This window comes from Choloepus didactylus, chromosome 6 (genome assembly GCF_015220235.1).
Source record: "Choloepus didactylus isolate mChoDid1 chromosome 6, mChoDid1.pri, whole genome shotgun sequence".
Taxonomy (NCBI): Eukaryota; Metazoa; Chordata; class Mammalia; order Pilosa; family Megalonychidae; genus Choloepus; species Choloepus didactylus.
In genome coordinates this window covers 89,998,754-90,536,851 of record NC_051312.1, presented here as the reverse complement: position 1 = coordinate 90,536,851, position 538,098 = coordinate 89,998,754, and the positions used below count along the sequence as shown (strand labels likewise).

Sequence of the window (538,098 nt, the reverse complement as noted above, 5' to 3'; positions counted from 1 at the left end):
TGGCTGCCCATTCTATCAAGGATGCCCTCAGCTTCCTGTAAATTGAAATTGCTGCAAACGCCTTGCCATTTCTGCTTCAGCATCACTCCTTCAAGGCAGCCTTCCCTGGTACCCCAAGATGGGTGAGCTCCTGTGTCCCTATCACCCTGGTTGCCTGACCCCTGCACACATCTGTGTCCCCACCAGTAACGGGTTCGGGAGGATCCCTGAAGGAGTACAAGGCCAGAACAGGCACTATGTGGAGATGTATTTGTTTAATAAATGGTATTTTGCTGAAACCAAAGACAAATTCAAAGCTTGGTATGAGTCAGAGGAGCTTCCCAAGTAGCACAAAATGTCTGTCAACCAAGAAAACTCTGAGGGAGGTGGCTGAATTCTCTGCCCCACCCTCACCCCTGCCAGAGCTTAGGACCCCTGAGGATGACCTCAATAGACAGAGGGGTGGCAGGGTAGAAAGGACCCCAGTTAGTGAGACTATGACCCTCCAGCTAGAAGAGCTTCTGGCTCAGACGCCTCAGCATGGAGCAGGTAGGCCCAGGAATGTCTTGGGAAGGCCAGTGCAGAGGCCAGAGGCTAGGGGACTGTCAGAGGCGGGGGACTTGTGTGTGTGTGCATCTCTCAAGAGCTTGCAGAAAGGAAAGGGGCAAGGGAGTGGGTGTGGCTGTAGTGGGGGTTGCTGTCTGTGTACCTGCTGAGGGTGGGGGGTGAGAATCAGAACCATCAGACCTGACGGCCACTCCTTCAGGCAAATGTGGGCTCTGATGGCTGAATAGATAGTGTGATATAAATCTTTAGGCCCCACTAGCTGTTCTCACTGCACTGGGAGGACTCGAGCTTTCACAGATGCAGACTGTGATTGATACCATGCTCTTGACAGCGGCTGGAGAAACAGCATGGACCCAGCCATGAGGGAAATCTTGGAGAATCTTGCCCACAGAGCAGAAGGGAAGGGGCAGAGAGAGAGGGAGGAGGGGAGACAGCAGGCTTCCCCCACACATGCCCTCATTTATCCTGTTCATTCAGCAAATAGCCCCATGCCGGGAACTGGAAGGAGAAATAAGGGCCAGCCTGGGCAGGGCTGACGGCCAGATTCCTGAGGTGCTTTGGGCCCAGCAAGGTGCTGGTAATCCAGAGCAGAGAAGATGAGCAGGGAGAGAATGGCCAGGAGGGGGGACCGCAGTGAGAGCGAAGAGCAGTCGGGGAGAATGAAAACCCAGCCTGTTGGTGATTTTTTCCTTTTTTTTTTTATGGGCCACAAGCTGAGATCAAAGGTGATATTTTTACAGCAACTGAAATAGAAAACCACTGGGCACACAGTGGGAGGGGAGCAGCTGGGACACAGGCCCCTTTATACAGCCAGTGGCCGCAGCAAGCACACGGTGTCATTGGCCGAGGGGGACAGTGTGGCTTGGTCTTCCCAACGTAGGTTGAAGACAGAAGTGAAGGGGATGAGCGACCACTGCAGGTGCTGGGAGAGGAGGGGGACAGCAGGGAGTGCTCCAGCAGTGCCAGGTTCCTAGCGAACCTCCAGAGCTTGTGGCCTCCCACCAAGACCACCCGTCTCATTCTCGCCATGGGTGTCAGAGTAGTGCCGGGCCTTTTAGGTACAGGACCCTTTTCATCCTCCCGGGGCCCTGAGAGGATTAGCATTACCCCTGTTTTAAGGAGGAGGAAACCAAGGCTGCAGGGGAAAAGTGACTTGCTCAGGGTCCCTCAGGTAGTTGGAAGCAATGTCCAGTGTCCTTTCCGCTCTCTGAAATCAGCCACTCGCTTATCCATACCTCTACTCTGACAGGTCTGAGCTGGCTCTGGCATAACAGGAGCTATATTCAGGTCGTGAGGACAGAAGTTCTCAAAGTGTGGCCCCTGGTCCAGCAGCATCAGCGTCATCTAGGAGCTAGAAATGCAAATTCTCAGCCCCCAACCCAGACCTACCACTGAACCAGCAACTCCCGGAGAGGAACGGCCCTCTAGTTTAACAAACCCTCCAGGTGATTCCGATGCACACTAAGTTTGAGAATTATTGCACTGCATTTCCTCAGTTTCCACATCTGTATACTTTAGGGAAAATAACAACACCCGTCTCACAAGAATGAGCCACCACATGAGCTAACACAGGTGCCGGGTGCATTCCCTGTACCACGCATCCTTCTAAGCCCTTTCCATATATTAACTCAACTCACTTCACAACAACCCAGTGAGATAGGAGCTAATATTATCCTCATTTCACAGTTGAGGAAATGAAGGCTCAGAGAGGTGAAGTAATGTGCCCAGAGTCACACAGCTAGTAAGCAGCAGAGCTCCAGAGTCTAAGCTTTTAATAGCTAACAAATGGAAAGCCCCCAGCAGAGCGTCTGTCTCCCAGAATGTGTTCCAGGCATGGCTGAGGATGTAATGATTGGCGGTTAGTATTACCTCACCTGAACGTGAGATGATGAGCTCCATTTTGTGAATGTGATGTCTGCTGCCTTCTCAAAACCAAAGAGTGAGTCAGAACAAAGGCAGCCTCAGTGTCTGAAAGCCCAGTGCAGCCTATAGCCCTTCCCCTCGAATTCATGCAGAATCAAGACCACAATATACCATCCTGGCCTTCTGGAAACATCCCAGCTTGTTGCAGGGCAATGTGTGGGCTCTGACAGGGGGTGGCGGAACCCCAGTTTGGCTATTTAGTGGCTGTGTGCCCTTGGGCAAGTCCCCTTACCTCTCTGAGCCTCAGCTTCCCTATCTGAAAAGCAGTGGTGACAATCCTAGCCTTGCAGGGTTCCTCTGAGGGTTGGAGAAGATGGCATTTGAAACCAGCCCAGAGCATGCACAGAGGTGGCTATCAGCAAGAGGTCTGGCCCTCTCTTTCCCCCTCCCTGATACAGCCTCAATTGGAACACCAGTGCTGGATCCAGAAAAGGTTTGAAAGAAGAAATAAGTTCCAGAATGATCAAAATGCCTTTGTCCTCCAGCTTCCCTGCCCTTTTCCAGATCTCCTCCAAATAGCCACCCTGACCGGGTTTCTGGGGTTAAACACTGGCACCTGCAGAGGTTAAGTAACCTGTGAAGGGGAGAGGAGGCGTCCTGTTGGTGCCACTGGCCAGGCCTCAGCAATGAGCACACGCTTCTGAGCCTCGGCCTGTCATGTGACCGACGTTGGCCCCAGCATCTGAAGCTCATTAGCCACCTGCTCTCAGGGGGCTGACAGCACTTAGCGAGAATTACCCAAGACAGAGCCACGAAGGACAGAGCAAACGAGGAACAGGTCAAGTGTGGCCATGGTGCAAGGCAGGAGTGGGGGGGAGTGCCATCTCCGGAGCGGCCTCTGGGGACCCCCAGAGAGCAGAGGGGGGCTGGGAGAAAGCATCAGGTGCGAATCCGGACCTGGACTCAGCCCCGGCCCAGCCATGACTCACTGTATGCAAACTGATGGGGTCCCTTTCGTTCTTGGGGCCTCAGTTTCCTCATCTGTGCAATAGGGGAGGAGCAAGCAAGGCACACACTGAAGGCCTTCCAGCTATGACATTTTGAGATCCCAGCCTGACCTGGGGTTCCCGGCCTCTGAGATCCAGCCAGGGCTGGTGGGAGGTGAGTGATGGGTGGTGGGGGGTAGATTATTCAGGGATGGAAACCACGATGACCTCTCAGGCCTTGAGACCAGAGTGGGCTGGGAGGGAGGGACCAGAAAGTGTCACCATAGCAGAAGAGTGAGCTAGGTGCTCTCTCAGCACCTGTAAGTGGCAGAGATGGTCATGCTTGGCATTGTCTGAGGCAAGAGAGTGGGTGTTGCTGAGCCTTCCAGAGACGGGCTTCAGCGGGGCAGTTAGGCCAGAATCGAGTCACCCTCCCTCTCCAGACTCCCCTCCCACTGCTCCATCCTGCTCTGCAGACAGGCCACGGCTAACTTCCATTGAGCAATTTTTATTGACCACTTACTTCATGTCAGGTGCTGTGCTAAACACTGTACACATGTGCAAATAATTTAATCCTTTTCCTGGGAGGTAGGCTCTGGTGATTGACTAGCCTGGAGTCTGGCTCTCAGCTGGCAGGTCCTGACATTGACCTTTCTAAAAACACCTAATGGTGTCACTCGAGGTTGATGACTCCTGCCAACATTACAACTGGCCTGAGGCCACCTCCCCTTCTGCTGACGGGAATGCTCTTACCCTCTTCCCAGTGTCCTACCCTCCGGGGCTCCAGGTCCCTGGGAAGCTGGACTCTGAGCAAAGGGGCCAGGAGAGCTAGTCCAGAGGGTTGTTCACACAGACCTTGGTGATGCCTGATGAACCATCTCCACCCTCTGCAAGGAGGGCCTCTGTGGGGACCAGGTGGGCACGTCCCTCAGACAACATCCCTTACCTTCCGGACAGTGCTGGACACACAGGCCACAGTGGGCTTCCCTGAACCTTGGCTTTTCTCTGGACGCCTCACTTCTTCTTTAGATGGGTTAACATCCCTGACGGCCAGGCTGGAGAGAGCTGGTCCCTGCACCAGGGAGCCTTTTGATTCATTTACCTCCCACAAGGCAACCTGATTACTGACATTTCTAAGAAAGGCCCACGGAGGGGAGGGGACGTGCGCAAGCTTACACAGACAGTCAGCAGCTGTCAGAACTGAGATAACCCTGGATTAAACAGTTTATTGCTTTCAATTATGAAAAATTAATTATATAACTGCAGAAAAATTGGAAAATACAGATAAGCAGCAAGCAAAAATAAATAAATACACCTTTTAGTTTGCTTTTCAGAGAAACTTCCACTGCCTTTCCCCAGCCCTTCTCTTCCCCTAGGCCTAACTACCATCCCCCAGCCCCAGCCATAATCAATACCTCACCTCCTTTTGCCAATAGCTGTTCCCTGAGGAATAAATCTTGACAGCAGATCTTGGAAGACAGCCGTAGACCGGATTCAGGAAAGGCCTGGCGTCTCTTCCAGAACAGCAGAGCTTCCGCCTGAATGGAACTGTTTAAGTGCAGGATATAGTGGAAAACACTCCTGGCCAGGAATCCAGAGACTACATCCAGTCCCAACTGGTCTGCTGATTGGCTGTGTGACCTTGGGTCTGTCCCTGTCCCTCTCTGGGCCTTGGTTTCTTCAACCGTAAAATGATGAAGTGGTTTCCCCACAGCCTACCTCAGACTGTCAGCTTCTTTTGGGTAAAGACCATGCCTTCTCTCTTAAGTGAAGCATAGGATTTAGAATAGAGGACAGGGTTCAAGCCTGAACAGCATCGCTCACTAGCTGTGTGACGGGGGACAGGGCACCACCCCACCCCAGCTATGCTCCCCCATGGAAAGACACAGATAAGAGTGCTTGCCTTCCGTGTCTCTTAGGTCTACCATGGATCTCAGGAGAGGTGGATGTGAAAGCCCTTTGGATGACAAAGAATGAGGCGCCTACTGGGCTGTTAGCCTAAGTGTGTCCTCTGGCTGCCCAGTGCCTGGCTCCATTCCGGCTCAGGGGGTCTGGGTCTGGGCTTGTGGACAGAGGTACTTCCTGCCCGTGGCACTCACATAGCTCTGGAAAGAGGAGCCTGTGCATCGTGGGCCCAGCCCACCCTATGAAGCGTCAGTGATGTGCCCAGAGGACCTTGGGGCCCATGACATCATGGACAGCAGTTTCCACGTTGGAGTTCACAGAGCTCAGGCCATTTTAAAAATTAGCACTGCCTTTCCCTGTCCTCCACCTGCTTTCTTTTTCCATTTTGACTAAGGCATGGAATGTGAAAGCTGCTAAATTATTGCAGGGAGGAGTAAAGGCTGGATTTGTAAGTTAACTCTGGTCTCCGCTCCCTCATGTCCACATTGACCCCACTCCAGCGTCCCCTGGCAGGACCAAGGTTAGGGGTGACAGTGCCCTGCCTCTAGTTCTCAGATGACCCCTCTCAGCTCTGCCATCTACAACCAGGCATCGTAATCCCTTCCCTGACTATTGGAGAATCAAATGGAATAACAGCTACTCATGTGTTTATTCATTCATTCATTCCACCAACATTTACCAAACATCTTCTATATAACAGGCATGGTTCTAGGAGTTGGGGTACAGCAGTGAGCAAAACAGACCAAAATTTCTGCCCTCAATGAACTGACATTCTAGAGGTAGAAGACAGACAATAACCAGTAACAACCAGTCATGAAGTAAATGATACAGTATATTAGATGGTGGTAAGTGCTATAGAGGAAAAATCCACCCTGGGGAGATGTTCTAGTTTGCTAATGCTGCCGGAATGCAAAACACCAGAAATGGATTGGCTTTTATAAAAGGGGGTTTATTTGGTTACACAGTTACAGCCATAAAGTGTCCAAGGTAACACATCAACAATCGGGTACCTTCACTGGAGGATGGCCAATGGTGTCCGGAAAACCTCTGTTAGCTGGGAAGGCACGTGGCTGTCGTCTGCTCCAAGTTCTGCTTTCAAAATGGCTTTCTCCCAGGACATTCCTCTCTAGGCTTCAGCTCCTCAAAAATGTCACTCTTAGTTGCTCTCGAGGCGTTTGTCCTCTCTTAGCTTCTCCGGAGCAATACTCTGCTTTCAATGGCCATCTTCAAAATGTCTCTCATCTACTTCCTGTGCTTTCTTCAAAGTGTCCCTCTTGGCTGTGTCAAGCTCGCTCCTTCTGTCTGATCTTATATAGTGCTCCAGGAATTTAATTCAGACCCACCCAAAGGGAGGGCCAACACCTCCATGGAAACTATCCAATCAGACTCATCACCCACAGTTGGGTGGGTTGCATCTCCATGGAAACACTCAAAGAATTACAATCTAATTAACACTGATAGGTCTGCCCACACAGGATTACATCAAAGATAATGGCTTTTGGGGGGACACAATACATTCAAACTGGCACAGGGGAGGAGAGTTAGGACCAGTGGGGAGGTGTGGGGGGATGTTTGCCAGTTTGAATAAGGCGGTCAGGGCAGGTCTCACTGAGAAAAGGGCCTTTGAGAGCGCCCAGGAGGAGGTGAGGGGCAGGCCTTGTGGTCATCTGGGGAAGGGGCCTGTGGCCTTTTCTAAATGCCTCTTTCCTGTCAGGCTCCACAGCGGGAACTCAGACCGTGACCGACCAGGCGTCGGGAGGCCTGGGTTCTCGTCCTGCTCTGTCCCTGGCTGGAGATGTGACCTTAGATACGACGCTGCCACATTCTGGGCCTCAAGTTCCCTCGTCTTTAAAATAAGACAGTTGGTGGTCGGCAGGGGCTGGGCTGGAGAAAAGGGGGAGCGACCGCTATAGGGGTCAGAGTTTCTTTCTGGGTGACAAAAAGTTTCTGGAATTAGATAGTGGTGATGGTTGTACAGCTTAGAGAATATACTAAAAACCCATAAATTGTACACTTAAAAAAAAAAAGCTAAAAGTATAATAAGGTGGTTGGAGAAGATGACCTTTAAAGGAAGGAACACTGATATTTATTGTGCCTACGACATCCTGGGGCCTGGACTCGGCATTTTCATGCTAGCTCGTGATTTCTCGGGTTCCTTCCCAGACTGACTCTCTGTGATCCACCACAGAGATATTCAACATCGTGACCCCGAATCACTAAGTCCAACCTGAGCCCCCAATTCAGGCCCGAATTCAGGCTAGAGGAGGGGATGCAGTCCCTCCCTGTCAGAGCTAGCGTCTGGAAGAAACCTGAAGTACACACTGTGCCCAGGAGATTATTTCCTTGTATAGAAAAGAACCAAAAGGAGCAAGGGTGGACACACAGCTCTGTCGCAGTTCAGGGAACCTGGGGAGTTGATTTATCCATTTAGGTTTTAGGACACTGGGCCATTGGACTGGGTGTTCAGGATACAGTCAGACCAGTCAGACCCAGCCCTGCCCTTCAGGAGGGAGGCAGACTCTAAAACACTCAAATACACAATTAAGAATTTATTTCACTATTGTGATTGTGATCAGTGTCACTATGGAAAAGCACACAATGTTTTGAATAGCTTAAGCCTATTGGCCTTGCTTGAGCTGCATACAAGGGCAAGTAGGAACAATGAAGGCCTATGAGAGGTGGTGGGGATGGTGTGGGGTATTCCAGACAATGCAGAGGCCCTCAGTTTCCAAAGAGGAAGGCCTGTGTGGATGAGGCACAGAGATCTAGGGGGAAGATCTAGCAGAAACAGGCCAGGCCCCTGGTTGTAGGGCCTTAGAGGCTGGGGGCCCCTACATATTAGTTTATGCCTGTGTCCCCTTTCAATTTCAACAGTGCCTCAGTTTGGACAATAAGCTATGCAGACACCCTGTTTACAGGCCACGTTAAGAACAAGCAGCATTCCAAGAAGGTCCGGTCATCCCTTCCTCCCTCCCGACTTCCTGCCCTGCTGCTCTGCACGTCTAGTAGCAAGGATTTGCCAACCTGTGTGGCCAGAGCGATTACTTGAGCCCAAGGATGTGAGAAGAGCCATGCTTGGCAGCCTCTGGCCACCCGGCATCACTGCCCTCCTGCCAGGCAGACCCTGCTCCCCACCATGCCAGCTCCCCTCTCTTCAATATCTTGAGGTGAGAGCTTTTCCACCAGGTCTCTGGCCAAACATGATTCTTGGCTCTAGGATTGGTGAGCCAGTTTCCAGCCATCTCCGCCCTTGGATACTCCCCGAGGACCCACTCCAGGCCTCGGCCGGGGCCTGAGCCTCACACTCTTTCCACTCTTGTTTTTCTAACTTTTGTCTGTCTTTGTTTTCCTTTGGTGTGACTCTCTCCCTCTGCTGGGCCTCTCTCTATCTTGCACCCCCTTCTCTTTTTCTCTTTTTCTCTAGGGTAGCTTGGCATTCTAAGAAAAGCCTGTGCTTCGGGACAGATGGAACGGGGTTCAAACCCAAACTCTGTTACCTGGTAGCTGTGTGATCCTGCTCGCTGAGCCGGTTTCCTGTTCTATAAACTGAGGATGCCCCCCTTAACTTGTTTCTCTGGGTGGTTGTTAAAAAACCCTCTGGCAAAAAATAAGTGCTCAACAAATGTTGGTTTCCTCTTACTTCCTTTTATGCTTTCTTCTCTAGGACATTCTGCATGTCTTGCTCTCTTACGCACAAACAAAGCAAGGAATAATAGCCCACCTTGCTCTCTCGCCACAACCTCCCCACCGCCAGGCCTGAGTGGAGCCAGTGGAGTCCGCGCAGCCTGCTCACCACTAGCCCCGTGGCTGGGCCTTGCTGCCATGGGCCTCCCGAGGGGCATGTGGGAGGTGTCTTTTGAGCTGTGCTGTGACTCAGGCACCAGTCTTTTGTTTTTTCACCAACTGAAGAACAAGAGAGGCAGCATTTCAACACCACCTCCTGGCCCTCAGGCTGCACACTGTCCCCCCACATCACCCTCCAGCCTCCCAGCCATTGCTCGTCCCCTCGGCCCCACCCCGGAATAACTTTTTTACCTTTCTGCTCCCCCTTCTCTCACTTGGGGCCTCACCCCAGCTCTGGGGCTTGGGCATGACAAAGCAGGAAATTAAGGTGCAGAGGCATTCACTTCTTGGAATGTTTTACAACAAGAATATATATTCAGTATGACCTACTGTGTCATTTCTTAAGAGACAAAATGAAATGACTTACGTGGGATTGCAGTTGTGATGGATGGGAAATGTAGGTCTGCAGGACTGCAGATTTCTCCCTCCGCCTCCTCCCACCACACCACCTCTCACATAGTTGATTATGTGGACCCTTCTGTAACTCACTTCCTGAATGACATGGAAACGGTGTTTGTGTAAATAAACCCATGCATTTATGGTCAATGATTTCAACAAGGATGCCAAGACAATTCAATGGGGGAAAAACAGTCTTTTCAACAAATGGTGCTGGGATAACTGGAAAGTCACATGCAAATAAATGAAGTTGGACCCCTACCTCACACAATATACAAAATTTAACTCAAAATGAATCAAAGACCTAAACATAAGGGCTAAAACTATAAGACTCTTAGAAGAAAACATAAGCATAAATCTTTATGACCGTGGATTAGGCAATGGTTTCTTAGATATGACACCAAAAGCACAAGCAGCCAAAGGAAAAAATAGATAAATTGGACTTCATCAAAATTCTAAACTTTTGTGCCTCAAAGGACACTATCAAGAAAGTGAAAAGACAATCTATAGAATGGGAGAGAGTAGTTGCAAATAACTTAACTGCTAAGGCTCTAATATCCAGCATATATAAAGAACTCTAACAACTCAACAATAAAAGGACCAATAACCCAACTTAAAAATAGGCAAAGGACCTGATTAGACATTTCTCCAAGGAAGATATTCAATTGGCCAATAATTGAAAAAGATGTACAAGATCATTAGCCATGAGGGAAGTACAAATCAAAACTACAATGAGATACCACTTCACACTCACCGGGATAGATATAATCAATAAATGGACAATAACAAGTGTTGGCAAGGATCTGCAGAATTAGAACCTTTTTCCATTGCTTGTGGGAATGGAAAATGGAAGACGGTTTGACAGTTCCTAAAGGTCAAATATAGAGTTACGATATGACCCCACAGTTCCACACCTGATACATACCCAAGAGAACTGAAAATATATGTTCATACAAAAACTTCATAGCAGCATTATTTATAATAGCCAAAAAGTGGAAACAAACCAAATGTCCATCAACTGATGAATGGATAAATAAAAGGTTGTAGGTACATCCATACAACAGGATATTATTTATCCATAAAAAGGAATGATACATGCTACAACACAGGTGAATCTTGGAAACATTATGCTAAGTGAAAGAACCCAGACGTAAAATGCTACATATTATATGATTCCACTTATATGAAATGTCCAGAATGGGCAAATCCATGGAGGACAGAGATTAGTGATTGCCAGGAGTTGGAGACAGGGACGAATGGGGAGTGACTGCTAATGGATGTGGGGTTTCTTTTTGGGCTGGGAAAATGTTCTGAAATTAGTGGTAATGGATGCACAACTTTGTGAACATACTAAAAACCAATGAATTGTACACTTTAAAGGGTGAGTGTATGGTATGTGACTAACATCTCAATTTTTTTTTTTAAAGATAATTGTGTAGATCTGGAGGGGATCGAGCAGAGCATTGAACCTGACTTCCTCCCTGCCTCCATGTTAAAGACAGTGAGAGTATAGCCCCAAGAGGGGAAGGGTCACAAAGCAAGTGTGACAGAGTAGGGACCAGAAGCAAGAACCCAGAACTACTGCCATCTCCCCCTACTGCTGCCCCATCCCCCCACCCCACCCCAGATTGTCAGTCCTGAAAGGCAGAAGCCTTTATTCATTTTGTAGTTTCTGTAACAACAGCACAGAACTGAGCACATTGCAGAGGTAACAGGACTGCTCCAATCACAAAGAAAAGATAGAGACTCAATTCCTATGAGCTTAAGGAAACACGGAATTCACTGGCCCTTGAAACTGGGAAGGACAAAGGAGTGTCCGGGGACTCAAATGACCTTCCCCTGCCCCCACCCATGTCTGATCTTACTTCCTCATACTCTTTGTCTTCCCCACACGGCAGGAAACACAGCTGCTGGAAGCTCTGGGGATCACACCCTTAGAGTTTACACTCCAAGGAGGAGTTAGCTGCTTTCTCCCAGAACCCATTTATGCAATCCCAGGACAGGGCTCTGATTGGTCCAGTTTAGGTCACATGTTCTTCCGTGGGCCAATGATATGTCTAGGAAAATGGAGTTCTCTAAAAGGCCAGGCCTTCTGGCAAGCACTGGGTCTGTGATTGACAGCCCCTTCAGAACCCAGGGAGTTGGGGGATGGTTCCCTGAGGAAGGGGGTGGGTGCTTTTACTGTCAGAAGCAGGAGGGAGGCTGAGCAGGCAACAAGTCCCGTAGGGGCTCAGGCCACCGTGGAGACGATCTATAACTGGTGAAGAAGGCAGGCATAGTGCTTGCGTGCAGAAGGATCTGGAGTTCAAGTCAGCTTCTCGCTCACGAACTGTGTGCAGGTACACAAGCGACCCCCCAAAGCCCCAGCTCTGTAAGTGAGAACAATAACTCCCAGTGTTAGAGTTGTAAATATTTAAGACAAAGAATGTAACGGTGATAGCCCAGAGCTTGGCACATAGTAGGGGCTGTGCTAAGGGTGTTTTTTTTTAATTGTATTGATGCTTTGGGTGGGTTGATGTTCAGCCTCTAAGGTCAGGAGCTGGGGATTCTGAAAAAATGCTCAGACAATGGGGGCATCCCAAGGCCCAGGTCCCTGGACCAGAGTTGAGGGGAATGGCAGTGAGAGAGGCCACTGGGTAAGGATTGTGTAAGGTGTCCTGACTAGGGGACATGAGAGCAGGCTCGACCCTTGAAGGAGGGGCTGACTCCCATGCCCGGGATAAAGCCCTGGACTCAGGATCAGCCCAGCTCTGTCCAATCCTGCTAGGTGACCTTGACCTGGAGACCTGCCCTTTCTGAGCTCAGTGTTCCCTGAACCATGGAGAGCTGCTCTGGGTGATTGCTCAGGGCTCCCCCTCCTCAAAGGCCACTGAATTCACCGTGGCACCCCACAAAGCAGCCTACACTCCCCATTTTGTAAAGGAATCAAGCCCCTTGCTTTCGAGTTGAGCATCTGTCTCCTCCTTGCATGACTGGCTCCTCCCTGATGACTCTGAAGGGGCCCTGTCCTTGTGGCACCTGCAGTCTGGCTAGATGAATAGATATGGTCACCTGAGCAAGGTAGCTCAGCCACCGGCTCACCGTGCAACCTTGGCCAGGTCACCACGTCTTCCCTATCTGTACAGGGAAGGGGTTAAATGTGAGGACGTCAGCCTGTGGCCAGGCCCCAAAGAGGTGGCTGGATAGCCCATCCCCACACTTCAGCCTCGGAGTCTAGTGACATCATCCCCAACCCTCTCCTGTTTCCCCGGCAACTGGGGTGCTGGCCGAGGCTCCCCAGGGGTCCAGACCGTCTGGATTTCCTTACACGTAACTGTACTTCATCCACATTTTCACAATTAAATTGTCAGTTTGGGTTAAGTGTTGTCTGCTGACGGCTGTCAACCTCTCTCTGACTCCCCTCCTTCTTCACCCCCAGCAGGTAAGAGAGAATGTCTTGTCTCGTTCCCTCAGTGCCAGGGAGAGAGGCTAGCATGGGAGTGGAAGGCAGGAGGGTGGGTTCCAGGCCTGCTCTGCCATACATGTGCTGTGTGGTCTTGGGTAAGTCACTTCCCTTCTCTGGGCCTAGGTCTCCCCATTTTAAAAGTAGGGCTTATCATCTCTGCCCAGCCTCCCTCCCTCCCAGGTCACCTGCAAGGCTCAAAGGGGACCATAGCTATGGCAGGGCTAAGGCAACTGTAAAGCTCAGCCTGAAGGTCCAGGATGGTTAATAAAATAATCAAGCAGAGCTTGAGAGGGACTTCTCTGAATCCCTACCAGATAGATGGGCATCTGCACAAAGGTCAGTCCCCTCTCTGGTCTACCCTGCATCCTTCCGGCTGCAGTTGAGGCCCAGGTCTTCTCCTCTGGCCTCCCTCACAGCCTGTTTCTAGATTGAAAAGGCCAGAAAAGATGTTCTTCCCATCAAGATCTGGTCCCGAAGATGCAGAGCAGGGGTCACTAGACCAGAGGGTGGCAGGCCCCAGCTGTCTGCAATGGGTGTGCCCATGCCGCCATCTCAGCTGCGGCCTCAGCCAGGGCGAGAGTGACGAGGCTCTCCCACCCCTCTGTGGGATGGCCCCTGAGGCCCAAGCCACTCCCGCTCCTCCCCCAACTTTCCCCTCTTAGGCCTCCCAGGAATTTCCTCTCTTCTCCCCTCCCCATCCACTCCCAGACCTGCCACAGTCTTGAAACCCACACCTGATCTCTCCCCTCCCGTTTAGACTTCCTCCACCTCTCCCTTGGCAAAGCCCAAGCCCCTTAGCCCAGCATTCAAGGCCCTCTCCAGCCTCTTTTCCTCCTGTCACCCTTGTTGCCAGCAGTTCTGAGCCACCAACTAATCCTTCCCTGAAACCAAACTTTTCAATTCTTGTCTTTGCTTGAGCTGTTCCCCCTGCTGGGAACAATCGCCCCCTCACCTGACAATTCCTCCCCCACCTGCACATTATTTATGTAGACATGAACGCTGAGTACAAATGAGCTCTCCATCTGGAACTGTTTAGGTACCTGGCAGAAAAGGAACTAACCTTTATCAAGGACCGATTACAAACCGAGCATTTTACATACATCATCTCCTCTTTAATCCCCACAGCAAATCTAGGCGGGAAATTTCACTACCCCTATTTTCCAGGTGAGACAACTGAGGCTCAGAGGCAGGAACTGACTTTCCAAGACCAACTATAGGTGGGTTCCAGAGCCCAAGCTTATTTTAGGCCCTGGTGGAAACACTCCCCTTGACGTCACTGGCATGGCCAGGGGGCATCACGCACATGAAAACATTTGCTATTCAGCAAGGTTGTGCTGCTTTGTAAATGCCAGGGGCCATCGTGACATACCCAAGGCCAGCATATAGAAGACAGAGCCCCCAAAATAGAGCCAGGGCCACTGGGGGAGTCATGGGTTTCTGTTCTAGATGAAGGAGGACCTTGTCCCAGGCAGATCCATCCCCTAATGGGAGAGGTGGCCTTGGAAGGAGTGGGTGCTCATCCTTGGTGTTCAGCAGAGGCTGAGTGGGGACATTCAGTCATTCGTCTGACAACTTTTGAGCAACTGCTGTTAGCCTGTCCCAGGAGGACTAGGGAGGCAGCAGTGGATGAGACAGACCGGGTTGCTGACCACAAGCTCTTCCTAGAGCAGTAGAGACATTTGTAGATGCTCTGGTGGCCAGAATTTCAGGGATGTGAGACGTGGTCCAACTTGGAGATTCTATGATTCTGAAATGACATTAGACAACGATTGCATATTTTTAGCTTTCTCACTCCTTAAACTTTACTGTTTCAGGAATATATTACTACATAACAAACCCAAGTCAAACTGTAATGGCTTAAAATGATGATGGATTATGTCTCGTGATTCTGGGCAGTTCTGAGCAGTTCTTCTGTTGATCTTGCTGGACTCACTCACACAGCTGCATTTAACTGGCAGGTCAGCTAGGGCTGGGTTTGTCAGGGATGCCTGGGACAGCTGGGCCACTCTCCATGGGGTCTCAGAGTCTCTGTCTCCACTGGCTTCTGATCATTTAGTAGTCCAGCCTGGGCCTCTTATATCCTGGCAGGACTGCGCTTCAGGAGGCCAAGAGCAGAAGCCACAAAGCTTCTTAAGACCTGGGCTCCAGAACTCTTCATTTCTGCCACATTCTATATTGGTCAGAGCAAGCCTGGATTCAAGGGGTGGGGACGCTGACTTCGCCTCTGGATGGAGTCACATTATAAAAGGGTTTGTAAGTCCTGGGACAGGAGAAATTGGTACCATTAAAAATCTACTTTACTGGTGTTCCCCAGAAAGGGTTCAGAATCAGTGACAAATGACTGCATGATTTATGGACTGGGTGTCAGGAAAACTGATTTCCTTTGTCTCCTCTACCACCTCCCAGAGTGATGTTAGAAAAATTGCTCCTCTCTCTCGGCCTCAGTTTCTCAATGTGTACAACAGGGCACTGGGTGTGGTGGGTCTCTGGCCCTAGGTGTGTACAGGGTAAGACACAGAATGTTATGGCTTGAATTGTGTCCCCCCAAAAGATATGCTGAAGTCCTAACCGCCAGGACCTCAGAATGTAGCCTTATTTGGAAATAGGGTCATTGCAGAGGTAATTAGTTAAGATGAAGTCACACTGGAGTAGGGTGGGCCCTTAATCCGCTATGACTGGTATCCTTATAAGAAGAGGAAAAGAGAGACACAGACACCCAGGACAGAAGGCAGCCTTCTGTCTTCAGAGGCAGAGACTGGAGTGCTGCATCTGCAAGCTAAGGAACGCCAAGAAGTGCCGGCAAACAGGAGAATCTAGAAGAGGCAAGGAAGGATTCTCCCCTGGAGGGTTCAGAGGGAACATGACCCTGCCAACACCTTGATTTTGAATGTCTAGCCTCCAGAAATGTGAGAGAATACATTTCTGCTATTTTAAACTACCCAGTTTGTGGTGATTTATTATGACAGCCCTAGGTAACGAAGTCACAGACCTTGTCTCCCCACTTTCCCACGTGCAGATTCGCTGCCTTGAATTCGTACCAGGGAAGTGGAAGTCCAACTGTCGAAGTAACTGCCAACCCCAGAGGCCCACTGCTTCCCGTTCCTCCTCTTCCGGTGACAGGTGCTGACCCCTGGCCATTCCCAGGAGCTCACCCCATGGCAGTAACAGCTGTTTGACAAAGGGTGGGCAAGTGCCTTGAGCAGGGCCTATCAGCTGCCTTCCCTGGGATTGCCATGGAGGCCTGGAGACCCAGACGCTCTCAATGGCCTGGAATTCCTAACTGGGGCTATTGGTGGCCACATCCCAGGGGAAAGGAATGAGGCCCACATGGACTCAAAGAGCAGCAAGAAGCAGAAACAAGTTTCAGACAGCATGCCCTGGGGACACGGGGCCCCAGCCCCAAGCCCTGGTGAGTACAGCCTCTCCTGTGGGTCACTAGCACCCTGAGTTCTCCAGCTGCATGAATCCACTGGTTACCTTTGTGTTTAAGCTAGTTGGAGCTGAGAGAGTTGGAGCTGAGAGAGGCCTGAGAAACACAAACATTGTCTCCTGAGCAGCCACCACCACAATTAAACAATCAAGAGTTGAAGGCGGCGTTTCGGAAGTGGCCTCAGTAGATGACAGATTGCATTTTGTCATATGTACCCATGAAAGCAATCTCCCAGCTGACCCTGGCCCACCCAGGCCCACTCCCTGAACTGTGTAAAATCGCAATACCTCCCTGGAGGTAACTGGGGAGGAGGAGAACACTCCCCCATGGGGTGGTGGGCAGAGGCTTAAGTGTCCCAACAATTGGGTTTGCAGCCAGGCTCTGCCACTTACTGACTACATGATTTTTCATAAATTACTGGATTGGCCTGAGGCATAGTTTGCCTATCTGTAGAGCAATGCCTGTCTCACCCGCAGGCACAGAACCTGCTGGCACACAGTAGGTGCTTGGTCAATGAACATTCCTCCTTTCCTTGCTTTCTCTGTAATGTAATCTCCCAATAATCTTGAGAGGGAGTGGTTTAATGGTTTTCCCATTTTAGAGATGGTAAAACTCAGGATCTTGCTCAGAGCCACACAGTGGGTACACAGAAAAGCTGGATCCAAGAGCCAGGCCCAGGGACTATGTACTCTGATGACATGCCTGCTGATGTGGGAGCCCCCTTTTCCCTAGCCCAGAAGGGGCCTCCCAAGGGCATGCCTACCCCCAGAGGAGGGAGCATATGGGCTGGGCTACTCTTCCCAGACCCCTGTTCATCTGCTTTCCCAGGAAGGTCTTTCTAAAATGTACCCTGATGCTGAGAACAGTACCCTTTGTTGGGAGGAGTGTGTGTATCATCGACTCATTGTCGCCACCTGGAAAATGATGGTGGGGTCTCTGCCCTGCCTTCCCCCAGGCTTGCTCAGGAAGCCAGAACCCAGGGCCTGGGGGGGTGGGGAGGAAAGTATCTATGGGCTTCCCTCCTTCACATTCATGGCTCATGCCATGACACAGTTAGGAGTCAAGAGACCCAAGACCTCCATTCTCTAGCTGAAAGAGCCCTTGGAGATTATCTAGTCCAACCGCCTCAGTTACAAATGGGGTGACTGGAGCTCAGAGAGAGCTATTACACAGCAAACTAGCAATGGAGTTAAGGACTATAACCAGGTCTCCACCTGGCCTCCCACCTGGGAAACGTGGAAACAGCTTGTTCCCATCCATCTCCACCGAGATTTTGACCCCAAGGGAGGGAAGCCAAGGTGGGTGGGATAGAGGTCAGCATGCAGAACGGAACTGTGGCTTCCCCCAGCCCCCATGTCCTTTCAGCTTGGGTGCCTTCCTGGACTGGGTGTGTGCAGGGGTGCGGGTTGGAAAGGTGTGTGCGACTGTCCAACTGGCAGGTGGGAGCTGAGAAGCCGGCTGACAGGAAGCCCCCAGCAGTCTGGGCGATCAGATAACCAGAATAACCTGGGGGGTGGGGAGGTGATGGAAAGGAAGAAAAATATATTAACATGCCTGCCCTGCCCAGCTCAGATCCTCCTTCCCTCTAAGAGGAGCTTGCTCAGGTGGCCAGCACGGATCTGAGGCACAATGGCATTTGAAGGCAGGGAGGAAGGAAAAGGGAGGTGGGAAGGTCAGTTGGTTCTGGGAGGCAGAAGCCAATGAGAACACAGCACCTGACCCAGCAGGCAGTTGGAAATCACCAGGGTGGGAGGGGACGCAGGGAAAAGGCACCCACCAACCCAGCCAGTCCCGAGGAAGTGGCCCCCAAAGCCACAGCCCAAGCCCCAGGCCAGGTCTATAATGTGTCTTTCCCAGGCATCCCATGGGTTCTGAGGGGGAGGCGGCAAGATCCCCAGAAGACTCCCCACCCATCCTGCCCAAGTCACTCCAGGTGCTGAGACACCCGCCCCGTTTGGCACCTATGGTGTACAAAAGCTTCGCAGCACAGGGCTCTCGGGCTTTCTTTCTCTACTGAAAGAGTTGGATCGCCCATACCTTTTAGAGGACTAGAACCGGAGGTCTGGACAGATGGCCGCCGGGTGAAGGGCAAGGGCCGAAACACGAATGCAGCTGCCAGGAGCGCTCTCTTTGGGTAAATGAGAAGACTGACACCCATAGTTACTGCTGCGAGGCGAACGCCCAGGGATGTCCCAGCGCTTGGCAGAGACCGAGGTCGGACTCCCTCTGAACACTCACTTCCTTCTCTGTAAAATGGGACAAAGTGCCGGGTTGTCGTGGAACCGAAAAGCGCCCTAATCTCGGTCCCAGGCGCCGCAGGCACGCAGTAAGCACTTAGCACGCATAGCTAGGAAACACAGCTATAGTTACCAAGAATCGCCCCCTACCCCCACCCTTTCTAACTTATCAGGGTGCGAAGTTCTCTCCTGCTGCGGCCGCGGGCGCCTCGGGGTCCGTCGCCTCTGCAGGGACCCCGCCTCCACACGCAGCGCGCGGCCCAAGCCACCCGGTGCGGTTTCGGCGCGCTGACGTGGGCGGATCAAAGCGGCCGCCAGCGCCTTATAAAGCAGTTTGGGCAGCCGGCGCCAGAGATCGCGCCCGCCGAGGCAGAGAGCTCCGGCGAGCCACAGAGCGCAGGCCGGGAGAGCCGAGCACAGCGGAGGAGAACCGCTCCAGAGTCCGCGCAGGACTGGAGCCGGCCGCCTCTTGCCAGGATCACCGGCTTCCTTCTCCTGCCGCTTCGCGAAGAGGGCGTCGGATCCTCACCATCTGCCCAGCCAAGAGTGCACTCAGGCCCTCTGGGGGCCGCGCTCGCCGCTCCCGGGGTCGGCCCGGCAGCGGGGCACGCAGAGCAAGCCCGGCGAGGGCCCCAGGAGGTGAGCAGCCGACTGCGCTTAGCGGGAACCCGTTAGGGCTGGGAGCGGTCGAGTCCGAGGGGGATAGTGTTTCTCGCACCCGCCGCGACCCCTTTGGACACCCACTCCGGGGTAAGCAGTCCAAACCCCCCAATCTACACTTCTCCTCTGCAGCTCTTCAGGAAGACTCCTATCGCCGGGCGCAGCCGCGGGGGTCTGGCGCTCGGGTTTGGTGGAATGCGCGTTGGGGGTGCGTGCTGTACGGTTCTTGCCTCCAACTCCGAGCTTTCCCGGCCCTGGCCCCGACTCGACCCCCTTCCTCCTAGTCGGCGGGCGGATGAGGTCATGCCCGAGCCATCCCGGGGGTGGCGGTCTTGGATCCCGCAGCGAAGGGTGTGTGTGGTGAAGCGGGAGAGTGTGGCAAAAGGCAGAGAAATTCGACCACTCTAAACCGCCATATGGGCGGGGAAGGGGGTGGCGGACGCCTCGCTTTGAAAGAACGGCTCCCGAGGTGGCAGTGACAAGAGAGAACCGAGAACTTGTTTACAGACCTGAGATCTAGGGTGGGGGGTGGGGAGCAGGAGAATCCTATCCCTGGCCCCTCGCGGCACATCTGGAGCCGCCACGAACATCTGGCTCAGCTCACGCACAAGCCCCACAGCCGGGTCCCCGGCGCTGAGGTGCCTGCCTGTCCACAGAAATCCTTGGGGGCGCCGGGGCCGGCTCCAGCGGTTCCTCCACATCACCCTTCCCACTTCCAAAATAACCCGTCCCCGGGGTGACCCAGCCCTCAGGTTCTGCAGTGGAGACATCTATCTCTCCAGACTAGAGGCTGGGGTCAAAGCCGGGTTGCGGGCCCGGCCCAGCCTAGCTTCGCTTCGCAGGTACCCTTGAAGGGGACGCTCGGCGTCACCTGCACGCCGGGGACGTTCCGCGAGCAGCACGTCCCGAGGCTTCAGGCCCCGCAGGCGCCGACCTTCCGCCCGGCGAGAACACTCTGCCCGAGCGATCAGTGCCGGCTCCCAGCCCAACACGGGCGCGTCGGTTTCCAAGGACTTCCAGAGCCCAAAACTTCTGACGAACTGTAGGGAGCGCGAGGCTGCGGGTACTACGTTTGCGGTGCCCAGTGTGTGCAAACGGCCCGGTTTACCGCCCGCTGCAAGCGGGTATAGCTTGGATCTTTCCTCTAACTGGGGCAGGAGAGGACAGCTTAAGTCTTCGAAGAGGCAGCTCTTTGACTCGGGCGCTCTACGCGCCTCACCACAAGGGAGGCGCCGCACCGGGCCTTAAGGAAGGGGTCTGGAAGTTCAGGGCTGACCACGCAAGTGGGTGTCTTATAGAACGACCAGGACCGAGAGGGCTTACTCTACATTCCTGGACACTGACCCCAGGAAGAGGAGGGGACTTGCCCCAAGTCCTACGGCGCGGGACGCTGCTGCCGTCCCACTCGAACCCGGGCTTAGTGCCCCCCGGCGATCACCGGGCTCTGAGAGGCCGAAGAGCACAAATCCCTGCGGCGCAGGCAGAGGGTGACCCAGCGGCCCGCGCGGCTGCCCAGGACAGCACAGAAATAACCGCCAGGGCCCAGAGGCCCAGGCCGGGCGTTGCTTCCCCCAGAGATGAGCTGGGGTGGCGGAGGGAGAAGTCCCGGACCTCTGGGGCCGCTAGGGAAGAGCCGGGAATAGCTGGAGGCCTGGGTCCCCGTCCGCTGTGTGATCCGGGAGGCCCCTCCTCTCTCTGGGCGAGTGGGACTGGACACGGATCCCCCGCTCTCCTCTCTCCGCTTACAGCCCCACTCCCTCCCCACCCAGGAATGCTTTGGAGAAGGGATGAGGAGAGACGGTGACTGGAGTTTCGATCCGCCCCGCCCTCCCCGCCCCCCAGTCAGCCCATTTTTTTTTGTTCTGAGGAGTGTAGTGAACTTCCAAGGTCAGTAAGACAAAAGGTTTGGATACAGGAGAACTCTGCTGAGACACTCGTCCCCCACCCCCTGCATGTTTGTACCAAAGCATGTCTGTGCTGTGCGCCTAGTTGGAGGGGCTCTGAGGAGGAGGAAAAAATGTTCTCAGGGTTTTCTCCTTGCCTTTCCCTGGGTTATACCAAGAGTCTCTAGAAAACGTGTTCAAATCTCTGTGTGTTTAAGGTGCACACACTACATAGGTATACCTAACAGTAGAAATTTCGATGGAGGGGAGCTCCAAGATCCCCAGACTATTGGGAGACTGGAAAGACCTTAGGAGATGTTGGAAAAGTGAAGTCCCCCGGTTTTTAACGTAGTGGGAAACGGAGGCCGGGGTGGTGGCCGAGGGCTTGCTCCAGCTTACACAGGCAGCTGAGAACAGTCCCTTTCGGCTCAAGCGGCCCATTAGGGCTGGAGCCTCCTTCTTCCACTCCCTCAAATCCTTTAGAAAGGAATCCCTTTGTCTCTCCTCCTCCCCAGGGAGAGAGGCTGCGGCTCTTTGTGACTCCGGGCTAGCGCCAGGTGTTGGTGAATTTGGGAGAAGCTGGGAAGGGAGTTAATGAGGTGAGAATGAAGAGGAAAAAAAGAAAAAAGCCGGAGAAAGCAGCTCTGTGGACTGCCGGCGGGCGGGACTGGACGCGGCTCCTCCGTGGCCCGAGCGCACCGCCTGGCGACCAGAGATGGTATCGTTCCCGCCCGCGAGCTTCTCTGTCCGGCCAAAGCTGATAGACCCGCTGCCCCGCCTGAGCTCCGGGCTGGGCACGAGAGACCTGGGACCCCGAACAACCCTCACAGGCAGAAGAGTGTTGCCATCCCATGTCTCATCCTTCCCCTTCACAGATTAAGGAACTGATGCCCAGAGCAAGTTCCCATTTCCTTGTCTTCTGAAGGTCGGTGATCCCACTGACAACCGAGTAGACGTTGGAGTAGAACACTGGGCATGGACCTACCGCTCACCGGCTGAATAATCCTGTTTCACCTCTCTGGTCCTCAGTTTCCTCATCTGTGAGACAAGGGCAGTGACAATACTGATCTCACAGGGCTGCTGGGAGTAACAAATGGGATCGAGTTAGGTGAACAGCGCTATAAAAGGTGAATGAATTGTTCCCGAATCACCTCCAGTTTATAAAGAGGGAAAACAGAAGCCCAGGGGCCAAGAAGAATTGCCAAGTCCATAATAACAAATAATCAGTTCTGCGGGGATATGAATCCAGGTCTTGGGCCCGGAATCTCTCCTGCTTCTCCTCTGGCCCGCCCGTGGCCTCCGCCTTCGGCTCCCTTTGTCCTCTCCTTTCGGTCCCTCGATCTGTGTGTCTATTCTGGTTTCTCTCTCTGCCTTAGTCTCTTTCAGCCTCGTTCTCTCCCTCTCGCTGTCTCTTCCTGTCTCAGCCCGGCCTCTCCCGGTGTTTCTCGTCCTCGCCTTCCCGCGGCAGCCAAGGTCCCAGCCCAAGGGGCGCAAACGCGCTGCCGGAGCCCGCGGGCGGCGCGCACGGGGCCGCGCTAGGTGGACCCGCCCTCCGCCGCCCTCCGGCGGCACCTAATTCGAGCCAGACGCGGGCCGCGTCCCCCAGCCGAGCAGGGCGAGAGGGGACGGCCGCCGTGCGCTCGACCTCCCCAGACCCGGGCCCCTCCTTTGTAATTTGACTAAAACGCCCCCCCCCCACCCCGTCCCCGCCGCGCCTCCCGCCGGGCCCGCCGCCTTAACCCGTGGCCTCGCTCTCCCCGACTGCAGGCGGCGCGAGCGCAAGACGAGCTGCATTGGCCGTGTGGGCGGCTGGACTTCGGCGCGGCTCCTCGAGGGTCGGATCCCCGAGCGCGCCGAGGGTGCGACGATGAGGGCGCGGCCGCAGGTCTGCGAGGCGCTGCTCCTCGCCCTGGCCCTGCAGACCGGCGTGTGCTATGGCATCAAGTGGCTGTAAGTAGGGACTCCGCGTCCACGCGGACAGACCCCGGGACGGGCGGCTGGGGGTGGCGGAGGGCGTTAAGGAGCCTACTGGATGGGGCGAGCGTGCCGAAGATCCGGGTGCCGAACTTGGCTTGGGGGTCGTGGGCAAATCAGTCTTCTTCGTTTCCTCTTCTGCAAAGTGGGGTAACTGTCGTCCTTACCTCCCGGGAGTGGGGAGTGGCGAAGCAGGAGCGAGACCGGGCGTGGGAGGCGATGAGATTGCCACGTCCTGTGCAGCTGACTGTTGGGCAAAGGCCGCTGAGGAGCTGGGAGACCTCCGCAGGGGCAGATAGCAAAAGACACCCTCGTCAAGGGGCACAATCAAGAGGGTTTGCCCCGGCACACAGGGGCCCGCTCAATGTTATGTTTCCTTGTTGGTCTCCTTGACCCTAGCTGGAGGTCAGAAACAGTGCTGACCCCTCGGGTGACCTTGTGAAGTCACTCAACCTCTGAGAAGGTCAGCGTCCTCCTCTGACAAGGAGGATGAGAATCTTCACCTCCCTGAGATCGGAGAAAGAGGTTTATGAAAGAACCTCGTAAACTGTCAGGTGCTGTGCACATGTGAAAGGTATGCCTTCACATATAAATTATTAATGGAGAGGTAGGTGGGAGAGAGAGTCTCACTTCCAGTCCAGCAGAAGGGAGTGCCTACTCTGCCGGGCTGAGGGCTGTGCAGGGGCGAATGAGGAGTAAAACCCAGCCCCTTCCTGGAGTTGCTGCCCCCTGGGCTGGGAGAGATAAGCCCAGGCTGTAAATAACTCAGAGCAGGGCAGAAGCTTCCAAGTACCCTCGGAGAGACCAGAGTGGTGTAGTGGGGGGAGGGGAGGCAGAGGAGGGGAAGACAGCCTGGTGGGGGGCACAGACTTGGGACAATGCAGAGACTTTCAGGGGAGGTGCTTCTAGGCTGGGCCTGAGGAGTTACTTGGAGTTTTGCTGGTGGGGACAACAGTGGGAGGAGGGCACTTTGGGTGGAGGGGACTCCCTGAGCAAAGGCCCGAGAGTCAGAGTCGGAAAGGAGGAGACCGGGACTGGAGTTTGGGATGGGGGCGGGGAGCCATGCAGATAAGACCGGAGAGGGCCAAGGGGAGGGTTCCTGGATGGGGATTAGTTAGAAGACAAGGGCGATTAGTGGCTGGGCTGCCAGCAAACAGTGGCTAGGTCAATGGCCCTGCCCTTTCTGGGGCTGAGTTATCAATTAATTAGTGATTCAAGAGGGGAACCCCATTTTCTTGCAGTTTATAGTTTGCAAGGAGAAGCCTGGGCTTAGTGGTCTCCAGCCCTGGGGCACCAGATCTTCCTAGCTGTCCCTGATGAATTTTGTGAGATATTAGTTATCTTCCTTGTGCTACCAGGGTACCTGACACTGTCAGAGTTGGCAGGAACCTCTCATCCGTAAATCAGCTCCCACCCCATTTTACAGATAAGGAAACTGAGGCCCAGAGAGCGAAAGGATTTGCTGGGGGGCATAAGGGGCATCAGAGGCAGAAAACTGGGGTGAGGGACACTGCTATCATCTCTTCTCTCAGTGGGAATGCAGAGGTAATGAGGCTCTGAGAAGTGCGTGACTTACCCAAGGTGGTAGAATACAGCCTGGATGGCCGGCTAAGCCCAAAGTCCATGCTGTCCCCACTGCATGACTCAGGCTGCCACAGCAATGGGTACAATTCAGACCCTGTCTTAAAGAAACACCACTTCTTGGGGGAGGTAGATATGTAAAATACAAAATGGACTGTGGCCAGTGTCCTAGGAGAGGGACCACGGCAGCCCTGAGGAGAAGTGGTCAGTTCCACCCAAAGACATCAGGAAAGACCTCTGGAAGCAGTGACTTTTGGGCTGGGCTTTGAAGGATGGGTAGGATTTTGAAAGGCAGAGGTGGAATGTGAAGCAGGCATCCTAGCAAAAGCATAGAGGCAGGACGGTGCAGTGGGAGAAACTTGGAGAAACCAGGAATGAGAAAAGCCTAATAAGAAATGCCGCCAGAACATTACTATCATGTGCCAGACACTGTGCTGAGAACTTTAGTTATTTAATCTTGATAATACTCCCTTGAGGTAGGTGATATTTTTATCACCCCCATTTTACAAATGAGGAAACTAAGGTACAGAGAGGTTAAGTAACTCACCCAAGATCACACAGCCGGTTAATGAGGACTGTGGGATCAGAACCCAGGCAGATTGGCTACAAGAGGCCAAACCTCTTAATAGTGGTTAAAGTCTTGCTGGAGCTTAATATAGGCAGGGAAACAGAAAGGGTGGGTTTAAGAATAACACACACATACATAGATATATATATGGCCTTGCTACATGCCAGGCACAGTTCCAAGTTACTTTATGTAGATTATTTCATTTAAATCTCTCAACCACTCTATGAGGTAAGTTCTGTTATTACTCCCATTAAACAGAAGCAGAAACGGAGGCATGGGGAGTTTTTAACTAACAGCAGGCACAGGTAGTAGGTGTCTGACTCTGTGGCTTAACCAACCTGCTGTTGGTCGCAGGGAGCCATAGGATGGTTGGGAACAGGGAAGCATGCAGTGTGGGTAGGAGGCTGGAGACTCATCCAGAAGGCTCAGCTGTCCTGGGGTTGTCCAGGGGGCCCTGCTGCCCTGGACTTTGGAAAGTGAGCTGGAGATGAAAGGGACATTTGACACGTGAACTGAAACCAGATGTGGCTGAGTGACCCAGGATGCCCACCTGTTGGGAACCTGGGACTCAGCCTGAGCTTCCTGGGGGGTTGGGGGCGAGAGAGTCCGAGTCTGGTTGCCCATGGAAGCACTTGACCAGAAATAACCTGAGGACCCCTCCCCCACCCCACCTCCCACCCCAGCCAGGGGCTGGGAAACTCTCAGACCAGCAAGTGTAGAAGACCAGGTCTGTGCCATCCACCCCCTTCTCTTCCTGCCCTGGGTGGGTGGAGGGAGTGGCTGAGGGTGGTTCCTGACTCCTGTGGAACCACTGGGGTTCCCCAGTGAAGGGAAAGGCCCAGAAGGCTGCGAGGGCCCAGAAAGGCTGCCCCACCCTCCCTGGGCAGCCCCCACTCTCCTGCTCTCTCAGGGATGGGGCCTCTTGAGAGAGAAAATCCCAAGAGGTTCCATAAGGGACATAGCTGCAGCAAAGTGGGGTGAAAGGAGCCCCAGACTGGGAGTCAGGAGACCGGGATCCCAGCCCCAGCTCTGCCAGTTCACTAGTCACAGGCCTCAGGCAAATCACTTTAGCCTTAGTCCCAGCTCCCTCGTCTCTAAAATAGGGGTGTAAGGTGCCCTAGCTGGGACCTGGCAGGCCTGGTTCTAGCTTAGTTCTGCCTCTGATCGGCTTATACAGGTCTGGGAAGTCCTGCGCCTCTCTGGGCCTGTTTCCCCATCTGCACTTTGGAAGTTGGCAATGATATGGAAGCTGCTTTTCACATTCTCAGTTGACAAGTCACAGACTAAAGCCAGTTGGGGTGCGGGTGGGGTTCGCAGGTAGATCAGCATGTGAGGCAGGTGGGTGGGCTCCAGTCCCAGGTGACATCTGCGCAGTCATGGGTGTGAAAGGGAGCCCTGTCACCTCTAGGCAGGACTGGATCTGCAGGCTCCAGGTCCCTTCATCTGCCTCAGTTTCCCCATTTATACAGTAGGGAGAGGGAGCTGAACTGGTCCCCTCTTGGCCCTGGAGTCCTAAGAAAAAGCCTGGAAGGGGACAGGAGGACGCTCAAGCCCCAGAGCCCAGGGGCTCCTCCTGCCTGGGCTGGCAGCCACAGCTCCAGGGGTGCTGGGTGAGGGAGCGGCAGCTCTTGGGAGCCCTGGTCCCCTGGGACCTAACTGAGGAGTCACGACTTATCAGCAAGGGAGAGGCCCCCAAGGTCATCCTGGGAGCTGGGGGTACAGAGAGAGACTCTGTTTGCCCCAGTGGCCTAGAACCCAGGTTCCCGCTCCATCCTCCCTGCCACATGGGCAGCATGACGGGATATATGGGATATATGGGATATGGCCCGGGAGAGCCCAAGGGGAGGGAGGTGGATGGGGGCCAAGCAAAGGAAAGGTCTGGCTTGGAGCCTGGGCTCTCCCGCCCCAGGGTCAGCTGGGTCCACAGAGGCAGAACCACACTGCTTCCCAGGAGAAAGGTCATGGGCCCCTAGTCCCCAGCACTGACCAGGGACCCCTCACTTCATCCTGGAAGCCCTCCTCCCCCAGCAGAAGCATGGCTGTTGATGTTAGGATCGACACCATCACCAGACTTTGGACTCCTCCAAGACCTATCCTCATCCCGTCTTCCTCCTGAGGGGGTAGCGTGGACTGAAGGCTATATTCCGGGTGGGGGGGTGGGGGGTGGTGGACCTCCGAGACCTCTGAGCCTGGCTGTCCTGCAGACTCACCTAGTTCTGACTGGGTGGCGACAGCACTCACTTCAGAGCTCCCTAACTGTGGAGTTACAGAGAGAGGCCCTCAGCTCAAAGGAGCATCCCGCCCCCAGCTGGCCAGAGCCCTGCTCAGGTTCAGCAGGAAGGCCCTCCATGGGAGGCTGCCTTACCTGGGCCAGGTACCCAAGGGCTGTCTGAGGGTAGAACTACTGGCAACACCAGGAAACCAACTCAGCAACCGATGGGACAGGGAGGACAGTGGGAGACTAGTAACCAGGCCGGAGACGACAGTGGCCCTGACCTGGATTTGAGTGGCGTTAGGGAGGGAGGCCCACCCAGGTGTGGAGATGGTGCAGCAGACAGGGAGAAGGGGAACTGTGGCTCAGGCCATGGGGTGGAAGGTGAAGCCAATGGCCAGGCTCGGGTGACCCTAAAACACCCTCACCGTGGGAGCCTGCATTACTCATGGACAGGGAACATTATGGATGGGGAAACTGAGGCCTGGGGAGGGACAGTGACTTTCCCAAGGTCACAGGGTCGGTGAGTGGCTGAACCAAAGCTTGTACTCAGTCTCCTGCCTCCCAGCCATTCCCAGAAGAGCCTCTGAACCCCCAGTGAGAGAAGCCCTGGGCCACCCCAGTGGAGGCCCCGGCACAGGCCTTGCCTGTGAACTCTCTTTCTCCTCTGCCCACCTCCTGTCCTCTCTTCCACCTTCTCCCCCATGTTCCCACCCCCACATAGACCAAAATGTTTTCAATTAGGAATCTGCTGGAGTGGAGGCAAGCGGGCAAGATGTCCAGACGGGTAACTCCCCCACTTCCCGCCCTAATCCTTGATTACCTCCCTAAGGGGGACTTAGTTAGAAACGGTCATTACCACTAATTACCAGACGACCCGCTTCGCCCTCCCTGGGAGTGGAAACCGCTGCCTCCCGCCTCCTGGTCTCTGGGCTGCACGCTCCGCTCCGGGGCCGGGCATCCCCAGCATGCAGCTGCGGCGGCGGTGCAGGCCATGGCTGGTGCAGGCAGCTCCCCGTCCCAGCCACTCCCCGCAGCACCTCTTTCTTCCTCCAAGGCCGCACCCCAAGCCTGCCCAGCTCCCCGACCCGACCCCCTGACCTACCACCCACCAGGAGTCTGCCTAACAGCTTCCTATATACCCTCCGCCCAGCCTGGGGAGTTGGAGCCCTCACCAGGGAAAGCCACCACTAAGGTTTCCCTTGCAGCCTCTTCTCTCACAGCCTGCCTGGGGCTGTTGCTTGAGGAGTCTCCATTTCAGAGATGAAGAAACCGAGACCTGGAGTGGCTCAGGGGTTCGCCCAGGGGACCCCAGCCAATGGGACACCCCGGGCACCGTGAGCACGGAGCACCCCTCCCCAGGGGCCGCAGGGCCCAGCACTCAGGAATCGCCTGTTAGCCTGAGCTGAACTGCCTATTATCCCACTTCTTGGTTGGAGCAGAAGCCCAGGGAAATGAGATGGAGGCAGTGCCACTGGGGGAGCCTGGTGTTTTATTTGCTCGTATCTTTTTTTATCCTTCCCATTCTACAGCTGAGAAAAAAGGCTGGGGGTGGGAGGGAAAGAAAGTCGGGTGAGGGTGAAGGGCAGAGTGGGATCAGGACAGGCTGGGTGTGGACAGCCCCCCAGCCGATGCCCAGCAAAAGGGGACCCGGGAAGGAGAGGATGGACAGCCTGAAGGGGGAGGACTGACCGCAGCAGGAGGCGGGGCCTCTGGGGCCTGGGGACGCCCACACGCACAGCCCTGGCTCTGCCTCAGTGTTCTGCTCTGTACAAAGGGGCAGTAGCACTCTCATCCAGGCCGACACCTTCCTTCCGGGTGTTGTGAGAAGGGTGTTGTGAGAACGGGAGGAGGCCTGAAAGAGGGGCTCTGTAAACTCTGAAGTGTACGTCACAACAGCAGCAGCTGCAGGTGTGAACAGTGTAAGCCTCTGAGTGCTGCTGGGGGAGGGGGAGGGGCTGTTAACAACCAAGAAACACCCCGAGGCGATGACATATGCCTTTGTGTGGTCAAGCCCCAGCCGGTGAAGGCTGCAGGAATTCAGACCACAGGTTCACAGAGGTTTCCCAGTGTAGGCGGGCTCCAGTGGCTCAGAAGGCCGGGGATCACCAGAACGGTCCAGTTTAGGTCAAAACTCTCGGCCTGAGGTCTGCACTGCATTCCGTCCCGTGCTGGGTGTCGGCATCCAGAGACACGAAACATTTCCCTGCTTAGGGTGGGGTGGGGTGAGGGGAGACTGCCCAGGACACCCACAATCAATCTCAGACAGGCTGGGTTGTGTCATCGCAACGGCAGACACCAGGCTGTGCCTGCTTGCCCTGCACCAGCCTCCTGGGTCTCTAGATGATTAGAAGTTGCATCGTTTGGGATCATAGGGTAAGCGGTGCATGGTGGAGAGTGAGAGGCAGCAGGAAGTAAACTAACCTATTGAGTACTTAATGTAACACGTATTATCTCGTTCAGGCTTTGTAATACCCCTACAATGTAGTAGTCTCCATTTTGTAGTTGATGCCCCGAGAGGGGCATCAGTTTGCCCAAGGTTGCACAGCACAGAGGGCAGAACTTGAGTTAGAACCCAGCTCATCTGGCTCCCTCTGGTCCAGGTTTCACCTGACAGAGGGATCCCATCTATGAATGTTCCAAATACTTCATACATTATCTTATTTAAGCCTCATCAGATAGCCTTTTGAGTTAGAAATGATCATTTCCTTATAGCAGATGAGGACCATGGGGTTCAGAGAGATTGGAAAACTTATCCACGTCACACAACTGGTGTCTGAAGCCCGTGCCCTTCTCCAGGCCAGCCCTGGAGTTGGAACACAAGCTGGATCATTGCCTTGTAACTGTTGGTAGGTTTATCCAGCCATTAGACCAGGGGCTCCTTGAGAAAAGGATCTGTCTTATGTTCATTACCAAATAAGACATTTGAGGACAGGTGCTTAATAAATACTTCTTCCCCAAGTAGATCAAGTTCATCCATTCATTCCGTTTCTGGAGCAGGGGGAAAGGCCCTCCTGGCATCAGGAAACGCTTGGGGGAAGGAGACTCTGTGGTGTGTCAGGGAAGCCAGGAGTCTGGCAGGCCGGGGCTTAGTGCACATGGGGGTTGAGGATGAGGGGCTGGAGAGGGTCGGGGGCCAGGTGTCGAGAGGCCCTGAGTGTCAGGTGGCAGCTGTTGGCCTTGACCAGGTGGGTGTGAGGAGACCGCCCGTAGGTGGGAAAAGATCACCAAGGCGATCTTCATAGTAAGTGCCATTTGTTGCTGACCACAGCGTGTCGGCTCCGGGCAGAGCATGTGATGCACATCGTTTGATTTAATCCCTCAAATAATGCTGGGAGAAGAGGTTAAGTAACTCACTCAAGGTCACAGGGGGTGGGTTGAGGTGGAGCCAAGAGTCTACCCAGGTCTGTGCTATTCCCCTGCCACCGGGCTGTCTCCTTTGGGATCTTGGGCCAGGGGTTCTGGGATCTGGGTCTCACCAGGTCTCAGCCCCGACCCTGCTGTTGCCGTGGCAGCTGGGACCCTCAAGCACTTGTGGCTGCAGATCAGCCTCGTTCTGCCCCCCTGACTTTATTGGGTTGCTGAGAGCCAGCTGGCTCTGGGAGTCCACATGCCTCCCTACTAGGCTGGGGTGGGGGGCTGAGAGCAAGTCAGTGTGGAGCCCTTTAGGGGCTGCTTCTCTGATGCAGTCTGCTTCTCAGAGCCTGGCGGAAAGATCCAGGATGGGGCCCTGATCCTGGATCTTGGCATCTTAGTGCCCAGAGTCAGGATCTGGGAATATCTTAGGTCCTATAACATCACCAGGTATCATAGAGATCCTTAGGCCAGCATCTCCCAAAGCATGGATGATACAGCACTCTTCAAGCAAAGGCTTTGTGCTCAGTATGCTCAGCCTGTTGCTGCAGGCTGCAGGACTTCTCAGTGCCTTTAAATGCTAATATGCATCATGACTTTCCAAGGGGGACACAGCACTCCATGTCCCCCAGGTGTACTTGGCCATCAGTTCCTTTTTCAGAGTGTTTCATTAGAACCTATTCTGGGAAATATGGTTTACAGGTACAGACAGAAGTCCAGAGAAGGGCAGTGATTTACCTAAGGTCACACAGCAAGTTAGTGGCAGAGTCTGGATTAGAAACTAAGTTTTTTCAAACACTCACCAAATGGAGTGGCTTTTTAATCCTTTAATAACAGTGCTCTGCATATGTGTTGGACTTTAATACAGGGATTTAAAAATTAAATGAAATGGGAAGCTCTTAACTCAAGTTGCACATATGGTAAATGCTTAATAAACAGTATATATTTATAATGATGATTATAATCATCTAGCAGTTAGCATGGTGTCTGGCACATAGTGGGTTCTCAATGTTGAATGAATGAACAAAGAATAGTAACTCCAGCTCACACACTGTGTGAATAAGGTAATGGATGTGAGTGCTTTGTGAGCTGGTAGAACTGTTTATTGCTAGCATAATTGTGGAAAATCTTAGGCAGGATAGGGGTTGTGTTCCCATGTTATAAATGAGGGCCTGAGGTCCAGAGAGGGACAGTGATGTGCCCAAGGTCACACAGGGCTTGGAGTGGAGCCATTGCTCCGACTGCTTGGGTGCTTTGCCTCCTGGCTGGCTCCTTCCCACGAAGGCCCCAGAGTCCCCTGAGGAGAAGGCCAGAGTCGGGAGGGCAGGTGGGAGCAACGCTGCCCCTCACTGCCCTGTCTCTCCTTCCACTGGTCGCTGCCCTTTGGCGGTGTGCAGGGCGCTGTCCAAGACTCCGGCGGCCTTGGCGCTGAACCAGACCCAGCACTGCAAGCAGCTGGAGGGCCTGGTGTCTGCACAGGTGCAGCTGTGCCGCAGCAACCTGGAGCTCATGCACACCATCGTGCACGCTGCCCGTGAGGTCACGAAGGCCTGCCGCAGGGCCTTTGCCGACATGCGCTGGAACTGCTCATCCATCGAGCTCGCCCCCAACTACCTGCTCGACCTGGAGAGAGGTAGGGATCTGGCTGAGCTGCTGGGGCCTGCTGAATGCAGCAGGTATGGATGAACAAATGCAGGCCTAAATACATGTGTGTTTAGTTAGGCGGATGAATTCACGGATGGATGGCTACGTGATAGTGGATGGATGGATGGACAGACAAATACTGGCATGGATGGCTGAACATATGTGTGGATGAATCAATCATAGATGGGGTATTCAGGCATGAATTAATGAATGAATGAATGTTTGGATGGGTGCATATACCAGGCAGGGGAGTCTGCATGATAATACAAACGCACACATGCCCTATTGCATGAATGAAGGAATGAATGATGCCTGCTTCATGATCCAAAGTCCTTGCTTCCTGCACTTAAGGCCACATGTCAGAGGCCACATAAGAGAGAATGCTATAAAGCCCACCCTCATGGGCAGAGGCAGGGGTGCCGACTGAGATTGCTGTGAGATGCACAAAGTGAGGTAAGGACTGAAGAAGGACCACCTCTGCTGTGGGGGACCCATGAGGATAGAGAGGTAGTTAATGGGTAGAAACACTTCTATCGACCCAATCCATCCCCTGCACGGTCACGCCTCTCTCGTGGATCCTTAATGGAAATGCTCACGTGCATGTACGTGACAAGCTTGCTTCCTTCCCATGTTACCTGAACTCTAGAACAAGCCTGTGAGGTAGGTATTATCACCCCCATTCTACAGTTAAGGAAACCGAGGCTCGGGAAGAGGAAGCAGCTTCCTAGTTCAGAGGTGGAGCCAGGGCTGAGACCCCAAGGCCTTTCCATGGCACCCACAGCTGGGCCCTGTACACACTGGTCTCCCCTATCAGTCATGAGTTCTTGGGGGAGCTCAGGACTGTGCCTCCATTTCTATGAAGCAGCTCCTGATGCTGAGTGCAGGAACAAGCAGGGGTGAAAGTCTGGAATGGTGAGTGTGAGTGAGTGTACAGGCCGGCACGTGGCTGAACGTGCACGGGGAGAGAGAGGGGTGGCACTGATGGCCCCCGAGCCGTCCTCCACCTGCACACCCTGGTTACAACCCCAGCCCCCAGTCAGCCCCACCCAGCTGGGCCAGGGAGCCGGGAGGGGACAGGGTCCTATCCCTGGATTGGCCCTGCCGGGGCTGACCCTGCATCCCCCTACCCCACAGGGACCCGGGAGTCGGCCTTCGTGTATGCGCTGTCGGCGGCCACCATCAGCCACGCCATCGCCCGGGCCTGCACCTCCGGTGACCTGCCCGGCTGCTCCTGCGGCCCCGTCCCAGGTGAGCCACCCGGGCCCGGGAACCGCTGGGGAGGATGCGCGGACAACCTCAGCTACGGGCTCCTCATGGGAGCCAAGTTTTCCGATGCTCCTATGAAGGTGAAAAAAACAGGATCCCAAGCCAATAAACTGATGCGTCTACACAACAGTGAAGTGGGGAGACAGGTAACCACCCACCCCACCCGCCCCAGATGGTTGTGCTTGTGCCGTCGGCTGGGAAAGGGCCAGCCAGTGTGCCGATGGAGGGGGGACGGGGCGGAGGGTGGGCCCTGACTGACCCACACCCAGCGCGCTCTCTGACCCCCTCAGCTCTCCCCTCTCCGGCCGTTTGGGGCTTGCCTGACCCCTCCTCCGGGGAGTCCCTCGGGATTTGGGCTGGAGAACATTGGGGGAGCAGAGGAGCATTGAGCAGGAGCCGGGAGCTCTGAGTTCTGGCCTTGGCTCTGGCACTGACTCGCTGTGTGATGTTGGGCAAGTTGCTTCCTCTCTGGCCTCGGTTGTTCCCGTCTATAAAACGGCGGGGTGACTGGATGCTCCCCATCTGCCGGGATCCTCAGGCTGTTCCTCTGGGGTCCTGAGCTGAGGGTCACGTGGGAGGAGACGTGGGCAGGCTGTGGCCAGCAGTCTTATGCTGAGGAGTCATCTTCTTGGATTTAACAGGGACACCCTTCCCAGCCTCCAACCCATGCGACCTCCAACACAGTTTCCTCCAACATCGATTTCACTTTCATTTCAATATCATTTTTTCATTTCACACCAATTTTTCCCTTTTTCCTCAACCCATTTCCCAAAATGTTGGGTGAGCAAATGCGTAAATGAATGAATGGAACTTTTTATTTTTTGAAAATTAAAAAAACACCACTTGATACCAATCTGTGTGGCAGACACCGTGCTCAGTGCTTAACTGATTTTTGCTTCTGTGATTCACAAAACAGCCCTGTGGGAGGTACTATTGTCCCTTTTTTACTGATGGGGAAACAGGCCCAGTGAGAGGCAGACCTGCTCCTGGCCATTGGCCAGTGTCGAGTCTGGACTTCACCTCGTTAGCCCTCCCCGCAGCCTCGGATGCCCGTGTTACAGAAGCCCCGAGTGAGGCCTAAAGAACAAAGGCACACAGGCGGGGCCCAGCTCCAGTCTCCACCTTCCTCTCTCTCCAGTCTCCCTCATGGGAGGGGTCTAGGATGTCCAGGTCATCCTTGGACAGTTGGGGAAACTGAGGCCCAGGCATGCACCTGCCTCCCAGCCCCGTCACCTGCCTCTGGAGCCAGGGATCAAGCGGGAGCCCTTTGCCAGCCTGGCCTGAGAGCCCACCCCATTCCCACCACCACGGCCAGCCCTGAGCCTCACGCTGCCAGGGCACAGCCCCCACTCCCCACCCCCAGGGCAATCCCAAGGGGGCTCAGCCTCAGGGGCACATGAGGCCTGTCCCCAGGGCCCTGATGCCAAGGAACTGGCCCCCCTCAGGGCCATCTTCCAGTGGGTGCAGCACCCCTCCACCAGGCTGCAGGATTGAATGGGATCACGCATACGGCATGACTAGCACAGGGCCTGGCACATGGCGGCCTCAGGCCCATTGCCTCCCATCTCATGCTGAGGAACCGAATATAGTTTACCTTTTATGATGACTCAAAAGTATCTCCATGTCCTTGAGAGGTTGAACATGCCCCTGGAATTGTGTGCTTCATTCCTTTGCATTGCCACAGGTTTTGCTCAGCAAATCCCAGATTTTATATCCAAAAGGCCTCCCTTGTTCCCCACTTCCTGGTGCTGGGAGAGGGAAAGGAGCCTGGGAACCTTGACCAGCTCCCTCACTAACTCACTGAGTGACTTTAGGCCAGTCTCTGCCGTCCTGTGCCTCAGTTTCCCCATCTCTTCGATGCAGGTGGTGGGTCTGGATGACCTGTGATCCTCACAGCTTCTTACACAGGGCAAGCAGGAGGGAAGGACCCCAGGGCCTCTCCTCTGAGTCCTGTGTAGAAAGAAGGGGGCTTAGAGGGCAGAACTGAAAGGCCCTTAGAAAGTCACTAACCCATGTCCCTCAGGTGTAGACGGGGAAACCGGGGCCCAGGGAAGATGGTGTGGCAGAGTCGTTACTTAAACTGATTTTTTAAAACCAGTATTAATTTAACTTTTATAGTTCACAATACCCTTTCATATATGTCATCTCATTTAATCCCTTCAACTCTGCAAGGTAGAAATTATGTGTCCATTTAGCACATCAGAGGCACTGCATGTAAGAGGCAGGAGAACTGGCGGTGGAGGGAAGGGGCAAGGCAGGCCAGGGGGATCTTGTCCCCATGCACTCACCTCCTCCCTCCCTCCCTCCCTCCCTCCTTCTCCCTCTCCTGCCTTCCTCACTTCCTTTCTTCTCTTGGTTTTCCTTTTTCCCAGCAAGCATTTAGTGAGCTCTATTTTTGCGTGAGTGAGAAAGCATGGAGCAATGAAAAGCCACAGCTTTTGGACTCACCCTCAGACCTGGGATCAATTCTCAGCTCCGCGATTTTCTAGCTTTGCAACCTTAGTCATGAGACTTGGCCTCTCCGAGCCTTTGTTTCCTCTTTGTAAAATGGGGAAAATAATAATACCTCCCCTGAAGGGCTGTTGAAATGATTGAGCACTACATGTGTTAGAGCACTTGGTATACAGTGGGTGCTTGATAAATGGAATACATTATCCTTGCAAAGGTCACTCTGGCTCTGCCAGCCTCTCTCAGCTGTACCCCAGCTTGGAGGAAGAAAAGAGGACCCCCAACTCCTCCCAGCTTTAAACCAAAAAGTTCTGTCACTTGAGGCCCAGAGCGGGTTGTGACCCCCTGGGAGCACCTGGCCATGTGGGTAGGATCTGGAGCGGGCCAGGGTCCTGGCGCAGGCCAGGGAGGGGGCTGTGGCCGCCCAGCCCGACGCCCTCCCCTGTCCGCAGGCTCTGCGCGCCTCTCTGGAAATGAAGTGTAAGTGCCACGGGGTCTCTGGCTCCTGCTCCATCCGCACCTGCTGGAAGGGGCTGCAGGAGCTGCGGGACGTGGCCGCTGACCTCAAGACCCGCTACCTGTCGGCCACCAAGGTGGTACACAGACCCATGGGCACCCGCAAGCACCTGGTGCCCAAGGACCTGGACATCCGACCTGTGAAGGACTCGGAGCTCATCTATCTGCAGAGCTCACCTGACTTCTGCATGAAGAATGAGAAGGTGGGCTCCCACGGGACGCAGGACAGGTAAGGGTCTGCTCCCCACCCACCCTGGCAGGAAAGGGTCAGCTATGTTGCACGTCCCATACCCCAGCTCAGGGCTAGGCACATGGCAGGGCCTCAGCTGGTGTTTGGGGAGTGGTTTCACTGCACAGCTGAGGGAGGTGGCCCAGGAATGTCTGAGTGGAGATGCCAGGGTATAGTGGCAGGAGGGTCCAAGCTTCCGGGAGTGCCTGATGTGCACCTCGGCCACACAGGGGCCCTCAGGGAATGGAGACTAGTAAGGAGGCCCCCAGCCTACCTTCCCCCTTGTGGAAGAGACAGAAATGGGAAGAGACCATGACTATATCAGGAGACAAAGGCTGGGAAAGTAGCTGCCTGGTCTTTGGTGGTTAAAGAATGGTGCTCAGTGGACCAGGCAAGGGAGACAACAGCAGGCCATTGGCTTCACAGGGCAGACTTCACAGAGAAGGGGTCTTTTGAAGTGGGTCCTGGCATATGAAGAGGAGTTTGCCAGGCTCACACAGAGGGTAAGGGCCTGCCAGACTGATGGTGTAGTATGTGCAGTAACCCCCAAGGCTGGCTTCATACCAGGGCTTGCTCCCGAGTCCTGGGCCCTGGAATCCCTTGAGGGCAGGCCAGGTCTGACTGGTCTCTGTGCCCAGCATTGCCCAATCCAGGCAGGCCTTAAGAAAGGATGAGGTCGTGATCTTCACTCAGCTGCCCCACTGACTTCTGCCTCGACTCCCTGGTGCACTGGAAACCCAATTCCATTTTCAGAAATGTGACTGAGGGAGCTCAGTTACACCCAGGGTGTTTTGGAGCTGGTCAGGGCCTGGGAGGTCTTCAAAGTGATTTACTTGAAATGTAGGTCACCCCTCCTCCTCCCCTGCGGAACTCCTCAGCACTGCCTTCTGCCTGCAGACCCCAGTCTGCCCCTTAGAACAGCTTCCAGGCTCTGCAGAGGCTGCGCCTACCAGCCTTTCAGTGGCGACCTCACACCCTTGCACTTTTGCCGTGCCCTGAACCTGCCTGCAGGCCTTGGTTCTGCTGGTACCGCCCTCTCTTTCGCTTCGTCATCGAGTTCCTGCTAAACCTCCCAGCCCCTGCTCAAGAGCCACACCCTCCTTGAAGGGACCCCAATCTGCTCAGAAGGAATGCACATCTCCCTACTTGATGGGCTTGTGGTGGGACAGTCTTTCTTGGCAGGTTCTTCTCTGGTTCCATCCCTTGCCCAGGGAAGCCACCTCCCCTCTTAGGGCTTGGTTCCCTGACCCCTGCAGTGGGTGGTGTAAGGGATGGGCCTGGCTGGTGCCTGGCCCCACATGTGCACTTAGCGTGTGGGGAAGGGCTCTGGAACTTCCACTGAGCTGGGGACCTGGCTGGGTTAGACCTCCACCCGGGTGCAGGGCGGGCCTTGCCATCCCGGAATCCCCAAGGGTAGTAATTCTGGGCCTAACGTGGAATAAGTCCTCAGAAATTGTTTGTTGAATGAATACATGAAGGAAGGATAAATGTCATACAACCTCCTCTCTGGGTAGATGAGGAACTGAGGCACAAGGGGACATGGGGAGGCAGCCAGCCCGTGGCCACTCAGACTTCCTGGTCTGCACAGAGAGCAGGTGAAACCAGGGCACCAAACTCCTATCCAGACGTGCAGCCTTTGGGATAGCAAGGTCAGCCTGCATCCCGTAGCAGGATGGTACCTCCTTGCCCGGACACATGTGCACCCTCTCCCCAGGCCCCGGCTCTCTTCCATCTCCTCCTGGGGGCCCCCTGGCTCCTAGTTGCACAGCTGGGGCTGGGGTGGCTACAGCTGGCCCTATTCTGGCTGCGGCAACCAGGACAAGAGGGAGGGACAGTGGGAGCCAGCAGGGACTGCAGACATGCCATGTGCCAGGTGAAGCTGGGGAGGCTTCAGGAGAGTTGGCATTTCCCAAAGATGGTTCCGGACAAATCTAGTCCTGAGATGCTACAACAGAAAGAGTTCTGCAATCAAATACATTTGGGAAATTCTCTTTGGCGCTTCACAAGGCACGATAACATAGTACAGGGTGTGAGGTATCCTGCAGTAAAGGCTCTGCCTAAGCCAGTGTTTCCCACGGGTATTGGCTATGGAACTCTTTTATTAAGGAGCCCCTAATAGCATTCCCCAGAACTAGTGCTCTGCAGGGTTAAAAGAATATTGAACCAGAGAGAGGTGTCTGAGAACGTGTCTGGCACATAGTTGGTGCCCGGCCAGCATTTGCTTCCTCCGCAGCCCATGTTCCTGGCTCCAGGAGAGGGAGGGCTGGTTTAGGGGTCTCCATCCTCACAGGCCAGGGCTGCACACTCTGCAAGGGGTCCCAGGCTCCCATCTGCAGGCCAGATTGAGGGGGTCAGGCGGAGGCAAGTGAAGATGGAACCAGGTCACGCCAGGGGGACAGGAAGGCGCGGAGAGCCTGGGCTGAGGCAGCCAGGGTGGGGTGCAAAGAGGATAGGGCTGGGGGAGGGGGTTCTGGAACACAGAGGGACTGGGGTAGCCCTCCAAGGACCCCAGAGCAAACCGGGTCTTCCTGGGTGCAGGAGGGACCGTGAGTGCGTGTTGGGGAAGGGCAGTTTTGAGCCTGACACTGCAGCTCCCTTGCTGTGTGAGCTTGAGAAGGTCCCTTCTCTTATCTGAGGTTCAGTGTCGTCATCTGTGCAATGGGGATGAAAACACACCTCCTAGGGTTGGCGAATGATCCTCCTTACTAGGCAGTGTCACTCATCTGGAAAGTACTGGGGAGGAGTCTCCCCTCCCTCCGGTACCCCCAGGCTGCCCGGCCTTCCCAGCCCAGCCATCCCCACCTGGCCCCTGGGACTTGCCCTCCATTTCCACCCCCCAACCCCTTGCTTTGGGGAACACCAGCCTCTAGGCTTCCTGCCTTGCTCAGCTTGTAGTGGTTCCTCTGCAAATGGGCTTCTGCAGACATCGGCATCTGCCAGCTTTCTCTGCAGTAACAAGCTACCCCCCACTCCCCACTCAGTAGCTTCTACCCACACACTCCTATTTCTTGCACCCATCACAGGAGGCTGCATTTCAGCTGCACTTTTCCTGAGCTCTGGCGTGTGCAGGGAGAGATGCCAAGTGCTCGGGTTGAGAGAGGGAAGCCCAGGGGCTGGGGAAGGTTTCCTGGAGGAGAAATGTGAACGGCGGTAGAGGAGGGGATTTGGTGTGCAGGGGCTGGATGTCAATGAGCTTTGTTAACTGGAAAAGGCATGTGTTCAGGGATATCTCTATAGAGGCTGGTCCCTGAGCTGGGGAAGGTAAGACAACTTGCATCCACCCTGGGAAACTGAGGCCTCATCAGCAGTCGGGATTCCAAACCCTAGCCCTCTTGTCAAGTTTCTTCCAGAGGCCCACACCCCAGGGCCTGGGCCTGCCCTGGCTGGGAAGGTCCGGTCCGAACCATCCTGGTGGCCCCTCCCTGGGCCCATGGTCCTTTCTCTAGGTCTCCCCTTCCCCACCTTCTTCTTCCAGACACCATCTCAGGCCTCCTGTGGCTCTGAGGTTGGAGGTCAGGTTTTCAGATGTTGTATGTCAGGGATCCAGAAATAATAAAAGTGGAATCCTGCCCCTTCTTGCCTCTGAGGGTAGATGTGTTGGCCAGAGGCCTTCAGGAGAAAGCTGAGAGGGACTAGTGGGTTTTGAGTGGCTAATCTGAAGCCCAGAGAGGTTAACTAACTTGCCTCAAGTCACACAGCTAGTGAGCAGCAGAGCTGGGATTTGAACCCTGGTCTGTCTAGCTCTGGGGCATGTGCTCTTCCTGCTGCCCCCTCCTGCCTCCTGCTCAGAAACTGCTTGCAGCCCCACATGCAGGTCCCTTGCTGTCTGTGTCTCTAGGTACTCCCCTCCTTCCCACCCTATCACCCCTGCCCGCCTCAGGCCTCAGCCCCTCTCACCCAGCTGCTGCCAGCCTCCTCCCTGGCCTTCCTGCCTCCAGCCCTACCCTTCCACCTGTTCTCTCACTGTTCTTATAGCAGGTCAGGTCCTTTGCCTTTGGCCAGGCTGTGCCCTCCTCTGTGTGTTGGATTTCTGCTCATCTTTCAGGAAATAGCCTAGCTGCCCCTCCTCCTCTAGGAGGGCTGGCCCACAGACCCTGTGCTCACCCTGTGTGGCCTTGGGCAAGTCCCTTCCCCATTCTGTGCCTCGGCTTCTCCATCAATAAACATGAGGTTGGATGTGGTCATCCCTAGGTCTTGGCCATCTCAGGCATTCTGGGACTCCTCTGTCCACATGGCTGTGGGGATCCTTCTGCCCCTGCCCAGTGCCCCAGGCCCCTGCTGCTCTATCCACAACTGTGTCCCACGGAAACATCCCTGTCTGAGCTGCGCCTCCGCTTAGCTAGAGGAATGGCCAATCTGAACAGATGGTTTTCATGAGGCTGAAGAACCAATAGCAGCAGAAGGATATTTGCATTTTATGGGGGGGTGTCCAGTGTCTTCTTATCCCAAAATGTGATTCAGGAAGAAATGCAGCCCCTGGCAGGTCCATGGCTTGGGTTCCCTTTGGGGTGGAGAGAGACGGCACTGGACTTGAGTTTAAAGCCTGTGTGTTCACCCTGTGTGCTCAGCCCCTCCTTGAGCCCATTTCCCCATCTGTATAATGGGTCTACTAATCCCACCAACCCAAAGACACGGTGTGCCTCCAGTTAAGAGAAAATCCTGGAGGGAGGTGCCTGACCCACAGGAGGCACACCAGTGACACCCCCCCTCCCCCCCGCAACAAACACTGTGCCAGATGCTTACTGGTCTCACATCCAGTGCCACGTGTGTTTCAGAATCTGCTCTGGGAGTCTAAAAGTAAAAATGGTCTTTACAATCACTGCAACATGATGAAAGATCAAATAAGACAGTCTGGTCTGAGTATCCATCCTTCAAGTGTTCTTTAGAAGTAGAAGAAATAGAAAAGGGACAACCCCAAGAAAACGAAACCACCCCATCATTGTGACGAATGCTTATCAGAAAAATAAGGAAATGTTAGAAGTGCCCTTAGATAAGCTATTTTCAATTCCCAAAAGCTCAAGGCCTGGAAGTGGGCACCTCCCAAGGTGGGGGGACCTAAGTTTGTGGGGAGGCTGTGGCTGCCTGTATCTGGGGAGCTGTGGGGCGTCAGGGGGAGCTGACCGGGCCCTCACTGACCTCCCCTCGTCCGCCCTGCCCCCCACAGGCAGTGCAACAAGACCTCCAGTGGCAGCGACAGCTGTGACCTCATGTGCTGCGGCCGTGGCTACAACCCCTACACGGACCGCGTGGTCGAGCGGTGCCACTGCAAGTACCACTGGTGCTGCTACGTCACCTGCCGCAGGTGCGAGCGTACCGTGGAGCGCTACGTCTGCAAGTGAGGCCTGGGTCCCCCGCCCAGCCCGGGAACACGGACTCCTCCGAGGCCGGCGGATTCTTTTGCTTCTAAATCCCAGATGCCAGGCCTGGGAGGTGGGTCGTGCCTTGCCTCCACTTGGAAGCCACCAGGAACGGAAGGCCTGGCCACTGGAGCTGGAGGGCCGGGACATCAAAGGAAACCAACGAGATTAAAAATAACCTAGCAGCCCAAGGCCCGGCGTGCAGAGTGCACACACGCTGCCTTCCAGGCGGGGTTAACAGGCCAGGGGCATTGGTTTGCCAGACTGGGACAGACTTGACCCTTCACAGCCTGAGAAGGGGGATCTGGCTGCCCACGCAGCCGCTGGAGACCCCCGACCCACTCCAGGGTCCGAGCCTGCTGGGCCCCACCACATGGAACCACTAGCTTGGGTTGTAAATGTTTTTCTGTTTTTTGTTTCTTCCTCTGGGATGTGGGAGCTACAGACATATTTATAAAGCATAGCTTTTTCTTTGGGGTGGCTTGCCTCAATTCCTCTTTATATATTATATATATAAATATATATATATAAAATGATCTATATTTTAAACAAGCTTTTTAAGCAGCAATATGAAATAAATGCTGAGAAAACCCCAGCCCGCCCCCATGGTTTGTGGCCTTCCAGAGTGGCCTCAGAGGCTCCCAGGGCTGACGGGGACAGCTCTCCAGTTTCCAGACAAGGCGGCCTCCGATTGATGTCCCTCCCCACTCCCCACCCCGGGCCTGGTCTGCCCGGAAGATCTCTTGGTCAAGGGTGAGGACAAATGTCTTGAAACATAAACCCAGCTGGCAGAGTCTTCACCCCTCGGGGACACACTCCGGCGGTCACAGAGCCTGGCTGCGTCCATGACCTGCTCTGCCAGCTTCAACTGTGAGCCACCCCAGGGAGCTGGGCACGCAGACGTGGGTGAAGAGGGGCAGAGCCGGGCCCCAGCTAGCAGCAGTGGGCTTTCTTTGTGACCCTGTGGGAGTTTTTTTGTAAAACAGGGGGTGTTGGCGATGAAGGTCGGTGGTTGGGAGAGGCCCAGCCTCCTGCCTGCAGCAGGGGGAGTGGTGAAAAGCAGTCGGATTCCTGTTCTGTTTTGAAGATGGAGCCAACAGGATTTGTGCTCTTTGGGGAAGTGGGGTGTGAGGGAAGGAGGATCAAGAATGACCATGAGGATTTTGGCCGGAGCATTTGGAAGGATGAAGGGGCTGTTTGCCCAGATGGGAGTGGAGTGCTCTCTGGGGAGGACTGGAGTTCAGATTTGGACACGTGAAGATCGTGATGCTGATCAGGCACGAAGTGGAAATACTGAGTGGATGGCAGATATTTGAGTCTGGGGTTCTGGGGAGAGGCCAGAGCTGGAGATGCACATTTGAGTGTTGTCACCGTGGGTGGGATAGGAAAGCACAGAGGACCAGGGCCTGGGCCGGGGGCACTTCTGCTTTGGAGTCCAGCAGGTGTAGAGAAAATGACAAAGGAGGCTGAGAAGTAATGGTCAGGGAGGCGGGAGGAAATCCAGGTGGGGGTGGGGTGGGGGTCCTGACAGCCAGGTGAGGGCAGGGGCTCAGGAGGGATGGGGGCAGAGTCTCTGAATTTCAGCTTCACTTTCTGGCTTATGGGATGGCGCTAATTAAACAAGGGATGGACAGATGAAGTCTCCTCCGGGCCGGGCACACAGCAGATCCCCAGAAAGTGGCAGCAGGTATCCATCACCCATATGGGGTGATCACACAAGAAAAGTTTATAAAATGGATTTCTGTGTCCATGGGAGGAAGCCCTACTGCTGAGGGGAGGGTTTTCCACCCTCCAAGTGCCAGCTAAGGACAGAGGCACCACTTGGAGGTGCTGGGAGGACAGAGAGGGGCCCTGGAGCTCGGGCAGGCATGCCTGGGGTGGGGAGGGCACGGACAAACTCCCCAGGCTGGAACGGAGGTGGGCTGGGAATAGGGAGGGCTTTGCAGCCATCCTCCAGGCCCCTGCCTGCAGCCTTGTAGTGGGAGGTGGCTCGAGTCAGAATCAGAGGCTGGAGGCAACCTCCAGATAAGACTTCTCGTCTCTCCTGAATCCATTTTCAGGTGAAAACGGACACTCAGGGAAGGGAAGGGCCTTTCCTGCGGCCACAGAACTGATAAGAGCTGGAGGGCTGGAGGTGGGGTGTGGGGCTCCCAGGGCAGGGCTTCTGCGGCACTCTCAGGTGACCGTTTTCCAAGCCTCCACCAAACCAGCCCCTAGAGGCCCAGGGCTTTCCCTGCTCCACAACCCTCATTGGCTCCCCATGGCCACCAAAAGCAATCGCCAGTTCCTTGGCCTGGCAGGCATGCCCCCTCCCCCAGGCCCCAGACACATTTCCTGTGACCCCCTAGGTGTCCCTTGCTCCAGCCACAGCAGATGGCTCACTGACACCACAGCAGGACTGCTTGGGCCACCTCTGGGCAACTCCTCGTCTCGGCCTGGCATACAGTTTTCTGTTGGTATCCCACTCAGTCCTCACAACCTGTCTCCACAAAGCCTTCCCCAGTTCCCTGGGGAGATCTCTCCCTCCTTGGGCTCCCCACAACCCTTTGAACCTTTAAAGCAGCCGTCGCGCCCATCCTCATAGCAGCCAGCCAATGCTCACTGCTCCTTCAATGCCCAGGTGAAGGGTCCTTCCTCCAGGAAGCCTTCCCTGACTACTTCCATGGACTCTGTGTTCCCTCTAACATTGCACTGAGCAGGGGTGTTATAAAGTCTGTGTTGTGTCCGCATCTGCCTCCCTGACCTGTCTGGGCTGGGTCCTCCCCTGTGAATCCCCGGGGCCTGGGATCTTGGGAAAGCAACTCAGAGCTAGGTACAGAACTTGCCTCAGAAATGTTGAATTTGAGGGTAGTCTTTGTACTTTAACCAGGACAAGCAAATGGGGAAACCAGACCAGGAACCCAGAGTGGTTCTCAGAAGGGGTGGTCAGAATAACAAATGCTCCCACTTACTGTGCACATACTCTCTGCCATTCCAAACACAGTGTCCCCAGTCGTCTTCATGGTGGCCCCCAAAACAAAAGTGGGTTTTGTTAACACCATTTGACAGATGAGGAAACAGGTTTGGGGAGGGGAGATGATCTGCCCCAGATTACACAGTTAGTCCATGGCAGAGCAGGGAGCTGAGCCCAGGTTTGTCTGATACTGAACCCTATTCCCTTCTCACACATTTTCACTCCGGCATGGGGAGGAGCAGCCTGGAAGGCAGAAGATTGTTTCCTGGGGTGACCAGGGATCTGGGCCAGGAGGGGAGCCCTGGAGGCTCAGGACAGAAGACCCAGCTAGGTGCTTGAGCTCAGTGGAGCTTGTGTAGCTGCCACCGGCCAGGCCCGGGGTCTGTGACGAGGTTCTGTACCACCCCAGCTGGCCGGGGGCTGGGCAGCCAAGGGGGGCTGGAGGGCTAGTCCCCACACTGCTCCTCACCCCCTCCAGGCCACGGTGCTAAGAAGGTAACTAGGCTGAGCCCCCTATGCAGGTACAGCAGGGGGTGTGAAATCACAGGGCCCCAGAGGCTCCCAGAATCTGTGAGCTGTAGTGTCTCAGATTTAGAATCTTCGTTCAATTGTGACCCCTTAAAATACATTTTCAAATCCTAACCTCCAGTCTGGTGAACATGACCTTATTTGGAAAATAGGATCTTTTGAAGAGACACAGGGGACAAGGCCATGTGACACTGAGGCAGAGGCTGAAACCCAAGATTTGTCATCAAACCACCGGAAGCTAGGAAGAGGCAAGGAAGGATTCTCCCCTACACGATTTTGGACTTTCAGCCTCCAGAACTGTGGGACCATAATTTTCTGTTGTTTTAAGCCACCCATTTGTGGTACTTTTGTTTTGGCAGCTCTGGGAGTAACTAAGACAGTACCTTAGAATTTTAGAGTGAAACTCCTCAAACCTTTGCATCAGAAGCTCCTATAGATGCCCCAGGGGCCAGCAGCCAACCCAAAGGATTTGAAAGGCCAGGTGTTGATTGCAGGTGTCAGAATTCCTGTCATTAGCAGGATTCCTGACCCAGGCCACACGCTCCCTCCTTCCCAGTGGGCAGCACCCCAGACAGGGCTCCGCGGGGCTCAGGAGGCCCTGGGGAGATGGAAACTTTGAGGAGGCTTCTGTACCAAGTGTGGGAGCCGCCGGACACGCGGGAGAGATGATGGGGCCTGGGGGATGCAAGACAAGAAGGCGGCAGAGAGGAAACAGATCTCTTGAAAAGAAGGAGAGATTAGTTTGTGGGAAAGGAGAGAATGGATAGATAAGAACCCCTGGGGAGGCCCAGGAACAATTTAGGGGGGCAGGGCCCAGCCCAGAGCAAACCTTACTCCCGAGGTCTCAGAGACCAGCTGCCAGATGACACAGAGCAGGCCTCCAGCGGGATGCAGACACCCAGCCCTGGGTCCTCAGACCCCAGAAGGGCTGGATCAGGGTAGGGGGTTTGGGGCTGGGAGGCAGGAACCCCAGCATCTTTTCCCCCCTCTTGCTGTGTGACTTCAGGCAGCCACTGGCCCTCTCTGGGCATCTGCAATGGTTGTCTCGCTTAATTCTCACAGCCAATCTGAGGGGGTAGGGCCCAATCTCTTTGTTTTAGTGATGAGGACACCGAGGGCCTGAGAGAGAAGCAAGTGGCCCAGGGCCCAGAGTGGCAAGCGGCAGAGCTGGGATTCGAACCCCAGATCGGCCTGACTCCAACTTCCAAGCTTGTTCTTGGCCTCCATGACGGGCGTCCCAACAATGACAGTGGCCTGCCGGCTGAGTGGGCAGTTGACTCTGGGACCAATTGGAGTGGCCGAGCAGGGCATTGCACAGGAAGGAGAGGGAACAATTCAAGACTGAGCTGTCCTTGACACCTATCTCCAGGGCACCGGGATCCACCACCCCCCATCTCTGTCAGGCCAGGGCTCAGCCAACACTTTCCTGCCCTGTCCGCCTGGCTGAGGTGCTCACCACGGTTCCAGGCCTGGCCACCCAGGCCCACCCGTGTGTGTAGGAGGGTGGGGGTGGAGCACGTGTGTCCCCCTCAGTGAGCCCATGACTTTCAGCTACAGCAGAGAGGATGGTGGTGGTTTGAAGCTGTGTGCACCCCAGAAAAACATGTTCTGAAACTTAATCCATTCCTGTGGGTGTGAACCCATTTTAAGTAGGACCTTTTGAAGGGGTTACTTCAGTTAAGGTGTGGCCCACCTTACTCAGGGTGGGTCTTATCCTATTACTGGAGTCGTTTATAAATGGAATGAATTCAGACAAAGAGAGAGAAAGCCATAGAAGCAATAAACAGAAATTAACGAAACCCAGAAGAGAAGGGAGAGACCAGAAGATGCCACTGAGTGTCTTGCCTTGTGGCAGAGGATCCAGATTGCCGGCAGCCAGTGTCAGGGAAGAAAGCATTGACTTGATTTTGCCTTGACTTGGACATTATTCTGGCCTCAAAACCGGTGAGTGAATAAATTTCCATCGTTTAAGCTGAACCATTTCATTGTATTTGCCTAAGCAGCCCTAGAAACTAAAGCAGATGGGATGCAGAAGACAGGCACAGCCCTGGGGCTTTTGGGATTTGGGGAGGGAAAGACCATTTATCTTGGGCTGCTGAGGGTGGGGAGTGAAAAATCAGGAAGACTTCATGGAAGAGGTGCCATTTGCACCATGTCTAGAAAGCTGAGTAGGATTTCAAGAGATGGAGAAGGATTTGAAGGGGTGGGGTCTGCAGAAGCAAAGGCATAGCATTGGGTGTGCTCGGGGGATGCCAGGAAGCGGAGTGTGGCTTAGAGCTCGGTGCCCGTGGGTGCTAGGGCAGCAAAGGCCCTGGGCTGGTAAGTTAGACCCAGGTGTCTGGGACCACACCCCTCCATGGCGCTAGCCACCAGCTGGCCTGGCCACCCGCAGAGATGGCTGGCTTCAGGCAGAGTGCTGTAACAGCCGCCTGTTTAATGGGTCCCTTGGCTCCTGTAGACCAAATCAATATCCGCTTGGCTTTCTGGGCCCATGGCTGCCAAAGACATTCTCCATGGTCCCTTGGTCTCCGTTGCCTCAGCTGCTGGGCTCCAGCAGGGGGTGAGTGGGAGTGGGGGCTGCAGGGCCAGAGCCGGGAGCAGCTGAGGCGGAGGAGCAGGAGGAGGAGGTGGTGAATCAGGACGGTGACGAACCCAGACCACCACCCCCCATTCAGGCTGGCAGGAGGACAAGCCCTTTCCAGGGCCTGGAGGCTGGCAGGTGAGGTCAGGGGCTTGCTGGAAGCCCAAACTCCAGCTTCTGCACTGGGGCACGGCCATAGTTAAAATCCACCTGTTTGCATCTTCCCCATCTTTGCACCCATAAAAGTGTGCCGTCAACGTCCAGGGGGAGATGGGATGGCATGCCGTTGGGAGGTGCTGGGACAGCAGTCAGTGATACCATGGCCTTGAAGACTCCTTCCAACTCAGGATTCTAAGGGTCAATTAGTCTTAAATTCTGGACCTCCGCTCTGCTAACATTCTGTGGTCCTGGGATCCCAGGTATCTGGAACTCAAGGATATCAAGAGTCTAGCATGTCTAGAACTTGCTTTTCTCCACCTGGAGTACAAGTGTCGTTGTGATTTTTTTTTCCTCCCCTGCTTACAGCCACAGCTGACCCACCTGACGGAAGGGTGGGGGTGGAGCTGCTGGGCAGGGGGCCCGCTCGATGCAGACTCTGGTTCTGTTTAGCCCTAGCATTTCCTAAGACATTTCTGGGCCTAAGGATGGGCAGTCTGGGCACTGTCTGATCCAAGGCCAGCCCTGGGCACACCCGTCCTGGATGGTTTCCCTGCCGAGGCCGACAGGGGACTCCAGGGCTTTCGAGTGGCGACGTGGCCCAGCAAGGAAGCTGGACTGGGACGCTGGGGAGCTGGGTGGTGTGAGGCTGGGGCAGGACGCTGTTCTCTCTGGGCCTTGGGGTTGTCACCTGTCAGTGGAGTTACTCTCTCATTGTGACCGGCCCATCTCTGTCAGACAAACGCAGGAGTGAAGGGGAGCACCTGCCACCCCACCGGGAGGACTCAGATGGTGCTGCAGGCCAGCAGGGGCAGGCGGGTCTGTGACAAGGCGGGTCTGTGGCCCTCCAAGCAACACCCCGGAAGCCCACCTGCCTGCAAGTGCTGTGCACTGTGCTTCCCTCCAGCCCCTACAGGGGAACCAGCAGGCCCCTGAGGGCTCCCCTCCCTGCAGGGTCCTGGATTCCCAGGAATGGGGCAAGGATGGCGGCCCTAGACACTCCTGTCCAGGCCAAAGCCCAGGCTTGGTTTGAAATCCATTTCTGGAGCAAAGGAAGACACCGACACCCACCATCTCCTGCACTCTTACGGCATACCTCTCCCCCCCAATACACACTCACTGGACGCCCACCAGGAACCGTCCCCCCTCCACCAACTCTCTCTCTCGGGAGCACACTTGGAATGTACGAAACTTCTGTAGGGGCCGCACTGTTCAGCACTGGCCACACGGCCTGTCAGAGTCACATGGCCACTGCTCCTTCCAAGCTGGGTGACCCTGCACAAGTCATGGCATCCAAGACGATTTCCTCAGCTGTAAAATGGGGGTGACAATAGGCACTCCCTCTGGGGGTGTCATGATACTACTCGAGAGAGTACCCAGCAAGCACCCAGCCAGAGTGAGACCAGTTGTTACTGTTATGGACATTGTCATGCCTTCCCCAAAGCTTCCTCCAAGCTTGGGCTCCATCCCTGGCCCTGTGCTGGCTGCTGGGGACACAGATAAGCAGGCCAGCTCCTGGGTGACACACCTGCCGTGAGGTGAGGAAGCACCAAGGACAGAGGACTCTGCCCTGGGAGGGGCTGGGGAACACTGGTATGGTTGAGAGCATGGGCTTTATCAGCCAGGCCCAACTCTGAATCCTGGCTCTGCTCTTGCCAGCTGTGTAACTTAGGATAAGTTACTTAACTTCTCTGGGCCTCTGTTTCCTCATCTGTAAAATAGAATTAATGACAGCATTTGGATTACTGTGAGGCTCAAATAAAATAACGCACATTAAGTATTTGGCAGAAAGCAAGAATTATTTATTGGTGGTCGTTATTAAATAAAAATTCAATCACTCAGTCAGTCAGCAAACCTCCACTGAACACTCTATTGTGTGCTGGGGGCTGCCCCTCAGTGTGTCTGTGCAGGATGTGTGTATGTAGGGGGGATGTATCTCCCAGGGCTCTTTAAGGACCCATGGGGGTTTGAGGCAGAAGTAACCGAAGTCAGAGCCCCACTCTCTCAGCCCTGGGGCACTACCTCTGGGGTGGGCCTGTTTAAGCTTATTCCCAGGAAGACGCTCCCAAAGAGGTCGCCACCAGAAGGCCCAGCACTCTGAAATCAGGTTCACAGAATCTTAGCACCCAGACTCAAAATGTCTTAGAGTATGTATGAGCCATCCCTTCGTTTGCTGACTGAGCACCTACTGTGGTAATAGACACATAACTAACATTTACTCACTACCTACCACATGCCAAGCACTGTAACAGTCACACAAAGTCATCGTTTAAACTGTCACACAATCCTATGGGAGGGTGTATCATTATTAGAGACACAGCAGATAGAGCCAGGCCAACACTCAATCCCACCATTTGTGTTGTCAATGTGTGGACCTCAGTTTTCTCAACTGTAAAATGGAGCCAACCACAGACAACCCCTCTCCAGGATTTTGAGAGCAGTAGATAAGGTTAAGGGCCCGAGACAGTGCCTAGCATAGTTAAGGCCTAGTCAATGGTCCCCTGAAGGTGCAGGGATTTGGTGCCTGGCTCTACTTCAGACAGTACCCACCCTCACGGCTGGCCCCATCAGGCTGAGTCCCTGGGACCCCCACTGCCTCCTGCTGTGACCCCTGCCACAATGCCAGCACCAGGCTGGGAGCCCACAATCAGCTATGGTTTTTATTATTATGGGAGGAGGGAGAATGTGAATGGCTTTTGGGGGTGCTTTCAGGTAACTGGGCCTGCCCTAAAAATGCCACCTCCTAATGAGAGTTCCCTGGACCTCCCATCCTTGGTGAAGGACATCACCCATTGCGCTACCACTAGGTCGTGCCACCTCCCTGCTCAGCAGTGTCATCCCGCTTTGCAGGTTCCTTCCCCTTGGCTCACCGAGGGGCAGCTCTGTGGCAGGTGCCCCGTGGGGCAGACTCAGGGGGCCGTGCTCACCAGAGAGCCAGCAGGGACTTTGGAGAGATTGTCCAACCCTCCTTCTCCCACCCGCATGCCACAGATGGGGAAACTGAGGCCTAACATGGCAAGGCCGCCCCAGGTCCCACTGTGCATCCGAGGCAGACTCCTGGGCTGTGCTCAGGCCTCCAAGGAGCTGCTGGGCGGTAGGGCCTGGGCCCAGCAAGGCCTGCTGTAATCAATCCCCATCACCCTGTCTGCCTCGCCCCCGAGGCAGGGTCCTCCCCTTCCCCCTCAAGACCAGGAGCCAGATCCAGAGAAGGAGGGGTCCTGGGTCCCACCGGGCAAGGGAAGGAGAAGCCACAAATATTTAGTCTGCGCGGAAGGGAGCAGGACTCTGATCCCAGCCTGGTGGCCCTGCCCTAGGCCCTGTGCCAGGAGCCAAATCCCAGAGGGGCAGGAGCCCCCCACCCCTGCCTCCACGTCCTTCAGCCCAGAGACCCCTGACACATCACACTAAGTGAACCAGTTATTGAGAGGTCTTGATGCAATGGCTGGGGCCCAGGCAGCCTAGTGAGGGCTTGGATTTAGGGGACCCAGGGGTTCCACTGCATATATTTTTTTTGCACAAACCTGTTTGGTGCCTGAAATGCCACCATTAAAGCATCATGCCTTCCCCTTCCCTGAAATAATAATAACAATAATAATAATAATAACAATAATAGTAAACAATAGCAGCAGCAACAACTCATATGTGTACAGGGGAGTACAATTTGCACAGGGCTTCCATACTCCCCAGGACCTCACAATGGGTCTGTCAGATGGATACTATTATTGCCATTTTAGATGGCAGGAAACCAGGGAAACCAGGGGTGGGAGGGGTGGTGTGAGTTGCCAAGGGTCACAGGGAGCTGCAGGGAGACTGGTCTCAGGCTGGGGTCTGACTGCGGAGCCCTGGCCCCAGGCACGGCCAGTACTCCTCCGCGCAGTGACAGCTGGAGGAGGGAGCCATCACTGCAGAGCTGGGGCTTGATCAGCCCTGGGCCTGAAGCCACGGTGGTCTGTACAGCCAGTCCCCTCCTCCTGGCCGCACTTTGTCAATGCCCGGATCTGGGTCCCCCACGGATTCCCTGTGAGTATCAGACTTACCCTCCCCTGCACCCCCTGCAGGCCTGAGCCCCGCCTGGGTTCCTATCTCCATGACTGGGATGCCCCATTGTTCCCCACCCACGTAAGCACCCCCCCCCCCCCCCCCCCCCCCCCGGCATGTCAGAAAGCCAGTTCCCCAGGCTCCACCCAGACCTGGGACAGGGAACAATCTGTCCTAACAAGCCTCCAGGTAATTCTGGTGCTAAAGCTGGAGACCACTGCTCTAGCACACACAGCTCATCTCATCGCTCTCCTGTTTCATACCCTCCCTGACTCCCCGTTGTCTCAGGATAAATCCTAGCTCCTCAGCCTGGCACAGGAGCCCCTCTGATCCCGCCGTTGACCCACTCTCCAGTGCTCTCCCAGCATACATGCACCCTATGCTCCTTCCCACCACTTTCTTGAACATCACTGTTCTCACCCACACTTTCCCCCTTCACTTCTCCAGGCCTCTGTGCATCCAGTCCCCCTGCCTGGGCTGCTCTTTTTCCCTGGGCAACCTGGAAACGTCTATGATCCTTCAACACTCTCTGCCTCCGGGAAGTCCTCCCTGACTTCTCCAGCCAGAGATGGCCCCGATTTGGTGCCCCACAGCCCTTGGGCTCCCTCTGGGCAGCACAAGTCACCCTGTGTGGTCCTGCTGGTGTTGACATCTGCCTCCCCCAACTGGTCTGCTTTGTCTTTGTACAAGGCCTGACCCAGGGGAGGCCTCGGTGAACACTCGGATGAAAAGAAGGAGCAGGTTTGGATGCAGGCGTCAGGAACTGCGTCTTCTAAGCAGAGCCGGGCTGGCTTAGATCATCTCTGTGGAGCATGCTCTGGGCTGCCCCTACCACCGCCTCACCCCAGGCCCTGAACAAGTCCCTGTCCTCTGGGGCTGCCCATGTGTGGGGTAGTGGGGCAGAGGCAGCCCCTCGCTGGAGTTCAGTGGCCCATCAAGATCCCAGTGCCCCTCATGCCAGGGCTCCGGTTCTGCCACATGCTGCCTCCTGTACCCCCTACCACCCCCAGGAATGGTGACCAGAGTACCTGCCCAGACGTCTGCACAGCCAGGTGTCACACCCCCACCCCACTCCACACACACACCCTGATGGCCCATTTCACAGGCCTCTCTGAGCTCACTGCTCTTTGCGGTGGCTAGCCTGGGGTGGGCAAGCCTGGTGGGGGTCCCCGACGTCAGAAAGCCCCTTATCCTCTCTGCTCCTTGGCTTCGTCTCCTTCTACATGGCCATGACCATGCACACTGCACAGGGGGTGGTGCGGATTGAACAAGACCCAGCCGTGAGAGGCTCAGCACAGGGTCTGGCGCACTGGGGGTGCCCAGCAAATGTCTGTCTTCTCCCTCAACACACCTTTCCTGCCACCTGCTCTGTGCCAATGTGCTGGGACAGAGGATGCTTCCCTGGCCATGGAGCCCCTTTAACATTCTTGGAGTTCAGTTGCTCCTTCCTGTTCTGCCTGTGAAGAGGTGCTGCCTCCCTGGTGTGATCTGAGGGGTCGGGAAGCCCCTCACCCAGGCTCTAGGCTCCCGTGCCTGGGATCCACCCTCATGGCCACTGCCCTTTGGAGTCAGGCCCTTCCCCAGAATTACAGGTCCCTCAGGGAGGTGACCCCTCAGACGCCCTCCTTAGTGTAACCAGCTCACCCTACCCCTCTGAGCGACCCTGCTCTCATGTCACAGCTGGGCTGATCCACTGATTACTCCCCGTGTGGTCTGACTCCCCTCCTTCTTCTCACCTGTTTTGTGGGCATCTAGGTGGACCTCAGATGGGAGAGGCCAAGCTAGGGAGGGTGCAAGGGAGGTTCTGGGAGGAGCTCCTCTGGGATCTCAGTGGTCACTGCATGACCTCTGTCGTCCTCTCTGGCCCCAGGAGCCTGGTGTCTCTGGGGCTGAAGACAAACTTCTGGGTTGGATGTTCGTGCCTAGTCTCTCCAAATCACTTGAGGTGTGTGTGGCTGAACTATTGGATGAATGATGTATGGATGAACAGATGGGTGGGTGGATGAACAAACTGATAGAGAAATTAATGCTTCCATGGATGGATGCATGGATGGGTGGATGGACGGATAGATGGATAGATGATGGATGGATGGGTGTTTGGGTAGGTAGATGGAGAAATGAGTGGTTGCTTGGAAGATGGAATTACTGACAGACTGGTGACTGGAGGGACAAGTTGGAGGGTAGAAAATGGGTGTCTGGATGGGTGAGCAAATCTGGGGCTCACGTAGATGGAGGACAGACAGTGCTCTGGGAGACAGACTCTGGATCCAGTGGAATCTCAACAGTTGAAATGGTGGTTCATGTCTAAGACAATGACATGAAATATGGACACAGGTAGGACTGCGTTAGGTTTCATAAAGCCAAGTGCATGAGCATGAAGCCAGGGTGGCGTCTCAGTCTGCAGCCAGGGGAAGGACACCTCACACTAAGAGCCCCTGCCCCTCTGGACCTCAGCTGTCTCCTGCCTAAAATCGGTGGCACACGGCATGTCACTGCCTCTCCCAGCATCTCTATGAGGTGCGTGGTGGGCACCTCCACTGGGCAGGTAGCCAGACCGAGGCCCTGAAGAGGGATTGGCTGGGCAGATACCCAACAAGTCAAGGCAGAATTGGGTCACTTCCAGCCCCACAGTGGATTCCTGGACAAAGGACACCCTACCTCTCTCTCCTAAGCCCACACTGCTATCTCACACCCAACCCTTCTCTGTCTCGATCAGGGTCTCCTCAGTTTCCCCATCTGCCTAGGCTCTAGGTAGCCCTCCATCCCCTCAGCGTCCTGCCCAGTCACAGCCACACTCCTCCACAGGATGGAGTTTTGGGCACCCACCTTCTGTAGCCGCCTTCCCAGGCCTCTAATCCCAACGTCCCTGGCCGTGTGTGCCCTGTGCTGGGCAGCTGGGCAGCAGGGCTTGGCCTCTCCGAGCCGCCCTCCTCTGGATCACCTCAGGGATGGTGACGCAGTGGGACTGCTGTTCCACAAACACCAGGACTGCCTTCTGTGTTTGAGAAAGCCCTGGCAGGAAGTTGGGAGACCTGGGGAACCCCGACCAGCACTCCCTGTAACCTGCTGGGAAACCATGGGTCGGTGGCTGCCCTCCCTGGGCCACGGTTTCCCTTCTGTACCACACCAAGCTGGGTGACACGGTCTCTGTAGGCCCTTCTAGTTCTGACATCCGAGGAGGTGAGGGACTGAGGGCACTTACTGCCTCTTCGGCTCCATCCTCACCGCCATCCTGCAGAACTCTCCCTCAGCACGCGGGAGAGGGTTGAGGGTATGCTTTTTGGGGACCCTCAGATGGTGAAGTGGGCCGTGCCACACCGTGTCTGCCTAGTCTGTGCCAGGTCTGTCCCTCCACCAGTGAGGAAGTAGGCAGGTGGGTCTGACCCCCTGGATCCCCAGGGCCAGGCCAGAGACGATGTGTAGGATCCAGTGGTCAGCCGGCTCTCGGCCATCCACCCTCCTGCCCTGCATTTAAGAGGACTCCCACAGCTCCTGGGCAGGCAGGCAGGAAGATCATTCCTGTTTCCCGAGACTGTGTGTGCTCTCAGCACAGGCTCAGGGTTTTATACCATCTCACAGATCCTCCCAGCACCCCTGTGAGGCAGGTGCTATTGTCATGCTCATTTTACAGGCAGGGATGCAGATTCGCAGAGGTGAAGTAACTTACCCCAGGCCACACAGGCAGAAGAGAGTGGAGCACTTCCCATAGCTCCAGGCAGCCACCCGCTGCCCCCAAACTCCCACTGCCTGGGTGGGCCTGCCGCCTCCCTCCTGCGAGCCTCTGCTCTCCCTGGGCTGACTGCCCAAGTGGGGAGGATGAGAGGGCCTCCAAGGTCACCAGCCATGGTCAGAGGCCTCCCCGCAGTGCTGCCCTCACCCAGGTGTGGCCTCTCTCTCCAGCCCAGATCTCTCTCCCGTGCTCCAGAGTGGCCCTCAGGGCTTCTCATTCCACACATCCAAGATGGAGCGCTGCCTTCCCCTATGAGCACGTCTCCTGGGTTCACTCTCCATGGCTCACCATCAGTTTATGCACCAGAAATATGGATATCATCTTTGATACCCTTCTCTCCCTCACCCCCCACAGTCACCCAGTCTCCCCTGTTTGTCTCCAAATATCCTGGAATCTGTGCCCTCCTCACTACTACCACTGCCACACCCCTGGCCAGGCCACTGTGACCTCTCCCCACTGCCCTAGCGTCCCCCCAACTGCACACCTCCTATCTTCTCCCCAGCTTGGAGCCAGAGGGAGACTTTCCAAAACATGACTCTGACCATCCCTCTCCCCTGCTCTAAACCCTTCCATGGTTCCCCATACCCTTCAAAATAAAGTTCAAGCCCTCCAGCTGATGATTCACCTCCCTGCCTCCAGTACCACCAGGCAGAATTAATCCCATCTTCTCCTGGGCTCCCAACCCCTTAGACCATGATATGACTATTAGCACTATTCATTCTTTCATTCATTCTAAAAGCCTATATGCAACAAACTGCTTTGATCTGGGACTGTGTGGTACACAGTATTGGCATGGAGGCTGCCAGAGCATGAGTTCCATTAAGAGGAGGGCTATGTCTTTTTTATATGAATCTTATTTATCTTTAGAGCTTAGCACAGAGTGAGCATGCAGTTATATGTATTCAGCAATAAATGAATGACCGTTAGAATGGAGTCCGTGATGGTAACAGGGAGGTGTGGTAGTGATGATGGTGGAGGTGGTGGTGGTGGAGAGGGAGGTGGTGGTTCAGTAAAAGGTTAATTCAGCCGTCTCGGGCTGCTTTTTCCCTGTACATTCCAAAGAAAGGACTGACCCTTGACCAACTCCTGGGAAATAACTTTGAGCCCTTGGAATATCTTGCCTGATAAAAATGTTTTTGGATGCTTGAGACCTTGGGCCATGCTGTATCAGCTTGACCAGAAAGTTCATACTAACAGTGTGATTTACGGTGAATGCCTATTCTTTAACCCTGAGGCCTTGGCCACGCCATGTCAGTTTGGCTGGAGACTGAGTAGCTAAGTTCGATTGTGTAGGTGTTATGTGCCCACTGACAGAGCTCCACTGAAAACCCTGGACCCCAAGGCTTCACTGAGCTTTTCTGGTTAGCAATACCTCACAGGTGTTGTTGCATGTCATTGCTGGGAGAATTAAGCCTGTCCCCATGCGACTGCACTGGGAGGGGACACCTGGGAGCTTGCATCTGGTTTCTCCAGGTACCTTTTCCCTTTGCTGACTGTAATTGTATTGTTTCACTGTAATAAACTGTGACTGTGAGTACAACTGCTTTTCTGAGTCCTGTGGGTGCTTCTAACAGGTCATTGAGCCTGAGGAAGTCCTGGGGGCCCTGACACAGTGGTCATGATGGGGGATTGTGGTTATGATGATAGTGGGAGCAGTGATGGTGGCGATGGGGTAACAATGGCGATGAGGAGTCACTTGGGACTTGTCTCCAATTACTTTGGTACTTAATTCATATTAGAATATTGTCCCATAGTTTATATTTGCAAGTTTCTTCATCTGAAAAATGAGGCCTTGGACTAAATGAGCTACAACAACTTTTGCAGCCCACACATCCCGGGATCCATCTCAGTTTATCCTACAGCACCTAAGGAAGGGGTCCGCATTTTGCTAACGAGGAAGCTGAGACTCAGTGGAAACACCTACCTCAGATCACTTCAGGGCCTTGGCGGCTCAGCCGGAACAGGGCCCAGGGCTCCTGACACCCAGGCTAGGATCCTTTCTGCCGCATGTCATCGCAGTGGCAGGGGAAGGAGGTGTGAGCAGCCCCCAGCACCTTCTAGAGTCAGGCTGTTTACCCCACAGATCTCATCTGATGAGCACAGGAGAGGCCGATCGCCCACATCTTACCAATAACAGGTAACTCCTGATTCCCAGGCTGGGGCTGAGGGAAGAGCCAGGAATTGAACCTAGATCTGAGCTGGAGTCCCATTCTGGATGAGTGATCCACTTGCTTTTCATTGGTTAGGTTTATGAAGACCTTGCTGCAAGGATAAGTACACAGGAAGGGAAGGGAAGGGATGGCCAGAGAGGGCTCTTGGAGGGAGTGGGAGTACTGAGGGGCCATCTCCTTTACCATCAGTGACATATTTCAAAACTGGGCGCCAGGCAATGCTTGCTCACTCCACACCCCCATCTTCTCTTCCCCTGTGTACAACTTGCTCACAATCAAGACAACTGGAAGGGGACACAAAGGAAAATATGGCTGTGGGGGGTAAAATTTCTAAAACATGGCTTACCCATGCAAGGGCCTAGGCCTCGAATGCCACCCACACTCATTTCCCCCCATTATCCCCTGCCTGCGCTGCTCTCCTCCCTGCTCCCCCTCCACCCACTCTACTCAGCTTGGGCTGCTCCTCCAGGGCCCTGGGATTGAAAGCATGACCCTGCTGGATTGTCACCATCTCTGGTGGCCCTGTCCGTCTCCCCTCCAGACTGGCATTGCCCTGGGACAGTCGGTGGGCATAGGAGGCTCTGGAAGAGTTTGCTGGAAGTCTCTCCCGGAGGCCTGGTGTGGTTCTTTGCTCAGATAGCACAAAGTACTGGATTCATTATTTCCCCTCTTGCTTTGTTTACCAGGAAGCCGAGAGTGAACTTAGTCTTCATCACAGCCATTTGATGGGTTACTACACAGTTGACAAGTTTACTTGCTACTTCTTCTAAGGGGTTTTGTTAAGACCTCCATTAAGGTCTTTATTTTAAACTGCACTCTCTTCAAAATTAGGGGGAGAATATATTGCGACTTTCCAGCCCTGCCTGCCACACCCCGCTCTCCACAGCCCTCTCCCTCCCCAGCCTGCCGTGCCTCCTTGCTCCCCCAAGAACACTTCTGTTCATGCCCATCTCTGGGTGATTGGCTATACCCCCAAAACTAGAAGGCCTTTCCCCCAATCTGGCGAATGTCAAGCCCCTCTTTCCAGGCCACCTGCCCCAGGATGTCGCCCCCCTTTTGCCCTCCCTCCCTTCTCTCAGCCCTTCCTCAATATTTACTGAGCAGCGACTTTGTTCCAGGTATGGTCCTAGGGAGGCAGCAATAAACAAGACAGAGAAAAAAACCCCGCCCTCAAGGAACTGACATTCCAGTGGGAGGAGAATGACAATAAACAGACAAAATTTTATCAGGTGGTAGCAAAAATTAAAGAGAAACAATAAAGCAGCATAAGGGGGATGGGAGCACGGGGCCTGGTGGGGAGTGGGAGGAGCCTACTCTATTTAGGTTGTCCAGGAAGACAGGACGTAGGTGGCATTTCCTCAGGGCCCTGGTGGGGGTGAGAGAGCAAGCCCTGTGCTCCTCTCGAGGAAAGTGTTCCCGGCAGAGGAGCTGGAGCGGAGTGAGCAAGGGGGAGAGGAGCAGACATGAAGTGGGACACAGAGTCGGCCAGACTGAGGGTGCATGGGAGCCAGCGCAGTTGGGGAGCAAGAGTATACCATGAACTGCCCTGCGCCAGGCCCTGAAACTGAGTGCTCGACAGCCAACTTCTCACTTGATCCCCCTGGCAATTCTGTGAGTTGGGGCTGGGTTTCAGAGAGGGACAGGACCTGCCCGAGGTCACACAGCAGTGAGGCCCTTTCCCTCCTACCTGAGTCTGGTGGCTGGGGAGGAGGGAGGGGAGGGATTGAGCTCCCAAGACTGCTTATTTTTTCCCAGTCTCTTCTCTCAGCATTTGCCCATAAATCACTCTGACAACCCAACGAGGGGGGCACGGGCAGATTCAACATCCCCTCCGTGAGTGAGCGACTCCCAGGCCCCTGCGCTCCAGCTGGGCTTGTGATTCTTGGCTCTGGACACTGCCCACGAGTCCCGGGCTCCGAATGCCGGACCCAGGACACCAGGAAGATGTGTTTTCCCTGGGCTGGGAAGCGGGTTCAGGAGAAAGGGGAGGGCACACAGGCCCGAAGGTCTGGTCACCAGATTAGGGGTTGGAAAAACTCAAGTCCTTCTGCCCACAGATCTGGGCCTGCCCCTGGCCCACCGCTGGGCTGTCGGGGGCGTGGGGGGCATGGAGGACGGGGTGCAGCCAGAGGCCCTGGGGGGCGGGAGGAGGGTCTGGCCTCCTGGCTGGGGCCTGGCCACACTGAAAGCTCCTGATTGAGTCTGGGATTGTTTGGGAGCTGGCAGAGGAGCAGAGGCGGACACAAGATGGTGCTTGGCAGGAGAAGAAGACTCCCCCCCACAACCCTGGATGCCCCCCTCCACTGGTGAGTCTCGAGGCCTCAGCCACAGAACCATCAAACTCTTTCTACCCAGAAGGGCTGGGGGGCTTTTTTCGAGAAGTCCTTGCAGGGCCCCACAGGGAGAAGTAGTCCTCGTCGGGGCAAACCACAGAGGTTTGGGGAGCCCCTGCCCTGCGCAGGGCTCTGAATGTGCAGGGGTAGGGTCTCCCCAGCTGAACCCACTTCTCAGCCTGGCATTGCCGGCACTTTCCTCCCCACCCTGCCATGCTCCACCCTGTCCTCTCCCCATGTGCCTGGGCATTGCCTTTCTTCCCACAACCATCTGCCAGAGCCCACAGGGCCTCCCTCACCCGTGCTGCTCCTGGGGCACCTGCTGACAGCACACCTCCCTTCCAGGTGGGCGGCCGCTGTATGGGCATCTGAGCCACTCCATTGTGCAACCACCCCAAACCCGTTAGGAGCAATGTCTTCTCCTTTTGAGCTTGTTTTGCAGGCCGATGTAACCCGAGCATGTGCAGAAATCCGAACTAGCATCCTTAGATGACCTCTAAGACCCCAGGAACAAAAATCTCCCTTGGAACCAAAGTTGAGAGAGGCATCAGAAGGAAATCCAATATGAGAAGCCCTTCAATAAGGAAAACCCACTGACAGGCCGCCTTACCATATATGGCAAATCTACGCCTAGCCCATTAAACCCCGCCAATGCTCACCTCCCATCCCTGCAAAACCTCCCTTAGCCCTCAAGATGAGAGACAAATTTGAGCTTTTCCTCCTGTCTCCTTGCTGGCCGGCCACGCAATAAAGCTCTTTCTTTTCTCAAAATCCCGATGTCACAGGATTGGCTCCTGTGCATCGGGCAGCGAGCCCTTGCTCAGTAACTGTCAACCCTGGGTGGTGGGACGCAGAGGGTGGCGAGGGGTGAGGAAGTCACACATCCTGGGGTCAGACGGCCCTACTGACCTTCTGGCTCTGCCACTTACTAGCCAACTTGAGCCTCGGTTTACAGATGGGGATGGTAAGCATGGTTTCCCCATAGGCTGTTATGTGACAAGAGGCTCAGGAAGCACTAGCCCAGGACTTAGCACACAGCTGACACTCATTAAATAATTTCAGGAGGTCCAGGTCCAGCGTGTAGGGGTCATTAGCACCCCTGTGCTGAAGCTGAGGGGCACCTCCCGGGCCTGCTGGGAGGGGACAATCAGGGTAGACCGACCAGGCTTCTTGTTTCTGCTCCTAAGGAGGGCAGATGGCAGCTGAGGGGCCTGGGCTGCTCCGGAGAAGGGGGGAAGTGGCGTCAGGCTGCCACAAGGCCACGGTAGTCCCTGCCCCAATGGGCCTTCCTGGATTCGAGGTTTCTGGGAGGGAAAGAATGACGTCTGCCCTTGTCTGATTCCTCTTCCCTTCCAGAGTTGAGGACAACAAGAGGCCAACCCCCAAAACTTGCCTATTCCCGGATTTAGAGACGTCAGTATCCTGCCCTTTCCTGCCCTGACCCGAGGTCCCCGGTCTTGTTCTGTCGCCCAGGTTTCTTCAGCCCCCTCTGGCTTCTCTCAGCAGGGGGCAGAGCAGGCTGGGCCCCCAGTGCCCCTCACCTGCAGACCTGCCCTGTGACCTCTGGAGCCCAGCTCCCGGGACAAGGAGGCTCAGCTCTGTGGCGCAGTGACTGCCGCGTGACCGGCCAGGGCTCCGTGGAGAAGGGGCGGTGGCTGTGCCACCTCTGGGAGCCCTGCCCACTCTGGAGTTTGTGTGGCCCCAACCTCATTTGGGGTGGTGCTGGTGAGGGAGTGGGCCTTGCTGTGTGGCCTTGGACAAAGTGCTGCGCCTCTCTGGACTTCATTTTCTCTCTGGTCTGGTCACTGGGCTGGGCAGGCTCTGTTCAGTGGGAGGAGCCACATCCAAGGCAATTGAGGCTGAAGGGGTGTGACGGTCCCCTTGTTCAATCAGAGCTGTTAGTGTACTAGGGGTGCGGGAGCCTGCAGGGGGACCAGAAGAAGGGACTGGAAGGAGGTGGGGGGGAGGGGGGCCAGCAGGGGTTGGCAGGTGGCCAGCCTCACCGCAGGCCCACAGGCCTCCCCAGGGCCCCCCTAATGGACCCCACAGAGGCTGCTTGTCAAGGCCTCTTGCCTAATTATCAAATTGTTCCCAGATCCCCTCTTGCAGCCCCAGTCTGTAAGGAAACATTGAGCCCAGGCCCGAGGAGGTGGGGGTGCTTCCTGGCTCCCACACTCCTGAGGAGGCTGAGGAGTGCTCCCCACAGCCAGAGCCTGGGCTGACTACCCCTCCTGCCCCTCCTGACCCATGGGGCAAGTGCTAGTCTAGGAGCCAGCATGCTAGGGGGGCCTTGGTTCCCTGGCTCCTGGGCAGGGATATTGAGATGGTTTGTGCTGACTTCCAGGGAGCTGGCAACCCCTCTTCCCGCATCAGGGGCAAAGGTCAGGGCAAGTGGAACCTCAAATGAGACTCTGAACAGGTGGAGTGTGGGCTCACTGCCTCCAGCCAACCTTGACACCAGGTTCCCTGTGCTCCCAGAAAATACCCTTCACTCCCACCGCTCCCATCTGCCTCCCCCACCAGTCAGCCCCTCTGTCTCAGACTGGCTCTCCTGGCTCACTCCTGTGCCAAGGGAGCGGAGCCTTCAGACACCCCCATGGCCCCAGTGCACGAGCCCTGCAGTGCTGAGGCCTGAAGTGCCCTGCTCAGGGCCATGGGAGGCCTGGGGGCAGAGGGGCAGTGGCTTCCCAGGGTCCCACAGTGAGCCAAGCCTGGCACTGCCAGCCCCTTCCTCCAAACCCCATTTGGTGTTTCTCCTACTTCCCAGTGCACTCTTATGCCCGTGTGCACACATACATGCACACAGAAGCACACTTGTGTGTGTGCACACGCAGAATCCAGCTGGAGTGACAGGTGGGGGTGGGGTGACATCTGCCCACCAGGTGCACCCCAGCTGTTAATCAGCGTTTGGAAGGGGCCGCTGGTGCAGCCACCCCAGGGGAGACGAGGGCAGCCAAAGGTCACCTGAGATTCCCACAGCCCCTCACGGTGGCTGCACAGAGCGAGCCAGAAGCCTGTCAGCTGCTCGGTGGCCCTCTCCGATTTTCAAACGGGGAACTGGGGCTCAGAGAGGGGCAGGAACTGAGTGGGGGACACATATTGGTGGCATATGGGGCTGGACTTCCTGCCTGGCTCTCCTGCCTCAACTACACCCAGCAGGAAGAGGACCTAGGGGCTTTGGCGTCTGTCCCCACTCTCTGGCAGGCCCAGGAGAGGTGCCTCAGTTCCATAAGCGGAAAGACCTTCTTGTGCAAGGACAGGGGCAGGGCTGCCCGGTGGGAGGCAGTGAGCGCCCCACCCCGGGGGGTGCACGAGCAGGGCTGGAGGCTGCTGGTGAGTTGGGGGTTGGGGGAACAGTGGGCTCAGTGACCACCGAGAACCCTCCAGCTGCGGAGTTTCCCTTTTCTGAGACTCAGAGCATTAGTGATCCCCGAATCGAGAATTCCTCTGGAGTTTGGATTAAATGCAACCTCCTCCCCAGGCTCCTTCAGCTCCCTGACTCCTGGACTTTCTAAGAATCCTCATGGCCCAGCCCCAGCATGCGAGCAGACAAGGTTTCCAATCCCTTGCTCACCAGCAAACAGCCAATGACTTCACCTCTCCAAGCCTCAGTGGGTCCATCTATAAAACTGGGACCATTCCAACGGCACCTGGCTCACATGTTGTGGTGGGGATAAATGAGGGGCCATATATGAAAACTATTTGTGAATCAGAAACAGGAACTCATGAACTTGACTGGCTTGGAGGGCTCTTTGGGAGGAGGACACAGTGTGAGCAAAGACTGGGGAGGGAGTTGGAAGACGCAAGGGTTGGGTTGACAGAGGGCTGGGTGTGGCAGGGGAGCCATGGGGGCCGAGGCTGGGGGGCTTCGAATGCCAGGCCGAGGCCCCAGGACCTGATGAGTGGACATGTATTTCCCAGCAGGACACCAGGCGGGCACATCCATCACTGCCTGGGCCCTGCCAGCCAGGCTCTGGCCACCCTAGCTGGTGGTGTATCAAAGAGCTTTGAGGGTGAGGCTGACAGCTGGGCCAGGCCCTCTGGCCACAGTGACCCCAGTTGGTGGCCCAGGCCTTGGGAAAGGAGGACTGGGAGGGGCCTGAGGATAAGGCTGGAGGGAGGCAGATTCTGGTTCAGGAAACAGCTCCTACTGGGTGCCAGACAAGGGCCTGGCTTTGCCCTTATCATTAAAATGGGTGCCCCTACCATGATAATTCCATTTCATAGATGAGGACACCTAGAGGTGTCTCCTGTCCCCAGGCTGGGTCTCCTGCCTCGGCCCCACACAAAGGGGAGGGTGTATTCAGGGGAACCTAGTGGAAGCATCCAGATCGAATTGGGGAGAAATGCTGCAAAACTGGGCCTGGGACCTAGAAAGCCAGGATAACATCTCTGGACCCAATCTGTTCAGCTCAAAGAGCCCCAGAACTGCGGCTTCCCCTGCCTCCAGCTCAGCCTCCCAGAGCCACAGCAACCACAGTGACCTTGGAGAGGGCTCCCCGGGCCTCCACCACCCCATCTGTAAAACGGGTGGCTTGGACTCACTGCTCTCCAAGGGGCCTTCCAGCCCTCATGTGGACTGGGGAGGGCTGGAGAAGGTTCCAGAAGAGGAGGCCTCTTCAGCTCAGATTTAACAAGCCGTCTGTTATGCTGGAATTGATCAAAACCAGACCTGAGCTGAGCCGTGTCTCTGATTCGCATGGATTGAAGCCGCCAAGAATTCGTCCCTCACTGTTTCCAGTAAATAACTGGGTTCCCGTGGGATTCCCAGGGCGGGCTGCACGTCTCACCTCCTCTCCTCACAGAGAACTCGGCCGGGCGGGGCCCTGCAGGGGCAGCTGGGCTGGGCCCGGCCAGGTGGGAAGAGATGCGGGGTCGGGCATGCAGCGAGTGCTCCGACAGACACACCATGGTGGGGGAGCCGGGTCGGGGCTGTCCCCACCCGTGGCGGGCTCGGGCGCTCAGGGCTGCCAGCTGGACCACCACGTGCCCGCCCACCAGTGAGTCTGCGCCACTGTTTCCTTCATCCGCCCAGTCAACAAACTTCATGGAGCTCCTGAGAACCAGGAGCGGAGGGAGCCACCTCCCAACTACCCAGGGCCCTCGTGGTCAGGGTCTCTCTGCTGTTGCTCCAGGTTTAATAAGAGATGAAGAAAGGCCACACCTGGGTGTCAAATGGCGACGTCCGCTGTGAACCGGGCAGCAAGGACCTTCTTTCCCTTCTGTGGGTCATTCCCATTTGAGGCGCAAGGAGAGCTCCAGGGGGGCTGCTCAGGTGGCCCCTGGGTGGAAGCCCCCTGCATCGCATGACGCTCAGGGGTCTGTGTCAGGACCTGATTAAAACACAGGTGCTCTGGTTCACAGGGCTGGGGTGGGGTCCGGGGATCTACATTTGAATAAGCCTTCCAGGTGATTCTCTGCTGTATTTGGGAACTCAGACTGTAGACCTGACCTTGAGGGTTCTCTGGGTCTACAGGTCATCCTTCTTGCTCCAAAACAAACAAATAAACAAACCCCAAAACATACACAAAATATCAACAGGAGGGTAATGATGGGCATTGATCTGCTGCTAATTCACACTAAAATGTGAATGACAACCGGGTTTTACCCCAGAGGAGAGTTTGAAGAGGCACTGCCAGGCCCAAGGAGTCTAACCAGCTGAACTTGTCTGGGGAAAGTGACGGCTGGGGGGCTGACCCATGCAGGACCCCCTTCCTCCCGTCCCCATGAGGCTAAGGGGACAAACAACCCGCAGCCCTGCTCTGTGGAGCCTGTGAGGCTCCCCTCCCTGCAGTGAGTCACAAACGGGTGGGGAGAGGCAGGAAGCCCCTCAAAATGGAGGCAGCGCTTTGTCCTATTGCTTTCATGTACATTCAGTCACAATGATGAATTCCTTTTCAACTTCAAACACCATAAAAGATGGCATAATGTTATATCTTTACCAAAGGGGAGCACAAATTTTAAAAAGCTTCAGACTGTTGTGAGGGTTGGTGGCTGGAGGCCCAAACCCACTCTCCCAAGCCTCCACCCAGGTTCCAGTTTTGAGTTTTGAGTTCAGGTTCTGCCTTAATCACTTCTGACTCTTCAATCTAGTCGGTTCAAACCAAGTTCTAACTGGTCCTAGACGGCTCTCCGAGACCCTAATCATATTCCATGAATCAAATGATCAGCTTTGATCACTTAGTTGCTGCAACCTCAGTCAACTGCTGTGATCAACTAAGCAGTGAGTGAGGAGAGGAAGAGAAAGGAGAGGAGGGAAGGGGAGGAGGGAGAGCTCTAACAGCCTCCTGCTCCCGGGCCTCGGCTCTGACAGCAGCTCCACCTCCCCAGGGCCTCCAGAACCCAAATTGTGGGAGGGGCGTCCCCCGGGCTGTGCCACTCATTCTCTGGGTACCTGGGAGAGGCCCTCCTCACCCCTGGGCCACAGCCCCCGTCTCCTCTCTACGCCCTTCTCCCACAGCCCCTCCTGGGAGCAGGCAGCCTGGCTTCCGGAAACAGCGTGCAGACCCTTCCCTGCTGCACACCCCTCCATGGCTCCCCATCCTGCAATTCTGCTTTTCTCTTCCACTCCCCCAGCAAACACAGAAACCCCAAAGCTGGGTGGGGGAAGAGACGGGGGCTCCCATCTCTGCCTCCCACCGCAGGTGGGATGAAGATCCAAGAGATGAGTTTGAATTGGAAGAGCCTTGAAAATGTGGGTGTCACTTGAGCCTTTCCTCAGTTGGCCACTTGCCCCTTTAACAAGCCCTTGGTCGGGCTCTCGAGGCCTGAGAGGAATCAAACCCACCAGGTACAGGCCCAAGTCACACTGACCCTCACTGGGGGCACCTCCCGGGCAGGCAGGTGCTGGGTCAGATCCTTCTGTAGCTTCCAGCACCCAGACCAGAATTGGCACACACAGGAGGGTCCAAAAGGTTCTGGAAAATGTGAACAAGATGCCAGCCTCCCCCAAACCCACCCCATCCATCTCAGGACTGACCTGGAGAGAAAGGGCTGTATTCCCACCCAGGTCGGGGCTGGGGCTGGGGCCCTAGCTAGGATGGCACCATGTCAAGCACTGAGGACAGAGGCTCAGTGAACGGGGGTGCTGGGCACCATGCAGGAGCTCACCTGGGGACCCCAGTGCCCTGCCCTCTGGGTGAGCCCTCCACGTCTCCGGGAAGGCTGCTGCCCTGGCTCCCAAGGTCTCTCCCTGTCTGGCTCCCCCAGCCGCCTTGGAAGGCCCTTGGCCTGAGGGCTGGTGGCTGAGGTTGTGGGGGGACAGCCTGGCTTCCAAGGGGCTGGAAAACTCAGCCTGCCTCCCCCACTCCCCCTCACACCTGAAATAACAGGCGCGTGCCTGGGTTTCCAGTCTATGACTTTTACTTCTTTGTTATCCCCCTTGTCTGACAGATTAACATTCGGGGAGGGCCCCAAGGGCCTGTTGGAGGGAGAGGCACAGTCCTGGCTCCCCTCCACCTCTCAGGCCTCGGGGCCTCGGCTGCTGAGGAGGCAGGCCCGGTTCTGCCTCATCTACGCCCCAGACCTGCAGACGGATGGCGGACAGATGCCTGGTGTCCCCGCCACCTCCGTGCCCTCTCCAAGCCAGCCAGAGGAAGTCGTCATCTTGCAAGTGATTGGCCCCTGGGCGCCCGTCGCACACAATTCTGGGACACCCACCAGGAAAGGAGCTGGGTGTCAGCCTGGGTACACCCGGTGGGGGTTCCCGGATGAGGGGTGCTGCTTGACTTCACCCACAGGCTCAGGCCCAGCCCGGCTGCGGCCACCTGGGCCATACCAGGCCTTTGTGATGCCTGATAGTGATGCCCCCGACCCCAGCCACACCCAACCCAGGGAGGGCTAAGGAAGGCAGAGCAGGGAGGATCCTGCCAGGCCTGGGGTCTAGGCCGGTGTTTGGCCAGCAGACCTGGCTGCCTTGCAGGACAGGTCCTCGGCTGCTCCCCTTCTCCATCCCCCAGGGTTGAGTCCTTCTCACCCGGTTGACAGTGGCTTCCCCCCAACATGCAAACCCTCCTGGGCACCCCGCTGCCTGCCGGAGCAGACCAGATTTCAAGGGCTCTGGGATCTCACCTTGTGGCCAGTCAACCATCATCCAAGAAACACCGAGACCCTTCCCTCCACCCAGCCCCTGAGGACCTCAGCAGAGCTGGAGTCAGAAGAACTGACTTCCCAACCCTGAACCACCCTAACTTCTGTGCCACCCTTTGTTTAAAAAACAAAACTATGATGTGAAAACAATTTATTTGAAAGCTGCCCCACTGAGGAGGAAACAACTAGATAATTGGTACCAAGGTCCATCTCTCATCCTGTGCTGCGTGCCGGTGTTTCCCGGCTTGTGCTTAGGAAGTCTCTAGACTCCAGAACTCGGACCACAATGTGCAGGCGGAGATGTCATAGTGACCCCCTCATTGAGAACTAAATGCATCGGGACCCTCCTCTCTGGGCCTTAACTGAAAGGTGGTCCTGGTTCCTGGGCCTGGTGAGAGCTTATTTTTCACTCCTGTTGCTTTCACACCCCACCTTGTGGCCCTTAAGTGGTCAGTGGGCTCTCACACTCCCTGTTCCACAGATGTCAGAAACCGAGGGGTAGGAAGGACTGACACCTATGGGCCATGTTCCCTGTGTCCTGTCTGTATAGAGGCGAGTCACTGCACCTGGTGAGGTCTGGGGGGCGAGGAATCCACAGCCCAAGGGGTTAAACGCTAATCAGAGCAATCACAGCCAACACCGACTGCCTGCGATCTGCAATCTGTGTCTGGGCTAAGTGCTCCACACGTGGTAACATTCAATCCTCAGAGCACCCCATCACCTTAACCTCGTTATTATCCCTGTTTTGTAGAAGAGGAAACCAATGTTTGGAGAGGAAGCCAATGTCCACAGCTACACAGCTCGTAAATTGCGGTGCTGGGATTTAAGTCAGGCTGTGTGATACCCAGAGCCTTATCTCTTATGGCCTGTCCCTGGCAAGACTCAAGCCCAGACGTGCCTGACCCCAAAGCCCTGCTCTCTCTGCTCTGGCTGCCTCCATGGGTGCTCAGGCCCAGGTGGGGGAGACACTCCCAGGCTGCAGGAGGGTCAGCGCAGGGCAGGGACCAGTACCAGGGGCTCCCTCTCCCAGTCCAGGGCTTCCTGGCAGACAGCAGTAACCTGGGCTGAGGGTACAGCTTGCTCGGTGCCCAGGGCTGCATCGACATTCCCCAGAGGCCAGGGCTGAGCAGAGAGTGGTCTGTGGTCAGGTGTTCTGGCCCAGCCCAGGGATGGAGGGCCCTGGGGCCTCCTTATCTCTTGGCAAATGGAAGCAGCCATCTTGGGAGGGGCTCTGCTAGCTCAGAACCAGGAAGGATTTTCAGGAGGAAGTGGGGAGAAGCTCACAGCCCCAGTCAGAGAACCCCCCAGCCCAGCCAGCACTGGGTAGCTGCAAAGTTCCCACTACCATACCCTAACCCCCCAGTTAAACACTGCCATCTGGTCCCCCAGCCCAGTTTCTGCACCCGGAGGACAGAGCCAGCTGCTCATTGCTCTGATCCACATGTTCTCTCCACCCCAGGCAGGCAGTCTCATGGAGCCTGTGGTCAGGGAGGGTGACATTGGGGTCCCCACACAGCTGCATGGCCTTAGATAAGTCACTTAACTGCTCTGAGCCCCCATCTACCACATGAGGGTGCTCACACCGACCTCACATGTGGCCCTGAGGCTTGATCCAGTACTGGGTACACAGCCCTGGTGGGGGTCTGATGCAGGCTGGGTTCTGTTACCAGGCACCAGCCCCATGCTGGGCACAGGTGGGGTCTGGCTGCTTGGGAAGAGAGGGGCCCTGGAGGGTATATGATCCAATGCTCCCCTTCCTCTCAGAGTAAGATGGACAAACTGGCCCAGAGAGCGAAAGCAACTTGTCCATAGTCACACAGCAAGCCTGTGGCAGTCTGCAACTTCCTGGGCCTCAGTTTCCCCATCCTGTATAATGTTCGTCTGCTCTGCCTACCTTGAGCAGATCAGCTGGGAGAGAGATAAGGAGCAAAGACTTTCTTAGAAGACCCAGAAACTCAGAAACTTCTTGCCTGCTCTCCCTTTGGGGTTACAGGCCTGAGGATCCAGAGCTGATTTGTCACCTTAAAGCTAGGACAGTGTTGCTCAGGTGGTGAGTGACTCTCTCAGGCCACAGGGCCCTCACCCCAGGGTGCTCTCTTGCTGCAGGCTTGTGCAGGAGAACTGGCCAGCTCCCACCCCATGCATGCCAGGCCTGGTGGAGGGACCAAGGGGCCAAGGGGCACGGGCACCCCCCACAGTGCTCTCCTAGGTGGCATTCCCAGGAAGCTGGGGAACAGGTGTGTGTACTACCCCACACTCCCCACACCCCCCGCAAAGGGCAGTGTGTGCACACATGGACTGCTCCCCCAGTGCCAGCCTGCCTTCCTCAAGTGAAAATGGGGACATCAATCCTATCTTGGTGGGAGAGGTTGGGTGTGGGTTAGATGAGATGATGCATGGTGGTGGAGGTCGGTGGGGGGGTCCTCCATAATCCTAAAGGCCTTTCAGCCAGTGGAGGGGCTGGGAACTCCCCTTTGCCTCCTGGACTTGCCCTCTCTTGGCCTCTAGCTGCCCATCTGTTAAACGGGAAGGTTGGGTTGGGATCCAGAAGACTGATTCCTGGTCTAGAAGGTCAGCCGTCTCCTCCCTAGATGGGAAAGGGGGAGCCCGCCGTGTTGAGGGGGAGGGTCCGGAGTACGAGGGGGTTGGCTGGACCCTCAGGAGTGAGATTCCGCGGTCCCTGGAAGCCTGCAGAGTCCAGCAGAGCCCCTGCCATCTGGAGCAGCCTGGAGCAGGGCCAGGTCTGCTGTGCTGGAGATGAAAATGGCCCCGGGGCCTGGGGTGGGGGTGGGGGTGAGGGTCTGTCACCCGCCAGGCGGGCGGGATGAGCCGAGTCTAAATAAATCACTAACACACGAGTGGAGAATTCCTTGAACGGGGGCCCAGGATTATGGACAACAGAGGAAGGGGTTGGGGGAGAGGTTGTGGGTAACCGGCTGCATAATTGTGACCCCGTCCCCCTCCCACTTTTCCACTTTAGGGCCTGTGAATGCCTCATGTTGTCACCTCTGGGGTGGGGGCAGCGTTTGGGGTCTCCCTTGCTCAGGCCCAGCCCTCCATCCCTGCAGATCCAAGCCATGAGAAACTCCAAAAGCCCCCACGCTGCTCCGAGGGGAGGGAGGTGTTGAAAGCTGCATCCTGCTCCGAGGGCTGAGCCAAGGCCAGAGATAATATCAGTGCTGGAGCGCAGTGGGGCTGGGCCCCGCGGCCTCTTCTCTCACCACCACCTTGCGTGCTGCACCCCTGCCCGGGCCGGAGCTGCAGGGCAGGGCTGGGGCTCCCAGCCTGGAAGGAGGCCTGGCCCCCATCCCACTGCACTCCCTTCAAGCTTAAGCAACCCCGGCGGGTGGCCGAGGGCAGGGTCAGAGGCCATCGGGGCAGGGAGTGTTTCCGAGGCTGAGGTCAGGCCCAGGGCTGGAGCTGGCTTAGATCATCCTAGGGCTCCCTCCTGCCTCTCTCTGGGCCTTACTTTCCACATTTGGAAAATGGAGTTGGGGGGTGGGGATCCCAGTTCCTCTCTAAGGGGCTCTAAGTGCTTCCTGGGCCTGTACTGGGTGGTAGGCACAGGGCCAGCTCCAAACGTGCTGTCCAGGCTTCAGCCACGACTCCAGGGGCAAGGATTTGTGGCTGTCGGATGGACAGATGGATGGATGAGTGAGAACAAGAAACATCTGCAGGCCGATAAACCCTACAAATCCAAGCACGACTGCAGACCTGGCTTCAGAGAAAACTGTTTCTACTTCCCTGCTCAGCACAATGATACCTCATGAGTCCTGCACTTCACAATTTGCAGAGGGCTTCTGCACCCCCTGTTATCTCCCTTGACCATGGACGGGAGGACAGGGAGGCAGGACAGGGAGAGCTTGCTGCCCGCGTTGGCAAATGAGGCATTTAAGAAAGGCCCAGCTGAACTCCCTCCAGCAGCGGCTCCTAATTCTCTGCTGTCCTCTGTCTCCAAGCCCCCGGAAGCCTGCAAACCAGGCAGGAAATGTCAACCCTGCTCAGTAGATGAGAAGTCCAGGCCCAGGGAAGGTCGTCCACACAGGGAGTTAAAGGCCCAGCCAGGACCAGAGCTCTGGCATCCAGTTCCCAGCCTGGCACCGTCCCGGCCCGGCTCGAGCCTGCTGTGCCCAGGGCCTGACCCAGTCAAGGCCTTCAGGAAGGGCTGCCACGGAAGCCAGGCCCCAGGTCTCGCTTCTGCTTATACCCCTTTCCTGCTTGGGCTCCTTCCCCCACGTTCAAGGCTCTGCTTGCTCTGGCCCCTACGGACCTCTCTGGCTCCCCTGTCGGCTGCCCCTGGGGTGCTGGAGCCCCCACCACAGACCAGGCAGTAGTAGTAGGAGGCCTCGCCCACAAATCAGGAGCAAACCCCCCAGTACCTGTGGCCGGAGCTACTCCAGTCTGCAGCCACCAGCTCCCCATCAATGCACGTCTGTCTTCAGACCTGAAAATGCCCCACTGAAGAGTGGAGCGTTAATTCATTTCCTCTTTCATCAACAGCCCAAGTCATCATCACTTCTGATGTGTGTTGCCTGCCAGGCTCCACGAGGTATGAAGGCAGCCGAGGTTTTGGATGGACAATGCCCCTCACCTCTCGGATAACCTGCTCCCAGCCTTGGTTTCTTCCTCTGTAAAGTGGGTTTGCACCTCATTTGCAAACTGTTCAAAATGCAAATGAGATGCAAGGGAGGAATCTCGGTGGGGCCTCCCAGGACTTCCTGGAGGTGGACAACATCCGGGTGGACCCTGGGGCCAGTCATCCCACACAGGGAAGGCCCAGTCATGGGGGCTCCTTACCCTCAGGCTGGGGTGGGAGCCTCTGGAGGGGCCCTCTGAGGGGCACCTTCTCTGGAAGGGCGCACCCTGGGGCACTGGTCAAAGGGCTCCTTCTCTGGGAGCAGGGATAGGTCCCCTCCCGTGACTGTCACAACACCCTCATTTCCCTGTTAGCTAACAGAGGCTCAGCGAGAGAAGAGACCTTCCCGGGGTCCCGCGGCCCCGGTGGGGGACCCGGTCAAACCAGCTGGGTCAGCTGCCCAACCCTCTGGGGACCTTATGAGCATCTGCATCATCCCTCAGGCCGAGACCCCCAAGCCCCTCGCCCCCAGGCCCCCGCCTCAGACCCAGCCTCGAGCAGCCTGACAAGGTCCCGCCTGTGGCGTGCAGGGAGGTAGGCCCGGCAGAGAGGGTGTCTGCAGAGAAGAACCAGAAGTGGTGCTGAAAGGGATTTGAGGATGGTTGGTCTGGAAGGATGTGGAAAAGGACGCTAATGGGAAGCAGAGGCCAAAGGAAGGGGGTGCTTACCGCTCATCCCAACCTGCTCGCCCCTCCCGGTTCAGCCAGGGAGACGGCCTGGCCTAGTGCAGAGCTCTTCCTGGCTCCTGGGCCACTGCCCGGCCCTCTCCCCACCGCGGATGGAACCCATGACAGACCAGCATGGGCAGCCGGGGCTGGAAATCGGGGATTTTGTGGTGCTGTGAGCTGGGGGCAGAGCCAGGGGACGTTTAGTCTTCAGAGGAGTTTATAAAGCCAGTCAGTAGAGTCAACATGATTGCTTAACCTGCTGCAGAGGTCCAGGAGCTGCCCAGAACTGAGACCAGCAGACACGTTCACTGCCCCCACCGGCCTGGGAGCGGCAAGGGCCTACTGCGTGCTGGCATCTTCACACTTGTTCCATTACTCTTCACAAGAGCCCTGAGATGACACGTTCTCCAAATTTATAGATGAGGACTCCAAAATTCAGAGAGGTTAAGTCACCTGTCCGAGGTCACACAGCCAACAAAGGACAGAGCAGGAACTTGAACTCAGGTTCTGGGGTCCTTTCCTTGGCTCTCCCCCCACCTCAGCTTCAGTCTCCCTCACCCCTGCCCTGTGATCCAGAAAGGAACGTCACAGGAGAAGGGGGCTCAGCCCTGGGGCCCCCTGCCTCAACAGTGGAGATGCTGGCATCAGGAGCGTGGTGGAATCTCCAGGGTGGGTGCCAGGGGCTTCCTGGAGATCCACGAGGCCCTCTCCCCACAGGCACCCTTGGAGGTTTCTGTCTCCCAAGGTCAGTCATCCCTGCTGTCCTCGGAGCCCACCCACCGGCTTCCCATCTTTGTTCTCCCGCCAATGCCCACGTCCCACAGCATCTCATGTAACAAGGGGAGCTAATGGAGTCCCCAGTGAGCACTCAGGACCTGAATGCCCAGCTTTACTCTGTGGGTAATGGGGAGCAGCAGAGGGGTGTTGAGCAGAGAAAGAGAGTAGAACTAAGCTGGAAATGAAACTAGAAGTGGATTTCCCAAGAAGCTGGTGAACTTTGAGCTTCAGGCCCCACCGTCACCTGGGTTCCTTTCAAGGTCAAGGATGGGGCTGGGAGGGTGACAACTAGCAATGTGTTCACACAGTTATATGTTTTTGTAAAATTTTAAAAAATAAAGTGTTTTAACTGCAATTGGTTGAGATCTCTGTCTCTCTCCACTCTGAGGTCCACTGCACTTCCTTCTCTGGAATGGTTATAGATATTTTTGGAATCCGGCTAAGGGGAAGTAGAGCCGAGGATACTTTTCTTTGGGTTTAGTGGGATATGTTTATGTCCTTGCCGGTCATCCAGTGTTCAGTCCACCCTGGGCAGGCTCACCCAGTATCCAACACTGCAGAGCAGGGCCAGACATCACACTGCAACACCAACATGTCCCACGGATCCTGGCGCTGCAGCGTGTGGTGGAGAAACAGAGTTTCAGAGGCCCAAGGACACAAGCTAGTCTGTGGCAAATTCTTCCAATCATCAGATTTGTGTAAAATTATAAACAGAAGATCTGGATCTCATCAAAGCATATGCAAAATGGAAGTTTTCTCCTGCCAGGGATATACTCGATAAAGCAGCAGGTTTAACTATAAATGTGCCACTCATTTGTCTTCTTTTTTGATGACAATGGTACAAAATAAAGTTGATCAGAATCTTTGTGTTTTTAGAAAGCTGGTAGCAGCACTACAAACAACGAGTGTATCTGTGTGTGAAGTTGCATGTTTTGTGCATCTCAATTCATGGAATCACACATTAGCATACTGACACATCTCATCCTGATGAAGTCTGGCTGTTTTGATGAAATGGCATGCAATTTATTTTTTCTTAAAGTTGGGCCCTCCTCTTTGTATAAGCTTCAGGCCCTCAAAATTAGGTCTGCTCCTGTTCTAACCCCAGACGTCTCTCTCGTAACCTCTAAAATGTGCCGTCTCTGGCTGTAAGCTGTGACCATAACCAGAGACTCCTCCAGACCCAGGCACCCCCAGCCTCATCTCTCCTCTGAATCTCTCACTGCATGTTCCCCCCAAGCGTGTACACTTCACAGTCTGAAAACCAACCCTTCCCAGACCTTCCCACATCGGGGATGCCTCTCAGCAGGTGGTGCCTTGGTGCCTGGCCTAGGGCCAGGAGCAGTGGTTCTGAAGGAGCAGACACCAGGCCCCGGCCCCAGCCAGGCCTTGGCGACTGGGCTGCTCGTGTCTGATAAAATCACCAGGAGTGCAGCCTGTACGGGAAATGAACCCAGCAGGCCTGCACTTCCAGTGACCTGCCTCTCAGGGCTGGGAGACTTGTGTTGTCAGGCCCTCTGCATCCTTCCTCCTCAGCCTCTGCTGGCACACGTTTGCACACCTCCACAGACGAGGCGCTCATCACCTCTCAGGCAGCTCCTGGCACCCTGGACAGCCACAGCTGTGGGAAACCTTGTGTGGAGCGAAAATCTGCCTCCTTGAGACCTCCACACACCCACAGGTCTTGGTTCCACACCCTGGATCAAACAGAACAAACCTGACATCTCATTCACCATCTGGAATACACCTGCTTGTCCTTCATGACCCTCTTTGAGGTTTTCCCTACTTCCTATCTCACCTCCAAAATTCAGGAGCTCCCACAGTAATTAATACACACAGAGCATCATAATTATCCCCTCCGTGTCCCATACTGGGAGCTCCTGAGGGGCAGGGACTGGATCGGGTCCTCTCTGTGCTCCAAGGATTGACAGCAAAGGATGGTCACTAGGCTGGGCTCTGGAGAGGCTTGCCACCTGCCTGCCTGCCTGGCGAGCATGCCCGGCCAAGGGCAGTGCCAGGCCCTTGGCCCCAGCCTGCACTCTTAGACTTTCTCTCCCAGGATCCCCCACCAGCTCCTGGTGCAGACCCCTGGCTCCCGCCCTCTGCCTCTCCACAGCGCCAAGCTCAGACCTGACTTCTCAGCAGCACCGTCTGTGGCTGGCCTTGCCCTTTTCCTTAGAATACACTTTCCACTTGACTTCCTGGTTGTCTCCCATCTCTCTGGCCATTTCTTTTCAGTCCCCTGTGAGGCCTCCTCTTCTTTGTCATCCATCTCTAAAGGAACCCCCAGGCTCAGTTCTGAACCCACTTCTCCCATCCTATCCTTTCTCCCTGGCCAACGCCCATCACGTCTCATCTGCACGTCCAACAGCCACCAACATACTCCTGAGTGTCTCCCGGGGCTTTCAAATATAACACCTCGAATTCTGAACTCAGTGCCCACCCTCCCCCAACCTTCTGGTTCTTTTCTTTATGTTACAGCCTTCATCCTACATCTATTCCAGTCTAGCTAACCAATAATTTTCACCTGGGCCAGCCTTGGTCCCCTTCTCCCTCTCTACCCCTCGGCATCTACCGCACTCTTTTTTTAAAAATCAACTTTAATGAGCTGTAACTTATATATAATACCCATTTAATCCTTATATATTCTTGATGTATAAACTTTTTTGTTATGATGAAATATTCCTCTTTATGCCTTTAGCTTTTGCTAAAGCTGACAAAATGCAATATAACAGAAATGGGTTGGCTTTTGCAGTGGAAATTTATTAACTTACAAGTTCACAGTTCTGAGGCTGTGAAAATGTCCAAATCAAGGCATCAACAGGCGATGCTTTCTTCCTGAAGACTGCTCCCGGCAATCCTCAGCTCCTCCGTCACACGGACAGGCACACGGAGACTGGTCGCTCCCTTCTCTCCAGGTTTCGTTGCTTCCAGCTTCTGGCATCTGTGGCTTCCTCTCTGTTTTTATGGTTTCTCTCTGTTTTCTGTGTCCTCTCTCAGCTTTTCTGGCTTTTCTCTCTGAGTCTCTGTATTTCATCTCTTATAAAGGACTCGAGGAAAGACTAAGACCCACCTGGGGCACACCTCAACTGAAATAACCTAATCAAAAGGTTCCACCTAATCAAAAGGTTTACATCCACAGGAATAGATTAGCTTTAAGAACATGATCTTTCCTGGGGTACATACAGCTTCAAACCATCACACCTGGTAATATCCTCATTCTCACGTCTGCTTTATCTGATATTAATATAGCCCCTCCAGCTATCTTCTGCTTACCATTTGCACGCTACATCACTTTCCATCCTTTTACTTTCAGCCTGTTTACATCGCAGCTGAGTTTTGCTCCTCAGTTTCTTCTTCCCACCTTCTTTTGTGTTAATATTTTTAGTGCTCTATTTTATTCCAGTTCTGTTTGATTTCTAGCTGTATCTGCGTATATATTGCAGTGTTACAATTGCATATTTCCATTTATCCCCTGCCCCGCTGTCATTATGCAACTATTGTCATAAACTATTACATATATGTACTTTATAACCCCCAAATATATATGTAATCTTGTAATTGACCCATATATTTATCAATTCCATCAATTCTTTCCTACTGTGGATATGAGTTCCCTTTAGCTTGAAGACTTCCCATTAGCATTTCTTGGTATATAGGTTTCCTGGTAATCTCAATTTTTGTGAGATCTTAAAATGTCTTAATTTTACCTTCATTTTCTTGTAGGATAGTTTTGCTACGTGTAGAATTATTGGTGATAGTTTTTTTTCTGTCAATACTTTGAGCTGTTAAAATAGCTTCTAGCCTTCCTTGTCTCTGATGCAAAATCAACTGCTAATTGTGTATCACTCTTCTCCTGTTTGCAAAATATCCTTTTTTTTTGGCTGCTTTCAAGATTTCCTTTTTATCTTTGGCTTTCATCAGTTTGAATACTGGATGGCTGGAAGTGGTTTTCTTTGTGTTTATTCTGCTTGGGATTTGTTGAGACTCTTGGTTCTTGAAGTTTCATCAATTTGGGGAAGTTTTTGGTCAGTATTTATTCAAATACATTTTTTCTGCCCTGTATTAGTTTCCTAGGGCTGCCATAAATTACTACAAACTGGGTGGCCTAAAGCCACATAAGCTTATTTTCTCATTTTTTTCTGGAGGCTCAAATTCCAAAGCCAAGGTGTTGGCAAGTCTGCTTACTGCAGGAGGTTCTGAGAGAGAACCTGTTCCACGCCTCTCTCACAGCTTCTAGTGTTTGCTGGCAATTTGGGGCATTCCTTGGCCTACAGATGCCTCACTTCAATCTCTGCTTCCATCTCCACATGTCTATATTCCCCCTGTGTGCACCTGTGTGTCTTATAATGACACTCACATCCAGCGCGGCCTCATCTTAACTTACGTGTTAATTACATCTGCCAAGACCCTATTTCCAAATAAGGTCACAATTACCAGCAGTGGAGTCAGGGCTCAACATGTCTTCTGGGGAGGGGCTCAATTTGACTCCAAACGTGCCCCTTTCTCTCTCTTCTCTCCTTTGGGTGCACCAATTTTACATTTTTTGGACCTCTCAATATTATCCCTCAGGTCTCCAAGGATCTACTTATTTTTTCCTTCTTTTGACCACTTTTTCCTCTAAATCTTTAAACATATTTTCCTTTTATCATATGTATAAGCTTTTCAGTCTTTGTAAAATCCAACATCTGTGCCCGCTCAGAGTCATTTGCTGTTGTCAGCCTTTCCTGAGTGTGGGTCACATTTTCCTGTTTCTTTGCAGTTTGAAAATTAGACATGGTAGTAATTCTGGGGTCTGTTGTGCTCTTCTGATGATTCTTGCTATTAATTCTGGTGGGCAGTTAATCTGCCTGGGCTCAAACTGCAAACTGTCTCCTTAACAATGTGCAGCAGCTGATATCTCTGTTCAATTATTATTGTTTCCAGCTGCTGTACTTTTTTAGCCTAGCCCAGAGGGTCTTCTGCACACCTCTAATTTGGCAGTCAGGCAAGGATTTGAGGCAGTTTAAATTCATATTTTGGGGCTCACTTTTCTGTGATACCCTCATTTCTGGGGATTCTTCCCTAAATTTCCAGCTGCTCTGCCAGCCTTGGGCTCTGTCCTTTGACACCTCATGCCAGTATGGCTTTAGCTTTCTGCTACATGAGCTGCACACAGGTTCAGAAATTCAGTCCATTCTTCAAAAGCAGCACACTTACATGACTTAGCCAGTGCAGCTCTGTCTTTCAAAAGTGGCTTCTCCTCTGGTCCTTTCACCAGGTTCTCTAGCCTTCAGCCAGGGATGTGGACTGAATTTATTTTTGGAATTTGAGTCTTAGACCTTCCAAAGTTCTCATTTCCAGAATTTTCCTAAAATTTCCAGCTGCTCTTACAGCTCTGAACTCTACTCTTTGCCACCTAAGGTAGAAAGGTTGTGGTTTTCCACCCACCATGGCCATGGGGTGTTGGGAACACTGTCATGAGTCTTACCTCTTCCAGTTGCAGCTTTTTCAAAAGTAAACTCTCCCCCAGCTTCTATCTGTTTGGGGACACTTCCCAGGGCCTTTAAAATAATTACATTTTAGTATTTCATCCAGATTTCTTAACTGTTTTCTGCAGGAAGATTGGTGCAATCACTTCATACCACTGCCATTATAGGAAGTTTCTCCTAAAATGTAAACACTCTTTCTAAAACATATACTACAGCATGCCACTTTCCATGCTTAAAATCCTTCAAATACTTCCCACTGCACATAAGGTAAAGTACAAAATCCTTGGCAAGTAAACGCAAATCAAAACCACAATGAGAAACCACGTCATACCGTCTTGGATTGCTATTATTCAAAACAATGGAAAACAACATGTATTGGAGGGAATACAGAGAAAATGGAACTCGCATGCATTTCTGGTGGGAATGTAAAATGATGCAGCTCATTGTGGAAAACAGTTTGGTAGTTCCTCAGAAAGTTAAACATAGGTTTACCATATGACTTGGCAATTCCACTCCTAGGTATGTACCGAAAGAATTGAAAACAGGGACTCAAGCCGACACCTGTACACCAGTGTTCATAACTGCATTACTGACAATAGCCAAACGGTGGAAACAACCCCAGTGTCCCTCAGCAGAGGGATGGATAAACAAAATCTGTTATATAAACAGAATAGAATATTATTCAGCCATAAAGAAGAAGTGCTGATATGTTAGAATATGGATTAACCTTGAAAACATTATGCTAACTGAAATAAGCTAGACACAGAAGGACAATGACTGTATGATTCCACTTATTTGCAATATTCAGAATGGGCAAATTCCTGGTGACAGAAAGATTTGTGGTTACTTGGGGTGGGGGGAGAGGGGAAATTGGGAGTTAGTTCTTAATGGGTACAGAGTTTCTGTCTGGGGTGATGAAAAAGTTTTGGTAATGGATGGTGGTGATGATAGCACACATTGTGATGTAATTAATGCCACTGAATCGTACACTTAAAAATTGTTAAAATGGCCAATTTTATGTTATATGTGTTACCACAATAAAAACAAATCCTTAGTAAGACTTACGGCATTATACAAAAAATAAAGTATGGACTCCTTTAAGGCTAAAAATCCCTCTAGACTCCCTAGGGTTGAAAACTTATTTATAATATTGTCTAAATACATCTGTGCTGGGATAGGATTTTTTCGTTCTCCATTCCCTTCCTGGGACCTGGCACACACTGAAGGCAGAAAACAGCGGGGGCCTTTGGGAAGGTGGCCCAGGTGAGGTGAGGGATGGACGCTTGTGGCACAATGATGCCCAGGAGCAGAGCTAGGCGTGTCCTGCCTGGCACACGGGTGTTCAAGCTGCCTGGTGGATGCTCTGCCAGCATGATCCAGGCCCTCCAGAGGCTGAAGGGAAGAGAAGTTGGGACCCCAAAGGGGAGAGAAACCCAGGGGTTAAAGGCATCAAGGGAGACAGCGGGTGGGAGGGGTGCCTAGAAGAGAAGGGCTGCCAGAGGGCACCCACCAAGGTGGGGACAGGTGGATGCAGCCCCTCCCATGGCCCTCCACCCCCCATCACAGGGATGGGCAGCTAGGACTCACACCTGAAGGAGAGAACTGTTCACATTGGCTCCTGGATCCTGTGTGTGTGTGTGTGTGTGTGTGTGTGTGTGTGTGTGTGTGTGTGTTTGGGGGGTGGGAGTCAGGGAGATGTGTGAACAACTGCAAGGAAAATTGTTCAATATACCCCGGTTTCACCCCTTCTTTTTACTGTCAAGAGCATTTTACAAACAAGCATCCAAAGATGAACAAATATTTAAAGCTTATAGTTCCCCTACAACCATAAAACCATACAAGTTTACAAATTAAAACCAAACAAAACCACAGAGCAAACTGAATTCATATTAGCAATATTAATGTAATGCGATGGACGATGTTTTGCTGAAACTAAAATCGCCCTCCGTCTTGTGATTCCCGCACTACCCACCGCATTGCAATGCCTCCCCTTTGACGCGCTCAGACGCGAGGCGCCAAGGATGACTCACTTCTCCCACTGGGCCCCCTCTGACCCCCTGGGGTTTCTTTGGTTGGGCCCCTGTGTGGACACCGTTCGGGCTTCGCCCAGCACGAGTGCCTCTTTTACGGGTACCCGGCCCACGGCAGTGCCAGCTGTGGAGCGGATCGCGCGCTCCCTCCTCTCACCCCTTCGACTGCCCCACCGTTTACCGCCGTCATGACAGAGGAGCACAGCCCCAAACATAAAGGGAATTGAGGTGGTCAACGTCTGGAAGCAAAGCTTTCATTGCGGGAGCCAGGCTTTGTTGAGCAAGAAAAGGATTTGTGAGTTCTGACCAGACAGAGCCTGGAGGATTTTGAGTGTATATTAAAAAAAAAAAAAAAAAGCCATAGAGAACAGAATGCAGGCAGGTGACACGTGATGTGGGGGTCTCCCACCTCTAAAAAAGGAAGTGAAAGTTTGAGCAGCTGCAGAGGGGTCTATTTGGAGGGGGCAAAACCAGACCCCAAAGTCAAAGGCTGGTGGAGCTTGAGAGGAGGGAGCTCTTCCTCCCCGTCCTATTCCCCTTTGGGGTATCAACAGGAGACAGGTTTGGGGCACTTACAGGCCAGGGTCCCCCAGAAGGCCTAGATGAGCCTCCACGGAAGCCCCATGCCCCTTGGGGGGCCCAGAACGGCCACCAGCAGGGGGCGCTGTGCAGGCAGGTGGGCTGACGCCGCGGTGAGGGATGGCGCCAGGTAGCCTGGCCCCCGAGGCTGCTGAGCAGGGCTGAGGGGGACGGCACAGGGCGGTGACCAGGACGTGGAAGGGCCTCAGCTGGAGAGGCCATGGCCAGACCCAAATGAGCCATGCTGTGGGTGGGCCTGTCCCCTGCCAGGAGCCCTGCACCTGGGGCCAGAATGACAAAGGGGCCTCCTGGGAAAAGGTTTCACCGTTTTCTCCTGTATTTCTCAGGGTCTTTGCTCCAGTGTCCCTGCCAAGGGTGTCTTCCCCTGACCCACAGCAAAACTCTGTTCATCACATAAGCCAGGGTTCAGCGATCCTGACACATTTGTGTTAACTCACAAATGTCCCGTGACATCCCGAACAGAGGGGGTGAGGGGTGGGGTCGGGGAGGATTTGGGGCTTTGGAGACTAAGTTTTATTCAGAAATGGCTGCATTGCCTTGAAGTGGCAAGATCAAGAGTTTTCTGCCCTCAGCTGAAAAGGGCACTCATGAGCTTGGTTGAGGACAGTTAGAGAGATATAGTCATATTTCTGCACCTCTGGATTGTGAGTGGAAATTAAAATCCGCTACAGCACTATTTCTTGGTGCCGTGGAATGTGCATGGGCCACACAAAGGTAGGGCCAGAACTGGAGCTGAGCTTTGGTCCTAAGGTGGTCACCCAGAGGGGGCAGGATGCACGTTCACCGCTAAGAAAAAATTATCATCCCCACCAAAATGCAGAATGCAATTGAAAAACAATCCTGGACAGGGGAGGGGCAATGTCTGAGAAACCCTGTTTGGGAAACCCTGGCACTGCCCACCTTCCCAGTCCCACTGGTCGCCTTTAAGTCCTTCCAACGTGAGATGTATTCCAAGGCCTTTGGGAGCCTGCCCCTTTGGCCTGGGACGCACTCTCTATGGTTCAAGTCTCAGTTTAGACATCACTTCCTCAAGGAGGCCTGCGAGATCCCAGGGCACAGCAGATCCCCCGTGCCACACTCTCATGGTCCCCACTGGTTTTCCTTCATAGTGCTGCCTGAGATTTGTTCAGCCAACGTCAGACTGATAGGGGCACCTGATCAACACTAAACGGATGAACGAATGAAGGTAACTGGCCTGCAGCTCTGATGTAAATGCAGAGAAATGACTCAAAGGGTCTGTTTTCAAGTCCTGGTGCTGTCACATTTTATCTCTGTGAACTTGGCCAAGGCATTAACTTCCCTGGGTCCTAACAACTTCATCTGTAGAAGGGGCACTCAGCACACCAACACCGATCCATCGAACTTCCTGAGTACTAGCCGTGTCTTAAAACAGGGTGCCTGCCCTCTGGGAACTGTAAGAAGGGCTGTGGTGGAAGCAACACAGGAGGTGGGGGGAATCCAAAGACGGGAGGCCCACGCCTTGTAGGATGGAGCTGGGGAGGGTGACCGGGGAAAAGGGCAGGAAGGACTTCAAAGAGGAGAGGAGGATGGCTGAATCCCAGCTTGTATGACCAACAGAGGTTGGCTGCAGGTCAGGGGAAGACATCCCAGGCAGGGACACTGGGGCAAAGGCGCTGAGAGACACAGGAGCAGGGGCTTCCGGGTAACGAGGAGCATGTCCACCTGGTTGGAGGAGAGGCATGGTGGCGGGACCCATCGCCATCACCCATGGCCAACACTGTTTCATCTGCACCCACCATTCCCCTACCCCCAGGTTCAGACACCATATATTTCATGAGTAAATATGTGAGTATATAATATTAAGAGATAAGTAGTTTTTTAAAAAGATAAGCACAAGTCTATTATAACATCTAGGAAGTTAACAGTAAACCCTTATATAATCAAGCATCCAGAGTGTTTAAATTTTTAAATTGTTTCCTAATTTTTTTTTGTTTAGTTTATAGGATCCAAACAAGATTTATAAATGGAATTGATACTTCTCTTGCATCTCTTTTAATGGGTTTCCCATTCTTTTTATTTGTCCTTGCAATATACTTACTGAAGAAACCAGGTCCTTGGTCCTGTAGTTTCCCACTGTCTGGATTTTGCCGATTGCATACCTTGGTGTTTACCGTGTTCATCTCCCTCTGCATTTCCTATAAACTGGTAGGTAGAGCCAGAGCTGCATTGTCCAATAGAAATATGTGAATCAAGTCACATCCATAATTTTAAATTTTCTGGTAACCACATTTTAAAAAGCAAAAAGAAACTGATGAAATTCATTATAATAATACATTTTACTTAATTCAATATATCCAAAATATTAGCTCCCAGAGGGCAGGCTCCCTGTCTTAAGGCACAACTAGTGCTCAAGAAAATTTGATCTATCAGTGTTGGCATGCTGAGTGTCCATTCCAATATGTAATCAATATAAAAATTGTTAATAGAGAAATTATTATCACTATTAACATTCTTTTTTTTTTCCTAAGTCCCTGAAATTCAGTGTGAATTAGAGCACATCTTAATTTGGACCAGCCAATTTCCAGTTTACTTAATAGCCCACTGGCTGTTGTCTACCATATTGGACAGCACAGAGGCTCGATCAGATTCAGGGACAGACTTTTGGTGAGAATTCTTCCTGGGTGCTGGTGCTCAGCCATCAGGAGCCATAAACTGTCTGCCTGTCTCTCTTTTTGCGATGTTCATAGCCACTGATGATCATTGTTTTAGATGCACTTTTTTTTTTATAAGTTACATCTTCTTCATTTATTGTTCTTTATGCAATTTTATTCAGATATACTCACACATCATATAATCCATCCAAAGTATAAAATCAATGGCTCAGAGAATCATCACATAGTTTTATTTTTTTACCATTACAAAATAAAATTTATCATCTTGAGTTAAAGAGGAAATCTGTTTTACAAAATATCCTTTTTTTGTGTGTAAGGCTGTTGGCCTTGAATTCCTCTGTATTTGAAATTAATATCGCCATCTCTGCTTTCTTTACGTTTGTATTTACCCAACATTCTTGCTATTCTTTTTTAATTTTTCTACTTTGTTATTTTTAACATACCCAAATAGTCAAAGCATACAAAAGATAATATCTTAGATGCGCTCTTCATTAGGAGTTGCAAAGTGGTGACAGTCTAATTCTATCATCCCTTTTACATTTTTTTTACTTGGAATATTTCTAGAAAAAGAAACAGCCTCTCATCAACTATTTGGTTAACTAATATACACTATATATATAAAACAAAGATAAGTAAGTGTTTGATTCTTTCCTCTTATTTGACAGTTCTTGGAGGGTCAGAGCTGTGCTTCAGGTGGGTTGCTGCGTTTGCAGTGTGGAGAATGGGTCAGGGGCAAGAGGGTGGCGGAAGGGAGCCTGGGGAGAAGGTGACTGTGATCCAGGTGGCTCCCCCAGCCGAGGTGAAGGCAGCGGCAGCCAGCCGACCCCCTCCCCTACACCTCGGAAATCTCCTTCAAAAGCTCCAAGAAATGCCCATCCACCTGGGGCTTCCTTCTGCCCTGGCCTCCATCCTGGGCCAGTCACACCAGTCAGGCCCCATCCCAAGTTTTCTCCGGAAAGCCCGGAGCCTCCCGCCTCCTGCAGGTGGAAAGCTCTAGGACACTCCTGCCTTCCCAGCCCTCCTTCTGTTCAGGCTAATGCCTCCACTCACACCGGGGAGCCCCCTCCCGCCCCCCTCCACCCCACATTTTCTCTGGGACCTTGCTTCTTTCATTGTCCTGTCTTTTTCCTGAACCTTCGCCTTCTCCTTACTACACGCTCCTTTCCATTAGCATTATTGTAAAATCTTCTCTGGAACATTCCTCTCCAAATTCCACCCTGTTTTTCTCCTCCTCTTTACAGCTAAATTTATCACAAGAACTGTCTATACTCATTGTCTTCACTTCCTTTCTGTTCACCTCCACTGCCGCTGTCCCCTTCCTTCCTCACTGCTCCCTTCATCCTGAAATGGCTCTCCCAGATGTCACCAAGGACCTCTCGAGGCTGAGCCTTGTCCTCATCTGCAGCCATGACCCTCTGCAGCCTTCCACCCTGTCAACCCTTCCCATTCACTGTGGTTTCCCTGGCACTGTGCTTGCTCCCACTTCCCTTTCCACTTCCCCCACCTTCTTCAGGCCCACGCTGAAGCTCCTTGGGCCTCTGTTCTGGCCCCGTCTCTGCTAACCCTGTACCTTCCCCTCCCCAGGAGTGCCTGTCCCTTCCTCCAGCTTTGCCTCACCAGGCTCAGCATCACCCTCCCCAACAACCAGCTCCAGCCCCAGCCTCTTGCCCTCTGTATTTCCTGACTTAGCCACTGCCCGGTAGCTGCATGAGGGCAGGGCCTGCGTCTGCCCTGTGCATTTCTCACCGCAGAGCATGGCCCCTTGCTTGGCATGTGTATGAGTCAATAACTACTTGTTGAATGAATGAGTGAACGCAGGTCCCTGACAGCGCCTTTATTCTTGCTTTTCAAACCAGCTGGGTGGCCCTGACCCCGTGCCAGCCCCTTGACCTACCCGGGTTAGACACAATTTTGGGGTAATCCTCAAAGAAGCCTTTCTCACTCCCCTGGTCCTCTCTATCCTGCGTCTGTGAGTCATAAGTTACATGGCTGACCTCATGGACTTTGACAGTTATATCACATTTTTGACAATACGTCTTCCCCTCTGGAAAGTTGCACCACTTCCCACAATGCCATGCTTATGAATTGCTGAGTTTTCTACTCCTTGAGCAGAAACATCCCCCACACACCCCAGATTGGCTCTTCCTTTTTAGTGAGGGCCTGCTGAATGGAGAAGAGCAGCCTGTAGCCATCAGGATGGTCAGATGGGTGAGGCAGAGGGAGCAGCCTGTGGGGCTTCTCTAGGGCTTGGGGTGCAGAAGAAAGAGCCCCTGAGTAGAGGTCAGGGCTTGGTCTGGCCCCAGTGTGGACTTGGGATCTGTGTGATCTTGGGCAGGCCACTCCTCACCCGCTGAGGGGCGTCCTGTGGGTTCCCGTTAAGTGCCAGTAGTAACACCTTGTCCACATCCTCCATGGGCTGTGGTTAGGATCAGATGTGATCGTGTAAGGGATCAGGTTGGAACAAAGAAAAGACTGCTTGTTGGAGGAGTCACTGCATCAGGGAGGGAAAGCACCCCGGGCAGGTCTGCAGGGCAGGGCTGCAGAGGCTCAGCCCCTGCCATGGGTGAGTAGTTGAGGTTTCCCAGCTGTTGGTGGCTCATTATCCCTCAGGATGTTTACTAAGAATCTATATGATGATCCTTCAGACTGGCACCTCTCTATACTGTTTACAAACACAACCAGCTCCACAGCCTCATTTGATCCTTGGGCAGGTCTGCCTTGAAAGGTCACCAGTGATTTTTGACGCCTACCCTGGGCACCCTGGGCCTTGGCAGAGCTCCCAGGGGAACCGCAAGACAGACACAGGTGCAAGTCACGCAATCTTGGGATCAAAACTCTGACTCATTCTCCCAACACACAGACAGGAGCACTTCCTGTGTGCCACGGAAGGGCTTAGGCAGGGGTGTGGGCAGAGGAGAAGCCAAGGCGACTGGCAGTTTCTGGGAGCAGAAGGTCTGGCCTTGAGGTCAGCAAGCGCTGGTCTGGAAACATCTGTTGCATGAGCAAAGAGACACATTACTTGCATAGGTGGTAACCTGGGAGTCTTGTCAGTCACAATAATAAAGTGTGACTAAGCCCTGGACCCATGTGGAGACACACAGTGAATCTGGTTTCTTTGAGAAATAAGGACCTCCCTAAAAGTAAATTAAAAAAAAGGTTTTGCATGTATTTTTGAGAGAACAGTTTATTTCTTAAGGCATCAAAACTTATTTAAATCACTTTGAATGAAATACTTGAAATATTTTATGCCTTTTCATATCAAACTAAAATTAATTTATCATTTTTCTAATGACCAGTGGTTATCCTTAGGAACAATAAAAGTGATATTCAATGTGAACTTTTAAAGTTAGCTGTTTTATTAATCTTTGTTACACATTCATAAGCCCTGTGTCAAGGATTTTGAGTAGACGGCAGGATGGTAGCTGTTCTGCTCCATACAAAACCCTGACCAGAAGTTGGCTGTCACTAAATGGTTTACCTTCCAAATTCTTCCCAAACAAGCATAGGGGACAGGTTAAGTCCTCTCCCTTCCTGCCATTCTCTGGACCCCAAGGGAATCTGAGCTGGGATTTGAAGAATGAATTCAAATTTGCTCAAAGGGCAAGAGGAGACTCTGTCCAGGCCCAAGGAAAAAAACGGAGCAAACTCATGGGCTCAGAGAAGTTAAGTGCCTTGCCTGGGTCACACAGCCAGTGGTTCTCGTGCCTGCTTTTTAGAGTTAGGTTATACATTAGTTCTGCCCACACCCGCCCTCCACCCCTTTTTAATTTGCTGCTTCTGATTTAATGGAGACTGAGAGAAGCTGGTTAGAATTGTGTTTCATATAGAACTACCAAAAGGATCCGAGCCTGCTGCTCTCCCCCTTGTAGTTCTCTGCCTGGGTTTGGCTACAGTGACATCACCAACTGGCTGTCTTTTTCATTTACATCTAGATTCATGACCGCTCTTTCTCTGGATTGCTGACATTGCAGGCCACTAAAACGTGTGGAATTATTTTATAGATGTATTCATTTAAAATCCACAAGGCTGAGCTGTCTACCTACAAAAGTGTAATTAGATGTGCTAAGAGAGAAAAAAAAAAAGAAGAAAGTATCTATTTACTTTAAGCAAAATCAGGAGCTCTGGGCACCAATTCAGCATCCAGTGAGGCAGCCAGAAGCTGGGTTAAAGAATATGTGTGGATGAGGTGGGCCTAAATAAGCTGATCAGTCAGGTGCTAAAAAACATGAAGATTAAGCTAATTAGGCTTATAGGCCATGCCTCAACACCTAGAAATACTTCACATTTGTTCAGAGCTTTTTTTTTTTCAAAAGACCAGTTTCAGCTCTGGTTACACACAATGTGTACAGAATGAATATTTGTATTTCAATTATCCCACCAAAGCCTGAAACATGCTACTTAAGAAATCCTTGTTGAATGAGTAACTCCTCCCAAAGGGCACAGTGTTTGTCAAGTTCATTAAGTGTTTTCATAGAAATGTTGATCTCTTCTAACCCTTTCTTCAACTCAGGGGTGGGTGGTGGATATTATTTCTGCTTCACAGATTAGGACTCAGAGAAGTTAAGTGGTTTTGCCCAACTGATAGCACAGGAAACCTGATAAAAGTCACAGGCACCCTTTCCACTGCTCTGGAGCAGCCTCCGACAGGAGCAAAGGGGAACGAACATTAGCGCCCACGATGCTGCAGACCCCATACAAGCATAACCTGGGAAGGACAGTATTTTCTGCAATTTTTTTTTTAACAGATTAAAAAACTGGGGTCCTTAAAAGTTCAATGGCTTGACCAGGGTCAAAGCTTCGAAGTGGCAGAGTTGTGGAGAGGTGAATGGTTGCCGCAGGGCATGCAGAATCAAGCTTCTAAAGAGTGGACACTAGCCACACTCCTGGGAAAGGCAATGTACCCCAAGTAAAACTCCGGTTCGTGATTCAGTATTTGCTTTGAAAACTAAGGGACGCTAAGATGCACCTCTTTCTCAGACAGATGTTTTTTTTTCCCTAACAAAAAAGGAAAGTGATTAAATAGACTCAAGTAAGGATCGCTAGAGTCCAACCTCCACTTGACTGCTAGTCATAATTCAGATCTAAACAAGCTACTTTTCTGCTTTAAAACCTGGAAAGGTAACTGTCAGCTGCCCACTGCATGAATCCAAATCCCTCTACTTGGCACCTAAAGTCCTTCTCCATCAGTTTGCAACTCAGTTTCTCCTCTGGCCTTTCATCACATCCACTCAGGCCCCAAGCACAGCAAAATCCTTGCTATTTTCCAAACATACACTAGGCCCTGCCTTGCCTCTGGGCCTTTGCTCATGTTGTTCATCTATAATGTGAAACCTTACATAGTTTTCATTTGCATTACCTCCACGAACCCTTCCTGATCCTTGAGTAAGAATTAACAGCTACTTTCTCTATGGCTACATGTCTCTCCATCATAGAATTTATAACAATGAGTTTCAAATGATTGTTAATATAGCTGTACCTTCCACTAGAGAATGTGGCAGAGGTCACGGCTTATTGATCTTTGTATTAACCTTATTTAGCCCAGTTCCTGATAGAGAGAGCTCAATAAATGCTGAATGGCTGGCTGACTGTTTAAGTACAAGATTTTCATAGTTTACTTGGTTTCAATATGAGATTCAAAACAATGAGGACAGGACTCAACACAGCAGGGAAATAACATACACTTGTACCTCTCAAAATAAATACTAATCAATTTTATTTTACAAATACAGATGCTGAGTTTTCTTGCAATTACCAACAGATCAGTTTCACATACCATTTATTACTGGTGGTAGATTAAAAAATTATTTAAATAACCAGTTAGGTCAGGATAAATGGGCACCATTATTGCTGCTATAAAAATGTAGCTGGATACAATCTTCCAGAACTAATATTCTGAGGGGAAGAAATACTCTCTGGAATTTCTGAAGTGGGTAAATGGAAGTGGAAAGAGAAAATCAAATATTCATTTGATAACATTTGCCGGCTGTTAAAATTGTCTCGGCTACATGAAAACTGAAAGGGTTCTTAGCAGTTCAGAAATGGATGGCAGTGTATTTCCATTTTAACTTATATCCTTAAAGCAAATTTTATTTTTTTGGTGATCTACAAGACTAGTTAGTAGGAGATAACTCATCCCGTTTTTTTTGCCTTGGCTACCTTAAGCAGAGGCAATACTAATTCTGTAGCTCTGGAAGATGAACAGTTATTCCCAGAGACATGTAATACTGTAGGTTCTAGAAAGGTCATGGCAGAAACTGCAGAAATCAAACCAACTCAAACTAAACCCCCAAACCTAACCTAAACAAACCCAGACCTAAGTGGTGTTTTGAGGCATGTATCATCAGACAGTGTGGGTCAAGCAAATGTTGCAAGTAACTACTGATCAGTTCTGAGCAATCTGATCACACTCAATGGCAGGGCTCCATATTGTGGGGGTGAAAAGCTGTGAATCCCAGAATCAGGGAGTCCACAAAGTGGAGATTGATGGATGGAACCCAAGAGCTCCAAGCTCCATCTGGTTGTGTGGAACCTGGGATTAACAGCATAACCACCAGTGCTCTGTATGGGGCCCTACAGCTTGGTGGTGCCAGGAGCCAGGCTGAAGGGCCTGCAATTGAATGTTGTGGTCTTTGAGTTTGGCCTGAAGCTTGCAAGTGCACTCCCATACCTGGGGAAATCATAAACCTCATGTGATTCATCTTCTACTCTTTAATACTAACACAGTCCAATCCTTCAAAACCTTTTTTTTTTTTTTTTTTTTTTGGTAGATGTTACTTCATTGGAGGACCCCTGTAGCCTGGTCTGGTTGTACCTTCTACCTTCTTGAACTCTAAAATGATCAATGGTATACTACAAAGAGGTCATGACCCTACAAATGGTCTGCTCCAGATGAAAGGAACTTCTTCAAATGGAGTTAAAGCTTTCAATCGCCCAAGGTCAGGCATGTCTGCTATGCAGTAATTCAGTGAGTTCTCTTTACTCTACACGGATAATAACAACATGATCTATTCCATCCGATAATGTAGTTTTAAATTAAAATTGAGCCTGGGAGTGCCTGGACAAAATATGAAAATGATTATGAGATATATGAGTTAAATTGTTATGTAGGAAGAATGCAGCTACCAGAGACGCACACCTGTGAAGGTGTCTGTGTTGTAAACCAAACAAAGTCAACACCATTAGCTTAGATACAGCCATGGTTTGTTGTTCGGGCTAGTCCTGTCATGGCATAACATACAGTAAGGAGATGTAGGTTCAAAAAGAATTTCAAAGCTGGAAAAAAAAAAAAAGAGAACAGGTGAAGTAAACTCAATTTTTATTCTTTTATATAATACATGGATATATGGATAAATTTTCCTTAAACAGCTTGCAACCCTGAGGTGATGTCCTTGGGTACATAAAGTATAAAGCAACAACAAATAAAATCTGAGCTCCAGGAATGACAAACGGACTTCGAAAACATAATTTCATATTTGTGCAATTGCACATATACCAACAGTACTCTATGCCTCATCTAGTCTCTTAATTCAACTATTTCAACTGCCTTGCAGTTTGCTCACTAGACAGCCTGACTCTATATCTATTTCATCATTTACAATGCCTTCCTTCTGACTGAAATTCAATAAATTAACTTGGATTTACATACAGGGATTTTTGTCTGGGGAGTGCATTGCCAGAAAGCATTCATAGTTTTTGAATACAGCTTCTGCCCACATAAAATCCTGACTCCAAAAGGGAATGGACGTTGACTGCAGTAACTTTGGGGTCCTTGAGGGACTCCTGGGATCCACCAGGTAAAGTTTTCCATCTAGTTTTTGAGGGCTACATCAAGAGTACAGCTGATTAGAGAGGTGGAAGGTCATGGCTACTGGTTAAAGAACCAGCGGATCCAATGTCCTCAGTTTTCAGGATACATAACCCACTCACTGTGGAGATGGGCAACAGCGGGGTTTACAGGTTGACTGTGGGGCAGGGTGGGGGGCGGAAATGGGAGGGAAGGGGAAGACAGGACTAAGTAAAAGGAGGCTACTGTGCTTCTTATTCATCAACCTTAATGGCTGGCCAAAGACCCTTCTGTAAAAGGTGGAACTCTAATTCTGAATATTCAATTTTCCCAGAGTTTTATAAACTATGGTGAAGGCAAATGCTTATGAGAAACTAAAGGTGAGTTCATTATATTATTTATATATTATCATCTTCCTTCTGAGGATAACATAGATGTGTAAATAAAAAGCAGTCAAATACCTGTAAGGTGACTCGAGCTATAAGCTCTTTCAAATTAGAGAGTGACTTTAGCCTTTACACAACTGTAAGGCCTGAAAAGCAAACCTTGAAAGCAAAATCTAACTTTGTCTGGCCCACTGATACACAATGATCCTGAGTCCTTCCTCAATTCACACAATCTGTTTTTCTGAGGAATATCCTCCATTAATCTTCATTTTGTTTCATAATTATTACAAAGGGTAAATACAGCTTTGTCCTCATTTTAGGCAGCGACTCTGCCCTGGTCCTACTGAGCAAGTATGTCTGCTCACTTCACTTATCAGAACTCCTGCGTGGCCGGCGGAAGCTGGATACATTTTCATTCAGTGCATAGATCCTTCGGGAGAACTCTTCAAATTCTCCCAGAACTTGTTCGTCACACTCCACTGCCACGGCACTGTCCACTGGGATGCAGTTAAAGGCTTCTAGCTGATCGCCTGAGGTGAAACCTGTGGCTTCTAGCCCGATGATTTCTTCTGCTTGCTCCACGGTACAGCAGAGTTCAGCTTCTGAGCCTGGGTGGAATTCACCTGGAAGCTGGATGTTTGCGGCACCGGCCTGCTCGCTGGGTAGGAGAGTGCCATTTACTGTGGCAGAATGCCCAGAGAGAGCGTCTCCTTGCTCTTGGCTAGTGTTCACACTCATATGGCTTCCATTTAAGCTGTCGTCCAAATCTACTCCTTTTTTCTTGTTTTCTTTGGATAAGTCCAAGGAGGTCTCCAAGGAGGAGGACAGAGATGCTGTCTTTCTCTCGGACTCTCCCACGGAAGGGATAGTGGTCACGGGGTGGGTTAATGCTGAGTTGTAACTGGGAGGAGGGGTTTTGTACTGGAGTCTCTCATTCTCTGAGCTGGCCCGCTTTCGGTGTCCTTTGTCTGGTGAAGGCATCCCCCCAGAGAAGCCCGCATCTGCACCCCTAAACATGGAGCTTTGTCTCTTTGGAACAGGGATTGCACTGGAGGTGTGATGTCTGTCACTAGGAGACAAACAAAAATGAGAAGTTACTTCCTACTTCAAAACTTGGCTTAAGTCTTCTGGATCCAGAGACATGAAACGGCATATTTAGGTTTGAGACAATAAAAATAGATAATCAGTCTTAGACAGTATTAACTGTAGTGTTCAAATGCAAGAAATAACATGAGGCATGCTGGGTTCAACTTCAGGGGCTTCCTTTAAGAAGGATACGGACATCCTAACATGCATTCAGAGAGGGACGGTAGGGATGGGGGATAGAAACCATGTCATATGGGGGAGAGCTGAAGTGATTGGAGGAACTGGATTTGAAAAGAAAAACACCTGAGGGGAATAATCAACTTCCTATGTCTGAAGGGCCATAAATATTCTTATTCCTGTTATTATTATTCAGTTCTTACTTTATCTCCACAAAGCAGTCATCTCCATTTGGCAGGGAAGTTAATGATTTGCCCTTGGTGACTGAGTGTGGTAGTGGCGAGGCAAGGGCAGGCTTGCTGACCAATAACCTTTTCGATACCCAAATGCTAATCACCCAGCATTAAAGAACTGGCAGAAAGAGGCCCAAGTGTACACCTTTTAAAATGAAAAATTAATTTTGGAAATGACTCCTCCTTCATAAGGCTAGTCACACACATGTTTTACAATATGTAGTTTTTTTTGAGCCTGAGTTACTTCTCAAGAAGATTATCTTTGGGCCAGCAATAATAATCACTGTTCAACTATACAGAGCTTTGTAGTTTCTGAAGTAATTTCATATACATCATTTCACTTGGTCCTCACAAAACCGCACTCAGGAAAGCAAGGTATGCATTATTACTCTTAAGTCTGAAAAAATAAATAATAATCAGCTAATGGAAATAGAGTATCTAGATCCCGGAAACGATGGTCACGTTATATACGGTGCTAGTCATATCACCCTCGATTACATTTCTAGATTATACTTGGATGAAGCTTGTCAGCTACAGCACAACTATATGAATAGACTGGGTGCAGAGTCAGAGAGAGGCACAAACACAAGATCCATCTCACTTGTGTTCCTCAGATGAGGAAACATGCACAGAGATGTAAAGTGGCTTGTAAGGGGGCCACTAATAGGCAGCAGTAGAGGCCAGACTTGAACGTATACATTCACTCAACAAATAGCTATTACACGTGCCGGGTATTTCCCCTTCCCTGGGGAAGACAGACCAGGCCCTGCCTCTGAGGAGCTTCTAATCTTGCAGGAGAAAGAAGTACATAATTATTTAAATAATACATTTTCAAACTACAAGAGCCCTGAAAAATAAAAAAAGATATAGGGCTCCTTTCACCTGTATCCAGAGCTCCCCCTCTCTCCTTCCATTCTTGGGATTTCTCTTGGAATTTTTCTGATGCTGGATTCTACCTGTAGTCTTATACAACTAAATAAGGGTTATTCTTTTTGAGACCAGGCAACCACAAATCCACGGGCCTTTCAGACTGCCTTACCTGGTTGGCTGTGTTGATGGCAGGAAAGATTTCATAATTAAGGATGGTCACTGAGGTGCATATAGAACCAGGCAAGTAGACCAGTAAACTACTGTTTTCAGTTCTCAAGAAAAACAAAACAGGGCAAAACCTGCTGGCCTCAATCTGGGTTTTCAGGTAATGTCAAAACTCACAGTAATTGGGTAAACTATTCATTTTTGCCAATCTTATTGTTTTACTTTACTACTTGCTGACACTGTCCCTCTTGAAATGATTTTGCAGGGCTGCTAGGTAATCAAACCAAAGCAGAGCATCAATAGCACCCACAGATAATCTACTCTGAGCAGACAAGCCAAGCTTTCAGTTGCCATCTCAGCCCAGGAGGAGCGGGAAGGACCAGCTGAAGCAGCCTGGAACACTGAAGGTGATATTGCTGGCATGACTCGAGGCCAGGTGCTTAACCACTCATAGATATCAAGGGTGAATGCCTGACACCCCCCACCCCTCCTTCCCACATACACATCCACACCCGGGAATCCTATGCTGCTTCTCTCCTGGACTTCCAGGTGGGCTGATAAAAGGTTGGGCATGAGGAAAAGGCCTGGGCATCCCAAGCAGTGCTTATTACACAAAAGGAAAGGGTTTTTGTAGCTCTCCTTGATTTTGAGACTCCATAAAAACTTGCCTTAACTTTTATAATAGAAAAGTAATGAAGTAAGATGCCTCTTCCTAACTACAATGGGAAGGCGAGTACCATTTTCCTGAGCATCAATCATGTACTGGGTGCTGAGCAAGGTGCTCTGCATACACAGAATCCTCACATTTACCCTGTGAGAAAAGCAGGCAGGCGGGTGGGTTATTTGGTTTGTTTAGGCTGCAGAGCCCATATCTGAGCTAGATTCAACTTGACTCCAGAGCCTGTGCTGTCTGTTCCATTTCACCTGGGGAGAACACATTAAGATTCAACTAACATTTACTAAGTGCCAATGATACGCCAGACATCAGCTTAAATGCCATTATGCAGCTTTCTCATTTAACCCTCCCAAATTCTGTCTAAATTTTGGGAGGTTACTCCTATTTTAATGGATGGATATTAAAGCTTTGAAAGATGGAGTCTCCGGTATTTCTGACATCCTGATTTTGTGATGCTCTTCAGTTTTCTTGGATCTTCCTGAGAACTCAAGTAACAGTATCAGATACAGTTTGGAAAATCCAAGTGATAGCAAAATGTTCCCTCTTAGGAACAGTAAGAGAATGAATTATTTTGAATAGATAAGAAAGAGCCATTTATCCTTTTATCACCACCTTTTGTCCTTTCTTTCATTTTTAGTCATGTGAGATGAGAAGTTTTAAAAAAACATTTATTAAAGCCTTTTTTACAATCCTAAACAGAATAAATTGAACAAAAAAGTATATTTTGATGACTTTGGGCCATCCATATGAACATATTTCATAAGCTATGACACTGTAAAGAGAATACAGGATTTCAGTGAAATATATTCCTCAGTCCATTAACTCTGAAAGTTCTTAAGTCTGCACTGATAGTTTTTCTGGTCCTCTCTCCCACCTGCAGTAGCTTCTCCTCTCTTTATGTTTTGCTTCTAATTAGTGCTCTTGTAAAGCAGATGCCCTAAGAACTGCATGCAAAGTTAAGAGTAGACCGTATCTGATGGGCCAGGGGGTGTCCAGAGCATAATATGCTTTAATATGTGAGTTTTGTAACAGTGGCTGCTCAGAATTAATTTTTTTAAATTACTTCCAGAATCTTAGTTATGTTTCATATTTTTAAGAGAGGTGAGCCCCAAACAGTTGAAATGTTATATGATTACATTAAAATACATACAAACACATATTTTTAATTATTATAATAATTTATGCTTGCTGGAAAACTAAAAAACTATAAAATATATTTAAAAAATTAAAAATCACTCACAACCCTATTACCTATCAAATAATCACTATTAATTTAAAATATTTTCTTTCCAGACTTTGATTTTATTTGTGTTTACATAAAAGAAAACAAACAAACCCAAAGTTGTGTTTGTGATGTATATATATATATCTGCTTTTGGATGTTATTAAAACATCTTGGTAAATCTAATTTTAAATGGCTAATGCATTGAATGGAATATCATAATTAATCATTCCCCTATTTTTATAAATTTAGGATCTTTCTAAAATTTTACTATTAGAAAGTTAATGAAAATGTTCTAGAATTGATCATGGGGATGTATGAACAACTATGTGATGATCTGTGAGACAGTGATTGCATACTTCAGATAGTTTGTATGGTGTGTGAATAGATCTCAATAAAATTGCATTAAAAAAAAGTAAACTGCTATGAGCATCTCTGTATAAAAACAAATGCACAGATTTTTAATAAAATAATTTTGATTTCCATATTTAGTAGAAGGCTTTGCAGAAAGAACTTTCATTATGCATTTTTGCTAATACAAGCCAAATTCTAACAAGGAAAAAAGGGCATTTTACCTCTACTATTGTCTAAAAACAGAAGGTAGCAAATAAAGTGGTAAAAAATAGATTAAAAAAGAGGAGTTCCCAAAAGGTTTCAAGATTCTTTTTGTCTGATTACAGTGTAGCTTCATGATTTTTTTCACCTAGATGAAGGAAGATTTCCTAAACTCATAGATTTACTAATTATATGACTGATTTTTAAAGGCTATTGACAACTTACTTATTAAATGAAATTAGTGCATTATTTCAGCTGTGAGGAGTAACTTATAGGAGTTTCTACACCTAACAAACAACCCAAAGAGAAATGTGGTGTTGTGGGGGAGTGGATACAGCAGGAAACATGGTAGCTTTTTTTTATCCTCCAGCCTCACCAAGGATCTCTAGGAGCTCTAAGGCACTGGGTTTGGGGGCACAGAGCCTGAGGTTCAAGCAACTGGCCCGAGTCCACCAGTCACTGCAAACATTCTCATCAGCTGTCTGCCTTGAGTGGATAGCTCTTCCAGCTTGGCTCAGGTCCAAACTGGAAACCTGGAAATGTGACATCTGGGGCTGAGGTTTAATGGCGCAATTAAACGGAATTTATTAAAAAACAACAACCCAAAGATATCATAATTGCAAATTTACTAGGCCATGGTTTAGTGAAACATGGCATAGATCATTCAACAACTGAACTGTATTGGGAACTGTGAAATTACTTAATAATAAACGTTTTGCTAAAAGCCAGAAAAGATTTTAAACAATAGCATGATGAAAGGAAGCCAAGTGGCTTGGAGTTTAGAGGTCAGGAAAGACAGTCTGGTTTAAATTTGGCTTGTCTGGATTAAGACTTCTCTGATTTCTGTAAATTGAGATGATCAATTTCTTTCTCATTCTGTGGGTCCTTATTTACTGTAGTCTGTTACCTTTTCTTATCTCTTCAGTTATATCTGGAGATAGCAGTGATGAGAAAGCATGTTCAGAGACCTATATTCTTACCCTAACACTGCCACTATGATCCTGTCTATCTGGAGATAAAACTTAAGGTCAAATTCACCACTTATTAGTTTATATGACTGTAGGCAGTCACTTATCCTCTCTGTGCTCTAGTTTTCTCCTCTGTAAAATAGATTACTGGATTATGGTGAGGATTAAATTGAAATAATGATTTAAAATCCTTGGCAGAATGCCTGCCTGGCATATATGCTGATGGCAATAGTAGCTGTAATTGTGGTTGCTATCACTATTATTCACTTTCATGGGCTTCAAATTCCAAAAGTATTATCCCCATTTTACAATGGGGCAACTGAGGCTCAAAGACATTAATGTCTTACACAGGAAAGCAGGGTAATAGGTAGCAGACGAAGGGCCAGAATCTAGCTCTCCTTCCTTCTCCTTCTCCTTTACAGAGCACTGTTTAAAGAAGAAACAAACAGAATGCTTCCCACCTATCCCCATCTTCGTATTTTCTGCACATCAGGGAGCTAGCTGCAAGCAGATAAAGAATTAAGGCAATTGTAAGAGTTTGGGAGAAAAAGTCTGTACTAAATCAATCCAAAGATTTATTCTGCTCAGTATAATACACCAATGCAATTTTTTTAAAATTTCTTTTTTCTTGGAGGCCTGGGATGGGGAAGGGTTTGAATAAAATAGAAATGCTTAAACTGCCTCTATTTACATCATCTACCAACTGCTTAGGGACTACAAGAACTTCCCAGAATCCTCTGAGTTACATTCCAATTGTCCCCAAACCCCTGATGTATCATTTTCCTGTATAAATTTAGTTTCAAGTAGAGAGAATTTTTCTATTTTCCAACCTAAACGAGGAAGACCATGTTCAGAACCTTTATAACCAACATACAAATACCTTGCCATGAAGCCAACCTGGGAAATGGTAGAATCCAGTTCACTACACTCCACCATCCTTGCCCCCACCATTACCCCCTCTTCCTCTTTATGTTGTTACTACAGCCTGAAGTTATAGCCTCCTTCTACAGAAAAGGAATTAGGAGAGAGAAAATAAGAAAGTACTGGTTCAAAATGTGATTCCCATTTTCACATCTCCCACATATAATATTCTAGACCTCCACATCTAACACTACAATTATGAAACGTGGGACAGTGGTGAAGCACCTGCTGTGAATCTATTTTTCCTCTTCTGTAAAATGGGTAGATCCACCTAAAAGTTATTGCAGTAAGGATTAAATAAGATACAGAAGTACAGTTCTTAATACAATGAATAGGTACTTGATAAATTTTTATCAATAAAGCAACAGTAACTAACGTTTATGAAGTGCAATGGGGTAAGCACTCGGTAAAAAGCTTTATAGATGGTCTCGTTAAATCCTCATATCTCTGTGAAGTATTATGAACATTATCCTCATTTTACAGTGAAGAAACTGAGGCACAGGGGTTAGGTAACTTGCCTAAGATTAAAAAGCCACTAAACAGAAAGTTGCAATTTAACTCAGGCAGTCTGACTAAATAAATGTTAGTTCCCTTCTCTCTTCCTGTCTCTAGGACCTTTAAGTTTTTTGTTGCCACCAAAATACCTACATTTGATCCCTACTTCTATTTGAGGGAGGGTGAGAATCAGAAAAATAATTTTTAGATTAAGTAGATCCTTTTCTTTTCTTCCTGCCTTTCTAAAATTTGTGTGGCTTTTTTGACTTCCTAGAACTTGCTATTTTGTTAGGCATTCTAAGCATCAATTATGAACAGAAATGAATTCTGCCAAAGAATGAAGTAAATGTAGAAACTCAGGGAAAAAGAAAGAGAGGAAAAATGTAAAGATTTACCACATCAAGAGAGTCCTTGAAGTTGGGGAGAGTTTTCAGCTATTTGAAAATATGTACATATATTTTTTTCTATTCTCTTTCAGATTCACTTGTGCTTGTTTTATCTGTCTACCACCAGGTCTCACACCATAAAGTATTAGGAAAGAGTACAGTTCAGTCTCAAATATGTGTCTTTCCCTCCCTACAAAATGTTTCCTCTGAGGAACATTACTAGATCACAGCCGGTCAAAATGTAAATCTTGATTGCCTGGGGCCTGGCCAAAATCTACAGCTACAACTCAGTGGAATAAGAATATTTAAAAAGGAAAAAAAAAAAAAAAGGACAACAACTTTTAAACAACATTTGATCTTCTTCTTTCTCTCCCGCCCCTTGTAGCAAGCTATGACCTCACGGCAGTAAGACCTCTACATGGATGTGTTTAGGTTGGTTTACGGCCATTAGAAATGTTTGAAGCTCTAGGTACTGCTCTGCGCCAATATCATGTCAACTGTGCTAAAAAGCAATAATAGTTTCTCACCTTCTTAAAGATTACTGCTTAAATAATGCACAGCAACGACAGGGCTGCACAGAGCGCCAAAAGCAGGTTGCCAAGGCGCAGCTGAGGTAGAATTACGTCTTTTGGCAGCTAAGAAATTATGACATAAAGCTAGTTTTTCAAAAAAACAACCTCCATAAATTAGACAACTATCCTTTTTCAAAATTCAGCAAAGGGCAAGGTGTTAATAATAGGGTGGTATATGGGAACTCTGTATTTTATGCATGATTTTCCTGTAAACCTACAACTTCTTTAATAAAGTAAAATTTAAAAAATTCAGCAAAGGTTGGGATTTATCTTTCTCTTTTCCCTCTCTCAGATCAAGTAGAAGCACATAGCCTCCTTCTGGGAAAGCCAAATTCAACAGCTAGATCTTATCTCCCAGGAGGTAGCTGGGGTCAATAGTTTCGAGCATGCAGTCTCCTGGCCACAGGCAAGCAACCTAAAGGCATTTCACCATTACCAGATAATGCCCCGGATGTTAACAAAAACATGAAACAAAACAAAAATAGAAACGAAATTAGGCCAAAAGCTTAGGCTGAAATCTGTGCCAATGATCACTTTTCCCCTGGGCTAAACTTGGAAGTTTCCTGCCAAAGTCTGACTAAATAAAACCAGAGTATAAAAACGTATAACTGAACAAGGGCGCTTTTAGATTTTATTTAAACTGCACAGAGATAGAAAGATGAATTTGTGAAAGAGAAGGTTCTATAGGCAAAGGACAAAATACTCAAGCTGAGGAAATTCAGTTCTCCAGCCTATGATGTGAGGGCCTGGCCATCAGTCCTCCACAGCCCTGGGTGACAGGGCCTGGCCTAGAAAAGAGGGGGCCCTAGTGCGGGCCAGTGGAAAGAGGGTGAGAGGGAGCTGACCACCCGGAGCCCATCTGGAGGCCAGCTTGGTGCCAAGGCTGAGCTTTTTGGTACTGGGGGATAGAGAGTGATCCTCTAGAGAGACAGAGAAGTCCCAGGAGGGACCAAGTCAACCACTTCACCAATCACCTTTCACCTCAAGAAATCATCATACAAATTAAGTATTGAAATCACAGTCAGGCAACAAACATGAAGACTGTAAAATGTTCTGTTGAAACAGACATAGCCCATCTTGATGTCATTTATACACAGCGTAAGTAACATCCTACAAGGGAACATGTAAAGAATAGGAAAGAGATGCCAGGGGTGATATCTGGGGACCCCTCAGAGTGTCTGGACAGCACTTGAAACTTGGAAATAATAAACTGTTTATGCTGAAAACTAGGGAAAAGTAATGATGTATCAACTCTACCTGTGCCAGGGAAACCAGAGGAAAAGCAATCTCACAGACCCTAACGTCACAAAGAACTCAACCGGGAAATTAACAGCCTGGTCAGAGACTGCTTTCAGAATTTTTAAACCAGACTTGCAAGGGAGCCAAAGGAAGTTTTAGACCCCTGAGGCCAACGACAGAATCTGTGAAACTGAGGCTTTGAAAGATACTACTAAAGCTGAACCACCACCAAATTTCTAATAAACTCTGACATGAACCGAACCATGGGACTTTTGTTGTTATTTTAAAAGAAAAACAGCTCTTCAGAGATGCTGGAGGCCTTCAGCAGAAATATATAAGTTACTGTTAGCTGCCATTTAATCATTGCTTTGTAAGAGAGACTGTGGAACTCCAAGGAATAACTTCTTGGGTATCTTACGTTTGTAGTCCTCTGTACTACTAACAGAGGCATAGTATGAAACTGGATGCCTATTAGCAGAACATATTAATAAATTAATTATTTACTCACTTATTTGAATAAAGATTGAATGTCTACTACCTACTGGGCACTGTGCTAGACTCTGGTGATACAATGATAGAAAAAAAGTCATGATTCCTGCTTCTGTAGAGCTTAAAGCCTAGTGTGTGTATGTGGGGGTAGGGGGTGGGCGGGCAGACATTTATCAAAGAATGACAGACATAAATGTAAAATGATAACCTTTGACAAGTGCTATGCAGGAGGGGACATGGGCTAAGAGAACTTGTAACAGAAAACGGACTCAGAAGAGGCCAAGATTCTAAGGGCTAGAGGAATTAACCAGGTTTTAAAGAAAGTGGGTGAGAGGACCTTCCAGGCAAAAGATGTTTGAGGGTCCAAAAGGTGAGTAAGTGAAAGAAGCAGGGTAGAAGATAAAGCTAAGAGGAAAACAAGGTCAAGACCACATAGAAGTCCATAGACCATATTCAGAATTTTTGTTTTTATCAAAATCATTGAAGTGTTTTAAGCAAGAGCATGTGTGTGTATGAGACACAGTGAGATCTGTATTTTGGAAAGTGCACCCTTGCCTCAGGTGGAGAACAGACTAGAGCAGGGCAAGAGTTGATGCTGGGAGACCACAGGCTGTGCAGTAGTACGAGTAACAAATGATGGAAGTTTAGACCAAAACGCAAATGAATAGACATATACACATTAGGGAAAATCGGAGTTGCTAGGGTTAGATATAGGGGTGAGAAGGAAAAGGAGGAACAAGGATTAGTCCTGACTTCCTGGCTTGGGTTCCATTTGCTAAAAATAGAGCATCAGAAGACCATGAAACTTGGGGGGGGGGGGGTGGAGTGGGAGAAAGGGGAGAAACAAACAAACAAAAACAACACAAAAAACATGGCACACAGAATGCACTGTGACGATGTCCAAAAGGCAATTTGAATGCAGATCTTATGTCAGAAAAGAGATCTGGGATGAAGATTGTCATTTGTGCTTCATTTCAATATGTTATAATTACAATTACAGCTGTAGATAAGATAACCTAGGCAGGAAAAAATAAAATGAGAGAAAAGAGGGCCTAGATGTGAGCCTTGAGTAGGTCTAGCATTTTATGATGAGGTAGAGGAAGAGAAGTCTGCAAATGATATAAAAAAGAGCAGACAGAGGAATGAAGAAATCCAGGAGAGCTGTAATAATAGGATTCCTTTCCTAAAACCACCAGATGCTAAATGATCCCTTATGTAAAACACTGTACTCTCAACATGGTTATAAGAGAGGCTGTACTATGTAGTGGTTAAAGCAGGGGCTCTAAAACTATTTGCCTAGGTTCAAATCCTAGCTCCTCCACTTGATGGCTGTGTCACCTTTAAGTTATTTTAACCTCTCTGTGCCTTAGTTTCCTATTTGTAAGATGCAAGAGGACAATGGGTCCTAATTCACAGGGATGTTGTGAGGATTAAATGAGTTAACTAAATAATAACACTCAAAGTGTTTGGAAGAGTACCTGATTCATACTAACATTCATTTGGTATTAGCTAAAATGATATTGCTTATTATTATACATTGTTATCCAATAGCAGAACAATCATTGAATAATTACCATATAAACTGATCTTTAATAACTCCAAAATTGAAACATAAGGAATTATATCTAAATTGAGCTCAAAGCCAAAGCTCATATGGAAGCAGCCAGTGATCACTTCTAATGTTGAAAAATACTTGTAAGCTTTCGATGGGCCAGGACCATATCACTACAGCAGTTCTTGAAACTATGTACAGTGCTTTAGATCTAGAAAGGATATAGATCTTTTGATACTTATTAGCACATAGTAAAGAATCTCTCCTGAAAAACATGGACTTAGTATAGACTATGTAAGTGGCTTTTCTGCTAATTCCCTCCCTCATCCATTTAAGTATGCCCATCTTTCAAAGCCCAATTCAAATCCTAACTCCTTCATTAAGCCCTCTTCAACCATACTAATCTAAAGTGATCTCTTTCAACTCTTAATAGCTACAGTACTTATTATTGCACCATGCAAGTGATGCTTAATGTGATCACTTGTATTTCAACACATTTCAGTAGAAATTTTTGAAATCCACACTCATTGCCTGATAGCCTGCTAGGGTCTGGGAATAAAGAGATGTATAAATTAAGTTTTCCACCATTAAGGAGTTCCCATTCTATGGGAGGAGACAGAAAGTAAACCAACAATCAGGACACCATGGGTGCTTTGTGTAAAACATATACTTTGTATATTGCAATGCCAGGGAAAGCCCAGTAATCAGCTGGAGGACTCATCAGAGAAGGCTATATCTGATTGGCACCTTGAAGGATAAATGGGAGTTAATTAGGCAGCGTGTGGGTTTATGTGTAGGGGTGGAGAAAAGAGAGGGTGAGTAGAGAAAGAAATGAAGAGGAGGGCACTTAAGGCAGAATAAAATACAGTATTTTGCATTTGATGTGCAGTGCCACTGCAGAGCCAAGCCATGTGTACACTGTACGGGAGGAGAGTGGCCTCTATTTCTGGAAATCTAATCCTCCATTTCTCCAATCCAAACTTAGTACAGAGCACAAAGCAGACAATCAATGATTAATCTGTTTTATGAATGAATGGATTTAATTAGTTGTACTCAAAGGAACAATTTATGCTTTTGTACTGGCAATGTGTTGAGAAACATTCAGTGAATATTAAAAAAAGTTAAAAGAACACTATAAATACACTTGTAACATGAAAAAAATAGAACTATTTAAATAATTATACTATGAAATACTATGCAACCATTAAAAATGATGTTTAAAAAGTTTTTAATGGCATTAGTAAAAATTTCAAGATGTAATATTATACAAAAGAGCAGGATCTACAATTGTAAGGACTGTGCTATCCAACATTGTAGCCACAAGTCATTGGGCACTTGAAATGTGGCAAATCTAATTTGAAATGTGCTGTAAGTGTAAAATATACACTGGATTTAAAGAAGGTTTAGTATGAAAAAAGGAATGTAAAATATTTTATTAATAGTTTTTAAAATATTGATTACATGTTGATAATGTTTTAGAAATATATTTGAGATTTGATTTGAGTTAAATAAAATATATTAAAATTAATTTGTGGTGATGAATGTGCAACTATATGATGATACTGTGAACAAGTGATTGTACATTTCAGATGATAGTACGGTGTGTGAAGACATCTCAAAAAAATTGCACTTAAAAATTAATTAATTTCTTTTTACCTTTTTTAATGTAGCCTCCATAAAATTTAAATTTACATATATCACTCATACTATACTTCTATTGGATAGCATTGGTGTAGATATGATCTCCACTATCTAAGAGATACATAGAAAACCAGTAGTTTTTGCCCCTGGATTGTGGGCCTACCGTTTTCCCTGCTTATTTATTTATTTATTTACATTTTCCAAATTTTATTCACCTAGCACATGTTATTTTATAATCAAAAGGAATAAATAAAAATAAACAAGACACAAACAAAACAAAGAGAAAAAGAACCCAATTTGATTCAAAGAACTGGTTGCCAGAGTGGAGACAAGAAGCCAGGGTATACCCAAATGACTTTCTGTCACTGGTGGAGGGTGAACACACAAAGGATGTTGACCAGCTGTGCTCCATCCTGAATGCAGACAGAAAAAAGCGGAAATGGGTGTTAACCGCAGGAGGGGGCCTGTAAGTTAAATACAGGGAAGAATTTCCTGAAGCGAGGGTGTTTAAACACTGGAATGAGTTATGGAAGAAGCCTGGTCCCCCAAGGTCTTTTAAAATACTACAGATACCCATATGCCTTGTGTGTTCCTGTCTAGAGGCAAGAAGATGGCTTGTCAAGGTTCCCTCTAAAATAGCTATCTCAGAGTAAATAGCCCCATCAAAACTTTCTTTTTCGTTTACTTTTGACTAGGCTTCACTTTTCATATTAGAGATGCCAGCCTGCAAGAAATACTCCGAAAGACAAGTCTATATTACGCAGCTAACTTAAGTAGTTCTCTTGAGACTTCAAAGACACTGTCATTTGATCTAAAATTAAAAGCTGACATCAGCTAAACATGTTTTTAAGTCCCTCAGGGGTCACCTGACAGAATTCAGCTCTGAATTCAGCATAAGCACAATAGAGGAAAGGGAAGAACGTAGATTTGGCTTCTGAAAAATGAGGCCCTTTCAAGATTTTAATACTGCCTCATTTACAAAGGTAAATGGTAAACGTTATCACCATCTGATTTTAAAGAAAGTAGAGTGGTTCACTTGTTCTGGATTTTCATTATTCTTAGTCTATTGAGAAAACTTTTTCCTAAAATGTGCCAAAGTTTTTAGGTCCTCCCCTCCCTTCCTCTCTCCTCTCCTCTCCTCTTCTTTCTTTCCTTCCCTTCTCTCTCTCTCCCAACCTCCCTCCCTCTCTGTCTTCCTTCATTTCTTAAAAAACTTGATTCTATTTACAAAAAGAAATGGAAAACTACATCAGAAATAGTTTAACAGAAGCACCATTTGGAGATTTTACCATTAAAGTGGGATGACACAGAAAACCACCAGTTCCACCTCCCAAGGTCACATCATTAAACACTAGAAGGAATCTGGAGAAATATTCCAGCAAACTGCAAAATAGCCAGTCACTGAGGATGATGCAGTCTCTTTGAAAATGGTACACCTGGGTTCTAAAACATCAAATAAGTCAGTCCCGGGTTGACCTCCATCATTGTAGTAGACTGCCCACTAAAGTTGGGTCTCATGTTCTATGTCCCATATGATAGTGAGAGTGAAAAACACATAGGAATATTTTTGCAAGTCATCTCCTCCAAATATTTAATTTGTTTCATCTATCCATTTAGATTAGAAACTAAACAACTGTCAACTAAGCAAAGTCAGGGACACTTTGGAATCTTCCTTGGTCTCTCGAATAATGCTATATGCAAAGGAGATAATGAATTGTCAAATGCATGAATAATACATAATAATACTTTGTATAATGCTTTTTAGTTTATAAAATACTTTGAGAGACATTATCTCATTTGTTCCATACAACTATGTTTGGGAAATAGGACTGGTGCTACTAGCTCCACTGAAAACACTGATACTCAAAACGATTTATGAAAATTAAGCCATACAGCTGAAATTGGAACCCACATTTTCTAATTCCCAAATCCAGTGCTCCTTCAACTGCATTATACTGCCTTGCATGAAGCTGTCAGAGAGTTTAAGTTTGATAATTGGGAAAAATTAAACTTAGAATAAAAAATTCTATGACTAGAACAGGACAGATGGTTCTGAAATCTTGCTTTTATCATGCCTTATTCTGAAAAAGAACATGTAATTCAAGAACGACACAAATTAGGGACAAACATATATTCCCTTTGTAATTTTAGGACCATGTCCTTCCTTCAGTTTTCTTGTTTCTTAAGCAATGGAGTTGAAACATATATCTTTTGTTTCTTTTGGTCCTGAAGTTCCTAAATTCTTTACAAAGTTTTATGACTCCTAGTTTCTATCTCTCTGAGGTAAATGGGATAGGACAAGAATGCTTTCACCAAAACTGCTCTGGATTTGACTGTGGTAGATTTCCCTGTGGAAGGTAATATGTGATAGAATATAGGTGGCCCAGAAATAGGGAGACCTAGGGAAGGGCAGAGAAGGAATAGAATGACCACTAATAATGGTTAGCATGATATGGTAAAAAGAACATGGCTTCAACGAACTGTACTGGGACAACTGGATATCTACACCTGAAAGAATGAAAGTGGATGCCTACTTCACAACATATACTAAAATTAGCTCAAAATGGATCAAAGATCTGAAATGAAGAATTAAAAGCATAAAAGTCCTAGAAGAAAACGTAAGGGAATATCTTTAACACCTTGTATTAGACAATGGAGTCTTAGACTTTACACCAAAAGCATGAATAACAAAAGAAATAACAGATAAACTGGACTTTATCAAAATTAAAATTTTTGTGCATCAAAGGACATAAGCAAGAAAGTGAAAATACAGAATGGGAAAAAATATTTGAAAACTATCCACTTGATAAGGGTTTCATATCCAGAATATATAAAGAACTTCTACAACTCAACAAACAACCCAATTAAAAAATGGGTAAAGGACTTGAATAGACATTTATCCAAAGATAAACAACGACCAATAAGCACATGAAAAGATGCTCAGGGAAATTAGGGAAATGTAAATGAAAACCGCAATATGAGATACTACCTGCATCCACTAGGAAGGCTATTAGTTTAAAAAAAAAAAGTGTTGGTGAGGATGTGGAGAAATAGGAACATTCATACATTGTTAGTGGGAATGTAAAATGATGCATCCACTGTGGAAAACAGTTTGGCAGTTCCTCAGAAAGTCAAGTATGGAATTACCATATGACCCAGGAATCCCATTTCTAGTAATATACCCAAAAGTATTAAACACAGGGATTCAAACAGATATTTATATATTGATGTTCATAGTGGCATTAGTCACTATGAAAGGTGGAAGCAACCCAAATGTCCATCAACAGATGAATGGATAAACAAAATGTGGTATATCCATACTGTGAAATATTATTCAACAGTAAAAAGGAATGAAGGTTTGATACATGTGACAGCACGGAATAAACCCTGAAGACATCATGTTGGATGAAATAAGCCAGACACAAAAGGACATCTTAGGGGTGAGATGGGGAATCCAGAGTTAATGCTTAAACCAGCACAGAGTTTCTGTCTGTGGTGATGGAAACATTTTGGTAATGGAAGGTGGTGATGGTAGCACAACACTCTGAATGTAATTAACATCATTGAATTGTATACTTGAAAGAGGTTACAATGTGAAATTTTATGTTGTATAACTGTTATCTCAATAACTGTTAAAAAATGCCACAGAACTGTAACAACACAAAGAGTGAACCCTAATGTAAATCTTGGACTATAGTTATATAATTATAATAATGTTTGCTCATCAGTTGTAACAAAGGTACCATACTAATGCAAAATGTTAATATAGGGAAAACTGTGACAATAAGGGCAAGTTATATGCGAACTTGGTACTTCCTGCATGATTTTTCTATAAATTTATAACTGATCTAATAGAAAACTAAAAACAACAATTAAAAAAAAAGAACATGGGACTGTAAGTCAAATAATCTGGATTTCTGGTACCAGTTCCATTACTTATTATGTGATCTTGGCAAGTCACTTCATGTTTCTACATCTCAGTTTTCTGACCTGTAAATCAGGGATCACTATTCCTACCTTGCTTCCCTAATGAGGTTATTACAAACTTAAATAAAAACATGGAAAATTTTGCAAATAAGAGATTTTTGTTATCCATAACTTCTAACTATGGATGAGAGCTACCTAAGTGAGTACACATACAAAAAGTAGGAAGACAAACAGATTTGGAGGGCACTTGTCTCCAAGGCATTGTCTTAAAAAGGACTTGGGAGAAGTAAGAAGGAGATGGTGAATATTGGTACCATTAACGCACAAAAGAGTATGAACCATTATTTTTAAATGTGAACTAGAAACATACTCTCTATATTTGTAAGGAGATGACTGTAGATTTTTTAGGAAAAACTAAATAAGCATAACAAAGAATGGATTTAATTTTTAAAACATAGTAATTATGATTCATTTACTTATTACATATTCATAATGATAGTTATCATTTACTGAATACTTCTATGTCCCAGGCAGTATGCCAGGTAACTTTACATATCTAATCCTCAAGGCAACTCTTTCAGTCAGGCCCTATTATCCTCATTTTATAGATAAGAGGATTGTGTTTAAAAGGTTAAACTTGCCTGAGGTCACAGAGACAGTAAGTGGTAGAGCTGGTATTCAAATCCATAGCCTCTGCTCTTTCCACTTAACTATGCTGTCTCTCAACTTTTGGTCAACTGTTTCCTTATCCTATTCTGTCCTATCTCCCAATCTTCATATACCCAAATCCTTTTTGTGCTCTAGGCCCACTCAAATGTTATCTCCTTAGTGAAGGCTTATCCAAATATCCCCCAAACCCCTCACTCCAAATCACTTATCTACCTTTCTTAGGCACACTGTATTTAAAACTATTTTATATCATATATTGTTTGTTCTTAGTTCATTGCCTTGATTAGACTATAAGATCCCTGAATACAACTTCAAAAAGCATATTCAATGACTAGAACAGGACAGATGGCTTATTCATTCACTCATATGCTCATCACTTACTAAGTACCTATCTTCCTAGTAAGCAGGCTGGCATCACAGGGATGAGTAAGATGTGGTTCCAGCCCCAAGCTGTTTACCTAGTAAGTAAGACTTGGTGGGAAAAGTGTACCTAAGGTACTGATGGAGTACACAGTTATCTCTGTATCCACCACTGTGCTTGCTGAGTGAGTGATTGAGGTATGAGCTGGACCTTGAAATGAAAGCAAAATCTGGATAGGCCAGAGACAGGGGCAGGCTATTCTAGGTAGTGGGACTTGTCTGAAAAAAAAAAAAAAAAAAAAATGAGCATGGTATGCCTGGGGGTCAGTTGAGAAGGGGTGGGAGAGTGGAGGAAGCAATGTCCCAGGACCTGAATGCTAGGACCCCATCACACAGTGCATTCACAGCAAACATAGCACATAATCTCTTCAACTCAGTTCCAAACTTAACATCTTACTGGCAGCCATCAAGCAGCAGCTTGCATGCACATTTTTCCCTGACCATAATTCAGTACTACTATCAGCTGTGCATGAGTCAGTGGTCCTAGGATGAGAAAACAAGGACTTCTTTTGGAAAGAGCTGGAATAAAACACTGAAGATTTTGCCCCATGCAACTGTGTTCATGAGGAAAAGCGGTAAGTTTTAGGATTCATCAAGTGTTAGATGCTTCTGATATTAATTAAGAATCCTCTAATGTGGAAGGACAAAATCACTTCATTCAAAGAATTTTTATCACACTGTCTTTTCTTAAAACAAAACAAAACAAAACAGTCACATAACTTTGAAGCTTACCATAAGGAGGAATTCAGTGAATGCACTGATCCTCAGCCAGTCTGAAATTCTTGACACCAAAAGAACACAAGCACTCTGCTTCCATAGGGACCAATCTATGAATGGTAACAACCACACAGGCAATGGAAGTGTTTTCTTTTGCAAAAGATGTAAGAGCCTCCTCTAGGAGTCTAAGTTTTTTTACCCTTTGCCCTAAGGAGCATGGACTTTGGGGTAACTCCTCAATCCATGGTTGCTCTTGAAATTCTCAGATTTCCTCTGAGGCTAAAAGTGCTTGGTCAGGCTTTGTTTAAATTTGTAACTTCCAGCCTGTCTTCCTGCAGTGGTCTTTACTTGGAACTATTATATAGCATTTATTTTGCAGTACTTTGCATCTATTTTAGTAATCTATTTTTCATTAGAGTACCATAAAGTGGTATCCTACTATTCATTTAATGTTATTGTGCTTGGCACAGACTGGCACAGGGTGCACTGCATAATGTATAAGTTTGGGGCTTAATGGGCTTATTACAACATTGCCAGGAGACCTAGATTCTAGTTTTATTTTTACAGGTTCATTGGTCAACCATGCCTGGAAAGTCATTTAACTTCTCTGTATCTCAGAACTGAGAGTTGCTGGAAATTGTAATGTTCTAAGAGGGGGAGGGCAGTCAGGTTGTGTTGAGGAAATATTTCTATGTAAGCCTTTTTGGCAAAGTGTCTAAAGAGATTTCAGAAGAAAGTGACCTAAACTCTAAGGTTCCAATAATTCGTTGATTTTATTTCTCCTAAATATTTACGGTGATATCTAAATTTTGTATTTGTAACTTTGTATTCTTTTAAAAAGGGTTCCCAAATTGTATAGACTCTAGGCACCAAAAAACCCAGATTATCCCAGTCCCTAAAATGAATTTGCACTCTAGTCAATGTGCTCTATTCCTTGTTGTTGAAGCTGCTGTGCCTTTTCTTCAACTGTCCCCTTGATCTAGGGGGATGGTGTGAGGATGGTGTTGGGGGAGAAGGAATAGGGAGAACACATCCTAGACAGAGGAATGACTCGGAGACAGGAAAGAGCTTGTTCACTTAACTAAAAGGAGGCCAGTACAGCAACTGCACACGAGATTGGGGGAAAAGGCAAGAGACAGGTAGAACAACGTAAAGAGCTTGGATTTTATTTCAGCTTTGATTTTATTTAAAAAGATCACTGGGCACTGTGAAGACTGAACTGGTCAAGAGTGAAATCAGGAAGAGAAATTAGACTGGGGTGGTAGTAATACAGATGGTGGGGATGATCAGATTTGATATATATTTTGCAGGTAAAGATGACAGGATTTGTCAATAAATTAGATTGGAACTGGTGGGAATGAAGAAAAGAAGGGAGTCAAGGATGATTCAGTTTCTGACCTGAGCAACTGCATAGATAGGGTGCCATTTGCTGACAGGAAGAAGACTGGTGAAAGGACAGTTTTAGGTATGTTGAAGCTGAGATGCCTCCAAGCAGAGGTATTACATAGGTCCTTGATTATCCAGAGTTTGCAGAGGAGCTCTGAACTGAAAATAAACTTTGGGAGTCATAACCATATAGATGTTTTTCAAAACAATGGATGAGATCACGTAAGAAGAAAGTAAAGAAAGAAAAGGAGAAGACAACCTGAGATGGGTCTATGGAGACCTGAAATATTTAAAGATCAAGTACAGGAGGAGGAATATGCAAAACAAACAGAGAAAGAGCAGCCAGAAGGAATAAAACCAGGAGAGGTTAATGCTGCAGAATGCAACAAAGGAAAATGTTTTAAGAAGGTAGGAATGGCTGGAAAGGCCAAATGCCACTGAGATGTTGACCAGGGTAAGTACAGAGAAGTGACCTTTGGGATTGGTAACATAGAGTTCAGAAGGCCCCTTGCTAGATAAAAGGAATTTCAGCGTACTGATGGAATTGGGAATCAGACTAGAGTCTGATGAGGGACTGGAAAAAGAGAACATAAACAGACCTATAACCATTATAGAAATCAAATCAGCAGTTAAAAATCTACACTCCCCCCTATTCCCCAAACAAAAAACTCTTGGGCTTTTGATAAGGTCTATCAGGCCTTCAAGATGTAAATTCCTCTCTTATACAAACTGTTCTAGAGAATAGAAAAGAAGGGAAAGAGCTTCAATTTATTTTATAAGATTATTATAACCTTGCTACCAAGGAGAGTATAAGAAAGGATAGTGTGAGACAGAAAAATTATAAACCAGTCTCATCTCAGTTCATAAAAATTAGCAAATCTAATTTAATAATGTAGGAAAAAAAAACCATCTATGAATAAGCAGTTTATTCCAGGAGCCAACAGTGGTTTAACATTAGAAAACGTATTAATATTAACATATTAAAAGAGGAAAATGTAGTATTACCTCAATAGATTCAGAATAAGCATTTGATAAAATTCAAAATACACAAATTCATGATTTAAAAACAACTCTTAGTAAGCTTGGGATAGGAAGAAACTTCCTTTTGTTCATAAAGAAAGGATATCTACAAAAATCAGCAAAAATATAATACCTAATGGTGTAAAGTTAAAAGCATTCTCTTTAAAGTCAGGTGAAAGACAAAGATACCCATTATCATTTCTGCTATATTATAAACTATAATAAGACAAGAAAAAGTAACAAAAGTTGTAAAAATAGAAAGTAAGAAACAATCAGTGGAAAAAAAAAAAGAAACAATCAGTGGAGAAAGGACAGACTCTTCAATAAATGGGACAATTTGCCATCCTTATGGAACAAGATTGATTTAGTGATTAATTATCTAGTGCTGTCGGTTGCCTCTTTTTTCATTATTTTAGATTATTTACTATTTATGTTATAAAATTTTTCATGAATAGTACACTTTGTTTCTAACTAGATCATGAATTCCTTGAGGGCAGGGCTTGAGTCTTATACTCTTGTTACACTCCAGAATGCCTATCATAGAGCTTTACAGAGATGATGATTAATAAATGTCTGCTAGTTCACTTTTTAAATTATTATTGTTATTTACATTAAAACTCAATTTCCATCTTTCACTCTTCAACCATCCTGGTCCATATCAACAATAAACTCAGAAAATTATGTTGATATTCTGAGTAGAATTCTTTAGACAATTGTGCATTTACTTAACAAGAGTGTTACCTACAATCAGACATCTGAAAATTACCATTTTGAGAATTATATGAGGGACACACACACACACACACACACACACACACACACACATGACACCTCAAAGTAAAGATCGACCATAGATGTTGTTTACTTATTATCCTCAAGGTCTATCCTTATAGCACAGAAGAAAACGAAGCCAATCTTGTTCTCCCCCCTCCCCCAAAATAGTTTTTTTGTCTAACATTTCATTTCATCCTCACAACAAACTGGTGAGATGGGCAGGGCGGGGATTACAGATGAAGAAATTAAGTTTCAGAAAAGTAAAACTTAAGTTCACACAGCAGTTTAGTAAAAGACCTATGATCAGAAGCCAATGCTCTTTGTAAGACACTATGCTGTTCCCAGTTGTCTAACTCCAAAGCCCTGATTTCCATTCAACATTATGTTGTAAATTACTGCCCATCACCAAAGGATTCAAAATTCAAAAATCAGCAAGTGGCTAGAGCCAATAGCTTTCTATTTATTTAAGTCAATTGACTATAACTAATGTCTTCTTAAATCAGACTTTCCTGCTTCTCTCTTTTTAAAAGGGTCATGTCTATAATGACCTTTTAAGCAACAGCTTACCGTCACCGTAAAACAGGCCTGGTCTCAGACTAGGTCCTCACTGGCTGCCTTAACTTTTTGTTTCCTTTCTTTCCTTAACTCTCATGAGCCTCATCTGTTCATTCTACAGTTATGCTCTTAGCTTGCTAAGTCTTAGGAGCTCCACGTTATCTCTTCTATGTTTTAGTCTCTGCCTGAGCAACACAATCAAGGATTCCTTGCCCAGCCAATCTCATAATGTTCAAATAACAACCCTGCCTCCCCCTCCAAGGGTGCTTCACTCTCTTTAGCCAGACGGGGGCTTAGAACTACACAAGAATGATGGCTGGCTGCCATTTTTTTTTCCTTCTTCAGAAGATCCAGAAGGCAAGTATGGAGGAATGTGGAAGTCAAAACAAGTTTCTCAGGATCATTACCCACATTACAGTTTCAGGTTATCAGAGATAAAGATACTCACCACCTGACCATTAGTCCGTGCTCCATGAAGTTTTTCAGGTTGGGAAGGGTTTGCCTCAAGTCTGGAGTCCCTAGTCCATGCTGATATCTTAGCTGCAAATGTGGAAAACACAGAATTAAAAGAAATTCTGGCAGCTACTACGCAGTGCTTCAAAAAATGATCCAAACAGTCATTTTTTTAAATCTCAAAGAGGAAAAGTGAATGTATGCTCTCAATCAATATTATCAACCACATCATTGGGATGGTATTTAAAAGTAGCCTCTTCATCTACTGTTCCCTTGTCCCCTAAACTTGGAGAAGACTAAGAATGACTAACTGTAGAATCAGGATATTGAAATGATCGCTGTATCTAGCTTTGTTTTTTGCTCCCAGACTCTAGTCGGATCTAGTATTGCACTGATACTTGGTCAATGTTTAGTGAATAAATAAACAGCAAGTCACTTTGACTGAGGCTATGCTTTATACTTCTCTTGACTCTCTAATTTTCCTCTTTGTCCAGAAACAGAGCACAAAGCTGTGGAGGTACTATGAGGAAATCACTGGCTTGTGGGCTATATCTGCCCTTAGTTTAACTTATTTCTGCCAATGGCTGGTTTTCTAAAATTAAGTGTCTTACTATGTACCTTGGAAAAATGTTAAATATTCTTCATCTGTATATTTCTTACTTCTTTTCACTCTGTTTCTGAATACCATTTGCTTTCCTTAACTGACAATAATATAGAACCAAGGTAAGTATATATATACACGCTCACACATATAACATCAAAAAAACATTAAGTGTACAACATAACCTGTATAAATGTTATTTTTCAAATGAGATAATGTACATAAAGAAACTGCTTTGTAAACTGTATACAGGTTTGCAAAAGTAAAGAATCATCAGTCTTAAGGTTTTACTTTTCTAGCACTTAAATTTAAAAGTGGCCAAGTCAAAATTTTAAAGTTTCTTCTGTAGAAAAATAAAACTACCAACAAGAAAAAAAATCGAAGTTAGTTTTCTTTTATTTGTGTGCAGTACTCAAATGATTTTTTTCTGTGGGTGACACTTAATGGAGAGAAGAGTACACTCTCACTGACACCGAGCATTCTAAGAAAAACCCCAAAGCCTAACTGGGTCTCTTGGATGGTCTGAACACAAAGTAAGCAGGTATAAACATAGACTGTTAAAGGAAAAATGAATCTTGAATATTATTTAAGCCAATTCTTTCCTTTTGCAGATGGGAAACTGAAGCCTAGAAAGGGGCAGTAAATTCTCCAGGGTTACATGTTTCAATGGTAAAGATATTATTAGCAAGGGCCTCCTTTTCACAAACCACGCTATACCACCATTCACCCCAGTGTGAAAGGAAAATTGGTAAAAATACTCAAGAAGACAGAGGGAAAATATTCTTTACCTTTTTCAAAGTTAGTTTGGTGACCTAAATCACCTCCTGAGATTTGGTGACCTTGAATTATAAGATCCACTCCATATTTAATGACATCATTTCTTGTATTAAAATAAAAGCATTTTTTCCATACATTGATAAAAGCAAAATGGCTGATATCCCAGTATGACATTCCTGAATTCATTGTTTCAATAAAAAAGTGAAATTGTTTACACATGGGCATGGAAATTTCACCTGTGATTCATACTGAAAAATATTAAATGTCAAATAACCATTCTGAAATAACACCAAACTATGTGTCTCTGAGCCAGTACATAGTCGATTGCCTGCCCCAGGCTTCACAATGGAAGGTGGGTGTGAATTCTTTTCAGAGACCACAATGAAAATTTCTCTCCAAGTCTGATTTCAACCAAAAAAGGAAAATGTGGGAATTTCAAGCCTCCACCCAGGTCTTAACTCTTCATTTGCTGATAGAACTATTACTTTTATCATAAAGACTTAGGATAGTATAGCTTAAAGAGACTCTGGAGATCATCTTTTCCAACATCCATCCTTTTACAAATGAAGAAACTAAAGCCTCAGTAAGGCAAGTTCACAGAGCTGATAAGGGACAGAGCCAAGGCTAGACCCTCTTGATAACAGCTACAAATTCTTCCTACCATATCAACATTTCGACACATAGAATCAAAAACAAACCAACCAACCAAACCTTATAACTTAATTTATTACAAAGTACATGTACTGTTTAAAAAAATCAAAATTACTATAAGGCTTATAATGAAAAACAGCTGCTCTTTGCTCTTCAGCACAGCAACTTTTTTTAAAATTCAATTTTATTGAGATATATTCACATACCATACAATCATCCAAAGTGTACAATTGTTCACAGTACCATCATATAGTTGTACATTCATCACCCCAATCTATTTTTTGAACATTTTCCTTGTACCAGAAAAAGTGAAAATTAGAATTAAAAAAAGTAAAAAAGAACACCCAAATCACCCCCCCCCACTATTTTTCATTTAGTTTTTGTCCCCATTTTTCTACTCATCCATCCATACACTGGATAAAGGGAGTGCAATCCACAAGGTTTCAACAGTCAGACTGTCACCCCTTGTAAGCTACATTGCCATACAATCGTCTTCAAGAATCAAGGCTACTGGGCTGCAGTTTGATAGTTTCAGGTATTACTTCTAGCTATTCCAGTGCATTAAACCTAAAAAGGGTTATCTATATAGTGCCTAAGAATGCCCACCAGAGTGACCTCTCAACTCCATTTGGAATCTCTCAGCTACTGAAACTTTATTTCATTTCATTTCACATCCCCTTTTTGGTCAAGAACATGTTCTCAATCCCACGATGTTGGGTGCAGATTTATCCCCGGGAGTCATATCCGGTGTTGCCAGGGAGATTTACACCCCTGGGAGTCAGGTCCCACGTAGCGGGGTAGGGCAGTGAGATCACTTGCTGAGCTGGCTTAGCTAGAGAGGGCCACATCTGAGCAACACAGAGGTACTCAGGGGGAGTCTTAGGCACAATTATAAGCAGGTTTAGCCTCTCCTTTGCAGTAAGGAGCTTCACAAGGGCAAGTCCCGTGATAAAGGGCTCGGCACATCAAACTGTCACTCCTCAATGTCTGTGAGAACATCAGCAACAATCCAGGTAAGGAAGCCCAACACCTCTGCATTTTCCCCCAGCTCCTCAGGGGGCCCTGCATACATATTTTTATTCTCTATCCAGATTACTTTGGAATGTGTCTCTATTTTACACTAACCCATGCAAACCTAAGAGGTATCACTTCCTTTTAAAAGTTCCATGTAATTATGGTATTTGAACAAACTGTATGAGTTAAATTGTTTAGGAAATATACATCTTGCACCAGCTAAACATCTCTTCCCTTGTTCTCACATGGAATTTGAAGTTTTAAAAATGCAGTCAGTATTGTACTTTACCCTTTGGCCCGAATCTGCCCTAGTCCTAACCACATCTACTTCATTCATATCTTTAGTTGAAGTCTGGACTCTTTTTCAGCTTTTTTAACAGTTGCTATATGTGCTAATACTGACATTCATATCTGTCGAGTTCTAGTTCCGAGTTTCAAGTGTCACACAGATACCCAAAGTTCCAGGGATAGATCAGGTTATACACAAAGGGATTAGCATCTCAGAATCTGGAGACAGCCATTACAATAAGTGTTCCCCTGATAAACTAGCATAGCAACTTTTACAATCTCTTCTTTACCTTTATATTTCTAAACAATGTGTTTATATTAATATTTTATTAATATTTATTGTCACACACCCCAATTTTAGACATCATCTACTATGTTCCTACTAGGAAAGAAGAGAATTTAGCTCTCATACAACTCCCCACTCACACAAATATTTTTTCCTCACTTCCACACACTATCTATTGACTTTTTATTAAAGAATGAGTATTTAACTCTCTCTTTTCCCACACATACCTCCCCTCCACATCCCTCAATATATTCAATATCACATTTTTATTAAATCAATATTTAGGTTTTACCTTATTACACTTCTGTTCACTGCTAGCCATGTAATATACTATTCCTTTCTTGTACTTTTTTGTTTTTCCTGAAGTGACAATTGTCAGTTTTTCTATGTACCTATCACTAGATCCTCCCCCCAAACTCTGAAAATCCTTCTCAATATGATTAAATACACAATGTAATCCATTAAGTCCATTTCCCTCCCTTGGAGAAAAATTTCCTGAAGCTCTCCTCTCTCTATTCCAATCTGATCTGGCTGCTTTCTAGGCTTGTTGCATTGTTATCTTCCTAGAAATGCCCTCAACATCATCCTAGGAATTTTGTTTTCTTCTCTTCTATATTGGAGCTGTTGTTTCCTGGATCTCATGTCTTCCTTCTTGATTTACTGCCTCATCTTGGTAGAGCATATCCTACAATATCTTTCTGGGAAAGGGTAGCATGGGAGGTATCTTTTTTGACATCTTGAATACTTGAAAATATCTTTATTCATTTCACACTTAAATGATAGTTTGCCTGGATATAGATTGGAATTCTAAAGCACTGCTTCACTGTCTTTCAACTTTGCATATAGCAATTCAGAAACCTGCTAACATTTTGATTCCTGATCTTTTGTATGTGAGTTAATTCTTCGGAAGCTTTTAGGATTTTCTTCTTTAATCCACTGTTATGAAGTTTCGCAGTGACAAGTCTTTCTTTGGTCTTTTTTTCATTTACTGTTCTGGGCCCCTAGTGAGCCCTTTCAATATGAAAACTCTTATCCCCTAATTCTGATCATTTTCTTTTATTATTATTTCTCCTTCTTCTTCCTCCTCCTCCACCATCAGCACCACCACTTTTTTACTACTTACGTCTAATTCTTCTCCCATCTCTCTCTCCTTTTCACCTTCAATTTCTGTCACCTCTAAGTTTCTTTCTTTCTTTTTTTCCCAGTTTGTTTGGAACTCATTCCACCTCCCCCATATCAGAGGCTTTCCTTTAAGGTCTAGTAATTTTTGGTTGTCAGTTCATCCTTAAGAATGAGATTTTAAAAACCTGATCAGAAAGTCTATGCACTGGCAGTACTTTTTGACTGGTAGGTTTCATTACAAAATGAGTGGATGGAGATCCAGGACCTTTCCATGGGGAACCCATCATGCTCAGTAGCTCTCATTGCTGGAACTATTTATTTTTTCCAGATGGAATCCTCTAATCTCCTATCTGCTGGTATAATCTGGAACTGAATTTTGAGAGTTAAGTAGGAAAAGGGGGTTGGGAACTCATTTTTGGTATGTCAGACTTTCACTTAATCCTCTTGTTTTCAGTTAATGCACCTCCTTGCTCCAGTGTACCAGGTACAGTATCCTTGAGTTCAGAGCTTCTTGGGATCAATTTTTTCTCCCATGGGTGTTGGGGGGGTAGTTGCTTGGTTATGGAGGGTGGGGAAAAGACAACTGGGAGTCTTACTTCTCTTTGTATAGACTTTCAACTAGTCCTCCTATTTTTAGCCCTACTCCTTACTCCTACACTCTGTGAGGTACTTGGTGGCTCCAAATCCTAAGCCCTTCTGGAGTTTTATGGTTTGAATTACATTGCTTCTTGAAGAGTTTAAGTTTCAGCTTTCTCCAGTCTGCCATACCAGTTTATCGCTCATTTATTTACTTGCAATTAAAAAAAAACTGTCAACTCTATCACCTGGTGTTGTCTCTTCTCCTACTCATTTTATCATGAGTTTACAATTTTTAAATTATTTTATCTTTATTAGTAGCATTTCAATTTGGAACTGACATAAACGAGTATATTCAATTTGTTTGTCATGAAGTTTCCTATACATATATATGAATAACAGCTTTTCAATATTGGCTAACAACCCTCACTACAGCCTTTTACATACTAACCACCACTCTCGCACAGAGCTCTCTTTCCTGTTTCCAAGTCTCTCTTTAGGCATACTACATCTGGTCACACTCTATATATTCTTTTTTTTTTTTCTTTTAAATTTAATTTTATTGAGATTGTTCACATACCATACAATTATCCAAAGATCAAAAGTGTACAATCAATTGCCCACTGTACCATCATACAGCTGTGCATCCATCACCACAATTATTTTTTTTCAATTTTTAGAACATTTTCATTACTCCAGAAAAGAAATAAAGACAAAAAAAGAAAACTCAACTCCTCCCATACCCCTAACCACCCCCCTCCATTATTGACTCATAGTATTGGTATAGTACGTTTGTTACTGTTGATTAAAGAATGTTAAAATACTACTAACTGTAGTACATAGTTTGCAATAGGTATATTTTCCCTATATACCCCTTTATTATTAACTTATAGTTACACTGTCATACATTTGTTCTAGTTCATAAAAGAGATTTCTAATATTTACACAGTTAATCATGGATGTTCTTCACCACAAGAGTCACTATTTTATACATTCCCATCTTTTAACCTCCAACTTTCCTTCTGGTAACATACATGATTCTAAACTTCCCCTTTCCACCACATTCACACACCATTCAGCACTGTTAGTTATTCTCACAATAACGTGCTACCATCACCTCTGTCCATTTCCAAACACTTAAGTTCAACCTAGTTGAACATTCTGCTCATAATAAACAACCGCTCCCCATTCTTTAACCTCTTTAACCTGGTAACTTGTATTTCATGTCTGTGAATTTACATATTATAATTAGGTCATATCAGTGAGACCATGCAATATTTGTCCTTACGTGTCTGACTTATTTCACTCAATATAGAGCTCTCAAGGTTTCTTAATCAACCTGTTTTTTTTTTTTATTAATGCAATTTTATTGAAATATATTCACATAACATACAGTCATTCAAAGTGTACAATCAGTTGTTCACAGTATCATTATATAGCTGTGCTTCATCACCACAATCAATCTTTGAATATTTTCATTACTCCAAAAAATAAAGATTAAAATAAAAAAAATCTCAGTTCCCTCCTTACCCCATTGTTCATTTACTTTTTTAAAATACAGTTTGAGATATATTCATAAACCCTGCAGTCATCCACAGTGTACAATCATTCACAACACCATCATACATCTGTGTGTTCATCACCAGAATCAATTTTTTTTTTTAATCTTCATTTTATTGAGATATATTCACATACCACGCAGTCATACAAAACAAATCGTACTTTCGATTGTTTACAGTACCATTACATAGTGGTACATTCATCACCCAAATCAATCCCTGGCACCTTCATTAGCACACACACAAAAATAACAAGAATAATAATTAGAGTGAAAAAGAGCAACTGAAATAAAAAAGAACACTGGGTACCTTTGTCTGTTTGTTTCCTTCCCCTATTTTTCTACTCATCCATCCATAAACTAGACAAAGTGGAGTGTGGTCCTTATGGCTTTCCCAATCCCATTGTCACCCCTCATACGCTACATTTTTATACAACTGTCTTCGAGATTCATGGGTTCTGGGTTGTAGTTTGATAGTTTCAGGTATCCACCACCAGCTACCCCAATTCTTTAGAACCTAAAAAGGGTTGTCTAAAGTGTGCATAAGAGTACCCACCAGAGTGACCTCTCGGCTCCTTTTGGAATCTCTCTGCCACTGAAGCTTATTTCATTTCCTTTCACATCCCCCTTTTGGTCAAGAAGATGTTCTCCGTCCCACGATGCCAGGTCTACATTCCTCCCCGGGAGTCGTATTCCACGTTGCCAGGGAGATTCACTCCCCTGGGTGTCTGATCCCATGTAGGGGGGAGGGCAGTGATTTCACCTTTCAAGTTGGCTTAGCTAGAGAGACAGGGCCACATCTGAGCAACAAAGAGGCATTCGGGAGGAGGCTCTTAGGCACAACCATAGGGAGGCCTAGCCTCTCCTTTGCAGCAACCGTCTTCCCAAGGGTAAAACCTGTGGTAGAGGGCTCAACCCATCAAACCACCAGTCCCCTATGTCTGTGGTCATGTTAGCAACCATGGAGGTGGGGTAGGCGAATACCCCTGCATTCTCCACAGGCTACTCAAGGGGGCACTACATCTTTTTTTTTTCCTTGTTTTTCTTTTTTTCTTTTTTAACTTTCCCTTCTTTTTTAAATCAATTGTACGAAAAAAAAAGTTAAAAAGAAAACAAACATACAATAAAAGAACATTTCAAAGAGACCATAACAAGGGAGTAAGAAAAAGACAACTAACCTAAGATAACTGCTTAACTTCCAACATGTTCCTACTTTACCCCAAGAAAGTTACTTAATATAGCAACATTTCTGTGAACTTGCTCCTACTATATCCATCAGAAATTAACAGACCATAGTCCTTCCTGGGCATCCCCAGAACGTTAAATAGCTTATCTGTTCTTCTTGGATTATTGTTCCCCCTTCCTTAATTGCTCTCTATTGCTAGTTCCCCTACATTTTACATTATAAACCATTTGTTTTACATTTTTCAAAGTTCACATTAGTGGTAGCATATAATATTTCTCTTTTTGTGCCTGGCTTATTTCGCTCAGCATTATGTCTTCAAGGTTCATCCATGTTGTCATATGTTTCACGAGATCGTTCCTTCTTACTGCTGCGTAGTATTCCATCGTGTGTATATACCACATTTTATTTATCCACTCATCTGTTGAAGGACATTTGGGTTGTTTCCATCTCTTGGCAATTGTGAATAATGCTGCTATGAACATTGGCTTGCAGATATCTGTTCGTGTCACTGCTTTCCGATCTTCCGGGTATATACCAAGAAGTGCAATCGCTGGATCGAATGGTAACTCTATATCTAGTTTTCTAAGGAACTGCCAGACTGACTTCTAGAGTGGCTGAACCATTATACAGTCCCACCAACAATGAATGAGAGTTCCAATTTCTCCACTTCCCCTCCAGCATTTGTAGTTTCCTGTTTGTTTAATGGCAGCTATTCTAATCGGTGTTAGATGGTATCTCATTGTGGTTTTAATTTGCATCTCTCTAATAGCTAGCGAAGCTGAACATTTTTTCATGTGTTTCTTGGCCATTTGTATTTCCTCTTCAGAGAACTGTCTTTTCATATCTTTTGCCCATTTTATAATTGGGCCGACTGTACTACTGTCATTGAGTTGTAGGATTTCTTTATATATGCAAGATATCAGTCTTTTGTCAGATACATGGTTTCCAAAAATTTTTTCCCATTGAGTTGGCTGCCTCTTTACCTTTTTGAGAAATTCCTTTGAGGTGCAGAAACTTCTAAGTTTGAGGAGTTCCCATTTATCTATTTTCTCTTTTGTTGCTTGTGCTTTGGGTGTAAAGTCTAGGAAGTGGCCGCCTAATACAAGGTCTTAAAGATGTTTTCCTACATTATCTTCTAGGAGTTTTATGGTACTTTCTTTTATATTGAGATCTTTGGTCCATTTTGAGCTAATTTTTGTGTAGGGAGTGAGGTAGGGGTCCTCTTTCATTCTTTTGGATATGGATATCCAACTCTCCCAGCCCCATTTGTTGAAAAGACCATTATGACTCAGTTCAGTGACTTTGGGGGCCTTATCAAAGATCAGTCGGCCATAGATCTGAGGGTCTATCTCCGAATTCTCAATTCTATTCCATTGATCTATATGTCCATCTTTGTGCCAGTACCATGCTGTTTTGGCAACTGTGGCTTTATAATAAGCTTCAAAGTCAGGGAGTGTAAGTCCTCCCACTTCGTTTTTCTTTTTTAGAGTGTCTTTAGCAATTCGAGGCATCTTCCCTTTCCAAATAAATTTGATAACTAGCTTTTCCAAGTCTGCAAAGTAGGTTGTTGGAATTTTGATTGGGATTGCATTGAATCTGTAGATGAGTTTGGGTAGAATTGACATCTTAATGACATTTAGCCTTCCTATCCATGAACATGGAATATTTTTCCATCTTTTAAGGTCCCCTTCTATTTCTTTTAGGAGAGTTATGTAGTTTTCTTTGAATAGGTCTTTTACATCTTTGGTTAAGTTTATTCCTAGGTACTTGATTTTTTTAGTTGCTATTGAAAATGGTATCTTTTTCTTGAGTGTCCCTTCAGTTTGTTCATTTCTAGCATATAGAAACATTACTGACTTATGTGCATTAACCTTGTATCCCACTACTTTGCTAAATTTGTTTATTAGCTCTAGTAGCTGTATCGTCGATTTCTCAGGGTTTTCTAGATATAAGATCATATCATCTGCAAACAATGACAGTTTTACTTCTTCTTTTCCAATTTGGATGCCTTTTATTTCTTTGTCTTGCCGGATTGCCCTGGCTAGCACTTCCAGCACAATGTTGAATAACAGTGGTGACAGCGGGCATCCTTGTCTTGTTCCTGATCTTAGAGGGAAGGCTTTCAGTCTCTCACCATTGAGTACTATGCTGGCTGTGGGTTTTTCATATATGCTCTTTATCATGTTGAGGAAGTTTCCTTCAATTCCTACCTTTTGAAGTGTTTTTATCAAAAACGGATGTTGGATTTTGTCAAATGCTTTTTCAGCATCTATTGAGATGATCAATTGATTTTTCCCTTTTGACTTGTTAATGTGTTGTAATACATTGATTGATTTTCTTATGTTGAACCATCCTTGCATGCCTGGAATAAACCCCACTTGGTCATGGTGTATGATTTTTTTAATGTGTCTTTGGATTCGATTTGTCAGTATTATGTTGAGGATTTTTGCATCTATATTCATTAGGGAGATTGGCTGGTAGTTTTCCTTTTTTGTAGCATCTTTGCCTGGTTTTGGTATTAGATTGATGTTAGCTTCATAGAATGAGTTATGTAGTGTTCCATTTTCTTCAATGTTTTGAAAGAGTTTGAGTAAGATTGGTGTCAGTTCTTTCTGGAAAGTTTGGTAGAATTCCCCTGTGAAGCCATCTGGCCCTGGGCATTTATTTGTGGGAAGATTTTTGATGACTGATTGGATCTCTTTGCTTGTGATGGGTTGGTTGAGGTCTTCTATTTCTTCTCTGGTCAGTCTAGGTTGTTCATATGTTTCCAGGAAATTGTCCATTTCCTCTACATTATCCAGTTTGTTGCCATACAGTTGTTCATAGTATCCTCTTATAATTTTTTTAATTTCTTCAGGATCTGCAGTTATGTCACCTTTTTCATTCATTATTTTGTTTCTATGGGTCTTCTCTCTTTTTGATTTTGTCAGTCTAGCTAGGGGCTTGTCAATCTTGTTGATCTTCTCAAAGAACCAACTTTTGGTGATATTTATCCTCTCTATTGTTTTTTTGTTCTCTATGTCATTTATTTCTGCTTTAATCCTTGTTATTTCTTTTCTTCTACTTGGTTTAGGATTGGTTTGCTGTTCATTTTCTAGCTTCTTCAGTTGATCCGTTAGTTCTTTGATTTTGGCTCTTTCTTCCTTTTTAATATATGCGTTTAGTGCTATAAATTTCCCCCTTAGCACTGCTTTTGCTGCATCCCATAGGTTTTGGTATGTTGTGTTCTCATTTTCATTCGTCTCTATATATTTAGCAATCTCTCTTGCTATTTCTTCTTCAACCCACTGATTGTTTAGGAGTGTGTTGTTTAACCTCCAGGTATTTGTGAATTTTCTAAGTCTCTGATGGTTATTGACTTCTAATTGTATTCCATTGTGGTCAGAGAATGTGCTTTGAATAATTTCAATCTTTTTAAATTTATTGAGGCTTGTTTTATGTCCCAGCATATGATCTATTCTGGAGAAAGTTCCATGAGCACTAGAAAAGTATGTGTATCCTGGTGATTTGGGATGTAATGTCCTGTATATGTCTGTTAAATCTAATTCATTTATCAGATTGTTTAGGTTTTCAATTTCCTTCTTGGTCTTCTGTCTGGTTGATCTATCTATAGGAGAGAGTGATGTGTTGAAGTCTCCCACAATTATTGTGGAAACATCAATTGCTTCCTTTAGTTTTGCCAGTGTTTCTCTCATGTATTTTGTGGCACCTTGATTGGGTGCATAGACATTTACGATTGTTATTTCTTCTTGCTGAATTGCCCCTTTTATTAGTATGTAGTGGCCTTCTTTGTCTCTCAAAACATCCCTGCATTTGAAGTCTATTTTATCTGAGATCAATATTGCTACACCTGGTTTCTTTTGGCTGTAGCTTGCATGAAATATTTTTTTCCATCCTTTCACTTTCAGTTTCTTTGTGTCCCTGTGTCTAAGATGAGTCTCTTGTATGCAACATATTGATGGTTCATTTTTTTTGATCCATTCTGCGAATCTGTATCTTTTAATTGGGGAGTTTAATCCATTTACATTCAACGTTATAACCGTGAAGGCATTTCTTGAATCAGACATCTTATCCTTTGGTTTATGTTTGTCATATTTTTCCCCTCTGTCTATTAATATCCTTTATTGTACCCATACCGAATCTCTTTAGTACTGAACCTTTCCCCAAGTCTCTATGTCCTTTCTTTGTTTCTCTGTCTGTAGGGCTTCCTTTAGTATCTCCAGTAGGGCAGGTCTCTTGTTAGCAAATTCTCTCAGCATTTGTTTGTCTGTGAAAAATTTAAGCTCTCCCTCAAATTTGAAGGAGAGCTTTGCTGGATAAAGTATTCTTGGCTGGAAATTTTTCTCACTCAGAATTTTAAATATATCGTGCCACTGCCTTCTCGCCTCCATGGTGGCTGCTGAGTAGTCACTACTTAGTCTTATGCTGTTTCCTTTGTATGTGGTGAATTGCTTTTCTCTTGCTGCTTTCAGAACTTGCTCATTTTCTTCTGTGTTTGACAGTGTGATCAGTATATGTCTCGCAGTGGTTTTATTTGGATTTATTCTATTTGGGGTTCGCTGAGCATTTATGATTTGTGTATTTATGTTGTTTAGAAGATTTGGGAAGTTTTCCCCAACAATTTCTTTGAATACTCTTCCTAGGCCTTTACCCTTTTCTTCCCCTTCTGGGACACCAATGAGTCTTATATTTGGACGTTTCATATTATCTATCATATCCCTGAGATCCATTTCAATTTTTTCAATTTTTTTCTCCATTCTTTCTTTTATGCTTTCATTTTCCATTCTGTCATCTTCCAGGTCACTGATTCATTGTTCAACTTCCTCTAGTCTTGTACTATGAGTGTCCAGAATCTTTTTTTTTTTTTTTTTTTTTTTTTAAATCATCATTTTATTGAGATATATTCACATACCACGCAGTCATACAAAACAAATTGTACTTTCGATTGTTTACAGTACCATTACATAGTTGTACATTCATCACCTAAATCAATCCCTGACACCTTCATTAGCACACACACAAAAATAACAAGAATAATAATTAGAGTGAAAAAGAGCAATTGAAGTAAAAAAGAACACTGGGTACCTTTGTCTGTCTGTTTCCCTCCCCTACTTTTCTACACATCCATCCATAAACTAGACAAAGTGGTGTTTGGTCCTTATGGCTTTCCCAATCCCATTGTCACCCCTCATAAGCTACATTTTTATACAACTGTCTTCGAGATTCATGGGTTCTGGGTTGTAGTTTGATAGTTTCAGGTATCCACCACCAGCTACCCCAATTCTTTAGAACCTAAAAAGGGTTGTCTAAAGTGTGCATAAGAGTGCCCACCAGAGTGACCTCTCGGCTCCTTTTGGAATCTCTCTGCCACTGAAGCTTATTTCATTTCCTTTCACATCCCCCTTTTGGTCAAGAAGATGTTCTCCGTCCCACGGTGCCAGGTCTACATTCCTCCCTGGGAGTCATAGTCCACGTTGCCAGGGAGATTCACTTCCCTGGGTGTCTGATCCCACGTAGGGGGGAGGGCAGTGATTTCACCTTTCAAGTTGGCTTAGCCAGAGAGAGAGGGCCACATCTGAGCAACAAAGAGGCACTCAGGAGGAGACTCTTAGGCACAAATACAGGGAGGCCTAGCCTCTCCTTTGCAGCAACCGTCTTCCCAAGGGTAAAACTTATGGTAGAGGGCTCAACCCATCAAACCACCAGTCCCCTATGTCTGTGGTCATGTTAGCAACCATGGAGGTGGGGTAGGCGAATACCCCTGCATTCTCCACAGGCTCCTCAAGGGGGCACTACATCTTTTTTTTTTTTTTTTTTTCCCCTTGTTTGTCTTTTTTCTTTTTTTTTCTTTTTTTTTTTTTTTTTTTTTTAACTTTCCCTTCTTTTTTCAAATCACCTGTATGAAAAAAAAAGTTAAAAAGAAAACAAACATACAATAAAAGAGCATTTCAAAGAGACCATAGCAAGGGAGTAAGAAAAAGACAACTAACCTAAGATAACTGCTTAACTTCCAACATGTTCCTACTTTACCCCAAGAAAGTTACATAATATAGCAACATTTCAGTGAACTTGTTCCTACTACAACCATCAGAAATTAACAGACCATAGTCATTTCTGGGCATCCCCAGAACGTTAAATAGCTTATCTGTTCTTCCTGGATTATTGTTCCCCCTTCCTTAATTGCTCTCTACTGCTAGTTCCCCTACATTCTACATTATAAACCATTTGTTTTACATTTTTCAAAGTTCACATTAGTGGTAGCATATAATATTTCTCTTTTTGTGCCTGGCTTATTTCGCTCAGCATTATGTCTTCAAGGTTCATCCATGTTGTCATATGTTTCACGAGATCGTTCCTTCTTACTGCCGCGTAGTATTCCATCGTGTGTATATACCACATTTTATTTATCCACTCATCTGTTGAAGGACATTTGGGTTGTTTCCATCTCTTGGCAATTGTGAATAATGCTGCTATGAACATTGGCGTGCAGATATCTGTTCGTGTCACTGCTTTCCGATCTTCCGGGTATATACCGAGGAGTGCAATCGCTGGATCGAATGGTAGCTCTATATCTAGTTTTCTAAGGAACTGCCAGACTGACTTCCAGAGTGGCTGAACCATTATACAGTCCCACCAACAATGAATAAGAGTTCCAATTTCTCCACATCCCCTCCAGCATTTGTAGTTTCCTGTTTGTTTAATGGCAGCCATTCTAACCGGTGTTAGATGGTATCTCATTGTGGTCTTAATTTGCATCTCTCTAATAGCTAGTGAAGCTGAACATTTTTTCATGTGTTTCTTGGTCATTTGTATTTCCTCTTCAGAGAACTGTCTTTTCATATCTTTTGCCCATTTTATAATTGGGCTGTCTGTACTATTGTCATTGAGTTGTAGGATTTCTTTGTATATGCAAGATATCAGTCTTTTGTCAGATACATGGTTTCCAAAAATTTTTTCCCATTGAGTTGGCTGCCTCTTTACCTTTTTGAGAAATTCCTTTGAGGTGCAGAAACTTCTAAGCTTGAGGAGTTCCCATTTATCTATTTTCTCTTTTGTTGCTTGTGCTTTGGGTGTAAAGTCTAGGAAGTGGCCTCCTAATACAAGGTCTTGAAGATGTTTTCCTACATTATCTTCTAGGAGTTTTATGGTACTTTCTTTTATATTGAGATCTTTGGTCCATTTTGAGTTAATTTTTGTGTAGGGGGTGAGGTAGGGGTCCTCTTTCATTCTTTTGGATATGGATATCCAACTCTCCCAGCCCCATTTGTTGAAAAGACCATTATGGCTCAGTTCGGTGACTTTGGGGGCCTTATCAAAGATCAGTCGGCCATAGATCTGAGGGTCTATCTCTGAATTCTCAAATCGATTCCATTGATCTATATGTCTATCTTTGTGCCAGTACCATGCTGTCTTGGCAACTGTGGCTTTATAATAAGCTTCAAAGTCAGGGAGTGTAAGTCCTCCCACTTCGTTTTTCTTTTTTAGAGTGTCTTTAGCAATTCGAGGCATCTTCCCTTTCCAAATAAATTTGATAACTAGCTTTTCCAAGTCTGCAAAGTAGGTTGTTGGAATTTTGATTGGGATTGCATTGAATCTGTAGATGAGTTTGGGTAGAATTGACATCTTAATGACATTTAGCCTTCCTATCCATGAACATGGAATATTTTTCCATCTTTTAAGGTCCCCTTCTATTTCTTTTAGTAGAGTTATGTAGTTTTCTTTGTATAGGTCTTTTACATCTTTGGTTAAGTTTATTCCTAGGTACTTGATTTTTTTAGTTGCTATTGAAAATGGTATCTTTTTCTTGAGTGTCTCTTCAGTTTGTTCATTTCTAGCATATAGAAACATTACTGACTTATGTGCATTAATCTTGTATCCCGCTACTTTGCTAAATTTGTTTATTAGCTCTAGTAGGTGTATCGTTGATTTCTCAGGGTTTTCTAGATATAAGATCATATCATCTGCAAACAATGACAGTTTTACTTCTTCTTTTCCAATTTGGATGCCTTTTATTTCTTTGTCTTGCCGGATTGCCCTGGCTAGCACTTCCAGCACAATGTTGAATAACAGTGGTGACAGCGGGCATCCTTGTCTTGTTCCTGATCTTAGAGGGAAGGCTTTCAGTCTCTCACCATTGAGTACTATGCTGGCTGTGGGTTTTTCATATATGCTCTTTATCATGTTGAGGAAGTTTCCTTCAATTCCTACCTTTTGAAGTGTTTTTATCAAAAAGGGATGTTGGATTTTGTCAAATGCTTTTTCAGCATCTATTGAGATGATCAATTGATTTTTCCCTTTCGAGTTTTTAATGTGTTGTAATACATTGATTGTTTTTCTGATGTTGAACCATCCTTGCATGCCTGGAATGAACCCCACTTGGTCATGGTGTATGATTTTTTTAATGTGTCTTTGGATTCGATTTGCAAGTATTTTGTTGAGGATTTTTGCATCTATATTCATTAGGGAGATTGGCCGGTAGTTTTCCTTTTTTGTAGCATCTTTGCCTGGTTTTGGTATTAGATTGATGTTAGCTTCATAAAATGAGTTAGGTAGTGTTCCATTTTTTTCAATGTTTTGAAAGAGTTTGAGTAAGATTGGTGTCAGTTCTTTCTGGAAAGTTTGGTAGAATTCCCCTGTGAAGCCATCTGGCCCTGGGCATTTATTTGTGGGAAGCTTTTTGATGACTGATTGGATCTCTTTGCTTGTGATGGGTTGGTTGAGGTCTTCTATTTCTTCTCTGGTCAGTCTAGGTTGTTCATATGTTTCCAGGAAATTGTCCATTTCTTCTACATTATCCAGTTTGTTGCCATACAGTTGTTCATAATATCCTCTTATAATTTTTTTAATTTCTTCAGGATCTGCAGTTATGTCACCTTTTTCATTCATTATTTTGTTTATATGGGTCTTCTCTCTTTTTGATTTTGTCAGTCTAGCTAGGGGCTTGTCAATCTTGTTGATCTTCTCAAAGAACCAACTTTTGGTGATATTTATCCTTTCTATTGTTTTTTTGTTCTCTATGTCATTTATTTCTGCTTTAATCCTTGTTATTTCTTTTCTTCTACTTGGTTTAGGATTGGTTTGCTGTTCATTTTCTAGCTTCTTCAGTTGATCCATTAGTTCTTTGATTTTGGCTCTTTCTTCCTTTTTAATATATGCGTTTAGTGCTATAAATTTCCCCCTTAGCACTGCTTTTGCTGCATCCCATAGGTTTTGGTATGTTGTGTTCTCATTTTCATTCGTCTCTATATATTTAGCAATTTCTCTTGCTATTTCTTCTTTAACCCACTGGTTGTTTAGGAGTGTGTTGTTTAACCTCCAGGTATTTGTGAATTTTCTAAGTCTCTGATGGTTATTGACTTCTAATTGTATTCCATTGTGGTCAGAGAATGTGCTTTGAATGATTTCAATCTTTTTAAATTTATTGAGGCTTGTTTTATGTCCCAGCATATGATCTATTCTGGAGAAAGTTCCGTGAGCACTAGAAAAGTATGTGTATCCTGGTGATTTGGGATGTAATGTCCTGTAGATGTCTGTTAAATCTAATTCATTTATCAGATTGTTTAGGTTTTCAATTTCCTTATTGGTCTTCTGTCTGGTTGATCTATCTATAGGAGAGAGTGATGTGTTGAAGTCTCCCACAATTATTGTGGAAACATCAATTGCTTCCTTTAGTTTTGCCAATGTTTCATGTATTTTGTGGCACCTTGATTGGGTGCATAGACATTTACGATTGTTATTTCTTCTTGCTGAATTGCCCCTTTTATTAGTATGTAGTGGCCTTCTTTGTCTCTCAAAACATCCCTGCATTTGAAGTCTATTTTATCTGAGATTAATATTGCTACACCTGCTTTCTTTTGGCTGTAGCTTGCATGAAATATTTTTTTCCATCCTTTCACTTTCAATTTCTTTGTGTCCCTGTGTCTAAGATGAGTCTCTTGTATGCAACATATTGATGGTTCATTTTTTTTGATCCATTCTGCGAATCTATGTCTTTTAATTGGGGAGTTTAATCCATTTACATTCAACGTTAAAACCGTGAAGGTATTTCTTGAATCGGCCATCTTATCCTTTGGATTATGTTTGCCATATTTTTCCCTCTCTCTATTAATATCCTTTATTGTACCCATACCGAATCTCTTTAGTACTGAACCTTTCTCCAAGTCTCTCTGTCCTGTCTTTGTTTCTCTGTCTGTAGGGCTCCCTTTAGTATCTCCAGTAGGGCAGGTCTCTTGTTAGCAAATTCTCTCAGCATTTCTTTGTCTGTGAAAAATTTAAGCTCTCCCTCAAATTTGAAGGAGAGCTTTGCTGGATAAAGTATTCTTGGCTGGAAATTCCTCTCTCTCAGAATTTTAAATATATCGTGCCATTGCCTTCTCGCCTCCATGGTGGCTGCTGAGTAGTCACTACTTAGTCTTATGCTGTTTCCTTTGTATGTGGTGAATTGCTTTTCTCTTGCTGCTTTCAGAACTTGCTCCTTCTCTTCTATGTTTGACAGTGTGATCAGTATATGTCTCGGAGTGGGTTTTTTTGGATTTATTCTATTTGGAGTTCGCTGAGCATTTATGATTTGTGTATTTATGTTGTTTAGAAGATTTGGGAAGTTTTCCCCAACAATTTCTTTGAATACTCTTCCTAGACCTTTACCCTTTTCTTCCCCTTCTGGGACACCAATGAGTCTTATATTCGGACGCTTCATATTATCTATCATATCCCTGAGGTCCATTTCGAGTTTTTGAATTTTTTTCCCCATTCTTTCTTTTATGCTTTCATTTTCCATTCTGTCATCTTCCAGGTCACTGATTCGTTGTTCAACTTCCTCTAGTCTTGTACTATGAGTGTCCAGAATCTTTTTAATTTGGTCAACAGTTTCTTTAATTTCCATAAGATCATCCATTTTTTTATTTAGTCTTGCAATGTCTTCTTTATGCTTTTCTAGGGTCTTCTTGATTTCCTTCATATCCCTTACTAGGGTCTCATTGTTCATCTTTAGTTCTTTGAGTAGCTGCTCTAGGTGTGTCTCTTCTGGTCTTTTGATTTGGGTGCTTGGGCTTGGGTTATCCATATCGTCTGGTTTTTTCATATGCTTTATAATTTTCTGTTGTTTTTGGCCTCGTGGCATTTGCTGTCCTTGATAGGGTTCTTTTAGGGTTTGTAGACCAGTTGAAGTCCTTATCTCTAATTTATCAGATCTACAGCTTCGTGGAGTACACTTTCTCTAACTAACCAGCAGGTGGCGTCCACGAGCCACCTGTTCTCCACAAGCCAGATCTCCCCTGCTTAGCCTTTTTGGTGAGTGGGGGAGTGAGTCTTGTGGGGCCCAATTGGTGTCCCAAGCTTGCGTGTGTAGTTGGTGTTGCCTGCCCTGTATGTGGGGCGTGTTTCTGGGCAGTCGGGGAGGGGGGGTGGCCCTAACAATCAAATCTCCCTGATGATCCTAGAGTTTTAAAGCTACTGCAATAGTCTAATCCTTCAGTTCAGTCCTGCCACAGTTTGTCTCTGCCACTGACCCACAAGTCTTTGGTATTGGCGTATGGCTCCTGAGACTTGCAAGTGGGCCCCTCTTCCAGGCTGTGCACCCCGGGTCCTCTGTTGAGGGATGACTGTGCTATGTCACAGGTGAGTGCCGTCCCCCCAGGGCAGTTCTGGGCTGCTGGGCTGTGTTGGGAGGCTCCCAGTCTGCTCAAATGATGGCTGAATGGGGCTCTGTTAATTCACACTGCTCCCCCTTCCCAGCTCTGGGACATTCAGCTGAGGTTGCAGGGAAGGCTAATGTCCACGCCCAGTTTTGTGGTGTGTGCCTGTTATTTGAAGCACTTCCGTCACACTGGGTTGTCTGGGGCAGCTCTGGGCTATGGGGCTGGCGATGGGCAGGAGTGTTTCCTGTCTACCAGGATGGTGGCTGTGAGCGGACACCCCCCTTTTCTTGGGAAGTTGTGTTGTTTAGTGAATTTTCTCAGCCACTGGATTATTGCCTTTTGTCTCAGAGCTCTCTTATTTCTGCTCTTGACTTGACGTGCCCAAATTTCAATTCTTTGAAGCTTTCTGTATTGAGCTTCTTAGAGTAATTGTTTTAGAAAAAGCAAAAAGGATTTAAAAAAAAAAAAAAAAAAAAAAAAACGGCCCTCCTCAGAGATCTAATGGGTTATTGAAATGCTAATAGACAAAGCAACCAGGGCCATTAAGGAAAGGTGCCCTGGGCGGAGAGATCAGCCTTGCTTCGGGATTTGCATATGCGCCTCAAGGCCTGATCTCCGCCCTTCCCCTTTCTGTGTTCACCAGAACTCCAAAAATCCTCTGCTTTTACTTTGGAGCTTCTCGTGTTGTTTTCCTTCTATGCCCGTCTCCTCTCTGCTGGGCTGGCTGCTCTCAGAGTCTCTGGTGTCTGGCCTCAGTCTATCTATGGTTGGAGTTTGAATCAGTAGAATGAGTTTCCGATGAGAGCAGCCACTGCAATTCTCCCTTCTCCTTCCTGGAGCTGACAGCCCCTCCTCCCCCGGGACTGAGCCTGGCAGGGAGGGGCGCGGGTCCCCTGGCCGCAAAAACTTACAGATTTCGGTGATCTCAGCAGTTCCACGTTTTCATGAGTGTTGTATGAAGTATGCCCAAAGACAGATTGCTCTGTGGTGTCCAGTCCACGCAGTTCCTGGCTTTTTACCTACTTTCCTGGAGGAGTAACTAAAACATACAGCTCACCAGTCTGCCATCTTGCCCCCCAGAATCTTTTTAATTTGGTCAACAGTTTCTTTAATTTCCATAAGATCATCCATTTTTTTATTTAGTCTTGCAATGTCTTCTTTATGCTCTTCTAGGGTCTTCTTGATTTGCTTTGTCTCCTGTACTATGGTCTCATTGTTCATCTTTAGTTCTTTGAGTAGCTGCTCTAGGTGCTGTGTCTCTTCTGGTCTTTTGATTTGGGTGCTTGGGCTTGGGTTATCCATATTGTCTGGTTTTTTCATATGCTTTATAATTTTCTGTTGTTTTTGGCCTCGTGGCATTTGCTGAACTTGATAGGGTTCTTTTAGGATTTGTAGACCAATTGAAGTCCTTATCTCTAATTTATCAGATCTACAGCTTCGTGGAGTACACTTTCTCTAACTAACCAGCAGGTGGCGTCCACGAGCCACCTGTTCTCCACAAGCCAGTTCTCCCCTGCTTAGCCTTTTTGGTGAGTGGCGGAGTGAGTCTTGTGGGGTCCAATTGGTGTACCAAGCTTGTGTGTGTAGTTGGTGTTGCCTGCCCTGTATATGGGGCGTGTTTCTGGGCAGTCAGGGAGGGGGGGTGGCTCTAACAATCAAATCTCCCTGGTGATCCTATAGTTTTAAGGCTGCTGCAATAGTCTAATCCTTCAGTTCAGTCCTGCCACAGTTTGTCTCTGCCACTGACCCACAAGTCCTTGGTATTGGCGTATGGCTCCTGAGACTTGCAAGTGGGCCCGTCTTCCAGGCCGTGCACCCCCTGGTCCTCTGTTGAGGGGTGACTGTGCTATGTCACAGGTGAGTGCCGTCCCCGCAGAGCAGTTCTGGGCTGCTGGGCTGTGTAGGGAGGCTCCCAGTCTGCTGAAATGATGGCTGAATGGGGCTTTGTTAATTCACACTGCTCTACCTTCCCAACTCTGGGACAATCAGCTGAGGTTGCAGGGAAGGCTAATGTCCACGCCCAGTTTTGTTGTGTGTGTCTGTTATTTGAAGCACTTCCGTCACACTGGGTTGTCTGGCGCAGTTCTGGGCTATGGGGCTGGCGATGGGCAGGAGTGTTTCCTGTCCACCAGGATGATGGCTGTGAGCGGACACCCCCTTTTCTTGGGAAGTTGTGGTGTTTAGTGAATTTTCTCAGCCACTGGATTATTGCGTTTTGTCTCAGAGCTCTCCTAGTTGTGCTCTTGACTTGACCTGCCCAAATTGCAGGTCTTTGAAGCTTTCTGTATTGGGCTTGTTAGAGTAATTGTTTTAGAAAAAGAAAAAAGGATTAAAAAAAAAAAAAAAGGGCCCTCCTCAGAGATCTAATGGGTTATTGAAATGCTAAGAGACAAAGCAACCAGGGCCATTAAGGAAAGGTCCACAGGGCAGAGAGATCAGCTTTTCTTTGGGATTTGCATATGCGCCTCAGGGCCTAAGCTCCAGCCTGAGCTCTGCCCTTCCCCCTTCTATGTTCACCAGAACTCCAAAAATCCTCCGCTTTTATTTTTGAGTTTTTCGTGTTGTTTTTTTTCTATGCCTGTCTCCTCTCTGCTGGGCTGGCTGCTCTCAGATTCTCTGGTGTCTGGTCTCAGTCTATCTATGGTTGGAGTTGGGATCAGTAGAATGAGTTTCCGATAAGGGCTGCCACTGCAGTTCTCCCTTCTCCTTCCCGGAGCTGACAGCCCCTCCTCCCACAGGACTGAGCCTGGCAGGGAGGGGCGCGGGTCCCCTGGCCGCAAAAACTTACAGATTTCGCTGATCTCAGCAGTTCCATGTTTTCATGAGTGTTGTATGAAGTATGCCCAAAGTCAGATTGCTCTGTGGTGTCCAGTCCACGCAGTTCCTGGCTTTCTACCTACTTTCCTGGAGGAGTAACTAAAACATACAGCTCACCAGTCTGCCATCTTGCCCCGCCTCCCCTATATATTCTTTAAGAGCCAACTCAAGTTCCATTTCCCGTAGAAGTTCTGTTTAATTATTCCAGGATAAAGGGACATTTTACCCCTCTCTCCAAATCCCTTCCATTTGCTCCCTTTGGAAAGCTTTAACAATAAGTATTTGATACAATCAGTTCAATTAATAAGTTAAATAAATACAGTTTGGGAGGGAGTGAGAATCATTATGACATAGTCAAATGAACATAGGTTTAAAGTCAGAAAAAAAGAACATGGGAGCCATCAGGCAAGAAACTTTTCAAGTTTTGATCTTATTCCACTCCCCCATTCTCTTTCTATACACACACCCCTCCTAAAATACATCTGAATCTTTACTCATCTAAGGTTGATCCCACTATCTAAATTCTGGATCTCATCCCTTCCAGTCTCATTAGGGAGTGTGCCATCAATTATTACTTCCTTTTTTCCCCCGTGTCTTCAGTTTTGCCCTCTCTACTAGCTCTCCTTCCTCAATTCTCCTTTGTGTTTAAGGAAAAAAAAAAAACAAACCTCAAAACTTTCTTCCTCATCATAATGGAATACCATTGATGTTATGGCCTTTATGAGGTGCTAATTAAGATAATATTTATTCATTTAAAAAAAAACCCAAAACATAACTTTCTTCCTCAATTTTACATAGTGCTTCTAGCTTCTGTTCCTAACTTTTTCTCTTCATAGTCAAGCTTCTTAAAAGAGAGTTCTTCACTCACTGACTATTCTCTCTCACCTCATATTTCTATCCTTAACCCACTCTTATCTGATTTCCACTCTAATTACTATAATGAAATTGAACTCATCAAAATCAAATGGCAACCCCTGCTAGGCTCAGCATAAATCAGTAAATAGGTACTTGATAAATTTTTTTAAATTAATTAGTAAAATAAATGTAGTATGGAAAGGAATGAGAGGCATCGTGACACAGTAGAATGAACTTAGATGCAGAAAGATCTGGTTTGAATACCAATGCTGTCACTTACTAGTTTTTTGACTTTGGGTAAGTCACTTCACTTCTCTGAGTTTCAGTTTCCTTACCTGTTAAATGGGGATGTTACCTGCTTTGTAGAACTGTTAAGTTTAAACAAAATAATGTATACAGAGTGGCCCAAACAAAATCTGGGTATTTAGTAAGTGGTCAATAACCTATACCTAATATTATTAACACATATATAAGAGTTTTACATATATAATTATATATATATATATTATATATATAAGAGGTTATATATAACCTATACCTAATATTATTAATACATATATAAGAGTTTTCATCTCTTACGGTACCATACATATACCACTAGGCTGGGCATAAAACTGAGGCTCAATAATGGCTTACCACTTAACTAATCAGAATGGGAATTAGAAAGAGAACAAGAAAAGAGCTACTTCAAATCAAAAGGAAAATCTTAAGTACATCATTCACTTTTTCAAATGGTAATTTTACTGCAAGCACTCCAGAAAGGCAGCAATAAACACATACCTGTCAATTTATCTTTTAAAATAATTACATTGTGAAATAGAAAGATTGATACATGAAGTAGCAGGGGGTGGTCAGGAGACTTGGGTGATAGACCCAGTTCTGCTGTATGGCCATGAGCAAATCCCTTCCTTGCTTGGCCTAAATAAATAATGTTCAGACTTTCATTTTTATAACACTGGAATCCTTTGTTCAGACGAAATATTAGTAGGAGCCCAATGTGTAAAATAAATAGGGAATTGCTTTAATTGTAGGAAGATGTTGTAGAGAAGGGGTAGGGGAGAGTAGGGTTACAGCCCAAGCAAACACTCCAATTCTACAGTTTTAAACTCTGCTGGACTTGATAATCTCTAAGAGCTTTTTGAAGTATTAAGAGTCCACTTTAAATGCTCGAAAAAATTAAAGAACCATGCAGCTAAGAATTTTTGATTTAAAGATATGGTTAGGGTAATGTATATTCACAATGTGCATGAGGAAGGAACGGCAGCCCATCCAGCTCCATATTTGGTTTTGCACACTTCCAATGGTGTCAGAAGTAAAACTTGGCTAAGAGAGTATCAAATCTTCACTTAGTCACTTGAGGGTAAGTCTGATGGAAGAGTCTACAAAAGATGTCTCCCTAGACACATCTGGAGAGTGAACAGGAATGGAGGGGGTGGGATGGATTCAGTCTTATGCTATATACCTGGTTTGAATTGGTTATGCACCGCATAAAAAGCCATGTGCTTTAATGCAATCTTGGGGGGACAGACCTATTGTGGTTGGGATCTTTTAATTAGGTTGTTTCCATTGGAGATGTGACCCACCCAATTGTGGGTGGGACCTTTTGTTAAATTATTTCTATGGAGGTGGGGCCCTGCCCATATGAGGTGGGTCTTAATTAGTTTACTGGAGTCTTGAAGAGAACTCACAGAGAAAGAGAGCTCAGAGCCAATACAGACCCAGATGTTTGGAGATGCTAAGCTAAGAGATGAAGCCCAGAGTTTGCCCCAGAGAAGCTAAGTGAGAACCCAGAGATGCTTATAGAGAAAGCCACTGGAATTAGCAGCTGAAAGCAATGCAAGCTGGGAGCAAGGGACCAGCAGACACCAGCCATATGACTTCCCAGCTGACAGAGGTGTTCCAGACACCGTTGGCCTTTTTCTCAGAGAAGGTATCTACCTTTTGATGCTCTAATTTGGACATTTTCAAGGCCTTGGAACTGTAAACTTGCAACCTAATAAATCCCCTTTATAAAAGCTAATCCATTTCTGGTATTTTGCATTTCGGCAGCCTTAGCAAACCAGAACAATACCGTTAGGCAGAGATGACTCACTATTAAAATGTAAATACTTCAGGAAAAGAATAAACCTAAATTTTTATTAAGTAATTCTTTAAGAAGCTAACTCCCTGGTAAGGTATTAGTAAAAACAGAAAAGAAAAGAAGAACCAAGCCAAGAAAGAAAGCACAAGGATAGGGGAAAGAGGAGAAAGAATTACATTTACTAGTTCCTACTTATCTTATCCATTTATTCAACAAATATTTATTGAATGCCCAAAAGGTTGGGCACGGTGAATCAGCTCTCTGTCTTAGGAATGACAGGCCTGAACTCACAACCTGTTCTCACCATACACTGTAGTGTAACCTTGAGCAATTTATATGACTAATCTTTGTCTTCTCTATAAAACAGGACCAATAATATTTGCCTCATAAGATTTTTCAAGAGCTTAATTAGAATTTTTATAGAGAATGGAAGCACCTGAGGCCTGACTTTTAGAGGGTATTCATTAAAACTGTTGAGGGCCTTGAGTGCTAAGCTAAAGAATTCCAACTTTCTCTTATCAGCAGTGAGAACTATTACAGAGTTTAAGCAGGTGAGTGAATGAGGAAAACAACTCCAGAGGCAGTTGTGAAGGACAGGCTGAAAGACACAAGTACTCTATTTCCCTCACATTTCACCAAAACCTGCTGTCATCAACTACCACTGATGCCACACTTTTCTAAACCTACCACAGCTCCTTCTGCTCTCACCTCTGATTAGGGAAGACAGATGCCAAGAAATCCAGGCAAATAAAGTATTGCCTTGGGTCTGTCTAACTGCCTCACATTAGTATCTGAAATAAACACCTTTTGTAACAAGTTCCTACTGCACCACCACCCAAAGAGTCTAAGCAGTTTTTAAGTGGAACTTTGGTTTCAATTAGCTTGAATTTCAGCTTTACTCTGATTGGTTTAGGAGTCCATGGAAGCAATTAAATTTTTGTTCAACTCTAGGGTTAATAGGCAACTAAGGCAAAAACTACACATTGATGATAAACTAGATGGGAGATGGGGAAAGCAAAGTTCAGTGGTTTACTTGGAAAAATTAACAAATACCATTGTCTACAAGCAAAAGAAAATCCCTATACTAAAATAACCAGGAAGACAGGGCTTCATAGTTACTGGAACAAGCAAAAAGATCGAAAACCAGAGCAAAGATACACATTTAGACCACAACAGACAACTATGGCCATCCATTTCCATTAACTATCTCTTCTCTCTGTTCTCTTCTCCCACACCCCCTTTTGGTAGAAAAATCATTATTTTTCCCATGCCACATGCTGGTTTCATCCAAATTACTATACAATCACTGCAAGTTTTGCCAAATAAGATAGATCAACTATGATGTTAGAGCTCTTGCAACTGGAATAAACCAGTTCATACTGCTTGATAAATGTTGTTCTACCGACTAGGTAAGATCACTTGCAGCTCTGGAGAGCGCATTTAAAAATAAAGTTTGACTATACTTCTAAGAAATAAATGCTGAGTTCTTGTACTCAGGGAGCATCCTCCTACTGAGCTGAGAGGTCTAATTTAATATCAACGTGCTATATTTTATTTTTAGTTTTTAAACACAATTTTTCCAGGCCAGGAAAGACTCTGGGGTACAAGAAACATTTTGTCATTTAGTATTTGGCAGAGGAGAAATTCAGTTTAGATGACACACCCCCATCCAAACAACATTCATCTACACAAGGCCACTTATTGTGTGGCTTATTAGTTCCATATGGGGCTTGAGCTAAGCTGCATGATATGTTTGATACAAACCTTACGTTACTGTGAGAAAATGTGGATAAATACAATGCTTCAATAAAGGTTACTAAAAGATCAACAGTTTTGTGATGAGATTACAATGAATTTGACTACAAAGAGAACTGGCCTGGAGGAACTGAAAAATAAATAAAAAATGCACAAATGCATCAAAGATTTAACTTTTGAGTTTTGGTTTATGTAGTAAAAAAAATCTCTGTACGAAAAGTTACCAATATTTCAATTTACTTTTAAATGCTAAGGTTTCAATGACAAAAAAAGAACTAGATTAAGAGCTAAAAAAAAAAAGAGGGCACCACCATGTCAAAAATAAAATCTCCCTTCCTAGAAGAAAATACAACTCTTTCAAATGTTGTGAAAAAGCTACTTAAAGAATATTTAATATGAACAATAATATTGTTTCTTACAGTGAGTCCCTGCAATATAAACCTCTAAGGAAAAGTATAAAAACTCGATTATGAGACTCTGGTTGCAAGAACAACCTAAGTATTTTTCCATCTCCATCTATAAAAACCATGCCAGTCTTTTCCAAAATAGATATGTTATACTGTAAACACTGAACACAGCTGAGATCTGCTAGTCCGAGGTCTAAAGTCTGAAAGTCAAGTCTAAAAGCTCTAAAGTCCAAGAAATAGAAAAACTTCCTCCATTCCTCCTCTCAATCATACAATCAACTTCTCTTACAGTCACAGAACTAATATTAAGAGCTGAATGGTACCTTTGAGAGCATCTAGCCCACCTGCCTCATTTAATCTATAAGGAAAGTGAGAGGTTAAGTGACCCATCTAAGGTTGAACAGACTAAGTCCAGGGACCAGAATTAAGTTTGCTGAGTTCTAACCACAAGCTCCTCTCTTTTACATCACATGTTGCTTTGTTGTATTTATAAGGGACAGATTAGATTTGAGCCAAACTTCTTCTTCTTGTAAAGTCTGTTGTATTAAAAACACTTCAAATAAGATGGTTCTTTTCGTCAGAATCTTATGTTGACCAGAAAACAACAAGAAGTACTATTAAATGAATGTAACTGTGGAGCCAACCCAATCTATAAGAATGGTCTCTATCACAGTCAATCCTTGTGAGTTGCTGAACAGGGTCAGTAAAACATATTGCAAATGGACACGCTAAGCAGAGCCAGAATTTTGCAAAGGCAGGTAAATCATAGTTTTGTGAGGAACTTCAATAACTTTTATTAATGATCATTTAAAAACGGTTAGATTCTCTGAAGGCTAAAGGCTACGTGACTGGACAAACTTGTTTGGGATCCATTAAAGCAGATATTCATGCTGTCAGGTCCTTGGTTCCCTGCCTTCACTTTGATAGTTCTGTAGGCTCTGATTTGCCCCAAACTACCTTGTATTGACCTGATCCATATTTCTGATTCCCTTTGGAGCTAAACTTTACTCCCTAACCTCATCAAACTCAGCATTTTTGCTTCCAGTTCACTGACTTGGAAGCAATTTCAGCGCCATGCATTGTATGTTCCGATCATAGTGATCGCAGTCTAATAAGACAGAGACAGTTTTCCAGAATGTTGCATAAAAAGAATCAGAGATACAGCCTTTGTGTCTGGCTTCTTTCACTTACGTTTTTGAGATTCATCCATATTGTTGCATATATAAGGAGTATTCCATTGTATGGATGGACCAGAAATTGTTTATATACCAGTTGATGGACATTTGGGTTGTTTTCAGTTAGGGCCATTATGAATTAAGGTCCTATAAACATTTGGGCACAGGTTTTGGTTTGGACTTGTGTTTTTATTTCTCTTGGACAAATACCTAGGAGTGGAATTGATGAGTTGAATGATAAATGTATTAGCTCTATAAAAAATGACAAAATGTTTCCAAAAGTGGCTGTATATAATTTTGCATTCTCACTAGCAATGCATGAGTGTTTCAGCTGCCCCACACATCGCAGTCTGTACCTGAGAAAACAAGTTTTTAAAATTTTAGCCATTCTAGTAGTTGTGTAGTAGTATCTCACTGTGGTTTTAATTTATATTCCCCTATCAACTAATAATTTCGAGCATCTTTTCACTCAACAGATGAAAGCATTCAAAAGATGCTTATTTGCCACCTATATCTCTTTTTCTGGCTCTCCTGGCATTTTATGAGCTACCTAATGCCCTCTGATGAATACCAAATCTCTCTAATTAATCTTAACACTCTCTAATTGACACCATTTCTACTAATTTACTCAGAGTAGATTTGGTTTACTGCAAGAATATAATCCTATATACAATGAAGATCCACAGAGAGTTCCTAAGTGTAGAAAAGACAAAATGAAAATGCTATTATAAATGTAGGGATTCTTTCAAAGAAACATCAGTAAATCTAAGTGTCACAGTTTTAGAATGACAATTGCATTTAAATTTGTTACCATACATTTGATTACACAGGGAACAGAGAAGCCCATTCTGCCATCTCCCCAGTAATGTATGGTGATCACAAATACCAGATATATCATTAGAAACTACTTAATTCAACAATTAAATAATACTGAAGTTTTTTTTGTTTTATTTTTGTTTTGTGTGTAGTGGTTGTGATGGTGAAAATGGAGATATGTACATGGCATTGTTTATAATAGGAGAAATATGGAAATAATTTGAATATATTCAAGTCTGATACTTTACATTACAACACAGTCTCAATGTTGCTTATAAGGTGGTTAAAAAGGACCGTTTTCTCATTCTTCATTTAATTCCAATACTCAGAAAGAGAACCTCAACTCTTTTATCAGATACACACATTCCTTCTCTTGATATTAGACATCTCTCCTCAGCTGTTGTTCAGCTAAACTGTATGTATCTAGTGTTTCAAAATATTTGTTTGTAAGTTAATCCCTACAGTCTCTTAATCATTTTTATGTCTCTGAATTCCCTCCAACTTCCCTTAAAGAATCTGGTAATGAGGTGCACTAAACCAAACACAGTCTTGCAGAATGCTTTTTTTCATTAATGATTACTTTTTCCTTAAAATATTAATTGTACTATAGTATCTACTTCATGCCTTAAATTTTGTGTGTGTGTGTGTGTGTGTGTGTGTGTGTGTAATTCATCTGACCTCACTTGAATTGTAACAGAGTCCAAGTCCATGTGTGCACTGTTTAGGCTCTCTGGTTGATCATAAATAAATGTAGCTTCAAAAATATAAAAATTAAAAAAAACCCAAGAACAAACGGATGAGTGCCTACTGCTCCTCCAATGAACAGATCTTCTTACAATTTGGTTTGAGATAATTTTAATAATCGTTTGATCTCACAATTTAATAAAAAGTAATGAATATTAGATATGTAGGTACCAAATGCAAGGTGTGATGGGATGTCACAAAATGACAGCCAAAGGTGCTGCTCTGAAGTAGGTTATCTTTTGTGCTGGTTTGAAGCTGTTATGCACCCCAGAAAATGCCATGTTCTTTTAATCCATTCCTGTGAGTGCAGACCTATTGTAGGTGGGACCTTTTGATTAGGTTGTTTCAATGAGATGTGACCCACCCAATTCAAGGTGGTTTTTTTTTTTTTAAGAGTAAGAAGTTTTTATTTAAAAAAGCTTACAATTCTTCAGTATAAGTTTCCACAGCTTTGTACAGTTTTAAGATGACAGTGTGTGAATATCACTGAAATGCTCAGTCTCACATCTAACACCAAATTCTCATTCACACAGCTTGAAGTGTTAAGTTGGCATAAGCAAGGGAACTTTCTTAACTGTTGTAAAGAATTTTAATTGTTCACCCTCCTAGTAGATTCTTGCTCTGCTAGATAGAGAAGACCTTAGTCTTTGATGAAAACCAGTATTTTTAAAAACAATTTTTCTATCCAAAAAGCAAACATCTGAAGAGAAGGAATACTCCATTTAAATTCTTACATTTGTGCTTATACATACACCACCATTCTCACATTAAGTTCTGTATATGAGATCTTCTGACTAGGAATCAAATAGTAATGTATTTTAACCAACATGTGAATATTTTACATCATCAAGACTTGATTATTGTTAAGTTTGTTAGAGGAAAACAGAGAAAGTGGAGATGGGTAACATCTCTAATTGATATCTTAATAATCTTCCTACAGCCCCAGTGGGCCACATAATCTCAATTTACAAATTAAATGAAAGTTCAAACTGAAAATTCTAAATGTCATTGCTAATTACTATGCAAGACTCAAAAGTCCATAGTGAGTGTACACCAAGAAGCCAGACTCCAGTGGGTGATTAAATCCTCATTATGCTTTCTAAAACTTGCAATATTTAGAAAAAATAATAATGTGACAGTCTTTGACTCAAAATAAGCTTCTACTCTAAATACATAGCACACTGACACTTTATTTATTGGAATGTATTTGAACTATCAAATAAGTGGCTGGATGATAATCTGAAGAGAAAAGATGAACTCAAGGTGGGTTTTAATCCTTTACTGGAGTCCTTTATGAGATGATAAAAGGCAGAAATAACCAAGAGAGGTGAGAGAGAAAAGCCCCAGAGATGCTAAGAGAGAGCCCACAGAAGATAAAAGAGGAAGCGACTGGAACCAGGAGCTGAAGGCAATGAAACCCAGGAGAGAAGGACCAGCAGACACCAGCCATGCATCGTGCTATCTGACAAAGGTACCCCAGATGCCAGCAGACTTTCTTCAGAGAAGGTATCTTCCTCTTGATGCCTTAATTTGGACATTTTCACAACCTTAGAACTGTAAATTGTAAGTTAATAAATCCCTTTTGTAAAAACCAACCCATTTCTGGTATATTGCATTCTGGCAGCTTTAGCAAACTGAAACACCTCTTAATAGGGTGATAACTATAAGAACCTAAAAGAAAAGTATATAAGCTTCTATGAGAGTTTGAAGGTGGGGGGTAGTAGGTAGAATTTTAAGATAGTTCCATGACCTTTGCTCCCTGGTGTTACTCCCCTGATTATGTAATATTATATGGTAAAGGGAGATTATATGGACGGACCTAATCTAATCACATGAGCCTTTAAAAGCAGAGCTTTTTCTCTTGCTGGTAGCTGAAGAGAAACTCAGAGATTTGAAGCATAAGAAGAGCTCGATGGGGCACTGCTGGCCTGAAGACGGAGGGGCTGTATCAGAAGGAATGTGGGTGGCTTCTAAGAGCCGAGAGCAACAACTGGCTGAAGCCAGCAGGTAAACAGAGACCTCAGACTTACAGCTGCAAGGAACTGGATTTATCTTTTATCTAAAGATATTAGGGATGACTTAATGGGGAGAATGTGGCCTGAGCTGTTTCTTAACAGAAAGTGGGAAAATGTGGGAAGACCGGGGGAGAGTGTTTCTGGGAACTTAAACACTTCCAACAAACATTTTTGTGTATCTTCTATATTTCCATACAATGGGATAGCTCTGAACCAGGGCACAGAGGTTTTTGGTTAGCAAATAATATTTTGAAAATTAAACACATGATGGGACATATTTCTCCAATGGCTAATTTAAATGCCTGGGGGAAAGGCTTAAGAGACACTGAAGAATCATTCCTAAGTGATGAGACTGATTTTTCGTTAAACCAGATATTCTGGTCCTCTGAAATGTTCTGAAAGACTGTTAGGGTAAGAGCCAAATTTGGAAGTGAAACTTTATGGAAAATAGCTAAAATAGACATAAATAACTGCTTCATTACAGAACAAAATCTAAGGTAGTTAAAGCAAAGCATAGCATTAAGGGACCTTGTTTATTAAACTGGGAAAGCAAAAAATAATGTATATAATAATCTTTTTCAAGTATAATGGTCACAAGTTAAAAATCACAACATAAACAAGACAAGTATGCTCACTATTACCATAATTATTTAACATTAATTAGATAAGATGTTTTAGATAAGAGATAAAATTAAGAGCAATAAAAATGGGAAAAGAAGAGATAACATTTTAAGTTTTTAAAAGATGATACGATTATACGTCTAGAAAACCCAACTGAACCAGCTGAAAGTGCATCACAAACTGTAAAATAACCCAGTACAAAATTTAACATAAAATCAGTTGTCTTCCTTCATATAAAGTACCATTTTAAATAGCAATAAAAATTCCTGAACCAGAGAAATAATCTAATAAAAGTCCAATTTCAAATGTATGAAATGGTATAGAAGAAGGAGCAAAAGTAAAAGGGTCTTGGGTTGGATTTCCAGATTTGCTAGCAACTAGGTGTGTGAGCTTGGCCAAGTCACTTAACCCCTCTAAACCTCTGGTTCTTCATCTGCATAACATGGACAATAACATCTGCTTCATAGGATTATTATGCGTAGTAAGTAAAATAACATATGGTGAAATTCCCAACACATTCTGTGAGTATTAAGTATCTTACAAATGTTAGTTTTCTTCCCTTTCCCTCAATAGCTATTGCTAAGAACATTATTGCTTTTACATTAAACCATTGATGCTTTACCTTCATTTTTTTTACTTCATATTATTTTTTCTAATTTCCTTTAGTTAAAACTTTATGTTCTTATTTTTGGCTTCAAAAGAATCATGCATGTCTTAAATGCAACACGCTACAGCCTCAAAGGATAAGACTCACCAAAAAGAGAACATCCAGGGTAAAGAATACATCCATAGCATTTTGAAGATAAGAAATGTCTAAATTCTGTGATTCGGGGTAGAATGAATTAAGGAAATTGAAAAATTGACAGAAAAACAAAAGTAGGAGGATAGTGGTTGGGATTATAAGGTAGAGAGCAGAAATCTATAGGAGGTAAAGGGCAGACTTACATTCTGAACCCTAGTTCATCAGTATGGTACTTTAAACTGGTATGGAAATATGTTTCCAACAAAGTTTGAACTAGCTGTATAAGATAGCTATGATAACAACACCAAGTCTACCCCTTTTGTTCAAACTTCAGTCTTGTATAAGGGCAAAGAAGACAAGAAGCTAGATTCACTAAATGATTAAATCGATAGAAACTGACAACCTAATTTAAAAATAGGCAAAAGACTTGAATGGACATTTCTCCAAAGAAGATATACAAATGGCCAAAAAGCACGTGAAAAGATGCTCAACATCAATGGCCATTAAGGAAATGCAAATCAAAACCACAATGAGATACTATTTCACATCCATTAGAATGGCTATACTATTAAAAAATGGAATATTACAAGTATTAAAGAGGATGTGGAGAAATACGAACACTTGGTCATTGCTGGTAGGAATGTAAAATGGTGTAGCTGCTGGGGAAGACAGTTTGGCAGTTCCTTAGAAAATTAAATACAGAATTACCATATGAGTTTGCAATGCCACTTCTAGGTATGTTTCGAAATCAGGGACTTGAACAGATATTTGCACACCAATGTTCATAGTGGCATTGTTCACAATTGCCAAAAGATGGAAGCAACCCAAGTTGCCATCAACCGATGAATAGATAAACTATGGATAAACAAAATGTGGTATACACACACAATGGAATATTATTCAGCTGTAAAAAGGAATGAAATTCTGATACATGTGACAACATGGATGAACCCTGAAGATATGCTGAATGAAATAAGCCAGACACAAAATACTGTCCAGACCACTAAAAATTTCTCTACATCAGCAATAAGGCTGTTTCGCTTTTTTAACATTCGTGTGTTCACTGGAGTAGTGTTTTAAATTTCCTTCAAGAACTTTTCCTTTGCATTCACAACTTGGTTAACTTTTTGGCCTAACAGGCCTAGCTCTCAGCCTATCTTGGTTTTCAACATGCCTTCCTCACTAAGCTTAATCAATTCCAGCTTTTGATTTAAAATGGGAGATGTGCAACTCTTCCTTTCACTTGAAGATTTAGAAGACATTGTAGGGTTAATTGGCCTAATTTCAAAATTGTTGTGTCTCAGCGAACAGAGAGGCCCAAGGAGCTGGAAATGGGGAACAGCTAGTCAGTGGAGCAGTCAGAACAAAGACGACATTTATCAGTTAAGTACACTGTCTTATATGAGTGTGGTTTGTGGCACCCCCAAACAATTAGAATAGTAACATCAAAGATCACTGATCTCAAATCACCACAACAGATATAATAATAATGAAAGAATCTGAAATACTGTGAGAATTTGATGCAGAGACACAAAGTGAAATATATTCTTGTTGGAAAAATGGCGCTAATGGACTTGCTCAATGCAGGGTTGCCACAAACCTTCAATTTGCAAAAAAACACAGTATCTGTAAAGTGCAATAAAGTGAAGTGCAGTAAAACTACTGACTGCTTCAGGGTATTTGTAACAATCATCAAGGTACTAGTTTGTGGAACAGTCTATTCCAGGCAAAGCCTAAGGCAAGGTTTATACCTAGAAGACAGCAAGCGCTCTGGTTAAGCAGAGAATCACACAGAGTAGAGCATAACCTTAGAAGTCATTTGGTTTTACCTTTCCACAGAACAGACCCTTTTTTCTAAAGCATCCTTGACAATCATATAGCGTTAGCATATATGCCTCTAATAACTAGACACTTAAGTCATCCCCAGGCTTTCCATTCCATTGTTGGGCAGGTCTGTCTGTTAAAAAAATATTATTTCACATGTAATCTAAAAATCCCCCCATTCTGGCTGGTGCCTATTTGTATGAATTTAGTCCAATAGCTCAAAAGGTTTAATTTTACTCCTTCTTCTTCCGTACAGCTTTTAAAATATGAAGATTTCCCTTGGATATATTCTTTACTTATGTTTTGACTTGTCCATAATAATAATACATCTAAAAAACTTTTTCTCAGGTTTATCAATAATTTCCATTACAATTTTGATCTCTATCAGATCAAGTTGTTAAAAAGTCATATTAAGTAAGCTTCAACAGATAAGAGAGTCTTGATTCCCCAAAGAAACTTTGTTTTGTCTACATCTCCCTGAGTGCTATAATATCTGAGAACACCTTTTTTTTTGGCTACGGTACCTATGTCACCTTATGCTATATCCCTTCATGAGTCTACAGTCCAAACACATAGAAACATTTACCATTCTTTAAACAAACTTCAGACTTTAATTCTTTGACACAGATATGCCTTTTTCATGCTATTCCTTCAGTCTGGAAGGTCTTTCCTAGTCCTTTTTAGCACTTGCTTTACCTATTAAAATCTTATTCTTTCTTCAGATTTCAATTCAAATTTTATACACTGAGAATCTTTCCCTGATTGTTCAAGTAACAAAGGATATCATTTAATTATCAGTTTCTACATGCCAAGCTCTTTGTCAGGTTCTTTATTACTATATTTTATTTAAAGTTCATAAAACCCTTGATATGAAGATACTGAGATTCAAGGTTACACAATAAATAAATAGCCAAGATGATGTTCCAATTCTGATCTGATTAAAGTGCATAAATCTTAAACACTGTTGCTCCTGCATACTGTTTACCTTCTTTATAGCATGCATATTATCTATAAATATTACAGAGGAACTAATTTGGTTCAATTTGAAGAACATTTTCTTTCTGATTCCTCACCAATTAGAGTTTTATGAAGAAGCATGATGGATATCTCTTAGGAATACTGCAGAAGAATGGTTACATAGGGTTGGAACTTAGAGGAGATGTCTCTGATTTCTAAATTCTATGACTTTGTGGATGTTTAATTCTTGACTAGGAAAAGTCAAATATTCAGAAAACCCTCGTTGTGACTTTGGGATAATCACTAATTCTTCTATTGCTTTAATGCAATAGAAATGCAATAAAATAAGGCTATGTTTGGTTAAAATAAAAAGAATGTTTTCTAGTATCTTTAAAAAAAACATCTTCATCTTCCTCCATTTAAGAACATCTTGTGGGGACGTGCAGGTTAAGATGGCAGACTGAATATGTACATATACATTTGCAATCTCCTTACACCCCTTTCCCTCAAAAAACATAAAAAATGGGATATATTTTAAGCATTTTAACGGTGTTTTTCACTATCTTAGCATTTCTATTGTATCTTCAAAACTTTTTTTCCTGCTCCATTCTTTCTCTCCTCTTCCAAATGCATGTACATCAGACATTTTGATATTATCCCACAGTTCCCAGTGGCCCTATTTTTTCATTGTTTTTTCTCACTCTTCTTCAGATTACATAATTTCTATTGATTGATCTTCAAGTTCACCAACTCTATTCTGCCATTGCTATTCTGCTGTTTAACTCTACCAGAGATTGTGTTTTTATTTTAGATTTGTACTTTTCAGTTCTAGCATTTCTATTTGGTTCTTCTTTTTAAAACAGTTTCTGCTTTTCTGATGAGATTTCCTATCTTTACAATCATTAAACGCATATTTCCTTTAAATCCTTGATCATAATCATAATAGCTGTTTTAAAAGTTTTGTCAGCTAATTCCAACAATTGGGCCATCTCAGGGTTGGTTTCATTGATTTCTCTTAAGAATAGTTTGCCTTTTTTTTTTTTTCCTTTTTTTTAATGTTGAGTAATTTTGGGTTATATCCTAGACACTGTAAGATTACTGTTTTTTGTTTTGTTTAACAGGCAATTAACTTGGCTGAACTCAAACTGCAAACTCCATCTCTCCAATGGTGACAGGAAGCTCAGAGCCTACACCAGGTATGCATGGTTCATAGGTCAGTCAGAAATTTTGGAAGAGACTGTATATAGAATTTGGGGCCCTTCCTCTCTGGCTCTTACCTTTACATGATTACCTACCTTACTTTCCAGCATTTATGATTGCCCAGAATTCTGTTCTCTGGTTCCTTAAGCAAGAAAGACCATGAGTTTCTATCAGAATTTTAGTTACTGGTACACATTGGGGCTAAAGGGTATAAAATTGAGACTCTCACCAGGTGCAGTTCCCCTCTTCCAACTGTTGACTCTCCTCTTGTAACTGCCCACTTTGAGTCACTCTACAGTGCCCTCAGGTATTCATTTTTATTACATTTTGTCCATAGTTTATAGTTTTAATTTATGGGAGGACTGATCTGATAGCAGCTACTCAGTCATACCAGAAGCAGAACTTCCAAGGGTTTAAATATATATATGGAAAGACAAAGAGAATGGGTGAGGATATAACAGCAACAAGTTTGGAAATTGAAAACCAGATGAACAGAAGTGGCAACTAACTTAGCAGACCTGAAAGGGTTGAATTCCAAGCCGGAAAGAAGTAAGGAAAGGTAATAGTCAGTCTGAGTCATACCTCAAGAATCCTTAAAAGGCTCTGGTACTTCTTGAAGTAGCAGAAAGTTGGGGTTAAAAACAGGAAGACTATTTGAAAATCTATAATATAATTATATCCCAGATCCCCTTCCAACTCCACAGAGCCAGGCAATAACCCCTCTCCTACCCTGGCAAATAAACTAGAATTTTATTCTTGAAGAGGAAAATATCAGGCACAATTCGGGTCACAAAGGTATTGTACTGAAAACAAGGTGATTAAGTGAACATTTAATATTGAATGCTGAGACGTCCAATCTTCTCCCCTTACTCTGCTTCCAGAGTATAGGCAATAAGCTTGTAATTCTGGAAGATCCTTGACAAGCCTGAGAAAAACACCTAAATAGAATGACATTAGATGTTCCTCAGTGACAGAATAGCCAAATCAAACTGTGAACCCCACGGACGACAACTCCTATTCACATGCTCAAAATGTGCAATTAGTTTTCTAGTCCTCTACTCTTAAAAATAAACATATAACCAAGTACCAAAGCTCTAACACAAATCTTATATCAACACAAAAACCAAAATAAAAACAAGAACAAACATTTGTAAAATCATTAATTTGCTCAGATAGATAACAGAAGATATATTTACACACATGAAACAACATTAGGATGCTATTCAGAGAACAAAAGCAAACTCTTGGAAATTAAAACTACTGAAGCAGAAATTAAAAAAACAAGGGGGTAGGAATATAAAGTTGAAAGAATCTCTCAGAAGATGGAACAAAAAAACAAAGAGACAGAAAACAGGAGATAAGAGATAGGAATGCCAGAGCTAGGAAATCTAATATCTAAATAACAGGAGTCCAGAAAGAGGCATAAGAGAAAATGAAAGGGATTAAGTCATCAATGAAATAATTCAAGGAAATTTCCCAGAACTTAATATCTTGAATTTTTAGATTGACAGGATCCTCTGAGGGCCCAGCAAAATGGAGAGAAATAAACCCAAAGGCCCATCAGTCTGAAATTTCAGAATACTGGGGACAAGATTTGTTCCTACAAATTTCCAGAAAGAAAAACAAAGCAAAGTAAAACAAATAAGAAAATAAATAGGTTACATAGGATAAAAAAAGGGCAGAGGAATAAAATAATATTTGGATTTCTCAAAAGTAATACTTGCAGCTAAACTATAATGCAACAATGACTTCAAAATTCTTTAGGAAAATTATTTCCAGCCTAAAATACCATAGTCAAAGGAGAATAAAGGTATTTTCAGATTTACAAGGTTTTCAAAAGTTACTTTCACAAATCCTTTTTTAGGAAGCTGTAGAAGGATGTGCTCCAACAAAGCAAGGAAGTAAACTGAGAAAGAAGAAGATAGCACACAACCAGGAAACAGGAATATCAACATGAGAGGTGATGGTAAATACAAGGAGAGCAATTAGGCAGATTGGAACAGGGTAGAAGGCTACAGGAGAGACTTCTTCCAAAGATGAAATTGATCCCAATAGGTAGGGGAAAAGTAATCACACAGAAGTACATGGCTTATCTGTGAGTGGGATCTACATAGGTATAGTAACTTAAATACTAACCTACATTGGTAGGATGGAGGAAGAGAAACTAGAAAGAGGATGTGAATGTGGTGAAGAGATGGTGAAACAGGTAAATTCTCATCATCCAGTGATAATCCTAAAACAAAACCTAAGAGGCAGTGATATTTCTCCTGTTATTCACTGATTGGGACACAAATACTAAAAGAATCTGCTAAAATTGTTGAAAGTGATTGCCTTTGGGGAGCAAGAAGAAATGATTGTATAATTTTTATATAACAAAAAAACAAAGGGTTAATGGGTCAGAAGTCTAGGGATGAGTTATCTAATGCACATGCTCTTCCCCTCCATTTTCAGTTCTTCAAATGGCATCATGTCATACATCTTGTGAGATAGTGACCATCTGTTCTATATTGCCATTATAAACATACTAGGAGAATAGCACTTAAGGGCAGCAGTAATTCAGTTAGCTCCAAAAGCATTATTGCATCTGAAATCAAGTTGTCAGTGAAACGATAACTAATAGAAAATGCTGATAACACTTTGAAAACATCTGTCAGCTCTTTATGTGACTAAAAGAAAAGAAAAAGGCACTCAGTAATAAAGGATAACATTACCAAAGGCGTATGTTTTGGGAAACTTACTGTATGATTTCTCCTTGATCTCACCTCACCTCTCAAAGCTGTGTATTATCTTCGTAGACACATGCAAAGTCAAGCACATTTATAAGTGAAGATGGTAATTTTATCTGGTCTAAACTTGCACGCCCTCTCTACTTTCAAATGGTAGTCTACACCTTTCAGTGTTGCATACTTAGTCATTAGTCCTAGTAGAAAGGCCAATGATTCAGTCTACTTTCATGCACAAACCTTTCTTGAGTCCATTTGATGTGCAGACACTGTTATGTACTGCGGATAAAGGGATGAATAAGCTTTGGTCCTTGGCCCTTAAGGAGTTTATTAGTCTAGTAGGAGAGACATATACAAAGAAATAATAACAGAAATGTGAGAATATTGATATATTTGATTGATTTTTTTAGTTTTTTTTAAACAAGTTCAGTGGGAAGCACAGAAAAGGAATGAAAGCTCTGTTCAGGAGGGTAAAGAAAGGCTTCACAGAAGAGAAGATGGCTGAGATGGGAGTACACTACCTGAATGAAAACAGAAGATTTCAGCAAAGGGAATACAAAAGCTAAAGCAGGAGGTGGGCCTTTCAGTGTAAATAGTTCAGCTTTCCTGGCACACAGGGCTAGCGGCAGGCGGCGGGAGAATGTGGGAAGGAGGAGGAGAGGCTAGAAAGAGAGGAAGAGAATAGATAGAATGAAACCTTTTGTCATGCTATGGAGAAGGTTTTGGATTCTTTTTTTAGGGGTTGGGGAGAAGTAGGAGGGAGACAGCTTACGGGAAACTACAAAGCAGGGGGTTGAAATAGACAGACTTGTAAGGCTTTTTTCTTTTCTTTCTCCCCTTTTGCTTTTTCTCATAAAAATGCTTACACGAATCCTGAGTGTTTGAGCAGGGAATCTACCTTGGGGAAAAGGAACAATCTCTAAAGTAACAAAATTCAGCCAATGGAAAACCACCACAGGGGCACTACAATGCTGTGACCAATGTCATTATTAGCCTACACACTGTTACAAATGCCAAGTAACATCAGGGTTCAGGGGACAGTCCTGGACTGAACTTGGCCCATGGTAGTGACCATGGATAAGATACTAAATCTCTTTACTTAGATCTAAAATGGGAATAGAAAAGGATTTTTTCTGGCTGCCTCACAGGAATGTTATAAGGATCAAAGAAAATAATGTAAATAAAATCTTTTGGTAAAATTTCCTGGTCTCTCATTTGCAAACTGTATGACTTTGGGCACAATGTCTAATTTCTGTGAGCTTCAAAGTCCTCATTTGCAAAGTGGGAATAATTCCATCTATCTTACAGGGTATTATGAGGACTGAATGAAACAGCATATGTAAAGTGCCTTGTCTGACACAAAATTATGGCTATCATTTGTAGTATCTTAGTCATTTATATTAGCTTGTAGAGTATCAATTGGTCAGTTATGCAGTCAATATATATTCAGTGAGGACATGAAGTGTGCAGAGTCCTGATTAAGAATCCCTAAGAAAAATAATCAAAAAAGGGACAAACTTAGAAAACACTATTATACTGTTCATCATCAGGTCAACTTTAGAACAGAACAACTAGTATCTGTAAGATTAAAGATGTCTCCAGAATCCCATGCAGGAATTAAGGAAGAATGTTTTGATTTTCTCATTGGCATTCCTATGTACCCATACATATTCACAAGCATGTATGTGTGTGTGCATGTCAGAAACATTAGGACTCACTAAGGAAAAATAAATCTCTCACACTTCGAAATTCAGGAACTGCATAGGCAGCAAATCTCTGAGTGAAGTTGATGCAGTGGGTTATACAAGCCAATAATTTATGTTAGGGTTTCACAAAATGTTAGACACTAGGAAAGCAACCAAAATAAGTCAAATGACATCAATAAAAAGGTATGACTAGATGTACTGCCTGGGCTGGGATGCTATTTCTTGCTATAAACAAAAACGGCTAGAATTCAGATGACTTAACTAGGCACTGCAATAATGAAAACAAAGCATGCTATAATAGCTGCTGCTAGATCCACAACCTTGGGGATCAATGAAATAATGCCTGTTACCATATACTCACAATCTCACGGGTTTTTGTTTCGTTGGGAACAATAAGTTCAGATCATTTCTAAACTAGCAATTTGCCTAGGTTTGGTTAAATCTGTTATGGCTACAATAAAATATGATCTTTCATATTAACTCAGTTATGACCTTGGTAAAATATTACTTTATATTAACTGACTCTTGGGATGCTTTAATTTTAGGAAACACACACTGTAGTTTTTAAAAGTATGAAGGCAAAACTAGATATTCATAGCCTACCACATCATGTTAACAAGCCATCAAAGATCTGGGAATACATAGGAAAAAAATACATTAAGTCTCTAATTAGTTTCAAATCTGAAAGGACATCTGCGATTAAAAAGAAAATACACCCAATACTTTAAATCCTTAAATATACAGGGAATAGGTATGACTGGTTTCCTGGGTTCATGCCTCTCTGCCTTAGGTTATTCCATGGAAGAATGTTACCAAAGTAAAAAGTTGTGGGAAAATGCAACACCCTCTTTAGGACAGAGGTTACCATTTTCACAGACGTGTGATGACAAGTATTTCTGGTGAAAAGAACTAGAGAAAGATTCTAGCTCATAGATTAAGCTCAGGCATCCACAGTTCACAAATTATTTGTCTTATACAGTTCCATCAACAGGCCCAACTTTTAAATTACAAATACACAACTAGGAGGTAAGTCACTTGTATTATTCCTCTTAATTAGTCACCTGTCTAATGATTTTTGAGAGAATCGGACCTTGGAGAGTCTAGAATGAGAGGGAAAGTAGACTTCAGTGGGGCATCACAACCTGGGGTTTCAAGGTTGTACAAGAGCAACAGGCACATGGTATCTGGCACATAGCAAGGAGTTCAATAAGTATATGAAACATGAGTTGGCAAAAAAGGACATAGAGAAATATGACAGTTTCAAACCTGCCTACTTTGATATTTGATCATACTCTGATGTTGACAAATACTCAAGGTACCATCAGCTACCACTGACACAGGTACCAAATTACCAATTACCAATGTCTCCCACAGCAGACAAGTAAAAGTACATATGCTAAAGCCCCATAGTGAATAAGAAAATCTGATTTAAAAAAATATTATATTCCACTTTTTATATTTGCATAAATCCCAATGCTACTCAAAGTGCCAATATGCAACAAATGAGTTTCTGCCAGAATATAAATAAATGCACATTGCCCTCATCAAGAATGTCTTGATATATACATATATACATATATATCTATATATATAAAGACATCGGAGCTAAAGAGTGTTTAGTGATATATTTGATTCACATTTGGTACAAGTTCCTTATCTTGCTGCAGGCTGGAAACAAGCAGTGCTACGAACTGCAGATTGCCTGCTGGTCTGTGGACCACAATTTGAGCAGCACTGGTATAGGCAATGTCAGCACAATTTATACTCTGATGATGATTTTCTAAGGAAAATAAGATAGACAATTAGACTGTCTAAAAACTATCACAGGCTAGTGGAAGGGGAACAGAAAGAGAAAGAAAATTTATTAGGTATTACTATGAGCCAATGTTTTTACATATATTATTTTATTTAACCTTCACAATAATCCTGTGTTGGCAGCATTACCATTCTGAACTGAGGTTCAGAGGGGTGTATACTTAAGTTGTACAACTAGTAGGGAAGCCATGAAATATGCCCCTCAGATCCTCTGCTGCAGGGAGTATGACTGACTAATGGCCCCAGATGCTGCCCCACTGGATTCCTACTGCATTCATGCCACCTTTCCTGCAGGCTGCTTCCAGCCACTGCCTGAGCACGGCAGTGGTGCTAAGAAAGGCCCATTTGAGCAAGACATGGGACTCCCTCAATGTGAAACTTTGGCTCAAGGACTTCTTACCAAACTGGATGAACCTTTTCTTGGAGTTCATGCAATCCCAGTCTCTTCCAACAGAATCCTTCCTTCCCTCTCTCCTGCAGGTGTCTTATCTGCACTGTAGTCTGAAGGTTTCCCTACCTTCTCTTGCTCCCTCCCCTCGATAAATCTCTTGCACATCCCTCCCCTCGATAAATCTCTTGCACATCTACTCCCATCTTGGAATCTGCTTCTCGGTACATCCAAACTAATGCAGCTAGTAAATGAAGGTGCTGGTAATGAACTGTGTGATTATTTTGGGCAAGAGAATACTAATCTAGAATTAACTACAGCGAGTCTGAGACATTGTGTTTTACTCACAATAGGGAAGTCTGATACAGGGAGCAAAGCAAAAAGACTCCCTAACTCTCTTTCTGTGTCTAGGATAACACACTGGGAGTAGAGGCCAAAGGTGGAAGGTAATGATGGTGGTAATGAGACTAATAGAAGTGTGTGAGCTAGAAGATTTGCAAAATCGCTACTTCCTGATTTCTTGGTATCTGGTATTCCTGGTATTCACTTGCCAGTTCTGAAAAAGCAATAAAAATAGCAAAAACCCAAAGCAAAACAAAAAGGCACTACACTGCCATGTTGCTGCAATAGTTTCCATAGCAGTAATGTATGGATTTCTCAAACGGTAAAACACATTAGCTATCTTGACAATTGTCTCAAATGGATATGATAATGAATGAAATGGAAATGCTATTAACTGAGCATTTGTTGTGGTTAAGGTGATGTGGTGGGGAATTCATCAAAATAATTAGCTTTTAAACACCTGTTTTAAGTTCACATGGGGCAACTTCCTTTGTATGCCTTCAGAGTTTAGTATAATACATTAAATGAATACTTTTTGGCTGGTATCTATAAAAGGTACACAAAATTCCATATATATTCTGAGTTTCAGATTAAAATTATAAAGCCAAGAAAACTTATAAAGTACAGGGAAACTAGGCTACTACATTTTGCTTAGAATAGGAGATTATATAAAATATTAATTTTTTAAATAAATGAGATTAAGTATATTTCAATGACTATGTTTTAGGGAAGGATAGAGAATAAAAATGACAACATAATCATGTTTAGCATATTACATCTTCTGCATCTAACCAGAACAAAAGATCTTAGAGCATTACTAAAAGCTCTGCATTTTCTTAAATTCTAACATTAATAATGCCTTTATAGAAATAAATAAAAAAGCATTGATGGAAGATGTAAAGTGCATTAGTGTTCATGTTATCTCTTCTGGTATGAATTCAATGGCTATCTTAATAAGGAGATATAAACCAATGTCACTGATTAGGAAATATATCCACTTACATCAATTAGTGGTCTCCATTGGGGTTTGATGATGATATTTGAGTGGAATTACTATAAAGCAAATGATGAATTGGCATCAGGGGCAAAGGGACACATAAATGTGCCTCAGAGATGAAGCAATTATATTCTACATCACAAGTTAAAGGTCAACTCAAAAGACAGTGCATCAGTTCTAAAGCAGCACTAAGTTGGCTAAGCCAACTGCTTAGAGCTTGCTGAAGCTAAGCTGTTTTGACAGCTGGGCTACAGGCTTCCTTGGTTATAATAACCTTAAAGTAACATTTATATGTTTTAAGTCTCTTTTAATCTCCTAACTACCATGGAATGATGTTTATCAGATTTTAAGACACAGGCACATTCTGCTCAGATGATTTCATTTTTAAGGGACCTTGTCATTATGATGCCCATTAAAAGAGGGTGAAGTTTCACAAGCCTTTAAGAAGACTCCTAAGTGACCATTACAAACTAAACTTAGAAAAATTTTTTTTTGGCTTAGCTATTTGAAGCAATTTCCTTTTTGTGGTTGGTTTAGTGATCACACTTCAGCCAACTTCGAATAGACTGACCACCAAAATTAGTGTATCAAAAATGTAGACATAGTTTCTCTCACTTTCTCTTCTAATTGGTTTGATTTCAACGCTTAGAGCAGGGGCTTGACCTACAAATGGTAAATGCTCAAATACCACCAACTTATTTACTACTAGGCATTTGGGAAATCTTACACATTTTTAAAGCACAATTTAAAGAAAAGACATTTATCCAAAATCCAGTCCTCTCATTTGTTAAGAGCTTATTTTTACATTACATATTCTTAAAAATGGTCACAAACATTGTTTCCAATTTATCATCCCAAAACATGAAGGAGGAAAAAATACCAAAAATACTTTACGCAGATTTATTTCAGTGATTTCATTAAAATTCTCCCTGTGCCAAGGAGTTAACTAATTGCTCTAAGCCTCAGTTTCCTAATTTGTAAAATGGGGATAATAATAAAAATCTGGAAGTATTATTGTGACAATTAGGGATAAAACAATGAAAAGTGCTTTGCAAAAAGGTAATCAATAAAAGAGTCTTAGTTGTGAAACTAAGACAAATGAACTTCTAAATACTCTAGTTCAAAATTCTTTTTCTTCTTTACAATGAAACACCATGTTCCTTGTAACAATGGATATTTCTCAGAGATTCTAAGAATTCAATGAAAAGTGTCACCCTTTTTAAAAATTAACTTTACACTTTTTTAAATTGAAAGATATAGCATACATACAGCAAAGTTTGTAAAACACATGCATGCACTATTTAAAGGATCATTTTAAAGCAAACACCTGTGTAATTACCACTTGGTTAAGGACTAGTATGCTGACAGTGACCCAGAAAGCTCCCCATGAATCTCTTTCTCATTATAATCCCTTTCCTTTTCCAGAGGTAATCACGATCCTTGCTATTTTGAAGAGTTTTCATCCCTAAACAATATCCTTTAATCTTGCCTGTTTTTGAACCATACACGAATAGAATAACATTGTGGAAATTTCTTTTGTTTTGCTTCTTTTAGTCAACATTATGTTTGTGAAATTCGCCCATATCACAGCATACAGAAATGGTTTCATTGCTGCATTGTATTCCATTACATAAATATACCATGATTAATACAGAACATATAGTTGATAGATTTTAAATTGCTTGCAGTCTTTGGCTCTTATGAAGAGTGCTTCCATAAACATTCTTATATGCATATCTTCAATTTCACTGGATAATGCCAAATTATTTTCTAAAATGATTGTATCAATTTATACTCCCTCTACTTTAAGAATATCCAATTTATTGGACTTTTATTATGTATGTGCTTAAAACAAGAGCTGTGTGTGGTTAGTTGTGAGAAATCATAGAACATTATTGCTAGAAGGAAATGAAGAGATTAATTACTTCAACTTTCTTATTTTAGACAAAGAACCTAAGCTTAGAGAGACTAAGATATTTACCCGATGTCACAGCCAATAAGAGGCACAATGAATTAGAGAACCAAGTAGTTAGAGGAAACTTTGAAGCGAGACCACAACTAGGGTCTTCCCAAGATATTGGGCTGCCTTGCAAGGCTGTCTGGAAACAATGGTTTACAACTAATATCCGTAAATATGAACATAATGGGATGACAGAAATGTCTTACAGCAGTTTAGAAAAAGTCAACATTATTTTCTAATATTATACAATACCATATTAATAACCACTGCTAGGTACCACCTTAGGACTGTTGGGGGGATTAAATGAGATAATGCATGTAGGGCATGTAATTGATGTGTTTCAATAGGAAATCAGGCTGGCCACATTGTTTAGGACAGCAGTTCTCAAACTTTTTGGTCTAAGTTCCTTTTATACTCTTAAAAGTTACTAAGAACTCCAAAGAGTTTTAGTTTATGTGGGTCTTATTTTTACCACATTAGAAATTAAAATGGAAAAATTTTAAATATTAATTCATTTAAAATAACAATAAAATCTATTACTTGTAATATAAATAATATTGTTAATGAAAAACAAGTATTTTTTTTTTTAAAAGAAATTTATTGAGATGAATGGTATTATTTTACATTTTTGCAAGTCTCTCTAATGTCTGGCAAATAGAAGACAACTGGATTCTCCAATAATATTTGCTTTTGCATTCAATTTGTTACCACATGTTGTTTTGTAAGAAAATCCAACCTCACACAGTTAAAAAGTTGGAAAAGAAATGAATACTTTCATAGCCTTTCCAAATAACTGGATATTCTTCTTTGATACTATTCTCAAACTCAACAAATAGAAGTTTCTTAAAGGCTAGCAATAATGTAGAATCTGAAGCCATATCAATAAATTTTTCATACTCTGTTACATTAAAATTCATTGGTCTTTTTTGCATTTTGAAGAGATCTTTACCCATACATGACTGTGTAGCATCATGCATTGGTCACTTGGAAAATATTGGTTCACTAGGTTATACAGATTTTCTAATATTGACACATTTCATTACAGAATATTTTTAAAAATCTCATTTGTTAACATCACTACAGATCTTATAAAAAAAAGTCTTTAAGGATTGGGAGGCTGTCAGTCTCATGATGGTGAACACAAATTTTCAAACATTCTAATTTTCATTCAAAATCCTGAATTTTAAGTGACAGGCTTGCTTCATTCATTTTTGAGAAAATAATTGCCAAGTACCTAAGTCTGAATAACCATAGTTTGTCTGTCAGTCATTCCCTTAAAGAAAGGGAAGATGAAAAATGGGCTAATTCAGCCAGCAACTCAATTGCACAAGTATTTTCCTTGAAACAACCAATATATTCACTTCAGTACGCAATAGAAGTACTTTATGTATAATTCCCTTTCCATTACAACAGAATATTAAAAAGGATATACTCAAGGTGTTTTAGTTTCCTCATTGCCAATGCAAATACCATACAATGGGTTGGCTTAAACAACAGGAATTTATTGGCTCATGGTTTTGTGGCTAGGAGAAGTTCAATATCATGGCATCATCAAGGTGATGCTTTCTCCTAGAAGACTGTGACATTCTCAGGCTTGCTGCTGTTGATCCTTGGTCCTTGGCTTTTCAGTCACATGGCAATGCACACGGCAGCCTCTCCTAGTTTTTCAACTCTGTGCCAGTTTGGATATATTATGTCCCCCAGAAAAAGCCACGTTCTTTAATGCAGTCTTGTGGGGACAGATGTATTAGGGTTGATTACGTTGGAACTTTTTGATTGAGTGTTTTCATGGAGATGTGACTCACTCAACTGTAGGTGGTAACTCTGACTGAATAATTTCCATGGAGGTGTGGTCCCGCCCATTCAGTGTGGGTCTTGATTAGCTTATTGGAGTCCTTTAAAAAGAGTCACACAGGCCTAGATGCTTGCTGACATTTTTCACCTGGAGAGGCTTGGAGATGCAGACAGAAGGACATCTGGCTAAGAGATGAAGCCCAGAGTTTGCCCTGGGATATGCTAAGACAGGACCCCCAGGCACTTAGAGAGAAACGTCCTGGGAGAAAGAATCAAGAATGCAGAGGTGCTGAGAGAGGAGACGGAACACAACCTGGGATCAGCAGACACCAGCCACATGCCTTCCCAGCTAACAGAGGTTTTCCAGACACCATCGGCCATCCTTCAGTGAAGCCATCATCTTGTTGATGCCTTAATCTGGACATTTTCATGGCTTTTGAACTGCAAATTTGTACCCGAATAAGCCCCCTTTATAAATGCCAATCCATTTCTGTGTTTTGCACACAGGCAGCATTAGCAAACTGGAACAGGTTCTGTTGACTTCCAGCTTCTGGCTGCACCCTGTGGCCTTCTCTCTCTGTAACCTTCTCTATAACACCTTCAGTGATAGGATTAAGACCCATACTGATTCAGCTGGGCTGGACCTTAATTGAAGTAACCTCATCAAAAGGTCCTATTTACAAGAGTTCACACCCTCAGGAATGGAGTAAGTTTAAGAACATGTTTTCCTGGGGTACATATATCCAAACTACCAAACAAGTGTAAAAATTTAATATAATTATTAAATTAATGGTTTTCACTGTTTCACAGAGGACATTCTTAAGTGCAATCATTTTTTTTTTTTTTTTAAACCACCAGCTGCATGGTGATACAGAATATAAATATCACTAGTGGAGTTTGGTGCCACTGCCTCAATGCATTGTAAAGGGAAAGCAGCTTTACCCACCATTGTTTTTGTACCATCATAAAAACTTCAAACAGCGAAACAGGCAAAAATCTCTAAGTATTCTTATGAAAAGTACTTCTGCCCTCCCAAACCCACTCAGGGCCTTGGGGACCCTCAGGGAACTAGGTGCTGACCACACTTTGAGAACTGCTGCTCTAGGAGAAAAAGGAGTCTCTGTTACTCAGATTGTGTGTTGATATGTACATAAGGAACTATTCAGATGGAATATCTATTGAAGACTTGGCACAAACAACCCAGAAAGAAAATTATTTAGTTTCACTACAATCTGCTTGCTTTGTTTTATTTAAAAGTTAAACAGTAAAAATTAATATCCAGACAGGCTAAATGATAGCATGTGGCTACATTATTTTACTCTTTTAATTGCATGTATATGGACCATTGCATCCTCAAACTGAAGCCTTCGTTCTGTAAGATAAATAATAAGTTGGATTTTCCCCTGCTCTTTTCCTTATTCAGAACCACCATTCTTAATGCATCTGAAAAAGGCAGTACGGATTAAGTTTTAAGAGCAGAGGCTTTTGAAATGGATGGAACTGAGTTTGAATCTTGATGCTTCCTCCTAATACCTATGTGAACTTGGGCAAATTGTTTCAACTCTCTGAGTTTCAATTTCTTACCTTTAGAATGAGAATAGTGATACCCTCCTTGCAAAGCCGTGGAGAGTCAGAGGTGATGCATGTAAAGCTGCTAGCACAGTGCCTGTCTGGCACAGAGTACACATTGTTTAAAGGGCACTTTTCTTTTTTTTATTTTAAAGAAGCTGAGTTTATTTAATAATAAACATGTATATTTTCTTGGAAGTACACACTAAAAAGGGAAAACTTTTTATTTTTATTTTTTTAGTTAGTCTTGCCATGCTTCATAAAACAGAAGAAGATAAATGTTCTTTCTTTTGGCAACTGAGTTCCAACTAAAGTCTTATTTAAATAGCCAATGATTCCCTTTCCAGCTTTCCTTCCCAACAATTGTAAATGAATGAAAATAAGGAAATTTCTCCTTCTGACAACAAAATACAACAAGTGACACTGAAGTAGTCAAAAAAGTGTCTCTACCCTGCTGCATTACCACCCAAGAGTAGCTTTTAAATAATAAAGTACAGGTCAAATACTAATTTTCCCAGAAGCTTGTCTCCAAAAAGTTCAACCTGAAGTTTTCTTTGTCTATCTACTAAGACCCATTTTACCATTTATAGTGCACATTTTAATATTTAATTACTGATAGTACTGATTTCCTTTTTAAATTTCCTTTTTAATTTTTTTCCTTATATAGATTTCTGCTTCACATATCTTTTGAATTTCCATCATGTGGAACCACTAAGGGGCATATCAGATTTTACTATCACATCTTGAAGTCTTACCTGTTTAATCTCTACCCTAGTTGCCTATATCCTGGCTCTCAGGAGCCTCAGAGAAGAAGAATGCTTAGTATCCCTTTGTGTCCTTCATTCTTAACCTTCCACAAATGGTTATTTGATGCAGAGAAAAGGAAATGTAGCCACTCGTGGAAAAGGATAAAAATTGTGCTTCGTAGCACAAATAGAGAGTAAGTTGGTAGTAGGGTTTTTTAAAAAGATACTAATCCATCAAAAAAAGAGAGAAGCATCACTAACATCCATGAATTCAGAAAAGCCTGACCACATTATAACATTCCAAACAGTATTTACCTTTATGGTATGACTTTTAGGCATCATTTTGAGATACTTTTTGATCAAAATCTGAGTTTGTCTTCTACCAACCATGAATTTAAAGCAAATTACAAGTATCTTCCTCTTTTCCAAGAGTAACCTATTAAAAGAGTGCACTTCCCTAAAAAGCATGACAACTAAGTTTATCGCAAAGCAGAAAAGTTGGTGCAGCTACAATAATTACTAGACAAAAGAAACTTTAAGGAAAAAAGCTTTACTATTGATAAAGAGGGTCATTACATAATGATAAAAGGTTCATTACACCAGGAAGCTATAATAATTCTAAACTTGTATTCACCTAATAATATAGCCTCAAAATACAGAAAGCAAAAAATGGGCAGAAATATAAGGAGAAATAAATCCTCTAACAGAGTGGAAGATTTTTAGCACACTTCTCTCAGTAACTGATAAAACAAGATAAAAAATTCAGTCAAGATATAGAAGATCAGAATAACAAACTGACTTAATGAACATATATAGAACATTGTACCAGCATGTGCAGAAAGCCCATTATACAAGAATATATGGAACGTTAAAAAAAATAAAAAAGGGTAGGAGAAGACCTTAAACCCACCATGATGTAATAAAGGTTGTACAATACAGAGAACTTAGATTCAGAATATTCATTTATATTAGAGCTCTGCTACCTACTAGCTAATAACTAATCTTCCCATTCCTCAAAATGTTTCCTCTCTTGTGTGGCAAAAGTTTGGCAACTCTACTCTTCTAGTTGCTTACACCAAAAATCTTGTAGTCATCCTTGATGCTCTTTTTCCCTCATACCCCAAATTCATGCCATCAGCAATCCTCTCAGCTCTATCTTCAAATATACCAACAATTAACCACTTCTGATTACCTCTACCACTATGACTCTGGTTCAAGCCACCAAAAATTCACCTGGATTATTTCAATAGTCCTTTAACTTGTCTCTCAGCTAGCTTTCTCCCTCGTACCAGGCATCTCTAAAAGCTCTTTTCTCCAAAGCAGCCAGAATGACCCTTAGTAAATCAGATTAAGTAAGTCCTCTGCTCAAAACCAATCTCAGTAAAATCCAAAGTTTTTGCAATGGACTACAATACCCTACATGATTCAACCTCCAACTACACTACTAAGTTCATTTCTTCCTATTATCACTTTTATTCTATTCCAGCCACAGTGATCTCCTTGCTGTTCCTCAAACACGCTTTCACCTCAGGTCCTTGTTAGTTACTTTTTTTCTGCTTGGTTGCTTTTCCTCATGTATAAAAAGACTCCCTCCTCACTTCTTTAAAAATCTGCTTAAAAACAATGAATTATTGAGGCCTTCCCTGGTCAACTTACATAAAATAACCTCCACCTCTGGTACTCTCTGACAACCATCCTGCTTTATTTTTCCCCATAGTACTTATTACCATCTGAAATATTATGTATCAATTGTTTGTTTACTGACTATTTACTACTGAGAGAAAGCAAATTCCACAAGGGTAAAGACTTGTCTATTTTGTTCAATGCTTTTTCCCCAGCACTTAGAATCGTACTTGGCACATAGTAGAGTGTTCTATAAATATTTGTTAAATATTGTTGAGAGTGTCTGTTTCCTATCTTAGTTCAACACATTCAATTATTTCCTCAACCCTTCTCAAAGACTTTACTCCTTCAACTATCCTTTTTTCTCTTGCATCAGCAATTTCACTCTCTTTATTGATTACTGTCATCAGCATATAAACATGCCCTAGCATTTCCCACCTTAAAAAACAAACAACCCTGCATCCCCACAAAACAAACAAAATTTCCCTTAATCCCAGTTATGAACCCCAGTCTTCTCCAATTATGAACCAGTTATATATCTCGCATCATACAAAGTATCTCAGAAGTGTTGTCTACACCCACTGTCACTGCTTCCTTACTTCCTTTTCACTCTTCCACATGTCTACTGCTCCACTGAAAACTGCATGTCAATAGCTTGCATGTTGTCAAGTCCATTGGATACTTCTGTCTTTAACTTAACATGGTTGATTACTCCTCCTTTCCAGAAATTTACTACTCCTAGTTTCCAAAATATTACCATCTCCTGGTTTTCTCCCTACCCAACTGACCATTCCTCTCAGTCTTTGCTGGTTCCTCCCTGTCCCAGTTTGTATACATTATGTCCCCCAGAAAAAGCCATATTCTTTGATGCAATCTTGTTGGGCAAATATATTAGTGGGGATTAAGTTGGAACCTTTGAATTAGGTTGATTCCATGGAAATGCGCCCCACCCAACTGTGGGTAATAACTCTGATTGGATAATTTCTATGGAGGCGTGGCCTTGCCCATTCAGGGTGGGCCTTGATTAGTTTACTGGAGCACATACAAGCTCAGGCAGAAGAAGCGAGCTTGCTACAGCCAAGAGGGACACTTTGAAGAACGCATAGGAGCTGAGAGAGGCACTGCAGATGAGAGACAGTTTGAAGATGGCTGTCGAAAGCAGACTATTGCTCCAGAGAAGCTAAGAGAGGACAAATGCTCCAAGAGCAACTGAGAGTGACATTTTGAAGAGAAGCTGTGGCCTAGAGAGGAACGTCATTTTGAAACCAGTACTTGGAGCAGACGCCAGCCATGTGCCTTCCCAGCTAACAGAGGTTTTCCAGATGCCACTGGCCATCCTCCAGTGAAGGTACCTGATTGCTGATGTGTTACCTTGGACACTTTATGACCTTAAGACTGTAACTATGTAACTAAATAAACCCTCTTTTATAAAAGCCAATCCATCCCTGGTGTTTTGCATTCTGGCAGCACTAACAAACTAGAACACTCCTCCTCCAACCAACTTCCAAATGTGATTTCCCAGGGCTAAATCCCAGTGTGTGTGTGTCTATCTGTCTCTCTTCAGCTCTGCATTCTTATCTGATTGATCTCATCAGATTTCCCTGATTGATCTTATCTGGTTCCATGGCTTTAAGTATCATCTTCATATTGATGACAACCAAATTTATATCCCCAGTACTGACCTTCTAACCTTGAGCTCCAGATCCATATATCCTGTTGCCTACTCAATGGCTATGTCTGGATTTCTAAAAAGGAAACTCAAACTCAACAATTCCAAAACAGAACTTTTGTTTCCCCCATTACTATCGCCCAGCCCTTTCCCCATCGCAATAAATGGCACTATGATCCATCTAGTTGCTCAAGCACAAAACCTAGGAGTTGTCCTTGGTTATTCTTATTCCCTCACTCTCCTTCAATCTATTAGCAAGTTCTGACAGTGAATATCTTCCATAATATATTTCAAAGCTGTTCACTTCTCTCCATCTCTATTCTCTATTATCCTGGTCTAAGCCACCATCAGCTCTCTTCTGATCTTCTGAAACAGCCTTCTAACTGATAACCTTGCTGCTATTTTCATTTCCTACAATGCATTCTCTATGGAGCAGCTAGAGAGATCTTTGATAAAACAAATCAAAACGTGCCACTTCCCTGCTTAAAACATTCAAACTTTCCTTCTGAATTTAGAATAAAATTCAAACTCTTTACTATGGCCTCTAAGGTCATATATTGTAGCTACCCTATCCTAAATTACTATATTTTGACCACATTAGCCTCCAATCTGTACTTGAACACAGCAAGCCCTTTCTTAACCCAGGGCTTTGCATTTGCTATTCTCCTTGACTTAGGCAACGTATTGCTTCCTAACTCTTTGAATGGCTGGTTCCCTGTCATCATTAATGTCTTAGCTAAACAGTCAATTCCTCAAAAAGGCTTCATTTGACTACTTGATCTAACTAGGACCCTCTCCAGTTATTTTCTATCACATCACTTTATTAATTTATACCATATCACTTAAAACACTCTAAAATTATTTTATTATTTGTTTATTGTCTGTGTCTTCCCATTAGATTATACGGTTAATAAAGCAGGGATCTTGTGTGCCTTGTTCACTGCTCTATCCCTTCCTTGCACCTAACTCTGCGTTTAGTACACTGTAGATACTCAAAAATACTTATTAAACAAACTAATCAATTTAAAGCAAGTCACTTACCTTTTCTGGATCTCAGCTTCTTGACTTCTGTGATGGGGCTATATCACTACTCGTTCAGTTATTAAACATCTCTTGAGAACTTTCAATGTTTCGGGCATTGTGCTTGATATGGAAATATCATGATGTGCAAAATAGTTATTGTCTTTGCTTTCAAGGAACTTTGTCTAAAGATCCTTTTCTATGTGGGAATGCTGACTTCTTTGATTCTGTGCACTTTTAGGATAGAAATATATAGAGCAATCAAGTATATAGAAATAAGGAAATCTCTGCCAAACTTGTCAGATTATGTGATGCCACACTGGGATGACAGATATCAAAAATCATACTGACTTCAAATTTGCTTAACATTATCTTACCTTTCTACTTTATAGGGTGATGGCATGGATCAAATGGATATATATGTGGGTATTTTACAAAATGTAAAGTTCTCCACAAATTTAAGGTAAAAGTATTAAAAAAAAATTTTTTTTTACTACTTTTTACACTCTAGCAACTAGAAGCAAACTACTGTGCTCTACACAAATTCTTACATAGTCCTTAAAAACTTACTGACAATTATGGCAGGAACTGGTCTTTTAAATCAATGTTAATTACACTGCACCTGAATTTTGACAGGTCCATTCCTGTAGTGCTACATGCTGACCAACAAGGAAGGCAATTTCCAGCTAAGGGGTTTGGTACTTGACAAACATTAGTACATGGTGCTAAAAATGAGGTATTTTGCTGTATTCACTTTCGATACCCAATCCAGCACACACACACACCTTTAGACAGCAGTGACAGGAAGAGGGCAAGGAGGCCTTACCAATCCTCTCAGCTCTTCAAACAACACTTGAGGATTTCTCTTGAAGGCCTGTCTTTCTAAGCTTGTGCTTTTAAACTTGGGCTGGACTGATTCCAAGTACTGAAGTAACAAATATTACTAAATTCTGTCATTTCCTCCACCAAAAAAGTGATTTTACTACTACTTCTGGTTGTGATGAAAGGTCCTATTGACTATTCAAATCCTCCACCAAGTTATGGATGCAGTATTAAATGACTTCACTCCTTTTTCTTTGGCACTTTAACACATGCCAATGCTTTCATCCACCTCCACTAACATGGCTTATAAATTACTGAGGTGGGGTCATTTTAATAGTACGATTTGTTCACATCTCCAGAGATGTGGTGTAAATGAGACTGGCTGGGAAAGACAAACTCCCCTTTGACAACATGTATTAATATACATGTATATAAAAGTACATCTTCAAAAGTTAGAATTATCTTATTCAATATAATACCTGATTAGGATCCACAACATTAATGATTCTTTGAGGTGTTACAAATCAAATGTGAAAAAGTGATGGTAGTAAGGTCAGAGACAAAAATGAAACATTCCAAGAAATAGCAAGTGATGGAATAGACAGAGCTGAAGTGAAGGAAAGTTAAAGGTCACAAATCTTTTAAGTTTCTTTCTAAATGCTCAAAAGAAGCTCCCTGAATGAACAATGAAACCTAAGAACATTTGTTTATAAGAAGTTTATTGTCCCCTCCTTTTAAAATTGCTACAACAGTGATGAAAGAACACCAAACAGCAAGACGCTTGCTCCCTATGGATTTAGAGTAGTTATATCACCCAACCGCCACCCTCCTCCATACAAACACATACACGTAATCTCTCAATTTTCAAAAGTAGTGTAAAATTATTAAAAGTAATCCATTTCTTAAACAGATGAATAAATCAAGTCCAGCATACTTGTGGTCTTGATTCAGTTAAGAATAAAGTCAGTGCCTCCTTTCCTCCTAGGTCACTACAGAAGTGTTCCAAAGTGGGGACCTAACATGTGCTGGTGCTGAGAGTCTGTTGTGAGGGCTGAACTTTCCTAAATTTTCCACTGTACATAGCCTCCATCTTGGTCTTGCTCTCAAAGCAGCTTGCACTACTCTTAGCACCTCCTCTGGCATTCCTATTGGGCCGTGGAGAAGTAAGGTGTGTGTGTGTGTGTGTGTGTGTGTGTGTGTGTGTGTGTGTGTGTGTGTGTGTGTGTGTGTGTGTGCGCGCGCGCGCGCGTGTGTTTCTGAAGCGGGATTTATGAGAAAATCCAGGCATTTCAGCCTCAGCCTTAAACAAGAGCAGGTTTTACCAGGAAGCTTCCAACAGCCTTCTGATCTTAGGGGCTACATTCCCAGAGCAAGACATAGAGAAGGCCAGGGAGAAGAACTTCTGAACTCAGATCAAAACTTAGTTCTACCAAATGACGCAATTTTATTGATATTCTGACTCCTAGACTCTGTATCCCTAGTATCCTATGTTCTTTCCCACACTGGCTGTCATCACTGTGTCTCTAATTTGTTAAACTTCTTCCTTATTAGTCTCTTAGTCTGGGCACTTCTTGATCAGTTCTGTCAAAGCACTGCCTTTTCCATAATGTGACACAACTCAGATCAATAGAATGTGTGCTAGGCAGCCTTGAAATTAAGAGTTCTATTTCTTAAGTTGAAATACTTATCTGCCAAAATGGAGGAATAGAAAGTATCAGTTGTGGGCATAATGGCACATGGAAAGCTGAGTCATGGGCCAGAGACTGTGAGCGGGGCTACTTGCCTGTTGGGAGGAACATGAGCTGGAGTGGAAATAACATAAAAGCAGTATAACTGAGAGAACAATGAGTGTGAAGTTACGAAGCAACCAACTGAGGACTGCAAACTAGAAATCTGATCGGGTCTTAGAACTGGGTAAGAATCTTAATAAAACCAAAATTAAACAACAACAACAACAACAACAACATTAAACTGAGGTTGCCAGAGAGGAAGAAATGCAAAGATGAAACCATATGGAGGAATAATTCTAAATCTATTAGGCATGAGCAAGGGAATTGTTCAGTGAGTTTTTAGATTCATATGGATAAAAGGTAACATGGGCTAATAAAAACTTAAGTGTCACAAACCTTTCTTCTCTAAAACTGAAAGGTCTTGGGATACAGCTGATAATATATTTAAATAACAGCAAAACCTTGAATACTCATTCATGTGATATTCGTACTGGAAAGATATCCAAATAAAAACAAAGCGCTGAAGTTGGTCTTCCTTTACAACTAGAAAATTTATGAAATGTCTACTTTCTTGAAGTAAATCCAATTATGCTAAAAAAATGCTACATATTTCTTTCATAAAGATGCAAGCCCAAGCATCTGATATTCTTTCTGTGATATTACTTAAGTGAGATCCTCACTGGTGTGCTGGTAAGAGAACCACTATATCCAAGACGAGTTGGAAGGACCAGACCATATTTGGTCTTTTCTTTTGGGCCCTGGATAATAAAAGGTGAGGAGGTCATTAAGGACTTGCCAAAGGCACTGAACTTTCACTCCATAAACAACTCCCAAAGCAAAATGAATTCATAGGAGTGGCCTCAGAGTTTAGGTGTGTGGGAAGAAACCTGTTACCAGTCAACCTTCGGAGGCAAGATGTTATAAGGCCCACAGATTCAAATATAATATACAGAAAATAACAACACAGAAAAGGACTTCTGAGTTTAGCAAGATGATTCCAAACTTGGACCCACTGTTTTTCTGTAGTCATCATAATGACACAGAAGAAGATCATGGCCAAAAAAGATTTTTGTACTGTCAGTCTAATTGGTTAAATAAAAGGGTTGACTGCATTGACTGCAGCATTTGTTTACAAAGAAAAGGGGTTATTCTTAGCAATCCAAGAAAATAGGTTGTATGTAGGAAGTAGGAGAGGAGTGATGAGGTGTTACTTACCTGTGCTATATTTTTGTTCAAAAGATAGACACCGTAATCAAATTGCAACTTCTCCCCTCCTTTTGGATACAGTGGAAACCTAAGAAAGGTAAAGAAAGATCAGAAGCTTTCCAAAACTGAGGAAAAACAATCTCCAAGTTGTTGACAAAAACTGAAGTTTCTTAGAAACAGTATAAACACCTGAAGAATTAGACTAAATCACTTAGTTTTAGTCATTGTAACCTATTATTTTAATACCTTCACCTTCATTATATTAGTCAAATCAGAACAATCACTGCTTTCTTTCAAAGGAAACACTGAATAGGTTATGCAATTAGGGACTAATGTGTAAGAAAGTGGTCTACCAGCCATAAGGAGTTGGGGCCACATTTTCATAAGCTTGTCATTTTAAGATTAAGATCCTAGAATATTTTTTTTCCAGTAGTATCTTAGACTTGAATCCCAACTTCTATTAAACGGAAGAGGAGGGTAAAGATGAAAAGAAAATCAGATTTGAAGCAATATATAAGATTTGTTTATTTTAAGGTGCATAGTTGAATCAACAGCACCAATATAAGCCAAAACAACAACGAAAACAAAAACAAAAAAGCCCAAAAAAAACACAACTGTTCAAAAATTCATTTATTGGCTGAGGTTGCTATTTGGATGCTAATTCTGCAAGGCAATGTGCCCATGCCATAGAACTCTTATAAGACTTTCCCTGTTAATCTCACTGAAGCAAGAAAGGCATAAAATCTGTGGATATTCATAAAGGTGATGAGTTATTTTAGGGAATATGTTTCCCTCACTATTTCCTTTACCTCACCCCTGCAAATAAAGAAGAAAAAGTTATAGTATTTCTTACATTCTAGTCATTCTTTTTTTCTGGTTCTCAAGACTAAACTTAAGTTTTATCCTCTGAAACAGACTTCTCTACAAAGAGATCAATCATAACTTAAGAGTCAAGAAGAAAACTTCAACTTCCTTAGTTTTATAATATAAAAATTACTCTCAAAAATGAAATAACAATACTGAAATAAATAGGTGATCATTATGGGAAATTTTTAATTTTAATAGTCTTTTAATTGCCTTTTAATTTAGAGAATATTGTTTTCTAGGAAAAATTAAAGAAAAGAAATAGAATTTAACAGCTTGATATTAAATTCTCAAGTGAAGCTGGTTACATAGTGTCCAAAATGTAAATTCGTTGTGCTGTAAAATTATAGACACTAGGGAGTAAGCAAGGTCACAAACTGTATTTATTTTCTACTAAACAAACACCAAATGCTTCATACCCCCATAAAAAAGATACAGCTTTGTATTTAATTAAAGCAGTAAAAAACAAACAAGGACATGTAATTTTATTTCAATATAGAGAATGACATTAGCAAACTGTGAGTTTAGGTAAGAATGTGGTCATTCAAGTATAAATAGAAAAATGTCCTTAACACCACAAAATAGGATGCATAAGAGGAGAGTAATAAATAACTGGAAGAAGAACTATATATTTGCTATTATTACATTCTTACATAAAAGGCAATTAAAATGGCCAATACTAAATTAGTTTTCAAATACTTATCTGTTTAAAAAATTCACTGATTCTACAATCAGTGAATTGGTGACAACCAATTAGAAAACAATAAAGAGATTATGTATATAAAAAGTTGGAGCTCTTTAGAACACAGCAATCTCAATATGAGTAAAGAATTATGATATGACTACCAAAAACAGCTAACGTTATTCCAGACTGTATTAATAGAAGCAGAGTAGCTAATTCAGGAACATGCTGGATCCAACTACTTGGAACTGGGTCAGATTATACCAAGTTCTGGGCATTGATGTTTTTTACAAGCATACAGATAAATAATTGGAATCTTATGTACAGGTTATGTTTACAGAGAAGTTTCGTAATAATTTCCTTTGACTGTAAAAAGAACACAGTGAAGTAAAGTGGGCCAACGTTATTGTTATTTAAAAGAAACTGACTCGCCTCAGTCACTTGCTTAGTAAGTAGAGGAGACATGACCTCAGTATTAGGTCTTTGGTTATAAATTCAGTATTCGTTGCACGGCTTCTGAGTTCTTCAAGAAGCACAACGAGGATGATATAGGGGAATGGGAAGCACATTTTTGAGAGGAATGCTCAAAGGAACCGGAGGTATTTAGCCTGGAGGGTAGAAGTCTCAGGGACAACAAATGAAGGACTTTCGGCAGGAAAAGAACTGGGTTTGCTCTGCATGGGTTCAAACAGGGAGAACCAAAGTTAACAGGTAGAAGTTACATGAAGACTGATTCCACTGCAGAATTATTCAAAACCCAAAAGATCTCCCACCACTAGATCAGCCAAACAGAAACTGGGCAACAAACATACATAGTGGAAATGTATTCTTAATTACTTCAACAGCTTCCTAACTAGCATTAGCAATGCCAGTTAATTTTCCATATCACTGCCAGACTGATTTAAGGCAGCCTAATAGATTTTAAAAAATTGAATTATCTAGAGATAGATATTAAAGTATTCATGAACAAAATGTTATGATATCATGATATCTGGGATTTACTTAAAAATAATCCACTGGGATGAAGAGCAGGGAAGGGGTACAGATAAGATAAACAACTGTTCATAATTATTAAAGCTGGGTACATAGGGTTTGTTATAGTATTTTCCCTAGTTTTGCATATGCTTAAAATTTCCTATAGTAAAAATGTAATCGAAAAGAAATGAAAGACAAAATAATAGCCACTCAGTCTCTTATCACATCATCAGTGCTCCTTATGTCTGTCTGTGTCCAAGTTTCCTCTTCTTATAAGAATAAAAGTCATGCTGGATTAAAGGCCCACCCTACTACTCCAGTATGGTCTGATTCTAACTTGTCTAATTCCATTTGTAATGACCTTAGGTACTGGGATTAGGACTGCAACATATCTTTTTGGGGGACACAATTCAATCCATAACAGCATGAAAACAGAAGCTACAATATTATTTATGACTGTGATAGACCAATATGTAGGTATTTTTTTAAATACATTAAAGTAGTCAAATATTAATCTATTATTTTTTTCTTTTTCATGCTCTAATATCCTGTTTGTTTTTTTAACTGGCATATAGAAAGTTCAATAAAAGAAAATTTTCTGCTTTTGTTTTCTGGCTATTATTACTATTCATTTAATTTCATGATTGTCACTGAAAACAATTTCATCATGTATTAAAAAATGATCCACTCCAGGTGTCAAAAACTTTAGGCAGAGGTCACTGAGATATGCTTTGGAACTGGCATTAGGAAGAAAAGACACTGTCGCCTCCTCTGTACCCAGAGATATGGGAGGTAGGAGACCCAGAACGGCCTTCTCTTGAGAAGGCTCCAGGGTAAATGATATTCTTAGGGGAGCCAGTTATTCTACTTATGTCTAGCAGTTGTATTTACAAGTTTTATACCACAGTTATATAGTGAACAAGTTGAAGACATAGCATGTATTATAAAAATTGAAGAGGGGTTTCAAAAAGCACATAGGAAAGATCTAGGAGGGAAGTGAAGAGAGAGATACTAGATCAGAGGACAGCGAACAAAAAATGACAATGTGCAGATGATTAATAGACAGAGGGCAACAAAAGTCCTTATATGAGAATAAGAAAAGGAATGATTTTTTCTTCTTCTTTGGGGGAAGAAAGGAGAGAGAATATATAAAGGAAGATCATTTATGCCAGTCAAAAGAGATTTAATTTGATATGACAGGTAATAAGACGCCACCCTAAGTTTTTAAAGGAGAAATCATGTAAAAAGATTTATATGAGATTATTCTCTTTGCTAATATCAAATATGATTCTTTGGACAGAGCTGTACTAAAAGGAGAATTTCAGAAGAAAGTTAAAAAAAAATAATCCCTATCCTTTTTACTTGTTAAGTTGTTGGGTTATGGAAATTGTTAAAGAACTCAATATCAATTTCCTCGTAGGAACCTTCCAGTTTTTCCACACCTCTTTTGTAACTGTTGAAAATAATCTATAGGCAAATTTCAGTGAGCAGAACAAAATGAAAGTATATAAACCATGTTTTTTTAAATAGACAATTTTGTAAATAATAATAATAATAATAATAATTCTGCCAAGTAAACCAAAACCACATTCCATAACATTAACAGCCAACTTGCACTCACCTGGCTTTAAGAGCACCTATTTCCCACAAAACCTATAAATGTTACACACACACACATACACACACACACACACACCTCTCACCAAAAAAAAAAACCTCTCCAAAAATACCCTACAACAAGTATGCAAAGTGCATAAATCTACTGTACCTAATAATGACAAACAATATTTCCATTTGGAACATGAATTTGAAAGAAGAAATATTCATCATTTAAATTTCTAAAGACTGCCCTTCACAACGTAAGCATATAATATAGGTTTGTTTAAATACATCATAATGGTATATTGTCTATAGTCACCTTTTTATATAGTTATGGGAATATAATAGGTGCTCAATCCTATATGTCAAAATTATTTATTACTTATTTGGGGGGTGGGAGTAGGAGGAAAAGACCAAAAGGAGGATTTAAATGTAATAAATTAAGGTGTTGGAATCAGATAGCCAGAGGTTCAGATCCCAAATTTGCTATTTACTTGTAATATGAATTTGGGTACAGTACTCAGAACTTCTGATTCCAAATCTCTGAAATGGCTTTAATATTACCAATCTTTCAGATTGCTGTGAGAATTAAATAAGAAAATCTAAGACACAGCACAGTTATGGTCATGACCTATTTCCCCAAATACACATATTCTTATCTGTAACTACCTCAAAGGAAGATACCATATTTTATTCATTTTGTTGCCTTCTAAAATCACAATGCCTTCTCATGTAACATTCATTTTCTACCCCATGTTTTAGTTGTTTATACGAATGTCTTACTTCCCCTATTAGAATTTGAACTTTTTAAGGACAGGGGCCTTAAGCTGAATCTTATCCACAGTGGGTATTCATCAAATGCCTGTAAATAAATTATTAAATAAATGTGTGAACAACAAATACTTAAGTGACATAAAGCCCTGCAAATTAGAAACCACCCCCCCAATACATTTAGCAATCAAAAAGAAAGATTTTAAGTTTCAGAAACATCTTCATCATTCATTCTTTCTTAGCATCAATACACCTAGAAAATCAGCTCTTTTAGAAACTGGTTTGAATTTTTCTTCAAAAGAAAAAATACTTTGGTGGGGGAGGGAATCCCAAGTTATGGAATGGTACTTGTGTGGATTAATAGGAGGTAGAGACCTCTACCACTAGAGTGAAAGAACCAGTGAGCACTGTCAAAACAGCATAACAACAATTATTTTACTGCTGGATTGCATGTACATCTATTATCTATTATGCATCAAGTACCACACTTATTCATTATCTATACAATCCTAGCAATTGTCCGATAGGCAATATTATTTATAACTGTCAGAAAAGGTGCAAATAACATTAAAGTGCCCATGGTCACCAAATCTTTCCTAACAGCTACCAATCCCAATCTATCTCATGTCCCCAGTCCCCATTTGGATTAGGTATTGCTGTTCTGTGTGTTCTTGCAGAATTCTGTACATTCCCTAACACAAGTACTTCTCACACTGTATTGTAATTGCTTGTTTATTGCTTTGATCTTGCATAAGAATGTGATATGTGAGACTATGTCTAATTTATTACTATTTTAATCACCAGTTCCTAGAGCTAGCATCTGGAACATATTTATTTCTGGAACGAAGAAAGGGGTCAATGTATGGATAGGTGGTGGAGCTAGAATTCCAACCTAAGGTTGTCTGACTCTAAAGCTTATGATTTTTATTCTATACCATGTTCCCTGTCTAGTAATAACCTCCTATATTTGTATTATTTTGTAAATATCATTTTACTCAAGATTTCTCTAAAAATGTGTGGGATTTCTTTACCCCACAAGTCAGATGTTCATGAATGAAACTATTATCAAATTCATGAACCGATTTGAAAACCAGAAAATCCAGCTTTTATGACAATATTTTGGATTTAGTGCTAAGTCTAAAAAGGCAAAGTGTCATTACCAATAACTACAGTTCTCATTAAAATCCAAAGTATAACTTATAAGTCTTAATACATACATTATTACTTTAGGAATTTAATAACTCAACTTATGTGCTTAAATAAATGAAGGCAGATAAAATATTTAGAAATAAATCCACAAGTTTTTCAAAAATCCACTTAATTTCACTTAATTTTTCATAGCTGTGTCCATATATCTGTTGGCTACTTAAGTTTTTACAAGTTAATTTTAGGTCATCTATCATGAAGTCTTTAGACTTTTAGCTGCTTTCTGGATGTCAAAGCTAAAAATTACATACATAAGTTAGCTAAAGTTAGTTTTCTAGAACAAATATGCCATGTTGGAATTCCGTATATTCAGAATGTACATGAGAAAGACATTTCAATTATGAAATTGCAAAGGGAATCATGTCAGCTGATCATCTTACCCAATTTCAGAGCACAGAAAGACAGTTCAGAGGTCCCTATGTCATTCTGTTTAAGTATAGACTTCACAGATGGAGGAAACTCCAAGTATCATTGATCTGATAGCAATCAATGCAAACATCTAGGTTGTCATAATCAATCTGCTTTAATTATCAACAAGTTTTTCCCATTTCTGACCAGTCATTTGGAGCTGACCTCTGACAAGTACTTACAAGTCATCGAAATCTCATTTTATTTTACAGCCTCATATTTGTTATTGGGCTAATCTTTACCTGTTCTACATCACACAACAGCTTAAATATTTGAATGGCCCAGCAATAAATTTCCATGGTCCCTCTGGGTCAGTCAGATGTTAGCTGTTAAGTAAAGCTAAAAGGATCTATGCTTCATAAATTTCCTTCAGGCTCCACATTTGCTCTTACAGGCTAGGCTTTCAAGCCTAAACATCTTTATAGCTATGTGCAATGATTTATTAACTCCTTGTTTTTATCCAAGGAGATTAATCATGTATGTATCAATAAGCCGGTGTGCTGGTGACTGCGTTTTATTGTACATATAACCACCTGCCTTTAAAACAAACTTGAGTCTAAAGCTTTTGTAAGCGCTTGCTAGATTTTAACAACATTCACCTGTTCCTAATTTGGAATAAAACATATGGTTTAGCTCTGCTATTTAGTTCTAAGCCAGTCTTTCCTCTTATGGACCCAACAATATAAAACAAAACAAATCCAAAGCACAAAAACTTACATTTGGAGGATGTTACACACACACACACAAACACACACACTCACATCCCATTTACTTGCCCAATTACTTCTGAAAAGCATTTTTGAAAAATAACAGAGGTGTAAATATGTTACTTATGAAATTATTACATTTCTTAGAAAAAATTATGTGTTCTATATTACTCTCAAGGGGTCTAAGAATTTATGTTCAAACTGTGAAAATCTTCAATTTCAAGAACTCAAAAATGATAACAGTCCTATCCAACTGCCTGTGAGGTAAAGGAAGGGTGTTTCTACCTTTATACTCAGGAATTCACATTTGGCCAGGTGAAACCAAAATTTTCTTTTCCCTTTCCTTATCGTTCTCTAAATTAGACCAAAAGTTTAAAAGGCAGGATGCCAGCATAGAGAGAACAAGGATCTAATCCAGCATGCTCAAGTCAATACTAAAATTAAGTATGTCTGGGTGATATGGCAGGGAGGAGTAAATCCTCAGGAAAAAATGACTAATAGAAATGTCTAGGAAAGACAGAAGTCAACACAGCCTCCCACAGCTGTACAAGACTTCTTTCCTAAACACATCTACTTTTCCAGTCATAGTGGGCCCTGACAACACTGGCTACAGTTGGCATTTAATCTACTATTCAAATTTCTTTCCTCCTTTGAGGCCCAATGCAAATCCTTTATCTTCTCTGAAGGCTTCCTCAAGCCAGAACTGTTAGTACCTTCATGAAATTTAGCAATATTTATTCATCATTAGAAGGCATGGAATCACATTATGTTGTTTTACAATCATATACTTACATGTCTGTCTCTAGTTCAATAAATATTCTCTGAATTGTTTTAAATTAAATTAATTAAATTTAACTAAACAGTTTTAGTTGTATTAAACTATTTTAATTTATTTATATAAAGGTTTTGGATAAAGTGAACCATGAAAAGCACACTTAAAAATTAATATTTTTAATTAAAGTAATACATGTGCATGGTTTAAACTGTTCTACAAAGCTGACAGTAAAAGCATTAGTTTACATGTTATTAGCTAAAAAACTTTAGCTCTACTTCAATTCCTAGACACCAGAACCAATCATTTTCAACACTTTAAGCTGCTTTTTTCCCCCTGGTACTCTCAATATTTCTAATTAATATCCTTATACTACTCTTTCTCGATTCTTTGGATTTAAACCTGATCTACTGACATTCTACTGGGGAAGATGACAATTTAGCTTTCTAAATTGCTTCCCCACCTCTTCCCCAAATTCCTGCACTTCTTTCTCCCATTCTCTCAATGGTCAACACCAGAATTTTTGGTTAATTCAACATGCAGGGTTAAACTACTATAATTCTGTAATTATTATTTTGATCTGAACCATATAATGTATAATGTTGATATATTTTTTCTTTTAAACTTCTGTTTCTCACTCATTAAAAACCACCTAGTTTCTTCATTTGCTAAATTTATTTATGTACTTCCCACTAATTCATTTCCCAGCTCCCTGAGTCAATGTCTCACAGTGTCATCACCTAGTTGTGCAATCATCACATTCAATTTTAAGCCATTTGCATTGCTCCAAAAAGAAAAATAACAGACATAAAAAAAGAAAACCCAAAACATCCCAAACCCTTTATTACCCCCCTATTATTGACCCATAGTAATGGTGTGGAATATTGATGAAAGGATGCTAAGATATTACTGTTAACTATAGTCCGTAGCTTACAATAGGTAGGTTTTTTTTGTTGTTGTTGTTTTTTTTAAAATTCTCTCTCAATACAAACACATCAGGTAATTTATTAGCTTCATTGTGCTTTCCTGGAGCCCTATGTCCTACTATTCTCTGGGTCAGTTTAAGAACTGATCTAGGCTTTTCCTTCTCATCCAAAATCCCTTTGCTTCTCTGCTATGTTGGACCCCTTGTTTTCCTTGAATGATGTGTTCTTTTAATTGGTGTATTCCCTTGTATTAATAGAGCACCTGGTACAGGAGCTTCCTAGGAAAGGTGCATGGGTGGATTTTTTAAGGACCTTTATGTTTGAAAAGTCTTTTTACCTATCCAGACATTTTATTGATGGTTTGGTTTAATACATAGACCTAGAATACAGAAATAATTTCTTCCCAGTATTTTGAAGGCATTATTCCATTTCTTTCTAGCTTTAGTGTTGCCTTTAAGTAGTCAGATGTTATGATTTTCTCATTTGTAAGTTTTTTTAATTCATCTGTAAGCTTTTAGAATCTCTTTATTCCCAATGATGTGCCTCAGTGTAGGCTTTTAAAATTCATTGAGCTGGGCACACAATGGGCTCTTTCAATATGAAAATCTTCCAAATACTAGGATTTTTTTTTTAATTCATTTTTATTGAGATATATTCACATACCATGCAGTTATACAAAACAAAGTGTACATTCAATTGTTTACAGTACCATTATACAGTTGTGCATTCATCACCAAAATTAATTTTTGACATTTTCATTACCACATATACAAAAATAATAAGAATAAAAATTAAAGTGAAAAAGAACAATTAAAGCAAAAAAAAAAGAACACTGGGTGCTTTTTTTTCTTTCCCCCCATTTTTCTACTCATCCATCCATACACTGGACAAAGGGGAGTGTGGTCCATATGGCTTTCCCAATCACATTTTTATACAGTCGTCTACAAGATTCATGGGTTCTGGGTTGTAGTTTGATAGTTTCAGGTATTTACTGCTAGCTATTCCAATTCATTAGAGCCTAGAAAGGGTTGTTTACATTGTGAGTAAGAGTGTCCACCAGAGTGACCTCTTGGCTCCTTTTGGAATCTCTCTGCCACTGAAGCTTATTTCATTTTGTTTCACATTCCCTTTTTGGTCAAGAAGATGTTCTCCACCCCACGATGCCAGGTCTAGATTCCTCCCCAGGAATCATATTCCACATTGCCAGGGAGATTTACTCCCCTGGGTGTCAGATCCCACGTAGAGGGGAGGGCAGTGATTTCACCTGACAAATTGGCTTAGCTAGAGAGACAGGGCCACATCTGAGCAACAAAGAGGCATTCAGGAGGAGGCTCTAAGGCACAATTACAGGCAGGCCTAGCCTCTCCTTTGCAGCAACAGTCTTCCCAAGGGTAAGTCCTGTGGTAGAGGGCTCAACCCATCAAACCACCAGTCCCCTACAAGTGTGAGCACATCAGCAGCCATCCAGGTGGGGAAGCCCAACACCCCTGCATTCTTCACCAGCTGTTCAAGAGAGCTCTGCATATTTTTTCATTGTTTTTTTTTTTTTTTAATTAACTATATAAAAAAAATTTTTTTTAAAGATACACAATAAAAAAACATTTCAAACAAACCATAACAAGGGAGTAAGAAAAAGACAACTAATGGATATTTTTTTGATCCATTCTGCCAATCTATATCTTTTAATTGGGGAATTTAATCCATTTACATTCAGTGTTATTACTGAGAAGGCATTTCCTGAATCAGCCATCCTATCCTTTGGTTTATGTTTGTCAGATATATTTTTTCCCCTTTCTTTCTTATTGTCTTTTAATGAAGCAATATTGAATCTCTTTACTACTGAACCTTTTTCCATATCTCTCTCTTCTTTCTTTGTTTCTCTGTTGGTAGGGATCCCTTGAGTATCTGAAGTAGGGCAGGTCTTTTATCAGCAAAATCTCTCAGCATTTGTTTGTCTATGAAAAATTTAAACTCTCCCTAAAATTTGAAGGAGAGCTTTGCTGGATAAAGTATTCTTGGTTGGAAATTTTTCTCTCTCAGAATTTTAAATATGTCATGCCACTGCCTTCTTGCATCCATGGTAGCCGCTGAGTAGTCAACTAGTTAGTCTTATGTTGTTTCTTTTGTATGTGGTGAATTGCTTTTCTCTTGCTGCTTTCAGAACTTGCTCCTTCTCTTCAGTATTTGAGAGTCTGATCAGAATATGTCTCAGAGTGGGTTTATTTGGATTTATTCTATTTGGAGTTGGCTGGGCATTTATGCTTTGTGTATTTATATTGTGTAGAAGGTTGGGGAAGTTTTCCCCAACAATTTCTTTGAATACTCTTTCTAGACCTTTCCCCTTCTCTTTCCCTTCTGGGACACCAATGAGTCTTAAATTTGGACGTTTTATTTTATCTATCGTATCCCCGAGATCCATTTCAATTTTTTCGATTTTTTTTCTCCGTTCTTTCTTTTGTTCTTTCATTTTCTGTTCTGTGGACTTCTAGGACACTGAGACGTTGTTCAGCTTCATCTAGTCTTGTATTGTGAATATCCAGAGTCTTTTTAATTTGGCCAACAGTTTCTTTTATTTCCATAAGATCATCTATTTTTTTTAATTTACTCTTGCAATTTCTTCTTTATGCTCTTCTAGAGTCTTCTTCATGTCCTTTATATCCTGTGCCATGCTCTCATTGTTTGTCTTTAGTTCTTTGATTAATTGCTCCAAGTACTGTGTCTCCTCTGATCTTTTGATTTGGGTGTTTGGGTTTGGGTTATCCATATCATCTAGTTTTTTCATATGCTTTAAAATTTTCTGTTGTTTTTGGCCTCTTGGCATTTGCTTTACTTGATAGGGTTCTTTTAGGATATGTAGGATTATTCAAAGACGAATCTCTAATCTGTCAGATCTACAGCTTGGTGGTGTACACTTTCTCTAACTAACCAGCAGGTGGTGTCTGTGAGTCATCTATTCCCCTCAAGTCAGTTCTCCCCAACTTTGTCTTTGTGGTGTGTGGGGGTCTGATTCTTGTGGGGTCCAATCGGTACACCAAGTCTGGGTGTGTTGTTGGTGCTGTCCACCCTGAATGTGGGGCATGTCTGAGCAGTTAGGGAGGGAGGGCAGCTTTAATAATCAAACCTCCCAGGTGTTTCTGGAGATTTAAGGCTGTTTCAAGATCTAAACCTTCATTTCAGTCTCGCCACAGATTGTCTCTGGCACTGACCCACAAGTCCTTGGTATTGGCGTATGGTCCCTGGGATTTCTGAGTGGGTCCCTCTTCCAAGTTGTGCCTTTCTAGGGCCTCTGCTGAGGGAAAGCTGTGCTACATCACAAGTGTGCACCGTCCCTCAAGGGAAGTTCTGGGCCGCTGGGCCATGTAGGTGCGTTCCCAGCCTGCTGTAAGAATGGCTGTATGGGGTGTGTTAATTTCCCCCTTTTCGCACAGCTCTGCCTTCCCAGCTCCAGGACAATTAGCTGTAGGTGTGTGAAAGGCTATTGTCCACACCTGATTTTGTGGCATGTGCGCTTGTTGCTGGAAACACTTCCTGTCACAATGGGTTTTTGCCATGGCTCTGGGCTGTGGTGCCAGTGCCAGGTAGGAGTGTTCCCAACCTGCCGGGAAGATGGCTGCAAGGAACGTGGTTATTTTTCCCCTTTGGCTCACCTCTGCCTTCCTCACTCTGAGACAATTAGCAGCAGGTAAACGAAAGGCTCTCTTCCATGCCAGATATTGAGGTGTTCGCATAGCACATTCCTGCTGCGCTTCACTGTGCGGTTCTTGCTGTTGTATCTGTAGCTGCTTTTGGTTTTTTTAAAAAAGAACTAGTGCATCTCCAAATGCCAACCCATGGTTTCCCCATACCGCAGGGTGGCTGCCGGATATTCAGCAGGCTTACTCACTCATTTCAGAACACAGACTCCTGGTTTCACCAAGTGCACTGTCTTTGTGGATTTAGCAGAACTTATCTAGATGGTGCATTGCTGGAACTGGTGTTTTGGGTCACTTTCTGCTTTTATCTACTATTTTTCACGGAGGTGTTTTTTTGCCCTGTCTCTCCTAGCCTCCATCTTAGGTTCTCCAGCTAGGATTCTTCTTATATTAAAACTTGGATAATTTCCTACTCTCTGTTTTCTATTCTCTTTCTGTACTTATTGTTATTTGGATGTTGGATCATCAGACATTTGAGGAATGCCTCCAATTTTCTTATCTTTTCTCTCCTATTTTCAATCTCTGCCTTATTATTATTATTATTATTTTTTTTCATATATGCCAAAAATATGTTCCCTAGATGTGTTTTTTTTTTTTTTAATTCAGTTTTATTGAAATATATTCACAAACCATACAGTCATCCGTGGTATACAATCAACTGTTCACAGTATGATCATATAGTTATGCGTTCATCACCACAATCTATTTCTGAACATTTTCCTTACATCAGAAAGAATCAGAATAAGAATAAAAAATAAAAGTGAAAAGAGAATACCCAAACCATCCCCCCATCCCACCCTATTTGTCATTTAGTTTTTACTCCCATTTTTCTACTGATTTTTTTTTCGATTTTTTAACTTTGTTTATCAAAAAATTAAAAACAAACAGGCAAACAACAACCAAAAAAAACCCCACAACATTTCAAACAAAGCAATGGATTAAGGAAAACAAATAACCTAAAATAACTACTTTGCTTCCAATATGTTCCTACCATACCCCACGAAAATTAATAAACCATGTCCAAACAGAGGAGTAAGAAAAACAAATAATCTAAAATAACTACATTGCTTCCAACATGTTCCTACCATACCCCAAGAAAATTAACAACCCCTAAGAAAACAAAGGAATAAGAGAAAAAAAAAACCTAAAATAACTCTATTGCTTCCAACATGATCTTACTATATCCAAGAAAGTTTACAAACCATAATCATTCCTGAGCATTCCCATAACCTTGAGATTACCCTCCACAGTTTATCTGTTCTTATTAGATTATCATTCCCCCTCCACTAATTGGTATCTCTAGGTCCCCTACATTCTACAGTATAAAACATTGTACATTTTTCACAGAATTCACATTAGTGGTAACATACAATATCTCTCTTTTTGTGCCTGGCTTATTTTGCTCAGCATTATGTCTTTTTTTTTTTTTTTAATCTTCATTTTATTGAGATATATTCATATACCACGCAGTCATACAAAACAAATCGTACTTTTGATTGTTCACAGTACCATTACATAGTTGTACATTCATCACCCAAATCAATCCCTGACACCTTCATTAGCACACACAGAAGAATAACAAGAATAATAATTAGAGTGAAAAAGAGCAATTGAAGTAAAAAAGAACACTGGGTACCTTTGTCTGTTTGTTTCCTTCCCCTATTTTTCTACTCATCCATCCATAAACTAGACAAAGTGGAGTGTGGTCCTTATGGCTTTCCCAATCCCCTTGTCACCCCTCATAAGCTACATTTTTATACAACTGTCTTCGAGATTCATGGGTTCTGGGTTGTAGTTTGATAGTTTCAGGTATCTACCACCAGCTACCCCAATTCTTTAGAACCTAAAAAGGGTTGTCTAAGGTGTGCGTAAGAGTGCCCACCACAGTGACCTCTCGGCTCCTTTTGGATTCTCTCTGCCACTGAAGCTTATTTCATTTCCTTTCACATCCCCCTTTTGGTCAAGAAGATGTTCTCCGTCCCACGATGCCAGGTCTACATTCCTCCCCGGGAGTCATATTCCACGTTGCCAGGGAGATTCACTCCCCTGGGTTCTGCCTTATTATTATTATTATTATTATTATTATTATTTGGTTCTTTCTCCTAAGAGATTTCCTCATCTTTACCTTCTAACTTCTGTTCAATTTCTTTATTCCATCATTTTAATTTTCTAAGTTTTGTTTGTCTTTTGATGAATGTTCATTTTTATACCATCTTGTTTCTGTCTTTGGATGCAGTACCTTCCCACAACTCTTAAGATATTAGATTTTTTAATGTTTGCTTTTTAGTGTTTTCTATTTTCTTTCTTTCCTCCAAATTTCATTATTGACCATTTACTTTGGCTTCTTTATTTCATGTTAGAGGTCTCCTCAAATGTCTGATGAACCTTGGCTATTCAGCAACTTTTTTTTTTTAACTGCAAATTTTATTGAGACATATTCACATAGCATAAAATCCATTGAAAGTATACAATCAATGTCTCACAGTGTCATCACCTGGTTGCGCAATCATCACACTCAGTTTTAAACCATTTTCATTGCTCCAAAAAGAAAAATAACAGATAACCATATGTTCTGGTTTGCTAATGCAGCTGTTATACAAAATACCAGAAATGGATTGGCTTTTATCAAAGGGGGCTTATTTGGTTACAAAATTATAGTCTGAGGGCCATGAAAATGTCCAAATGAGGGTATCAACACAAGTATACCTTCACTGAAGGAAGGCCAATGGCATCCAGAAAACCTCTGTTAGCTGGGAAGGCATGTGGCTGGCATCTACTGATCCCACGCTGTGTTTCAGCTCCACTCTCAGCTCCTGTGCATTCTTCAAAGTGTCTCCCTTGGCTGCAGCACCAACTTCTGTCTGTGAACACTTTAATAGGATTCCAGTGATTCAATTAAGACCCACTCTGAATGGGTAGGGCAACACCTCCATGGAAATCATCCAATCAAAGGTCTCACCCAAAGTTGACTGAGTCACATCTCCATGGAGGCAATCAATCAAAGGATTCCAACCTAATCAACATTACTATGTCTGCCCCCACAAGACTGCATCAAAGAATATGGCATTTTGGGGAACATATTACATCCAAACGGGGACACCATACAAAAAAGAAAACCCCCCAACCTCATACTCTTTATTCCCCCCTATTATTGACTCATAGTAATGGTGTGGTATACTTGTTACTGTTGATGAAAGGATATTAAGATATTATTGTTAACTATAGTCCATAGCTTACAATAGTACTTTTTTTTTCAACCACATACCAGTCTATTATTAACTCTTTGTACAAGTGTTGTACATTTGTATTAGTTCATGAAATAACTTATTTGTATTTGTAGTATTAATCTTAAACAACATCCACATCAAGGTTCACTGTTATACAATCCCATATCTAAGCCTCTAGCTTTCCTTCTGTTGACATACATGACTCTCAGTAATACTACATCGTATGTATGTATATACCCCATTTTGTGTATACATTCATTGGTTGGTGGACACTCGGATTGTTTCCATCTTTTGGCAATTGTGAATAATGTTGCTATGAACAATCAGTGTGCAATTCTCTGTTCGTGTCCCTGCTTTCAGATCTTCTGGGTATATATCGAATAGCAAAACTACCAGGTCATAGGGCAATACAACATTTAGTTTACCAAGGAACCACCAAACTGTCTTCCACAGTAGCATTTTACATTCCCACCAGGAGTGAATAAGTGTTCCTATTTCTCCACATCCTCTCCAACACCTGTAGTTTCCTGTTTATTTAATAGTGGCCATTCTTACAGGTATGAGATGATATCTCATTGTGGTTTTGATTTGCATTTCCTTAATAGCTAATGAAGATGAACATCTCTTCATGTGCTTTTTACCCATTTGTATTTCCTCTTTGGAAAAATGACTTTTCATACCTTTTGCCCATTTTATAATAGGATTGTTTGTCTTTTTATTGAGTTGTAGGCCCAGGGACGGACCCACGGACCGCCTGGCGGACGGACGAGGGCACTCGCTTTGTGCTCAGGTCCAGCTTCAGCGAGGCTCCAGGCTTGCAGCGCGCGGCTACCCTGCCCGCCTGCGGCCACCCGGCTCCGGCGGCCTCGGCACGCGTGGGGCTAGAGGTGCGGGAGCCGCTCTCTGCCGGTGGGTCCCCCGCACCGCTGAACCCGGGCCGCCGGCGCTGCGGCCCCGAGGGCTCTGCGAGCCCCCGCTCCCCGCCGGGCCGCTCCGAGCAACGGTGCTCCTGGGCTCCAAACTCGGGCTGCCGGGGCAAGTGTCTTCATGAACCCAGAGGATGTCCGGGAAGCACTACAAGGGTCCTGAAGTCAGTTGTTGCATCAAATATTTCATATTTGGCTTCAATGTCATATTTTGGTTTTTGGGAATAGCATTTCTTGGAATTGGACTGTGGGCATGGAATGAAAAAGGCGTTCTGTCCAACATCTCTTCCATCACCGACCTCGGCGGCTTTGACCCAGTTTGGCTCTTCCTTGTGGTGGGAGGAGTGATGTTCATTTTGGGATTCGCAGGGTGCATTGGAGCTCTACGGGAAAACACTTTCCTTCTCAAGTTTTTTTCTGTGTTCCTGGGAATTATTTTCTTCCTGGAGCTCACTGCTGGGGTCCTGGCGTTTGTTTTCAAAGACTGGATCAAAGACCAGCTGTATTTCTTTATAAACAACAACATCAGAGCGTACAGGGATGATATTGATTTGCAAAACCTCATAGACTTCACCCAGGAATATTGGCAGTGCTGTGGGGCTTTTGGAGCTGATGATTGGAACCTAAATATTTACTTCAATTGCACAGATTCCAACGCAAGTCGAGAGCGATGCGGCGTGCCGTTCTCCTGCTGTACTAAAGATCCTGCAGAAGATGTAATCAACACTCAGTGTGGCTATGATGCCAGGCAAAAGCCAATTTTTGGGATATGCCTGGCCCAGAATTTGGTTAGTGACATTGAAGCTGTCAGGGCTAGCTGGTAAAGCCCCTGCAACAGCTGCTGCAAGACACTGGACAGACCCTTGCCTTCCTGCTCGTCCAGCATGCTGAGCTGACATCCAAGCTGCAGGGACCCTGGTCACAGAGGCATCCTGCCATCCCACCTGGCTGAGCTGCAAAGAACTTGTGTTTTTTTTGTTTGTTTGTTTTTTGTTTTGGGGGGGAGGGGGGATAAAACTGGGAAATGCTGCTGCTCACTGACGAATTTAAAAAGAAAAATAACCATTATGAAAGTCATTGCACCGTGAATCTACTGTAGCCATGGATTTATGGAACGTTGGAAACTTACCCAAAAAAAAAGGGTGGGGGACGCTGATGTGCTTACATGGAAACAGAATACCCTTGGATTTGTAGGAAATACCATGTTCTCTACCTGTGCAATTGGAGGGCTGACAGAAGTCACAACTTGAAGGGACTGGCTTCTGTGCCGCAGCCTGAGGAAGTACATCTTTTCTAAAACTCAGTCTCTTAACTGGGAGCGTGTTTGGGGACCTCCCTCCACAATGTGATTCAAGCAGCTGTTACAACTGTCATCCCAAGAAGAAACCAGCTTGTCTTTGAGTTCATATTTTGAGGTAATCGCATTGAATAAGTAACTTGTAAAGGGCACACTTGGTCTACTCTGGAGTGTCTCCTTGTAAGGGACGTTGTGTATTCCATGTGCACTGAGCCAGGGTGTTGAAACACTTCCTCATGCTGTATTTTAGCAGGACCTTTTTCTAAGCAGACCTGAGCTTTATCAATGAAATGCAAGGAGAAAAAAAATGAGGTATTAGCCAACCCCCTTCTTACCCCCCCAACTGGTTGTCGGATTCTTTGGAAACTCTGGAATACTCTGTGTTGGGGTTTTTGTTTCTTGTAGGTTTTGTTTTGTCTCCCAAAGGTGAAAGCTATGATTCAGTTTCTCTTATATTTTAAAATGTTCTCGTACTCAGCTCGACTGTTTTTCTTTTGTGTAATCCTACCTGCATGCCCTGTGAATCAATCCACCATCTCCCTTTCCTGCCATCCTTCCTACGAACATTTGAAAATGTTTTTGGTCAGCATTTATTTCCTGGGCTCATGGCCTTTATGCGGTCGTGGCAGGAAGAGACCAGCTGTGCCATTGCAAATGCTTCCATGGACTCAGCAGACTTGTTACAGGGTTGAGCCTCGTGGCCTCCTGCACCCTCTCCCTCTTTCTCTTTGAATGGAACTAAACCCAATTCAAAAGCTTCCTTTTTTTTTTCCTTTCCTGTTTTAGTTTGCCTTTATTAAAAGAACGCATGACCCCAGCTCCTTCTGTTCTCTTATTGTAGACTAACCATCAGAGTAGTTAACAAAGCACAAACACTTTGGAGGGGAGTACATTAAGCTGGGGCAAATGTCTGTGACACAAAGTGGGAAACCACTTGCCTGGCACTGGTGCTGCTGCCCCTGCCCCTGCTCCACTAACTGGGGCAAGATTTGCCCCCAGATTTTCCTCCAACTGGTATCCCCTGAATATGTCCACCAGATATTGCTCTCCTGGGGAGCAGATACTAGTCTGTGGAATGCTGGGAAAACCACAGGCATATTTTACAGCACATAACTGGGCAGCTAGCTAGCATGCTTGGTGGAAATTTAGCAAGGTTTTCCATTTCAGCCCCATGTGGCCTCACTGCAGCTGATGGCTGTGTCATTGTGCTCAGATACAGGACAACAATTCTTTTAAAATCTAGTCTCCACAGTTTGGGTGTGTGTCTGACTGTGCACGTGTGCTTGTGTGTCTGTATAGTTAGAGATGTTTAATCCATATTCCAGCTGTACGATTATCTCATTTCATCTCTTCCCACACCACAGTTGTTTTGTAATTTCATGCCATCATGGAGAAGACTTGAGCTCTCCAATAGGCATGTTTGTCTTTTTTTGTTTATTACCTCATTCTCCGGTGAACTCCACTTGACCAGTTAATTCAGAATCAGACGATATCCCCACCCTTAGGCACATCCAGTGAAAGGCCAAACACCAAGTCCAAGTGAATTATAAATTTTAATCACCCTTTATTTTTTACACTTGAGAGTGGTTGTCATAAAGGCTGTCATTAATAAACTTGGTTCTACCTTAAAAAAAAAAAAAAAAAAAAAAAAAAAAAGACTGCATCAAAGAATATGGCTTTTGGTGGGACATAATATATCCAAACTAGCACAACCCCCTTCTCATTTCTGATTTTATTTATTTGTCTCTTCTCTCTTTTCAACTTTGTGAGTCTAGCTAAAGGTTTATTGAGTTTATTGATCTTCTCAAAGGATCAGCTTCTGGTTTTACTGATTCTCTTTATTGTTTGTTCTCCATTTCATTTATTTCCACTTTAATCTTTGTTTTTGTCTTCTTCTGCTTGCTTTGGGATTATTTGCTGCTCTTTCTCTAGTTTCTCGAGTTGTTCAATTATGTCCTTCGTTTTAGCTCTTTCTGATTTTTAATGTAGGTGTTTAGGGCTACAAATTTCCCTCTTAGCACTGCCTTTGCTGCATCTCATAAGTTGTGATATGCTGTATTTTCATTTTCATTCTTCTCAAGATATTTATTAATTTATCTTGCAATTTCTTCTCTGATCAGCTGTTTAAGAGCATGTTGTTTAACCTCCATATATTTGTGAAAGTTCTAGTTCTCTGGTGCTTACTGATTTCCAACTTCATTCCATTATGATCAGAGAAACTGCTTTGAATAATTTCTATCTCTTTAAATTTATTAAGACTTGTTTTGAGCCCCAGCCTATGGTCTATTCTAGAGAATGTTTCATGAACACTTGAGAAGAATGTACATCCTGCCGTTTTGGGGTGCAAAGATCTATATATGTATCTGTTAGGTCTAATTCATTTATCACATTATTTAGGTTCTCTATTTCCTTATTGATCCTCTGTCTAGATGTTCTATCTATTGAAGACAGTGATGTGTTGAAGTCTCATGACTATTTTTCTAGAAACGTCTATTAGTCCCTTCAGTTTTGTCAATGTTTGCCTCATGTACTTCATTACACCTTGATTAGGTGCGTAAATATTTACGATTGTTTTTTCTTCTTGGTGAATTGCCCTTTTTATTAATATATAGTGTCCTTCTTGTCTCCTATAACATTTCTGCATTTAAAGTCTATTTTATCTGATATTAGCATAGCTACTCCAGCTTTTTTTTCAGTTATTGCTTTCATGGAATATCTTTTTCTATATATTCACTTTCAACCTATTTTTATCATTGGGTCTAAAACGAGTCTCTAGTAAACAGCATTGTTCTGGTTTGCTAGAGCTGCCATTATGCAAACTACCAGAAACAGATCGGCTCCTATAAAGGGGGTTTTCTAGGTTACAAATTTACAATTATAAGGTGATAAAAGTGTCCAAAGAAGGCACAACATGAGGATACCTTCACTGAAAAAAGGCCAATGGCGTCCGGGACACCTCTGTCATCTGGGAAGGCATGTAGCTGGTGTCTGTTGGTCCTTTGTTCTCAGGTTGCATTTCAAAATGGCTTTCTCCAAAATGTCTCTGAGCTTCTGTCTCTATTAGCTCCTCTCAGCTCTCTGCTTGGTTCTCCTGGGGCATTTCTCTCTAAGTGTTTGGGAGTCCTCTCTTAGCTTCTCCAGGCAGACTCTGGGCTTCATGTCTTAGCTTTTAATCTCCAAGTGTCTCCAAGCATCAGCATCTGTGTCAGTTCTTGAGCTCACTTAAGCACTCCTGTGAACATATCAAGACCCACCTTGAATGGGTAGGGTCCACACCTACATGGACATAATTTAATCAAAGGTCTTACCCACAGTTGAGTGAGTCACATCTCCATGGAAACACTCAATCAAAAGGTTCCACCCAACAAGATTGGATTAAAAGATCATGGCTCTTCTGTGATCCATAACAGTTCCAAACCACCACAAGCTTATAGGTGGATCATATTTTTCTATCCATTTCCGAGTCTGTGTCTTTTGATAAGAGAGTTTAATCCATTAACATTCAATATTATTACTGTAAAATCCATCCTTACTTTAACCATTTTATCCCTTGGCTTTTCTTTGTTAGATTTAGTATTTTTCTCTCTTTTTATCCTTTTAATTATCCTTACTGATAATCATTATTTCTATACTCTCCTCCAAGCCTCTCTCTCCTGTCCTCCACCCCCCAGCCACCAGAACTCCCTTTAGTATTTCTTTCAGGGTAGGCCTCCGGTTAACAGATTCTCTCAGCATTTGTTTATCTGTGGAAACTTAAACTTTCCCTCACTTTTGAAGGACAGCTTTGCTGGATAAAGAATTCTTGGCTGGCATTTTTTCTCTCTCAGAATCTTAAATATATTGTACCACTGTCTTCCAGCCTCCAGGGTGCCTGATGAATAGTCAGCGCTTAGTCTTACATGGCTTCCCTTGTATGTGGTGAATTCTGCTTCCAGGATTCTCTCCTTCTGTTCAGCATTTGGAAATCTGATTAGTTTGTGTCTTGGAGTGGGTCTATTTGGATTTATTCTTCATTGGAGTATGTTGGGCTTATGGGAAATTTTCTGAAATTATTTCCTCAAATAATCTTCCTGGTCTTTTACTCTTCTTTTCTCCTTCTGCAACATCTATGATTCTTATATTTGTGTGCTTTGTACTGTTGATCATTTCCCTGAGATTTAACACAAGTTTTTCCATTTTCTCCTTCATTTGTTCTTTTGTGTGTTCAAATTTGGTTGTCTGCCTTTAGCTCACTTTTCTTTCTTCTGCCTCTTCAAATTTGCTGTTATTTGTCTCTGGTATATTTTAAATTTGATTTAAAGTATCATTCATTTCAAAAGATCTGCTATTTTTCTATTTATTCTTTCAAACTCTTCTTTTTGCTCTTCTAGTGTCTTCTTGATATCCTTTACTGCTTTAACCATCTCATTGAAGTTATTTAGGAGATTTGTTTGAACATCTTTGATGAGTTGTTCCAAATTCTGTGTAAGTCCTCTGATTTAAATGTTTTTTCTTTTTTTTTAAATTAAATTCAGTTTTATTGAAATACATTAAAATTTTTTTTCTCTTTTTTTGTCATTATGGTTTGTACTTTAAAATTTTTATACTTTAATTTTAATGGCCATCTTCCAACCATCTCTCATCTGCAGCTATTCTCTCAGCTTCTGTGAATTCTTCAAAGTGTCCCTCTTGGCTGTAGCAAGCTCGCTCCTTCTGTCTGAGCTTATATAGTGCTCCAGTGAACTAATCAAGGCCCAAGCAGAATGGGCAGGGCCACACTTCCATGGAAACTATCCAATTAGTCATTACCTACACTTGGATGGGGTGCATGTCCATGGAAACAACCTAATACAAAGGTTCCAACTTAATCCCCATTAATATGTTTGCCCCCACAAGACTGCATCAAGGAACATGGCTTTTTCTGGGGGACATAATACATACAAACTGGTACATACCCCTACACCCATTCCTCTCTTCTGTGATTAATAGGATCCCTGAATTTTAACAGACCACCCAGAAAAACCATATTCCCCATTCTTCCTGTAAGAAGGAGGTATGCCCATTTTCCTGCTTGTTGAATAATGACTGACAGTCCAATGACCCTCTTGGACCATGCAGGCCACACCCTCGGGATGGCAGATCAGAAGGTTTGAAGGAGCCTAGATTCTCTGATGCATTTACAGAACTGCCATACCAGCTTTGGATTACTGATTCTGGATTTTTATGTGCAATAAGAAAAGTTTATATGTTTAAGTCATTGTTAATTTGAAGTTTCCATTACATACAGAAAAACTAAACTGACACCGTTCTCCCAAAACTGAAGCTTGGGGAAGTTATTTGCCCAAGGTTAGGGTGAGAAGGCTGAGAGCTATGATTCTAGCTCAGGTTTTACACCAGAAGTCCATAGGCTTAACCCCATGGTTTATTCAAATTATTACATCCTAGACTAGGTACACATATATGTCATAATTTGAGGGTTGAGTATGATTAATATCCTAAGAAAGAATAATATGAATTTAGGCATCAAAATTCTGCACACTCTTCTACCAGAGGTAAGAATAATTTGTTTTATGAATTCTACTTCTAAGAAAGAATAATATGAATTTAGGCATCAAAATTCTGCACACTCTTCTACCAGAGGTAAGAATAATTTGTTTTATGAATTCTACTTAATTAAATGATGGGTTCAAACATATGTTTCTGTACCACACAAAAATGGTTAGATAGATAGACTCTTGCTTCTCCCACAACTGTGAAAGGTCTTTATTCCTATAATAAATCCCTTATGCCATAGTGATTCTGCTTTCCTCACTGAACCCTGACTGGTATAATATTCTTTGTTAATTTTTTATTGGGCTATTTATCTTTTAACTAGGGATGGGGTTCCTTATATTTTCTATTTATGTGCTAAAGGATTAACTCATTAATTTATAAAAAGGAAGAATCTTTTTATTGAATCTTGGTAGGAAGGAGTTCTCCCAAGATTTTCAAGATAAAAATATCTTCAAAAAATATTTAGACATCCTATTACTTTTAGACAAACTCGTTTCTAATATATTTTCATATAATTGTTGATCAATCTTCCTAGGGCTACAGTAATATTTACGATATCCTTATTAATGTCAAATGACTTCTACCAATCTCTTCTAACCTACTGATTATTACCCTATGTTTTCTTACTACTTCTCTTTTAACACTTGCATTTTAAAATTTGGTGTAATATATTTCTTCTATTTCTTTGCTGCAGATCTAGAATTGTCATTTGCATACTTTTAGTCAGCCATTATGGACCTAAATTCTTCTCTTTGGTTATTGGTAGAGAGCAACTGATGATACTCAGCACATGGGAGAAAATATGTTTACAATTTACAAAATCCAGTAATGGATTATTTCAACTACAAAAATAATTTTTAAATGGCCCTGCCCTGATCAAGATGGGGGAATTACTAGGGCAACACATGGATACCCAAGACAAGACACATGCTCAGAAAGGATCAGGAAAACCGTACACTTTGGTCTGGAGCTATTCTCTAAACTTACTGTATGGATAAACTCTGAGGGATAGCATTCCCACAGGTCAGTCTGCAACAACTGAGAAAGGCATTTTCTTTCTTCTTTTACTTTTGTTTGCCCCTGGCATTCAAGGGAAGGTCTGCCATAACACTAGCTGGATACAAGTTTAAGGATCAGATGCCTCAGAGCCTAAATTTCTGTAATAATGCCCTAACATAGCAAATGTCCAAGTTTCAACAAGAGATTACAAAACATACAAAGAAACAGGAAGCAATAGCACAGGAAAAGGAGATTAAAACATTAGAAACCACCGATGAGGAGGACCAGACCACACAAAACAAAACAAAACAAAAAAGGTGACAACTATGCTCAAAGAGCTAAAGGAAATCAGGAAAACAACAGATGAACACAAAAAGAATATCAATATAGAGATGGAAATTATGAAAAAGAACCAAACAGAGACGAAAACCACAGAAACAGCTGAAGAATATAGAAACAGAAATATATAATGCCCTTAGGGGGGATTCAAGAGCAAACTGGAGTTGTCAGAAGAAAGAATCAGTAAACTTGAAGAAAAGACAATTGAAATATTCCAATCTGAGGAGCAGAAACAGGAAAGAATGAAGAAAAGTCAATATAGCCTAAGGAACCTGTGGGATACCATCCAGCATACCAATATACACATTGTGGGAGTCCCAGAAGAAGAAGAAAGAAAGGAACAGAGAGAATATTCAAAGAAATAATGGTTGAAAACTTCCCAAGATTAATAAAATTCATGAACATACACATCCAAGACACTCAATGAACTTGCACCAGGATAAAGTAAAGAAGAGCCACACAAGGGCATGTTATAATCAAAATGTTGAATGCCAATGATAAAGAGAATTCTGAAAGCTGCAAGAGAGAAGCAACATGTCACATACAAGGGAGCCTCCATAAGATTAAATGCTTGTTTCTCATCAGAAACCACAAAGGCAAAAACACAGTGGGATGACTTCTTTAAAGTGCTGAAAGGAAAAAATTTGCCAATCAAGAATTCTGTATCCAGCAAAACCGTCTTTCAAAATGGAAGGAGCAATTAGGACATTCCCAAATAAACTAAAGTTGAGAGACTTTGTCACCACTAGATAGGCCTCACAAGAAATGTTCAAGAGAGTCCTTCAGGGTGAAAGAAAAGGACAATAGGCAATAGATCAAAGCCACATGACAAAATGAAGATCTGCAGAAAGGATAAAAACATGGGTAAATAAAAATTCTGGTATTATTGTATTTTTGGTTTGTAACTCCACTCTTTACCTCCTACAGGATCTAAAACGCAAATGCATAAAATGTAATGATAGATCACTGGTTTTGGACTCACAATGTATAGATGTGTAATTTGTGACAAGAACTACACAAAAGTGGGGGGATGGAGGGGTATAGGAACATAGTTTGTGTATACTATTCAAGTTGAATTGATTTCAAAGCAAACAAGCTTGTTAAAGATTTAGGATGTAAAATTTAAGCCCCATTGTAACTACAAAGAAAAATACCAGAGAATATGCAAGTTCATAGAGACAGAAAGTAGAGTACAGGTTGCCAGGGGCGGGGTGAAGAGAATGGGAGTTAATGCACAATGAGAAAAAGGTTTCTGTTTAGGGAGATTGGAAAGTTTTAGTAATGGAAGTTCGTGAAGGTACTGCTACATTATTAATGTGATTAATCCCACTGAATAGTATGTTTTGGAGTGGTTGGATAGAAAGTTTATGTTGTATATATGTCCCCATTAAAAGGAAGGAAGGGAGGGAGGGAGAGAGGGAAGGAGAAGGAAGGACAACGTAAAAGTTTTTTTTTTAAAGAAAAATATTACAAATGGTTTTATAACAAATCAGAGTAGCACAAGGAATAGTTTAACCAGGAGTGTACACATGCCTGTGCGTGTATCCATTTATTCAGGTCTTTTTGGTTCTTCATTATCACTTTTACAATGTTTTATAATTTTCTTTGATAAAGGTCTTTCATACTTTCTTTTAAATGTATTGCTAGGTATTTAATGTATCTGTGTTCATTTTCTATTTGGTTATTGCTGGCATATAGAACCTAACTGCTTTTCATGTTGACCTTATATCCAACAAATTAACTGATTTTCTAATAGTTTGCACATTCTCTATATAGCATATATATCTGTAAATAATGACAATTTTGTCCCCTTTTCTCAAATATATAAGCTCATCTTTTTTTCTCATATGATTATATTGGTCAGGAGTTTCAGTAAAATATTTAATTATAAAGATAATAAATAGGATCCTCATCTGCTTTCTGACTTTAATGGGAATATTTATAAAGTTTTACCATTGTCTACTGCTTGCTATAGGTTTGTGATAATTTTTTTTTTTTTTTTTAGTATTCTAAGGAAATTCCCTTCTGTTTCTAGTTTGCAATAAGTTTTTATAACTAACACTACTACTACTATTACCATGTGCCACAAATACTTCACATATATTAACTCATTTAATCTACCTAGACACACTGTGAAGTGGGTGCTATTATCATCTCCACTTTATAGGCAATGAAACTAAAGCACAGAGTGATTAAATAACTTGTCCAGGTCATACAATGATTTGCTTTCTTTTGCTGACTTAAAAAAATACCACAAACTTAGCAGCTTCAAACAACACCCATTTCTTCTCTCCTACTTTCTGTAGTTCCGAAGTCCAGGCATGGACTAGTCAGATTCTCTTCTCAGGGTCTAACAAGGCTGAAATCAGGATGTCAGCCAGGCTGTGGTCTCATGTGGAGCTCAAGGTCCCCTTCCAAGCTCATTCAGGTTATTGACAGAATTCAGTTCCTTGCAGCTGCAGGACTTGGGTAGTTTTTTGCTAGCTGTTGGCCAGATTTCATCCTCGGCTCTTAGAGGCTGCCCTCAGGTCCTACTCACGTGGCCCCCTCCATAAGCAGTTTACAACATAGCTGTTTGTTTTCTTCCAGGCTAGCAGATGAGTATATGTTACTGCTTCTTGTCTCTTTTATTTTTCTTCAGGGATTTGTAAAGGGAAATGAAGGGTAGTGTTCCTTTCTAAGAAGATGCAAATTCATCATATTTCAATTGAAAGAAGTTTCTGATTAGATTAGGCTCAGGCTCACTAAGGATAATGTCCTTATACTAACTCAAAGTCAACTGAGTAGGGATCTTAAATCACAGGGGGCAAAATCAGATTATATTCATAAATCCTGCCCACACTAAAGAGAAAGGGATACAAGATATATACTTTAGGGGAGTGGGAATCTTGAGGGCCATCTTTGAATTCTGCCTAACACATACAATGAATAAGAGTCTGGATTCAAACTCAGGCCATCTGGTTCCAGAGCTTGGGCTCCTAGACAAAACCTAAATGGCCTTTCTAAATAAGTGTTGAATTTTATTGAATGCTTTTTCTGCATCTATCCCTCAAATTAGATAATAAGCTCAAATTAGGTGATATGCTCACTTTCTTAGTCTGCATTTGCACTGTAAAACCTCTAGTATAAAATCTATTCATATGGTAGACACTCAGAAGTATTTACAGAAAATTGATTTTAAACTGACCATTCTTTTAAAAAGAGTACATATTTTTTAAATTGCTGTTGTTGCTCATTACTATTATTGCCAAGACCTAGAACAGCGTCTGGCACATGGTAGGTACTAAGTAAGTATCTGATGAATGACTGAGTCAGTGGTATTTGTAATTCCAATACCATGAACCTTGATTTTGAATTAGCATTTAATAATACAAAATTAAATATCTATTCCAAATTGCACACTAAGAAGACAGGGTGGGTTTGGATAAAATTATACAAAATGTGAAGAGACACTTCTTTCAATAAAATATGACCAACTTGCATCCTCTTAGAAAGGAACACTACCTATCATTTCCCCCCAGAAATCCCTGAAGAAAAAGGACATGCCACTTAAACCAATTTCTTTCTATTCAGCTTATGAATCTCTCATTCTGTGATTTTTGCAGAAATAAAAAAATAAAGAAATTCTTCTATGTCTCACATACAATGCTATTTAGCAAATTCAATATTAGTTGGAGTCTTCTAAAGACCTCCTAGTAACTCAAGTTTTTTAAGCCAGATATGACAAAATTGTGTTTCTACATACTCAAAAATAAATATTACTTGTATGGAATAGTTTATAACAGAAGTTGTCTCAATAAATTCATTCATCATCTACACATTTAAAAGTATTTAACTATTGGTGACACTCAAATTCCAAGAGACCTGTAATTTTCATTAGCTTACCAGCCTTATATTTATACAAATTAAAATAATAAAATACTCCAGATGATTATTCATGTGTTTAATTAACTTTCTGCAGTAAATTCCTATAACTAAGTACAGTTAACACTTACAGTATTTCATCACTAGATTCTCTACCCATGGGAGCCGTCATTTATATTAATGGGAGTTACAAACAAGCAGCAGGGGAAGAATTAATTCTTTTATAAGCCTTTTAAAAAATGTTTCCAACAATACAAATGAGTAGCACTCAAAATTCTAGGCATTTTAACACCAATCTTTGCTGAAAAAGAAATATGGAGAACTGCTACTATAAATTTAAAACCAATCAAGAAGCAAGAACTGGTGTATGAAAATGATAATGAATTATGACATAAGGTAAACACCCACATTAACCCTGTGTTAATGAGAAAGGAAGGAGAGGATGTATACAATGAAACATGTCTAGTCTTAAAGAATGTACGTATGTATGTATTATTTATAGAAAGCATATTAAGTAAAAGCTTCTCAAGACACTAGTATCTAGTATATAACCAGGAGTAGGGTTGTTAGGTTGAGTGAATAGGTTTGTGGAGATCAACTATATCATCAAATTGCTCTGTGAAATAGGTAAACTACCTGAAACTCTCACAAGTAGAGAATAAGAGTTTCTTTTCCTCTTTGTGCTCACCAAATTTGATACTGAGACATTCTAATTTTTGCTCCTTTGATGGATGTAAAATGGTATCTCACTCTAGTTTTAATTTACATTTTCCTAATTACTAGTGAGGCTGAGTTCTTATCTTATTAGATATTTAGGGTTTTTCCTTCTGTAACTGCTTCTTTACATATTATGACCATATTTCATATTTCTTCCAGGTTGATTGCTTTCCTTCTTATAAGATATATAAAGGCTCTTTATATATTCTGGATACTGAACCTTGGTTAACCTATGTGCTACAAATATCTTCTCCTGATCTGTGGCTTGCCCCCCCACCCCCACCCCATTTTCCTGCCTCCCTTCCTCCCTCCTTCCCTCCCTTCCTTCTGTCTTTTTGTTGTAAACTAGTGGTGTTTTGTTTGTTCATGTTATTGGAAGCAATCAAATTTATGGATTGTTCCTTTTACGGTCTATGTTTTTTGTGACTTATTTAAGAAATCCTACCCTAATTCAAAGCTAGGAACTTTTCAAATTCTAAAATCCTATGAGTCTCATTTCTACTGGAATGAAATAAGATCAATGAGTTCAGGTAGAAGGGAAAAAATTTATGTTGTGACAACTATGTTCATTTACTCAGTATACAAACGTTTACCTAGTGACTATATACACAAAGGTCATTTTGCATAAATTCTCTCTTTCGTTCTTCATATTTCTGTGAACTCACTATTTTTATTTGTCAGATCAATGCACTAAGGCTAGAGATGGGAACTAAAGTAGTTTGATGTGTGTCCGATGCTAAGGTTCTTTCAGAAGAGTGAAATGGGAACGCCATATTTTCTCCTTTCCTAAGTTAGAATTTGAAATTCTTATTATTTAAAAGCCAACAGTTTATCCTTGTTAGATAGTTATACGTGGAAGTGACTATATGTTTAAGCCAAATTAATCCTATATTTATTATAACCAATCTGTAACCTAAAACACTTTAAAGATACTATCTTTGAAGAAATGAATAAGTGTATTTTGATACTAACTACTTAAAAATAATAATCTTTTAAAGTAATTTTAATTTTTACTTAGATTAAAGCTTGCCTTATAAACTTATCTTATCCTTTTATCTATGCCTAAAAGTAAATTCATTTACCAATCAGTCTGAGGAACTGAAAGCTCTGGTTAACAGAAAGGTGCCATTTCCGTTTTGTGCCTATGTACATGTCCTTCTTTTGCACCCAGTCTTTGCTTGGATAGCACCTAACCTCTTCTGTACTCAGTGGCTCAGGTGTTTAAGGACCATCTGCCCAAGCATGCCTTTGCTGGCCACCCCAACCCAACCCGGCGGATCATCCTTATTAATGGCAAATTACCACAGTGGAGAGGTTTAAAAATATGGCAGTTAATAGAACTTTCTGGCTAAAAGAGTGACATAAATTAGTTTTACAATGATACTGTTTTCCAGGACATCAAGGTTATCCTTAGAAAATTGTCTAGAGAACTATCATAAAAAGATGCTTTGGGGAGGTTAAAGTAATTTCACACCTACCTAAAAACAGTTTTCTTACTCTTCCCATCCATTTATTTCTTCATAAAATCAAAATACCCCACAAATCACTCTACTCCAAACACTCTTGCATCCTCCTCTCCCCATCCTTTGCCTACCAAAAAATCAAATATATGAGAGTTAAGAGATTGTCTGGGGAGTTCACTGATGCTCTGGGGATCTCCTCTGATAAACACTCATCTCACATATTCTAATAATTTAACAGTCTGTAACCCGAGACATAGCCTACTGTTAACTAATATATTATTCTATCCCTGTCCCCCCCCACCCCCACCCAAAGAATTACACTGAACCTCTTTCCTGATTTGAGTACATAAATACCCTGCAAACCAGAAATGCAGTAAGTTCAGGTTGGGGTCACATGTCAGAGTCATCTGGTTTTCTTTTTTATCCCACTGTCTTATTATATTACCGTATTTTAATTTTGCTGGTTGTAGAAAGCTGAAATGACAATAATACTAGAGAAGACTTCCTCATCCAGATAATAACATCAGCACTATAAAAGCACACTTCATTAAAAACAACACACACAACAATATATTTCCAAGTGTCAGCGATGAAATAGTTGCAGAATTACTTTTGACTTATTTTCCACATTTCCCCTCTCTCAGGGGAATGCCTAATCTTCACAAGGTGTTCATTTCCTGTCTCACCCAGCCACCACCTTCTGCATTTTTATTTTGTTGATCTCCCCTGCCTGAATTTCCATGGGAATTCCTCATTTTAAAGCATGCTCTTCGCTGTTACTCCAGAACACAACCCCATCAGCACTGCTGCCTGTGCCTTGGATTACAACATGTACAGAAGTTAATAGCTTGCTATGGTCCTGTGGGACTCTGAAATAATGATTGTCCTGGCCAGAGCATCTAAAGTTAAAACTATGGGCTAAAATGTGGAGTGTCAGATTACCTAATAGCATTTGCAAAAACTGAACATCCTTTTTGCACTGTCCTCTCAATTCAATTCAAGAAATATTTACTGCAAGGCACCTTCCACACTGAAAGTAATTCAGAGGAGAGTAAGACGAATAATTCTAATACACTATCCATTTCCCTGGGTTGTTGTTAAAATTAGATGAGAGTCCATATGAAAGCACTTCATTTCTGAGATGCTATAGAGAGAGAGTTGTAGATAGTGTTACAAAAGGCTATAAGAGCACACTAAGACAACAGGAAATCAAGAAAGTTTATGAGGAACATTCTAGACAATAAGGGAAGGGTTTTATGTAGAACCACAATTTTGATACTCGAGTTGGCTAGGGAAAGCATTCCAGATAAACAGAATAGCATGAACAATAGGTATGCTGGTAGGAGATAATGTGATGTATTTGGAAAACAAACAAATGTTTGGTTTGTCTAAGCATAGTATATGAACAGAGAGGGAACTGGGGATAAGACCAAAAACATACATAGTGGGCCAGGCTGGGAATTATTTAGTTTGACTATGTTCTACTTTCCTTTTAAGAAAAAGTGCTTAAAGATTCACTTACTGATAGCTTCCAAGATAAGGATACTTGTGGGCATGCCTAGCTGAAGTAACAAACCTTCAGCCCTGCAGCAGTTTTCCCATTGCTCTATGGGACACTTCACTAGACCTCTGCATTTATACCACTGACTGAAAGATGATGTGCCTCATGGCATTATTACAAATGGAAATATAGTTCTATGCCATTTGGTTGCATTTTAAATTTTTACTAACCTTTTCTTAGCCCTATTCTTTTTTTCTAACACCTAGAATTACTTAAAACAAACAAACAAACAAACAAACATGCTACCTGGAATTCCTGTTGCAAAGCTCAACATTTACATAATAGCAGCTGCAAACTTTTGTTGAGCATCTTTCTGTGCCAAGCACTGGGCTTCATTTAATTTTCACAAGAACTCTGTGGCAAAGGTGTTCTACCTGGAGAACCAAGACTCAGAGAGTACATTTCCATAGTCGCTCAGCGAAAACAGGTGAAGCCAGCTTAACTCCAAAGCCTCATATAATTGGAAATAAAAAGCAAAAACAAAAAAGAAATGGTGCCAAGTTTAAGTAATTTCAAGCACGACAGAAAAAAGAGAGGCATTTTGCATTGTACCTTTAAGAGAAAAAAAAATGTCAAGTGAACCACCTAATAATTGGAATTTAAATAATATTTTCAATGAAAATTTAACATAAAGACTCGGCTGAACATACAGTCAGTCACAACATGGCATTTTTTTTTTTTTTTTTTAAACCAGGAATCTTTCCTTGAATCAGGAAAAGGTATTTCAACCTCAAACATAGACCCATTTTGATAAACACATTTCTTCTACCTCCTAAGTATTTGCTTGAGATTATACACAATTATACACCTATAAGTGAAATACCATCTTCTGGGCTTGCCTTTCCTCAGAGGGCCATATCAAAGTGAGTGCTTAGTTAACTTGTTATATGGCCTTGTTTCATCTTTCAACCTATTTTTTCATTTGTGAAATGAAGACTCAAACCAGAATATCTAACAGTATTCTGTCTAGTTCTAAAACACAAAAAGTCTACAATTCTGTATAGACAAAAACACATATTTTAAAAAAATCTTCATTTCTGTTTCCCTGGGAAATTATACTGGAGTTGAACAATAGATATTTGGAAAAGTTTTCAAATGAACAGATTTCTCAACGTGGGTCACGTTCCTGTAATCAAGTAGAAAATCTGAAAGAAACAATTTTATTCATTTCAGTTATAATGATTACCCTGAAAAATATGTTTCATTATACTTTTTATAAGTTGCATACCAAGGAAAAATAAAAAACAAAGTATTTCATCTACCTTTTCTACTGCCTTAAGTCATCACATTCATTTTTTAATGTAAAGGTTTTAGGTCTGGGTCTACTGAGTGCTCTTGATGCCAGTATCTGAACAATAAACTAAAATAAAATGAGAAATGTTATAATTTATTATAGGATACACAGTAGAAGTAGAAGAGTTGAAAATTAAAGCTACAGCATTTAGTCTAAACTGAAAGTGAAATGCTCCCACTTCTGGAAGGAGGCTGTCAGATTTAAGTGGATGCCATGAAAGTAAACAGATGCTAATTTTGTGAAAACGGAAATCATTTTGAACACTTTGTATTCAAACAACCTGATTAACAAACAGAAGCCGAGAATTTTTTATAGGAGGGAATTTATAATGCTTAACATAAGATGTCCTCAACAGGTGTTTAAGCATGCCTGAAGCTGGTAATAATAAAAATGAACAGTCTAATTCTTCAGTCTGAAATCTAGAGCTCTGGAATTTTCATTTATGTTTTCAATGAAAATTTTGTATCAATGAAATCCAAGGTGCTACTACTATAGAATATTGACTATTTATAAAAATAATGTTCAAGGTATTCTAATTGCTTCAAGGAGACACATTAGGAAAAAGGAGAAACTATTCATGCCAAGAAGTAGGCCAAGGGATAGAGAGAGAGAATTTTTTCTCATCACTACTCTGCAAATTCCTTTGTCTCTTCCCTCCTGGCAGAATGCAAACTAGTTATGATGAAGGGGAAATTTAAAAACCCTCTAGATCTGCCTGTGTGGCTACAAAAAAAAAAAAAAAAGATTCAAGTCACAACACTTGAGGACCTGTATGACCAGCTACTTGATACATGAGGATGAATGACAATATTATGCACAGTCACAAAAAAGGTGGTAGATTTGTCAAACAAACCAATCCTACTCAGAATCAGATCCACATGCAATGACTATGATGTGGGTCCAATATTAGTTAATTTTGGACACATCATAATTTCTCTGTAGTCTAAAATTTCTGCCTCTAAAAGAAATCAGAATAAAACCTGGAGTTTTAGTCAGGATTTTCCATGGAGGGAAATGGGAAAAGCAGCAATGACAATTCTCTAGGTTCCAATAATTCCACACTAGAAAATATCTATCTTTTAGAGATTTGGAAAAACCTTGTCCTGGACAGACCAGGAAGCTTCTGATATGCCTGCCAATTATATTAACCCTATTTATCTTCTGGCGGCGGGGGGGACGGACACTAAAAGAAACAAACAAAAAACCCATTTCAGACAGCAAAACTCATATGCTCTGACCAGCTAGGTCCTAGCTTAGTAATTGTTTCGCTAATCTATGAGGAATATATTACTTACCAGGCACTTAAGTAGCACAATAGGAATGACTAACAAACTTCATTAAAAAAATCTCTTTAAAACATACTTTTCAGGCCTCAATGAAAAAAGAGCAAGGGGGAAAGGAGCACTGCAGCTGGACTCTTGGTTACATTTCTTCATGTTTTGTTGTCTGAGCCTCAAAGTGAAATGCAGCAAAGATTTCACACTTTCCCTTTTATTTATTTCCAACTTCATTCCATTGTGGTCTGAGAAAGTGTTTTGTATAATATCAATATTTTTAAATTTGTTGAGACATGCTTTGCGACCCAACATGTGGTCTATCCTAGAGAATGTTCCATGAGCACTTGAGAAAAAAGTGTATCCTGCTGTTGTTGGATGTAGTGTTCTATAAATGTCTGTCAAGTCTAGTTCATTTATCATACAATTCAACATCTCTGTTTCTTTAGTGATCCTCTGTCTAGATGTTCTATCCATTGATGAGACTTGTGTATTGAAGTCTCCAACTATTATTGTAGAGGTATCTATTTCTCCTTTCAGTGATCGCAGTGTTTGCCTCATGAATTTTGGGGCATTCTGGTTTGGTGCATAAATATTTATGACTGTTATGTTTTCTTGATGAATTGACCCTTTTATTAATATATAGTGTCCTTCTTTGTCTCTTTTGTTTCGCTGTTGAAGTCTAACTTTCCTGATATTAATATAGCCTACTCCCGCTTTTTTCTGGTTGTTGTTTGCATGAAATATCTTTTTCCAACCTTTCACTTTCAGTCTATGTTTGTCCTTGTGTCTAAAGTGAGTTTCTTGTAGACAGCATATAGATGGGTCCTGTTTTTTAATCCATTCTGCCAGTCTGTGTCTTTTTATTGGGGAGTTTAATCCATTTACATTTAGTGTTATTACTGTAAGGGCAGTACTTTCTACTACCATTTTGTTTTTTGGAATTTATATGTCATATCTTATTTTTCCTCTCCTTTTACCTTTCCTGATAATCTTCATTTCTGCACTCTTCTCCAACTCTCTCTCTCCTGTCTTTTCCTATCAGTCTGTAGCGCTCCCTTTAGTATTTCTTGTAGTGCCGGTCTCTTATCACAAAACTCTCCTCAGTGTCTGTTTGTCTGAAATGTTTTAATCTCTCCCTCATTTTTGAAGGAAAGTTTTGCTGGATATAGAATTCTTGGTGGCAGTTTTTTCTCTTCAGTATCTTAAAATATATCATGCCACTGTCTTCTTGCCTCATGGTTTCTGCAGAGAAATCGTACATAGTCTTATTGACTTTCCCTTGTATGTGATGGATTGCTTTTCTCTTGCTGCTTTCAGAATCCTCTCTTTGTCTTTGACATTGGACAATCTGACCAGTAAGTGTCTTGGAGTAGGTTCTATTGGGAATCTATCTATTTGGGTACGTTGTACTTCTTGAATCTCTAATTTTCTGTCTTTATAAGAGTTGGGAAATTTCAGTGAATATGTCTTCCATTACTCTTCTGCCCCTTTTCCCCTCTCTTCTCCTTCTGGGATACCATAACACGTTATATTTGTGCGTTTCATGTTGTCACTCAGCTCCCTAAGACCCTGCTCATATTTTTTCCATTTTTTTCACCATCTGTTCTTTTGTGTGTATGAATTCGAATGACCTGTCTTCCAGTTCACTGATCCTTCTTTCTGCCTGTTCAAATCTACTGTTGTGTCCCTCCATTGTGTTTTTCATCTCCTCCATTGTGGCCTTCATTCCCATGAGTTCTGTCATTTGTTTTTTTAAGTTATGAATCTTCTTATGGTCAGCCAGTGTCTTCTTTATATCCTTCAGCTCTTTTGCTATAATCTTCCTTCATTTCATCAAATTTATTTAGCATTAGTTGCCTCCACTCCTGTGTCTCAGCTGAGCTACTTAGTCTGTCCTTTGGCTGGTCCATGTTTTCATGTTTCCTGGTATGGCTTGTTATCTTAAGTTGTCTAGGCATCTGATTTTCTTGATTAGTTATTTTGGAGCTTGTTTTCTGTCTTTTACTTAGTGGTTTTTCTTGTTGGTGGCTTTGTTTTCTGGCCTCTGTTATTCAGTTCAACTTATTCTAGACCTCTAACTTAGGTTCTATTTAGTTGATCAGAATTTTTCCCTTCTTGTTTCTTCTGTTTCTTGCTCTGCCTCTATGTAACCTTTTTGTGAGTGGGTCTCCTCAGATATGGTCGACCCTAGTCAGATTTTCCCAGTCTAGTGAGGCCCAGGTCTCATTGGGAGGGTATGGAGTTTTCCTGAGAATGAGACCCTCCTATGAGGCCTTTAGAATTGGTGCTTTTCCACTCCCGTCCAGCAGGTGGCGCTGGCCAGCCCGCAGCTCCCCCACCAGTGTAAGGAGGTGTGGAACTTTTAGTTCTCCTGGTGACTCTTATCCTGTCAGGGGCGTGGCTGACTGAAGCTGGAATCTGAATTCCAGCCCCTGGGGTCTGAATTCCCGGAAGGAGGACTGCCAGTTGAGCTGGGCCTCCCTCCACTCTCCCAATCCTCAGAATTCCAGTTGTCTCTCAGGGGCACTATTCCCTTCTCCTCTCTCCTCTTTGGGGCCTCTCCAGGTAGATTCCTTGGTCAGCCTGAGTTGCCAATTAAAGACGGGGGTGGAGGCCTTCAGTAGTGAATACGGAATTCAAAGACACTGTAGGTACTCTGTGTCCTCTCAAGCCCAGCCTAGTCCCTCAACCTGGGCTTTCCGATAGAAAATAACCACATATATTACTTTTAGATTTAAAAAAAAAAAAAAAAAAAAAAAAAGTAGAAAAGAAATCAAGAAAAAGAAAAAAGGGAAAAAAAAGAGTCTCTTTTAAACGTTTTTCCCCAGCCTGGAAGTTTTGTCAGTGTCAGAATAGAGCATTTAAAGATATGCTTTGGGCTATTGTCTGATAATTAGTCTCCAACCCCTTCAGTTCCACCCCTGCCGGGAGATATTGAAATGCAAAAAGATAAGGGATCAGTGAGAAGCCAGAAGGGACAAAATGTAAGGGAAAAAAAAAATGGCTTTTTGGAGTCTGGGAATGGGTGCCCGCTTTTACGTGCCCCCACTTCTTGGAGCCCAGCCCTTCTTTAGCACCCCAGCTCCCAAAGTTAGTTAATTAATTTGTTAATTAATTCTGCAGTTGAGGCTGGTTTGAGCCTCCCTTCTTGCCCTCAGCAGATTGCTGTTTTTTGTCCCCCCCCCCCCCTTTCAGGGAGCTGGCAGCAAGACTGTCTGTGAAGTCTGGGTGGGGAGGGGCGCCAGACCCCTGGTCCGGGAAACTTACAATGTTCGCTGCGATCTCAGCTTTTCCTCCAATTCCAAACTTGTGTCCAATGTGTGACTGGTTACTGGAGACCCTGAAAACACTGTTTCATATAGTTCTTGGGTAATTGCCAGCTGCTCTAGGGGAGAGACGAAATTCTGCTCCTCACCACTCCGCCATCTTGCCCCGCCTCTCCACACTTGCCCTTTATAGCGTGCAGGTGCAAGTAATGATTTAGGCAAGGCATGAGTCCAGACCAGTGTTTCAAATAGACCAGACAAAGGAAAGAAATAGGGTTTTTGTTTTGTTTTGTTTTGTTTTGTTTTCCAGCAAATCTGGCCAAATAGGTTGGTCTTTGGACTCTAATATATCACATGCCAATAGTTAGATGAGGCAGGTAATCAGAGAAAGTAGAGGCTGTGGATTCCCAGGCCTAGTACATTAAATATAATTTGTCCAATGAGTCATTCAATTCCTATTTTCCATCTCCCATGAAGACATGATCCAATCTAATGTCCTGGGTAGGTTTACATAAAAATTGACACAATCAGAAGAAAAGAAAACCATGGCTAATCTGCTCTTTCAATGACCCAGGCTAAGAAGAACCAAGTGGCTGATGCAATCAATAAGCATAATCAGTGAATGTATTTTTATTTATAGATTAATTTCTATATTTATTTTGTTCCAAAGAGGATTGAAGTGCTTTACAAAAATGTAAAGAATCATATAAAATATTTAATAGTTTATCAAATCTAAGATACCATCAACTGGCAGATATCATGGAATGTTTCCTCTTAGAGACAGCTAAGAAAGGGCAGAGTCAATGAACTTGGAACTCTGGAGGATGACAGAAACTGGAGAAAGACTTCACAAATGCCGAATTATAAAGAACCCCCACCTCCAAAAAAAAAAAAGAGGTAGGATTAGTGGTGTGGACCAGCCAGTCTGACACCTTCCTGCCCCCAACTGCAGCTCAGTACCAAGGGATTTAAGAGATACACAGCAGGAGTGCTCTAGCGTGGACACCTCTGCCATCTTCACTGACTGCACAGCCATCTATGGCAACAACTTATAGTTCCATGCACATTCACGCTTGGGGACCCAAGGCCACATAGTCCCAAGGTGGGAGCACTAGTGGTCTGCCTGTACAAGCATACAAAGTGATTACGTGGGAATCAGAGAAACTTGCAGCAGAACTACTGACAAGCTGTGCATATTCCCAGCCTGGTCCCAACTGCTGGTGCACCTAAATGAAAAAACTGGATGATTCTGAACACTGCTACTATGTGGCTCTGTGGGTCACGGAAGTTACCAGAGACAAAAAACCTGCATGAAAAGGGGAAACAGAATCACTACAAGGCAGGGCAAACTTAGGCTGGAGGCTGAAGTGAAAAGATGGTCCAGAATCTGGGAGAGTAGTTGAGCAAATCATAGCTGCTGGAGACAAAAATCTGTATAAAAACAAAGAGAAAAGTGCAGGAGTTCCAGAGGAGGAACCAAGAAAAGGATATCCTCTTCTGGACGGGAAACCATACACATAATAGGATAATCTTAACAGTTACTATGCATGCCCAGGGCAAGAAGCAGGTACAGAAACACCTGAGAAAATCCAAATGGTTACACACAGGCTGCTTTATTATTATTATTATTATTTTTATCTTCATTTTATTGAGATATATTCACTTACCATGCAGTCATACAAAACAAATCGTACATTCGATTGTTCACAGTACCATTACATAGTTGTACATTCATCACCTGAATCAATCCCTGACACCTTCATTAGCACACACACAAAAATAATAAGAATAATAATTAAAGTGAAAAAGAGCAATTGAAGTAAAAAAGAACACTGGGTACCTTTCTCTGTTTGTTTGTTTGTTTCCTTCCCCTATTTTTCTACTCATCCATCCATAAACTAGACAAAGTGGAGTGTGGTCCTTATGGCTTTCCCAATCCCATTGTCACCCCTCATAAGCTACATTTTTATACAATTGTCTTCGAGATTCATGGGTTCTGGGTTGTAGTTTGATACTTTCAGGTATCCACCACCAGCTACCCCAATTCTTTAGAACCTAAAAAGGGTTGTCTAAAGTGTGCGTAAGAGTGCCCACCAGAGTGACCTCTTGGCTCCTTTGGAATCTCTCTGCCACTGAAGCTTATTTCATTTCCTTTCACATCCCCCTTTTGGTCAAGAAGATGTTCTCCGTCCCACGATGCCGGGTCTACATTCCTCCCCGGGAGTCATATTCCACGTTGCCAGGGAGATTCACTCCCCTGGGTGTCTGATCCCACGTAGGGGGGGAGGGCAGTGATTTCACCTTTCAAGTTGGCTTAGCCAGAGAGAGAGGGCCACATCTGAGCAACAAAGAGGCATTCGGGAGGAGGCTCTTAGGCACTACCATAGGGAGGCCTAGCCTCTCCTTTGCAGCAACCGTCTTCCCAAGGGTAAAACCTACGGTAGAGGGCTCAACCCATCAAACCACCAGTTCCCTATGTCTGTGGTCATGTTAGCAACCATTGAGGTGGGTTAGGCCAATACCCCTGCATTCTCCACAGGCTCCTCAAGGGGGCACTACATATTTTTTCCTTGTTTTTTTTTTAACCTTTTTTTTCCTTTTTAAATCAACTGTATGGAAAAACAAAAATTAAAAAAAAAACAAAACAAAACAAAAAAGAAAAACATACAATAAAAGAACATTTCAAAGAGACCATAACAAGGGAGTAAGAAAAAGACAACTAACCTAAGATAACTGCTTTACTTCCCACCTGTTCCTACTTTACCCCAAGAAAGTTACGTAATATAGCAACATTTCTGTGAACTTGCTCCTACTATATCCATCAGAAATTAACAGACCATAGTCATTCCTGGGCATCCCCAGAACGTTAAATAGCATATCTGTTCTTCTTGGATTACTGTTCCCCCTTCCTTAATTGCTCTCTATTGCTAGTTCCCCTACATTCTACATTATAAACCATTCGTTTTACATTTTTCAAAGTTCACATTAGTGGTAGCATATAATATTTCTCTTTTTGTGCCTGGCTTATTTCGCTCAGCATTATGTCTTCAAGGTTCATCCATGTTGTCATATGTTTCACGAGATCGTTCCTTCTTATTGCCGTGTAGTATTCCATCGTGTGTATATACCACATTTTATTTATCCACTCATCTGTTGAAGGACATTTGGGTTGTTTCCATCTCTTGGCAATTGTGAATAATGCTGCTATGAACATGGGCGTGCAGATATCTGTTCGTGTCACTGCTTTCCGATCTTCCGGGTATATACCGAGAAGTGCAATCGCTGGATCGAATGGTAACTCTATTTCTAGTTTTCTAAGGAAGTGGCAGACTGACTTCCAGAGTGGCTGAACCATTATACAGTCCCACCAACAATGAATAAGAGTTCCAATTTCTCCACATCCCCTCCAGCATTTGTAGTTTCCTGTTTGTTTAATGGCAGCCACTCTAATAGGTGTTAGATGGTATCTCATTGTGGTCTTAATTTGCATCTCTCTAATAGCTAGTGAAGCTGAACATTTTTTCATGTGTTTCTTGGCCATTTGTATTTCCTCTTCAGAGAACTGTCTTTTCATATCTTTTGCCCATTTTATAATTGGGCTGTCTGTACTATTGTCATTGAGTTGTAGGATTTCTTTATATATGCAAGATATCAGTCTTTTGTCAGATACATGGTTTCCAAAAATTTTTCCCATTGAATTGGCTGCCTCTTTACCTTTTTGAGAAATTCCTTTGAGGTGCAGAAACTTTTAAGCTTGAGGAGTTCCAATTTATCTATTTTTTCTTTTGTTGCTTGTGCTTTGGGTGTAAAGTCTAGGAAGTGGCCGCCTAATACAAGGTCTTGAAGATGTTTTCCTACATTATCTTCTAGGAGTTTTATGGTACTTTCTTTTATATTGAGATCTTTGGTCCATTTTGAGTTAATTTTTGTGTAGGGGGTGAGGTAGGGGTCCTCTTTCATTCTTTTGGATATGGATATCCAACTCTCCCAGCCCCATTTGTTGAATAGACCATTATGACTCAGTTCAGTGACTTTGGGGACCTTATCAAAGATCAGTCGGCCATAGATCTGAGGGTCTATCTCTGAATTCTCAATTCTATTCCATTGATCTATATGTCTATCTTTGTGCCAGTACCATGCTGTTTTGACCACTGTGGCTTTATAATAAGCTTCAAAGTCAGGGAGTGTAAGTCCTCCCACTTCGTTTTTCTTTTTTAGAGTGTCTTTAGCAATTCGAGGCATCTTCCCTTTCCAAATAAATTTGATAACTAGCTTTTCCAAGTCTGCAAAGTAGGTTGTTGGAATTTTGATTGGGATTGCATTGAATCTGTAGATGAGTTTGGGTAGAATTGACATCTTAATGACATTTAGCCTTCCTATCCATGAACATGGAATATTTTTCCATCTTTTAAGGTCCCCTTCTATTTCTTTTAGTAGAGTTACGTAGTTTTCTTTGTATAGGTCTTTTACATCTTTGGTTAAGTTTATTCCTAGGTACTTGATTTTTTTAGTTGCTATTGAAAACGGTATCTTTTTCTTGAGTGTCTCTTCAGTTTGTTCATTTCTAGCATATAGAAACATTACTGACTTATGTGCATTAATCTTGTATCCCGCTACTTTGCTAAATTTGTTTATTAGCTCTAGTAGCTGTATCGTCGATTTCTCAGGGTTTTCCAGATATAAGATCATATCATCTGTAAACAATGACAGTTTTACTTCTTCTTTTCCAATTTGGATGCCTTTTATTTCTTTGTCTTGCCGGATTGCCCTGGCTAGCACTTCCTGCACAATGTTGAATAAGAGTGGTGACAGCGGGCATCCTTGTCTTGTTCCTGATCTTAGAGGGAAGGCTTTCAGTCTCTCACCATTGAGTACTATGCTGGCTGTGGGTTTTTCATATATGCTCTTTATCATATTGAGGAAGTTTCCTTCAATTCCTACCTTTTGAAGTGTTTTTATCAAAAATGGATGTTGGATTCTGTCAAATGCTTTTTCAGCATCTATTGAGATGATCATTTGATTTTTCCCTTTTGAATTTTTAATGTGTTGTAATACATTGATTGATTTTCTTATGTTGAACCATGCTTGCATGCACAGGCTGCTTTAAAGGTTCAGAATAAGCTGGGCGAAGTGTTGAAGAACAGCCTTACCACACAGTCTGTCTACACCAAAACCCTAGGCAAGAGGCAGAAATTGACTTCCAGAGTTAGTACATCAAAACAATCAAATACCCACACATCAACAAAGATCACAAGAGACGGCTTAGCCAGGGGAACAAATTAAAAGTTCAGAGGAAACACAGAGAAGCAACTAATCAAAGACATTCAGTGAAATCTCCTAAATCAATTCAAGAAGCTTCAGGAATAACTGGATAGAAATAAACTAAATTGGAATATAGATCTAAAGGATATAAGGAAGATGGTGAATGAATAAAAAGAATTAGAAAATTTAAAAAGGAATATAACAGAATTAATGGGGAAGAAAAACAATAATGGAGATTAAAAAAATAGGCCTTCAACAGCAGGTTTGAATAGAAGAATCAATGAGCTAAAAGACAGGACAATTGAAGTCATATGGTCAGAAGAAAAGAAAGAAAGAATATTTGAGGAAATAATGACTGAAAATTTTGAAATCTTACAAAAGACATAAATGTACATGTCCCAGAAGCTCAACAAACTCCAAACAGGATAAACCCTAACAGACCTACTCAAAGACACATACTAATCAAAATGTCAAATACCAAAGATAAAGAGAGAATTCTGAAAGCTGCAAAAGAAAAGCAATTCAGCACGTACAAGGGATCCACAATAAGACCAAATGCTGACTTCTCATCAGAAACCACAGAGGCAAGAAGGCAGTGGTTTGACATATTTAAGGTACTGAAAGAGAAAAACTGCCAAGTCTAATCTTTATCTGGCAAAACTGTCCTTCAAAAACGAGAAAGGGTTCAACACATTCACAGGTAAACAAAAACTGTGAGAGTTCACCACCAAGAGACCTGTCCTACAAAAAATGCCAAATGGACTTTTTCAGGTTGAAAGGAAAGGACAGTACACAGTAGCTTAGAGTAGTATAAAGAAGTGAAGATCTTCAGTAAAGGTAATTACATGGGTGAATGCAAAACCCAACAGTATGATATCCTCAGTATGGAATTCTACTCTTTATTTCCTATAAGACTTATGATACAATTGAATAAGAAATAATCATATTTTTGTGTTACAGACATGCAAAATATAAAGATTATATGTGAAAAAAAATAAAGAGGGGGAACAGGAGTATAGGAGCAGAGACTGTATGCCACAGAAGTTAAGTTGATATCTTTTTGAACTAGTAGATTACAGACCCCAGGATAACCAAAAAGAAAGTATTTAAAATACATACAGCAAAAGAAATAAGAAAAGGATAAATCAGTTACATCACAAAAGATCAACTGTACACAAAAGATGGCTTCAATAAAGGAAAACAGGGACAAAAAATAAGTAAAACATATAGAAACAAAGGAAAAAATGGCTGAAGTAAGTCCTGTTTTATCAGTAATCAGTAACTATACTGAATGTAAATGGATTAAACTCCCAATCAAAAGCCACAGATTGGCAGAATGGGTAAAAAAGCATGATTCAACTATATTCTGTTTGTAATAGACTGAATTTAGACACAAAGACACAAATAGGTTGAAAGTTAAAGGATGGGAAAGAAACCCAACTCCATAGACACAGTAATGAAAAGAGAGTTGTGGTAGCTATATTAATAATGAAAAACAGACTTTATGTCAAACTTACAAGAGACAAAGAAGGACAGTATATATTAATAAAAAGGTTCAATCCACTAAGAAGAAATAACAATCACAAAAATTTATGAACCTAACCACAGTACCTTAAAATACATGAAGCAAACATTTCAAAACTTAAGGGGGAAATAGGCACCTCTACAATAATAGTTGGACTTCAATATTCCATCTTCATCAACAGAAAGAACACCCAGAAAGAAGATCAAAAAGGAAATGGAGAACTTGAACAATACTATAAGCGAACTTGATTTAATAGGCATATATAAAACACCGCACCCCCAAAGAGTAGAATACATATTCTTTTCAAGTGCACATGGATCATTCTCCAGGATAGACCACGTTAGGTTACAAAACAAGTTTCAATAAATTTTAAAAGACTGACATTATAAAAAGCATCTTCTCTAACTAGCAATCAATAACAGAGGGAGAAGTGGAAAATCCACAATTACGTTGAAGTTAAATAACACACTATTAAACAATCTAAGGTCAAAGAAGAAATCACAAGGTGTTCTGATTTGCTAATGCTGCCATTATGCAAACTACCAGAAAAGGACTGGCTTTTATAAAGGGGGTTTATTTGGTTACAAAGTTACAGTCTTAAGGCCATAAAGTGTCCAAGGCAAGGCATCAACAATGATGGTGTCTGGAAAACCTCTGTTAGCTGGAAAGGTAGGTGACTGGCATCTGCTTGCTCCCAGGTTCCATTTCAAAATGGTGTTCTCCAAAATGTCAGCATCAGCTTTCAATGGCCATCTTCAAAATGTCTCTCTAAGATGCAGCCAATGTCAGGGGTCCACAACTCCAAGCATCTCTGAGCTAAGCCAGCTAGTGTCTGGGTCTGTGCTAGCATTTTTAAAAGACTCTAGTGATTAAATCAAGACCCACATTGAATGGGTGGGGCCACACCTCCATGGAAATGATTCAGTCAGAGTTATCGCCTACAGTTGGGTGGGTCACATCTCCATGGAAACATGGAAACAACTTAATCCAAAGATTCCAACCAAGACTAAATATATCTGCCCACACAAGATTACATCAAAGATAATGGTGTTCTGGGGGACATAATACATCCAAGCCAGCACACAAGGGAAATAAGGAAATATCTTCGATGAATGAATGAAAACACAATATATCAAAACTTATGGGACACAGTGAAAGCAGTGGTCAGAGGGAAATTTATAAATTCTTCATTAAAAAAGACCTCAAATAGGAGCTCTAACCTCACACTTGGAGGAACTAGGAAAGAAGAGCAAACTAAACTCAAAGTAAGCAGAATGAAGAACATAAGGAAGGTGAGAGCAGAGATAAGTGAAACAGAGAATGAAAAAAAAAAAAAATGAGAGAATCAATGAAACCAGAAATTGGTTCTTTGAAATGATCAATAAAATTGACAAACCTTTAGCTAGACCAACAAAGAAAAACAAAGTGAGCATGCAAATAACTAAAATCAGGAATGAAAGGGAGGGATTACTATTGAGCCCATAGAAAGAAAAAGAATTAAATAGGATACTATGTGCAATTGTATGACAAAAAATTAGATAACCTAAATGAACTGGACAAATTCCTAGAAGCACATAAACTACCTACACTGACTCAAGAAGAAACAGAAGATTTCAGCAGATCGATAACAAATCAAGAGATAAAATCAGTAACCAAGAACCTCCTAACAAAGAAAAGACCAAGACCAGATAGTTTCACTGGTGAATTCTTCCAAACATTCAAAGAATTACCAACCAATACTGTTCAAATTTCTCCAAAAAATTGAAGAGGGAACAGTTCTAACTCATGCTATGAGTCCAGTATTACCCTAATACCAATGCCAGATAAAGATATCACAAGAAAAGAAAATTACAGACAAATATCTCATGAAAATACATGCAAAAACTTCAATAAAATACTTGCAAAACAAATTCAACACCACATTAAAAAATTATATAGTGGGGGAGATCCTAAGATGGCAGCTAGGTGTGACAGGGCAAAAAAACACCTACGTGAAAAATACTAGATAAAAACCAGAAAGTGACCCAGAACACCAGTTCCAGAGATGCACCAGCCAGACAAGGTCTGCTAAATCCACAGGGATTGTGCATTTGGTGAAACCAGGAGTTTGCATTCTGAAACGAGTGAGTGAGCCGGCTGAAAATCCGGTGGCCGCGCTGCGGTGTGGGGAAATGGTGGGTTGGCATTTGGAGATGGACTAGTTCTTTAAAAAAAAAAAAAAACCTGGGAGCGGCTGCAGATACGACAGGGAGAACCACAGAGTGAAGTACATTGTGCAGGCTGAATCGAAGGGACACTAAACAATTGACTAAAACCACATGAAGAATAAAAGACAGACTAGCACATTGTATCAATGTTGAATTTCTTGAACTTCTTAGCTGCGCTTAATGGGATTGCATAAAAGAATGTTCTTATTCATGGGAAACGTATATGTGAATTATATTGTTTGTTCAAAGATATGTGCAGCTTGCTCTCATATGTTTAGAGGACAGAGCAATAGATGATGGATGATAGGGAGGGAAGGAGGGAAAGAAAGAAATTATGGTGTGACAGGATGTTAAAGTTGGTGGATCCGGGTATCAGGGGAGGGGGGTCGGGGGTATGCTGGGGTTCTGTGTATGGGGTTCATATTGTTTTTGCAACTGTTCCTGTAAGTTTGAATTTATTTTAAAATAAAATTAAAAAAAAATTATATAGTAAGATCAAGTGGGATTTATCTCAGGTATGCAAGAGTGGTTCAACAAGAAAATCAATTAATGTAATACATCACATTAATAGAATGAAGGGAGAAAAACACAGGATCATCTCAACTGACACAGAAAAAGCATCTGACAAAATTCAGCAATCATTCCTTATAACAACACTCAAAAAACTAGGAATAGAAGGAAACTTCTCAACAAGATAAAGGGCACATATTAAAAAACCCACAGCTAACAGCATACTCAATGGTAAAAGACTGAAAGCTTTCCCCTTAAGATCAGGAATAAGATACTGTTATTCAACACTGTTCTAGAAGTTCAAGCTAGAGCAATTAGACTAGAAAAATAAATAAAAGGCATTCAAATAGGAAAGGAAGAAGTAAAACTCTCCTGTTTGCAGATCTTGAAAAATAAAAAAAATTACAAAAAAGCTACTAGAACTAATAAATTAATTCAGCAAATTGTTGGCATGTAAGATCAACATTCAAAAATCAGTGGTGTTTCTACACACTAGTAATGAATAATCTGAAGAGGAAAATAAGGAAAAATTCCATTTAAATTAGCAAGTAAAAGATTCAAATATTGAGGAACATATTTAACCAAGGATGTAAAGGACTTGTACAAAGACAACTAAAAAACATTGCTGAAAGAAATTAAAGAAGACCTAAATAAATGGAAGGACATTCTGTGTTCAAGAACAGGAAAGCTAAATTATCAATTCCACCAAAAGCAATTTACAGATTAATGCAATCCCAATCAAAATTCCAGCAGCCTTCTTTGCAGAAATGGAAAAGCTATCATCAAATTTATAAGGAAGGGTAAAGGGACCTGAATAGCCAAAAACATCTTGGAAAAAACAATGAAATTGGAGGAGTCACATTTTCCGATATTAAATTTATTGCAGAACTTCAGTAATCAAAACAGCATGGTCCTGACAGAAGGATTGGTGGATTGAATGGAGAGCTCAGAAATCAATCCTCATGTCCGTGGCTAACTGATTTTTGAGAAGGGTGCCAATTCCACTCAACTGGGAAACAGTCTCTTCAACAAACAGGGCTGGGAAAACAGGATATCCATATGCAAAAGAATGAAGGTGGACCCCTACCACATACCATATATAAAAATTAACTCACAATGGATCAGAGCTACTTCTGGGTGTTTTGTTCTGTTCCACTGATCTATGTATCTATTGCTGACAATAGTACACTGTCTTAGTTAACCTACCTCTATTGTAAGTCTTAAAACTGGGTAGCATGCAATATTAGTGGTCAATAGAGGGGGCTGTTAAGGGGTATGGGATGTTTTGAATTTTATTGTTTTTCTTCTATTTCTTTTTCTGGAGTAATGCAAATGTTCTAAAAATGATCATGATGAGGAATGCACAACTATGTGAAGATACTGTGAACCACTGATTGATTGTATACTTTGGATGGACTGTATGATGCATGAACATATTTTAATAAAATTACATTAAAAATGGACCAAAGACCAATATTTAAGAACCAGACTATAAAACACCTAGAAGGAAACACAGGGAAACATCTTCATGACTTCATGTTAGGCAGTGGTTTCTTAGACATTACAGCAAAAGCATGAGAACCAAAAGGAAAAATAAATGGGACTTAACCAAAATTAAAAACTTTTGAACATTAAAGGACTTTCTCAAGAAAATAAAAAGGAAACCTTCAGAATGATAAAATATTTGGAAACCATACGTCTGATAAGGGTTTAATATTCAGAATATATAAAGAACTCCCACAACTCAACAACAAAAAGGTAAACAATCCAATTGGAAAACAGGAAAAAGACTTAAAGAGACATTTCTCCAAAAAGATAGACAAATGGACAATAAATACATGAAAAGATGTTCATTGTTATTAGCCATCAGGGAAACGCAAATCAAAACCATAATGAGATACCATCTCATACCCACTAGAATGGCTACCATTAAAAAAAAAAAAAAAAAACAGAAAATAACAAGAGATGGAAAGGATGTAGAAAACAGGAATACTCATTCATTGTTGGTGAGAATGTAAAATGGTGCAGCCAATGTGAAAAAGAACTTGGTGATTCCTCAGAATGTTAAGTGTAGAATTACCACATGACTCGGCAATCCCAATTCTTGGTCTATATCCCAAAGAATTGAAAGTAGGGACTCAAACAGATATTTGTACACTGATATTCATAGCAGCATTATTCATTATTCTACCAAAAGGTAGAAGCTACCCAAGTGTCCATCAACGGATGAATGGATAAACAAGATGTGGTACATACATACATATATATAATATATATGGAATATTATTAGACCCTAAAAAGGAATGAAGTTCTTATAAATGCTACAACATGGATGAACCCTGAAGACATCATGTGACTGAAATAAGCCATACACAAAAGGGCAAATGTTGTATGATCTCACGTATATGAAGTAAGAACAATCTGCAAACTCATCAAGTCAGAAACTAGAATACAGGTTAATGAGGGTCAAGTTGGGGAGCACAATGGGGAGTTAATGTTTAATTGGTATGGAGTGTCTGTTTGGGGTGATGAAAAAGTTTTGGCAATGGATGATGGTAATGGAGGCACAAGTTTGTGAATCTAATTTACACTACTGAATTGTATATTTGAAAAGAGACAGGGAAATTTTAGGTTGTATATAAGTTACCACACACAAACACACACACACACACACACACACCAAAAAAAACCCACAAAACAAGTCTATAGAACCATACAACACAAAGAGTGAAGCCTAATGTGAACAATGGACTAAAGTTAATAGCATAATTATAAAATTGTTTCATTGATTGTAACAAAAGTACCACATCACTGCAAAGTGTTAATAATAGGGAAAAATGTTCAGGTGACAGTCAGGTATACAGGAACTGTACTTTCTGTATGATTTTTCTGTCAACCTATAAATGCTCCAATTAAAAAAAAAGACACCATGGATTGTGAAATACTAATTATCTTTGTACTGCTAAAAAACAATCAATCATAATATGACACCATTAATTGTAAGAAGCATTTCATTTTTAGTAATATTAAAGTGTCCAAATGTGCATATTAGAATCAGTAAAATAAATTATGTGTTTCAGTATAAATAAATCAGCCAAAGGGGGTAGATAAAGGTAGTATATATTTAATTCACAAAAATGCAATTTCTGTGGTCCTTCTGGCTGCCAAAGGCAAGAAGGGTAACAAAATCACCTAAATCTAGCTGGCTTTCTCAGCTTCCTTGGGAAAATCAAACAACAAATAACTTAATTGCTTCTACTCACACTGGATGGGATATACTACTGGAGTTGCCCACATGTTATCTGCTTCTTCACAAATTAAAGTGTGCAGCTGACCAGGAGAAAGATTATCTAATCATTCTGAGGAACACTCCTACGTCAAGCTCCCGAAGTGATTTTCCTACATACCTAATATTGTTAGATAGAACATAATGTACACATGTGGTAAAAATCCAGAAAGACACTTAATTTTATTAATGAGATACCACTTCACATCCACTAGAATGTAATGGAAAGTAGTAAGGGTTGACAAGGATGTGGAGAAATTGGAAACTTCATGCATTGCTGGTGGGAATGTAAAATGGCGTAGCCAATATAGAAAAGTTTGGTGGTTCCTTAAAGAGTTAAACATAAAATTACCATCTGACCCAGCAATTCTATTGTAAGGTATATAACCCAAAGAGTTGAAAACAGGTATTCAAACAAAAACTTGAACATGGATGCTCATAGCAGCACTTATGTACGATAGCCAAAAGGTAGAAACAACCCCAACATTCATCAACTGATGAATATACAAAATGATATATACATACAATGGAATATCAATCAGCCATAAAAAGGAATAAATACTTACACATACTATGATGAGGATGCACCTTGAAAACATTATGCTAAGTGAAAGAAGCCAACATATCAGGTCACTTAGTGTATGATCTCATTTATACAAAGATATCCAGAATAGGTAAATCCACAGAGAGAAAGCAGATTAGTGATTGCCAGGGGTTTTGGGGGTGGGGAAAATGAAGACTATGGAATAGGGATAGGGTTTTCTTTTGGGATGATGAAAATGTTTTGAAACTTGTAGTGATGGTGGTTGGACAATATTGTGAATGTACTAAATGCCACTGAATTGTAAATTTTAAAATGGTTAATTTTGTTATGTAAATTTCACCTCAATTAAAAAAGAAAAGAAATTTTCTTTTTTTTTCTTTTTTCTACAAATTTCTGGTTTTTAAAAATCTTTTTTGAAATTGAAAAGAATACTTGTACTATAATCAACACCTTTAAAGGCACCGATTTAAACTATATATATGTTCCCTGCCATTTACCCCCAAGCTGAAAACATAGTTCTACCAGATATAGTACTAAATTCTATCCTTGCTGCCTACTTCCATCTTTTCTCTTACCACATCTCACTTAGCCTCCTGAACTGCAGTGATGCAGTATTGCTTGCAGTTTACTGAATATACTAGAGAGTATTTCATTTCTTCATGCCCATTAACACAACATTCTCTTGACTTAGAACAGTGGTCTCTCCACCCAGAACATTGGTTTCCAACCCTGGCTCCACATTAGAATCACTTCAAGAGCTTTTTAAAACATCCTAAGGCCTGGGCACTATCAAATGAATCAGAATCGCTGGGGTGCAGGCCAGGAATCCAGTCAGAAGATAATTTTTAAAGCTCCTCAGGTGACTCTAATGTCCATCCAGGGTTAAGAATAACTTATCCAGAATATTCTACACTCTTTTCCCTTTAGAGTAGTGCAATGTCTTCTAAATTCCAATCACTCATGTACCATTTTGGAAAGTAGTGTTTTCTTAGAAATTTAGCAACTTCACTTGAATTTTAAATTTATTAGCATAAAGTTGTTCATATGATCCTCTTATTTCTTAATGTCAGAATAGCAATAAATATGCCTTTTTTTCATTCTTCATACTGGTAATTTTGCCTTGTCTCTTCTGTTTCTAAATTAGTCCTGCTAAAGGCTTATCATTTTTCCAGTTGTTTCAAGGACTAGAACTTTTGCCTCCATAATTTTTTTCCATTGTACAGTTGTCCACTTAATAGTCACTCTTATTTTTACTATTTCCTTCCTCCTGCTTTCCTAGGGCTTAACTTGTTCTTTTTCTAGCTTGTTCTGATAGATACTTATTTATTTTTAAAATCTTTTTTTTTTAAATAAATGTATTTAAAGGCATAAATTTCCCTTTAGAATAGATTTAGCTACACCTTACAAAGCTTTGATATGCTAAATTCTCATCATCATTCAGTTCAAAATAATTAGCTTACTGCTTGTACAAAATAACTTTAAGTGGTTATGAAGTTACAACACACATTCTTGGTTCATTAGAGTCTAATATAAATTAGTAATTTTGCACTTTCTAGACAATGCTAGGACCTTAACATTTAACCCCACTTGACCCTTCCTACCTTTTGTTAACACTTCTAAACATACACTTTATATTTTTTATATTTATTTTTATATTTTTATATCTAAATAGATTTTATATTTAGAAGTACATGCATTATACTTCTAAATATATTTTAATAAGGCATTACTATTATTTTGTAGTCAAAATTAATTTAAATATATGCATATTTACCCTTTCTATAGATCTTTGTTCCTTAAATACAACACGAATATTTGCAGAAGTACATAACACTTGTCCCGCAAAGGTGAAAGGAAAGCACATTAGACTTAAATGAGTCAATCTTGCTATCATTTAGCAATTTTTGAAAGCAAAGGATTTGAACAATTAAAATCTAAATGAATGACTACATTCTATTTAAAAGAAATTAGTGCTTTACAAAGGTTACAGAAAATTGCCAGAATTAAGGATCCCTTTTATAGTTTTAATATATTACATATTTCATAATGACTTAAAGTTAAAAACATAAAAAAAAGACACTTACTCTCTCTCCTTTTCAGTCAGCTTGTCATTGATATTATCTTTGATTGTTGATCTAGACCCCTTATGAATTATAGGATATCTGAGGGGCACTTGTAGGAAAAAGGAAATCATGGAGACCAAATGTGCAGTGTAACCAAGGGCAACGGCAATACTTCCATCATCTTTTGCTGCAGATCAAAAGCAGAGGAAAAGAAAACACTTATTTACCTTCTAACTGTAGCTATGAGTTCAAAATAAGTCAATTTTAAGAGATTTTATAAAAAACAAATGGTAAATAAAATATTAAACACTAAATTACATAAATGTAATACATACATGAACAAGACAGGAAATTTCATCTACTACATTTAAAAACTATTTTCCAATAATTAAAGAGATGATACTAACATTTGATATACTTTTTAAGAAAGAGCTCTTAAAGCATTCAAATATCCATTACTTTCTTTCCCAGCATTTTTAAAGGGGGTACTTGAGTCTATTACACGATGCGAAAATTAATTTCAGAGGTCTAAACATAATGCACTGTATAAGCATTATATACTTTATTCACTAACAACTTTCTAGGCAATGAAGCACAACATTATTAATTCTGAGGTGTACTAAAATGGCATAATTCAACCTTTATGAGGTATGTTTTCAATACTAATAAGGATAGTGTTGCATAAATAAGTGTGTGAAGTTTGAAATAGGATAAGGGTAAATGAAGTGTTTTAGACACTAAAAGAAAAATATCAAAAACCACACAGACGCATATCATCCTCAGTTAAGCAAATCTGGTGGAAACAACTGTTGGAAAACCTGCATGTATCCTAACATCAGACATTGTATGTAGCTTTTAAGAAGCCACAAATAATTACATTTTTTAATTCACCACCCTGATTCCTGCCATTACCTAAAGTTTTCAGCTTTCCTTAGGAGAAAGAAAAAACTAACTGCTTGGTATATAGTATTCCCAAAATACTTTAAAATGAGCACATGTACACACACATACACATACACGTGCTTTAAAAAATTTAACACATAATCTGAAACATCCCAGCTGGATAGAGAAGAAGGTCTGAAACGGTCAGGATGGTCTTGGCTTAACTATTTCCTGATTTTTAAGGGTGCTTCAACCTGTTATTAATAGTATTTTTTACACTCTTCTTTTATATTTGTACCTGGTTATGTAAGCACTAACTTCCTATGGTAGGAATGTCGTTATAGCGTTCCATTCCGTAGTTAACTCCCTATGCTTAACTATCATACCACACACTTGGCTTCTCTTTGATCATCCCATAAAAGTAGATAGTCTTTCTTAAGTACTTTTCTTCTGCCAGGAATTGTTCAAAATACTTTATATCTGAGTCATTCATTCACCAACAGTTACTAAACTGAGCACCTTTTAATATGCTATCTCATTCCTTTTCCAGATGAAGAAATAAGGCTCAAGGAGGTTAGGAAACTTGTTCAAAATAATGCAGCTAGTAAATAGGTTAGCCTGATACCAAAGATGTGTCCTTAACCACTGTAATACACTGTCTCAGAATTTTACTGTGGAATATATAACAATTTTTTTTTTAACTTGGGAACCTGGATTGTAGCAAGCATATAATAACACAGGTACAACCTTGGTTTCTTCACACTTTTCTAGTAAGCTTTTGTAAAGAACACAAAACAAGTCTATGAGTCTTCAGTGATTTGTATAGTGCTTGACAGAGAATGGGCTCTCAACCGATGTTTGCTGTTGGTAAAAATTCTCTCAAAACAAACTCATGAAAAATCAAACAGCATTCATTTCAACTAACTGCTGAGTCACGCCCTAAATGACTAACCCTAATTATCTTTAGAGAACGTATCTCTATCTGGCCCCAGTCTCCCACTCAAGTATCTTGAGTACTACCATAACACTACTCTTGTTGAGACCTGAATATCTATCATACTACCTTGGTGACTAAAAATACTTGACATAAAGTTCTCTTACAACATTAGAACTAGGAGAAACCTTAGAAACCACTAGGTCAGACTTTCTCAATTTAGAGATGAAAAAAATGAGATCCAGGGTATATAAGTGGCTTGGTTAAAGTCACACAGGTAGAAATTATGAGTGACAGAATAAGTGGGAGAACTGTGCCTATACTCTAGCTCCCAAAATATTTATCTCTGGAGTCACAGCTGAGACTGTGAATTCCTTCAGAGGGTGCTGAAGCCTGCTTCCTGCTTTTTGTAAAGAATAGGGCTTACCAAATTCAAAATATTCCTAACACTAACAGGAACCTCAAGAGGGAGAAGAGAACCTACAGCAATGAAGAATAATCCTACACCAGGTTTGTATTTTCCATGTGTGCTATACACTACGCTTTTACTATACGACTCGACAGAAAAGGATTTCAAAAATTCTAAAATTCAATAACAGCAGGTCTCTTAATTAGCCTTCCAAACAGGTCAAATGCAAATTCTGAATGTTTAAAAATATCTATCCAATGCTACATTTTCCCCACATTACTAAAGGGGTAATTCTAAAAAATTTCATTTGCATATTTTGAGAATACACCCACATCTCTATTTAAAAGAACAAAAAATTGGTCGTCTAATATCAACTTCCCCCAAGATCAAAATAATTTTGCTGAAATTTAAAGAAAAAAAAAAAGCATCTGAGAGAAGACTACCTATGGAAGTAAGAAAGCAAAGAAAAATAACAAAAACTGAAAATTGGATAATATTGGAAATCAGCTTTGATTCAGGTTATTCACACTCACCGTTGTTGCCACCACAAAACTCCCCACTGCAACCATTAAAAACCCTAGTTTTTTTCCCATTCCAGGCCACAGTGCTCAGTCACAGCCTTGCTATTAAACTTGGTGGTGTTGGATTTCCAATATTGAGGCTTTATATTAAAAAGCATTTTAAAGGAACGACGGGTGAGGCATTACAGGGCCCAAGGGTATTCCAATACCCTCAAAAAGAAAACTACCTCCTGGTGGGGAAGTCACTTTCATCACCCCAAGAACACTGAACTTCCAGTGGGAAAATGTGAGCTCATGTGGTTAATTATGGCTATTGCTGGCCATGCAACCTCAGATGTCACATTCTGTTGCCAATCATTTTAGCTAAAAAACCAAAAGGTTTAAGGTTTCCAGCATTCCAAGATCTGAAAGACTTTTTACCTGCCAAAGGCAAAATCTGGCTCTCTGGGGTGTACTTTTCCAGTAAGCATTGATGACGTACACCTAATGCAGAGCAGAGAGGTTTGTGTTCTTTATGCTGCTCTGGGGGTTAGAAAGGTCACAGATAGTTTTGTTGGTAAGAAGAAATTGGAGGGGGAGTGGAAGAGGAAGGGAGGAACAGGAAAGAACTGTTAAGACTCAGGTATGTGAAAAAGATCCTAATTCAAACAATGGTTTAAGGGGCTTAAAAAGAAAACAAAACCCCAAAGTTACCTCATAATAAATATTTCTGATTTCTTTTTAAAATGTAGGTAGTCACTTAGGGCTGCAGCTTTTGTGATGGTAATTCCAAAAACATGCAATAGCCATTTACAATGGAATAAATTAATTCAAATGTCTCTTTGATCTTTATGTTGAACAAACAATTAATGTTCAAATGCATCCAAGCACAATAAGTGATCTAAAAGCTCTTACCATCCTGCCTTCCCAATCACTGAGGCAGCAGATCTGATAAGGAACCAAGCACTCACTGATCCAGACAGGACAAAATATTTAAGACTCTAATCACTGCAACAGCATCTATGGAATCATTCCATGTTCTCAATGAGACACTGTTTGACATATGGACTCTCCTTTCCAAGAAATCATGCCTGCATAAAGGGATACAGACACAGAAGGAAATCTGGGTCTCATTACCACAAAAGGCTCTCGTGTTATGGATTACTTAAACACACACACGCACACACACATTTTTTTTTTTAAAGCTAAATGTCTCTGTCAGTGGAATTCAGATAAACACCCTTCATTGGACAACTTTCTCCCATTTTGTCCAGGTCTCTATGGCATACTCTAACAGTAACTTACCCATTTAGAAAAACACAATAAATGTTGGGCCACTATGGTGAAGTTTCCCAAACAGTTCTATCCCAGTAAAGTATCATGAATGTCACAGAAAAAACAGTTTGGAGTTCTTCATTAGAATCTTATCCAGAATGCAGCTGCTACACAATACTAAAAAGTTGTCAGAGGTTTGGAAGAGGGTATTCAAAACAAGGAATAAAACTGCAATATCACAAGAATATCGGACCTTAGAATCAGGACCTTAGAATCAGGGATGACTTTATAGCTCTGTCACTGCCTTTGGAAAAATTAACTAATCTTACTGAGTCTCAGTTTTCTTGTCTTCTAGAAAAAGTGATGGCAAATCCTTCCCTCACAGAAGGAATTAATTTTCATTGTTGTGAGAATTAAATAAAGAAATGTGACAGTATCATGCAAGATATTCCATGTTACTGTATTTCTATTCACCCAACCTAAAATGTCCTCCTGCTTTTCTTTCAATAGTGCAACACTTTTTCATCTTTTAAGACATCGTCTCCATAAAGGTTTTCCTGACACTTTCTTGAAAGAATTGATTATTCTCACTTCTTTGGATCCCCATGTTCCTGGAATAAACTTCTAAGTACCTGATACATAGTACGAATTCAGTAAATATTTCTTGAATGACTTGATTACAAGCCTAATGCCCTTAGCTGACTGTAATCTCACTGAAGTCAGACCAATGTCTTAATCATCTTTGGATATTCTCAGCATCTAGCACAGTAGATGACACATGGAGGACACAATACCTTAGAAAACAGAAGCCTTAAAGAATGCTAATAGATTTTAAAGTCCAATACTATACTATATGTGCTTCTTAAAATTTCCGATTCCTGAGGGCCACTGGGGGTCAAAAAAGGCCCTAAAATGAAATCAAGCATTAATTAAATTTTATCTCCCATTTCATTTTTCATCAACTGCACAAAAAAGTTACACTAACTTTTAAAAGAGTAGGGAGAATGTATTCAGCTTGTTGGGAATTCTGTGTGTAGATAGCTATAACAGCTATAACAAACTAGGAAACAAAGCACTTCAAAGAAAACAAAAATACAATCAAGAAACATCTCAATCAATTAAGGTGACAGGCCATCACTCACTGATATCCCTACTTCCCTTACTGCCTCCCTTCAAATCTTTCAGTCTTTACCAGCCAAAGTGACTTTTAAAAACAAAAATCAGCTCATGTCACCCCCCTTCTTAAAGCCCTCTTGGGGTTTTCCACATCAATGAGAATAAAATATAAACTCCTAGCAGCAGACTCAAGGCCCCGCCTGACCTGTTCCTCTGATGGAACTCTTCCCCCAGCTCACTACGCTCTAGACACACAGGACTAGTATTGTCTTTTCTGTCGTCCTTTTCCTTCCTTCCTCTGCCCTCACTCTTCCTCCCTTCTCTCCCTCTCCCTTTCTCTCTCCCTAACTCTTATTTCAATTACATTTATTGAGTGCCTTCTAGATGAAAAGCTCTTTCAAATGTTATATCTTTCAATCATCCCAGTGAATTGAAGATGTAGATATCTTATTTTACAGTTGAAGAAATTAAGCTGTGAAAGATTAAATGATCTGCCCAGAATACAGGTCATTCTCCTATATCTCTCACTCTCAAATTCTTCAGATATACCAAATCAGTTCCTTCAATACGGCCTCTGTACTTGCTGCCCTCTCTTCTAGGAATGCTCCTCCCCCAGCTGTAGGATGGTTGGCTCCTTCTTAACTTTCAAATCTTACAAGAGACGCTTCTCTTCAGAGAGGTCTTCTCTGACTGCATCATCTAAACTGGGTTCCCACTGTTCTCCATGATAGTGTATTCCTTTAATAAATACTTGTTTTCTTGTCTATTAGCTTTCTTCCTCAATAGGCTGTAACTTCCATGAAGGGAGAGAACATTTTGCTTTGTTCATTGTCACACCTTCAAAAACAAGCACAGTGTCTGACATATAAGCGCTCAACATATTTTTTAAGTGAATCAATGTTCTGTATCCCCAAGAACCTGGCACAGGATTCAAGGTAATCAGTATGTGATTGTTAAATGAATGAATGAAAAAAAAGATGAGTCATGGGCTTCAAGACATCACTCCTTTGCCTAGAATTAACACCAAAGCATATTGTTATGCCTTATAGAGGTTGGAGGGAACATTGTGCAATAGAAACCAAACAAATTCCAGCCATACCATTACTTAGTTTTCTGATCTATAGCAAGTCACCAAACAGGTTCATACCTCAATTTACACATTGTAAAATGAGGATTATACCATCTTCCTTACAGGTTTTCTTTCTTTCTTTCTTTCTTTTTTTTTGGTGAAGAATAGAAATAAGACATATAAAGTACACATAGGGTCCAGAACATAGCAGAAGTTTAATAAACGGTAATTACTGGGTATATAAAGCAATAATATTGGAAGTTAGGATGTGATGGCAAAAACATGGAAGGAAGAGTCAGAAAACATCAGTTCCGAGGCTCTAATGGGCCTGGTCCTTGGAGACATCAGTTGCATTCTTTCTGATTTATTTGTATGGCCACCAAAATTACATGATTTTCCAGACACTGGTATATTTCATCTAATCTTCATAACAAACAAGTGAGATATGTATGACATAAACTAATATGTTCATACTACAGATGAGGAAATCAACTCAAAGTACAGAAAGTGAACCAGGATTTGAACATAGGTTTGCCCACTCCTAGTTCATCACTCTTTCCCTATATCTTGCTACCTTAGTTTCTTTATAACTACATGGGACACCAAAACTGTCCCAACTACTTGTTGTAAGGGTTGCTGTAAGACCCAAAAGGGATAATAAATGAAAACAGTCTTAAATGTTAAAGGACCATAAATAACTACAGTTTCGCTATAGGGAAATGGGAGAAAGTCTGGACCAAAATTAGTAATGCTTTCTTCCTGAATAATTTCTTCCCAAATAGATAATATGCTAGTTTTGGGAATAATCTATAAAGACATTTTAATAGACCCTAAAGCATTGTTTAGGCTAGGGGAAATAAACTACTTTACTAGCAATAAAAATAATCTCTACAAATATGCCAAAAAAGTACTTTCTTTTGCATATTTGTAAAGAGATTAAGAAAAATAAAATATTTTAAAATACAGGTATTACAATGAATCATATTCTATAATATCTTCAATGTAAATTTTTAAATTAAAAGAGGAGAGAAATGATGGTGCGACAAGTTTAACCTCTAGTAGTGGGAATGTCATGAAATTAAATTTCCAGATACTTTTCAGGTAAGCCGGAATATGACTATCTAAATAACAATAGAGCATATTAATGTCTGTTGATATTCTGCCCTCAACCATACATAAATTTCTTATGAAAATCAAACAAAAAGAATAGGAAGATTATTGGTATTCTTAATAACTCTACTGCCCAATTTTGTTAACATCTATTTAAAAACTATTTTCTTCTAAATTCCAAATACAAGGTTTAATATTTTTTTTTTCTATGATTAGACCAAATATTCTATTTCCCATCAGGGAATCTGTCTCTATATACTTGCAACTGGGAAGGACAGAAGTTCCAAAAGTTTTTTTAGACAAAGTGGCAAGCAACCAACATTTCAAGATTCTATTCCACCCTGCAACATATCCGTATATTATATACACCAAATCTTTAGAAATAGAAAGAAATAAAATACCTTGGAAGTCCTCAGAATTGGGCAACTTGACACCGCATACAAAGTAATCCTTATGGTCATTCTGTGAATTTAACCAAAGAATGAAATTAATTACTATACAAAACAAAGAAATTCTAAGTCAAATCTCAAAGAATGTAGCAGGTCAGGGTTCACTTGGAGACATTACTTTCCTGGACTCAAAATATTATCACAATTGTGGAAGCTGGGTGATGAGTACATGATGATGATACTTCTCTCTCTACATTTGTATGTATCTGAAATTTTTTATAATAAAAACATTTAAAAAGTCATGTCCAAGCAAACAGCCATGCAAAATTTTCACTGTTAAAATATCCTTTGACTAATTCATATCTATAAATGAAAAATACAAAATGGATTTAATAAGATTCTATGAGCAACCTCAAATCCTAGTAAAATGCCCCTGAAAATTAATCTTTTGAATCACTTTTCATGACAAAGAAAGCAAATTTAGCAGATTTGGTTCTCTACAGAAAAATCCTAATCAGTTTTACTGGAGTTTTCCTTTTTGCATTTACTCTAAGAAACCAGGTTCAAAAACTTAACATCCTAACAGTTACCCAGGAATATCTTACATATATTCTTATCAACACTGATAGGGATAAGTTAATTAGAAGTTATAATTTAAAAGCAGTGCACATGTATCTGCATGTGTGTGTCTGTAAGCAACAGAAATGGTGGTCTTGGATAATATGGTTGAGTAAAAAGAGCCTAAAGAAACCAGAAATAATTTGACATTATTTCAGATGAAAATGAATGCACACCACCACCAAAAATTCAAACTGTGGAACCTAAGGATAACTAAGTTTAAATTTAGTTTTTAATTAAAAAGCAGTTTCTGCGTCCATCACCCAAATTAATTTTTGAACATTTTCATTACCACACACACAAAAGTAATAATAAGAAAAATTGAAGTGAAACATAACAACTATACGGTGGTACTGTGAACAACTGATTGTATGCTTTGTATGACTGCCTGGTATGTGAATGTATCTCAATAAAATTGAATTATTTAAAAAAAAAAAGCAGTTTCTGAATGAATCATGACAGCACATCTGATTAAAGCTAGAACAATGGGCTTCTTTGAGAGGAAATGTCAAACTGAAATCATCTTTTCAAAAAAAACATCTTTTCCAAAAATTAAACTTACCAAATCAATAGGGTAAATGTAGGAAAGTTCAGATAGTAATTGCCTGCATCGAATTGTCAGCTGAGCATTTGTCTTCAAGAAGAATTCTCTAGTGAGGAAAGAAAAAAGCATTTATTTAAAAATATGCTCCTATGCTTTCTAAGAGATTAAACCGTCTGTAATATGCCACAGAAACTCAGAAGTAGAATCAAGAATAATAGCTACCATGTCCTGACCTATCTCCAAATGCTATCAATCAAGTTAACTATCTACTGAGGACCACTGCATGTGCCCAGCACCATGCTACAAGATGTAAAGGGTACAAATGATCATTGTCTTTGTACTTATTATATGCCGGAGGCTTAAAAAGTGATTTTAAATAATCGTTATGATTCTGTTAAGTTGGTATTATTATACCTATTTTATAAACAAGGAAACGAGATTTAGAGAGGCTGAACAAACTGACCAAGGTCTCATTAGTCCATATTTAATCTAAGACCAATTTGATTTCAGGAAAGATCCATACGGCATTTCCTCAAAAAAGTATTCTATCTTTCACTTACAACTACCTCTAAAAATAACCCCCGCTGCCATGTTTTAAAAATAATAAAGTAAAAAGAATAAACAAAAAGTTGTGGAATGAGATGACCAAGCTCCTCTTTAGCACTACTTAAGAAACAATACTAACAGATAAAATACCCACAGAACAAATCACCAGGTCAACTGTGTTAAAAATTTAAGAAGAAAAGGAATTTTGGAGAAGCTGAACACCAATGTGGGATGAAATAGTTATAGTATAATGCAAAGACCACTGAAGACTTAAATGGGATCTAGTTCTGGCTTTGCTAGTAGGTGACAAAAAGAGTAATCTTCCACAGTCTTGCTTTTTTATCTGCAAAATGAGAGGATTATACTAAATGATCTCGATGATTCTTTCCAGGTATAACTTTTCTTGAATTCTCAACTGCTGAGGTTTCTTTGGGAAAAAAAAAAAGTAGGATGGGAGGATTTTACAGGAAAAGTGAGTGAATATGAACTAAAGTACAGAGGTGGTAACAGACTAAGCACATACTTGAAAAAAAAATGAGAAAAATGATTAGCATTTGTTAAATGATTTTGGGGAGCAGGTGAAATTAAGCTATAGTTGTTTAGTTCCAATTTGTTGACACTATTTGAAAATTGAGCAAAAGAATCACCATGGGTTCTTAAAGTAGAGAAAAGGTAAGGTAAAGATGGTATTTTAAGAGGAGAGGTCTAATACCAACAGGGAAGAAGAACTTGAGAGACGGAGAGACTGAAGTGAGATAATACAGGAAGCTGCTGAGGTAATCTAAATGAGCTAACGAGGAGGAGGAGTAAGTCTCGATGAAATTACTGAAGAAAAAACTATAAGTTAAACTACATGTAGAAGACAGGAAGAAGAGAAGCTTCAAAAATTAAACTATGGTGCTGTGACCTAGGAAACTTGAAGAACAGTATTCATGTTTCTGATTATGACTGTGTAAGAGGAGCTCTTCATCTGGCCTCTAGCACAGTGCATGGCACATAGTGGGTGCTTAATAAATATCTGTTGAATAAATGAATGTGGAATATAAATTAATACCAGCAGCTTTTTAAGAATACTACTTTTCCAAATCCTATCTTCAGAGTAAATGCAATACTCATAGCAATTATTCTCAGTGTTGCATTTACCTTTTTGCAGTGCAATCCTTCCTCAACTCATTTAGGGATTCCTTCTGGAGTTGAAGTTTGAGATGTTCAGTTGAAAATGCACTTCCTAGAAGGGTAGAAGGAGACAATTCCATATTTAACAGGCTAAATCACCACCAATGAGACAGAGCCCAGTTCCCTGACTGTGAGAGGGAACCAAGAAGAACGAGAAGGCAAAATTCACTGGGCAATGAGGTCTTCTAGGAGGATTAACTAGCATACATTTCCTTACAGGTACAATTTTCACACACATCCAGCAGAAGCCAAAGGGCAGGAATCTAAGAATCTCTTTCTATAGATTTCTAGATTGCTGACCAAGAAACTGATAAGATTCCAAAATTCAGATAATCTTACTTAAAAAAAAAAAAGTTGCTAGTTTCCTTTTGACCATGAATACTACTAACGACCTTACTGAACATGTAAAAATTAGAGCAGGAAAAATTACCTGTCTGTTCACCACCATAATATAACTACTACTTCCATCTTGTTCATAAGAATTTTTAGTTACAATCATAATGTATTAGGAAAGCATATTCTGATTTTCCATATTATGTCATAAGCATTTCTACATGTTGCCAGATAGTCTTAGTTATATTTAACAGCCGTGTAAAATTAAACTCCATGGATGTCAATTATGTGCATATTTCATATTTAAACTGATCCTCCCACAGCAAATCCCATTATAGAACATTCAGTTTCCTTTTGGTGTTTGCTTTAGCATTGCAATGACCAACATTTGTGTTTATATCACCTTTTTTTTTGTGCTTATATCAATTTTTTTGAATTCCATTGTGGTCATAAAATTCCTTTACATGCTCCTATCCTAAGAAAAGGAGAACTTTTTATGCCCTTGACAATCCAGGTCTGATTACAACTCCAGAGGTCCTTAAGCACAGAAAACAGTCTTAGATACTGGCATACTAAGTTCCAGATCTTACCAAGGAGTTTAGTTTAATGAATTGTGAACCAACAGGAAAAGGTGCCCTAAGCTCTTCTGCATACCTCTTATAGGGAGGAACAGGAAGTAGGTTAATCAACCAAAACACTTGACAATAAATCCATCTACCTAAATAATTTAATCAGCATATTTCTAAGCACCTTAACTCTTCTCTCTCAGCTGTGCTTGAATGCTCATAAAACTGTGAACTCTGTCCCATAAATGGAAGTTAATCAAGGAATACCGCTGATCTCCTTTAGCCCCAATATAATTCCTCTCGAAACTTTCATGTCAATGATTTTGTAAGACATTTAGTTGACATCCTCACCCCACTCCTTCACATGCTTTTACTAGAACATACATGAATTCTTCCACTGCTACAGATTATTTTTTGTCTCAGATAAATTAGGCTGCCTCAACTCTAACTGTGCTAGCAAAGCCACAAATAGGGACAAGACAGATCTAGGCTTCAAAATATAAATGTGTATACCCTCTCAAGTTTTGAAGATTCTTTAGAACATATTACATGACCAAAAGGGGTGGGAGGGCGGCTTGCAATGTGGCAGAAGGGAAAACTAAATTTAAAAAATACCCTAACCAGCTAACAGAATAAAATGTTAATAGTAGGCCAATGTGGGTGAAGAATATAGGTTCTCTTTGTACTCTTCTTATTCTTGAAATGTTTTATAACTCTGAAATGATTTCCAAATAGAAAGTAAAAAGAAATTATGCCCTTGACAATCCTTTCAAACCCAGAAAGAAGTCACCTAAAGGGCTATGGTTTTCCACAGGCTTCATCAGAAACAAGGCCTTAGAATGCACATTGGTACTGTATCTCTCCAAAATATATCAAGTCTGTTTTTCTATTGAAAGTTAATATAGCTGAGTGGTTACAAGGGTGGATTCTAGAATTAAACTGAATGAGTCTGAGTTAGTTAGGCTCAAACAGAAAAAGACCTAAGTATTTGAAAATTCAAATAAATTCTAGAAGTCACTTCAGAAACAGTAGTAATACTAAGGCAATGGTATGCTCAATCTCTTTTAACATTGTTCATTTGGAAGCATGATGTCCATCTCTAAAAGTAGGTATATATCATGCTTCTCACCTATATTTCTCCTTATATTTAGCATTGATTGGTGACTTCTACTTGAATCAATCTCTACAATCATGGCTGCAAAATAATTTTCCAACTCTAGTATTCCTTTGTCATTTATCAATCAGAACTGGGCATACTATTATAAGCAAGAGCCCTTCCTTTTCCATTAAGAATCAGAATGGAATCATGGATTCCTTTTTGTTTTTAGATAGTTAATTTATTGCTGTACTTAATTATTTTGGTGCTCAAATGGTCCCAGATTTGGCCAGTGGGAGTCTTCAGCCTGGCTGCTGAGTCTTTGTGGCATGTTACCATTGTGCTATTGGAAATATTCTTATTATCATTTTAATTTCTGTAAGGCTTATAGTGATGTTCCCTCTTTCATTCCCAATTTTTCTCTTTTTTTTTTTTCCTTGGTTCAAAGAACCACCTTTGATTTCATTAATATTTCACTGTTTTTCTATTTTCTATTTCTGCTCTTTAACATTTTCTTTCAGCTTGATTTAGGTTTAGTTGCTTTTCTTTTCCTAGTGTTTTAAGGTGTAAGCTTAGATTACTGATTGGAGACCTTACTTCTTTCTAATATACGCACTTAATGCTATATATTTTCCTTCAAGTATTGCTTTACATGCATCCCTTCAAATGTTGTTAGTTTGATATTTTCATTTTCATTCAGTTCAAAGTATTTCCTCATTTGCTTTGTTATTCTTCTTTAAACCATGATCTGTTTACATATGTTGTATAATTTCCAAATATTTAGGAATTTTCCAGATATCTTTCTATAAGTGGTTTCTAGTTTGTTTCTGTTTTGGTGAGAGAACATACTTTGTGTGATTTCAATTATTTTGTATTTATTTGTTTTATGGTACTGAGTACAGTCTGTCTAACTGAATGTTCCAAGTGAACGTGAAAAGATGTATATTCTGCTGGTTTTTGGTGGAGTGGTCTACTGTCAATTAGGTCAAGTTAGCTGATGGTGTTGTTTAGGTCATCTATATCCTTATCGACTTTTTGTCTTCTTATTCTCCTGATTACTGAGAGATGAAAAATGCAGAATCCAATTGTGGATTTAGCTATTTCTCCTTTCAGTTTCATAAATTTTTGCTTTATGTACACTGAAGCGCTCGTTTTTTTAATGCATATTTAAAATTGTATGAGATGAGCCAGCCTCTTTATTATAACGTAATATCCTTTTTCAACCCAACTAATATCTTTTGTTCTGAAGTCTACTTTGTCTGATATTAATATACCCACTACAGCTTTTATTTGATTTGTGTTTGCATGGTGTATCTTTTTTCCACCCTTTTACTTTTTTTTTTTTTTTTAATTTTTATTGGGATTGTTCAGATACCATACAATTATCCAGAGATCCAAAGTGCACAATCAATTGCCCCTGGTACCCTCATACAGCTGTGCATCCATCACCGCACTTAATTTTTGTTCAGTTTTTAGAACCTTTTCATTACTCCAGACAAGAAATAAAGTGAAAGTTCAAAAAAAAAAAAAAAAGAAAAGGAAACTCGAATCCTCCCATATCCCTAACCAACCCCCCTCAATTGTTGACTCGTAGTGTTGGTATAGTACATTTGTTACTGTTTATGAAAGAACATTGAAATACTACTAACTGTAGTATATACTTTGCAATAGTTATATATTTCTTCCCTATGTGCCCCTCTACTATTAACTTCCAGTTGTATTGTCATACATTTGTTCTGGTTCATGGAAGAGTTTTCTAATATTTGTACAGCTAATCAGGGACATTGCCCACCATAGGATTCAGCTTTATACATTCCCATCTTTTGACCTCCAACTTTCCTTCTGGTGACATATATGACTCTGAGCTTCCCCTTTCCACCTCATTCACGCACCATTCGGCACTGTTAGTTATTCTCACATCTTGCTACCAACACCTCTGTTCATTTCCAAACATTTAAGTTCATCCTAGTTAAACATTCTGCTCATACTAAGCAACTGCTCCCCATTCTTAAGCCTCGTCCTGTATTTTGGTACCTTATATTTCATGTCTATGAGTTTACATATTATAATTAGTTCTTATCAGTGAGATCCTGCAATATTTGTTCTTAGTGTCTGGCTTATTTCACTCAGTATATTGCCCTTGAGGTTTTGTCATCAACCTATTTTTTTTTTTTTTTTTAATATAGTTTTGTTCACACACTATACATTCCATCCCAAGTAAATAACCGATGGTTCTCTGCGCGGTCACATATTTATGTGTTCACCACCTTCACCACTATCTATATAAGGGCATCTACATTTCTTCCACAAGGCAGGAGGGAGAGTCAAAGAAGGTAGAGAGGCAAAAGAAAAAAAAAAAAGAAAGAGGAAAAAAAATGACAGCTAGGAAGTAGCAAAAGGAAAAGTAACCTTAAATCAAAGTAGAGTAAAGAGTCAGACAACACCACCAATGTCAAGTATCTAACATGCCTCCCCTATCCCCCACTCTTACTTGCATTTACCTTGGTATATCACCTTTGTTACATTAAAGGAAGCATAATACAATGATTCTATTAGTTACAGTCTCTAGTTTATGTTGATTGCATCCCTCCCCCAATGCCTCCCCATTTTTAACACCTTGCAAGGTTGACATTTGCTTGTTCTCCCTCGTAAAAGAACGTATTTGTACATTTTATCACAATTGTTGAACACTCTAGATTTTACCAAGTTACACAGTCCCATTCTTTATCTTTCCTCTTTTCTTCTGGTGTCTCACATGCTCCCAACCTTCCTCTCTCAACTGTATTCATAATTATCTTTGTTCAGTGCACTTACATTGCTGTGCTACCATCTCCCAAAATTGTGTTCCAAACCACACACTCCTGTCTTCTATCACCCTGTAGTGCTCCCTTTAGTATTTCCTGTAGGGCAGGTGTCTTGTTCACAAAGTCTCTCATTGTCTGTTTGTCAGAAAATATTTTGAGCTCTCCCTCATATTTGAAGGACAGCTTTGCTGGATATAGGATTCTTGGTTGGCGGTTTTTCTCTTTCAGTATCTTAAATATATCACACCGCTTCCTTCTTGCCTCCATGGTTTCTGCTGAGAGATCCGCACATAGTCTTATTAAGCTTCCTTTGTATGTAATGGATCGCTTTTCTCTTGCTGCTTTCAGGATTCTCTCTTTGTCTTTGACATTTGATAATCTGATTATTAAGTGTCTTGGCGTAGGCCTATTCAGATCTATTCTGTTTGGGGTATGCTGTGCATCTTGGATCTGTAATTTTATGTCTTTCATAAGAGATGGGAAATTTTCATTGATTATTTCCTCTATTATTGCCTCTGTCCCTTTTCCCTTCTCTTCTCCTTCTGGGACACCAATGATACGTACATTCTTGTTCTTTGTTTCATCCTTAAGTTCCCAGAGACGTTGCTCATATTTTTTCATTCTTTTCTCCATTTGCTCCTTTGCATGTAAGTTTTCAGGTGTTTTGTTCTCCAGTTCTTGAGTGTTTTCTTCTGCCTCTTGAGATCTGCTGGTGTATGTTTCCATTGTGTCTTTCATCTCTTGTATTGTGCCTTTCATTTCCATAGATTCTACTAGTTGTTTTTTTTAACTTTTGATTTCTGCCTTACGTATGCCCAGTGTTTTCTTTACAGCCTCTATCTCTTTTGCGAAATATTCTCTAAACTTTTTGAATTGATTTAGCATTAGTTGTTTAAATTCCTGTATCTCAGTTGAAGTGTATGTTTGTTCCTTTGACTGGGTCATAGCTTCGTTTTCCTTAGTGTAGGTTGTAGTTTTCTGTTGTCTAGGCATCTGACCTCCTAGGTTACCCCAATCAGGTTTTCCCAGATGAGAACAGGCTCAGGTCACAGAAGGAGGAAATATTCAGTATCTGGTTTCCCTGATGGTTTTTCTTAGAGGATTGATACACGTATCTGTGCTTTTCTGTCTGGCAGGTGCACCTGTCAGCCTGTCACTGGCTGATGTAAGAGGGTGTGACCTGTGGCTCTCCTCCCCCAGGCTTTGGGGTCTGGTTCTGGAAAGGCAGGTAGTAGAGCTGGGCCCCTTCCTTACCTCTTGGGAAGCTATGCCCCCTCCAGAGAGATCAGCTGCATATCAATAAGTTCTTTGTTTCTCTGACTCTGCTGATCAAAGTGTTTTGATTTTAAAATGGCTGAGGCTGTCTTTACTACAAAGCGCTGCAGGCTGAAAATGGCTGAGGTTTTCTCCACAGAGAGAGAAAGGGACAGAAAAGCTCCCAGGTTCACCCATCAGCCAGAGATAACACCTGATCCTCTGGGCTCCCCGTCCTGAGACAGATATGTCCCCCGACTCTCCCAAGATCAGTTGTCACCAAAAGCCTCTGTGTGCTTGTTGAGGATTTGCTGTCTGTATTGAGCAGTTAACATTAAAACCCCAGTTGTAGCTGGGATGAGAGAGTGCTGCTCTCTAGCACCGCGAGGCTTCCGTGAGGGAGGGGCTCTCAGCTCTCGGGTCTCAGTGCGGGTCCGCAGTTTTACTTACAGATTTCATGCTGCGATCTCGGGCATTCCTCCCAATTCAGGTTCGTGGATGATGAGTGGATAGTCATGTTTGTCTCCCCACAGTTATTCCACATTATTTACTAGTTTTTTGGTCATTTATGGATTGTTCCAGGGGAGACTAACAGTCTTCCACTCTTCTTTATGCCCCCATCTTAGCTCCTCTCACAATTGACATTTTAGTATTGATTCTATATTATCCAACCTTGCTAAACTCACCGATTAGTTCTATTAGCTTTTTTGTATCTTCCATAGGATTTTTTTTTTTTTAAACATCATTTTATTGAGATATATTCACATACCACGCAGTCATACAAAACAAATTGTACTTTCGATTGTTTACAGTACCATTACATAGTTGTACATTCATCACCTAAATCAATCCCTGACACCTTCATTAGCACACACACAAAAATAACAAGAATAATAATTAGAGTGAAAAAGAGCAATTGAAGTAAAAAAGAACACTGGGTACCTTTGTCTGTTTGTTTGCTTCCCCTACTTTTCTACACATCCATCCACAAACTAGACAAAGTGGAGTTTGGTCCTTATGGCATTCCCAATCCCACTGTCACCCCTCATAAGCTACATTTTTATACAACTGTCTTCGAGATTCATGGGTTCTGGGTTGTAGTTTAATAGTTTCAGGTATCCACCACCAGCTACCCCAATTCTTTAGAACCTAAAAAAGGTTGTCTAAAGTGTGCGTAAGAGTGCCCACCAGAGTGATCTCTCGGCTCGTTTTGGAATCTCTCTGCCACTGAAGCTTATTTCATTTCCTTTCACATCCCCCTTTTGGTCAAGAAGATGTTCTCCATCCCACGATGCCGGGTCTACATTCCTCCCCGGGAGTCCTATTCCACGTTGCCAGGGAGATTCACTTCCCTGGGTGTCTGATCCCACGTAGGGGGGAGGGCAGTGATTTCACCTTTCAAGTTGGCTTAGCCAGAGAGAGAGGGCCACATCTGAGCAACAAAGAGGCATTCAGGAGGAGACTCTTAGGCACAAATACAGGGAGGCCTAGCCTCTCCTTTGCAGCAACCGTCTTCCCAAGGGTAAAACCTATGGTAGAGGGCTCAACCCATCAAACCACCAGTCCCCCATGTCTGTGGTCATGCCAGCAACCATGAAGGTGGGGCAGGCAAACACCCCCGCATTCTCCACAGGCTCCTCAAGGGGGCACTACATCTTTTTTTTTTTTTTCCTTGTTTGTCTTTTTTCTTTTTTTTTTTTTTTAACTTTCCCTTCTTTTTTAAATCAACTGTATGAAAAAAAAAGTTAAAAAGAAAACAAACATACAATAAAAGAACATTTCAAAGAGACCATAACAAGGGAGTAAGAAAAAGACAACTAACCTAAGATAACTGCTTAACTTCCAACATGTTCCTACTTTACCCCAAGAAAGTTACATAATATAGCAACATTTCAGTGAACTTGTTCCTACTACATCCATCAGAAATTAACAGACCATAGTCATTTCTGGGCATCCCCAGAACGTTAAATAGCTTATCTGTTCTTCTTGGATTATTGTTCCCCCTTCCTTAATTGCTCTCTACTGCTAGTTCCCCTACATTCTACATTATAAACCATTTGTTTTACATTTTTCAAAGTTCACATTAGTGGTAGCATATAATATTTCTCTTTTTGTGCCTGGCTTATTTCGCTCAGCATTATGTCTTCAAGGTTCATCCATGTTGTCATATGTTTCACCAGATCGTTCCTTCTTACTGCCCGCGTAGTATTCCATCGTGTGTATATACCACATTTTATTTATCCACTCATCTGTTGAAGGACATTTGGGTTGTTTCCATCTCTTGGCAATTGTGAATAATGCTGCTATGAACATTGGCATGCAGATATCTGTTCGTGTCACTGCTTTCCGATCTTCCGGGTATATACCGAGAAGTGCAATCGCTGGATCGAATGGTAGCTCTATATCTAGTTTTCTAAGGAACTGCCAGACTGACTTCCAGAGTGGCTGAACCATTATACAGTCCCACCAACAATGAATAAGAGTTCCAATTTCTCCACATCCCCTCCAGCATTTGTAGTTTCCTGTTTGTTTAATGGCAGCCATTCTAACCGGTGTTAGATGGTATCTCATTGTGGTTTTAATTTGCATCTCTCTAATAGCTAGTGAAGCTGAACATTTTTTCATGTGTTTCTTGGCCATTTGTATTTCCTCTTCAGAGAACTGTCTTTTCATATCTTTTGCCCATTTTATAATTGGGCTGTCTGTACTATTGTCATTGAGTTGTAGGATTTCTTTGTATATGCAAGATATCAGTCTTTTGTCAGATACATGGTTTCCAAAAATTTTTTCCCATTGAGTTGGCTGCCTCTTTACCTTTTTGAGAAATTCCTTTGAGGTGCAGAAACTTCTAAGCTTGAGGAGTTCCCATTTATCTATTTTCTCTTTTGTTGCTTGTGCTTTGGGTGTAAAGTCTAGGAAGTGGCCTCCTAATACAAGGTCTTGAAGATGTTTTCCTACATTATCTTCTAGGAGTTTTATGGTACTTTCTTTTATATTGAGATCTTTGGTCCATTTTGAGTTAATTTTTGTGTAGGGGGTGAGGTAGGGGTCCTCTTTCATTCTTTTGGATATGGATATCCAACTCTCCCAGCCCCATTTGTTGAAAAGACCATTATGGCTCAGTTCGGTGACTTTGGGGGCCTTATCAAAGATCAGTCGGCCATAGATCTGAGGGTCTATCTCTGAATTCTCAATTCGATTCCATTGATCTATATGTCTATCTTTGTGCCAGTACCATGCTGTTTTGGCAACTGTGGCTTTATAATAAGCTTCAAAGTCAGGGAGTGTAAGTCCTCCCACTTCGTTTTTCTTTTTTAGAGTGTCTTTAGCAATTCGAGGCATCTTCCCTTTCCAAATAAATTTGATAACTAGCTTTTCCAAGTCTGCAAAGTAGGTTGTTGGAATTTTGATTGGGATTGCATTGAATCTGTAGATGAGTTTGGGTAGAATTGACATCTTAATGACATTTAGCCTTCCTATCCATGAACATGGAATATTTTTCCATCTTTTAAGGTCCCCTTCTATTTCTTTTAGTAGAGTTATGTAGTTTTCTTTGTATAGGTCTTTTACATCTTTGGTTAAGTTTATTCCTAGGTACTTGATTTTTTTAGTTGCTATTGAAAATGGTATCTTTTTCTTGAGTGTCTCTTCAGTTTGTTCAGTTCTAACATATAGAAACATTACTGACTTATGTGCATTAATCTTGTATCCTGCTACTTTGCTAAATTTGTTTATTAGCTCTAGTAGGTGTATCGTTGATTTCTCAGGGTTTTCTAGATATAAGATCATATCATCTGCAAACAATGACAGTTTTACTTCTTCTTTTCCAATTTGGATGCCTTTTATTTCTTTGTCTTGCCGGATTGCCCTGGCTAGCACTTCCAGCACAATGTTGAATAACAGTGGTGACAGCGGGCATCCTTGTCTTGTTCCTGATCTTAGAGGGAAGGCTTTCAGTCTCTCACCATTGAGTACTATGCTGGCTGTGGGTTTTTCATATATGCTCTTTATCATGTTGAGGAAGTTTCCTTCAATTCCTACCTTTTGAAGTGTTTTTATCAAAAAGGGATGTTGGATTTTGTCAAATGCTTTTTCAGCATCTATTGAGATGATCAATTGATTTTTCCCTTTCGAGTTTTTAATGTGTTGTAATACATTGATTGTTTTTCTTATGTTGAACCATCCTTGCATGCCTGGAATGAACCCCACTTGGTCATGGTGTATGATTTTTTTAATGTGTCTTTGGATTCGATTTGCAAGTATTTTGTTGAGGATTTTTGCATCTATATTCATTAGGGAGATTGGCCGGTAGTTTTCCTTTTTTGTAGCATCTTTGCCTGGTTTTGGTATTAGATTGATGTTAGCTTCATAAAATGAGTTAGGTAGTGTTCCATTTTTTTCAATGTTTTGAAAGAGTTTGAGTAAGATTGGTGTCAGTTCTTTCTGGAAAGTTTGGTAGAATTCCCCTGTGAAGCCATCTGGCCCTGGGCATTTATTTGTGGGAAGATTTTTGATGACTGATTGGATCTCTTTGCTTGTGATGGGCTGGTTGAGGTCTTCTATTTCTTCTCTGGTCAGTCTAGGTTGTTCATATGTTTCCAGGAAATTGTCCATTTCTTCTACATTATCCAGTTTGTTGCCATACAGTTGTTCATAATATCCTCTTATAATTTTTTTAATTTCTTCAGGATCTGCAGTTATGTTACCTTTTTCATTCATTATTTTGTTTATATGGGTCTTCTCTCTTTTTGATTTTGTCAGTCTAGCTAGGGGCTTGTCAATCTTGTTGATCTTCTCAAAGAACCAACTTTTGATGATATTTATCCTTTCTATTGTTTTTTTGTTCTCTATGTCATTTATTTCTGCTTTAATCCTTGTTATTTCTTTTCTTGTACTTGGTTTAGGATTGGTTTGCTGTTCATTTTCTAGCTTCTTCAGTTGATCCATTAGTTCTTTGATTTTGGCTCTTTCTTCCTTTTTAATATATGCGTTTAGTGCTATAAATTTCCCCCTTAGCACTGCTTTTGCTGCATCCCATAGGTTTTGGTATGTTGTGTTCTCATTTTCATTCGTCTCTATATATTTAGCAATTTCTCTTGCTATTTCTTCTTTAACCCACTGATTGTTTAGGAGTGTGTTGTTTAACCTCCAGGTATTTGTGAATTTTCTAAGTCTCTGATGGTTATTGACTTCTAATTGTATTCCATTGTGGTCAGAGAATGTGCTTTGAATAATTTCAATCTTTTTAAATTTATTGAGGCTTGTTTTATGTCCCAGCATATGATCTATTCTGGAGAAAGTTCCGTGAGCACTAGAAAAGTATGTGTATCCTGGTGATTTGGGATGTAATGTCCTGTAGATGTCTGTTAAATCTAATTCATTTATCATATTGTTTAGGTTTTCAATTTCCTTATTGGTCTTCTGTCTGGTTGATCTATCTATAGGAGAGAGTGATGTGTTGAAGTCTCCCACAATTATTGTGGAAACATCAATTGCTTCCTTTAGTTTTGCCAGTGTTTCTCTCATGTATTTTGTGGCACCTTGATTGGGTGCATAGACATTTACGATTGTTATTTCTTCTTGCTGAATTGCCCCTTTTATTAGTATGTAGTGGCCTTCTTTGTCTCTCAAAACATCCCTGCATTTGAAGTCTATTTTATCTGAGATTAATATTGCTACACCTGCTTTCTTTTGGCTGTAGCTTGCATGAAATATTTTTTTCCATCCTTTCACTTTCAGTTTCTTTGTGTCCCTGTGTCTAAGATGAGTCTCTTGTATGCAACATATTGATGGTTCATTTTTTTTGATCCATTCTGCGAATCTATATCTTTTAATTGGGGAGTTTAATCCATTTACATTCAACGTTAAAACCGTGAAGGCATTTCTTGAATTGGTCATCTTATCCTTTGGATTATGTTTGCCATATTTTTCCCTCTCTCTATTAATATCCTTTATTGTACCCATACCGAATCTCTTTAGTACTGAACCTTTCTCCAAGTCTCTCTGTCCTGTCTTTGTTTCTCTGTCTGTAGGGCTCCCTTTAGTATCTCCAGTAGGGCAGGTCTCTTGTTAGCAAATTCTCTCAGCATTTCTTTGTCTGTGAAAAATTTAAGCTCTCCCTCAAATTTGAAGGAGAGCTTTGCTGGATAAAGTATTCTTGGCTGGAAATTCCTCTCACTCAGAATTTTAAATATATCGTGCCACTGCCTTCTTGCCTCCATGGTGGCTGCTGAGTAGTCACTACTTAGTCTTATGCTGTTTCCTTTGTATGTGGTGAATTGCTTTTCTCTTGCTGCTTTCAGAACTTGCTCCTTCTCTTCTATGTTTGACAGTGTGATCAGTATATGTCTCGGAGTGGGTTTTTTTGGATTTATTCTATTTGGAGTTCGCTGAGCATTTATGATTTGTGTATTTATGTTGTTTAGAAGATTTGGGAAGTTTTCCCCAACAATTTCTTTGAATACTCTTCCTAGACCTTTACCCTTTTCTTCCCCTTCTGGGACACCAATGAGTCTTATATTCGGACGTTTCATATTATCTATCATATCCCTGAGGTCCATTTCGAGTTTTTCAATTTTTTTCCCCATTCTTTCTTTTATGCTTTCATTTTCCATTCTGTCATCTTCCAGGTCACTGATTCGTTGTTCAACTTCCTCTAGTCTTGTACTATGAGTGTCCAGAATCTTTTTAATTTGGTCAACAGTTTCTTTAATTTCCATAAGATCATCCATTTTTTTATTTAGTCTTGCAATGTCTTCTTTATGCTCTTCTAGGGTCTTCTTGATTTCCTTCATATCCTGTACTAGGGTCTCATTGTTCATCTTTAGTTCTTTGAGTAGCTGCTCTAGGTGGTGTGTCTCTTCTGGTCTTTTGATTTGGGTGCTTGGGCTTGGGTTATCCATATCGTCTGGCTTTTTCATATGCTTTATAATTTTCTGTTGTTTTTGGCCTCGTGGCATTTGCTGAACTTGATAGGGTTCTTTTAGGGTTTGTAGACCAGTTGAAGTCCTTATCTCTAATTTATCAGATCTACAGCTTCGTGGAGTACACTTTCTCTAACTAACCAGCAGGTGGCGTCCACGAGCCACCTGTTCTCCACAAGCCAGATCTCCCCTGCTTAGCCTTTTTGGTGAGTGGGGGAGTGAGTCTTGTGGGGCCCAATTGGTGTACCAAGCTTGCGTGTGTAGTTGGTGTTGCCTGCCCTGTATGTGGGGCGTGTTTCTGGGCAGTCGGGGAGGGGGGGTGGCCCTAACAATCAAATCTCCCTGATGATCCTAGAGTTTTAAAGCTGCTGCAATAGTCTAATCCTTCAGTTCAGTCCTGCCACAGTTTGTCTCTGCCACTGACCCACAAGTCTTTGGTATTGGCGTATGGCTCCTGAGACTTGGAAGTGGGCCCCTCTTCCAGGCTGTGCACCCCGGGTCCTCTGTTGAGGGATGACTCTGCTATGTCACAGGTGAGTGCCGTCCCCCCAGGGCAGTTCTGGGCTGCTGGGCTGTGTTGGGAGGCTCCCAGTCTGCTCAAATGATGGCTGAATGGGGCTCTGTTAATTCACACTGCTCCCCCTTCCCAGCTCTGGGACATTCAGCTGAGGTTGCAGGGAAGGCTAATGTCCACGCCCAGTTTTGTGGTGTTTGCCTGTTATTTGAAGCACTTCCGTCACACTGGGTTGTCTGGGGCAGCTCTGGGCTATGGGGCTGGCGATGGGCAGGAGTGTTTCCTGTCCACCAGGATGGTGGCTGTGAGCGGACACCCCCCTTTTCTTGGGAAGTTGTGTTGTTTAGTGAATTTTCTCAGCCACTGGAATATTGCCTTTTGTCTCAGAGCTCTCTTAGTTCTGCTCTTGACTTGACGTGCCCAAATTTCAATTCTTTGAAGCTTTCTGTATTGAGCTTCTTAGAGTAATTGTTTTAGAAAAAGCAAAAAGGATTTAAAAAAAAAAAAAAAAAAAAAAAAACGGCCCGCCTCAGAGATCTAATGGGTTATTGAAATGCTAATAGACAAAGCAACCAGGGCCATTAAGGAAAGGTGCACAGGGCAGAGAGATCAGCTTTGCTTCGGGATTTGCATATGCGCCTCAAGGCCTGATCTCCGCCCTTCCCCTTTCTGTGTTCACCAGAACTCGAAAAATCCTCTGCTTTTATTTTGGAGTTTTTCGTGTTGTTTTTTTTCTATGTCTGTCTCCTCTCTGCTGGGCTGGCTGCTCTCAGAGTCTCTGGTGTCTGGTCTCAGTCTATCTATGGTTGGAGTTTGAATCAGTAAAATGAGTTTCCGATAAGAGCAGCCACTGCAATTCTCCCTTCTCCTTCCCGGAGCTGACAGCCCCTCCTCCCCCGGGACTGAGCCTGGCAGGGAGGGGCGCGGGTCCCCTGGCCGCAAAAACTTACAGATTTCGCTGATCTCAGCAGTTCCACGTTTTCATGAGTGTTGTATGAAGTATGCCCAAAGACAGATTGCTCTGTGGTGTCCAGTCCACGCAGTTCCTGGCTTTTTACCTACTTTCCTGGAGGAGTAACTAAAACATACAGCTCACCAGTCTGCCATCTTGCCCCCTATCCTTCCATAGGATTTTATACATAAATGATCAAGCCACGTGAAAATAAGACATTTTTACTTCTTCCTCTCCATCTGGATGCCTTTTGCTTTTTTCAAACGTCAACTTAACTGGTATAAATTTGTTCACAATATCTCTTCTTTTTATTTTAATAATTGTGGAATCAATAGTGATGGAGCGTGTCTTTTCAATCTGCTGCTACCCTATGGCATATATGAGAAGATTCCAAACAGGAAGTGAAACTGCTATAAAATAGAAATTTCCATGATGGAAAGCATTTTGCATGAAACATTCATGGCACTGAAAAAGTACTTCAATTCAGAAGAAACACTTTTGGCTCTTACTCTGAAAATACACGTTTTAACCATGTGCAAAAGCAGAATGACACCGTATACACTGGATCTGAAGGACTGTGTGGGCATTTATGTATTTTGGGGGCAAATTCATTTGACAAATTTGAGGGGCCAAGTTGATTATGTGAGGCAGTCTCACTTGCTGACAGTAGCGTGACTCTTCTACAAAAAAATTCCTCATGGGATTACAATATATCTTCCTAAAACAATTTTTGCCCATACAGTTTTAGGATATGAGATGGTTTTTTTTTTTCCCCTCTAGGAGAGCACAACTTCTTCATCTTTCCCAGATTTTCTTCTCTAGCTCTTTATCTTCAATTTTAAACTCTAACTTGGGCCTCATCCAGCAGTTATTCATGCTATGTTCCTTCACACACTACCTAATCATGGCTCTTCGGAAGAGCCACCATGTATACATATATTAAACAGTCTACTTTTATGACTGGATTCTTTGTGGAAATAAGAAAAAGCTGGGTGATGAGTAAGTCCTCAGGAGGATCCATTTATTGTTGTTACTGCGCAGATCCCACACATTGGGGCTGCAGACAAGTTAGTAAGACTTGCCGCACCATGTTGAGGCTAGAGTCCTGATGGGTTGAGCCTGGGGTCCAGACGTCCGGCAACAGATGCCCTTGTCCCTGAAGGGTCCCTGCGAAAAGGCATCTGCATGCTCCCAGGAGCCTCTGGCAGCTGCACGAGCCGTCCCTGTCGCTCCTGCACTCAAACTTCCAAGAGATGCATCCAGGCGGTGCTGGCGGAGGTCTGGCTGGCAGTGTGCGGTGAGGACCGAGTCCAGTCTGTGGCGATGGATCGACCCGGTTCCTCCACAATGCAGTCTGCATCCAACACGACCGCCCTGGGCGCCCCACCAGCCGGCGGAGGGCTCTGAGACCACAAGCGCCCGCCCATCCTTTTACATTTTAATTTACCTATATCTTTATATTTAAAGTGGGTTTCTTATAAATAACATTTAGTTGGGTCTTACTTTTTTATCAACTATGGACAATCTGTTTTTTAATTGAGGGATTTAGACCATTTACACTTGGTTGGATTAAATTCTTCCATCTTGCTATTTTCGATATGTTGTATCTGTTTTTTGAACCTTTTTTCTTCTTTTTCTTTATGCTTTCGGGTTGAGTATTTTTTTAGATTCCATTTTCTTCTTCACTACTGGCTAATTTTTACTTCTATTAAAATTTTTTTTTTTCAGCAGTTGCCCCAGAATTTACAGTAGGTAACTTTAATCACAGTCTGTCTTCAAATAATAACTTCATGTGCAGTGTAAAAACCTTAAAATAGTGTTCCGGTTTGCTAATGCTGCCTTTTTTCAAAACACCAGAAATGGACTGGCTTTTATAAAGGGGGTTTATTTGGTTACACAGTTACAGTCTTAAGGCCATAAAGTGTCCAAGGTAAAACATCAACAAGCAGGTACCTTCACTGGAGGATGGCCAATGGTGTCCGGAAAACCTCTGTTAGCTGGGAAGGCACGCGGCTGGCATCTGCTCTGGAGTTCTGATTTCAAAATGGTTTTCTCCCAGGACATTCCTCTCTAGGCTTCAGCTTCTCTCCAAAATGTCACTCTTAGTTGCTCTTAGGGCCTTTGTCCTCTCTCAGCTTCTCCAGAGCAAAAGTCTGCTTTCAAAGGCAGTCTCCAAAATGTCTCTGTAAACTGTAGCTCCTCTCTCAGCTCCTGTGAATTCTTCAAAGTGTCCCTCTTGGCCGTAGCAAGGTTGCTACTTCTGTCTGAGCTTATATAGTACATGAGTAAACCAATCAAGGTCCATGCTGAATGGGTGGGGCCATGCCTCCATGGAAATTATCTAATCAGAGTTATCACCTACCGTCAGGTGGGTCGCATCTCCATGGAAACACTCAATCAAAGAATTACAATTTAAGCAACACTAATATGTCTGCCCACACAAGATTGCATCAAAGATAATGACATTTTGGGGGACGTAATACATCCAAACCAGCACAAATAGCAAACTCCTGATTCTTCCCTCCTGCTGTTTTCATATACTATACTTTTATGCATGCTATAAATCCACAAACATTGTTATTTCTGCCCTAGAGAATAAATCATCTTTGTTGATTCAAGTTTCTCTTGGTATCATATTCTGTCTGCCTAAAGAACGTCCTGTAACACTTCTGGTATTGCAGGTCTGCTGGTAATGAATTCTCTTAGTTTTGTTCATCTGAAAACGTCTTTATTTAACCTTCATTTTTGGAAGGTAATTTTGCTAGGTATATAATTCCGAGTTGGCACTTTTTTATTCCTCTGCCTTCCCTAGCCAGAGTCAAGATATGTCCTGCAATTCCTGTGTTTGTTCAGCTGTATTTAATGTGCCTTTTTTTTCCCCTATGGTTTGCTTTTAAGATTTTCTTTTAATTTCTGGTTTCCAACAGTTTGAATATGAAGGTCTAGGAGTGTGTGTGTGTGTGTGTGTGTGTGTGTGAATATGTGTGCTGTAAATTTATGATGCTGAGGGGGTTCTCTGAGCTTTTAAGATTTGTGGTTAAATATTTTCCATTATTTTTAGAAAATTCTTGGCCATTATTTCTTCAACTATTTCTGCTGCCTCATTCTCTTGTCCTTCTGGGATTTCAATTACAGGTATGTTAGACATCTAATATTGCTCATAACTCCTGGATGCTCTTTTCTTTCTTTCTTTTATATGTTTTTCCTCTCCACTCTTTTTCTCTTTCTGGCCTTCAGTTTGGGTAATTTCTATGGTCTTCAAGTTCACTGACTCTTTTCTCACCTGTGTCAAATCTACTGATAAGTCTGTTGAAGGCAATAATCCGTTATTGTGTTTTCATTTGCAGCACCTTCATTTGACTGTTTCTTACAGTTACCATCTCTCAGCTGAAATTTTCCATCTATTCATGCAAGTTATCACCTTTCCATAAGAGCCTGGGGCATATTAGTCATAGTTATTTTAAATTCCCCCTCTGGTAGTTCCAAAACCTGGGTCATCTAAGTGCAGAACAGTAGAGACTGAGGTGATCAATATTCATGCCCAGAAAAGAGGGCATGCCTTTTCTTCTACCAGGCTATTAGTTTAGAGGTTTGGGCAATTCAATCAGGTTTTTTTTTTTTTTTTTTTTTGCTGCTATGGTTACATTCAGTGCACCACAATCTTCACTTTCTTCTAATTTTTCCTTGTGCTTGGGGTGGAATGGCTTGCCAGTTTTTCTCAAAGTTCCTGTTCCATCCTTAGATTTAGGTATTTCCTGTGAATCTGCACCTAAGTAAAGATCTTTCATCATGTTCTTACTTCTCCCTCCCCTACATGGTGAACTGCAGTGCCAGGATTCTTTGTACTTGCTACTTGACTGAGGAGGGAGGCAGGGAGTTTCTCTGTTGTCTTAGTACAGCCTTAGATCTTTGGCATGCCCTGTGTCCCTGGGTATCAGAGGTAGAGCCTTCTCAGTGATCCTGCCCGTCCCTAAGTGGACCTCTAATAGTTGAGGTCTATCACATTTCCTGTCCTATTCCAAAGGGTAGTGGTTGTTTTTATTTATTTATTTTAATTTTCTTTTTCCAAAGGTACAATGGGTTTTTACCCATGCCCTGAGGATGGAAGGACTTACAGCTCTTTCCCCAACAGCTTAAGGAGAAGAAGGCTTATGCCTTTCTTGCAGCAGCAGACACTCCCCTCTTCCAGACCTATCCAACAGCAGGTGGTTTTCTATCATTTCCTGCCTCGCTCCCAATCTCTCTTGTGACTATCCAAGATAGTGAGAATGAAGAAACTGCAAGTAAATATAAACTCCCCTCTGCTATACTCTCACACTATTCCACTCTCAGCCATTAGCATTTGTTAAAATTTTTAGTTGAATTATCTTACCTTCTTATAAGGTAGACCCAACTTACTCCCATGCTCTGCTACTGGTGAGTCAGTACTTTCACCCTGTCTCTCCTTGGAGGTGTCTGTCTTTCTTTAGATATCAGGCTACCTGGTTGCCCTGCGATCCTAGCTCTCTGATGGATTCAAGAAAAGTTAAGATTTTGTAGATTATCCAGTTTCCTGGTATTAGGGTAGAAGTGAATCTGAAGGTTTCTACATCCTAGGTGGACAATGGAAGTCAAATTTAAAGATAATAATTTGAATTTTTAAACACTCTTCTCTGTTATTTGTATTTTCTGTTTCTTTTGGGTCATTTCTTCTGTTTGTTCAACTTGGTCTTTTATATTTTATTGCTGGATAAGTTGTGGAAGTCCAGTTACTTCATGTTCTGTTCCACCTTTCTACCACGTCAAGGATTGTATCATGGAATCTAACCAGCTCAGGAATCCAATATATTAGAAAGAAGTTGAAGCAAATATTGAGAGAGTTACTTCAGATACACAGGAAAGAGAATGGGTCATTAGGCCCAGTAACCCTGATCACAGCTATACGGTTAGCTCCTTATCTCTATTCTCCAAGTTTGAGGCCTCTGAGGAACCCCCATTGCAGCCTTTTCCATTGTGTTTTAGGCTGCAGTTTTTCTCTATTCTAGTTTATTCATTAAGACAGACCTATCTACTTCCTGTCTTTGAGGACTGTATCAAAATATTTGCTATTCTAATGATACCCTCTTCTGTCTTCAGCATCATGAAGGATTAATTCTTTATTTGTGTATCTTTACTGTCCTATCAGTGAGCCCTTGGACAGACGGAAAGTAAACTGATGTGCTTAGAATTCCATCTTCCAATACAGCTTTCTGAAAAATTTGGACTTATCCAGGCATATACCAATGTCCCATTCTGTTAAGTTAGATGACACCTCTGCTCAGCAAGAAAACGAATCAGGAACTTTAATTTTAATAACCAAATGTCACTGTTATCTCTTATAATCCAATAGTTAAAGAATATAGATCTTGCTTCCATCAAAAAATAAAAAAAAAAACAAAAATAAAAACTCTTTAGGCTCTCTTTTGCCAGAGAATTTGCTCTCAGACAAGTCACTGACCCATTTCTGTCAAAATTACACCCATATTTTGTGTAAAACATTATACAATTTAACTTGTATGGTCAGTTTATTCAAACAACATAACTACATGGAACAATGAACAGGGAAATACCTGAAACTGCTGAACTGCAACCCAGTAGCCTTGATTCTTGAAGATGATCATATAACTATGTAGCTTCTATGGTGTTACCGTGTGATTGTGACAACCTTCTGGCCCACACTCCCTTTATCCAGTGTATGGACAGGTAAGTAGAAAAATGGGGACAAAAAGCAAATGAATAATAAGGTGGGGGGAGGGGTATGAGATGTTTTGGGTGTTCTTTTCAATTTTTGTTTTTATTTTTTTGGAGTAATGAAAATGTTCAAAAATTGACTGGTGATAAACGCACAACTCTATGATGATATTGTGAACAACTGATTGTACACTTTAGATGACTGTATGGTATGTGAATATATCTCAATAAAATTGCATTTAAAAATAACACAATGAGAAACCATTACACACCCACAAGAATGGTTAAAATAAAAAATGATATGGATGTGGAGTAAATGTGGAACTATCATATATTGCAGGTGGGAAGGCAAAACAGCTCAGCAGTTTCTTATAAAGTTAAACACACTTACTATACATCCAGCAATTCCAACACTAGCTATTTAACCAAGAGAGTATGTCCATACAAAGGCTTGTACTCAAATGTTTGTACTACTTTATCTATAATAGTGCAAATTAGAAAAAACCCAAATGTTCATCACCACATGAATTAAAAACAAATTATGATATATACATATAATGGAATACTACTTGGCAATAAAAAGAAAGGAAATCCTGGTTACACAGTTACAGTCTTAAGGCCATAAAGTGTCCAAGATAACATGTCAGCAATCAGGTACCTTCACTGGAGGATGGCCAATGGTGTCTGGAAAACCTCTGTTAGCTGAGAAGGCACATGGCTGGCGTCTGCTCCAAAGTTCTGGTTTCAAGATGGCTTTCTCCCAGGCTGTTGCTCTCTAGGCTGCAGTTCCTCAAAAATGTCACTCTTGGTTGCACTCGGGGTATTTGTTCTCTCTTAGCTTCTCCAGAGCAAGAGTCTGCTTTCAACAGCTGTCTTCAAACTATCTCTCATCTGCAGCTCCTGTGCTTTCTTCAAAGTGTCCCTCTTGGCTGTTGCAGCTTGCTCCTTCTGTCTGATCTTATATACTGCTCCAGTAATTTAATTCACACCCACCCTCAATGGGTGGGCCAACACCTCCATGGAAATTATCCAATCAGAGTCATCATCCACAGTTGGGGGGGCACATTTCCATGAAAAGACTCAAAGAATTACAATCTAATTAACACTGATAGGTCTGCCTACACAAGATTACATCAAAGATAATGGCATTTGGGGGAAAGTAATACATTCAAACTGGCACAGTACATACAGGATGATACCACCAATATGAAATTTTAGAAAAGGCAAAATGATGTCAGAAAGCAGATCTTAATTGCCAGAGGTCAACAGGGGAAAAGAATTGACAAAGAGGGAAGAGGGAAATTTTAAGGTGATGAAATGTTCTACATTGTTGATTGTTGTAGTAGTTTCCTGACTGAATACATTAAACTCATCAAATTGTATATTTACATTGGTGAATATGATTGCACGTAAATTATACCTCAATAACACTGATTATAAAAAGATAAAGGTAAAGAAAAGAAAGCTCACATATCAAGCTCTTACAAATCCATAAAAAATAGCAATACAAAAATGGAAAAATGGGTCAATGTCTTAAAAAAGATAAACAACCAAAAAAGAACTACAAAAAACGTACAGTAAATATCTTACTTAATGGTGAAATACTGAAAGCTTTTATCCTGAGACTCGATATGTGACCAGGATATCCACTGTCACCACATGTATTTAATATTGTACTGGCTGTTCTAGACAGTGCAATCAGGTAAGAAAAATAAATAAAAGGCATTTAAAATTAGGAAACAAATAAAAATATCATCATTTGCAGATGAACTAATAGTATACATAGAAAACTTAAAATATGCTAACAATTATTAGAATTAATAAGGTGTGTAAATATAAAATTAATACACAAAACTCAATTCTAAAAAGCACATGAAAAGGCGTTCAACAGCATTAGTTATTATGGAAATGCAACTCAAAACCACAATGAGATACCACTTCATACTCACTGAAATGGCTATTATCAGAAAGATTGTAAGAAGTGTCACTGAGGATGAAGAGAATTGGAAACCTCATACGTTGCTAGTAGGAATGTAAAATGACGTAGATTTTGTAGAAAACAGTTTGTCAGTTACTCAAAAACTTAAACACATAGTTAACATATGACCTAGGAATTCCATTTCCCAAGAGAAATGAAAACATATGACCCTGCAAAAACTTGTAAATGAATGTGTACAGAAGTATTACTCATTTTAATCCCAAAGTGGAAACCAACCCAAATGCTGATGAATAGATAAATAAAATGTGGTATATCCATACAATGGACTATTTATTTAGCAATAAAAAAGGAACGAACAACACATACATGTGACAACATGGATGAACCTTGAACCTATGCTAAATGAAAGAAGCTGGTCATAGAAAATCACATATTCATTTATATGAAATGTCCATAATAGGTAAATCAATAGAAACAGAAAGGAGATTTGTGGTTGCTTAGGATTAGGGGGAGGAGGAATATGGAATGACTGTTAATGGGTACAAGTTTTCTTTCAGGGGGGCAAAATTATTCTAAAATTAGATTGTCTTGATAGTTGTACAACCCTGGAAATATACTAAAAAACACTGAATTGGAAAAGCTCCAACTTCTGGGGGTATGGCCCTTACCAAGTCTGAGGCACGTCTAATAAGAGTAGGGAAGAGGCAGAACTGCTGCCGTCTTCTCATCACAGGTACCTGAACCCTCCCAGGACCCGTGATGCCAAGACTGCTGCATGGGGTGAGCAACAGTCAGGGCTGAGTCCATGCTCTTCTGCTCTCCCAGGCATGTACCGCCTGAAGAAGTAAGTGGTAGACTGGCTCCAAGTAAAAGTCCCATGTAGGTATCCAACTCACCCTTTTTCTTGAGAAATAATGACTTATGCCAGCACTTCCTTAGTTTCTGGTATAGCAAGATGTTTCAAGCCCCAGCCCTGGAATCAGTTGTCTACCCAAGGAACCCTGTTGAATACTGTTTTTTAAACTATAGTTGATGACATATGGTGACCCGGTAACACTCCAAGCAAGGTTTTCCTTTCTGTTTAGAAATTAACAAGATTTTAAAATTCAAAAGGACAAGAATAACCAAGGTGATCTTGAAGAAGAACAAATTAGCTGAATAACTATTATAACATGACAGAAATTAAGAAAGTGAGATAATGGCACAAAAAGAGAACAAAGCGTCCTGTAACATATAAGGTCATCTTATGACACTGAAGTGCAATGGAAAAAGGATAATCTTTTCAGTAAATCAATGGATTCTACATAACCAAAAAAGTACCTCGACTCTTACCTTACAGTATACAGACAAATGAATTCCTGATGAATCATAGATATAAATGTTAAAAGGAAATTAGTAAAGCATTTAAAAGAAAACACAGGACAACTATAAGAACTGAAAATAAGTTAATATTTCTTAATCTATACACCAGAAACACTAATTACAAAGAAAAAGACTGATAAAATGGAACTTCTAAAAGATGTCATTAAAGAGTGACCAGCAAGCCACAGAGTGGGAGACTATGTAACACATATTTCAAAGAAAGAACCCATATCTGCAATGCATAAAGAGCTCTGACAAAGAAATAGTCAAATTAATTTTAAAAATGGGCAAAAACTTGAACAGGTACTTCACAAAAGAGTATATCTCAATTACCAACAAACATATGAAATGGTGCTTCATTCGTCTTCCGGGAAATATAAGTTAAAGCCACATAAGATGCTACCACATATCCACCAGAAAGGACAAAATTAAAAAGACAGTAAATCCCAAATGCTGACAAGGTATACGACAAGAGCTCTGATACACTGTGGTTGTTTGTAGAATAGGCAAATTGGTACAACCACTTTCAAAACCTTGGACTGTATAATTTTACTCCAAGGTTTATATCCAGCAGAAATGCATAAAAATCTTCACTGAGAAACATGTAATAGAATATTTATGAAAAATATGTAATTAACAGCCCCAAATTGGAAATTACCAAATGCCATCAAGAGCAAGAGTGAATACACTCATATCCATACAATGGCATACTATTCAGCAGTAAGAATGAACAAAATATGACTACACTGAAGGTAAGGACAAACCTCACAAACATAATGTTGAACAGTAATAGCCAGACACACAAAAAAGTACACATTATATGATTCTATTTCTACAAAAGGCAAAATTAGGCAAAAGCAATCTTTTTTTTTTTTTTTTAAGTCAGTAGGCTAGTCTACCTGGAGATACAGTGACTAAAAGGGCCCACGAGGTGTCTTCCAGGGTGGCAGGGGGATAGTAATGCTCTGTTTCTTGATTAAATTCTGATTACATGAGCGTTTATCAAGCTGTACCCCCTCTGGAATTATGTAATACTCCCCAAAATTTTCAAAATTTATATCAGCATTTATATACAAAGGTGATTTATGAGACTGTGGAGAAAAGGAAAGGAAAACTATTGAATGTGGAGACTGGGATATATATGTGGTGTTTCTACTCACCTTTGTCCTGTAATGTAATTTGTTGCTTATGCAATAATGCCACCTCCCGTCCCAAAGCTTTCTTCTGCCTTTCCAGTTCGTTTCGAAGGACCAAAATTTTTAACTGTAGGCATTCACTCTCTTTTTTCTAAATAAATAAAATCATAGGTAAATTAGTAAATATAAAAGTAATGAATAGGAATAAACACAAATTCACAGAGTTTCAAAATGAATCATGGTTTAAAGCTCTTTAATACTCATCTAACCTATGGATTCCTTAAGTAACTTAGTATCAGTAGCCATCATTTTAATGAAAAGAATACAGAAATAAACAAAGAATAAGAGCAGAAATAAATCTTCAGTTTGGGGATAGTTCTTTTAAGAATCCCAAGGATACTGCAATATATTTTGGGTCCCTTCCCTGACACCACAATAAAATAAGATGAAAAATTAATAAAAATGAAATGGAGTCCTTAAAAAGTTAAATATAGAGTTCCCATACGATCCAGCAATTCTACTCCTACATATATAGCAAAAAGAAATGACAACATATGTCCATGCAAAAACATGAACATGAATGATCAAAGTAGGCAAAAATTAGAAGCAACACAAATGTCTATCAGCTGATGAATGGATAAATAAAATGTGGTATATCTATACAGTGGAATATTATCCAGCAATAAAAAAAGAATGAAGTAGATACATACTACATGACTGAATCATGAAAACATTATGCCAAGTGAAAAAAGCCAGTTACAAAGGTTACATACTATATGATTCCATATATATTTAAAGTTCAGAATAGGCAAATCCATAGAAATAGAAAGTAGATTTTCACCATCACCAGCCTGAACCAGGGTGCCCCAATCCCCCAATGGGGTGGGAGTCAGAGAAGCAAGGAGCTAGTGCTTTCATCTTTGTTGGGCAATAACCAAGCAACCCTCTCCCACCATGGTGTCACTGGATACCTCATGAGGGGCCTGGACTTCCATCACCATCCAGAAGTAACAAGGTACTCCTTTCCCTCCCTACAGGAATGGTGTCAGACAAGGCCTAGTAAAGAGTAAGAACTTGCATCACCACCCAGCACTAACAAGGCCACCCCTGTCCCTTGCAGTGTCAGTGTAGGTCATGTGGGGAACAATATTGGACCACTCCTAATAGTGGAGCCTGGGGTGGGGGGTGGGGTGGCAGAATTACCACCCCTGTCCAGCAATAATCAATAAAAAGACCACCCCTCAGGTGTCAACAGAGGCTGAATGAGGAACTTGAACTTTTATCCCCACCTGGCAGTAATGAGATAGTACCTCTCCCTTCCCCTGCCAGAGGGGTGTCAGAGGAAGCCAACTAAAACAGAAGGATCAAATAAGTTCTAGAGACTCATAACAGAACACCCAACATGCTGAGGATGCAAGATATCTATACCACATTGAAACTAGAAAAAATACAGGTCTAAGTAGACTGTGATAAGTTATGTATACACAATGTAATACCTAGAGCAAACACTAACAAAATTATACAAGGAGATTCACTCAAAAAACACTATAAATTAAAATGGAATTCTAAAAATGTTCAAGTAACTCACAAGACAGCGGAAGAAAGAAAATAGAGGGTAAAAAAAAAAAAAACAGAACACAAAAATAAAATGACAGTCTTAAGCCCTAACATAATAATAATTACATTAAATGTAAATGTCTAAATGCACCAATTAAAATGTACATATATCAAACAACAAAGCTGCAAAACATGTGAACTAAAACCTGTTAGAACTGAAAGAGAAATATAAAAATCCACAATTGTAGCTGGAGACTTCAATACTACTTTGTCATCAACTGATAAACAGAAAATCAGCAGGACAGAGAAAAACTGAATACCATCAACCAACAGGATCTAACCAACATTTATACGACAACACAAAAACAGCAGAATTCATATTTTCTTAAATGCCCACAGAACAAATACCAAAATAGGCCATAAAACAATCTCCAACAAATTTTTAAAAACTGAAATTATATAGAGTTTGTTTACAATGGAATCAATTTAGAAATCAAGAAAAGATACTAAGAAAATCTCCCAAACTGTGGAAACAAAATAACATGCCTCTAAAAAAATCCATGTATATTAAAAAGGAAGTCTCAAGTGAAATAAAAAATACTACACTGAACTGAATGAAAACGAATCATTAACATATCAATATTTGTGGGACACAGCTAAAGCAGTGCTAAAAGGGAAATATATAGTACTAAATGGAAAAGAGAAAAAGTCTTAAATAAATAATTGAAGGTCCCACCCACAAACCTAGAAAAAAAGCAAAATCTACCTAGAGCAAGCAGAACAAAACAAATAACAGTAAAAATCAATGAAATTGAAAATAGCTAACAAGCAGAGAATATCACTAAAACAAAGAACTGGTTCTCCGAAAAGATCATTAAAATTGACAAATTTCTAGCAAGAATGACAAAGGAAAAGAGACAGAAGATACAAATTTCAAGAACTAGGAAGGAACAAAGGATATCACCATAGGCCCAGCACAAATAAAAAGTATAAGGGAATACTACAAAAACACTACACAAATCAATTCAACAACTTAAATGAAATGGTCCAATTCCTTGAAAAACACACACTACTACAACTCACCCAAAATGAAATAGATAATTTGAATAGTCCTATAACTATTAAGAAATGTGAATCTGTAATTTAAAAGCATGTGAAAAAGAAATCTCCAAGCCCACACAGATTTACTGGACAATTATACCAAATGTTGAAAAGAAGAATATAACACCAATTCTACACAATCTCTCCCAGAAAACAGAAGAGGAGGGAACACTTTGGTTGGGGACTGAATCTTGTCCCCTACAAAAGGCCTATATATGCCCCAAACCATGATACTGTGGGTGTTGACCCATGTGTAAATAGAAACATTGACGATGTTATTAGTTAAGGTATGTGCAAACTGAATGAGGGTGGGCCTTAATCCAATATGGCTGAAGTAATTATAAACAAAGGAAACTGGACATGGAGACAGAGAAGCCACAGCGAGCAGTCAAAAACTGGAAGTCAACAGAACCCAGAAGAGAAAGGAGAAGATGCCACCATGTATACTGTCATGTGAGGGAAAAGCTAAGGAACTCCAAAGATTGCCAGACAGCTGGAAGATACCCTAGGAGGAAGAAAGTCTTCCAGCCTCTGAAACCATGAGTCAATAAATTGCTGTTGTTAAGCCAACCAATCATATGGTATTTGTTTTAGCAGCTGGGAAACTAAAAACAACTTCCCAATTCATTTTAGGAAGCTAGTATTACCCTGCTACCAACACCAGAAAGACAGTACCAAAAAAAGAAAACTCTAGGCCAATATCCCTTGTGAATATAGATGCAAAAATCCTTAACAAAATTTAAGCAAATAGAACTTGGCAATATATAAAAATAATTTTACAACATGACCAAGTTTATAAGCCCTCTGGTTTATTCCAGGGATGAAAGGCTGGCTTAATATTTGAAAATACAGCAATGTAATCCACCGTATTAATAGGTTGAAGACAAAAAATCATGTAGGTGTATTAATCAATAAACAAAAAGCATTTGAAAACTTCAACACACATGATAGACTCTCAGAAAAATAGGAAAAGAGGTAAACTTTCTCAACTTGTAAGGAATATCTAAAAAAAAAAAAAAAACTTAGAGCTAACATCATATCATAAAGGTGAAAGACTGCATATTTTCTCCTTAAGATTGGGAAAAAGAAGAGAGGACTGTGGGAAGATGGCAGAGAAGGGAGCTCCAGGACTCAGTCCTTTCACCAAAACAACTACTAAATAGGCAGGAACTGTCTGAAACAACTATTTTGGAACTCTGGAGGCCAGAAGAACACCATACAGCATGCAAGGAAGAATGGGAGGAAGAGGCTGATAAGGTATGGTAAAGAACAATAAATTGCTCTCTTCTACAGGCACCCATCCCCCACCATCACGGCAGGCCAGAGGGATCCAGCCCTAGCTAGATACCTGGTGACAAAAAGGGACATAAAAATCCTATTCCGCAAGAACAGGGATGGGCACAGGTGATCACTGATCAAGGGTTTGATTAGCAACTTCAGATTGCTGGGAGACAGGCTTTGAGGACAGCTATTGTTTCAACCTATGCAGAACAAAGGCGGCAGCAGCAATTGTTTTACTCTGGCCAGGCAAAGGCACAGGCAGCCATTGTTTCAACTTGCCCAGACAAAGGCCATTGTTTCATCCTTTCCTGGACAGGGGTGGCTGGCAGCTGGGGTAGAGACATAAAGACCAAATGCTTCCTCAGGGCTGGGGAGACACTTAGTTGAAGGGCTGCACTTCCTGGGCAGGCCAGGAATGCTCAGCTATGGAAAGCCGTCAAGAGAAGCTCTTGATACCCTTTTTGATCCCTTTCCAGGGGCACTTTGGAGGCAGTATGCACCTTCTTCAAGGGTTCCTGGCCCTGTTTTAGCTGGGAAAGACTGAAAGCATCCTCCAGCCTGTGCCTCCTTCCAGAATTTGTCCTACAGGCAAAAGCAGCTTAAGACAACAAAAGCAGTGTAAGAAACTATAGAGGCAGACAGTCTGGGGCAAAGGCCTGCTGGATCCAAATACTCAGGAGAGGGAGAGCTTTCTCCTGGGAAATAGAAGAGACAACCTAGATCCTGTGAACAGGAGAACTCCAAAACATCTAACATGCAAAAGCCCAGGACAAGACACAGGCCCAGAAAGACAGGGAAAACCCTGAACATTGCATTTGCCTTGGGCACACCTTCTGAAAGGACAGAAAAATAAGAAGGTCTCTGAATTATCATCAGCTGCTTACAAAATCAAGAAACAGACATTTTAGGGAATCCCAGATTTAAGATCTGAAAATATTACAAAGTACAGTATGTAACAGAAAGACTGTAAGACAAAGAAACAGAATGATGCCCCATCCAAAGGAAGAGGAAAAAAAACAAGTAAACACTACCAAAGAAGTCGCGAATGTGGACATACCTAACAAAGCCTCTAAACAAAATGATCTTAAAGGTACTTAAGGAGGAGGCAGGGCAAGATGGCAGCATAGAGAGATGTAGAATTTAGTTAGTCCTCTAGAGCAACTAGTAGTGGCATAGAGAGGTGTGGAATTTAGTTAGTCCTACAGAGCAACTAGTAAATAGCCAGGAACAACTAGTAAATAATCTGGAACAAACTACTGGAGACATCTGTGACTGGACACACATCGTTCACCAGCCTAGAATGCGTGGAACAGCTGAGATCACAGCACAGAACTACAAGTAAACCTCCCCAAACTGCGGACCTGGAGCACCTACCCCACTGGCACAGCAGGCTGAGGTGAAACACTAACCTGTGGAAAAAAGAAACAGGTTACCTGGAACAAGGGAAAGTAACTCAATCAAGCTCCAACTGTGGTTTTAATTAACAAATTTGGACTACTGAATACAAGCTATAAGCACAGGTAAACCCAGAGCAAGCAGGAAAGGAAACTGAGGGTCTGCCCAGCAGAGAAGACGCAGGGCTGATGGGGGTAAAAAAAAATCATAAATAAATAAAAAGAGACTACTGGAGATGGCTGAGCACAGAATACTGGAAAACAGCCGTGTCCCAAGAAAAGGGGCACAGTTACCAAACCGGGTCAGCTGGCAAAACTGGGGGGTTGGGGACTGGCTCTGAAAAGGGACTTTCTCTCTTTTTCCTTTTTTTTTTTTCTCTCTCATTCTAAGTAGCTCATTAGAGAAAGCCTCAAGTATTTTCAGTTGTCAGCCCTGACCCAGGCAAGGGTGGAGTTAACAGAGTCAGAGCGACAAAGGAGGAATTCAAGTGTACAAGATTTCAACTCCCTAAAGGGTGTATCTTCTGTAAGAAAAGGGGGCTGAACCCAGCTCAAGTGGCTGACCTCCCTCAGAGAATTCAGACTCCAGGGCCTGGGAGATGCAAAACAAAAACAAAAACAAAACAGAAATAATTTAAGCTTGGCTTTTGACACCCTTGACCCCTGGCCAGGACAGGGTCACCTGAGAATTAAAGGGACCACACTGTTTTACACCAGTGGGGAGCTGCAGGCTGACAAATACCACCTGTTAGGCAGGATAGGTAAAGCAGAGTCTAGATGCCTCACAGGAAAGTCTGACAATCTGTTGGGTCTCGGCCTCAGAAAAACCTGATACTAAATACAGTCTTTTCCTGAGACCCAGGCCCATCTGGTCTGGAAAATCTGAGTGGGGTAGATGCCTATGTGACAAAAAATTACAAATCACACTAGGAAAAATGAAGATATGGCCCAGACAAAGGGACAAACTTAGACTTCAACTGAAATACAGGAAATAGAAACAACTAATTAGTAATCAAACAAAACTCCTAAATCAGTTAAAAAATCAAACCAATGAATTGAGGGAAGATATGGCAAAAGAGATGAAGGATATAAAGAAGACATTGGGTGTACATAAGGAAGAACTTGAAAGTTTGAAAAAACGGTTGGCAGAATTTATGTGAATGAAAGGCACAATACAAGAGATGAAAAATACAATGGAGACATACAACAGCAGATTTGAAGAAGCAGAAGAAAAGATTCTTGAGCTGGAGCACAAGACATCTGAAATCTTACAAAGAACAGATAGGATAAAGAATGTAAAAATATGAGTAGCAGCTCAGGGAATTAAATGACAACATGAAGCACATGAATGTAAGTGTCATGGGTATCCCAGAAGGAGAAAAGAAGGGAAAAGGGGCAGAAAGAATAATGGAGAACATAATCACTGAAAATTTCCCATCTCTTACGAAAGCCATACAATTACAGATCCAAGAAGCTTAGCATACCCAAAACAGAATAGAGCGGAATAGACCCGTGCCAAGAAACTTAATAATCAGATTATCAAACATAAAAGACAAAGAGAGAATTCTTAAAGCAACAAGAGAAAAGTGATACGTCACATACAAAGGAAGTTCAATAGGACTGTGTGGACTTCTCAGTAGAAACCATGGAGGCAAGAAGGCAGTGGTATGGTATATTTAAGATACTGAAAGAGAAAACTGCCAACCAAGAATTCTATATCTGGCAAAACTGTCCTTCAAAAATGAGGGAGAGTTTACAATATTCTCAGACAAAAAGACACTGAGACAGTTTGCGAACAAGATTCCCACTCTACAGGAAATACTAAAGCGAGCACTACAGACAGATAGGAAAAGACAGGAGAGAGAGGTTTGGAGCACAATATTGGGTCATGGTGGCACAATAATCTAAGTATACTGAACAAAGATGACTATGAGTATGGTTGAAAGAGGAAGGTTAGGGGCATGTAGGACACCAGAAGGAAAGATAGAAGATAAAGACTGGGATGGTATAACTTAGTAAAACGTTAAGTGGTCAATATACCAAAGCTAAATGCCTATAAGAGGGGGATATAAGGGAGGGGAATGGGATTCTTGGCGTTGGTGGTGTCGTTTCAATTTTTTCCTTTCATTTTCTTATTTCTTTTTACTTTTTTCACCTCTTCCTCTTTCTTTGTGGAAGAAATGGAAATGCCCCTATATAGATAGTTATGGTGAATGCATAATTATGTGATTATACAGGGAACCATTGATTGTTACTTAGGATGGAATGTATGGTGTGTGAATAAAACTGTCAAAAAATAAACAGAGGGACCCAAGTGCTGGAAAAATGCAGAGAAAGGGATGTACCTAATCACCACTGGTCAGGAAGTAGAATGGTGCAGTTCATCTGGAGGGCCGTGTGGTGGTTCCACAGGAAGCTAAGCATGGGATTGCCATATGGTCCTGCAACTCGGTTACTGGGCATGTACTTGGGTGAACCGAAAAGGGACACAAATGGACATTTGCACAGTGGGGTTTATGGTGGCAGTATTCACGATTTGCAGTGGATGGAGGTGTCCTAAGGGTACATCAACTGATGAATGGAATGGCGAACTGTGGTGTATACGTACAATGGAATATTGAGCTGTACAAAAAGGAATGAAGTTGTGAGGTGAAGGGACACTGAGGACAGTATATTGAGTGAAATAAACCAGAAATGAAAAGAAAGTCATTATAATGCCTCACTAATATGGATTAATTACAATGTGCAAATACTGAGAATTGAGTCTGAGAGCACAGGTTATCAGGGGAAGGCTTATTGTAAAGGTTCCTAAACTGCAAGTTCTTACAGCAATTACATCTATTCCTGAGTTGTGATGGCTATTTCTAAATTCTGAGTTCTTTGTGTATAACCCGGTTGGTCCCTTGAACTCTGGGTATCTGTGTGACACCTGAGACTGAGAGCCAGAGCCTGGCAGCTATGAATGTCAGCATTACCCCATAAAGGAAATGTTAAAGAGTCTGAAAAAGAGATCAGACTTCAATTAGAGATATGAATGACCAGAACTTGGTTAGAACTAAGGAAAATCAGGCTAAAGGGTAAAGGACAATATTGATGGTGTTTTAAAACTTCAACTTCTATATGAGACTACAGGAAGAGATGTTTATTAGGTGCAAAATCTATATTTTTTGTAACACTATAAAATTTAACTGGTATGGTCAGTTTATTCAAACAACATAATTACATGAAAAGTTGAATAGGGAGTAAAATCTGGTTGGTTTGTATAGGTTAGTGTGAAGCCCCAATACATCCCAGAGTAATTTGGGCAGAGAATAAAAATGTATTTGCAAAGCCCCCTTAAGGGACTGGGGGGACATGTGGAAATATTAAGTTTCCCCACCTGGTGAATTAATGATATTCACACAAGCATGGGGGCTGCAAATTTAGAAGGCTGAGCCCTCAATCTTGGGGTGTGCCCTTATGAAGTTTGTTACTGCAAAGGAGAGGCTAAGCCTACTTACAATTGTTCGTGAGAGTTACCGCCAGAGAAACTCTTTTGTTGCTCAGATGTGGCCTCTCTCTTTAAGCCAGCTCTCCAACTCAGCAGGTAAACTCACTGCCCTTTCCCTATATGGGACATGACTCCCAGGGGTGTAAATCTCCCTGGCAACGTGGCACATGACTCATAGCGATGAGTTCGGCCCTGGCATCATAGGATTGAGAAAGCCTTCTTGACCAAAAGGGGGAAGAGAAATGAAACAAAATTAAATTTCAGTGGCTGAGAGATCTCAGAATTGAGAGGTCATTCTGGAGGTTATTCTTATGCATTATATAGATATCCCTTTTTAGTTTTTAGTGTATTGGAATAGCTACAAGGAAATACCTGAAATGGCTAAACTACAACCCAGTAGCCTTGATTCTTGAAGACAATTCTATAGCTACATAGCTTACAGTGTGTGATTGTGTGATTGTGTGATTGTGAAAACTTTGTGGCTCCTACTCCCTTTATACAGTGTATGGACAGATGAATAGAAAAATGAGAACAAAGAGCAAATGAATAATATGGAGGGATGGGGTATTTTGGGTGTTCTTTTTACTTTAACTTTTATTCTTATTCTTTCTTGAGTGTGATAATGAAAATGTTCAAAATTGATTGTGATGATGAATGCACAACTATATAATGGTACTGTGAACTGATTGTACACCGTAGATGGTTGTATAGTATGTGAATATATCTCAATTAAAATTGAATTAAAAAATACTCAAGGAGGTGAATTAAAATTCAGAGAAAACACTAAAAGATATCAGGAAAACAGTCAATGAGCAATATTAAGGTCTTCATAAAGAGACAGAAATGTTAAAAAGGAACCAAATAGAACTACTGGAGTTGAAGACCACAATAACTGATATGAAAAATGCCCAGGATGGTTTCAAGAGCAGACTGGTCTTGGAAGAAGAAAGAATCAGTGTACTTGAAGACAAGAAACTTGAAATTAGTCGGGCTGAATAGAAAAAAGAAAAAAAGAATTATACAAAGTGAAAATAGCAATGTGTTGTGCGCAAGTGAGTCCCAATTAGAATAAGTGCTGATTTCCCACTGGAAACCATGGAGACAAGAAGGCAGTAGGTTGAAATACTTAAAGTGCTGGAAAAAAAAAAAAAAAAAAAAAAAAAAAGGACAGCCAAGAATTTTATATCCAGCCAAGACTTTCTTTCAAAAATGAGGGAGAGATTAAGCACATTCTCAGATATACAAAGGCTGAGGGAGTTTATCACCACTAAACCTGCTCTACTAGCAATGCTAAAGGGAGATCTTCAGACAGAAAGGACACTAGACAGTGGTTCAAAGTGGCACAAATAAATAAATATAAAGACCTGTGGTAAAGGTGACCATTTGGATAATTATAAATTCCAGTATTACTGCAAGTGTATTGTTTGCTGTATAACTCCAATTCTTACTTCCTACAAGTGCTAAAAGGCAAATGCATAAGAAGTAACAATAAATCTTCATTTTTGGACATATAATATACAAAGATGTAAGTCATAACAACTACAAAAAAAAAAAAAAAGGTGGAGGGAGAGAGGGGAATAGGAAAAGTATACATGCATGCTATTGAAGTTCAGTTGGTATCAAACCAGTTACGACTGTTACATATTTAGGATGCTAAATTTTAGCCCCACAGTAACCACAAACAAAACATATGAAACATATATCCAAAGAGAATTGAGAAGGCACTTGAATTGGTACAATACAAAAAAGCAAATAAATGTAAAAGTAGGCTTTAACAGAAGTGAGGGACAAAAACAGTATAAAACTTAAAAGGCTACATAGCAAAATGGCAGAAGAAAGTCCTGTATTATCAGTAGTGACTTTAAATGTAAATGGATTAAACTCTCCAGTCAAAAGGCAGAGATTGTCAGAATGGATAAAAAAGTATGACAATACTGTATAGTGTCCATAAGAACTCACTTTAAATTCAAAGACACAAATAGGTGATGGGTGAAAGGATCGAAAAAAATATGCCATGCAAGTAGAAAACAAAAGAAGGTTGGGGTGGTTATACTACTAAAGGATAAAACAGACTTTAAGTCAAAAACATTTATGAGGGACAAAGATGGTCATTATACACTGATAAAGGGGACAATTCAACAGGAAGATGTAAATACATATGCATGTAATAGCAGAGCCCCAAAATATATGAAGCAAATAGTGACAGATTTGAAGAAACTGATGGTTCTACATTAAGAGTAGGAGACTTTAACACATCATTTTCATTAATGGATAGAACATCTAAAGGAAGATCAATAGGAAATACAAGACTTAAATGATACTCTAAACCAACTAGACCGAACAGACATATATGGAACACTTTACTCAACAAAAACAGAATACACATTCTTCTTGAGTGCACATGGATAACTATCCTGGATAGACCATATGTTAGGTCGCAAAACATGTCTCAATATATTAAAAAATATTGAAATCATGCAATGTGTATTCTCTGACCACAACGGAATAAAGCTAGAAATCAACAACAGAGGGAGAAATAGAAAATTCACAAATTTGTGGAAACTAAACATCATACTCCATTAGACAAAACTATAATGGGAGAGATCATATCAGTAGCTGCCAAGTGTTGGGGGTGGGGGTGGGGAAGACGTGACTACCAATCGAGAGCATAAGGGTGTTTTTCAGGGGGATGGAACAGTTCAGTATCCTGATTATGGTGGTACTTACATGAATCTCTGCATATGTTAAAATTCATAGAACTGTACACCAAAAAAAAGTAACTTTTACTAAATGTCCATTTAAAACACATAATTTAAAAAAAAATTCTGACACATTCTACCAGATAGAAATAGTTAACTAAGTTTTGAAACTTCTCTTTCAAAATATAAATATTTCCTACTTAAGCCTAAAAAAAACACAATTTAATCTTTACTCAGATTCCTTTCTTCTCCAAATAGCTGACCAAAATTAGCCTCAAGATACAACCTGAATTCCTGCCCTCACAATGAATATATAGTAATGGCATAAAGTTAATTATAGTTGGTGCCTCATTATCCTTTCTGGCTTTGTTGTTAGTTTCCCTTTGAGGGGCCACCTCAGTTAGCCCTGTCCTGAGCCTAATTGTATCTAGCAGGGCCGGCCTGTACCATCACATACTTTGGATGATAAGAACCTTTAGTTTCTGTGAATGGCCCCTGCCCCTTCTTCTCCATATGGTCCCTTTCCCTTGTGTGTGGCATAATTTACTAGCAAAGCATGTTCCTCCAAATGGCTTGGATGATAAGAAGCCACCCTCAGTTTCTCCAAATGAAATGGGCCTTGCTGCTTCTGTTTTTCACACCAAATAGTTTGAAAGTTCCAATCCCAAGTATCCATGGGAAAGCCCTATCCGTCCACTCTGGGTCACGATAAAAGCAAGAGCCCGGGACCACAAGCGCTTCCCCCCACCCCCCACCTCCCCTTCCACAGACTTTCAGAGGGGCCTAGATTAGGTAAGCCCAGTAGGCCCCTGTTCCATTCTCATTCTCCCCTCTTCCCCTCCAAGGCTTTTGACTTAACAAACTTGTCCTTTCAGGCATTCTTGGCTGGCTGGCTGGCTGGCTGGCTGTGTTTGTACCTCATCACCCAAAGGACTTTCATGTAACATCCAAAACGGTATGGACCCTTCTTTCTTTTGTTTATTAATAGTGCCAATAATATACTTTCATGACTTCCCATAACATAAAACTTAATCAAACAGCAATTTGGCTATACCTAGTAAATTCCTGTCTCCTACCTAAAGTATATCATACTAAATTAAAATTGAAAAAAAAAAAAATCCGTTAATTAAATAAATTCAGTAATTTCCAAGCCCTGGGATAAATGGGTGGAAAACTTCAAAAGGAAAAACTCAGCATTTCTACTTGCTTCATAGACAAGGAGGAAGCACAGAAATCAGTGAGATAAGTATTGGTATGGCCTTATTGATGCAATAAGCACGGGTAATAATTCTTGACAGTTACATAGAAAGTACTTTACAGCTATCATTTCTCACCCAAAATTCTTTTTTTCTCAACCCTGAAATACTGATTCTAAACCGATGGCAGGCTCATCCATTAAAGACATTCAAGCGGAGAAAACAAGCAGAAAAGCTGATTTCCAATCATCATCATTATATTTGGTTAGGAAAAGTCTATGGAATGTGCCTTTACAAAGAATATTTCTAAGTATTTCTTTTCAACAAAGCAAATATTTATGGAGGACCTATTACATGCTCCTAATGATGAGGAAATGGCCCTTGCTTTCTATGAGTTTGGTTGCAGTGGGGCAACAGCCTTTCTGCACTGCCAACCCATTCTAAAAACAAAGGACGAAAGTGAATGTGGTTGCTTATTGAGAAAGGAAGATGAACCAATAAATATTTGGATTTCTTTAGCAATTCTGTTATGTAAGCAGAAACCTAGGATATTCTTATATCACTGAGGAAAAAATATGTAAATTCTTAAGAAGCAATCTTTTGCCACAAAGAACAAGGTGTTCAATTTCCTTAATTGAATTTTTCCCCAAAATAAGTAAACTGAACTCTACCTGGGCAGAGAAAGAAAATAGAGAAAAAGAAAATCAACTCTTTAGGGAACATAGTAATATATCTGGCTAGGGGGTTAACCTGCTCTATGTCTAGCTAGGGGATTAGCCTGCTCTATTCTAGGGTACAAAATCAAATTGGGAAATGTTTTCTAGATTGAAAGCACTAAGGTTATGAGTTGATTTAAATACTAAGCTAAAACAGGACGTCATGGAGATTGTCTGTTTGTTTTACAGTCTGTATGCGGAAACTGGTTCATTTACAGAAACATCAAATCATTCAAAACCAGGATTGTTGCCTCTAATTTCAAAGCAAACAAACCCTGAGCAAGTGGGATCTGGTTCTGCCTCCTTTCTAATTCATCAAAGATAGTGCTCAAAGATCTTAATCTTTCATAAGTATATTCTAATGGGTTTCTGTGTTCTATTTATTTGTTTCCTCCAAGTGTAGTTAATGTCACATAAGCATCACTTTTACAACACTGTATCTTAGACAAATACCACAGATATATATGTCCTATGTACAAGCACACACATTCCCATTTATGGATCTTTACAAACATAGTCTTGAGCAATGTTAAAGATTCATTTCAGTACGACACACTACTCTTTAAATGAAAGACATATTGAAGGAAACAATTTTCTTGTCACATATCACATCAGAGCAAAAGCCTAAGGCAAAAGTTCTCAAAGCACGGTTCAGGGAACCATGAGGGTTCCAAAGACCTTTCCAAAGTAAGTGAGATCAAAAATATTTTCATAATAATAATAATAAGCTGTTATTTCCCACACATTTTTCTCACAAGAATAAGGTGAAGTGTTTTGAGCCTACAAGTTATGTGATATTCCAACACACTGACTGCATAAGTAGATGTAAGAAAACTGCAGCCTTTTATTAGTAGAAGTTAAGGTCACAAAAAAATTAAAATACTGCAACTCTAACTGAAAATTCCTGCTTTGAAAAAAATACTTTTCACAAAAAATGATCTTTATATTAACATATAATAGATTTATTATTGGCATCTTTGAATTAATAAATAAACATTTGTTAAATTGTACAAATTTAATGTTTAATGCAATAAATATCAATAGATATACCTAAACTCTTTGAGGTCCTCATGGTTTTTAAGAGTATAAAGGAGTCTTGAGACCAAAACATTTGAGAATTACTGGCTTAGGGTTCATCTATTATAGTTTTCCACAGATCTGAAAAATTTTTAGAATGATGACAGTTTTCTTAACAGTTAACAAATTTCGTATTAAATGTCATTTATAGGTTGTTTTTATTGTGCCTAAAACCTAGACAACCACTAAGAAAAGGAAAAGATTTCCTTATAAAACATTTCATAAAATCCATTAATTTCATAGCCTTAGTAGTAACACTAGACCTAGAACCCAGGTCTAGTGAGGCATATAAAGCAAAAAATATATACTGAAAAATGTACAGGAATTCTGCTTCTAGTAGAGGAGAATACCTAACAAACTGATCCTCCCATTAATAATAGCTGTAGACTGGACGGAATACAAAAGCTTCAGTACTTGAGGGTACTGAAGATTGATCAATGGCAGGAAGGTTTAGGAAGTGAGTCAGAATGTGGTGAAAGCAACCAGCACAAAGAGTGAATTCCCATTTTCTGTGACTTTTACCTGAGAATGGCTGCAAGTTATACAAGTGGAAGAGGCACAAGAGAAGCTAAGACTCCAACAGAAAGCTGACAGTCTTTCTGGCCTGAGGAACTAGGGAAAAGAGGTCAGAAAACCAAAGCCACCTTAAAGGCAGAAGCCAGAAAACAGGTACCCCAAATTCTATCTTTACACTCAAACTAAGTTTCTGGCTAAGCCCCAAAACACACAAGCACGAGGTAAACTGAAAGTAGCATGTGCCTAAAGGTTAAAGAACTGAACTGAGATCTGATCCAATGTCCAATGTCCACTGCAAGCATTGACAGTTTGAATCTAACCAAGTTAATACCTTCTAAAACAAACAAACAAACAAAAAACATTCTTTGGAACAATGTAACAAAATCCAAAGATTCCACAAAATAACACTTACAACCTCCAGGATACTATGCAATATTACACAATACACAAAGCTACAGGAAAACAGTGACTTGGTCTCTAGGGAAAAGAAAACAAACATATGCCAATTCAAAGATGACCCAGATGTTAGAATTCTCAAAGATTTTAGTACAGCTATTATACATATGCTACAAAAGGAAAAGGAAAACATTCTTTTAATGAATAAAAGGATATGAGATCTCAGCAGAGAAACAGAAAATATTAAAACTATCCAGGAGACTTCTGTTTTTGGTTAAGATGGATTAGGAAACAGGAACAAGGCCAAACTAATTTTGTCAGGCTACAATAATTCTAGTACCCAAACTAGATGAAGTCATTAAAAAATGCATCCCAATCTCCCCCTCTTAGAGATGCAAAAATCATTAAATTATGACTAAATCAAATCCAATAAGATGCAAAAAACATTATATATCATAACCAATACAGGTTTATTGCAGAAATACAAGGTTGATTAAACAATGAATAAAATGAAAATGAATACATGTAATTCACTGTATAAATAGAATAAAGAAGAAAATCATATGATCATTTCAATAGATGCAGAAAAAGCATTTGACAAAATTCTAGACCCATTCTTGACTTTAAATACTTTCAGAACTAGGAATAATAGGAAATTTCCTAAAACTGATAAAGGGCAGTTATGAAAAATAAATAGCTAACATTATAATTAAAGGTGAAAGAATGAATTGTTTTCCACTAAATTTAAGAACCAAGCAAGGATCCTGCTTGTACCACTTTTATTCAACATTGTACCAGATGTCCTAGTTACTGAAGTAAGGTAGAAAAGCCAAGTGAAAGACATAACCTTGCAAAGCACAAGGTTAATAATTTAAAATCAACTGTATTCTTATTCATTATTTTGTTTATATGGGTCTTCTCTCTTTTTGATTTTGTCAGTCTAGCTAGGGGCTTGTCAATCTTGCTGATCTCAAAGAACCAACTTTTGGTGTTATTTATCCTCTCTATTGTTTTTTTTGTTCTCTATGTCATTTATTTCTGCTTTAATCCTTGTTATTTCTTTTCTTCTACTTGGTTTAGGATTGGTTTGCTGTTTATTTTCTAGCTTCTTCAGTTGATCCATTAGTTCTTTGATTTTGGCTCTTTCTTCCTTTTTAATATATGCGTTTAGTGCTATAAATTTCCCCCTCAGTACTGCTTTTGCTGCATCCCATAGGTTTTGGTATGTTGTGTTCTCATTTTCATTCGTCTCTATATATTTAGCAATTTCTCTTGCGATTTCTTCTTTAACCCACTGATTGTTTAGGAGTGTGTTGTTTAACCTCCAGGTATTTGTGAATTTTCTAAGTCTCTGATGGTTATTGACTTCTAATTGTATTCCATTGTGGTCAGAGAATGTGCTTTGAATAATTTCAATCTTTTTAAATATATTGAGCCTTGTTTTATGTCCCAGTCAACTGTATTCTTATAATACTAGCAGAAAACAGCTGGGAAATAAAACTTCAGAAACAATGCCATTTGCAACAGTGCCAAAAAAAAACAAAAAAAACAAAAAAAAAACCCACATAATAGATAGGAGCACCTCTAACAAAAGATGTTCAAGACCTCTAAAGGGAAAATTAAAAAAACATTACTGGGAGAAATTAAAGGAAAATTTAAATTAAAGGAGATATATACCATGTTTATGAATCAGAGGAAACAATATTGTTAAGATGGCAATTCTTCACAAATTAATCTATAGATTCTTATCAAAGTACCAACAGGCTTTTTTATTTTTTTGAAACTGATTCTAAAATTCATTTGGAAATGCAAAGTACCTAGAAAAATCACAGCAACTTTTAAAAAGAAGAACAAGGTTGTAGGACTTACTCTATCTGATTTAAAGCCTTAGGGTGAATCTACATTAATAAGATAATTTGGAATTGGTAAAAGGCAGATATACAGATCAATGGAACAGAATAGAGAATCCAGAAATAGAAGCACATATAAACAATCAATTCAGTTTAGATAAACATGTCAAAGCAATTAAATGGGGTAAGGAAAGTCTGTTGAACAGAAGATACTGAATCAACTAGATATCCAAACAAGAAAAAAAAAATTTACCCTTACTTTACCCCATACAAAAAATTCTCTCAAAATGAATCATAGATCTAAATGTAAAGCCTAAAAGTATAAAACTTCTAAAACAAAACATATGAGAAGATTCCTACAATCTTGAGATTGGCAAAGATTTCTTGGGAAGAACACAAGAAACTCTAAAAATAAAATTTTAAAAATACTTAGGATTTCATCAAAATTTAAAATTTCACGTCTTCAGCAAACACCATTAAGAACACAAAAAGGCAAGCCACAGACTGGCAGAAATTATTCACAACACGTCAGATAATGGGATGCTGAAAAGAAATACATACATGACATACACAGGCATATACTATATACATACATACTCTTAGAACTCAAAAAGAAGACAAAAAAATTGAAAATGAGAAAAGAATTCTGAAATTACATGTACACTAGGAATGAAGTACATAAACTGTGATTTAATGGCAGCCAGGTTTCTCACTGTCAGAGAAAGATGATAAAAATAAGCAAGGTAGAGGAGCTAAGATGGCAGCATAAAGAGGAGTAGAAGCTGGAACAACTAATAAAAAACCAGGAACAACCAGCAAATAATCTGGAATAACTATGGGGGGACAAACATGACCGTCCACTCATCATACACCAACCTGAATTGGGAGGAATGCCCGAGATCACAGCATAAAATCTGTAAGTAAAAACTGCGGATCTAAGTTGGGAGACCCCTCCCCCCACAGCCTGAGCTGCAAAGCCTCATGGTGCTAGAGACGCTCTCTCCCAGCAAGCAAATATAGCTCAGCTGAGTTCCAACTGGGGTTTTAATTCACGAGTGTGGACTGCTCACTATGAGCTACGAATCCCCAACAAGCAGACAGAGGCTTTGGGTGATGACTGATATTGGAAAGCCAGAGGGATGCCGCAGACTAGCCCTGAAGGGGACTTTCAGTCCCTGTTTTGGCTCAGTGGAGAAAGCCTCAGCCATTTTCAGTTCTCAGCGCTCTGACACAGACAAGGGTGGAGATAGCACAGGCAGAGAGAGACCACTGAAATGCTAATGACCTCTCCTAGGGGGTCTATCTTCTCTAAGAGGAAAGGGGTGGGGCCCAGCTCTACTACCCACCTTCCATTCAGAACCAGACCCCAGAGCCTGGGGGAAAAAAGCCACAGGCCATACCTCCTTACACCAGTCTGGAGTTACAGGCTGACAGGCACCACATGCTGGGCAGAAAAGCACAGTGACCTGAGGCATCACAGGGTGTACCAATTTTCTAAGACACACCCTGATACTGAATATTTCTTCCTTCTGGGACCTGGTCTGGGAAAACCTGATGGGGGTAACCAAGGAAACCATGCCTAGACAATAGAAAACTACAACCTACGCTAAGAAAAACAAAGTTATGGCCCAGTCAAAGGAACAAACTTACACTTCAACTGAGATACAGGAATTGAAACAACTAATAATAAGTCAATTCAAAAAGTTTAGGGAAGATATGGCAAAAGAGCTGATCCATATAATGGAAATACTGGGCATACATAAAGTAGAAATTGAAAGTTCAAAAAACCAACTGGCAGAATCTATGGAAATGAAAGGCACAACAAAAGAGATGAAAGACACAATAGAAAAATACAACAGCAGAACTCAAGAGGCAGAAGAAAACACTCAGGAACTGGAGAACAAGGAACCTGAAAGCCTACACAAAAAAGAACATATAGAGAAAAGGATGGAAAAATATGAGCAATGTCTCTGGGAATTTGACGACAAAACGAAAAGCAAGAATTTACATGTCATTGGTGTCCCAGAAGGAGAAGACAAGGGAAAAGGGGCAGAAGCAATAATAGAGGATATAATCAATGAAAATTTCCCATCTCTTATGAAAGACATAAAATTACAGATCCAAGAAGCACAGCATACCCCAAACAGAATAGATCTGAATAGGCCTATGCCAAGACACTTAATAATCAGATTTCAAACATCAAAGATAAAGAGAGAATCCTGAAAGCAGCAAGAGAAGAGCGATCCATCACATACAAAGGAAGCTTCATAAGACTACGTGTGGATTTCTCAATAGAAACCATGGAGGCAAAAAGAAGTGGGGTGATATATTTAAGATACTGAAAGAGAAAAACCACCAACCAAGAATCCTAATCCGGCAAAACTGACCTTCAAATATGAGGGAGAGCTTAAAATATTCTCTGACAAACAGACAATGACAGAGTTTGTGAACAAAATAACTGCTCTAAAGGAAACACTAAAGGAAGCACTGCAGACAGAAAGGAAAAGACAGGAGTGAGAGGTTTGGAAAATAATTTTGGGAGATAGTAGCACAGCAATATAAGTACACTGCCAGCCAATATAAGTACACTGTGAGTATGGTTGAAAGAGGAAGGTTGGGACCATGTGGGACACCAGAACAAAAGATGAATGATAAAGACTGGGACTGTGTAACTCAGGGAAACCTAGGGTGTTCAACGATTATAGTAAAAGGTACAAATAAGTTTAAAAAAAAAATAAGCAAAGAAGAGGTGGTGGGGGGAGGCAAGTGTAGAAAACATGAATATGAACTCATGTTTATTTTCATATATATACAGATAGACAGGCATGTATGTGTACATGGATTAGTTTACATGCATGTATTTCTCTAGTTCTGTCCACTGAGAGGGCCGAGAAGCAGTGTCACCTCAGTAGCAACAAGCTCATATAGTGCCTAGATTTTGGTTTCTAAATGTCATTCTCCAATATAAAGAACAGAGCTCCTTGGAGAAATGGCTGATTACAGGGCTGGGGCAGGGAAAATACAAGATGAGGCTGGAACTTATAGTTACAGAAAGTTAAAAACAAACAAACATACAAAAACAACACTTAAAAAAAATAAAAAAGATGGAGACATGTAAAAATGACACAGGAGCCAATCTGAAAGAGCTCCCAGTGGCCAAAGCTGGAAGAATTGGAGCAACACAATAACCTCACACTGGATTACAATCCAAAGTATAAAATAAATACACATGAGTCCATACTGAAAGAAATGACTCAGTGAATAAATAAATAAATGGTGGAGAAGGGACAAATCTTCCTCACAGAAGAATTCCAAATAATATATGTGGATACTCTCAACTCCAGGAAGTAAAGTTTAATTCACTTCCTCCTCTTGAGTGTGGGCTGAACTTGCTTCCAAAGAACAGAAAATGGAAAGGAAATTTTATAAGGGAAAAACCTGGGAGACATTATCTTAACCAAATGATCAAGGTTAACATCAACAGTGCTGAGTCATGGTGATTTTAAAAATAAGTAAAAAGAAGATGGTGGCATAGAGAGGAGTGGAAGTTAGTTAGTCCCCCTGGAACAACTAATAAACAACCAGGAACAACTAGTAAGTAATTTGTAATAACTGCTGGGTGACAAATGTGACTGTCCACACATCATACAACAACCTGGAATTGGGAGGAATGCCAGAGATCACAGCATAAAACCTGTAAGTAAAGACTGTGGACCCGCGCCAAGAGCCCCTCCCCCACGGCAGCCCAAACTGCAAAACCTCGCTGTGATAGAGAGCAGCACTCTCTGAACAAGTGAATATACCTCAGTCCAGCTCCAACTGGGGTTTTGATTAACAAATGTGGACTGCTTAATACAAGCTACAAATCCCCAAAAAGCAGACAGAGGCCTTTAGTGATGACTGACCTTAAAGAGCTGGCAGACTTCTCTGTGCAGGGAGGGGGAGTCCAGAGGACCAGGTGCTATCTCTGGCCAGCAAGTGAAGCTGGGGGGACCATGGACTGGCCCTGAACGGGGGCTTTCTCTCCCTTTTTCTCTCTCTCTCAACCTCGGTAGCTCAGTGGAGAAAACCTCAGCCATTTTCAGTTCGCAGCTCTCTGACCCAGACAAGGGTGGAGATAGCAGAGTCAGAGAGAAAAAAAGCCTACTTAAATGCAAATGAAAACTTCCTAGGGGGTGTATCTTCCCTAAGAGGAAGGAGGTGGTGCCCAGCCCTACTACTGGCCTCCAATTCAGTACCAGACCCCAGAGGCTGGGGAAAAAGAGCCAAAATAGAAACGAAGGACTATGGGACCACACCTCCTTACACCAGTCAGGAACAACAGGCTGACAGGTGCCACCTGTTGGTCAGGTTAGAAAAAGCACAGTGGCTTGAGACCTCAAAGAGTGTGTCAATCCTCTAAGACACACCCTCAGGGAAACCCGATACTGAATATTGCCCCCTTCTGAGATCTGAGCCTGTTCTGGTCTGGGAAAACCTGATTGGGGTAACCAAGGAAACCAGATGCCCAGACAACAGAAAACTACAACCTACACTAAGAAAAACGAAGTTATGGCCCAGTCAACTGAGATACAGGAATAGAAACAACTAATGCTAAATCAATTCAAAAAGTTTAGGGAAGATATGGCAAAAGAGATGAAGTGTATAATGAAAACACTGGGCAAATATAAGGTAGAAATCGAAAATTTGAAAAAACAACTGGCAGAATCTACGGAAATGAAAGGCACAACAGAAGAGATAAAAGACACAATGGAGACATACAACAGCAGATCTGATGAGGCAGAAAAAAACACTCAGGAACTGGAGAAGAAGACTACTGAAATCCTACACACAAAAGAACAGATGGGGAAAAGAATGGAAAAATATGGGCAACGTCTCAGGGAACTGAATGACAACATGAAATGCATGAATGTACATGTCATGGGTGTTCCAGAAGGAAAAGAGAAGGGAAAAGAGACAAAAGCAATAATAGAGGAAATAATCAATGAAAACTTCCCATCTCTTATGAAAGAAATAAAATTACAGATCCAAGAAGTGCAGCATACCCCAAACAGAATAGGTCTGAATAGGCCTATGCCAAGACACTTAATAATCAGATTATCAAACGTCAGAGACAAAGAGAACCCTGAAAGCAGCAAGAGAAAAGCAATCCATCACATACAAAGGAAGCTTGATAAGACTATGTGCAGATTTCTCAATAGAAACCATGGAGGCAAAAAGGCAGTGGTATGATATATTTAAGACACTGAAAGAGAAAAAAACGACAACTTAGAATCCTATATCTGGCAAAACTGTCCTTCAAATATGAAGGAGAGTACAAAATATTTTCTGACAAACAGACAATGACAGAGTTTGTGAACAAAATACCTGCTCTACAGGAAGCACTAAAGGAAGCACTGCAGACAGATAGGAAAAGACAGGAATGAGAGGTTTGGAACACAATCTTGGGTGATGGCAGCACAGCAATGTAAGTACACTGAACAAAGATGACTGTGAGTATGGTTGAAAGAGGAAGGTTAAGAGCATGCAGGACACCAGAAGAAAAGAGGAACGATAAAGACTGGGACTGTATAACTCAGTGAAACCTCGAGTGCTCAATAATTGTGATAAAATGTACAAATATGTTTTTACATGAGGGAGAACAAATGAATGGCAACCTTGCAAGGTGTTAAAAAAAGGGTGGTATTGGGAGAAAAATATAAACAATGCAAACTAGAGACTATAATTAACAGAAACACTGTATTATGCTTTCTTTAATGTAACAAAGGCAATATACCAAAGCTAAATGCATATAAGAGAGGGACGTAAGGGAGGGGCAGGGACTCTTGGCATTGGTGATACTGTCTGACTGTTTATTCTACTTTAGTTTAATGCTATCTTTCCTTTTGTTGCTTCCTAGCTGTCGTGGTTTTCTCTCTCTCTCTCTCTTTCTCTCTCTTTTCTTTTTCTTTGTCTCTCTACCTTCTTTGACTCTTCCTCCTTCTTTGTGGAAGCAATGAAGATGTCCTTATATAGACAGTGGTGAGGGTGGTGAATACATAAATATGTGACTATACAGGCAACCATCAATTGTTTACTAATGATGGAATGTATGGGTGTGAACAAAACTGTCTTAAAAAAATAGGTTGATGAACAAACCGTGAGGACACTATATTGAGTGAAATAAGTCAGACACATAAAGACAAATATTGCAGGGTCTCACTATTATGAACTAATTATAACATGTGAACTCATAAACATGAAATATAAGTTACCAGGATACAGAACAAGGCTAAAGAATGGGGAGCGGTCGCTTATTATGAGTAGAATGTTCAACTAGGTTGAACTTAAGTGCTTGAAAGTGGACAGAGGTGATGGTAGCACTTTGTGAGAATAACTAACAGTGCTGAATGGTGTGTGAATGTGGTAGAAAGGGGAAGCTCAGAGTCACGTATGTCACCAGAAGGAAAGTTGGAGGTTAAAAGATGGGAATATATAAAACAGTGAATCCTGTGGTGGGCAATGTCCGTGATTAACTGTACAAATATTAGAAATCTCTTTCATGAACTAGAACAAATGTATGACACTATAACTAGAAGTTAATAATAGCGGGGCATAAAGGGAGAAAAGTATACCTATTGCAAACTATATACTATAGTTAGTAGTATTTTAACATTCTTTCACCAACAGTAACAAATGTACTAAACCAATACTATGAGTCACTAGTGGAGGGGGGGGTGGTTAGGGGTATGGGAGGATATAAGTTTCCTTTTTTTTTTTTTGTCTTTATTTCTTTTCTGGAGTAATGAAAATGTTCTAAAAATTCAAAAAAAATTAATTATGGTGATGGATGCACAGCTGTATGATGGTACCGTGGGCAACTGACTGTACACTTTGGATCTTTGGATTATTGTTTGGAATATGAACAATCTCAATAAAAAGAAAATAATGAAAGACTGAGACATTGTCATAGATCAGAAAAGACTAGGAAAACATGCTGACAAAATCGAATGTGGTATCCTGCACTGGATACTGGAACATGAAAAGGACATTAGACCTCAGTCTAATCATGAGAAAAACATCAGACAAATTCAATTGAGGAATTTCTATTAAATACCTTAGCAATTATCCTCAAAACTATCAGGGTGAGCAAAAACAAAGATAGTCTGAGAAATATTCACAACCAAGAGTAGCTGAAGGAGAATCACTACATGCAACATGGTATCCTAGACAGGATCCTTACACAGAAAAAGGACATTAGGTAAAAGCTAAGAAAATACGAATAGTAAAGTATGGACTTTTGTTAATAATAATTTATCAATATAGGTTCATTAATTGTGACAAATGTATCATATCAATGTAAGATGTTAATAATAGGGGTAACCAGGTGTGGGGTATATGAGAACTCTCTGTACTATCTTCTCAATAACTATAATCTAAAAATATTTTAAAATAAAAAGATTATTTTTTAACAAAGACATTAGTGGAAAAACTGGTGAAAACTGAATGAAGTCCATAGCAGTAATATATCAAAGTTAATTTCTTAGTTTTGACAAATGTACTAGGTTTATATAAGATGTTAATATTTGGTGAAACGGGATGAAAGGTATATCGGAACAATGACCTATCTTTGCAAGTTTTCTGTAAATCTAAAATTAGAAAGTTTTTTTTTTTAATGGGCAAAAAAGATTTGAGCCAACATTTCTTAAAAGACACACAAATGGCCAAAAAGGATATGAAAAAATGTTCAACAGCATTAGTCATCAGACAAATATAATTTAGAATCAAAATGAGATACCACTACACACCTTGAGAATGGCTAAAATTAAAGACTGGCCACATAAATGAAATGGATAAATTCCTTGAAAAATACAAGCTACCAAAGCTCACTCAAGAAGTGGATAACTTGAAAAATCCAGTAACTATTAAAGAAGATGAATTTCTAATTCCAAACCTTTCCAAAAGAAAACTCCAGACCCAGACAGCTTCACTGGTGAACTCTATCAAACATTTAAGGAAGAAATCATTCCAATGGCTGTGTTATCCTAACAGCAAAATCAGACAAAGATATTACAAAAACATAAAAAAATAAAAAAAAATTGACCAATATTCCTCATGATGAACATAATGCAGAAACCCCTTAAAATTTTTTAGCAAACTGAATCCAATATACATAAAAAGAATAATCCATCGTGATAAAGTGGGGTTTTCCCCAGTAATGCAAGGTTGGATTAACATCCAAAAACTAAAAAAAACCAATCAATGTATTTCATCATAACAACGGAAAAAAAGAAAAAAGCATGAAATTATCTAAACAGATAGAGTAAAAGCATTTAACAAAAATGTAAAAAAAAAATTCAAAATGACATAACAGAAATTTCATAAGAAATATCTTAAATGCCAAAAAAAAAAAAATATGGTGGGCATTGATGTAATTTCATAAGATGCCAAATCTTTGAAAGTCATCAAGTATGAACACAATTTCTCATGAGCTAATTATATGTGGTCTTACAAAATAATCTGATTTCTTTCAGCATATGCCTAAGACTACATTTCCTACTTAAGCAAAAATTAAAAGGAATTCTTAATACAATCAAAATGGCTTTCAAAAAATTTTGAAAGTAATGAGGAAAAAGAGACAATACTAAAGGTTTGTAATTTGGTACAAATAAACCTTAAAGTGCTTTAATTAACATTTACATGGCATTATTCTCTGAAAGGAGACAAGTAAGCCAAAACCTCCATTTTAATATGCCAAGCGATCACAGACAAGTTGTTTCCCTTCTTCATGCCTCTCCTACATGTCCCACTACAAGAAGAGATTAAATCGGATTCAACTAATATTTAAGTATTCATCGAGCACACAGTATGTGCCAAACCCTGGGGATACAGCAATGCAACACAGCAATGCAACTAAAAAACATTAAAAAATCCCTCGCCTCATAGAGTTTAGAGAGACAAACAAAATTAATATGAAAAATACATACCATGTTAAATGGTAATAAAATACTATAATATAAAGCAGACAAGGAGACAGGATGTATTTTTGAGGAGTGTGTGTGATTTTAAATGGAGTGATTAGGGAACTAGATGATTTCTAGGTTTACATTCAGTTCAAAAATCCAATGATTTGGCCCCACCCCAATCAAGTCAACAGTGTGAGATGCTTTAAAGCCCCACCCCCCATAAAAGCTTTGAGCAACCAGCAAGAACTGGCAGAAACATCTTTCTAAGTGCTCCAGCAAACAGTTAAAGGATTGCAGTTAACAGGCTACATCAAGAAAAAGGTCACTAAAAAATACCCTGGCTGGCCCATCTCCCATCCCTTCAGCAGCTCGGCACAGAGACAGCCCATACTCCCAGTGCAGATCGCTGGTCCTGGCTCCAGGGGGAGCAGAGTACTTCTTGTGCATATACTGGGAACAGGTATGTTTGGCCTGATCTTTATGATAGCGGACTGAAGAACGTTTTGTCCCAGAACTTGTCCTGTGTGTAGAAGGTGGCTCACCAAGCTCTTCTAAAGAACTCTGTGGGACAGCTTCATGCAGCCTGGGACAAGGGATTGCAGTCTGTGGAAATCTCAGAAAATGGTTTTCAAGGGAAGAGGTCAGGACATTGGTATATGTATAAATGGGGGAATTCATAGGGCTACACATGCATGCACAAGACAAGAGGGATGCAAAGAAAGGATCACGGAATCTCAAACACTTTGACCAGGAGTTTTTCTCCAAACTCACTGTATGGATATGCCCTGAAGGACAGTATTCACACAGGTTAATCTGCAAAGACCGGAAAGGTGTCCCTACCCCCACCCCCTTTTTTTTGTTGGCTCCTGGAATTCAAGGAAAGCTGTCATAGCACTAGCTGGATACATGCTTAAGGAACATACAGTTCAGAATCTAAATTCCATCCATGAAACATTAAAATATCAAAATGTCCAGGTTTCAGTGAAAGATTACAAACCATACAAAGAAACAGGAAGAGATGATCCAGGCAAAGGAGAAGATTAAAGCATTAGACACAACCAGTGAGGAGGATGAGATCTGAGACACACCACACTCACACATTTTAAAAAATGGTCCTAAGTATTCTCAAAGAGAGCAAAGGAAAACATGGACAAAGAACTAAAGAAAATCAGGAAAACAATAGATGACCCCAAAGAGAATACCAACAGAAAGATGGAAGTTGTGAAAAGGAAGCAAACAGAGCTGAAGATCATAGTTACAGAAATTCAAAATTCCCTAGAGGGGTTCAGCAGCAGATTTAAGCTGACAGAAGAAAGAATCTGTGAACTTGATTACAATAACACAATTGTAATCATTCCATCTGAGGGGCAGAAAGAAGACAGAATGAAGAAAAGTGAACAGAGCCTTAGGAACCTGTGGGATACAATCAAGTATGAGTCCATCATTGTGTGAGTCTCCAAAAGAAAAGAAAATGGGGCAAAGAGAATCTTCAAAGAAATAATGGATGAAAAATTCCCAAATTTAACAAAAGACAAGAACATACACATCCAAGATGCTTAATGAACTTCAAACAGGATGTGGTGGTTTGAAGTTGTATGTACCCCAGAAAGACATGTTCTGAAATATAATCCATTTCTGTAAGGGTGGACCCATTGTAATAGGATCTTCTGATGAGGCTATTTCAGTTAAGGTGTGGCCCACCTCATTCAGGATGGGACTTAATCCTATTACTGAAGTCCTTTATGAACAGAATAAATAGAGAGAGAGAAAACAAGCCAGGGAAGCAAGAAGCTGAAATCAATGAAATCTGGAAGAGAAGGGAGAGACTAGCAGATACCTCCATGTGACTTACCATGTGGCAGAGGAGCCAAGGACTGCCAGCAGCTGGTCTTTGGGAAGAAAGCACTGCCCTGATACCTTGATTTGGACATTTTCCTGGACTCGAACCATAAGCAAGTAAATTCCCATTGCTTAAGCCAAACCTTTTCACAGTATTGCTTATTGCTTAAAGCAATAAGCAGCCTAGGGAACTAAAATACAGGATAAACCCAAATAGAACCACAATGCACCATATTATAATCAAACTGATAAATTCCAAAAATAAAGAGAAAATTCTGAAAACCACAAGAAAGAAGCAATGTTTCGCAAGGGAACCTCAATAAGGCTGAATGCTTATTTCTCATCAGAAACCATGGAGTCAGGAAGGCAGTGGGATGAAATATTTAAATTGCTGAAAGCAAAAAATTGCCAACAAAGAATCTATATCCAGCAAAAGAGATATTAGGATATTCCTAGCTAAAAACTAAAGTTGAGAGACATTGTCACCAGTAGACTGGCCCTATAAGAGATGCTAAACAGAGTTCTGCAGGTTGAAAGGAAAGGACAATAGGCAACAGATCAAAGACACAAGAAAAAATAAAGACCTGCAGTAAAGCTAACATCATGGATAAATATAAATGACAGTACTATTGTATTTTTGGATTGTAACTCCATTTTTTACTTCCTACAGGATCTAAAAGGCAAACGCATAAAATATAATGATAAATCAGTGGTTTGGGGCTCATAATGAATGAATATGTGATTAGTGACAAGAACTACATAAAGGTGGGGAGATAGAGGGGTATAGGAACATAGTTTATATATGTTACCGAAGTTGTTAAGGTGGTATCAAAGCAAATGAGATTGTTAAAGATTTAGGTTGTTAAATTTAAGTTTCAAGGTAATCAAAAAGAAAATATCAGAGTGCAAACTCATAGAGACTGGAAGTAAAATACAGGTTACCAGGGATTGGGGGCAGAGACAATGGGAAGTTAATGTAAAATGACTGTAGGGTCTCTGCGGGGGTGAAGGGAAAGTTCAAGTGATGGATGGTGGGGAGGGAACTGCAACTTTGTGAATGTGAGTAATAGCATTGATGAAATGCTTGGGAGGGGTTGGGATGGGAAGATTTATGTTGTATATATGTTTTCACAATTAAAAAAAAAGATAAACTAAAGAGATAATGACAATTAAATGCAATCATGTTATTGGATGGGATCTAAGAATGGAGGATAAAAGCTGAGAAGGACATTATCAGGACACAAAAAATTGGAATTTAGAATGTAAGCTTTATATCAATGTTAAATTTCTTGAACTTGTTAACTGTACTTAAGGTAGTTACATAAGTAAATATCCATGTTCATAGAAAATGTATATGGAAGTATGTGCTCAAGGAGTATGATGTGTGTAACCTACTCTCAAATGTTCAGAAAAAAGGTAGATATAATAGGTAGATAGATAAACAGAAAGATAGAATTATATGGCAAAGGTGCCAAAATGTTAAAATTGGTGGATCTGGGTATCTGGGGGGAGTGCGGGTACAATGGAGTTCTCTGTATGAGGTTTGTATTATTTCTGGAACTGTCCTGTAAGTTTGAAATTATTTCAAAATAAAAAGTTAAAAAGAACCCAATATTTTTTTTCTATGTTCTCTAGGCAGCATAAAGAAAAACACAATGAACCTCTGAACCTGATCTCTTAAACTCATAAATTCTATCACCTTTTCTGTGTGTCACCACTTACATGTGAGGAAGGAAAAAATCAGGATTAAACATATATTGTCTCATACTGACACAAAGCATATGTTGCCATTTTATGAAATAAATAATTTCCCAGTTTTTCCTGTGAGAGGAAAACAAGAAAAATAAAACTTAGCAATTTCTCCCTAAACAAACGTTCTAATAATGTGGCATTTTTGTACAGTATAGAAGGATTAAAATTAGTTGTTTTTTATCCCTCTTCAATATATTTATGGTCTGGAATTTGTTCCTTTATTGAGTCTAAGTTACAACAAGAGGTGATTTAACAATTTTTCCAAAATGGAAGATTTTCAATAGGTAAAGAAAGTCATTCTAACAAAAACTTGTTATTATTAGTTATTGCAGCTACCATATTTTATGTGCCTACCATGTGCCAGGCACGGTATTAGCCATTTATAGATTAGGCTGAACTACATGAAACTGTCATTTACACATAAAAATCAGTGTTTCATATGGTCTGAACAATATATTGTCAACTATTAATTTATAATTCCATGAGAGGGAAGTCTGTGTGGGTAACTGGGTTGCTGCTTTTCTTCTATTATATGACTATCTTGGGCTAATTCAAAGTAATAAGGATCCTTTGGGGATGTGAAAGGCCCAGTGCTATGCTGAAAGCACTATAAATGACAAGTGGGAAACGCTGCCTACCTGTGATAATGAGTTTTAACAAATACTTTTAAAAAATGTTTATCTAGGATTTAAATTGAGGATCTGAATTTTAAGCATCATAATCCACAGCAAGAATTTCATCAAAAACTATCCATAGCCATTTGGCTTCATTTAGAGCAAATTTCAATTTATTAAATTATACCAACTATTCTGTTTTCAAAGGCAGAATCTTCACTCCAATATTAACATTTTTTCCTCTTCTAGGAATAAAATGATCCAAAATTACACTAAAATCTTAAATCTGTCCATTCGGATTGGGATTTCCACTTCCCTGGAAATGCTTCATTAAAAACTTTCTCAAAAGAGAACACTGCCTATAAACTAGTCTATTATACTCAATCCAAAAAGTTTTTAAATTCCTCTTTTAAATTAGTTCCCATAGTTTATTTTTTTTTAATTCTGGCAGCTATTTTTCATTTTGTGATACAGTTCATGTTTAGAATTCACATTTATAAGACATTTATTAATGCCTTATTAAACAGACTGTTAATTATTGTCTAAGTAACTGTATGTAATCTAAAGTTTCATCTAGCAAAATAAGGCGGGCACTTTGTAAGTTACAATATTAGCAGATAGGAAAATTTTCAAGATTTGACTGTCAACAGAAACCTCAGTGAAACATTACCAAAAGAAAAAAAATCAACCTAAGAAGAATATGATGATACCCTTTAGAAATCAAGTTTAAGCAGGTAAACATATAAAAACCTACCAGCTCATTGCTTGTAGATGTGAGTCTTAGCTTTTCTTCAATTTCCTTTCCAATTTTCTGAACAGTTACCTGAGTCTGTTTAATTGCACATTGGGCTCTATGAAGCCTAGAAATGAAAGTTGCAGAAAAATGTGAGTTAATTATAAACTCACAGAGCCACAGATACAAATGGAACAAAATGAGGACAAACCTTAGAGAAAAAACAGAATAATGAATCCAAACTGATTTGTTTCTTAATTTTTCTAGTATTTTTACAATGAAATAACAGGAATTACAATATGCCCCCAAAACACTCTTTCTAAAAGGTGTTCTGAAGTATTGAGATTTAGAATAAAGAACTCACAGGAGTCTGGAAAAGAACTTAGAAATAATTTGTTTGAACCTCATCATTTTACAGATGTGGAAATTGAGGCCCAGAGAAATTAAATGGATTGCTAAGGTTGGCCAGAGATAGTTAACTGCTGTCTCAAGAATGAATATTACTAACTGGTATCCATAAAGAAAAAAGAATTCACAACGATATCGGTTTAGAAGATTGAATTAAAGCTGCATGCAGTCTGAAATATATAAGGCAAAAAACCAACCAACCAACCAACCAACCAACCAACCAAACAAAACCTGAGACACAAAAGACAAAAAGTAACAGGAGGATTTAAATACTGGACCAAGGTCTAAATAGCAACTCCATTCTTAGTGAGGACTTTGACTCATCAAGGAACACTGAAAAAATTAAGAGTTATTTTTCTTTTCTTGTATTAGCTATGGATTTTTTTTTGGTCTCTGTTTTTAAATATAGCTCATATTTTTCTTATAGGTTTGCATATCAAAAAATGTTCAAACTGTCTTTATTTGCAGATGAAGTAATTTTTCAGATAGAAAATCTACAAAAAACTACTAGAACTAATGTTAATTTAGGAAGGTTGCAGGATGCTCTATATTAAAAAATCGATTCTATTCCTATATAGTTGAAATTTTAAAAACAATTCCTATTAATGACAGCATCAAAAATATAAAATACTTAGGAATCAATTGAGCAAAAGAGATGCAAGACATGACATTGAAACTACAAAACACCACTGAGATAAAATAAAGAAGAGCTAAATAAATGGAAAAATACATCATGTACATGGACTGGAAAATTCAATATTATTAAGATATCAGTTTTTCCCAAATGCATCATTAATTTTGCAATCCTAATCAAAATCCCACCAGTCTTTTTTTTTTTTAAATACAAATTAACAAATCAATACTATAATTTATATGGAAAAGCAAAGAATCTGGAAGTGACAAACCAATATTGAAATCTGCCAGATTACAAGACTTTCTGTAACACTACATAATCAAGACAATGTGGTATGGGCATAAGGAATAACAAATAGATCAGTGGAACAGAATAAAAAGTAACATAAATAGACCTATACATATATGGTCAATTGATTTTTGAAAAGGAACCAAGCCAAATTAATGGGGAGAGGAAACTTTTTAAAAAAATAAATAGTGCTGGAACAACAGAATAAACTTTATCCCCTGCCTCACAGTTCACACAAAATATTAATTCAAGAAGGATCATAGACCTAAACATAAAAGCTAAAATCATAAAACTTCTAGAAAAAAACATAGCAGAGTATCTTGAAACTTTGGGATACAAAAATTTCTTAGAGAAGACACAAAAAGCATTAAACATAAAATTAAAAGTGGATAAATTGGACATTTTCAAAAGTAAAAACAGCTGTTTATCTAAAGATGGCATGAAGAAAATGAAAAGGCAGACCACAGATTGGGAGGAAATATTTGCAAAAAATCTATCTGACAAAAGGCTTGTGACCAGAATATATAAAGAACTCCTATGAATTAATAACAAAAAGACAAACAATTCAATTTAAAAAATAGACAAAAGAGTGAAATAAACACTTCACAAAAGAAGATATAATAATGGCCAATAAGCACAAGAAAAGGTTCTCAAATGCAAATTAAACCCACAATCATATACCATTTCATACTGTTCAAACAGCTAAAATTAAAATAGCACCAAATGTTGGCTAGGATGCAGAGAAATTAGAACTTGCAAACATTGCAGGCAAAACTGTAAAACAGTACTACAATTCTGGGAAACAGTTTCTTATAAAGTTAAACATACAGCTAATCTATGATGCAGCAATTCTATTCCTAGGTATTTACCCAAGAAAAATGAAACGTGTGCTGGTTTGGAGCTGTTACATACCCCAGAAAAGGCAATGTTCTTTTAATCCATTCTTTTGAGTGCAGACCTATTGTGGGTGGACTCTTTAGATTAGGTTGTTTCAGTTGAGATATGACCCAGCCAATTCAAGGTGGGTCTTAATCCTTTACAAGAGTCCTTTATGAAAGGATACAAGACAGAAAAGCTGAGAGAGCTTAGAGAGAGACAAATGCCTTGGCGATGCTAAAAGAGAACCCACAGATGTTCAGAGAGAAAGCCATTAAAATAAGAAACTGAAGGCAATGAAACCCAAACAGCAGACACCGGCCATATGCATTGCTATCTGACATAGGAGCCTGGGAGTGAAGGGCCAGCAGATACAGGCCACATGTCTTGCTATCTGACAAAGGAACCCTGGATGCCAGCAGCCTTTCTTCAGAGAAGGTATCCTCTTGTTGATGCCTTAATTTGGACATTTTCACAGCCTTAGAATTGTTTAACTTGTAACTTAATACTCATTACTAAAAGCCAACCCATTTATGGTATATTGCCTTCCAGCAGCTTTAGCAAACCAAAACAATATATTAACAAAAATATTTGCACAAGAACATTAATTGGAAACAATCAAAACATCCATCAAACAGGAGGATGAATCAACAAATTGTGGTATACTTATACTATGAAATTCTACTGAGCAATAAAAACAAATGTACTATGGATACACCCAACAATATGGATGAATCTCAAAAACATTATCTTGAGTGGAAAAAAGTCAGAAACAAAAAGGGACATACTGTATGATTCCATTTATATGAAGTTCAAGAATAATAAAACCAATCTATGGTAATAGAAATAAAAAGAGTGGTAGATTATCTATGTACAGTAGAAAATGACTGGTAGAAAACAGGGGTAATGGAACTTTCTGAAGCAATGGAAATATTCTATGTCTTGACTGGGGTAAGGGATACAAGAGTGTATACACTTACCAAAACTCATAGAAATTTACACTTATGACCTATGCATTTCATTGTACATAAATTTGGTCACGAATCCTAAACTGAATGTCATCCAATAAAAGGAGAGGTTAATTTTAGTAGAGATTTCAGGGAGTCACCACCTCTGCCAACAATGGTATTGTTAATGACACTTGCACTAAAAATATTCTAATATTTTGCACTTTTGGAAATTCCCTGATGTTGCTGAGTATTTCTTAGGTCACCTCTAAAAGGGAGCAACTAACTCTCAATATAGCTAATTTGTTCATGAGATCAGATACCAAGCAATTTTCTCAGGGCTCTTAAGAAATCCAACAGAGGAGATCATACGCCATTCTACTGCCTCTTCTGGATGTGTATGTGTGTGCACATGCATGAGTGTTTAATCTACATTTATCATAATACTTTCATACAGAGGTGACTCTAAAGGAATTTTAAAGCATTTCCTTGCACATCAACTTTATCAATACTGAATTACTGGTGATTTTCCAAAATCATGCCATTTCTTGCTTCTATACCTTTGTACAAGTTGTTCCATCTTGTTCCATATTTACTCTGTTTCTTAACAGATCAGTAAACTCCTATTCCATTAAGAGGCAGCTCAAGCCTTCAAAGGCCTTTTCTGATGGCACCAGACAGGTAAAGGCACTCCTTCCTCTAAAAATCTGCTGCATCTTGTACACAAAAACACTACAAATATTATAAAACCACATTTTACATCAACTGTTTATTTCCCTATTTTTCTCACTAGATCCTATTTCTGAGAAAAAAAATGAACTCATATTTTCATAAACATTACCAATGCTTAGCAAAGAATGTGGCATGAAGGAGGCACTCAATAGGTATTTGCTGACTGTCTACAAATGCCTGAATATAAAAGCACAGACCCTAAGTCAAAGATTTGATTTTCTTCTATATTTAGAAGTACAAAATACTATATTCAAAACAAAAATCACAAAAATTAAAGACCATTCATTCAGGCAGGGAAACAAACATTTCTCACTAAAAATGTTAACAGATTTCTAATAATGATAGGTATTATCAACCCATAGGAGAAAACAACAAAATAGCCTGTTACTTTAAAAGGGGAAAATGCTGTCTAAAACTTACTGGTACTATTCAAACAACCTTGTCAAATAGTAAAGACTTTAAAACTAAAAATGATTCATGACCATAATTAATGTATGACATCAACCAGTTGGCTCTCACTGCCCCAGACGCCTTCTGATCTTACCTTAGGGGCCTAAAACACACAGACAGAGTCACATTTCCTCCAATCTTCCGTGTTATCCAAATAGTCTCACAGAGCCCTTGTTACATCAAGACAGAGCTAATAATGTACCCCCTTTCAAACCCAAGAGTAAAATAAAAGTTTGAAGTGTTCAGGCTTTTAAAAATAACAAGAGACATCCTGATTCCCCAGGGGGTGAGGAGGTGAAGGAATGCTCAGAAAAAGAACAACTGCTTTGCCTTCAAACTGGCCAGTTTCAGAGGAATGTTTCTTAATTTTGCAAATTAAGAAAGGATTCTATAATGAAAGATACATACATAACTTAGTCATCCATGTGACTGGTCAACACCAACACTACAACTCCCAAGTGGGAAAAAACTCATCATCACCTGCGTTGGGGAGGAGGGTTAGTCAAGCAGCTGTCTGATAGTATTCTGATCATAGCAAATATATGCATCCTTATGACTTACTATGATGTGATATAAAAAGTAAAATAGGTACTGGGCTAACAGTAAATGTTTTGAGTTAGATATTGCTGTAAATGTGAAGATGAATGAATAAAAATATTATGTCAAATAAATATTAATAAAGCTTAATCGAAACCATCCTATCAGACACTAACAATAACCTGAGGAACGGAGGATATGAAAGCAATTTCTGAGTACTTACTGTTGACCATATCACGTCTGAAATACTGCATTCAAGTTTAAGACAGAGAATGACAAATCAGAATACCTTGAAAGGCACTGAAGTATCCAGTCCCCTATGGCTTGAGGGGAGAGAGAAAAAGGAAAAAGAAGTTATAGGTAAAGACAGGAGTCTATTGAGAGAAATATAGATAATGGCTTCATATTCCATATGAAGGAGCTTAGAGTTTTATGCTAAAGGTATCAGGAAAACATTAAAAAGTTTTAAGCTGAGACACAGCTAATTACATTTGTATTTTAGAAAAATCTTTCTTCCTGCAGTAAGGTAAATGGGACTGCAAATAGGAAGACTAGCGTGAGGTTATTGCAGCAGTCCAAATAAGAGATGGTATTGTTCTAAATTAAAATAGTTACAGAAGAGATGTCAGTATGAAAGTGAAGGAGAAGAGAGAAAAAAATGATACCTACAAATTACCGATTCTATACTCATCAGCATGGTGACATGACATCCCCTAGAAGTCTCCCCTCAGAATCAACTAACTATAGGACAAATCCCACTTGCTCAAAACTCTGGAGGATGATACAGATGGAGAAAGGCTCCACACATAGTGAACCAAAGAAATAGAAAAATAATCACTAAGATCAGGTCGGAGATTTCCATTGCTCCCACCAGTCTGGACCCTCCCTTTCACTCAGTCCAACACAGCTTGGGAGTTTCTCAGAGGCAGCACAGCCCAGGTCCCTCCTGCTCCAGATGCAGACTATTCAGCCACTAGCAGCAGTGAGTAAGAACCACACCCATATTCAGGCAGAGGGACCCAAGTCTGCAGGGACCCAGGAAGGAACATAGCAGTTGAGAAGTACCATACAAAAGGGACCCTAGGGGGAAAAAAACACAGAGAAAGAGTATGTGGCAGACTTGTTGGCAAGAGGTGTGCACGCCAGACCACTTAAAGGCAAAACAGACCTTTCTGGATTGACCCCATCTGGCTCCCTGGGGTGGGATACCCTAATGAGGAAGAAATCAGATGCAAAAAGCCTCACAGAAAAAAAAAAAGGGAGAGGGTGAGGACTGAACTGCTGTAAGAAAGGATAGGTTCCAGAACATAGAAGTGCAAGGAAAAGGGGGCATGGAATGAGAGAAAACTATAAACAAATCATAGGAGTTTGAGAGTCACTTATGCAAAAACAAATAAACAAAAACAGAACAGCCCAAGATTCCTAGGCAAGGAATAGATGAAAGGAAACTTCTTCTCCTGGAGGTGAAACAATTGCACAAAAATGCAATCTTAAAAACTGTACCAAATATCCATGGCAAGAACCAGATGAAGAAGAGCTGAGAAAATCTGAGCAGTTAAACACAAGCTTCTCTAAAGGTCCAGGATAAGTTGGACTAAGTGTTTAAGAAAGCCAATCAATAATAAAACCCTACAAAAGAGGGGGAGAAACAGACTTTCAGAGTTAACACATCAAAATTATCAGATGCACAGACATCAGCAAAAAATTACAAACCGTACTAAGAAACAGGGAGACATGGTTCAGTCAGGGGAACAAATGAAAACTTCAGAGGAGACACAGAATTTGGAAGAATTAATCAAACAAGTTCAAACAAATCTCCTAAGTCAACCCAAGTAAATGAAGGAAAACATGTGTTGAGCATAAAGAGTAATACGAAATCTTGAAAAGAAATATAACAGAAATTATACAAATGAAAAACAAAATAATGGAAATTAAAAATACACTAGAGACACACAGGCATTAGAAAGAAATCAGCAAACTAGAAAATATGGCTATAAAAACCATAAAGTCACAAGAATACTCAGAGAAAGAGATTAGGAAAATATGAGCAGTGTCACACGGATTTGAGGGAAAGCATGAAGCAAGCAAACATAAACATCATGAAGGTACCAAAAGGAAAAAAGAAAGGAAAAGGGGCAAAGAGAAAAGAGAATATGTGAGGAAATAATGGCCAAGAATTTCTTAACTCTTCTGAAAGACATAGATACACATATCAAAGAAACTCAACATACTCCAAACAGAATACAGGCCAACAGACCTACTACAGCATATATACTAATAAAAATCTCAAATGCCAAAGATAAAGAGAATTCTGAAAGCAGCAAGAGAAGAGCAACTTGGCATATACAAGGGATCCACAGTAAGACAACACTGATTTCTCATCAGAAGCCACAGAGTCAAGAAGACAGTGGTATGATAAATTTAAGGTAAAGAAAGAGAAAAACTGCCAGTCAAAAATTCCGTATCTGGCAAAAGAGCCCTTCAAAAAATGAGAGGGAATTTAAAATATCCAGATAGACAGAAGTAGAGAGAACTCATCAACAAAAGACCTGCCATACAAGAATAACTAAAGGGAGTATTTGAAGTTGAAAGGAAAAAATAGGAGAAAGTGGATCTGAGTAGTGTGAAGAAATGAAGATCTTCTGTAAAGGTAACTAAAAGGGTAAATGCAAAACCCAATAATACTTTTTTTAATTTTCTGCCCAAAGTACTCTGGGGTACACAGGGATATCATATTAACCTGTACAGATTAACAACATCACATTCCTCATTCTAGATTCTATGCAACCATGTTGTTCAAATAAACTGACCATAAAGGTTGTAGTAGAAAGCACGCTAGAGAGACTATGAATTTTGTACCAAATAAATATCTCTTAAATAACAGTCAAAACTCACTGTAAGAGCTTACAATCTACTGTAAGATTCCATTAAGACTGCTGTAAGAGCTTACACTCTACGAACCTTACAACCAGACTCATTGAACACCCTGCACTACTGTGTTGTTGATTGCTCAATCTCTGTCCACATCTATCCCCTGGTACTTATGCTTATGAATTCAATTTCAGTATTTGTTCATTATAGTAATTTTATATTAGTGAGGCCTTACAATATCTGTCCTTTCATTTCTGGCTTCTTTCACTCAACATAATGTCCTCAAGGTTCATTCACCTGGTTGCATGCCTCATAACTTCATGCAGCCTTCTTGCAGCCATTCAATAGTCTGTTTAGCTCCTTGATCCATTTTGAGTTAATTTTTGTAGAAGGTGTGATATAGGGGTCTTCTTTCATTCTTTTGGATATGGATGTCCAGTTCTCCAAGCACCATTTGTTGAAGAAGCTGCTCTGTCCCAGATGAGTTGACTTGATCGCCTTATCAAAGATCAATTGTCTGTAGATGAGAGGATCTATTTCTGAACACTCGACTCAGTTCCATTGGTCAGAATATCTGTCTTTATGTGAATACCATGCTGTTTTGACCACCGTAGTTTTGTAATGTGCTTTAAAGTCAGGTAGTGTGAGACCTCCCACTTCATTTTTCTTTCTCAAGATATTTTTAGCTATTCAAGGTAGCCTGCCCTACCAAATAAATTTGATTATTGATTTTTCTATTTCTGCAAAGTTAGTTGTTGGGATTTTAATTGGTATTTCATTGAATCTATACATCAATTTGTGTAGTTTTGACATCTTAACTATATTCAGCCTTCCAATCCATGAACACAGTATGTCCTTCCATTTATTTAGGTCTTCCTTGATTTCTTTCAGCAATTTTTTGTATTTTTTGTGTATAGGTCCTTTATGTACTTGGTTAAATTTATTCCTAAATATTTGATTCGTTCGGTTGCTACTGTGAGTGGAATTTTTTTCTTGATTTCCTCCTCAGATTGTTCCTTACTAGTGTATAGAAATACTACTGATTTTTGCATGTTGACTTTATATCCTTCCACTTTGCTGTACTTATATATTAGTGCTAGCAGATTTGCTGTAGATTTTTTTTGAAGTTTTCTACAGATAGGGTCATATCATCTGCAAACAATGAAAGTTTTACTTCTTCCATTCCAATTTGAATGGCTTTTATTTCTTTTTCTTGCCTAATTGCTCCAGCTAAAACTTCCAGCAAAATGTTTAATAACAGTGGCGACAGTGGACATCCTTGTCTTATTCCTGATCTTAGAGGGAAAGCTTTCAGTCTTCCCCACTGAGTATGATGTTAGCTGTCGGGTTTTCGTATATACCCTGTATCATGTTAACAAAGTTTCCTTCTATTCTGATCCTTTGAAGTGTTTTCATCAAGAAAGCATATTGAATTTTATCAAATGTCTTTTCTGCATCAATCGAGATGATCGTGCAGTTTTTTCCCTTTGATTTACTGATTTGGTATATATTACATTAATTGATTTTCTTGTGTTGAACCAGCCTTGCATACCTGGAATAAAACCCACTTTGTCATGGTGTATAATTATTTTAATGTGCTGCTGGATTCAACTTGCAAGTATTTTGTTGTGGATTTTTGCACCTATATTCATTAAAGAAATTGCCCTGTAATTTTATTTTCTTGCATCTTTGTTTGGCTTTGTTATTAGGGTGATGTTGGCTTCATGGAATGAGTTAGGTAGTTTCCCTCCTCTTCAATTTTTTTAAAAGTTTGAGCAGGATTGGTACTAATTCTTTCTTGAATTAGATATTGAGATATTTACTGATTTCTCTTGCAATTTCTTCCTCAACCCACCAGTTGTTTAAGAGTGCTCTTTAGCCTCCATATATTTGTGAATTTTCCAGCCTTCCACTGGTTATTGATTTCCAACTTCATTCCATTAGGATCTGAGAAAGCGTTTTGTATAATTTGATCTTTTTAAACTTATTGAGAGCGGCTTTGTGACCCAACAGGTGGTCTATCTTGGAGAATGATCCATGAGCACCTGAGAGAAATGCATATCCTGCTGTTGTGGGATGAAATGTTCTGTAAATGTGCGTTAAGTCTAGTTGATTAACATATTATACAAAATCTCTTTTTCCTTATTGACCTTCTTTCTAGATGTTTTACCCACTGATGACACTGGTCTATTGAAGTCTCCAACTATTATTGTTGAGATATCTGCTTCTCCCTTCAGTGTTGTCAGTGTGTGCCTCATGTATTTTGGGGCACTCTGGTTTGGTGCATAAATATTTATGATTGTTATGTCTTCTTGATGCATTGTCCCTTTTATTAATACATAATGTCCTTCTTTGTCTCTTTTAAATGTTTTACATCTGAAGTCTAGTTTGTCTGCTATTAGTATCACTACCTTTGCTTTTTTCTGTTTGTTATTTGCATGAAATGTCTTTTTCCAACCTTTCACTTTCGATCTATTTTTGTCCTTGGGTCTAAAGTGAGTCTCTTGTAGACAGCATATAGATGGACTGTGGAAGTTTGTTTGTTTGTTTTGCTTGGTTTTGTTTTTTAATCCATTCTGCCAACCTATGTCTTTTGACTGGGGAATTTAATCCATTAATATTTAATGTTGTTATTGTAAAGCAGTACTTTATTCAACCATTTTGTCTTTTGGATTTTATATGTCATATCTTATTTTTTTCTCTCTTTTTACCCTATTGGTTACTCTTACTGATAATCTTCATTACTACACTCTTCTCCAAACCTCTCTCTCCTGTCTTTTCCTATCTGCCCATAGCAGTCCCTTTAGTTTTTCCTGTACAGCAGGTGTCTTGTTCACAAACTTATCAGTGTCTGTTTATCTTTAAATATTCTAAACCTTCTCTCATTTTTGAAGAGCAGTTTGGCTGGATGTAAAATTCTTAGTTGGCAGTTTTTCTCTTTCAGTATCTTAAATATATCATACCACTTCTTTCTTGCCTCCAGGTTTCTGCTGAGAGATCTGCACTTAGTCTTATCAAGCTCCCCTTGTATGTGATGGATTGCTTTTCTCTTGCTGCTTTCAGAATTCTCTCTGTCTTTGACATCTGACAATCTGATTAGTAAGCGTCTTGGAGTAGGTCTATTTGGATTTATTCTGTTTGGGGTATGCTGCACTTCTTGGACCTGTAATTTTATGTTTTTCATAAGGGTTGGGAAACCTTTTTCCTTCTCTTCTCCTTCTGGGACACTCATGACACACATATTTGTGTGCTCCATGTTGTCATCCAGTTCCCTAAGATGCTGCTCATATTTTTCCATTCTTTTTCCTTTCTGTCCCTTTGTGTATAGGATTTCAGATGTCCTGTCCTCTAGTTCACTTCCTTTCTTCTGCCTCTTCAAGCCTGCTGTTGTATGTCTCCACTGTGTTTTTCATCTCTTCTATTGTGGCTCTCATTCCCATAAGTTCTGCCATTTGTTTTTTCAATCGCTCAAGTTCTTCTTATGGACACCCTGTTTCTTCTTTATATCCTTCATCTCTTTTGCCATATTTTCCTTCAACTCTTTGATTTGATTTAGAAGATACATTTGAACATCTTTAATTAGTTGTTCCACTCCTGTATCTCAGTTGAAGTATTAGTTTGTTCCTTTGGGCCATCTCTTTGTGCTTCCTGTGACTCATGATATTTTGCTTTCTAGGCATCTGATTTTCTTGATTAGTTATTCTGGACATCATTTTCTCTCTTTTGCCTAAAGTTTTCTTGTTGGTTGGCTTTGATCTCTACCTGTTCTTTGTTTCTCTCATTGGCCAGTTGACAGAATGGCTCTGCTCCCAGTCTGCCCCCAAATCAGATGCCGACAGTGACCTGCCTCAGGAAAGGGGGGCAGAAACTGAGCACCACAGCAAGGTCGCTGTATTGGGTAAAACAAGTCTGCTGACTCCCAGTGGTGCTCCGTTTCATGCCAGCCAGCAAGCCCAGGGTTTGTTTTAGGGTCAAAACAGGGTCGGATGTCTGTACAGGTGGTATAGACCAGCAGTTCCTACAGGCGTGGAGAGGTTCTTAGAAGCCCTGCATTTTCTGGTCTGCCCAGTAGATGGCACTGTCAGATGACTTAATCATCCCCTAAAAGTGTTTACCTTCTAGAGTCAAGGCTGTGTCTGATCAGGTGGGGCTGAATTACCTCTTGGAGCCCAGATAGCATCTCACCGGGTGAGGGTGAATTAAGTCCTGGAGCCTAGGCAGCTTCTGACCAGGTGGGGCTACAACTTTGGGATTTCTGTGCCTTCACATTGCTGGCCCAAATCTGACTCAATGTGGGGCTGTGTCCCCCACTTTATTTGTGGCAGAGGACTCCCCCAGCTGCCACAGATTTCAGCAGTCTCACAGGCAGTAAACAGGCTGCCTGATGCTGTTTCCCTCAAGGGTGGGCAAAGGGCTTTTGGATCCAGGGCTGGAAAAACAGTCTCTGTTCATTTTTTCTCAGACTCTTTGTCTCTCAATGTCGTGGGCCTTAATATGTCCTTCCCTGTTCCCCGGGTCTCCAAATGGGGTGGATCTGTCTCACTGCTGTGAGAGACTTTATGTTCTATAACCCTGCTGGGAGGTAGGAAGCATCCCAGCTGCAGCTTCTGAGCACTTCCGTGCTGTGTGAGATCAAGTAAAGGGGAAGGGAGAGGACTGGCTAGTTTGGGACAGAGTTTTCCTACCTGATATTTTTCTCTTTCTTCAATTTGGCATTTGCAGAGTCCTTCTCCAGTTTAAACCTTCCTTCAGACAATTCTGAACAAGTCAGAATTGTTTCTTCTCATGCTGAATGTCTGGAGAGAAGTTTTCAGTAGCTGTTTACATTGTCACGTTGATGACATCACTCCCAATGTACATTTTAAACTTAAGATTACTTGGGTTGTAGTGTGAAAAGATCAGGTTACCTCCAGGTACAAAACAGACCCAGAAATTCATTTTGGAAGCAGAGCCACTCAAGGAAAAGTTGAGATTTGGTAAGGCTAAGATTTGGGTCCTCCTCAATAGCACTGCGAACATCGCCCTATCTCGGGGCCACATAATCATCTGTTCACTCGCTTTCCACTAGCACTGTATTTTGTACTCCTTGAAAACCTAGACCTGTGACTTATTAGTATTTGGCCTAATTAGTCCTGAGTTTCCCCGTAGTACCTGGCACATAAAGGTCTTTAATAATAGACCTTTAATCACTTATCACTTCCCTTCCCTCCCTCACGAATTGGTAGGAGTCACCTCACTTTTCTTAGATCTCACAGTACAGTAGACAATGATGGATGACTACTTTAAGATTTATTCTTTTTTTTTTTTAATTAAATTCAGTTTTACTGAAATACATTCACACACCATACAATCATCCATGGTATACAATCCACTGTCCACAGTATGATAACATAGTTATGCGTTCATCACCACAATCTATCTCTGAACATTTTCCTTACATCAGAAAGAACCAGAACAAGAATAAAAAATAAAAGTGAAAAAAGAACACCCAAATCATCCCCCCGTCCCACCCCATTTGTTCTTTAGTTTTTTGTTTTTTTTTTCATTTTTATTGAGATTGTTCAGATACCATACAATTATCCAAAGATCTGAAGTGTACAATCAGTTGCCCCTGGGTACCCTCATACAGCTGTGCATCCATCACACTTAATTTTTGTTCAATTTTTAGAAACTTTTCATTACTCCAGACAAGAAATAAAGTGAAAGATGAAAAAAGAAAAAAAGAAAAGGAAACTCTAATCCTCCTCTATCCCTAACCAACCCCCCTCAATTGTTGACTCCTAGTATTGATACAGTACGTTTGTTACTGTTTATGAAAAAATGTTGAAATACTACTAACTGTAGTATATAGTTTGTAATAGGTATATAGTTCTTCCCTATATGCCCCTCTATTATTAACTTCTAATTGTATTGTCATACATTTGTTCTGGTTCATGAAGTGATTTCTAGTATTTGTACAGTTGATCATGGACATTGCCCACCATAGGATTCAGTTTTATACATTTCCATCTTTTGACCTCCAACTTTCCTTCTGGTGACATATATGACTCTGAGCTTCCCCTTTCCACCTCATTCACACACCATTCAGCGCTGTTAGTTATTCTCACATCTTGCTACCAACACCCCTGTTCATTTCCAAACATTTAAGTTCATCCTAATTGAACATTCTGCTCATACTAAGCAACCACTCCCCATTCTTAAGCCTCGTCCTATATCTTGGTACCTTATATTTCATGTCTATGAGTTTACATATTGTAATTAGTTCCTATCAGTGAGACCCTGCAATAATTGTCCTAATGTGTCTGGCTTATTTCACTCAGTATATTGCCCTTGAGGTTTTGTCATCAACCCATTTTTTTTAATATGGTTTTGTTCACTCACCATACATTCCATCCCAAGTAAATAATCAATGGTTTTCTGCATGGTCGTACATTTATGTGTTCACCACCTTCACCACTATCTATATAAGAGCATCTACATTTCTTTCACAAGGCAGGAGGGAGAGTCAAAGAAGGTAGAGAGGCAAAAGAAAGAGGAAAAAAAAATGACAGCTAGGAAGCAGCAAAAGGAAAAATAACCTTAAATCAAAGTAGAATAAAGAATCAGACAATACCACCAATGTCAAGTGTCTAACATGCCTCCCCTATACCCCCTCTTATCTGCATTTACCTTGGTATATCACCTTTGTTACATTAAAGGAAGCATAATACAATGATTCTATTAGTTACAGTCTCTAGTTTATACTGATTGCATCCCTCCCCCAAAGCCTCCCCATTTTTAACACCTTGCAAGGTTGACATTTGCTTGTTCTCCCTCGTAAAAGAACATATTTGTACATTTTATCACAATTGTTGAATACTCTAGATTTCACCAAGTTACACAGTCCCAGTCTTTATCTTTCCTCCTTTCTTGTGGTGTCTCACATGCTCCCCACCTTCCTCTCAACCGTATTCATAGTTACCTTCGTTCAGCGTACTTACATTGTTGTGCTACCATCTCCCAAAATTGTGTTCCAAACCACACACTCCTGTCTTCTATCACCCTGTAATGCTCCCTTTAGTATTTCCTGTAGGGCAGGTGTCTTGTTCACAAAGTCTCTCATTGTCTGTTTGTCAGAAAGTATTTTGAGCTCTCCCTCATATTTGAAGGACAGCTTTGCTGGATACAGGATTCTTGGTTGGCGGTTTTTTCTCTTTCAGTATCTTAAATATATCACACCACTTCCTTCTTGCCTCCATGGTTTCTGCTGAGAGATCCGCACATAGTCTTATTAAGCTTCCTTTGTATGTAATGGATTGCTTTTCTCTTGCTGCTTTCAGGATTCTCTCTTTGTCTTTGACATTTGATAATCTGATTATTAAGTGTCTTGGCATAGGCCTATTCATATCTCTTCCGTTTGGAGTACGCTGTGCTTCTTGGATCTGTAATTTTATGTCTTTCATAAGAGATGGGAAATTTTCATTAATTATTTCCTCTATTATTGCTTCTTCCCCCTTTCCCTTCTCTTCTCCTTCTGGGACACCAATGATATGTACATTATTGTACTTTGTTTCATCCTTGAGTTCCCGGAGACGTTGCTCGTATTTTTTCATTCTTTTCTCCATCTGCTCCTTTGCGTGTAAGCTTTCAGGTATTTTGTTCTCCAGTTCCTGAGTGTTTTCTTCTGCCTCTTGAGATCTGCTGTTGTATGTTTCCATTGTGTCTTTCATCTCTTGTGTTGTGCCCTTCATTTCCATAGATTCTACTAGTAGGTTTTTTGAACTTTTAATTTCTGCCGTATACATGTCCAGTGCTTCCTTTACAGCCTCTATCTCTTTTGCAATATCTTCTCTAAACTTTTTGAATTGATTTAGCATTAGTTGTTTAAATTCCTGTATCTCAGTTGAAGTGTACGTTTGTTCCTTTGACTGGGCCATAACTTTGTTTTTCTTAGTGTAGGTTGTAATTTTCTGTTGTCTAGGCATGGTTTCCTTGGTTATCCAAATCAGGTTTTCCCAGACCAGAACAGGCTCAGGTCCCAGAGGGAAGAAATATTCAGTATCTGGTTTCCCTGCGGGTCTGTCTTAGAAAATTGCTCCACCCTTCAATGCCTTGGGTCACTGTGCTTTTCTGCCCAGCAGGTGATGCCTGTTAGCCTATAATTCTTGACTGGTGTGAGGAGGTATGGCCATGTTCCCCCAGGCTCAGGGGTCTGGTTCTGAATGGAAAGGGCCCCACCCCTTTCCTCCTAGAGAAGACAGACACCCCAGGTGGAGGTCATTAGCATTTCAATGGTCTTGCTCTCTGCTTGTGGTGTCTCCACCCTTCCCAGAGTCACAGCCCTGGAAACTGAAAATGACTGGGGCTTTCTTCACTGAGCCAAAAAAGAAACAGATAGTCCCCTTCAGACCCAATCCAAGGCGACCTTCCGGCTCTCCCAGGTCAGTCATCACCCAAAGCCTCTGTCTGTTTTTTGGGGATGTATACCTGTAGTGAGCAGTTCATACTTGCTACTTAAAACCCCAGTTGGAGCTCAGCTGAGCTGTATTCGCTTGCTGGGAGAGAGCTTCTCTCTGGCACCAGGAGGCTTTGCAGCTCGGGCTATGGGGGAGGTGGTCTCACAACCTGGTTCCGCAGGTTTTACTTACAGATTTTATGCTGTGTTCTCGGGCATTCCTCCCAATTCAGGTTGGTGTATGATGAGTGGATGGTCTCGTTTGTCCCCCCGCAGGTATTCTGGATTATTTACTAGTTGTTTCTGTTTTTTTGTAGTTGTTCCAGGGGGACTACCTAGCTTCCACTCCTCTCTATGCCGCCATCTTGCCCGAGAAGATTTATTCTTATTGTACTGATTTTGGAATCTATGAAATACTTTTTGACTGATTAATTTATTCATGTTTTCTTATAAGTGTACCAAACATAGAAAACTGGAAAACTGCCTTGAGAACATTTGAAAAACTTTTCAAATTACAAAGCATCAACGTACAAAAGGGACTTTAAGTTCACCCTGGTCTATTTTGCTAATGTTTAAATTCCATTCACTTTTAAAAATATTTAGCAAGTGTTAGGTTTTTCAATTGAGAATCGACGCAAACTCAATCAAAAGTTGTTTTATTGTCTGGCCGTGCGCAGGCGGGCTGAAGTCTAAGAAAATGGTAACAGCCCTAGCCAAGGAAACAGAAGGGCTTATAAAGGATGGTTGGTGGGAAGTTTCTGTCTGGGGAAGGAGAGGCTGGCAAGTCTAGGTATGCAGTTTCTCAGTGGCTATTCAGGGGAAAAGGGGTAGCTGGCAAGTTTTCATTGGCTGGTTTGAAAGTGGGGGCTTGGGAGCGGGAAAAATTAAAAATTTTTACTTTCAGGATTCCTAAGGGTGGGGGCGGTGACTTACTGCAGACCTGCAGGGTTCTTAGGGTGGGGAGGGAGGTAGCTCTATCGCAAAATTCCTATGGGCAGGGGTGGGGTGAGGACCAGGGCCTAAATCTAACAGTAAGTACCTAACATGTTCATGGCATTGTGCTTGGTATTGAGGGAACAATAGAAAAAACAAAACTCACACCTTTCTTTTAGGAATTTACAATCCACTGGCATATAAACATATAAACATATACAACATAAAATGGAAAGAAATTAACAAATGTGAGAGAATGTTTCTTTAGTTCATCATCATCACCCTCAGCAGCAAGCCTGAACACACACTGAAAACACAGGCTGCCATTCAGGTGCTCAAAGAGCCCTTTATTTGCAGAGGTTTCCGATGGATCTCCTACACAAACTTGAAGGTACGGGCTGGGCCTAACCTGAACTGCCCTCTTTAATAAAAGAAAAGAAAAATATGAAAGAGAAAGAAATGAAAGACCCAGGAGGGGGAAGAAGACAGGAGTCAGACAGATTGAAGCTGTCTGGAGAGAAGAAAAGAGAATGATGGACTTAAACAAAGTCACTGAGATTGGTTTCCCTACAAAACCTTCTTTGATGGCAGAAGGAGAAAAACCAAAATCATAGATGAGGACCCAGAATGGAAAAGTTGCTATTTGAGTTAACATTAAAAAAAAAAAAAAAAAAAAAGTAGCTAGAGCTCAGGAGGAAGAGAAAATTCTGAATCATGGACTGGAGGAATCAAGGAATGCAGAAAGTGCCATTTGAGCTAAACCTTGAAGGATAAAAATTTCAACAGAAAGAGAGCAGGAAAAGGGGCATATACAGGTGGAGGGAATAGCCCTACTAATTAGTCATTCAGACTGTGTCCATATCTTCAGGAAAGGAAGATACTTTATTTCCAAAGCCTGCCCAACCCATCTTAGATTGAGCTGCAATTTGTCACCATAAAGCTTTTTTGCCCTGGCTTCTAGTTCAAATCCCACATGGGGGTCACACAAAGCAAGTTTAATCCTTCCACAATACATTTCTTCAAATATTTGAAGAACAATAGTTCTTTAGGACAGAAATTAAAGATCTATCAATAGGGTTACCCTCTGAACAAATTCCTGATTGTCAAAATCCTTAAAAAGGGACATTATACCAGAGGTAAAGATAGACTTTTTTTGATGAAGACTGGGACTGTATAACTTAGCAACAACTGGAGTGGTCAATGAATGTCACTAAATGTACATATATAAAAACGTTTTTACATGTGGGAGAACAAATGAACGTCAACCATGCAAAGTGTGGAAAAAGGCATGGTATTGGGGATAAAGTATTATCAAAGCAAACTGGAGTCTATGGTCAACAGTAACATTGTAATAAGCTTCCATTAACTGTAAGGAAGGCAATATACCAAAGTTAAATGTGTATAAGAGGGATATGGGATTCTTGGTAGTGATGTTGTTGTCTGACCTTACAATTATATTGTATTGTATGATATTTTATTGTTTTATTTTATTTTTCTTTTTATTATCTTTGTAATTATTCTTTTTTAAAAAATTTTTTTCTCATAGTAATCAGTATGTTCAACTGCTGACTGTGGTGATAAATGCACAACTATATGATGATACCGTGAACAACTGATTGTACATTGTGGATAACAGTATGGTGTATTAGTTAGGGTTCTCTAGGGAAACAGAATCAACAAGAGATATTTAAAAATATACAATTTATAAAAGTGTCTCACACAAATGTCGGGATGCACGAGTTCAAATTCCATAGGGCAGGCAGCAGACTAGCAACTCCAATGAAGATGTTTGAGGAACTCCTCAGGCAGCAAACTGGCAACTCCAATGAACGTGTTTGATGAATGTGTTTGATGAACTCCTCAGGCAACAAATTAACAACTTTGATGAACTCCTCAGGAAGCGCTTCGCTGGTCAACGAAAGAAGAAGTGAAGGTCCTCTGTCTCGCTTAAAGGTCTTCAACTGATTGGATTAAATCCAGCTGACTGCAGTCTCTCATTGTGGAAGACAAGCCCTTCATTGATATAATCATTCACAGCTGCAGCCAACTGACTGATGATTTAATAAACCAGCCACAAATGTCCTTGCAGTAATGGTTAGGCCAGTGCTTGCTTGGCCTGACACCTGGATACCATTACCTGGCCAAGCTGAAACATGAACCTAGCCATCACATATGGTATGTGAATATATTTCTATAAAATTGTAGGAAAAAATATAAGTACAGGTAAAAGTGCTGGAGAGAACATGGAGAGAAGGATGTACCTATTTACTGTTGGTGAGGAGGCAGATGGTATAGCCTATCTGGAGGACAGTATGGTGGTTCCACAAGAAGCAAGGTATATGGGTTCCATAAGGTCCTGCAATCTCCTTATGGGGTATATACTTGGAAGATCTGATAACTGGGACATGAATGGATATTTGCACACTGGTGTTTGTGGAGGCAGTATTCATGATCGTAATGGGTGGAGGTGGCCTAAGGGTACATCGACTGAGGAAGAGAATGGTGAACTGTGGTGTGTGCATAGAATGGAATACAGAGCAACTGCAAGAAGGGGTGAAGCTGTGAGACATCAGACGCATAACGAGGTGAATGGATCCTGTAGACAGCATTTTGAGTGAAGTATGCCAGAAACAAAGATAAACATTATAATGCCTCACCAATATGAATTAATTACAATGTGTAAACTCAGAATTGAATCTTAGAGCACAGCTTATCAGGAGAATGCTTATTGTAACGGTTCCTGGATTATAAACTCTTACAGCAGTTACATCTATTCCTGAACTGTAATGGCTGTCTCCAAATTCTGAGACACTGATCACTTTGTGTATAACGTGATCGGTCTCCAGAACTTTGGGTATCTGTGTGACACCTGAAACTTGAAGCTAGAGCTCGGCAGATACGAATGTCAGTACCAGTGCATACAGCAACTCCTAAAAATGCTGAAAAAGAGTCCAGACTTCAATTAGAGATATGAACGAAGCAGATCTGGTTAGGACTATGGCAAATCGGGCCAAAGGATAAAGGACGATACTGACTGTGTTTTAAAACTTCAACTTCTGTGTGAGACCAGGGGGAGTGATGTTTATTTGGTGCAGGAACTATATTTTCTAAACAACTTAACTTGTACAGTCAGTTTGTTCAAACACGATAATTACATGGAACTTTGAATAGGAAGTGAGATCTGGTAGGTTTGTACAGGTTAGTGTGAAATAGTGAACACATCACAAAGTAATTTGGGCAGAGAATAAAAATATATATGCAGGGCCTCCCTGAGGAGCTGGGGGAAAATGCGGGAAGTGTTGGACTTCCTCAGCTGGATTGTTGCTGATGTTCTCACAAACACTGAGGACTGAAGGTTTGGTATGCCAAGCCCTCTCTCTTGGGGCTTGCCCTTATAAAGCTTGTTACTGCAAAGGAGAGGCTAAACCTGCTTATAATTGTGCCTAAGTCTCCCATGAGCACCTCTTTGTTGTGCAGATGTGGCCCTCTCTCTTTAGCTAAGCCAACTCAGCAGGTGAACTCAGTGACCTCCTGGTTACCTGGGACCTGACTCCCAGGGGTGTAAATCTCCCTGGCAAAGCAGGATATGACTCCCGGGGATGAATCTGGACCTGGCATCGTGGGCTTGAGAACATCTTCTTGACCAAAAAGGGGAAGCGAAATGAAACAAAATAAAGTTTCAGTGGCTGAGAGATTCCAAATAGAGCTGAGAGGTCACTTTGGTGGGCATTCTTATGCACTATATAGATATCCCTTTTTAGGTTTTAGTGTATTGGAATAGCTAGAAGTAAATACCTGAAACTATCAAACTCCAACCCAGTAGCCTTGACTCTGGAAGACGATTGTATAACTATGTAGCTTACAAGGGGTGACAGTGTGATCGTGAAAACCTTGTGGATCACATTCCCTTTATCCATTGTATGGATGGATGAGTAGAAAAATGGGGATAAAAACTAAATGAAAAACAGGGTGGGATGGGGGATGATTTGGGTGTCCTTTTTTACTGTTATTTTTTGTTCTTATTTTTATTCTTTCTGGGGTAAAGAAAATGTTCAAAAATACAATGGGGTGATGAATGCACAACTATGTAATCATACTGTGAACCGTTGATTGTATACCATGGATGATCGTATGGTAAGTGAATGTATCTCAATAAAACTGATTTTTTTAAAAATGATTTTATAAGTCAATTATGAAGCACCTAGAATTTTTCAATTATACGAAATATTCTCTGGGTTCTGCTATGACCCAGACAATGTTAACTTTTTTTCTAGTGTGAGTTTTGATATATTCCCCCCAGAAATTGTTTTTTTTTTGGGGGGGTGAGATTTTTTTTTAATTAATTTTAATTTAACATAAATTTTAATTTCATTCTTAATATTTAACATTTGTAAGTTTACAGAAAAATCATGCAGAAAGTAGAGTTCTTTCTACATTACACCTCCCAACATGCAGTTCTATTATATTAACATGTGCATTAGTGTGGTACCTTTGTTGCAATTCATGAACCATATTCATTAATCATATGACATTTGAATTCACTGTCATAGGTTCTATTGGTTTTCTTTGTAAATTTTTATTCTGGTAACACCCTTGTTCAGGTGACCTTCTGCCAACATTCCAGCATATGTACTAAAGGTATTCTTACATCCTTGTCCCTCAGTAGTCATTATATGTGGGTCAGATCCTCTGCTCTCCCAACCCATTACATAATTGAAGCAGACTCAATGGGTTTACACAAATTATTTGTCCAGAGTATCCCTGCAGCTGCCTTTCAAATAGTTAAGAGCTGCATGGCTGCTGTCATGAAAAGTCCTTAAAGCCTTCAGGCAAATGAACTGTCCACCTGTGTTCTCCCCCTAAAGGTGAATTCCAAATCCTTTCTTTCTAAACTGTCCAGTGCATTGGAGCCCACAGTGTCTACACCTTTAGAAGGTCTCCACAATCTGCACCCAAGCAAGCCGTTGGTAGATAAAGACGTGTACCATGGAGCAAATACAAAGCTTGTCCAGACAGGTCAGATTCTGGTTCACCATTACTTCTGGTTTAGTGACTGTTTGCCCATGCCTAGGCTAGAGTGAGGCTTGTTTATAGGACCTCAGAAGCTGTTCTCATTCCTCTTCGGCACATAACTGTCCAAAACATCCCATGAAAGGCCACTTTCATCCAAGCCTCGATCTACCCCAGCAAAAATGAGATTCCCAGCTTTGAAAGACACAAATTGGTTTTATTTGATGTACCCAAGTCTTAAGTTTCTCAATAAAGGAAAAAAAAATACTTCCATAAGTTAAAAAAAAAAGTGATTTTATAATGAACACAACAAATGTGATATGTCTGCATGGAATAAAGCAGAGAAGATCTATCATTTCTCCTTCTAGTACATGTTTTGCAATGTAGCCTAATTTATCTGACTATCTTGTCCCACTGATTAACATAGTCTTTTGACTGTTGACTTAAGTCAGCATCTTTTTTTACTCAGGCCCATGTGTCAACTCTTCTCATACAGTTAGTTTTGGGACACAACAAAGCTATATCTTTATCTTACTTAAATTTTATCTTGAAATTTAAGATGGGTTGAATACATATTCTACCTTTCCAGTCCCCTAGCTGTTCTTAGATACTGATTTTGTTATCCAAAATAATTACCATCTCTATAAGCTTCACATTACCATCACATGAGTTTAGCAAGTTTTCTATATCTTTGTTCAAATGCTTAGATTGTAATATCCTTAAGGGGAAGAACCATGTCTTTTTTGTTCATCATTATATCCCCAGCATATTGCACAGCTTTCAACACGTAGCACTCAATAAATACTTGGCAAGTGAGTAACTAAATCAATTAATGTGTTGAACAAGGTTAGATAAAAAAACAGAGCCCTTTGCCATGTGTGTTGCTTTGAAGCTGTTATGTCCCCCAGAAAAGGCCATGTTCTTTTAATTCTTTTCAGTGGGTGCAGACCTGTTGTAGGTGAGGCCTTTTGATTAGGTTGTTTCAACTGAGATGTGATACACCCCATTTTTTAAAGTAGGTCGTAATCCTTTTACCAGAGTCCTTTATAAGAGAAGCTCACAGAGAAGCCCCAGAGAAGCTGAGAGACAAGGACATCCACGGACGCTGAGAGAGGAAGCCACTGAAGCCAGAAGCTGAAAACAACATAACCCGGGAAAGAAGGATCAGCAGACACTGGCTATGTGCCTTCCCATTGACAGAGGTGTCCCAGATGCCAGCAGCCTTTCTTCAGGGAAGGCATCGTCCTGTTGATGCCTTAATTTGGACTTTTTCATGGCCTTAGAACTGTAAATTTGTAAGCTAATAAACCCCCAGTGTAAAAGCCAACCTATTTCTGGTATATTACATTCCAGCAGCTATAGCAAACCAAAACACCAAGCTACTAGAACTCTCCCTCTAGGTTGATAACTTTCACTCACGTATACGTCAAATACTTCTTCACCTTTCTTCCAAAGTTATCAAGAAAAACCTTGTCAGATACCTTACTGGCATTATTATCTGGATCTACACATCTAATTACCCTTTCAAAATGGTTGTTTGTCTAACATATCTTGTTCTCGAGAAAGGCTCACTAAAGGGGATGGGATTTAAGTTTCACCTTGAAGGACTATGATGCTGTATACAAGGGAATAGCCATTTAGGGAATTTGGAGTAGATTTTCAAAGTCTTAAAACAGCAAAGTGCAGTGCGTGTGTTCAGAACACAAAGTAGGTGGTGAGCTAAAGCAAAGGGTGCATGGGAACAATGTCATGAGAGGAAGGCTGGGAAGGGTGATCAGAGCCAAAATGCCGTGGACTTTAAATGCCTTAGAAATCTGTTGCATCTTTACAGCACCTACAGCAGTCCTGGACAGATAGGAATCCTTCGACTACTTGTTGATAGTTTATTAAATATTTAGTTTCTCAAAAGACGAAAAAAAGTCTACCCTAAAGCCTGCTTCTACATTCCTCTGTCTAGACCATGCACATGGTTAAGAACACATAGTCTCATGGTAATAAGATCAAATAAGACAGAATATTATTAACACTTACTAAATTAACATACTCTTACGGAAAACTAAATGGTGGCATTGGTAAGAAAGTTCTATAGGGGAGATGGTGGGTGGTGTGAAAGCAAGTGATAATGAGGAAATTGGGTCTAACTAAGATGTGCCCTCAAAAACTAACAAACAATACTGATGAGGCAAAGTTACGGAACAATAATCAGCTCTCCACATTTCCAATTTTACATCTCAAATAACTTATTCCTGGCAAGAAGAACCACATTTGGCACAAAAGCAGGCTAAATCACTCCCAGATTTTTTTCATAACATCACCCATGTGCATATTAGAAAGTTTAATTTGAAAATATGTACATTGTACAATAAATACACTTTAAGAAGTACATAGAAAAGTACTGCAGCATTAGAAACAAGACAGGGTACAAACTACAGATATGGACAAGATTTTTAAAATTAAAAGGTATATTAAATACAACTTTATGTCATTAATTTTGAAAATCCAGAAAAATGATTTTATAGCAAACCAGAAATTACCAAACTGTCTCAACAAGAGATTAAAAACCTGAACAGATAAAAACTACAAAGTAATGGAAAAGACAACCAAAGGGCAATACCTTCATAGGAAAAACATACAGAAAAGCAAAAACTGTAGGCCCTGATGGTTTTAAGGGTAGAACTACCAAACATGCAAGGAATAGATACTCCTTAAACAACATAAAATATCTCAAATCATGTTAAATGGTTTCTTAATTCATTTTAGGCTAGCATGACTCTTACCAGTTTTGATTTGCACAAGAAGAGAACACACAAAAATAAAAAAGCCAGTCTCAAGTAAAAAGAATTGCAAAATCTTACATAAAGTATCATAAAATCTATTCCAGGACTATATTTTTAAAAATACGTCATAAACAACATTTACACCAAGAATACAAGAGTGACTTAACATTATTAAGTCTGAGTGATTCACTACATTAATAGAACAAAAGAGAAAAATTAAAAGATCTCAGTAGCTGCAGAAAATGCATTTGATAAAATTCAAGACTTCTTTCTGAGAAAAATCTTTAGTTATGTCAGGCATAGAAACTTTCTTGGGCTGATAAAAGGAATCTAAAAGAAAGCTCCAACATATATCATCATCATCATCAATGGTGAAATGCCAAAAGACCAAGGATGCCCTCTGTAGCAAAGCAAATTTTTCTAAACATGATCATAACAACATCCCACATGAACTTCTTCAATGTGGCCTTATTCTCCCACCAAGAGGTGGAATCTATTTTTCTATCCTAGTGAATCTGAGCGAGCCCTGTAACTGCTTTGATAAATAGAATATGGCAGAAGTGACCCTGCATTAGTTTTAGGCACAGCCCTCAACTGGCCTGCAATCACTTTCATTTTCTCTCTCTAAACACTCCATCTGGAGGAAACCAGACTCTTTTTAGAAATCTGAATACTCTGAGAATACATGTCAAGAAGCCCAAGTTAGCCATATAGAGAGGTTCCAAGAAGAAAGAGATGCCTAGCCAGTCCCTGCTGTTCTAACCATCCAGCTGAGGAATCAAACACATGAGTGAAGAAGCTGTCCAGATACCCAGCACAGTCAAATATTACAGATGAGCTGCCATCTGATTGCAACTGCATGAAAGGCCCCTATGAAAACCACCCAGTTGAGATCAGGTCATCCCACAGAACTGTGAAAGATAATAATAAATTGTTTTGAACTATGAAGTCTTGGGGTGGTTTGATATGTAATACTAGAACCCCTACTGTGGAGGACTTAGTCCATGAGAAAAAGAAATAACAGGTATACTCTCAGACAAAAAGAGGCAAAGTCGTCACCCTTTGCAAATGATATGATTTATCCACCTAACACATCCGAGAAAGTCAATTAAAAACTGTTAAGAATAAAAATAGTTCAGTAAGGTAACTGAATGCAAAATCAATATATATAATTTAGAATGCCTTTAATTTCAAGGGTCTTTCCATTAACCATGTATGATACACTGAACAGACTATCTCAATTGCTGAACCCATGGTATCAGCATAACATAAATTATTTCATTACCTCAAAAAGACTATTTGGCTTTGCTTTGGCTCCAGTTAACAAACTTATAAATTTGAATCCTTGATCTCAAGGAAGATGGGACAAAAGAACCACATTTGAACCAGTATATATTCATTCCTAAAATACTATTTTAATTTCATCACTATCGGGGCTCATAAATCATAATCCATTGCCTCCACACAGCCTATTCCACCAAACACTTCTCAATCTGAATTTCATTCGGCCCTGTACTCTATATACAATTTCAAGATGATCCTTCTACTCCAGTAGAATCTTCCCCTTCTACTTAACTTTTGTATTTTTCACAAGAAATTAATACTTAATAATTAATACTTAATACTTAGTTTATGCTCTTACCCCTCTCTAAAGACCACTCAAAAGTCTTCTCCTAATCCCACAGTTCTCTTCATTCCTTCATTGACGATTTCAGAGAAATTACACTGACTTCCCCTTTCTCTAAATCTGTTTTAATGTTCACAAAACTAAGGGTATTAAGTATTTTATCTGTTATTTTATTCAGTAATCATGTGTACCATGAAGTTCAGCATTTGATTATGTATTGTGTCGCCACTAAATTTCCATGTAATGCATCTTAGGCATTCAACTAGAGAGACAGTAAGTTTCTGGTCTTCTGTCGTATCCCCTCCCCACACTGTAACTAACACAGCAGTGTACACTTACCAAGTTTTTAGTGAATACTTGAAGATTTTGAAAATCAATTTTAAATTTCAATTTAAATAGTATTTTTCCAACCCATAAGGTTTCTTAAGAACAACACTTGAAAAAGAAATTACTGAACTTGATTGAATCTTAACAGAAAGTAGTGGTGTTGGAGCTGTGAGGAAAAGACATGGATTTGTACACCGTGGAGTCCTACCCAAGTTTCCCCTTGTGTGGGGACCCCTGAGAAGAAATCACCCATCACCGTGTCTCACCAGGACATGTAACTCAAGTCACTGGACAGGACAGCAGTGAGATTCCCTTCAAAGGGAAAATGACAACACATCTCAAGAAATTGTTTCAATTAATTCTTTCCGGTTTCTCTTTACAGGTCACAGAATTGCTATTAATCACACTCCAAAAGAACTGTGAATGAAGCAAGAACATGTAACAAATTTCTCAAAAACAACTGAGAGGATTTTTCAACAATTTAGATATTTTTTAAATTCTTTTCCTTTAATCCTTTACTTTTAAAAATAGTTCTTTTGCAATGTGGTAATCAAAACTGAATTGTAACTGGTACCACTATCTCTTTAAAATGCCTTTCATTTTGAATTCTATTGCTCATTATTCATTATCATGTGTTTTCATTGTGAGCCTAAGCCTCTTCATATCACTCTCTCCTTTGTAAAAAGTACATGGGTGCACAGAAAGGCCACCTTTTCTAGGATTCTCCATTTTCAGGCTTGTTATCTTAAGATAGACCAATGGAAGAATTCTAATGATTTCCACCTGGCCCTGAAGTTTCAGCATGCGAAGTTCTCCCAAACTATGTATGACCTTCAGTGGGACACAGTAGTTTTTCAGAGAACTCAACTCTGGAAAAATGGCATTTCCATAAACTGAAGCTGATGATCTGGACCAAAAGAAACAATATCAGGTTGGAGAGGAAGATGACAGATACAGTGATAGTAATCATTAAAAGTGGCTTTACTGAAGCACAAAGCATTTGCAGATTTTTAAAAATCTAGTTAGAAAAGCTCTAACTTCCACACAAATTAATAATAAGGAGAAGTATATACAACAACAACAACAATAATCTGAACAGAAAGAGTTGATTTCAGCCATGTTCTTGGGTATACATAAACTTTGGGTAGTTTATAAAAGGAAAGTTGTAAAGGCATTTTTATTGACTTTGCTCTAGAATGTAAAACAACGTAATGCTTCCTTTATTAAGAAAATCTTCCTCCAAAAAAAGTCAGCTGAATTAAACAACATGTTTACTCACATAGCCTGAAAACATTTTGGCACAAAGTCTTTATTTTGTTGCAGACTGGTAAAAAGCAGTTCACAAGGCTGACAGCCATACTAGGGACCAATTCTGGGGTGATACTAATATAAACTAACAATTCATTACTGAGATGTGCATCAGAATCACATGAGGAACTTTTTTTACAATACATAATGATCCGTTCTTGAAGCCTCTCAATCAGAGTCTAGGATAATTAAAATGATAATTGCCTGTATGATAAAACCATATGCCCTTCTTTTTATTTTTTTTTAATCATCATTTTATTGAGATATATTCACATACCACGCAGTCATACAAAACAAATCGTACTTTCGATTGTTTACAGTACCATTACATAGTTGTACATTCATTACCTAAATCAATCCCTGACACCTTCATTAGCACACACACAAAAATAACAAGAATAATAATTAGAGTGAAAAAGAGCAATTGAAGTAAAAAAGAACACTGGGTACCTTTGTCTGTTTGTTTCCTTCCCCTATTTTTCTACTCATCCATCCATAAACTAGACAAAGTGGAGTGTGGTCCTTATGGCTTTCCCAATCCCATTGTCACCCCTCATAAGCTACATTTTTATACAACTGTCTTCGAGATTCATGGGTTCTGGGTTGTAGTTTGATAGTTTCAGGTATCCACCACCAGCTACCCCAATTCTTTAGAACCTAAAAAGGGTTGCCTAAGTGTGCGTAAGAGTGCCCTCCAGAGTGACCTCTCGGCTTGTTTTGGAATCTCTCTGCCACTGAAGCTTATTTCATTTCCTTTCACATCCCCCTTTTGGTCAAGAAGATGTTCTCCGTCCCACGATGCCGGGTCTACATTCCTCCCCGGGAGTCATATTCTACATTGCCAGGGAGATTCACTCCCCTGGGTGTCTGATCCCACGTAGGGGGGAGGGCAGTGATTTCACCTTTCAAGTTGGCTTAGCCAGAGAGACAGGGCCACATCTGAGCAACAAAGAGGCATTCAGGAGGAGACTCTTAGGCACAAATATAGGGAGGCCTAGCCTCTCCTTTGCAGCAACCGTCTTCCCAAGGGTAAAACTTATGGTAGAGGGCTCAACCCATCAAACCACCAGTCCCCTATGTCTGTGGTCATGTTAGCAACCATGGAGGTGGGTTAGGCGAATACCTCTGCACTCTCCACAGGCTCCTCAAGGGGGCACTACATCTTTTTTTTTTTCCTTGTTTTTCTTTCTTTCTTTTTTTTTTTTTTTTTTTTAATTTTCCCTTCTTTTTTAAATCAACTATATGAAAAAAAAAGTTAAAAAGAAAACAAACATACAATAAAAGAACATTTCAAAGAGACCATAACAAGGGAGTAAGAAAAAGACAACTAACCTAAGATAACTGCTTAACTTCCAACATGTTCCTACTTTACCCCAAGAAAGTTACATAATATAGCAACATTTCTGTGAACTTGTTCCTACTATATCCATCAGAATTTAACAGACCATAGTCATTTCTGGGCATCCCCAGAACGTTAAATAGCTTATCTGTTCTTCTTGGATTATTGTTCCCCCTTCCTTAATTGCTCTCTACTGCTAGTTCCCCTATATTCTACACTATAAACCATGTTTTACATTTTTCAAAGTTCACATTAGTGGTAGCATATAATATTTCTCTTTTTGTGCCTGGCTTATTTCGCTCAGCATTATGTCTTCAAGGTTCATCCATGTTGTCATATGTTTCACGAGATCGTTCCTTCTTAATGCCGCGTAGTATTCTATCGTGTGTATATACCACATTTTATTTATCCACTCATCTGTTGAAGGACATTTGGGTTGTTTCCATCTCTTGGCAATTGTGAATAATGCTGCTATGAACATTGGCGTGCAGATATCTGTTCGTGTCACTGCTTTCCGATCTTCCGGGTATATACCAAGAAGTGCAATCGCTGGATCGAATGGTAGCTCTATACCTAGTTTTCTAAGGAACTGCCAGACTGACTTCCAGAGTGGCTGAACCATTATACAGTCCCACCAACAATGAATAAGAGTTCCAATTTCTCCACATCCCCTCCAGCATTTGTAGTTTCCTGTTTGTTTAATGGCAGCCATTCTAACCGGTGTTAGATGGTATCTCATTGTGGTTTTAATTTGCATTTCTCTAATAGCTAGTGAAGTTGAACATTTTTTCATGTGTTTCTTGGCCATTTGTATTTCCTCTTCAGAGAACTGTCTTTTCATATCTTTTGCCCATTTTATAATTGGGCTGTCTGTACTATTGTCATTGAGTTGTAGGATTTCTTTGTATATGCAAGATATCAGTCTTTTGTCAGATACATGGTTTCCAAAAATTTTTTCCCATTGAGTTGGCTGCCTCTTTACCTTTTTGAGAAATTCCTTTGAGGTGCAGAAACTTCTAAGCTTGAGGAGTTCCCATTTATCTATTTTCTCTTTTGTTGCTTGTGCTTTGGGTGTAAAGTCTAGGAAGTGGCCGCCTAATACCAGGTCTTGAAGATGTTTTCCTACATTATCTTCTAGGAGTTTTATGGTACTTTCTTTTATATTGAGATCTTTCGTCCATTCTGAGTTAATTTTTGTGTAGGGGGTGAGGTAGGGGTCCTCCTTCATTCTTTTGGATATGGATATCCAACTCTCCCAGCCCCATTTGTTGAAAAGACCATTATGGCTCAGTTCAGTGACTTTGGGGGCCTTATCAAAGATCAGTCGGCCATAGATCTGAGGGTCTATCTCTGAATTCTCAATTCGATTCCATTGATCTATATGTCTATCTTTGTGCCAGTACCATGCTGTTTTGGCAAATGTGGCTTTATAATAAGCTTCAAAGTCAGGGAGTGTAAGTCCTCCCACTTCGTTTTTCTTTTTTAGAGTGTCTTTAGCAATTCGAGGCATCTTCCCTTTCCAAATAAATTTGATAACTAGCTTTTCCAAGTCTGCAAAGTAGGTTGTTGGAATTTTGATTGGGATTGCATTGAATCTGTAGATGAGTTTCGGTAGAATTGACATCTTAATGACATTTAGCCTTCCTATCCATGAACATGGAATATTTTTCCATCTTTTAAGGTCCCCTTCTATTTCTTTTAGTAGAGTTATGTAGTTTTCTTTGTATAGGTCTTTTACATCTTTGGTTAAGTTGATTCCTAGGTACTTGATTTTTTTAGTTGCTATTGAAAATGGTATCTTTTTCTTCAGTGTCTCTTCAGTTTGTTCATTTCTAGCATATAGAAACATTACTGACTTATGTGCATTAATCTTGTATCCCGCTACTTTGCTAAATTTGTTTATTAGCTCTAGTAGCTGTATCGTCGATTTCTCAGGGTTTTCTAGATATAAGATCATATCATCTGCAAACAATGACAGTTTTACTTCTTCTTTTCCAATTTGGATGCCTTTTATTTCTTTGTCTTGCCGGATTGCCCTGGCTAGCACTTCCAGCACAATGCTGAATAACAGTGGTGACAGCGGGCATCCTTGTCTTGTTCCTGATCTTAGAGGGAAGGCTTTCAGTCTCTCACCATTGAGTACTATGCTGGCTGTGGGTTTTTCATATATGCTCTTTATGATGTTGAGGAAGTTTCCTTCAATTCCTACGTTTTGAAGTGTTTTTATCAAAAAGGGATGTTGGATTTTGTCAAATGCTTTTTCAGCATCTATTGAGATGATCAATTGATTTTTCCCTTTCGAGTTTTTAATGTGTTGTAATACATTGATTGTTTTTCTTATGTTGAACCATCCTTGCATGCCTGGAATGAACCCCACTTGGTTATGGTGTATGATTTTTTTAATGTGTCTTTGGATTCGATTTGCAAGTATTTTGTTGAGGATTTTTGCATCTATATTCATTAGGGAGATTGGCCGGTAGCTTTCCTTTTTTGTAGCATCTTTGCCTGGTTTTGGTATTAGATTGATGTTAGCTTCATAAAATGAGTTAGGTAGTGTTCCCTTTTCTTCAATGTTTTGAAAGAGTTTGAGTAAGATTGGTGTCAGTTCTTTCTGGAAAGTTTGGTAGAATTCCCCTGTGAAGCCATCTGGCCCTGGGCATTTATTTGTGGGAAGATTTTTGATGACTGATTGGATCTCTTTGCTTGTGATGGGTTGGTTGAGGTCTTCTATTTCTTCTCTGGTCAGTCTAGGTTGTTCATATGTTTCCAGGAAATTGTCCATTTCTTCTGCATTGTCCAGTTTGTTGCCATACAGTTGTTCATAATATCCTCTTATAATTTTTTAATTTCTTCAGGATCTGCAGTTATGTCACCTTTTTCATTCATTATTTTGTTTATATGGGTCTTCTCTCTTTTTGATTTTGTCAGTCTAGCTAGGGGCTTGTCAATCTTGTTGATCTTCTCAAAGAACCAATTTTTGGTGATATTTATCCTCTCTATTGTTTTTTTGTTCTCTATGTCATTTATTTCTGCTTTAATCCTTGTTATTTCTTTTCTTCTACTTGGTTTAGGATTGGTTTGCTGCTCATTTTCTAGCTTCTTCAGTTGATCCATTAGTTCTTTAATTTTGGCTCTTTCTTCCTTTTTAATATATGCGTTTAGTGCTATAAATTTCCCCCTTAGCACTGCTTTTGCTGCATCCCATAGGTTTTGGTATGTTGTGTTCTCATTTTCATTCGTCTCTATATATTTAGCAATTTCTCTTGCTATTTCTTCTTTAACCCACTGATTGTTTAGGAGTGTGTTGTTTAACCTCCAGGTATTTGTGAATTTTCTAAGTCTCTGATGGTTATTGACTTCTAATTGTATTCCATTGTGGTCAGAGAATGTGCTTTGAATAATTTCAATCTTTTTAAATTTATTGAGGCTTGTTTTATGTCCCAGCATATGATCTATTCTGGAGAAAGTTCCGTGAGCACTAGAAAAGTATGTGTATCCTGGTGATTTGGGATGTAATGTCCTGTATATGTCTGTTAAATCTAATTCATTTATCAGATTGTTTAGGTTTTCAGTTTCCTTATTGGTCTTCTGTCTGGTTGATCTATCTATAGGAGAGAGTGATGTGTTGAAGTCTCCCACAATTATTGTGGAAACATCAATTGCTTCCTTTAGTTTTGCCAGTGTTACTCTCATGTATTTTGTGGCACCTTGGTTGGGTGCATAGACATTTACGATTGTTATTTCTTCTTGCTGAATTGCCCCTTTTATTAGTATGTAGTGGCCTTCTTTGTCTCTCAAAACATCCCTGCATTTGAAGTCTATTTTATCTGAGATTAATATTGCTACACCTGCTTTCTTTTGGCTGTAGCTTGCATGAAATATTTTTTTCCATCCTTTCACTTTCAGTTTCTTTGTGTCCCTGTGTCTAAGATGAGTCTCTTGTGTGCAACATATTGATGGTTCATTTTTTTTGATCCATTCTGCGAATCTATATCTTTTAATTGGGGAGTTTAATCCATTTACATTCAATGTTATAACCGTGAAGGCATTTCTTGAATCGGCCATCTTATCCTTTGGTTTATGTTTGCCATATTTTTCCCTCTCTCTATTAATATCCTTTATTGTACCCATACCGAATCTCTTTAGTACTGAACCTTTCTCCAAGTCTCTCTGTCCTGTCTTTGTTTCTCTGTCTGTAGGGCTCCCTTTAGTATCTCCAGTAGGGCAGGTCTCTTGTTAGCAAATTCTCTCAGCATTTCTTTGTCTGTGAAAAATTTAAGCTCTCCCTCAAATTTGAAGGAGAGCTTTGCTGGATAAAGTATTCTTGGCTGGAAATTTTTCTCACTCAGAATTTTAAATATATCGTGCCACTGCCTTCTCGCCTCCATGGTGGCTGCTGAGTAGTCACTACTTAGTCTTATGCTGTTTCCTTTGTATGTGGTGAATTGCTTTTCTCTTGCTGCTTTCAGAACTTGCTCCTTCTCTTCTGTGTTTGACAGTGTGATCAGTATATGTCTCGGAGTGGGTTTATTTGGATTTATTCTATTTTGGGTTCGCTGAGCATTTATGATTTGTGTATTTATGTTGTTTAGAAGATTTGGGAAGTTTTCCCCAACAGTTTCTTTGAATACTCTTCCTAGACCGTTACCCTTTTCTTCCCCTTCTGGGACACCAATGAGTCTTATATTCGGACGTTTCATATTATCTATCATATCCCTGAGGTCCATTTCGATTTTTTCAATTTTTTTCCCCATTCTTTCTTTTATGCTTTCATTTTCCATTCTGTCGTCTTCCAGGTCACTGATTCGTTGTTCAACTTCCTCTAGTCTTGTACTATGAGTGTCCAGAGTCTTTTTAGTTTGGTCAACAGTTTCTTTAATTTCCATAAGATCATCCATTTTTTTTATTTAGTCTTGCAATGTCTTCTTTATGCTCTTCTAGAGTCGTCTTGATTTCCTTCATATCCCGTACTATGGTCTCATTGTTCATCTTTAGTTCTTTGAGTAGCTGCTCTAGGTGCTGTGTCTCTTCTGGTCTTTTGATTTGGGTGCTTGGGCTTGGGTTATCCATATCGTCTGGCTTTTTCATATGCTTTATAATTTTCTGTTGTTTTTGGCCTCGTGGCATTTGCTGAACTTGATAGGGTTCTTTTAGGGTTTGTAGACCTATTGAAGTCCTTATCTCTAATTTATCAGATCTACAGCTTCGTGGAGTACACTTTCTCTAACTAACCAGCAGGTGGCGTCCACGAGCCACCTGTTCTCCACAAGCCAGTTCTCCCCTGCTTAGCCTTTTTGGTGAGTGGGGGAGTGAGTCTTGTGGGGCCCAATTGGTGTACCAAGCTTGCGTGTGTAGTTGGTGTTGGCTGCCCTGTATATGGGGCGTGTTTCTGGGCAGTCGGGGAGGGGGGGTGGCCCTAACAATCAAATCTCTCTGGTGATCCTAGAGTTTTAAAGCTGCTGCAATAGTCTAATCCTTCAGTTCAGTCCTGCCACAGTTTGTCTCTGCCACTGACCCACAAGTCCTTGGTATTGGCGTATGGCTTCTGAGACTTGCAAGTGGGCCCCTCTTCCAGGCTGTGCACCCCGGGTCCTCTGTTGAGGGATGACTGTGCTATGTCACAGGTGAGTGCTGTCCCCCCAGGGCAGTTCTGGGCTGCTGGGCTGTGTAGGGAGGCTCCCAGTCTGCTCAAATGATGGCTGAGTGGGGCTTTGGTAATTCACACTGCTCCACCTTCCCAACTCTGGGACAATCAGCTGAGGTTGCAGGGAAGGCTAATGTCCACGCCCAGTTTTGTTGTGTGTGCCTGTTATTTGAAGCACTTCCGTCACACTGGGTTGTCTGGGGCAGCTCTGGGCTATGGGGCTGGCGATGGGTAGGAGTGTTTCCTGTCCACCAGGATGGTGGCTGTGAGCAGACACCCCCCTTTTCTTGGGAAGTTGTGGTGTTTAGTGAATTTTCTCAGCCACTGGATTATTGCCTTTTGTCTCAGAGGTCTCTTAGTTCTGCTCTTGACTTGACTTGCCCAAATTGAAAGTCTTTAAAGCTTTCTGTACTGGGCTTCTTAGAGTAATTGTTTTAGAAAAAGAAAAAAGGATTAAAAAAAAAAAGGGGGGGGGGCCCTCCTCAGAGATCTAATGGGTTATTGAAATGCTAATAGAGAAAGCAACCAGGGCCATTAAGGAAAGGTCCACAGGGCAGAGAGATCAGCTTTTCTTCGGGATTTGCATATGCGCCTGAAGGCCTGAGCTCCGCCCTTCCCCTTTCTGTGTTCACCAGAACTCCAAAAATCCTCTGCTTTTATTTTGGAGATTTTCGTGTTGTTTTTTTTTCTCTATGCCTGTCTCCTCTCTGCTGGGCTGGCTGCTCTCAGATTCTCTGGTGTCTGGTCTCAGTCTATCTATGGTTGGAGTTTGGATCAGTAGATAAGATATTAGTTTCCGATAAGGGCTGCCACTGCAGTTCTCCCTTCTCCTTCCCGGAGCTGACAGCCCCTCCTCCCACAGGACTGAGCCTGGCAGGGAGGGGCGCGGGTCCCCTGGCCGCAAAAACTTACAGATTTCGCTGATCTCAGCAGTTCGACATTTTCATGAGTGTTGTATGAAGTATGCCCAAAGACAGATTGCTCTGTGGTGTCCAGTCCACGCAGTTCCTGGCTTTCTACCTACTTTCCTGGAGGAGTAACTAAAACATACAGCTCCGCCCTTCTTTTTAAAGGCAGAATTTTTACAATTATTAAGTATTAATTTCTTGTGAAAAATACAATAGGAAGTACAGTGTAGTGGCTAAGAGGGTATGCTTGGCACCAGTAATGGTTCAAATCCCAGCTCTGTTGCTTACTAACCATGTGACCTTAAGGAAGTTCTTCAACGTCTTAATGTCACATCTGTAGAATGGGGATAAAAATAGTGCGTTCTTCAAAGGTTTTTTTCTGAGGAATAAATACTTATAAAGCACTGACAGTTTTATTACTTGACATGTACTCAAATATTAGCTATGATATTTCTTACTACTATCCCCTTAAAGCCTATATATCTATCCAGGTAACACTGTTCAAAACACTTTGATGAATTTCCCACAAAACTTGTAGCATGGTGTTTGAATATCCTCTACCTTTGCTGGAGGATTTGATCTTTTAGAAATCATCAAAATTAGTCTGTCCTAAGTTTTTATGAATTAGACAGGTGATCAGGCTGGATAATAACTTCTTAAATAAAAAATAAAATGGGATGGTACAGTAAAGCAATTTTTTTTATGCTGTTCTAGGGATAAACAGGAAATTGTCAATGAAGGTTACCTTTATAATCAAAGGATTTTGATAATGTTAGTACTAGGAGTACTAGGACTAGAGGTTTTTTGATTCATTTCAAATACAAAAAGGAACCCCAGTTAGCGTAAATGACTTGCCCAAAGTCTCAAAGGTATGCCAGTCACAAAACTGGAATTAAACCCAAGTTTCTTAACTCCTAATTCACTTCTCTTTTCTCTATACCACACTGCTTTGTTGCTCCTTTTGTCACATTTGCATGCTACATTTATAGTTATTACTGGCATTAGACAGTAAACATTTACCCCCAGAAATGGAAATGCTTTCATGGAATACTCTATTGCTAATACATGGGATTAACCTGGCTCACTTTGGTTTTGGTATAGTGTTTCAGAATTGGCGTAACAAATTTCTCCATTTGGCCTACAATCTGAAGAAAATGAGCAAACAGAATTCCTTCCAGATTGGCAGTTTTGTTACAGTTTTAACTGGATACAAATAAAAAAAAATACCATAGTATCTCCAAAGGCATGTTCCTACCACCATACTACTACTTATAACTCTTGAAGTCCGTTTCAAAAATATAAACCAGGACAACACTCCTTTTTCCTCCCTTGTCATCCCATTGGACCACCAGTTCTTTTCCAGCCTCATATACACTCTAGAATGCCCCACAAGTCTCTTAATCACTGATAAACAAAAAATAATCTGAACCCAGGAATGGCCTGGCCCTGGCCTTAAGAGATTAAGAAAGATAACAAAATAAGGTCTCGGTGGCAGAGAGATTTCAAGTAGAGACGAGAGGCTATCCTTGAGGTTACTCTTATGCAAGCTTCAACTAAATATCCCAAATGGCCACAAGCATGCCAAGCCTAAATCAACAGTAGTCCTGAAAATCCTAGAGTGTACCCAGGTCACTATCTGAGACTCTATAAAAGTTTCATTCACTAAGTTTATTTTTCAGAAACTTAAATTCTCCAGAGTGTTCCAATGCCAGATAAGACCCAAAACTCAAGACGTAACAGCCTCTTAAGAACATCAACCACATGCATCCCTCTTCCCCACAATGTCGACACCCTTTTTTAATATGAACAAGTTAGCATGGTCACTGCCCAGATATCCCTGAAGATTGAGACAGTGATCAAATGAGAGGGAGGAGTAGCAACGGACAAGATAGGGTTTAAATTTGCTCTATAACTACTTTTCTGTATATATGTTATATTTCACAATAAAAAATATTAAAAAAAAAACATTCTGAAGAAGGTACAAACTCTTCAGACTCTATGCTTACGAAGCCTCCCGGAGTTCTACAGGGTATACATGTATATATGCATGCATTTAGGTTCATAGGTATATATGTGTGCTTTTGTCTATGTATATGTAAGGACACAATGCTATAGTAAAATGTAAACTCAACTGGAAGACAAAAGATCTGGTTCAAAACTCAATTGTGCTAATTTAAGAGATGATTTACAGGATATTATGCAAACATTCTGAACATTTGTAAGCCCTGAGTTTTCAGATCAGATCATACTAATCTTTCTAACTCCACGATCTTCTACTGTGACTGGACCACAGTACACTTTCCATCAGTTCAAATTCGAATGGGAACAAAAAGAGACAAAGAAAATAATACATAGGTAGCAAGGTAAGCAACATATCCTTCACAAAAGTGAAGCACGGAGAAAAGTCTTTTTTTTACCCTGAAGTTACTAAAATGCTCTTCAGGACATCAAACCCTTTGGACTAGCATAACTTATTCCACTTTTGGCCAAGACAGAGTAACAGAGACTGGATTTACACTCCCACCTGAAAAAAACAAAAACAAAAACAAAAAAAAAAACACACAAAAAACTAAAAAAACATATGAAAAAATGGTTCTCAGATACTGGCCATCAGGCAATAGAGAAGAGAAATAACTGAGAGTAGGGAAACAACTGACATAAGTCCTACAATTACTCTGCCTTACTGTCTTAGAAGTACAGGCTGAAGTGCAGGGAGATAGAACCCAGCAGAGCAAGCTGGTTTCCCTGAGCAAAAGAGAAAGAGTTGTGAGTCCAAGGAAATCATGAGTGCTGGATTTCTCTGCGCACAGTATTAGAGAAGAAAGAGCAGCAAATTGAGAAAACTACAGAGAGTTACAGTGGGTTAAATCAAGTATTCAGCTATATATTGATCACTGCACCATATGAGGAAACTACTCAAAGCTAGTAAAAAGACACCTGAAAGAATAAGAAGAGACAATAACCTGAGACTGCACAGGGCCAGGAATAATGCCTTTCCCAACAGTAAGAATGTGGCCTGTAATTCATCCACAATGGCTTTGTTTCAGGGGTGCATAAAACTAATCGTAGACTAAATGCTGCTTTAGTCCTGCCAATGAAAGCTTAAAAGCAAGACCTGAAAGGATCAAACTGTCTCCAAGTAACATAACCAGATCTCAGAATAAAGCTCAAGTATATTTATGGGAATACAAAAATACCCAGCACAAAAGGAGAGGCTAAACCTGCTTAAAATTGTGCCTAAGAGTCTCCCCGAGTACCTCTTTGTTGCTCAGATGTGGCCCTCTCTCTCTAGTTAAGCCAACTTGGCAGGTGAACTCACTGCCCTCCCTGCTACGTGGGATCTGACTCCCAGGGGTGTAAATTTCCCTGGCAACGTGGGATATGACTCCTGGGGATGAATCTGGAACTGGCATCGTGGGATTGAAAACATCTTCTTGACCAAAAGGGGGGTGCAAAATGAAACAAAATAAAGTTTCAGTGGCTGAGAGATTCCAAATGGAGCCGAGAGATCACTCTGGTGGACATTCTTATGCACTCTATAGATAACCCTTTTTTAGATTTTAATGCACTGGAATAGCTAGAAGTAAATACCTGAAACTATCAAACAGCAACCCAGTAGCCTTGATTCTTGAAGATGATCGTATAGCAATGTAGCTTATAAGGGGTGACAGCACAATTGTGAAAACCTTGTGGATCACACTCCTATTATCCAGTGTATGGATGGATGAGTAGAAAAATGGGGACAAAAAACTAAATGAAAAATAGTGCATATGTGTGTGTGGGGGGGAGTGATTTGGGTGTTCTTTTTACTTTTATTTTTTTTATTGTTATTTTCACTTTTTCTGGTACAAGGAAAATGTTTAAAAAATAGATTGGGGTGATGAACGCACCTGTTCAAAAAATAGATTGGGGTGATGACGGTCCTGTGAACAGTTGATTGTACACCACAGATGATAAAATAAGTGGCCTATAATCTTCACAAATGTCAAGGTCATGAAAGTCAAAGAAAGACAGGAATTGTTCCAAATTATGGAGAATAAAAGATATGACAACTAAATGCAATGCATGATCCTGGATTGGAACCTTCTATGGGATCTGTGGATTAATTAGACAGTAATAATGTGTTGATGTTATCATCCCGAGTTTGGAGGTTGGACTTACTTGCAGGAAATATGCAATCAAGTATTTGGGGATAATGGGGTGTCATATTTCTAATTTACTCTCCAATGGTTAAAGGGAAGGGGGAAAGCTCTTTGTACTATTTCCACAATGTTGTTGTAAGTTTGAAAATATTTCAAAATAAAAAGAGAAAAGACAAAAACATAAAATGCTCAAGAAGTAAAAGCAGGGAGTATTGGAAGAAAGTCGCAGTATCCCTAACCAAGACTCTTCCATGAGGAAGCCTGTCCAGTTCTTTTATTCTTTGGATATAAAGATCAATCTAGTGACATTAATGTAGGAGTTTAAATCATGCAATCATGGCAAAAACAAACAAACAAGGAAAATAAAAAACTTCCCTTTTTCCCAACTGACATTTCACAGAGAGGACAACAGTCGCCTCACAGTAACAATCTACAAGGTAGCTAATTTGTTGGAACTGAGTTTTCAAAAAATGATGAAGCAAATTCTATTGTCAGAAATATGAAGACTACATATTTCCCCTGACATCACAGATCTCCGAAACAAATTAACTTTCTGGATAACTATATCATATGCTTATCTATATTAAATGCCAAAATATTTTTTTCAGTTTAACCAGATAGGAATATATCATCAATGTATTACTTACTTTCCTGACTTACTACACTTATGACATATGAAAATAATGATCCATTTTCTTAAAGATTAAGGATTATTATGAGTATCAGCAAGATACTGAGGCTTATAGAACTGATTGCTCTATATCATACAAGCCTACACCATAATACTTTCTAAATTATGATGTCAGCTTTTAACACGTGTTTTTCTGCCTTTCCTCTCTATACAGCTTTCATGAGACCATTGTTAGGATTTTCAGTGTGCCTGCTAGTAGCATCTGTTTCTAAATTACAGCATTTAATATGTTATGAACTGGAGACTAGATCTTCATGGTTTCTAGAATGGCACACAAGATAATAGTGAACAGTTTCTGAGTGAGGACTGTGGATTCTTCCTGTGCATAAAATGTAGGACATTGCAGGTATGGATGAAAGATAGATGTTTTTGCTACTAATAGATTTTGTTGCTAACTTTCAGATTCTTATTGCTGGTACAAACTGATATTACCAAACAAGTGAGGCACTACTTACTTTATTTTAATTTTCAAGCAACACATTAAATTTTTTTTCAAAAAGAAGGTTGGAATGCACATATCCAAAGAAAACAGGACTTTTTGTATTTAAAAGAAAAAAAAAAAAAAAAGGCCAAAAGGTCCAAAGTTGGAAGTGTGAAAAGAATATGTGAGGTAGATGAACTCTATAAGGTAGTCAATAAATTTAACATTAATTTACCCTAAAACGTTTCTTTCTCCCATAAAATAACCACCCTCCCTCAAACATGTCTTAAATCACTTTTTTCTTTACTGAGATTGTACACAAACCATACAATTATCCAAAGATCCATATGCACAATCAGTTGCCCACGGTACCATCATACAGCTGTGCATCCATCACAACTAATTTTTTTTTGAATTTTTAGAACATTTTCATCACTCCAGAAAAGAAATAAAGATGAAAAAAGGAAACGCAAATCCTCCCATGCCCCTCACCACTCCCCCTCCATTACTGATTCATAGTAGTGGTAGAGTAAATTTGTTACTGTTGATGAAAGAATGTTAAAATACTACTACCTATAGTATACAGTTTGCAATAGGTATATTTTTTTCCTATATGCTTCTCCATTATTAACTTCTAGTTATAGTGTCATACATTTGCTCGAGCTCATGAGAGAGATTTCTAATATTTGTACAGTTAATCATGGACATTGTCCAACACAAGATTCACTGTTTTACACATTCCCATCTTTTAACCTCCAACTTTCCTTCTGGTGACATATGGTAACTCTGAGCTTATCCTTTCCACGACATTCACAGACCATTCAGCTCTGTTAGTCATTCTCACAACGTGCTACTATCACCTCTGTCCACTTCCAAATGTTTAAGTTAACCCTAGATGAACATTCTGCTCATAATAAGCAACTGGTCCTCATTTGTTAGCCCTGTTCTATATCCTGGTAACTTACATTTCATGTCTATGAGTTTACATATTATAACTAGTTCATATCAGTCAGATCTTGCAATATTTGTCCTTAGTGTCTGTCTTATTTCACTCAATATAGTGTCCTCAAGAATTCTTCATCAACCCATTTTTTTAAGATGGTTTTGTTCACCCACCATACATTCCATCCTAAGTAAACAATCGATGGTTCCCTGTATAGTCACGTATTTATGTATTCACCACCATCACCACTATCTATATAAGGACATCTCCATTTCTTCCACAAAGGAGGAGGAAGAGTCAACAAAAGTAGAGAGACAAAAGAAAAAAAAAGAAAGAAAAAAACAAAAAACAAAAAACATGATAGCTAGGAGGCAACAAAAGGCAAGATAGCATTAAACTAAGGTAGAATAAAGAGTCAGACAACATCACCAATGCCAAGAGTCCTGTACCCCTCCCCTATATCCCCCCATACGTATTTAGCTTTGGTATATTGCCTTTGTTACATTAAAGGAAGCATAATACAATGTTTCTGTTAATTATAGTCTCTAGTTTGCATTTATTGTATTTTTCCCTCAACCCCACCCTATTTTTAACATCTTGCAATGTTGACATTCCTTTGTTCTCCCTCATGTAAAAACATATTTGTACCTTTTATCACAATCTTGAGCACCCTTGGTTTCAATGAATTATACAGTCCCAGTTTTTATCCTTCCTCTTTCCTTCTGGTGTCCCACATGCTCCTAACCTTCCTCTTTAAACCATACTCACAGTCATCTTTATTCAATGTACTTACATTGCTGTGCTACTATCTCCCAAAACAGTGTTCCAAACCTCTCACTCCTGTCTTTTCCTTTCTCTATGTAGTGCTCCCTTTAGTGTTTCCTGTAGAGCAGGTATCTTGTTCACAAACTCTGTCATTGCCTGTTTATCAGAGAATATTCTAATCTCTCCCTCATATTTGAAGGACAGTTTTGCCAGATATAGGATTCTTGGTTGGTGGTTTTCTCTTTCAGTATCTTAAATATATCATACCACTTCCTTCTTGCCTCAGTGGTTTCTATTGAGAAATCTGCACATAGTCTTATCAAGCTTCCTTTGTATGTGATGGATCTCTTTCATCTTGCTGCTTCAGGATTCTCTCTTTGACTTTGACGTTTGATAATCTGATATTAAATGTCTTGGTGTAGGCCTATTTAGATCTATTCTATTTGGGGTATGCTGTGCTTCTTGGATCTATAATTTTATGTCTTTCATAAGAGATGGGAAATTTTCATTGATTATTTCCTCTATTATTGCTTCTGCCCCTTTTCCCTTCTCTTCTCCTTCTGGGACACCCATGACATGTACATTCATGCATTTCAGGTTGTCATTCAGTTCCTGAGACATTGCTCATATTTTTCCTTTCTTTTCTCTATCTGTTCTTTTGTGTATAGGCTTTCAGGTGCCTTGTTCTCCGGTTCCTGAGTGTTTTCTTCAGCCTCTTGAGATCTGCTGTTGTATGTCTCCATTATGTCTTTCATGTCTTGCGTTGTGCTTTTCATTTCCATACATTCTGCCAGTTGTGTTTTCAAACTTTCGATTTCTACCTTACGTATGCCCAGTGTTTTCATTATACGCTTTATCTCTTTTGCCATACCTTCCCTAAACTTTTTGAATTGACTTAGCATTAGTTGTTTCAATTCCTGCATCTCAGTTGAAGTGTAAGTTTGTCCCTTTGACTGTGCTAGTGTACAGTAATAACTTTTTTTTTAGTGTAGGTTGTAGTTTTTGTTGTCTGGGCATCTGGTTTCCTTGGTTACTCCAATCATGTGTTCCAAGACCAGAATGGGCTCAGGTCTCAGAAGGGTGCTATAGTGTCTGTTTTCCCTGAGGGTGTGTCTTAGAAGATTGACACACCCTGTGAGGCCTCAAGCTACTATGCTTTTCTGCCCAGCAGGTGGTGCCTGTCACACAAGACTGGTGTAAGGAGGTGTGGCCTGTGACCGTTTTCCCCCAGGCTCTGCAGTCTAGTTCTGAAAGGAAGGTGGATAGAAGAGCTTGGCACCACCTCTTTCCTCTTAGGGAAGATATACCCTGGGGAGATATCATTTGCATTCGAATAGCCTCTCTGACTCTGCTATCTCCACCCTTGTTTGAGTCAGAGCGCTGAGAACTGAAAATGGCTGAGGCTTTCTCCACTGAGATGAAAAAGGGACAGAAAGACCCCTTCAGGGCCAGTCCATGGCCACCCTCAGTTTCACCTGTCAGCCAGAGATAGCACTTGGTCCTCTGGGCTCCCCCTTCCTCCCGGAGAGGTCCTCTGCTCTCCAAGGTCAGTCGTCACCAAAAGCCTCTGTCTGCTTGTTGGGGATTCATAGCTTGTACTGAGCAGTCAACATTTGCTAATTAAAACCCCAGTTGGAGCTGGAGCATGTTTGCTTGTTTAGAGAGTGCTGCTCTCTAGGAAAGTGAGGCTTTGCAGTTTGGGCTGCCGTGGAGGTGTGGCTCTCGGCTTGGGTCCATGGTGTTTACTTCCAGATTTTATGCTGTGATCTCATGCATTCCTCCTAATCCAGGTTGATGTATGTATGATATGTGGACAGTCCCGTTTGTTCCCCAGCAGTTATTCCAGATTATTTACTAGTTGTTACTGGTTGTTTAACAGTTGTTCCAGGAGTACTAACTAGCTTCCACTCCTCTCTATGCTGCCATCTTCCTCCGACTCCCTTAAATCACTTTTAATTTAAGTTACTCTATGTTCTAGCAATGAGCTATCCGAACACACCGTGCTTTCTCAGTCTGTGCCTTTTTGATATACTCTTTCTGTAATGTCAAAGGTAGGGGAATTTCAGCCCCAGACTTCAAATGAAGGGTAGGATAGTCCCTAGAAAAGCTCTACACTCACAGTCAACAAGTGCAAAGAATAAAAATTGGCTCCAGCGCTATCATTGGAGTAATAATAAAAGCTAACATTTGTCAAACACTTACTATGAGCCAGGCACAATTTTAAGTAATTAAAAAATATTAACTCTTTTAATACAACTCTATGAAGTAGGTGTTATTCCTATTTTTACAGATTAGGAAATTGAGACAGCTAAATTAAATAACATCATTAATGTCTTTACTACTAGAAAATGACAGAACCAAAATTTAACTAGCCAACCATTAACCAAATATGGAGGCAAAGTAACGGCATTTTCAGACATGCCCTTTCTAAAAAAATTACTTAAGGATGCACTTACACAAAACAAAAATGAAAAGCAAGAATGAGAACAACAGAAACTGTGGCAGTAGAGTAGGACCTAATAAGCAGAGAAAGCTGCAAAAATATTAAAAAGCTCATTCACCGGACCTTGACTCTTAGGAAACTTTTCTGTTGTGAGGATATCAGCAACATAAAATTACAGTCCTTCACTACAGGATCAATCACACTATTTAGATCTATAGTAAATAATATATATATAACATTATGAAGGGTGTTTCATTGGGGTTTAACTTTTTAAATCACCCCATTAACAAAGCATAGAATAGTCAATTATAATATCAGCAAAATGTAAACTTTTTTTAAATTCAATTTTATTGAGATATATTCACATACCATACAATCATCCAAAGTGTACAATCAGTTGTTCACAGTATCATCATATAGTTGTGCATTCAAAACCCCAATTTATTTTTTTGAACATTTTCCTTGTACCAGAAATAGGGAAAATAAAAAATAAAAGTAAAAAAGAACACCCAAATCACCCCCCCATCCTATTTTTCATTTAGTTTTTTGTTCCCATTTTTTCTACTCATCCATCCATACACTGCATAAAGGGAGTGTGATCCACAAGGCTTTCACAATCACACTGTCACCCCTTGTAAGCTACATTGTTATACAATCGTCTTCAAGAGTCAAGCCTACTGGGTTGTCTTTTGATAGTTTCAGGTATTTACTTCTAGTTATTCCAATGCATTAAAATCTAAAAAGGGTTATCTATATAGTGCGTAAGAATGCCCATCAGAGTGACCTCTCAGCTCCATCTGAAATCCCTCAGCCACTGAAACTTTATTTCATGTCATTTTGCATCCCCCTTTTGGTCAAGAAGATGTTCTCAATCCCATGATGTTGGGTCCAGATTCATTTCTGGCAGTCATATCCCACGTTGCCAGGGAGATTTACACCCCTGTGAGTCAGGTCCCACATAAGGGGTTGGGCAGTGAGTTCACCCGTTGAGTTGGCTTAGCTAGAGAGAGGGGCCACATCTAAGCAACAAAGAGGTACTCAGGGGGAGAGTCTTGGGCACAATTATAAGCAGGTTTAGCCTCTTGTTTGCAGTAATGAACTTCATAAGGGCAATTCCCATTACAGAGGGCTCGGCTCATCAAACTGCTAGTCCTCAATGAAAATGAAAACTTTTTTTGAAAGAAAAACTTGATAATGTGAAAATAAGATAACTAAAAAAATAGTATACAAATGGAGAATGAGAGAAAATGTGGCAGGTATATAAATGTGCTAAATTCATCAACTATCACTGTCCAAACCCAAGTCACTATCAAATGTTATTTATCAAATTATAGAAACAAAGTACATTATTCCAAGTTTTAATGATAATCACCCTAAGGGAAAACAGAAAATGTTAAAGCTGTTATTGCTAATGAGTGGGACTGTGACAGGGTTAGGGAAGGTAGAACAGGAATTTGACTTTTCATTTTGGAATCTTATTTTTAAAAAATCTGCAGGTTTCACTTTGATTTTTTAAAAAGGGAGGGAGAGGGTTAAAAGTAAAAAACAAACAAACCTAATGAAAATGTTCAGAGATTGATTGTGGTGATCAATGCACAAGTATGAACCACCAATCGTGCACTTTGAACGATTGTACGTTGTATGAATATGTCTCAATAAAACTTCATTTCAAACAAACAAACAAACAAAAAACAGTACAGGTATCATTTTCTCAAAGAAGTTTCCATTTACCATCTTGGGGCCTTTTTCCAAGTATGGGATACTATCAGAGCATCATTACACTGTGCTGTATTTGTGTGCTTAATTGTCTAACTAATCCACTAGATTGAAATCTTTAAAGACTGTGTTCATATTCACATTTGTATCTCCCACACTTAATTAGTACAATAACCAGTAGAAGAGCAATAAATATCTATTAAATGAATGAAAAACATGAATGATGGTCACAGTGAATAAAACTGACAATAACAATTCTTCATCGGAAAACAGCAATAAAAAAGGAAAAACAGACTTCTGGGAAGATGGCAGAGTGGGTGAGGCAGAGGGCTTCTCCTCCATGAATGAAACCAGAGAGGGGCTGGAGGACACCCAGGACCGCAGTTTCAGGGTGTGAGCGGCCATAGAGGGACTCCTTGGTGCATGGTGGGGACGTGGATGGAGAGGCAGAAAGACGGCGTCTTGAGAGAAGGGTGAGTTTGTTCGGCTGGGACAGCCTCCCGGGGCCAGCAGTGGCAAGACGGCCACCTGGCAAAGGAGTAAGCAGTGACTCTCCAATCCTGTGCACCCCCTTAACAATTAACTTGGGAGATAATCCTCCACAGCCACATGGCCTGGATCTTCCACAGGGGAACCTGGGAGGCAGCAGATGAGTACTGACCACATTTACTCTCCCCTCACAGAAGTCGGAGGGGAAACATGGGCAAGAAGCAGGTATAGGACAGGGCACCACAGGAAAGCACCAGGAGCCTTTCCCACACCCCAGAGGCTCCCAGGCGCTTAGCAGGACACATCTGAGCTGGAGGGTGCCCTTGAGTAGATTTCCTGCTGAATTGCACAGGGCCCGCGTCGCAGGCCCAGGGAAGGCAGTCCCCAGTGCACAGAACTAGTGCACTGATTGGATTCCCACCCAGTTTGGACCCAGCCCAGCACACAGGTGAAGTTGGGGGAAAACTGGTTTGAGAGTAAGAGGTGGCTCAAGAGCATCACCTGCTGGGAGGAAAGGGAAAGTGCACTCTAGCAAGCTGCTGGTCTGCAAAATTACATATAAATGCTCAAATAATCCTGCATCTCCCAAAATAATCTTACCAAGCAAATGCCCATAAGTCAACAGAAAATCAAGAGGAAACATAAATGGCTAAAAAACATGAAGAATGTTCATCTTCACTAGCTATTAGGGAAATGCAAATCAAAACCACAGTGAGCTACCATTTCACATGAATAGGAATGGCTGCCATTAAACAAACAGGAAACAACAAATGCTGAAGAGGATGTGAAGAAGTTGGAACTCTTATTCATTGCTGGTGGGAATGTATAATGATATAGCCACTGCAGCAGCTGTGGAAAACAGTGTTCTGGCTTCTCAGAAAACTAGATATCAAATTACCCTACAGTCCAGCAATTCCACTTCTCGGTATATACCTGGAAGATCTGAAAGCAGTGACACGAACAGACATTTGTACACTGATGTTCATAGCAGCATTGTTCACAACTGCCAAGAGATGGAAACGATCCAAGTGTCCTTCAGCAGATGAGTGGATAAACAAAATGTGGTATATACATACAATGGAATACGATGCAGCAGTAAGAAGGAACAAGGTTCTGAAACGTATGGCAACGTGGATGACTCTTGAAGATATAATGCAGAGTGAAATAAGACAGACACAAAAGGAGAGATATTGTATGTTATCACTAGTATGAACTCCCTGAACAATGTAAAATCAATGTCTTATAATGTAAAATATAGGGGACCTAGAGATAGACAGAAGCTAGTGAAGTGGGAATGACAACCTGATATGTTCAGATATGTTAATGAGGGTGAATTTAAAGCTATGGGATTGGATAGGGGTGATGACTGTTTGTTAATGGGATTATAAGTATCAGAGCTGCACTGAAGGCGAACAGGATTGAAAGCGGTTGTTTAAAGGCATGTTTCCCACAGATTAGCACTACAAATATAGATAGGTGTTTCCCTGATACACTTCTAAGGTATGACACTGATACGGAGAGTTGACAACAGAGTGGTATATGGGAAAAATCTACCCATTGCATACTAGGGACTATAATTAATAGGCATACCTTACTAGTATACCACACAAATACTAGGGACAAATAATTTAGGGCTGAAAAAAGCTATGGGGTATTTTGGGTAATAAGAATTGTTTAAAATGGAGAGTGATGAGGAGTGTACAATGAAGTGATGATAATGTGAGATACCGATTATCATGGACAGAACATATGCTATGTGAAACTGGAAACCCCTATTTTGTAAGTCAAGTCCTTGGTTTTGAAGCTTGCTCTTGTGAAATAGTTGTAAAGGGGTGGCTAAGCCCACCTATAATTACGCCTAGGAGTCAACTCCAGAGAACTTCTTTTGTTGCTCAAATGTGGACTTTCTCTCTCTAAGCTCAACTCTGCAAATAAATTCATCACCCTCCCCCTGATGTCAGACAGGACCCTCAAGGTGAGTGAGTCTTCCTCATGACGTGGGACAAGGACTCTGGAAATGAGCCTGATCCAGGCATCGAGGGCTTGAGAATGTCTTTTTTGACCAAAAGGGGTTAAAGAAGGCAACAAAATAAGACTTCAGTAGCTAAGAGATTTCAAATAGAATTGAAAGGCTCTCCTAGAGGTTACTCCTATGCAAACTTCAGCTAGATATGCCAAGTGGCCACAGTATGATGAGCCCAAGTCAACAATAGTCCCCCAAACCCTAAATACCCTGAGTCCCTATCTGAGACTCTATACAAGTTTCACTCACTAAGTTTAATCTTCAGAAACTTACATACTACAGAGTGCTCCTGTGCCAGCCCAGCTAAGTCTCCAAATCCAGAGGCAACAGCCTCTTCAAGAACATCAACCAACTGCATCCCCTTTTCCCATAATGTCAACAGCCCTTTTCAACATGAACAAGTTAGGGTGGTCACTGCCTAGACATCCCTGAAGATCAGGAAAGTGATTAAACTAGAGGAAGGGGTAGCAACAGACAAGACAGAATTTAACAAAGGATTATGAATACTGAATCTCTATATAATTTTCTCTTTCTTAGTTGCAAGGGTATTAGAATAGCTGGAAGGAAAGAACAGAAATGGTAGAACTGTCAGCCATAACATTTTTTGAAATTTGCCATGCAACTACTTGTTAAAGCAATTTGAAAGCTGCCCACCTTTTTGTATCTATGTTATATTTCACAATAAGGAAATAACTGAAACTATGGTCCTGTAACCCATAATATTCTTTGAAATTTGCTAACTACTTGTTAAATTGCACTTGGAAAGTTATCACTTGTATGTAAATACATTATATTCCACACAAAAAAAAGGGAAAAACAAATAAAAAACAATAAAATCAGCACCAACATTTACATCATGTCGTGCTAATCTCACAAAAAAATTCATTTTTTGAAAAGAAACTTTTCATGAATTCCCAGGAAAGGCTAAAAGGAAGAAAAATTTTAAAAAGTAAGCAAACAAAAAAAGCCACACCACCTTGCCTTTTCCATTTGCTTTCTATCAGAGGCCCTTTTCACCACCTCCTATGAGCAGTCTAAACTGAGTATTAAATACAAGCTGACTTGCAGATGCTAGCACACACTGTGCCTTGTCAGAATATTTTTCAGAGTGGTGAATTTATTTATGTATAAACAACGTTTCAAGTCTGTTCAAGTGGCTTCACAGAGTAATTCCATATGACAACTTCTTTCTACCACCAAAATCCACTTATATTAAAAAGAAAACTGTAGTTTAAAAACAAGCACTGAGAAGTTATGGTTTCAAGGCTACAAGGGACAACTTAGAGTTGAAGCACCAAAATTGGAATGCCTAACACACTTTTGAATAAAGTATATTTTTCTTCAGAGCAATTATAAAAACTTCTGTCTTCTCTATATAAAAATAATTCTATAATAATAGTTTGTCATATAAGGAATCAATAAGTCATAAATTCATTTTCAGCCTTGAAAACACGACATTAGAACTTGGTTATTTTACCAGCTTTGCTGTTCAGCTCTAAAGTTTGAAGAACCATTAGGATTGCATGTCCCTTTGATCAACTAAATCAACAAGGGAAAAGAATTGTGGTGAGGTCTAAAGAGTATAAAATACCTTCAATAAGCATATAAATCCTACTGAAGCAACGTATCCTGTTAAAGACAGCATGAAGCAATAAAAGAGGCCTCAACCCTTTAGAAGATGCCAAGTAAGTGTTAGACACTTACTTCGTGAAGTTATTAAACCTTCCTGAGCCTCTACCTCACTTGCCCATTGTGTTGGTTACTGAAACAATTAAACAGGATAAATGAAACATATAGAATATCTAGCACAAAATTTACACACACAGCAGACACTGAAAACAACCCCCCCCCCCCCAGACTGGTAGCTAGTATTTAGGAAATAAGTAAGTATTTGTGTAAAAAAATACTAATAATGAAGGGTTAATAAACCTAAGTGTCCAGGAGGCAGAATGCTTGTTAAGTGCAATAAAGGTTCAGAGAATGAAGTGGGGCGATTCAAAAAGGCTTCCTAGGGCAGAGGAATGAGAATTGCCTGTGGGAGAATTTATTTAACATGTCAAGCAATCCTTCCCTACCTTTATACATGCTGCCACCCATTAAAAATGTTAGAAAACCCATAAACACAGACTAATCATGAAAAAAAAAAAATCAGATAAATCTCAATTGAGAAATATTCTGCAAAATACCTGACCAGTACTCTTTAAAACTGTGAAGGTCATCAAAAACAAGGAAAGTCTGAGAAACCATCAAGGCCAAAAGGAGCCTAAGAAGACATGATGACTTCTTAGTCATCCCAGAACAGGAAATCTGAATAAAGTATGGACTTTAGTTAATAATATATAAATATTGGTTCATTAATTGTAACAAACGTATCATACTAATGTAACATGTTAAGCAAAGGGGAAACTGGTTGCAGGGTATATGGGAACTCTCTGTACTATCTTTGCAATGTTTCTATAAATCTAAAACTGTTCTAAAAAGTAAATTTTAAAAAATGTTAGAAAATATATTTTGTATACAGCCTTAATTTGCTGACATCCTAGACTAATTTTGTAAATTAAGAACAAATATTTTCAAAAATAAAAGCAAAAGAAAGAAAAGCTAAATTTTCATAACATCAGACTCAGGCTGCTTGTAACACCATTATGAAAAATCCATTTCTAAAGTACAAATTGAAATTAACCAACAGAACTTCAACCAACAGCCCTTTTTATTTAAACAAAAAATAAGCTTTCAAAAAAAATTCTGCCAGATTGTAATCAAGCTTAACAAAAACCCAAGGATCCTCTTCAAGATCAACAATCCTGTATTTTTGCCACTGAGTCCTTTCCCAGTGCATTTAGTTTACAAAATGCTCTTTTAAAATATCAACCTAATCCTCCCCCACAATTTTTTTAACTGATGTCACAGTGCAAGCCTGAAGATCTTGAAACCTGAGCAAAGCGGGCTGTTTCAAATTGTAACACAGAGAAACTAGGACACTTGCTGACTCAGTAGCTTGCTTGCTTGCTCTCCACCACCACTCCTGCCTTTGGTCTTGATGACCTCTACATACCTGTAGAAGACCATCCGATACTCTACCGCTCAGATTCTTGATCTCTATCCAGCGTAGTCACCTATCCTCATGATATTAATTTAAGTCATAATAACTGCAGCAGCTTCAATTCAAGCATCCAAACCTCTGATAACTACCCCTTATTCTTCCCAGATCACTTCTAATACCCCACTCCAACAATTCATCTTCATCATCAGAAATTCTAATCCACAGATGTTAATGCTTTTTTACTGGTCATCACTTCTTTCATGTCCTCACTTCTCTTCTTATCCAGCTTAGAGTCCATGGTCTATAATTAAAATTCACTCTCTTGACCCTCTCTTCTTGCCCCTGAACTCACTAGGCAAAACCCTATAATAATCATAATCATTATTATTATTATTACCATTTTCCTTCTCCTTCTTTTGAAATTAGATAAATTGTAGGTTTACAGAAAAACCATGCATATAAAATACAGAGTTCCCAGATAACACCTTTGTAAAACTCCAATTCTGGGTAAATTCAACTAACTGCCTTCTCCACCATTGCACCCAAGTAAGTAAATATAGCTGGAGAAATTTATTCATCATATGAATGATCTCCTTTTAAATTTATAAACTAAGTATGGTCCCTGGACCAGCAGAATCAATATTACCTGGAAAAAAGTTTAGAAATGCAAATTTTTAGGTCCCATCTCAGACCTAATAAATCAGAAACTCTGGGGGTCAGGCACAGCAATTGTGTTGTAACAAGCCCTCCAGCTGATTCTGGTGCAGGCTCAGGTTTGATAACGGCGCATACTTAATTCACTCTCCTTCTCCAAGATGACTATTTACGCCATCTCTTTTCACCTCAAACCTCATACACTCCACTTTCCTGACACCTGGTTGATGACCCTATTGTAAAAACAGAAACAATCAGAGGTTAGCTTATTCATTCTCCCATCACCAATTTACCATAAAATACTTTCCATCTCAAAACAAACTTTCCTTGACCTGTCATTTCTCTCCAGCATTAGTACCATTTCCTTGCTCCTCTTCACAACAAAAATTCACAAGAGTTGTTTTTACTTCTTGTATTCATATTCTCATCACATCACCAAAACTGCTCTTATAAATGTCACCAGTGATCTTCAAGTTGATAAATTTGGTACTGAATTCTCAGTCCTCATCTTGCTCATCCAATCGGCAGCACTTGATTCAGTCGTTCAGCCCCTTCAAAACACTACTTTGGCTTCTGGGACACCATATTGTCCTACATTTCCCCCAAACTCGTTTGCTGCCCCTTCTCCTCTGCTATATTCTCCTCTTCTTTAAGATGTGGGTGGTGGAAAGGGTGGAGAATCTTCTTCCTACAGCTGTGACAGGCTCTCTTCGGTGCTGAGTTTTTGTAGTTACCAGGTTCTGCGTTCAGCTGTCTGATTGTTGAGGGATGGGTATTTCATCGGTAGCAATGCTCTCTGGATCACAGCTGTGGTGGGGTGACCTTGAAGCCTACCAGCAGCCCTCCAGCTTCTACTCCTTCAGCACTCTAATGATTTCATAAATAACCAATTCCCTGTATAAAAACCTTTTTTTTTTTAATTACAATATCTAGAGTGGTTATGTTTTCTATTTGGAACTTGAATACAATTCCCAAATTCCTATTTGTCACCAACTTGTCCCTGAGAGCAATATAGTATACCCAACTGCCTTCTTAGCACCTCCATCTCCACCAGCATTTCAAACAAAACATGTCCCAAATATATTCTTTTTTTTTTTTTGTAATCTTAAATTGTCTTTTATTTCAGGATGGTTTTCTTCACCTATTTATTTTTTAATTTTATTGAGATTGTTTGCATACCATACAATTATCCAAAGATTCAAAGTACACAATCTATTGCCCACGGTACAATCATACAGCTGTGAACCCATCACCACAGTTAATTTTTTTTGAATTTTTAGAACATTTTCATTACTCCAGAAAAGAAATAAAGACAAAAAAGAAAACTCAGTTTTTCCCATACCCCTAACAACCCTCCCCCACTCCATTATTCACTCATAGTATTGGTATAGCACACTTTTTAATTGTTGATGAAAAAATGTTAAAATACTGTTAACTGTAGTACATAGTTTGCAATAGGTATATTTTTTCCGTATATACCCTTCTATTATTAGCTTCTAGTTATAGTGCCATATATTTGTTCTAGCTCATGAAAGAGATTTTTAATATTTGTACAGTTAATCATGGACATTGCCCACCACAAAATTCACCGTTTTATACATTCCCATCTTTTAACCTCCAACTTTCTTTCTGGTGACATATGTGACTCTAAGCTTCCCTTTCCACCACATTCACACACCATTCAGCACTGTTATTCTCACAATAATGTGCTACCATCACCTCTGTCCACTTCCAAATGTTTAAGTTCACCCTAGTTAAACATACTGCTCATAATAAACAACTGCTCCCCATTCTTTAGCCTCATTCTATATCCTGGTAACTTACATTTCATGTCTATGAGTTTACATATTATAACTAGTTCATATCAGTGAGACCCTGCAATATTTGTCCTTATGTGTCTGCCTTATTTCACTCAATATAGTGTCCTCAAGGTTTCTTCATCAATCCGTTTTTTTATGACAGTTTTGTTCACCCACCATACTTTCTGTCCTAAGTAAAAAATCAGTGTTTCCCTGTATAGTTACATATTTATGTATTCACCACCATCACCACTATCTATATAAGAACATCTTCATTTTTTCCACAAAGGAGGAAGAATCAAAGAAGGTAGAGAGACAAAAGAAAAAGAAAGAAAGAAAAAAAGTGACAGCTAAAAAGCAATGAAAGGAAAGATAGAATTACACTAAACTGGAATAAAAGAATCAGACATCATCAATGTCAAGAGTCCCACACCCCTCCCTTATGTCCCCCTCTTACAGGCATTTACCTTTGGTATATTGCCTTTGTTACATTAAGCGAAGCATAATACAGTGTTTCTGTTTAATATAGTCTCTAGTTTGCATTGATTGTATTTTTTTCCCCAATACCACCCCATTTTTAACAGCTTGCAAGGTTGACATTCATTTTTTCTCCCTCATGTAAAAACATATTTGTACATTTTATTACAATTGTTGAGCACTCTAGGTTTCACTGAGTTATAAAGTCCCAGTCTTTACTTCTCCTCATTCCCTTTGGTGTCCCACATGCTCCTAACCTTCCTCTTTCAACCATACTCATAGTCATCTTTGTTCAGTTGTACTTACAGTGCTGTGCTACCATCACCCAAAATTGTGTTCCAAACCTCTCACTTCTGTCTTTTCCCATCTATCTGTAGTGCTCCTTTTAGTATTTCCTGTAGCACAGGTATCTTGTTCACAAACTCTGTCATTGTCTGTTTGTCAGAGAATATTTTAAACTCTGCCTCATATTTGAAGGACAGTTTTGCCAGATACAGCATTCTTGGTTTTTCTCTTTCAGGATCTTAAATATGTCACACCACTTCCTTCTTGTCTCTATGATTTCAACTGAGAAATCCACACATAGTCTTATCAAGATTCCTTTGTATGTGATGGATCACTTTTCTCTTGCTGCTTTCAGGATTCTCTCTTCCTCTTTGACATCTGATAATCTGATTATTAAGTGTCTTGGCACAGGCCTATTCAGATCTATTCTGTTTGGGGTATGCTGTGCTTCTTGGCTCCATAATTTTATGTCTTTCATAAGAGATGGGAAATTTTCATTGATTATTTCCTCTATTATTGCTTCTGCCCCTTTTCCCTTCTTTTCTCCTTCTGGGACGCCCAGACACATACATTCATGCATTTCATGTTGTCATTCAATCCCCTGAGCTGCTGCTCATATTTTGCCATTCTTTTTCTTATCTGTTTTCTTGTGTGTAGGATTTCAGGTGTCTTCTCCAGCTCCTGAGTGTTTTCTTCTGCCTCTTGAGATCTGCTGTTGTATGTCTCCATTGTGCCTTTCATCTTGTATTGTGCCTTTCATTTCCATAGCTTTTGCCAGTTGTTTTTTCAAACTTTTGATTTCTATATTACGTTTGTCCAGTGTTTTCTTTATTGTCTTCATCTCTTTTGTTATATCTTCCCTGAACTCATTGATTTGGTTTTTTATTTGATTTAGCATATCTCTTTGAAAATCTTTAATAGATTGTTTCATTAAAGTGAAACAACATCTCAACTGTATCTTGACTGAGGTGTAAGTTTGTTCCTTTGGGCCATATCTTTGGTTTTCCTAGTGTAGATTGTAGTTTTCTGTTGTCTAGGCATCTGGTTTCCTTGGTTACTCCAGATTTTCCCAGACCAGAATGGGTTCAGGTCTCAGAATGGGGTTATAATCAGGGCGTATCTTAGAGGAATGACAGACTTTCCTGGGTTCTTTGAGGTCAGTCATCACTAAAAGCCTCTGCCTGCTTATTAGTTTATAGTTTGAATTCAGCGGTCTACATTTGTTAATTAAAATCCCAGCTGGAGCTCAACTGCACTGTATTCACTTGCTAGGAGAGTGCTGCTAGTTTCCACCACAGTGAGGTTTTGCAGCAAAGCTGATCTTAAAGAACCCAGAAGACTCATCTGTACTGGCAAGGGGAGCCCAGAAGACCAGGTATTACCTCTGGCTGATGAGTGAAACTGGGGGCCATGTACTAGCTCCAAAAGGGGGCTTTCTGTCCCTTTTTCTCTCTCTCAACCTCAGGGGCTCAGAAAAAATAGCTGCAGCCATTTTCAGTTTGCAGTGCTCTGATCCAGACAGGGGTGGAGATAACAGAGACATAGAGACAATTCAAATGCAGATGATAAATCCCTAGGGGGTTTATCTTCCCCAAGAGTAAGGAGGTGGGGCCCAGCTTTCCCTTCAGAACCAGATCCCAGAACCTGGGGGAAAACAGCCAAAACAGAAATTGAAGCCAAAACACATCTCCTTACACCAGTCGGGAGCGACAGGCTGACAGGCGTCACCTGCTGGGCAGGTTAGGAAAAGCACAGCAACTGTAAACCTAACAGGAAAGTCTGTCATTTCTCTGAGATACACCCTGAATATAACCCCATTCTGAGACCTGAACCCATTCAGGGGGCTCTCTGCGCAATTCTGCAGCTTTTCCTTACAGATTCTCAGGCATTCCTCCCAATGCAGGTTGGTGTACGACGTCTGGACAATCACGGTTGTCCCTAGCAGTTATTCCAGATTATTTACTAGTTGTTCCTTGTTTATTAGTTGTTCCAGGGGACTGACTAAATTCCACTCCTCTCTATGCTGCCATCTTGCCCCTTTTCCTCAAATATATTCTTGATTCCATATTACCTCGCTCCTCCCTTCCCCCAGTAATCTCACACCATTTATTAAATATCACGGCAATCCATCTAGTTACTCAGGCTAAATACCTGGGAGTCTGCCTTAAGTCCAGTTTCTCTCTCAAACACAGATCTAATCTATCAGCAAGTCTGGTTAGCTCTATTTTCAAAATATGTCAGAAATTGGATCACTTCTCTTCATTCACCTCCACTGTTACTATATCAGCCTAAATCACCCTCATCTCTTGCCTGCACTACCGCAATAGTCTCTTAACTCTCCTGCAACTCCATCTTCCCTCAGTCTATTCTTCATGCCAGGGTCATTTTCTTTAAACAAACATTAGATTACTACCCAGCTTCTCTTCATATTTGGAAAAAAATCTAAAACTCTACACAATCTGGCCCCTGTCAACTTTGCTCATTATGTTCAAACTAGACTGACCTAGCTGTTCTTGCAACAAACCAAGCTCACACCTACCATAGGCCCTTTACACCTGCTATTTTTGTTCCCTGGAATGTTCTTCCCCCAGATATCCATAAAACTTGTTGCATTATCTTTTTCAAGTCTTTAGTATTTTTCTTCTAAGTGAAGTCTTCCCTGACTAAGCCATCTAAAATAACTCATGCTACCATCCTCAGTACTCTTCCCTCTTCCCCTGCTTTACTTTTCTTCACAGCACCTACCACTAGTAAAAAAATTTTAATTAATTTCTGAATTTTCCATTAGAATGTAAGTTCCATGAAGATAAGAACTTTTTTTTCTTCAGGCTATACTTCAATAGTTCCTGGCATAAAACAAACACTCAATAAATGCAGCTATCATTATTAACCTACTCTCAGGAAAAACATACCTACATACTTCCTCTCTTCCAAGTTAAAAAAAAAAGCCCAAATTCTATAGAATGTGGGTGGCAGCATGGAAGAGAGGAGGAAAATGGAATCAGACAATCCTGGCTCTGTCACAGTGCAACCTTAGGCAAGTCAATGCCCCTTTCTGGTTCACCGTTTCCTCAATAGTACAATAGGGCTAACAGAGAATTGCATTAATCTCACAGATTTGCTCTGAGAATTAAATGAGATTAAGCTAAAGCAGGTAAAGGACTTAATAGAGTTCCTGGCAGACAGTACATATTGAATTATGCATATATTGTACTATCATTACCCAATAGCTGTTTGCCAAATTAATTAAATAATTATTAAGACAGTGACTATGTTCCCAAAGTCTTCCTTCTTCAAGGCTCAATATCCTCTATTCCCAACAATTCTTCATATAATTGTTCTAAAACCACTATCAAACACACATGCACACACACACACACATGCATCTACACGCACACACAACCACACACACAGAAAATACACTGTAAAGAAAGAAAAAAAGTTAAAAAAAAAAAAAAGAAAAAGAAAAGAAAGAACTGCTAACTCCAAGGGAGCACCACCCACAGACCCTCCACCAACTGACAGTTTCTTTTCTTGACTTGCCACCCATAGCTGGATGTTGTCTACCTTATCCACCATATAAAACAGTAAGCAACTGCTAAAAACAAACAAAAACAAAACAAAATACAAAAAGTAATAACATTATATGAACTGTGTTTCCTATTTGATTAAAAAAATATAAAGAACTGAGTGTTTATTTCCATAATTAACGAAGAACTTTTATACCCGTTTAAGCTATTATTATTAAAAGTGTTTGCAAAATGGTCAAGATTATAATATTGCTGAATTATATAAAAGTCCTTTTCATGTTGAGCTAACATTTGACTTTAGGACACACAAAAAAGAATATTTAGAACATGTAAAATAATATTTTTGGTTTTCCCATTTTGTTACCAAATTTCAAACCTTACGTGGAGGTTACTATAGTATATTTGACACCCTATATACTTGTTATTAGAGATGTGTATATATATGAAGGCTAGGCATGCTGTGTGTCTGAGCTTTGTCTAAATGATATGCATTCAAATTAAACAGAATATTCCAAATATGATCTAATGAACACAAAGTCCAGGAAGACTATTACCTCCTTTTGATATGGATACTATATTTTAATTAATGTACATAAGATATTCTGTGTTCCTTTCTTAAAGATGCTGAGTCACTTACTTTGCTCATACTGAATTTTTCATAAATTTATATCTCTATATGCTCTCCCCATAAACTGTTTAAAGCCAGTTCTCCTCCCAGGTTCCCATATGACTCTGTCAATAGAATCAAAGAATCTAAGAATAGAAAAATCTGTTACTGTGGAAAAATGACTTTACCTCTATGGCCTTAGTGTCCTTCTTGCAGAGTCAAAATTTAATGACTAGAAGTCTGAGAACAGTGAGGGATGCCAACTAAGGAAAAATCATTATGAACAATCACTTTACTTGACCGTATGAAGTGAAAAGAAATAAAATGAATTATGTGGTCACAGAGACACCACTCAACAGCAAACCTACAGACTTAATAGTTAACAACTCTTCCTTGGGGAAGCACAAAAGTGAGGAATATGTTACACATAGTTTTGAGGGCTCTAGGAAACCTATTATAGAAGCTTCCATTGTCCAGGTGCTACAAAACTCTTTGAGGAAAGCCTGGGCCATTTTATGCTCTGGTGTATCACCAGAGAAATTTCATCAGGAGTCTCAAAGATTACAGGTCAGTTTTTACAAGAGATGGCAAAGTATAATGGCAAGGCCTTTGCCACCAGGCAGACCTGAATTCTGCATGACTTACTAGCTAAATACCTTGGAACTGAGATGCTAACTTTTTCAAGCTGCAGTTTGCTTGCCAGCAAAACAGAAATATAATGGTAGCATGTTATTATGAATATCCCACATATATGCTTAAAAGTTTAGCATTAAGCATCTTTCATATCTTAGATATTCAAACATTATTTTCCTGACCTAATTCCTTTTGGGCTCCATGGAGAAAAGTAAAGAAAGGAATTGACTTATTCCTAGAACACCAAAGAAATACTTAGAAATTAACTTCTTAGTGAATGTAAGAATCCCTGCCTGTTGTATCTGTCCTGCTAGAATATAAGTCCCCAAAGTAAGAATCTGGTTTCTCATGTTAATAGAGTACTTCCAAGCATACAGAATCAACTGTAGGAATGAGGTTATTACAAAGTCCAGTCTCCTCAAGAGACAGACATATTGAGTCCTGGATTCTCTTCAAAGATGAGAAACATCCCACTTTTAGAATAAAGGCTACTCCAGTGGCCAGGTGATATTCTGATAAGCAAAATGTATTAAAAGTCCTATAATCTCTGATAAAATTCTCTTAATAAAACAGCATGTTATGGATGGGGTAAGTGTTTAATGGTAACTGGTTATTTTTATTGGCAGACACATAAGGGTGAAATCACTAAACCTTGGAAACCTGCCTTGGAATATTCCTGGCACCAGTGGGAATACAGAAGTTAAAAGGCAGCTATAAGGAGAGTGATGGCAAAGCCTTAATTTGCAGTAAAACAATTTTAGTAAACTAATCATGCAAATTCAAGCCAGAACTGAAGGACATGGGCAAGAACAGAGAACATCTCTTGGGCAGAAGATGACTCGTATACTTATGTACTCTCACAGGATGCTTTTTTTTTAAAAAAAATCTCTTTAAGCTGATTTTATAGCCTTCTTTAACCACTACAACAACATTTGAAAACTGACTATTGCTCTTACCCAGGAGTCCCAAACACTGTTTTGGGGAAGACTCATTTAGTTCAACTGTTAGGTTCCAACTCCCAATTGAACATGCAGTAATCTAGAGAAAACAGGCTTAGCAACATAAATGGCCTCAAGAGATGCTAGTTAAAGACTATGAGATCGGTCAGTAAATCAAGACTACTGTTTCACTTACGTAATAAACCAGAGTTAATTTACCACACAATGCCTTCACATGATATTTTCATTAGCAAGTGCTTTGTCCAAAATTAAATTTCGAGATATTTCATATTAAAAATATAGTAAAAGGTATGGCAGAACATACCCAAACCTAATTATAAGTATCTTTGGAAAGATGATTAAAGATCTGCTACTTTTAAAATTCCTCCAAAAAACCTACCTTTTATTCAGTTATTATCCAACCAGCTTGAATTTTACCCATTTATTCACTCATTTATTCATTTTATTCATATAACAATTACTTACTGAACATCTACTATCAGCCAGGTTGGTGCTACATTACTGGGGACAAAATTATGAACTAGAGACATAAGTTCCCCAAACTTACGTAGTTTATGTCTGCCATTTTCATTCCTGAGAAACATTTTAAAGGCAAAAAGTATCTCAAACAGCTTATTTTAGCTCATACACCAGAAAGCATCCTGTCCAAGAACAGGTCATAAAATAGCAATATTTCTAATATTATTACTAGAGTGATTTCTGGGGTCAATTTTTAAATGTGCTGCAAATCTTAAAATATTAAGAGAATTATAAAATAAAACTCTATGCAATGTCTCAGCAATAGGTTCGAAAACCTGGAGGAAACAGATGATTTCCTAGGAAAAAAAATAAATTGCCAACAATAAACCAAGGAGAAGTTGGGGGGAAAATGGATAGAGCAAAAAATAATTAAAGGTATTGGAGTGATAAGATCTACTATTATAAAAGTTACCAAAACTAGATGATTTGATAGCTAAGTTCTACCAAAACTTAAAAGAAATAAAATTCCCCAAATCATTTAACCTGTTTCAGATGATAATAATGGTGACAGCTAACACAAATAGTGCCTACCATGCCCAAGCCCAGTACTAAGCACTTTATAGGAATGCACTTACTCTTCACAAGAATTCAGTGAGGTGGGTGGTATTATTATCATCACTTTACAGATTAGGACCACAGAAAAAGACGGAAAGCTTCCCAATTCAATTTTAAGATCCTGGTAAAGATGGTTACCCAGCCCCTGTAACAGCAACAATTACAAAAGAACACTTATGGATACAATCTCACTTATGGATACAGATTCAGTCATTCTACTAACTCAAACATCAACAAACAGACCCCAGTAATGATCAAAAGAATAAACTATTGCTAATAGGCAATAAACTACATACCTCATTACAACTATAAATTAAAAGAAAAAAGTGATAATGTTAATAAATACAGAAAGGCATTTTTAAAAAAATCAGCATCGATCCCTAACAAAAATACTGAATAAATAGAAAGCTATTTAAAATATTTTCCAAAAACTAATAAAATACTCTGAACAGCAAAATACTGAAACATTTTCAATTAAAATAAGGAATTGGATGTTTTCTCTGCCTATTACTTTTCAATATTATTTGGAAAGTTCTAGAAGGTTTAGCAAATAAAATAAGACTATAAAATCAGTATAAACACTAGAAAAGGGAAGATAAACCTATCTTTTATCCTTTATTGATGATAATGAGCATATGCCAAAAAAATCAAAGAGATCTTTCCTTTAAAAGAAAAAAAACTCCAAAATAAAATAATTGGATATGGACATTGACTATGAGGTTTCCTTAAAATTTTAGCTTTCCCTTGTAATAGTAATAAGCACTGAGAAATGGAAATGGAAAATGTATTTTATTCAAAATATTGTAAAAACTGTAAAATACTTAAGAACAAATTTAATAGAAAGACACATGACCAAGTAAACTACAAAATCTTATCGAAGGAATAAAACAAAATACGAACAAATGAAAGATATACCATGTTCTTGGATGAGCATACAAATATCATTAAAATGACAGCTCTCCCCAATTAATATAAAAATTCAATTAATACACAAATTCTCATTAGAATTCCAATAAGGTTTATTTTTTATAATAGGGTAAAATAGTCTTAAAGTTCATATGATAGAATAAAGTTCCGAGAATAGCCAAACGTAGTATGAAAAAAAAAAATAGTGAGATAGGACTTCCCTTAGTTAATATTAGAACGTACCAAAAAGCCACTGTAATTATATCAATCTGAAATTGGCAAAGGAATAGACAAAAAGATCAAAAGAACAAAGCAAAGAATCCAGAACTAGATCCCAGTATAGATGAGCTTTTAATACATGAAAAAGTGGTATTTAAATCCAGTAGGAAAGGAAAGGTACTGGCACAACTGGATATTCATCTGTGAAAAAAATTAATCTCTATCTCACAATACATAGAATATCTACACAACATACGTAAGAAAAAATTCCAAACTGTATTAAAGATTTAATTTAAAAAGTAAATTTCTCAAAAGAAAACCTTTCCTCTGCAGAATCAAGGCACAGGAGAGACCTCTTAGAAAACCCAGAAGATACAAAAGATGGGCTTAACGCTGTGTAACAAATAAGAACTTTTTGTATAACAAAATCTATGATAAACAAAGTCAAGATATAACTGATAGATCTACGAAAAATAGCAAAGACTTAAAAAAATTCGTAAGAATAAGGCAAGTATCTCAATAAAAAAATAGGTAAAGAATATGAATAGGCAAATTCATAGAAAAATACAAATAAATGGCCAAAAAACTCAAGATCTTCAATTTCACTTCTACCTCAAATTCAGAGCTCTCACTAAGGCTAACGAAAATTAAAGTAATACTGAGATGTCATTCACCCTCATCAGTTTAGCAAAAATCACAAAAAAATGACACCCACTGCCAGCAGGGATTCATGTACGGAATGCTGTCACCCATTATTTGCACCCTTTGGGAAAACAACATGATATCTTTCAAAATTAAAAATATACAAGACCTTTGATTCAGTAATCCCACTCCTGGGAATTTACTCCACATAAGTATACATATAGAACGTTACATTTATGATGCTTTTATTCACCACAGTATTGTGCATAGAGAAAAAACAAACAAACAAACAAACAAGAAGCCAAAGCCAGAAGGAATATTAAATGCCTATCAACAGGAATAAATATGGGTCAACCCAAGCATACACTATCATGAAGCCATTAAAAGAGTTAATTACAGGGATGTGCACATGGATTGTTGAATGAGAAAAACAAGATGTACAGTCATGTATATGAAACCCAACACAATTTTATAAAACAATAATTAAAACCCTTATTATATATATATATATGAATATGTAAAAATTATATGATATATACATACAGGTGATGGAAAAAATACAGAAGGATCCATATCAGATTGTTAACATGGGTGACAAGGGGTCATGTGGAAATGTGTACTGTGTTTGGGTGATTTTTTGGTGGGGGAGAGGAAAATGGAGGGGGGTTTAAGGGAAAAGACAAACCAAAAAGTAATAGGAAGGAAAAAAGACTGTACCTAAATTTATCCCTGCATTTTGTTAAAATTCTATTTTTCTATATGTACATGTGTGTCTTTGTGTGTATATATACACATAGAGAGATGACTAAATAAGAATAAAATGTGCTATTACACAGAAATATAAATTTTGTTCAATCAAAACTTTACATATTAAATACCAAAACTTTATATCTTAAATTTTGATTGAAAAATTTTCTAAAATTTATCATACATCACTGATTTCTTATACAGGCTCTAAAAATCAATTTTATACTTTATTGATGATTTGACATCAATATGGTATAATGGGAAAAAAACACATGTATCGGAGTCTAGCAGACCTTTATTCATAACTGCTTTAATACCGATTTGTTCTGTGATCCTAAGCAAGTCTTTTCATGTTCTAAACTTCAGTTTTCTCATTTGTTGCATGTAGACAGCATCAGTGAAAACTAACAAAGTGTACTAAGTAGTTCTCATTATTAATTCAATTATAAGCTGCAATATGAAGATGCACTTGGGGCAAAGGACAGACCTCGAATGGTAAGTAAGCTATCTCTTTTCACTTAGTCTGTTTCTATTTATAGGTTGACTATTTCTCTCCCTCCCTTCTTTTACATGAAGTAGTGAGAATGGGTTGTTTAACAATCCAAATGTCGTAACTATGAAGATAGGACAATAGATAATATGATTTATCAATCAGCTATATTTCAGAATCAAAGAGTAAATCACAGAGCGAACTGTCAGCCTTCACTTCTCCTTGCTGTCAGTGTACCTACCTTAATGATAATCCTCTTAATTCCCCTTCTATCTTATTTAAAATGAGCATACAGACACTGAGCAAGAGCCTAAAGATCTCTACAATGAAAAAAAAAGCATATGAGCTTTAGAACCATACTCTGTTTATCTATGGTTCTCAGCTGTGTTCTGTAGAAGTGCTGCATATTATTGTACAGTTGCAACTACCAGGAAGATACTAATAAGAGGGGAAGGGGAAAAACCTCTCTCTGTAACCCAAAAGTTGGTTATCACATCTAAAATTTAATGATTATAGTTACAGTTATGCCCTTATAGCTCCCAAACCATATGTTTTCTATATCCAAGAGTTATTTATTGGTCATGAGCATTTCCTTTTTAAAACTGAAATTTTATGGGGGAAAGTATTTTCTACCAAAGGAAGGGTGAAACGCAGCTTGCTTCCAGGCAGCCAGATAAAAGATCTTTCAGAAAAATCTATATAAAGAGTAAGATAAAAGCCACAAAAGCCTGAAAATCTAATCAGGTGTTGCATGGATGCCAGTGACAGAAAGAAAAGAGGCAGCTAAGGTTTCCCAGATCTGGCTATATTGAAACTTTTTGAATATTGCTTTGAAATTTTTTACAATTAAACCTATCAAAACAGCATTTGTCATCCGCTTAAAAGATAAAATATGCATTGTGATGAGACCTAAAGGTACAAAGATCAATAAAACAAGGATGTTTGCCTTAAGGAACTCTCAGTTTGGGGACGTTGAGAAGAGGGAAGGAAGACTCAGACAGTAAAGAACTAATTACAGCACACTGAGTGCTCAATAAATGACAGTTATTAATCATATGATCAGGAGGTAGAAGGACTTGAAGTAAGGGGATTTCTTATACAGACTCTAATAATCAAATCCCCATCAGAATATTTTGAATAATGTCCTTTGAATACCACCTTAAGAAGTGTGGACTTTACCCTGTATATGATGACACCAAGATTTCTAAGCCCAGTGTGACAAAAACTGATATACCTTTTAAAAGAGCACTCTGGCAGCAATGTGCAAGCTTGCTTGTGCTAAAGCAGTGTGAAAAGATATATAAGGCATTAAAATATAGTGGTTAATGGGCCTTTCTGGACTGGGAAAATCTGACTGGGGTTGACCATATTAGAGGAGATGCTCACACAAAAATGCTACTTAGAGGCAGGGCAAGAAACAGAAAAACAATGGGTGAAAAACTCTCATCAACTAAACAAAATCTAAGTTAAAGGTCTAGAATAAGCTTAACTGAACACCAAAGGTTAGAGAACAAAGCCAACCAACAAGAAAACCCTAGGTAAAAGACTGTAAACAAGCTCCAGAATAAACTAATCAAGAAACTCAGGGAGAACCTAAGATGGTGGCTAGGAGAGACAGCAAAAAAACACCTCCATGAAAAATACTAGATAAAAGCCAGAAAGTGACCCAGAACACCAGTTCCAGCGATGCACCGGCTGGACAAGGTCTGCTAAATCCACAGGGACCGTGCACTTGGTGAAACCGGGAATCTGCGTTCTGAAATGAGTGAGTAAGCCCGATGAATATCCGGCAGACACACTGCGGTGTGGGAAAACTGTGGGTTGGCGTTTCAAGGTGGACTAGTTCTTTTTTAAAAAACCCAAAAGTGGCTGCAGATAAGGCAGCGAGAACTGCAAAGTGAAGTGCAGCAGGAACAGGCTGTGAGTATGCCTCAATATCTGGCACGGAAGATAGCCTTTCATGCACCCGCTGCTAATTGTCTCGGAGCAAGGAGCCAAAAGGGGAAAATAACCACGCCCCTTGCAGCCACCTTCCCAGTAGGCTGGGAATGCTCCTGCCTGGCTCCGGTGCCACAGCCCAGAGCCGCGTGCAAAAAAAAAACAAAACAGTGTGACAGGAAGTGTTTCCAGCATCATGAGCACACGCCACAATATCGCACGTGGACAGTAGTCTTTTGCGCACCCACAGCTAACTGTCCCGGAGCTGGGAAGGTGGAGCTGTGTGAAAAGGGGAAAATTAACATGCCCCATACAGCCATCCTTACAGCAGGCTGGGAATGCCCCTACACAGCCCGGTGGCCCAGAACTTCCCTTGAGGGACAGCGCACACTTGTGATGTAGCAAAACCTTCCCTCAGCAAAGGCCCTAGAAGGGCACTGCTTTGAAGAGAGACCCACTTGGAAATCCCAGGGACCATAAACCAATACCAAGGACTTGTGGGTCAGCGGCAGAGACAATCTGTGGTGAGACTGAAATGAAGGTTTAGACTCTTGCAAAAGTCTTAAATCTCCAGGAACACCTGAGAATTTTGATTACTAAAGCAGCCCTTCCTCCCTGACCACTCAGACACACACCCCACATTCAGGGCAGACAGCATCAACAACACACCCAAACTTGGTGCACCAATTAGACCCAAAAAGAATCAGACTCCCACACACCACAAGAAAGTTGGGTAGAAGTGACTTGAGGGGAACACGTGACTCGCAGACACCATCTGCTGGTTAGTTAGTGAAAGTGTACATAACCAAGCCGTAGATATGACAAATTAGAGATTAGACTTTGAATAATCCTACATATCCTAAAAGAACCCTATCAAGTAAAGCAAATGCCAAGAGGCCAAAAACAATGGAAAATTTTAAAGCATATGAAAAAACCAGACAATATGGATAACCCAAACCCAAACACCCAAATCAAAAGATCAGGGGAGACACAGTACTTGGAGCAGTTAATCAAAAAACTAAAGACAAACAACAAGAGCATGGCACAGGATATAAAGGACATGAAGAAGAGCATAGCACAGGATATAAAGGACATGAAGAAGACCCTAGAAGAACATAAAGAAGAAATTGCAAGAGTAAATAAAAAAAATAGAAGATCTTATGGAAATAAAAGATACTGTTGACCAAATTAAAAAGATTCTGGTTACTCATAGTACAAGACTAGAGGAAGCTGAACAATGAATCAGTGACCTCGAGGGCCACAGAATGGAAAATGAAAGAACAAAAGAAAGAACGGGGAAAAAAATTTAAAAAAATCAAAATGGACCTCAGGGATACGATAGATAATAAAAAACGCCCAAATATAAGATTCATTGGTGTCCCAGAAGGGGAAGAGAAGGGTAAAGGTCTAGAAAGAGTATTCAAAGAAAATTGTTGGGGAAAACTTCCCAAACCTTCTACATAATGTAAATACACAAAGCATAAATGCCCAGCAAACTCCAAATAGAATAAATCCAAATAAACACACTCCAACACATATTCTGATCAGACTGCCAAATACAGAAGAGGAGTAAGTTCTGAAAGCAGCAAGAGAAACGCAATTCACCACATACAAAGGAAACAACATAAGACTAAGTAGTGACTACTCAGTGGCCACCATGGAGGTGAGAAGGCAGTGGCATGACATATTTAAAATTCTGAGAAAAAATTCCAACCAAGAATACTTTATCCAGCAAAGCTTGCCTTTAAATTTGAGTGAGAACTTAGTTTTTTTACAGACAAACAAATGCTGAGAGATTTTGCTAATAAAAGACCTGCTCTACTTCAAATACTAAAGGGAGCACTACCGGTGAGAAACAAAGAAAGGAGACAGAGACATGGAGAAAGGTTCAGTACTAAAGAGATTCACTATTGGTTCATTAAAGGACAGTAAGAGAGAGAGGGGAAAAAATTTATCTGACAAACATAAACCAAAGGATAGGATGGCCGATTCAAGAAATGCCTTCACAGTAATAATGCTGAATGTAAATGGATTAAACTCCCCAATTAAAAGATACAGATTAGCAGAATGGATCAATGCATACAACATACTTATATGCAAATATGTTGCATACAAAAGACTCATCTTAGACACAGGGAAACAAAGAAATTGAAAGTATAAGGATGGAAAAAATATTTCATGCAAGCTACGGCCTAAAGAAAGCAGTAGTAGTAATATTAATCTCAGATAAAATAGACTTTAAATGCAAGGATGTTAGGAGAGACAAAGAAGGCCACTACATACTAACACAAGGGGCAATTCAACAAATGTAATTAACAGCACAGTCATATATATATATATATATATCTGAATATGATTAAAAGGGGAAATGTTAGATTGTATATATGGGAACAGAAGAAATAAATTTTGTAAATCCATGGTACTAAAGTATACTAACAGTGAACCATAAGTTCATGAACTTCAGTTAACAGTACAATTATTAAAATGTACTATCATCATTTGTAACAAATATACCACACCATGCAAGGAGTTAATAATATGTATTTTATGAATGATATTTTGTATAGCCACAACTTCTCTAATTTAACAAAAAATCAAGAGAACCAAAACAAAAAGCTCTTTTAAGTCTAGAAAACTCCTTAACCTAGAAGGAATAATAATAGAGAAAAGTTAACTTCTAAAAATAAATGTGTACTTGTAATCTATAGCCCTGCATTAAACTCCATTGATATCCCTTACTTTTCACTCCTCAAAATTGCAAAATAAATGAAATTTCAAATGCCAGTTAAAGAGCAACATTGACATCTTGTGGTGAACATCCTAAATTAAAGCATCAAATGTAATAATGAGTAAAGTGGCTTCACATTAAAGTCTGTTTACATAAAAACTAACTCAGAATGCAGACATTTCCACAGATTAAGAAAGAAAAGTTTAATTATCATCAAACACATTAGATGCTGGTTTGAAAAGAGATGCTAATGCTTTGGCAACATTAAAAATAGCCTAAATTCTTAACTAGTAGTCAAAGTAACTGAATAAAATATCAGGTGATTATTTTCCTTCCAAAGTTACAACATATCCATCTGAAAGAGGTTTAAAGTCCTGGTTACTTCAAAGTCCTCGCTTTTCTCAAGATTTCCTATTTTTTCATGACATTTTCTCACATGAAGTTGATGGAATAAATGCATACTAGTATACAACGGTACAGTGAGAGTTATTAACTAGAGTAAACTCTCAAAAACACTGGGTTGTAGTCCGGACTCCAAGTAGAACTATTATTTATTTCAATTCAATTTAATAAGCACCCACTGACTCTAACTATAACTATTATATATTTCAATTCAATTTGATGAACACTAACAGGTCAAGTCACTCTGCTAAACACTATAAGCGGTTCAAAGTTAAGTAAATCAAACTCCTTTTCTCTCATAACTCTCAAACTGATAGTAACAATAAACGTAAACCACAGGCAAAAGTGAACAAATATTAAGAGGAATGACAGAGGTAAGAAAAAAATATATATAGGAACTTACAGGAGAAAAGGATTAATTCTGCCCATGGGTAGAAATGAGACCATTTTAGCAGGGGTTCAAATGTTCAATTTCTGTACCTTAAAAATGGGAATAATATAATTTCCCCTACCTACCTCACAGGCTTGCTTTGAGAATAAAGTGAGAGTTAGGCAAATACTTTGAAGAGTCTAAAGTCCTATACAAATGCTAGCCTTTCTTAATCAGTCTGAAGCTCCTGGACACCAGGGATCCTGACTTAAACTTCATGTTACATAGTCCTGTGGTCCATCCATTATTTGTTGATCATTAAAAATATGCAACCACTCAGGATCCTGAAGATATTTCCCTATATTTTCTTCTAAAAGTTTTATGGTCTTAGCTGTAATGTTTAGGTCTTTGATTCATTTTGAATTAATTTTTGTATAAGCTGTGAGATAGGGGTCCTCTTTCATTCTTCTGGATGTGGATACCCAGTTCTCCAAGCACCATTTGTTGAAGAGTCTGCTCTGTCCCAGTTGTGTTGACTTGACAGCCTTATCAAAGATCAATTGTCCATAGATGAGAGGGTCTATTTCTGAAGGCTCAATTCCATTCCATTGGTCAGTATACCTATCTTTATGCCAGCACCATGCTGTTTTGACCACTGTAGCTTTATAATATGCTTTAAAATCAGATAGTGTGAGATCCTCCACTTCATTTTTCTTTCTCAAGAAATTTTTAGCTATTCAGGGCACCCTTCCCTTCCAAATAAATTTAATTATTGGTTTTTCTATTTCTGCAAAGTAAGTTGGGATTTCAACTGGTATTGCATTGAATCTATAAATCAATTTGGGTAGAATTGACCTCTTAAACATATTTAGTTTTCCAATATATGAATATGGTATGTCCTTCAATTTATTTAGGTCTTCCTTGATTTCCTTTAGCAACTTTTTGTAGTTTTCTGTGTATAGGTGTTTTATGCCCTTGGTTAAATTTATTCCTCAATATTTGATTCTTTTAGTTGCTGTTGCAAATGGAATTCTTTTCCTGACCTTGTGATAGGAAGTGGTTTCCTAGACCTTTACACCCAAAGCACGAGCAATGAAAGAAGAGATAGATAAATGGGATATCCTCAGAAATGAAAACTTTTGGCTTCAAAGGACTTTGTCAGGAAAGTAAAAGGCAGCCTATGCAATGGGAGACAATATTTGGAAACCACATATCAGATAAGAGTTTTATATCCAGAATATATAAAGAGACCCTACAATACAACAACAAAAAGATAAAGAACCCAATTTAAAAACAGGCAAAAGAAATGGACAATTTTCTGAAGAAGAAATACAAATGGCTAAAAAAACATATGAAAAGATGCTTAACTCCACTACCTATTAGGAAAATGCAAATCAAAAACCACAATGAGATATCATCTCACACCAGAAAATTACAAGTGTTGGAGAGGATGTGGAGAAACAGTCACATTTATTCACTTTTGTGGGAATGCAGAATGGAGCAACCGCTCTGGAAGGGAGATTGATGGTTCCTCATGAAGCTAAGTATAGAATTGCCATATGATCCAGCAATTCCAATACTAGGTAAATACTCAGAGGAACAGAAGGCTAGGGCACAAATGGACATTTGTAAACCAATGTTTATAGCAGCATTATTCATGATTGCCAAGAGGAGGAAACAGCCCAAATGTCCATCAACGGCAAGTGGATAAACAAATAATAGTTAAAACTCAGGAACAGATGTGACAGATCTAAGAGTTTACAATCTACGAACTTTTACAAGCTGTAAGACAAAATGAAGTCATGAACTATATAACAACATGGACGAGCCCTGAGGACATTATGTTGGGTGAAATTAGTCAGAAACAAGAGGACAAATACTGTATAGTCTCACTAATATGAACTAAGCATAATGACCAAACTCTGAAAGTTCAAGTTAAGAACACAGGTTATCGATGGTAGAAAGAGGGTGGAGATAGGGCATTTGATGCTGAAGGAGTATAGAATGTTCAACAGGACTGATTCTAAAGAACCAGAAATGGATAACACAATATTATGTGATCGTAGCACAATACTATAAGTATAATGAACAAAGTTGAGTGTAAATATGGTTAAAAGAGGAAGGCTAGGGGCATGTATGAAACCAGAAGGAAAGATAAAAGGATAAAACTGGGACTATATAACTTAGTAAAAACTAGAGTGGACAATGATAGTGATTAAACATAGAAATATAAGAATGTTTTTACGTAAGGGAGAACAAGTGAATGTCAACATTGCAAGGTGTTGAAAATAGGATGGTATATGGGGGAAGAATACAATTAATAAAAACTAGGGTCTATAGTTAACAACGACATTATAATATTCTTCATTAATTGTAAAAAAGGCAATACACCAAAGCTATTGTCAACAGAGGGGGATATAAGGGAGGTGTATGGTACTCTTGTTGTTTCTCCTTTTTAATTTAATTTAATTTTGCTTCTTTATTCTATCTTTTTTCTTCTTTTTTTTTTCTTCCCCTTCTTTTTTTTTTTTTGTGGAAGAAGTGAAAATGTTCTCACATACCTTGTAGTGGTGAAAGCATAACTATGCGATTATACCGGAAGCTACTGATTGTTCACTCAGGATGGATTGCATGGTATATGAATAAAGCTATTTAAAAAATAAACAGAAAGATACAAGTGCTGGAGAAGATGTGGAAAGAGAGAGATACCTATTCACTGTTGGTAGGGAAGAAGAATGGTATAGGTATAAGCTTGGAAGAACTGAAAGCAGGAACATGAACAGACATTTACATACTGGTGCTTATGGCAGCAGTATTTACGATTTGCAATGAATGGAGACGACCTAAGGGTACATGCAAGCGGTGAGCGAAGGGCGAAATATGGTGTGTACACAAAACATAGAACAGAGTACTGAATGAAGTCGTGAGGCATGCAACTAGGTGAAAGGAAACTTGAGGATATTATGTTGAGTGAAATAAGCCAGAAATGAAAGGACAAATATTTTAAGGCCTCACTAATATAAACTTACTATAATCAGCAAATGTTGAGAATTGAATTTGAGAGGATAGGCACCAGAGGATAGAATGTGGACAGAGACTGGGCAATTGTTATGATAAAGGACTGCAGTGTGTTCAACGAGGTTGTAAAGGTTCGTAGACTGTAAGCTCTTACAGCAGTCACATCTATTCCTGAGTTTTAACTGTTATATAAGAGATGTTTATTTGGTACAAAATTTATATTCTCTGCAGCATGCTTTCAAATATAACCTGTATGGTCAGTTTATTTAAACAACATGGTTGCATGGAACCTAGAATGGGGAATGAGATCATGTTACTCTGTACAGATTAATGTGATACCACAATGCACACCAGAGTACTTTGGGCAGAAAATAAAAAAGCATTTGCAAAGTCACCTTGAGGAACTGGGGGAAAATGTCATAATATTAAACTTCCTCACGTGAAGGATTCCTGATATTCCCGCAAGCATTAGGGGAATTCCAGTTTGATAAGTCAAGCCCTTGATCTTGGGGCTTGCCCTAATGAAACTTATTCTTGCAAAGAAGAAGTTAAGCCTACTTATAATTATGCCTTAAGAATCACCCCCAGAGAACCTCTTTTGTTGCTCAGATGTGGCCTCTTTCTCTCAGCCAACTCTGCAAATAAACTTAAAACCCTCCCTGCTATGTGGGACATGATCCTCGGGGGTGTTAAGTCTCCCCGACAATGAGGGACAGGACTTCCAGGGATGAGCCTGGCCCTGGCATCACGGGATTGAGAAAGCCTTCTTGACCAAAAAGGGGTAAAGAAATGAAACAAAATAAAGTTTCAGTGGCCGAGAGAGCTCAAATAGAGTCGAGAGGTCAATGTATAGGTTATTCTTATGCATTATATAGATATTCCTTTTTAGTTTCTAGTATATTAGAATAGCTAGAAGGAAATACCTGAATCTGTTGAACGGTAATCCAGTAGACTTGACTCTTAATGATAATTGTAGAACTATATTGCTTTTATCATGTGACCATGTGATAGTGAAACTCTGGTGACTGATACTACCTTTAACCAGTGTATGGGCAGATAAGAAATAAAATAATGACAAAAATATATACATAATAATAGGGGGGATAAGGGATATGAGATGGTTTGCATGATCTTTTTTATTTCTTTTTTAATTTTTTAATTTTTAATATATTTTTTTCTTTATTTTGGAGTAATGAAAATGCTCAAAAATCGATTGTGGCAATGAGTGCACAATTATATGATGATGTGTGCCACTGTATACTTTCGATGGATTATATGGTGTATGAGTATATTTCAAAAAAATTGCATTAAAAAAACATTACATGAAGAAAAAAATATGCAACCACTCAGCGTTACATCCTGGAATGAACTCGGGGTGGCAGGGGGTTCATTCCAGGTCTCTTTCTCTCTGCTGTGATAATGGGTATTAGTTCCAGAGACAGTGTTTCAAGGTTACATATCTCCAAACAGCACTGGGAATTTTATACTAAAGAATTTATGTTTAAAAATTCAGACTTCTGTGTTTTTTCACATAAAATAACAGATCAAGAAGTATCAATTTTATAAACCAAGTAGACATCAGAAAAAGAAAAGGTATATATATATTTAAAAAAAGACTCCATTCAGGGACAATGTTACCTGAGTTAAAGAGGGCAAACTATGAACAAAATCTGACAGACACAAAATTAGGTTTTCCAGACAAGCACTTCACACATATCAAGGCAAAATCTATGGGAAAAGAGGAGAATTTATGAGAGCAGACCATGGTTAATCTTTGCTAATGTCTGAAAGAATTATCATAGAAAATTCTATTTTATTCATTAAATTTCATAAGTATAATTTAAAGTTTCCAGTTGTAGAGCTAACTCCCTGGGTTCAGGTAATCTGGCAGATAAATAGATACTTAATATGGTTCAGAAAAAATGTATTTATATTATCAACTATAAATGAATTACACACTGGTGATGAGGAAGCCACAGTTAATAAGGCAATCTGAATTGCTGACACACCTGAGGAATCAGGAAGGTACCCTAGAAATGAAACCCCCAAGAGCCAAATCATTGCAAGATCAGTGTCAAACAATTGAGGAATTACTAAATTAACATGATGATTCTGCATTTACAGAAGGCTCTAAGCTTCTGTAAGCTTAAAAACTTACAGGTATTTAAGTAAAAAAGGTATTTAAGTAAAAAAGAAAACTCTCAGGTATTATGCTGTGGGCACCTTATAATCACTAGTCAAGGAAGGTTAAGTAACACTGCAAAAAAGATCTGTAAATCTTGCTTGTCAGAAAACCTTATCGGCTTTCACTCTAGTTCTTACTTGCTGTGTGCCTTCAGACAGATAAATTATATAAAGGCCTCTTGACCTCAGCTTCTACACTTAAAACAAAAGCTATAATCTCTAACATGTAAACACAAAAAACTTCTAAGAAAATAAGATAATAGATAAGAAAAATGTTTTGTAAATTAACATTAACATGTAAGATCACTGCTTCCAACTTGTGGAGAATCAGATAGGTTAAATCAACTAGGATGTCACAGTTAATTGAAGTCAAGGTCAATGCTAATTAAAGCATTCCGTATTGTATCATATTGCTTCCCAAGATCCAGAAGTCTTTCTTCTGTTCATCACAGAGCTTTCCATACTACTTGAATATCTCTGGTCTTTCAGCTTCTATGATGCTACTCTATCCAAATCCTCCTCTTCTCCCTGATTTTGTATTCTTTCTTTCTTTTAATTATACTGGTTTCTCTAATAATATCACAGCATCTCAGACCTGGAGAACATCTTAAAAGTAATTGTATCAATACCATCATTTTTCTGAGAGGAAAACAGAGATCAAGAAATATTAGTGACCCACTGACATTTTAAACTATTTCTGGACATTCCCCTCGTCACTATCTAAAACTCAATGAGTCCCAAACTGGTTAGGCTAAAAAACATGAGTTGTATATTTTGGAACCTCCCCGACTCCATCTCCACCATCTAATTACTTAATCCTGTCTGCTCTATTACATATTCTAAGCAGTCAGAGCGAACACACATCTCAGATAAGAATCAAAATTCAGCAAATGCATGTGGTTACTTTAGCAAAAATCATTGTCTCTCAAGAGCAATTTACACAGTCCATGTGACCAAACTCTATACCATCATGTGTAATAAGATACATGTTTTGCAAAGAAAGACCCATTTTATAGTGTTTATAAAATAGCCTTTTCTTCAATCATCCTTCTGGACTGTTCCTCTAGTAGATACAAAAAGAATGTCTAAAGGTCTAAAATTTATGATGTGTTCTGTAAACAGTAGAAAAATACTGCCAAAATCAAATTTCAATGAACAATCTGTCTGACTAAGGTGAACACAGGTTGAGTGTAACTGTTAACTCTGTTTTTTTTTTTTTTTGTTTTGTTTTGTTTTTTTTTGTTTTTTTTTAATCATCATTTTATTGAGATATATTCACATACCACGCAGTCATACAAAACAAATTGTACTTTCGATTGTTTACAGTACCATTACATAGTTGTACATTCATCACCTAAATCAATCCCTGACACCTTCATTAGCGCACACACAAAAATAACAAGAATAATAATTAGAGTGACAAAGAGCGATTGAAGTAAAAAAGAACACTAGGTATCTTTGTCTGTTTGTTTGCTTCCCCTACTTTTCTACACATCCATCCATAAACTAGACAAAGTGGAGTTTGGTCCTTATGGCATTCCCAATCCCACTGTCACCCCTCATAAGCTACATTTTTATACAACTGTCTTCGAGATTCATGGGTTCTGGGTTATAGTTTAATAGTTTCAGGTATCCACCACCAGCTACCCCAATTCTTTAGAACCTAAAAAAGGTTGTCTAAAGTGTGCGTAAGAGTGCCCACCAGAGTGATCTCTCGGCTCGTTTTGGAATCTCTCTGCCACTGAAGCTTATTTCATTTCCTTTCACATCCCCCTTTTGGTCAAGAAGATGTTCTCCATCCCACGATGCCGGGTCTACATTCCTCCCCGGGAGTCATATTCCACGTTGCCAGCGAGATTCACTTCCCTGGGTGTCTGATCCCACGTAGGGGGGAGGGCAGTGATTTCACCTTTCAAGTTGGCTTAGCCAGAGAGAGAGGGCCACATCTGAGCAACAAAGAGGCATTCAGGAGGAGACTCTTAGGCACAAATACAGGGAGGCCTAGCCTCTCCTTTGCAGCAACCGTCTTCCCAAGGGTAAAACTTATGGTAGAGGGCTCAACCCAGCAAACCACCAGTCCCCTATGTCTGTGGTCATGTTAGCAACCATGGAGGTGGGGTAGGCGAATACCCCTGCATTCTCCACAGGCTCCTCAAGGGGGCACTACATGTTTTTTTTTTTTTTTCCTTGTTTGTCTTTTTTCTTTTTTTTTTTTTTTTTTTTTTTTTTAATCATCATTTTATTGAGATATATTCACATACCACGCAGTCATACAAAACAAATTGTACTTTCGATTGTTTACAGTACCGTTACATAGTTGTACATTCATCACCTAAATCAATCCCTGACACCTTCATTAGCACACACACAAAAATAACAAGAATAATAATTAGAGTGAAAAAGAGCAATTGAAGTAAAAAGAACACTAGGTACCTTTGTCTGTTTGTTTGCTTCCCCTACTTTTCTACACATCCATCCATAAACTAGACAAAGTGGAGTTTGGTCCTTATGGCATTCCCAATCCCACTGTCACCCCTCATAAGCTACATTTTTATACAACTGTCTTCGAGATTCATGGGTTCTGGGTTGTAGTTTAATAGTTTCAGGTATCCACCACCAGCTACCCCAATTCTTTAGAACCTAAAAAAGGTTGTCTAAAGTGTGCGTAAGAGTGCCCACCAGAGTGATCTCTCGGCTCGTTTTGGAATCTCTCTGCCACTGAAGCTTATTTCATTTCCTTTCACATCCCCCTTTTGGTCAAGAAGATGTTCTCCATCCCACGATGCCGGGTCTACATTCCTCCCCGGGAGTCATATTCCACGTTGCCAGCGAGATTCACTTCCCTGGGTGTCTGATCCCACGTAGGGGGGAGGGCAGTGATTTCACCTTTCAAGTTGGCTTAGCCAGAGAGAGAGGGCCACATCTGAGCAACAAAGAGGCATTCAGGAGGAGACTCTTAGGCACAAATACAGGGAGGCCTAGCCTCTCCTTTGCAGCAACCGTCTTCCCAAGGGTAAAACTTATGGTAGAGGGCTCAACCCAGCAAACCACCAGTCCCCTATGTCTGTGGTCATGTTAGCAACCATGGAGGTGGGGTAGGCGAATACCCCTGCATTCTCCACAGGCTCCTCAAGGGGGCACTACATCTTTTTTTTTTTTTTTCCTTGTTTGTCTTTTTTCTTTTTTTTTTTTTTTTTTTTTTTAACTTTCCCTTCTTTTTTCAAATCAACTGTATGAAAAAAAAAGTTAAAAAGAAAACCAACATACAATAAAAAAACATTTCAAAGAGACCATAGCAAGGGAGTAAGAAAAAGACAACTAACCTAAGATAACTGCTTAACTTCCAACATTTAACTCTGTTTTGAAATGCATTTATTTTGGTAGCCTGCCTCCTGAGAAAATGTCCTTGATGATCTACCACATTTACAATTAAAAACAAATTTTAAAGTCTTTCAAAATTAAGCCTAGATACTATGAAAATATAAAGCAGAGGCACTTAAACCTGTGAGCATGAAATTCATCAAAGATCCTTTGGCTTGCCAAACATAATTCTTCTCAGATGAACAGCAGGACAAAACTATATTCCATGTTTGGGGTGTTGGAGAGCTTTTCTAGTGATGCTGTAGTTGTTAAAACTTTTATAACTCTAAATTGTGGACCTCTATTTGGTGTTCGAAGATCTGAAAACAGTTCATGTCCCTTTTTAAGATTAGTGGCTTCCAACCACTCTCTCCCACTGTCCAGAGAAAGGAAATGGCTTTCTAAAGGTTTTGTGAAAGAGATAAACTTAAATCACTGTAGCTACAAAATTTATGAAGCTCTCACTAAAAAATGCTAAGTCTGAATAACAGCTTTTAAAACTCCCATATATTTTCCCAGACTGAAATGCCACAAATTCAAGATGAGGAATATTCTTTAGAAAATTCAGGGTGACTCCTGAGAAATTTCTTACCGTAGCAAAGAGAAGACATCATAAGAATTGCGAACACAGTTCTGATCCACCTGAAGAAGACTATTCTTCTGAACATTCGAATAACTCTGAAAGATATTTATAAACAAATTAATCAAGGTTAAAAAATAAAACTTGTATACAAGTTGTTCATTATTTCTGTCTTTTTATTATAATTTATAAATGGTCCAGTTAATTGAAATTGTTAAAAAAAGGTGTAAGTACAATTTTCATATAACTGAAGTCTACACTTTTAGACAAGTGATTTTAAAATAACCATCTTCCCATGGAAACAATGTTTTACTTTATAAATTGTGGTGAATTTCCCAGGGAAACTCAGAAGTCTTTTTAATGTATTATGTGACTGAAGAAGAGATTAAAAACAACATTGCGATTATGCCTAGCCATCATATGTAATGTTTTTATGGGGGGAAAGGCATTCCAAGTCCTACTAAGAATACCATAGACAAATATTACCACTCCAGTGGTACAAAGGTGGTGGAAATAAGGATGGTTTCTAGAAAGAACACAAAACAATCCCATTAGAAGAACAGAACAGATATCTCTGTTATTTAAGGCAAAGTAAAGTTTGTTAAAAACAAAGACTCTGGCCCTAGACCACCTGGATTAACATTAAGCCCTCAATACTCACACTCTGTCATCTTGAACCAGACTCCTAAACTCTCTTACTTTAACCTTGTCTCTTCATCTGTAATATGGGATGGTGATTAGTATCTACTTCACAGGTTGCTGAGGGGATTTAATGACTTAATGTTTGTAAAGTGAAAGGTATGTAGTTAAGCACTATTAAGTGTTTGCTATTAGGCTAGTATACGCATTTTTTTAAGTCACAGCTCTGCAGACATTAAAAGAATGTTAGAGTACTATGAACAACTTTATGCTAACAAGTTTAATATTAATTCCTAAGAAAGACACCACACACAAAAAAGAAAAAAGAATATTATAGATGAATATACCTCATGAACATAAGACAAAAAAAAAATCCTTAACAAAATATTAACAAATTGAATCCAGTAATCCTTTACAAGGTTAAAACAACAATATATCATTATTAACTAGATTTATCCTCAGAATGTGAAGGTGATTTAACATTTAAAAATCAATCAATACTAAAGCAGTCAAGCCAATGCAACTGGGACAGAGCAACTTCTTCAATAAATGGTGTTTGAAGAACTAAATATCCACATCCAAAAGAATGAAAGAGGACTCCTATCTCATACCTTATACAAAAATTAAGTAGAAATGGATCAAAGACCTAAACAGTAGAGCTAACACCATAAAACTTTTAGGAGAAAATCAGGGAAATATCTTAAAGATCTTGTGATAGGAGGTGGTTTCCTAGACCTTACACTCAAAGTACGAGCAAAGTAAAAAGAAATAGATAAATGGGATCTACTCAAAGTTAAACACTTTTGTACATCAAAGGACTTTGTGAGAAAAGTAAAAAGGCAGCCTACACAATGGTAGACAACATTTGGAAACCACAAATAGATAAGGGTTTAATATCCAGAATATATAAAGAGATCCTACAACTCGAAAGAAAAAAGACAGCACCCAATTTAAAAATGGGCAAAAGACATCGACAGAGGTGGCAAGATGGCAGCTGTGCCAGTTTGAATGTATTATGTACCCCCAAATGCCATTATCTTTGATGTAATCCTGTGTGGGTGGACCTATCAGTGTTAATTAGATTGTAATTCTTTGAGTGTTTCCATGGACATGCGCCCCACCCAACTGTGGGTGATGACTCTGATTGGATAATTTCCATGGAGGTGTTGGCCCGCCCATTCAGGGTGGGTCTGAATTAAATTACTGGAGCACTATATAAGATCAGACAGAAAGAGCAAGCTGCTACAGCCAAGAGGGACACTTTCAAGAAAGCACAGGAGCTGCAGATGAGAGAGAATTTGAAGACAGCCGTTGAAAGCAGACTCTTGCTCTGGAGAAGTTAAGAGTGGACAAATACCCCAAGTGCAACTAGGAGTGACATTTTTGAGAAACTGCAGCCTAGAAAGGAACGTCCTGGGAGAAAGCCATTTTGAAACCAGAACTTTGGAGCAGACACCAGCCACATGCCTTCCCAGCTAACAGAGGTTTCCTGGACACCATTGGCCATCCTCCAGTGAAGGTACCCGATTGCTGACACTTTATGGCCTTAAGACTGTAACTGTGCAACCAAATAAACCCCTTTTATAAAAGCCAATCCATCATTGGTGTTTTGCATTCTGGCAGCATTAGCAAACTAGAACAGTGGCATAGAGAGGAGTGGAAGTTAGTCCCCTGGAACAACTAATAAACAACCAGGAACAACTAGTAAATAATCTGGAATAACTGCTAGGGAACAACCGTGACTGTCCACACATCATATACCACCCTGGATTGGCAGAAATGCCTGAGATCACAGCATACAATCTGTAAGTAAAAGCTACGAAACTGCCCCAGGAGCCCCATCCCCCCTTGGGAGGCTGAACAGCAAAGCCTTGCTGTGGTAGAAAGCAGCACTCTCTGAACAAGTGAATATACCTCAGTCCAGCTCCATCTGGGGTTTTAATTAACAAATGTGGACTGCTCAACACAAGCTACAAACTCCCAACAATCAGAGGCTTTTAGTGATGACTGACCTTAAAGAAGCAGAAGACTCATCTGTCCTGGGAGGGGGAGCCCAGAAGACCAGGTGTTATCTCTGGCCAACAAGTGAAACTGGGGGCCCGTGGACTGGCCCTGAAAGGGGGCTTATTGTCCCTTTTTTTCTCTCTCAATCTAAGCAGCTCAGTGGAGAAAACCTCAGCATTCTGACCCAGACAAGGGTGGAGACAGCAGAGTCAGAGAGACAAAGAACCTATTTAAATGCAGATGATAACTCCCTAGGGAGTGTATCTTCCCTAAGAGGAAGGAGGTGGTGCCCAGCTCATCTACCACCTTCCATTCAGAACCAGAACCAGACCAAAGAGCCTGGGGGAAAACAGCCAAAACAGGAACTAAGGAGGCCACAACTCCTTACACCAGTCAGGAGTGACAGACTCACAGGTGCCACCTGCTGGGAAAGTTAGGAAAAGCACAGCGGCAAGATGCCTCACAGGTTATGTCAATCTTCTAAGACAAACACTTAGGGAAAACTGATACTATTGCCCCTTTCTGAGACCTGAGCCTGTTCTGGTCTGGGAAAACCTGATTGGGTTAAGAAAGAACACCAGATGCCTAAACAACAGAAAACTACAACCTACAATAAGAAAAATGAAGTTATGGCCCAGTCAATGGAGCAAACTTACACTTCAACTGAGATATAGGAATTGAAACAACTAATGCTAAATCAATTAAACAAGTTTAGGGAAGATATGGCAAAAGAGATGAAGCATATAATGAAAACACTGGGCAAACATAAGGTGGAAACTCAAAGTTTGAAAAAACAACTGGCAGAATCTATGGAAATGAAAGGCACAACACAAGAGATGAAAGACACAACGGAGACATATACAGTAGATCTCAAGAGGCAGAAGAAAATACTCAGGAACTGGAGAACAAGACACCTGAAATCCTACGCACAAAAGAACAGATAGGGAAAAGAAAGGAAAAATAGGAGCAACGCCTCAGGGAATTGAATGACAACATGAAACACATGAATGTACAAGTCATGGGTGTCCCAGAAAGGGAAGAGAAGGGAAAAGGAGCAGAGGCAATAATAGGGAAATAATCGATGAAAATTTCCCATCTCTTATGAAACACATAAATTATGGATCCAAGAAGCACAGCGTACCCCAAACAGAATATATCTGAATAGGCCTATGCCAAGACACTTAATAATCAGATTATCAAACGTCAAAGACAAAGAGAGAATCCTGAAAGCAGCAAGAGAAAAGAGATCCATCACATACAAAGGAAGCTTGATGAGACTATGTGCGGATTACTCAATAGAAGCCATGGAGGCAAGAAGGAAGTGGTGTGATATATTTAAGATACTGAAAGAGAAAAACTGGCAACCAAGAATCCTATATCTGGTAAAACTGTCCTTCAAATATGAGGGTGAGCTTAAAATATTCTCCGACAAACAGACAATGACAGAGTTTGTGAACAAGATACCTGCTCTGCAGAAAATATTAAACAGAGCACTAAGACAGATAGGAGAAGACAGGAGTGAGAAGTATGGAACACAATTTTGGTAGTGGTAGCACAACAATGTTAAGTACATTGAACATAGATGACTGTGAGTATGGTTGAAACAGGGAGGTTAGGAGCATGTGGGACACCAGAAGGAATGAGGAAAGATAAAGACTGGGACTGTATAACTCAGTGAAACCTAGAGTGCTCAATAATTGTGATAAAATGTACAAACATGTTTTTATACAAGGGAGCACAAATGAATATCAACCTTGCAAGGTGTTAAAAACAGAGTGGTACTGGGGGGAAAATACAATCAATGCAGACTAGAGACTATAATTAACAGAAACATTGTATTATGCTTCCTTTAATGTAAAAAAGGCAATATACCAAAGCTAAATGCATGTAAGAGGGGGACATAAGGGATGGGTTTGGGACTCTTGACATTGTCTGACCCTTTATTCTACTTTAGTTTAATTCTATCTTTCCTTTTGTGGCTTCCTAGCTGTCATTTTTTTCTCTTTTTTCTTTTTCTTTTGTCTCTCTACCTTCTTTGACTCTTCCTCCTTTGTGGAAGAAATGGAGATGTCTGTATATAGATAATGGTGATGGTGGTGAATACATAAATACATGACTATACAGGGAAGCATCAATTGTTCACTTAGAATGGAATGTACGGTGTGTGAACAAAACCATCTTAAAAATAAAAAACAAAAACCGCGTTGATGAAGAAACCCTGAGGGCACTATATTGAGTGAAATATGTCAGACACATAAGGACAAATATTGCAGGGTCTCACTGATATGAACTAATTATAAAATGCAAACTCCATAGACATGAAATATAAGTTACCAGGATATAGAATAAGCCTAAAGAAGGGGGAGCAGTTGCTTATTATGAGCAGAATGTTCAACTAGGTTGAACTTAAGTGTTTGAAAATGGATAGAGGTGATGGTAGCACATTGTGAGAATAACTAACAGTGCTGAATGGTGTGTGAATGTGGTGGAAAGGGTAAGCTCAAAGTCACGTATGTCACCAGAAGGAAAGCTGGAGGTTAAAATATGGGAATGTATAAACAGAGAATCTTGTGGTGGGGCAATGTCCATGATTAACTGTACAAATATTAGAAATCTCTTTCATGAACTAGAACAAACATATGACACTATAACCAGAAGTTAATAATAGAGGGGCAAACAGGGGGAAAAAATACATATTGCAAACTATACACTACTTAGTAGTATTTTAACACTCTCATCAACAGTAACAAATGTACTATACCAATACTACGAGTCAATAATGGAGGGGGGGTGGTTAGGGGTATGGGAGGATTTGAATTTCCTCTTTTTGCCTTTCTTTCTTTTCTGGAGTAATGAAAATGTTCTAAAAATTGAAAACAAAATTAATTGTGGTGATGGATGCACAGCTGTATGATGGTACCATGGCAACTGATTGTATACTTTGGATCTTTGGATAAGCATATGGTATGTGAACAATCTCAATAAAATTAAATTAAAAAAAAGACATGGACAGATACTTTTCTGAAGAGGAAATACAAATGATTCAACAACATATGAAAAGGTAATCAACTTCACTGGCATTATGGAAATTCAAATCAAAACCACAATGAGATATCATCTCATACCTAATAGAATGATCATTATAAAAAAAAAAAAAACAGAAAATTACAAGTGCTAGATAGGATGTGGAGGAAGAGGCATACATTCACCATTGGTGGGAATGTAGAATGGTACAGCCACTCTGGAAGTCATTGTGGCTATGACTCAGGAAATTAACTATAGAGCTGCCATATGATCCAGCAATTCCATTACTAGGTATATACTCAGAGGAAACGAAAGCTAAGACACAAAAGGACATTTGTAAACTGTTGTTTATAGTGACATTATTCATGATTCCCAACAGATGGAAACAGCCCAAATGTCCATCAATGGACAAGTAGATAGACAAACTGTGGTATATACATACGATGGAATATTACACAGCTGTAAGACAGAATAAAGTCACAGAGCACATAACAACATGGATGAACCTTGAGGACATTATGTTGACTGAAATTTGCCAGAAACAAAAGGACAAATACTGTACCGTCTCAATAGCATGAACTAACATTAATGAGCAAACTTTGAGAGTTAAAGCTGAGAACACAGGTTATCAGGAGACAAAAAAGAGGGTAGAGATTGGGCATTTGGTGCTCAAGGAATATAGAATGTTCAACAGGATTGATTGTATAGATCCAGAAATGAAAAGCACAATTCTATGTGATGGTAGCACAATACTGTAAGTACACTGAACAAAGACAACTGTGAGTCAAGTTGAAAGAGGAAGGCCAGGGACATGTACAACACTAAAAAGAAAGATAGAAGATAAAGACTGGGACTGCAAAAGTGAGTGAAACCTAGAGTGGTCAATTACGGTGATTAAATGTAAAAATGAAAAAAATGGTTTTACATGTGGGAGAACAAATGAATGTCAACTTTTCAAGGTGTTGAAAGTGGGATGGTATTAGGGAAAAATATAATCAATGAAAACTAGAGTCTATAATTGACAGTAACACTGTAATATGCTTCCATAAATTGCAACAAAGTCAATATACGAAACCTAAAGGTGTATAAGATGGGGATAAAAAGGAGGAGGTATGGGATTCTTGATGGTGGTATTGTTTTCTGACCATTTTATTTTATTTTATTTTATTTTATTTTTTCTTTTATCTTTTTTATTATTCAGATTTTAATTTTTTTATTTTTTTGGAGTAAAGAATGTGTTCAAGGGCTGATTGTGATGAATGCACAACTATATAATGATACTGTGAACACCTGATTGTACATCATGGATGACTGTATGTTATGTGAATATATCTTTATAAAATTGTGCAGGGGAAAAAATAAACAGAGAGATACAAGTGTTGGAAAAAACATGGAGAGAGAAATGTACCTATTCACTATTGGTGGGGAAATAGAAAGGTGCAACCCATGTGGAGGGCAGTGTGGTGGTTCCACAAGATGCTAAGCATGGGATTGCCATAAGGTCCTGCAACCTCATTAATGGGTATATACTTGGAAGAACTGAGAGCAGGGATATGAATGGACATTTGCACACTGGTGTTTATGGCAGCAGTATTCAGGATTTGCAATGAATGGAGGTGGCCTAAGGGTACATCAAATGATGAACAGAATGGTGAACTGTGGTGGATGCATACAATAGAATATTGGGCAACTGCAGGAACAAATGAAGTTGTGAGGCATGCAATAAGGTAAATGGATCTTGAGGAAAACATTTTGTGTGAAACAAGCCAGAAATGAAAAGACAAACATTATAATGCCTCACTAATACAGACTAACTATAATGTGCAAACTCTGAGAACTGAATCTTAGAGCACAGGTTATCAGGGGAAGGCTTATTGTAAAGTCCCCAGATTACAATAAGCTCTTACAGCAGTCACATCTATTCCTGAGTTGTAATGGTTATTTCTAAACTTTGAGATGCTGAGCTCTTTGTATATAACCTGGTCGGTCCCTGGAACTTTAAGTATCTGTGTGACACCTTGAGACTCAGAGCTCGAGTTCAGCAGCTGTGAATGTCAGTATTACTCCATACAGCAAATGCTAAAAAAAAATTGAAAAGGAGTTCAGACTTCCGTTAGAGATATGAATGAAGTGGATCAGGACTAAGGCAAATCAGTCTCAAGAGAAAAAGACAATATTGACTGTGTTTTAAAACTTCAACTTCTGTGTGAGACCAAAGGAAGAGATGTTTATTTGGTGCAAAATCTATACTTTTTGTAGCACACTATATAATTAAACTTGTATGATTGGTTTATTTAAACACCAAATTACATGGAACTTTGAACAGGGAGTGAGGTCTGGTTGGTTTATACAGAGTAGTGTGAAACCCCAATAAATCCCAAAGTAACTTGGCAGAGAATAAAAATGTATTTGCAAAGCCCCCCTGAGAGACTGGGGGAAAATGTGGAAATATTAAACTTCCCCAGTTGGGAAATTCTTGATATTCTCACAAGTTTTGGGGACTACCAATTTAAAAGGCCAAGACCTCAATCTTGGGGCTTGCCTTTATGAAGCTTGTTACTGCAAAGGAGAGGCTAATCCTACTTATAATTGTGCCTAAGAGTCACCCCCAGAGAACCTCTTTTGTTGCTCAGATGTGTCCTCTCTCTCTCTCTAAGCCCACTCAGCAGGTAAACTCACTGCCCTCCCCACTACATGGGATGTGACTCCCAGGTGTGTAAATCTCCCTGGCAGTGTGGGGCATGACTACTGGGGATGAGCCTGGACACGACATTGTGGGATTGAAAAAGCCTTCTTGGAGCAAAAGGGGGAAGAGAAATGAAACAAAATAAAGTTTCAATGGCTGAGAGATTTCAAATGGAGTCAAGAGGTCATTCTGAAGGTTATCCTTATGTATTATATAGATATCCCTTTTTAGTTTTTAGTGCATTGGAATAGCTAGAAGGAAATACCTGAAATTGTTGAACTGCAACCCAGTAGCCTTGATTTCTGAAAGGTTATATAACCACATAGCTTACATGGTGTGACTGCGTTCTTGTTAAAACCCTGTGGCCCACAAACTCTTTTTCCAGTATATGAACAGATGAGTAGAAAAATGGGAACAAAAATTAAATGAGTAATAAGGAGGCTGGGGGGAATGGGATGTTTTGGGTGTTCTTCCTTACTTGTATTTTTATTCTTTGTTTTTGGAGAAATGAAAATGTTCAAAAATAGACTGTGGGGAGGCGGGGCAAGATGGCAGACTGGTGAGCTGTATGTTTTAGTTACTCCTCCAGGAAAGTAGGTAAAAAGCCAGGAACTGCGTGGACTGGACACCACAGAGCAATCTGTCTTTGGGCATACTTCATACAACACTCATGAAAACGTGGAACTGCTGAGATCAGCGAAATCTGTAAGTTTTTGCGGCCAGGGGACCCGCGCCCCTCCCTGCCAGGCTCAGTCCCGGGGGAGGAGGGGCTGTCAGCTCCAGGAAGGAGAAGGGAGAATTGCAGTGGCTGCTCTCATCGGAAACTCATTCTACTGATTCAAACTCCAACCATAGATAGACTGAGGCCAGACACCAGAGACTCTGAGAGCAGCCAGCCCAGCAGAGAGGAGACGGGCATAGAAGGAAAACAACACGAGAAGCTCCAAAGTAAAAGCAGAGGATTTTTGGAGTTCTGGTGAACACAGAAAGGGGAAGGGCGGAGATCAGGCCTTGAGGCGCATATGCAAATCCCGAAGCAAGGCTGATCTCTCTGCCCAGGGCACCTTTCCTTAATGGCCCTGGTTGCTTTGTCTATTAGCATTTCAATAACCCATTAGATCTCTGAGGAGGGCCGGTTTTTTTTTTTTTTTTTTTTTAAATCCTTTTTGCTTTTTCTAAAACAATTACTCTAAGAAGCTCAATACAGAAAGCTTCAAAGAATTGAAATTTGGGCACGTCAAGTCAAGAGCAGAAATAAGAGAGCTCTGAGACAAAAGGCAATAATCCAGTGGCTGAGAAAATTCACTAAACAACACAACTTCCCAAGAAAAGGGGGGTGTCCGCTCACAGCCACCATCCTGGTGGACAGGAAACACTCCTGCCCATCGCCAGCCCCATAGCCCAGAGCTGCCCCAGACAACCCAGTGTGACGGAAGTGCTTCAAATAACAGGCACACACCACAAAACTGGGCGTGGACATTAGCCTTCCCTGCAACCTCAGCTGAATGTCCCAGAGCTGGGAAGGGGGAGCAGTGTGAATTAACAGAGCCCCATTCAGCCATCATTTGAGCAGACTGGGAGCCTCCCAACACAGCCCAGCAGCCCAGAACTGCCCTGGGGGGACGGCACTCACCTGTGACATAGCACAGTCATCCCTCAACAGAGGACCCGGGGTGCACAGCCTGGAAGAGGGGCCCACTTGCAAGTCTCAGGAGCCATACGCCAATACCAAAGACTTGTGGGTCAGTGGCAGAGACAAACTGTGGCAGGACTGAACTGAAGGATTAGACTATTGCAGTAGCTTTAAAACTCTAGGATCATCAGGGAGATTTGATTGTTAGGGCCACCCCCCCTCCCCGACTGCCCAGAAACACGCCCCACATACAGGGCAGGCAACACCAACTACACACGCAAGCTTGGGACACCAATTGGGCCCCACAAGACTCACTCCCCCACTCACCAAAAAGGCTAAGCAGGGGAGATCTGGCTTGTGGAGAACAGGTGGCTCGTGGACGCCACCTGCTGGTTAGTTAGAGAAAGTGTACTCCACGAAGCTGTAGATCTGATAAATTAGAGATAAGGACTTCAACTGGTCTACAAACCCTAAAAGAACCCTATCAAGGACAGCAAATGCCACGAGGCCAAAAACAACAGAAAATTATAAAGCATATGAAAAAACCAGACGATATGGATAACCCAAGCCCAAGCACCCAAATCAAAAGACCAGAAGAGACACACCTAGAGCAGCTACTCAAAGAACTAAAGATGAACAATGAGACCCTAGTACGGGATATGAAGGAAATCAAGAAGACCCTAGAAGAGCATAAAGAAGACATTGCAAGACTAAATAAAAAAATGGATGATCTTATGGAAATTAAAGAAACTGTTGACCAAATTAAAAAGATTCTGGACACTCATAGTACAAGACTAGAGGAAGTTGAACAACGAATCAGTGACCTGGAAGATGACAGAATGGAAAATGAAAGCATAAAAGAAAGAATGGGGAAAAAAATTGAAAAACTCGAAATGGACCTCAGGGATATGATAGATAATATGAAGCGTCCGAATATAAGACTCATTGGTGTCCCAGAAGGGGAAGAAAAGGGTAAAGGTCTAGGAAGAGTATTCAAAGAAATTGTTGGGGAAAACTTCCCAAATCTTCTAAACAACATAAATACACAAATCATAAATGCTCAGCGAACTCCAAATAGAATAAATCCAAAAAAACCCACTCTGAGACATATACTGATCACACTGTCAAACATAGAAGAGAAGGAGCAAGTTCTGAAAGCAGCAAGAGAAAAGCAATTCACCACATACAAAGGAAACAGCATAAGACTAAGTAGTGACTACTCAGCAGCCACCATGGAGGCGAGAAGGCAATGGCACGATATATTTAAAATTCTGAGAGAGAGGAATTTCCAGCCAAGAATACTTTATCCAGCAAAGCTCTCCTTCAAATTTGAGGGAGAGCTTAAATTTTTCACAGACAAAGAAATGCTGAGAGAATTTGCTAACAAGAGACCTGCCCTACTGGAGATACTAAAGGGAGCCCTACAGACAGAGAAACAAAGACAGGACAGAGAGACTTGGAGAAAGGTTCAGTACTAAAGAGATTCGGTATGGGTACAATAAAGGATATTAATAGAGAGAGGGAAAAATATGGCAAACATAATCCAAAGGATAAGATGGCCGATTCAAGAAATGCCTTCACGGTTTTAACGTTGAATGTAAATGGATTAAACTCCCCAATTAAAAGATATAGATTCGCAGAATGGATCAAAAAAAATGAACCATCAATATGTTGCATACAAGAGACTCATCTTAGACACAGGGACACAAAGAAATTGAAAGTGAAAGGATGGAAAAAAATATTTCATGCAAGCTACAGCCAAAAGAAAGCAGGTGTAGCAATATTAATCTCAGATAAAATAGACTTCAAATGCAGGGATGTTTTGAGAGACAAAGAAGGCCACTACATACTAATAAAAGGGGCAATTCAGCAAGAAGAAATAACAATCGTAAATGTCTATGCACCCAATCAAGGTGCCACAAAATACATGAGAGAAACATTGGCAAAACTAAAGGAAGCAATTGATGTTTCCACAATAATTGTGGGAGACTTCAACACATCACTCTCTCCTATAGATAGATCAACCAGACAGAAGACCAATAAGGAAATTGAAAACCTAAACAATCTGATAAATGAATTAGATTTAACAGACATCTACAGGACATTACATCCCAAATCACCAGGATACACATACTTTTCTAGTGCTCACGGAACTTTCTCCAGAATAGATCATATGCTGGGACATAAAACAAGCCTCAATAAATTTAAAAAGATTGAAATTATTCAAAGCACATTCTCTGACCACAATGGAATACAATTAGAAGTCAATAACCATCAGAGACTTAGAAAATTCACAAATACCTGGAGGTTAAACAACACACTCCTAAACAATCAGTGGGTTAAAGAAGAAATAGCAAGAGAAATTGCTAAATATATAGAGACGAATGAAAATGAGAACACAACATACCAAAACCTATGGGATGCAGCAAAAGCAGTGCTAAGGGGGAAATTTATAGCACTAAACGCATATATTAAAAAGGAAGAAAGAGCCAAAATCAAAGAACTAATGGATCAACTGAAGAAGCTAGAAAATGAACAGCAAACCAATCCTAAACCAAGTAGAAGAAAAGAAATAACAAGGATTAAAGCAGAAATAAATGACATAGAGAACAAAAAAACAATAGAAAGGATAAATATCACCAAAAGTTGGTTCTTTGAGAAGATCAACAAGATTGACAAGCCCCTAGCTAGACTGACAAAATCAAAAAGAGAGAAGACCCATATAAACAAAATAATGAATGAAAAAGGTGACATAACTGCAGATCCTGAAGAAATTAAAAAATTATAAGAGGATATTATGAACAACTGTATGGCAACAAACTGGATAATGTAGAAGAAATGGACAATTTCCTGGAAACATATGAACAACCTAGACTGACCAGAGAAGAAATAGAAGACCTCAACCAACCCATCACAAGCAAAGAGATCCAATCAGTCATCAAAAATCTTCCCACAAATAAATGCCCAGGGCCAGATGGCTTCACAGGGGAATTCTACCAAACTTTCCAGAAAGAACTGACACCAATCTTACTCAAACTCTTTCAAAACATTGAAAAAAATGGAACACTACCTAACTCATTTTATGAAGCTAACATCAATCTAATACCAAAACCAGGCAAAGATGCTACAAAAAAGGAAAACTACCGGCCAATCTCCCTAATGAATATAGATGCAAAAATCCTCAACAAAATACTTGCAAATCGAATCCAAAGACACATTAAAAAAATCATACACCATGACCAAGTGGGGTTCATTCCAGGCATGCAAGGATGGTTCAACATCAGAAAAACAATCAATGTATTACAACACATTAAAAACTCGAAAGGGAAAAATCAATTGATCATCTCAATAGATGCTGAAAAAGCATTTGACAAAATCCAACATCCCTTTTTGATAAAAACACTTCAAAAGGTAGGAATTGAAGGAAACTTCCTCAACATGATAAAGAGCATATATGAAAAACCCACAGCCAGCATAGTACTCAATGGTGAGAGACTGAAAGCCTTCCCTCTAAGATCAGGAACAAGACAAGGATGCCCGCTGTCACCACTGTTATTCAACATTGTGCTGGAAGTGCTAGCCAGGGCAATCCGGCAAGACAAAGAAATAAAAGGCATCCAAATTGGAAAAGAAGAAGTAAAACTGTCATTGTTTGCAGATGATATGATCTTATATCTAGAAAACCCTGAGAAATCAACGATACACCTACTAGAGCTAATAAACAAATTTAGCAAAGTAGCGGGATACAAGATTAATGCACATAAGTCAGTAATGTTTCTATATGCTAGAAATGAACAAACTGAAGAGACACTCAAGAAAAAGATACCATTTTCAATAGCAACTAAAAAAATCAAGTACCTAGGAATCAACTTAACCAAAGATGTAAAAGACCTATACAAAGAAAACTACATAACTCTACTAAAAGAAATAGAAGGGGACCTTAAAAGATGGAAAAATATTCCATGTTCATGGATAGGAAGGCTAAATGTCATTAAGATGTCAATTCTACCCAAACTCATCTACAGATTCAATGCAATCCCAATCAAAATCCCAACAACCTACTTTGCAGACTTGGAAAAGCTAGTTATCAAATTTATTTGGAAAGGGAAGATGCCTCGAATTGCTAAAGACACTCTAAAGAAGAAAAACGAAGTGGGAGGACTTACACTCCCTGACTTTGAAGCTTATTATAAAGCCACAGTTGCCAAGACAGCATGGTACTGGCACAAAGATAGACATATAGATCAATGGAATCGAATTGAGAATTCAGAGATAGACCCTCAGATCTATGGCCGACTGATCTTTGATAAGGCCCCCAAAGTCACTGAACTGAGCCATAATGGTCTTTTCAACAAATGGGGCTGGGAGAGTTGGATATCCATATCCAAAAGAATGAAAGAGGACCCCTACCTCACCCCCTACACAAAAATTAACTCAAAATGGACCAAAGATCTCAATATAAAAGAAAGTACCATAAAACTCCTAGAAGATAATGTAGGAAAACATCTTCAAGACCTTGTATTAGGAGGCCACTTCCTAGACTTTACACCCAAAGCACAAGCAACAAAAGAGAAAATAGATAAATGGGAACTCCTCAAGCTTAGAAGTTTCTGCACCTCAAAGGAATTTCTCAAAAAGGTAAAGAGGCAGCCAACTCAATGGGAAAAAATTTTTGGAAACCATGTATCTGACAAAAGACTGATATCTTGCATATACAAAGAAATCCTACAACTCAATGACAATAGTACAGACAGCTCAATTATAAAATGGGCAAAAGATATGAAAAGACAGTTCTCTGAAGAGGAAATACAAATGACCAAGAAACACATGAAAAAATGTTCAGCTTCACTAGCTATTAGAGAGATGCAAATTAAGACCACAACGAGATACCATCTAACACCGGTTAGAATGGCTGCCATTAAACAAACAGGAAACTACAAATGCTGGAGGGGATGTGGAGAAATTGGAACTCTTATTCATTGTTGGTGGGACTGTATAATGGTTCAGCCACTCTGGAAGTCAGTCTGGCAGTTCCTTAGAAAACTAGATATAGAGCTACCATTCGATCCAGCGATTGCACTCCTCGGTATATACCCGGAAGATCGGAAAGCAGTGACACGAACAGATATCTGCACGCCAATGTTCATAGCAGCATTATTCACAATTGCCAAGAGATGGAAACAACCCAAATGTCCTTCAACAGATGAGTGGATAAATAAAATGTGGTATATACACACGATGGAATACTACGCGGCAGTAAGAAGGAACGATCTGGTGAAACATATGACAACATGGATGAACCTTGAAGACATAATGCTGAGCGAAATAAGCCAGGCACAAAAAGAGAAATATTATATGCTACCACTAATGTGAACTTTGAAAAATGTAAAACAAATGGTTTATAATGTAGAATGTAGGGGAACTAGCAGTAGAGAGCAATTAAGGAAGGGGGAACAATAATCCAGGAAGAACAGATAAGCTATTTAACGTTCTGGGGATGCCCAGAAATGACTATGGTCTGTTAATTTCTGATGGTTGTAGTAGGAACAAGTTCACTGAAATGTTGCTATATTATGTAACTTTCTTGGGGTAAAGTAGGAACATGTTGGAAGTTAAGCAGTTATCTTAGGTTAGTTGTCTTTTTCTTACTCCCCTGCTATGGTCTCTTTGAAATGCTCTTTTATTGTATGTTTGTTTTCTTTTTAACTTTTTTTTTCATACAGGTGATTTGAAAAAAGAAGGGAAAGTTAAAAAAAAAAAAAAAAAAAGAAAAAAAGAAAAAAGACAAACAAGGGGGAAAAAAAAAAAAAAAAAGATGTAGTGCCCCCTTGAGGAGCCTGTGGAGAATGCAGGGGTATTCGCCTACCCCACCTCCATGGTTGCTAACATGACCACAGACATAGGGGACTGGTGGTTTGATGGGTTGAGCCCTCTACCATAAGTTTTACCCTTGGGAAGACGGTTGCTGCAAAGGAGAGGCTAGGCCTCCCTGTATTTGTGCCTAAGAGTCTCCTCCTGAATGCCTCTTTGTTGCTCAGATGTGGCCCTCTCTCTCTGGCTAAGCCAACTTGAAAGGTGAAATCACTGCCCTCCCCCCTACGTGGGATCAGACACCCAGGGAAGTGAATCTCCCTGGCAACGTGGAATATGACTCCCAGGGAGGAATGTAGACCTGGCACCGTGGGACGGAGAACATCTTCTTGACCAAAAGGGGGATGTGAAAGGAAATGAAATAAGCTTCAGTGGCAGAGAGATTCCAAAAGGAGCCGAGAGGTCACTCTGGTGGGCACTCTTATGCACACTTTAGACAACCCTTTTTAGGTTCTAAAGAATTGGGGTAGCTGGTGGTGGATACCTGAAACTATCAAACTACAACCCAGAACCCATGAATCTCGAAGACAGTTGTATAAAAATGTAGCTTATGAGGGGTGACAATGGGATTGGGAAAGCCATAAAGACCAAACACCACTTTGTCTAGTTTATGGATGGATGTGTAGAAAAGTAGGGGAAGGAAACAAACAGACAAAGGTACCCAGTGTTCTTTTTTACTTCAATTGCTCTTTTTCACTCTAATTATTATTCTTGTTATTTTTGTGTGTGTGCTAATGAAGGTGTCAGGGATTGATTTAGGTGATGAATGTACAACTATGTAATGGTACTGTAAACAATCGAAAGTACAATTTGTTTTGTATGACTGCGTGGTATGTGAATATATCTCAATAAAATGATGATTTAAAAAAAAAAAAAAAAAAAAAAAATAGACTGTGGTGAGGAATACACAACTATATTACGGTACCATGAACAGTTGATTGTACACTGTGGATGACTGTAGGGAATGTGAATATATCTCAATAAAACTGAATTGAAAAAAAATAAATAAACACAATGGCAACTAAAAGAATCAAATATCAAGGAATAAATTTAACCAAGGATGTAAAGGACATGTACACAAAAAACTAAAAAACATTGCTAAAATAAACCAAAGAAGACCTAAATAAGTGGAAAGACATTCGTGTTCCAGGATTGGAAGGCTAAATGTGATTAAGATGTCAGTTCCACCCAAAATGATCTACGGATTCAATGCAATACCAATCAAAATTCCAACAACCTACTTTGCAGAAATGGAAAAGCTAGTTATCAAATTTATTTGGAAGAGAAAGGGGCCTTTTGAAAAAGAAGAATAAAGTGGGAGGACTCAGGCTTCCTAATTATAAAGCACATTATAAACCCACAGTGGTCAAAACAGCATGGTACGAGCATAAAGACAGACATATTAATCAAGGGAATTGAATTAAGAGTTCAGAAACAGACCCTCAGACCTATGGTCAATTGACTTTTGACAAGGCTCCCAAGTCCACTCAACTGGAAAGAACAGTCTTCAATAGATGGTGCTGAGAGAAATGGATATCTGTAACTAAAATGAAAGAGGACCCCTATCTCACATCTATTCAAAAATTAACTCAAAATGGATTAAAGTCCTAAATATAAGAACCAGTACCATTAAACTCCTAGAAGAAAAAGGAGAGAAGACTCAAATTACTAAATTCAGAAATGAAAGTAGAGACATTACTACCAACCTTACAGAAATAAAAAGTATTATAAGATTATACCGGGAATAACTGCATGCCAACAAATTAGATAAACTAGGTGAAAAGGACAAATTCCTAGAAAGACAAAAATGACCAAAACTGACTCAAGAAGAAATACAAAATCTGAATAGACCCATAACAAGTACAGACTGAAATCAGTAATCAAAAACTAACCAACAAGGAAAAGTCCAGGACCAGATGGTTTCACTGATGAATTCTATTAAACATTTAAAAACATTTAAAATTAATTGTTTTCGAAGTCTTCCAAAAATGAAAGAGGAGGGAATACTTTCTAACTCATTCTATGAGGCCACTATTACCCCGATTATCAAAGCCAAAAAAAATATAACAAGAGGGGATGTAAATGAGGCAAGTGTTGTGGAAGACAGTTTGGAGGTTCCTCAGAAAGCTAAGTATAGAATTACCATATGACCTGGCAATCCCTCTACTTGGTATATACCCCAAAGAATTGAAAGCAGGTACTCAAACAGATATTTGCACAATATTCATACCAGCATTATTTACAGTTGCCAAAAGATGGAAGCAACCCAAGTGACATCAATAAATGAATGCATAAAAATGTTGTATACACCTACAATGGAATATTATTAAGCTGTAAAAAGGAATGAAGTTCTGATGCATGCAACAATGGAGACTAACCTTGAAGGCATCATATTGTCTGAAATAAGCCAGACACAAAAGGACAAATATTGTATGATCTCACTGATATGAAATAATTAGAACAAGAAATTTCACAGAGTCAGAAACTAGAATACACGTTACCAGGGGCCAGGGTGGGGCTGGGAAATGGGGAGTTAATTCTTAATTGGTGCAGTGTTTCTGTTTGGGGCGATGGAGATGTTTTGGTAATGGAGAGTGGTGATGGTAATACGACACAGTGAATGTAATTAACACCACTGAATTATACATCTGAATGTGGCTAAAAGGAGAAATTTTAAGTGCTATATATATTGCTAGAATAAAATTTAAAGAAAAAAAACACCATGGGACTGTACATTACAGTGAATCCTAATGTAAACTGTGGACTATAGTTAATAGTACAATTATAATAATATTCTTTCATCATTTATAACCAAGGTACCACACTAACACAAAAATGTTAAAAAGGGGCTGGGTAAGCACAAGCAACAAAAGAAAAAATAGATAAACAGGAACTCCTCAAGCTTAGAAGTTTCTGCACCTCAAAGGAATTTCTCAAAAAGGTAAAGAGGCAGCCAACTCAATGGGAAAAAAATTTTGGAAACCATGTATCTGACAAAAGACTGATATCTTGCATATATAAAGAAATCCTACAACTCAATGACAATAGTACAGACAGCCCAATTATAAAATGGGCAAAAGATATGAAAAGACAGTTCTCTGAAGAGGAAATACAAAGGGCCAAGAAACACATGAAAAAATGTTCAGCTTCACTAGCTATTAGAGAGATGCAAATTAAGACCACAATGAGATACCATCTCACACTGATTAGAATGGCTGCCATTAAACAAACAGGAAACTACAAATGCTGGAGGGGATGTGGAGAAACTGGAACACTTATTCATTGTTGGTGGGACTGTATAATGGTTTAGCCACTCTGGAAGTCAGTCTGGCAGTTCCTTAGAAAACTAGATATAGAGATACCCTTCGATCCAGCGATTGCACTTCTCAGTATATACCCGGAAGATCAGAAAGCAGTGACACGAACAAATATCTGCAAGCCAATGTTCATAGCAGCATTATTCACAATTGCCAAGAGATGGAAACAACCCAAACGTCCTTCAACAGATGAGTGGATAAATAAAATGTGGTATATACACACGATGAAATACTACACAGCAGTAAGAAGAACAATGTTGTGAAACATATGACAACATGGATGAACCTTGAAGACATAATGCTGAGCGAAATAAGCCAGGCACAAAAAGAGAAATATTATATGCTACCACTAATGTGAACTTTGAAAAATGTAAAACAAATGGTTTATAATGTAGAATGTAGGGGAACTAGCGATAGAGAGCAATTAAGGAAGGGGGAACGATAATCCAATAAGAACAGATAAGCTATTTAACGTTCTGGGGATGCCCAGGAATGACTATGGTCTGTTAATTTCTGATGGATATAGTAGGGACAAGTTCACAGAAATGTTGCTATATTAGGTAACTTTCTTGGGGTAAAGTAGGAACAGGTTGGAAGTTAAGCAGTTATCTTAGGTTAGTTGTCTTTTTCTTACTCCCTTGTTATGGTCTCTTTGAAATGTTCTTTTATTGTATTTTTTTTTTTAATTTTTTTTTCATACAGTTGATTTAAAAAAAAAAAAAAAACAAACAAGGAAAAAAATCCATAGAGCCCCCTTGAGGAGCCTGTGGAGAATGCAGGGGTATTGGCCTACCCCACCGCGATGGTTGCTAACATGACCATAGACATAGGGGACTGGTGGTTTGATGGGTTGAGCCCTCTACCACAGGATTTACCCTTGGGAAGACTGTTGCTGCTAAGGAGAGGCTAGGCCTCCCTATAATTCTGCCTAAGAGCCTCCTCCCGAATGCCTCTTTGCTGCTCAGATGTGGCCCTCTCTCTCTAGCTAAGCCAACCTGAAAGGTGAAATCACTGCCCTCCCCACTACATGGGATCAGACACCCAGGGGAGTGAATCTCCCTGGCAACGTGCAATATGACTCCCGGGGAGGAATGTAGACCTGGCATCGTGGGACGGAGAACATCTTCTGAACCAAAAGGGGGATGTGAAAGGAAATGAAATAAGTTTCAGTGGCAGAGAGATTCCAAAAGGAGCCGAGAGGTCACTCTGGTGGGCACTCTTACGCACAATTTAGACAACCCTTTTTAGGTTCTAAAGAACTGGGGTAGCTGGTGATGGATACCTGAAACTATCAAACTACAACCCAGAACCCATGAATCTCGAAGACAATTGTATAAAAATGTAGCTTATGAGGGGTGACAATGGGATTGGGAAAGCCATAAGGACCACACTCCACTTTGTCTAGTTTATGGGTGGATGAGCAGAAAAATAGGGGAAGGAAACAAACAAACAGGCAAAGGTACCCAGTGTTCTTTTTTACTTCAATTGCTCCTTTTCACTTTAATTATTATTCTTGTTATTTTTGTGTGTGCTAATGAAGGTGTCAGGGATTGGTTTAGGTGATGAATGTACAACAATGTAATGGTACCGTGAACAATCGAATGTACGATTTGTTTTGCATGACTGCGTGGTATGTGAATATATCTCAATAAAATGAAGATAAAAAAAAAAAATCAACCATCATTTGGTAGTTCCTCAGAAAGCTAAGTATAAAAAGTTGCCTTACTATCCAGCCATTCCGCTACTTCGTAGATACACAGAGGAGCTGAAAGCAGGACCACAGATACCTGCACACCAATGTTCATAGTGGCAACATTCACAATTGCTAAAAGATGGAAACAACACAAGTATCCATCAACCAATGAATGGATAAAGAAAATGTGGTATATAAATATAATGGAATATTACTCAGCAGTAAGAAGGAATGAAGTGTCCTGCAGCACACAACAACATAGATGAACCATGAGGACATTATGTTGAGTGAGATAAGTCAGACACAAAAGGACAAATATTTTATCCTATCTTTTAACTAATATGAACTAATTATAATATGTAAACTCATAGACATAAAATCTAGAATATAGATTACCAGGAGATAGAATGAGGGTAGAGAACAGGTAGTAGTTGCTTAATATGTGCAGGATTTTTAACTCGGATGAACTTAAATGTTTGGAAATGAATAGAGGTAATGGTAGCACATTACTGTGAGTAAAATTAACAGAGCTGAATTGCAGGTGAATGTGGTTGAAAGGGGAAGTTTAGAGTCATGTATGTCACCAGAAGGAAAGCTAGAGGTTAAAACATGGAAATGCATAACAGTGAATGTTGTGGTGGATGATGACTGTGATTAATAGTACAAATATTAAAAAGTCATTTCATGAACTAGAAAAAATATATGACACTAATGTTACAAGGAGTTAATAATAGGGTGCTATATGGGGAAAAAATGTACCTATTGCAAACTACCTCACACCATATATAAAAATTAACTCAAAACTATGATCAATGACCTAAATATAAGAGCTGAAACCATAAAATTCTTAGAAGAAGGCATGGATTTGGATTGGGCTGGATTTGGTAATGGACTCTTATATATGATACCAAAAGCACAAGCAATAAAAAAAAAATAGATAAATTAAAAACTTGTGTATCAGAAGCTATTATTAAAAAAATGAAAAGAAACCTACAGAATAGGAGAAAATATACACAAATTATATATCTGATAAGGGTCTACTATCCTGAATAAATAAAGAACTCATAACTCAACATCAAAAAGACAAATAATCCAATTTAAAAATGGGTAAAGTACTTGAATACACTTTTCTCTAAAGAAGTCATATAAATGGCTAACAAGGACATGAAAAGATGCCTACATCATTAGTCATTAGGGAAATGCAACTCAAACCAATGAGATACCACTTCACACCCTCTAGGATGGCTATAATAAAAAAAATAGAAAATAAAAAATGTTGGTGAGGAGGTGGAGAAATTGGAACTCTTGTGCATTGCTGGTGGGAACATAAAATAATGTAGCCAATGTGTAAAACAGTTTGGCAGTTCCTCAAAAAGTTAAACATTTAATTACCATTTGATCTGGCAATTTTACACCCAGTCATATACCCAAAAGAAGTGAAAACAGGTACTCAAACAAACACATGTATACACAAGTTCATAGCAGCATTATTCATAACAGCTAAAAGGTGGAAGCAGCCCAAATGTCCATCACCAGATGAATGGATAAACAAAATGTGGCACAGACATACCATGGAATACTATCCAGCCATAAAAAGGAATGAAGTACTGATATGCTACAACATGGATGAACCTTGAAAACATGCTAAGCGAAACCAGACTCGAAAGTTCAGATACCATGTGATTCAATTTATATGAAACAGCTAAAATAGGTAAATCCACAGAGACAGAAAGCAGATTGGTGGTTGTGAGGCAATGGGGAGAGGGGAATTGGCAGTGACTGCTTAATGGTTACAAGGTTTTCTTCTAGGGTGAAAATATTTTGCAACTTGATAGAGGTGGGGTTGAACAAAATTGTGTATGCACTAAATGCCAGTAAATTATACACTTTCAAATGTTTAATTTTGTTATATGAATTTCACCTCAATTTAAAAAAAAAAGATGGCAATGAAAATAATCTATGTATCAGTGACAGCAAACAAAGAAAGAGATGACAGAGACAGGAGACAGTTCTATAAATTAGCTATAAAATCCAAATAATAAAAGATACTAGAACTAGGCTTAAGATTCTCAGGGGAAAGATTGATAACGTTCCAATTTAGCTTTTCTTATTTTATGCAAAAAAGCTGTCCAGCATTTTTTCCGACTATTAAAAAATCATCCACACCCACTAACATACAAAAAAATGCAATATATTAGCAGTGAAATAGCACTGAACTAAAGGTTGAGAACCCATGTTTTAATCCACTCTCTCACTGTTTGTGAAGAAAATCATTTAACTTCTTTAGGTCTTGGTTTCTTTAACAATAAAATGAGATGAGAATACTACTAATTAAAAAAATAACAAAAAAAGATGACAGCAATACAAACAAGAGTAACATTTATGAGCATTTACAGCGGGGCCAGGCAGTGGTGTGTTTTACAAGTACTAACATATTTAATACTCACACAACCCTGTGAAATAGGTGCTATTATTACCCCCACTTTAAAGGTGAGGAAACTGAGACACAGAGGATTAAGTAGAAGAGCCATGCAGTCTGGCTCCACAGCCCATGTTAATGACCATATTATCCTTGATCTCTAAGACCTTTTGGGTCCATGTACATTTAAGGAAACTTAAGGACATTATAAAACCCTTCTGCTTCAGCCACCACTTAGCAATTAACATTCTTGAAATATGCTAAGAGCCTTGTTCTGAATGACATCTAACTTGGCCAGATGTGCAATCCCAACAGACCGCTGATGAAGGATTATACTGGAAAGAAACAGCTCATTTGTATCTGGTTATCTGTGGGAGATACTGCCAAGTGCCAAAGAGCCCAGAGGAGATTTACATGTCACTCAAAAGTCTTCTGAAATCAGGTCTAAAAATTCTTTTTTCAGCAAAGGGAACAGTCACCAGTCTAGGTAGAGTGCCTATTAAACTGTTCAGGGAAACAGATCATTTCACATATCCAATCAGCAGGCATAATTACACACAGATGATCAGGTGTATTTCCATATCAGTGGTTGGGAGACATTTTCTATAAAGGGTCAGACAATAAATATTTTAGGCTTTAAAGACCAAACATGATCTGTCACATATTCCTTTGTTTTTCTTTCAAATTCTTTAAGAATGTAAAAATCATTCTTAGCTCACAGGTCATATAAAAACTTATGCTGGACTGTATTTTGCTTACCCCTGAACTAGATTTTTGGATGAGTTGCCTTTTAAGATATTTTACTGTAGGTTTTGAGAATCTTTAATTGCTGACAACAGTCACAAGACTGCCTTAACTTTATTAAAACTATAAAGGATATATTGAAATAACCCAGTTGACAGGATGACTGATTATGAAGCAAACAGCATTATACATACACTTATTCATCTCAGTGCTTACCAAACACCTAATATATACGGCTTGTTAGGCAATTGCTATAATCCTCACAAAGTACACAACACAGTTAATGTTCCAAGATAAGTAAATAATGCTAAGATACAATGATAAAGTTAAAAAGAAAAAAAGCTATGGGAATTCTAGCATCATAAAGATTCCATCCAGTAGACACAGTGAACATCAAAACTTGCAGGGGGAGCAATATTTGGGATGGACTAAGTAGTATTAAAAATCTGAATTGGAGTGAAGGAAAGTCCTGCACAGACTGAACACCTTCAGCCAAAGCACGACACTGGGAAAACACAAGCTGCATTCAGAGAAAATTAAATAGTGCTCCAATTTGTTCAGCTTCAGTGATGTAGAAACTATTTTGAACCCTGAAGAGGCAAGTAGTGGGCAATACAGCTGAATAAGTAGGTTGTGAGGGCCAGAGACAGAAAGCCATGCTAAAAAGTAAAGACAACCTATGGGCAATAAGGACTCATGAAAGGTTTCTGACAGTGTATGGTTATGATCAGAGCTGCATTTTAGGAAGGTTATTCTGGCAATAACAAATGTTGAATTGGAGGAGGCAGAACATCAGAATACCAGTTAGAAGGCTATTATCAAAAGCCACACATACTAGAAGTAATGATGGCTCAAATTGTATCAATAACAATGGGAATCAGAAAAAAAGAAAGAGCAAAAAGAAAGATAAAGGTCAAGATAGAACCAAAAGGACTTCCTAACTGACTGAATTTTAAGCAGACAGAGAAATGAAAATCAGGTAAGAGGTTTGGACACATTTAGCAGACAATGAACAGTTACTTTATACAACCTTTAAGCAAAGGAATAAATTGAAAATATACTTTAGGAAAATAAATCAGGCAGTAGAAAGTAAGACAGAATGGATACAAAGAGTCTAGAGTCCATAGGAAACTACTGTAGTAATCCAGTCCTGTGGGGAGGCCAGTCAGAGCTTGGATTATGGCAACGAGGATGGACAAGTAACCATAGATACCAGAGTTATTTCAAAGAAAAACTTTAAAAAGTCTAGTGACTGACTGGATAGAGCAGATAAAGGAAAGAAATCAATCAAAACTGACTCCAAGATTTGAGAGCTGGATAAATGGAAAAAATGGCTAATAAAGACAGGGAAAACTGGAAGGGAAAGCAAGCTTGAAGAGAAAAATGAAGAGTTCCATTTGGATATGACATAATAATTTGCAAAAGACAGGTGCCTAAACAGAAATGGCCAGAAACAACTTGGACATAGAAAACTAGAATTTTGAGTAATAAATTGCACTACTGATGATAACCAAGTAGTGTATCCTGATAGAACTTTTAATGATCTACTGCTTCAGAAGATTCACTCATTCACTCAACAAATATTCATTAGATTATTATTATGTGCCACGCACTGATAAATCAGCGATGACAGACACTGTCCCTGCCATACACAGCCTACGGTCTAGTAGGAAAGAGAGATGAGTAAACAAGCAAACAAAATATAACGGGACACAAGCAGGGCTTACCCCTGAGCCTGTAGGACCGAGCGCGCCCTGAATCCACAGACAGACTGACTCTTCAGCCGCTACCCAGTTCTGATACAGATTTTAATGTACATTTATTTATACACACATTTCCAAAAGGCCAGATTTGGTGCAAGGTTTTATACACAGGTCACCATAATTGGTATTATGTCCTCTGACTTAGTGAAGGTTTTCTTTAGATTGTTAACAACAATAAATAAATGGAATGAAAATATAACAGGACAAGGGTCAGTGACTAGGGAAGTGAAATGCAAAGTGCTATGAGAGCATATAAGAGGGTATCCAAATTGGACTTAAAGGGGCATATCACAGAAAACTTTCCTATGGAAATGGGACCTGAGCTATACTGAATTCCAAAAATTTTAGTGTAACTTTATGTGATGGTTTGAAGCTGTATGTACCCAGAAAAGATCATATTCTTTTAATCCATTCCTGTAGGTGCAGACCTATTGTGGGTAGGACCTTTTGATTAGGTGATTTCAACTGAGACCCACCTCATTCAAAGGTGGGTCTTAATCCTCTTCCTGGAGTACTTTATAAGAGGATAAAAGAAAAAAGCTCCAGAGAAGTTTAGAGAGAAGGACACACAGAAGCTGAGAGACAGAAGTAAAGAGAGAAACACACAGAAGCTGAGAGAGGAAGCCACTGAAGACAGAAGCCAAAAGCAACGCAAATCCGGAGAGAAGGAACAGCAGATATTGCCATGTGCCTTGCTTTCTGAAAGAGGAGCCCAAACTCACTGATAGCTGGTCTTCAGAATCCAGGTATTGTTGTATTGATGTCTCAGAATTGAAGCCTCAGAATTGTAACCTTGTGAGTTAATAAATCCCTACTGCAAAAGCCAACCCATTTCCAATAGATTGCATGTTGTCAGCTATAGAAAACTAAAATACTTTATAAGAAAGTCTTAAGGGTGGGGTGCTTAGAAATGAGAAACCAGATCACAGGAAAACCTCATAAGCCATTAATTACTCTGAGGGCAAAGGAAAACTACTGAAATGATCTGAATAAAGGAGGGATTTGATCAGCATTTCAGAAAGTAAATATAGCTACAGTGTCAAAAACCAGGAAAGAAGGATATTTAGCAGCCACCATCAGTAGTGATTCAAAGAGAGAGGGCGGAGTCCAGGATGACAGCTCTGTTCTGACTTGAGTGGTTCCATTCACTGAACTAAGGAACAGAACAGGAGTAAGTTTCTTGAGAGGGGGAAGGGAATTGAGCTAAGTTTGGGACATGTAGAGTTTGTGTGTCTCTGAAACATCCAAACAATTTGACACAAGTCTAGATATATGGAACTAGTAGACTGGAGATGTAGATTTGAGAGGGATCTACATCATCCAGGTACAATGTGTTAATGAGAAGAAAAGAAGGCCCAAGTGAAAGCCTAAGTAAGCACAATAGCTTCAAGGCTCCACTGACAGCTTTCCCAGGCTGATCCAACAGTTTTAAAGCCATAAGTAAATAGTCCTTCTACTTTCTTGGGTTGAATAAAAAATCATGGTATGCAAGGAAAAAAACGACTAATTTTACCACTTCAGCATACTTTCAGATGCAAAGAATATAATTCTTTAAAATACAGTATTTATTTGTATGACTACTCCTAAAACAGTTACCTAATGAATCAAGAGACAGCCTGAGCTCCTATGTGGACATGATTATTTGCACATTAATACACTTACAAGCATCAGCCAAGGTTAAACTGAGAAAAACTGGGCAAGTATCTCTGTTAAGCATCTTCAAGCTTTGGACATTCTTTGCCTCTGAGCTTTGATGAAGCCCAGATGCTGAGTGTTAAGGAGGGAAGGTGAGATCTCCTCTTAGACCCTAAACCTGAGCTAAATATATGCATTCCCCCCAGATGCATATATATAAGGTTTGAGACCAGAGTGGATGTTTTCCTCTACCTCAAATAGTTAGAAGCAGTAAGAAATCATAGTGTTCTTAATCAAAGGCATACAGATATGAATTAAAAGCTAATTATTTTTTATTAAATTCAAGTCAACAGGGATGAAGAGATCACTGTTCATGCTTCAATGTTTTAAACTAAACTAAGAAAATAATTACAGTCCATCACAGTCACACAGTCCAAGAATAAAGTGGACTAATGTGCCTTCAACCCTACTCCATGACATTAGGGCTCAAAGTGATCCTTATAAAGTAATCATCCCTTAAGTGTAAAGTATATTTTAGAAGAGAGATAGGAACAATGTGATCCTAGTAGACTTCAATGATCCACTCGTGGAAAAATATTTACTATACAAAGTTTATGCTAAATCCTGGGACTTAGCATAAAAGTGAAAAGTGAATGAGATAAACCTCAGCCCTCACAGGGTTCATGCCCTACCTGACAGGAAGAAAAGATGAATACACAAATTACACACACACACATTATATAACTTATGGAAGATAGGATAAGAATGGGAGTTAAAATGAGAGAAAGAAGAGTAGGCAACAGTGATATGTTAACTAGAATCAGTGGTGAGAGAAAAATAAAGAAGTCCCAGCTTTGTAGAAGAGTTTAAACTGAAATTGACTTATCAGGAAAAAATAGATCACAAATGACTTCATTACCAGTTTAAAAGAGAATAGTAAAAACAAGTTTTCAAAGTTTTAAACAAAACAAAATTTCAAACCCTCTGAATTCCCTAATGAGAATGAGTCTAGAGATCTGTTTCTGTTTACTTTTCAAGAACCTAAACATCTATATGAAAAACCATGCTTGGCTTTGAATTTTCCAGTATTAAAATTCTGAAAAGCTCAAAAATTGTGCTAAGAAGACAAGAGCCTCCAAATTCCTAAGAAGAAAAGTGGCATTTTCCCAGATTATTTTCTGGCTTCAATAAAGAAAGAGAATGGAGACCACACTGTAGCAGCAGGATTTATAAATATGAACTAAGGATAAGATGATTTTCCAAACATCTGTCAGAAGTTAATTTGATCCAAGAGAAAGAAGTGGGAAAAAAGACTCTGAGGAAAGCCAAACATAAAGTGACTAATATGTGGAAATTTTGTGGGCTTCAGTGAGTTGATGGCTTTATGGGCAATAAATGCCCACTCTACACAACTAAATACTCAAAGTCTGAAGAATAAAGCACTTTATACCTTTCAAAGTGCTTTCACATCTATTCTCTCATTTGATTCTTGCAATGCACATCTACTGGATAGCTCTGGTTAAATATAAAGATAGAGACATGCTATACTGACATGGTAAATGAAGTCAGAAGAAATGCTGAGATGCCATATAGCACAGTGGTTAAAAGAATAAGCTTTCAAATAAGCCACACCTGGGTTCAAATCATGACTCTGTCACTTACTAGCTATGTGATCCTGGGTCAGTAGTTTAATGTTTTCTTCTAAGGTCCTTTGCATATAAAATGAGGATTATCACTACCACATGGGATGTAATACAGATTTTAAAAACACATAAAATAACATAGGAACTCAGTAAATGAAAACTAATAATAGCAGTTTTCAAAAGCTTCATACCCACCTGGTATGATACTGTTACTAGGGTATCATATCAGCTCAAATAGTTCAGAAACAAAGTTCTACTGTGCATTTAGGCTAGATGTTTTATAATAAAGCAGGCAGCTATTACAGTCTCTAAGGAGTTGTCTAATCTTTGCATCTTGTCTTTTGTATCGTGGGAGAAAGGAAGAAATTTGAATAGAATATGTGTATATATGAGCTATTTTATGATTTATCAACTTTTCTTTGATGATGTAGTGAGAGACCTAGACAGAAATTATACTATAGCCCTCTCTCTGTTGTTAAAATATAGGCAATTGGGACACTTAATCACAGCTTCTGAATGTTCTGCTTGTATACTGTGTGAAACATGCTTTGGAAACAAGTTAGTATCCATTAATGTGATTAGAAAGAGGAAACAGCCTCTTTTCATTTCCCAGTTCTATAAGGTTAACTAAATGAAAAGTAAATGATGGAAGAAACCTCAAAAAAAAAAAAAAATGATGGAAATCAGCTAGCTGTCACCCTTAAACAAGAGACATGGTAGGTATAATAAAGAAAGTACCTATCTAGAAAAAGAGAGACCTATGTTCTCTGTGCTGATCCTGGTTTTATTCCCCAAGTACTTACTGTATATCTGTTAGATGCCTGGTACTAAGCCTGCTTTTAGAGATAAATGTTAAGATACAGTTTCTACCTTCTAGGAAGGAAGACAGACATATCAAAATACGCTACACAACTGCTAACAGAGGTATGGCCAAAGGGTTTCAGAAACAAAGAGTAAGGAACAATGCATTGTACAGCAATGAGTAAATCACAGAATTAAAGTAGATCCTTTTACCACTCTGTGACTCAATTTCCCTATAAAGAAAATAATGATAATAATCGTTGCCCTACCTTCCTCACAGGAATGCAGTAAGGATAGAGTGAAATCCCTTATAGGCAACTCCTTAAAGGTAAAAGAGTTAACCTAGTATGTAGTGATTTTGCTATTATTATAGCTGTCTATGTTATCTGTAGCATGGAAATAACTTGTCAAGTTCAAGAGGTCATGATGCATTCTGGGTCTCAATTTCTTTATCTATGAAATAAGGATATTGGGCTAGATAACACCAATATTCCCTCCAGCCCTAACCACCGAGTTAGGATTTTCTTACTTTAGAGAAGAAGAACCTAAAACTAAGGGAATTTAATGTTCCTTGCTCAAGGAACACGATTAGTACCAGAACAAATCTGGGATTAGAATTCAGGTTTTCTACTTTCCAAAAGTATCATGCCTTGAGAAACAGAATATAAGGATTTTTCATTTGTACAGGCTCTCAAAATAGACCCTGAAACTACTGCTGTCCTTAAATCTCCAATCTCAGCTTAACTATGTACTTAAGAGGATCAAATTCTGTGCCCATTTTTGTGAAATTAATCACCAAATTACAATTTAAAACTTCTGAGAATTTCAGACCTGATCCATCTTATTTGGATTCTATTCCTGCTCATTTTTTTTTTCCCCATAAAAATGAGAAAACATTGCCATCTACTGGACTCTAAAGACATTGCTGCTATAGTTTTTATTCTGAGAAGAGTATTCTTACAGGTCAAATGCTTTTTGGTCTTATTGTGTCAATAGCACAATTAGAGTTGTTCTGCCAGTATAACAGTTACATAAAAATAATACTCCAAAAGTTGGGGCTGGGGATAGGGTAGGATGAGAGAGAAAAACACCATTCCTCAAGATTTTTATGCTCAATTATGGTATGATAGTCCACAAAAACACAGCAAGCATTCATTGGCATTCATTAATAAATTTTTATTGAGTACCTACTGCATGCCAAACACTGCCCAAGGGTTACAATGGTGATACAATGGTAAGCATTAAAGAGGTAATCCCTCTCTTCACTAGGGTTTAGAATCCATTTATTATTGAACTTCACTCATTTGACAGGCTTAGAATATACATTTATGATATTCAATCCCTGAAAGGATCCCTATGAAGTAGGAATTACTTGCATTTACAGGTGAAGAAACAAACTCAGAGATCAATCAATTTACAGAAGATTCTCATAAGTAAGCAGCAGTAGTGCCTAGAATTAAACTCTCTATTAATCTGACTCCAAAACCCAAATTCTTAACCACTAGGAGTGTGCATTTGCCCAAGATAGCTGTCAGCAGCCCCCTAAAAAGGAGAATGGTTGCCAAAAGGAAATTCCAAGATAATCTTTTACCTATCTATATTAAAAGCAAAAGCCTGAACTGGGATCTGAAAGTTTTCCAGCTTACTGGATAAACAGCTGCTCTAACAATCCTTCACACTCCATACTTCCCCCATGTGCTATCCTAGCAGTTAAACACACCTAGAAAACATCTCTCCAGCACTCCTAGCCTTACTCACTGTGCCAGTTTGAATGTATTGTGTCCCCCAAATGCCATTATCTTTGTGGTCTTGTGTGGGGCAGAAGTTTTGGTGTTGGTTAGATTTGCTTGGAGTGTGCCCCACCCAGCTGTGGGCAATGATTCTGATGAGATGTTCTCATGGAGGTGTGGCCCCGCCCATTCAGGGTGGGCCTTGATCGGTGGAGCTACATAAATGAGCTGATTCGGGGGGAGGAAGGGAGTGCAGCTGGGAGTGATGTTTTGAAGAGAAGCAAGCTTGCTGGAGAGGAACGTCCTGGGAGAAAGCCGTTTTGAGGCCGGAGCTTTGGAGCAGATGCCAGCTGCCTTCCTAGCTAACAGAGGTTTTCCGGAGGCCATTGGCCATCCTCCGGTGAGGGTACCCGATTGCTGATGTGTTGCCTTGGACGCTTTGTGGCCTTAAGACTGTAACTGTGTAGCGAAATAAATCCCCGTTTTATAAAAGCCAATCCATCTCTGGTGTTTTGCATTCTGCAGCATTAGCAAACTAAGACAGATTTTGGTACCAGAGAAGTGGGGTGCTTTTGCTGCTGAGTTTGCGAATACCAAACATGTTGGAACGGCTTTTTAAATGGATAAGGGGGAGTTTCTGGAAGAGTTGTGAGGAGCTTAATAGAAAAGGCCAAAACTGCTTTAAAGAGACTGTTTGTGGAAATATGGACTCTAAAGATACTTCTGATGAGGACTTGAACAGAAATGATGAATGTGTTGTAAACTGGAAGAAAGGCGATCCTTGTTTTAAAGTGGCAGAGAATTTGGCAAAATTGAGTCCTGGTGTCAGATGGAAGGACGAATCTGGAAGCAACAACTTGGAATACTTAGCTGAGGAGATCTCCAGACTACGTGTGGAGGACGTATCCTGGCTTCTCCTTGCAGCTTATAGTAAAATGCGAGCAGAGAGAGATAAACTTAGAACTGAACTCTTGGGTTCAAAGAAACCAGAAGTTGATGGCTTGGAAAATTACGGGCTTCCAATGGGTAGAATCCCAGAAGCTACAGCCCAACCTGAGGACAAGCCAAGATTGGATAAGGAGTTAAGCAGAAAGGATTTGTGGAAACTCCTATTGTCTGATGGCTTTGACCCCTGCATGCTTCATGCAAAGCCAACAGAATTTTTGCGAGATCTTTATAGACGGAGCCATTGCCGGTCTGGACTGGAGGAGACAGACAAGGAAAAAATTAAAGGAAAAATCTCTTCAAAGACAGAGCCATGGAGGTTGAGGTCTGGAGTCAAGAGGTTTAGGGCTGGGAGAGCGGAGCAGCCCACATGCATGGAAAGGGTGAGTTTGCCCTGGAGGTCGAGGGCGGGCTTTCCGCCTCGATGCTCTGGAAGAGTTTTGCCACCTCAGGTCCCAAAGAGGGTGGAGCACATTTCCAGGGAATTGGGGAGAGCCTGGCTGCCACCACACTGTTCTGAAGGGGTTGAGCGTGTGACCCGGAGATGGAAGGGAATCCGGGAGCTGCCCCGATGTTTGAGGAGGGTGGGGCCGAGAAGGTGGTCTCCCCAATGTGTGGAAATGTTGGAGCACTCACCTAAGTGTTTGGAGAGGAACAGGCTGCCGAAAAGGCCCTTAGGAAGGGTTAGGCTCCCGCTCTCTCAAGCCCCAAGGATGCAACGTCGTTCTGTAAATGACTCTCAGACTTTGAAATCTAATGGAGTTTGTCCTGCAGGTTTTAGGAACTGTTTTGGTCCTGTTAACCCTGTTTTCCTTACTGTTTCTCCTTATGGCAATGGAAATGTTTATCCTATGAATGTCTCTCCTTTGTATATTGGAAGCACATAACTTGTTCTAGGTTCACAGATCCACAGCTAAAGGAAAATTATGCCTTAGGACTGACCACGTCTAAATTGATTTTGATGGGATTTTGTACTTAACTTTTGTTACTGAAATGATTTAAGTTTTTGTGATAAATGAATGTATTTTGTATTTGGAAAGATAATGCCATTTTGGGTTCCAGGGGGTGGAATGTGCCAGTTTGAATGTATTGTGTCCCCCAAATGCCATTATCTTTGTGGTCTTGTGTGGGGCAGAAGTTTTGGTGTTGGTTAGATTTGCTTGGAGTGTGCCCCACCCAGCTGTGGGCAATGATTCTGATGAGATGTTCTCATGCAGGTGTGGCCCCGCCCATTCAGGGTGGGCCTTGATCGGTGGAGCTACATAAATGAGCTGATTCGGGGGGAGGAAGGGAGTGCAGCTGGGAGTGATGTTTTGAAGAGAAGCAAGCTTGCTGGAGAGGAACGTCCTGGGAGAAAGCCGTTTTGAGGCCGGAGCTTTGGAGCAGATGCCAGCTGCCTTCCTAGCTAACAGAGGTTTTCCGGAGGCCATTGGCCATCCTCCGGTGAGGGTACCCGATTGCTGATGTGTTGCCTTGGACGCTTTGTGGCCTTAAGACTGTAACTGTGTAGCGAAATAAATCCCCGTTTTATAAAAGCCAATCCATCTCTGGTGTTTTGCATTCTGCAGCATTAGCAAACTAAGACACTCACCAACCTCCTATCCCAAATTCAAGCTATAAAAATGCTCTTCTCTGGCTCTCATAGTCCTCAAACATTAAAACTTCTTCCTGAGGTGCTCTTTAAATTATTTAAGGTTCATTATAAGTCAGCTGCATTAACTGCAAGACCCAAACAACAGACATCAAAAACAAATTTCTCAAACTAAACCCACCTGTAAACTGGAGATGATCTGGAATAGATGTTGTCTTATCTCCTCAACTAAAAGAATAAATGTTTGTGAATCTGTCTTACACTTCTATGACCCACAGTACCTAGTTTACCAATAAGCATATAATAAATGCTTAATATTTATTGACAGAAAAATATCATGAATCTCTTTTACAACTAAAGACAGAAGATTTTCAGCATGACTCACCTCTTTCTGCATTGCTGTTAACTACTTAAGAGTGTTCAGGTGCCAAATAAATGAAATTTTACACATAGAATTAACAAGAATATATCTTTCCCTAACAAAGAAAGCAGAGGTTACTGAACATATATTTTAGTCAAAGAATTTCAAATGTATCAAATTGTTTCCAAAACACTCCTGGTAGTAGAATAAACCACTTATATAGTATATGGCTGTGAGATTTACTAGGTTCATAAAAACTCAACAGAAATGAGTAAAGCCATTTTAGAAAGCAGATAAAGAGTCAAAAGTTCTAAGCAAACGAGAAGTAACTTCAGCTTTCATACCCCTAGGGGCCACAGTGGAATAACATGAACAGAGAGAAGATTAACATTAACATAATCATCAGCATTAACAGTAAAAGTGTTTCTGGTCACAACTAACATAAAAAAACAAGAAAGCCAAAGAATTGGTCAACAAAAATTTTTAGTTGCCATTTAAAAGTTGCTTTAAAAAAATGTTTCACTATTGCTTCACAAGAGTATTACTCTTCAATATAGAACACTCATTCTTTAAAAAAAAATTTTTTTTTAGAACTTCAGAAAAGATTAAAAAAATTTTTTTTAATTGAAGAAGTTTTGGGTTTAGAGAACAATCACGCATAAAATACAAGGTTCCCATATATCACACTACCACTAACACCTTGCATTGGTATGGAACATTTGTTACAACTGATAGCACATTTTTATAATTGTACTAGTAACTGAAGTCCGTGGTTTAACTTAGGGTTCACCATTTGTGTAGTGTAGTTCCAAGGAATTTTTTTTTAATTTTTATTGTTACCATATAAACAATCTAATAGTTCCCCCTTTTAACCATATTCATTTATATATATATACACACACACACACATATATATTTCAGCACTGTTAACTGCCTTCACGATGTTGTGCTACCATCACTGTCATTCATTACCAAAAACATTTCCATCATTCCAAATAGGAACCCTGTACATTTTAAGCATTACCTTCCCATTCCCAATCCCACCCCCCATTCTTAAAATTTAATCCTATTCTCAAAGTCTTGTGCCTTCAGCATTTTAAAATTTTTAACCAAATATTTCAAACAATAAGATATGATATCCATTTGCAATGATTGTGATTACAAATATATTTGGACTTATTTCTACTACCTTACTACATGTTTCTGTTTACCACTGTTTTTTCACTCCTATCAAGTAGACAAAGACTTCTATTCTTTATATTCCCTTTTTTGGCTCTGCAAATTGGAAATCTATATTCTCTATTTCTAGTCTTCAAAAGATATCATTTAATTTTTAACATATACACATAACCACAAATTTTTATAACAAATTCTAAAGTTGTTTACAATCTCTATCCTCCTCTCAAACAAATCAATGACCTCGATGAACTTCAATTCTTTAAACGTGACAGAACTTATGGGAATGAAAAGCACAACAGAAGAGATGAAAAATACAGTGGAGACATCTAATAGCAGACTTGGACAGGCAGAAGAAAGGATCAGTGAGCTAGAAGACAGAACATCTGAAATCCTACACACAAAGGAACAGATTGAGAAAAGAATGGAAAAATATGAGCAGGGTCTCAGGGAAATGAATGACAATATGAAGCACATGAATAAATGTGTTATAGGTGTCCCAGAAGGAGAAGAGAAGGGAAAAGCAGCAGAAAACATAATAGAGGAAATAATCAATGAAAATTTCCCAACTCTTATGAAAAACATAAAACTACAGGTCTAAGAGGCACAGCATACCCCAAACAAAACTGATCCAAATAGAGCTACTCCAAGACACTTTTACTAATCAAATTGTCACATGTCAAAGACATAGAATTCTGAAAGCAGCAAGAGAAAAGCAATCCATCACACATAAGGGAAGCGCAATAAGAATAAGTGCAGATTTCTAAGTAGAAACCCTGTAGGCAAGAAGACAGTACAGTGATATATTCAAGATACTGATGGAGAAAAACTGCCAACCAAGAATCATATATCCAGCAAAACTGTCCTTCAAAAATGAGGAAGAGTTTAAAATATTTAGAGATAAACAGACAATGAGAGAGTTCGTGAACAGAAGAGAGTGCTACAGACAGATAGGAAAAGACAGGAGAGAGAGGTTTGAAGAAGAGTGTAGAAATGAAGATACCAGGAGACAGAAAGAGGGTAAAGATCAGGCATTTGATGCTGAAGGAGTACAGAATGTTCAATAGGGCTGATTGTATAGATCCAGAAATGGATAGTACAATACTGGATGATGGTAGCACAATACTGTAAGTACGAAGAACAAAGATGACTGTGAGTTGGGTTGAAAAGGAAGGTCAGAGGCATGTAGGACACCAGAAGGAAAGACAGAAGATAAAGACTGGGACTGTACAACTTAATGAAACCTAGAGTGGCCAATGATTGTGATTAAATATACAAATATAAAAATGTTTTCACATGAGGGAAAACAAATAAATGTCAACTTTGCAAGGTATTGAAAATGGGATGGTATTGGGGAAAAATACAATCAACACAAACTAGAGTCTACAATTACATGCTTCCATTAATTGTAACAAATGCAATATACCAAAGCTAAATGTCTATAAAAGGGGGATATAAGGGAGAGGATGGAATTCTTGGCATTGGTGGTGTTGTCTTTTTATTGTACTGTATTTTAATTTTATTTTTTCTTTTGTTGTTTTTTAGTTGTTATTTTTTTCATTCTTTTTCTTTTTTGCCTCTTTTTCTTTGTGGAAAAAACAGAAATGTCCTCATATAGATAGTGGTGGTGAATGCATAACTGTAATTATACAGGGAATCACTGATTATTTACTTAGGAGTGAATGTATGGTTATGTGGATAACACTGTCTGAAAAATAAACAAAGGGATACAAGTGCTGGAGACAATGTGGAGAGAGGAATGTACCTAACCACTATTGGTCGGGAAGTAGAATTGTGCAGCCCATCAGGAGGGCAGTGTGGTGGTTCCACAGGAAGCTAAGAATGGGATGCCACATGGTCCTGCAACCCCATTACTGGGTATATTCTTCGAAGAACTGAAAAGAGGGACATGAATGGACATTTCCACAGTGGGGTTTATTGTGGAAGCATTCATGATTCACAGTGGATGGAGGTGGCCTAAGAGTACACTGACTGCTGAACGGAATGGCAAACTGTGTGTACACATACAATGGAATACTGAGCTGCTACAAGAAGGAATGAAGTTATGAGGTATGCAACTAGGTGAAAGGACCTTGAGGACAGGACGCTGAGTGAAATAAAGCAGAAATGAAGAGAAAAACATTATAGTGCCTCACTAATATGGACTAACTATAAGATGGAAACTCTGAGACTTGAATCTGAGAGCACAGGTTATCAGGGGGAAAGCTTATTGTAAAGGTTCCTAGATTGTGAGCTCTTACAGCAGTTACATCCATTCCTGAGTTGTAATGGCTATTTCTAAATTCTGAAATGCTGAGCTCTTTGTGTATAACCTAGTCGGTTCCTGGAACTTTGGGTGTCTGTGTGACATCTGAGACTCAGAGCCAGAGTCAGGCAGCTATGAATGTCAGCATTACCCCAGACAGAAAATGTTAAAGAGTCTGAAAAAGAGATCAGATTTCAATTAGAGATATGAATGAAATGGACTTGGTTAGGACTTTGGTAAATCAGACTAAAGTGTAAAGGACGATATTGAAAGTGTTTTAAAACTTAAACTTCTGTGTGAGACCAAAGGAAGAGATGTTTATTAGGTGCAAAATCTATATTTTTTGTAGCACACTATATAATTAAACTTGTATGGTCAGTTTATTCAAACACCATAATTACATGGAACTTTGAATAGGGAGTGAAATGTGGTTGGTTAGTGTGAAGGCTCAATACATCCCAGAGTAATTTGGGCAGAGAATAAAAACGTATTTGCAAAGCCCCCCTGAGGGAATGAAGAAAATGTGGAAATATTAAACTTCCCCACATGGGGAATTACTGATACTCTCACAAGCATCAAGGACTGCCAATTTAGAAGGCTGAGCCCTCAATCTTGGGGACTGCCCTTATGAAGTTTATTACTTCAAAGGAGAGGCCAAGCCTACTTAAAATTGTGCCTAAGAGTCACTCCCAGAGAACCTCTTTTGTTGCTCAGATGTGGTCTCTCTGTCTAAGCCAACTCTGCTGGTAAACTCACTGCCCTCCCCCCTATGTGGAACATGACTCCCAGGGGTATAAATCTCCCTGGCAATGTGGGACATGACTTGTGGGGACTGAGCTTGGCCCTGGCATCATGGGATTGAGAAAGCCTTCTTGGAGCAAAAGGGGGAAAAGAAATGAAACAAAATAAAGTTTCAGTGGTGGAGAGATTTCAAATGGAGTCAAGAGGTCATTCTGGAGGTTATTCTTATGCATTATGTAGATATCCCTTTTTAGGTTTTACTATATTGGAATAGCTAGAAAGAAATACCTGAAATTGTTGAACTACAACACAGTAGCCTTAATTCTTGACGACGACTGTATAACTCTATAGCTTACACTGTGTGACTGTCATTGTGAAAACCTTGTGGCTCCCACTCCCTTTATATAGTATATGGACTGTTGAGTAGAAAAATGAAGACGAAAAGTAAATGAACAATTGGGAGCGATGGGGGATAAATGATGTTTTGGGTGTTCTTTTTTACTTTAATTTTTATTCTTCTTTTTTTGGTGTGGTAATGAGAATGTTCAAAAATTAATCTTGGTGATGAATGCACAACTACATAATATACTGTCAACAACTGATTGTACACTGTGGATGACTGTATGGTTTGTGAATATATCTCAATAAAATTTAATTTAAAAAATCTCTATTGAAGGGAAAAAACTAAACAGGAGGGAACACTATCTAACTCATTATGTGAGGTCAACATCAGCCTCATACCAAAGCCAGATAAAGACACAAGAAAAGAAAATTACAAATTTATTATTATGAATACAGATGCAAAAATCCTCAATAAAATACCTGCAAATTAAAAACAACAGCACATTTAAAAAAAAAAAACTATACACCATGATCAAGTGAGTTTTATCCTAGATATGAAAGGGTGTTTCAACCTAAGAAAAACAATTAATGTAACACACATCAACAAAAAGAAGGGGAAAATGCACATGATCATCTCAATTGATGCAGAAAAGCAGCTGAGAAAATCCAGCATCCTTTCTTTTTTTTTTTCCCCCCACTTTGTATGTTTATGTTACTTCTAATCATAGTGATACACACATACAACTTAAGTCAGGCCCAATGAAGTCCAGGGAAAAAAAGTAACAACCCCACTATTGGGTATATTCTTGGAAGAATAGTTTTATATTAAGAGCTTAGCATATGCTTTATGATAGGAATTGTTGGAGGAATTAAAGAAATAAAAAAAAATAAACACTGAGCAAGTGTTTTAAACAGTGTGAGCACTTAAATAAGTGTTAGCTATAATGAAGAATATATGATTAAGTTCATTTTGAAAATGATGAAACTCAGGCTCAGAAAAGTTTATTAACTTGCTTAAAGCTACGGATGTGGTTTTTAGATTAAAATCAAGATTCAATTTCACATGTGACTCAAAAATCTACATTCTTTACCCATCTGTCTCAAAGCAAAATTCTGTAAAAATTATCTTCCTGTCCAATAATTTTGTAAGAGACTTGGGAATAAAATTCTAAGTAAGAGATTCTAAGTACCTAATTCCTATGATCAAAAATATGTTACAAAAGGAGATCTTATAGGAATTTAATTGTTTACAAGTTCTTACCCATGTATTCTTACTGTTTAACATTAAAGTTAATGTCCTCACCTTTGGGACAATTTTCACAAAGCTCAGCCATGGCAAAAGGAGCAGACATTTTCAGCTTTGGGATATTACAGGTGGCTGATGTCTGGCTCTAACCCATCAACATTATCCTTCCAAGGTGTCACTAAGGATGTGTGACCACTGAAACCCTTCAAATAGAAGGAAAACGTGTATTTTATAGAACAACATTCAATATTTCTCCAAAGTTCAACACTAGATGGCAACACCCTATTGCTCCTAAAGTACTTAATTTGGAAAGAAAAAAAAAAGTGACCTATTTATGCAAGTCTCTAAACTCTAATTTGATGTTTCTACATTTTAGCCAATCTTTACCTTGAAAATGAACTTAATCAATCTATTGATTTGATCAAGAGAACTGTATTTTCGTTTTATACCCAATATTAACTACTTTAGCCTTGTCAGCTACATTTCTTTCCTGATAAAAACACTTTGGAAACAGGAATAGAAGGAAACTTCCTTAACATGATAAATGGCATATATGAAAACACCACTGCTAACATCATGTTTTCACACAAGGGAGAACAAACGAATGTCAACTTTGCAAGGTGCTGAAAATGGGATGGCATTAGGGAAAAAATACAATCAATGCAAACCAGAGTCTACAGTTAACAGTAAAATTGTAATATGCCTCCATTAATTGTAACAAATGGAATATATGAAAGCTAAATGCTTATGCGGGGGATACAACGGGTACACCAATGTTCATAGCAGTATCATTCAAAATTGTCAAAAGATGGCTGCAACCCAAATATCCACCAACTGATGAATGGATGAACAAAATGTGATATATCCACACAATGGAATAATATTCAGCCTTGAAAAGGAACAAAGTTGTGACACATCCGACAACATGGACGAACCGTGAAGACATCATGTTGAGTGAAATAAACCAGATACAAAAGGACAAATATTGTATGATCTGACTGATAAGAAATAATTAGAATAAATAAACTCAAAGTCAGCATCTAGTATACAGGTTACCAGGGAATATAGGTGGGGGTAGGGAATAGGGAGTTAATGCTTAAAATACACAAAAGTTCTATTTGAGATGATGGAAAAGTTCTAGTAATGGATGGTGGTGATAGCACAACAGTGTGAAGTAAGTAACAGCACTAAATATGTATTTGAATGTGGTTAAAAGAGGAAATTTTTATAATTTTACTAGAATAAAAATTTAAAAATACAAATAAATACATGGGAAGGTACAACACAAATAGTGAACCTTAAAGTAAACCAAGGACTATGGTTAATAGTACAATTACAAAAATGTGCTTTCATCAGTTGTAACAAATGTACCACACCAAAGCAAGGTGTTAATAATAGGGTGGTATATGAGAACTCCATATTACAGGCATGATTTTTATGCAAATCCACATCCTCTCATTAAAAAAAAAGGAAGGAAGGAAGGAAGGAAGGAAGGAAGGAAAGGACGGAGGGAGGAAGGAGAAGAAAGAGTATCAAAGCTTCAACTAAGTTTTTACAAAGTCAGCTAAAATGAATAGCTTCCATTTTGCCAAACCCAATGGGCAATTTCTAGTTCTCATCTTATTTAACCACTCTTTCCCCTTAAAATAACAGCAGCAGTGATAACAACAAAAATTAAAAAACAACTCTCTTTCTCTGGTTTCTAACATTTCACTCTCTTTTTTCTTCTATATTTCTAACAATTCCTTCTCCGTTACTGTTCCCTAAGTATCCTCCTTTATCTGGCCTTTAAGAAGTAGAGATCCTCATGGCTTAGTTACTAAGCCTCCTTTTTTCTCAGTGTACACCATGCCCCTAGTCTATCTTATAAACACTCACGATTTTAATGACTTTCTATTTGCCATTGCCTCCCACACTTATATCTCTAACCAAGTCCTAGCCTCTGAATTCCAGACTTATATATCCAACTGCCTACCTAACATTTACATGGGGAAGTCATCAAACACAGTATGACCAAATTTTAATTCATAATCTGCCCTCACCAACTCTGGTTTTCCTCCAGTGTTCCTTAATTCTCTCAGCACCTAGCACCTTTATCCATCCAGCTATTTCATCCAAATTAGAAACCCAGAAGTCATCTTTAATACCTCCTTTTTCCTTATACCCAACTTTCAAACCATTACCAAGTCCTAATGATTTTACCCCCTAAAAGTTTTTTATAAATCCATCTTTGCTTTATTTCCATCATAATCCTGGTCCAAAGTATCAGCATCTCTTATGTGAAATACTATAAGATCCTCCTTAATAGTCTTCTTCAATATATTCTTGCTGCTTCTAAAATCAGTCCTTCCTGGAGCCACAGTGAAATTATTGAAATATAAACCTGATTCTGTTACTACATGGTAAAAACCTCCAACACCAGTCCATTGCTCTTAGGCTTAAATCTTCAACAAGGTTCTGTATGATGTGTTCTGACCACCTCTCCAGCCTCATCTGATATCATTCTCCCCCATCACTCTGACCTTCTTTCAGTCCCTAAAACTCACTACGCCCCCTTCCACTTCATGGCTTCCAACATGTTAGCCTCCTTGGCCTGGAAGGCTGTCTCTATTCAGCCCCCAACCCCTTCACACAGCTCACTTCTACTCATCTTGTGGATGTCACCTTAAAAGTCAAAGTCCTCAGGATAACTTTTCTTGAGTTCCTCAAATTGGTAAGGTCTTCATTACATGCTGTTCTAGTTTGCTAATGCTGCTAGAATGCAAACCACCAGAAATGGATTGGCTTTTATAAAAGGGGGTTTATTTGGCTATACAGTTACAGTCGTAAGGCCATAAAGTGTCCAAGGTAACATATCAATAGTCAGGTTCCTTCACTGGAGGATGGCCAATGGCATCTGGAAAACCTCTGTTAGCTGGGAAGGCACGTGGCTGGCATCTGCTCCAAGTTCTGGTTTCAAAATGGCCTTCTCCCAGGATGTTCCTCTCTAGGCTTCAGCTCCTCAAAAACGTCACTCTTAGTTGCTCTTGGGGCGTTTTTCCTCTCTTAGCTTCTCCAGAACAAAGGTCTGCGTTCAACGGCTGTCTTCAAACTGTCTCTTATCTGCAGCTCCTCTTCTCAGCTCCTGTGCATTCTTCAAAGTGTCCCTCTTGGCTGTAGCAGCTTGCTCCTTCTGTCTGATCTCATAAAGTGCTCAGTAATTTAATTCAGATGCACCCTGAATGGGCGGGCCAACACCTCCATGGAAATTATCCAATCAGAGTCATCACCCACAGTTGGGTCGGGCACATCTCCATGGAAATACTCAAAGAATTACAATCTAATAAACACTGACAGGGCTGCCCACACAAGATTACATCAAAGATAATGGCACTTGGGGGTACATAATACATTCAAACTGGCACACATGCTTTTATATCTCTTACCACTATTTGTGTTTCTAAATTTGTTAGATTAGTTTATCAGTATTTGTCTCTCTAATGTGCTCCATGAGAGGAGGAAAATATCCATTTCCTCATAATTATAGCCTTAGTACTTAGAGTATAGTGGCTGACATAAAACAGGTGCTCAACAAATAATTGTTGAATGGAGTATTCCAAGCAATAGCATTTCAGATAACCAGGAATTATGAAGCAACACGATCACTAAGAGCAAATAATGTATAAGCTTCAGAATTTTATAGATAAAATACCCTAATAGAGTAGAAAGAGCCTAGGTTTTAGAGGCAGGTATATATGAAATCTCAGCTTAGTGACTTTCTAGATGTATGTTCCTACAAAGTCATTTCTGAAAGAGCCTAGGTTTTGAGAGGCAGGTATACATGAAATCTCAGGTTAGCGACTTGCTAAGATGTATGTTCCTACGAAGTCACTTCTCTCAACTTATTTCCTTATCTATAAAATGGAGAGGGAAAAACCTCATTGGTTTGTGACTAGTATTAAATGGCATGAATCACTTGGTATAGTACCATACATAGTAGGTAAGTATGGTTTCTTTTCCATTTCCTTTCTCTAATTGCCTTTAGATAGACACCCCAACTTGTGACTTGTAACTTTATTCAGTTTCTTAATCTTATTGAAAGTTGCAAAAGACAGCTGAAACATTCAATAAAACTGTTTTGCATTTAATTAAAATTTACCATTCTTTATTAACCCCCAAAGAATTATGTAGAATAAGAAAGAACTGCTACTTCAGATTTTCCTTTAGGACAACTAATATATTCTATATATTATAACTAATATAATTTAGAAAAGGTAAAAATGCCTTGCACAACTAGTTTTCACTTCAAAAATCAGTCACCCTAAGCAGCACAAAACAACAAACTTACAGTGTATACTTAAAACATGGTTCTAACTACACAGAGCTTTTCAGGATTACACTTATCCTGAACATTAAGGCACATCTGCACTAAATAAAACACACAGCATTATAAGAATCCTCTTACCTTGTGTTCAAATGGAGCACCATAGTAACCATCATTGAGCCCAAAAACTATTTCATTTTGGTTACGGGCATGAATCTAAGAATGGGAAAAAGAGGGGGGGAAAAAAACACCATTAGTTCTTCTGATTCCAGTTGAGTTTTAATATGATCAGAGAAGACAGTTACAGCAGGATCTACTTAGATGCTGATAAACAGGCTTGCTTCATCTAAACAACATAGCAGACAACCAGTCACCTAGCATAAGAGTAGGTGATGAATTAAAAGTTTCCTGCTTCAAAGGCCTCACAATACCATCAAATGATTTTACAGTCACCATCATTCACACGCATTTTCCACAAACTCTTCTTGATGTTATTATGGAAAGGCTATTCCTGAAGTACAGGGGACTCACAGGCATACTATACATTCCCTGATCTCAAAGAAAATGCAATCCAGTTAGTCTGTAAGAGTAATTTAAAATGTTTGATACCCTAGGAAAAATATAAAAGATTATCTTATTATTATTTTCAGAAATATAGATTAAAGATAGTAATAGTCAATTCCTAAAGTCTCAAATGTCAATTTAATTATTGTCTGCATACCATTCTCTTTCAGATGCAACTGATTGAAGCCTTAATCAGTGCCACCCCAAATTAAACTTCACCTAAAAGGTGGGGAGAATTAAAACTTAAAATATTGAAGACATGAGAAAGAAAATAATTCAAATATGAGACTCAAATATCCAACTGAGAGACATAAAAATGATTTAAAGCCATTACTTGATCAGAAAGATTTTTAAAAATTGTTTCTGTAGTTGAGGATTAGAGTGAGGAAGTTCAAGTGGGAGAAAAATAAGGATTACCAGAAGAGAATAGTTGATCTCTTCTTTCCCGAGACAGAAGCAGGATAGCCAAAGCCAGCAATAGTGAATTTCTGTAAACATTTACCTGACTTCCATATTTCCTACCTCTATTCTGAAGCAAAATTAACCATACACTCCCTGTTTCCCTATATCACTTATTGAGCTGAATATAACAATACCAAAAGACGAGTCTGCAATAATAAATTTAAAATGAAAATTAAAAATTAATCTCATTTTTCATTTTATAGGAGAAAAGAGAAAGCATTATGAAATCAGTTTCAAGATTAGAAGGAATCTGAAATTTTACAAACATGAAATATTTTATACATATATATTCTTAAGTGAAAAAAGATTAAAATTATATACACCAAAATGTTAGCAACAGGGTTGACGTTCTCAACATGGCAACATAAACAGCTACTGAAAACTTCTCTCCAGAGACTCAACGAAAAAATTGTGAATTGTTTGAAAAGCTGGAGGAGGCTATAGATTGGAGATAGACCTTGCAAATGCTGAATTGAAGAAAGAGAAGAAACATCAGGTAGGAATCTTGTCCCAGACCAGCCAGTCCTCTCCCTTCCCCCTCACTCAGTCTCTGAGGCACAGAATCTGTCTCCTACCAGGGACACAGATTTAAAAATCTCTCACAGCAGTGAAAAATACCCTCACTGTTTGAAGATCCAGTGGACAGGGGAGGATATTTCAAGGCCCAAATCACTGAGGGACAAAGAGACTAAGAAAACGTGGACAGAGACTGTTTCCAGCCCTGGGTCTGAAAGCCCTCCTCCCACCCTTGAGGGAAGCAGCAGCAGGCAGCCATTTCCTTGCCTTGGAGACAGCTGGAGTACTGAGTTAACTGAGAGAGTAGAGCCCCACATCAAGCCAGATTTTGGCTGGCAAAGTGAGGGTGTAAGAATCCTGCAGTTTCATCCCTGCTGGGTCAGGCAGCCTGCGCTCAGAGGCAAAGCAGCCTCTGAGGACAAGTATGTCACCAAACAATGCCATCTGCTGGACAGTCTGGAAAGTGCAAGGGAAGTAAAATACTTTTTAAAAGATGCTTCAGACCCTTTCTTAGGAGCACAGGAGCTGGTCTACATGCCCTGCACAGAAACCTGGCCCTGTTTTGGCTGAGAAATAGGGAAGACCCACTGTTAAAGTAGGGCTCGAAAACAAACCCAGATCTTGCTAGCCAGTGGAAAATAGAGCACAACTGAAGCCAGCAGATTTGCATTACCACACATAGTGAACTTGCTGGGGTGCCCAGTGCCTACCTTCCATCCCTGTGGCAGGCCACAGTGGCGCCTGATTTTGGGGAGAAGACTGGAGGGCAGAGCCAATCTGAAAACTGGCCAGGGAGAAAAACAAAGAAAAGATAGAGATAAAAGACCAACAACAGGAAAACCTTAAGCAAAAGAGAGAAAATAAACTCTAGAATAAACCAATCAAGAAAATCAGATGCTTGGACAGCAAAAAATCATGGACCATATAAGGAAACGGGAAGATATGGCCCAAAAGAAGAAACTAACACCTCAACTGAGATTCAGGAATTCAAACAACTAATTATGGATGTTCACACAAATCTTTTAAAGAAATCAACAAGGTGAGAGAGAATGTGACAAAAGATGAAGGATATAAAGACACTGGGTGATCACAAGGAAGAACTCATAAGCTTGAAAAAACAAATGGCAGAACTTATGGGAATGAAAGGCACAACAGAAGAGATGAAAAACACAGTGGAGACATACAACAGCAGACTTGGAGAGGCAGAAGAAAGGATCAGTGAGCTGGAGGACAGGACATCTGAAATCCTGCACACGAAGGAACAGATAGGGAAAAGAATGGAAAAACATAAGCAGGGTCTCAGGGAACTGAAGGACAACGTGAAGTGCATGAATATACATGTTATAGGTATCCCAGAAGGAGAAGAGAAGGGAAAAGCAGCAGAAAGAATAATACTGGAAATAATCAATGAAAATTTCCCAACTTTCATGAAAGACATAAAATTACAGGTCCAAGAAGCACAGTGTACCCCAAACAGAACTGATACAAACAAACCTACTCCAGGACACTTACTAATCAGATTGTCACATGTCAAAGACAAAGAATTCTGAAAGAAGCAAGAGAAAAGCAATCCATCACATATAAGGGAAACTCAATAAGACTAAGTGTGGATCTCTCAGCAGAAACCATGGAGGCGAGAAGACACTGGTATGATGTATTTAGGATACTGAAAGAGAAAAACTGCCAATCAAGAATCCTATATCCAGTAAAACTGTCCTTCAAAAATGAGGGAAAGTTTAAAATATTTACAGAAAAACAGACACAGAGAGTTCATTAACAGGAGACCTCCTCTATAAGAAATACTAAAGGGAGTGCTACAGATAGATAGGAAAAGACAGGAGAGAGAGGTTTGAAGAAGTATGTAAAAGTGAGGATAGAGGCGGGGCAAGATGGCAGACTGGTGAGCTGTATGTTTTAGTTACTCCTCCAGGAAAGTAGGTAAAAAGCCAGGAACTGCGTGGACTGGACACCACAGAGCAATCTGTCTTTGGGCATACTTCATACAACACTCATGAAAACGTGGAACTGCTGAGATCACCGAAATCTGTAAGTTTTTGCGGCCAGGGGACCCGCGCCCCTCCCTGCCAGGCTCAGTCCCGGGGGAGGAGGGGCTGTCAGCTCCAGGAAGGAGAAGGGAGAATTGCAGTGGCTGCTCTCATCGGAAACTCATTCTACTGATTCAAACTCCAACCATAGATAGACTGAGGCCAGACACCAGAGACTCTGAGAGCAGCCAGCCCAGCAGAGAGGAGACGGGCATAGAAGGAAAACAACACGAGAAGCTCCAAAGTAAAAGCAGAGGATTTTTGGAGTTCTGGTGAACACAGAAAGGGGAAGGGCGGAGATCAGGCCTTGAGGCGCATATGCAAATCCCGAAGCAAGGCTGATCTCTCTGCCCAGGGCACCTTTCCTTAATGGCCCTGGTTGCTTTGTCTATTAGCATTTCAATAACCCATTAGATCTCTGAGGAGGGCCGTTTGTTTTTTTTTTTTTTTTTTTTTTTTTTTTTTTTTTTAAAACCTTTTTGTTTTTCTAAAAAAATTAATATAAGAAGATCAATACAGAAAGCTTCAAAGAATTGAAATTTGGGCACGTCAAGTCAAGAGCAGAAATAAGAGAGCTCTGAGACAAAAGGCAATAATCCAGTGGCTGAGAAAATTCACTAAACAACACAACTTCCCAAGAAAAGGGGGGTGTCCGCTCACAGCCACCATCCTGGTGGACAGGAAACACTCCTGCCCATCGCCAGCCCCATAGCCCAGAGCTGCCCCAGACAACCCAGTGTGACGGAAGTGCTTCAAATAACAGGCACACACCACAAAACTGGGCGTGGACATTAGCCTTCCCTGCAACCTCAGCTGAATGTCCCAGAGCTGGGAAGGGGGAGCAGTGTGAATTAACAGAGCCCCATTCAGCCATCATTTGAGCAGACTGGGAGCCTCCCAACACAGCCCAGCAGCCCAGAACTGCCCTGGGGGGACGGCACTCACCTGTGACATAGCACAGAAATCCCTCAACAGAGGACCCGGGGTGCACAGCCTGGAAGAGGGGCCCACTTGCAAGTCTCAGGAGCCATACGCCAATACCAAAGACTTGTGGGTCAGTGGCAGAGACAAACTGTGGCAGGACTGAACTGAAGGATTAGACTATTGCAGTAGCTTTAAAACTCTAGGATCATCAGGGAGATTTGATTGTTAGGGCCACCCCCCCTCCCCGACTGCCCAGAAACACGCCCCACATACAGGGCAGGCAACACCAACTACACACGCAAGCTTGGGACACCAATTGGGCCCCACAAGACTCACTCCCCCACTCACCAAAAAGGCTAAGCAGGGGAGATCTGGCTTGTGGAGAACAGGTGGCTCGTGGACGCCACCTGCTGGTTAGTTAGAGAAAGTGTACTCCACGAAGCTGTAGATCTGATAAATTAGAGATAAGGACTTCAACTGGTCTACAAACCCTAAAAGAACCCTATCAAGGACAGCAAATGCCACGAGGCCAAAAACAACAGAAAATTATAAAGCATATGAAAAAACCAGACGATATGGATAACCCAAGCCCAAGCACCCAAATCAAAAGACCAGAAGAGACACACCTAGAGCAGCTACTCAAAGAACTAAAGATGAACAATGAGACCCTAGTACGGGATATGAAGGAAATCAAGAAGACCCTAGAAGAGCATAAAGAAGACATTGCAAGACTAAATAAAAAAATGGATGATCTTATGGAAATTAAAGAAACTGTTGACCAAATTAAAAAGATTCTGGACACTCATAGTACAAGACTAGAGGAAGTTGAACAACGAATCAGTGACCTGGAAGATGACAGAATGGAAAATGAAAGCATAAAAGAAAGAATGGGGAAAAAAATTGAAAAACTCGAAATGGACCTCAGGGATATGATAGATAATATGAAGCGTCCGAATATAAGACTCATTGGTGTCCCAGAAGGGGAAGAAAAGGGTAAAGGTCTAGGAAGAGTATTCAAAGAAATTGTTGGGGAAAACTTCCCAAATCTTCTAAACAACATAAATACACAAATCATAAATGCTCAGCGAACTCCAAATAGAATAAATCCAAAAAAACCCACTCCGAGACATATACTGATCACACTGTCAAACATAGAAGAGAAGGAGCAAGTTCTGAAAGCAGCAAGAGAAAAGCAATTCACCACATACAAAGGAAACAGCATAAGACTAAGTAGTGACTACTCAGCAGCCACCATGGAGGCGAGAAGGCAATGGCACGATATATTTAAAATTCTGAGAGAGAGGAATTTCCAGCCAAGAATACTTTATCAAGCAAAGCTCTCCTTCAAATTTGAGGGAGAGCTTAAATTTTTCACAGACAAAGAAATGCTGAGAGAATTTGCTAACAAGAGACCTGCCCTACTGGAGATACTAAAGGGAGCCCTACAGACAGAGAAACAAAGACAGGACAGAGAGACTTGGAGAAAGGTTCAGTACTAAAGAGATTCGGTATGGGTACAATAAAGGATATTAATAGAGAGAGGGAAAAATATGGCAAACATAATCCAAAGGATAAGATGGCCGATTCAAGAAATGCCTTCACGGTTTTAACGTTGAATGTAAATGGATTAAACTCCCCAATTAAAAGATATAGATTCGCAGAATGGATCAAAAAAAATGAACCATCAATATGTTGCATACAAGAGACTCATCTTAGACACAGGGACACAAAGAAATTGAAAGTGAAAGGATGGAAAAAAATATTTCATGCAAGCTACAGCCAAAAGAAAGCAGGTGTAGCAATATTAATCTCAGATAAAATAGACTTCAAATGCAGGGATGTTTTGAGAGACAAAGAAGGCCACTACATACTAATAAAAGGGGCAATTCAACAAGAAGAAATAACAATCGTAAATGTCTATGCACCTAATCAAGGTGCCACAAAATACATGAGAGAAACATTGGCAAAACTAAAGGAAGCAATTGATGTTTCCACAATAATTGTGGGAGACTTCAACACATCACTCTCTCCTATAGATAGATCAACCAGACAGAAGACCAATAAGGAAATTGAAAACCTAAACAATCTGATAAATGAATTAGATTTAACAGACATCTACAGGACATTACATCCCAAATCACCAGGATACACATACTTTTCTAGTGCTCACGGAACTTTCTCCAGAATAGATCATATGCTGGGACATAAAACAAGCCTCAATAAATTTAAAAAGATTGAAATCATTCAAAGCACATTCTCTGACCACAATGGAATACAATTAGAAGTCAATAACCATCAGAGACTTAGAAAATTCACAAATACCTGGAGGTTAAACAACACACTCCTAAACAATCAGTGGGTTAAAGAAGAAATAGCAAGAGAAATTGCTAAATATATAGAGACGAATGAAAATGAGAACACAACATACCAAAACCTATGGGATGCAGCAAAAGCAGTGCTAAGGGGGAAATTTATAGCACTAAACGCATATATTAAAAAGGAAGAAAGAGCCAAAATCAAAGAACTAATGGATCAACTGAAGAAGCTAGAAAATGAACAGCAAACCAATCCTAAACCAAGTAGAAGAAAAGAAATAACAAGGATTAAAGCAGAAATAAATGACATAGAGAACAAAAAAACAATAGAAAGGATAAATATCACCAAAAGTTGGTTCTTTGAGAAGATCAACAAGATTGACAAGCCCCTAGCTAGACTGACAAAATCAAAAAGAGAGAAGACCCATATAAACAAAATAATGAATGAAAAAGGTGACATAACTGCAGATCCTGAAGAAATTAAAAAAATTATAAGAGGATATTATGAACAACTGTATGGCAACAAACTGGATAATGTAGAAGAAATGGACAATTTCCTGGAAACATATGAACAACCTAGACTGACCAGAGAAGAAATAGAAGACCTCAACCAACCCATCACAAGCAAAGAGATCCAATCAGTCATCAAAAATCTTCCCACAAATAAATGCCCAGGGCCAGATGGCTTCACAGGGGAATTCTACCAAACTTTCCAGAAAGAACTGACACCAATCTTACTCAAACTCTTTCAAAACATTGAAAAAAATGGAACACTACCTAACTCATTTTATGAAGCTAACATCAATCTAATACCAAAACCAGGCAAAGATGCTACAAAAAAGGAAAACTACCGGCCAATCTCCCTAATGAATATAGATGCAAAAATCCTCAACAAAATACTTGCAAATCGAATCCAAAGACACATTAAAAAAATCATACACCATGACCAAGTGGGGTTCATTCCAGGCATGCAAGGATGGTTCAACATCAGAAAAACAATCAATGTATTACAACACATTAAAAACTCGAAAGGGAAAAATCAATTGATCATCTCAATAGATGCTGAAAAAGCATTTGACAAAATCCAACATCCCTTTTTGATAAAAACACTTCAAAAGGTAGGAATTGAAGGAAACTTCCTCAACATGATAAAGAGCATATATGAAAAACCCACAGCCAGCATAGTACTCAATGGTGAGAGACTGAAAGCCTTCCCTCTAAGATCAGGAACAAGACAAGGATGCCCGCTGTCACCACTGTTATTCAACATTGTGCTGGAAGTGCTAGCCAGGGCAATCCGGCAAGACAAAGAAATAAAAGGCATCCAAATTGGAAAAGAAGAAGTAAAACTGTCATTGTTTGCAGATGATATGATCTTATATCTAGAAAACCCTGAGAAATCAACGATACACCTACTAGAGCTAATAAACAAATTTAGCAAAGTAGCGGGATACAAGATTAATGCACATAAGTCAGTAATGTTTCTATATGCTAGAAATGAACAAACTGAAGAGACACTCAAGAAAAAGATACCATTTTCAATAGCAACTAAAAAAATCAAGTACCTAGGAATCAACTTAACCAAAGATGTAAAAGACCTATACAAAGAAAACTACATAACTCTACTAAAAGAAATAGAAGGGGACCTTAAAAGATGGAAAAATATTCCATGTTCATGGATAGGAAGGCTAAATGTCATTAAGATGTCAATTCTACCCAAACTCATCTACAGATTCAATGCAATCCCAATCAAAATTCCAACAACCTACTTTGCAGACTTGGAAAAGCTAGTTATCAAATTTATTTGGAAAGGGAAGATGCCTCGAATTGCTAAAGACACTCTAAAAAAGAAAAACGAAGTGGGAGGACTTACACTCCCTGACTTTGAAGCTTATTATAAAGCCACAGTTGCCAAGACAGCATGGTACTGGCACAAAGATAGACATATAGATCAATGGAATCGAATTGAGAATTCAGAGATAGACCCTCAGATCTATGGCCGACTGATCTTTGATAAGGCCCCCAAAGTCACCGAACTGAGCCATAATGGTCTTTTCAACAAATGGGGCTGGGAGAGTTGGATATCCATATCCAAAAGAATGAAAGAGGACCCCTACCTCACCCCCTACACAAAAATTAACTCAAAATGGACCAAAGATCTCAATATAAAAGAAAGTACCATAAAACTCCTAGAAGATAATGTAGGAAAACATCTTCAAGACCTTGTATTAGGAGGCCACTTCCTAGACTTTACACCCAAAGCACAAGCAACAAAAGAGAAAATAGATAAATGGGAACTCCTCAAGCTTAGAAGTTTCTGCACCTCAAAGGAATTTCTCAAAAAGGTAAAGAGGCAGCCAACTCAATGGGAAAAAGTTTTTGGAAACCATGTATCTGACAAAAGACTGATATCTTGCATATACAAAGAAATCCTACAACTCAATGACAATAGTACAGACAGCCCAATTATAAAATGGGCAAAAGATATGAAAAGACAGTTCTCTGAAGAGGAAATACAAATGACCAAGAAACACATGAAAAAATGTTCAGCTTCACTAGCTATTAGAGAGATGCAAATTAAGACCACAATGAGATACCATCTAACACTGGTTAGAATGGCTGCCATTAAACAAACAGGAAACTACAAATGCTGGAGGGGATGTGGAGAAATTGGAACTCTTATTCATTGTTGGTGGGACTGTATAATGGTTCAGCCACTCTGGAAGTCAGTCTGGCAGTTCCTTAGAAAACTAGATATAGAGCTACCATTCGATCCAGCGATTGCACTCCTCGGTATATACCCGGAAGATCGGAAAGCAGTGACACGAACAGATATCTGCACGCCAATGTTCATAGCAGCATTATTCACAATTGCCAAGAGATGGAAACAACCCAAATGTCCTTCAACAGATGAGTGGATAAATAAAATGTGGTATATACACACGATGGAATACTACGCGGCAGTAAGAAGGAACGATCTGGTGAAACATATGACAACATGGATGAACCTTGAAGACATAATGCTGAGCGAAATAAGCCAGGCACAAAAAGAGAAATATTATATGCTACCACTAATGTGAACTTTGAAAAATGTAAAACAAATGGTTTATAATGTAGAATGTAGGGGAACTAGCAGTAGAGTGCAATTAAGGAAGGGGGAACAATAATCCAGGAAGAACAGATAAGCTATTTAACGTTCTGGGGATGCCCAGAAATGACTATGGTCTGTTAATTTCTGATGGTTGTAGTAGGAACAAGTTCACTGAAATGTTGCTATATTATGTAACTTTCTTGGGGTAAAGTAGGAACATGTTGGAAGTTAAGCAGTTATCTTAGGTTAGTTGTCTTTTTCTTACTCCCTTGCTATGGTCTCTTTGAAATGCTCTTTTATTGTATGTTTGTTTTCTTTTTAACTTTTTTTTTCATACAGGTGATTTGAAAAAAGAAGGGAAAGTTAAAAAAAAAAAAAAAAAAAAAAAAAAAAAAAGAAAAAAGACAAACAAGGGGAAAAAAAAAAAAAAAAAAGATGTAGTGCCCCCTTGAGGAGCCTGTGGAGAATGCAGGGGTATTCGCCTACCCCACCTCCATGGTTGCTAACATGACCACAGACATAGGGGACTGGTGGTTTGATGGGTTGAGCCCTCTACCATAAGTTTTACCCTTGGGAAGACGGTTGCTGCAAAGGAGAGGCTAGGCCTCCCTGTATTTGTGCCTAAGAGTCTCCTCCTGAATGCCTCTTTGTTGCTCAGATGTGGCCCTCTCTCTCTGGCTAAGCCAACTTGAAAGGTGAAATCACTGCCCTCCCCCCTACGTGGGATCAGACACCCAGGGAAGTGAATCTCCCTGGCAACGTGGAATATGACTCCCAGGGAGGAATGTAGACCTGGCACCGTGGGACGGAGAACATCTTCTTGACCAAAAGGGGGATGTGAAAGGAAATGAAATAAGCTTCAGTGGCAGAGAGATTCCAAAAGGAGCCGAGAGGTCACTCTGGTGGGCACTCTTATGCACACTTTAGACAACCCTTTTTAGGTTCTAAAGAATTGGGGTAGCTGGTGGTGGATACCTGAAACTATCAAACTACAACCCAGAACCCATGAATCTCGAAGACAGTTGTATAAAAATGTAGCTTATGAGGGGTGACAATGGGATTGGGAAAGCCATAAGGACCAAACACCACTTTGTCTAGTTTATGGATGGATGTGTAGAAAAGTAGGGGAGGGAAACAGACAGACAAAGGTACCCAGTGTTCTTTTTTACTTCAATTGCTCTTTTTCACTCTAATTATTATTCTTGTTATTTTTGTGTGTATGCTAATGAAGGTGTCAGGGATTGATTTAGGTGATGAATGTACAACTATGTAATGGTACTGTAAACAATCGAAAGTACAATTTGTTTTGTATGACTGCGTGGTATGTGAATATATCTCAATAAAATGATGATTTAAAAAAAAAAAAAAAAAAAAAAAAAGTGAGGATATCAGGAGATAGAAAGAGGGTAGAGATTGGGAATTTAATGCTGATGAAGTATAGAATGTTCAAGAGGACTGACTGTATAGATCCAGAAATGGATAGCACAATACTGTGTGATGGTAGCACAATACTGTAAGTACACTGAACAAAGATGACTGTGAGTTTGGTTCAAAGAGGAACATTCGGGGTATGTATGACACCAGAAGGAAAGACAGAAGAAAAAGACTGGGACTGTACAACTTAGTGAAACCTAGAGTGGTCAATGAGTGCAATGAAATGTACAAATATAAGAATGTTTTTGCATGAGGGAGCAGCAAGAAGGAATGAAGCTGTGAAGTATGCAGCCAGGTGAATGGACTATAAGGACAGTAGGTGGAGTTAAATAAACCAGAAATGAAAAGACAAAACATTATAATATCTCACTAATACGGACTAATAATAATGCGCAAACTCTGAGAATTGAAGCTGGGAGTGTGGGTTATCAGTGGAAAGCTTATGTAAAGGTTCCTAGGTTGTAAGCTCTTACAGCAGTCACATCTAGTCATGAGTTGTAACAATTATTTCTAAATTTTGAGATGCTGAGCTGTTTGTGCGTGACATGGTCAGTCCCTGGAGCTTCTGGTGTCTATGTGGCACCCGGGACTCAGAGCCCGAGGTTGGGAGCATGTGAGTGCCATGAATCAACTGTTAAAGAGGCTGCAAAGGAGATCAGACTTCAATTGGAGATATGAACAAAATGGACTTGGTTGAGATTGGGATATATCAGACTAAAGGGTAGAGGATGGTATCAACTGTGTTTTAAAACTTTGGCTTCTATGTGGGACCAAAGGAAGAGATGTTTCTTTGGTGCAAAATCTATATTTTCTGTAGCACACTGTATAATTAAACTTGTATGGTCAGTTTACTCAAATACCATAATTACATGGAACCTTGACTAGGGAGTGAGATCTTGTTGGTTTGTACAGGTTAGCATGAAGCCCTGATATACCTCCGAGTAATTTGGGCAGAGAATAAAAAGTATTTGCAACGCCCCCTTGAGGGACTGGGGGAAAATGTAGAAATATTAAATTTCCTCAGCTGGGGAATTCCTGATATTCTCACAAGCATTGAGGTCTACCAGCTTGGTAGGCTGAGACCTCGATCTTGGGGCTTGGCCTTATGAAGTTTGTTACTGCAAAGGAGAGATTAAGCCTACTCATAATTGTGCCTAAGAGTCCCCCCAGAGAACCTCTTTTGTTACTCAGATGTGGCCTCTCTCTCTAAGCCAACTCAGCAGGTAAACTCACTGCCCTTCCCGCTATGTGGGACATGACTCCCAAGGGTGTAAATCTCCCTGGCAACGTGGGACATGACTCCCGGGGATGAGCCTGGACCCTGCATCGTGTAATTGAGAAAGCCTTCTGGACCAAAAGGGGGAAGAGAAATGAAACAAAATAAAGTTTCAGTGGCTGAGAGATTTCACATGGAATCAAGAGGTCATTCCAGAGGTAACTCTTATGTGTTATACAGATATTCCTTTTTCGTTTTTAGTGTATTGGAATAGTTAGAAGGAAACATCTGAAACTGTTGAACTGCAATCCAGTATCACTGATTCTTGAAGGTGAGTGTACAACTATATAGCTTATATGGTGTGACCGTGTGATTGTGAAAACCTTATGGCTCACACTCTTCTTTATGCAGTGTATGGACAAATGAGTAATATGGAGGAGAAGGGGTATGGAATGCTTTGGGTGTTCTTTTTACTTTTATTTTTATTCTTGTTTTTAGTTTTTGGAGAAATGAAAATGTTCAAAAATTGATTGTGGTGATGAATGCATAACTATATGATGATATTGTGAACAACTCTTTTACACTTGGGATGATTGCATGGTATGCAAATATATTTCAATTAAAAAAAAGTTAGCAACAGTGGTTGTTGGATAGTGGGATTATACCTCCTTTTTATTCTCTTCTCTGTGCTTTCCAAAATTTTCCAAATTGTCCACAAAAAGATACATTATTTTTAAAATCAGAAGAAAATATATACCATTAAACAAAGGGAGGTAGGTGGGTAAACAGGTAAGAACAAATCTAGCATGAAGGTAAAGCTGCGAAAGTATAAGCATCATGAAGATGGACATTAAGTTAGTCTGTTGAAAAGTAAAAGGCAACATGGTTCTAGAACTTGAAAAGATACTGTACTAAAAAATCAAGTGACGTGGGTTCTAATCCCAACTTTAACTGTTTCATAAGGAGCTCTTCAAGGGAAGGAACCCTGTCCTTGTTTATCTTTATAGCCTGTCTAGCACTCACCACAAAAAGTATTAATCAATATTCATGGCCCCATACTATAAATACCTCATCTGCCAAAAGCAGAAAGCACTCCCTGCTCTGTCTTACAGGGGTGTCATAAAGATGAAACGAGATAACTGGATGTGAAAGTAGTTTCAGAAGTTAGACATGAAAAAGATATTAAAGAAAAAATCTAATAATGTAACAGAAATCAAGTGATCATAAAGCTTAGAAAGATCCCTTTGATCCTGACTAATAAAAAAAGAAAAACAGGCTTAAAATACAGACTGTATCATATTCCACACTAATTACATACATAAAACTGCTGAATTATGCTAATAAGAAGTGTGGATACATACTATCCTTTACCCATTAATTATAGATTATTGACCTAACAATTGTATTGTAATATTAATATGGAAACTACACAATATATAATTCTATTAATGTAGCCAAAACTTCGTATTTTCTCCCCTTTATGAAACTACACATTTTTTATGTCAGCTCATGCCTATCTTGTTTTACTGCACTTCACTTTATTGTGCTTTGCAATAATGCGTTGTTTACAAATTGAAGGTTTGTGGCAACCCTGCATTGAGCATGTCTATCAGTGCCATTTTTCCAACAGCATGCACTCTCTCATGTCTTCATTTTAATTAAGGTATGCACATTGTTTCTTTAGACATAATGCTACTGCACACTTACTGGGAAACTAAAAAATTCACGTGACCTGTTTTATTGCAATATTCACTTTATTGCAATGGTTTAGAACTGAACCTGCAACATCTCTGAGGTATGCCTGTAATCAAAATTATTCATTAGTGAAATGAATAATAAATATAGTCTAATCCATAGAACAATTAATAGCCTAAATCTACTAATCACTGTGTGACCTTTAGCAAATCACTTAATCTTTCTTAGCTTCAGTTTCTCATGTAAATACTGAAGAAAACAAAAATACTTACTCATGTGATCTTCAAAACACCCTGGGTCATTGTGTATGTAAAATGATAGTGCAAACTGCTTTCGTTATTAATACAAAGTTCAAACTAGTTAAACTAAAGAACTCCTGTCATTAGACTTGAGTCAGGATACTACATGGCCCATGTAAGCAGTATCAACAAATTCTCCAAATTCCCACCTCAAGTAGAGCTATTTCCAAACTCCCCTCAGAAATCAGAGAGACTAATAGCTGAAGATAACCAAATCCAAGTCAAGTACAGCTCAGTCCATGACTTCTCAGAAAAACATACTGATTCAACTCTTTTATCCCCAAAGACTATTCAGGAAACGTAAGTCGTATCTGTAGCTCTGACGCAAGTATGTGACTTTGGACAAGTTGCATCATCACTCAGGGCCTAGTTTCCTTGACTATAAAATGAAGGGATTAGATTATACTCTGCTGTATCATACTTCTGTGCCTATGTTCATCTTTTCTCCTCTGGCTAATTCCAACATATTCAAAATTCACTAAGGACTATCAACCAACTTAACTTAATTGACATTGATAAAACACTCTATCCAGCTAATTTCAACGTATCATTCAAAATTCATTAAGGACTACTGTGGTCCATTTGGAGCTATGTACTCCCACCCCCCCCCACCCCCCCCAAAAAACATGTTCTTAAACTTAATCCATTCCTGTGGGTGTGAACTCTTATAAATAGAACCTTTTGATGAGGTTACTTCAGTTAAGGTATGGCCCAACTGAATCAGGATGGAACCTTTTTTTTTTTCATCAACCATCAGTTTACCAAGAATAGGAATCTTGTTTCATTCATTTCTGGAACCTTAACATTAAGAACAATGTGTGGTAGAAAGCAGATGATGAATCAATGAACCTAACTGATGCTGGCTCTTATCCTGATGCACCTTAATCTCGCTTTCCTCTAAAAATATATAACTCTATTATTTAATCTGATTTTTAGTGATATGTTGCTTGTTATACATATTTCATAGGTAAGTTTTGATTTTCTACAAAGACACTACATTTCTAATGGGCTCAAAAACATGTTTTCTTTTTCTTTTGTTCTCTGTTATAACAGCAAAACCAACTTAAGTAAGGAAACACCTGAATGTCCACTGATTATCCGAAATCTTTTTACTTCAAAAAGACCATCACCTAAAGAATGTATGAGCTGAAAAGCATAATGAAGGTGACCTTCTCTGGCCAAAAAACTTCCCCTACAGGCCTTGCCCTGCAACCCCACTGTTAAGATGCACCACGTCCCAAGAAATACAGATACCATTGGAAGAAAGCACTTAATACCTTATACTATTCACAGAGAACTAAGTATGGCATGTGAGAAGATAGGAAGGATATGTGCCTCAGTGCAGGGTTCTGGTTGGCCTGTCTAAAGGCAACAGTATCCAGTACCAAAAGAGAAGAAAAAGTTCCTGAACCAAAAAGTCATTATTTCTAAGTTTTAATTAAGACCAGCCCTAACACAGAGAAAAAAGTACAAAAAGAAAAAAGATTAAGAAACTGTAGCAGGTTATAATTTAGTTAAAAACATGCACCATTTATTACATGCACTGTTCTAGTCACTATAGATGGAGATAAAATTTAGTAAGCAAAATGAGGGCACACTTTTTTCTTTAATCTGAAAAAAAATATGCAGAATTAAATTATTTCTTTAGAAAGAAACATACCAGAAAGAATATAATGAATAAATATTGAAAAAACATCAAGAATGTTTGTTGATAATCTATAACTAGCATTTTAGGGTTATTTCTAACAATTGCAGCATAGATATCACAACATAGAAATGGTATCCATTCCAAAGAAGGACAGGGGTTAAGCAAGGACCAAACGTTTATACCAGTGTGGTATAAAACAAAGAGAATGGATTTTTAAGTCAGATAGGCCTGGATTTAAATCCTAGCTCTACTGTCTCTTTTCTGCTGGAACCATGGAATGTGTCAAAGAGAAGAAGGTTCCGGCTCTCCCGGAAACCCTTAAGAAAAAGCGAAGGAATTTTGCCGCACCGAAGATCAAGCACTTGAGAAAGAAGTTTGCCCAGAAGATGCTTCGAAAGGCAAGGAGGAAGCTTATCTATGAAAAAGCCAAAAACTATCATAAAGAATATAGGCAAATGTACAGAACTGAGATTCAAATGGTTAAAATGGCAAGAAAAGCTGGCAACTTCTATGCACCTGCAGAACCCAAATTGACATTTGTCATCAGGATCAGAGGAATCAATGGTGTGAGCCCAAAGGTCCGAAAAATGTTGCAACTTCTTCACTTTCACCAAATCTTCAATGGCACCTTTGTTAAGCTCAACAAGGCCTCAATTAACATGCTGAGAATTCTGGAACCATATATTGCATGGGGGTACCCGAACCTGAAGTTAGTGAACGAACTGATCTATAAGCGTGGTAATGGGAAAATCAGTAAGAAGTGGATTGCCTTGACAGATAACTCTTTGATTGCACGATCTCTTGGTAAATATGGCATCATCTGCACGGAGGACCTGATTCATGAGATCTATACTGTTGAGAAAATTCAAAGAAGCAAACAATTTCCTGTGGCTCTTCAAATCATCTTCTCCCAGAGGGGGGATAAAGAAGACCACTCATTTTGTAGAAGGGGGAGATGCTGGCAACAGGGAAGACCAGATCAATAGGCTTATTAGAAGGATGAACTAAGGTGTCTACTATGATTACTTTTATAATCTGATCAGTTAATAAACAGTGACTGCTTTCAAATTAAAAAAATAAATAAATAAATATAAATAAATAAATAAATAAATAAATCCTAGCTCTACCTAGCTGTGTTGTGTGACCTTGAACAGTTTTTTAAACACTCTAAGTCTCAATTTTCCCATTTGGAAAAAGTTGCCATAAACTTTAGGTGTAATAACCTAGGTCTGGGATGGCAAATAGGTTTCACTTCATAGGTAATTCTGATAAATTGCTAGCTGCTTCCTGAAACACTGTGTTAGGAAGATTATGGAGCTACTTCTGAGCTCAGCTAGAAGAATGCTGTTATCTACTAGCTACATCAGAGATGAGTACAGAAGAGATGGAGAATAGATGCCAGTATATAACCCAGGCATTTGTCACCCCAGAGCTCAATAAGCAGCAGTTCTTATTCCTGGAATAACCCAACTCTTCTGGTCAAAAGAGAGGTGTTTAATAACATCTTTCTTATTTGCCACTTAATTTTCAGATCCTAGGGAGGGAAATCCAGTAACACAGAAAAACAGAATCCTCTTAAATTAGCAGCTTAGGGTATTTCTTCAATTAAAGGTATTTTTAAAGTTTGGCAATGACTCAAATTTTTATAACTAAGTAAACAATCATATAGGTTCTCACTTTATGGTAAGAAATGTAGAGTCAGAAAAATCAACAGAAAGATTAGAGAAAGGTTGGAGATGACAACTACTTGTAAACCCCAGTCTAAAAATTACCTGCTGACCCAAGTATTTCAGCCCATCCAAACAGACTTTCCATTCAATCAACAGCTGATAGACATCCTCCTTTCCGCCCCAGATCCTCACCACGAAACAAGACACAGATGTATCAAGATGGTCTGGCATTATTCCAAAATCGAGACTCCGCCACGTTGGGTTCTGTTGACAGAAATGAACAGATTCAATTGTAAACCACTTTGTCTTTTAAAAACCAAAAAACCTCATAAAAAGTGAACCAAGAAGATACTCCAATTAACAAAAGGAGGGTAACAATGGTACTTTTTAATTTCTCTGCTTATTATAGTTATTAGATAGAGCATATATTCCAATCTCTCATTGTATAGCCTCATAAGGTAATTCATTCATATTCAACACTAACCACAGGATTGAGAGCCAACACATAGATACTACCCTCAAAGAGCCTCCAATTTATAGTTGCATTCAAACCTTAATATAAATAATTACATTGTTTCATAAAAAGTTCAATAATAGAATTATATAAAAGGGTACATGGTAACATAGCAGAGAATAAATAATAAACTCTGAAGGAACTGGGGAAGATATCACAAAGACTGTGGCACTTGGCTTTTAAAGGACAAGTAGGATTTTACCAGGTTAAAATACGGAATCCCAGGCAAAGGGAACGCTATATACAGAGCTGGAGAGATAAACAAGGGACTAAACTGAAGGATCTTTTATTTCTTGTCAAGGAGCCAGTACTTCACTCTGTGCAAGACGTGGGGTCTCTGAAGGGTTTTTTGTTTTGTTTTTTTCAACCCTGGACTCTGGGTTGGCCTCCGGACTCACTTTAGCCAATGGGATGTTAACATAACATGAGCAGAGGCCTGAAAAATGTGTGTTCATCGACTAATCCTCTGGTGTGGAGGAGGCACAAGCTGGGCTACAGGATGAGAAGTCATGGGGAGAAAGGCCTTTGCAGTCCTAGCCAAAGCCATCCTCCGCTGGCCCTAGCTGCTCCCCAGCTGCTCAAAGCCAGGTGAGCAAGCCAGGGAACCCAGCAAACCCACAGTGTCCTGGGCTAAACAATGGTGGTCTTAACTACTAAGGTTTGGAGTAGTTCGTCACATGGGAAAAGATAAGGAAATACCTCACAAGTCATGCTTGTTGGACATTAGGCTGGGGAGACAATCTGGTTAGACAGTGCTTTCCCATGGTCACGCGGAGGCCACACTCCCCAGTACCCACTGAAGGGTTTTAAGATGAAGAAGACAAGGTCAACTTTACACTTTGAAAGAGCATTATTTTTCATTAAGAGAATCATCTACATAGTTGAAACACTGAAAAGTCAAAATGTTAAGCGGCTTTCGTAATAGCAGAAATTAACTACAATGCAGCAATTACTGCCACGTATTTCCACTGTATTAAATGTTACTGCTTTCATTCCTGAATGTAAACAGATACTCTTATTAAAGTAGCATTTCATATTATATAAACCAGTAAATCAAAGGACCCTCATAAGTGTACCAGTTCTTTGCTTTGTGGCAGTTTTTCTTCTGACCAAAGGGAGGCAGAGTGGTGTTTGTTTTTGTTTTAGGAAACATATTGATGTTTGTTATTTTATGTGCTCTTGTGAGTTTGGTTGCTGAAGTTTCAGAAGAAAGGACATAACTTCCAGTTTCACAGCACATTGATATATATGTGTGTGCATGTGTGTGTGTGTGTATATATATGTGTATATATATTTTCATTTATGTGATGATATTTTGTTGTCTGATTTCCTTCCACTAAAATAAAAGCTCTGAAAAAGCAGAAACATTGCCTGGTTTGTTTACCTCTAGTTTCCCAAAGCTTGAAAAGTACCTGGTGTACACTCAATAAATATTTACTGAACACTGAATGTGTGAATGAATGTCTAATTAACTGATAAGGATGTTTGAAGACCATGGAAGACAATCAATAAAGAACATGATGATAACACAGTCAGCACATTTATACAACCAGTTTTATAATGGATCATATAAAAACTAAATTCCAACCATCCAAGAATTCCAATCTAAGATCAACAGAATTCTATTCTTTTATGACCCACAATTTCTATACCACCATAATTGTTTTAGCAGCCCTGCTAAATAGGGGCAGAGTGTTATTTAAATATGAACATGAGCATTAAGGTCTAGGAATAACCATGCCCTATAAAAAATGCCAAAAGAAGTTCTTCTGGCTGAAAGGAAATGACACCATATAGAAACTTAGATCTACAAGTAGGAGTGAAAAGCATTGGCAATGGCAAGTATGTGAGCAAATATAAAACACTATATTTTCCTTCTCTTATTTTCTTTATACGACATGTGACTGTTTAAAACAAAAATTATAACTGTACAAAAGAGCTTATACTGTAACATACATGAAAGCAATACCACAAATGACAGGAAGTAAGTAGATAACTGGAACTATATTGTTGCAATATTGTTCTTATATTTCACATTTAGTGGTACAATGTTGACTCTAAATAGATTGTGATGAGTTAAGAGTACATATTATAACCCCTAGAGTGGTGATTAAAAATGTAGCTTATGAGGGGTGACAATGGGATTGGGAAAGCCATAAGGACCGCAGTCCACTTTGTCTAGTTTATGGATGGATGAGTAGAAAAATAGGGGAAGGAAACAAACAAACAGACAAAGGTACCCAGTGTTCTCTTTTACTTCAATTGCTCTTTTTCACTTTAATTATTATTCTTGTTATTTTTGTGTGTGTGCTAATGAAGGTGTCAGGGATTGATTTAGGTGATGAATGTACAACTATGTAATGGTACTGTGAACAATCGAATGTACGATTTGTTTTGTATGACTGTGTGGTATGTGAATATATCTCAATAAAATGAAGATTAAAAAAAAATTTAATGCAAAGGGGTACAGCTAAAAAGCCAATGGATTATTAAAATATATATATACTACATGATAATTCCATTTATATGATGTTGTAGAAGAGGCAAAACTAATCTATGGTGAAAAAATATGAAAAATTGTTTCCTCTTGTAGGGGTAGGGGTGACTGGGGCACAATGGCATTTTCCAGAATGATGGAAAATGTCTATACCTTGATATGGATGGATGTATTTGCCAAAACTCAGCAAATCATGCACTTAAGATATAAGCATTCCACTCTATATAACTTATACTTTTAAAGAACCTGTAAAAACATACTGAACTCTACCTAGCATGTAGGGTTTGCTTTTTTGCAGTTTAGCAATTCTTAAATTACTTTCTGGGTATTCTAGGCATGAGTAAATGAGTAAATAATTTGAAGATAGTGGGAGTCAGGTTTTTTATGGTTGGAGAAGGGAGTTACAAATAGACTGAAAGTTCAGTTTGACTGGAACTGGAGATACTGGTATGAACTCATGGTTTTAGATAGAGATGATGATTAGATAGATAAGGAAAAAAAAAGAAAGAAAAGAAATAGAAATTGATGTGTGTATGTGTGCATATATAAACATGTATATTTACTAGCTCAGTCCACAAAGAAAAGTCTAGAAGAATGAGCACACTGGTAATAAAAAGCACACCTATTGCTGCCAGGGGCCTCCTCACATCTTCGCCTTATGTTCATTTTCTATGGCAGAAAGGGCCCTTGGTCTCCCTGGCTCCCAGCCCAGCATCCTTCACCAGCACTGACATCAGTGAAAGGGAAAGAGCCAGGAGTCAGACTTTAAAACACTTACTGCTCTTTCTGATGTAGAAGTGCTGCTGTGTTACAACCCCTTTAAGAAGGAGGGTATGAGTGTCTGTAAAGAAGGGGCCTTCTCTTTTTTCTTATTGCACTATACTTATTCTAGCTTCAGTCTGAAGATATTTAAGACCTCCATGGGGCCATTATCCATAGACCTAGCAAGTTTTGCCTTATCTATGGAGCTTGGCAGAGAGAAATGTGAACATTGTCTGATGTCCATAATTGATTTCCCCTACTTCCTTTCTTTTCATGGATTCTGTGAATCTGACCATTTTGTTTTTTATTTACCCAAAGTACTGTATTTGGCTATTTGCAGTGTTTTCAAAACTAAATGCTTCTTTTTCTGTTTTAATCTTCAGTACTTGGTGCAACAGAAGCTGCAAACATGTGCCACTTTATCTATGAAATGGAGTTTTATATATCAATAAATTCCTAGTTTAAAAAAAACAACAAAAAAGTACAACTATTGCCCTGATCTGGTTCTATTTAACACTCTCGCTAAAAAGTGAAAAGGCTGATTCCAAGGCTGGGGCAGGGAAAATACAAAATGAGCCTGGAATATCTTGTTCCAGAGAGTGAAGAAGTCTCAAAGAATGATGGGGACATATCAAATGGATACAGGAACCAGTATACAGGGCTCTCACTAACCAAATGTGAGATAATTTAAACATCAAAATAAATAATAGTAGTAATGGATTATAATGCACTGAATAAAATGAGAATCCATGATTCCATAAAAACATAAAATAATAATTAATCAATTAATTAAATGGAGGATAAAGGAAAGTTAGAATGACAACTAATAAATATAAAAGCAATGAGAATTTATTTGATGAGAAGAAGGATAAATACAAAGTCTCAAATTATCTCCCCACAAATTATTTAATAGTTATAATGAGAAAAATAGTAACTTAACAGTGGAGAAACCTGACCGGCACCACCTTAATCAAGAGACAAAAGCGAATATCACCAATATTGGGACAAAGAAACATCACATGCCTCCTAATACAAAGCACTGAAAAGGATGTAACATCACTTCCTTTGTTTATCTGTCAAAAATGCATAACCTGAATCTAATCATGAGGAAATATCAGACAACCAAATTGAGGGACATTCTATAAAATGACTGGCATGTATAGTTTTTAAAAAGTCAACATCTTTTATACGTGTATATGAGGTAGGCTCATGCTACTGGGAACCATTTAGCATAAAAACAATTGGATTTTATGTTCCATGTAGCCCCTGAAGGACAAATCTAGCAAATAACTGATGTTTCCTCACGATAAACCTGCGTAATTGAGAAAAGGTTAAATATTGTTTCCTTATTTAAGAAAGAGAAGGAATTCAACAGACCAGCAACTTCACATATCCTTGAATAGTCAAAAATAGGAAGCACGAAAAAGGCCTCTTAACTATCAAGTTAGACCAAATATATTCCATAAACTCAGAAAAAAGTCTCAGATTCTTGCACAGAATCTGTTTATTCTTAATTAGCATTAACTCATATCTTAATATTTTTTCCAGAACAGACACTTTATAGAGAAGGAGTATCTAAATGGTCAATAGACATTTGAAAAGGTGCTCAACTTAAATAGTCTATGAGGAAATATAAATTAAGATCACAATACAATACCACTTTCCCACCAGAATGGCTAAAATTTAAGACAGATAATATCAAGCTTTAGCATGAATGTGGAGCAACTAAAACCTCACACTGCTAATAGGTATGTAAAATGTTACAAACACTTTGGAAAACTATTTGGCAATATCTACTAAAGCTGAACATAACCTATAACCCAAGCACTTAATTCCATTAAAGTATATACCTACCTAAGGGAAACACACACACACAATTACCAAAGGACATATATAACAAAGTTCACCTCAACACTACTAGTAATCACCAAAAACTAAGCAAGTATCTAACAACAATAAAATGATAAATACATTGGATATATTTATATATTGGAATACTATACAACAATTAGGATTGCTGTATTACTACATGCAACAAATGCATAAATCTCACAAATGTGGTGCTGAGCAAGAGTACATGCCATATAAAAATTTTAAAACCAAGCAAAACTAATCTATGGCATTAGAAGTCAGGATAGTGGTTCTCTTGGGGAGGAAGTAGTGACTGGAAAGAGAACACAAAATGTACTACTAATGTTCTGTTTCTTGATCTGGTCATGCTGCTGTGTTCCTTCTTGAAAAGTTAACAGGCTAAGATTTGTGAACTTTATTGCATGAATGTTTTATCTCAATAAAAAGCAATAAAACTATTTTTTTAAACACCCAACAATGGAATAAAAATAAAAGCATTTTAAAAGGAGGGGCCTGCAGAGATAAATCAAATGAAGGTATCTCTTCATGATGTAATTTTAGGCCATTAAGCCTAAAGCGTAGGAGTTGGAGAATCTTCCTGACCTTCAAATTACACCACCTGAAAGGGTACCCATTTACTCTCCCAAGTGTAAGATCACCTCTCAACAGAAGTTGAGGAACATGTGCTCTAGAATATGAAGTAAACATAATCTTGAATTTGCACTATCAGAGTGACAAAGCACCAGAAAAAATATGAAATAATCACTCCTTTCCAAAGTGAAAAAAAGAAAGACTTGGTGAATGTTGCCATATTGCACGAAGAGGGGGAAAGATGCTTTTCTCTGTTGTATTAAATATTCTTAAATATTTCATTCTAAAATAAATCAAAAGCATTTGGAGGGGAGGGTAGTATTTTGATGCGATTTCATGTGGTTGAATAGACGATCTGGGTTTCCTTTCTAAGCCAATACACTAGTATAGTAGAGCTATTGTCAATCTTCTCAATAAAAAGACTTTCCTTTATACTTTGACAAGAAACTACTACAGTTGCCTGACAGTAAGCAATAATTCCTGAGTCAGAAGGCAGATACAGCCTACCACACATCCAAAGACTTTCTTGCCAAGAATTTTACTGTAAAGTCCCAGATGATGTTTACTTACATTTAACCTACACACACCAACCCCTTTCCTAGATGGATCAAAGTGTTCAAGCACTAGCATCATTTAGGAAGCTATACTATATTCACTAAAAGTATAGTAGCAGAATATCATGATACGTAGAGCTTTGGAAAGTTCACTGCTTACTAACTATGAAGAGGGCCAAAAATCATTATTACTGAAAATAACAAATTTATGGTCACAAGAATCACAACAAAGAATTCAAAAAAGCTGCTCCAACTTTCTTAAAATATACGAGATAACACTCAGGAATTACATACTGATTTTATAAGCAGTAATTACTCCTTAGCCCAATGAATTCTCTTTCCGCTATTTCATTCACCTCTAGTCATGCTATATGTATCAATTTAGGAATTACTCATTGTCAGAAACCTTTCCAAAACTCGCCCCCCACTCAAAACTGAGATATATACCACTCTTTCATGTTTCGACAGCATCTTGTCATTCCCTGGTACTATAATTGCACATGTAATTATCTAGACTTCCCTCCAAATCATGTAGTTGATGAAAGAAGCAGGAAAACTGAAGATTATGCAGTTTGACAATGGCTAACATACAACCTGGCTTAAACAAGAAGAGACTACTCCCTTACCCACATATGCACTCACAGAGATTAAATGTTCATTCTCTAGGTCACAATTCAACTGAAACAAAAACTTGATTTGAGAACCACTCAGGCCAGTAACTCATAAAAAGTATTTGTATTGTTCAGTCAGTTTTTCTCCAAAGATTTCTTCAAAGCTCAGTCAGTCATGATTTGAACAGACGTTTATAGTTGTGATAAATTATGTCACATTCTCCCTCAGAAGACATGCTCTAGAACATTCTCATAAGACCCATCACTGAAAGAGTTCACTTTCAAGTTTCACTTGAGAATGTGTGATATAAGGAAGGCAGCACAATGCTATGAAAAAGCAGAGCTCCTCACTGTGATGGGTGTCACCCTTCTAGCCCCAAACCAGGTGACCACATCCATTCTGGAATCGAAATCTGCTGGGCATATATTTTAGGGTGGCACATTTTTATCCAAAAGTTCTTCGCTGTATGTCAATGTTTAAAGATAAAAAAGTGATCTTTCAGTTTTTTCCCTTCAAACTTGAGAGGAAACATAACACACAGCAATGATTTTTTTTTTTTTTTAAGAAGCAAATTAAATGCATGGCTGAGAGCGGTAGAGTTATATATTTTTCATGATGTATGGAAAAGGATTTGTGCTGCTTTCTGGGAAAACAGACTGGCAAGATCGGCTGCTGTCCCAGGCCCTGGCAGCCGCACTCTATTTTCTGTAGAACGTAACCAAGGTGAGAACCGGAGCCGACCCTGTCTCCCACCCCAAGCTCTGTAGGAAGTTGGAAGCCCCTTAGCCTCTTATGCCCATTTCTACCTTCCATTGAACAACTTTGATTTGGGGAGAGAGAAAGACATAGAAATTTTTGATAGTGTGGTAAAAACACTGATTTGAACTATTTTAGTAAAAGGAGTAAAAAGATTGTAACAGCATATACTTTGCGCTACAGAAATAAAGGCCTCTTTGTGGGGGGAGGGGGATGCAGGACTCCTGAATGTCAGTTCTGTCCCTAGCTGTGTGACGACAGCCAGGTCTAAACCTTGGCCTGTCTAAAATTTCAAAATACACACCAATTGCTAACATCCTTCTTCCCCCAACCATGAGATTTTTAATTTTCTTATCAAATTAAAAAATCCCTTCTTGCAAAAATATCTAATGATTAACTTTATAATTGTTAAAGATGGGCACATGAGGGTTCGTTATACATTTCTCTCTACTTTTGAAACATACAAAATCAAGAGAATTCAGATACTTCCAGTGTTATTGCTTCAAACATTTTAGTTATTAATTAACCTAGTGACCCTTCAATCAAATTAAGGATTTTACTTACTCTGAACTACAGGGGAAAAAAAAAAAAGTCCCCAAAACTAAAAAAAAAATGATTTGGAGAGAGTATGGCTACACGGGCTAAAGCCAGAGACATTCAAGTTGAATTATATATTCACCATTAAATGTTCTATGTTAAATATATATGAGAAGAGACCATAACTGTAACATATAATTTGGAGACAAGTTTCCACCATCTAGCCTGTCAGAGGTGGAATGTTCTGGTTACTCAATGTAAACAGACATTTACTAGACTCTGGGTAAAGCACTGGGCTAGGGACTCTAGCAGATAAAAAAAATGAGTAAACTGGAGTCCTTGTCCATCAGATACCCCATTCTTGTCAAACCACCCTGACTCACTCCACTCTAGTCATACTAATTTCTTACTCATTTCTTGAAAATCTCAAGCATACCCCTGCCTTTACACTTTCTTGTTTTTAGGCCTGGAAGATCTTCCCACAAATAGATACACACAGCTTGTTCCCTCACCTTTTCAGGTGTCTGCTCAAATAGTACGTTCTATATACTACCATATGAAAATATGATGAAACTACCCCTGCCAGATACCCCCTTATTGTATTTTCTTTTATCCATTACTCTTATCCAACAATTCCACTTATCATCAAGTCTTCCCATCCAAGTACTAATGAGACCTGACCTTGCTTGGCTTCCAAGATCAGATGAGATCAGGCACATTTAGGGTGGTATGGCTGTAGACACATTTATCATCAATTCTAACATGTACTTTTCTACACATTATATGATGAATTCTGTTTTAGAAATTTTGTAACAATGAAATACTACAATTTTTACCACTAGATGGCAGTCATCAGGTATCACTATCTCTTAAAAACCTTAAAAACAGCTATTCTTAATATCACTTCTTTTGAGTTAAGCCCCTGATGGCACTACGTGTTGAGTTTAACAGCAATTTAAAATAGCTCTCGTGATTTAGATTGAAACAAAAAAATCTTATATATGATATCTATCACAACTAAAATTAAAACTTAAAAGATAAAAAAAAATCAAGAGTTGGCAAGAACATGGAGTAATCAGAATTTAAATTCACAGAGTATAAACAAATCAAAAATTTTGGAAAACCGTTTGGCAATTTATGTCAAAGCCGAGCATATGCTTATTCCCAGCAATTCCATTCCTTGATATATACCCCACTGAAATATATACATATATATATATATGTTTGCCAAAAGACATGCGAGAATATTCATAGCAGTACTATTCATAATAGCCCCAAAAAAGAAACTAACCAAATGCTTATCAAATAAATTCTGGTATAGTCACACAATGGAATACTACAGAACAAACAAACCACAAGTACATCCCACAATATGACTGAATCTCACAACATAATGTCCAGAGATGCAAGTCAGGCATAAAAGAGTTCTATACGATTCCATTTTTATAAAGTTCAAAAATAGATAAAATTAAGCTCTGGTGTTAAAACTCAGAAGAGTAGTAGTGATAGTAGAGTAATTGAAGAGGGCATGAGGGGAAGTTCTGACACATACAACAACATGAATTAACTTTGAAGACATCATGTTGAGTGAAATAAGCCAAACATAAAAGGACAAACATTGTATGATCTCACTAATATGAAATAATTAGAATAAGCAAATTCACAGAGTCAGAAACTAGAATATAGGTTACCAGGGACCGGGGTGGGGATAGGGATTGGGGAGTTAATGCTTAAACTATGGAGTTTCTATTTGGGATGATGGAAAAGTTTTGGTAATGGATGAGGGTTACGGTAGCACATTGTAAATGTAATTAACAGCACTGAATTATATATCTGAATGTGGTTAAAAGAGGAAATCTTAGATGGTATATATATTAAACTAAATTAAAAAAAAAAAATCCATAAAGCTGTAAACACAAACAGTGAACCCTAAAGTAAACCATGGAAAACAGTTAATAGTACAGTTATAAAAATGTGCTTCATCAATTGTAACAATTGTAGCACACTAATGCAAGGTGTTAATAATAGGGTGGTATATGGGACCCGTGTATCATATGCATGATTTTTCTGTAAACCTACAATTTCTCTAATTAAAAAAAAAATCATGAAGCTAAGTACTTGATCTGTAAAATTTTCTATTTTTATGTTAAACTTCAGTAAAAATTACTAAGCTTTTGTGTAGGTAGAAAGGTACAGAAACAAAGCAACAGATATAAATTTGGTATGGGAGAAGCAAATATTTGTCAGTGGACAAAGGACCTTATCCAACTTCTTCATAAGATAAGAGATTCCCACAAATTGATTAAACTGGTTTATATTGTACTGCTGAGATAGTATAAAAGGACTGCCTGTCACAGGTCAATCAACAAACATGAAAGAAACTTCAAAGTAACTAGAGGATGGTACAATTGAATCAGAACTCACGTAGGACTATTGCTGAGGCCCTGTGTTTTAGTTTAATTGGAAGTGTTTATTTTATCTTGAATACAAAAATCATGGTAAGTCTTAAAACTGACATCTTAGATTCAATAAAATACTGTATATATTTACTTGTTTGTTTGTGCAGTACAAGCAAGGCATAATACAATGCATACGGCAATTATAAAAATGAAGCACATTTTACCAAACTTTCCAAAAAGAACTGACACCATTCCTGCTCAAACTCTTCCCAAAAATTGAAGAAAATGGAACACTACCTAACATTTCATGACGCTAACATCATTCAGATAAAGATGCCACAGAAGGAAAATTACAGGCCAATCTCCCTAATGAATATAGATGCAAAAATTCTTCACAAAATACTTGCAAATTGAATCCAACAGCTCAGTAAAAGAATTATACACCACAACCAAGTGAGGTTCATCCCAGGCATGCAAGGGTAGTTCAACATAAGAAAATCAATCAATGTAATACAACACATTAACAAACTGAAAGAGAAAAATCAAATCATCATCTCAAAAGATGCTGGAAAAGCATTCCACAAAATTCAGCATCCTTTTTTGATAAAATCACTTTAAAATGTAGGACTTGAAGGAAACTTCCTCAATATGATAAAGGGCATATATAAAAAACCCACAGCCAGCATAGTATTCAATGATGAGAGACTGAAAGCCTTCCCTCTAAGATGAGGAAGGTGACAAGGATGCCCACTGTCACCAGTATTATTCAACATTGTGCTAGAAATTCTAGCCAGGGCAATCAAGCAAGACAAAGAAACAAAAGGCATCCAAATTGGAAAGGAAGAAGTAAAACTGTCATTATTTGCAGATGATACGATTGTATATTTGGAAAATCCTGAGAAATTGACGACAGCTACTCGAGCTAATGAACAAATTCAGCAAAGTGGCAGGATACGAGATTAATGCACAAGACAGTAATGTTCCTATAAACTAGAAATAACCTATCTAAAGAGACCCTCAAGAAAAAAATTCCATTCACAATAGCAACTAAAAAAATCAAGTACCTAGGAATAAACTTAACCAAGGACGTAAAAGACCACTACACAGAAAATTATATGACTTTACTAAAAGAAATCAAACGGGACTTAAAGAGGTGAAAAGATGTCCTGTGTTCATGGATAGGAAGGCTAAACATAGTTAAGATACCAGTTCTGCCCAAACCGATCTACAGATTCAATGCAATTCCGATCAAAATTCCAACAACACACTTTGCAGACTTGGAAAAGCTAGTTGTCAAATTTATTTGGAAGGGAAAGGGGCCCCGAATTGCTAAAAATATTCTAAAAAAGAAGAACAAAGTGGGATGACTTACACTTTCTGACTTTGAAGCCTACCATAAAGCCACAGCAGTCAAAACAGCATGGTACTAGCATAAAGATAGACATATTGATCAATGGAATTGAATCAAGAGTTAGGAAATAGACCACCAGATCTATGGTCAACTGATTTTTTTTTTTTAACCAATGTTAATGAACTTTTTTTTTAAGTCAGTTTTATTGAGATATATTCACATACCATACAATCATCCATGGTGTACAATCAACTGTTCACAGTACCATCTAATGGTTGTGCATTCATCACCCCAATCTATTTTTGAACATTTTCCTTACACCAGAAAGAATGAGATTCAGAATAAAAAATAAAAATAAAAAAGACCACCCAAATCACCTCCCCATCCCACCCTATTTGTCATTTAGGTTTTGCCCCCATTTTTCTACTCATCCATTCATACACTAGATAAAGGAAGTGCAATCCACAGGGTCTTCACAATCACACTCTCACACCTTGTAAGCTACATGCTTATACAATCATCCTCAAGAGTCAACGCTAGGAGAAACTAAGATGGCGGCTAGGTAAGACAGGGCAAAAAATCACCTCCGCAAAAAACACTAGATAAAAACCAGAAAGTGACCCAGAATACCAGTCACAGCGATGTGCCAGCTGGACGAGGTCTGCTAGTTCCACAGGGGCTGTATACTTGGTGAAACAGGGAGTCTGCATTCTGAAACAAGTAAGCTGGCTGGAAGACCCGCAGCCGCGCAGTGGTCTGGGGAAGCCAGGGTTTGGCGTTTGGAGACCGACTGGCTCTTAAAAAAAAAAAAAAAAAGGCAAAAACCCAGGAGCGGCTGCAGTTGTGATAGCGGGAACACAGTAAAACAGAGCAAGAGGGGGCTGGGCCGGCCTCTCAGTGTCTGGCCTGGAAGATAGCCTGCTGCAGATACCCTCGGGGCCGAGGGAACAGAGGGGAGAGCCGGAAGCAGAAAGAAACCCTGTGGCTAGCAGCTGGCTCCCTGGAGGGCTAGATAAACTCCTGCCCAGGGCCGTGCCCACAGCCCAGAGCCCTGCCAGTTATCCCGGAGCTGGGAAGGAGGAACTGTGAGAGGAGGGGGGTGTTAAGATGCCCCGTTCGGCCATCTCTGCATCAAGCTGAAAGCGCCCCTGCACGGCCCAGCGGCCTGGGGCTTCCCTTGAGTGTCGGCGCACACTGGTGACGTAGCAGGGCATTCCCTCGGCAGAGGTCCTGGAGGATTGCGGCCGGGCGGGGGGACCCGCTCAGAGAACCCAGGGACACTACGGCAAATCCGGTGGTTTGTGGGACAGCGAGAGAGAGGGTCTGGGGCTGAAATGAAATGAAGGCTTAGACTCTTGCCGTGGTCTTGCATCTCCGGGAACCTGGGGGATTTGAATATTAAAGCTGTCCTTCCTCCCTGGCCACCCATACACACGCCCCACATTCAGGGCAGATGGCTCCAGCAACACACCCAAACTGAGTTCTCCAACTGAACCCCACAAGAATCATTTCCCCATACACTGCGGGGACAAGGTGGAGAACTAACTTGAGGGATATAGGTGACTCACAGACGCCATCTGCTGGTTAGTTAGAGAAAGTGTACGCCACCAAACTGTGTTTCTGAAAAATTACATAGGTATTTTTTTTTTATAACTTGAAAGAATCCTATCAAGCAAAGCAAATGCCAAGAGGCCAAAAACAACAGAAAATCTTAATGCATATGACAAAACCAGACGATATGAAGAATCCAACTCCAAACACACAAATCAAGATATCAGAGGAGAAACAGTATCTCGCACAATTAATCAAAGAACTACAATCGAGGAATGAAAACATGGCAAAGGATTTAAAGGACATCAAGAAGACCATGGCCCAGGATATAAGCGACATAAAGAAGACCCTAGAAGAGCATAAAGAAGACATTGCAAGAGTAAATAAAAAACAGAAGATCTTATGGAAATAAAAGAAACTGTTGGCCAAATTAAAAAGACTCTGGATATTCACAATACAAGACTAGAGGAAGCTGAACAACGTCTCAGTGTCCTAGAAGTCCACAGAACAGAAAATGAAAGAATAAAAGAAAGAATGGAGAAAAAAAATCAAAAAAATCGAAATGGATCTCAGGGATACGATAGATAAAATAAAACGTCCAAATTTAAGACTCATTGGTGTCCCAGAAGGGGAAGAGAAGGAGAAAGGTCTAGAAAGAGTATTCAAAGAAATTGTTGGGGAAAACTTTCCAAACCTTCTATACAATATAAATACACAAAGCATAAATGCCCAGTGAACTCCAAATAGAATAAATCCAAATAAACCCACTCCAAGACATATTCTGATCAGACTCTCAAATACTGAAGAGAAGGAGCAAGTTCAGAAAGCAGCAAGAGAAGAGCAATTCACCACATGCAAAGGAAACAACATAAGACTAAGTTGTGACTACTCAGCGGCCACCATGGAGGTGAGAAGGCAGTGGCATGACATATTTAAAATTCTGAGAGAGAAAAATTTCCAACCAAGAATACTTTATCCAGCAAAACTCTCCTTCAAATTTGAGGGAGAGCTTAAATTTTTCACAGACAAATGCTGAGAGACTTTGCCAATAAAAGACCTGCCCTACTTCAGATACTAAAGAGAGCCCTACCAACAGAGAAACAAAGAAAAGAGAATTTTAACAGACATATATAGTACCTTACATCCCAAATCACCAGGACACTCATTTTTATCTAGTGATCACGGATCTTTCTCCAGAAGGGACCATAAACTGGGACATAAAACAAGCCTCAAGAAATTAAAAACAAAAAAAAAAACAAAAAAATTGAACATACTCAAAGCACATTCTCCGACCACAATGGAATACAAATAGAAGTCAATAATTTTTGAACTGTAACTCCATTATTTACTTCCTACATGATACAAAATACACAAACTCTAATGACAAATCAGTGGTTTTGAACTCAATGTAAAATATGTAATTTTAGACAACTATATAAAGGTGGGGGAATGGAGGAGTATAGGAACATAGTTTATGTGTCCTATTGAAGTGAAGGTGGTATCAAAGAAAAACAAGATTGTTATGGATTTAAGAGGTTAATTTTAAGCCTCACAGTAAACACAAAGAAATTATCAGAGAATATTGCCATAGAGATGAAAAGTAGAGTATGGGTTAAGAGAAATGGGGGAAGGGGCAATGGGGAGTTAAGAAATGAGTGTAGGGTTGCTGTTTGAGGCGAAGCGAAATTTCTAGTAATGCATGGTAGGAAAGAGCATTACAACATTCTAAATGTGATTAATCCCCCTAATGGAAGGCTAGGGAGTGGGTGGAATGGGAAGATTTAGGCTGTATATATGTCTCCACAACTGAAAAAAAAAAAAAAAAAGTCTAAATAGATGACAACTGAATGCCAAGGATGAACTTGGATGGGATTGGAGGATAGAGGACAGGTGGCTCAAAGGGACACAGTTGAGACATAAGGAAAAGGAAATATAGAATGTAAGCTTTGTATCATTGTTGAATCTCTTGTACTTCTTAGCTGCGCTTAATAGGATTGCATAAAAGAATGTTCTTGTTCATGGGAAGTGTATACATGAATTACAGTGTATGTTCAAGGATGTGTGCAGCTAACTCTCATATGTTCAGAAGACAGAGCAATAGATGATGGATGATAGATAGGGAGGGAGGCAGGGAAAGAAACAGCGATGTGACAGCATGTTAAAGTTGGTGGATTGAGCTATCGGGGGAGGGGGGTCAGGGTATGATGGAAATCTGTGTATGAGGTTAGTACTGTTTTTGCAACTGTTCCTATATCTTTGAATTTATTTCAAAAAAGAAAAAAAAAAGAGTCAAGGCTTGGCTACTGAGTTGGAGTTTGATAATTTCAGGTATTCACTTCCAGCCATTCCAATATATTAAAACCTAAAAAGTGTTATCCATGTAGTGCGTAAGAATGTCCACCAGAGTAACCTCTCAACTCCATTTGAAATCTCTCAGCCACTGAAGTGTTATTTCACTTCATTTCACACCTCCCTTTTGGTCAAGAAGATGTTCTCAATCCCATGATGCCAGGTCCAGATTCATCCCCAGGAGTCACAGCCTGCATTGCCAGGGAGATTTACACCCCTGGGAATCAGATCCCACATAGCGGGGAGAGCAGCGAGAACACCCACCAAGATGGCTTATTTAGAGAGAGAGGGGCACATCTGAGCAACAAAGGGGCACTCAGGGGGAGACTCTAAGGCACAATTATAAGCAAGTTTAACCTCTCCTTGCAGCAACAAGCTTCATAGGGGCAAGTCCCAAGACAGAGGGCTCAGAACATCAAGACGTCAGTCCCCAATGGTGGTGAGAACATCAGCAACAATCCAGGTGAGGAGGCCCAACACTCTGAATTCTCCCCCAGCTCTTCAGGGGGCCCCAAATATATATTTTTATTCTCCACCCAAAATACTTTAGGATGTTTTGCTATTTCATTCTAATCTATACAAACCTACCGTAGCTCACTTCCTATTCAAAGTTCCATGTAATCGTAGTGTTTGAACAAACTCAGCGTAGAAGTTACATTGTTTAGAAAATATAGATCCTACACCAAACAAACATCTCTTCCCTTGGTCTCACATAGAAGTTGAAATTTGAACACAGTCAGTTTCAACCTTTACCCTTTGGCCTGATTTGCTCTAGTCTTAACCAGATCTGCTTTATTCATATCTCTAATTGAAGTCTGGGTATGGTCAACTGATTTTTGATAAGAGCACCAAATCCAATGAGTTGGGACAGAACAGTCTCTTCAACAAATGGGTCTGGGAGACTTGGATATCCATATCCAAAAGAATGAAAGAGGACCCCTACCTCACATCCTATATAAAAATTAACTCAAAGTGGATCAAAGACCTCAATATAAGAGATAGTACCATAAAACTCCTAGAAGATAATGTAGGGAAACCTATTCAAGACCTAGTATTAGGAGATAGGTTCTTAGACCTTACACCCAAAGCACAAGCAATTAAAGAAAACATAGATAAATGGGAACTCCTCAAAATCAAATGCTTCTGTACCTCAAAGGAATTGGTCAAAAAGGTGAAGAGGCAGCCAACACAACAGGAGAAAATATTTGGAACCCATATATTTGATGAGAGACTGATCCTGCATATATAAAGAAATCCTACAACTCAACAACAAGAGTACAAACAGGCCAATTATAAAAGGTGCAAAAGATACGAAGAGGCATTTTTCCAAAGAGGAAACACAAATGGCTAAAACACACATGAAAATGTGTTCATCTTCACCAGCTATTAGGGAAATGCAAATCCACAATGAAGGGGAAAAAAAAGACCACAATGAGATATCATCTCATACCAATAAGAATGGCAGCCATTAAACAAACAGGAAACTACAAATGTTGAAGAGGATGTGGAGAAATTGGAACTCTTATTCATCGCTGGTGGCAATGTATAATGGTACCACCACTATGGAAGACCATTTGGTGGTTCCTCAGAAAACTAGATATCGAGTTACCCTAAGATCTGATAATTTCACTGTGGAAAACAGAGCCTAAAGTTTCTCCTCTCCTTCCCGAATACTTGAGGTGGGGGCCTGGAACACTAGGCCCCTGCTGAGATAGAACACTATCAAGGCACGTCTCATTAAAGTATACATGGAAGTGAGAATGCAGCTGGGGAACTGTTTTTCTGTTATTGTCCTTGAGAATAAGATAAGACTCATTTTGCAGACAGATGTAAACAATCTTGAGAAAATGTCTACGTGCATAGTAAAGCATTTCTCTACCCTAAAAGCATAATAAATAAGGGTCTTGGGAATGGGACAGACACACTCGCCTGACAGGTGGTGTGTCCCCTGCTCCCGGTCTCCAAGAGATATTTTTGTCTCTAATCTTAATTTCTGCATCACCCCCGGCAACATTTCACTTCTCAGTATATACCAAAAAGATCTACAAGTAGTGACATAAACAGACATTTGCACACTGATGTTCACAGTGGCATTGTCCACAATTATCAAGAGATGGAAACAATCCAAGTGTCCTTCATCAGATCAATGTGGTTTATACATATGATGGAATATTATGCAGCAGTAAGAAGGACCAAGGTACTGACACATATGACAACATGGATGAACCTTGAAGACATGATGCTGAGTGAAACAAGCCGACAGAAAGGGAGAGAGATTGTACGTTACCATTAATGTGAACTTCCTGAACAATGTAAAACCAGTGCCTTATAATTTAGAATATAGGGGATCTAGAGATAAGACAGAAACTAGTGAAGGGAGAATGATAATGTAATATGTACATACATGATAATGAGGGTGAATTTAAAGGTATGGGAATGGACAGGGGTGATTATGGCTAGTTAATGGGATCATAAGTATCAGTGCCGCACTGAAGGCAAACATAATCAAAAGTGGTTGAAAGTGGTTGCCACAAAGTAGCATTATAAACATAAATAATAAGGTAAGACACTGGTACAAAGAGTTAACAACAGAGCAGTATATGGAAAAATTGCCCATTACATATTACAGACATTATTGAATAGGAATATCTTACCAGAGCAACACTAATACTAGGGACAAATAATTAGCAACTGATAAGAGCTCTGGTATGTTTTGTGTTATGATACTTGTTTAAAATTCAGAGTGATGATGATTGCACAGCTAAGTGAAGATAATGTGAGATGCTGATTATGTATCTTAGACAGAATATATGCCATGTGAAATTAGGAAGCCCCTACTTAATACGCCAAGTCCTCAATCTTGAGGACTTAGAGCTGTAAATTGGAGGCTAAGCCTGCCTATATTTATGCCTAAGAGGCACCTCCAGAGAACCTCTTTTGTTGCTCACATGTGGCCTTTCTCTCTCTAAGCCCAACTCAGCAAATAAATTCATTAACCTCCCCCCTACATGGGACATGACTCCCAGGGGAGTGAATCTCCCTAGTGACATGGGACACGATTCCCAGGAATGAGCCTGGCCCTGGTTATCAAGATATTGAAAGTAACTTCTTGACCAAAGGGGGAAAAAAGGTAACAAAATAAAGGTACAGTGGCTAAGAGACTTCAAATAAAGTCAAGAAGCTATCCTGAAGGTTTATCTTTTGCAAGCTCCAGCTAGATATCCCAAATAGCCACAGTATGCCATGCCCTAACCAACAGTAGTTCTGACATACCTAGGTCCCTGTCTGAGATTCTATAAGAGCTTCACTCACTAAATTTATCTCTCAGAAACTTAAATTCACCAGAATGTTCCTATACCAGACAAGGCCTAAAACCCAGAGGCAACAGCCGCTTAAGAACAACAATCAGATGTAGCCCCCTTCCCCATAATGTCGACACCCCTTTTCAATATGAACAAGTTAGGGTGGTCATTGCCTAAATACCCCTGAAGATCAAGAAAGTGATTAAATGAGAGGAAAGGGTAGCAACAGACAAAATAGGTTTTAACAAAAGGATTACAAATACTGAATCTAGGGTATTAGTGCTAGGGTATTAGAATAGAAAGGAAGTAACTGAAAAGGTGGAGTCATAACCCATAACATTCTTTGAAATTTGCTCTATAGCTACTCGTTACATTGTACTTTGAAAGTTACCACCTTTCTGTATATATCTTATATTTCACAATAAGGAAAGAACTGAAACTGTGTTACTGTAACCCATAACATTCTTTGAAATTACCTATATAACTATTTGTTAAATTGTACTTTGAAAGTTATCACTGTTATGTATATATGTTAAATTTCACAATAAAATTGTATTAAAAAACGAAGCACATAAGATCTTTACTTTCATGAAGTTTATCATATATAGTAAGGGAGCTAAGATAACCATACAAACACCTGTTATACTGATTTAAAATGGTACTAGTGGTATAAGAAAAGAACAAAGTATTTTTTTTTAAGTGGGAACAAAAAGAAATTTCTTCCTGCAAATGATTGTAAGAAAGTTTTTCAGAAGCATATAGAACTGTGCTGTCAATACGATATCCACTAGCCACAAATGGCTATTTTAATTAAAGTTAATTAAACTTAAATAAACTTAAAAATTCAGTTCCTCAGTAAGACTAATTGAGTGTCAAGTGCTTAACAGCCACATGTGGCTAGTGGCAACTGTACCAGACAATGCCTAGAACATTACCATCATCGCAGAAATTTTACTGGACAGTGCTGACCTGGAGAATTCAGGAGTTAGTAAAGGGCACAGAATGGGCACATAAGGACAAAACAACCTTTGGCAAAAACAACAACAACAACAAAAAATACTCTTTTTAATCTTGGGTTCATTTTTTCGCGTTTCCTTTGATAACAGAGCAGCAAGACCAATCTACTATGGTCTGAGGACCAAGCTCAGAATATAAACCTAGGGGAAACGATCTAAGCCTTATATGAGTAAAAAGAGTTGTTAACTCTTGGTCTTAAGAGGCTGTTGCCTCTGGGTTTTAGGCCTTGTCTGGCATAGGAACACTCTGGTGAAATTAAGGAATTCTTCATCAGAGTCCAACCTGTACCCAAAGCATTAGCTAAAAATAAAGTACTCGTTTTCCTAATTCTTTAGTACCTAATTGAGGATATGGAGTCTTGGACTGACTTAGAATTCAGTCAGTAAATATACTTATGGGAGAATTCATTCATTCAAAAAATATCTGCTGAGCATCTTCTATGTGCAGAGCACAACAGTAATCATTAGGGATTAGAAGCATTTAAACCACTAAGTATTCAGCAAATTGTCACAATAGCTTAAGAATTGCAAAATCCTAAGCAGGGAAGAAATCAACAAATTCTGCTCATCTGTGGACTGGCAGTGGTTCCTCAGAGAAGCAAAAAGGGAGGTCACAATGCGCCTTCTCTGGCATACTCTCTGAGGGTTGTGACTTCTGAGGTATCTAATGCCCATTAATCCGAAACAGTCAAGATGACTTAATAAAAAGCAAACAAAGAATTTCCCTCAAGAAGAAAAATAATAAACGAATTGAAGTTTATAGAACCTATACTAACATATAAAAGAAACAAACAAACAAAAAAACCCTTGCCAAAAATATAATCTCAAAGAACACCCTTAAAAGGAAACATCAATAAATCAACACTTATCAAACTACTGATCAACAGAAGTAGTACACTGGGAGCTAGGGTGACATAAAGATATCCAGACAGTCTCTGAACTCCATTGCTTTTACTTGTGAAGATAAAATGTTCATGAACAATTACAGTTGTTCTCTTACAAAAGTGTAAGAGATATACCCAGGAAACAATTATAGTACAAATTCTGAGTTGAAAGGACCTTGGAGGTCTTTTAGTTCAATCCTATCCTTTGTCAGGAATCCATTTTACATTATCCATACAAGACATTTTCAGCTAAAGAGCACTATGGATGAAGATGTCACAACCTCGCAGACAGTTCAGAAGTAATTGAAGATAGTATCCAAAAGGAGTTGAACATAGGTGTTAAGATTCAGAGAAATAATGTTTAGAAATATGGGTTTGGAAGTCAAGTGATTATCAAATAAATACAATACTAACAATGTACAACAACACACTAAAGTACCATTGTGGTAGTTTAAAGTTATATGTATCCCAAAAAACATCATGTCTTTTTAATCCATTCCTGTGGGTGTAGACCTATTGTGGGTGGTACCTTTTGATTAGGTTATTTCTATTGAGATATAAATGACTTCAATCAAGGTGGATCTTAATCCTCTTACTGAAGTCCTTTACAGGAAGATAAAAGAAGCTGAGAAACAGAAGCAGAAAGATGAAATTAAGAGAAGCTCACAGAAAAAGCCCCAGAGAAGTTTAAAGAAAGCCACAGAGAAGCCAGAAGCTGAAGCAACTCAGAAGAGAAGGACCAGTATGCGGGACACTGTTATCGAGTTCTGACTTGGCGGGCCTGGGCCAGGGGAACTGATCAGCCCCTAGGAAAGGTAGTGGGGCACGGGTGGTAGCGCCCTCCACGGCCCCCCGGGCCTGAGAAAGTGGAGCCGAATGCAGGCCCCATTTCCTCACCCCAAAGTACAACCGTTGGGGAGGGCTTGCCGGAGAAACACCCCCCCCCCCCCCCCCCCCCCCCCCGTGCCTTACCCGCACCCTCCACCCTCTTCGTTACCGGAGCAACTCCCGCCCCTTTTCAAACAACCTCCGTGCCCTCTCAGAACCAATCCAAGCCTTTAACCTCTACAGCTACCCCGCCCTCTATACCGCCCGATATAAGCTTGTACTCTCCCCTAATAAACTCTCTTGGCTTCTTCACCCTCAAAGAAACGTGTCCCGCCTGTTCCTTCTCGCCGCCCTCCACACCTTGCACGCCTCCGCCGGGGACCGGGCCCAGTCCCCCGCCTCGCCCTCGCCTCCGGGAAAGAGCCCCCGCCGCCGGTACCCTCCGAGCAATCCCGAGAGCCTAGGATTTAGCTACCGGCCGCCACTCCCCCCCCAGACGAATCAACTGCGACCGCACCAGTAGACATCATCATGTGCCTTGCTATCTGACAAAGGAGCCCAAGCTCACTGTTAACTGGTCTTCAGCGAAAGTACTGGCCTGTTGATGCCTTAATTTGGACATTTTCACAGCTAAGAACTGTAAGTTAATAAATTCCCATCGTAAAAGCCAACCCATTTCTAGTATACTGCATTTCAGCAGCTTTAGAAAACCATTAACAACCACTATGGCATAAGGTCCACTACTACACAAATTCAGGGGGGAAAAAAGCAATGTTAGAAGCTAGAAGTCAGTCTACTAAAAAAGGGGATAGAATAAATCAAGGTGAAATTCTACTCTATCCCCTAACCACCCCTAACTCTCAACTATCTATAGACTGCTCCTGTTTCCAACTGAACCTAGAAAGGAGGAAAAACTAACATTCATTCAGCAGCTACTACGTGTCAGACATGGTGCAAGGCATTGATGAACATCATTGAATATATGTAGAACCAGAGCTTTCTGGTTATTAGACTTCCCCAGAGATGGGTTCAAGGACTCTGTCTGGCCTATAATTCAAATCTATTATATTTTATAAACATTGAGAAGACAGTTTAATGAGGAAGAAAGAGTACTAGAGACGTAAAGACAGAGGGCCTACACTGGGGTTCTGGTCCTGTAGTTCTATAGTTCTGGGAAAGTCACTGAGCCACTCTGGGTACATTTCTTAAGTATCTGCCCCATCTACCTCACAGGTTGTTCTAAGGATCAAAATGGGATAACGTATGCAAAAGGATTCTTTAACTATAACAGATCATCACTGATATCCATTCAATCATTTGACAAGTATTTACTGAGTATCTACGCTACTTTGGGCTCTGGGGTTACATTGGTGAATAACAAGACTGACAAGGTCCCTGTTCTCATGGAACTTACATTGCAATAGGTGGGAGACTGAAAATAAACACAAATAAGTGAGTAAGGGTTTTCAATCGTGATGGATCTGCTAAAGAAAATAAAACAAGGAGATGTGAAAAAGAGTCACTAGGGGAAAAGGAGATACTTTGATGGAGTGGTCAGAGAAGCCCTCACTGAAGTGACATACCTGAGACCTTAAAGACCTCTTGAGCCAAGTGAAGAGCTGAGGGAAAAAGTGTTCTAGGCATAAGGAACAAGATAAACTTGGTATGTTCTTTCAGTTTGAAGCACTGAAAGAAGGAGGTATGCCTAGGACATGATGAGTAAGGAAAAGAATGTTACGAGAGGAGGCCAAAAAAAGACACCACAGTCTTAGCCCATGAGAAGCATATTATCATTACTGTAAAGTCCTTTTTTTCCAACGTAGCCTAAGAAATTCAGTAATTGATGAAAATATCTGTGCATGTGCTACTAAGAGTAGGACACCTTCAAATTTCTAACTGAGCAATGCCATCACTAAGAAGTAGAAAGGCCCTTTAAAACAGCTCAATACAAAAAATTCTTTAAAATCATACCTAAACAAATTCATCATTTATTATAATATTTGGCAGGTAAAATAGTAAAAAACCTCTTTCTAGTGAATAAAAGTGATAAAAATTACAGAATTTGGGTTGATAAAACACTAAAGACTTTAACAGAAAAAATATCAGTTCATTCAACAAATATTTATCGAGTACCCACTATGTGCCAGGCATATTCTAAGCACTAGAGATAGAGCAATGAACAAATCAATTATGATTTAAGCGATAATTTCACACAAGATTTAAATGCAGAAGTATCATAATTCCAGAACTGAACCTCAATTTATTTTATATCTCAGCATTTTCTGAAATAGGAGTTAAAAACAATCATATACACCTGTCAGAAAGAAAACTTACCAAGGAATTCTTAATCACTTCACTTCTATAAAATTCTGGAAAAGAAGAAAAAGAAAAATAAATGATACGGAAGAAATTAAGCTCATTCACTAACTCTTAATCCTATAAATTTTTAACACATTCCAGGAAAACATTTAAAACATTTCCAAAGGATCTATTCTCACTTTACTCTTATCATCAAAAAAGAAATAAAATTAGAAGGAAGAATTAAGTAAAAGTGTTTTAAAGGGAAAAAACATCAGTAAAGAACAGTCAAAACCTTTTTTAGAGTCAATTATTCAATTTAGTGATTGTTACCTAACCGTCCTTTTACCTTAGATTATAATTTGAGCCCTTAAAAACTCAAAAGACTTTTGCTTTCCCTTCTCCACAACTGATTCTATATGCTTTGGTTTTCTCAAATATCTCTAATGATTATCCAATTGTAGCACTGTGAAATGAATATCGATCTAGCAACCAGGGAAAACTAAGGTCTACACATGCTGTCTCTAATTTTCTTGGGTCGATTTCTTCACTAGAAAACTTAAGGAATTAGACTAATAATCGAAGGTCCTCCATTATCATTCAAGTTTCATGATGCTACAAACTTTCACGTGTTGGTAACTGTAACAAAACCTGAAGACCCAATGAAAAGAGGCAAATGTGTCAGAGGTTCAGACAAACACTCTGCCCAAGTTACCTCCATGCTGCTCTGTCACTGCAGAGTCTACAAGGACTCACGTATCCTTACAACACTGTGAGGCAAAGTTTCTCAAGTGTGATGCATATACCACTGAAACTTGGGGTGATTTTAAGTGATACATGGACAAACTTTATATTTTTCTAATATGTTAAGATTTATATCTCATATATCTAAACAATAATCATTAAGTTCCATAAGGGCCATAGCATTTGTTTTATATAACTACTGTTTCCTCAGCATCTAAAACCATTTCTGGCACAGGACAGACACTCAATAAATATTTTTTTGTTGAATGAATTTCAAAGATTATGCTTAGGTTTATAATTTTAAAATAATAAATGTAAAAAAAATTAAACACATAACAGTTTAGATGGGACTCAGAGTGAAACTTGCAAAGTAATCATTCACTAATGACTGAAGGTATGGAATTTTCAAGCAGTAAAGGAAAACTGGACTTAGACATAAGACCCTGATGGGCAAACTCTTCTTGAAAAGCATACTATCCACATTGTTTTATCCTTGTCTTTCTTAAAAAGAAAAAAAAAAATTTTAAAGATATAAGTAATTATTCCATTTGGTAGAGAGAAAGTAACTATATTAAGTTAAGAGAGCAGGTTCTAAGTGAGGAGTTACAAGAGAATACCAATTTTTGTAATTACATTAACAATATCACAGATGATAGGATTAGGCTGCTTACTTTTATTTTTTGTCTTGGTAGTTTTCTAATTTTTCTATTATGAACAATTATTTTTAAATAAGAAGAAAGATAATTCTAATACTTAATTTCCTATGGATGATAATTTATTTTACTGCTAATTTTAGGGTATTTCAAACAATGTTATAAATAAACAATCTTTTGTATATATATCCTAAGACATCTGAATCTATGGGACAAACGTTTTAAAGTAAAACTGCAAGACCAATAGACAAACATAGTGTGACTTTTTTTATTACAGAAGTTGTAGGTTTATAGAAAATCATGCAGAAAATACAGAGCTCCCATATAACTGCCTCAAACACATAGTATTCCCTAATATTAACACTCTTCATTAGTGTGGTACCATCTTTCTTACAAGTCATGAGATATTATAATTATACTACTAACTACAGGCCATAGTTCAAATTAGGGTTCACTGTTTAAGATTCACAGACCTATGGTGTTTTTTTTTCCTTTAATTTTTATTCTAGTTACATATATACCACAAAAAATTTCCCCCTTTAACCACATTCGGATATATAATTCAGTGATGCTAATTATTTAGTGTGTGCTACCATTACCACCATCTACTACGAAACTTTTCCATCACCCAAAACAGAAAATCTGTACCAATTAAGCATTAACTCACCATTCGCTACCCCCACCCTAACCCATGATAACTTGTATTCTAGATTCTGAGTCTATGAATTTGCTGATTCTAATAATTTCATATTAGTGAGATCAAACAATATTTGTCTTTTTGTATCTGACGTATTTTACACAATAAGATGCTTTCAAGGTTCATCAACATTGCAGCATGTGTCAGAATTTCATTCCTTTTCATGACTGAATAATATTCCATTGTCTGCATATCCCATATTTTGTTTTTCCATTTATCAGTTGATGGACACTTGGCAATCACAAATAATGTGGCTATCAACATCGGTGTAAAAGTAACTGTTCAAGTCTCTACTTTCAATTCTTTTGGGTATATCCCTAGAGGGGGCATTGCAGGGTCACATGGTAATTCCTTATTTAACTTTCTGAGGAACCACCGAACTCTTTTCCAATGCAGCTGCACCATTTTACATTCCCACCAACAATAAACAGTGTTTCTATTTCTCCATATCCTCTCCAACACTGCAAGTTTTCGTTTTTTTTAATGCTAGCCATTCTAGTAGGTGTGAAACAGTATCTCATTGTAGTTTTTATTTGCATTTCCCTAATGGCTAACGATGTTGAGCATCCTTTCATGTGTTTTTTTGGCCATTTGTCTCTCTGCTATATCATTCTATTAATGTGGTGCACTACATTAATTGATTTTCTTATACTGAATTACTCTTGTATAAGTGGGATAAATCTCTCTTGATCATGCTGTATAATTCTTTTAATGTGCTGTTAGATTCAGTTTGCTAGTATTTTGTTGAGAATTTGTATCCATATTCATAAGAAAGACTAGTCTGTAATACTTGTTTCTTGTGTTGTCTTTATCTGGCTTTGGTATCAGAGTAATGCTGGCCTCATACAATGAGTTAGGAGGTAATCTTTTCTGTTCTATTTTTTGAAAGACTTTGAAAAGGATTAGTGCTAATCTTCCTTAAAGGTTTGGTAGAGTTCGCCTGTAAATATCTAATCCTGGGCTTTTTTATTGGGAGGTTTTTAATTACTGATTTAATTTCTTTACTTTTTATAAGTCTATTGAGATTTCCTATTTCTCTTTGCATCAGATTAGGTAATTTGTATGTCTCTAGGAATTTGTCCATTTCATCTAGGTTTTCTAATTTGTTGGCATATAACTATTCATATTACTCTCTTATAATCCCTTTTATTTCTTTAAGGTCAATAATAATGTCCCCAACTTCACTCCTGATTTTAGTTATCTGTGTCCTCTCTCTATTTTTCTTTGTCAGTCTGGATAAAACTTTGTCAATTTTATTGATATTTTCAAAAAGCCAACTTTTAGTTGCATTTATTCTATTGTTTGTCTATTCTTTATTTCATTTATCTCTGCTCTATTCTTTACTATTCCCTTCCTTCTACAAACTTTGAGTTTAGTTTCTTCTTTTTGTTCTAGTTTCTTTAGGGGTGAAGTTAGGTTATTGATCTGTGACTTCTTTTTAAGGTAGGCATTCAGAGCTATAAATTTTCCTCTGAGCACTTCCTTCACGGCATCCCAGGTTTTGGTATCCTATGTTTTCATTTTTATTCATCTCAAGATATTCCTAATTTCCCTTGTGAGTTCTTCTTTGACCCATTATAATAATGTGTTGTTTAATTTCTGCATATTTGGAAATCTTCTAGTTTTTTCTTTTGTTATTTATTTCTAGCTTTATACCATTGTGGTACAAGAATATACTTTGAAATGATTTCAATATTTTAAAATTCATTAAAATTTGATCTGTGGCCTAACATATGATCTACCCTGGAAAGTGTTCCAGGTGCACTTGAGAAGAATGTGTATTCTGCTTTACTTGGGTGGAGTGTTCTATATATGTCAATTAAGTCTAATTGATTAACAGTGCTGTTCAAGTTCTCTATTTCCTTACTGGCCATCTGTTTAGACATTCTATCAATTATTGAAAATGGTATACTAAAGTCCCCAACTATTATTGTAGAACTATGTATTTCTCCCTTCAATTCTGTCAATTTACGCTTCAAACATTTTGAAGCTCTGTTGTGAGATGCATGTATATTGTTAATCATTGTATCTTCTTGTTGGATTAAATCAATATATAACATCCCCCTTTTTTGCTTGTAATCTCTCAACTGACTTGTAATCTCTTTTATCTGACAACAATATAGCCACTACGGCTCTCCTTTGATTATTGTTGGCATGGAATATCTTTTTCCACCCTTTTATTTTCAACCTTTTAGTGTCTTTGTATCTAAACAGAGACTCTTGTAGACACATAGATGGATCATGCTACCAATCTCTGCCTTTAAATAGCGGACTTTACACCACTGATATTTAAGGTAATAATTGGGAAGGAAGGATTTACTTCTGCCATTTAGCTATTTGTTTTATGGGTCTCATATATTTTTTGTTCCTCAATCATTCCATTTCTGCCTCTTTTTTTGTATTTAGTTGCTTCTTTGTACTGTACTATTTTGATTCTCATCTTCTTTCCTGTTCTATTTTTCAGTGATTTTCTTAGTGGTTACCTTTGTAATTACAATTAACATCTTAAACTAATTAACAACCTAATTCAACTAAAACCAACCTAGCTTCAGTAGTACACAAACTCTGTACTCCTATATCTTCATCCTTCCTCCTTTATATTGTTACTGTTTCAGATGGCATCTTTAGATATCGGTGTAAGCCCATTAATATAGACTTAAAATGTCATTTTACACATTTGCATATTAAGTCACATAAGGGAGAAAAAGTAGTTATAGACCAAAAGAACAATAATGCAGAATTTTATATTTACCTATGAAATTACCTGTACCAATGGTTATTTATTTTTTCTTATGGCTTCAAGGTAATGTCTGGTGCTCTTTTATTTCAGCATGAAAGACTCCCTTTCACATTTCTTGTAAGGTAGGACTTCTGCTAATGAACTCTTTCAACTTTTGTTTATCAGCAAATGTGCTGTTCTAGTTTGCTAATGCTGCTAGAATACAAAACACCAGAAATGGACTGGCTTCTATAAAAGGGGGTTTATTTGGTTACACAGTTACAGTCTTAAGGCCATCAAGTGTCCAAGGTAACACATCAGCAATCAGGTATCTTCACTGGAGGATGGCCAGTGGCATTCAGAAAACCTCTGTTAGCTGGAAAGGCACATGGCTGGCGTCTGCTCCAAGTTCTGGTTTCAAAATGGCTTTCTCCCAGGATGTTCCTCTCTAGGCTTCAGCTCCTCAAAAATGTCACTCTTAGTTGCTCTTGGGGTGTTTGTCCTCTCTTAGCTTCTCTGGAGTAAGAGAGTCTGCTTTCAACGGCCATCTTCAAACAGTCTCTCATCTGTAGCTACTCTCTCAGCTTCTGTGCATTCTTCAAAGTGTCCCTCTTGGCTGTAGCTCCTCTTCAAAATGTCACTCTCAGCTGCACTGAGTTCCTTCTGTTTCTCAGCTCATTTACATGGCTCCAGTGATTTAATTTAGACCCACCCTGAATGGGTGGAGTAACACCTCCATAGAAATTAACCAGAGTCATCACCCACAGTTGGGTGGGGCACATCTCCATGGAAACACTCAAAGAATTACAATCTAATCAACATTGATATGTCTCCCCACACAAGATTACATCAAAGACAATGGCGTTTGGGGGGACATAATACATTCAAACCAGTACATGTGCTAATTTTTCCTACATTTTTGAAAAATAATGTTGCTGGATACAAAATTCCTAGTTGACTTATTTATTTATTTTTTTAATCTTCATTTTATTGAGATATATTCACATACCACGCAGTCATACAAAACAAATCGTACATTCCATTGTTCACAGTACCATTACACAGTTGTACATTCATCACCTAAATCAATCCCTGACACCTTCATTAGCACATACACAAAAATAACAATAATAATAATTAAAGTGAAAAAGAGCAATTGAAGTAAAAAAGAACACTGGGTACCTTTGTCTGTTTGTTTGTTTCCTTTCCCTATTTTTCTATTCATCCATCCATAAACTAGAAAAAGTGGAGTGTGGTCCTTATGGCTTTCCCAATCCCATTGTCACCCCTCATAAGCTACATTTTTATACAATTGTCTTCGAGATTCATGGGTTCTGGATTGTAGTTTGATAATTTCAGGTATCCACCACCAGCTACCCCAATTCTTTAGAACCTAAAAAGGGTTGTCTAAAGTGTGCGTAAGAGTGCCCACTAGAGTGACCTCTCGGCTCCTTTTGGAATCTCTCTGCCACCGAAGCTTATTTCATTTCCTTTCACATCCCTCTTTTGGTCAAGAAGATGTTCTCCATCCCACGATGCCAGGTCTACATTCCTCCCCGGGAATCATATTGCACATTGCCAGGGAGATTCACTCCCCTGGGTGTCTGATCCCACGTAGGGGGGAGGGCAGTGATTTCACCTTTCAAGTTGGCTTAGCTAGAGAGAGAGGGCCACAACTGAGCAACAAAGAGGCATTCGGGAGGAGGCTCTTAGGGACAATTATGGGGAGGCCTAGCCTCTCCTTTGGAGCAACAGTCTTTGCAAAGGCAAACATTTCAAAGATTTTAAATATTCCAACCCACTGTCTTCTGGCCTCCATTGTTTCTAATGAAAAATTTGCTGTTAATCCCTTGTATGTGACAAGTTGCTTCTCTCTTCTCTCTTACTGTTTTCAAACTCCTCTCTGTCTTTGGATTTTGACAATTTCACTATAATGTGTCTTCGTGTAGATCTCTTAGAGTCTCTTTGAGTTTGCTGGATTTCCTGGATGTGTATATTCATGTCTTTCATCAGATTTGGGAAGTTTTGGAACAGTACATTTTTGAGTATTTTTTTCTGCTTCTTTCTCTTTTTCTTCTGGGACTACAATGATATGTAATTTGGAAAGCTTGATGATGTCCCACAGGTCCCTCAGGTTCTATTCATCTTTAGGTTCCTCAGTCTCTATTCATTTTTCTTCATTATTTTTTCTTTCTGCTCTTCACTCTAGATAATTTCAATTGTCTTAGCTTCAAGTTCACTGATTATTTCTTCTGCCTGTTCAAATCTGCTGTTGATTCCACCTGAGTTTTTCATTTCAATTACTTTACTCTGCAGCTCCAAATTTTGCAACAAAATTTGTTTGATTCCTTTTCATAATTTCCATCTCTTCATATTGTTCAGAAAATGTTTTCCTAATTCCCTTTAGTTCCTTGTATATGGATTCTTTTAGCTCACTGAACATATAAAGTCTTAATGTATAAGCATCTTGGGGTATGGTTTCTGACAATTTTTTTTTTTTCCCAATGAGATTTCATTTCACTGAAGGGCTATGCAGAAAGGCTTCATGGAGAAGGCAGTATTTAAAATTGATCTTGAAGAATGAGCAATATTTAAAAAGATTAGAGGTTGGTAAATTCTTCCATAATAGGAAATATTTTATGTTTTTCAGAGCAAGGGGGAAAATTAAGGGATGTTATGTAGGTACTTATAAGAGAATAAACAAACTTCCACAAATTTTTCATTGGTGGAACCTGAAATATAATAATAATTGAGTACATTTTTTGTGTGTGATACAGCTTCATTAATGAGAAGAATGAAATTCTCTTTTTGGGAGGGATAATATTTCACTTAATTGAGGTTCAAAAGTAGTATTCCTTATCAAAATACATCATAAATGTTCATCTGTTAATGCTCATCTGTAATATGATTTCACTTATTTCATCTTTGAAAATATCTTTCCACGTGCAATACTACTTTTTTATTGTTTTGGTCTTTTTTCAACCATTACAAAATATGAAAACCATTCTTACCTCACAGGCCATCAAAAACAGGTGGTGTGGTTGGATTTAGCCTGCAGCCACTAGTGTGCCAACTCCTACTGTGTCAGGTCTCAATTTATTTCCTATCAGCTCCTAATGTACCCTTCAATGTGCATTCTAGTATAAACATCATTGTTTATACTTTCCATAAAGTATTAGTTGTTTAAACTGAGTATGATGTCTTAAGCTTTCACAGAAAGTGATGGAGGGACAATGCAGGAAGAAGATGCTCTCCTGTCATTTCTGACAGAGGCCAGGGGTCAGCCATGTGGGTATAAGGTTTATCAGGCAGAGTCCGTCTGTGGTGTGGAGCTGCATGTACCCTAGAAAAAGATGCTGTTAAACTTAATCCATTCCTGTATGAACGCACTTAAAGTACGACATTTTGATGAGGTTACTTCAGGTAAGGTGTGGCCCAATTCAATCAGGATGGGTCTTAATTCTATTACTGGAGTCCCTTAAAGGCAGGATGAAACTCAGAGAAGGAGAAAGACATGGGAAGCAAGAAGCTGAAATTCAGTGGAACCCAGAAGAGAAGGGAGAGGCCAGGAGAGGCCAGGAGAGGCTGCCATGTAACAGAGGAGCCTAGGACCAAGTATCACCAGCAACCAGCCCCAGAATGCCAGTCTTTGGGAAGAAAGTATCACCTTGATGACACCTTGATTTGGATTTTCTCCTAGCCTCAAAACTATGAGCTAATAAATTCCCATTATTTCAGCCAACCCATTGCATGGTGTTTGCTTACGCAACCAAGGAAAACTAAAACGCTGTCCAAGTCACAGGCCCATGAACATGATTCCTCTGTGACCTTGTAATCTTGGCCTGGCAAAATACTTTTCACAGCCACCACCCCATAGAAACTAGATTCTCCTAGTTCCTGCCAGCACTCAGACTTCCACAGCACATTCATGCCACCAGTTGCTAATTGCCTCATCTCTCATCTGTGGTCTGGAAAAAATGGCCTATTGCTTGTCCAACAATTCCAGATCCAGCCTGGCCACACCAGCAAAATTCTGGTGAGCTAAACCACACCTTCTCCAATGAGGCCTGAACACTTTCCATATTTGTCCTTTCATGGGTGCTCTCATTCAGCCCTAAGGTACAATACAGAATTTCCTTATATCATTTATCATTATTAATAATTTTATATTAAACTTAATGTTCTTTAATCTACTATGCGGTTTCTAACTCATGATTGGATCCAGACTGCTATATCTAAAATAGGTGAATAGGGGTGTAAAAGAAAGTATACTGGAGGAAACAGCATAATTAAGAGCATAATAGAGCAAAGCACTGGATATGATCCTAGAATATAAACTGGTTTCAAGGAGTGCATAATAATATGACTGTTCGGTATAGCAAAGATAACACATCCTTTTATTAACTGTAGCATTTAACAATAAGGCAAAACCACTGCTTCCTTTTTATCCATAGACTTGCAAATAGTGTACTGTGAATAGCATATAATCATGGAGACAAAAATATTAATATATAGTTGATCATATTGATAAGTGGTTTTACCCACTTTTCGTCTCCCCAAACTGATTAAGTGATTAGAAATGTATAAAACAACCGAAATATAGTCCTAATTGAGAAAATTAAAAATACTAATAGGTCTTTTTTCTTTCTTCCTTAGCAAATACCATGGAGTGATCAGAAATAATTTTTTAAATGTAATAGTTAAACATTAGCTGCAATAAGAAATAAGATCCCAAATTTCAATTACTTAATGTCTCAATACTTATGTCTCACTCATGTAATAGTGCAATGTGGGTAGTTCAGGGGGGGCAACTTTCCTCCATGTGGTGATTTAGGGATCTTCCATCCTCTTCCCCCTGTAGCTTTGCCATCAGAGTCTTCATCATCATCTGTGTGATCTGGGCAAGTTACTTTTCCTCTCCGTGCCTTAACTTTCTTCAGAGTTTTTAGAGCTGCGTTTTCTTGATTCGACATTTGACCAATTACTGCATTCCTTTAACTGTTTTCCAGAGTTTTAAAGAAGCCGGCTCTGCCAGTTGTTGCTAGTGGCTCAACAGCACCCTGTGGAGGAACAGCACCCTGGAGCGTATTACACTGCCGTCTTGGGCAACCGGAAGACTCAAATTCTGGCAAATTCTCTTTTTCCTGTGAATGGCCATAACTTCCTGCTTCTTTGCATGCTTTCTAATTTTTTGCTGCAAACTGGACATTCTAGGTATTATGCTATTATAACTTTGGAAATTTAGATCTCCTACTCCCCTGAGATAACCAGTTTTGTTGTTGCTGTTCTTTTTCTTGTTGCTCAGGGATGGAAACGTCAATTTGTTAAGTTTTCTAAACTATTTTTGCTTCCAAATAGGGAATGAAAAGAGAAAAGAGAGGAAAAACAATAGGTTTTGCATCTTTAATACACTTCTGCTGCTTTTGCCTGAAAGGGGTTGGAAAAATGGCCACCCTTAGAGCTGCCCCCAGTGATCTGAAGTAGATGGTCAATCTGACCACACACCCCTGGATTTCAGAGGGCTGGGTCTTTATAGCCTACCCTGACACCAGGAAGCTGCACCAGAAGCCCGGGATATAGCCCCACTCCTGTGTGCCAGTTTGTTGGAAGATGGGATGGTAGCCAATGCATGGAGGATGAAATTCACTGATATTTATGGCAAGTTACCAGACTCTTCTTCTAAGAGCTCTTCCTTGGATGCAGCATGCTATACTACTAGACTCCAGAGTTTCAAAACAGTTGATTCAGACAGTGTCTGCTAGTGCAATAGTTGTTTTGGTGGAGGGACTGATTCCTGGAGCCTTCTATCTGGAAGGACTACTCCCACAATCCTCCTAAAGAGGTTGTGTTTTATTCACTTAATACTTAATAAATTTTTGTATTGTTTGCTTTTGTTAAAATAAGTATATAGGGGAACCTAAGATGGCAGCTAGGTGAGACAGGGCAAAAAAACACTTCCATGAAAAATACTAGATAAAAACCAGAAAGTGACACAGAACACCATTGCCAGCGATGTACCAGCCGGACAAGGTCTGCTAAATCCACAGGGAACATGCATTTGATGAAACCAGGAGCCTGCATTCTGAAACGAGTGAGCGAGTTGGCTGAACGTCCCACGGCCGCACTGCTATGTGGGGAAACAGTGGGCTGGCGTTTGGAGACGGACTAGTTCTTCAAAAAAAAAAAGCCTTGGAGCGGCTGCAGATATGACAGGGAGAGCCACGCAGTGAAGCACGGTGGGAGCGGGCTGGGCTAACGCCTCGGTGTCTGGCATGGAGGATACCCCTTCCCACACCCGCTGCTGATTGTCTTGAGACCAGAGGAGCAGAGGGGAGCCAAAAGGAGAAAAAAAAAAAAACGCATTCCTTGCAGCCATCTTCCCAGCGGGCAGGGGACGCTCCTGCCCAGGGCCAGACCCACAGCCCAGAGCTGCGCCAAGAAACCCAGTGTGACGGGGAATCTTTCCCGCAGCACTACACACAACCCACAATATCAGCCATGGACAGTGGCCTTAAATACATCCACGGCTCATTGTCCCGGAGCTTGGGAGGGTGGAGCTGTGTGAAAAGGGGGAAGTTAACGCGTCCCATTCAACCATCTTTGAAGCAGGCTGGGAGCGCCCCTGTGTGGCCCAGTGACCCAGGGCTTCCCTGGTGGGCTGGCATGCACTAGTGACGTGGTGTGGCCTTCCCTCAGCAGAGGTCCTGGAAGAGCACAGCTGGGAAGGGGGAACTGCTCGGAAATCGCAGGGACCCTATGCTAATACCAAGGACTTGTGGGTCAGAGGCAGAGACAACTGGTGGAAAGACTGAAATGAAGGCTTAGGCTCCTGCAACAGCCTTAAATCTCCGGGAACACCTGGGAGGTTTGATTATTAAAGCTGCCCTGCCTACCTAACCACCCAGACACACACCCCATATTCAGGTTGGACAGCACCAGCAACACACCCAAACTTGGTGCACCAATTGGACCCCACAAGAATCAGACCCCCACACACCACAAAGACAAAGTGGGGGAAAACTGACTTGAGGGGAATAGGTGACTCACGGATACCATCTGCTGGTTAGCTAGAGAAAGTGTATGCCGCCAAGCTGCAGTTCTGTCAAATTAGGGATCAAGTAAAGCAAATGCCAAGAGGCCAAAAACAACAGAAAATCTTAAAGTATATGGTAAAACCAGACGATATGGAGAACCCAAACCAAAACACCCAAATCAAAAGATCAGAAGACACACAGTACTTGGCACAATTAATCAAAGAATTACAGACAGGCAACAAGAGCATGGCTCAGGATATAAAGGACATGAAGAAGAGCATGGCACAGGATATAAAGGACATAAAGAAGACCCTAGAAGGGCATAAAGAAGAAATTGCAAGAGTAAATAAAAAAATAGAAGATCTTATGGAAATAAAAGAAACTGCAGGCCAAATTAAAAAGACTCTGGATACTCATAATACAAGATTAGAGGAAGCTGAACAACTCAGCCTTCTCGAGGACCACAGAACAGAAAATGAAAGAACAAAAGAAAGAACGGGGAAAAAAATTGAAAAAATCAAAATGGATTTCAGGGATACGATAGCTAAAATAAAACGTCCAAACTTAAGACTCATTGGTGTCCCAGAAGGGGAAGAGAAGGGTAAAGGTCAAGAAAGAGTATTCAAAGAAATTGTTGGGGAAAACTTCCCAAACCTTCTACACAATATAAATATACAAAGCATAAATGCCCAGGGAACTCCAAATAGAATAAATCCAAATAAATCCACTCCAAGACATATTCTGATCAGACTGTCAAATACTGAAGAAAAGGAGCAAGTTCTGAAAGCAGCAAGAGAAAAGCAATTCACAAAGGAAGCAACACACAAAGGAAACAACATAAGACTAAGTAGTGACTACTCAACAGCCACCATGGAGGCAAGAAGGCAGTGGCATGACATATTTAAAACTCTGAGAGAGAAGAATTTCCAACCAAGAATTTATCCAGCAAAACTCTCCTTCAAATTTGAGGGAGAACTTAAATTTTTCACAGACAAACAAATGATGAGAGATTTTGCTAATAAAAGACCTGCCCTACTTCAGATACTAAAGAGAGCCCTACCAACAGAGAAAAAAGCTGAGGGACTTCACCACCAGTAGATCAGTCCTATAAGAAATGCTAAAGGGAGTTGAGCAGGCTGAAAGGAAGGGACACTAAACAACTGACTGAAACTACATGAAGAAATAAAGATTTTCCAGTAAAGATCACATGGTAAATATAAATACCAATACTACTGTATTTTTGATTGTAACTCCACTATTTACTTCCTACAGGATCTAAAATACATAAACTGTAATGATAAATCAGTGGTTTTGGACTCAATGTAAAATATGTAATTTTTGACAAGAACTATATAAAAGTGGGGGAATGAGGGAGTATAGGAACATAGTTTATGTGTCATATTGAAGCTCAGCTGGTGTCAAAGAAAAACAAGATTGTTATAGATTTAAGATGTTAAATTTAAGCCCCATGGTAAACACAAAGAAAGTATCAGACAATATGACTATAGAGATGAAAAGTAGAGTAGGGGTTCCAAGAAGTGGGGGAAGGGGCAATGGGGAGTTAAGAAATGAGTATAGGGTTTCAGTTTGGGGTGAAGGGAAACTTCTAGAAACGGATGGTGGGAAGGTGACAGCATTGCAACATTCTAAATATCATTAATCCCACTAACGGAATGCTAGGGAGGGGGTGGAATGGGAAGATTTAGGCTGTATATATGCTTCCACAATTGAAAAAAAAAAAATGTCTAAATAGATGACAATTAAATGCCAAGGATGATCCTGGATGAGATCTGAGGATGGAGGAGAGGAGGCTCAAAGGGACACAGATGGGACATAAGGGGGAGAAAAAAAAAAAGGAAATATAGAATGTAAGCTTTGTATCAAGATTGAATTTCTTGAACTTCTTAGCTGCATTTAATGGGATTGCATAAAAAAATGTTCTTGTTCATGGGAAATGTATATGTGAATTATATTGGTTTTTCAAGGATGTGTGCAGCTTGCTCTCATATGTTCAGAAGACAGAGCAATAGATGATGGATGATAGGGAGAGAGGGAGGCAGGGAGGGAGGGAGTGAGGGAAAGAAAGAAAGAAATGGTGGTGTGACAAGATGTTAAAGGTGGTGGATCGGGGTTTTGGGGGAGCGGGGTCGGGGTATGCTGGAGTTCTATGTATGGGGTTTGTACTGTTTTTGCAACTGTTCCTGTAAGTTTGAATTTATCTCAAAATAAAATTTCTTATTAAAAAAATAAAATAAGTATGTATTACTTTCAAACTCTGGGCGGGGAACAGATAATTCTTTTTCTTTAACTTTTTTTTTTTTTTTTTTGAGAGAGGAATTTGTTAGCTTAATCTGCAAGGTGTCTAAATTAGTTTCCCAAATATATATCTCCAGCCCTAAGAAGATGAACAGTATTGTTATTTCTTCCAAAACTTTGTTGACTGACTTATGTATGAATAAATAAAACTAAACAATTTGCCTTCTCGTTTATACCCTCAAAATGTACTTGTTAACCAAAATGAATTGAGGATAAAGAAGTCATACAATTTGGAAAGAAATCACTGAGCATCCTAACATGCTAAACTTAAGCCTACACTGTCTATCATTCTGTTATACCTAAAATATTATCAGTGAAATTTAGCAACGTGTTGCAAAGGAAAGAATAGTCAACTTAGAATCAAAAGCCAATTCCAGTCCCCAATTCACCATGTATGAGCTTTGTGACACTGGACAAGTCAATTAGTGTTTTGAGGCCATAATTTCTTCACCTTTCAAAGGAGAATGACACCTGGAAAATAAGAGGGGTTTTATGAAGCTCAAATAAAATAGTGAATTAAAAGCACTTTATAGGAAACTGGAAGAGCCAACAAAGGACAGGATATCACCATGTGACTAGAGGCAGAGATACAGTTCAAGAAATCCCAAGGATTGACAGCAGCCAGTATCAGAACCCCACAGACTCTGGGAGAAAAAAAGCATGTGAATGTCTTAATTTTGGACTTCTGGCCTCAAAATCACATACCAATACATTGAGACAATCGGCTCAATCAAGGCAGAAGCAATTCAGAGAGACATATCTAACTAAAGAAACTATTTTTACATAATTAATCATGGGTTTGTACTGATTTAAATTTTAAGATATCCATCCACAGATTTACGCTGCTAAAAAGATTTAATTTAAAAATTTAAAACCACTTTATAAAGTATAATTAATATAATATCAATTTTTATTAATTCAATTTGAACAAAATCATCTGACAAATTTTCAAAAGATATCATCTGAAACCACTTCTACATAAAAGGGCCCATTAGATACAAATGCCTCCCCATCTATCCATGCTAAGATCTAAAGGAACAAAACAATCAGAGATTGCAGGACATGGTTCCAAGCAGCATTTTTGGCATACATTCCATTCATTATTCAATTTTTATTAATTCAATTTTTTTTAGTACCTCAACGTCACTCCTCCTAGGAGAAATAGAAACTTAAACTATACTGCAGAACTATTTTTCACCTATCAAATAAACAAAACTATTTTTCACCTATCAGATTAGTATGTTGATGAGGTTGTGGGGAAAAAGGCACCGATAAATAGCAAGTGGGAATGCAAATTGGTACAACCCCAAACAGAACTATTTTGCAATATCTGTCAAAAATTCAAGTATCCACATTCTTTAACCCAGTTATTCCACTTCCTGAAATTAACATATAGCCATACTAGCACTAATACAAAATAATTTACTTACAATGTTAGTCAATGTAGAACTGTGTATAATAGCAAAAGAGTGGAACAACAAGGAAGGAAGGAAGGAGAAGAGGAAGAGGAAGAGCAGCAGCAGCAGCTGTTTGCTCTTTATGGGCTGATACAGAGAAACCTCCAAAATTTATTTAGTGGAAAATGTAAGAAATAAGAATATTCCTATATTTTTCTTGTGTTTACATAAAGAAGTTCAGAAAAGATAAAACAAGAAATGAGTAACAGTGGTTATCGGAGTGGATAAAAAACCCAAGGAGGTGGGAACAGGTGAAAGGGAAGTTTTCATTTAGACGTTTATATAAAAAACATGCACTGCATTACCTACTCAAAAATTTGAGTTAAGAAGAAAAAAATACTTGAGTGCCTAGTATGTGCCACACATTGACCCAGGAATAGAGCAGTGAGCAAAACTGAATTCAAATTTTCTGCTTACATTTTAGTGGAAGGAGACATACAATAACCAAATAATTAAACATAAAGTATGTTAGATGATGTTAAGTACTGTAGAGAAAAGTAAAGCACAGAAGACAGAGCAAAATGTCACAATTTTTAAAAGGGCAATTCAGCAATCCATGAGAGCTCCTTTGAGGAAACATTTGAGCAAACACCTGAAAGAAGGTGGAGTAGTTAATCCAGATATCTGAGGGAAGAGTGTCCCCAGCCAAAAAAAACTGCATTACCTATTCAAAAATTTGAGTTAAATGAAAACTTCCCTTTCACCCGTTCCCACCTCCTTGGTTTCATGGTCAGATCACGAAGAGCCTTCTAGGAAACCAACAGGATTTTAGCTTTTCCTCAGAGCCACTGGAGGGTTTTGAGGAGAAGAGTAATATGATCTGATTTTCATTTTGTAACAGAATCTTGGTTGGGAATAGACTGTGAAGGGGGTACATGGGCAGGCAAAACTATTAGAAGTCTATTTTAAAATTCAGGCAAAAGATAATAGTGGTTTAGAGATCGTAAGAAGTGATCTGATGAGATATACATATATTCACCATTCGTTCTTTTGTGCATTCACATTGACTTGTCCCTTCCTCTAGTTTATCTATTCTTTCTCCTGACTCTTCAAATCTGCTGTTGTGTGTCTCTAGTATATTTTTAATTTGATCAACAGTATCTTTTATTTCCATAAGGTCTATTTTTTAATTTACTCTTTCAAATTCTTCTTTACACTCTTCTAGATTCTTCTTGATGTCCTTTATGTCATTAGCCATCTTGCTGAAATTGTTTTGGAGATTTGTGTGTACTTCTTTAATTAATTGCTCCAAATTTTGTGTCTCTTCTGGTTTTTAATTTGTTCATTTGGCTTGTCTACATCTTCTAGGTTCTTCAAGTGCTTTATAATTTTCCATTGGCTTCGGGGCACTTGCTTGTCTTGATAAGGTTATTTTGGGAAATGCAGGATTATTTGCGCATTTATATATAATTTGGCAGAGTTACAGCTTGCTGGAGTGCAGTATCCCTACCCTACCAGCAGGTGGCGCTCTTGAGCCACCTTTTACTCTCAAAACGGTCTTTCCTGGTCTTCTGTGCACTGGGTGGGGTCCAAACCAGGTGGGGAACCAATCAGTGCACCAGTTCTCCATGTGCACTGGGAACTGCCTGCCCTGGGGCTGAGATGTGGGCAGGGAGTCTGCTCAAGGGCACCCTCCAGCACAAACATGCCCGGCTCCCTGGCTGCCATGCACCCACAAGCCTCTGGTGTGTGGGAGGGGCTCCTGATGCCTCTGTATGGTGCCCTCTCCTATCGCTGCTTCTTGCTGATGCACACCTAGGACTTCCGCAGGAGGAGAGCAAATGCTGCCTCCAGGGTTCCCTCATGGGAACTCCCAGCCATATGGCTGTGGAGGATCATCTTCCCAGCTAACTGCCAAGGTAGGTGCACAAGAGTGGAGACCCTCTGCTCACTCCCTTGCCTAGTGGCCGTTTCAGCACTGCCGCCCCAGGAGGCAGTCCCAGCCACACAAACTCACCCTATCCCTGGAGACACCATCCCTCCATGGTTTTTTCTTTTGTTTTGTTTTTCCCAACATCCCCACCATGTCTGTAGGGGTCCCTCTATGGCCGTTCACACCCCGAAACCACGCACCCAGGCATCCTCTGGCCCCTCTCTAGTTTCTTTGACAGAGGAGAAGCCTGCTCCACCTCACCCTCTCCACCATCTTTCCAGAAGTCTGATATATGTATATTTTACAGTAGAGCCAAAACTGTTTGCTGGAAGACTGGATAAGGGATATAAGAGGAAGAAGACAATCCAGGATTCCAAAAAGGAAGAATACAGGAGGTGTGTCAGAGCCGAAATAGTAGAAACTCAGTTTTGAACATACCAAGTTTAAATTACCTATCTAGACTCCAAGTGGAGAAGGGCAACTTGATATAAGAGTCTGTGTTCAAATGAGCAGTCCAAGCTAAAGACACAAATTTGATAGTTGTTAGAGTACACATGATACTTAAAACTGTAATACATAGATGAGATTACCAATTTGGAATACAGAGTTAATTTCCTGAAGTATTCAAAATAACTGGTTGGTCTTCCAGGAGATGACAGGCACTCACATTTCATGGGTGGGAAAATAACTACGGATGAAGATAAGTTAGTTTTATCAAAATTCCGAATTTAAGAGGGAACCAGGAATAGAACCTAGCTTCCTATCCATTAACACAAAGCTTTATTCTCTGGGTGTTCAGCTTGCTAATGCTGCCATTTTGCAAAATACCAGAAATGGATTGGCTTTTATAAAGGGGGTTTATTTGGTTACAAAGTTACAGTCTGAAGGCCATAAAGTGTACAAATTAAGGCATCAACACAAGTATACGTTCACTGGACGGCCAGTGGCATCTGGAAAAACTTTGTTAGCTGGGAAAGCACATGGCTGGCATCTGCTGATCTCAGGTTGTGTTCCAGCTCCTCTCTCAGCTCCTATGCATCCTTCAAAATGTTGTTCTTGGGATGTTTTGTCCTTCCTTAGCTTTCCGGAGCAAACTCTGGGCTAACATAAATCTGCTTTCAATGGCCATCTCCAAAATGTCTCTCTCAGTTGCTCTACAAAATGTCACTCACAGTGCTCTGAGGTCCTTCTGTTTGTGAGTTCTTTTATAGGGCTCCAGTGATTAAATCAAGATCCACGCTGAACGGGCAGGGTCACATTTACATGGAAACATTCAATCAAGAGGTCCCACCCTAATCAAAGGTGTCACTCACAGTTGGGTGGGTCACCTCTCCATGGAAACATTCAATCAAAAGGTTCCAACCTAATCAACATGAATACATTTTCCTCCACAAGATTTCATTACAGAACATGGCATTTTGGGGACCATAATACATCTGTTCCAATTTGCTAATGCTGCCATTTTGCAAAACATCAGAAATGGACTGGCTTTGATAAAGGGGTTTTTTTTTGTTACAAAGTTACCGTCTTAAGGCCATAAAGTGTCCAAGGTAAGGCATCAACAATAGGGTACCTTCACTGAAGGATGGCCATTGGCATCTGGAAAACCTCTGTTGGCTGGCAAGGCACGTGGCTGGCATCTGCTTGCTCCCAGATTGCATTTCAAAATTGCATTCTCCAAAATGTTGCTCTTAGGGCATTGTGTCCTCTCTCAGCAGCAGCTCCTCTTCAAAATGTCACTCTCAGTTGCTCTGAGCTCCTTCTGTCTGTGAACTCTTTTTATAGGGCTCCAGTGATTCAATAAAGACCCACCCTCAACGGGTGGAGTAATATCTCCACGGAAATTACCCAAACAAGTCTCACCCAGTTGATTGAGTCACATCTCCATGGAAACAGTCAATCAAAGACTCCAACCTAATCAACACCAATACATCTGCCCCCACAAAATTGCATCAGATAATGGTATTTTAGGGGACATAATACATCCAAACCAGCACAACATCCAAGCCAGCACACTGGGGATGTGATAACTTGCGTTTGAGTTGAACTACCTAAAAAGTAGGCAATATCTTAAACATTCTAATAGGCTGTCAAAAATAAATTTTTAAAAAACTCTAACACATAGCTTCTTTGTATCTACTGTGAATTAAGTAGAAATAAAAGAAAGCATAACTTAGAAACCAGAATTTCATATATTCTTTCAATAAAAATTTCCTTGTAAAACCAAGAAACAATACCACTAAACAGGTGGTTTAGTGACAAGAGCCAATTGGTCCTCTATTCTACACCCAGGGGCACATAATGATCATGAAACAATTTTTCATGTTTGTCATCACAGGTATAACAAGAAAAGGTGACATTAAGTTTACTAAGGAAAAGACTTCCCATCTCTTCCTCTGGTAGTTAAAAGTTACATAGCCCAACATGTGGTCCCAAGAGAGAGCTGTGCTGGGTTGAATGTGTTATGTACCCCATAAAAGACTATGTTCTTTTAATCTAACTCTTGTGCAGGCAGACCCACTGTGGGTAGGATCTTTTGATTAGGTTGTTTCACAGAGATGTGACTCACCCAACAGTCGGTGGGATCTTTTGATTAGATTACTTCTGTGGAGATGTGACCCCACTCATTCAAGGTGGTGTTAAATAGTTTACTGGAATCCTTAAGAGAGCTCAGGGACTGGGGAGAAATGCAGAAGTGTTGGACTTCCCCAACTGGGCTATTGCTGATTTTCCCGCAAATACTGAGGACTGCCAATTTAATGGGCTGGGCCTTCTATCGTGGGGCTTTTCCCTGTGAGGCCAGTTGCTGCAAGGGAGAGGCTAAGCCCACTTATAACTGTGCCTAGCAGTACCCCCCAGAGAGTCTCTTTGTTGCTCAGATGTGGCCCCCTCTCTCATTAAGCCCACTCGGCAGGTGAACTCACTGCCTTCCCCCCTTACATGGGACGTGACACCCAGGGATGTGAATGCTCCTTGCAATGCAGGAAATAACTCCTGGAGACAAGCCTGGACCCAGCACTGAGGGACTGAGAGGATCTTCTTGACCAAAAGGGGGAAGAGAGATGAAACAAAGTAAGGTTCCAGTGGCTGAGAGATTCCAAATGGAGTCGGGAGGTCACTCTAGAGGGTATTCTTATGCACCATACAGATATCACCTTTTAATCTTTATTGTATTAGAACAGCTACAGGGAAATACCTGAAGCCGTCAAACTGCAACCCAGTGACCTTGATTCTTGAAGATGACTGTGTAACTATGTAGATTGCATAGTGTGACTGTGACTGTGAAAACCTTGTAGCTCACACACCCTTTATCTAGCATATGGACAAATGAATGGAAAAAAGGGGACAAAAATTAGATGAAGAATAGGGTGGGATGGAGGGGACGGAAAGACTCAGGGGTTCTTTTTTGCTATTATTTTTATTTTTGAGTAAGGACAAGGTTCAAAAATTGATTCTGGTGATGAATGCACAACTATATGATCGTGCTGTGAATAACTGACTGTACACTGTGGATGACTATATGGGACATGAATATATCTCAATTAAACTGTATTTTTAAAAAAGTAAATGAACAATGGGGGAAGAGGGGAATGGGATGTTTCAGATGTTCTTTTTTTATTTTTATTTTTATTTTATTTTTTGGAGTAATGAAAATGCTCAAAGTTTGATTGTGGTGATGAAAGCACTACTATATAATAAGATACTGTGTGGCGGACTGGTGAGCTGTATGTTTTAGTTACTCCTCCAGGAAAGTAGGTAGAAAGCCAGGAAATGCATGGACTGGACACCACAGAGCAATCTGACTTTGGGCATACTTCATACAACACTCATGAAAATGTGGAACTGCTGAGATCAGTGAAATCTGTAAGTTTTTGCGGCCAGGGGACCCGCACCCCTCCCTGCCAGGCTCAGTCGCCTGGGAGGAGAGGCTGTCAGCTCCGGGAAGGAGAAGGGAGAACCGCAGTGGCAGCCCTTATCGGAAACTCATTCTACTGATCCAAACTCCAACCATAGATAGACTGAGACCAGACACCAGAGAATCTGAGAGCAGCCAGCCTAGCAGAGAGGAGACAGACATAGAAAAAAACAGCATGAAAAACTCCAAAATAAAAGCGGAGGATTTTTGGAGTTCTGGTGAACATAGAAAGAGGAAGGGCAGAACTCAGGCCCTCACGCTCATATGCAAATCCCGAAGAAAAGCTGATCTCTCTGCCCTGTGGACCTTTCCTTAATGGCCCTAATTGCTTTCTCTCTTAGCATTTCAATAACCCATTAGATCTGTGAGGAGGGCCCTTTTTTTTTTTTAATCCTTTTTTCTTTTTCTAAAACAATTACTCTAAGAAGCCCAATACAGAAAGCTTCAAAGACTTCCAATTTGGGCAGGTCAAGACAAGAGCAGAACTAAGAGAGCTCTGAGACAAAAGGCAATAATCCAGTGGCTGAGAAATTTTACTAAACACCAAAACTTCCCAAGAAAAGGGAGGTGTCCGCTCACAGCCATCATCCTGGTGGACAGGAAACACTCCTGCCCATCGCCAGCCCCATAGCCTAGAGCTGCCCCAGACAACCCAGTGTGACGGAAGTGCTTCAAATAACGGCACACTCCACAAAACTGGGCGTGGACATTAGCCTTCCCTGCAACCTCAGCTGATTGTCCCAGAATTGGGAAGGTGGAGCAGTGTGAATTAACAAAGCCCCATTCAGCCATCATTTCAGCAGACTGGGAGCCTCCCTACACAGCCCAGCAGCCCAGAACCACCCTGGGGGGACGGCACTCACATGTGACATAGCACAGTCATCCCTCAACAGAGGACCAGGGGGTGCACGGCCTGGAAGAGGGACTCACTCGCAAGTCTCAGGAGCCATATGCCAATACCAAGGACTTGTGGGTCAGTGGCAGAGACAAACTGTGGCAGGACTGAACTGAAGGATTAGACTATTGCAGCAGCTTTAAAACTCCAGGATCACCAGGGAGATTTGATTGTTAGAGCCACCCCCACTCCCTGACTGCCCAGAAACACGCCCCATATACAGGGCGGGCAACACCAACTACACACGCAAGCTTGGTAAACCATTTGGACCCCACAAGAATCACTCCCCCACTCACCACAAAGGCAAAACAGGGGAGAACTGGCTTGTGGAGAACAGGTGGCTCGTGGACGCCACCTGCTGGTTAGTTAGAGAAAGTGTACTCCACGAAGCTGTAGATCTGATAAATTAGAGATAAGAACTTCAATTGGTCTACAAATCCTAAAAGAACCCTATCAAGTTCAGCAAATGCCACGAGGCCAAAAACAACAGAAAATTATAAAGCATATGAAAAAAACAGACGATATGGATAACCCAAGCCCAAGCACCCAAACTAAAAGATCAGAGGAGACACAGCACCTAGAGCAGCTACTCAAAGAACTAAAGATGAACAATGAGACCATAGTACAGGATACAAAGGATATCAAGAAGACCCTAGAAGAGCATAAAGAAGACACTGCAAGACTAAATAAAAAAATAGACAATCTTATGGAAATTAAAGAAACTGCTGACCAAATTAAAAACATTCTGGACACTCATAGTACAACACTAGAGGAAGTTGAACAACGAATCAGTGACCTGGAAGATGACAGAATGGAAAATGAAAGCATAAAAGAAAGAATGGGGAAAAAATTTGAAAAAATCGAAATGGACTTCAGAGATATGATAGATAATATAAAACGTCCTAATATAAGACTCATTGGTGTTCTAGAAGGGGAAGAAAAGGGTAAAGATCTAGGAAGAGTATTCAAAGAAATTGTTGGGGAAAACTTCCCAAATCTTCTAAACAACATAAATACACAAATCATAAATGCTCAGCGAACTCCAAATAGAATAAATCCAAATAAACCCACTCCGAGACATATTCTGATCACACTGTCAAACACGGAAGAGAAGGAGCAAGTTCTGAAAGTAGCAAGAGAAAAGCAATTCACCACATACAAAGGAAACAGCATAAGACTAAGTAGTGACTACTCAGCAGCCACCATGGAGGCGAGAAGGCAGTGGCACCATATATTTAAAATTCTGAGTGAGAAAAATTTCCAACCAAGAATACTTTATCCAGCAAAGCTCTCCTTCAAATTTCAGGGAGAGCTTAAATTTTTCACAGACAAACAAATGCTGAAAGAATTTGCTTACAAGAGACCTGCCCTACTGGAGATACTAAAGGGAGCCCTACAGACAGAGAAACAAAGAAAGGACAGAGAGACTTGGAGAAAGGTTCAGTACTAAAGAGATTCGGTATGGGTACAATACAGGATATTAATAGAGAGAGGGGAAAAATATATATGACAAACATAAACCAAAGGATAAGATGGCTGATTCAAGAAATGTCTTCACGGTTATAACGTTGAATGTAAATGGATTAAACTCCGCAATTAAAAGATATAGATTTGCAGAATGGATCAAAAAAAATGAACCATCAATATGTTGCATACAAGAGACTCATCTTAGACACAGGGACACAAAGAAACTGAAAGTGAAAGGATGGAAAAAAATATTTCATGCAAGCTAAAGCCAATAGAAAGCAGGTGTAGCAATATTAATCTCAGATAAAATAGACTTTAAATGAAGGGATGTTTTGAGAGACAAAGAAGGCCACTACATACTAATAAAAGGGGCAATTCAACAAGAAGAAATAAAAATCGTAAATGTCTATGCACCCAATCAAGGTGCCACAAAATACATGAGAGAAACACTGGCAAAACTAAAGGAAGCAATTGATGTTTCCACAATAATTGTGGGAGACTTCAACACATCACTCTCTCCTATACCTAGATCAACCAGACACAGGACCAATAAGGAAACTGAAAACCTAAACAATCTGATAAATGAATTAGATTTAACAGACATATACAGGACATTACATCCCAAATCATCAGGATACACATATTTTTCTAGTGCTCACGGAACTTTCTCCAGAACAGATCATATGCTGGGACATAAAACAAGCCTCAGTAAATTTAAAAAGATTGAAATTATTCAAAGCACATTCTCTGACCACAATGGAATACAATTAGAAGTCAATAACCATCAGAGACTTAGAAAATTCACAAATACCTGGAGGTTAAACAACACACTCCTAAACAATCAGTGGGTTAAAGAAGAAATAGCAAGAGAAATTGCTAAATATATAGAGGTGAATGAAAATGAGAACACAACATACCAAAACCTATGGGATGCAGCAAAAGCAGTGCTAAGGGGGAAATTTATAGCACTAAATGCATATATTAAAAAGGAAGAAAGAGCCAAAATCAAAGAACTAATGGATCAACTCAAGAAGCTAGAAAATGAACAGCAAACCAATCCTAAAACAAGTAGAAGAAAAGAAATAACAAGGATTAAAGCAGAAATAAATGACATAGAGAACAAAAAAACAATAGAGAGGATAAATATCACCAAAAGTTGGTTCTTTGAGAAGATCAACAAGACTGACAAGCCCCTAGCTAGACTGACAAAATGAAAAAGAGAGAAGACCCATATAAACAAAATAATGAATGAAAAAGGTGACATAACTGCAGATCCTGAAGAAATTAAAAAAATTATAAGAGGATACTATGAACAAATGTATGGCAACAAACTGGATAATGTAGAGGAAATGGACAAGTTCCTGGAAACATATGAACAACCTAGACTGACCAGAGAAGAAACAGAAGACCTCAATCAACCCATCACAAGCAAAGAGATCCAATCAGTCATCAAAAATCTTCCCACAAATAAATGCCCAGGGCCAGATGGCTTCACAGGGGAATTCTACCAAACTTTCCAGAAAGAACTGACACCAATCTTACTCAAACTCTTTCAAAACATTGAAGAAAAGGGAACACTACCTAACTCATTTTATGAAGCTAACATCAATCTAATACCAAAACCAGGCAAAGATGCTACAAAAAAGGAAAACTACCGGCCAATCTCCCTAATGAATATAGATGCAAAAATCCTCAACAAAATACTTGCAAATCGAATCCAAAGACACATTAAAAATATCATACACCATGACCAAGTGGGGTTCATTCCAGGCATGCAAGGATGGTTCAACATAAGAAAATCAATCAATGTATTACAACACATTAACAAGTCAAAAGGGAAAAATCAATTGATCATCTCAATAGATGCTGAAAAAGCATTTGACAAAATCCAACATCCGTTTTTGATAAAAACACTTCAAAAGGTAGGAATTGAAGGAAACTTCCTCAACATCATAAAGAGCATATATGAAAAACCCACAGCCAGCATAGTACTCAATGGTGAGAGACTGAAAGCCTTCCCTCTAAGATCAGGAACAAGACAAGGATGCCCGCTGTCACCACTCTTATTCAACATTGTGCTGGAAGTGCTAGCCAGGGCAATCCGGCAAGACAAAGAAATAAAAGGCATCCAAATTGGAAAAGAAGAAGTAAAACTGTCATTGTTTGCAGATGATATGATCTTATATCTAGAAAACCCTGAGAAATCGACGATACAGCTACTAGAGCTAATAAACAAATTTAGCAAAGTAGCGGGATACAAGGTTAATGCACATAAGTCAGTAATGTTTCTATATGCTAGAAATGAACAAACTGAAGAGACACTCAAGAAAAAGATACCATTTTCAATAGCAACTAAAAACATCAAGTACCTAGGAATAAACTTAACCAAAGATGTAAAAGACCTATACAAAGAAAACTACATAACTCTACTAAAAGAAATAGAAGGGGACCTTAAAAGATGGAAAAATATTCCATGTTCATGGATAGGAAGACTAAATGTCATTAAGATGTCAATTCTACCCAAACTCATCTACAGATTCAATGCAATCCCAATCAAAATTCCAACAACCTACTTTGCAGACTTGGAAAAGCTAGTTATCAAATTTATGTGGAAAGGGAAGATGCCTCGAATTGCTAAAGACACTCTAAAAAAGAAAAACGAAGTGGGAGGACTTACACTCCCTGACTTTGAAGCTTATTATAAAGCCACAGTTGCCAAAACAGCATGGTACTGGCACAAAGATAGACATATAGATCAATGGAATAGAATTGAGAATTCAGAGATAGACCCTCAGATCTATTGCTGACTGATCTTTGATAAGGCCCCCAAAGTCACTGAACTGAGTCATAATGGTCTTTTTCAACAAATGGGGCTGGGAGAGTTGGATATCCATATCCAAAAGAATGAAAGAGGACCCCTACCTCACACCCTACACAAAAATTAACTCAAAATGGACCAAAGATCTCAATATAAAAGAAAGTACCATAAAACTCCTAGAAGATAATGTAGGAAAACATCTTCAAGACCTTGTGTTAGGTGGCCACTTCCTAGACTTTACACCCAAAGCACAAGCAACAAAAGAAAAAATAGATAAATGGGAATTCCTCAAGCTTAGAAGTTTCTGCACCTCAAAGGAATTTCTCAAAAAGGTAAAGAGGCAGCCAACTCAATGGGAAAAAATTTTTGGAAATCATGTATCTGACAAAAGACTGATATCTTGCATATATAAAGAAATCCTACAACTCAATGACAATAGTACAGACAGCCCAATTATAAAATGGGCAAAAGATATGAAAAGACAGTTCTCTGAAGAGCAAATACAAATGGCCAAGAAACACATGACAAAATGTTCAGCTTCACTAGCTATTAGAGAGATGCAAATTAAGACCACAATGAGATACCATCTAACACCGATTAGAATGGCTGCCATTAAACAAACAGGAAACTACAAATGCTGGAGGGGATGTGGAGAAATTGGAACTCTTATTCATTGTTGGTGGGACTGTATAATGGTTCAGCCACTCTGGAAGTCAGTCTGGCAGTTCCTTAGAAAACTAGAAATAAAGTTACCATTCGATCCAGCGATTGCACTTCTCAGTATATACCCGGAAGATGGAAGATCGGAGAGAAGTGACATGAACAGATATCTGCACGCCAATGTTCATAGCAGCATTATTCACAATTGCCAAGAGATGGAAACAACCCAAATGTCCTTCAACAGATGAGTGGATAAATAAAATGTGGTATATATACACGATGGAATACTACACGGCAGAAAGAAGGAACGATCTCGTGAAACATATGACAACATGGATGAACCTTGAAGACATAATGCTCAGCGCAATAAGCCAGGCACAGAAAGAGAAATATTATATGCTACCACTAATGTGAACTTTGAAAAATGTAAACCGAATGGTTTATAATGTAGAATGTAGGGGAACTAGCAATAGAGAGCAATTAAGGAAGGGGGAACAGTAATGCAAGAAGAACAGATATGCTATTTAACGTTCTGGGGATGTCCAGGAATGATTATGGTCTGTTAATTTCTGATGGATATAGTAGGAACAAGTTCACAGAAATGTTGCTATATTATGTAACTTTCTTGGGGTAAAGTAGGAACAGATTGGAAGTAAAGCAGTTATCTTAGGTTAGTTGTCTTTTTCTTACTCCCTTGTTATGGTCTCTTTGAAATGTTCTTTTATTGTATGTTTTTCTTTTTCTTTTTTTTTTTTTTTTTTTTTTTTTTTTTTTTTTTTTTTTTCCATACAGTTGATTTAAAAAGGAAGAAAAGGTTAAAAAAAAGAGGAAAAGAAAAAAAGGAAAAAAATACGTAGTACCCCCCTTGAGGAGCCTGTGGAGCATGCAGGGGTATTGGCCTACCCCCACCTCAGTGGTTGCTAATATGACCACAGACATAGGAAACTGGTGGTTTGATGGGTTGAGCCCTCTACCGTAGGTTTTACCCTTGGGAAGACGGTTGCTGCAAAGGAGAGGCTAGGCCTCCCTATAATTGTGCCTAAGAGCCTCCTCCCGAATGCCTCTTTGTTGCTCAGATGTGGCCCTCTCTCTCTGGCTAAGCCAACTTGAAAGGTGAAATCACTGCCCTCCCCCCTACGTGGGATCAGACACCCAGGGGAGTGAATCTCCCTGGCAACGTGCAATATGACTCCCGGGGAGGAATGTAGACCTGGCATCATGGGACGGAGAACATCTTCTTGACCAAAAGGGGGATGTGAAAGGAAATGAAATAAGCTTCAGTAGCAGAGAGATTCCAAAACGAGCCGAGAGGTCACTCTGGTGGGCACTCTTACGCACACTTTAGACAACCCTTTTTAGGTTCTAAAGAATTGGGGTAGCTGGTGGTAGATACCTGAAGCTATCAAACTACAACCCAGAACCCATGAATCTCGAAAACAATTGTATAAAAATGTAGCTTATGAGGGGTGACAATGGGATTGGGAAAACCATAAGGACCACACTCCCCTTTGTCTAGTTTATGGATGGATGAGTAGAAAAATAGGGGAAGGAAACAAACAAACAAACATACAAAGGTACCCAGTGTTCTTTTTTACTTCAATTGCTCTTTTTTACTTTAATTATTATTCTTGTTATTTTTGTGTGTGTGCTAATGAAGGTGTCAGGGATTGATTTAGGTGATGAATGTACAACTACGTAATGGTACTGTGAACAATCGAATGTACGATTTGTTTTGTATGGCTGCATGGTATGTGAATATATCTCAATAAAATGAAGATTAAAAAAATATAAAAATAAAAAAAAATAAAAAATAAATTAAAAAAAAAAAGATACTGTGAACAACTGATTGTACACTTTGAATGACGGCATGTTATGTGATTATATCTCAATAAAATTGCATTTTAAAAAAAAAAGAGAGAGAGAGAGCTAAGGGAGAGAGAGAGAGCGCTCAGAGCCGACACAGACCCAGATGCTTGGAGATGCTAAGCTAAGAGACGAAGCCCAGAGTTTGCCCCAGAAGAAGCTGAGAGAGACATTTTGGAGAGAAGCTAAGATAGGTAATTCAGAGTTTTCCCCCAGGAGAAGCAAGCAAGGATCCACAGGAGCTCCAACAAAAGCCCAGAGACATTTTGGAGAAAGTCACTGAAACCAGAAGCTAAACCTGGTAGAGAAGGTTCAGCAGAGCCAGCCATGTGCCTTCCCATGTGACAGAGGAACCCAGACGCCATTGGTCTTTCCTCAGAGAAGGTTATTTATCTCTTGATGCCTTAATTTGGATATTTTCATGGCCTTAAAACTGTAAGTTTGCAACCTAATAAATCCCCTTTGAAAAAGTCAATCCATTTCTGATATATTGCATCTCAGCAGCTTTAGCAAACCAAAACAGGAGCCTATGAACAGACTTCACTCAATCATGATTGTAGAAGAGGATAAAGTCTCAGACTTTCATCTAAAGAAAAGTTTTTACATCATGATCATCAACCAGTCCCCCATGACTATTATCACTGTTAACATTATAGTTCTAATAATAATTACTATAATTTACCAAATATCCAAAATGTGCTAAGCATTATATTAATTACTATTATCAGAGACAATACTGGAGTAAGGTCACAGAATATTCATGAAGGTAATCAAAGATTGATTATACAGAAGTACATTAAAAATTTAAAATACTCTGGTATTGTTATATATTGCTAGTGATATATAACCAATAAGTAAGCAGAAGACCAAACCGTTTCATTTTCATCCTGGGCACATAGAAAGACTACATTTCTCAGGCCTCTTTTCACTAAAAAGAACAGTGCAATTGATTTATGGCCAATGGAATGAGGTAGGATCGATGTGAACTATTTCCATTAAAAAATCTCCCACAAGCAATCTTCTCTCTTGCAGTGCCAGAGGCCATTTGCTGAGGACAGCACATTCCATGATAGAAGGAACCTGGAAACCTAAGCCACTACTTGGAGAAGAGCTGCCAAGACAGTACTGGGTATAGAAAACCTGCACTGAACTTAGTGTCAGAAATTTATTATGTTAAGCCACTGAGATTTGGAGCATTTGTTATGGTAGGTAGCAGAAAATATTCAGATTAATACAACTATTTTTAAAATATGCAATGGTTAGAATGAAAAACGAGAATGAAATAAAATTATATGAAGATGACAGAATTTGGAGTCCTTATCATCATCCTTAAAAATTATTTTAATGCTATTTACTATGGGAAGGTTCTATATTATATACTTTCTACTTCTTAATCTTCTTCAGTTATTGAATTTTTTTAATGAGTATATAAAGGTATCGTAATTCTAAAAAGAAAAAAGTTGTTAAACTACTGCTTTAGTAATGATTTTTTAAAAGTAATTAAAACTAAAAAGATTTTTTACCTTTGCCACAGGCAAATTAAAATAAGTCCTCAGTACCTTTTATTAAAATAACGCCACTTTTTGCTAACATAAATAAATCTTTACTTACATCTTACAAAGTATTATCATGTCATCTCAACTGATCCTCATAAAAATCTGTCTTGCCTATTTCCTAAGACATCATTATCTCCACTTTACAGACGGAAAAAATGAGGTTCAAAAAGCCATGACCATTATCGAAAGTCCCACAGCTATTAAATAGCTAAGCTAAAGCTAGTACCAATGTAGTTTCAATCCTAATCCAATGTTCCTGTCATTATACCATGCTTCTTCTTACATCATTTTACCTAAGCCAATTGAATACATCACAATGCCTTTCATTCAATATGTATTCAAAATTATGGTTGTGATTTTGAATTGAGTACTATTCTACTCTTAGAACTGTCACTTACAGAATACTCACAGCACAATAAATGAAAGTGAATTAGAAGAAACCATGCCACTCTTTAAAAATGACCCCATAAACACAAAGAATTACAGAAATAAGAAGACATAAACCAGGATACTATTTTAGTATTATTTTTTAAAAATAATTACATTTAAAGGAAAAGAAAAATTAATAGAGGACAGTGGATTCATACACAATCTATTTTAAATGCTAGGAACTCCTACATGGGACATGCCTCCCAGGGATGTAAAGTATACATCTCTCTGGCTACATGGGACATGACTCCCAGGGGTGAGTCTGGATCGGGTGTCATGAGATTGAGAAAGCATTCTTGGACCAAAAGGGGGAAGAGAAATGAAACAAAATAAAGTTTAGCGGCTGACATTTCAAATGGAGTCAAGAGGTCATTCTGGAGGTTACTCTTATTCATGCTACAGATATCACTTTTTAGTTTTCATTGTATTAGAACAGCTAGAAGGAAATACCTGAAACTGCTGAACAGTAATCCAGTAGCCTTGATTCTTGAAGATGATCTTCTAACTATATAGCTTATACAGTGTGACTATGTGATTGTGCAAACCTTGTGGCTCAGACTCCCTTTATCCAGTGTATGGACAGATGAGTAGAACAATGGTGACAAAAAAAGATGGTTTGGGTGTTGTTTTTTACTTTTAATTTTTATTCTTATTTTTATTTTATATTTTTATTTTTGGAGTAATGAAAATGTTCAAAAATAGATTGGGGTGATGAAGGAACAACCATATGATGATACTGTGAACAACTGATTGTACACTTTGGATGACTGTATGGTATGTGACTATATCTCAATAAAACTGCAGGAAAAAATGCTAGGAACTGGAATAAAGATATTAGGCAACTAACATTCATAAAGGAATAGTAAATTTATCAATTTAAGTCTCAGTTATCTGAAAGAATTATCTATGTGCATGTCTCTGTAATATATATGACAACCACTCATAAGCTCTTTTCATATAGCATGACAATTTAGCTTTCCAATAAGCAAAAGTAACACAAGGCACTGAAAATCACTTGTGTTACAAAAGAATAAAAATGAGATGTAACAATCTGTGTGGACAAACTCCACAGATTGCCTTACCTTTATGTATCTTTTCAGTATTACACAAGTGAAGTGTGAAGTAGGTATCAAGGAGTCGATGGCCATTTCTATTAACAATATTCCGAGCAGCAATGTTCCGAAGATGTCGAAGACGCCGCTAAAAAATAATGAAAAGGGGGCATTCAGCTCTTTCTTCCCATAAAATTTTCTGACAGTCACAATTCAAAAACAAAATATAATAAATGTAATAAGTTGTGCCAGTCATTTGTTACTCATTGCCAGTCTCTCATTTATGCCCCAGCATCCTTTCTGTCAATTGTAATTACACCCGCCTATCTCATTTAAAAGGTTGTTTTGAGCATGAAATGACAACAGATAGAATATATTTTTGAAAAGCATAAATGTCATATAAGTGCTACAAACATGCAGATTAGCATTAAAATTTCTTGGAACATAAACTAAGTAATAATTTGCTTTTTTCCAAGAAGGATGCTAGTAGAAATGTAAAGTCCATCTCATACCAACAGAAAATCAGTAGTTATTACATATAACTGTCCCTACTGCTAGTTTAGTCTGCATGCCAGATCATCCATATAACCAGGAAAAGAAGCCAAAGCCAATAATAATAATAATAATAACAACAACAACAACTCACTGGTCACTCCATCCAACCAATAACCCAAGGGTTGTAAGCTTAAATCAAATTCTCACTTCACTAGCAGTCAACTGGTCTCTATTTCTTAATCAGGCCCGCTTCCTAACAATTTCTCCAGTAGAATGCTTGAGTGTATTTGGAATCACAAGTGTTGGAAATGCAAAAGGTCCATAATCAACAGCAGAAATCAACAAATATATCAGGTAAGTTTAATGGGTAGACAAATCACCACACCAAAAAAAAAAAAAAAGAAAAGAAAATATTGGCAATCCTGAAGTCAAGGCATATCAGATTCATCCCCACGAACTAGTTTCCTGTACCAGATAATTATTTTCAGAGACTTAAAAATAGAAACTAAATGCTCAGTTTTAAAATATGCTTAAAGCTCTTCCTCCAGGCTGACAGTCCATTCTACTGAGGTAAGTCCATCTTCAATTACACGTGCAGTCAGCCAAGAAGAATACAGTTCATTTTTCCATCCACATTCCAACCCAATCCTTTCTCTAATCTAGAGACCAAGATTATTTGAAAGAGAACATTATTGTTTAATAAATTTCCTTAATCCTCTAAGTATACAAAACCACAAATTCATTTACAAAGGGTTCCTGAGGCTTACTTTAAAGGACTCATTTTTCCACAATCTGCCAACAGTTTCTATGTCACATCATGCATCACAGCAACCATTTTTCTCTTGGTATATATTTTTCATCAGCCCTTTCAGCCAAGATTTTGAATTGACAGGAACCACTAATTGCCTGTATACAATAAGCACATCTATTGTTCTCTAAGAACGCAATCTTAGCCCTCTATTAAACACCTGAAATAATTACACAAAGCCTCTGATATAAAGTACAAACTTCTTAACATTGCCTTCAAAACATTTGCAGAAAAATGGGGGAAGAAAAAAAAAAAAAAAACCTGTGCAATTCTCGCTGCAGATGAAGCAGATCCTGCAGCAGCTGATAGCTGAAGGCTGTCTGTTGAATGTACTCCATGCAGCTGGGCAACAAGTTCTTCCTTGAAGGGGGAACTGTGTGTTCATCTCTGTCTACCACAAAGGGACTCATATTTTATTTTGTATATATAAAGAACTCTAACAAATCAGGATGAACTTCTGGGTTGCCAAAGATGATAGTGGCTACCTAAATCTGAATCTCTAACATTCCAAATAACAACATAGAACATGAATCAGCTAACTAAGCCCTATAACTGGACACCTGTTTTTGTAAATAAAGATTTATTGGAAAAAAAGCTTAAACACCAAAAAAAAAAAAAAAACAAAACCTGTGCAATCTGATCTCTCCATGGCCCATCCTTAGTTCCCACCAGATCTTCCTCATTCCCAGCCCTCAAACAGGACTGCCTAATAGTTCATGAAAAAGACCATGTACTCTCCTAGCTCCATGCTTTTGCTCATGTTAGCCCTCCAACCTTGGGTACCTAGCCCTCCGTTCTCTAAAGAGATCCTATTCATACTTGAAAATTTAGGAGAAAATATTTCTCCTTCTTGATTCTCCAACTGAAAATAATTGCTCCTTTATTAGAAAAACCACAGAATTATGCAACTATTTCTACTACAGCACTTATTTCATTTGGCCTTGTATTACAGTTAGTTGTTTATAGTTATCTTCTCTATTAATCTCAAAGGAAAAGATTTGATGAAAGAGCTCATCACCATCACTATACTGCTAGCATTTATTAAATGCTAGCATTGTGCTAGCATTGTGCTAAACGCTTCATACAAGCAATCTTATTTAACCTTCATAACAACCCTATGAGGTTAGGTATTATTCATTATATTAGTCATTACCATTATTCATGTCTTTATCACATTTCTAGGTAATCAAATATCAACAAAAAAAACAGTAAATTATAAATGAGAGGGAAGATATTTCAAAAGGAGGAAGGAAAGGAAACAGAAAGAAAGCAAAGGAGTTAATATATTTAATAGATATATTTAATAGATGCCATTTGGTCTTTACACTCCTCTGTAATCTGAGAGCAGCCAGCCCAGCAGAGAGGAGACAGACATAGAAAAAAACAGCACAAAAAACTCCAAAATAAAAGCGGAGGATTTTTGGAGTTCTGGTGAACATAGAAAGTGGAAGGGCAGAGCTCAGGCCCTGAATTCTTTATCCAGCAAAGCTCTCCTTCACAATTGAGGGAGAGGTTAAAATTTTCATAGATAAACAAATGCTGACAGAATTTGTTAACAAGAGATCTGCCCTGCAAGAAATACTAAAGGAGTTCTACTGCCTGAGAAAAAAAGAAAAGAAAGAAAAGTCTGGAGAAGAACACAGAATTGAAGAGTAAAAGTAAAGGAGGGTAACTTAAAGGAAAAAAAAACAAGGGGGGGAACAGCTCTGACAAATAAAAACTAAAGTTCTTAGTTGGTCCAAGAACTGCCTTCACAGTAATAACTTTGAATGTGAATGGATTAAACTCCCCAGTTAAAAGATACAGATTGGCAGAATGGATTAAAAAGTATGACCCATCAGGAGGCAGGGCAAGATGGCGGACTGGTGAGCTGTATGTTTTAGTTACTCCTCCAGGAAAGTAGGTAGAAAGCCAGGAACTGCATGGACTGGACACCACAGAGCAATCTGACTTTGGGCATACTTCATACAACACTCATGAAAACTTCGAACTGCTGAGATCAGCGAAATCTGTAAGTTTTTGTGGCCAGGGGACCCGCACCCCTCCCTGCCAGGCTCAGTCCCCTGGGAGGAGGGGCTGTCAGCTCCGGGAAGGAGAAGGGAGAACTGCAGTCGCAGCCCTTATCGGAAACTCATTCTACTGAATCAAACTCCAACCATAGACAGACTGAGACCAGACACCAGAGAATCTGAGAGCAGCCAGCCCAGCAGAGAGGAGACAGACATAGAAAAAAACAGCACAAAAAACTCCAAAATAAAAGCGGAGGATTTTTGGAGTTCTGGTGAACATAGAAAGTGGAAGGGCAGAGCTCAGGCCCTGAGGCTCATATGCAAATCCCGAAGAAAAGCTGATCTCTCTGCCCTGTGGACCTTTCCTTAATGGCCCTAATTGCTTTGTCTCTTAGCATTTCAATAACCCATTAGATCTGTGAGAAGGGCCCTTTTTTTTTTTTTTTTTAATCCTTTTTTCTTTTCCTAAAACAATTACTCTAAGAAGCCCAATACAGAAAGCCTCAAAGACTTGCAATTTGGGCAGGTCAAGACAAGAGCAGAACTAAGAGAGCTCTGAGACAAAAGGCAATAATTCAGTGGCTGAGAAAATTCACTAAACACCACAACTTCCCAAGAAAAGGGGGGTGTCCCCTCACAGCCATCATCCTGGTGGACAGGAAACACTCCTGCCCATCGCCAGCCCCATAGCCCAGAGCTGCCCCAGACAACCCAGTGTGACGGAAGTGCTTCAAATAACAGGCACACACCACAAAACTGGGCGGGGACATGAGCCTTCCCTGCAACCTCAGCTGATTGTCCCAGAGTTGGGAAGGTCGAGCAGTGTGAATTAACAAAGCCCCATTCAGCCATCATTTCAGCAGACTGGGAGCCTCCCTACACAGCCCAGCAGCCCAGAACCACCCTGGGGGGACGGCACTCACCTGTGACATAGCACAGTCATCCCTCAACAGAGGACCAGGGGGTGCACGGCCTGGAAGAGGGACCCACTCGCAAGTCCAAGGAGCCATACGCCAATACCAAGGACTTGTGGGTCAGTGGCAGAGACAAACTGTGGCAGGACTGAACTGAAGGATTAGACTATTGCAGCAGCTTTAAAACTCCAGGATCACCAGGGAGATTTGATTTTAGAGCCACCCCCCCTCCCTGACCGCCCAGAAACACGCCCCATATACAGGGCGGGCAACACCAACTACACACGCAAGCTTGGTACACCAATTGGACCCCACAAGACTCACTCCCACACTCACCACAAAGGCAAAGCAGGGGAGAACTGGCTTGTGGAGAACAGGTGGCTCATGGACGCCACCTGCTGGTTAGTTAGAGAAAGTGTACTCCACGAAGCTGTAGATCTGATAAATTAGAGATAAGGACTTCAATTGGTCTACAAATCCTAAAAGAACCCTAACAAGTTCAGCAAATGCCAAGAGGCCAAAAACAACAGAAAATTATAAAGCATATGAAAAAAACAGACGATATGCATAACCCAAGCCCAAGCACCCAAATCAAAATATCAGAAGAGACACAGCACCTAGAGCAGCTACTCAAAGAACTAAAGATGAACAATGAGACCATAGTACGGGATACAAAGGATATCAAGAAGACCCTAGAAGAGCATAAAGAAGACATTGTAAGACTAAATAAAAAAATGGATGATCTTATGGAAATTAAAGAAACTGTTGACCAAATTAAAAAGATTCTGGACACTCATAGTACAAGACTAGAGGAAGTTGAACAACAAATCAGTGACCTGGAAGATGACAGAATGGAAAATGAAAGCATAAAAGAAAGAATGGGGAAAAAAATTGAAAAAATCGAAACGGACCTCAGGGATATGATAGATAATATAAAATGTCTCTTAACATTTTATATTATATAAATATAAGCCTCATTGGTGTTCCAGAAGGGGAAGAAAAGGGTAAAGGTCTAGAAAGAATATTCAAAGAAATTGATGGGGAAAACTTCCCAAATCTTCTAAACAACATAAATACACAAATCATAAATGCCCAGCGAACTCCAAATAGAATGAATCCAAATAAACCCACTCCGAGACATATTCTGATCACACTGTCAAACACGGAAGAGAAGGAGCAAGTTCTGAAAGTAGCAAGAGAAAAGCAATTCACCACATACAAAGGAAACAACATAAGACTAAGTAGTGGACTACTCAGCAGCCACCATGGAGACGAGAAGGCAGTGGCATGACATATTCAAAATTCTGAGTGAGAAAAATTTCCAACCAAGAATACTTTATCCAGCAAAGCTCCCCTTCAAATTTGAGGGAGAGCTTAAATTTTTCACAGACATACAAATGCTGAGGGAATTTGCTAACAAGAGACCTGCCCTACTGGAGATACTAAAGGGAGCCCTACAGACAGAGAAACAAAGAAAGGACAGAGAGACTTGGAGAAAGGTTCAGTACTAAAGAGATTCGGTATGGGTACAATAAAGGATATTAATAGAGAGAGGGGAAAAATATATATGACAAACATAAACCAAAGGATAAGATAGCTGATTCAAGAAATGCCTTCACGTTTATAACGTTGAATGTAAATGGATTAAACTCCCCAATTAAAAGATATAGATTCGCAGAATGGATCAAAAAAAAATGAACCATCAATATGTTGCATACAAGAGACTCACCTTAGACACGGGGACACAAAAAGTATGACCCATCAATGTGCTGTTTACAAGAGACTCATCTTAGACACAGTGACACAGAGATTGAAAGTGAAAAGATAGAAAAAAATATTCCACATAAGCTGCAGCCAAAAGAAAACAGGGGTAGCAATACTAATATCAGACAAAATAGACTTTAAACGCAAAAATGTCATGAGACAAAGACACTATATATTAACAAAAGGGACAATTCAACAAGAAGAAATAATAATCATAAATGTTTATGCACCCAATCAAGGTGTTCCAAAGTACATGAGGCAAACATTGGCAAAACTGAAGGAAGCAACAGATGTTTCTACAATTCTGGGAGACTTCAATACACCACTCTCCTCTATAGATAGAACAGCCAGGCAGAGGACCAATAAGGAAATTGAGAACCCAAACAATGTGATAAATGAATTAGACTTAACAGACATTTATAGGGCATTACATCCCAAATTACCAGGATATCCATTCTCGTCTAGCACTCATGAAACATTGTCCAGGATAGATCATATGCTGGGGCACAAAACGAGTCTCAATAAATTTTAAAAGATCGGAATTATTCAAAGCACATTCTCTGACCATAGTGGAATGCAAGTAGAAATCAGTAACTACCAAAGAACCAGAACACTCAGAAATATGTGGAGGTTAAACAACACACCCCTAAGCAATCAGTGGGTCAAAGAAGAAATTGCAAGAGCAATCCATAAATTATCTGGAGACAATTGAAAACAAGAACACAACATATCAAAACCTATGGGATGCAGCGAAGGCAGTGTTGAGGGGAAAACTTATAGCTCTAAATGCATATGTTAAAAAAGGAAAAAATTGCTAAAACCAAAGACCTAACTAAACAACTGAAAAAGTGAGAGAATGATCAGCAAACTAACCCTAAAGCAAATAGAAGAAATAACAAGGATTAAAGCAGAAATAAATTAATTGGAGAAAAAAATACAACAGAAAATAAATAAAACCAAAAGTTGGTTATTTGAAAAGATCAACAAGATTGACAAACCCTTAGCTATAGACCTCAACAAACCAATCACAAGTACAGAGATCCAACAGTCATCAAAAAGCTTCCTACAAATAAAGCCCAGGGCCAAACTGCTGCACAGGGGAATTTTACCAAACTTTCCAAAAAGAACTCATACCACTCCTGCTCAAACTCTTTCAAAAAATTGAAAAAAAAAAAAAGAGCACTACCTCATTTTATGAAGCTAACATCATTCTAAAACCAAAACCAGCTAAAAATACTATAAAAAAGGGAAACTATAGGCCAATCTCCCTAATGAATAAAGATGCAAAAATTCTCAACTAAACACTTGCAAATCGAATCCAAAGACACATGAAAAGAATTATACCACAACCAAGCAGGGTTCATTCCAGACAAGCATGAGTGGTTCATCATAAGAAAATCAATCAATGTAATACAACACATTAACAAACTGAAAGGGAAAAATCAAATGATAATCTCAATAGACTCTGAGAAAGCATTTGACAAAACTCAGCATCCTTTTTTGATAAAATCACTTCAAAAGGTAGGAATTGAAGGAAAATTCCTCAATATGATAAAGGGCATATATGAAAAACCCACAGCCAGCATAGTACTCAATGGTGAGAGACTGAAAGCCTTCCCCCTAAGACCAGGAACAAGACAAGGATGCCCGCTATCACCACTGTTATTCAACATTGTGCTAGAAGTGCTAGCCAGGGCAATCTGGCAAGACAGAAATAAAAGGCATCCAAATTGAAAGGAAGAAGTAAAACTGTCATTATTTGCAGATGATATGATCTTATATTTGGAAAATCCTGAGAAACTGACAACAAAGCTACTCAAGCTAATGAACAAATTCAGCAAAGTGGCAGGATACAAGATTAATGCGCAAAAATCAGTAATGTTCCTACACAGCGGAAATGACCTAATTGATGAGATATGCAAGAACAAAAATTCCATTCATGATAGCAACTAAAAAATTCAAATACCTAGGAATAAATTTAACCAAGGATGTAAAAGACCTCCATACAGAAAATTACAAAACTTTACTAAAAAAAAAAAAAAAAAAAAAAATCAAAGACCCAATAGGTGGAAAGAGAGAAAAACAAAAAGCACAGAGATAAGAAAGAAGTTCTCAACACACACAACCAAGCACAGAGACAACTTCTCATAGACCCAGGTTCTGGTCATGCCTGTCACAAGCAGAACAGGGAGGCACGCAATCTAGATTTGTTAAACTATTACTTTTTCCTAAATCCATGAGGGCAAGAATAAACAGACCAATTCTATGACCAGGGAAACAACTGCACCTCTGAAAACCTCAAGTTTCGCATCAATAAAATTCCATGATTCAAAATTCTTGTTTCCAATGGATGCTGCTGATAGAAGCACAATTTTGTGAATTTAACTGACACTGAATTATACACATGAAAATCAGGAAAAGTGGGAAATTTTTAAATTTTTTTAAATCCAAAAATTCCATCTAAAAATAAGATGGAAAACAAGGTATTATGATACTAACCCAAGAGAGTATACTATGAAATATGTTTTTTAAAAGTTTCAAAGTCAAGTTTTTTTCTTTTCATATGCTCCTCTACCCCTATAATCTGAAGAAGTACTAAAACACAAAGCATTATAAGAAATTTAACACAGTCTGAGACATTACTGGTGCCATTAACCCTAAAACAAATTATGAAACCTAAAATGTTTCAACTCCTAATAGGTCTCTCTTTAATTTTTTTTAAAACACCTCTAGTTTGTAACTGCACACATTCTAGGACATTAAAACTGACAAATATTTTATTTTCTACACGGTAATAACATCTAATGTTAAAAATACACAGACAATAAGAAATACACACTTGGAAACCATGAAAATCTATTTTTTTTCATTTTCCACACACTTCACGTCCAACTTATTAGTTTCAATTCTGCTCTTGCTCTATTTCTAGTCAGTTTCACTTCTTAATTTTCTGCCACAAAGTTAAGAATTTTGACCTTGTAGGGAAATGTTAAAGTAAACACTAAAGAAGAACATAGTTTTCCTTTCAAAGGACAAATGAAACATTTTCACAAGAAAAACAAAGAAACAACAATAAAACCCTTAAATTCCTGATGGCATTTGTCACATAAATGATTTTAGGATGCTGATGTCTCCTTTAAGTTTCTGAAGCTTCCACATATACCTGTCTTCATAAAAGCTGAAACACTCAACAATCGCCATCATTTTATTTTATAGATACGCAAGTATATATTACACTTTTTGGGGGTGTTGCAAGGAAGGAACTCAATAAATATTTGTTGAAGGAATAAATACACATGGCATGGTACTGCCTTCCATGAGACATGTTTTCCTAATAAGATACAGTGTTCTCTCTGCCTTCAGTGGCCTTGCCAGTAAAACAGATTTAATAAAGAAAAACGACTAAATAAGATGAACAAAAGTTAAGGTATCTAAATAAACATAAACATGAAAAGAGAAAAGTATGTATCATGTAGAACTAAATTAAGTTTAATCTGCTTTTGTGCTTCTATCACTGTTTCCATGTATGTATTTCAATCCCATTTGAATCCCTCTCCTTAGGCTTGCAAATTCTTCAGAGGAAAGCCCCACATACAAAGAAAATCAAAAACTAAAAATATACTGAGTTCTTACTAAGTAATCAGCACAGGGATAGGTGCAGGTGCTATGGGAAATTAAAAAAATACAAAAGCACAATGGTTCTGAACCTTGAAGAAAATTTTTTGCCAGAACCCTGCAAAGAGTGGGTGCCTTCTGCCACCAGGAATCAAAAATACAGATTGTACTCCCCGTGTTAACATTGTGTGATTTTGAGAAAATTACCTAGGCCTTAGATTGCTCATCTGTAAAAGGAAGGGTTTATTGATAAATCTCCCATGAAGAATTCCAAATAATTGAAGTGTGGGCTTTCCACAAGGACTTCCTTCCAAAAAGTACATCATGGAGCGGGGACAGGGAAGAATAACTTTATAGTGGACAATCATCACCTCCAGCAAGTGATCAAAGTTAACAATGACAGTGATAAATCATGTTAATAGGACCCTTCAAATGATATGATGATAAGGACACAATATCTCTGTGCTTTTTCTCCCTAAAACCTATAACCTCAATCTAATCACAAGGAAAAACACTAGACAGATTCCAGTAGAGGAGCACCCTACAAAATATCTGACCAATACTCAAAACCAGCAAGTTCATCAAAAACCAGAAAAGTCTGAGATAATGTCACAGCCAAGAGGAGCTTAAGAAGACACGACAACTAAATGTAATGTGGTATCCTGAATGGGATCCTTAAACAAAAAAAAAAAAAAAGGTAAAAACTAAGGAATTCTGTTTGGGGTGATTAAAGACTTGTGGTAATGAGTGGTGATGATGGTAGCACAACACTGCAAATATAATTAATATTGTGAATTGTACACTTAAAAACGGTCAGGATGGGGTATTTTGTGTTATATATGTCACCACAATAAAACTTTTAAAATCTAAGGAAATCTGAATAAACTATGGACTTTAGTTAATAATAATAATAAATAAATGTTGGTTCATTGATTATAATAAATGTATTATACTAATGTAAGATGATAAGAATAGGGGAAACTGGGTGTGAAGGTATATGGGAACTACAGAGTTCTATTGTCTCTCAATTTTTCTGTAAATCTAAAACTGTTCTAAAAACTAGTCTTTTTTTTTTAAATTGAAGAAAAACAAAGGTTAATCAACTATTAATATAGCTCACCTCCCTCCACCCCCCCAAAAAAAGACAAGGAAAAATGCTTTCAAATCAATGAAAAAACATAAGCAAACAATCAGAAAAATTAATGCCAAGAACGTGAACAAGCAATCACAAAAGAATAAAAATGCTAAATAAAGCTATGCAAAGATACTCAAACTCATAGGGTTCTGTAAGGATAAATGAGATCATGTTCTTAGCATTGTGTCTGGTATAAAATAAAGCAAGCCATTAGGATATAACTCATAATTAAAGTTATGCAAATTTAACAAACGTGTAATACATGTTACATATATATATATATACACACACATATTTTACATGTTTTATATACACACACACACACACACACACACATACATATAATCAGATTGGAGAGTACTGAAAAGACTTACGATGTCCAAAGTTGGCAAGATTGTGGGGAAACAAGCCCTTTCATAATCTGTGGTAGGAGTATAAAAACCCACATCCTTTTTGGAAAACACTCTGGCAAGGTTTTTTTTTAACTTTTTATTTTGAAATAATTTCAAACTTACAGGACAGTTACAAAAATAATACAAAATCTGTAAAGAATCAAATATACCCCCTACCCAGATGCCCAGATTTACCAACTTTTAATATTTTGCCACTTTTATTACATCATTCTGTCTGTCTCTCTATATATATTTCTATTATCTAAGCATTTGAGGGTAAGTCGTACAAATCATCCTCCTTGAACTTTAATACTTCCATGTATATTTCCTAAGAACAGGGCTATTCACTTATGTAATCACCTGAAGTACAGTCATCAAGTTCAAGAATTTTAACATTGATGTTGTGGTAATCCGAAGCTGTACATAGCCCAGAAAAACATATTCTTAAATCTAATCCATTCCTGTGGTCCTGTGGGTGTAAACCCATTGTAAGTAGGACCTTTTGATGAGGTACTTCAGTTAAGGTACGTCCCACCTCAATCAAGATAGGTATTAATCCTATTAGTGGAGTCCTTTATAAGAGAATGAAATTCAGACAGACAGAGAGAAAGCCACAGGAAGCAAGAAGCTGAAACCAAGAACCAGGAAGAGAAGAAAGAGACCAGGAAAAGCACCATGTGCCTTGCCATGTGACAGAGGAACCAAGGATCACTGGCCCAGAACACCACAGTCCTCCATGAAGAAAGCATCGCCTTCATGATGCCTTGATTCAAAATTTTCCAGACCTCAAAACCATGAACATATAAATTCCCATTGTTTAAGCCAACCCATTTCATGGTATTTGCTAAGGCAGCCTAGGAAACTAGAACAGATATAAAGCTTATAGTCTGTATTTCAATTTTTCAATTGTCCCAATAATGCCCTGTTGGGCATTTTCTCCTCCACTATTAGATCCAGTCCAGGATCATGTATTGCATTTAATTGTGATTGTCTCTTTAGTCTCTCTCTTTTTTTTAGTTGTAGAAATATAAATACAACATAAAATTTCCCATCTCAACCACTCCTCCCAAGCATACAATTCAGTGTGATTAATAACATTCACAGTGTTGTACTACCCTCACCACCATCCATTTCCAGGGCAATATCTTTTAAAGTACATACACACATATGTATACGTTGAATGATTCCACCACTCAAAATTTATCCCTCAGAAATATTAACACAAGTGAACAAGATACCTGTATATGGATACTCATTGCAACAATGTAATAGAGAAAAACTGGAAATAGTCCAAAAGTCTATAAACAGGGGGTTAAACAAACACAATAGAACATTATGTAAAATGTAATAGACGTATATATACTGTCATGGAAAACTATACAAGAAGATGCAAATTGTAAAATTGAAAACTTTTAAAAAAGGAAGGAATTAAACAAAGTTAAGAATACTTAACCTGCGGTCTTCCATTTACACTTCAGGGAAACCAAACCTGCACACAAAATTGTGTTTGTATATAAGTGCCTCATGCAAAATTGTGTTTGTATATAAGTGCCTTTTCTAAGGAAATAGCACATAGCTTTTACCGAATTCTTAACGGAATATCTGGGCTCCAGAAAGGGTCATTAAACAATCACTAAAATGTCTCCCAAGCTTTGAGCATCTGAAAAATGTAGATAGGTTATACCCAAGTGAGGAAGTCTTTGGAGGAAAGAAATGCTCTCATTTAAGCTTCTGAGGACATAAATGCCTCTACCACAAAACACAAATTTTTATTTTATTTCTTTTATTTCCAGACTCCTAAATCTAAGGGTATGAAGGCAGTTTATTCTTCAGATGAACTTATATTCACTAATTACAAACTTCAACCAAAAATTACAGGCAAAAATAGTCTTCAAAATATGTTTAAAAAAAAAAAGTTCATGCTTAAAGAATAGTTAAAGTAAGATCACAGTAACAAAAGAAGCCAAAGATTAAGTAATACTCCTGTGACCAAGAAATTAAGAATTAACAAATAATTAGGATGATAGAATCATTACATAGATGCCTTTTTCTTACTTTCTAGTATATTGTAGAATAGCCAAAGGAAATACCTAAAATTACTGAAGCCCACTAAATTGTAATCCAGATGCCTTTATCTTTGATAAAGATTGTATAACTATATAACCTTATCTTATACCCCCTTGTCCTGTTTTACAACTTTAGAGTCTTATGATCACAAAGACAACCCCCTAATGTTTATCAATGAAGGAACTTGAGTCAAATATAAACACTTAACTACAGTGTTTATGGATGGTGGTGAGGGTAGTACAACACTGTGAATGTTATTAATCACACTGAATTTTCACTTAGTTCTAGCTTAGTTCCACTCCTTTACATGGTATTATAGTTGTTTATACTTGTTATTGTAATGGTAGCAACTCTACCTCCCCTTGTTTGAATCCATAAATACCCTAAACTCCTTAGACTAGGGGAGACCGATTTTAGGCCCATAGGCCATCTGTTCTCCTTGCTTTCTCCCTTTTGAAACACTGGTGTCATCGATTGGCTGTTATCCACACTGGGCAGAGAACCCTCCTTTGATCTGTATCAGTCCCATTCGCCACAGTGGAATAGCTGAAACGGAGTATAGTGCAGGAGTCTTAACTAAACAATTTTTCATTAACAATGAGTGGATTAAAATAAAACAAAAACAAGTTAGGTCTTGTATATAGTCTGTGGGCTTTCTTTAAGCACAAACAAAATAAGTCTTTTTTCTGGAGGCAGATGGGGGAATTCCAGTACTTTCAGAATTAAAACATCATATATCTTAAACATTACAGTCACTTTTAGAATCAATAGGACTTTAAGAGGATTGGAATAATGGAATAATGGAAAAAATGAGTGGATGATAACAGGGATACTCTCTGTCCTAAAATGAAAATATACCTTAGAAAAGTGGTTCTCAATCTGGGGCAATTTTGCCCCCTAGGGAACTTTTAGCAATGTCTGGAGATATTTTTCATTGTCATGACTGTGAGGGGGTTGCTGCTGGTATCTAGTGAGTAGAGGCCAGCAATGCATCTAAACATCTTACAATACACAAGACCATCTCCCCAAGACAAAGAATTATCTGGTCCAAAGTGTCAATAGCACCAAGGTTGAGAAGCTCCGCCTTAGAAGTTGGCTGGGGGAACACTGAGTTTATGCCTTGAGATGATAAAAGAATGGAGTATGCATGATTCCATTTATATCAAGTTTAAGAACAGGCAAAAACTGATCTCTTATGTCAAGAATCAGAATAGCGGTTATTTTTAGAGAGAAAAGAGGTACAGAGATGTAAGGGACATATGGGGGCCTTCTGGGATGCTAATAACTTTGTACTTCTTAACCTGGGTAGCAGTTAAGAAGTATGTTCACTTTGTGACATTTCATCAAGCTGTGATCTGCACACTTTACTGTATACAGGTAATACTTCCACAAAACTTCAACCAAAATGATTAATTTTTAAAATACCATATAGTCATATCCTAAAACCTAAGCATTTTGACCCAGAAAGCCAAATTAATATCAACTGCAAAAATAAATGTGTTTGTTACAGAGGCTGCCTTCCAAGAATTCAAGGATGACACCCACGGGAAGCTGTAAATACCATACTCACCACTCATACAGCATTCAGCTGTCCACTTAAGCTACTAAATCTCCCACACCAAACCAAAGACTTGACAAACACTAATAAATGTAGTTGAATTTATCTCATGGAGAGTTTATTTGGATTATTTCCCCTAATGTTAAACTGTGAACTGTTTTCAGAGAACAAGCTCTATGAAGTAAATGCTTTCCCTTTCCTAACCCTATATTTTCTCAAAACTCCCTCTTGGCCCTCAAAGTCTTAGGGTTTCTCCAGGATGCTTGTAAAAGTGCCCACCACTTCCTCTCCCAGTATCCACCCTCATAATACACCCTCTTGCCCATACAAAAATTCACATTAATGTCCAATCCAGAGACTAGGCTCCCAGCCAAACGCAGCCTCTCCTGGCATCTCACAATACAACCCAAACCTTACTATCCTCAAACTCCCAATATTCTCCACAAGCTTCCTTCCCAACAGTGCCACAAAGCCAGGCCTCATACTATCCCAGTCTTTTAAATCCTGTTCTGTCTCCCAAAGAACACGAAAAGTCTTGCTTCCACAAACAATTCTGCCTCCCTACTCAAAGGCCACCACTGTAGCTATTATCTCCAACTCTCCCCTTTACTGACCCCCCCACACACCCACACACTTTCCTGTATTCAAATCTATCCCGTTTCTCACCCACTCCCTAGCCCCAACCTCTGCTTTCTTCTTTATGAATCTTTCCCCAAGTACCACTGGTAAGGATCTAAAGGAGGACAAAAGGTATGAAGGAACATCCTCTGTCCTACGTGAAGGTAGTAAAGAAAAGGTTACTCAGATTTCAAGAAAAACCACCACATGCATGGGCTACAAAGTCTGACTGCTAGCTCCATCACTTAACTGAAAGGCTTTGGACAAGTGATTTTATAAGTCTGAGCCTCAATTTCCTCAACTACAAAAGTGGGATAATTAAAACAGTTATCTCAGAGAGCTGTGAGGATTAAATGAGCTAACATCCACTGAGCACTTTTCATACATCCAAGGTAAGCCCTCAGTACCTAACAGCTTTTCCTAGGTCCTCTTCTTGGAAGGAGAAACAGAGAAGGTGAAAGGTACTTTCTTTAAGTCTCTTTAATGCTAATATTCCTGCAAAGTCTCTTCTTCAGGGACAGAAAGGAATAGGAGGGAAGAAAATACTCTACTTATATATGTGTCAAAAACAAAGGTTTTTGACAGATCCCCAATCTCAGTGTTCCGTCTTTATTATCTCCCCCTCCAATGTGAGCCCAAGAAGCCCTGACAACCCTTAAAAAACGGGGGGAAGACGTGAATATATACATCAAATCTTCCTTCCACAGATTCTCATTTGAGGGAATGAAGACGGAAAGGGCCCCCAAATTCCCAAGCTGTGTTCCTCGAGAGTCTGGAAATTAGGAAGGAAACTCCCAAATACATGAGGGGAGTACTTCATAATAAGAGAAGATTAAAAATAAATGCCAGATTTAGTAATGGAAGGGAGTGTTAGTAGCAGAACACTGTAAAAGAAATTAATGCCACTGAATTGCACACTTAAAAAAAAAGTTAAAATGCCAAATTTCATGTTTATACTATGCTACCGCAATTAAAAAAAAAAAAAAAGTAAATGCGGAGAAACTAGATCTAAAGTCTCCTCACTTCTCCCACAGCAAAGAATACCAACTGGTTTCTCCGTAAGAGGGGCAGCAGATTGGGAGCAAAAGAAAAGGTGCTTTCCCTGTCTCTTGTGGGACGCAAGGGCTTCCCCGGATCCCTTTCCAGCAGGAAGAGAAGCTTCTGCGCAAAGTAATCCCCAGCTCAGACCCGGCTCCCCAGGGAGTTTCACAGGGTCTCTTCCTGTTCTCTTTCCGAGCCAATCTCTGGTACAGGGATTTCTCCTCGGCCGGATCTCCCAGAGATTCAGCCATCACTGGAAGCCCTTCCCTCATAAGATCCCCTAACAGGCTTCCTCAGTCTTCTGAGTTCTGCCCAGTAGACTTCTCAGGGTCTCTAGCATTGCACAGAGCCAGCCAGGTGCCATCAGGGTCTCCTCCCCGGTCCCTCCCGAGAGCCGCGAGCCTGCGGGGTTACCTGCTGAGACGGGAGCTCCACATGCAGGGCTCGCGCGGCAGAGCCGGGAGGCAGCACGGCGGCCGGGCCCGGGGGTGGCGGGGGGACCGGGCCCCCGACCGACGCTGAAGTGCTCATCTTGACCCAGCGGCCGCCATGCGGCGGGGCCGGCGCTCCTCCAGCACCCGCCCCCACCTCCTAGCCACGACTGCCAAGCCTCTGCAGCCTAGAAACCCGCCACCGGAGAGGCAGGACTAATCTACCCCACCAGGGGCTGCCGCCGCCGCCACCACCGCTGCTGGCTAAAGAAGAGCCATATTACCGCAGTGCAACCCCCACCCGCGCCGCCGAGACCTGACTTCCTCATTGGTTCAGCTTTTGCAGAGGCGGGACTCAACGGCACCCAAGGTACGTGCTATTGGACAGAAGGCCTGTCCATCGCCGGGTAGAAAGGGCTGGGGGCGGAAGGACCCGAGAATGGCCTAAATTGCGTCTGTCAAGCCGGGGTGAAATCTGGGGCGTTGCTTCTTCTTTTTCTAGTCTAATTGGTTCTTTCACTACCAAGAGGCGGGGTCTCCTGGTGGAGCCGTAAGGGCCATTGCTCCAGGTCACTGTCAATTGTCAGTAAAAGGAGTGGGGCGGGGTCTAACTAGGTAAAGAGAGCGCCTGGGCTCCGGTGTCACGTGCAGCTGGCAGGCGAGTCACCTGATTAGTGAGAGTCAGTCTTCTGAGCCAGTTCCGCCCTAACCTAATTGCCATAGTAACAAGCTCAAGTGGAGGGCAGTGACTCGCTTGATTCCCACTGGGTCGCGATCGCTGACAGACTAAATAGGCTCTTCCTGATCTGTCACAGTCAACAAACGGGAATTGGAAAAGAATGCTTTATAGTTCAGGAGAGAACCGCCACGCAGAACGCAGAGACCAGAGACTTGACGGGCAGTCCCGTCAACTCTTTCTTTCAGGACAGCTCCAACCCACAAGTTCGCTGATGGACAAGGTGTGTCAGGCACCCAGAACGCTGTTTCACCTCTACGGGTGTGATGCTTATGCTGTCCCTAGAAAGCCTATGGTACTTGTCTCCTTTTGGCTAATGCTTACTCACCTATCACATCTCAGCTTGGGGGTCCCTTCCACCTAAAGGCTTCCGTGATCCTCTCTGGGATCCTGGGTCAGTACCCTAGTCTAGGCTCTCTCAACCCCTGTGCTTGCTTCTACCATAGTCCTCATTGTTCTATTACCTTGTCAGTTGTCTGATTTCTGGATCTCCAATGCCAGGCACAGAAGAAAATCAGAAAATGTTTTGTTGAAGTAAAGGTCCAGCTCAAATGCCACCACTTCTGTGAAGACTTCCTTGATCATAGTGCTAACTTCTTTGGCGAATGTTTCCATAATAAATTATCACTGAGTCATTCTGCAGATTATTGTTCTGCCTTTCTTTCCCTTAGACTGAATTTCTCCACTCCCTAGGCTGATATAGCAGAAAAAAAAACACAGGGTTTTAGAGTCAGACACAAAAGGAATCAGGCACTTTTAGAATCTTATTTCTGCCACCTTTTAGCTATATGTCTCTAGGTATGTCATTTCCCCTCTCTCAGCTTCAGTTTTCCCATATGTAAAATAGTAATAGGGTTGCTGTGGGGATTAAGTAAGTCAATATACAAGATGGAATGCCCACCACAGGACTTGGCATGTAACAGTTGCACTCAAAAAATTTAAATAAAAGGTAAGCATACTTTAATGAATACAGAGTTTCTGTTTGGGGTGATGGAAAAGCTTTGGTAATAGATGGTGGTGATGGCAGCACAATATTGTACTGTAAGTAATACCACTGAATTATGTACTTGAAAGTGATTAAAATGGGAACTTTTACATTGTATTATCTTACTACAATAAAAAAAATTTTTTTGAAGCATACTATCTTTCTCACATATTCAGAAGCCTGAATACCCCTTGGACCTGACCCAGAGCTGGTTCACATTGGATGTCCCATCTCCTGAAACACTGAATAATTCCTTCTACTGGAGCCTAGGGTTTACGCTCAGGTGTTTGTGGCGAAGAGAGTGGTTGGGAACCCTCCCCCCACCAAATCTCATCTGATTCAACTCATATGGAATTTTACAGAAAACACATTTCTGTTTCCAAGCTGTATTAATTTCCTAGGGCTGCCATAACAAATCAGCACAAACTGGGTGTCTGGCCGTGAACCTACAGAATAGGTTCTGCCAAAGTTTGATGGGCATTTAAGACCGAGAAACAAAGCAGGCCACTCCATACAGCAAAATAGTGTCAGTTTATTAGGAAACTTACAACTAGGAGTTGGTCCTGAGTGGTTCACAGCCAGACATTGGTGAGCCAACCAGGAGACTGAAAATGAAACAAACTGAGGGAATCAGGAATCCAAAGGAGAAATACCAGGGTGGCTAACTTCCAGTATGAGGGAGAGAGCTCATTTTTTAGAACAGTTCCACCCAGCATGTGAGTATGAGGGATGCCCCCAAACACCAGCCGAGTGTTATTTGTCCTGCAGGAGAACCTAGGGAGCATATGGAAATCACAAGGAAAAGAAGCAGTTAGATATGCCACTGAAGTCCAATTAAAAGCAGAAGCTGAAGTAAGGTGATTAGAAGAGGCTTTAACTCTAGAAAAGGATACTAGGTTAGCATGTTCCAACAATGCTAATGTGTTAGCAAAAAAAGTTGCAGACCCAAGAGGGACAATTAGAGGTTACGGCATGTAAAGTGGTGAAAATGCACAGAAGGAGGGTGCCTTGGTGCAGGTCACAGCAGTTATCCAGAGGGAAGGCTGGGATCTAAAGGTGTGGTATCCCTGGGAGAGCACAGAAGAAGGAGAATGGGAGGAGGAAAATACAATTGAAGACAAGCCTAAGCAAGCAAGGCCATTAATATTGCAAAAATGAAAACAACCAGGGATCTCAATGACCCTCAAGAAGAGATCCCAGCAAGAAGCAAACAGTTATAGGGAAATATACCTCCACAGAATTAGTAGAACTGACAAAAAAAGTTTAAACAAAAGGGCCAAGAGCATAGCTGCTTGGTTACTGTGCTGGTTTGAAACTGATATGGACCCCAGAAGAGCCATGATCTTTTAATCCAGTCTTGTTGGGTGGAACATTTTGACTGAATGTTTCCATGGAGATGTGACCCATTCAACTGTGGGTAAGAACTCATTTCCATGGAGGTGTGGACCCTGCCAATTCAGGGTAGGTCTTGATTAGATTTGAAGTCCTTTAAGAGAGCTCACAGAGAGAAGAAGCTCAGAGAACCTGAGAGAGACATTTTGGAGAGAAACTAAGATATGTAATCCAGAGTTTGCCCCCAGGAGAAGCTAAGAGCTGACAGAGACCCAGATGCTTGGAGATGGAGGTAGAAAGATGTTTGGAGATGCTAAGCTAAGAGATGAAGCTCGGAGTTTGCCCTGGAGAAGCTAAGAGAGACAGAAGCCCAGAGATGTTTTGGAGAAAGCCATTTTGAAACCAGAACCCAGGAGCAAAGGACAAGCAGATGCGAGCCATGTGCCTTTCCAGCTGACAGAGGTGTTCTGGACGCCACTGGCCTTTCCTCAGTGAAGGTATCCTCTTGTTGATGCCTTAGTTTGGACACTTTTATGGTCTTAGAACTGTAAATTTATAACCTAATAAATCCCCTTTATAAAAGTCAATCCATTTCTGGTATTTTGCATAATAGCATTTCTAAGCAAACTGGTACAGTTACTAAGATTATGGGACATAGTGGGAGACAGTATTATGCTTTCAGGAGTGGAAATGGCAAAAACAGTAGTACATAACTACATAGCCCTCTCTTTGTCAGCGTCTTTACCAAGCACAGCAAAAATCAGACAGTATTCAAAATTTATTAGTATGGTTCATTTTTGCTACAAAATTGGCCTGACCTAATGAGGGGAATACGCTGCCTACGATAAGCAAATAGTCATTGTTAGGCAAAACTCCCAACCCCCAACACATACACAACACACCCTTAGAAGCTCTCCTACAACAGACATGACTGTCTACATAAAACCTACTCCTAGCTAACGTAGCAGTCTGAGCAAGAACATAAACAAAAATTTTCCTTAACATAATAACCTCCCTGATGTCAACTCCTTATCTTACCCTGAGCAAACCAATCCCCTGACGTCAACGCCTTACTTCTCTATCTTACCCACCAACAATTATTCCCCTAACCTCCCTCCCAAAAAGCTATAAAACTGTATTCTCACCTTTGTCAGGGGCTGTTGCCGCTCTTAGGCTTCAGCCTGCCTGCACATAGCTACAACTAAACTCCAATTAAGCTTTGATCTCTTCTCTTCCCGGTCAAAAAACCTAACAGTCATCTCTGGAAGAATTGTAGTACATAGTCAGTGCCTCCAGCCTGGTATGGGACATTAGTAGCTATTTTAAGCCCACTAGTTGGCCAGGCCATTTACTGGTGGCACAGGCAAGAGCAGACTTGGGTGAGACAGAAAGAATACAGTTGAAAGGGGTAAGAAAAATAACCAAAGAGACTTCTCAAAAGAAGGGGCAGAGGGGGCCTGTGCATGTAACCTGTAAACAATTATGGGCTGATTTAATTTTTTCAGGCACCCCAATAGAAAAAAATAAATAACCTAATGCTATATTAATAGGACTCCTTCGAGCTGCCTATGGAAAAAAAGGTATCAGGCTCTGCCTACGTCACTCCCATGACACCTCCACCCTCCACCTCCCCACCCCCAAGGAAAGTAAGTCCATATAAGGTGATTGATACCCCCCACCCCTGAAGGCCATGGTCACCTGCAAATACAGGCAACAGTAGGTAATTAGAGGCCTCACATAGAACTAGATAACCACTGATCTCCAACAAACTGCACATTGTAGCTCCTATTGATATTGGAACAGAGTGCACACTCATCTACGGGAATCCCTGGAGATTGAATTCGCCCCTGAAGTTGATAGATGGGTATGGGGGAAAAGCCATAGAGTAGTGCAAACTACCCTAACATTGCAAATTGCGTGTCTCACCCCCAAAAGTATATTGTATGTATTTCTCCCATTCCTGAATAAATATTAGGGGTGTTACAAGACCCTGATCTTCTCACCACCACTAGTGAATTTCATCTTTGCATCTGCATGGTGAAATTGATTATACTGGGTGCTGCTCGTTGTTCCCCAGTGCACCTGCTCTCACCCAGGGTGGTGACCCATAGCAAACGATATTATCTCCTGGGTAGACATGCTGAAATCAGTGAGATGTTACAAAAACTGGCCAGAATGGGGATGATATCACAAACATAGAGTCCCTTTAACAGTCCTGTATGGCCGGTGAAAAAACCTGATGGTAGTTGGAGAATGATGGTCGATTATCGAGACTTAAAAAAGGTTGTTCCTCCTATTCATGCTGCAGTGACAAATATCGCAACGCTTCTCGATAACTTATCCGCCCAGTTAGGAGAGTTCCATTGTGAATTAGACTTAGCTAATGCCTTTTTCAGTATCCCACTAGCTGAAGAGAGCCAAGATCAATTTGCATTTATATGGGGAAGGCGGCAGTGGACTTTCCGGATTTTGCCACAAGGGTACATACCTGGACCACCATCTATCACGGAACGGTAGTAGCTGATCTAGCAAGTTGGGGAAACCCACAAAATGTTGCAGCGTTTCACTATATTGATGATGTTATGCTTACTTCTGATAGTATTATGTCTCTAGAAATGGTGCACCCCCACCCCCGCCCCATTACAGCACCTTTTAATGAGCTGAGGATGGGCCATTAACGATGCCAAGATCCGGGGGCTGTAACAGTCTGAAAAATTCCTAGGGGTGGTTTGGTTGAGTAAGAAAAAGGTCGTTCTGGCAGTGGTCATAGATCAAGTACAAATGTGTCCAACTCTCTGCACCATAAAGGAATTGTAAACCTTTATAGGCTTATTAAATTACTGGAGATCCTTCATACCCCACCTAGCTCAAATATTTTAACCATTATATCAATTGATGACAAAAAGGGGGCTCACTGGTGTTGGGATACAGAGGCTAAGCAAGCATTCCAAGAAGCAAAACTAGCTGTAAAACAGATCCAGTCTGTAGCTACTTTAATAGCAGGGCAAGCTTGTGAACTGGATGTTGCCAGCTACCCAGAAGGGTTCAGGTGGGGCCTGTGGCAAAAATAAAACAGGAAGCAAGTACCACTCAGGTGTTAGTCCAACTATGGGAAGGAACAGAACAGTGATATAGTCCTATTGAAAAACAACTTAGCAATGTGTCTTGCTCTTATGTAAACTGATCCTATAACAATGACTTTGCCAATAACTGTGCAAACATCATTGCCAATAAGCAGATGGGTCAACGACACTTGTCGACCCAAAAATGCTTGTGCATAGGCTAGCACACTACAAAATGGCATGCTTACTTACAACAATGGTGTGCCAGTTTGGATGTATTATGTCCCCCAAAACACCATTATCTTTGATGCAATTTTGTGAGAGCAGATGTGTTAGTGTTGATTAGATTGGAATCCTTTGATTGAGTGTTTCCATGGAGCTGTGACTCAATCAACTGTGAGTGAAATGTTTGAATGGATTATTTCCATGGAGCTGTTAACCCACCCATTCAGGGTGGGTGTTAATTGGATCACTGGAGTCGTATAAAGGAATTCACAGACAGAAGGACCAGAGAGCAACTGAGAGTGACATGTTGAAGAGGAGCTGCAGCTACGAGAGGACAATACTTTCCAAGAGCAACATTTTGGAGAACACCATTTTGAAATGTAACCTGGAGTAAGCAGACGCCAGCCACGTGCCTTCCCAGCTAACAGAGGTTTTCCAGACACCAAAAGGCCATCCTTCAGTGAAGGTACCCTATTGTTGATGCCTTAGGACCTTGGATACTTTATGGCCTTAAGACTGTAACTTTGTTACCAAATAAATCCCTTTTATAAAAGCCAATCCATTTCTGGTGTTTTGCATAACAGCAGCATCAGCAAACTGGAACAAATGGTATTCTCTCCATACTAGCCCCCTATCTGAAGTTACATAAATTATTGGGGCCAGTTACATATGTAGAGAATCCGAATTCCCCTACACTGTCCATGCCAGTGACAGAGAGAGTAGCATCAATTATGGAGGGTGTAGGAGTCCCTTCAGAGGATGCTTGGTATACTGACAGTTCCTGCAGAGCACAACCCTGCTGATGGTGCACAAAAGCAGTTCAAATAACTACAGACATGATATGGATGGATGAAGTAGAACATCAGAGCAGTCAATGGGCTGAGATTTGAGCTGCCTGGATGGTTATAGTCTGTGAACCTATGCCTATCTCCATATGCACTGACAGCTGGACTGTGTATCATGGTCTGCCCCTCTGGCAATAGGAGAAATGAACATATGGAATAAAGCCCTTTGGGCAGATATCTGGGTTAGGGCACAAAACCCCAAGCCAAAATAACAACCTGGCATGTTACAGTCCATACTTCACACTGCCTCCAGAAAATTTGCAAGCCAGGAAATTTGCAAACTGACACCTTAGCTAAAATTAGATGGATTAATGAAACCCATGATCCAAGTAGAAGGATCCCAAGACTGTATGGGAATTATGAAAAAAGGTTATATCTCCCTTTGAAACATAGGATGTGCTTACAGTCTATGAGTCCTATTCAACATGTGCTTGACGGATGCACCCCCTACCCTATAATACGGGACAGATACTGCAGGGAAAGCAGGCCAGGCAACATTGACAAATAGACTATATAGGACCCCTTTCTCTGTCAGATGGACAAAGGTATGCACTAAACTGTGTAGACACTGCTTTAGGCGTTCTGCAGGCTTTTGGATGTCGACGGGCGAATCAAGCTTCAACAATACGAGGACTGGAGAAACTTTCCTGATATGTATGGGTACCCACAACACATTGACAGCGACCAAGGCACCCATTTTACAGGTCACCAAGTCCGGGACTAGGTGCAAGAAAGAGAAATTGCTGGCATTTCATCTGCCATACAACCCCCAGGCTGCTGACCTGATAGAAAGGAAGAAAGGTATTTTAAAGCAACAGCTACAGCAGGTATCTCCAAACCACTCATTTACAGGAAGTAACTAGGCTAATGAATAGTGCACTGATGACTGGACAAACCTCAGCATGTGGAAGTTTCAGGACACTGATGTCCACTCCATCAGCAATAAGAATAAAAATAACATTGGAACAAGGTATTCCTCCAACTAGAACAGAGCAAGGACTCGTATTGAGATTGCCACAGGCCACACCCAAAGGCACCCACCAAATTTTGGTGAGTCTTATGCTGGAAAATGCCACCCCAGTAGATAGGTATTCTTACTCCTTGGGGATAGAAAGAAATTAGCAATAACTCTGACTCCTATTTTATATGCAGAAGGTCCTGGTTGCTCTAGTTTACATAGCCTCCTCTATAGAAGCCGGGGCAGAAGTTACACTCCTATTATGGCTTAATACACAGGCTCCTTTATGTAATGTCCTACCCAATGCCACAGGACCCTTGGGAGCTAAAGTTTTGTATGCCTCCCCGGGGAAGAAACCAAAGTTGGGAACTATCTTGTTGGGAGATGGGCCTGTAACTTGCATATTACTGAATGGTCATGACCTCCCCATGTTAGTACCTACTAGCATCTTGTATTTTGTCCTTAGGTTAGTGTTTCTAATTTTTACAACAGAAGGTGAAACCACCACTTACCAACCCCCTTTCCACCGAAGTAGCCCCTCCCTTACTGGTTTGAAAAAGTTTACCTTTCTTTAGTTTGAGCTCCCACTCCTCATGTTTATTAACAAAAAGCTTGCTTCACTCCAAGAAAGGTTACTGTTTCCTTTCCCTTTGCAGCACCTGCTAAGGCCAGTTCTGACTGGTTCTAGCTGCTGAACATGCTAAGCCTCCATTGTAAGACCAAGAACGATTTGCAACAGAGTATGCGCCACTAAACCCCACCCCTTAAGCCTGCATTCCCTCAACTGGATTAGTCCGCATCCTCTTACCCCATCCTTAGCCACTTCCTTCAGCCCAGCTTCCCTAGATGGTATAAAACCCCAAACCCCAGTTTGCTCGGAAAGACTGTTGTTTTCTGAAGGGAAACTGATCTGAGGTTTGCCTCCGGTCTCCTTGCGAGTTAACTATGCAATAAACCCTTTCTCTTCTCTAAATCCTGGTGTCATGGCATTGACTTCTGTGTGCATCAGGCAAATGAGCCCACTTGGGCAGCCACAAAGGGGATGAATTTCTGAAATGGGCAACTGAAGTAGCTGCAACCCATAACCAGACTGGCTGCTGGATGTGTGGACAGTTGCCAACTTCCCCCAGAGATGGAATGCCTTCGACAATATTGCCTTTTACCCTAACAGAGTGGGGTTTGGGGATCTGGTTTACTAATTTTCCTCTTGACTTTGGCAGGCATAGGTATTAGAATATGTATCTTTATTGTTGTTGTGGATTCTGCCTCCAGATGTGCCCCTCAATTACTGCTCAGGGATATTTGTGGAAGAGGGGTGTATAGAATGTAAGAGTGGATTTTTTTGAGGGGTGGAATATGATATGAGGCCATAAACCAGAGAAGCCATATTTTCCTAGATAAGACAAACAAAAAAGAAACAAACAAAAACCCTTGTAGGTGGATTTTAGAGAGCATGTGCACTTTGCTAAGCACAATAGCTATTTGTACCAGAACCACTCCTGCTACACATCAGTAACTTCAAAGAAACATGTTTACAATCTTGCATATCCCGACTTGCCTCCATACCTTCTTTGTTCTTGCCCGTATAAACTCCAGGAATCCTCTCGGTGGCATGGAGGGTTACTCTGAACATCCCGTGGCCACCTAGGACCAGCTCCTGGTTCGTTAAGTTCCCTAATAAACTGTTACTATTTTGCTATATGGAGTCACTTGCTTTACTTTCAGTCCTAAACGTCCATTGAACTTTGGTGGAACTTGTTCTATAGGTTCACAGTCAGAAGCATATTCTTTCACAGTTCTGGAGGCCAGAAGTCCAAAATCAAGATGTCAGCAGGTCCATGCTCCTACTGGACGCTCTAGGGGAGAATCCTTGCCTGCTTCTTTCAGCTTCTGGTGTTCAGGTGTCACTTGGTGTGTAACTCCAGCCTCTGCCCCCATCTTCACCTGGCCTTCTCTTCTTTCTGTGACTTTTCCTCTTCTGTCTCTTATATAGACACTAGTCATTGGATTTAGGACCCACCCAGATAATCAAGAATGATCTCATTTCATGATCTTTAACTTAATAATATCAGGTCACACAAGTTCCAGGGGTTAGAACATGGACATATCTTTTGGGTTGCCCCCATTCAACCCACTACACAAGCTAAACAAATGCACCTAGAGAGAGAACATAGAATCACTTCTTCCTCTTTGGGGAGTCAGCTCTGAATATTAGCTAAGTTTATTAATTCATTCATTCAGCAAATATCCATTGAGGTATCCTCTGGTTCGTCTTTCATTAGGTTCTGGGAACATGGGAGAAACTGGACACAGAATCATCCCTACCCAGACACATTAGTAGAGGAGGTCCCAACTCCTTGTGGAGAAGACAAATAAGTAAACAAAGAATGATAATCCAGATGCTCACTGATGGGTATGCAGGAAGCTCAGGGGCTGGGGGAGCCAGAGACAATAGCTGAGAGTCAGATTTCACAGTGGGGGTGACATTTAAGCTGGATATTGAAGGATCAGCAAGTGTTCACTAAGCAGGGAGGAAGAAAAGGACACTCCAACAGAGAGAACAGGATCCATTCTTTCCACAAGCTTTTCCTGAGGTTCACCTCTACGCAAAGGTGACCACTGGGTACTGGAATGCAGAATCCAGGTAAACAACCCTCCTTAGACTTTTCCATCCACGTGCCACAAGCACCGAGAGAGAGGAAACTCCCACTGCCAGGGGCCTGGGGGAGAACTGAAGCAACCTGCTATTTGCAAAATACTCAACATAAAACATGTAATGTGCATAGCACAGTGTCCAATAAATGTTGCCTATCATTATTATTGTATGTCCTATTTCATTCTAAAATTTTGTATAGTATTTCAGATCCTACTCTGTTACATTGAGGTGTTTGTTTTAACATCAAAATATTTTAAGGTACTTACAAATTATTACAATATTTATACAGTGTTATGTATTCCCCAGAGAAATGTGTACAGAAGTTTGGGAAGCATTAATTATAAGGTGCCCAAATAAAATATACATGCAATGATAGAAGTAGCACAGAGAGTGGAGCCACTCTACAGAGTCTGGTGGGCAAGATCAGCGCAGGTTCCACAAAAGTCCTAAAGGATGGTTAGGAATTTGATAGGTAAATGGCAGGGGGTTCGATCTGTTTGGTTCAGGAATGGCCAAGGTTTTTAACAGCTATCTAGTTGGGTCTTAAAAATCAAACATTTAGTTTGAGGGTCAAACAGCCAAACCTACCCCAGTCCATTTGGCCTCCTCCTACTCCCACAACCTCATTCTCCAGATTCAGGGCCCAATGCATTGGGGATGAGAGTAAGATAGGGGAGACTGGTCTCTTGATATCTCAAACTGAACTGAATTTAATCTATACCATTCTTTTCAACAGAGCCCTCTTTCTTCTATTCACTTACTTGTTTATTCAAACACCCATCAGACCTTTACCAGGCACCACCACCCCCAACCCCGGGTGCTAGGTTTACAGAAATGATGCAAACAGAATCCCTTATTGCAAAGGGTTTGCAAATAATTTCAGTAAAAAGTGGTAAGTGCAGTAATTGAAATGATATATAAAGTACAACGGAAGCACAGAAGAGGAGGTTGCTAACTGCAGTGCGTGTGTTGCCCAGGAAGGCTTCCTAGGGAAGAAAAGTTCTTCTGGGCAGAGGGAACAGGCAGAGGGAACAGCCTGAGCAAAGGCACAGAGGACACAGCATGAATATAGAAAATCGGCCAGTTTAACGTGGCTAAAGCAAAGGCTGCATGGGAGCGCAACAAGAAGATAGAGTCTAATTGAGAAGAACCTGCGTACCTGGCTGACAAGAACTTAGGCTTGCTCTTGGGCAATAGGAAGTCACCTAGAAAAATCACTCAGGCAGCCCTAAGGGTAGCTTTGAAGGAGCAAGACTAGAAGAGCGAGACTTTAGCTGAAGGCCAGATGTGAACTGTAACACGAAGACCCAGTTCCTCCAAAAACCCTGCACATATCCAACAGACCTGAAAGGCAGGTCCCTGGGCAGCATTTTGTCTTTTCCTTTCCAACCTTTCAAGGCCACTACCTCAAAAAAGGCTTCCCAGATCTAAACCAATTGCTACCTCCTCTGGGCTCCCACAGTGGCTGCCTGCCCTCTCTTTAGAACATGTACCTGTCTGCCTAGTACTGAGTAGCTTATATGTTTGTCTCTCTCACTCTGCTGTGAACGCCTACTTTTGATTTCTCTCTGAATCCCCAGCAACCCAGTCAGTACCTGACCCAGAGGACAGCCTCCATAACTTTCCATGAGGGAATGGCTGACTTGAATTGAACAAAGTCAGTGCATGCGTGAGTAAGTGGATGTTTGGGTGACATGGGGGCCTCCATACCTCCCCCAATGGATTCAGCCCCAGAAAGAAGTGAGCTTGCCCAAGGTCACACAGAGCTTATAATAAAACTGAGACAAAGATTTGGACCTCCTGCTTCCAAGACCAGCTCCTTCTTCAATTCCACTATAAATGTGAAGATTGTAGCTCAGCCTGACCTTTTAAAAAAACTCAGCTCACACATGTCTGCTGATATAAAATTGTAAAACAAAATACCTTATTGTAGTACCTGGGGTATTGAAATTAAAGGCCGAGGAAGGCATTTGTGCCGCTGCTGCATGTCCTCTTCTTAGGAATTGACAGTTGTATATAATTATTGAATAGTCCCCATATGTTGTTTGATGGATGGTTGAAGCATCTCTGGTAAGACTGGGTGCGAGTTGACTGTTTTTTATATTTATAATAAAAGATGCAACCAGTTATAAGATTTTTAAATTACCTCACTTTTGAAACAAATTCCTCACTTATTCACCAGCCAAGTTTCTGAATTGCAAGGTGAGCAGTTAAAAAAAGTCACTATGTAACTACAAATCTAAGTCTGTGTGAAGTTGGATTTTCTCAAAGCTATGCAATCAAAAGGTAGGAATAAATTGATGCTAAGGCTGACATATAACTGTCATCAATAACCCCAGATTTCAAATTTTGCATTCATCAATTTGTTTTCACTGATTAACTATGAAAAAATAAATAGGTTCAGCCATTTATTCAACAAACATTGGCTCTGAAGATGCAGGGGTGAGTAAGACAGATGAACTTGTGAAGGTTATGGGCCAGCCAGGGTGATATACCTTAGTTACAGGTACATGTAACCCAGGGGACTGATTCAGTCTGAGGAGTCCCAAGATAGCTTTCCTTGGGAATTAATCTTTATGGTGAGATCTGAAGGGTGAGTAGGGGTTAACTGGACAAGGGAGATGAGTGAAAGCATGAGAGAAGCAGTTCCAACAAGAGTAACGTCTTGAAAAAGGAGCATGGAGCATTGAAGAAACTAAAAAAGAAGACCAGACCAGGAAGGCAGAGTGGTGGCCAGGGTCGAGGAGGGGGAGGCAGAGAAAGGTGTAGAAAGAAATTGACATTTCAAAAATAAAACAAAAGCAAAGACTTCTTTCAATTTCTTTGACAGTTTAGTGGTGCTTTTATTTATAATTCCACATGGGAGGAGCAACACTATCTTTTCAGTGCTTAGAACTGTAAAGTTTTAATCTAGCCCCGATGGAGATTCTGGGAGGGGCCTGACCCTGCCAGACACTGTAGGCCAAAATGTAGTTTGGATTTATTTGAGGTGCATGGACAACTATTGAAGGGTTTAAGCAGGGAAGAGACATAATCTGATTAACGTTTTAGGAAATATCACTCTGGCCGCAGTATGGAGAGTGGATTCAAGGATGGGGGCAGAAAGAGTAGTGAAAATAGTGACAATAAGGTGTGGCATTTCTTCATTGAATTTCAGGACAATTAGAACAAAGGAATATGACTGATTTTCTGGGAATAGAGGAGTTAGAAGGATGCCTGATATCCCTTGTTATGCTGATTCATCAGTCACTCCCCCAGGCGAGCGTGGTTTCACAGGGTTCCTGAGAATATGCATCCTGGTGCAACATGATGTGAGTGAAAGAGCTCCAGCATGGGATCCGGTCGGGGCATGAAGTTGAGTAGGTGAAAGATTTGGGGCAAATTAATACCCCTCTCCCAGTTGAAAGGTTTTCCTGGGTCCAGAGATACCTACTTCATGGATTCCATGAAGTAGGTCTTATTGCTCCCTTTCTACAGATACCTAAAAAGAGGCTCACATAATGGAAATTACCTGCCTGAAGTCACACGGTTCTTGGTGGCTACCACATTTCTCACATTAATTAGCATACCCTATTTAAGACTCTGAATCTTACAAGAGGGATGAGAACCTCCCTTCCATCAACAGCAAAGAATAGCTGCAAAAAATCTGAAGGATAAAAACTCCCTAAACTGCAGTTCTTCTTCTTTCCCTTCCTGAACAATTCAGTCCAAAGCCCTTAGGTGGGATGGCACAAGATAGGCATCAGCAGGGAGTGGGGGTCAGTGTGGTAGCCCAGAGCTAGAAGTCAGAACCAAAACGAGGTGAGGAGGACTTCCAGGCAGGAGCAGAAGCAGGTGAGGGGAGGAGCCTGGCATGGGTGCTGACGGTGTCCACAAGAGGGCAGCCTGGAGCAAGGTGTCATTGAAAGCAGGATGAGAAGCAGGACCAGCCATATAATTTGTAGAATCCAATGCAAAAAGAAAATGCAGAGTTCACTTTTCAAAAATCGTCTAAAAATTATTAAGAATTTCAAGAAGACATCAGCATTCAACCAGGCGTGGGGCCCTCCTAGCTCAGATCCCTGCATATCTGCACAGGTTCCATGCTGAGGAGAGCATCAGTTGCCCAGAGGCAGCAATGGGGGACAAGTCACTTAAAGAGGGATTGAGCAAATAAATATATTAAAGGATAATAGTTTCCTCTCTATCAGAAAAGGGAATTTCAAATAAGAGAAAGGGAAAAAGCTAGGATGAATCTTGTGATGATAGATTAAAGTTGTCCTGATCTTGGTTTCTAAGTACTAGTCTCCACTAAGAGGAACCAGGACATTGGAGAAATGGCTGATTCCAGGATTGGGTCAGCAAAAGAACGAGATGATCCTGGACTTCTAGGTGTACTGGAAAGTAAAGAAGCACTAAAAAAAAAATTTTTAAAAATGATAGGGACATGTCAAAAGGACACAGAAGCCAGTTTTAATGGTGCTCCCACTGCTAAATATGGGGCAGTTTGAGTATCAAAATAAAAAATGACAGAACATTTATAACTCATTGAATAAAATAGAAATCCATGAGTCTTTACTGATGGAAGTAAATAATAAATTGAACAGTTGATAAGGAATGAGGTATTTACATAGTCTCAAAGTATGGATCAAAAGAGTAACTTTACAGTGAATAAGGCTAACAGGGACCACCTTAATCAAGTGACCAAAGTGATCATCAGTAAAGGGATGAGTTGAAATCATGCACCAGCTGACAGGATGCCATGAGGCAAGTCCATCATTACTTCTGGATATTTCTGCTAAAGAAGGATAACTTGAATCTAGTAGTGAGGAAACATCAGATATAACAAAACTGAATGACATTCTACAAAAGAATTGGCTTGTAATCTTCAAAATTGTCAAGGTTATGATAGTCATGGAAAAACTGAGGAACTGTTCCATATAAAAGGAGACTTAAGTAACTTATGACTCTGAACTGGGTCCTTTTGCTAAAATGGACATTATTAAAACAAATGGGGAAACTTGAATAGGGTCTGGGGATTAAATGGTAGTAATGTTTCTATGTTAATTTCCTGGTCTTTATGGTTTTATTATGGTTATATAGTATAATGTTCTTGATTATTGGAAAAATACACTAGAGTATTTAGTGTATGCCCATTGAGTATGATGGGCATCATACCTGCAACTTACTCCAAAATGGTTCAAGGAAAAATATTCTTTGTATAGAACTTGCAACTTCTTTATAAACAGTTACAAAGAAATGCTGTATTGCTTACTGGATAAGAATCTATTTCCTATAAACAAAATGTATTCAAATTTTCCTTTTTTCATAACATTTTGTTCATTAAAGCTTAGATAAAAAAACATAATAATTAAGTCAATGAAACAAAATGTGTTTCTTTTAAAAGACCAAAAAAATTAACAAACCTTTAACTAAAGCCAACTTGGCAGGTGAAATCACTGCCCTCCCCACTATGTGGGATCTGACACCCAGGGGTGTAAATCTCCCTGGCAATGTGGAATATGACTCCCGGGGAGGAATCTAGACCCAGCATTGTGAGATGGAGAACATCTTCTTGACCAAAGGAGGATGTGAAATGAAATGAAATAAGTTTCAGTGGCTGAGAGATTCCAAAAGGAAGCGAGAGGTCAGTCTGGTGGGCACTCTTAGGTACAATATAGATAACCCTTTTTAGGTTCTAATGAATTGGAATAGCTAGCAGTAAATACCTGAAACTATCAAACTATAACCCAGAACCCTTGAATCTTGAAGATGATTGTATAACAATGTAGCTTATGAGGGGTGACATGTGATTGGGAAAGCCATGTGGATCACACTCCCCTTTGTCCAGTGTATGGATGGATGAGTAGAAAAATGGGGCAAATAAAAAAGTGCACCCAGTGTTCTTTTTTACTTTAATTGTTCTTTTTCACTTTAATTTTTATTCTTATTACTTTTGTGTGTGTGATAATGAAAATGTTCAAAAATTAAGTTTGGTAATGAATGCATAACTATATAATGGTGAACAATTGATTGTACGCTTTGTATGACTGCATGGTATGTGAATATATCCCAATAAAATTGAATTAAAAAAAAAAAACAAAAAAAAACCTTTAGCTAGACCAACCAAGAAAAAAGAGAGAGACTCAAATTACTAAAATCAGGAATGAAAAAGGAGATATCACTACCAACCTTTAAGAATTAAAAACAATTATAATGGAATACTATGAATAATTATATGCCAACAAATTAGACAACCTAGATAAAATGGACAAATTCCCAGAAATGCAAAAAGACCAAAACTGATGCAGGAAGTAACAGAAAATCTGAAAACACTTAATACCATTAAAGAATTTGAGTTAGTAATCAAATCAACTTTCTACAAAGAAAAGTCCAGGTCCTGATGGCTTCATAGGTGAAATCTACAAACATTTACAGAAGAATCTAACACCAACACTTCCAAACTCTTCCAAAAAAACAGAAGAGGAGGGAACATTTTCCACCTCCTTCTATAAGGCCAGTATTATCCTAATTCCAAAACCAGGCAAAGACATCACAAGAAAACTACAGACCAATATCCCTTATGAATATACACAAAAATCCTCAACAAAATACTAGCAAACCAAATCCAACAACATATAAAAAGGATTACACATCATGAATAAGAAGGATTTATCTGAGGAATGCAAGGCTGGTTTAACATCCAAAAATCTATAAATGCAATGTACCATTATTAATGGAATAAAGGACAAAACCACATAATCATCTTAATAGGTGCAGAAAAAGCACTTGACAAATTGAACACTCTTTCAAAATAAAAACACTCAACAAACCAGGAATAGGAGGTACTTCCTTAACCTGATAAAATGCATCAATAAAAAACCCACACCTAACATTACACTTAATGCTGAAAGACTGGGTGCTTTCCTTCAAGATCAGGAAGAAGCCAAGGATGTCCACTGTTGTTACTACTATTCAACACTGTGTTGGAGGTTCTAGCCAGGGTAATTAGTCATCCAGATTGGAAAAGAAGTAAAACTATGTATATTCACAGATAGTATACATGATCTATCTCGAAAACCCTAAAGAATCAGCAACAACAAAAATTCTACTAGAACCAAATGAGTTCAGCTGGGTTGCAGTTATAAGATCAATTTACAAAAAGCAGCTGTATTTCTATATTCTAACAATGAACAATCTGAAAATAAAATTAAAAAACCCTTCTATTTATAATAATATCTAGAAGAATAAAATAGAAATAAATTTACAAAAGTAGTATAAGACATGTACACTGAAAACTGTAATACATTGTTGAAAGAAACGAAAGGAAGACCTAACTAAAAGGTAATGCATTCCACGTTCATAGATTGGAAGACTTAACATAGTTAAGATGGCTATGGTAGGCTGAATAATGGCTCGCAAAGATATCAGGTCCTAATCCCCAAACCTGTGAATGTTACCTTTCTGGGAAAAACGTCTTTACTGATGTGATTAAATTCAGGATCTTAAAATGGGGAGATTATTCTGGATTATCCACATCTGCTCTGAATGCCATCACAAGTATCTTTGTCAGAGAGAGGGAGAGGGGGATTTGTCTACAAACAATAGAGGAGAAGGCAATGTGAAGATGGAGGAGGAGAATGGATTGATGTGGCCACAAGCAAAAGGATGCTGGCAGCCACTGGAAGCAGGAATAGGCGAGGAATGCATTCTCCCCTAGAGCCTTTGGAGTCAGCGTGGCCCTGCCAACACCTTGATTTTGATCAGTGATAATGATTTCAAACTTCTGGCCTCTAGAACTGTAAAAAAATAAGTTTGTTATTTTAAGCCACCAAGTGTGTGGTGACTTGTTACAGCAGCCACAGGAAGCTAATACCATGGCAATCCTCCCCAAATTAACTTACAGATTCAACACAAACCCTATTGAAATACCAGATGGCTTTTTTTTTTTTTTCAAAATTGACAAGCTGACCCTAAAATTCACATGGAAATGCAAGCGACCCAAAATACCTGAAACAATCTTGAAAAAGAAGAAAGTTGGAAGACTTACATTCCTCTATTTCAAATTTTATTACAAAGCTACAGTAATATATGAAGTGTGGTGCTGGCATAATCAAAGAAATATATGGATGAATGGAATAGAATTGAGAGTCCAAAAGTACACCCTTACATTATTGGTCTGATTTTCAACAAGGTTGCCATGGCAACTCAAGGGGGGAAAGAACAGTCTTTTCAACAAATTGTGCCGGGACAGCTGGAGAGCCACATGCAAAAGAATGAAATTGGACCCCTTCCTCACACAGTATATAAAAATTAACTCAAAATGTTTCTGAAGCCTAAATATAAGAGCTAAAATTATAAACATTTTAGAAGAAATCTTCATGACCTTGAATTAGGCAATTGTTTCTTAGATATGACACCAGGAGCACAAGTAACAAAAGAAAAAATAACCTGGACTTTGTCAAAACTAAAAACTACTGTGCGTCAAAGGACACTTATCAAGAAAGTGAAAAGACAACCCACAGAATAGGAAAAACTATTTATCAGTTTTTAAGCTATAGTTTATAACTATATTAACTATAGTTTTTAAACTATATATCGTTTATCACATAAAGGACTTGTATCCAGAATATACTAAGAACTCTTATAATAAATCAACAATAGAAAGACAAAAAACCCAAATAAAAATGGGCAAGATGTTTGAAGAAATTCTTAACATCATTAGTCATAGGGAAAGGCAAATCAAAACCATGAGATGCTTCTCACACACTAGGATGGCTAATGTCAAAAAGTGTGGGCGATGATACAGAGAAATTGAAGCCCTCATACATTGCTAGTAGGATTGTACAATGATGAAGCCAATTTAGAAAACAGTCTGGCAGTTCATCAAAATGTTAAATACAGAGCTATCATATGACCCAGCAATTCCACTCCTAGGTATATACCCAAGGGAACTGGAAACATACGTGCATATCAAAATGTGTACACAAATGCTCACATAAGCATTATTCACAATAGCCAAAAAATGAAACCAAAATGTCCATCAAGTGATAAATGGATAAATGAAAAGTGGTATATCCATACAGTAGACTATTATTCAACCATAAAAAGATATTAAGTACTGATACATGCTACATGGATGAAACTTGAAAACATTATCTAAGTGAAAGAAGCCTGTCACAAAAGGCCACATCATACAATATGGTCCAGAATAGGCACGTTCATAGAAACAGAAGGGAGATCAGTGATTGCCAGGGGATAGGAGGAGGGGGTACTGGGGAGTGACTGCTAATGGGTATTGCTTTTCTTTTGGGGGTGATGAAGGTATTCTTAAATTAGATAGTGGTGATGGCTGCACAGCTTTTTGAATATGCTAAAACGCATTGAATTATACACTTTAAAAGAATGGAACTTTATGGTATGTGAATTATATCTTAATAAAAATGTTTATATATATGACCACTTTGACTGCTTCATGGAAAGTGAACTGGAGAGGAGCCTGGAAATAGGGAGCTCAGTGCAATAGGTCAGGCAGATCTGGTAAAAATGATTTGATGATGATGATGATTAAAGCTATTGTTTCCTGCTAAGGGACTTTGGTCATGTCCTGAGCTGAACAGTTTTCATTTATGTATGTTATCGCATTTGATCATGAATAGATATTATCTCCATTTTACAAGTGAGGAAACTGAGGTTCAAAGAGGTTAAGTAACATGGTAATGTAGTGGTAATGGCAGTGTCACAATCAGAACCACATACTTTTTTTTTTAATGCAATTTTATTGAGATATATTCACACACCATATAATCCATCCAAAGCATACAATCAGTGGCTCACAGTATCATCAAATAGTTGTGCATTCATCAGCACAATCAATTTTAAAACATTTTCATTACTCAAAAATAAAGAAAAAAATAAAAATAAAAAAGAACACCCAAACCATCCCTTATACCTTACCCCACCCCCCATGATTTATATATTTTTTGTCATTATTTTATTACTTATCTGCTCATACACTGGGTAAAGGAAGTGTCAGTCACAAGGTTTTCACAATCACATGGTCACACAATAAAAGCTATAGAGTTATACAATTATCATCAAGAAACAAGTCTACTGGATTATAGTTCAACAGATTCAGGTATTTCCTTCTAGCTCTTCAAATACAATAGAAACTAAAAAGGAATATCTATACAATGCATAAGAACAACCTCCAAAATGACCTCTCAACTCTATTTGAAATCTCTCAGCCACTGAAACTTTATTTTGTTTTATTCCTTTTCCCCCTTTCGGTTCAAGAAGGCTTTCTAAATCCCAAGAGGCCAGGGCCAGGCTCATTCTTGGGAGTCCTCTCCCATGTTGCCAGGGAGACTTACATCCCTGGGAGTCATGCCCCACATGGGGGGGAGGAAGGTAGTGAGTTTATTTGCAGAGTTGGCTGAGAGAGAGAGGACACATCTGAGCAACAGAAGAAGTTCTCTGGGGGGTGACTCTTAGGTATAATTATAAGTAGGCTTAGCTTCTCCTTTGCAAGAATAAGATTCATAAGGGCAAGCTCCAAGATTGAGGGCTTGACTTATTAAATTGGGAGTCCCTAATGCATAATAGTATGCATTTAATATTTCCACGTTTTCCCCCAGTTCCTCAAGGGGACTTTGCAAATACTTTCTTATTTTCTACCCAAAATATTCTGGGGGTTCATCAGGGTATCACATTAACTGATACAGAATAACAAAATCTCTTTCCCCTTTCTAGGTTCTATGAAACCATGTTGTTTAAATAAACCGATCATACAGGTTATATTAGAAAGTGTGCCTCAGAGAATATAAATTTTGTACCAAATAAACATCTCTTAAAAACTCAGGAACAGATGTGATTGATCTAAGAGCTTACAATCTACGAACTTTTACAACAAGCTTCACTGAACACTGCGCTCCTGCATCATCGACTGCCCAATCTCTGTTCGTGTTCTATACCCTGCTCACCTATGTTCTCAAATTCAGTTCTCGGCATTTGCTCTTTATAGGTAGTTTATATTAGAGAGGACATAGAATATTTGTCCTTTCATCTCTGGCTTATTTCACTCAACATAATGTCCTCAAGTTTCATTCACCTAGTTGCATGCCTCACAACGTCATTCCTTCTTGCAGTTGCTCAATAGTCCATTGCGGACCCCCTACTTTTTAGTACACATTATAATGAATGAGAAAGGAATGGTTTGAAAGACATTTCAACAGTAGATCAGCAGGCAGGTAGTGTTGTTGGAGAGGGAAAAAGGAAGGAGGAGTCCCTGACTGGATGGCTGGTTCTGCTACTGCATGGGAAATAGTGACATGTAGAAGCTAGACAGGAAATACAAGAGGAGGCAAAAGTTTTTTTGTTTTTTTTTTAAAGAAAGATGAGTGTTTTACATTTCTGCCTCCCTAACTACATTACAAACAAGTGACATTCAATGTGGAAGCCCTTCATGTCCTGTCAAGAGGAAGCATGCAGTAAATATTTGTTGATTTGCTGTATGATAAGAGGAAGTCCCTTGGCCAATCTGTGTCAGTTTCCCAGATAAGGAGGAATTGCTTTAGATGATTTATAAATTCCTCTCTAGCTCTGATCTTTTGTGGTACATGAATTTTACTAACCCTAGCTTCTAGCCCTGGGTAGGAACTGGATAAATGTTGTCAAAATGCTGCAAGAAGGCTTAGAAATTGGCTGTGTGTTCACCTCAGAACCACCCCCATTGCCCCCTAGTGGAAATATCTGGGAACCACAAGGACGATCATGGAATTGTGAACCTTCTGGCTGGGGGTGCAGCTCCACCTCAAATGCCCAAAGGTAAAGAGGCCTGCTGGAAAATAAGGTTCCAGTTCCCTCTTCCAAAGTAACAATTCCCAACCCAGGGCAATGTTCACAGCATTTACTTGGAGTTCCCCATGCACAGCTTAAAAGAGAAGCTGTCCTGTGTTCTGGATGAGCCACTGCTAGAGTAAGATTGGCCTGGGCAAGGGGACCCCTCTGGGATTTAGGACCTGTTATGGTCACTGTTCTCCGTAGGCAGAGATGGCAACACTCTCTAGTGTATAGTAGGTATTCACTATTCATAAAACCAATGTCTTGAGAAAAATGGCCTACATCTGCGGAGTGGCCTTGGTTAGGGCTAGGGCTTAGCCTGAAGCCAGAGGCTGAGAGGACAACCTGCCCCAGGATCAGGGCTAGGCTTGGGCTGGGGCTGGGGCTGGGGCTGAAACTAGCCAGAAAACAGGCCTTTTCTCCATCCTAGGGGAAATGCATGCCCTCTAACCTGAGCCCTCCAACCTGAGGGCTGTCCTGGTCTTTCCCTTCCCTGCCTGCCTGGCACCGCAGAATCCAGGCTCACCTGGCCCCTCTTGTCCTACCCCAGAGCACCTCCTCTCACTGCTCTGTCCTCCCGACCATCTAGAAACTCACCGAAGAATCCACTCTCCGCCTTTCCAATTCAAACCCCACCACAGACTCCTCTACTACCACCTCCCATTCTTTCAAGTCAGCAACACCGGCTCCCGCATCTTTGTATTTCCTGCTCTGCCCTTTACCCGCTCTTCCCCTTTGTGGCAAACTTCTGGTCACCCTTTAAGACCCTGCTCAGGCATTACCTCCTCAGAAGGTTACCCCAGGTTGAGTTAGGAGTGTCTCTGTCACAGCTTGGGTCACCCTGCTATTTCCAACAACTGTCTCTGCTCTCAGCATGGATCCAATTCATGTCTATGACGTAAGCAGCCACACACAGATTCCAGCACAGAGGAACTGTCCCTGGGGTGGATGAACCACTTAGGCAGTGGGAAAATTGGAATGATGTCCTCTGGACTTAGCTGGGTAGGGTTCCCAGGTGTTCAGTACTCATTGGGACCTTGGTGTGGCTTGAAATCAGTAGGGTGTCAGCAGGCTAGGCCTCCCACTTTGTGCTATAATTGAGGCCAGGGAATCCAGTTTGAATGATACCACAGGGCCCTTCCAGCACAGGGCTGTGCCAAATGGTAGCCCTTCACTGCCTGTGGTAGGCAGCTTCTGAATTGGCTCCCAGTGACCCCTGCCTCCTGATATTCACTCCCTTTTGTAGTGAGTGAATACCTCAAGTGTGGGCTGGAACTAGTGACTTGCATCTAATGAACAAAATAGGCAGTGATAGGACGTCACTTCCAAGGTTAGGTTTTAAAACACTCACTTTTGTCTTGCTCACACATTCTTTCTCTGGCTCTTCTCGTTTATCTGATGAAGCCAGCTGCCACGTTGTAAGCCATCCCATGGAGAGGCCCATGTGGCAAGGAAATGAGGGTGGCGGTGGCCTCCGGGCACCAGCCAGTTAGAACTGAATCCTGCCCAAACCACATGGATGAGCTTGGGAGTGGATCCTCCCCAAGTAGAGCTTTGAGATGACTACAGCCCGGGCCAACACCACGACTGCAGCCTTGTGAGATACCCCGAGCCGGAGGACCCAGCTAAGCCAGCCTGGACTCTGACCCACAGAAACTGAGATAGCAAATGTTGTTTTAAGCCACTAAGTTCTAGAGTTTGTGACACAGCAATAGATAACTAATATACCACAATAGGGCCATGAGGGCTGAAGGAGCAAGGCTGAGGAGGCCCAGCAGACAGCCCAGCTGGGCCATGGTCTTCCTCAAGTCTCAGCAACAGGATGCAGATGCAGCCGCAACAGGAACTCAGAGAGGACTCTCGTTTTCATTTATTTGTCTGGGAATATACAAAAGACTGACATGGTACAACGAAATCAAGAGAAGACAGAACACACAGAGGAGGGGCTGGGTTTCTTTCCTGACCCCAGCCCCTTCAGAAAGGCACAAAGATGTGAGGCTTGGGTTCATGGGCCTCCTGTCCTAGAACCAATTCTGCTGCTCAGAGAATTCTGTGAACCAGAAGAGGGACCCCATCCTCACACCCAGACTTGGGA

General features: G+C 40.5%; 3 protein-coding genes across 4 annotated transcripts; 2 read left to right on the top strand and 1 right to left on the bottom strand.

Moving 5' to 3' along the window:
• Nucleotides 1-19,013: 19,013 nt before the first annotated feature.
• WNT11 (Wnt family member 11) lies at nucleotides 19,014-42,814 on the top strand. Its single transcript, XM_037838910.1, has 6 exons — nucleotides 19,014-19,290; nucleotides 22,962-23,144; nucleotides 32,281-32,516; nucleotides 33,662-33,939; nucleotides 36,694-36,986; nucleotides 42,151-42,814. Exons 2-6 carry the CDS (start codon nucleotides 23,062-23,064, stop codon nucleotides 42,323-42,325), a joined length of 1,065 nt encoding a protein of 354 aa, XP_037694838.1. The 5' UTR covers nucleotides 19,014-19,290; nucleotides 22,962-23,061; the 3' UTR covers nucleotides 42,326-42,814.
• Nucleotides 42,815-92,456: 49,642 nt separating this feature from the next.
• On the bottom strand, nucleotides 92,457-513,669 carry UVRAG (UV radiation resistance associated). 2 transcript variants are annotated; one of them, XM_037840712.1, is made up of 15 exons: nucleotides 513,368-513,669; nucleotides 496,568-496,685; nucleotides 464,425-464,459; nucleotides 439,929-440,000; nucleotides 421,999-422,073; nucleotides 377,297-377,382; nucleotides 296,978-297,083; nucleotides 265,825-265,951; nucleotides 241,180-241,264; nucleotides 239,509-239,596; nucleotides 238,341-238,401; nucleotides 230,666-230,831; nucleotides 176,893-176,971; nucleotides 117,066-117,157; nucleotides 92,457-94,971 (listed from the first exon to the last, which is right to left on the bottom strand). In XM_037840712.1, exons 1-15 carry the CDS (start codon nucleotides 513,482-513,484, stop codon nucleotides 94,269-94,271), a joined length of 2,010 nt encoding a protein of 669 aa, XP_037696640.1. In that variant the 5' UTR covers nucleotides 513,485-513,669; the 3' UTR covers nucleotides 92,457-94,268. The 2 variants fall into 2 exon arrangements, with proteins under 2 accessions (XP_037696640.1, XP_037696639.1); XM_037840711.1 differs by having other exon boundaries at nucleotides 439,839-440,000; nucleotides 513,368-513,668.
• Nucleotides 193,537-195,678, top strand: LOC119538023 (tetraspanin-5-like). The gene has a single exon (XM_037840713.1). The coding sequence runs from the start codon at nucleotides 193,773-193,775 to the stop codon at nucleotides 194,460-194,462; it is 690 nt and encodes a 229-aa protein (XP_037696641.1). The 5' UTR covers nucleotides 193,537-193,772; the 3' UTR covers nucleotides 194,463-195,678.
• Nucleotides 513,670-538,098: the final 24,429 nt, after the last annotated feature.

Coding starts and splice junctions, on each gene's coding strand:
- UVRAG (XM_037840711.1), bottom strand. CDS start 513,484: ATGAGCACTTCAGCGTCGGTCGGGGGCCCGGTCCCCCCGCCACCCCCG. Junction 464,460..496,567: donor TACTGAAAAGATACATAAAG/GTAAGGCAATCT, acceptor CTTCTTTTCCAG/AATTTTATAGAAGTGAAGTG. Junction 377,383..421,998: donor GTGCTCCATTTGAACACAAG/GTAAGAGGATTC, acceptor AATATCTTTCAG/AGTTATTCGAATGTTCAGAA.
- LOC119538023 (XM_037840713.1), top strand. CDS start 193,773: ATGTCCGGGAAGCACTACAAGGGTCCTGAAGTCAGTTGTTGCATCAAA.
- WNT11 (XM_037838910.1), top strand. CDS start 23,062: ATGAGGGCGCGGCCGCAGGTCTGCGAGGCGCTGCTCCTCGCCCTGGCC. Junction 23,145..32,280: donor TGCTATGGCATCAAGTGGCT/GTAAGTAGGGAC, acceptor GGCGGTGTGCAG/GGCGCTGTCCAAGACTCCGG. Junction 33,940..36,693: donor ACAGTGAAGTGGGGAGACAG/GTAACCACCCAC, acceptor CCCTGTCCGCAG/GCTCTGCGCGCCTCTCTGGA.